Below are 487,587 nucleotides of genomic sequence, written 5' to 3' on the forward strand. Positions count from 1 at the left end.
GCTCAGAAGGGAAGTGGGGTGGGGGAGAGTGGTGGTGATAGGAGTTTCAGTAGTTAGGCGAACAGACAGGAGATTCTGTGCGTGTGAAAGAGACATGTGGAGTGCATATTTCCTCCCAAGTGTCAGGAAGGAACTGTCAAGAACGTCACAAATCCAGTCCTCAGCATTTTAAAGGGGGAAGGTGAGCAGCCAGATCTCATAGTATACAGTATATTGATACCAACAACATAGGTGGGGAATGGGATGAGATCCTGAAGAGTGAATCTAGAGTGCCAGGTGAAAAATTCCATATTCTGATTTTTTTTTTGTAAGCAATCTTCCAAAGAAATCATAATCCAATAAGAAATTTGTAATTAAAAATTGTTAGAAAGTGGTAAAAATTCATTGTTATAGAATTGTTAAAACTGAGGATATTTTATTAAAATTATAATTTGTTGACTTACTTTATTAAATTTTGCAAATAATAATTATTACTTTTAGTTTTCTCAAATAATATTAGTTATTATTTTTAGTATCCTAAGGATGCCAAAAAGAAAAGCAGAAGTTAAATGCTTTGAAGAACAAAGCTTGTTCAAATTTTGAGGTAGAATGGCTTTTGCAACTCGTAGATACTGAACTACCATCTTTTCATCAAAAACAAAATATAAAAATTGGCAATAATTTTACATGCCAAGATGCTGGTGATGTTTTATGCACCATTTGTGTGGAAGCAAAAGTTGGGGGCGAGTTCAGTAGTGGAGAACAATGGGAAGAATGGAAGTTAGGTTATTTAAAATGACATCTTAACCAGAGAATTCATATAGATGCAGTTCCCAAATTACACAACCAGAAGACGTGGAATTTTGCACATGCTAACTGAAACTCCGCAAGAGTGTTAAGAGTGAAAAAAAGATGTGTGAAAGTCTAACTCTGATATGGTCAAAATGGTAATTGATAACATTACCTTAGCCATTAAAATTAATGCTTGTATGAATTCCATGCAAAAAATTCATGCACATGAGGCCAAATATATAAGAGAATTGGCACAGCAAGAACATTTGAATTTGTCGAGTGCATCAGCTTTGTGCTTCAGAAACATAATGGAAGTGTTGCAGAAATTGGCATTCTGTACACTAATTAAAAAGTACAAAAGTACAGACATTTCTGTACAGAACATTATATTTTAAGTTTTGACTGGAAAATCAAACTTCTTATAAGACTGTTTATGGGTATTTTGAAACTAACTGTATGTGACAGTATCACTATTGTTGAAGCAATAAAAATATTTTATATCAACAACAATCTTGATATTCAAAATATGGTGATGTTTATGTCAGATGCAACAAATGTTACGCTTGGAAAGAATAATGGTGTGGCAGCAATTCTCCGACAAAGCATCTGTCTGAGCAACTTTGCATTGCACACAGAGAAGACCTGGAATTAGACAGCAAATGGAAACGCAGAATATAGAAACACTGCTACAAACAGTGTACACAATGTGCAGCAGGCCGTTGGTTAAAAAAGGAAAGCTAAAAGAATTACCTAATGTCACAGAATTTGATGTGTCATTTATACCACTTAACAAAGCAAGGTGGCCGTCAAGACATTTTGCAGTACTCCTTTAATAAAACTACGAAGTTTTGATCCAGTATTGCAAGAAGGAAGTTAACAAATGTAACAATCCAATCAGCAACTACTGCCGGAAGATTTTGACCAATCCACAATATCGAGTAGCATTAACTGTCCTTAACAATGTTTTAGAAAATTTGGCCTCTCTTTGAAACTTCCTTCGGAAAAGCTGTTTGGATACAATTGAAGCACTGCAAAATATTCAAAAGCAAAAATGAAAAAGTTATGGTCACAGTATCTTCACAATACCATTTAGTAGAGTAACTAAGTGAGAGTTCTGACTTCGATACTGTGCCTTCTTCATGATTGCATCCATGTTTTGGGCATAGGACAGATGCTCAAAGATGTTCACACCCAGGAACTTACAACTTTTCTTTTGTAATTGTAAATTAGGACATTGCTTCTCCAATTGAAACTTCTTATAATAGCCTTTTTTTTTTACCTTGCACTGTGTTTCAAATATTAATTTCCTAATATACAGCAGAAGGAGGACATTCTGCCAGCTCTCTGAGCAAATCCGTCAATTCAATCCCCCCATGTGCTTGTCCCCTCCCATATTCCAAAGGCATGTTGATTAGTAGGTTAATTGGCCATTGTAAAGGGCCACCTACAGTTGGAGTAATTGATATTTATCCATTAATCTAACATGCCACGTGTTCTTGGGGTGTGGGAAGAAATATTTCACATTGTCATGTTTGATGTCTCCTTCTTTGAAATGTCTTACTAATAGTCAGTACTCATGCTCCTTATCACCTGATCCATCAATCTGCCTTAGGAGATTCTGCAGGTGCTGGAAATCTTGAGCAAAGCACACAAAATGCAAAACATATAATGCTGGAGGGTTTTAGCAGGTCAGGCAGCATCTATGGAGGGAAATGGAAAATAAACAGTTGCCATTTTGGCTGAGACCCTTTGTCAGGGCTGCCAGCCTTTCACATCGTTCCCTTTCATTCCGCCCTCCCCAACCCACCCACCTTTCCCCTCCCCCAGACTCACCTATCGCCTGCCAGCTTTTCATATCATTCCCCCCCCACTCACCCACCTTGCCCCACCCCCAGACTCAACTATTGCCTGTCAGCTTGTGTTCCTCCCCCTCCTTCCACCTTCTTGTTCTGGCCTCTGCTCCCTTGTTTCAGCTTCCTACACCTACAGTTTTATTTGTTTTTCAATTCTGCCCAAAGATGGATCATGATCACTCACAAATAAGAGAAAATCTGCAGACGCTGGAAATCCGAGCGACACACACAAAATGCTGGAGGAACTCAGCAGGCCAGGCAGCATTTACGGCAAAGAGTACAGTCGACGTTTCGGGCTGACACCCTTCAGCAGGACTTCAGCATTATCAATCAAATACATTTCGATGTAAACTTCAGAGTCTTTAGAACAAACTCTGTTCTTTAACTTCAGCCAGTACATCAGCCTTCCCTATCTCCTCCAGCTCTCATTTTATTCTTTATGAGTTTGTCATGGAGCTGTAATAATTCCTGACAGCATGTATTGTTTCGATAATTATTGTGTCCCTCTCGACCTCTGCACAGCCATAAGATTCCCTTTAACTCCATTTTTTATCAAAGTAAACTTTATTCCTAATAAAAAATACAAGTATGGCAGGAAGAGAAGATAGCGGCGCGATGCAGCGCGCGCGGCCTTTCCGGTGAAGTGATATCGTATTTGTTAAATAGGGGGCCATGCACATTTCTGATTTGATGGAGACACGACGTGAGAAGCACGGAGGAACATCTGGAGAAATTTCTGAAATGCCCAGTTCGCTGCCGCTGCCACTGTGCAATCGAGAATATCCGGAGGGTAGGCCCCAAATCCTCAGCTTTGTCTATTGCCTGTTGCCGGGGCCGGGGTCGAAGCGCTCGGCAGAGGTGGTGCTCGGTGCTCGGTGTCGGAGGGCTGGTCGGAGGCTCGAAGTTTTCCGACGACTCAGAGTCGAATTGTGGTTGGGTGCTTCCAGGATGCTGCATCAGCAAGTTTGCGGCGCTGGAAGCATGGCAGGGAGAGTTTTTTTCCTTCTCCCATCCGCGTGAGATCATGGGATTTTCGAGAGACTTTGAACTTCAAGTGCCCATGGCCTGTTCTTCATCAAGTTACGGTATTGCTTGCACTGTTGTAACTATATGTTATAATTATGTGGTTTTTGTTAGTTTTTCAGTCTTGGTCTGTTTTGTGTTTCTGTGATATCACACCGGAGGAACATTGTATCATTTCTTAATGCATGCATTACTAAATGACAATAAAAGAGGACTGCGTGTCCTCATAATCTAATTCTTAAGTATAAGCCGTGCAATGTCTTTCCATTCGTTACGTTCATCATCAATACTTTCCAGACTGCTATACTACATTCCTACACACCAAAAGCACTGCTGCAACTCATGGCCCTCTAGTTGTACAGATTGCTACTGCAATAACTGAGGGGCTTCTTCACACAACCCTGTACTGTGATCCTTCCCTGCCGAGCCCTTGCAGCAGTTGCACCAAGTTTCAGTGCGTCCCTCATATGCCTGTGGCAGCCTGCGTTGTGCCAGTTAGCAGCGTTCCTCCAGCAGCTGGCCAGACCAACGACTTTCGGGCAGACTTAACAGCGTCGCCATTGATGATCTGCCAGCAGCACTCAATGTTTGTCCTCTGTCACTCAGCTGCTTGGGATGAACCACAACACAGGCCTCCTTACATGGTAAAGAGGACACTGGATCAGTTGGGCCAGTTGCCAAAGACCATGGCCTCGGTCTGCTTGCGGTTGACTCTGGCTCCTGCTGTCAGCTCCCTCACTGACTGCAGATGCTGATCAGTCTGCAAACTGACCTCAGAACCGAGCAGAAATCAATTATGTCCATGTATAGGCAGATTTTCGCTTACATCCCTTCATTGCCCAGCAAAGTCTCTCCTCTTATGCTCTTGTCCTTCCTGATGGCTTCAGTGAAGGGTTCTATACAGCACCTGAAAAAGACAGGGGAGAGTGGACAACCCTGCCTGACTCCAGACTTGTTTACCACCCATTGATTTGAACTGCACTACAGATGACTGTGTAGAATAGTTGGTTCCAATTCCTGATTCCCAACCCAAAGCCCATTTTGCAATGTCCACCATGTATGTGTGTGATATCCTGCCAAAAATTTTTCTCCTGGGCCAGGCAGGTATCCACCTCCTGCCCTGCACATAGGCTATGGTGTCCCTGAGCAAAACAAGGCTGTCAAAGATCTTTCTGCCAGCTACAGCACAAGTTTGGTCCAGATAGATCATCTGTCCCAGAACAGACTTGACCCTATTGGTGAAGGCCTTGGGCAGGATCTTGTAGTCTATGAAATAGGTCTCCAATTCCTGATGTAATCCCTCTCCCCCTTCTGCTTGTAGATGTGGGTAACAGTGTTTTTCCTCATGGTGTGTGACTAGCTGCCAGCTAGAGCATAGAATTGTACATTTCCTGCAGGTCTAGGCCCGTCCAATCCCACAGAGCCGAGTACAACTCAACTGGTAAGCTGTCACTTTCAGGAGTTTTATTTGAGTTAAAGGAACAAGTGGAGCCAGTCAGCTCCTTCAGACTGGCCAGACTCTCCAGCTTGCTGTCGTCTAACATTTCCCTGATAGAAGACAGGAACCTCTGAGAGGGTGTGCTCTCTGTGACTCTTCTATCATACAGACTGGCATTGCGGTGTCCGCAGATCCTCAGTATATCCACGTGTGAGGATCCTACCGAGCCGATCCTCTTTATTAAGGCTGTGGATCACAGAACCCCGCCACCCCCCCCCGTGAACCTTTTGGAAGAATAAATGTGAGCGCGGCTCGTCCTGTTCTATGGTGCAGACCCCTGATCGGAAGATGATCTTGGATGATTTGGCAGTGAACGGCTGGCCTTGCTGGCCCTTCACCTCCTGTGACTCTTCCCTCACATCCACCCCCCCCCCCCCCGAATGCAGAGGGAGAAGTTGTTGCAACTCTGTCTGGAGTTTGTGCAGTTCCCTCTGATCCTGCCTTTGTGGATGAAATACACCTTGATGTTCTCCTTGGTCGCTTCCCACCGGTGAGCAGGGTAATCAGACAGGGTCAGTGTTCTCTGGGGTCAGCAGCTTGACATTCAGCTTCCGTCCCCCTGCTGTAGGGACAGGAGGCTCAAGGGAGGCAGTGGTCAGAGAAGAACACCAACGTGATGTCAGTGGATCTGACTGTGACAGGCGCTGACACAAAGAGGAAATTGATCTGGGAGTGGACCGAGCCATCTGATTGTGACCACGTGGGTTGTGACAGCACCCTGCCTGCAAGGGTATTGAAGACGTCACACAGCTCCGCTATTTTAACCATTTCCACCAGGAATCTGAAGGTGCTGGCCACCCTACAGTCCCCACTGCCGGATCGCCCAATTGCATTAATGATGCACTTGAAGTCACTGGTTAGGACGACCGACTGGAATGTCGCCAGCAGCAATGGGGGCTGCCCGAGGGTGGCTGGTCACTCTGCACAGACACATTAGGTTACTTAGATTATGAAGACATGCAGTTCTCTTTTATTATCATTTAGTAATGCATGCATTAAGAAATGATACAATATTTCCTCCGGTGTGATATCGCAAAACACAGGACAGACCAAGACTGAATAAACTGACAAAACCACATAATTATAACATATAGTTACAACAGTGCAACAATACCATAACTTGATGAAGTCCATGAGCACAGTAAAAGTTCAAAGTCTCTCAAATGTCCCACATCTCATGCAGACGGGAGAAGGAAGAAAAACTCTCCCTGCCATGCCGGACCGCAATCTGTCTCTGAGTCATCCGAAAACTTTGAGCCTCCGAATCAGCTCTCCGACACCGGATACTGAGTGCCATCTCTGTCCGAACGATTCGACCTCAATCTCGGTCGCCAACAGCAGGCAAGGCCGGGGATTTTGAGGCCTTCCCTCCGGAAGTTTCCCGACCGCGCAGTAACGACAGCAACGAACGAGCGTTTCAGAAATTTCTCCAGATGTTCCTCTGTACCTTCACGTCCGTCTCCATCAAATCAGAATTGTCCACGGCCCCTATTTAATGGATACAATATCATTTTTCACCGGAGGGCTGCGCACGCGTGGTGCGCTGCTCTCTCTCCTCCCACAGTACCTCTTAATGAGTCAGAATGGAGTGCTTCGGTACATTATGTCTGTCACAAGGAGGTGCACCCCCCCCCCTCGCCTCATCACCCCTCTGACTTTGGTGATTGAGAAGTTGTCCCCCTGTAGGAGAATCCCTAGGCCGGAAGCACAACAATTGTTGCCCCCCCCCCACACCCCCAACCACACAGACAGTGCGATCACCATCGCAAACAGTTGCAGAAGTATGGCTGTCTGCAGTCCTGTAAAAAAGTCACATCAGCCTTGACCTTGGCAAGGTATTCTAAAGCATTGACCTACATATTCACAGTCCCTGCAGGAATGGTTGTAAGTTGTATTTTAATAAAGTAACAATACGCTAAAGCAACAAAAAAAGCCTGACTGGCTGCATCAGTGCCTGGCATGGGAACTGTACCTCCCTTAATCGCAGGACTCTGCAGAGAGTGGTGCGGACAGCCTAGCGCATCTGTAGTTGTGACCTTCCCATGATTCAGGACACTTACAAGGACAGGTGTGTAAAAAGGGCCTGTAGGATCATTGGGGACCTAACACAATCTATTCCAGTTGCTACCATCTAGGAAATGGTACCACAGCATAAAAGCCAGGACCAACAGGCTCTGGGACAGCTTCTTCCACCAGGACATTCTTCCACCAGGACATCAGACTGATTAACTCACGCTGACTTTAGTGTACTCTATATTACATTGACAGTTCTATTTATTATAAATTATTATGAATTACTATGATTGCACATTGCACATTTAGATGGAGACATAACGTAAAGATTTTTACTCCTCATGCATGTGAAGAATAAAAGAAATAAAGTCAAGTCAATTCAAATGTCTCCGACAGTTGGATGACTGAGACTGAGTACACTAACTTCATGATGCATACATGGAAACAACTTAGTAAAGATTCAAAGAAAAAGGAGAGATACGCAGGGTGGCAGGAAAAAATAATTGTCCTTGAGAAGTAGCTGCTGAAAACACTCAGGTGTTTTGCTCAGCCTTTTGTCTAGTGTTAGGACCTCCTATAACTCACAGACAAATGCAAGTCTTCCATGATACAAACAAGAGGAATTCTGCAGATGCTGGAATTTCAAGCAACACACATAAAAGTTGCTGGTGAACGCAGCAGGCCAGCCAGCATCTCTGGGAAGAGGTACAGTTGACGTTTCAGGCCGAGACCCTTCGTCAGGACTAACTGAAGAAAGAGCTAGTAAGAGATTTGAAAGTGGGAGGGGGAGGGGGAGATCCAAAATGATAGGAGAAGACAGGAGGGGGAGGGATGGAACCAAGAGCTGGACAGTTGATTGGTCAAAGGGATATGAGAGGATCATGGGACAGGAGGCCTAAGGAGAAAGAAAGGGGGAGGGGGGAAGCCCAGAGGATGGGCAAGGAGTATAGTGAGACTATAGTGGCTCCATCCCTCCCCCTCCTGTTTTCTATCATTTTGGATCTCCCCCTCCCCCCCACTTTCAAATCTCTTACTAGCTCTTTTTTCACTTAGTCCTGATGAAGGATCTCGGCCCAAAATGTCGACTGTACCTCTTCCTAGAGATGCTGCCTGGCCTGCTGCGTTCACCAGCAACTTTTATGTGTCTTCCATGATGCTGTTAATAAACTTTTGATACAAGAAAGTTCACAGATAACCAGAAATAACCTCATAAATCATATCCATATGTTGAACGTATAGTTAAGCACAAGAAATTTCTGCAGGTGCTGGAAATCTAGAAAAAACAAACACAAAATGGTTGGGGGGCTCAGGAAGACAGCAGCTAACAACCATTACAATAGCAGGAAGATCATTGTGGCAACAACCATTTGCAACAACAATGACTCCAACATTTGCAATGATTAACACAAGTTGGAATACGACTGGCAATATTCAAAGATCAAAGATTCAAAGATTTAAAGTATGTTTATTATCAAAGTATGTACAGTATGCACTGTACAGCCCAGAGATTCATCTTTCTGCAGGCAGTCACGAAAACACCATGGAACCCATTCAAAGAAAAACTTTGAAATAAAGGAGCAAATTGAGCACATAGCAAAAAACGAGAGAAGAGCACACAGAATAGTAAACATCAAACCACAGGGTCCTTGAAACTGTCTAGACATGATCAGTTTATTTTAGTTCAGTTAAATTTAACACTGTGTCATTTGTGAGACACAACCGCTCTGCCCTGATAAAATCACGCAAAATAGCAATAAAGAGTAACCAGAAACCAAAAACTTGTGTATCATAAACTGCAAAGTCCTCTAACAATGAGTCCAATCCATCAACTGTGCCAATCAAACATTGCCCAAGACCCAAGACTCCTGCATCTTCCTCAGGCAGCGGTCAACAAGATGGATAGGGAGACTAGTCAAACACAGGCAGATGGCTCTGAACAGCTGCTCGCCTTCTGCTCTTGGCCTTGTTGACTTCAATCTTGCTCAATGCTTTAATCTGCGAGCTGGTCGAGAAGTGGAGCTGAACGTGGTTTTGTGCTCACCATTAGACCGTACACTTCATTCCCAACCTCGCCTTCAACCATGACAAATTCCCTCGGAGGCAGTAAAAGCACCAGATCACTCAGTTGGCCCAAAAATGCATTATGAAAATGTCAGTTATAGGCTCCAATTACACATAGATTATTAGTAGAAGTATACTTAAAAGAAGAAGGATTAGTTTCATGAAGTGTCTCCAGTACATCTTGGCTGCGTTGGTCATTGTTGCGATGTTGATTCTGAGGATAGAATTTAGGAAGACTGACAGAGAGGTTTGACTAGGGTGAAGATCATATGAAGAGGTGATGAGATTCAGAAGCAACTTCAGGAAAATAAAACTCAAAGTAGGTAACTGTTGACTTTGTGCCTGACGTTGGTGCTTCAAGACATTGAGTGCAGTTAGAAGATTTAGACGGTACAATGGATGTAGAAACACTGCCAATGGTGGAATAGATGAGCTGAGACAACAGAAAAGACTTAAGCAACACACATAAAAGTTGCTGGTGAACGCAGCAGGCCAGGCAGGCAGAGCGCTCTGACCTCAGTAAGGGCCTCGCCTTTATCCCCCTTCGCAATTACCCCCTCTGATCCCACTTCTCATTCTTGCCAGGTCTTTACCATCCCCTCTGACCTTCAACTCTCTGAGACAGAGTGCTCTGTCCTCAGTAAGGGCCTCACCTTTGTCCCCCTTTGCAATTATATCCTTTCTAGAAAAGACTTAATGAACATGGAATGAAAGATGTGGATCCGGTGTAGATAAATCAGCATGACAGAAGCTGCCAGCTGCAGTTCGATTGGTGAAGGAAACAGTGATAACCACCTCTGGATAGGCGGATGGCGATGAGCATCCTGGCTGATGGGGAAGTTACCACGTGTGAAGAACATTAGGCTGTGTTAAGCCAAGTCTGACTGAAGATTTGGCGGGGAGTTAGATGGGTGAGTAGATGGTGTTGGAAAATTATTCCTATTCAACACTGGCACACCTCAGGGATGTGTGCTTAGCCCACTGCTCTACTCTTTCTACGTGCATGACTCTGTGGCTAGGTACAGCTCAAATGCCATCTATAAATTTGCTGATGAAACAACTATTGTTGGCGGAGTTTCAGATGGTGATGAGAAGGCGTACAGGAGCAAGAAAGAGCAGCTGGTTGAGTGGAGTCGCAGCAACAACCTTGCACTCAGGTCATTAAGTCCAAAGAACTGATTGTGGGCTTCAGAAAGGGTTAGACGAGGAAACGCACACCAGTTCTCATAGAGGGATTAGATGCAGAAAGGGTGAGCAATTTCAAGTTCATGGTGTCAACATACCTGAGCATCTATCCTGGGCCCAACATAGGGTGGCACGGTAGCGTAGTGCTTAGCACAACGCTTTACAGTGCCAGTACACTGGGTTCAATGCCCACCACTGCCTGTAAGGAGTTTGTATGTTCTGCTCCATGACCACGTGGGTGTCCTCCGGGTGCTCTGGTTTCCTCCCACAGTCCAAATGGTCATTGTAAATTGCCCATGATTAGGCTCGGGTTAAATTGTCACAATGCTGGGTGGCAAGACTCAAAGGGCAAGAAGGGCCTATTCTGCACTGTATCTGTGCTATATATAAATGAATAAATATTGACACAATTACGAAGGAGGCAAAAGGGCAGCTATATTTCACTAGGAGTTTGAGGAGTTTTGGTATGTCACCACAGTCACTGGCAATTTTCTACAGATGTACTATGGAGAGCATTCTAACTGGCTGCATCACTGGCTGGTATGGGGGGTTTGGGGGAGCACTGCGCAGGATCGAAATAAGCTGAAGAAAGCTGTGAACTCAGTCAGCTCTATCATGGGCAATAGCCTCCCCAGCATCCAGGATGCCTTCAAGGAGTGATGCTTCAAAAAGGCCGCATCCATCATTAAAGGCCCCCATCACCCAGGACCTGCTCTCTTCTGATTGCTACCCTCAAGGAGGAGGTACAGGAGCCTGAAGCCATACATTCAACAATTCAGAAACAGCTTCTTCCTCTCTGCCAACAGACTTCTGAATGGACATTGAACCCATGAACACTGCCTCACTACTGCTTTTGCATTACTTATTTAATCTACTATTATATATATATATCGGCTCGTGCTTATCTAGGGGAAACCCCGTCTGCCCGCCAAACCGTGTCTCACGGTGGCGTAGTTACTGTGTAATGCCACCTGGTACCAACTCACACATCAAATATCAGACAGCACACAATGTACCAGTTACAGATTACAGTTTATAAATCTTACTGGAACTATGTAATTAGTAGAGATACAATATAAAAGGGAAAGTAAAAGGCGCCAGACTTATCAGAGTTCAACCACTTCGTGCACAACCGTTGGAGCTCAATGAACGGGGTCCTCTTTCCACCACACGATTCCCTCCGACCCCCTCGACTCGCCGCTCGGGACCAACCACGGTGGTTGACCAGAGCGCTTCCAGCACGTCCGTCCTCTTCGGCTCTCCTCCCGAAAAGCCTGCCAAACCACACAGTTCCCAGCCATATGAGACAGAATATCACCCACAAAACGAATAACATGGACACTCATTGGTTCGTTCTCTCTCTTATCAATAATATAACCCGAACAAGCAGAGAGAGAGAGAACTCCTTACATTGCAGTTATTACAGAAAAGCCATTTTTAAAATAACATAACAAAGAAGCCATTTTGTTATTCTTCGCAGTAACATAAAAGAAGAAACCCCTTACATATATTTATTTTTATTTATACATCTGAGGTCTCCATTGGTCAAATTTGACCAATGATACTGTGTCCTAGCTGTCTAGATAGGCAAGCCTGGGCAGTATGATATGGAGAGCAAACTGTTGCCCATGTAGCAAGTTCCTCTTCTCCACGCAGCTGATGAACCCAAAGGAACGGCAGAGACCGATGCAGTTTGGTACCAGCAGCATCACAGGAGCTGCCAGTCAGCATTTGAACTCAATGTGGGACTGCCTTAGGGACTCCAGCTTGGGATTTTTCCCTTGGTGTTTACTCCGGAAGCCTTCCCCATGAGTGGGTATAGAGGCAAGGCTGCAGAAGTTTGAGATCAGACTTTTCCTTCTCCTAGATGAGCTGCCAACCATGGCTGACGAGCTGCATCTGCCTGAAGCGACTGGTTTTTGGGCACCAGTAACCCACCTTTGCTTCTTCTTCTGTCAGTAGAAACAGTTCCGCCAGGCCTGGAATTAGGTCACATGTGAAGGCCAGGAGATGGACTTGGTTGACAGAGGCTATCTGAGGTGCACACCATTGGGAGCATTTAATAGGTAGTGGGAGCTTGTCCCCATTACCAACCCCAGCTGCAGCAACCTTAAAGGACCATTAGATAGAAATATAACTTCATACAGCAATTCACAGTTTTTGTTATTATGTATTGCAATGTGCAGCTGCTGTAGAACAACAGATTTCACCACATACGCCAGTGACATTAAACCTGATTCTGATACTGGATAGCAGCAGTGAGAGCCGTAATGGCTGCCATCTGATTCTGGCTGTCTGTGGCAAGTTACTAAACCATCGCGATGAATGTTGGTACCTGTTCTTCCTGCTTGGGCAGGGCTCGCCTCTCTGAGAGTGCTACTTGAGCCATTTCTGCCATCCCAGCTTCCACTGACTTTAACTTCTCCGCCTGAGCAACAAAATTCGGTTTGGGCTGGGCTTACCACTCTGAAAGCAGTTGACGAACTGCGAGAGCCACTTCTGCGCTCCCAGCCTCCACTGACTTCAACTTCTCTCCTACCTGACCAACGAAATTGAGAGCCAATTTCAGCTGTTCTCTCTTTGCTGGGACCACTTTGTTGGTCAGCTCTTGCTGACAGAGGTCTAGTGATGGCCCAAGTGCGGAGGGAAAGATGCAGACTTGGAATGAACAGATCACTCAATTTTAATTAGAACTGTACAGATCAAAGAAAAATAATAAATGTTAGGTAAACAGGGCTGCTAACTAAAAACTCACGCTATAACCGCAGCCCCAAAGCTGTAACCTCGAACTAAATTAACACTGCTCCTTTAACTGCGTTTATCTGAAGCACTAGTCTTCTTTCCCAGAATGTGGGCAAAGATAAGCAGAGAGCATGGTCACCACTGTGCTTCGGTCAAAACTTGACAAGATTGCAGCAAAAGGAAGGAAGTTAAAAAACAATTACAAAGACACACAAATTGGGTGGAAAGTGCATTCCCAAGTGCACAATTGCTGTCTTTTTTCAGCTGCCCGCCTGAAAGGGCATTCAGACTCCATGGCGGAATCAGTGGTTGTGACAGATAGGCACATGGATGAAAGTAAAATGGAGGGCTATGTGGAGGGGGTTAGTTTGATCTCAGAATAGGTTAGAAGTTCAGCAAAATATTGTGAGCCAAAGGGCCTGTATTGTGCTGTACTGTTCTATGTCCCATGCTGCTAGGTTTTTGATAATGCATCACCCTGCTTTAAAGCAGCTTTGAGTAGTAGCAGGGAGGGGAAAGGAATTGCTGACGTATCAGGTGGAAACTCTGAAACTTCTGAAATGCCTGTTGCGCTGCCGCTGCTACTGTGCGATCGAGAATCTCCGGAGAGGAAGGCTCCAGATCCTTGGCTTTGCCTATCGCCTGTTGCTGGGGCCAGGTCAAAGCGCTCGGCAGAGATGGTGCTCGGTGCTCGGTGTCGGAGAGCTGGTCGGAGGCCCGAAGTTTTCGGACGGACTTGGAGTCTCAAAGTCTCTCGAAAGTCCCATCATCTCACGCAGACGGTAAACCTCCAGCGCCACCAACTTGCCGATGCAGCATCCCGGAAGCATGTGCCCGGAAACCTGATTCTGTTGGTCCAAAGGGCCTGTTTCTGTATCCTATAACTCCATGAGTAACAGTTCAGATATACAGTATTTCTGACTTCACCAATGGTGAAGCAAAGAGAAGGAGCAGGGTGGGGATGTGTGATCTTCACAATCACCAAGTGGGATAAGGCCATTTGGAAAAGGGCAATGAAAGGTGCAGAACTAGAATATCTATCCCATACAATGACCAGTCATGCAGACATTGTTGGCATCCAATATGACACAATCAAGAGATAACTAGCATCTTAACAGGGATGGAGTTAACAGATATAGAGTTTGTCTTGTCCTCACCTACCACACTATGAGCCTTCACATGCAACACATCATTCTTCGTAATTTCTGCCATCTTCATAGGGACCCTACCACCAAAGACATTTTTACCCCCCCACCCCGCCACTCTCTGCCTTCTTGATTCCCTTGTCCATTACTAAACTCCCTCCTGGCACTTATCCCTAAAAACGGCAGGAGTACTACACTTGCCCACTCACCTCCTCCCTCCCGAACAGTCCTTTCACTTATGCAATTCTGTTGGGGTTGCTCCTGGCACAGCTTCCTCTACTTTGGCCAGACCCGATGTACAGTGGGGTACTGATATGTTGAACACCTCAGTTCCATCCGCAAAAAGTGGGATTTCCCCGTGGCCAACCATTTCAATTCCTATCGCCATTCCCATTCCGGCATGTTGGTCCATGGTCTCCACTATGATGAGGCCATTCTCAGGTTGGAGGAGCAACACCTCATATTCCATCTAGGCAGCTTCCAACCTGATGGCATGAACATCGATTTCTCTAATTCCAGTAATTTTTCCCCTCCCTCTTCCCTTTTCTTCATCTCCCCACTCTGGCCTCTTACCTCTTCTCCTCACCTGCCTGTCACCTCCCCCTGGTGCCCCTCCTCCTTTTCTTTCCTATGATCTACTCTCCTCTCTTACCAGCTTCCTTCTTCTCCACCTCTTTGCCTTTCCCACTTATCATCTCCCAGTTTCTTACTCCCTCCCCTCTCCCCCATCCACCTGGCTTCACCTATCACCTTCTAGCTTGTTCTCCTCCTCCTCCTCCTCCTGACTTCTTATTCTGGTATCCAGTCCTTATGAAGGGTCTTGGTCAGAAATGTTGACTGCCTATTCATTGCCATAGATGCTGCCTGACTTGCTGAGTTCCTCCGACATTTTTTGTGTCTGTTCTTCCAAGTTCATGGAGTTACGAAACTGTAAAAGTTCTGTGGGGTGAAGAAAAGCCATATGCTTCTGATGAAGTAGTGTCATAGGATGAGGGATAATTGAGTCAGGGACACATACATAATTTAAAATGTAATTTTAATCCATTTATATTGATCTATTTTTACGTTACCATTTGGGAACGTTTGTGAGTCTTAACCACGCATCAGTTTGAGGACATGTTTCTTGAAGTGTTTAGACTCATGAAAGTTTCGACAAACAAGTCTAAACCATTCCAGGGTTCTCGCTGGTGAGGGGCTGTATCCTGTGTGAGACAAGCTTACAAGTATCGTTCTCAAGGTAAACAGAGGAATTTCACAACCACGGAGTCTGGGTGCTTGCAGTGGGCAGCTGAAGGGGTCAGCAATCACGTTCATGACAATGCACATTCCAGCCAATTAGGGCTTCTCTGTGGCTGTATTTAGCCCACTTCCTTTTGTTCCCGTCGTGTCGAGTCTTGACCGAATCACAGCAGCAGCAGCACTCCCTGCTTGCCTTTGTCTACAGTCCAGGAAAGAATGCTACAATTTAGATAGGCAGTAAAGGAGTGGTATTCATTTGATATTAGTTTACTGCTTCCGAGCTGCAGCATCAGCGTTAGATTTTTAGTATGGGAGTTTTAGTTAGTGGCCCTGTTGGCCTAGCATTTATTATTTTTCTTTTGTTTTGTACAATAAAATTCAGTGATCTGTTTATTCCACTTCAGTGTCCCTCCCTCTGCCTTGGGCCATCACCGAGTGCCACGTCAGCAAGCCTCGACCACCAAGTGGATCCAGCAGAGAGGGAACAGCTGACCATGGTCCTGAAACCCGTTGGTCAGTTAGGAAAAAGGTCAGTGAAGGCTGTGCTGAGAAGTGGCTTTTCCCATTGCCTGACTCCTGCAGAGTTCAATGATAGTGTTGGGAACGGAGAACTTCTGGCTGTCAAGGAGGTCCCAGAGGCATGGTGACACTGGCTGGAGGGAACAGAGTACCACTTTATGGCATCGATAGATCACAAAAACCTCTCCTACATTCGTGATGCCAAGAGACACAACTCCCTTTAAGCCCATTGGGCTCTTCTTCACCCGATTTAGTTTCACACTCACCTACCGTCCTGGCAACAAGGCCGATGCTTTCGCCCACCAGTTCGACACCTGAGAGCAACATCAATCTGGAGCCCACCCTTCCCCTCACATGCATAGCTGCTCTGGTGATTTGGGAAAAGGAAACAAAGGTAAAGGCTGCTAACAATCAGATGCAGGCCCAGGTGGGGGACCTCCCAACAGGCTGTTTGTCCTTGCTGCTGTGCACCCCGGAGTGTTGGAGTCATTCTTCCTGTCCAGTTGACCAGCTGGAGATTCAAAAGACCCCTAGAATTTTTATACGGAGACTATTTTCATGGCTGTGTAGGTCACCAGATATCCGAGACCTTGTCTGCCTATCCCACTTGTGCTCAGAACAAGACATCACATCAGCGCCTCACACGTCTGCTCTGCCCAGTGCCTGTGCCTCATCACCCCGGTCCCACATCTTGGTGGATTTCATCACTGGACTGCCTCCGTCTGATGGGAACACTAGCTCTCAGCTAGCCGTGGGCCAGTTCTCTAGAACAGCCCACTCTATTGCTCCCCCCAAGCTCCCATCAGCTCGTGAGACCACCACCCTCATGGATCAGCATGTATTTAGGCTGCATGGCTTCCCTCAGGACAGAGGGTCCGATCGAGGACCGCAGGTCACGTCCCATTTCTGGAAGGCTTTCTGCCTGTTTGGGGAGGTGCAGCCAGCCTCTCGTCAGATTTCCACCCACAATCGAACGGCCAGACTGAGAGAGTTGGTGTACCCTGCGCTGCCCTGTTTCTTCCAACCACACAACCTGGGCCTTGAACTGGGTTGGGCAGAGATTGCCCACGATAACCTCCAGACATCCTCCACCAGCATGTCTCCCCTTGAAAGTCAAAAGGCATTCCAACTACCTCCCTTCTCTGACCTAGAGATTGACATGGGAACCCCTGCTGCTGAACATTTGGTCCAAGGCTACTGGTGCACATGGAGATGGGCCAGGGCTCCTCTGCTGTGCACCCAGAAACAGCAAGTCAATCAGCTCTGCCAACAGGTGAGGCCTCTCAAGCCAGGGAAAAGAGATCGGCTGAGTTCTGGAGAGCTTCCTTTGAAAGCTGAGAGCCGCAAGGTGCCCCACGCTATGTGGGACCATTCGTAGTGCAGAGGGCTATCAGCGGAACTTCCTATAGGCTGTGCCTACTGTCATCCATGAGGATTCACCCAGTGTTCCAGATTTCCCAGTTGAAGCCGGTGACCCACCTTGTCCCAGCTTGGTGGGTGGGTCACTGGACTACTCTTTGCGGCACCCTCTGGCATTTCGCTGGGTGCAGGGCAGGGTCCAATACCTTGTGGATTGTGGGGTATATGGCTCAGAAGAACATTCTTGGGTTCTGGCTGGTGACATCCTGGACAAATCTCTCATCCAGGAACATCAGGAGCCGGGCCTAGGGAGTAGAGTCCCCTCAACCAGGGACTCCTGCAGTGGAGGCTAGGCCCCCTCGCAAACAGTCAGCTGGGAGATGACAGCAATCACTCATGTGAGAATGGACATTCTGACCAATTAGCCTTTTCCTGTAACCGTCTTTAACTCCCTTCCTTTTGTTTCAGTCTTGTCAAGTTCTGACCAGAGGACAGTGACAATAATGCTCCCAGCTTACCTTTGCCCACATTCTGGGAAAGAAGACTCGTGCTTTAGGTAGACACTGTTAAAGGAGCAGTATTAATTTAGGTCGAAGTTACTGCTTCTGAGTTTTTAGTTAGCAGCCCTGTTGGCCTAACATTTATTATTTTCCTTTGATCTGTATAGTTCTAATTAAATCTGAGTGAATTGTTCATTCTGAGCCTGCATCTCTTCCTCTGCACTTGGGCCACCACCAAACTTCTGTCACTCTCAAAGAGTGTCTTAAATATCCACAGTATATCTACCTCTATTACTGCCCCTGGAAGCGCGTTCCATGCACTTCCCACTCTCTGAGCAAAAAACGTATAGCTGACCTATACCTTCCTCCAATTACCTTAAAGCTACACCTTGTCGTATTAGCCATTGTCACTCTGGGTTAAAGGCGCCGGCTATCCAGTCAATTGTGCCTCTTATCATCTTGTACGCCTTGATCAAGTCACCTCTTATCCACTGCAAAGAGAAAACCTCTTGCTCCCTCAAGCTTTCCGTATGAGACATGCTCTCTAGTCCAGGCAGCATCCTGGTAAATCTCCTCTGCCTCGTCTCTAAAGCTTCCATTTCCTTCCTGCAAAGAGGGGATCAGGACTAAACACAAAACTCCAAGTGTGGTCTAACCAGAGTTTTATGGAGTGGCAACATTACCTCATAGTTCTTGAACTCGACTAATGAGGGCCAACACATCATCCACCTTCTTAACAACACATTCAACTTGCATGGCTACTTTGAGGGATTACACCATAAGGCCCTGAGACATCGGAGCAGAATTAGGCCAATTGGCTTATCAAGTTAGGAGGGCAGAGCTTAGTCAAGATGGCGTTAAATGGCGGCTCCTTTGCTCGCATCTTCTTTTGAAGACCCTGACCTGGAGTTATACGCTGACTTCAGTTCTTTGTGGGAATGGGATCCGCTCTCGGGGTGTCACGACTGGCCCTTATCTGACATGCCAAGGGCACGGCTTAAGAGTTCAGCTTGCATTTGGAGGCCTAGGATTTCAGGGCTCCGGAGGCGGGCAGATCGAAGGTCGGTGTCGCGGACCAGTGTGTTGTGGGAGCTGGAACATCTTTGGCTGTGTGCCCAGAGACCTGAGATCTGTGGGCATAGAGCTCGGAAAAAGCGATGCAGTGGACTTTTAACATCGTAAACCAACGAGTTATTTGTGATGTCTCCCCTCTCGCTGTGAAACAGAGACACCCCTTTCTCCCTTATTAAGGAAAGAGAGTGCCTGTGGTATGCCAAATGCTGGGTGAACATTGTAGTCTTTGGAGTACTGCAAGTCTGTGTCTTTGCTCTTGCTTTGCTCACACCTGAGTGCTTGGTTGCGGGTGCCAATGTTTTTTTTGCCGGTGGGGGAAGGAGAGGTTGTGCTTGCTGCCACTTACATACCGGAGGGAGGGGAGCTTGGCGGGGGGAACTTTGGGGTTCTAACATTTAACTGTCATTCATTGTTTGGGGCACTCCTCTGTTTTCGTGGATGCGAAGAAAAAGCATTTCAAGATGTATATTGTATACATTTCTCTGACATTAAATGTACCTTTGAAACCTTGAAATCTTAGAGGTCTGATCCACTATTCCATCATGGCTGATTTATTATCTCTCCCAACCCCATACTCCTGCTTTCTCCCTGTAACCTTTGACGCTCTTACTAATCAAGAATTTATTAATTTCCGCTTTAAATATACCCAATGACTTGACCACCACGGCCATCTGTGGCAATGAATTCCATAGATTCACCACCTCTGGCTAAAGAAATTCCTTCTCATCTCTGTTCTAAAGTGACATCCTTTTATTCTGAGGCTGTGCCCTCTGGTCCTAGACTTCCACACAATAGCAAGCATTTTCTACAGAGCAACGCACAGAAAATTCTGGAGGAACTAGCAAATGAGTGAGCATCTATAGAATTAAGTAAACAGTTGACGTTTTGGACCACGACCCTTCTTCAGGACTGGATTCTCTCCATGTCCACTCTATCTAGGCCTTTCACTATTCGATAGATGTCAATAAGATCCCCCTCATTCTTCTAAGCTCCAGTGATTACAGGCCCAGATCCATCAAATGCTCTTCATACACTAAATCTTTCATTCCCAGGATCATAATTGTGAACCTCCTCTGGAACCTCTCCAATGTCTGTGCATTTTTCTGAGGTAAAAGGGGCCTAAAGCTGTTCACAATACTCCAAGTGCAGTCTGATTGAAGCCTTATAAAGCCTCAGTGTTACATCCTTGCTTTTATATTCTAGTCCTCTTGAAATGAATGTTAACATTGCATTTGCCTTCCTTACCACCAACTCAGCCTGCAAGCTTACATTTAGAGAAACCTGCACAAGGACTCCCAAGTGCCTTTGCACCTCTGATTTCTGAATTTGCTTCTCATTTAGAAAATAGTCTACTCCTTTATTCCTTCTATCAAGGTGCATGACCATTCACTTCCCTACACAGTATTCCATCTGCCATTTCTTTGCCCATTCCCCTAATCTGTCTAAGTCCTTCAAGAGAGTCCCTGGTTCCTCAACACAACCTGCCCTCAGGAAACTTGGTGACAGCGAGGAAGGGGAAAGGGGTTAAGCAGACAATACAGAGTACCCCTGTGGCCATCCCCCTTAAGACTTTGGATAACCTAACAGAGGAGAGTCACAGTAGTCAGGTCTCTGGCACTGAGTCTGCCTCTGAGACTCAAAAGGGAAGGGGCAGGGGAGAAGAGCCACACTGAGATGATAGGGTATTTATTAGTTGGGGGAATCGGACAGGAGGCTCTGTGGGTGAGAATGAGATTCCCAGATGGTATGTTGCCTCCCGGGTGCCAGGGTGCAGGATATTTCAGATCGAGTCCTCAGCATTCTTAAGAGGGAGGAGGAACAGCTAGAATTCGTGGTCCATGTAGGTACCAATGACATGGGTAGGATGAGTGACGAGGTTCTGTATGAGGAGTTCACGGAATTAGGTGTTAAATTAAAGTGCAGGACTTCCAGGGTTGTGATTTTAGGATTGCTACCTGTGCCACATGCTGGTGAGGCTGGATCTAGGAAGATTATACCGTTTAATATGTGGCTAAGGAGTTAATGTAGGAGACAGTGTATAAGATTTTTGGATCATTGGGCTCTCTTCCAGGGAAGGTGAGACCTGTACAGAAGGGACAGTTTGTATCTGAACTGGAGGGGAACTAATATCCTAGCAGGAATGTTTGTCAATGATACACAGTGGGGTTTAAACTAGAGTTGCAGGGGGATGGGAACCAAAGTGCCAGAGCAGTTAGTGGAGAGGTTGTGGAGGCGGATGTTGGTAACACCTCAGGTGATGTCAGGAATCAAAAGGTTCAGCATGGTACGATTAGTCTCCTGAGCTGCATATATTTTAATGCAAGTATCGTGGGAAAGGCAGATGATAGTGCTGAAGATGAGGTAGCTGGTTTACAAATGGAGGCAATGCGTAGCGAGGAGAGGCAGTTGAAAGGGCAAAATTGCTGTCAACAGGATGAGCTGCAACATCAAAGATGGATAAAATCAAAAACAGAACTGGAGGTGATCGATTTGTATGTGCACATTAAGGTAGATGAACTTGTAGCATGGTTGCAGATTGGCATGTATGATGTTGTAGGCATCACTGAATCATGGCTGAAAGAACTGGGAGCTTAATGTCCAAGGATACGCATTGCATTGAAAGGACAGACAGGAAGGCAGAGAGGGCAGCATTTCTCTTGGTAAAAAATGAAATCAAATCATTAGAAATAAGTGACAAAGGGTCAGAAAGTGTTGAATCATTGTGGATAGAGCTAAGGAACTGCAAGCGTAAGAAGATCCTGATGGGAGTTGTATAGAGACACCCAAGCAGTAGTAAGGATGTGGTCTACAAATTACAATGGGAGATAGAAAATGCACGCCAAAAGGACAATGTTACAATAGTCAAGGGGGATGTCAATATGCAGGTAGATTGGAAAAATCAGGTTGGCGCTGGATTCCAAGAGGGGGAATTTCCAGAGTGCCTACGAGATGGCTTTTTAGAGCAGCTTGTGGTTGACCCCACTAGAGGATCAGCTATTCTGGATCGGGTGTTGTGCAATAAACAAGAATTGATTAGAGAGGTTAAAGACCTCTTAGGGGAAACTGATCATAATAGGATCAAAATCACCTTGAAATTTGAGAAGGAGAAGCTAAAGTCAGATGTATCAGTATTACAGTAGGGTAAAGGAAATTACAGAGGCATGAGAGAGGAGTTGGCCAAAATTGATCGGAAAAGAACACTGGCAGGAATGAAGGCAGAGCAGCAACGGCTGGAATTTCTGTAAGTAATTCGGAAGGCACAGGATATATACATCCCAAAAAGGAGGAAGAATTCTAAAGGAAAGTTGACACAACTGTGGCTAACCAAAGAAGTCATAGACAACTTAAAAACCAAAGAGATTGCATATAATAGAGTAAAAATTAGTGGGAAGTTAGAGGATTGGGAAGCTTTTAAAAACCAACGGAAGGGAACTAAAAAGTCATTAAGACGGTAAAGATGGAATATGAAAGTAGGCTAGCCAATAATATTAAAGAGGATACCAAAACTTCCTTCAGATATGTAAGGTGTAAAAGAGGGGCGAAAGTGGATATCAAACCATTGGGCAACGATACTGTAGAGGTAGTAATGGGGGACAACGAAATGGTGGATGAACTGAATAAGCATTCTACATCAGTCTTCACTATGGAAGACACCGGCAATATGGTGGAAGTTCCAGGTGTCAGGGGTCATGAAGTGTGTGAAGTAACCACAACTAGAGAGAAGGATCTTGGGAATCTGAAAGGTCTGAAGGTAGATAAGTCACCTAGACCAGATGGTGTACACTTCAGAGTTCTGAAAGTCATGGCCGAAAAGTTCATGGAGCCATTAGTAGTGATCTTTCACAAATCACTACATTCTGGAATAGTTCCGAAGGACTGGAGAATTTCAAATGTCACTCCACTCCCCAAGAAGGGAGAGAGGCAGAAGAAAGGAAACTAAAGGGCAGTTAGGCTGACTTCAGTGGTTGGGAAGATGTTGGATTAAGGATGAAGTCACAGGGTTCTTGGAGGCACATGATTTCCAACATGGTTTTCTCAAGGGAAAATCTTGCCTGACAAATCTGTTGGAATTCTTTGAAGAAATAACAAGCAGGATAGACAAGGGAGAATTGGTTGATGTTGTGTACTTGGATTTTCAGAAGGCTTTTTACAAGGTGCCTGACTTGAGGCTGCTTAACAAGCTATGAGCCCATGGAATTACAGGAAAGATTTGAGCGTGAGTAAAGAAATGGCTGATTGGCAGGAGGCAAAGAATGGGAATAAAGGGAGCCTTTTCTGGTTGGCTGCCAGAGGCTAGTGGTGTTCCACAGGGGCCTGTGTTGGGACCAATTCTTTTTATGTTACATGTTGATAATTTGGATGATGGAATTGATGGCTTATTTGCAAAGTTCGCAGACAATATGAGAATAGGTGGAGGGGCAGGTAGTTTTGAGGAAGTAGAGAGGCTACAGAAAGACTTGGACAGATTAGGAGAATGGGCAAAGAAATGACAGTGTTGGAAAGTACATAGTCAAAGGAGGTTCATGAAATTAACTCCAGAATTGAATGGCTTGTCATATAAGGAGTGTCTGGTGGCTCTGGGCCTGTGTTCATCAGACTTCAGAAGAATGAAGGGTGATGTCATTGAAACCCATCAAATGGTGAAAAGCCTTGATAGAGTGGATGTGGAGAGGTTGTTTCCTATCTTGGGAGGGTCTAAAACCAGAGGACACTGCCTCAGAATAGCAGGGCATCCCTTGAGAATGGAGATGAGGAATTTCTTTCACCAGAGAGTGGTGAATTGGTGGAATTCTTTGCCACAGGCAGGTGTGGAGGCCAAGTCTTTATGTGGATTTAAGGCAGAGGTTGATAGATTCTTGGCTGATTGGAACATGAAGGGATATGGGGAGAAGGCAGGAGATTGGGGCTGAAAGGAAAATTGGATCAGCTGTGATGAAATGGCAAAGCAGACTCAATGGGCCAGATGGCCTAATTCTGCTTCTATATCTTATGGTCTAATAGTCTTATGCTCTTTCCAAGCACCTTCTCCTTAGTAATAGCAACTACACTTACATCTGCCCCCTGACACTCTCTTATTAGGGGATCAGACAGGAGATCCGGTAGATGTGAACGGGACACCTGGATGGTACGTTGCCTCCCAGGTGCCAGGGTCAGGGATGTCTCAGATCATGTCCACAACATTTTGGAGAGGGAGGGGGAGCAGCCAGATGTCTTGGTACATATCGGTACCAATGGCATAGGAAGGAAAAGCAATGAGGTCTTGAAAAGAGAATTTAGAGAACTAGGTAGAAAGCTGAGAAGCAGGACCTCCCGGGTAGCAATTTCTGGATTGCTGCCTGTGCCACTTGCCAGCGAAGGTAGAAACAGGATGATTTGGCAGATAAATACGTGGCTGAAAATCTGGTGCAGGGAGCAGGTTTTAGTTTCTTGGATAATCGGGATTTGTTCTGGGGGAGGTATGACCTGTTCAAAAGTGATGGGTTGCACCTGAATCCAAATTCTCGTGGGCAGGTTTGATAGAGCTGTTGGGAAGGGTTTAAAGTAACTTGGCAAGGGGGGGGGTGGGAATCAAAGTGAAGGGTTTCAGGATGGGACAGATGGCAAAAAAGTAAAGATAGTGTGCAGTCAGATTGTCAGGAAGGGCAAGCAGGTGATGGGAATTCACTGGCGAATTCTGAAGCAAAGAATTCATTAAGGGCCTCTTTTACCTCTTCCAAACCTAAGCACATGTTTCCTCTTTTATCCCTGATCAGTCTACCTTCACTCTAATCATCCTCTTGTTCCTCACACACATGTAGAACGCCTTGGGATTTTCCTTAATCCTACTGACTCGGGGCTTCCCATGTCCCCATCTAGCTTTCCTAAGTCCATTCTGGCTACCTTATAACTCTCAAGAACCCTGTGTTATTCTTGCTTCCAAAGTCTTCAGGATTCTTCCTTCCTCCTCATGACTGGATTATGTCAATTCTGAAATGTTGCAATTCCAAGAGTTGTACAGGATTCCCAGTGGTTTAATGGTTTAGAAAGACATATTTAGTGGAAAACATTTATTATACATTGGTACTTCATAGATGTTACACTCTAATATACATTAAAGAGCTTGAATTCCATTTTATTTTAAAAATAGAACTCAATCCAAGTAATTTTACAACGTAACCAATCAAATCAATTGATTACGTAAGTACATCTGGAGATAACTCAGATTAACAAGCACCATTTTCTTTTCCCTATGCAATCCAATTTCCATGACAGTTCCCAAGAGGATCCCAAACTCTGCAATTTTCATGCCAGGTCTATCTGTGCAGGTAATGTTCTCATATGTGAGGGACCTGGGATGTGAGTGTCAACTGACAATAAAGGAAGATTTGGATGTGACGTCGATCTGTAGATGTGAACTTCCCACTATTCAGGACATTTACAGTGACAGGTGTGTAAAAAGGGCCCGAAGGATCATTGGGACCCGAGGTACTCCAACCACAAACTTTTCCAGTTGCTACCATCTAGGAAACGGTACCACAGCAAAAATACCAGGACCAACAGGCTCCAGGACAGCTTCTTCCACCAGGCCATCAGACTGATTAATCCACGCTGATACAATTGTATTTCTAAGCTATATTGACTGTTTTGTTGTACACCTTACTGCACATGCTATTTATGACAAATTACTATAATTTGCGCATTGCATATTTGGACGGAGATGTAATGTAAAGATTTTTACTCATGTATGTGAAGGATGTAAGAAATAAAGTCAAGTTAATTCAAGTGTTCTGCTAAGTGCTTCTTAAAAGTTGTGAGAGTCCCTGCCTTCACCATCCTCATCATGTTCCAGATTCTCACCATGCTCTGGGTGAAAATGTTCTTTCTCAGATCCCCAGTATTCCTCTTGGCATAAGCTAGTACTTGAGTTTTTTTCCTGTTCTATAATTCATCATTGTCCATATAAATTTTCTCTTTCCTCTGAAAAGGTATATCAATGTGAGCTAAGAACCATATCTGAAGTTATTGAAGTTCTCTACCTCCTACCCAAGATCCACAAACCTGCCTGTCCTGGCAGACCTCTTGTCTCAGCTTGCTCTTGCCCCACCGAACTCGTTTCTGCATACCTTGACACCGTTTTATCCCCCCTTGTTCAATCCCTTCCTACCTACGTTCGTGACACTTCTCACACGCTTAAACTTTTCAATGATTTTAAGTTCCCTGGCCCCCACCGCATAATTTTCACCATGGATGTCCAGTCCCTATATACTTCCATCCCCTATCAGGAAGGTCTCAAAGCTCTCCACTTTGTTTTGGGTTCCAGACCTAATCAGTTCCCCCCTACCACCACTCTGCTCCGTCTAGCGGAATTAGTCCTTACTCTTAATAATTTCTCCTTTGACTCCTCCCACTTCCTCCAAACTAAAGGTGTAGCTATGGGCACCCGCATGGGTCCGAGCTATGCCTGCCTTTTTGTTGGCTTTGTGGAACAATCTATTTTCTGTACCTATTCTGGTATCTGTCCCCCACTTTTCATTCACTACATCAACAACTGCATTGGCGCTGCTTCCTGCATGCATGCTGAGCTCGTTGATTTTATTATCTTTGCCTCCAACTTTCACCCTGCCCTCAAGTTTACCTGGTCCATTTCCGACACCTCCCTCCCCTTTCTAGATCTTTCTGTCTCTATCTCTGGAGACAGCTTATCTACTGATGTCTACTATAAGCCTACTGACTCTCACAGCTATCTGGACTATTCCTCTTCTCACCCTGTCTCTTGCAAAAACGCCATCCCCTTCTCGCAATTCCTCCGTCAATGCCGCATCTGCTCTCAGGATGAAGCTTTTCATTCCAGGACGAGGGAGATGTCCTCCTTTTTTAAAAAAAGGGGCTTCCCTTCCTCCACTATCAACTCTGCTCTCAAACGCATCTCCCCCATTTCACGCAATCTGCTCTCACTCCATCCTCCCGTCACCCCACTAGGAATAGAGTTCCCCTAGTCCTCACCTACCACCTCACCAGCCTCCGAGTCCAACATATTATTCTCCGTAACTTCTGCCACCTCCAACGGGATCCCACCACTAAGCATATCTTTCCCTCCCCCTTCCTCTGCTTTCCGCAGGGATCGCTCCCTACGCGACTCCCTTGTCCATTCGTCCTCCCCATCCCTCCCCACTGATCTCCCTCCTGGCACTTATACTTGTAAGCGGAACAAGTGCTACACATGCCCTTACACTTCCTCCCTTACCAACATTCAGGGCCTCAAACCGTCCTTCCAGGTGAGGCGACACTTCACCTGTGAGTCGGCTAGGGTGATATACTGCATCCGGTGCTCCCGATGTGGCCTTCTATATATTGGCGAGACCCGACGCAGACTGGGAGATCCTTTTGCTGAACACCTACACTCTGTCCGCCAGAGAAAGCAGGATCTCCCAGTGGCCACACATTTTAATTCCATATCCCATTCTGATATGTCTATCCATGGCCTCCTCTACTGTAAAGGTGAAGCCACACTCAGGCTGGAGGAACCACACCTTATATTCTGTCTGGGTAACCTCCAACCTGATGGCATGAACATTGACTTCTCTAACTTCCGCTAATGCCCCACCTCCCCCTTGTACCCCATCCGTTATTTATTTATATACACATATTCTTTCTCTCTCTCTCCTTTCTCTCCCTCTGACTATACCCCTTGCCCATCCTCTGGGTTTCCCCCCCCTCCCCCTTTTCCTTCTTCCTGGGCATCCTGTCCCATGATCCTTTCATATCCCCTTTGCCATTCACCTGTCCAGCTCTTGGCTCCATCCCTCCCCCTCCTGTCTTCTCCTATCATTTCAGATCTCCCCCTCCCCCTCCTCCTTTCAAATCTCTTACTAGCTCTTCCTTCAGTTAGTCCTGACGAAGGGTCCCGGCCTGAAATGTCAACTGTACCTCTTCCTAGAGATGCTGCCTGACCTGCTGTGTTCACCAGCAACTTTGATGTGTGTTTCTCCAAAACAAAATTGATTCCAATTAAAGTTACCTACAGCAGAATTAGCTTCTACAACCAAGTGAGAAGAGTGTAGAGAAGTCATTTTAAAGATAGATTTATTAACAAAACACATTCTTATCAGCAAAAATGACCAGCATATTACTTTCATTTAGAATCATGGAATAAGCACCAGGACGCGTGGTACAGAAAATGACACCAGAGATACAATGGTTTTTGTTGAAAAGCACAGAACAGCTGTCCTTTGACGGCTAAGTATTCTGGGATAGCCTGCCTGGTTTTCATTCCAGAAATCCTTCTGACTATTGTACATGATCAATATTACAGAGAGAGCTCTAAATGTGCTTAATGTACAAAAAAAGTATAAATCTTATAGGTATCAAAATGGAACAAGAAGATTAAAATGAAAACTTGTTTAATTAAGACAAATCTGCCAATGTGCAAAGATCGCAAAGCTAGCAAAGGCTTTGTGCACAATGTTGTCTTTCTTCCACAGAAGTGTTTGAGCATCAGTCTGGTTATCCTTTTGTTTTGAAATGCAATGACAACAGAGATTTATTTTATAATGTTACACTGAATATGCAGAAGATATCCACAACATGGGCAAGTCAGATCGATCAGCTTTTACAACACTGTCAATGGCAAAAGTAACACAATCATTCTCTTCTGGAAGGTTCTTCATGCTCACTACAGATCAACTGTACAATGTGTTGTATACATGAAATACTTTTCTATAGAATGCCTTCATAACAGAAAAAAAGATGATTTATCTATGAATGTGTAACAGAAAATGTCATTGCATTTTTTAATTCTAGTAGTTACATCACCACAGGAATAGTTCGGCTGACTTATTCTGAACTTCGGAAAACTATATCAAATCCACCAACAAAATTGAGAGGATGGTTCAGTAGGCACCTGGAAATTCCCTGTGGCATCACAACTACTGCTTAAGAACAAAGATCTGATGGCTCAGGATGAAACATGGAAATGATTGGGAAATAAAACATCTAACATTTGGAAAGTTAAAGTTCAGGTGAAGTATACTGTAAATGGTAAAGTACTGACAAATAGCAATGCTTTTACACAACTGTTTTCAAACAGCTCATCATACAGACGCTACTTTGTAAACTGCCAAATCAATGGTCTGTAAACTGGTTTTGAAAAGTTCATTTTAAGTGCAGGATTGAACGTGGGGACACACCGTAATCCAGCTTTGACCATTAAATGGCACAGTTCGACACACAGGTTGGCGGCAATGGCTGCAGAAGTTGCCAGCAGATGTTTCTGAGTCGCACCATTAATGTAAACAACATTTGGCCGTTCAGTAGGGGGTTAGTCCAAAATATTTGTCAAGACCTCAGAGAGGAAACCAAAATCTTTACAAAATTGCCATTGGAAAAAAGTGCTTTTCTTGCAATGCCAGGTTTACTGGCACTGCACAGGTTGGCTGACTCAGGTTTCGTGAACAGCAACGGCTTCCCCGAGGCTGGACCGATTAATAAAAACACACTTGGCCAATAGAAAAGCCAAACTCCTGAGTTTCTGCACCATTATTAAACACCGCCAAATCCCTCAGAGGGAGGAGGTCAACCTCATCGGTAGTGACTTCAAACTCAACTGTGTGAGGCCCAGAGTCATTCAACTGAAACAGAATAACAAGACATTAAAATTAGCTTATTGTTAAAATATTATAATAGATATAATTGGGCAGATATATATAATATTTATATATATGATCAGAAACATGGAATAAATAACACATTAAATGAGAGTAAAGTGACTTTTTTCAACCATACACTGTCGTGAATAGTTCGGGACTTCAACCAGGCTAGTTTGAAGAAAGCCCTGCTCAATTACTCTCAGCATATAACCTGTAGCACCAGAGATCCCAACACACTAGACCACTGTTATATTAAATTTATTGTTTCTTTATTGTCATCAAACAATTGATACTAGAGCGTACAATCATCACAGCGATATTTGATTCTGCGCTTCGCACTCCCTGGAGTACAAATCGATAGTAAATATAATAAAAATTTAAATTATAAATCATAAATAGAAAATAGAAAATGGAAAGTAAGGTAGTGCAAAAAAAAAACTGAGAGGCAGGTCCGGATATTTGGAGGGTATGGCCCAGATCCGGGTCAGGATCTGTTCAGCAGTCTTATCACAGTTGGAAAGAAGCTGTTCCCAAATCTGGCCGTACGAGTCTTCAAGCTCCTGAACCTTATCCCGGAGGGAAGAGGGACGAAAAGTGTGTTGGCTGGGTGCGTCGTGTCCTTGATTATCCTGGCAGCACTGCTCCGACAGCGTGCGGTGTAAAGTGAGTCCACGGACGGAAGATTGGTTTGTGTGATGTGCTGCGCCGTGTTCACAATCTTCTGCAGCTTCTTCCGGTCTTGGACAGGACAATTTCCATACCAGGTTGTGATGCACCCCAGAAGAATGCTTTCTACGGTGCATCTATAAAAATTAGTGAGGGTTTTAGGGGACAGGCCAAATTTCTTTAGCTTTCTCAGGAAGTAAAGGTGCTGGTGGGCCTTCTTGCAATGGACTCTGCTTGGTTGGACCAAGTCAGGTCATGTGTGATATTGACATAAGTATTAACATAAAGAATGCCAACTGTTCCATGCCCAGACTATGCTTCGGTAAATCAAATCACTTGGCTGTTCTCCTACTTGCATACAGGCAGAGGCTAAAGAGCAAAGCTTCAGAGATTAGGACAACAAAGAGATGGTCGTGGGAAGCTGCTGTGTGATTGCTTCAAGTCAGTGGACTGGGCCATATCCAAGGACTCTGATCTGAATGAATGAATACACCATTGTTGTCACAGACCTTATTAAAACGGTTGTAGACGAGTGTGTCCCCACAAAATCATTCAGAGTCGTCCCCAGTCAGAAGCCCTGGATGAACCATGTAATCTACAATCTGCTGAGGTCCAGGTCAGAGGCATTTAAGTCCGGTGACCAAGAAAGGTACAAGAAGTCCAGGTATGTTCTCTGGAAAGCCATCTCATGGGCAAAGTGGCAATTGGAGGGAGGAGAAGATGGCGGCGCAACGCAGCACGCGCGACCGTTCTGAATGAGTATCATATCTGTGAAGTAGGATGCCTTTCACAATCCTGATTTGATAGAGACAGATGTGAAGAAGCACGGAGGAACATCTGAAGAAACTTCTGAAATGCCTGCTTCGCTGCTGCTGCTACTGTGTGATCGAGAATCTCCGGAGGGGAAGGCCCCAAATCCTCGGCCTTGCCTATTGCCTGTTGCCGGGGCCGGGGTCAAAGCACTCGGCAGAGATGGTGCTTGGTGCATCGGTGTTGGAGAGTTGGTTGGAGGCTCGGGGTTTTCGGACGGACTCGGAGTCGGACCGTGGTCAGGTGCTTCCAGGGTGCTTCATCGGCAAGTTTGTGGTGCTGGAGGTTTACCGTCTGCGTGAGATGATGGGACTTTCAAGAGACTTTGAGACTTTACCGTGCCCATGGTCTGTTCTAATCAAATTACGGTATTGCTTTGCACTGTTGTAACTATATGTTATAATTATGTGGTTCTTGTCAGTTTTTCAGTCTTGGTTTGTCATGTGTTTCTGTGATATCATTCCGGAAAAACATTGTATCATTTCTTAATGCAAGCATTACTAAATGACAATAAACGAGGACTGTGTGTCCTCATAATCTAATCTAACTCTGGACTAAACTTGAAACAATGAAGGATGCTTGATACTTGAATACTATCACCTCCTTTCAAATAAAATCAAGCAACTTAGGCAACAACAAGACTTTGCTTCCAGATGAGATCAATGCCTTCTGCACTCTCTTTAATCATCAAAACATGGGGGATCCATCAAAAACTGCCACAGCCCCTGAAGGTCCTGTGATTTCAGTCTCTCAGGCTGACGTGGGAGCAGCCTTCGGGAGAGCGAACCTACAAAAAGCATCTGACCCAGACGGGGTACCTGGCCAAGTACTAAAGACCTGTGCTGATCAACTGGCTGGACTGTTCACTGAGATCTCTAACCTCGCACTTCAGCAGTCTGAGGCAACCACCTGCTTCAAGCTGACTTCCCTTACTCTGGTGCCTAAGAACAATATGGTAACTTGCCTCGATGACCATTATCTGATAGCGCTCACTGTACTTCCACAGTGATGAAGTGTTTCGAGAGCTTGGTGATGAAACATATCAATTCCTGCCTGAGAAGCGACTTGGATCTGCTCCAATTTGCCCACCAGAGCACCAGGTCCCCAGCAGATGCCATCTCATTGTCTCTTCAGTCAACCCTGAAACATCTGGACAGCAAAGATGCATCCATCAGGAAGCTCTTTATTGTCTGCACCTCAGCATTCAACACTATCATCCCTGAAAACTAATCAACAAGCTTCAAATCCTTGCCCTCAATAGCTCCTTGTGCAATTGGATCCTCAGTCTGGATTAGTAACAAAATCTCCTCCACAATCTCCATCAGCACCGATGCACCACAAGGCTGTGTGCTTAGCTACTTGCTCTACTTGCTTTAAACTTATGACTGCGTGGCTAAGCACAGGTCCATAGTCCATGTCTGAGGTTGCTGATGACACCACTGCTGTCAGCCGAATGAAAGGTGATGATGAACCAGCATATAGGAGGGAGATTGAAAATCTGTCTGAGTGGTGCCACAACAATAACCACTCACTCTGTCAGCTGATGGTTGACTTCAAGAGTCCTCACTGGAGAATCAGAGGTGAAGAGGATTAGCAACTTTGAATTCCTCAGTGTTAGTACTTCGGAGTACCTCTCCTGGGCTTAGCACATAAGTGTAATGACGATGAAAGCATAGCAGCAGCTCTACTTTGGAGTTTGCGAAGATTCAGCATGACATCTAAAACTTTGACAAACTTAGATGTGTGGTGGAGAGTACATTGACTGGCTGCATCACAGGCTGGTATGGAAACATCAATACTCTCGAATGGAAAATCCTACAAATAGTAGTGGATATGGGCCAGTCCCTCGCAGGTAAAGCCTTCTCCACCACTGAGCACATCTACATGAAGTGTTGTCGCTGGGACCACTCACCCCGAAGTCTGGTGCGGTTCCCAGTACACCACCAGCTGGCTGTGGTTATACATATTCTCCCTGAAAACCCGTGGCTTTCAATCAGTTGCTCTGGTTTCTTCCCACATTCTAAAGCTGTGCAAGTTAGTACCTTAATTGAGTGGTCGTCTTCTTCATGTGCCTTGCGTGTTACACGCTTGGGCTATCATGGCTCTCCACATTGAACGATTCCTCGCAGTGTCAATGATATCTCGCACACTTAGATTTGTTAGCTCATTCACAGTGTCCATATATCTTCTTCTTTCCCTTCCTCTTCCGCGTTTCCCAGGCATACGGCCTTGTAATGTAAGGCACTCTGTTTCTCCCTTTCTGATGACATGGCCCAGTAATTTAAGTTTCCTCTCATTTAATGTTCTTATTAAAAACCTTTTTGTATGGGCATGTTGGAGTACTGTCTCGTTAGTTACCCTATATGATATTTTCAGCATTCTTCTAAGAAACCACATTTCTGTTGCTTCTAAGTTTCTTTGGAGTTCTAGTGTTATAGTCCACGTTTCGGAAGAATACAGCAAGATTGACCAGATGTAACATTTTAGTAGCCTAAGCCTTGTTGTCATAGAAATGCGTCTGTTGGTAAAAATGGGTTTCATTTTTTGGAAGTTGGTTTTGGCAATGGCAATTAGTCTTTTTATTTCAACTTTACTTTTAGCATCTTGTGATATAAAACTATCAAGGTAATTAAAGCTGGTCTTTTGTTCAATCTCTTGGTTACCGATGTACAATTGGAAGTTGGGAGTATCCTGTTTTGAAATTACCATACATTTGGTTTTTTTTTACAGTTGATGGTTAGACCAAAATCTGCACTTGTTTGTACTACTTTGTCTAGGAGGATTTGTAGGTCTTCAGCAGCACTTGCTATTAGGGTGGTATCGTCTGATATCTTATATTGTTGATGTTAACACCTCCAATTTTTATCCCATCTAGGTCTTCTATTTCTCTGAGATTCATCTCACTATAGATATTAAATAATTCCGACGAGGCAACGTATCCCTGTCTAACCCCTCAGAAGTTAATAGAAACATTAGAGAATAAAATGGGACGAGGGAATGGATTGGTGTAAATTGGTGTTTAATGTTTGGTGTGGATTTAGTGAGCTGATTCTAGCTCTAACTTTGTGACTAATTACAGTGGATGGGTCAGCTTGTTCAAGATTTTCACATCTGCACACTACAACACAGGAAAAAGCAGAAGATCAGACATCTGGTCCCTCAGCTTCACGCCAGCCATGGCTGATGGATGTAACACAAGCACGTTCATTTGAATAAAGTCATCAACTTTAATTGAGAAAATATGTTTCTCTTCACTTTTTTTATTGATCATATGTTTTAAATTAATTTCTATCTTAATAAATTATTTTAAATAATTTTCATTTGATGTTTTTCTGAATGATTTCCAATGTATTGAACAGCTTTTGGAATGAATTCACTGAGAGATGTTGGGAAGAAGCTTCGAGGCTCTGACAACAGGATGCCCTGGCTCTTGCGGGAACACACTGAGGAACGTGTCTAGCAGTCAAAATGTGTTAAAGATAGAAATGGACGTTAAAAAAAAGCTGGTGACTTTGCCAAAAAATGCAGTAAACCCAAGGACAGGAAACATTCACAAACTCAGCAAAAAGAGGACCAAGAAACTGCTAAGGAGAAATAGAGAGCAAGAATGTTTTAGTGAAAAACAAAAACAAAGAAAATTGAAATTCTTCTATAGATATATATAACTAACTAAAGTTCCCATGGCTCCCTTAAAGCCGGAAGCAGGAAAAAATATGCTGGGATATGAGGAAATGGCAGAGAAACTAAGCAAAGATTTTGACCCCTGTCTTCATGGAAGTCACAGTGTAAACAGTGGAGGAGAACAGATCCAGAGCAAATGGGGAGCCCAATAATAAATGAAAATCAGAGAAAGTAGAGAGGCTGAAAAGGGCTAAAGCTCACTATTATAGAACATAGAAATTTACAGTACATTACAGTGCCATCCATGTAAGCTACTCTAGAGACTGGCTGGATTTACCCTACCGCATAGCGCTCTATTTTTTAATGTACCTATCTAAGAGGCTCTTAAAAGACCCTATTGTATCTGCTTCCACCACCACTGCTGGCAGCGCATTCCACATGCCCCCCACTCTCTGTGTGAAAAGCATACCCCTGACATCCCCTCAGTACCTTTTTCCAAGCACCTTAAAACTATGCTCCTTCATGTTAGCCATTTCAGCCCTGTGAAAAAGTCTCTGACTATCCACATGATCAATGCCTCTCATCATCTCATACACCTCTGTTAGGTCACCTCTTATCCTCCATTGCTCCAAGGAGAAAAGGCCAAGTTCACTCAATCTATTCTCATAAGGCACACCCTCTAATCCAGGCAACATCCTTGTAAATCTCCTCTGCACTCTCTCTATTGTATCCTCATCCTTCCTGTAGTGAGGTGACCAGAACTGAACACAGTACTCCAAGAGGGGTCTGATCAAGGTCTAATATAGCTGTAGCATTACCTCACGGCTCTTGAACTCAATCCCATCGTTGATAAAGGCCAACACACCATACACCTTCTTAACAACATTGTCAATCTGTATAGCAGCTTTGAGTGTCCTATCAACATGGACCCCAAGATCTCTCAGATCTTCTGCGCTGCTAAGAGTATTACCATTTATATTATATTCTGTCTTCAAATTGGACCTAAAAAAAATGAACCACTTCACATTTATCTGGGTTGAAGTCCATCTGCCACTCTCAGCCCAGTTCTGCATCCTATCGATGTCCTGCTGTAACCTCTGACAACCCGCCAGACTATCCACAACACCCCAACCTTTGTGTCATCAGCAAACTTACTAACTCACCCTTCTACTTCTTCATCCAGGTCATTTATAAAAATCACAAAGAGGAGGGGTCCCAGAACAGATCCCTGCGGAACACCACTGGTCACCGACCTCTGTGCAGAATACGCACCATCTACAACCACCCTTTCCCCTCCGTGGGCAAACCAATTCTGGATCCACAGAGCAAGGTCTCCTTGGATCCCGTGCCTCCTTACTTTCTGAAGGAGCCTTGCATGGGGAACCTTATCAAATGCCTTACTGAAATCCATATACACTATATCCACTGCTCCACCTTTATCAATGTGTTTTGTTACATCCTCAAAGAATTCAATCAGGTTCATAAGGCATGATATGCCCTTGGCAAAGCCATGCTAACAATCTCTAATCAGATTATCTCTCTCCAAATGCTCATCCAATGATCTTCTCCAACAACCTGCCCACCACTGAAGTCAGTCTCCCTGGTCTATAATTTCCTGGGTTATCTCTACTCCCTTTCTTGAACAAGGGAACAACATTTGAAACCTTCCATTCCTCAGGTACTTCTCCCGTCCCTATTGATGATGCAAAGATCATCACAAGAGGCTCAGCAATCTCCTCCCTCACTTCCTACTGTAGCCTGGGGTATATCGCAATTGGGCCTGGTGACTTATCTAACAATGCTTTTCAAAAGCTCCAGCACATCCTCTTTCATAATGTCTACATGCTCAAGCATTTCAGTTCACTGTATTACCCTGCATCCCTAATGTTTTGGGAAAGATGACTATGGAGAGAGTGGATACACTGTCACCTCCTAAAGTTCCATCAATTCTAGAAACATTTCCATAAATTGGAAGATAATAAAGGTAATCCAACCAGAGTCTAGTGTTTCTCAAACTTCTTTGGGTTACTTCCCCCTTGGTTCCCAGACCATATCCCCAGTGTCCCCTCTCCCTTTCAGCAAATTACATAAAAACTATAAAGAATTTTGATTTACGATGCACAAAGAATGAAAATAGGAACTGTAAATTCAAAGCAATGATAAATAATTGTAAAAATAATTCAAATCTATTTAAAGCTACAAATATTTACAAATTATTTCTTTGTTTAATTTCAGTACAGATGATTTTTCATCAACAATTTTAGAGCATTCATTAGTAGTCCAACTATTCACTACTACATTGCTTTTTCACTTTTCAATGAGATGGAAGGGTTTGGTGCAGTGATATCAGCTTCTCAAAGACAGGCTGAACGTCACTCAGAAAGAGTTCCAGGTCCACATTTTGCTGTCTGTTTCATTGTGACTGGACTGAAACCACGCTCCGCTAAATATTATGTTGAAAAGGAAATAAAGAGCATCTTGACCTTTTTCCACAATGTAGGATAGCACTCAGATTTCTTTTTGTGATTAAATGCCTTGCTTTGATTTTTTGAACCCTAGCTTTAGCGTAAAGTCACATTGTAGCAAGATCAGTTCCTCCTTCTTCCTTCCTGTTAATTCCTCATTACAAGTGTTCCCAATCTGGAATTGGGATCAAGAGGAGAGTCTGAAATCTCTCTGACATGTCTTTTTGCAGCTCACCCAGGTGGGTACAATATAATTGAAGATCGTCACCTGGTATTCTTTCTTTCTCTTCCAACTCAGAGGCTTAGAAATTGGAGAAGGTCGCGACAGCTAATGTTGCAATGAAATAGTGTTAACTTGGACAGAAATGTGGAGATGACTGATTTGACTTTGATAAGATTGACGTAATTTCCTTGCAATTGAAGAATGATTTCATTAAACTTTGTGAGTAATTCTAATAAATAGCTATGTCATTTCTAATATGCTTGAGTTAATGACTAAATGAAGCATACAAGTCTTCAAAAATTTTTTATGAGTTTCACAAAGTGCATAAAAGCATCTTAGGGAGTTTCCTTTCAGTTCCACAATGTAATTGCTGAACCATCTCGTTTGAAGTCAGCTAAGACCATACTGTAATAAATAAAATTGTCATTTAGGTTAAGCGGAGTCCTGGCCACTGTTGTTCCCATCAATAACCCAGACCAGCAACAGATTATCTTTGCGTTCTGTCACTCATTGTGGGATTGCAAATACCTGGACTCCCACGGCAGGAAACCAGGTCATGAGAATCTATATTGACCTCAGACCCATCGAGTTCTGTTTTTCCACACAACTTCTGCTTTTATTGCTTCATTCGAGAAACAGATTGATTTCTAAGTTGAAATTTTTGCTTCTTTCGTGACTTACTTCATTCTCAATAAATATTTCCAGATATCACTGATGTTTGGATTGGAGATTGGAGCAGGGGGCAGGGATTCAAGTTTCTGGATCATTGGGACCTCTTTTGGCGCAGGTGTGACTTGTACAAAAAGGATGGGTTGCACTTGAATCCCGGGGGACCAACATCCTGGCGGGGAGATTTGCGAAGGCTACTGGGGAGACTTTAAACTAGAATGGTTGGGGGGTGGGAATCAAATTGAAGAGACGAGGAGAGAGGGGGTTGGTTCACAAATAGAGAAAGCTGGTAGACAGTGTGTGGGGGAGGATGGGCGGGGACAGAGAACGGGAGCACTCAGATCGAAGATATAGGGGAGAAGGAAGAAGAAGATAACAAAGTTGTTTGCACTATTAGGGATAAACAGAGAGTAAGAGGTGGAGAGTTTCATAAATGCATCTATTTTAATGCTAGGAGCATTGTAAGAAAGGTGGATGAGCTTAGAGCATGGATTGATACCTGGAAATATGATGTTGTAGCTATTAGTGAAACATGGTTACAGGAAGGGTGTGATTGGCAACTAAATATTCCAGGATTTCGTTGCTTCAGGTGTGATAGAATCGGAGGGGCAAGATGGGGAGGTGTTGCATTGCTTGTCAGAGAAAATATTACAGCGGTGCTTTGGCAGGATAGATTAGAGGGCTCGTCTAGGGAGGCTATTTTGGTGGAATTGAGGAATGGGAAAGGTGTAGTAACGCTTATAGGGGTGTATTATAGACTACATAATAGGGAGCGAAACTGGAGGAGCAAATTTGTAAGGAGATAGCAGATATTTGTACTAAGCGCAAGGTTGCGATTGTGGGAGATTTTAATTTTCCACACATAGACTGGGAAGCCCATACTGTAAAAGGGATGGATGGTTTGGAGTTTGTAAAATGTGTGCAGGATAGTTTTTTTACAGAAATACATAGAGGTACTAACTGGAGAAGGGGCAGTGTTGGATCTCCTGTTAGGGAATGAGATAGGTCAGGTGACGGAAGTATGTGTTGGGGAGCACTTCGGGTCCAGTGATCACAATGCCATTAGTTTCAATATAATTATGGAGAAGGATAGGACTGGACCCAGGGTTGAGATTTTTGATTGGAGAAAGGCTAACTTTGAGGAGATACGAAAGGATTTAGGAGGAGTGGATTGGGACAATTTGTTTTATGGGAAGGATGTAATAGAGAAATGGAGGTCATTTAAAGGTGAAATTTTGAGGGTACAGAATCTTTATGTTCCTGTTAGGTTGAAAGGAAAGGTTAAAAGTTTGAGAGAGCCATAGTTTTCAAGGGATATTGGAAACTTGGTTTGGAAAAAGAGAGAGATCTACAATAATTATAGGCAGCTTGGAGTAAATGAGGTGCTCGAGGAATATAAAGAATGTAAAAAGAATCTGAAGAAAGAAATTAGAAAAGCTAAAAGAAGATACGAGGTTGCTTTGGCAAGTAAGGTGAAAATAAATCCAAAGGGTTTCTACAGCTATATTAATAGCAAAAGGATAGTGAGGGATAAAATTGGTCCCTTAGAGAATCAGAGTGGACGGCTATGTGCGGAGCCAAAAGAGATGGGGGAGATTTTGAACAATTTCTTTTCTTCGGTATTCACTAAGGAGAAAGATATTGAATTGTGTAAGGTAAAGGAAACAAGTAGGGTAGTTATGGAAACTATGATAATTAAAGAAGAGGAAGTACTGGCACTTTTAAGGAATATAAAAGTGAATAAGTCTCTGGGTCCTGACAGGATATTCTCTAGGACCTTGACGGAAGTTAGTGTGGAAATAGCAGGGGCCCGAAATATCTCAAATGTTATTAGAAACGAGGATGGTGCTGGAAGATTGGCATATTGCTCATGTTGTTCCATTGTTTAAAAAGGGTTCTAAGAGTAAACCTAGCAATTATTGGTCTGTGAGTTTAACGTCAGTGGTGGGTGAATTGATGGAAAGTATTATAGAGATGGTATATATAGTTTTCTGGATAGACAAGGTCTGATTAGGAACAGTCAACATGGATTTGTGTGTGGAAGGTCATGTTTGACAAATTTTATTGAATTTTTTGAAGAGGTTACTCGGAAAGTTGACGAGGGTAAAGCGGTGGATGTTGTCTACATGGACTTCAGTAAGGGCTTTGACAAGGTTCTACACGGAAAGTTAGTTAGGAAGGTTCAATCGTTAGGTATTAATATTGAAGTAGTAAAATGGATTCAGCAGTGGCTGGATGGGAGATGCCAGAGAGTAATGGTGCATAACTGTTTGTCAGATTGGCGGCCTGTGACTAGTGGTGTGTCACAGGGATCTGTACTGGGTCCAGTGTTGTTTGTAATATATATTAATGATCTGGATGATGGGGTGGCAAATTGGATTAGTAAGTATGCAGATGATACTAAGATAGGTGGAGTTGTGGATAATGAAGTAGGTTTGCAAAGCTTGCAGAGAGATTTAGGCCAGTTAGAAGAGTAGGTTGAAAGATGGCAGATGGAGTTTAATGCTGATAAAAGTGAGGTGCTACATTTCGGTAGGACTAATCAAAATAGGACATACATGGTAAATGGTAGGGCATTGAAGAATGCAGTAGAACAGAGGGATCTAGGAATAATGGTGCATAGTTCCCTGAAGGTGGAATCTCATGTGGATAGAGTGATGAAGAAAGCTTTTGGTATGCTGGCCTTTATAAATCAGAGCATTGAGTATTGGAGTTGGGAGGGAATGTTGAAATTGTACAAGGCATTGGTAAGGCCAAATTTCGAGTATTGTGTACAGTTCTGGTCAGTGAATTATAGGAAAGATGTCAACAAAATTGAGAGAGTACAGAGAAGATTTACTAGAGTGTTACCTGTGTTTCATCTCCTATGTTACAAAGAAAGGTTGAACAAGTTGGGTCTTTATTCTTTGGAGCGTAGAAGGTTGAGGGGAGACTTGATAGAGGTATTTAAAATTATGACGGGGATAGATAGAGTTGATGTAAATAGGCTTTTTCCATTGAGAGTGGGGGAGATTCAAACAAGAGGACATGAGTTGAGAGTTAAAGGGCGAAAGTTTAGGGGTAACATGAGGGGGAACTTCTTTACTCAGAGAGTGGTAGTTGTGTGGAACGAGCTTCCAGCAGAAGTGGTTGAGGCAGGTTTGATGTTGTTGTTTAAAGTTATATTGGACAGCTATATGGACAGGAAAGGAATGGAGGGTTATCGGCTGAGTGCAGGTCGGTGGGACTAGGTGAGAGTAAGAGTTCAGCACAGACTAGAAGGGCCGAGATGGCCTGTTTCTGTGCTGTAATTGTTATATGGTTATACGTTATATGGTTTGACATGTAGTGAAGAAATTCTAATTATTAAAATACCAAAAACTTACCAAGCATCCATCAGAGTTGATTGTGAATCCTTTGTATCCATTGTATATTTTCTTTTGATTGTCCCCCATGAACTGAATAGTTCTGTGGTCACTTCTGAATGAATTAAGGCCTGGATTACATTTGTAGGTTATTTTTTGGCTGGCATAGGTACTGTGAAGTTTTAGCAAACGAAGCTGTACAATATTCACTCCAGGATATTCAAACTGTGAACATAAATTCAAAGCAAGGCGTGGACAATGTAAGTCTAGAAATTAAATGTCTGGCACATTGATATTTCTGGAATTTTTTAAAACAATATTTTAAATCTTGGAATGTAAAGTTATCTCACCAAAAATCCTCCCTCAGTAGAGCTGAACCATTGGTATGTACTTTCCTTTGAATATTCTTTGAACCACCCTTTTGGAGGTACCTGGATAATATGTTGAATATAATAGAATTCATGTAAAGATTTTTTTCTTTTTAAAAAGAAAGCCAAAAGGAACAGAATAGTTTGCCACCTGCAAGCCACTTCCCTCCAACATGGAACCAATAAAGTTGGTCTTTCTGGACCTCACATGCTCTTAGAAATATGCCACTCCCAAACACTTGTCCACCCTTACACAACTTCCCTTCTGAAGTACTTATCGAGTTCCCTTCAGAAATCTGACACTGAATCTGCTCCCCCCACTCTCTTATTCCAGAACAATGCACATAGCACAGGTATTTATTTGCACCTCCTCACACAATTGCTTTGTCACTCATCACAAACCTACGTCTTGTTCACAATCCCTCCGCCAGGAGGATCAGTTGATCAAAATCCCTTGCAATGGTCAGCATCTTTCATAGTCACCTGAACCTTCTCCTCTCTAAGCAGGAGAATCCCAGCTCCTCTGCTTTCTCAGTGACAGCCTGAATACTTGTCTGGTATCTGCTATCTCATTTCCCTTGGCAACATTGCCTTTATACGTTTGACTTAGTCAGTTTGGGAATGGAATTCCATCTGCTTGCTTTGCCCACTGCAGCTATGTTCTGCATGTCCAGAATAGATTAAAGATGTCCTATTGTATAATTCTGATACTGGAACCATACTGTAATATTGCTGTCCAGATTTGGCGTGGTGTGCTATGTGCCAGACATTACTGCTGGTAGCAGGATTCAACTTTCCTTCAATTTGTTGCAGGATTTTGACCTGAAATATTGATAACTCCGTATATCCCCTTCCCTATGGTACTGCTTGACCTACAGAGCAGATTGCTTGCTGTGTCCTTTAACTTATCCAGATGAAGGAGAAAAATCTACCCCTAAATAATGAACTCTGTAACCATAATCATTGTGCAATCACTAATGGACAGGAGATAGCCCCTGCTCTATGATGGAATAACAACACAATCTATCATATGATCTTTAACCTCTAAGCTGCAGTACCTCATTTTCCTTGGTTGGCAAACATGTAGCTCCATCAGCTGTAAAATTGCAGAACACCAGAAGAGCATCATAAGGACATCCCTGATTGGGGTCAATATAATAGAAACCTAATAAAAAAAATCCAAAGAAAACCAAGAATATTATTCAAATTTATTTTTGCCTGATCATTTTTACCAATAGAAAATGAAACTACTTTGAGTTTATGGTACAAAGACCCACAATTGGTAGATATTGGTTTATTGTTGTCACATATACTGAAGTACAGTGTAAAACTTGTCTTCCATGCTGTTTATATAGATCAATTAATTACACAGTGCATTGAGGTAGGACAAGGTAAAGCAATAACAGAACGAAGGATAAAGTGTAACACCTTCAGAGAAATTGCGATGCAGGTAAACAATAAGATGCAAGATCATAATGAGGTCAATACTCCATCCATTATACTAGATAACCATTCAACAGTCTTCTAATAGTGGGTTAGAAGCTGTTCTTGAGCCTGGTGGTTTGTACTTTCAGGCTTTTGTATTTTTTCCCTGATGGAAGAGGGGAGAAGAGAGAATATCTGGGGTTGATGGGTCTTTGATTATGCAGGCTGTCTTATGGAGGCTGCCAGAAGTTTCGACAGATTCCATATGACCTACTAATAGGATAGAAGCTGAGAAACTGGCAGCAAATAGATAGCAATGGACAGAAGTGTCCATAATGTAGTTCAACCTAGAACTGCTGTAAAACACAAGGTGCCACAAGCCACTAAATTCATGCCCAACATTACGGACCTTGTCCTGTACAGACATCTGAGCTGTTATGCACTTAACATCCGGAGCACCCCTTTAAGTGGCACAAGAACCAAGGGTTGCAGTTACTTTTTGATAAAGAGGCTATGAATAATATAAGTAAAGCATTTGACAAGGCTCCACACTGTAGACTTATTCAGAAAGTCAGAAGACATGCGATCCAGAGAAGTTTGGCCAGGTGGATTCAGAATTGGCTTGCCTGCAGAAGGCAGAGGGTGGTGGTGGAGGGAGTACATTCAGATTGGAGGATTGTGACTAGTGGTGTCCCACAAGGATCTGTTCTGGGACCTCTACTTCTCGTGATTTTTATTAACGACCTGGATGTGGGGGTAGAAGGGTGGGTTGGCAAGTTTGCAGATGACACAAAGGTTGGTGGTGTTGTAGATAGTGTAGAGGATTGTCGAAGATTGCAGAGAGACATTGATAGGATGCAGAAGTGGGCTGAGAAGTGGCAGATGGAGTTCAACCCGGAGAAGTGTGAGGTGGTACACTTTGGAAAGACAAACTCCAGGCAGAGTACAAAGTAAATGGCAGGATATTTAGTAGTGTGGAGGAGCAGAGGGATCTGGGGGTACATGTCCACAGATCCCTGAAAGTTGCCTCACAGGTAGATAGGGTAGTTAAGAAAGCTTATGGGGTGTTAGCTTTCATAAGTCGAGGGATAGAGTTTAAGAGTCGCGATGTAATGATGCAGCTCTATAAAACTCCGGTTAGGCCACACTTGGAGTATTGTGTCCAGTTCTGGTCACCTCACTATAGGAAGGATGTGGAAGCATTGGAAAGGGTACAGAGGAGATTTACCAGGATGCTGCCTGGTTTAGAGAGTATGGATTATGATCAGAGATTAAGGGAGCTAGGGCTTTACTCTTTGGAGAGAGAGAGAGGATGAGAGGAGACATGATAGAGGTATACAAGATATTAAGGGGAATAGATAGAGCGGATAGCCAGCGCCTCTTCCCCAGGGCACCACTGTTCAATACAAGAGGACATGGCTTTAAGGTAAGGGGTGGGAAGTTCAAGAGGGATATTAGAGGAAGGTTTTTTACTCACAGAGTGGTTGGTGCGTGGAATGCACTGCCTGAGTCAGTGGTGGAGGTAGATAAATTTAAGAGAATACTAGACAGGTAAATTGAGGAATTTAAGGTGGGTGGTTAAATGGGAGGCAGGGTTTGAGGGTTGGCACAACATTGTGGTCTGAAGGGCCTGTACTGTGCTGTACTATTCTATATTTCTATGTTTAAATGTGAATAGGTCACATTACCTCTCCAGAAAACCCCATCATCTAATAGAAAATATCATTGCTGGTCTGATCCAGGTCATCATTTCAATCTCCTTTTATTCCCCATAACCTCAAGACAAGCATCTGCCTGTTTCAAAGCCACAGGGTCCACAGTTCGCTGGGGGCAGCAGAATTCTAATGAATCCCTTGGAGAAGGAATGGTACTTCCCCCATTGCTCGTTCTGAAACACTGTTCCAACAACAGATCCCATCTCGTGAAGATTTCCAGTGGCCCTCCTGGACTAATGGACAAGTCAGTTATTGAGGAGGGGGATGGGGAGGAGGTTGGGGCCTCAACGCCGTTCTATGAGTGCAGTCAGTTGCTCGAGCTGCGCAGAACCCCCCCACCCCCGACGTGCACAGAGTTGAACTGGGAGCCAGGCTCCTTATGGAAGACCGAGCTCAGGAGCCACTCTGGAATGAAGAGCTTGTCCCAGACATAGGGACCAATGGTTCTCGGGAATGGAAGACCGGTACCATTACGCTAAGAATTCCTAACTTGTCTAAGGTGACCCAAGGGCTTGTCTGAAGACAGTTGATGAATGAATCAACCTCAGTGCTTTGGTGCAAAGAGGAAACATGAGAATCATCTATAAAAACACGGATAACTGTCCGTAGCTGCAGCAGTCTCTCTAGGCTGGTAAATATAAATATCCCTGCAGGAAGCCTCTTAGGAACCCATTCTACCACTTCTAGGGAAGAAGTCACAGAGTTTCAAGATCTTTCTGTACATTTATGGATTTGTAGATCTAACAGGCTTTTCAGCCCAACTCGTCTCTGCCAACCAAGATTCCCACCTAAGCTAGCTCCACTTGCCCACATTTGGCCCATATCCCTCGATTCGTATACCTATCTGAGGTACGTTTAAATGTTTATATACCTGCCTCTACCATTTTCTTTGGCAGATCATTCCATATACTGACCACTCTTAGGTGAAAAAGTTGCACCACAGGCTCTGATTATGCCTTCTAGTTCTTAATTCCCCAACCCTGGGGAAAAAGCTGTGTGCATTCATGTTTATATACACCTCTATGAGATCTCTCCTCAATGAACAAAGCTACAGCCTGCTCAACCTCTCTCTAGAACTCAGTCTCTAGCGCCCTGGCGACATCCTTGTAAACCTTTTCTTCACTTTTTCCAGTTTAATGACATCGTTCCTATAGCAGGGTGGCCAAAACCAAACACAATATTCCAAATGCAACCTCACTAATGTTTTGTACACATGCACAATAACATCTCGGCTTTGATACCCAATACCCTGACTGATGAAGCCTTTATTAATACCCTGTCTACCCATGACACACTTTCAGGGAGGTATATACATATACTCCTCTGTTCTACAACACTTCCCAGGACCCTACCATTCGCTATGAAAGTCCTACCCTCAGTTGTCTTTTCAGAGTGCAACAGCTTTCACATCCTATTAAACTCCACTTGCCATCTCACTTGCCCAGCTGATCAATATACTTCTGTAAACCCTGATAACAATCTCCACTGTCTAATGCACCAGGCCACTTGTTTTGGTGAGATAGCACAAAAATTTGAAAGAGCTTGGGGCCTTTTGGAACTTTTCAACTGGCTTCAGTCATCGCAATTTTTTAGGCAATTGGCAAAGACAAATAAAGAGGTTAGGTTTAAATGGAGCAGTTCTTGTGTGAGGGGGACAGTGTTCGTGTGTGAGAGGTCACTGTTTGAGTGGGACAGCATTATTGTGTGAGTGGAACAGTGCTAACATGTGAGTGGTCATTACGTGAATGGGACAGTGTTAGTGTGTAAGCGGTCATTATGTGAGTGGGACAGTCTTAGTGTGTGAGCGGTCATTGAGTGGGACAGTGTTAGTATGTGAGCGGTCATTGTTTGAGTGGGACAGTGTTAGTGTGTGAGCGGTCATTGTTTGAGTGGGACAGTGTTAGTATGTGAGCGGTCATTGTTTGAGTGGGACAGTGTTCGTGTGTGAGCGGTCATTGTATGAGTGGGACAGTGTTAGTGTGGTTAACTTGAGGTTTCTGCTCAAGAGGCTTAGATGACAAGAGGAAAGGTTAAAGTAAATTTTGGGTAAGTTTCTTTGTTTTTTTGTCTATTAGTGCATAACTAGTGCATTGAGAATGGGTCCAGGGTCAGTAGTTCTTCCTTCAGGTGAGATGCGGGAATTCTGGAAGACCTCCAATCTCCCTGATAGCTACATCAACATAAGCTGCAGCTCCTTACAAACTGTGTTAGAAAACTGGAGCTGCAGCGCGATGACCTTTGGCTCATATGGGAGAATAACGAGGTGATAGATAGAAGCTATAGAATCAGATGTATCAGTATTACAGTGGAGTAAAGTGAACTACAGAAGCATGAGAGAGGAGCTGGCCAAAGCTGACTGGAAGGGAACACTAGCAGGGTGATAGCAGAACAGAATGGCTGGAGTTTCTGGGAGCAATTCAGGAGGCGCATGATTGAATCATCCCAGAGTTGAAGAAAGCTCAAAGTTCAAAGTAAATTTATTATCAAAGTACATATACGTATGTCACCATATACAACCCTGAGATTCATTTTCTTGTGGGAAGCATTTCAAAGTTATAATGATGCAGCTGTGGCTGACAAGGAAAGTCAAAAACAGCATAAAAGCAAAGGAAAGAGCATACAATATAGTAAAGTTAGTGGGAAGTTAAAGGAGCTGGAAGCTTTAATAAACAGAAGGCAATGAAAAAAAGCAATAAGGAGTGAAAAATGAAATATGAAGGTAAACTAGCCAATAATAGAAAAAAAGATACCAAAAGTTTAATATGGGGAGTAAAAGAGAGGCAAGGGTGGATATCCTAATGCTAGAGAATTATGCTGGAGAGGTAGTAATGGGAGACAAGGAAATGGCAGATGAACTCACTAAGTATTTTGTATCAGTGGAAGAGAACAGCAATATGCCAGAAATTTGAGAGGATCGGTTGGGGGGTGGGGCGGTGCAAAAGTGAGAGTAGTTGCTGTTATTAAGGAGAAGATGCTTGGGAAGCTGGAAAGTCTGATGGTAGATAGTCACCTGGACCAGATGGACTCCATCCAGGGTTCAGAAAGAGGCAGTCGAAGAGAATGTGGAGACATTAGTAGTGACATTTCAAGAATCAATAGACTCTGGAACGGTACTGGATGACTGGAAAATTGCAAATGTCACTTTGCTGTTTAAGAAGGGGGAGAGGCAAAAGATAGGAAATTGTAGGCCAGTTAGCCTAACTTCAGTGGATGGTAAGATGTTGGAGGCCATTATTAAAGATGAAGTTTTGGGGTACTTGGAGGCATGTAATAAAATAGCCCAAAGTCAGCATGGTTTCCTTAAGGCAAAATCTTGCCTGACAAATCTGTTGGAATTCTTTGAGGAAATGACAGGAAGGATAGAGGAAGGAGAGTTAGTTGACGTTGTTCACTTCGGTGCTCAGAAGGCTTTAAGAAGGCGCTGCACAGAAGGCTGTTAAACAAGACAGGAGCCCATGCTATTACAGGAAAGATACTAGCATGGATAGAAGATTGGAAGGAGGCAAAGAGTGGGAATAAAGGGGACCTTTTCTGGTTGGCTGCTGGTGACTAGTAGTGATCCATAGCAGTTGATGTTGGAACTGCTTCTTTTCATGTTATATGTCAGTGATTTGGATGACGGTATTAATGGCTTTGTGTCTATGTTTCTGAATGATACAAAGATAGGTGGAGGGGTAGGTAGGGTTGAGGACATAGGGAGTCTACAAAAGGACTTGGACAGATGAGGAAAATGGCCGAAGAAGTGGCTGATGGCATACAGTGTAGGGAAGTGTATGGTCATGGACTTTGATAGAAGGAATAAAGGCATATACTATTTTCAAAATGGGGAGCAGATTCAGAAATCAGAGGTGCAAAGGGATGGGAGTCCCTGTCCAGAACACCCTAAAGGTTAACTTGCAGGTTGAGTCGGTGGTGAGAGAGGTTAATACAATGTTAGCATTCATTTTGAGAGGACTAGAATGTAAGAGCAAGGATGTAATGCTAAGGCTTTATATGGCATTTGTTAGACCACACTTGCAGTATTTTGAGCAGTTTTGGGCCCCTTATCTAAGAATGGGTGAGCTGGCATTGGAGAGGGTCCAGAGGAAGTTCACACAAATGATCCCAGGAATGAGGAGTTTTAGTTGGCTCTGGGCCTGTACTCATTGAAATTTAGAAGAATGAGGGGGTTATCTCATTGAAACCTATCGAATATTGAAAAGTCTAGATAGAATGGACATGGAGATGATGTTTCCTATAGTCTAGGATTAGAGGACACAGCCTTAGAATAGAAAGACATCCCTTTAGAACATAGATGAAGAGGAATTTCTTTAGTCAGAGGGTGGTGAATCTGTGGAATTCATTGCCAATGATAGCTGTGGAGGCCAAGTTATTGGGTATATTTAAAGTGGAGTTTGATAGGTTCTTGATTAGTAAGGGCATCTGATGTTATGGGGGAGAAGTCAGGTGAGGGAAAATGAACCAGCTATGATGGAATGACGGGGATGACTCCATAGTCGAATGGCCTAATTCTTCCCCTATATGGACTACGGACTTATGGAAATATGCTATGGATTGTTGAGACATCTAATGGCTCTTTAACATGTAGGGCTACACCCCTTGAAGTGAGAGATGGCACATTTTCAACTACAAACGGGGGGGGGGGGGGCGGACAGAGAAAAGTGGCCTGAATCCCAGAACTGGTCCTTACCATCACGGAGCTGGGGCTGACACAGCTGTAGTTCCTTGCAGGTTGTGGCAGGGTTGGCCTTGGTTCCAGTGGGTGGGGCCACTATATGCCGAATCTCCATACTTAAAGTTTCCAAAGCCTTCCATATGCTCCTGGAACCTGAGCCATGGGTTTTGTTCATTATCAGCTGTCGAAAGAGACAAACGCAAAAGCACAGGATATTTATAGGCTTCCTTATCTCAGGAGAATTACAAGGGTTTAGCTCTTGGTTAGCACTTCTCAATGCCTTTGGAGGGGTGCAATTTTTAAAGGAAGCTCATATGAAGACAGAATGTGTCAGATTCCTGCTGTGAATCCTTCCGCCACAAGACATGGGAGGACGATAACTGCCTGTACTTTGTCAAGATTGTGCAGCTCGCTAGCATCACCTGGCTGTCACAATTAGAGACTTTGAATGTTGCAAAGCCTACTCAGTGACTTGTACTGTCTTCATCAAATTAACAAATTCAGACAATGTGCTTACCTGCTTTCTGATCATCGTTAATCACCAACATAATTTACTATATTCTAGAGCAACATATAAAATGCTGGAGAAACTCAGCGGGTCAGGCAGCATCTACGGAGGAGAATAAACAGTCGTGGCTTGGGCCAAGACCTTTCATCAGGATTGGAAAGGAAGAGGGAAGATACCAGAATAAAAAAGTTGGGGGGAGGGGAAGGAGGATTAGCTAGATGGTGATGGGTAAAGGCAGGAAGGTGGGAAAGATAAAGGACTGGAGAAGAAGGAATCTGATAGGAGAGAAGAGTGGACCATGGGAGAAAGGGAAGAAGGAGGAGCACCAGGGGAGGTGATAGGCAGGTGAGAAATAGAGGTAAGCGGCCGGAGTGGGGAATAAAAGAAGAGGAGAATAAAAGGAGATGAAAAATTACTGGAAGGAGAGATCGATGTTCACGCCATCAGGTTGGAGGCTACTTAAATGGAGTATGAGATGTTGCTCCTCCACCCTGAGAGTGGCCTCGTTGTGGCAAATGAGGAGGCCATGGACCAACATACTGGAACAGCAATGGAGACAGGAATTAAAATCGGCCACTGGGAAATTGCACTTTTAGCGGATGGCAGTGAATTAAGATTTGCTGTATTTGTTCATGATTTACTATTTTCTGTTTCTTAGTCAACATCCAAGCACCCTTAATGCAGATCCACATCTTTCTGACATACTGCTGTTCTAGTGGCAATGGATGCTAGTTGCAAGCACTATAGCTGGTATTCGCAAACACTGCAGAGTACCAGAGCTTGACTGTGCCATCTCCAGCACTGGCCCATACTGGTTAGTTTGCTAAGAACTTAAAGTGGATGGAAGTAAAGAAGTTACTCTGAACAACCCCGTCACAAGACCCACTGTATTGAGCTGGTCATGGCACTTAAACTTCAGATAAATTGAAAAGATGGAGGATTAAAACAATGTTGTATAAAGCCTAGAAAAAAAACTAACTTTCTTAGTCAGTGTTAAAGGTTCTATTTTAACTCACTGATATGATATTTTACAATGCAAACCCTGAAAGGATCACAGAAAATGATTACCAGAGCTTTGTGGTAAAGCCATCTGGTAAAACCAACTAGTGTGATACGCGATAACCATGTGGAGCCGTAACACTGCCTTCACACTTACAGAGAAAAACATTTTCCAGGTGTCAGTGTACAGAAACTTAAATTAATTAAATGACAGTTTATTTATTTCGACTTTCTTTGACACCAGAAGCAATTGTTCAAAACAGGAGTTGGTTGAGAAAGTGTCAGGATGCTGGGGCAGGGACCCAGTGGCAGACCACGTACTGTGCACACTGTGATATTTACTGAGTAGCAAATCCCAGGCGGGGGGGGGGGCAATAAAGTCGGCATCAAAGTTCAGGCAGAGATCAAAAGTTCCGGAGAAATCCAAAAACCAGACTTGAGGGACATTCAGAGTACAGATACAAATGCTGGAAAGGCGCGGGAAAATTCACTAGCACAATCTGGCAACAAACAGGTGAAAACACAGGACTGAAAAACACTGAGCAATAAACCGAGAGGCAGATGATAGGTGGAGCACAATGAGACACAGGTGGCAGCAATAAAGGTAATAATGGGAAACAGGTGAGAGGCGGAGTACTCAGTAATACAGGGGCCGGAGTAGAGTGGGAACGGGGACAGCAGCACATGGGGCATGAAAACAAACAAGAGCACATGGCAATACAAAACCACAGACTGACGGCTACTGGGAAACACACAAAAAGACAAAGTTCAACTGGATGTACTGACAGAAAGACTGGGAAATGGCAGACCCAAACAGAATGAGATCTTCTTTAGTAGCTCAGATGCTAGAAATGGGAAATAGAAACAGAAAGTGCTGGAAATACTCAGCACCTCCAGTAACGTCTGCGGAAGGAGAAGCAGAGTTAAAGTTCTGGGACAAGTTACCAAAGGCTGAGCTTGTTTCTCCATGGTTACCATCTGATGTGTGATTATCAACAATCTCTGTTTTATTTCACAATTCCAAAGAGTCTGGAAATACAGAAAACACAACAGCCTTGGCAATATCAGATCATAAGAATGATTGTTCCAACTGCATGGGTGCACTGCAAGAATCATGTTCAGATTTTTGAAGTAATTTATCTTGAGCAACATTAGAAACAGGTTTTTTCATGAAAACGTTGCTCAGATTATTGCACTCCCCTTCAATTTATACATGAATGGAACATAAATTGAAACAACAGCTACCCGCTGATGAGGAGTTCAGCAGTAATTGGGCATGGGGCACTGAGTTACACAAAACGTTGATCAGCACAGCACAAGGACAGGCTGCTTGGCCCATAATATCTGTGCAGGCACGATATCAAATTAAACTAAATCTCTACTGCTTGTATATCATCCATATCCCTCCATTCCCTGCACATCCACGCGTCTATCTCACTGTCTCTTAAATAACCACTGTTGTATCTGATTCTACCACCAGCCCTAGCAACGTATTCCAGGCACCCACAACTCCCTGTGTAAAATCTATTTGCCTCACACATCTCTCAGGGAGCCACAGAGCACAGAAATACACCATTTGGCTCGACTAGTTTATCCTGACCAAGATGCCTATCTGAGCTAGTCCTATTTGACCTGCATTTGGTGGTCCCTATCTCCCTATCCCTTCCTGCCGCTCAAAACCCTTCCAATCCACACACCTGCACATTTTTAAAGAATTCTATTTTAGTTATTTGAGTCATCTCTACTGTACGATTCATTTTTGAGGTTCACAATTTATCCAATGAAGTGGGTGCACTGTAAGAACCAAGATGGCGCCAGAAAGTGGGACTCTTTGCATGCAGCTCTGAAGGGAATCTTCAGATATTCCCGATTAGGACTACCACAGCTGAAGTCCACAGTCACAGACATGTCACTTCAGTAAGCAATATGATTTTAAGGTTTTTGATCCTCAAAATCAGCAGACACCAGACTGCAGACTGTGGTTGCCAGTGCAATTTTCCTTTAAGAGAAAGGAAAAGTGGGAAGCGTGCTGGGCAGCAAGTAAGATTGAAATACAGGGCCCTGACACCTCCACTTCCTACCGCATTGCTGGCAAATGTACAGTCTCTGGAAAATAAAACTGATGACCTCCGGGCCAATACAGTCCCACATGGGGCTCTAGTGCTTATAGCCATGTCTGACACACTGTCCTGAAGCCACACATACTGCATTATGGTCTATGAAGTATGGTCAAGGGAGGAGTTAAAGCAATTACAGGACTGCTTTAAGTCAGTGAACTGGTCGTGTTCAGAGATTCATCTTCGAATATCAATGAAGATGCCACAGTTGCCACCGTTGCCACCAACTTCATCCAGGCCCGTACGGATGAGTGCGTGCCTTCAAGAACCTACTGGACATACCCAAACCAAAAACCATGAATAAACCAAGAGATTCACAGTCTCTGGAGGGCCAAACCTGTGGTGTTCAAGACTGGTGATCGAGAAGTCTACAAGAAGGCCAATATGACCTACAGAAAACTATTTTAAGAGTGAAAAAAAAGGATTTTGATTGAAGCTAGAGATGGAATTGGATGCCCGTCAACTCTGGCAGGGTTTGCAGGCCATTACTTCCTACAAAGTAAAACTTAACTCCATGAATAGCTGTGACACTTCACTGCCAGATGAGCTCAACACCTTTTATGCCCGCTTTGAAAGGGAGAATAAAACTACTCCTGTGCGAATTCCTGCAGCATCTGGTGACCCTGTGATCTCTGTCTGGAGGCCAATGTTGGAACATCTTTCAAGAGGTGAACTTCCACAAGGCGTCACACCCCAATGGTGTACCTGGTGTGGCATTGAGAACCTGTACCAATCAACTGGTGGGAGTGTTCAAGGACTTCTTTAATCTCTCACTGCTGCAGGCGGAGGTTCCCACCTGCTTCAAAAGGGCAATAATCATACCAGTGCCCAAGAAGAACAGAGCAAGTGACCTCGATGATTATCACCCAGTTGTACTTACCTCTACTATGATGAGTGCTTTGAGAAGTTAGTCATGACCAGAATCCACTTCTGCCTAAACAATGATCCACTGCAACTTGCCTATCGCCACAATAGGTCTTGAAAGTATGCAACCTCACTGGCTTTCCACTTGGCCTTAGAGCACTTGGACAATAGTGATACCTATGTCAGGCTGCTGCTTGTTGATTACAGCTCAGCATTCAACACCATCATACCCTAAATACTAATCAACAAGCTTCAAAATCTGGGTCTCTGTACCTCCCTCTGCAACTGGATCCTTGACCTCCTCACCGGGAAACCACAGTCAATACATAAATAATATCTCTTCCTCACTGTCAATGAACGCTGGTGCACCTCAAGGGTGTGTGTGTAGCCCACTGATCTACTCTCTCTAAACCATGACTGAGAGGCTAAGTACAGCTCAAAGGCAATTTATAAATTTGCCGATGACACAATTGCTGTTGGTAGAATCTCTGATGGTGACAAGGTGGCATACAGGAGTGAGATCTGTCAGTTGGTTGAGTTGTGTTGCAACAATAACCTTGCACTCAAAGTCAGTAAGAACAAGGAATTGATTGTGGACTTCAGGAAGGGGGATTTGAGGGAACACACCCTGAGCGATCAGTAGTGGAAAGGATGAGCAGTTTCAAGCTCCTGGATGCCAACATTTCTGTAGATCTGTCCTGGGCCCAATATATTGCTGCAATTACTGTACAATAAAGATATGACAGAGACAATATTTCATTAGGAATATTTGGAGTATTGTGTACAGTTCTGGTCACCAAACTATAGGAAAGATGTCAATAAAATTGAGAGAGTACAGAGGAGGTTTGCTAAAATGTTGCCTGGGTTTCATCTCCTAAGTTACAGAGAAAGGTTGAACAAGTTGGGTCTTTATTCTTTGGAGCGTAGAAGGTTGAGGGGGGATTTGATAGAGGTGTTTAAAATCATGAGGGGGATTGATAGAGTTGATGTGGATAGGCTTTTTCCATTGAGAATGGAGGAGAATCAAACAAGAGGACACGAGTTGAGAGTTAAAGGGCAAAAGTTCAGGGGTAACATGAGGGGGAACTTCTTTACTCAGAAGGTGATAGCTGTGTGGAACGAGCTTCCAGCAGAAGTGGTTGAGGCAGGTTCGATGTTGTTTAAAGTTAAATTGGATAGATACATGGACAGGAAAGGAATGGAGGGTTATGGGCTGAGTGCAGGTCGGTAGGACTAGGTGATAGTAAGAGTTTGGCACGGACTAGAAGGGCCGAGATGGCCTGTTTCCGTGCTGTAATTGTTATATGGTTATATAGGAGTTTGAGGAGATTTGGTATGTCACCAAAGACTCGAGCAAGTTTCTATAGATGAACCACGGAGAGCATTCTAACTGATTGCATCGGTGTCTGGTATGAAGGGGCAACTGCACAGGATGGTAAAAAGCTGCAGAGGGCCGCAAACTCACCCAGCTCCATCGTGTGCACTAGCCTCCTCAGCATCGAGGACATCTTCAAAGAGCAATGCCTCAAAAGGGAGGCATCCATCACCCAGGACATGCCCTCTCCTCATTGCTACTACCTGGGATGAGACACAGGAGCCTGAAGACACACACTCAACATTTTAGGAACGGCTTCTTTCCCTCTGCCATCAGATTTCTGAACGGACAATGAACCAACCCACGAACAGTATATTTTTTATTGTAATTTATAGTTTTTTTTTAAAACATATTGCACTGTACTGCTGCCACAAAGCCACAAATTACATGATATACGCCAGTGATATTAAACCTGATTTTGATTCTGATTCTGAAGTCAGTGAGTCCAGAGGTAGTTCCTGAAAGTTAAAGCCCCTTGGTTGGCGCGTCCTGAAGTTGGACACCCAACGTCTGCAAGTGTTGGCCGGGGTCCGGAGGGTGAGGGCCCTACGTCTGTGACTCTGAGTGTCCAGGGCCAAGGAGTCCAGAGGCCGACTGTCCAGGGGTGGAGATCTGTCTCTGTGTGCAGTGGGAGGTGGGAAAGGGGCTTGTTTCGTTGATTTTGTCATTGTTGCTGCTTGTGTCGTTCTGCTCAACATTGTGGGGGTGTTATGCTGGCACTGGATTATATGATGACATTTACAGGCTGCCCCCAAAACTTGGTTAAGTTGTGCTGGTTCAAAGTTCAAAGTAAATTTATTATCAAAATACATAAATGTCACCATATACAATCCTGAGATTCATTTTCTTGCAGGCATTCTCAATAAATCTGTAATGAAAAAATAACCATGATAGAATCAATGAAAGACTGCACCTACTTGGGATTTCAACCAGTGTGCAAAAGACAACAAGCTGTTCAAGTACAAAAAGAAAGAAATAATAATAATAAATAAGCAATAAATATTGAGAACCTGAGATGGAAAGTCTTTGAAAATGAGTCTATAGGTTGTGGGAATATTTCAGTAATGGGGCAAGTGATGTTGAGTGAAGTTATCCCATTTGGTTCAAGAGCCTGATGGTTGAGAGTTAATAACTGTTCCTGAACCCGGTGGTGTGAGTCCTGAGGCTCCTGTACCTTCTTCCTGATGGCAGCAGTGAGAAGAGAGCATGGCCTGGGTGGTGAGGATCCCAGATGATGGAGGCTGCTTCTCTGCAACAACGCTTTGTGTAGATGTGCTCATTGGTGGGGAGGGCTTTATCCATGGTGGACTGATCCACATCCCTACTCTTTGTAGGATTTTCTGTTCGAGGGCATTGGTGTTTCCATACCAGGCTGTGATGCAGCCAGTCAATATACTCTACACCTCACATCTACAGAGGTTTGTCAAAGTTTTAGATACCATATCAAATCTTCGCAAACTCCCAAGGAAGTAGAGGCACTGTTGAGCATTCTTCATAAATGCATTCACATACAGGGCCCAGGACAGGCTGACCCTCTCCATCTCTGACCCTCTGTTGAGGACTGGTTCATAGACCTCTGGTTTTCTCCTCCTGAAGTCAATAATCAGCTTCTTGGTCTTGCTGACATTGAGTGAGAGGTCGTTGCTGTGGTATCACTCGGCCAGATTTCCAATCTCCCTCCTATATGCTGATTTGTCACCACCTTTGGTATTTATTGGGACACAGCACAGAATCGGCCCTTCTGGCCCTTTGAGGCATGCCACTCAGCAATCCCCCAATTTAATCCTAGACTAATCATGGGACAATTTACAATGACCAATTAAACTACCAACTGGTAAGTCTTTGGACTGTGGGAGGAAACCGGAACACCCGCTGGAAACCCTTGTGGTCACGGGGATAATGTACATGCTCCTTACAGGCAACTGTGGGAATTGAACCCGGATCACTGGTACTGCAAAGCGTTGTGCTAACCACTACGCTACCATGCTGTGATTTGACCTACGAAGAGGTGTCATCAGCAAACTTGAATATGGTATTGGAGTTGTGCTTAGCCACACAGTCATTAGTGTAAATCGAGTAGAGCAGGGGGCTAAGCACACAGCCTTGTGGTGCACCTGTGCTGAGGGAGACTGTGGAGGAGATGTTGTTGCCAATCCAAACTGACTGGGGTCTGCAAGTGTGGAAATCAAGGATCCAATTGCACAAGGAGGTACTGAGGCCAAGGTCTTGAAGCTTATTGATTAGTTTTGAAGGGATGATAGTATTGAATGCCGAGCTACAGTCGATAAAGAGCATTCTGAAGTCTGCATCTTTGCTGTTCAGATGTCCCAGGGTTGAGTGAAGAGCCAGTGAGAGGGCATCTGCTGTGGACCTGTTCCTCCAGTAGGCAAATTGGAGAGGATCCAAGTCACTTCTCAGACAGGAATTGATACGTTTCATCACCATCTTCTCAAAACACTTCATCCCTGTGGATGTAAATGCTACTGGATGATAATAATGGACAACAATTTTTTCGAAAGTGTTGCTTCCTCAGAATTTATTTTGTTTATGATAGACCACCTGAAGCTGAACACAGATATACTTTAAAGCTACGTGTATCATTTAGGAATTTGGAGAAACAAGAAATTGACTTCTATTGAATATAAATATTGCGCTTTGCAATAGCTCAACAAGGCAAAAAATATTTCATTGATTTTCATTTGTACTCAGTGTTTGAAGCTTCTCACTTAAATGTCCAACAATAATCAGCATTGATGGATTCCAGTTGCCCTGATACCATTTCTCCATGACCACAGTGTCCTGGTGAAACCTTTCACCATGCTTGTCATTGACAGTACCAAGACTTGCAGGGAAGGAGTCTAAATGGGAATGCAGAAAAAGAATGTTTAGTGAAATGTTGCACTTCATGGTTTTGTGTGCTTGAAGCATGTTGTCAACCAGCTGCCTGTGGTCTGGTGCTCTGTAGTTGCCAAGAAAAATGTCAACATCTTTGAATGCCTTCCATACGATTTTCCCTAGTCCCATTAGACTTCCTTCAAATAGCTTGTCATTGATGACCTGTTTGATTTGTAGGCCAGCAAAATATCTTCCTTAATCTAGGCATCAGTTATTCTGACTTGAATTATGAATTGACACAACAAATATAGGTGATTTCAAAAAAATGGTGCTCGCTATTCGTACCTCCACTTCTCCTACCGTGCATCTTGGAATCCATCAGCATGACTGCCCAGGTTACAATGGACCTTCCAGTGATGGGAATGGGGAAATTCTTCTCTATACGTCCCACCTTATCACCACCTCCTTCAAAGTTTCCTCCTCTCACCTCATGCATGCTGTATTGGAGGGGTCGTGACTGTCACATGGCATCGCTGTCCATTTACCTGGTCGAAAGACACGCCTCCTGCCAATCAAGGTTTGACCCCTCCTCGCCCATCAATGCACACCTAACCATTGGCCCCTTTAATTCACCTTGTACTTGACCTTGGGCAATTGGCCTTTGTAATCAGCTTAACCCTGCTGGCACCGAGCCATTGGCCTTCCTGTGAGTCACCTGGGCCAGACTCATCAGCCCTGCTGCACTATAAAGGAAGCCACGTGTGCTTGCTACCTCCAAGGGACCACCCTGCCGTTGGTGAGTTGTTCATTGAGTAGGGTTAGGGGTGTGGGTATTGTCCCTAATATCATAAGAGCCATGCCTGCACAGGGTCAAGGGGTGTCGGGTATCGTACTGACTTTTCCCTTGGTTGTGTGTGTGTGTGTGTGTGTGTGTGTGCGCGCAAGTGTATTTCGTTCCCACACGGTTTTATTAATTGTCCGCGTGTGCTTTATTGCTGATCCGACTACTGTGAATTGTGTGCGTGTGGCTTCCGTTGTCATTTTCCCACGTTTGCCTTCTGTAAATAAAATCCTTTACTACCAAGGCTGGGTGTCCAGAGTCCTTGTCTGTGAGACTTATCGAACCTGTTTCCTCACTTACAACACATGCTCTCTAGTTTTCGATATTTATACCCTGATAAAAAGACTGTCTATGCCCCTCAGAACATCATAAACTTATACTGCATCCAGCATGCCAGAGAAAACAATACTAGTTTGTCCAGCCTCTCCTTACAGCTCATACCAGGTAACATCCTGGTAAACTTCTGCATCCTTTCCTAAAACCTCCACATCCTTTCTCTAATGGGACAAAATACTCCAAGTATAGCTAAACCAAGGTTTTGTACAGCTGCAACATGTTTTTCTTGCCCTTATGCTCAATGCCCTGACCCTATTGGCAAGCACAAGCCATTTGCCGTCTTTATCCCATTATCTACTTCTGGGGGCACTTTCAGGGAGTTGTGGACCTGGACCCCAAGATCCCTCTGTATATCCAGTATTTGGTCTGTGATAACAGTGAATTGGAATCCCTTCAACCCTCAGTGCATTAGACCAGAAACCTCAGTGAATCCTTGTGGAAGGCTTGTTTATTGGCTGGTCACCTGTGTTCTCTGGCTGAGAGATTTTGCAGATTGCTGCCTCATTTTTCTGCAACTGTGAGATTTGTGTTGAGGAGGGAGCAATGAGAAGATCTGCAGAGCCTTGCATAACATGGGTAATTTGCATATTAACCCTTGTGGATTCACCGGCAGAGGTGTGTCTCAGCACGGTGTGAACACAAACTACACCAAGCCTATAGCTCAGCAACTGTGGTCACTGAGGGACTGTGATAGAGTACTCTGATCCTGAGAGGAGAGAGAATCATTGTCCATGGTTCCCTCGTTCTAGGTTCAGAGGACTAGAACTTGAGGCTGAAGCAGTGGATGTTTGAATCAGTGACACTGATCTCATGGCCTCACAATCTACTGTAATAGATGAGTTTGGCTCAAGGGTCAAGGAGAGGAATGGGATGTGACTGGCTCCAGTGGAACTGCCCCCCTGCATTGGCACCCGGCAAATGAGAACCTGTGTACGGTGTGGGAAAACATCAACTCCCTACCTGGAAATCTTCTCCAGAAATCTTCAGCAAAGGGCCAGGTAGACCAGGAGGACCAGGGGGACCCTGAATGAAAGGGAAGTAATCTTGTTAAACAATCAAATCAGCTTCCACGTTTTCTGCTGCTGTGTATCTCCTCATCTAGATGCTGTCTCTACAGCAGGAGCACTCTTGTTTCATGCACCGGGTGGGGAGGACAAACAGCGACACAGAAAGCCTTCACTGCTCTAACTTTCCAAACGTACATTATCGTAGGGGTTTAGTAGACTATCGGGAGTGAATTGCTGCTTACCAAGGCCTTTCAAAGTGTATTATAACTCCAGGAGGGCCAGGTAAATCACTGTCAGTGTTTACTCCCAGGCCAATAGCTTTATTAGCTTTTTCACACATCATTATTCATTGTTGAATGCTGTTTTTTTTGTTGCATTTTGAGCTAACACACAGCAGCAAATTCCTAATATGTGTAAATGTATCTGGTGAGTAAGGTTATCCTTGATCCTTGATCTCCCTAGTGGAGAGTAATGAACGACCTGCTGGAAGAATGCAATGGACAAAGTTCGCCCAGCAAATTGTGTGCTGACAGCATCCTCTATCCCTTGAGTTTCCTCAGTACAGAGGCCACAATTATCACCTGGGTTATGTTGAGCAGGTCACATAAGGTTCCTGAAAGAGGCCCACTGTTCCACGGAAGGAGGTCACCAGGCAGAAAACAGGTTAAAGAATGTGGTCGAAGCTTCCTTGAGGAAATGCAGTGATCTCTCCACTGACTCTCAGCAGTCCCCAGCCGACTACCGCTCGACGTGGAGAAGCAGCATTTGGGGTGGGACTGACAGCTTGGGGCCAGGCACGGGGAGCACACGTCACCAGCGGAAAGGGTGCGCCCCGTCACGACCACCCAGCCCCTCACGCCGGCAGACTCCCCCTGCTTGCGTGCGGAAGAGGCTGTCGATCCGACAGCGGATTCATCAGGCACCCCAGAACCCCCGGAATCTGGAGTGACATCCGATCCCGATGGACCACCAAAGGAGATACAGAAAATGTAAAGACACACACACAGAATGCTGGAGGAGGCCAGCAGGGCAGGCAACATCTGTGGAGAGGAATAAAGAGTCAACGTTTCAGGCCAAGATCCTTTATCGGGACTGGAAAGGAAGGGGGAAGAAGCCGGAATAGGAAGGTGGGGGAGGGGAAAGAGCGCAAGGTGGCAAGTGGTAAGTAACACCCAGCCTAATGGAAGATGGGTGGGTGAGATACAAATCTGGCATCTTTAATTAAAACCAGGACTACTCGACTGGTTACAGACAACAGGGAGCTCATGGTACAACTCCCTGTCATCTTTGTATTCTCAGTGGCATCAAACAGTTTCCAGTCTCTTCTTCCCTGAAAGTTGCGGGGTTTTGGATTGTACCTGCCTGCCTGCACGGTCTTCACTTCCCTCCAACCTGCCGAGAGGGCTTGTTTCTCCTTCCACTTTGACCCTACCTTTTCACTTTACAGATGATCACCTCATTCCAACACCCCGACATCAGTTGTCATCTGGAGACTGTTACACTCAGTCCCTCACCTACAGAGGGAACAGTGTGTGCAGTGACAAGGGAGCTGCTGGATCTGGAAATGATATTGTCTTCGGAAGTCACGAAAGCGTTGGAAAATCTGTGGTCGTAGTTGTTTCACTAGACGTTCATAACAAAGGTACAAAAGTAAAGCACAGTTGCAGGTCTCCAACTCAACCTGTAAGCAACTCGCTCTATTCTCAGTAAGGAGGAAGGAGAGAACATGAAAAGAACTGAAAAACTGGGTGCCATGATGGTTTAGCTGTTAGCACGACGTTATTGCATCCCGGGGCGTTACGGAGTTCAGAGTTCAACTCCGACACCGCTCTGTGGAATGGGTGGGCTTTCGCCAGGTGCTCCAGTTTTATGCCCCACAGGCCAAGGACATGCTGCAGGTTAATCGGTCAATTATCCAGTGATGAGGTTAGGGTTAATCTGGGCTGTGGGGCTGCTGGGGCAGCATGACTCGATGGGCTGGAGGGGCCTTCTCCACATTGTGTCACTAAATTAATAAACAGGCAGATAGATAGGTAAACAAATAAATAAACAGACTTTGCCCGATGGTCATTTTCATTCTGAAAACTAGCTCAGGTAGATGAGAGAGGTTCTTTTAATAAGAACAAACTGTAATACAGTTCAATGTACACCAGTGTGACACAGGCTTACAGATTTCCTTGCAGTACAAAAACTACAGAAGCAGCTCTCTGATTCACTGAACATTACAGACAAACAGGTGATTATACAAACATATCAGGACGAATAAGGAAAGCTAACCTACAATGAAAATGACAATTTAGACCGTAATCCAACAGAGCCCAATAGGGAATTGAAACATTATCGGGTGCTGTATATTCAAATGAAGTGCAGATATTACGTGTATAAAACTGTGCTTGATCTCCAGCCCAGCTGGAGGGACACATGGTCTCAGTGGAACGAAGTTCAATACTTACTGGTGGTCCTTGAATGCCTTTTCTTCCTGGGCTTCCTGTAAATCCTTTAAGTCCCTGGGAACAAATGGTAAAGCTGTTCAGTTTTAATTGTGTTTTGAACTGTCTGTACTTCTCTCTGAAATAGTAAAGCAGCCAGCATAATCACAGACCCCACCCACCCCAGACTTATTCTCTCTTCTCCCCGCTTCCAGGGGGCAGAGGATAGATACACAAGCCCGTAAGCACATGCTCCCGAGCTCAAAGACGGCTTCTACCCTGCTATGACGTCAATTAAATAGTCCCCTAGTATGGCAAGTTGGACGCTTGACCTCACAATCTACCTCGTTATGATCTTGCACCTTATTGCTTACTTATGGCTGCACTTTCTCTGTAGCTGTTACACTTCATTCTGCATTCTGTTGCTGTGTTACCGTGTTCTACCTCAACGCACTGTGTAACGATCTGAACAGTTTGCAAGACATTGATGAACCGATTCCAACTCCATCATCCCGCCAAATGTTGAGCTGATAATCGCTGATAGTAAGTAGGTAAATCTAAAGTCACTGTCACATTGTGGCGACGTAGCACTGAATGGGAAACCCTGAGCAAATGCTACAGGCGGGAAACTTTCACCGCGGAGACTTCGACATGATTAACGACTTTTGCCAGTCTGGGTTGTACCTGATTTAAGTAGAACCCTGGTGACCATTTAGCACAAAGCACATTCTAATTCATTACCCACATAACGTCCAGCTAAATCGAACGGGGGAGGGGGAGGGGAGAACCTGTCTGTGGATCAGTTGCAGTATACACCCGACAGGAAAGGGTTTTCACTCTGTACACAGCTAAAGTCAATGAAATGGATCTTCACTATTGGAATGACTCTCTGCACTAATACACTCTGAACTGGGGGCAAAACACTTACCACAAGTGCAAAACTATAGGAGTGACTTGTGCATCAATACACTCATTGTACTGGGGGCAAACCACTTACCTTAAGTCCAAGGCGACCCTGTAGGAGAGAACAAAACAGTAAACTTGATTTCCATGGCACAAACTAATGTGAATCGACACATTGAATTTACAATGCCACCCTCCCAAAAAGAGCAGCTGAAAAAAGAACTAAGTTGATTACAAATTATGGCCAGGTAAAAATAGTTTTCTATTAATGTTGTTCAACACCCTTTGAACCTTCTCCTTCAAATCTACTGACTCAGAGACATACAGCAACTAAATCTTCAACCCATTGAATCTGCATCAGCCATCAGACGCCAATCTATGCTAAATACGGAGTATTCTCCACACATTCTCATCTGCTCAGCCCACGTTCTACCCCTCAAACACACACAAGGGGCAATTATCCACCAACCGGCACGACTTTGGAATGAGGGAGGTAACTGTTGCACCCAGAGGAAACCCTTGTGGCCACAGGAAGAACACGCACCTGAGCTCAGGATCAGATGCTAGATCACTGGAGCTCTGAGCAAATGGCTTCACCCACTGAGTTACTGAGCCATCTCTCGGGATAAGGGCTAGCTGGAGCTTCACCTGATGGCTCGGGGCATAACTAGAAGGCCTGAGTTATAGGGAGAAGTTATCCAGGCTAGGTTTTTAATTCCTGAATGTGGGAGAATGAGGGGCAACCCTATAGAAGTGTTTCAAACCGTGAGAGACATGATATTAGAATTTTCTCCAGAGTCCAAAGCTAGGGGGCATAGGTTTAGTGAGGGGGGCAGGGGGAGATTTAAAAGGGACCTGAGAGGCAAGATTTTCACACGGACGATGGCGGTTACATGGAACGAGCTGCCAAAAGAAACAGCTGAGCCAGGTATCACTTAGGATGCACCTGGATAGGTACATGCAGGGGCGAGTCTTGGAGAGATATGGACTGACCGTAGGAAACTGGGATTATCTGGGTGGGCACTGTGGAAGTCAGAGTCAGAATCAAGCTTATTATCACCGGCATGTGTCGTGAAATTTGTTAACTTAGCAGCAGCAGTTCAAAGCAATACATAATATAGAAGAAAAAAATAAAATAATAATAATAAATAAATAAATAGATCAATTACAGTATACGTATATTGAATAGATTAAAAATTGTGCAAAAAACAGAAATAATATACATTAAAAAAGTGAGGTAGTGTTCACGGGATCAATGTCCATTTAGGAATCTGATGGCAGAAGGGAAGAAGCTGTTCCTGAATCACTGAGTGTGTGCCTTCAGGCTTCTGTATCTCCTACCTGATGGTAACAGTGAGAAAAGGACATGCCCTGGGTGCTGGAGGTCCTTAATAATGGACGCTGCCTTTCTGAGACACCACTCCCTCAAGATGTCCTGGGTACTTTGTAGGCTAGTACCCAAGATGGAGCCGACTAAATTTACGACCCTCTGCAGCTTCTTTTAGTCCTGTGCAGTAGCACCCCTCCCCCACCATACCAGACAGTGATGCAGCCGGTCAAAATGCTCTCCACAGTACAACTATAGAAGCTTTTGAGTGTATTTGTTCACATACTAAATCTCTTCAAACTCCTAATGAAGCATAGTCACTGTATTGCCTTCATTATAACTGCATTGATATGTTGGGACCAGGTTAGATCCTCAGAGATCTTGACACACAGGAACTTGAAGCTGTTCACTCTCTCCACTCCTGATCCCTCTATGAGGATTGGTATGTAAGTGTGCACTGGCTGGAGCAGAGGGCCTGTATCTGTGCTGTATTGCTCTCTGACTTTATTGACTAAGGATGTCAGGTGTATCTCCTCCATTCCCCTGTTGTTCAGGTACCGGACAGGCACCAGAACTGGGATCTTGTTCTGGGCAGCGTATGTACCAGATAAACAACACACAACCACATTTTCTGCAACATTTGAACTTTGGACAAATGATCTGGGTAATGATTAAAATATGTGAACCACTTAAAGCTTTAACAGAGCATAGCATTAATTAATGTGCACAACCTACCAGAACTCCTGGCAACCCTTTCCTTCCTTCATCACCAGGGTGACCATCATCTCCCTGTCAACACAAATAATGCCACTTTGATTTACTATACAATGCCAAATAGATAACATTTATCCAAGCATATCTTAAATTAAATACATCTGACACTCAATAATATCAAACCATCTGGTCTTCCCTGAGAATAACAGATTTAAAGACTTAAAACTATTACATGATTCAAAATATTTAAAAATTAAAATATAATAAAATCAATTAAATATTTAGGAAAATAATCAAAAGTCTAAATAATTAAGCTTAAATAATTAAAAGCCCAAAAAGTAATTTACTCCCTGTGGCCACTTCATTAGGTACACCTGCTTGTTAATGCAAATATCTGATCAGCCAGTCATGTGGACACCCAACCTACGTCCAGTCAGATTCACACTGCGATGTTGGCTGTCCCAGGATAATCGGAGTCCACAATGGAGGTAAGGGGCGGAGGTAGGGTAGGAGTAGGAGTTGGAAGCATGGAGCAGGGAGCAGGGAGCAGGAGTAGAGGAGGAGGAGGAGGTAGGGTAGGGATAGGGATAGGGATAGGGGTTGAAAGGCAGTTAGTTCCCTTTGATTGATATGCCCCACCGCCGTGGCTTGAAGCCGCCCTCTGCTGGCCGAGTAGTGGAATTACAGTTCCAACTCTTCCACTACGGAACAAAACCATGTTAGCAAGTAACAGCAGATGGAAAAAATACATCCAAATTTCAGCTTAAAATATTACAGTTAGTAACTAAAACAGAAGTAAATGAAGATTGCGATAAACTTTTCAGGTGCTGGCTACAGTTCAGCACATCGCAGAAACCATTCTCCCCTCAGTGGACTCTGCCTATACTCCTTGCTGCAGTAGCAGGGCAGCAGCCAGCAGAATCAGAGACACCCCCAGCTTGGACATTCTCTTCTCTCCTCTCTTGCATCAGGCCAAAGATACGAAAAGCCTGAAAGCAAGGCTCAAGGACAGCTTCTATCCCACTGTTATCAGACACTTGAACAGACCTCATAATGATAAGATAACCTTATAATAATAATATTAACCTTATAATCCACCTGGTGGTGATTTTACACTTTATTGTTCACCTGCACAGCACTTTCTCTGTAGTTTTTACACTTTATTGTACACCTATCATTACCTTGCCTCAATACACCATGTAATGATTGAATCTGTGTGAACAGTATGCGAGAATATGTAAAAATAAACTAATTCTAATTCCACCTAAATTAAAAAGAGAAAATGAAGGAAATACTGAAAATTCCCCACCTCACCCCCACACTGACCTGTCAGTCTGTCACCCCTGTACTGTTACAGTGAGGTCCACCACAAACCTGAGGGACAACACTTCATCTACTGTCTGGGCAGGATGCATCCTTCTTGACAATATTGAATCCTACAATTTCAGGTACCCTGATTTCTCCATCTGCATCAGAGGACTATCTATGATATTGGTTCACCTTGTTTGTATTCTGCATCTCCTCTTCCCCACTCAGCTTTTACCCTCTCTAGGAGTGGAGGCTGTGCCCAGACTAACCTGTCTGGCTGTCTGTCTACTCTGGGAGTGGACAATGTGCCCAGACTAACCTGTCTGGCTGTCTGTCTACTCTGGGAGTGGAGGCTGTGCCCAGACTAACCTGTCTGGCTGTCTGTCTGCTCTGGGAGTGGACAATGTGCCCAGACTAACCTGTCTGGCTGTCTGTCTGCTCTGGGAGTGGACAATGTGCCCAGATTAACCTGTCTGGCTGCCTGTCTGCTCTGGGAGTGGACAATGTGCCCAGACTAACCTGTCTGGCTGTCTGTCTGCTCTGGGAGTGGAGGCTGTGCCCAGATTAACCTGTCTGGCTGTCTGTCTGCTCTGGGAGTGGACAATGTGCCCAGACTAACCTGTCTGGCTGTCTGTCTGCTCTGGGTTTCTCAACACTTCTGTTATTTTATCTGTGCTCCTTTGCACACAGACACACCTCTTTCACTGCTCCCACTCACTCATTGACAAGATCACCGTGTTTATCACTTAGTCTCATGGTCAACCCAGTGTTAAAAGGGAAGACAATACCCGGAAGCAGAATGAAATGCTACTGTTACAGAGAAAGGGCAATGCAGGCAAACAATAAGGTACAAGGTCATCAAGGGGTAGATTGTGAGGTCAAGAGTTCATTCAGATTGTGAGAGGGCTTAGCAGTGGATGCTAAGAGAATAATTTCCACTAAAGGACATTAAGAATTGGAGGCTGAGTTTCAGAATAAGAGGTTGACACATTTCAAAGAAGAGGTATTTATTTTCTGAGGCAGCTGTTCATCATCAGCACCCTCGTCTCCAGAGAAGTGGGGATGAGGTCAGGAGCAGATCAGTCATGATTGAACTACCCATAATGCCATTCTCATGACAGGTAAAAGGAAACTTGCCATCACCCTTGCAGACTTCAAAACTTCCTCACAATCTGAGACATCACATGCAATAAACTATGTTGTTCTAATATATTCTTCTTCTTAGTTATACATGAGCTTCTAACATATGTGCCTGTACTCTCAGTTGTAGAGGTCTGACCTAAGCACAGTATTCAGCTCAGGGAAAAGATGGTAGCGTGATGGAATCATGGTTGACAAGAGAGCTGGAACTTTCAGTCAAGAGGAAGAGAGACGTGTAGAACATAGAACAGTACAGTACGGGAACAGGCCATTCAGTCCACAATGTTGTACTGAACCAGCTAAAAAGCAAATCAAAAACATCCAAACACCAATTCCTTCTACCTACACAATGTCCATATCCCTCCATCTTCCTTACATCCATGTGCCTATCCAAACATCTCATAAAAGTCTCTAATGTATTTGCCTCCACCACCAGACCAGGCAGCACATTCCAGGCATCCACCACTCTCTGAGTAAAAATCTTGCCACTCTCCCCGACAACCCCTTGAACCTACCCCATCTCACCTTCAATGCATGCCCTCTGGTATTGGATATAGCAATCCTGGAAACAAATACTCCCCGGTCCACTCTATCTGTGTGCCTCTCATAATCTCATAAACCTCTATCAGATCTCCCCTCAGCCTCTGGTGCTCCAGAGAAAACAACCTAAGTTTATTCAGCCTCTCGTGATAGCACATGCCCTCTGAACCAGACAGCATCCCACTAAACCTCTTCTGCACACTCTCCAAAGCCTCAATACCCTTCCTATAGTTGGGCGATCAGAACTGTACGCAATACTCCAGATGTGGCCTAACCAGAGCTTTATTACGTTGCAACATAATCTCCTGACTTTTGAACCCAATTCCTCGACTAATAAAGATAAGCATTCCATGAGCCTTCTTAACCACCTTATCAAACTATGTAGCCAATTTCATGGAGCTATGAACTTGGATCCTAAGATCTCTCCGCTCAGCAACACTGTTAAGGATCTTGCCCTTAGCAGTGTACTATCTCCTTGCATTTGCCCCACTGAGGTGCAACATCTCACATTTATCTGAGTTAAACTCCATCTGCCATTTCTCTGCCCATGTTTGCAACTAATTTATATCGAGCTGTATTCTTTGTCAGTCTTCTATACTATCCACAACTCCACCAATCTTGGTGTCATCCACATATTTACCAACCCACCCATCGATATTTTCATCCTGGACACTTATATACATCACAGACAGCAGAGGTCCCAGTACAGATCCCTGTAGAAACCACTAATTACAGACCTCCAGTTTGAATAAGTCCCTTCAACCACTACCCTCTGTCTTCTACGCGCAAGACTGTTCTGAATCTAAATATCTAATTTGCATCTTAATCTTCTAGATTAGCCTCCCGTGATGTTTAGGAAGCAATAGGCAAACAGGGCTCTTGAGAGTTATCACGTAGCTGGCGAGGACCTTAAGAAAGGGTTTAGGAGGGTTTAAAGGGCTTGGTGGATAAGCATTCTACACATACGGGAAGAATATGAGGATGACCAGAGTGAGGGTAGGAGCGCTCAGGGAAAAAGGGGATAACATGCCCGGAGTCGGAGAAGGTAGGGAAAGTCCTTAACAAGTACTTTGCTTCAGTATTCACCAGGGAGAGGGACCTTGATGAATGTGAGTTCAGTATAGAACAGAGTAATAGGCTGGAACATGTTAAGGTTAAGGAAGAGACTGTGTTGGAGTTTCTGAAACAATAATAGGATAAATCAGTCACCAGACTGGTTGGAATATACTCCTGGTGACAATGGGAAATGAGCGAAGAGATTGCTGGGGAGTTGAAGATGATCTTTGTATCCTCACTGGCCACAGGACTGGAGGACCTGAGGTTTGAGGAATGGCAAATATTGCACTTTTGTTCAAGAAAGTTAGTAAAGATGATTCTCGGAATTATAAATAAAGGCATCTTGCGAGACCATGGATCTGCGCCTGGAAAGTCTTCTTTCTCCAGGGTGCAAGCCTGGGCAAGGTTGCATGGAAGACCGGCAGTTGCCCATGCTGCAAGTCTCCGCTCTCCACGCCACCGATGTTGTCCAAGGGAAGGGCATTAGGACCCATACAGCTTGGCACCAGTGTCATCGCAGAGCAATGTGTGACGAAGTGCCTTGCTCAAGGACACAACACGTTCCCTCGGCTGGGACTCGAACTCACGACCTTCAGGTCGCTAGTCCAATGTCTTAATCACTTGGCCACGTGCCCACACCTTAGGAATTATAGACCAGTAAGTCTAATGTCAGTTAGACAAATTATTGGAGAGGATTCTTAGGGATGGGGAATTATCAGTATTTGGAGAAGCATAGTCCTTTTAGAGATAGTCAGCATGATTTTATGAGGGACAAGTCATGCCTCATGAGCCTGATTGACTTCATTGAAGAGGTGACAAAACAAATTGATAACAGTAGAGTGGTGGATGTGGTGTATCTAGATTTTAGTAAGGTGTTTGACAAGGTTCCCATGGAAACCTTATCTAGAAAGCTATGAGTCATGGGATCAATGGAAACTTGGCAGCATGAATGCGGAATTGGCAAGCCCACAAACAGCAGAAGGTGGTAATAGATGGATCATATTCTACCTGAAGGTCGGTGTCTAGTGGTACTCTGCAGACACTGCTGCTCTTTGCGATTTTAATAAGTGACTTCGGTGGGAAGTGGAATGGCTTGCGGATGATATGACGGTGACGTTGTGGATAGTGTAGAAGGCCATTGTGGGTTAGAATAGGATATTGACAGTATTTAGAGCTGGGCTGAGAATTGGGAGATGGACTTCTATTAGCAAAGTGTGAAGTGACACCCTTTGGAAGCATAAACTTGAAGGCAGAGTACGAGGTTAATGTACAGAGTACAGGATTCTTGGCAGTGTGGAGGAACAGAGGGATCTTGGGGTCCACACCCATAGATCCCGCAAGGCCGCAGTGCAAGTTGATGGGGTGATTAAAAAGGTGTATGGTGTGTTGCCCTTTGTTATTCAGGGTATTGGGTTCAAGAGCAATGAGGTAATGTTACAGCTCTCAAAAGCTCTGGTTAGTCTGTACTTGGAATATTGTGTTCAGTTCTGGTCATCAGAGGAAGGATGTGGAAGTTTTAGAGAGGGTGCAGAGGAGATTTACCCAGGATATGTCTCATGAGGATAGTTTGAGTGAGCTAGGGCTTTTCTCTTTGGAGTTGAGGAGGATGAGAGGCAACTTGATCGAGGTGAATAAGATTTTAAGAGGCACAGATCAAGTGGATAGCCAGTGCCTTTTTACCAGCATGGCAATGGGTAATACCAGAGGACATCCTAAGGTAAGTGGAGGAAGGTTCAGGGGGATTAGGGGGTGATGTTAGGGGTAGATTTATAACCCAGATAGTGATAAGTGTCTGGAATCACTGCTGTGGATGGTGATTCAGGCTGATACTTTAGGGATATTTAAGTGACTTTTAGACACATGGATGAAAAATAAATGGAGATTTATGAACTGTGTAGGAGGGAAGGGTTAGATTGACTGTGGAGTAGGTTAAAAAAAATTGACACAATGTCATGGGCCAAAGATCTTGTACTGCACTCTGCCGTTCTATGGTCTATGTAACGTAAAGGTTTTTACTCTTCACGTATGTGAAGGATGTACGAAATAGGGTCAATTCGATTCAATTTTAATACTCAAGCAGAGGTGAACTTAACGGCAGCAAGACATTTTGTGCTGTGATACTCAAACCTTTATCTAACCACTAACATATCATTTGCCTTATTAATTGCTTGCCAAACCTACACAATAACTTGCAGTAATCTGTGTAAAAGGATACCCAGGTCCCTCTGAACACCAACTCCTTTCAACCTCTCATCATTAAAACATATTCTGCCTTTATGTTGGCCAAAGTGAATGACCTCACACGTTTGCACATTATATTCCATCTGCCGACCCACCCCCTTACTTACCTTGTCTATATCCCCCGAAAGTTCTCTGCATCATCCAACAGTCCACATTGCCTCTCAGCTTACGTCAGCACCTAAAACAGTTCCTGCTTCTCTTGTCTCAGGTACAGCCTGATATGAAACGTGAAAGATACAGAAGCCTGAAGTTCTACACCAGCAGGTTCGAGACAGCTTCCTCCTCCAACCAATTCGTTCTTGAACCAACTGGTAAAGCCCCCCATCACTGCAGTTTAGTAACACAATAACATCTCCGATTTTCTTTTGCTGTAGAACGGACTTTTTTTGTTCTAATTCAGTTCAATTCAAGTTTAATTTTCATTCAACTACATGAATAGAAATGAATACAGCCAAACGAGACAGCATTACTCCGAGGTCAAGGGGCAAAACACAGTCACACACGGCACAAATCACGCACGGCATGTCTTCGATAGAAAGATACGGCCATTCAATAAAAGAGTCCAAACTCAAGCCATATACAACACTGCTGAAGTCTGCAGACCACCATAGAGCTTGTCTTCTGCCAAGTGAACACTAGAGGGCAGCACTGACTGCAGCCTAGACGCCACATTCTTCCTCGCAAAAATTGTGTACAGTTCATGCTTAATTTATGTCTTTCTACTGCTTATCTGATGCTCTGTGCCAGTGAGGCTGCTGTAAGATTTTTCATGGCACCTGTGCATACAAGTACGTGTGCATATGACAATAAACTCAGCTTTGACTTTGACCTGCCAAATATTTCCAGAATTTTCTGTTTTTAATTTTTGGATCTCATGTTACAGACTTTTAGTGCAATAGTCTAAATTAGCACAACCTCAGCACATTTTTACAACATTCATTAAAATGCACCAACCACCAAAACTGAGAGGTTGGCCACAGATCAGCCAAAGAGGGATTACTGCTTCATAAATGAATGCTTACTTAAACAATGGAAGGCTTGCTAACGTGCGTCTCTAGGTGCAAACTGACTTTGAGAAGGTCAATGCAGTTTTAAGTTGACTGCCACTGCAAGGACCAGGAAGGTTTGGCAAACACACAGGAGGTGGGTACACTGGTGGTGCAGTGTGTAAGTGACTGGCCTGGTAATCCCAAACAGTGGATAACCACGCCAATTTAAATTGGCATCTGTGAAGTTTAAATGGAATTAATTAAATAACTTGCAATTAAAAAGAATCCTTGTGACAATCAAGATCATTAAACTCCTGGAGTGTTACTGAAGGCCATCTGGTTCACTTTAGTCTCTCAAGCCATACTCCCCACATTGATCCATTTATGACTCTAGGCCAATATCAGCCAGGCTATTTGCCTCAGCCTGCAATGACCCACCAAACCTCAAAGGCACTGAAGGATTAAAGTGGTTCATGAAGCTGGCTTAACACCACCTTTGAGGTCTCTAATGAGGGAGCTATGTGCTCACCTTGCTGAGCATACCCATATCCTAAAATAGAAGCCAAATTAAAAGAGTTTGCTGCCATTTTACTTTGTAATGAAGACAGAGACAGTAGAAATGGGCAGGGTATCAAACTGGTAGTCAATCTGAACATTCGGATGCATGTGTCTAAACTGTAGGTAGGATGGAAACTACCTTCTGTCATCAACAGACGGTGTGTGTCCAAAATGAAGTCTGCTTTTCAATTCCACATTTCGATAAGACCATGTTTGTTCATTCAGTGCAGAGACAGGGAAAGAATCCCTCACCCAGCATTTTGTTGCCTTTGCATTTGATGGGTGTTGGTGTGTATTGCAGAGATCCTGACCATGTTGTGCACGTGTAACCAGCTGCAGCTTTATGCTGGTGTGCTCACTGCCCTGCTCAAGGAGGTGATCTGAGGACACATCTGATGGTTGCAGGAGAAACCGCTTCACGGTGGCATACAGGATAATTTTTTTACAGCTCTCCCAGAACGGGGCTTGTAATTCACGTTTCATTGCTTAGGTGCAATTAGGGCTGAAACATTAATCTGAAACGAACACAGAAAATGACGGAAAAGTTCGGCAGTCTGGGCACCATCAGTGCGGAAAGAAATGGAGATTCTCTTTCCACAAATGCTGCTTGACTTGTTGAGTGAGTCCAACGGGTTCTGCTTGCATTTGGGGTTCCGTTACTTACCTGCTCACCCTTCTGGCCCAATACTCCCGGTAAGCCTTCAAGTCCTGGTTTCCCCTTAAACAGAGAGACACAAATAGATAATTCAGAATTGAACCTTTTCACAAATACTGCTATTCAATTTCACTTTGAAGTTAAGACACGGAAGAAAATACTGAACTTTCAAATTTGTGAGTCAAGAAATCATTGTTGCTGATAAGGAGCAGTAAATCTGCCCCAGAAGGCACAGGCCGTGCCAGAGAACTGGAATACCAGATCCAGTTTGCATTATATTTTCAACATCAGGGCAGCTCAGACCTATTGCAAAATCAATGTTTCACAGCAATGTCCTTGAAGGAAAGAAATTCCTATAAAAAGTAGTGGATATGGTCCAGTCCATCATGGGTAAAGCCCTCCCTACCATAGAGCACATCCACACAAAGCATTGTCACAGGAAAACAGCATCCATGTCCTGCTCTCTTCTCACTGCTGCCATCAGGAAGAAGGTACAGGAGTCTCAGGACTCACACCACCAAGTTCAGGAGTAGTTATTAACCCTCAACCATCAGGCTCTTGAACCAGAGGGGATAACTTTATTCAACTTCACCTGCCCCATCATGAACTGTTCCCATAACCTATGGACTCACTTCCAAGAACTCTTCATCTCATGTTCTTGATATTTATTACTTATTGATGTATTATTACTATTTCTTTCTTTTTGCGTTTGCACAGTTTTCTGTGTTTTGCACAGTGGTTGAACACCCCAGTTGCTGCGGTCTTTCATTGATTATGTTATTGTTACTGGACTTACTGAGTATGCCCGCAAAAAATGAATCTCAGGGTTGTATATGGTGATATATGTACTTGTGATATATATGTACTTTGATCTTTGAACTTTGAATTTTCATCATTTAGCCACAATCTACTCCCTTATCAGTTTTGATTTTGTTGTTCACCTAAGATGTTTCACAAAGCTAAACTCGTGATATTCACGATACTCGTGATACAGATAAAATTTAAAATTTCCTCCACATACCTTCTTGCCTGGGTCACCGGGGGGTCCTGAAATTCCTGCATCACCTCTCGATCCCTTGAACAAGGATAATACTTCGCTGAGATGACGTGAGGTGAAGAAGACTGACAGTTCAATCAGAATGTTCTACAGGTAAGTGTTACGACTGTTACCTCCTGACCTATCACCCCTCCACTGACAGTCCAGTCAAAATGTTATACAAGTAAGTGTCACAACTGCTACCTTTGTCCCTTCACCACCACCACCACCCCCTCCGCCCACCCCACCGATAGTTCAGTCAGAATGCTATTCAGGTAAGTTTCTCAACTGTTACCTGCTAACTCCGCCCCCCCCACTTGACAGTTCAAACAGAATGTTACACAGGTAAGTGTCACAACCGTTACCTTCTGACCTTTCACCCCCCGACTCCCTTTTTCAGGTTTTGCCCCGGGAACGCCCTGCAAAACAACACAGGATTTACTTTGATTATGAAAGATTACCTTGCAGTTTTCAATGTCATTCTTTAAAAAAATCAACACAAGTTATTCCTTTATTTTGTAATGAGATAGACGCAGCACAAAAGATAAAGAAAACAGTAATAATTTCAAAAACACAATAAATATAAATACATAAGACTGCTTATATCCATTGATCGTATATTCCACAAAGTGTTGCTTGGCACAGAAGCACGGGCATGTCTGTACATAAGGTGACAGGAGATAACGAGCAATGATTTTTGGGGGTGTGGAGGGGTGGGTTAGTGCGTGGAGGTGTTGATCAGCCTTACTGCTTGGGGAAAGTAACTGTTCTTGCATCTGATGGTCCTGGTGTGGATGCCACATAGCCTCTTCCTTGATGGGAGTGGGAAAAAAAAGAGTCCATAAGCAGGGTGAGTGAGATCCTTCATGATGTCACTGACCCTTTCCTGGCACCTTTCTGTGTATATGTGATTGATGGTGGGGAGGCTGGTGCCAGTGATACGTTGGGAGCTTCGGCTACCTGTCTTAAAGCGCTCCTGTCTGCCGCAGCGCAGTTTCCATATCAAGCAGTGGTGCAGCTTGTTAGGATGCTGTCTACTACACATCTGTAGAGTGACGTGAATATGGATGTGCAGAGTCACGTCATTCTACAGCGTAGAAGGTTGACGTACATTATAACGGGATATAAAATAAGATGTAGGGCTGGGTTGAGAAGTGGCAAATGGAGTTCAATTTGGAGAAGCATGAAGAAACTTGATGGCCAAATACAGGGTTAATGGCAGGATTCTTAGCTGTGTGGAGGAACAGAAGGATCTGGGGTCCACGTCTATAGATCCCTCAGAGACGCAGCACAAGTTGATGGGTCAGTTAACAAGCTGTATGGTGTGTTGGGCTTCGTTATTCAGGGAATTGAGTTCAAGAGCAACGAGGTAATATTACAACTCTGAATAGACAAGACTTGGAATATTATGTTCAGTTCTGGTCACCTCATCAGAGGAACGATATGGAAGCTTTAGAGAGGGTGCAGAGGAGACTTACCAGGATGCTGACTGGATTAGAGAGCATATCTTATGAGGACAATTTGAATGAGCTACGGCTTTTCTCTTTGGACCAAAGGAAGATGAGAGATGAGTCGATAACAGGTATACAAAATAATAAGAGTTATAGATAGAGTGGAGAGCCCGAGACTTCTTTCCAGAGTGGAAATGACTAATGTGTGAGGGCATGATTTTAAAGGGGTTTGGTGCAAGAAATCAGGGATGACACAGGAAGATTTTATATGGTGGTATGTGTGTGAAAGGTATTGCGAGGAGTGGTATTGGAGCCAGATACACTAGGGACATTGAAGAGCTTTTTAGATAGGCACATGGATGAAAGAAAAGGATGGCTGTATGGGAAAGAGGGGTTAGACTGATCTTAGACTAGGATAAAGAGTTGACACAACATTGCGGCCGAAAAGCCTGTGCTGTGCTGGACTGTTCTTTGTTCTACACATGGTGGCCATTTTATCAGGCACCTCCTAATAACGTGGCAACTGAATGTATATTTGTAGTCTTCTGCTGCTGTCGTCCATCCACTTCAAGCTTCAACGTGCTGTGTGTTCAGAGATGCTCTTCTGCACACCACTGTTGTAACGGGTGGTTATTTGAGTTACTGTTGCCTTCCTATTAGCTTGAAACAGTCTGGCCACTCTCCTACGACCTCTCTCATTAACAAGGCATTTTCGCCCACGAAGCTGCCACTCACTGGGTGTTTTTTTCTTTCTCACACCATTCTCTGCAAACTCTAGAGACTGTTGTGCATGAAAATCCCAGGAGATCAGCAGTTTCTGAGATACTCAAACCACATGGTCTGGCACCAACTATCATTCCACAGTCAAAGTCACTTAGATCACACTTCTTCCCCATTCCAATGTATGATCTGAACAACTGATCCTCTTGATTATGTCTGCTCTTGTGCCATATAGTAACCATTAACCCATCACTGTGTTAATGAGCCACAACTTACAGGAGGTCCGATTGATCCAGGTGGTCCTGCTGGTCCCCTCTCGCCCCTTGGGCCCTGAAGTTTAGAAACAATAAGTCAGTATTTCAATAGTTAAAAACATCTGTGGCTCATGTATGTAACAACTAATACAGTACTCACAATAGAACAGTGATCCATTCATTGGAGGGAGAACAGAGTCACTCTGGAGGCATTGGCGAATTCAGCGTTGTTCCTGCCTTTATTTGCAAATCACTCATTGGCCTCGTCCCTCCCCACCTCTCAAACTCACGGTCACAGAGACATGAAGAGAAACAGCAGTAAAACAGGCCCTTCAGCCCATTGAGTCTGCACTGACCATTTACACTAATCTTACACTAATCTTATTCTTTACTTCCCCCTGCATCTCTTCAACTTCCCTCAAATTTTACCACTCACTCTCTTACACAATGAACAATTCACAGAGTCTAATGAACCTATAGACTGCACATCTTTGGAACATGGGAGGACACCCATGTGCTCACAAAGAGAACTTGCAAGCTCCACACTGACAGCACTGAGCTCAGAAATGAACCCAGGAAACTAATGTTCTGATGCAGTGGATCTAGAATCTGTACCGTGGTTCCACCCATCCTCTGGAGCCTCCATTCCCCAACAACAATTTCTCATGCACATACCGTTTGAATGTTGGATGCCATAGTTGGATGCATCAGCAAGGGAGATGAGCCTGAGTACAGGGCTACGGTAGGAAACTTTGTCACATGGTGTGAGCAGAATTATCTGCAGCTTAATGTGAAAAAGATTAAGGAGCTGGTGGTAGACCTGAGGAGGGCTAAGGCACCGGTGACCCCTGTTTCCATCCAGGGGGTCGGTGTGGACATGGAGGAGGATTACAAATACCTGGGGATGGGAAGTGACAATAAACTGGACTGGTCAAAGAACACTGAGGCTGTCTACAAGAAGGGTCAGAGCCGTCTCTATTTCCTGAGGAGACTGAGGTCCTTTAACATCTGCCGGACGATGCTGAGGATGTTCTACGAGTCCGTGGTGGCCAGTGCTATCATGTTTGCTGTTGTGTGCTGGGGCAGCAGGCTGAGGGTAGCAGACACCAACAGTATCAACAAACTCATTCGTACGGCCAGTGATGTTGTGGGGATGGAACTGAACTCTCTGACGGTGGTGTCTGAAAAGAGGATGCTGTCCAAGTTGCATGCCATCTTGGACAATGTCTCCCATCCACTACATAATGTACTGGTTGGGCACAGGAGTACATTCAGCCAGAGACTCATTCCACCGAGATTCAACACAGAGCGTCATAGGAAGTCACTCCTGCCTGTGGCCATCAAACTTTACAACTCCTCCCTTGGAGGGTCAGTCACCCTGAGCCAATAGGCTGGACCTGGACTTATTTCCTGGCATAATTTACATATTACTATTTAATTATTTATGGTGCAACTGTAACGAAAACCAGTTTCGCTCGGGATCAATAAAGTATGACTATGACTATGTGTTCTTGTCGCCGACTCACCCATGTTCAAAATCCAAGATTCATTCTTTCCCTATCCTCTCTGTTCCTTGGTGTCAAAATCTTAGAAGATTTATCTTGGGCCCAATATAATGATGCAACTATGAAGAAAGTGTGGTCGTGGCTATATTTCATTAGGAGTTTGAGGAGATTTGGGGTGTCACTGAAGACTCCAGCAAATTTCAACAGGTGTACCATGGAGAACATTCTGACTGGTTGAAGCGTTTGTCTGGTATGAAGGCACCATTGCACAGGATCAGAAAATGCTGCAGGGAACTGTAAATTCAGCCAGATCCATCATGGGTACTAACCTCCCCACAATCATGGGCATCTTCAAAAGTGAAGCCTCAAGAAAGTGTCATTGTTCAGCCCAGGACATGCCCTCTTCTCACTGTCACTATCAGGAGCCCAAAGACACACACTCAGCATTTCAGGAACAGCTTCTTCCCTTTTGCCATCAGATTTCTGAATGAAGCATGAACCCATGAACACAGCCTCACTCATTTGCTCTTTCCTGCACTACTTATCTAGTTTAAAAAAATTGGTCTTGAAGGGAACGACCACCTCCTTCTGAAACCTTCTTCAAGCCCACTACACTGGATATGTGGTCAGCTGGACATCCAAAGCGATCTGCTGTGAGGTTTCACTGGACCAATGAGAACAGGGGGCCCAGACTTCAATACACGTGGACTCTGGTGTAATGACGCCTGCTCTTGAAAAACGCCAGGGACAACTAGCTTGCTTTCCAACTTTCTTTTGATTTGTTGGAGCAACAATCAATAGATTCCATTGCAGATGCATCACAGCATTGCATCACATCAGTTCTGCCCAAGACTTCAAGGAGCTGCCGGGTTTTGTGGACACGGCTCAGTCCATCATGGAAACCAGCCTCCCCTCCATGGACACTGTCTACACTTCTTTCTGCCTCAGCAAAGCTGCTAGCATTACCACAGACCCCATGCACCCCAAGCACTCTCTCTTCTCTCCCCTCTCATGAGGCTGAAGATTAAAAAGCCTGACAGCATGTAACTACAATCTCAAGGAGAGCTTCTATCCCACTATTATACGTATATTGAATTGCCCCGTAGTATGATCAGATGGAGTCTTGATCTCACAATCTACCCTGTCAGACCTTGCCCTTAATTGTCTGCCCGCACTGCAGTTTCTCTGTGACATTGACTCTACACTCTACAGTTGTGTTGCTGCTTTTCCCACTTCCTCCTACAACGCTCTGACCTGTAAAGGATCTGTATGGTTGGCATGCAAAACAAAGTTCTCCACGGCACCCTGGTACATGTGACAATAATAATAAGCCAATGTAGCGGAGACAGGGCAGCGGGTCTCTGCAGTGTAGATATAGGATCTGAGTATCATCAAATGCCATGGCACTCGATACATTGAAGTATCAGATAGGATGTTAGTTGATCATCTCTTAAAGGGCGGTCTCCGATGAAGGGTGATTGACCTGAAACAATAGTTGTTTCTCTTTCCACAGGCGCTGCCAACTTACTGTGTCTTTTCCTGCACTTTGCATTTTTATTTCAAATTTCCAGCATCTACGTCATTCCTTTGATCTCATTTTACTTTATCCAGAAAGCAGCCATCATCAAAAACTGGACCAGAAGCGAAGGTGGAGATTTGTTCTCTGCAGTGAGCAGTATGTGTGTGTTGAATGACACTGATGCAATATGTTTCCAGTGTCTTTAGGGATTGGGCAGTTTAGTGGATCTGTTAATTCAATACTCAAGCAATCTGTAAAGAACTATCAGTGGCTGAAGCCCCCAGTATAATGTTCCTTATTCAGTTTCTCTTGCCAGACTGAAAAGCCAATTTTATCTCCTTTTTTGACCTTGGTTTTGGACCTTTGCAACATGTCTACTCTAGATTTTTAAATACAAGATGCTGGGTTGCACCTGAACTCGAGGGGGAGCAATATCCTTGCAGGTAGGTTTGCTAGCATGGTTCGGGAGGGTTTAAACTAATTTGCAAGGGGGATGGGACCCGGAGCGATAGAGCAGTGAAAGAAGTGCATGTAGTAAAGCCAGATCTAACATACAGAGAGGCTTTGAGGAAAGAGAAGCAGAATAAACGGTGTAAAGACAGTAAGGTAGAAGGGCTGAAATGTGTGTACCTCAATGCAAGAAGCATCAGGAACAAAGGTGATGAACTGAGAGCTTGGATACATACATGGAATTATGATGTAGTGGCCATTACAGAGACTTGGCTGGCAGCAGGGCAGGAATGGATTCTCAATATTCCTGGATTTCAGTGCTTTAAAAGGGATAGAGAGGGGGGAAAAGGGGAGGAGGGCTGGCATTACTGGTCAGGGATACTATTACAGCTACAGAAAGGGTGGGTAATGTAGCAGGATCCTCTTTTGAGTCAATATGGGTGGAAGTCAGGAACAGGAAGGGAGCAGTTACTCTACTGGGGGTATTCTATAGGCCTCCTGGTAGCAGCAGAGATACAGAGGAGCAGATTGGGAGGCAGATTTTGGAAAGGTGCAAAAATAACAGGGTTGTTATCATGGGTGACTTTAACTTCCCTAATATTGATTGGCACCTGATTAGTTCCAAGGGTTTAGATGGGGCAGAATTTGTTAAGTGTGTCCAGGATGGATTTCTGTCACAGTATGTGGACAGGCCGACCAGGGGGAATGCCATACTAGATCTAGTACTAGGTAATGAACCGGGTCAGGTCACAGATCTCTCAGTGGGTGAGCATCTGGGGGACAGTGACCACCGCTCCCTGGCCTTTATAATTATCATGGAAAAGGATAGAATCAAAGAGGACAGGAAAATTTTTAATTGGGGAAAGGTAAATTATGAGGCTATAAGGCTAGAACTTGCGGGTGTGAATTGGGATGATGTTTTTGCAGGGAAATGTACTATGGACATGTGGTCGATGTTTAGAGATCTCTTGCGGGATGTAAGGGATAAATTTGTCCCGGTGAGGAAGATAAAGAATGGTAGGGTGAAGGAACCATGGGTGACAAGTGAGGTGGAAAATCTAGTCAGGTGGAAGAAGGCAGCATACATGAGGTTTAGGAAGCAAGGATCAGATGCGTCTATTGAGGAATATAGGGAAGCAAGACAGGAGCTTAAGAAGGGGCTGAGAAGAGCAAGAAGGGGGCATGAGAAGGCATTGGCGAGTAGGGTAAAGGAAAACCCCAAAGCATTCTTCAATTATGTGAAGAAAAAAAGGATGACAGGAGTGAAGGTAGGACTGATTAGAGATAAAGGTGGGAAGATGTGCCTGGAGGCTGTGGAAGTGAGCGAGGTCCTCAATGAATACTTCTTTTCGGTATCCACCAATGAGAGGGAACTTGGTGATGGTGAGGACAATATGAGTGAGGTTGATGTTCTGGAGCATGTTGATATTAAGGGAGAGGAGGTGTTGGAGTTGTTAAAATATATTAGGACAGATAAGTCCCCGGGGCCTGACGGGATATTCCCCAGGCTGCTCCACGAGGCGAGAGAAGAGATTGCTGAGCCTCTGGCTAGGATCTTTATGTCCTCGTTGTCCACGGGAATGGTACCGGAGGATTGGAGGGAGGCGAATGCTGTCCCCTTGTTCAAAAAAGGTAGTAGGGATAGTCCGGGTAATTATAGACCAGTGAGCCTTACGTCTGTGGTGGGAAAGCTGTTGGAAAAGATTCTTAGAGATAGGATGTATAGGCATTTAGAGAATCATGGTCTGATCAGGGACAGTCAGCATGGCTTTGTGAAGGGCAGATCGTGTCTAACAAGCCTGATAGAGTTCTTTGAGGAGGTGACCAGGCATATAGATGAGGGTAGTGCAGTGGATGTGATCTATATGGATTTTAGTAAGGCATTTGACAAGGTTCCACACGGTAGGCTTATTCAGAAAGTTAGAAGGCATGGGATCCAGGGAAGTTTGGCCAGGTGGATTCAGAATTGGCTTGCCTGCAGAAGGCAGAGGGTGGTGGTGGAGGGAGTACATTCAGATTGGAGGATAGTGACTAGTGGTGTCCCACAAGGATCTGTTCTGGGACCTCTACTTTTCCTGATTTTTATTAACGACATGGATGTTGGGGTAGAAGGGTGGGTTGGCAAGTTTGCAGACGACACAAAGGTTGGTGGTGTTGTAGATAGTGTAGAGGATTGTCAAAGATTGCAGAGAGACATTGATAGGATGCAGAAGTGGGCTGAGAAGTGGCAGATGGAGTTCAACCTGGAGAAGTGTGAAGTGGTACACTTTGGAAGGACAAACTCCAAGGCAGAGTACAAAGTAAATGGCAGGATACTTGGTAGGAGGAGCAGAGGGATCTCGGGGTACATGTCTACAGATCCCTGAAAGTTGCCTCACAGGTGGATAGGGTAGTTAAGAAAGCTTATGGGGTGTTAGCTTTCATAAGTCCAGGGATAGAGTTTAAGAGTCGCGATGTAATGATGCAGCTCTATAAAACTCTGGTTAGGCCACACTTGGAGTACTGTGTCCAGTTCTGGTCACCTCACTATAGGAAGGATGTGGAAGCATTGGAAAGGGTACAGAGGAGATTTACCAGGATGCTGCCTGGTTTAGAAAGTATGCATTATGATCAGAGATTAAGGGAGCTAGGGCTTTACTCTTTGGAGAGAAGGAGGATGAGAGGAGACATGATAGAGGTGTACAAGATAATAAGAGGAATAGATAGAGTGGATAGCCAGTGCCTCTTCCCCAGGGCACCACTGCTCAATACAAGAGGACATGGCTTTAAGGTAAGGGGTGGGAAGTTCAAGGGGGATATTAGAGGAAGGTTTTTTACTCAGAGAGTGGTTGGTGCGTAGAATGCACTGCCTGAGTCAGTGGTGGAGGCAGATACACTAGTGAAGTTTAAGAGACTATTAGGCAGGTATATGGAGAAATTTAAGTTGGGGGCTTATATGGGAGGCAGGGTTTGAGGGTTGGCACAACATTGTGGGCTGAAGGGCCTGTACTGTGCTGCACTATTCTATGTTCTAGAAGAAATCCAGAGCAATGTGCACAAAATGCAGGAGGAACTCAGTAACTCAGGCAGCAGTTATAGAAATAACGGAACAGTCATCGTTTCAGGCCGAGACCCTTCTCTTCCTATATTCTGAATAGCTTTGCCCTGGCGACTATCCAAAGCCTCAGGATGATACAGAAACATTCTTTTTTTAGATTCTTGATAATGGTTTTAATTGCAGGTATAGTTTCCCAGCAGGAACTTTGACCTGAATTGTGAAGGCTTTCTAGAAAAACAAATACTGTGTCTTACCTTTAGTCCTTTATTCCCTCTTGGTCCTCTTGGTCCTGCTTTTCCCCTCTTCCCCTAGAACAGGGAAAATAATGTCCCCAGAATATTAACTACCATATGTTGCCAGAGAAATGTGATTTGTTTTGCTGTCGGAGGAATTTGTTGTTAGGATTGTGATGTGTACCTCTCTTCCTGGATTCCCTGGGTGCCCTGGAATTCCATCCAGCCCATTATCACCCTGAAACAGAAATAGTTGAGAGAATACCAGAACTGTTACAGCATAAGTGACACAAGGGATCCCCCAGATGCCGTAAATCTTGAGAAACACGATGCTGGACGAATCCAACAAGTCAGGCAGCATCTATGGAGGGGCATAAACAGTCAAACTTTTGGAAAAGGTCTCAGCCTTCCCACTCCTGTCTTAACTGGTTCAACACATGTTCTGAAACTATACCCCTGGTTCCTGATTCCCTTGAAGGAAAGCGTCTACTTTATCAAGCTCCCTTGGAAAAGTGCTTGGCTCACCACTCAGAGAAACACAAGAGACTGCAGATGCTGGATTCTGGAGAAATAAACAATCATCTGGAAGAATTCAGGGGGCAGAGTAGTGGGGAGGAATGGAATTGTCAACATTTTCCGTCAAAATCCTGAAATAGAGCTTAACTGCCTCCATTGTTCCAACATCAGGACATACAATCATACAAAAAAAAGCAATTTCTGAAGATACAGAGTTTTGACCAGTGGCTAATCTGGACATCGGAAGTTTGGAGAGGAGGGTACTTCAATCAGGTCATCATCCCGAGGATAAAAGGCAGGAGTGGGTCACAACGGTGTAATAGAGCTTTGAGCAAACAATTCAAAGTGGTCTCTAGCATTGATTCTGGCTCTGTGACTCAGAAGGGAACTGGGGAGAAGAAGCACACTGTGGTGAATGGGGATTCATTAGGTAGGGGAATGGACAGGAAATTCTGTGGGCAAGAATGAGATTCCCCGTTGGTACGTTGCCTCCTGGGTTCCAGGGTTTGGGACATCTCATAGGGAGTTCAGGGAGGTGGTGCTAAGTTAAAGGCAGGACCTCCAGGGTTGTGACTTCAGGATTTCTACCAGTGCCACATGCTAGTAAGGCTAGAACTAGTGAGATTATACAGTTTAATATGTGGTTAAGGAGTTGGTGTAGGTGAGAAGGCATAAGATTTTTGGATTATTGGGCTCTTTTCCAGGGGAGGTGGGACTTGCACACAAGGGACGGTTTGTATCTGAACTGGAGGGGACTAATATCCTAGCAGGAATGTTTGTTAATGCACAGTAGTGTTTAAACTAGAGTTGTAGGAGAATGGGAACAGTCTGTGGAGAGATTGTGGAAGTAGATGTTGGTAAGTACTCAGACAAAGTTACAATAGGATTCAAAACAGACATCAAAGTTGCTGGTGAACGCAGCAGGCCAGGCAGCATCTCTAGGAAGAGGTACAGTCGACGTTTCAGGCCGAGACCCTTCGTCAGGACTAACTGATGGAAGAGTTAGTAAGAGATTTGAAAGTGGGAGGGGGAGGGGGAGATCCAAAATGATAGGAGAAGACAGGAGGGGGAGGGATGGAGCCAAGAGCTGGACAGGTGATTGGCAAAGGGGATACAAGAGGATCATGGGACAGGAGGTCCGGGGAGAAAGACAAAGGACGGGGGGGAACCCAGAGAATGGGCAAGGGGTATAGTCAGAGGGACAGAGGGAGAAAAAGGAGAGTGAGAGAAAGAATGTGTGTATAAAAATAAATAACAGATGGGGTATGAGGGGGAGGTGGGGCATTAGCGGAAGTTAGGGAAGTCAATATAGAGAAGTCAATGTTCATGCCATCAGGTTGGAGGCTACCCAGACGGAATATAAGGTGTTGTTCCTCCAACCTGAGTGTGGCTTCGTCTTTACAGTAGAGGAGGCCGTGGATACACATGTCAGGATGGGAATGGGATGTGGAATTAAAATGTGTGGCCACTGGGAGATCCTGCTTTCTCTGGCGGACAGAGCGTAGATGTTCAGCAAAGCTGACTCCCAGTCTGCGTCGGGTCTCGCCAATATATAAAAGGCCACATCGGGAGCACCAGACGCAGTATATCACCCCAGCCGACTCACAGGTGAAGTGTCGCCTCACCTGGAAGGACTGATTGGGGCCTTGAATGGTGGTAAGGGAGGAAGTGTAAGGGCATGTGTAGCACTTGTTCCGCTTACAAGGATAAGTGCCAGGAGGGAGATCAGTGGGGAGGGTTGGGGGAGATGAATGGACAAGGGAGTCACGTAGGGAGCGATCCCTGCGGAAAGCAGAGAGAGAGAGGGGGAGGGAAAGATGTGCTTAGTGGTGGGATCCTGTTGGAGGTGGCAGAAGTTAAGGAGGATAATATGTTGGACCCGGAGGCTGGTGGGGTGGTAGGTGAGGACCAGGGGAACCCTATTCCTAGTGGGGTGGCGGGAGGATGGAGTGAGAGCAGATGTGCTTGAAATGGGGGAGATGCGTTTGAGAGCAGAGTTGATGGTGGAGGAAGGGAAGCCCCTTTCTTTAAAAAAGGAGGATACCTCCCTCTTCCTGGAATGAAAAGCCTCATCCTGAGAGCAGATGCGGCGGAGATGGAGGAATTGTGAGAAGGGGATGGCATTTTTGCAAAAGACAGGGTGAGAAGAGGAATAGTCCAGATAGCTGTGAGAGTCAGTAGGCTTATAGTAGACATCAGTGGATAAGCTGTCTCCAGAGATAGAGACAGAAAGATCTAGAAAGGGGAGGAAGGTGTCGGAAATGGACCAGGTAAACTTGAGGGCAGGGTGAAAGTTGGAGGCAAAGTTAATAAAGTCAACGAGCTCAGCATGCGTGCAGGAAGCAACGCCAATGCAGTCGTCGATGTGGCGAAGGAAAAGTGGGGGACAGATACCAGAATAGGTACGGAACATAGATTGTTCCACAAAGCCAACAAAAAGGCAGGCATAGCTAGGACCCATACAGGTGCCCACGGCTACATCTTTAGTTTGGAGGAGGTGGGAGGAGCCAAAGGAGAAATTGTTAAGAGTAAGGACTAATTCCGCTAGATGGAGCAGAGTGGTGGTAGAGGGGAACTGATTAGGTCTGGAATCTGAAAAGAAGCGGAGAGCTTTGAGACCTTCCTGATGGGGGATGGAGGTATATAGGGACTGGACATCCATGGTGAAAATAAAGCGGTGAGGGCTAAGGAACTTAAAATCATCGAAAAGTTTAAGAGCGTGAGAAGTGTCACGAACATAGGTAGGAAGGGATTGAACACGGGGTGATAAAACCATGTCGAGGTATGCAGAAACGAGTTCGGTGGGGCAGGAGCAAGCTGAGTCAATAGGTCTGCCAGGACAGGCAGGTTTGTGGATCTTGGGTAGGAGGTAGAAATGGGAAGTGCGGGGTGTGGGAACTATAAGGTTGGTAGCAGTGGATGGGAGATCTCCTGAGCGGATAAAGTCGGTGATGGTGTGGGAAACAATTGCCCGGTGCTCCTTAGTGGGGTCACGATCGAGGGGTAAATAAGAGGAGGTATCCGCGAGTTGTCACTGCGCTTTGGCAAGGTAGAGGTCAGTACACCAGACTACAACAGCACCCCGCTTATCGGCGGGTTTAATAATAAGGTTAGGATTAGTGCGGAGGGAGTGGAGAACAGAGCATTCTGAAGGGGTGAAGTTGGACTGGGAACAATCCGAACCTTATTATTACCCTTACATTTCCTCCCTCACCACCATTCAGGGCCCCAGACAGTCCTTCCAGGTGAGGCGACACTTCACCTGTGAGTCGGCTGGGGTGATATACTGCGTCCGGTGCTCCCGATGTGGCCTTCTATATATTGGCGAGACCCGACGCAGACTGGGAGACTGCTTTGCTGAACACCTACGTTCTGTCCGCCAGAGAAAGCAGGATCTCCCAGTGGCCACACATTTTAATTCCAGTCCCATTCCCATTCTGACATGTCTATCCAAGGCCTCCTCTACTGTAAAGATGAAGCCACACTCAGGTTGGAGGAACAACACCTTATATTCCGTCTGGGTAGCCTCCAACCTGATGGCATGAACATTGAATTCTCTAACTTCCGCTAATGCCCCACCTCCCCCTCGTACCCCATCTGCTATTTATTTTTGTACACACATTCTTTCTCTCACTCTCCTTTTTCTCCCTCTGTCCCTCTGACTATACCCCTTGCCCATCCTCTGGGTTCCCCCCTCCCCTTGACTTTCTCCCTGGACCTCTTGTCCCATGATTCTCTCATATCCCTTTTGCCAATCACCTGTCCAGCTCTCGGCTCCATCCGTCCCCCTCCTGTCTTCTCCTATCATTTTGTATCTCCCCCTCCCCCTCCCACTTTCAAATCTCTTACTAGCTCTTCCTTCAGTTAGTCCTGACGAAGGGTCTCGGCCTGAAACTTCGACTGTACCTCTTCCTAGAGATGCTGCCTGGCCTGCTGTGTTCACCAGCAACTTTGATGTGTGTTGCTTGAACTTCCAGCATCTGCAGAATTCCTGTTGTTATAGGATTCAAAAGGTTGAGCATAGTGCAACAAAATCAAAAAGGGTGAATACAAGACTGAAGCTGTTGTATTTGTATGTGCGTAGTATACAGAATAAGGTAGATGGACTTGCAGCACAGATGCAGATTGGCAGGTATGATGTTACAGGCATCTCTGAATCATGGCTGGAAGATTGTAACTGGGACATTAATGTCCAAGAATGCACATTGTATTGACAGGATAGGCAGGAAGACAGAGTTGGGTGTTGTGCAATGAATCAGAATTGATTGGAGATTGTCAGGTAAAAGAACCATTAGGGGCAAGTGATCATAATATGACCAAATTTACGCTGAAATTTGAGAAGGAGAAGCTAAGGTCAGATGAATCAGTGTTACTGGGGAGTAAAGGGAAGTACTTTGAGGGAGGATTTGGCTAGAATTAATTGGAAAAGAACACAGGCAGGGATGACGGCAGAGCAGCAATGGCTGGAATTTCTGGAAGCAACTTGGAAGGCACAGCATATACATCCCAAAGAAGAAGAAGTATTTTAAAGGAAAGATGACATAACCGTGGCTAATAAGAGAAGTCAAAGCCAAAATAAAAGCCAAAGAGAGGGCACATAATAGAGTAAAAATTAGTGGGCAGTTAGAGGATTGGGAAGCTTTGACAAACCAACAGAAGGCAACTAAAAAGTCATTAAGAAGGTAAAGATGGAAGACGAAAGGAAGCTACCCAAAGAGGATAAAGAGGATACCAAAAGTTTCATTGGATACATAAAGTGTAAAAAGAGGTGAGAGTGGGTATCGGACCACTGGAAAACAATGCTGGAGAGGTAGTAACGGGGTACAACAAAATGGCGGACAAAATGAATAAGTATTTTGCATCAGTCTTCACTGTGAAACACACTAGCGGTATGGTGGAAGTTCCAGGTGTCAGGAGGCATGAAGTGTGTGAAGTTACCATAACTAAAGAGAAGGTCCTTGGGAAACTGAAAGGTCTTAAGGCAGATTAGTCACCTGGACCAGATGGTGTACACCCCAGAGGTTGGAAAGAGGTGGCTGAAGAGATCATGGAGGCATTAATAATGATCTTTCAAGAATCACAGCAATCTGGAATGGTTCTGTACGTCTGGAAAATTGCAAGTATCACACCACTCTTCAAGAAGGGAGAGAAGCAGAAGAAAGGAAACTATAGGCCAGTCAGTCTGACCTCAGTGGTTGGGAAGATGTTGCTGTCGATTATTAAGGAAGATGTCTCAGGGTACTTGAAGGCACATGATAAAGCAGGCGGCAGTCAGCATGGTTTCTTCAAGAGAAAATCTTGACCTGACAAATCAGTAGGAATTCTTTGAAGAAATAACAAGCAGGATAGACAAAGGAGAATCAGTTGATGTTGCGTACTTGGATTTTCAGAAGGCCTTTGACAAGGTGCCACACATGAGGTTGCTTAACAAGCTACGAGCCCATGGTATTACAGGAAAGATTCTAGCATGGATAAAGCAGTGGCTCCTTAGCAGCAGGCAAAGAGTGGGAATCAAGAGAGCCTTTTCTGGTTGATTTTCAGTGACTAGTGGTGCTCCATGGGTGTCTGTGTTGGGACAAATTCTTTTTACATAACATGTTAATGATTTGGATGATGGAATTGTTGGCTTTGTTGCAAAGTTTGCAGATGATATGAAGGTAAGTGAAGAGCAGGTAGTTTTGAGGAAGCAGAGAGGCTACAGAAGGACAGACAGATACGGAGAATGGGCAAAAATATGGCAGATGGAATGCAATGTTGGGAAGAGTATTCACTAGGATTCAGAAGAATGAGGGGTGACCTATCGAATTATGAAAAGCCTTGATGGAGTGGATGTGGAGAGGATGTTTACTGTGGTGGGAGAGTCTAAGACCAAAGGACACAGCCTCAGAATAGAGGGGCGTTCTTTTAGAACGGAGATGAGGAGGAATTTCTTCAACTAGAGAGTGGTGAATCTGTGGAATTCTTTGCCACAGGAAGTTATGGAGACCAAGTCCTTATGTATATTTAAGGCAGAGGTTGATAGGTTCTTCACTGGTCAGGGTAGGAAGGGATATGGAGAGAAGGCAGGAGACTGGGGCTGAGAGGAAAATTGGATCAGCCATGATGAAATGGCAGAGCAGATACGATGGGCCAAATGGCCTAATTCTGCTCCTATATCTTATATTCCAATATGCCACTGAGCAAATTACTTTAGCTGAGTACAGATGATTTGATCTTGTGGCCCTTGCTACTATCTGCTGATTAATCAGAAATATCTACCATAATCAGCCTGGAAGCTTTCGTTTATTAACAGACCAGAAGCTGAGAAGGAACCACCTGAACTACAGAAAGTGATGCTGTTATATCATTACCTACTCTGCTGCTCTGTACTTTAATCTATGGTTAACTTTAGAATTTAATACTTTCTCAATCCCTTCACCATTCTGCACTGTGTCGAACTGATCCTATTGACACGTCAGCTGACTCATCACAAAGGCAGCATGGCAGCATCGCTAGGGAGCCTGAGGAGATCTGGGATGTCACCAAACACCAGCACCTTTCTACAGGTGCACGGCGAACAGCATTCAGACTGGTTGTATCACTGCCTGGCATGGAGGCTCCAATGTACAGAATTGAAAGAGGCTGCAGACGGTTGTAGGTTCAACCAGTTCCATCACCTACCATCGAGGACATCTTCAAAAGACAGTATCTCTAGAAGGCGGCACCCATCACTAAGGAACCTCAGCATCTGGAACATGCCTGCTTCTTGTTACTACCATCGGCGAGGGGGTACAGGAGCTTGAAGATCCACCCTCAGCATTTTAGGAACATCTTCTTCCCCTCTACCATCAGATTAAACCAGGAACACTACCTTGTTATCCCTCTTTTGCACTCTGAATTTATTTATTGTAATGTACAGTATTTTTTATGTTTTGCCCTGTGTTGCTGCTTTCTTTTTTTGTAATTTATTTTTTATTGAATTTCATCATCAAACAAACATTTCCATAAGATGTATTTCAGATACCATACATATGTATCATATAATCATATTTGCCACAAATCTCCACATAATATTTATCTGAGCTATACACTTATAGAAAGGAGAGGAAAGAAAGAACAATTGAAAGAAGAAAACTATGTACAGAGTAGGGAGTTATCTTTTACAACATATTCATTGATTGTGAGAATAAAATCAGGCCTATGAGGTGTTATGTAGTTAAACCATTTTTTCCAGTATGAATAAAATTGTTCCAACTTATGATTAACAGATGCTGTTATCTTCTCCATTATGTAAATATCCATTGTAATTTCCATCCACACATTTAAAATTGGGCTCTCCTGTGATAATCATTTCCTGGTAAGGGTCTTTTTACCAGCCACCAGCAGTACATTCATTAAATACTTAACTCTTTTCATCCATTCTTGAGGTATATCCCCAAAATATATGGTCTTATTCTCTAAGGGTATTTCACATTTAAATGTCCATAACCCTCCATTCTCTGCCTTAGAGCCAATTGAATACCTCAATCACATTAGTTTACACCACCATCCCTGGCAGTGTGTTCCAGGCACCCACATCTCTCTGTGTAGAAAGAAAAGGACCAACAAATCCTTTTTGAAATTACCTCCTCTCATCTTAAATGCATGCTGTGTGGTACGAGACATTTCGATCCAAGGAAACAGATAGTGTCTGTCTCCTCTATTTATGCCTCTCATAATCTTATAAACCGCTATTAGGTCTCCCCTCAGCCTTCTTGCTCCAGAGAAAACAACTCAATCTTGCACAAACTTTCCTTGTAGCACATGCCCTCTAACCCAGACAGCATCCTGGTAAACCTCTTCCGCACCCTCTCCAAAGCCTCAACGTCCTATCTATAGTGGGGTGACCAGAACTGAATGCAGTACTCCAATGCAACCATACCAGAGTTTTATAAAACTACAGTATAACTTCCCAAATGTAGAACTCGAAGCCTCAACCACCATTCGTGACTAAATGGTTCAACCATTCTTTGAAATTACTTCACCTTTTCTCCTTTGACCCCTTTCTTGCCTTCAGAACCTTCTTGGCCTCTTGGACCCTGAAGGTAGAAACAAAGTACATTTAAAATATGGCAGGGAAGAGGGTATTTATGCCTTAGTTTAGAAAAAGGAATTAGTATTTACCATTCTGCCTGGATGTCCATCTTCACCCTGTGGTCCTTGCTCACCAGTAGGACCCTAATTGGATAGATTGGAGTGAATTGGATCGATTTCCAATTGTAAATTCATAATGAAGGCAGGGAAAATTGCAAAATACTATGTATTTTACAATTTTAGTTGTGCCAAGGATTTAATGTTATCACCTACCTTCATTCCTGTTTTCCCTGTTGGACCTCGTTCTCCAGATACTCCATCTGGCCCCTGAAAGTATGAATTTTGTTAGTCAATTACTCTAGGTGTAGACTGAAATTAATGAAACTAAGTTAAAGTACATAACCACACTGGGCCCCTGTACACCTGGAATACTGTGCACAGGTCTGGCCTCCCTAGGCAAGGAAGAATAGACTCAATGGAGTGTAAGCCAACATTCAGCAGATGGACTTCTGAGGTGCAGATTGTTGTTCTATGAGTAGAAATGAAGGTAAATGGACCCATACTAGGCTTAGAGGTGATTTCACAGAATTCCATACATTTCTGATAGGCTTCACAGGGTTGATGCAGGGATGATATGACAATTGGCTGGAACGTCTAGAACCAGGGGACACAGTTTCAAAAACAAAGGATAAAACCTGAGATAAGATTAAAAGTCTTCACCCAGAGGGCAGTGACTCTCTGGAATGTATGACGTGAGAGGACTCTGGAGATTAGTTGCCAATGTATTCAGGACAAGATCCATAGATTTTTAGGTGTTACAGGACTCAAACGGTAAAATGAGGAAAGGAGAATGATCTTATTGAATGGCAAGGTAGGCATGAGACTACTTCTGTTGTTCGGATAGCTGAAGAGGAAGGAGGATGCATAAGTGGTGGAGAAAGGAATGAAAGATTCTGATGGTGGGACAACAGAGGCTCAGGTGGAAGTTAAAAACATCATCAATTCATAGAGTGGTACAGAACAAAATAGAAACTCTGACTGAAGTCACTTGGGCTCTTCAGCTGTATGTGTAGGACGCCGATTACAATCTGGGGACTTTGAGGAGAATGTGTAAACCCTGGACTGCTCTTCTGAGTAAATTACTTTGAATAACCCAAATAAACACTTTGCCTTCTACGAGGAAATCTGCAGATGCTGGAATTTCAAGCAACACACATAAAAGTTGCTGGTGAACGCAGCAGGCCAGGCAGCATCTCTAGGAAGGTACTCTTCCTAGAGATGCTGCCTGGCCTGCTGCGTTCACCAGCAACTTTTATGTGTGTTACCCTGCCTTCTACAAGGGTTTCTAAGACAAGGGTCTACTTTGACAATGTTTCACACACAATGGATTTTATATCTGAATAGATTGGTTGAACACACTGGTATTGAATTTGTAGCCAATTTTGTTTTACACTCAAATAATTAGAAATCATTACAGACATTGCACTTTTCCTGAAAATCAAATGCTTTCAATCTGTTTAGTAAAGGATGTCAAGATTTTGCAGAACGACAGATGTAAATCATTTCACTTCCTCAAAGTTGATAGGGAACTCGACTATCAGCTTGGAATGGAAAGGCAGGTAACTCACCATGGGTCCGGGTTCACCCTTGGGACCACTCTCACCCTTCACTCCCTGAAGTCCGAGGTCACCCTTGGGGCCTGGGGAGCCTTTTGATCCCATGGAACCTGATGGACCCTGTATCATATGATTTTAACCAAAGGTGTGTAAGAACATATAGGAACGCAATAATTTGAAGTAGTATATCAGTACATTATCCATCTCATATCTGCCCATTAATTGCATTGTATAATGTTGTTTTTCCCAGTTGAAGAGTGATATTTTCTAGAGTGAAGAGCAATGGCAACAATTTTCCATATCAATCTGCATTTCTTAAAAACTTAAACTGTGTAATTTATGCTGTGAATCCAATCCAATTCCATGTCAGTAACACCTAAGGTGCCCTGATTCCCACTACAATGCTAGCTTGGAGCATTGCAGCAGACCCGGGACATGTAATGCACAACAAGGTCCACCTTCCACAGTGGTGACTGGAGGATGGGCCTGCAGCAGGAAAGTAATATCCTTATCTCACCCACCTGGCCGTATCATCTCTGACCCTGACCCTGAGAGTTTCCTCCTTCGTTGCTGATCCTCCTTGCTCCCAGTATCTGATTCCCTCCCTCCTTCACTCCTGTTCCAACAAAAGCAAGCCTGACCTTTAAACTATGTGAAAGGAGTCATAAAGGAGCAACTGAATCGTACATTACTGGCTCCAAGGGTCCAGTGTACTAATGTTTGCTCATGCTAAATTGCAATGTTCTGGGTGTTACTAGTTCTAGAGGTGCAATGTCCCAGGTTTTGCTCTTTCTAGGTGTGCAACATTGTACCTACTGTTGGTTCTCAATGTGCAATCTTCTAGGTGCTGATTGGACTAGTTGTGCAATATTCATTGTGTTTCTGATTCCAGGTGTGCAATGTACAAAGTGTTGCGGGTTCTAGTTGTAAAATGCTCCTGGTGTTGCTGGTTCTAGCTGTACAATGTTGTAAGTGTTGTTTCAAGGTGTACAATGCTCTGTATTGTTGGTTCTAGGTGTACAATGCTTGAGGTGTTGCTGGTTCTAGCTGTGTAGTATTCTAGGAGTTGCTCATTCTAGGTGCACAATGCTCTGAGTGTTGTTGTTTCTAGGTGTACAATGCTCTAGGTGTACAGTACTCTAGGTTTTACTGGTTCAAGATGTACAATACTCCAGATGTTGTTGGTTCTTGGTGTACAATGCTCTAAGTGTTGCTGGTTCTGGGGGTATAATGCTCTAGGTGTACAATGAATCCAGTTTGGGGATTGACGATCTATAGCTCAACAGTGCTGCTCAGAATAAGGCGTTAGCCATCCTGGACCCAGAGAGAAAGTATTTCTTCACCCAGATGGCAGCAATTATTTGGAATTTTCTGCACAAGTAGGTTCAGTTTCTTTGTAGATTCAAGATTAGATTGATAGGTTTTTAGTCGTTAATGGAGACAAGGACCCAGTGCGGCAAAGTGGTGCTGAGATACAAGATCAGCAACTGATACAAGATCAGATACAAGAAACTGGATTGTGGGATTTTCCAGGTATGTGAGTCAGCTCTTCTTCAGGGAGGAAGCAGAGGGACAAATCTTGCCGTGGTGTTCAAGCATCTGCCTTCAAAAGGTAAACTCATCCTGACTGAACAATACTTCTCAACTGTTATCATCTACACCATTCCCCTTCTGTCTGTCCCCTCCCACGGTCATTAACCGGCTGCTGTGGTGAAACAACAAATCCATTTTAGGAGACAGCAAAGTGTTAAACTTTCTGTGCTGACACCCAGGGCAGGTTCTGGGCATCGCATTCATTACCCCACTTTCACAAAGACCCCTGCTGAAAATCAATGTGAAAACTGCTTTAGCATTCTCACTTTCTGAACAATGACATATACTTACAGTGGACCCAGGACTGCCAAATTCTCCTGCATCTCCCTTCTCGCCAGCTAATCCCTAGAGTTTTGAAGAAAAATATTAAACAGATGGCAAAGGTTCGCTTTGCATGCTTTACATTTTTTAAAGCAAGTTTACTTTATATCTTGGTAATAGTATATTATTATTGGAATTGGTATATTATTGTTACGTGCACTGTGACACAGTGAAGAGCGTGTCTTGCATACTGTTCATATAGATCAAATCATTGCACAGTGGATTGAGGCAGAACAAGCTAAAACAATAACAATGCAGAATAAAGTGTCGTCGTTACAGAAAGTGCAGTACAGGTAAACATTAGAGTGCAAGATCATAATGAGGTAGATTGTGAAGGAAAGAATCCATCCTATCGTACAAGACATCTGATATCAGTGGGATAGAAGCTGTCCTAGAGCTTGGCTGTATGTGCTTTCTGGCTTTTTTTAGCTTCTGCCTGAAGGGAGAAGAGAGAAGATTGAGGCTTGGCGGGGTCTTCAACTATGCCGACCACTGTACTGAGGCAACAAGAAGTGTAGACGGAGTCCATGGAGGGAGGCTGGTTTCTGCAAACAACTGAGCCAGGTAGAAACAAAGAAAACCTACAGCACAATACAGGCCCTTCCACCCACAATGCTGTGCCGAACATGTACTTACTTTAGAAATTACCTAGGGTTACCCATAGCCCTCTATTTTTCTAAGCTCCATGTACCTATCCAGGAGTCTCTTAAAAGACCATATCGTATCCGCCTCCACCACCATCACCGGCGGCCCATTCCACCCACTCACCACTCTCTGCATAAAAAAACTTAGCCCTGACATTTCCTCTGTACCTGCTTCCAAGCACCTTAAAACTGTGCCCACTCGTGCTAGCAATCTCAGCCCTGGGGAAAAAAGCCTTTGACTATCCACACGATCAATGCCTCTCATCAGTCATGTTTAAAATGAAGACAACTACTTGGATTTTGCAGGTTTGCCTTACATGGTTGACTCTTGACTAGAAAGACTCTTAGATAGGCATGTGGATGTAAGAAGAATTATATGTTATGGCCTTTGTAGGAGGAAAGGATTAGATTGATCATGGAGAAATTAATATATAAAGGTTGGTAGAACATTGTGGATGGAAAAGCTCATACTGTGCTGTACTGTTTGATGTTCGATGTTCTGGACTATTGATGAGCTGTATGGTCACAGATATGGGTTAGTATATGGTCAAAGACTAGGATCATGGTTAGTATATATCATAAAGTCATAGAGCCGTACACTACAGACAGAACATAGAACACAGAACACTACAGCACAGTATAGACCCTTCGGCCTACAATGTTGTGCTGATTTTTTAACCTGCTAAGATGAATATAACCCTACCCTCTGATATAGCCCTCCATTTTTCTATCATCCATGTGCCTAACTGAGAGTTTCATAAATGCCCTAATGTGTCTGCTTCAACCACCACTCCTGACAGGGAGTTCCACTCACCCACCACTCTCTGTGTAAAGAACTTACCGCTGACATCCCCCTTATACTTTGGTCCAGTCACATTAAAATTCTGCCCCCTCGTACTAACCATTTCCACCCTGGGAGAAGGTCTCCAGCTGTCCACTCAGTCTATGCTTCTTATCATTTTGTACGTCTCTCATATTGTCACCTCTCATCCAAAAAGAAAAGCCCTAGTTCACTAAAATTATCGTCATAAGACATACCCTCTAATCCCGGCAGCATCCTAGTAAATCTTCTTTGCACCCTCTCTAAAGCTTCCACATCCTTCCTGTAATGAGGCGACCAGAATTGAATACAATATTCCAAGTGCGGTCTAACCAGGGTCTTATACAACAGCAACATTACCTCCCGTCTCTTGAACTCAATCTCTTGACTAACAAAGGGATTCTGCAGAATACCACTGGTCACCAAACTCCAGCTGGAATATGCACCACCTACATCTACCCTCACTCTGCCTTTTATCAGCAAGCCGATGTTGCAGTTCTATAAAGCCCTGGTTTGACCACATTTGGAATATTGTGTTCATTTCTGATCAGCTCACTATAGGAAGGAAGTAGTCAGGAATCCCCAGATCCTATGCCTCCTGACTTTCTAAACAAGCCTACCATGGGGAACCTTTTCAAATGCCTCACTAAAATCCATATACACCATAATAACTACTAGATCTTTATCAATGTGCTTCTTTACATTTTCAAAGAATAAAATCAGGGCTGTGAGGCAGGATCTCAACCTCACAAACCATGCTGACTATCTCTAATCAGACTATGTTTCTCAAAATGTATGTAAATCCTGTCTCCAAAAACCTTCTCTAATAATTTACCCAGTACTAAAGCAAGTCTCACTGGTCTGTAATTCCCAGGGAAATCCCTACTCCCTTTCTTGAACAAAGTAAGAACATTTGCCAGCCTCCAGTCATGTTCTAGATCTACTCCTGTAGCCAGCGATGATGCAAACATCATTGCCAAAGGCACAGCAATCTCTTCCCTCACTTCCCGTAGTAACCTGTCTGGCCCTGAAAAGTTCCTGCACCATAAAACATACGAGCAGAATTCAGCCATTCAGCCCATCAAGCCTGCTCCGCCATTTAATCATGGCTGATTTATTATCTCTCTCAACCTCATTCTCCTGCCTTCTCCCCATGGCCTCTGACACCCTTACTAACCTAGAACCAATCAAGCTCCACTTTAATTACACTCAATGACTTGGCCTCCACAGCTATCTGTGATAATGAATTCCACAGACTCACCACACTCAGGCTAAAGGAATTCCTCCTCATTTCTTTTCTAAAGGCATGTCTTTCTTTTCTGAGGCTTTGCCCTTTGCTCCTAGACTCTCCCACTAAAGGAAACATCCTCTTCACATCCATTCTTTCTAGGCCTTTCAATGTTCAGTAGGATTCAACGAGATTCCCCCTCATTCTTATAAACTCCAGCCAGAATAGCCCAGAGTCATCAAACATTTGTCATACGCTAACCCTGTCATTTCTTCTTTCTTTAGAGGAGATTCACAAGAATTTTCACAATGCTCACAATGCTCCAAAAGTGGTCTGGTCGATGCCTTATCAAGCCTCAGCATTACATCATTGCTTTTACATTCTAGTCCTCCCAAAATGAATGCTAACGTTGCATTTGCCTTCCTTCCCATTGACTCAACCTCCAATATAACCTGAAGGAAATCCTGCATGGGAACACCCAAGACCCTTTGTACTTCCAATTTCTGAATTTGCTCCCCATAAATAGTCTTAATTTTTATTCCTTCTGTCAAAGTGCAGGACCATACACCTCCCTACACTATATTGCATCTGCAGATTCTTTACCCAGTCTTCTAATCTGTCTAATTCCTTCCGCAGAATTCCTGCTTCCTCAATACTGCCTGCCACTCCACCTATTTTTGTATCGTCTGCAAACTTGGCCACAAAGCCAATAATTCCATCATCCAAATCGTCGACACACAACACGAAAAGAAGCAGTCCCAGTACCGACCCCCGCGGAACAGCAGCAGCCAACCGGAAAAGGCCTCCTTTATTCCCACTCTGCTTCCTGCCAGTCAGCCTATCTTCTGTCCATGCTAGTATCTTTCCTGTAATACCACGGGCTCCTATTTTATTTAGCAGCTTCGTGTTCGACACCTTGTCAAAGGCTTTCTGAAATCCAAATAACTAACATCCACCTATTCTCCTGTGTCTACCCTGCCTGTTGTTTCCTCAAAGAATTCCAATGGGTTTATCAGGCAAGGTTTCCATTTAAGGAAACCATGCTGACTACAGTCTGTTTTATCATGAGCCTCCGAGCCACCCAAAACCTCTTGCTTAAGAATATATTTCAACATCTTCTCAGCCACTAAGATCAGGCTAACTGGTCTATAATTTCCTGTCTTTTGCCTCTCTCCCTTCTTAAGAGTGGAGTGACGTTTGCAAATGTCCAGTCCTTTGGGGACATTCCAGAATCTAGTGATTCTTGAATGATCACTATTAATACCTCCACAATCTTTTCAGCTACCTCTTTCAGACCCCTGGGTTGTTGTCCATCTGGTCAAGGTTCAGGTTCCCAATCACCTTCTCCATAGCAATAACAGCTACACTCACTTCTGATCCCTGACACTCTCAAATATCTGGACTATTGCTAGTGGCTTCAACAGTGAAAGCAGCCACAAAATACTTATTGAGCTCGTCTGCCATTGCTTTGTCCCCTCAGCATAATTTTCCAGCAGTCTGATATCCACTCTTCCCTCTCCTTTACTCTTTGTACATCTGATAAAACTTTTGGTATTTTTTAATATACTATGGGCTATCTTACCTTCATAAATTATCTTTTCTCTCCTTATTGCATTTTTTAGTTGTCTTATGCTGGTTTTTAAAAGCTTTTCAATTGTCTAGCTTCCCACTATTTTTTTTTTGCTATATTATATGCCCTCTCTTGTGCTTTTATGCTGTCTTTCACTTCTCTTGTCAGCCACAGTTGTTTCATCCTCCCGTAAGAATACGTCCTCTTTCCTAATGATGTCCTGTTCTAGTTTTACGCTATTCTCACAAATGTCAATGTCTCTCTCACTGATGAATACTGAAGCAAAGTATTCATTAACCTCCTTTACCTCCTCCGACTCCAGGTATGTTTCCTCTTCTACCCTACACTACCCTCACTCTAATCATCCTCTTGTTCTTCATGTGTAGATCCCCTTGGGGTTTTCCTTGATGTTATTCACCAATTCCTTCTCATGCTCCTGTTCCAGCTCTCCTAAGTCCATTCTTCAGCTCCTTCCTGACAACCTTGTAATTCTCTAGATCCCTGTCTGATCCTTGTTTCCTAAACCATAAGTCAGTTTCTTTCTTACTCTTGACTAGATTTTCCACAACACTTGTTCCTCCACAGTACCATTCTTTCCTTGCCTCAATGGTGTAGGCCCCTTGTTCCACCGAGTATATGCCAACCACAATGCCCACCAATAGTTGCTTTCAGGCAATATTTCTCTTTGCACTGTACCTCCATGTACCTATCTAAGTGATTTTAAAATGATACTATAATACCTTCCTCAACCACCTCCCTGTACTCACCACCCGCCCCTCAGGTCCTTTTTAAATATTTCCCCCTCACACTGAAACCTATGGCCCCCTGGTTTTGGTCTCCCCTACCTTGGGGAAGTACTGTTACCATCTACCTCATACTGTTGAGTAATTCTATAAGGTCACCTTTCACTCTCCTGTGTTCAAAGGAACTGGGAACTAGGAAGGAGAGTGTGCGGACAGAACTGAGGAATAAGACTATAGATGGTGTAGTTCTAGGACAATTAGGGTTTGCCAGTAAATACTGGCATTGTCAACAATCCCTGAAGCTGATGAATAACAGAACCACTGAGCAGATCCTGGGACTAGGGCCAGGGATGGCTCCTTGCTTCCTTGACTATTCTCAGGACGTCGAGCAATATGCACAAAATACTGGCGGAGCTCCTCAGGTTAAGCAGCACCCAGTGGTGGCGTGGGGGTGGGGGGGGGGAGGACAATCTGTCGATGTTTCAGGCCGAGACCCTTCATCTTGAACTGGAAATGAAGGGAACAGAAGCCAGAATAAGGAGGTTGGGGGTGGGGAAGGAGCACAAGCTGGTAGGTGATAAGTGAGATCACCTGAGTGGAGAAGGTGGTTGGTTGGGAGAAGGGGGATGAAGTCAGAAGCTAGGAGGTGATAGGTGGAACAGAAAAAGGGCTGAAGAAGGAGGAATCTAATAGGAGAGGACAATGGAGCTTGGAATAAAAGGAAAGGGGGGAAGAGCGGGAGATGATGGGATGTGAGGAGAAGAAAAGGGGTGAGAATGAAATGTATTTTATGGAGACACCTCAAACTGCTGGCTACATCTACTGTTTACCATCCTCGTGACCACTGAAACTCAAACTCATTAACAATGGCGCCAGTTTATATGGTATCCTTGGTCACAAAGACTGTTTATGCTGAAGGACTTGTTTTTGTGTTCCATGATTCATTCTACCATTTGCTGACTGAAGATGCTCCTGTCAAACTTCTTAATTCTTGTGTGGGTTTCGCAAACACATCATGATTTTCATTTATAAACATTTCTCCCACCTCAGCTCCTGTGTCACCAATGAGTCCAGGAATTCCAAGAGGTCCTAATTCACCCTGACAACAAAATACAAGGAAAGATAAACAACATAAACCTGTTGCCTGTATTTATACCACTTTAAAATCAGATTGTGGAGGTCCATGTTTCATGAATAAATTTTTATGGCCGTCAAACACCATTGTAAATCCCACTGCAACTTTAATATATACAATGGAAAAGCAAATTTTGCAGACACTGAAACCTAAAATAAAACAGAATATTCACGATATCAAGTCAACATCCGGGGAGTTTATTGAGCTTGGATAACCATTTTTAGTTACAATAAATGCATTGTGATGAAGTACCACAAATTTGAAACACCATCTCTGTCTCTCCACGTATGCCCTCTGATTAGAGTTCCAGCACTTCCTGCATTTGATCACAATTCTAGTACCTGTTGCTTTTCTGCAACAGGCTGTCTGCATTTAAACCACTGACATTTAAGCAGTAAGGACACGAACTGTTTCCATATCATCATCAAGAATCATTCCTTTGAAAATACCTTTTCTCCTTTGGCACCATCTTCTCCAGGGGATCCAGGCGGTCCCATCAGACCCTGTAAAATAAATGGAAACTGAAAGCCTGCTTACTTAAGACAAAGAAGACCTTTTGGTCTACTGGATGCCTGCCAACTCATTCCCCCCTTCTTCATTTTTCCATTAACCTTTGCAAATTATCCTTTGGTCCCATTTAATTCTTTTGCCATTCCCCTGTGGACCAGGACATCTTTGGCATGTGGGAGGAAGCTCGATCACCGGGGGAAACCCATGTGTCATGGTGAGAGCATGCAAACTCCGCACAGACAGAACTGGACGACAGGCTTCAACCAGGTCCCTGGAGCAGGGAGGCAGTGGCAATAACTGCCGGGCCACAGTGGCTCCCAGTGATACTTGTGCAAATCCTGCAGTGAATGTGTACATTTCACGTGCAAGCTGAATGTCTGAAACAAAGCACAGAATGGATGGGCTGAATGGCCTGTTCCTGTGCTGTATGGTTTGAGGTTATATGAAGCAAAAGGTTGCCCTGTACTTACAGCTTGTCCACGATCTCCTACTGGACCTGGAATGCCAGTCAAACCTACAGCACCCTGTTGAAGAACAAGCCATCAGAGAATGGTGTCAGTTTGCCCTGTGGGGCAACGATAAATAATTCAACCTTTAACAGAGAGTGAACTTAAACCTCAGGCACGGGATCTGGAGCAACACACAGAGTGCTGGAGGAACCTAGTGGGTTGAGCAGCATCTACAGGGGAAACAAACAGTTGATGTTTCGGATCGAGACACATCATTGGGACTGGTGGAGAGTTTTGTCCCAAAATAGTAACATTCCCTTTGCACTACAGATACTATAAAGTGCTTAAAGAATATAACACATCTTGAGTAGCAGATATGATGGATAACAGTTTCTGCAAAATTGATGCAACGTTAATACCCAGAGACTAGACTGATATCTACATTATTTATTATTATATTGTAATTTGTCCTCTACTGTGCCTATTGTCTTGTTTATTATTTATTGTACTGCCCTGCACTGTTTTGTGCATTTTATGTAGTCCTGTGTAGGTCTGTAGTCTAGTGTAGTTTTTGTGTTGTCTTACATAGTCTAGTGTAGCCTTGTGTTGTCTCACTTAGTCTAGTGTAGTTTTGTGTTGTTTCATGTAGCACCGTGGTCCTGGAGGAACGTTGTTTCGTTTTTACTGTGTACTGTACCAGCAGTTTATGGTCAAAATGACAATAAGAAGCGACTTGACTTGACTTGACTTGATATGAAAGCCTTGTCTTTGCTGCTGTCAGTTTATGCCTTTGACCTAACCCATATCCCTCTGAGAAGGATCCCACCGAACATTGACAATTTACTCCCTCCCACAGATGCTGCTGGGTCCTCTGAGTTCCTCCAGCAGATCATTCATTACTCAAGCCCAAGAGTGTCTGAGGAAGGATCAGCGAAAGATTTCTCACCATCAGGTTAGCTTCTCCCTTTTCTCCCTTCAGGCCTCGAATGCCCGGCTGTCCTGCTGTCCCACTGGGCCCAAAGGTTCCAGAGGCGCCAGCTGCACCGATGACACCCTGGAAGATATACGATCTACAGAAGTTTGTTGATGATACACATCATGCTGGTCTTTCCTTGTGCAGAATTTGCAGATTTGTAGAATATCACTTCATTCTTGGGTATAATCGTTTCTTGTGAATAATGTGCATTGTCAACTGTTTCAGGTACAAAACACTGAAATATTCCATATTATTCAAAATATTTTCAATTGCTTCACTGTAAAATGGAATCTGTAAAAATTATTACACCAGTATGCACCATCTTCAGAGGGATATGGGTTAGGTCAAAGGCGTTTGAGCATAAATGCCTGTATCAAAGGTGAGGCTTGCATATGTTACACTACTTTTGCTGAAACTGCTATCTGTTGTATCAGCTGCTCAAAATATTTTATATTCTCTTTTACCATACCTCTACAATTTTGGTTGTCACATTACAGGAAGGGTGTGGAGGCTTTGCCAAAGTTGCAAAAGAGGTTCACCAGGATGTTGGTTGGATAGAGTATTCACTACTCGGGGAGTTGGACAAACTTGGATTGTTTTTTTTTCTGGAGCATCAAAGGCTCAAGGATAATCTGAAAGAGGTTTATAAATCGGCAAGCAGTATAGAAAGGGTAGACAGTCTTGAGTCTTTTTCCCAGGGAGGAAACACCAAATAAGAGAGGTCAAGGCCTTAAGGTGAGCAGTGACAGCTTAAAGGAGGCTCTCGAGGTGATATTTTACACAAGAGTGGTGGATGTCTGGAACGTGCTGCCTGGGGAGATGGTGGAAACAGATAAGTTAGGAGGAACTTAAGCAGGCAGGAAATGGAGGATAGAGACCATGTGCAGGTTTAAGAGATGAGTTTAATTTGACACTGATGTGATGGGCCAAAAGGCTTGTTTCCATTCTGTGCTGTGCTCTATGTTCTCTCAGTAATATAATATGGTGATAATTAATACATTCAATGACTTCCTTTTGCCACACACCTGCTTTGTTAAGACCCAACCCTGATAAAGTAACCATTTGATTTCTGACAAGGTTAAATATTCAGAACACTAATTGCAAAACCCAGATCTGGGGATCCTGTACTGCCGAGGACAAACGCGCAGAATTAACCTGACGAAGACATTCAAACTTAACACCAGGTTGTGTTTCACACTGCCACATGTTCACAGTGCTGAAACACCAACCATGTTAAAGTCAGAAGCCATAGTCAGAGGGCTCAGAATGCATACCCATGAGCATACTATTAGCTAAAACACTGGTGTCAATCTGGTCTCCCAAAATACTGTTTAAAAGGCCAAAATCCAAGATGAAGTGACTTTTAGGGCGCAGTTTACAAGGCAGCAACAACACACATGGCAGTTGTCACAAAGAAGATAGGATTAGAAGAGACAGAGGGAGCTCCATTGTTTTCTCAAAGGGACATGCATATCCTGGTCAATGGGACACACAGACTAGAGGATGGTTCTTGTATCAAGCAGAAGAGTCACTGGGCCATGATAAACAGAGCCTGGCAGGAAGGGGTTTTTCAGGAACCAGAATGCCTCCTCTCACGACGCAGCACTATGGGAAGAAATGTTGTACTTGCACAATATACATCAGGGTGAATTGTGCACCACAGTGCACAATCTTCATGGGAGAGTTTGTTCCATGTGGAGATCTGAGATCTTTAAATGGAGAGCTTCTCAGTAGGAAATTCAATTGCCTATTTTAGCCAGCTCAGAATGAAAGGGATGTGCATCTCCTGCCTAATTCCTGGTGTATTATAAATGGTGGTAGGACTTGTGGGGTGAGGAGGATAATTGGTTGGTTTGGTTGTTGTATTGTTGTCACATGTGCTGTGATACAGTGAAAAGCCTGTCTTGCATACAGATCAGAGTCATACAGATCACACTGTGCATTGAGATAGAACAAGGTAAAATAATACCAAGGCAGAATAATTAACAGCTACCGAGAAAGTACAATGCAGGTAAACAATTAAGTATAAGATCACAATGAGGTAGATTGTGAGGTCAAGAGTCTATCTTATCATACTAGAGTACCATTTAATAGATTTTATGCAATACAATACATTTAATAGATTATATCGGAGGCTCTGTGTGTGGGCTCGTAACTGTCCACTAGGGAGTCCCTCATATTCCTTGCTGACAGGCTTCACTGTCTCATTTGTGACTGCCCAGCAGTGACATCCCTCTGCCTTGGCTCCTGCTGCAGCTCAGGCCCGTGGTCTCCCACCAGCACCGGCTGTTGCCTTTAGTTTGATGGGATATCACTCTGGTTCCCAACTCCCCGCCAATTTAAACAAATTCTGTAGGGGCTTGGAGCTGGAGTGGTAGAGCTGAGGATGTGACATTGAGTACTGAGACTGTGCAGAAGAACAAGCAGATGATAGGGCAAAATTGCTGTCAGTGGAATGAATTGAAGTGTAATGTGGGGACAAAATCAAACAGGGTAATGAATACAAGACTGAAAGTGTTATATTTGAATGCACGCAGTATATGGAATAAGGTAAATGATTTCGTAGAGCAGTTAAAGATTGGCAGTTACGATGTTGTGGGCATCACTGATTTGTGGCTGAAAGAAGATCATGGTTGGGAGTTTTACATCCAACCATACACATTGTATCAAAAGCACAGACAGGTAGGCAGGGGTGGGGTGGTTCTATCGGTAAAAAATTGAAACTAAATCCTTAGAAAGAAGAGACATATGTTGGAAGATGTAGAATCCTTTGGGCAGAGTTAAGAAACTGCAAGGGTAAAAATAACCTGATGGGGGTTATATACAGACACCTGAATAGTTGCCAGAATGTGGGGCATAAATTCCAATGGAAGATGGAAAAGGCATGTAATAAGAGCAATGGTACGATAGTCATGGGGATTTCAATATGCATTTAGATTGGAAAAATCAGGTTGGTGTCAGATCCCAAAAAAAGGAATTTGTTGAATGCCTACGAGATGGCTTTTTAGAGCAACCTGTGGTCAAGTCCACTAGGGGAAAGGCAAATCTGGATCAGGTGTCGTGTAAAAAACCAGATTTACTTAGGGAGTTTGAGGTAAAGGAACCCGTAGGAGATAGTGATCATAATATGGTAGAATTCACTGCAGTCTGAGAGGGAGAAGATAAAGTTAGATGTATCAATATTACTCTGGAGGAAAGGGAATTACAGATGCATGAGAGAGGAGCAACACACATCAAAGTTGCTGGTGAATGCAGCAGGCCAGGCAGCGAAGGGTCTCAGCCTGAAACGTCGACTGCACCTCTTCCTAGAGATGCTGCCTGGCCTGCTGCGTTCACCAGCAACTTTGATGTGTGTTGCTTGAATTTCGAGCATCTGCAGAATTCCTGTTGTTTGCATGAGAGAGGAGATGGTCAAAGTTGGTTGGAAGGGTACACTGTCAGGGATGACAGCAGAACAGCAAAAGCTGGAGTTTCTGGGGGCAATTTGGAAGGTGCAGGATAGATACATCCCAAAGATGAAGAAGCATTCTAAAGGGAGGATGAGACAACAAGGGAAGTCAAAGGCAGCATAAAAGCAAAAGAGAGCGTATAAAATATAACAAAAATTACTGGGAAGTTAGAGGATTGGGAAGCTTCTAATAACCATTGGAAGGCAACTAAAAAATCAATAAGGTGAGAAAAATGAAATATGAAACGAAGCTAGCCAATAATACCAAAGAGGATACGAAAAGTTTTTTTCAGAAATATAAAGAGTAAAAGAGATATTGGACCACTGGAAAATTTTGCCAGAGGGGTAGTAATGGGGGAAAATGAAATTGTGGATGAACTTAGTAGGTATTTTGCATCAGTCTACACTGTGAAAGACAATAGCAGTATGCCAGAAATTCAAGATTGTCAGGGGGCAGAAGTGAGTGCAGTTGTTACTACTAACAAGAGAATACTTGGGAAGCTGAAAGGTCTGAATGCAGATAAGTGATCTGGACCGGGTGGACCACCCCACAGTTTTGAAAGAGGTAGCTGAAGAAATTGTGGCGGCATTAGTAATGTTCTTTTAAGAATCACTAGATTACGGAATGCTTCTGGAGGATTGAAAAATTACAAATGTCATTCCATTCTTTAAGAAGGGAGGCTGAAGAACGGAAATTATAAGCCATTTCACCTTACTTCAGTGGTAGGGAAGATGTTGGAGCCCAATATTAAGGATAAGGGTTTGGGGGACCTGGAGGTGCATGATAATGTAGGCCAGAGTCAGCAAGGTTTCCTTAAGGGGAAATCTTGCCTGACAAATCTGCTGGAATTCTTTGAGGAAATACAAGGCAGTATAGACAAAGGAGAGAGTCAATGGGTGTTTTTACTTGGAATTTCAGAAGGCCTTGGGCAAGATGACGCACATGAAGTGGTGACTAGTGGTGTTCTGCAGGGGCCGGTATTGGGACAACTTCTTTTCATGTTACATTTCAATAATTTGCATGACAGAATTGATGGCTTTGTGACCAAGTCTGCAGATGATACAAAGATAGGAGGAGGGGCGGGTAGTGTTGAGGAAGCAGGGAGTCTGCAGAAGGTCTTAGATTGGGAGAATAGGCAAAAATGTGGCATATGGTAGGGAAATGTATGGTCATGCACTTTGGTAGAAGGAATGAGAACGTGGACTATTTTCTAAATGGGGAGAAAATTTAAAAATCAGAGGTGCAAAGGGACTTGGGAGTTCTTGTGCAGGATTCCTAAAGGTTAACTTGCAGGTTGAGTCGGTGGTAAGGAAGGCAAATACAATCTTAGCATTAATTTCAAGAGAATTAGAATACATGAGCAAGGATGTGATATTAATGCTTTATAAGGTGTTGGTCAGACTGTACTTGGAGTATTGTGAGCAGTTTTAGGCCCTTTATCCAAGAAAACATATTGGCATTGAAGAGGTTCCAGAAGAGTTTTACGAGAATTATTCTGGGAATGAAAGGGTTAACGTATGAGGAGCATGTAATGGCTCTGGGCCTGTACTTGCTGAAGATTAGAAGAACGGAATATATCTTATTGAAACCTATCAAATGCTGAAAGTTCGAGATAGAGTGGATGTGGTAAGAATGTTTCCTATAAAGGTTCAAAGCTTCATTTGATTGCCAAAGTATGTATATACAATACAACTCTAACATTCATCTTCTCCAGATAGCCATGAAGTACAAAAAGACCATGGGACTTGTTGAAAGAAAATACATTGACTCCTCCCCCTGGCATGAAAAAGAAATAAAGCTCTCACACCCCAAAATCCCACACCCCATCATCGACAGGAAAAAACAGTGACAATAACAGCAAATCACCAACCCCTCCTGCTCATAAAGAAACAGCAACAATAACAATCCCTGACCCCCCCAACTTGCAGAAAAGGACAGCGACAATAGCATCAAAACCCCCAAATCCCCCTCCCACACACAAAAAATTAACAGATCACTCACCCGCCAATCAGACACAAAAAAGAAAACACTGAAAAACTAAAGGAGATTAATATACAGTCCAATTATTACATAAATCTCAGAATATTGAAAATATCTGTCTGACAGTATATGAGGAGAGTGGCCACACAAACTCAGTCTTTCCATGAAGAGTGACCACCACGCCAGGTCTGAATGCTGCCTTCGTGGGTCTGAACACCGCCCACCCGGCTGCTGACCGTTGTCACTCCAGTGGCCTCCGTTGGGAGCGATCACTGATCCCCTCTGCATTCACCATGATGCTTCACTCTTCCTCGCCGCTTCGAGATGGAGTCGTTCATGACCCCTCCATCCATGCACCATCCCAGGTCTTTTTCACAAGTCAGCTCATGTTCTCGGTCCTTTTCGGGTCCCTGTCTCTGATCTTCTCCGTGATGCAGCTCTTCGGACACAGCAGGGCGCTAGGTCATTTACACCTTTACGTCACAGGCTCCAACAGTTTCCGTAACACAAACAAGATAAAAAGAATAAGCTCAAGGCGTCGAAAATGTGAAATCATTGAAGAGATAGGCTCTCTGGAAGAGGTCGCCTGAGAAATTGTTATGGCGACATCACAGCACTGAAGCAAGTGAAGCTGGTCCAGGAGCACGCTGGCTGCAGGCCACAGCCACTGAGCCAGTTCAGTGTTGGATCAAGTACTGACTGTTACAGAACACAGCCACAGAGATCGTTCAGTGCTGAAACGAGCAAACCTCGTGGAATATTGAGCTGAACAATGGTTCACCCTCAGCCTTGACGCCTTGATCATATCATGCAAGTAGTGAATAAAAGTATACAAAAACACATGGAACATGAACTGCAGAGTCCCCGAAAGGGAGTGCTCAGTTGTGGAGCCTGTTCAGTGCTGAGGCAAGTGAAGCTGGACCAGGAGCCCAGTGGCTACAGGACAACTGCTCCCGAACCTGATGGCATGGGACCCTAGACTTCAGCACCTCCTGCCTGTTGGTAGTAGCCAGAAGAGAGGGAGACTAGTGATATGCAGACAGACCGCACCGATTCTGTCTGCTGGCCTCCATTTTGTGACAACAAGTTATACTTGCTTCCTAGAAACATGGTATTCATCCCCGGGAAATGGTACAACAGCTGATATCAAGGGGTAGGAAACCATTCTTCCTCATGATGTCCAACTTTTTAATGTGAGTGATTATTGATATATGTGTCTAGTCAATGTCTGCCTGCACCTCATGGGAAATTAGCAATGCTGGCAAATCACAGTGCTACAATGATGTCAAAGTGGATAAGCATCAACCTCTCCGACACAGCGCTGAGCACGTTGGGAAACGCAGCAAGTGAGTTAGAGAGTCAATGTGGCCTTGAAGTTCACCGAGAGAGCTGTCTAGGCACAAAAATCTGGCCGCAATGTTCATTTTTTAGGACAAAAGGCTCGGAATACCTGCACGTCAGGTTGGTCCTGGCTGGAAGTGGTGTCTCTGTAGAATCTTTACCTCTTGCCCCAGGGTCTTCAACCTGCCCCAAATAGCCAGTTTCACTAAAAATGACACTAGTCACTATACGGGATGAGAGACTCACTCCATGGGTATCCTAGCAGCTGAATGAAGCAGTAGTGTGGCCTTAGCACAGTTTGTGGATCTTTGGGAGGGGTGTTTGAACATCTGACAGACAATACTTAGTCTGCCAGGTTAGGTTCACCAGTGTCCCTTAAAACAATGGGAAAAGTAACTAGCACAATGCCATCCCAATAATTAAAACAGACAATACTGGAGACACTCAGTAGGTCAGTCAGCACCTGTGGGAAGGGAAACAGGTACTGACTGAATTGTCTGAGGTGGTAAACTAAGTATATTGATGTTGTTTGCAGAGACTTCAGTAAGCTTTTGATAAGGTCACATATGATGTACTAATGGAAAGCGATCTGTCAGCTCTCCAGGGAATCCAGGTCACTTAGCTAACTAGATCCCTAATTGGTTCAGTGATGGAAAGCAGAGAATGGGGTGGAGGATTGCTTTACCGATTGGAGCTCTAAGATATGTGGGGTATTGCAGGGATCAGTCTGGGGCCTTTAATGTCTGTGATTTACATTAATGACTTGGATGTGAATGAAGAGGTGAATCTGTGGAATTCTCTGCCACAGGAAACAGTTGAGGCCAGTTCATTGGCTATATTTAAGAGGGAGTTAGATATGGCCCTTGTGGCTACGGGGATCAGGGGGTATGGAGGGAAGGCTGGGGCGGGGTTCTGAGTTGGATGATCAGCCATGATCATAATAAATGGCGGTGCAGGCTCGAAGGGCCGAATGGCCTACTCCTGCACCTATTTTCTATGTTTCTATGTTTCTATAACAAATAAGTTTTCAAATGATATGAAGATTGGTAGCATTGAGGATACTTAGCTGGATAGTCTTAGGCTACTGCAGGGTATGGGCTACCCGGAGAGCTGGCAAGGCAATGAGAAATGGAATTATGGGAGATCAAGGGCAAGACATATAGTCAATGACAGGACCTTATTCATGGTATTTCTGTGTCTGACCAACATGTTATTGCATTTGTTACATTGATAGCTAGGAGGGCCATTTTGTTGAAGTGGAAGGATACATCAGCTCCCACTTTGTCACAATGGTTCTCTCAAGTGATGCTATGTCTTAGTTTGGAGAAAATTAGAAGTCAGGCCTTTGAACCTTTATTTGATTTTGAGAAAGGATGGGGCTCATTTGCTCGATATTATCATTTGAGTTAATTGATATAATTTTTCCACGATCTAATTGTAAATTCTTTTAGTATATTTTCTTTTCTTGCTGGCGGTTTGATGTTTATTTTTAGAAGCTTTTTGTATGACGCATGGCTCCGGGGTTGTACACCTAATGGGTTCTCTTTTTTTCTCTCACTTTTCTGCTCAGTAGGTTTTTTTTTTGTTATCACAAAATTCTGTTTTCAATCTTTAAGATGATGGGTTTTTTTTGAGGCATTGTAAGTGTTGTTACTTCGAGGTATTCATGTTATTTTTCCTATATATACAATAAAAAGATTTGAAAAGAAAGAAAGAAAGAAAGAAAGACAGGACATGAGGGAGCATTGATGACCGAAGGGACCTGAGTAAGCCTATAGAACTCTGAAAGATGCAGCACAGGACAATGTGACGAGGCAGGCAAGTAGAATGCTTGCCTTCATCAATTGTGGCTTAGCATATAAGAACTGGGCCACTGTTGGAATATAAGAACTGGGCCACTGTTGGAGTATTTTATTTCTGTCTGGCATGGTTTACATATTATTATTTGATTGTTTGTGGTTTTGTATTGCTATGTTTGTACTCTGTTCTTGGTTGGTGCAACTGTAATGAAACCTAATTTCCCTCGGGATCAATAAAGTATGTCTATCTATCTATCTATCTATTTTGCAATTCTGGTTGCCACGTTACTGCAAGGATGTGATTCTGCTGCCGAGGGTCAGATGATTCACTGGGATTGGAGCTTTTCAGTTCAGTTCCAAGGTGAGAATGGACGGGCTGGGTTTGCTTTCCCTGGAGCCATGGAAGTTGAAGAACGACCTGACAGAGGTGTACAATGTTATGAGGGGGAGAGATACGGTACAGTAGAGAACAAAAATCTTATCCCCATGTTGGGGTGAGACAAGAGGGCAAATATACAAGGTGAGAAATAAGAAGTTCAGCGAGGATCTGAGGGGTAATTTTTCCAAGGTGATGCTGTTTGGAGAGTGGAACACACCGCCTGAAAATGTGGGAAGCTGAGATTCTCACAACACTGAAGAAACATCCAAACAAATACTTGAATCACCAAGGCCAAGGGCCTCAGAGTTAGGGAATTTAACAAGCATACAAACAAGTTTTTAGGCCCAGCTTGCCTATGAAGAAACAAAAACAAAAGAGAATCTGCAGATGCTGGAAATCAAAGTAACACACACAAAATGCTCGAGGAACTCAGCACTCCAGGTAGCTTCTATAGAAAAGAGTAAACAGTCAACGTTTTGGGCCTAGACCTTCATTAGGACTGGTGAAAAAAAGGGTTGAGAAGTCAGAGTAAGAAGGTGGGGGGAGGGGAGGAAGAAGTACAAGGTAGTAGGTGATAGGTGAAACCGGGAGAGGGGGAGAGGTGAAGTAAAGAGCTGGGAAGTCGACTGGCAAAAAGAATAAAGGGCTGGAGAAGGGGGAATCGGATAGGAGAGGACAGAAAACCATGGAAGGAAGCGAAGGCGGAGGAGCACCAGAGGGAGGTGAAGGGCAGGTAAGGAGATAAAGTAAGAGAGGGAAATGGGAATGGGGAATGGTGAAGGAGTAGGGGCAATTACTGGAGGTTCAAGAAGTTGATGTTCATACCATCAGGTTGGAGGCTATCCAGACGGGATGTAAGATATTGCTCCTCCAGCCTGAGTGTGGCCTTATCGCAGCAGCAGAGGAGGGCATGGACTGACATATCAACATTGTACTTCTTCCTCCCCCCTCCCAACTTCAAACTCTGACTTCTCATCTCTTTTGTCCAGTCCTGCTGAAGGGTCGTGGCCCGAAATACCGACTGTGTACTCTTTTCCATCGATGCAGCCGGGCCTGCTGAGTTCCTCCAGCATTTTGTCTGTACTACTTATCCATGGAGAACGCACTTATCCCATTCACCTGCATTAATTCCAGATCTCTCTATACCTTGCTCATTCAAGTGCCTGTCCAGGTGTATCTTAAATGCTGTTACTATTCCTGCCTTCACCATCTCCTCTGGTAGCTCTTTCCAGATACCATTTACTCAGTGTTTGAAAAATGTACCTCTCAGATCACCCTGAAACCACCTCCTCGTCAGCTTGAACCTATGTCCTCTAGTTTTAGACAGCACCACCATGGGAAAAAAAGACTAACTATGCCTCTCATAATTTTATGTGCAGCACCTCCATCTCACCCTTCTTTGATCCAGGGGAGAGAAACACAGTCTGCCCTGTCTCTCCTGATAACTCAAGCCCTCCCTTCCACGCTCATTTTCAACCTGCCAGATGTACTGGTGATTTTCTGCTACAGCTTAGTGAGGCATTTAGTTACTAGTTCAATTATTTCGGCACAACACCGTGTGCCGAAGCACCTGTTCCTCAACTGTACTGTTCTGGAAAAAAAAGGTGAATCAGAAGTACATTGCGATCATAACATCTGCCAGCGTGGCCGTACCAAAGTCGTGAGCAAGCCGGATGGTCATAACCAAGAATCTTTAATGATCAGCACCCAAATATTTCAGATTGTAACAATGGACATAAAGGCGGCTTGTATCTGAAGTATTTTGGTTAATGTAATGGATGTAACAATGGAACTGTTACCTTCTCTCCTCTTGGTCCCAGATCTCCTGAGTCACCTCTGGGCCCCATTTCTCCCTGTCAAGCAGAAATAGTCTGTTAGGGATTCAGGAGTTATGAATTTAATGTGAATTAAAAGCTTTGGTTCTTAATGTAAATTGCAAGCAGTAATTACTTGAAGTTAAAAGGGCTGCTTTACAAACAAACAGCACTATCTAAAGAGCACAGGCTGCTGGCGCTAGCTACTCAACAGATCTGGTTTGTAAAGTGACATGACCATGAGACCTTCTTGCATGCATCAGCCAAACAAAAGACAACAGGATTATGTTAAATTACCTGCATCAAACCAGGAAACATGGGCAAAGTTATTCGGGACCATTGTGACCAAGTTCAAGGAAGCTTGTAGACTAGACTGATATTATCACTTAGCACATCAAATATGGTTGCAGGAGTAGCTGATCTATCAATAATTCACATGTCTGTGTACTCAGAGTTATCCCTTACAATATTAATTTTGAGTGTCTTTTTCTCTGTCCTCAGAAGCTTTTATTCCATCTGCGTAAATTACTTCATTCCAGCGAAGGTGTTCGAACTTTCAGAGATATTTCCCATTGCAGATATGTAACTCATTGCTAGGCTCAGTGTTGAAGTAAATAATGCTAATGTAACTGTTGAAGTTGTATTAAATCACCTTTGATCTTTAGAGTTTAAAATGTGATGTACTTTGTGTTTGGGGGTCTCCACTGAGAGGGTCTCCAGGATGCCTGTTTGTCATGATGAATAAAGGCTTTTATATCACCACCTTCAGTGTCTTTCTGGTGACTAATATCAGTCACAACATAGGCAATGAACTATCTAGCCCTCCTGAAGTTAATTTTACTTGTAACGTCATGTTTCAATTTGCTGATTAAAATTCTCAACACATTTAACATTCATGTGTTCTCCCAGTGGCGTAGAGTCACAAAGTCATACAGCATGGAAACGGGCCCTGTGCTGACAGCGAGCTAGCCCCATCTCTCTGCATTTGGCCCCTGGCCCTTTGAATCTGTGCCATCCATGTATTACAGTATGTGGAAGGCTAATGTTGCTAATGTGCCCGGATCAACCACTATTTCTGACAGCTCATTCCAAATGCACACCACCTTTTGCATGCGAACCCTTCCTCTGATATCCTGTTTAAATGGCATCCCCTTTAGAAGAGATAATCTAATATTGCACTCCTCCTCTTCGAGTATTCTCATAATGTCGGTAGTGACAAATATTCCTTTTCATTACCTTTATTCCAGGTTCTCCTCTCTCTCCTGGAGAACCTGGTATCCCTTCATCTCCTTGTTCTCCCTTGGCCCCTTTAGGCCCAGTTATTCCCAGTTGCCCGCGATCACCCTTCAAAGACAAATCATAATTCCGAGGTGATGTTAAAACAAGTAGAAATGCAGAGATAAAATACACATTCAAGAGTTTTGTTTTTTTTTTAGGGCAAAAGGAACTGCCTTCAGCTGAGCTAAGGGGTTTTGCTGAAGTTTTCATCGCCATCCTAACTCAAAGAAACAAAACTTCTCGGCTAAGAGACTGCAGATACTGGAAAATGTTTATTTTCGAACGATCAAACATTTGAAAGCAGAATTGACGGAAGAGCTGGTCTGCAGGGTTTCACCTCAGTCTTGCACGAATACCGGCGTGCTAACCACTCTTCTGTTCCCTTGTGCATTGCTTCTGACTCCTTACTGCGACGACACGGGATGCAGTAAGTGCAGATTGCACAGCTCCTTCGCTATCCTGCAACTCACTACTGAGGCAGACTTGCAGTACTTGGTGTTCTTAATATCTAATGTGTCTTGCAGTCATGATAAATATGGAAAGGACAAACAATCGCACCATTATCTGGAGCTGGAGTGGCCGCTGCAACTGGGCACGACACCATCTTGATTCTAACATCAACGCTCTCTGTGAGGTGTGGGGAGGGTCAATACTTTTGCTGCTGTTTGTGAGTGGGGTTAGGGGTTCTGATGTTTTTGTCATTCATTATTTGGGGTTTTCTGTTTCGTGGATGTCTGCGACGAGGAAGAATTCCAGGCTGTATACTGTGTACATTCTCTGATATTAAATTGAACCATTTGAATGGAGCAGAGTTTGAGGAACCATCAGTCCCAGTGTTTAGTCAAGGACTGGGCCACCCACCATTTCAGCACTGAAGTTTTGGGGTTTTTAAATGCCGCTAAGCTTTAAAGGCAGGGTGATACTGGTTTCCCCACAGTCTGAGAACCCCCTGTTGGGGTTGCCAAGAACATGCAGCCTGGGCTGTAACCATGAGAATAAACAGTATACAACTGGAAGACTCAACTGCAATAAGACAAAGCCCTCTTCAGGAGTCAATGGTTTCAATGTCAGGCCATCGTTCCAATTCCAATTCATGAGGGAATGAGTGTGGATCTAATGTTATACGAGCCCTCAGTACCTCTGTCTGACTGGAAACATTAGATCCCGTTCAGCCACAATGAAGAAGCCACAACATGGATGTGGAAAACAGAAGGGAATGGGAAAAAGTTTCATGCAATACATATTCTTAGTTGGCATCCACAATTCCAACTTTTGGAATAATACAGTTATACAGCATGGACATTGGCCCTTTGGCTCACCCTGTCCACTCTGTCCCTCCATGTACCTATCCCAGTACTGTTGTACCTGCCTCAACCACTTCCTCTGGCAGCTCATTCCACATACCTGTACTCATCAACTTCTACCTGTACTTCACCGTGAAGAAGTTGCCCCTCGGGTTCCTTTTCAACCGGTCCCCTCTCACACTATGTCTAATTGTGGACTCAGTTAATCTGGGGGAAAAGAATTGTTACCATCCAACATATCTCTGCCCCCTCACAATCTTGGACACTTATCTAAGTTTGCCCCTCATTGTAAGGAGCAAAAGCATAGCCTAACCTAGCCTGAGACTTCGGGGGATCTCTGGCCTATTGTGTTCAAAATTCACCGTCTAACTTGAATTGATCAAGAAAGTACCATACAACGAACAAGGATAATTACAATCGACACCAAGACAGTGGGAGCCTTCATGACCGTGAGTCAGCTGAAGCCCACTATGAAGAGTACTGGCATGTAGAACGCAGTCCTTTGGCTTTGAGTCTGCTGCCATTCAGTCTGAGAGTGTGAGAGACCCCAGTCATTGTGTGGGACACGGGATGTTACTACACTTTGCCTTAATAGGGTACACACCCCACTGGATGGTGTAGCTGTGATTCAGACTGTGAAAAGAGCATTCTGCAGCAAAGGCCACCCTACAGAGCCTCCCTACATGTTGCACTGCTGAGCAAGGGAAGTAATTACAAACACAAAACCAACAATCACCACAGATACACACAGAAATCAAGCCCACAGTTCTCCACTCCGAGTACTGACCTGTTCTCCCTTTATTCCCACAGGGCCTTCTTCACCCACACTACCAGGTTCACCCTGTGGGAAGAGAAACTGTTAGTGCGGCTACAAAATAACCTTCTGTGAACACAGGTTATGGGTTAAGAACTCGGCCGAGCGGGTACAGATGTTACAATACAGAGTGAGGGAAGTTTCTGCTCCCTCAGGTATGGACAGCACTGTTGGTTGCCTAGCAACACACTATACAACCTCTCACACTCACGGCCATTGAACTCCTGCCTTAGGTCAGAGGCAAGGTCTGGTATTGGAGGCTCCAGCAAGAATTGAAAGAGGGTGCAGAGGGTTGTGGATTCAACCAGGGCAATCGCGGGTACAGACCTCCCCACCATCGAAAAGAAGCATCCATCACTAAGGGCCCTCACCACCCGGGGCATGCCCTCTTCTCATTACTAGCATCAGGGAGGAGGTACAGAAGTCTGAAGACACACACTCAGTGATTCTGGAACAGTTTTTCCCCTCTGCCATCAGATTTCTGAACGGCCCATGAATCTGTGAATGCTAATTCATTATTGATTTTTGCATGGTTTATTTATCTATGTAACTTACAGTAATTTTATGTCTTGCACTGTAACAACAAATTTCATGAGATACAGTATGTCAGTGATAATAAACTTGATCGTGGATATGATTTAATATTTTTGACATTGCTGTTGTTTGCTCATCTTATACGGTGCTATTGTATTTTACGGAAGCCCATTCCTGCTGAGGGAGACAGCTCAGTAAAGGAAAAGTTATTCACTTCTTACAGCTGACTGTGTTTCAGATTTCCATTTCCAATTCACTGCCAACAAATGTGTCATTGCAAGTACTGAACTGGGAGATACCCTCTCAAGCACGAAAACACTGACCTAGGAGACCCCCCCCTCCAAAGTACTGAACTGGGAGACACCCACTCAAGTACGAAAACACTGACCTAGGAGACCCCCCCCCTCCAAAGTACTGAACTGGGAGATACCCTCTCAAGCACGAAAGCACTGACCTAGGAGACCCCCCCCCTCCAAAGTACTGAACTGGGAGATACCCACTCAAGTACGAAAACACTGACCTAGGAGACCCCCCCTCCAAAGTACTGAACTGGGAGATACCCTCTCAAGCACGAAAACACTGACCTAGGAGACCCCCCCTCCAAAGTACTGAACTGGGAGATACCCTCTCAAGCACGAAAGCAGAAAGCAAAACAACATTTTCAGGTCTACTGAAATTTCATCAACTGAAGCAAGGAATGTTCTCTCTCTGCTGAGGCTGCCTGACCTGCTGGGTATTTCCAGTGCTTTGTGTCTGATGTAACGTCCCAGCATTGCCTTCAGGATGGTAACAACTCTCAGCGACATAGTGCGCACACAAAAACAAACTCCACGTGCTCTCAAATCAACAGGAAAATAACTCATTTTATATCCTGCATGACAGTCAATGGCCAAGTACAGCCATAACAAGTGACAATATTGTCACTTGAGAGATTTCCTATTGACACCCAAAGAAAGGATGGAAAGAATTAGCGTTTTTAAACTCGTCCATGGCTATTTGTTCACAAGAGGGAGGTAGTGAGCTGATATCAATCCTACAGAATTGTGACCAAACATTTTAATTCCAATTCCCATTCCCGTTCCAACTAGCTGGTCCATGGCCTCCTCTTGTGCCAAGATGAGGCCACCCTCAGGGTAGAGGAGCAACACCTTATATTCTGTCTGCGTAGCCTCCAACCTGATGGCATGAGTATTAATTTCTCCTTCCAGTAAACAAATTCCACTCCCCCAAATGACCTTTTACTTCTTCTCACCTGCCTATCACTTCCCCCTGAGTCCCTTTCTCTTCTCCTTCTCCTGTGGTCCACTCTCCTCTCCTATTAGATTGTTTCTTCTCCAGTCCTTGACTTTTCCCACCCACCAGGCTTCAACTATCACCTTCCAGCTAGCTTCCTTCTCCTGTCCCCCCACCTTTTTATTCCAGCATCTTCCCTCTTCCTCCTCAGCCTTGAAGAAAGGTCTCGGCCTGGAATGTTGGCTATCTACTCATTTCCGCAGATGCTGCTTGACCTTCTAATTTCTTCCAGCGTTTTGTGTGTGGTGCTTTGGACTGCCAGTGTCTGCAGACTTTCTTGTGTTCAGTCCTACAGAGATGTTCTGGCATTTGGACCTAGTAGTGAGGGAACATATTGTACGGCTTGGAGCGATTTGCTGAGATGGTGGAGTTCCCATGGGCTCACTTGCCTTGCCTTCCCATTTGTGGTGGTCACAGGTTAACAGGATCAGCTGAAGCAATATTAATAAGCTGTGGGTGCAGTTTCCTACAATGAAGTGAATGAATTGCCTGCAAGAACATTAATCTCAGGGTTGTACACACAGTATATATGTACTTTGATAATAAATTTAGTTTGAACTTGAAAGTTGTTCAAACTTCAATGCAGGTCAATGTAGAGTATTCCATCAGAACTTTGATGCTGTGGAGATGCTTTAGGGAGATGGTTAGATCAGCAGCCACTGAGTACGATTTTACCTGTAACACTTAGATTAAAATTTAAGCCAATATTGACAGGATATTCAGTAATGGTAAAATACAAGTAAATAACACATTGTCGGTAATTCATGAACTGCCATCTTTCTATCTATTTGCAATGGGAAATAATCAAACTGGAAGTCATAATTACCTGCTCACCATCCAGCCCTGCTACACCAACACCTCCCAATGGACCAATTTCACCCTACAGGGAAAGGAAAGCATTTGCAACTTGAGTAACTGATCATTCTGAAACGACAGTGCTCTCTGCAAGTTGCTAAATGCTGCGGCTCTGTAGAGCTGAAGAGCCCACAGCTGCTACATGACAACACACTTCCAGAAATATTTGTGTCCATCATTTTCATAGAGTCATAAAGCACAGGCCCTTCAGCGCATCTAGTCCATGCTGAACTGTTATTCTGCCTCGACCCATTGACCCACACCTGGATCTTAGACTTCCAAACCTGTCCCATCTCCGTGTACTTATCCAAACTCCTGTTAAATATTGCAGTCGAATCTGCATCCATCACTTCCACTGGTAGCTCATTTCATACTCACAAGATTATCCTTAGGTTCCCCTTAAACATTTCACCTTTCACCCTTAACCTACAATATGACCTCTAGGTCACATCTGACCCAACAATGGTTTTACAACTTCAGTGGAAACTGCCTACTTGCATTTACCCTATCTACACCCCTCAAATTGCCCCATTTTCTCCTACACTCCAGGGAATAAGGTCCTAACCTATTCAACCTTTCCCTATAACTCAGGTCCTCAAGTCCTGGCAACGTCCTTGTAAATTCTAAATTGGCAAGACTTTACCTTTTCTCCCTTTTGTCCAGAGGGTCCTTCAGGTCCAATGGCTCCGTCCTTTCCCTAAAAAATCCCAAGGCACAGTTAATGGAGATTACTTGCCAATGAATTTAACACTTTAAGATAAGTGTAAGGGCATTGGAAAGCTGGGATAAAACATACACTGTGTCACCAAACAACTTAAAAGTCAGTGATAACAAATCTGATACTGATTTCAGAGCTGACGATGAGTTTTCTCTTTTCCCTTGTTCTGAGTAAGGGTCTTTGGCCTGCAAAGTTAACTACTTGTCTCTCTCCACAGATGATGTCTGATCTGATGAGTGCGTCCAGCATTTTCAGTTTTAATTAATTTCATAGCACCTCTACTTTTAATTAACCACTCAGTCAATGGCTACCTCTGTGCTTTCATGGATAATTGAAAGCCAGTTCTTCTCCTACCTGTGGTTTGACACAACCATCTCCTCTTGTGCTGGAGTGATATACAACAACGGCTTTACAAAATCTCAGAGAATAAATCAAAACCAAGAGTTGTGAGATTTGTTCACCGCAGAGTTTCTCCATACTGAGATGGTTTAGTGGCCGATACACACCCTAATGGTTTAGCGAAGTTTTATCCTGAGAGCAATATTAATAGATGCATTGCTAAAAATGAGCAGAAGCTTGATACACTGTCACCCATTACGCTGACGTCTCAGCAGCACTTCCAGCGAAGCACTGCAGTGAGGACATCAGCATGTTCCAGTATTGGCTGCATTTGAACATGGAGTACAGCAGCAGTGAGGTGTGGAGTCCGAAGCAAAGCCCCAGCGTATGCACAGTTCCAGGTGCGGTTCTGCGTCCACACAGTCCCAACTGGAGCAGCTACTGTCACCCATTCACTTCAAAAGGGCAGCTGGTCTTCAACAGAAAGATGTTCATCTGGAAGCCTCCTATTCACTATTCTCCAGACTTACATTTTAATTAATTTAACAGTCATTTACTGTGTTTTAAATTATATTATTTACCTTGGTAACACTTGGAATCATTTAAATAAATTAATGATTTATGGCTTTCGGACCAGATGATATGAGAAAGTATTGAACTGGTGGAGGGGGAGTTTTGATGCTCTTTGGCAGGAACTAGGGAGTGTAAATTGGGAAGAGAAGTATTGAGGGAAATGCACGATAGAAATATGGAGGTGGTTTAGTGAGCACATGCATGAGGTTCTTGATAGTTTGTCCCATTGAGGCAGGGAAAGGATGGTGCTGTGAAGGAACCATGGTTTACAAGAGACGTGCAACATCTAGTGAAAAGGAAGAAGGAAGAATACTTAGGGTTAGACAATAGACAATAGACAATAGGTGCAGGAGTAAGTCATTCGGCCCTTTAAGCCAGCACCGCCATTCACTGTGATCATGGCTGATCATCCACAATCAGTACCCTTTTCCTGCCTTCTCCCCATATCCCTTGACTCCGCTATCATTAAGAGCTCTATCTAACTCTTTCTTGAAAGCATCCAGAGAATTGGCCTCCACTGACTTCTGAGGCAGAGCATTCCACAGATTCACAACTCTCTGGGTGAAAAAGTTTTTCCTCAACTCCGTTCTAAATGGCCTACCCCTTATTGTTAAACTGTGGCCTCTGGTTCTGGACTCCCCCAACATCAGGAACATGTTTCCTGCCTCTAGTGTGTCCAATCCCTTAATAATCTGACATGTTTCAATCAAGTTTAGGAAGCAAGTACGTATCAGACAGAGCTCTTGAGAGTTATAAGGATTCAGGAAGGATCTTACAAAGGTGCTTAGGAGAGCTAGAAAGGGCATGAGAAGACTTTGGCGAGTAAGATTAGGGAAAATCCCAAGGTGTTCTATACATACATGAAGAACAGGAGTGAGGGTAAGACCAATCAGAGATAGAAGATGGAACATATGCCTGGAGTTGGAGGAGGTAGGGGAGATCCTCAATGAAAACTCCTCAGTAGTTACTAGTGAGAGGAGGCTTAACAATGTAAAACAGGCTACTGTGATGGAACAAGTTGACCTTAAGAGGATGCGCTGACATCTTTGAAAAATATTAAAGTAGGTAAGTTCCTGGGGCCAGCCAGACAGGATATATCCCAGGTTATCACGGGAAGCAAGAGAACAGATTTTTGCACCTTTCTCAATGATCTTGGCATCCTTACTGGCCATAGGAGCAGTACTAGAAGATTGAAGGGTGGCAAATATTATTCTTCTGCTCAAGAAAGGAATAAGGATAACCCTGGGAATTATAGATCAGTGAGTCTTAATTCAGTGGTGGGAAAATTGTTGGAGAAGATTCTTTGGACATGATTTACAAACCTTTGGAGAAATGTAGCCTGATTTGGGATAGTCTGCATAGCCAGGTGAAGGGTAAGTTGTGCCTCCTGTGCCTGATTGTATTCTTTAAGGATATGACAAAACACATTGATGAAAGCAGAGCAGTGTATGTGGTGTATATGGATTTCAGTAAGGTGCTTGATAAGGATCCTTATGGTAAGCTCATCCAGAAAGTCAGGAGGCATGGGATCCAGGGAAACGTGGCTGCCTGGACTCACAATTAGCTTGCTCAGGAAGAAGCCTGAGGTGATAGTAGACAAAGTGCCTGGTTGTCAGTAATCGGTGGTGTTTCACAGGGACCTGTTCTGGGACCTCAGCTCTTTGCTATTTTTATAAATGACGTAGGGGAGGAAGTGGAAGGGCGGGCAGTGACTGTGCAGAAGGCATGAAGTTTGCTAGTGTTTTGAAGTGAAGGAGGACGAGAGGTGAATTGATAGAAACGTATAAAATGCTAAGAGTCCTGCTGAAGGGTTTTGGCCAGAAATGTCGACTGTACTCTTTTCCGTAGATCCTGTCTGGCCTGCTGAGTTCCTCCAGCATTTTGTGTGTGTTACATCGATAGAGTGGACCGTCAGCACCTTTCTCTCAGGGCGGCAATGGCTAACACCAGAGTGCATAATTTTAGTGTGATTGGTGGAGAAGTATAGGGGGAATGTCAGAGGTATGCTTCTAACACAGAGAATGGTGGGAGAGTGAAATGTCCTGCAGGGATGATGGTAGAGACAGATACATTAGGGAAATTTAAGGAATTCTTAAATAGGCAGAAGCATGAAAGAAAAGTGGAAGGGAAACATATTGTTCTATGTTCTGTGTATCCAAACACATGATGTATCTAAGAGGAAAGAGATCTCTGACAGGGGCTGTCAGTGGTCAGAGTTGTGTTGGGCATTGGGGATTGTGCTGGGGAGGTCAGGTGACACTCACTGCCCAGTCTTTAATTTGGTTAGTGGACTTCTGTGGGTTCCAGGAAAGTGGGTGTTGCACTGGCACAGCAGGTTAGTACCCCTATGGGGAGAGTACAGGTGCTGGGATGCATCACACCGAGCACAATCCAGCCCATTACGTAAATAAACCACAAAGAGAAAGTTTCTCGTAATCTGTGTATCTGCAGAGATTCCAGATCATGTCCCTGGCCTCTGTGCTAACGGTGCCTGTCCAACAACAATGGTTTCAATCTTCCTAGTAGATAATCAGAGGAAAATTCATCACTGGATATGTTAGACAAGTAACCTGACCATGTAAGAGTCTATGAAGATTTAAGTGAGCATTGTTTGGTGTACCAGCACATCAGGAGAAACAAATTGTGAGGTTGTGTTTTCAGGTGATGTTCCAGGGGGTGGTGGGGTGTCAGGCAGATCAGGGATGGGATGGTACTTCAGATATGTCCTTTGGGGAACATAGATATGATGGTGCAGATCATCATTGTGCGTAGATATGGATGGAACCAATATGCTCCTACTCAGATGTCCGAAAACAAAGAGTTAATGCAGGAAGATGTAAAGCACATCAGAATCTACTGTTACATACTAGCAGCAATGGATCACACCTTGAGTCAGGTTTTAATGTTAAAACCACTATCTTTATTAGTATCTACTCATAATACAGAAAATCAAACAAAATAAACGGAAGTTAACAGTGTTATACGTGTATATGTGTGTGAGCTCCTAAACAGTCAAGTTTAGGAATAGTTCTTAAAGTATTAAGATGGGAAACTTGAAAAGTCCAGCAATCCACAGACTAAGTGAGGAGAGAGATTTGTAAATCCACACGAAAGTGTAGAGTGAAGGTAATTACGAAGAATTCCACAGATCCCACACTGGGTAAACAAAATGACAGTCGCCAAAGATCTTATCCGTCGAGTCGTTCCCAAATCCACGTAGAAATATCACCAGGTGACAGTCACAGGAATATCGTCTTCAAGTGGTTACTACATAACACCCCAATTCCAGGTAAGGGCCAACAAAAGTGATACCACAGGATACTCCAACAAATCCATATATATGGATTATACGAAGTGACAGTCACACTCCTGTTGTGCACTGCGTGCCGATGATCACCCCAATCTTTTGGGCATAGGAGAGTTCCAACCATAGCAGTGGCAAGCTGAAGTTCCAACAGCCTGTCTCTCTCGGTCCTTACTGAGCAGCAGCGGTTGTTATACTGACATCATTGTCCCGCCTCAACCAGGCGTCTCTTAAAGTGACACTCACAGTAAACGAACCTGCGGTCTCGTAACACTACAGGCCGAAAAGGAGAGAGAGAGAGGAGAGAATGATTCCTTCTCCTGGAGTTCCATCCGTGGGACACTGGCAGCAGTTAACGATTATTTCAATCGGGTAGGAGTTGGAGAGATCAGATTGTAAAGATGAATAAAAACACATCCTGTTAGAACAGAGATGAGGAGGAATTTTTTTTTTACCCAGAGGAATTTATTGCCACAGGGGGCTATAGAGGCCAAGTATTGGGTACATTTAAAGCAAGTGTTGAGAGGTTCTTGATTAGTAAGAGCACCAAAGTTTACAAGGAGAAGGCAGGAGAACAGGGTTGAGAGAAAATAATCAGTCATAATCGAATGGTAGAGCAGACTTGATGGGCAGGATAGCTTGATTCTGCTCTTATGTCTATGGCTGATGGACTAGAAGTAAAACAAGAATTCTAGGAAAAGTCGGCCTAAATCTGGCCGATAAATGTACATTCAAGGTCCCTGAGGAATAGTGGCATCTTGGAAGCGGAGAGGTAGCTGGGAAGGATTGACCGATCAAGAGGAAGGGATGATCGCAGCACATTTGTAACAGTGGAATTGCTCAAAAAGGAGAAAGAGCCTTCAGCATCAGCGAATGCAAGGAACAGGAGGGAAGTTTGTTGGTCGGTGGTTTCACGTGAATAAGGTTTTGGGAGCAGGGAGTGGGTCTTGTGGTCAGGGTGAGCATCCTGTAGGTACAAGGAGAGAGGGTAAAGAAAGATATCATCTGAAAGGTGGAGCTGAGGGAAGATTTGAACTTTGAACAATAGGGCTAAGGGAGCAGCAGGCACAAATGAGTGCAGAAAGAATAACAACTAATATAACTTGTATTAAAAACATATTGTAATTCCCATGACTAACAAGGTTATGAAAAGAACGAGTAGAGGTTTTCCTGAACAGAAGTAAACCAGGTAAAGATTTTGAATAACTTTTTCTTGAAAGCAAAGGTCTTCTGTAATTTCATGTGTGAAACTTCTACATCATACTTTAAAACAGTGAGAAAACAAAGGAGGAGGAGCTTAGGAGAGACAATGGCACCTAACAGCGACTCCTTTGCTTGCGTCTTCGGAAAAAGCTCGATTTCTATTTTATTTATCTCTATTTTTCCCTTTCAGATTCCTTTGAAGACTCTGACCTGGAGTTACACGCTGATTTCGGTTCCTTGTGGGAATGGGACCCGCTCTCCGGGTTTTCTGACTGGCCGTTATTCGACATGCCAAGGATGTGGCCCAGGAGATCAGCTCACCTATGGAGTTCCGAGATTTAGTGGCTCTGGAGACGGGCGGACCGAAGATCGGTGCCTCTGCAGGAATTTGCTGTGTTATGGGAGACAGAAGATCGGAAGCAGCAAGCTGGCTGCTGGCTGTGTGCTCAGAGACCCGAGTTCTTTGTGCATAGAGCTCCAAAAAAATGGACTTTTAACACGTAAATCAATGAGTTGTTTGTTATGTCTCCCCTCTCGCTGTGAAATGGAGACATCTCTTTTTCCCTTATTAGGGAGAGAGAGACCCTGTGGTATGTCGAATCCCGAGTGAACGAGTAGTCCTTGGGGTACTGCAAGTCTGTGTCTTTATTGATGCTTTGCTGCAAGCTTGAGTGCTAAGTGGGGGTGGGTGCCATTTCTTTTTTGCTGGTAGGGGAGGAGGGATTATTGCTTTGCTGCTGCTTATGCGTGGGAGGGGAGAGCTGGCGGGCGCTTTGACGATCTAACATCTAACTGTCATTCGTTCTTTTGGCATTCCTCTGTTTTTGTGGATGGTAGCAAAGGAAAAGTATTTCAGGATGTATATTGTATACATTTCTTTGACATTAACTGTACCTCTGAAACTGTTGAAAAGAGATTCAGGTACTTCCTGGGAACCAAAAAAATGTCATAATTCATTGGCATATTTCTATCAGGGTCAATGATAGGAATAATTAAAATATTAATGCATGGCTTTGCGTGACTTTTACTGTGGCCCACTTGCGATAAAGTGATTGTAAGCATTTCTCATTTGCATCACTATTTTTCTGATGACGGGAATGAACAGCAATTCTTTATTGGAATACATACTTTATATCCAGGGGGCCCAATGATCCCTGTTGCTCCAGGTGGTCCTTGATCTCCTGGGGGCCCCAGCTTGCCTATGACACCATTGGTACCAGTATTTCCCGGTGGACCCTGAGGAGAAGACACATTACCAATTGGACAGATTTGGAGTCAAATAACTTACGACTCATAAACTGTAAATAAAATCAGCAAAAGTAAGGAATTCACTGTGTTCCCAGTTTGTGGAAGGCTGAAACTTGCTGCTCCTTCCTTGTAGCTCTGATGCTGTGAAAGCACACGATTTCACTGGGCTGATAGGTGTCGGCAATACTGACGTGGAGCCAAAACCACACAAGGCAAACTGGGTTGGAAAAATAGCTTTCCACATTGATACAACTGCTTCGTGGCTTAACTGATACCACTGTAACTCCAGATGTTATACAGCAGTGAATGTATGAACTTTCCATGTTGGGACTTTAACCAATATCATCTGCGATATTGGTGCAGAACTCCATCTCCATGCTGAAGATGCTTGCAACATGTCACAGGATCCTGAATACCCCTACTCAACACTTTAGGAAGTGCTTCTACCCCCTTATCATCAGATTTCTGAATGGTCCACAAACCTATAAAATAGCATTATTCCTCTTTTGGTCTATTTATTTACATTGCAACTTATAGTCATTTTTATGCCCTGCATTGTACAGTTGCCACAGAACAACATTTTCCACTTAGGACATTGAATATAAAACATGAGACATTCCATTGAAACTTTACCAAACACCTTTTGTGTTTTGTGAACAGTTTTATGAAAGGATGTGGATGCACTGAAGAGAGTGCAGAGGAGACTCACTAACATGTTCAGGACTTTAGACATGGGGAGAGACTGCATATGCTGGGCTTGTTTTCCCTGGGGTGAAAAAAGCTGAGGACTGGCTTGATTGAGGTATATCAATCCAGATGAAGGGTCTTGGCCCGAAAGTGGACTGGTTATTCATTTCCGTAGATGCTGCCTGGCCTGCTGAGTTCCTCCAGCATTTTGTGTGTGTTGCTTTGGATTTCCAGCATCTGCAGACTTTCTCGTGTTTAGGGGGCATAAAGGGTCGGAATCTTGGATAGGTTTAAGGTGGGAGGAGGGAATTTTAAAGGATCAGTTGACATCTGGAGAATGCTGCAGAGGAGATGGTGAAATCAGGTACAATCATTATGCTTAAGTTTAGGATATGATACTATTTTGGCCAATGGGATTAATATAGTTGTGCAAAGCAGTCAGCATAGATGAGGTGAACTGAAGGGTTAGTTTCTGTTCTATATAACTCTGATTAAATGAGTCAATTGTATGAACTAAAAAACACATCCTTCATGTGAATTGCCAACAGAACTCAATTAAAAAATACCATATTTGTTATGATTTTACATCTGAAAGACTTACAGGGAAGCCATTTAACCCCTTGGGGCCTGGATAACCTCTTCTGCCCTGGAAATGCAAATTAAGGAAATTATAAAAAACACTTTATTCCAGAAACAGGAAATCAATAACCCATTTCAAATCAACCTTGGACCTGTTTTTCTATGATGTAAGTTAAACGGGTCTCTCAACAGCAGAGGTGGAGGTGTATGCCTCATGATCAATGCCTCTTCGTGCACAAATATGTCAGTGATACCCCAATTCTGCTCACCAGACCTGGAATACCTCACAATGAAGTGTCGTCCATTTTACCTGCTGTGAGGGATTTCAGCGATCTTTTTGGTCGTGGTGTACAGTCCACCTCAGGCCAATGTCAAACAGGTTCTGGATGATCTGAGCAATGGGATCTACCTGCATGATACAGCACACCCTAATGCTTTCACCATCGTTTTGGGGGATTTTAACCAGGCCAGCTTGAAAAAGTCACTAAATAGTTATTACCAGAGGAAACAACACACCGGGACACTGTTACACTAAGATCAAAAGTGCTTACCGTGCTGTTCCACATCCACACTTTGGAAAGTCCGATCACCTGGCGGTACTTCTACACCCTGAGTATAGGCAGAGACTTAAGACTGCATCACCAGTGGGGAGGACCAAGAAGGTATGGGCAAGGGAAGCACAGGAGCGCTTACAGGACTGCTTTGAATCGGTGAACTGGACTGTATTCAGGGGTTCATCTTTGAACCTGGATGAGTTTGCTGCAGTTGTTACCGACTTCATTAAAACCTGCGTGGATGATTGTGTGCCTACAAAGACTTACTGTGCATCCCAAAACCAAAAGCCGTGGATGAACCAGGAGGTTCATCATCTGCTGAAGGCTAGATCTGTGGCATTCAATTCTGGCGACCTAGGTCAGAACAAGAAAACCAGGATAACTTGCAGAAGGCTATTTCGAGAGTGAAGAAACAATTCTGAGTGAGGTCGGAGGTGACATTGGATGGGAGTCAACTCTGGTAGGGTTTGCATGTCATTACTTCCAACAAAGCAAAATCCAATAGCATGAATGGCAGTGATGCTTCACTACCAGACGAGCTCAATGCCTTTTATGCCCTCTTTGAAAGGGAGAATATAACTACAGCTGTGAAGATCCCTGCTGCACCTGGCGATCCTGTGATATCTGTCTCAGAGGCCAACATCAGGCTGCCTTTAAAGAGGGTGGTGTGCAGGATAGTTTTTTGCAGCAATACACAGAGGTACCAACTAGAGAAGGGGCAGTGTTGGATCTCCTGTTAGGGAATGAGATAGGTCAGGTGACGGAGGTTTGTGTTGGGGAGCACTTCGGGTCCAGTGATCACAACGCTATTAGTTTCAATATAATTATGGAGAAGGATAGGTCTGGACCCAGGGTTGAGATTTTTGATTGGAGAAAGGTTAACTTTGAGGAGATGCGAAAGGATTTAGAAGGAGTGGATTGGGACAATTTGTTTTATGGGAAGAATGTAATAGAGAAATGGAAGTCATTTAAAGGTGAAATTTTGAGAAGTACAGAATCTTTATGTTCCTGTTAGGCTGAAAGGAAAGGTCAAAAGTTTGAGAGAACCATGGTTTTCAAGGGATATTGGAAACTTGGTTTGGAAAAAGAGAGATATCTACAATAAATATAGGCAGCATGAAGAATATGAGGTGCTCAAGGAATATAAAGAATGTAAAAAGAATCTTAAGAAAGAAATTAGAAAAGCTAGAAGAAGATATGAGGTTGCTTTGGCAAGTAAGGTGAAAATAAATCCCAAAGGTTTCTACCGTTATATTCATAGCAAAAGGATAGAGAGGGATAAAATTGGTCCCTTAGAGTGGACAGCTATGTGTGGAGCCAAAAGAGATGGGGGAGATTCTGAACAATTTCTTTTCTTCGGTATTCACTGAGGAGAAGGATATTGAATTGGGTAAGATAAGAGAAACAGGTAGGGAAGTTATGGAAACCATGATGATTAAAGAAGAGGAAGTACTGGAGCTTTTAAGGAATATAAAAGTGGATAAGTCTCCGGGTCCTGACAGGATATTCCCTAGGACCTTGAGGGAAGTTCGTGTGGAAATAGCAGGGGCTCTGGCAGAAATATTTCAAATGTCATTAGAAACAGGGATGGTGCCGGAGGACTGGCGTATTGCTCATGTTGTTCCATTGTTTAAAAAGGGTTCTAAAAGTAAACCTAGCAATTATTGGCCTGTGAGTTTGACGTCAGTGGTGGGTAAATTGATGGAAAGAATTCTTAGAGATGGTATATATAATTATCTGGATAGACAGGGTATATCTATCAGGATATATAGGAACAGTCAACATGGATTTGTGCGTGGAAGGTCATGTTTGACAAATTTTATTGAATTTTCTGAAGACGTTACTAGGAAAGTTGATGAGGGTAAAAAGCGGTGGATGTTGTCTACATGGACTTCAGTAAGGCCTTTGACAAGGTCCCACATGGAAGGCCGGTTAGGAAAGTTCAATCGTTAGGTATTAATATTGAAGTTGTAAAATGGATTCAGCAGTGGCTGGATGGGAGACGCCAGAGAGTGGTGGTGGATAACTGTTTGTCAGATTGGAGGTCGGTGACTAGTGGTGTGCCTCAGGGATCTGTACTGGGACCAATGTTATTTGTCATATACATTAATGATCTGGATAATGGGGTGGTAAATTGGATGAGTAAGTATGCAGATGATACTAAGATAGATGGAGCTGTGGATAATGAAGTAGGTTTTCAAAGCTTGCAGAGAGATTTAGGCCGGTTAGAAAAGTGGGCTGAAAGATGGCAGATGGAGTTTAATACTGATAAATGTGAGGTGCTACATTTCGGTAGGACTAATCAAAATAGGACATACATGGTAAATGGTAGTGCATTGAAGAATGCAGTAGAACAGAGGGGTCTAGGAATAATGGTGCATAGTTCCCTGAAGGTGGAATCTCATGTGGATAGGGTGGTGAAGAAAGCTTTTGGCATGCTGGTCTTTATAAATCAGAGCATTGAGTATAGGAGTTGGGATGTAATATTGAAATTGTACAAGGTATTGGTAAGGCCAAATTTGGAGTATTGTGCACAGTTCTGGTCACCGAATTATAGGAAAGATGTCAACAAAACTGAGAGAGTACAGAGAAGATTTACTAGAATGTTACCTGGGTTTCATCTCCTAAGTTACAGAGAAAGGTTGAACAAGTCAGGTCTTTATTCTTTCGAGCGTAGAAGATTGAGGGGGGACTTGATAGAGGTGTTTAATATGAGGGGGATAGATAGAGTTGACGTGGATAGGCTTTTTCCATTGAGAGTGGGGGAGATTTAAACTCGAGGACATGAGTTGAGAGTTAAAGGGCGAAAGTTTAGGGGTAACATGAGGGGAAACTTCTTTACTCAGAGAGTGGTGGCTGTGTGGAACGAGCTTCCAGCAGAAGTGGTTGAGGCAGGTTCGATGTTGCCGTTTAAAGTTAAATTGGATGACTATATGGACAGGAAAGGAATGCAGGGTTATGGGACTAGATGAGAGTAAGAGTTCGGCATGGACTAGAAGGGCCGAGATGGCCTGTTTCCGTGCTGTAATTATTTTATGGTTATATGTGGTTATATATGGTTATATATGGTGAATCCTTTCAAAGTGGCAGGCCATGATGGAGTACCTGGTAAGGCTCTGAAACCTTGTGCCAACCAGCTGGCAGGTGTATTCAAATACATTTTCAATCTCTCACTGCTATGGTCAGAAGTTCCCACCTGCTTCAAAAGGGCAACAATTATAGCAGTGCCCAAGAAGAGTAATGTGAGCAATGTGACTATTATCTGGTAGCACTCACATCTACAATGATGAAACGCTTTGAGAGGTTGGTCATGACTAGAATCAACTCCTGTCTCAGTAAGGGCCTGGACCCACTGTAGTTTGCCTATCACCACCATAGGTCTACAGCAGACACAATTTCAGTGGCTCTTCATGTGGCCTTAGACCACCTGGACAAAACAAACACATACGTCAGGTTGCTGTTCATTGACTATAGCTCAGCATTTAATACCATCATTCCAACAATCCTGATTGAGAAGTTACAGAACCCAGGTCTCTGTACCTCCCTCTGCAATTGGATCCTCAACTTCCTAACCAGAAGACCACAATCTGTGCAGATTGATAATAACATCTCCTCCTTGTTGACGATCAACATTGGTGCACCTCAGGGATGTGTGCTTAGCCCACTCCTCTGCTCCCTCTACACCCATGATTGTGTGGCCAGATATTGCTCAAGTGCCATCTATAAGTTTGCTGATGTTACAACCATCGTTGGTAGGATCTCAGATGGAGACGAGAGGGCGTACAGGAGCGAGATATACCGGCTAGTTGACTGCTGTTGCAGCAACAACCTTGCGCTCAATGTCAGTAAGACAAGAGCTGATAGTGGACCTCAGGAAGGGTAAGACGAGGGGACATGAACCAATCTTCATGGAGGGATCTGAAGTGGAGAGAGTGAGCACTTTCAAGTTCCTGGGTGTCAATATCTCTGAGGATTTGACCTGGTCTCAACATGTTGATGCAGCTATAAAGAACTCAAGACAGTGGCTATATTTCATTAGGAATTTGAGAAGATTTAGTTTGTCACCTAAAACTCTTGACAACTTCTACAGATGTACCGCGGAGAACATTCTGACAGGCTGCATCACCGTCTGGTATGGGAGTGGGGGGTTGCTACTGCACAAGATCAAAGTGAGTTGCAGAAACATTTAAAATTAGTCAGCTCCATTTTGGGTACATCTTGGGTAGCCTCTGTAGTATCCAAGACACCTTCAAGGAGCAGTGTCTCAGAAAGGCAGCGTCCATTATTAAGGACCTTCATTACCCAGGGCATGCCCTTATCTCACTCTTACCATCAGGTTCGAGGTACAGAAGCCTGAAGACACACACTTGGCGATTCAGGAACGGCTTCTTCTCCTCTGAAATCCAATTGCTAAATGGACATTGAACCCATGAACACTACCTCACTTTTTCTTTTCAGTTTTTGCACTATTTTTAATGTAACTACTTAATATGCATATACATATTTACTGTAATTGATTTATTTATTTTCTATATTTATCGTGTATTGTATTGTACTGCTGCCACTAAGTTAGAAAATTTCATAACATATATCAGTGATAATAAACTTGATTCTGATTGTAAAAGAACAGTGCATGGGAGTGTGAGAGGATATTGGACATAATTAAGAGTACAGCAGAAGAGGAGGGAGTTACTTTGCAGTTTATTGCCTTAAAGGACAGTGATGAGAAAAGGTGAATTTCTTATCCATGAGGGCAAGAACAAAGAGAATCCTTCTGTTATCTGCTCTTGGGCATCTCCATTGGCCAAGGAAAAGTGACTTGGAACACAAGGGAAACTAGTCACTATTTACCTCCTCACACAGGTCGGGATGTAGAATGCAGAGATCACGTGCACTGAGCTGTTCAGAGGAAACATGGTGGGGGGGGGGTGAAGGTCCTGACTCTGCCATAAATAAATAATAAGACACACCCCAAAGGTTTACACCCCTTCCCTCTGTAGGATTGGGCAGTGAGCTTCATCAACCAGTGGTTAAAATCTGCGGGAATTCAATGGATCTGGCTGCACCTGTGGAGGGGAATAGACAGTCAAGACTCTTCACCTGGATTGGAAGGGTCTCGACCGGAAATATCAGCTGTCGAATACCCTCAACGGACATTAGCTGACCCGCTGAGTTCCTCCAGCTCCTCTGCGGTCTCTCTTGTGTCTCCTCTTTGTTTTCTCTCCTCCTTGTGGTTGGTGTGCCTGGAGAGCTGCACCTATACTTTAAACATAAAACCCTTTGGAAGCTGTAGAGGGATCCAGGTCGAATGCAGGCCAGTGGGATTAGTGCAGGTAGTCATCATGGTTAGCATGGTTGAGGTTTCTGTGCTGGACAATTCTGAATCTATGAACTTCACACTTAGGTGGTTGGGACAGACAAGACATCAACATGAACGATTCTTCATGTTTGTGGAATGAGCAATTTCTACAGGTCTACAGTGGAGAGCATTCTGACATGGTTGCATCACCAATCAGTATGGAGGCTCCAAAGCTCAAAAGACTGAGTCAACTCCATCACCGGCACAGTCCTCCCAACCAGGAGGGGCACCTTCAAGAACCAGTGCCTCCGGAAGGTGACAGCCATGATTATGGACCCTCACTATCCAGGTCACGCCCTCTTCTCATTACTTCCATCAGGGAGGAGGTACAGGAGCTTGAAAAGCCCCACTCAATATTTTATGAACAGCTTCTTTTGTTTGCTATCGGATTTCTGAATGTTCTATGAACCCACGAACACTACCTCACTATTCATCTTTCATACAGTTTGTTTGTTTAGATAGAGAGAGGTAGATAGCTACATGCTTTATCGATCTCAAAGGAAATTACAGTGTTACAGTAGCATTGCAAGTGCACAGATATACAAATATTAGAAGAGAAGTAGAAAGAATAAAATTAAGTTACCACAAGCAGTCTAACAGGAAGGGTCATCACTTCCCCTGCTATAGGTTGACTCATTATAGAGCCTAATGGCTGAGGGTGAGAATTACCACATGTAGCGCTCTTTGGAGTGGACCAGTTTATTTATTAATATTAATTTTAATGTCCTGCACTGTACAGCTGCCACAAAACGATATGGTTCATGACACGTGTAAGTGCTAATTAACCAGAATTCTTATTCAGGATTGTATGCTTTTGTCAAGACCTCTCAATAATCCCTGCTGCTCATTGAAGTCTAAGGAGGAAAACGTTCACCCTTTCAATCATAAATGAGCAGGGGAGCAGTTGAAATGACTCAGCTGAAGAAAGCACAATTTAAATAACCTGGAGTTGCCATCAAGCACCACCCCCTGCAACCAAATGTTCAAATTAGCAGGGTAACTCAGACAGATTTATTCATTCAACTAAAGTAGGAGATGCATACAGCATTTCCCTACAACAACATGAAAAATATGCATTTTACCTCATGAAAACCAAAGATCATCATAATTCCAATAAGCACGTACTTACTGGTGACCCAGGCGCTCCTCTCTCACCAGATTTGCCCCGTGGACCCTGTAAAACAGTTGCAACTGGAGAATTAGTTCCAAGACATTTGGCCTCCTTAGGCTGTTCATGTGACAGGAAGGGGGCGGGTGAAGGGCATTACGGTAGCACAGTCATTAGCGCCATGTTTTACAGTGCCATTGGAGGGAAGATCAGGGTTCAATTCTTGCTGCTGGCTGTAAGGAATTTGTACCTTCTCCCCATGACTATGAGGTCTCCTCTATCTGCTCGGGTTCTCTCCCACGCTCCAGAAGATGCACAGGTTAGGGTTAATAAGTTGTGGGCTTGAAACATTGGTGCCCCTTGCCCCAGCAGATCCTTGGCGACTGATGTAAACAACACATTTCACTTATGTTTCCATGTTTTGATGTACATGTGACAAATAAAGCTAATCTCTTTAATATTTCCTCAGCTTCCACTGCATTTGCCTCAAAAAGCCTAACCTTTCCAACTTGATTATTCTCTCCTTCCTTTTCAGGAGAACACCAAGTCTGTGCTGACTTCCGGAGAGACTGAGGCACGTGCAACGTTTTGGGCTCCTGACTAACTGTGCTTCAGTGCAGGAAATGCGAGAGTGCTTTACTGTATTGTGCCATTCTTGAGGAGCAGGTCACCAGAAACATTGTCTTGTACATATACAGTATAGTAGTGCGCCCAAGCAGCATGTGTGATTGAGGGGGAAATGAAAGAACAGATAATCCTGCTAAGGTAATAATCTCAATAAGTTTTTCTGACAGTGACATTCCTTCACTAATGTCAGACTTACCTTTAGACCTTGTGTCCCCTTTGGTCCCAAGAGCCCCCTTTTTCCTTGTTCTCCCTAAAATTATAATTAATGATCAGAAACAGCAATATTACGATGTACTATATTGCTAAAACTGTTATATGAATACAAGCACCTATGTCAGGATGTTGTTCATCGACTGTAGCTCAGCATTTAACACCATCATTCCCACAATCCTGATTGAGAAGTTGCAGGACCTGGGCCTCTGTACCTCCCTCTGCAACTGGATTCTCGACTTCCTAACCGGAAGACCACAATCTGTGCGGAGTAGTGATAGAATCTCCTCCTTACTGACGATCAACACTGGTGCACCTCAGGGGTGTGTGCTTAGCCCACTGCTCTACTCTCTTTATATCCACGCCTGTGTGGCTTCAAGGAGTGGTGTCTCAGAAAGGCAGTGTCTATTATTAAGGACCTTCAGCACCCAGGACATGCCCCTTTCTCACTGTTACCATCAGGTAGGAGGTACAGAAGCCTGAAGGCACACATTCAGCAATTCAGGAACAGCATTTTCCCCTCTGCCGTCCGATTCCTAAATGGGCATTGAACCTGTGAACACTACCACAATTTTAAAATGTATATTATTTCTGTTTTTTTGCACAATTTTTAATCTATTCAATATATGCATACTGTAATTGATTTATTATTATTGTTATTGTTATTTTATTTATTTATTTTCTTCCTCTTCTTCTTCTACATTACGCATTGCATTGAACTGCTGCTGCTAAGTTAACAAATTTCACGTCACATGCCGGTGATAATAAACCTGGCTCTGGTTCTGATTCTGAATACAAACACCAAATAATGTCAGAGACCAGGCTTCTTTTTATTCCACAAACACAAAGAAACTTGAGTGTCCTCATTCTCTGGTGCCCACAGTACCCTGACGTTATACAAACAGAAAGTATTGAATCCGCTCAGTAGGCCAGGGGGCATCTGAGATGAGAGAGGCAATTCTTCATTAGGAGTTTGAGGAGATTTGGTGTGTCACCGGGCGCTCTTGCAAACCTCTACAGGAGTACAAAGGAGAGGATTCTGATTGGTTGCGGTACTACCTGGTATGGCGGGTCCAACGTGCGGGGTCGAAAGAAGCTGCAGGGGGCTGTAGACTCACAGAGCTCCATCTGTCATGCCCTCCTCTCAGCACTACCGTTAGAGACCCACACTCAACATTTTAGGAAAAGCTTCTTCCCCTTTGCCATCAGATTTCTATGAAGCCATGAACACTACCTCAGTATTCTTCTTTTGCATTCCTTATGTATCCAGCTTTTCCAACTTGGAGTAACGTTTATGTCTAGTGCTGCACCACTGCTGCAGAACAACAGATTTCCTGACACGTGTCGGTGATACGTGATTGTGATTCCAATAATCCACAGACATAGTTTAACTGAAATTGAACTTCTTTTTCTCTTGTTAAAAAGTGAAACAGCCACAAGTAATAATTATGTTGAATACAGAACCATATTCACTTATCCATTCTGCTGAGATAACTAGACGGAAACACAGCAGGGTACATCATAAATGGCACTTCATTTCAAAGGTTGTTGAATCCCAAAGTATATTTGGAACTTGAAACTTGCAACAATACACTAAATTTGAATTTCAGCAACAACTATCCAACCAATTATTATCAGATGCATGAAATACAAACATGGTGCAAGCATTTATATCGAACACAATGCCCTTTGCTTTCCCAGATCCGTAAGGAGCAATAGCTTTGCATTTGAAATGCATTGTCACCAGAGGAAAATAGAATTTCAGATATCACTTGGGACAACTGCCTCCTACACAATGAGGTCAGAGGTCATGGAATGAAGTATTGAGCAAATAAGTGTTGTAAGTAGATAAATATTGGTAAATTGGTTTATTATCATCATGTGTAGCAAGGTACAGTGAAAACTTTGCATTGCATGCCACCCACATAAATAATTTCATTACATCAGTGCACTGAGTTAGTGCAAGGGAAAACAATAACAGGATAGAGAACAAAGAAGAGCAGGGCGAGCAGAAAATAAAGTGCAGGGCCATAATGGGATAGATTGTTTGGTCAAGAATCCTTTTGTATTGTACTAGGATGCTTATGTAGATGCCAGTGTGACAGAGCTAATGTATCTTTACCGCCAGCGCTTTAACCGTTGTGATAGGGAGTGGGCAGTACTGGGCATTGTCCAATTGCAGACTTTAAAGGTTTTCTTTCATCCACTTTGCCTCCAACTACCACCCTTCCCTCAAATTCACCTGGTCCATTTCCAGCACCTCCCCTTCCTTTCTTGGTCTCACTGTCTCTCAGTCTGAGACAGCTCATCCACCGATGTCTATTACAAACCCATGGACTCTCATAGCTACCTGGGCTACCCTGCTACTTGTAAAGACGCCGTACCCTTCTCTCAATTCTTCCATCTCCACCACACCTGCTCTCAGGATGAGGCTTTTCATTCCAGAATGAAGGAGATGTCCTCCTTTTTCAAAGAAAGGGGCTTCCCTTCCTCCACCATCAACGCTACTGTCAACTGCATCTCTTCCGTTTCACGCAGGTCTGCTCTTACACCATTCTCCCACCAGCCCTACCAGGGATATGGTTCCTCTTGAACTCACATACCACCCCACTAGCCTCCGTGTCCAGCACATAATTCTCCAAAACTTCTGCCACCTCCAACTGGATCCCACGACCAAGCACATTCCCCACCCCCCACCCCACCTCACTTTCTGCTTTCTGCCGGGATTGCTCCCAATGCGACTCCCTTGTCCATTCATCCCTCCCCACTGATCTCCCATCCTGGCACCTATCCTTGCAAGCGGAACAAGTGTCCCTACACCTCCTCCCTCACTGCCTTTCAGGGTCCCAAACAGTTCTTCCAGGTGAGGCAACACTTCACCTGTGAGTCTGTTGGGGTCACTTACTGTGTTTGGTGCTCCCAGTGTGGCCTCTTGTATATCGGTGAAACCCGACGTAGATTGGGAGACCGCTTCACTGAGCATCTATCCTCTGTCCAGAACAAGCGGGATCTGCCGCTGGCCACCCATTTTAATTCCACTTCCCATTCCCATTCCGATATGTCCTTGGCCTCCTCCACTGTCATGATGAGCCCACGCTTAGGTTGGAGGAACAACACCTTATATTCCGTTTGGGTAGCGTCCAACCTGATGGCATGAACATCGATTTCTCAAATTTCCAGTAATACCTCCCCCCAACCCCCCTCACCATGTCCTATCCCCTCTTCCCTCTCTGACCTTATCTCCTTGCCCACCCATCGCCTCCCTCTGGTCCTCTCCTTTTTTCTTTCTTCCATGGCCTTCTGTCTCTTTCACCAATCGACTTCCCAGATCTTTACTTCATCTCCACCTCTGGATTTTACCTATCACCTGGCGTTTCTCTCTCTCTCTCCTCTTCCTCCCACCTTTCAAATCTATTTCTCAGTTTTTTCACTCCAGTCCAGCCAAGGGGTTTTAGACAAAAATGTCAACTTTACTTTTTTCCATAGATGCTGCCTGGCCTGCTGAGTTCCTCCAGCATTTTGTGTGTAATGCTTCTTTTGAAGGCCCTTGGTCCTGGAGAAACTTCTGAAATGCCCGCTTTGCTGCTGCTGCTACTGTGCGATCGAGAATCTCTGGAGGGGAAGGCCCCAAATCCTCGGCTTTGCCGATTGTCTGTTGCCGGGGCCGGGGTTGAAGCACTGGGTTCTCGGTGCTTGGTGTCGGAGAGCTGGTCGGAGGCTCGGAGTTTTTGGATGGACTCGGGGTCAGACTGTGGTCGGATGCTTCCAGGATGCTGCATCAGCAAGTTTGCGGCGCTGGAGGTTCACCGTCTGCGTGAGATGATGGGACTCCCGAGAGACTTTGAGACTTTTACCGTGCCATGGTCTGTTCTTTATCAAATTACTGTATTGCTTTGCACTGTTGTAACTATATGTTATAATTATGCGGTTTTTGTCAGTTTTTAAGTCGGTTTGTCATATGTTTCTATGGTGTCATTCTGGAAAAACATTGTATCATTTCTTAATGCATGCATTACTAAATGACAATAAACGAGGACTGCGTGTCCTCATAATCTAATCTAATCTAATTCAGAAATAGACTGCCACTACTGGTGTATGTCTCAGGCTACTGCGGATGGAATGGAGAAAGAAACGAGGAAGAACTATAAAAGTGAAAATAGAAACATCGTAGCCAAAAACCAGCAGCACAAACCACTGTTGAGACATTCTCAGTTACACTTCAAAAGGTGGATAGCTGGAACAGCTTAGATTTATAAATTCATCAGCAATGAAAATGGATAAAAGTGTCAGCTGTCCATGTAAACAGAAAAGCTACGATACCTTCGCTCCTCTTAATCCTGTTCTTCCTCGTTCTCCCAAAGGACCTGGAAATCCCTGCAGAGAGCAGACAGACCTTCAATCCCACATTTCAAATGTAATCCTGCCTTTTAAAGTTGTTACGAAGTGGTAATTACTTTTAAAAACAACAATCAGAGGTATAACCAGCAATTATATTAAAATTTACAATTATGTGTATAGGTCAGGATTAAAAATAAAATCCTATTTGAATCTGTTACAGAAAATACTGAACAGATGGGTTTATGGAGAGAACATCCTGAGATGGTAAGGTAAATCTCCTTCTGTCGACATTTATTTTCTGAAATGGCTTATAGCTGCCTGTGAAAATGTTGTATTGCATGTGCACCATATGTAAAGGAAACATGATTTACCCCACTACTTACACGTAAACTTGGCAACTAATCCATATCATTAGGCTATCCAGAAATGTTATGACTGACCATAGATGTTTAAGATTTACAGGCAATGACTGAGAAAAGAAACTCTGCCATAACACCCATTTCTTCCATTGATGGTATCCATCTCTCCGATCACGGAACCTGCTTCTCAAACTGAATTTCACAAGAGGCATCTCTGCACAAAAGCTCCTGAGTTTCCAGAGGTCGAAGTCCAGATTATGTAACAACCCTCACGTTGAGTATTACATGACTTATATAAATGAGTGTACTCCATCTCAGTCTGTTGTCATGCAAGTAATCACACCCCCAACACTACACGGGTATTTTACAAACTTTTTTGGCAACTTTCAATTGTCGAGGAGGTGGAGGAGGGAAAACAGGTGAGATGGGGTTTGGGTTCATTCTATCGGCCACTAAACTTGCTGAAGACTTCCTGCCCAGTTCTTACACACAATAACTAATTCACTGGATATTCATCAATTAATGGTCCTAGGGTAATTCCTAATATCAAAATGGTCTTTACAATTGATACCTCTTCTAATGATGTGACATGATGTCATCAGATTGGTACATGTGGTAGAGACCACATAATGGGAAGTGAACTAACCCATCATCAGCCTCAGCAATGGGGGCCAACACTCCAGTGCAATAATGTCCTTGGAAACACTGGGTTCGAGATTAGCCCTTGGCATCGTGTTGGAACCATATGCTCCAGTGGATAGTGAGCAGCACAATGGTGCAGCTAATTGTCACAGTGTCACAGCTCCAGTGACCTACGAGGATTGATGGAGGAGATGTTGGGAGAATGAGGTGTGGGGTTGGTGTACAGTGGCTGCCTGATGGTCAGTACGCACTAAATGCTAGAGGGAACTCAGCAGGTCCGGCAGCATCAATAAACTGTCAACTTTTCAGGTTGAGACCCTTCGCTAGGATGGGAAAAGAAAGGGGCTGAAGACAGAATCAGCCCACTTCCTCTCCAGTTCTGAGTTTGATTCTGTGTGCTATTTCTGGAGTTTCGGTGATCAAGTGATGCCAATGGAACAGAATTTTGATAATCACCTACACAGGCTTGTGCTACCATGACTGAGGTCAAACTTTACCCTGCAGGCTGTTACACAGAACTCCTGACCTCCCTATTCCACTGCTCCAGAGAAACGTTAAAGATGCTGCAACTCTGCCGAGTTCCTTCAATTGTATTTTGCAATTGCTTCTTCCCAGCCACTGCAATTGATGGTTCTGTACTCAGACACTGAATTCTCTGCAAGTGGGTGAGTATAAAAACAGCTTGTTCATCAGCTTAGGATTGATTCTTTCTAATTTTCAATTGAAAGCTAGTGCAGGCTAGTTTACCTAGGGTGGGTTCAATTACACCATCTGTAACTCTGATTCCACTTGATCTGGGATTTGAATGTTGAGGTGAGCAGCGTTTCACTACCACATTTCAGCTGATGTGAGAGATGGAAGTGATTCTCCAGACTAAACATGGCAAATTTCCCTTGGAAGATCAAGGGGAGCAGGTGTATTTCCTGAAACTCTGCAGTCAAAGTATGAAATCGCCTTTCTGTCACCTCCCTACAAGCTGATGCGTCCCCGTCTCCAGTCGCTGCTCTATTTGTGGGAAGTAAATGAGGCCAAAAACAGTTAAAGTGGCAGAGGCCTCCAAAAGACACAAAATGGACTGTGCAGCAATACAAATTCAATATGTAGCTGTACACCTGCCAAGCAATGAATTCTTCACCTACAACCCACAGCAGGGTCAAGTCGAAATGTGAAAAAAACAGACTCATTTCCACATTTCCTTGCATCTTCGAGGGAGGCCAGCTCAGTTCATCGATCTCTGCGCCCCCCCCCCACCACTCAGGGTTAGAAGCTTTCATTAGTGAGATGTTGATTTGCTTTTCTTACACAGGAGGAAACTCCTGCAAGCTGTCTGTAACATTGCTGTGTTTCTATTGCTCTGATTGAAATGCTTACAGGGAGAAGAGTCATGCAGAAAAGTAACAGTATCTGAGGTTAACAATAGTAAACACAACATTTCAGCAGCTTTGATATAATCTGTGAGGGTTGCACTAGCTTCGATTCACTGCAGTCCTGCTGCATATTACAACTACAGTCATTAAGCCTGTGGCACCTGCATCCAAATAAATATTTGATAGGTGAGCTCATATATCACAAGGCACTTTTAAACTGCTTTGGGAATCCGAATTTAATGATGTGATTCATATTTTGATTTATGAATTGTTACCAACAAATATTAGCCTTGCTTCACACTTACATACATGCCTACAGGTCCTTGTGGTCCCGGGAGTCCAGGTTTACCAGTGGGACCCTGAAATCAGAGAGCAGGCATTGAATAATGAAGCTTCAATGAACCTTCCACTCACAAATTAATTCTTTATTTTACAGTTTCACTTCTCTCTGTTGTCTCACTTTACTAAATTCCAAATTGAGGCCATGTAAGTTTTCGACTCAAACCAAGGACTCCAGCAATCAACAAGATACATTTTGAGATTTTACACAGCACTTGCTTGACAATAAGAAATCACTTTCAGATCAGTGGTCTCAGACCATTAGTGAAACACGCTGTGATATGGGATAGGATTATCTTTATGAAGATGCTTTTGTTATTCACATCACAGGAAAGCATTTGTTTTGTGGTATGCTTCTCACAAAAAGATTTGTAGATCTTTCATAACTGTTTGCAAGACCTAGTTCTAGGCCTGTTATCGTCCAGAACAATAATTAATGGCACATCAAAATCATTGTATGTAAGTTGCTTAGCGATGTTGGGTAAACGTGCTTTATAACTGTAGTTTTCTTTCTTTAAGTCATTTTTAAAATTCACTCAAGAGATGTGGGATTCCCAGTCTGAGCCAGTATTTAATTTCCCATCCCTAAGTGTCCTTGAGAAGGTGGAGGAGAGATGCCTTCTGGAACCACTGTAGTCCTCGAGGTAACAGACAGCCCACAATGCTGCTAGGGAGAAAATTCCAGGATTTTGACCCAGCGACAGTTAAAGAATGGAGAAACATTTCCAAGTCAGGATAGTGTGGGGCTTGGAGATCAACTTCTGGATGGTGGTGTACCCTGCTTTTCCTGCCTTTGTCCTTCTCCCTTTTCCAATAAATATTAAATACCCTGTTTACTACCATATTGCAATATTTGACCAAGCTTTTGGGTACCTATCCTGTTAACTTACCTATCTGACATGGCACAAAGTTGTTTACTCTATTTCCATATTTTTCAAGGCAATTTTAAAGGCAAGCCTAAACTTTTCCAAAGCATAGATGGACATATGTTTTAAGCATCAATCTTGATGAAACTGGGTGGTAACTTGCTCAGCTGACTACCTGTACAGCACATTTGATCAACACATTCTTCTCAACACGACTGTTACCAGGATCACAGCAAGATGCCAAGTGGCAGGCCGTTTATCACACACAGTTGTACTGTATCCCAAGGAGATCAAACCTACTGGCACCACTCCTCGTCCCAAGACCCAGTAATCAGTTTACCTCAAACGTTCATGACTTCGAACACCTCTTTCAAATCACCTGTCCAGTTGATCCGTAGATAGATTTAGGCTAGATTTCTGCTCTACAGTGAGGAAGAATGAATTGTGATCTCAGTAATACCAACAAAATAGATAATGATCTTGACATGATAGATACAGAGAGGAAGCTTCCCCCGGCTTAGAATTCTAGAACTCGGGGGGTGTTACAATCCCAAAGTAAGGGCTGGGCCATTTGTGGCTAAAACTTCTTCATTCCTGGCATCACGAATAGACAGGGTGGTGAAGGAGGCTTCTGGCGTGCTATCCTTGAGTATAGAAATTGGGATTTAATGATGCAGTCGTGCAAGACATTGGTGTGGCTGCATTTGGAAGATCAGGTTCAGTTTTGGTCAACCTGCAATGGGAAAGACACCATTAAGCCCGAAAGAGTGCCGAAAAGACTTACGAGGACGTTGCTGGGACTGCAGGGTCTAAGTTATAGACAGAGTTTGAGCATGTGTTTACCATAAGAGGAAAGAAATTTAGTTGGAACCTGAAGGGCAACTTTTTCCACACAGAGCGTGGTCAGTACATGGAATGAGCTTCCAGAGAAGACAGTAGAGACAGAGATATTAAGAACATCCAAAAGATACTTGGACAGGTACAGAGAGAGGAAAGGTTTTGAGGAATATGGGCCAAATGTGGGCAAATGGGATGAGTTTAGTTGGGCCAAAGTTTTGGGCCAAGATCCTTCTTCAGGACTGAGAAGGAAGGGGGAAAATGGCAGAATAAAAAGGTGGGGGGGGAGGGGAAGGAGGCTAGCTGGAAGGTGATAGGCAAAGCCAGGTGGGTGGGAAAGGTCAAGGGCTTGAGAAGGAAAAGTCTGGTAGGAGAGGAGAGTGGATTAAGGGAGAAAGGGAAGGAGGAGGGGACCCAGGAGGAAGTGATAGGCAGGTGAGAAGTAAAGGGTCAGCGTGAGGAATAGAAGAAGGGAGGGGGGCGGTAATTTGTTCACCGGAAGGAGAAATCGATATGGGTACACGGACGGAATATAAGGTGTTGCGCCCCCACCTTGAAGGTGGCCTCATTTTGGCATAGGAGGAGGCCATGAACTGACATGTAGAGTGGGAATGGGAATGGGAATTAAAATGTTTGGTCACTGGGAAATCACGCTTGTGATGGATGGTGCGGGGGTGCTCGACGAAGCAGTCCCCCAGCTTACGGCGGGTCTCACCAATGTAGAAGAGGCTGCATTGGGAGCACCGGACACAATGGATGACCCCAGCAGATTTGCAGGTGAAGTGTTGACTCACCTGGAAGGACTGTTCGTGGCCCTGAATGGAGGTGAATAGACAGGTGTAGCACCTACGCCACTTGCAGAAGTAAGTGCCTGGAAGGAGATTGGTGGGGATGAATGGACAAGGGAATCGTGTAGGGGGTGTAAATTTGTGCATGTTAGTAGATTCAGGAGCCAGAAGTAATATAGTGGGTGAAAATGTATGGGAAAAAACTGAAGTCAGGGAAGATAAAGTTCCATTCATATATTCCTAAGCAGGAGAGAAAACTGAACACATATTCATCCAGCACATCACTGGAGGTTGAGGGGGTGTTTGAATGTGAAGTAAATATTGGAAACAGAACAGACCAGGCAGAGTTCATCGTGATAAAAGGCAAAGGTGAACCACTCCCAGGTAGAGAAACAGCTACAAAACTGGGTGTGTTAAAGATTGGAGAAAATGTGTCAGTAGTGACAAGCGTTAAAGAATCATTTAAGCTGCAGTACCCAAAAATGTTTGAAAGGGTAGGAAAGCTGAACGCTGGGCAGATCTGACTGTACATTGATCCAAAGGTAAAGCCTGTGGCCCAGCCACTCAGACGCACACCTTACAACTTAAGGGTGGCTGTTGAGAAAAAAATGAACAGCAAATGAAAATGGAGATTATTGAGAAAGTTGAAGGCCCAACTCCTTGGGTTAACCCAGTGGTAATTTTACTGAAACCCGACAAGGACATCAGAATGTGCCTAGACAGGGGAAGGGCAAATGAAGCATTCGTGAGGGAGAGATATCCCATTCCAACTGTAGATGAGATACTACAGGGTATGAATGGAGCTGCGGGTGTTCAGAGAACTAGACTTGAAATGGGGCTATCACCAGCTAGAATTAACCCCAGAATCTAGAGAGAGAGCCACATTTGCTGTGCATAATGGGGTATACATGTACAAGAGGCTGACATTTGGTGTGTCATCAGCCAGTGAGCAGTACCATCATGAGATAACAAAAGCTTTAGCTGGAATTGAAGGAGTTGAGAACATCTCAGATGCTGTGATTGTACATGCACCTAACCAAAACCTGCACGGTGAGGGACAGCATGCTGTCTTAAAGAGACTCGCAGAGTGTGGACTGATATTGAACCCGGAGAAATGTCAGTTCAGCACGGACAGACTAGTCTCCATGGGAATTCTCTGGTCGCAGAAAGGCATCGGAACAATTGAGAAGAAAGTGCGAGCAGTAATGGATGTTCATGAACCATAAAACGTCACAGAACTGAGGAGTTTCTTAGGTCTTGTTGGCTACAACAGCAGATTCATACCACAGTTTGCAATTTTGCCTGAACCACTGAGACAACTGACCAGGAAGTACACCCAGTTCAAATTCGGAGAACAGAAACAAGCATTCAAAGCCCTAAAAGAGGAGCTCGCAAGAGCAGGTACGTTGGCCTATTTTGATAAAGATAAAGATGTGCCAACTAAAGTCATAGCAGATGCCAGCCCGGTCAGACTGGGGCCAGTACTCATGCAAAAACAAAATGAAGAAAAAGTACCTGTCTGCTCTGTGAGCCGTAGTCTCACAGGCTGTGAATAAAAATACTCGCAAACGGAGTGAGAAGCACAAGCACTAGTATGGGCCTGTGAAAGACTTCATCTGTATTTGTATGGGAGAAGATTGGACCCGACAACAGATCACAAACCTTACAGCCCTAGATCAAAATCATGCACACACATAGAGCGGTGGGTCTTGAGATCGTAACTATATGACTACAGAGCCATACACACGCCAGGAGAACAGAACATTGCAGACCCACTGTCGAGACTACTGGGAGAGACTGGAAAAGTGAACGGAGAAAGTACGTGACTGTGTATAGATGTGTGGAACATGCCACAAGAGGAAAAAGTCTGGCCAAGCTTGTCTAGAACTGCAAAATGAGGAGGAAGTTACCAGATATCAAGGAGGTACACACAGCAGAACTGGAAGTACGAGATCGGGACGCAGACGAAAGGGGAAGTACACGCTGTATGCAGGCGATCATAGAGGAGCACAAGAGTCTACTGTAAAAGTTGGGGACACTGTGCTTATCCAGCAAGAAAAAGTGGACAAATTCACCCGCACCTTTCAACACTACACCTTGCAGGGTGCTGAGGAAAACAGGAAATCAAGTGGTAGTTGAGTCTCCAACTGGAGTGCAGTGTGCAAGGAACACCACACATGTGAAAAAGTTCAACTCAAGAGAGACTTTTGACAAACAGGAGGAAATTCAAGGATTTGACAATGGGGTATCAGGACAGGAGGACAATATGATGGCCAGTTACAGCCAAGCTCAGGATCACAGTGAACAAAAGCCACTACCAGATATTGAAAACAAAGAGAAACCGGTGGAGAGACCTCAAAGGATTAGAAAACAACTTCTGAAGTTTAATGATTTTGTATTGAAGTAGAGTTTTAAGTTGTGGGGTTTGAAACAATGAAAACTGTTTTAAGTTGAAAATGAAGTTTTCAGTTCCAGAGTTATCACTAAGTTGAAATGGAAAATGTGTTGGTTATAGTCATAATCAGAGAAAATGTGTTGAATTGAAATGGTTAAATCTGTGAGTCGAATGTGTCAAAAATATTGAAATCCATTTCTTAAGAAAGGATGGATGTCATGTATTGAAATGGTAAGGTCAGTTCATGAAGTTTGACACTTGTCAAATATGGTGATTAAGTCATCAGTCTGGGACAGAACAACACGTGATGTGAGGGAACATAGAAGCAAGAATGAGAAATAAAGACATGTTCAGAGCATGAAGCACCGATTCATGATATAAGCACTATCTGATTAAGTACTATCTCTGGTTGCAAATACATAACAAGTTCCCAATGTGGAGGTGACATTGGTGAACTGGGGGAGTGTATCGTAAAGTGTGGCATTTGAAGCCATCGTGATTGTCTCCTGTTAATAAACGTGTTAACATTTGAAAACCCACGTAGAGTTTGTCCTTTATCAAGAACAAGCACCAATGATGTTGGAAGTCGGCGTGAGATCTAAATACGAAGTGTATCTGGATACCGCTAGCGACGAAGAAGGAGGCGCTGGTTCTGACGGAGCGAAGCTGCCGCTCGGAGAGCACGTTGTGCCTTGAAACTGTCGGAAGCTGAACGGATTTACCAAGAGATTAAAGTGAGAAGAGAACGAAAAATTCTGTCATGGATAACCTAAATCCACCCGGAGCTATTCAGTTTACCAGCAATCTAGCTGATAATTGGAAATGCTTCAAATAGTGATTCATTATATATTTAGCAGCAAGCAGAGCTGGCAGGGTGGAGAAAAAATTACAAGCATCATATCTTTCTATACGCAACTGGTAAACATGACAGAATCCGAGGAGTATTTTGTCCCAAGTAACAACATCATATTTGAAAGATAAGTTTTTTTCCTGTGACCAGAAACAAGGTGTTAGCTTTGGTCAATACTGAGCTGAGCTTCACTATCTGAGTAAATCCTGTGAGTTTGGAGGTTTGAGAGACTCACTAGCCAGAGACAAAATAGTTTGTGGAATCCCAGATAATGGGCTCAGAGAAAAATTGTTCCGTGAAAAGTATTTAATGCTGGAAAAGGCTGTGAATATGTGTAAGGCAGCAGAGACCTCACGATCACAAGTTAAGGTGCTGCACAGGGCAGAAACAATAGTACATGCTGTGAAAACGGGCTGATCACAAGGTGTTTTCCAAAGCAACAGGGGTTGGAAGTAGGCACATCCCAAAGACGCGTCCTGCTTATGGAAAGTCCGGCAATAGTTGTGAAGAAGAACCATTTTGCAAAGTGCCGCAGAGCTGGAGCTACCAAGAGAAAGGTTCACACAGTTGCTGAGTAAATGGTGGAAGGCTTTGTAGGTTCTCTGCAGACTGCTGGTGCTGGTAAAACGTGATGGATCGTTTCAGTGACTGTGAATGAGACAGTAATTCCATTCAAGCTTGACATCGGAGCCCGGTGAAATCTGTTATCCATGGATAATTACAAGACTCTGAGGAAAGAGAAAGATTTACCCAGTGAGGCGAAAAGTGACAGGCCATACTGGAGGGAACGTACCAGTAAAAAGAGTTTGTATTGTAACCTTCAAGCACAAGGGACAGCACCAAAAGGCACAGCTACTGAACACTGGAAAGCGAGTACAGCCAATATTAGGTTTGAGCACATGCGAAAGGCTCAACCTGGTGGAAAGAGTTTTCGTAGTGGCTTTGCAGACCAAAGGTGAACAGGCATCACTCAATACGTTTCAGGGACTCGGATGCTTACCTAAGGTAACTCGAGAAACTCATCGCAGCATCCATCAGAGCTCCAGGAGGTTATGCAAGAGAAGCACAAGAACTCCACCTTCCACAGACATCTGTACCAGCTACACCAGCACGACTGGAAGGGACTGAACTACGGAGGAAAGAGTGGAACTGAGATATGAGAACTCAAGTTCAGTAGGGCAAGAGCAGGCAGAGACAATAGGCTTTCCTGGACATAGAACATAGAAATCTACAGCACATTACAGGCCCTTCGGCCCACAATGTTGTGCCGACTGTGTAACTTACTCTAGAAGCTACCTAGAATTCCTTTACCGCATGGCCCTCTATTTTTCTAAGCTCCATGTACCTATCTAAGAGTCTCTTAAAAGACTAATTTATCCACCTCCACCACCTTCACTGGCAGTGCATTCCAAGCACCCACCACTCTCTGTATGGAGAAACTTCACCCTGACATCTCCTCTGTACCTACTTCTAAGCACCTTAATACTATGCCCCCTCATGTTAGCTATTTCAACCCTGGGAAAAAGCCTCTAGCTAGCCACACAATCAATGCCTCTCATCATCTTATACACCTCTATCAGGTCACCTCTCATCCTCCGTCGCTCTAAGGAGAAAAGGCCAAGTTCACTCAACCTATTCTCATAAGGCACATTCTCCAATCCAGGCAACAACCTTGTAAATCTCCTCTGCACTCTTTTTATAGTTTCCACATCTTTCCTGTAGTGAGGACAGTACTCCAAGTGGGGTCTGGCCAGGGACAGTCCGTCTTGTCTAATAATTCTGTGCTGTATGACTCAATGTGTTCTGAATCTTTGGGATGCTCGATCTGGACTGTTGTAGAGGCTCAATCATTGATTGCAATGATATCATTGATCTCTTGATGTTTCAGTGGTCAAGGAATACAGGAAAAAGTACAGAAAAATAGTGTTGAGTTTGAAAGTTGGCATGATTAACTTTATTGTTGGGCAGGCTCAAAGGACAACTGTTTTTTGTGTTCAGGTTAGACCCAGTGTCTCCAGTGTCTGCATTTCCCTCAGCTCAATGACAGATGTGTGCACCAGTTTGATTGCTTACTCTTTCTCCTGTTCGGCCAGTAATTCCATCAGCTCCTGGGCATCCTGGAGGGCCCTGTAAAGAGCAGTGAAAATTACTTCATAAACATTGTTGTGAACACAGCTGTATATATCATAGTGTGGATGGAATCATTTACAATTGCTAATGAAGTAACTCGAGCTGAATAAATTTAGCAGCACTGTTGGATATTTTTATTGGCTAACCTGAGTGGGCTCCAAGGGTGAAGCGCCGATAAAGTCACCATCAGCAAAGAGAAGCCATTAAAATATAGAACAATGGGGAAACCTAAAAAGTGAAGTGAATGAAAAATGTGACTTACGGTAGGTGAGGGGCAGTGTGGAGCCACACGAACTTGGTGCAAGACCTTAGGACTTGATGGTACCTCACAAGGCCTCATGTTCCAGCCATGGAGTTTGCCTCTGAACATGATGAGATATGCTGGGAGATAGTGGGGGTGGTTGGGGAGTTTGCAGACCTTAGTGGCGTGGGGAAGGGTACTCGGTGCTGGGGAAAATCAGGAACTCACCTGGATGAAGAGAGGGGCCATGTAGCCTTTGGCATTGACTCCAGAGGGTCTGCCTTTTATCTGGCATCCCAGAGGGCCTTGGTCACGCACTTGGGACTAGCTTCGACATTCAGGGTCCACCCTATCTTGAGCTTTGTGTGTGCAGTAGAATATCAAGCCAGTCATGTCTAAATGAGCATTATACACTGACTCATTTCACCAGAAACTACAATTAACTGATGTCGACCACTCACAACGTTGATTCTCTGCCAGTCAGCAGTGTTGTGCCCTCTGACTAGACAGAAGATGCTCGAGCAGCACAAAGCTGAATGGAATAAATTACAGTCCTTTGAACAAAATGCAGGAAAAAATAAAGTTAAATTTAGAGTGAGAACTTCAGAGGGTAAAATTCTCCATGCAACAACAGCTGTAAGATGAAGGCTGGAACATGAGGCCATGCCTGCAACGGAAAATCCTACAAGAAGTAACTGCAAGAAGGAGTGGGTTCTACCCAGTCCATCACAAGCAAAGCCCTCCCCATCATTGAGCACATCTACATGAAACACTGTGGCAGGAAAGCAGCATCCATCATCAGGGACCCCCACCACCCAGGCCATTCTCTCTTTTCACTGCTACCATCAGGAAGAAGGTACGGGAGCCTCAGGGCTCTCACCACCAGGCTTAGGAACTGTTATTACCACTTTACCATCAGGCTCTTGAACCAAAGGGAATAACTTCACTTGCTCCATCATTGAAATGTTCCCACAACCTATGGACTCACTTTCAAGGACTCATAATCTCATGTTTCGATATTAATTGCATATTTATTTATTTATTTTCAATGATTCTTTCTTTCTTTTTATATTTGCAGTTTGTTGTATTTAGCACACCGGTTGAATGCCAGATTTGGTGCGGTCTTTCATTGATTCTGTTATGGATTTATTGAGTATGCCCGCAAGAAAATGAATCTCAGTGTATATGATGATGTATATGTACTTTGATAATAAATTTACTTTCAACTTTGCTCATGTTTGCATAATCCAGAGGAAAAATGCAGGCTATGAAATGTGTTTTCTATAAATGTGATTGTCTCATCTGGTCATTAATGACAATTACATTGAAACTTCATTCTGTTTCCTGAGAGAAGGATACAAATACATGTTATAGACTCAGAATGGAAAATCACTCAGTACTGCACCAAGGACACTACCTGCCACTCCAAAGTCATAAGAGCATACTTTTTTATGATGTGATATTCCTTGTTCCAACTCTAGACCTTTGTACTTTGCTACCACATGGAAAACCCTCAAATTTATCATTTGCTTGAATTAGAGGACTTCAGATATGGAGAGAGGTTGGATATCATGGGTCTGTTTTTTCTGGAGGCTGAGATGTGATCAAATGGGATTATGTAAGATTATAGAGGTATACAAAGATAGGGTAGATAATGGTCGTTTTTCAAGGATGGAACTGACAAATATTAGAGGGCATAGGTTTATGGTGAGAAGGGGAAAGTTTCAAGGAGCTTTACAAGGCAAGTTTCCGTTTGATGCAGGAGGTGGTGGGTGACTCAGTAGGCAAGGCATAGAAGGGTACAGTCCCAATGCAGGCAAAAGGACTGAAAGGTCAGCCGGGTTATGTGGGGGGGGGAGTGTTGAAAGGCCAGTTTCTATACTACACGACTCTATGATCCTAAAATACACTACCTGTCTAAATAGTCCATCAAAGCTAACACTGAATCAAATTAAATCACTGAATGATTGCTCAAAGGATTTGTTCTGAGAAGAGACGTGAGGGAGGAAATACAGAGCTCACAGCTGAAAGGTAGTGAATCAGTGCTAGTACGATAGAAGTCAGAAACTTAAAAGCTGAACAATTTAAGTGACAGTCATCAATAAAACAATGATCTGCCATCTGATTATTCTGAAACTCTGTCTCACTAGGTGATACTCCGCACATTCCCCTGAAACTCATCCAGGACTTCTTCCCAAACACTCTTGAAACCCACCTGGTTCTCTGGCAGTATATATTGTACCTCTAGATACTGTACTGAACATGAAATAAAAGTATGTTGATGTATTCTAAAGAACAACATCTGCCATCACCAAACTCCTGAGTGTGCTGGATGAACCAAGTTTTTCTGTATGGCTTGTATTATGTTCAAATGTAAAATTACATCACAAACTCAGAGCAAGTCCATCACTTTGTGTGGTGGTTTCCTTACAGGAGGTCCTGTCGCTCCGTTTCTTCCTCGATCACCTCTCATCCCTCTAAAACCCTGAAAACAAAAGATATTTCAGTGAAGCACAATAAGTATGCATTCGAATATTCAATAACTTTTATCTAAGTTTGTAAAGCCTGTAGTGTTGATGGCAGAACATTGGTATGGGTGGATGGAAAAGCACGTTTTATCTATGACCTGGCATTGACCTGTAGCTCTTCAAAACAACTGGATCCTATGGTGGTGAATCCAAAACCCACTAGTTATGCAATGACCTCAAGGAAGGCTCCACAGTCCTGCATTTTATGTTCTTCCTCTTACGGTCGGAATGGTATTCATTACCTTGAGACTACAACTGGCTTCTTTATTACGTCTTGGAATTTTAGAGCATGTTGACCGATATGTGAAGGGAGACCTATGAGGTTGGCTGATTCCTGGGAGTGCCTGGTTAACCTTCTTCTACTGTGAACAACTCAGTAGCTTGTTGCATTTTACTCCAGTAATATCTGACCTTCAATTACATGATGCTGGAAAAATTTGCTGATGGAATTTGTCTACAGAAGTGCACAAGCCTGAGCAGAGATCTGGCTGTGACTTTGTGAAAAATCGTAGTTTCTTTGGAAATGAAATGGAATTTATTTCAAGATCTCCACAGCAGAGATGCGGTTTAAATCATTGTTGGTGTATGAATCCATAAACTTGTGGGATACACTTGCATATTGGTTATCTCTTAACAAAGCATAGAGGGCCTTGGACTGCAGTCAATGTCAGTCAGTATAGACGTCCTCTGACCCTGTCTCAAAGGGGAATTGCCTGAAGCTTGCCCGATATCAGAAAAGTGTGGGATGCCAGTTAGATGGGAGCATAATCCTGGAAATTTCAGAATTGAAATAAGTTGTACAAAAAAGGTTTGAGAAATGAATAAAACACTCACCTGGGGTCCCTTTATCCCAGGTTCACCTGGAGAGCCAGACTCGCCCTGTAAGAAAACAATATAAAAACAGAATATTTACGTTAATTTACCCGTGTGATGGGGCAGGATGGGGTTCTGACCAATGATCAACATTTTCAGTGACACTCAGAGTTCATCTTAAATATCTGCTTTAGGCTGCCACTCGCTAGAACCGATTGACTGAAGATTAAACCAACATTAAAATTCAGAAGTTTAAAACAGAAATCATTTGCATCTCAATGGACCTTGAATGGGAGTAGATTCATGGATCATCAGATTCATAATGCTGAAAGAGCATCTTTCAAGATTTTGGCCTTACTTGTAAGAACTCAAAAGATTTGGAAGCAATTCCACAAAAGGCTGTTGAAGAACATCGACCTGAACGGTGGGATAAAAGTTTGAGAAGGACGTTTGGAAAGTTGTTAAAATGAAAGGCCTTGCAGGGCTAGAGAGAAATTAGGAAGACGAGATTGGCGATGAGAAGGTGGCATAAATGAGCTAGATGGATCATTATTATACCACGTGATGAAGATCTGCTCCAATGTTGGATCTTCCATATACATTATTTATTTAAATCTTATATCCGTTCCACAATGTGAGGGAGTAAAAATCTTTGCGTTATGTCTCTTTCACAGTGTACAGACATGTGAATTTATAAGTCTAATGTATCCAATGATCTTCCAGGCCTTCTGTACTCACTTGCTGCTGTAAATGTCCTCAGTGGAAGGAAGTTCACGCCCACAGATGCGCTGGGCTGTCCGTACCACTCTCTGCAGTGCCCAGCGGTCAAGGTTAGTGCAGTTTCTGTACCAGGTGGATGCTCTCAATATTTTGGAGGTGAGGCAAAACGCTTTCTCTGACAGGACTATGAGTGTTTTCAGCCCACTTCCTCAGACAGTAGGAGTGTCTGTGGATATTGTTTAAGGCAAAGATGGCCAGATACTTGATAAACAAGGGAAGTGAAGGGTTACTATAGGAATAGGGTTTTGCTAAGATCAGCCATCACCCAATCCTGGTAGGTCATTGTTGGATAGATAAACAAAACTGATGGTTCAAGAGGCCTGTAGTTCCCAGTGAATCACAGGCCTCGACAGTGATATTATTGCAACACACGCCAACGATCTTTGCAATATGGGCCAGACGTGCTTGAGGTTGCCACTGATTGCCAAAAGCTGGCAATGTGCTGGAGAGTAGCTGTAGGCACAAATGACCCCTTGACAAGAATCTAGAATGTTCCACAAGCTGTTGAATGGAAGGAGCCAGGTAAAGCCCACCTGGACCTTCAGCTTCACACCACACATAGCTCCCACATCATTTCAAGTCCCAGTCAGTCCTCAGATAATTGCTGCAATTAATTTTCATGTCCTTTTAATTTTTGTTTATGTCTTTTAAATTCATTTAGCGCTTCCTCAGCAGTATGAGTTGTCTGAAGTTTGCAGACAGGGCCTGATTTCCAAATGCCTAGTGCCAGTAGCACCTCACACCTCTCAGAGAAGCCATGCCACAACTGGTCCAGTGACAGTATGACTGCAGAACTGTGCTGCTGTCCTGGCCAACAGTGGCAGGATGCCGGCTGAGAGAAACAGGAGCTTGTCCGCTGGGTCTGCTGTCACTCCATCAGTGAGTAAGCTGTTAGACATGGCAGATGGGGTATCATCATCCCAGGTATAGAACATTAATACTGATCCACCAACAACAGCTTACACTTACCAAGCACCTTCACGCTGATGAATAAAACATTCTATTTTTATTTTATTTAGAGATGCAGTGTGAACGAGCCCTTCTGGCCCAATGAGCCTTACTACCCCTCCCCCCAGTCACCCACCTATTTAACCCCAGCATAATCACAGGACAATTTACAATGACCAGTTAATCTACTAACCAGTGTGTCCTTGGACTGTGGGAGGAAACCAGAGCACCTGGAGAAAGCATACACGGGGAGAACATGCCAACACCTTCCAGACAGCACCAGAATTGAATTCCAAACTCCGGAACACCCCAAACTGTAATAGCATTGTGCTAACAGCTAAACGCTATGTTACTGTGGCGCGGTATGTTATTACAGAGCTAACCGCTACGGCACTGCACATTGCTGTTCATAAAACTAGCAGATTCAGAATCACTATCAAAGACGTAGCAATTTAACACAAGCCTTTTCTCTCCTAAAACAGACATTACAGCAAGTAACATTTACACAGGATGTGAAATGGTTGTAATCTGTATTAAAAGTACAGAATGGGAACCTGTGTACCAGACTTTCCTTCGGGACCCTGCATTCCTTGCTGGCCTTTAAATCCCTGTGGAGATTAAAACACATTTTGAATCAAACTGTATACAATATAACAACATTTCAGACACACTCATAATTAAAGCTTGAAAATAACTTAAGCCATTACTAATAGAGAGCTTTGAGATTTCCTATTAAATATAAAATGGAGTATAATTAGTTGAAAAAGAATTTGAAACAGTGTAAATCCTGTATGTTAACAGGATTTGCAAACCAAGGGCATGAAAATAAAAAAAGATATTTCACACTGGGTGTAGGTCAGATAGACATCTTGGTCAGCATGGATGAATTGGGCCGAATGGCCTGTTTTGATGTTGTATAACTCAGTGCCTCATAGACCAATGAATATAGAACAGTACAATTCAGTAACAGGCCTTTCAGCCCAAAATTAAGCTAACAATGCTACTTAAACTAATTTCTTCTGCATGTATGTTGTGCATATCCCTCCTTACTTGTACATTCACGTGCTTATCTAAGAGTTCCTAAAATGCCTCCACTACCACCACCAACCCTGTCAGTGTACTCCACCATTCAGCACTCACTGTAAAACATTTACCTTACACTTCCCTCTAGCAGATATTTTGACTCTGGGATATTGAGACCGACCGTCTTCTCTTTCTATGCCGCTCATAATTTCATAAACTCCTATCAAGTTTTCGCCCAGCCTCTGACACTGCAGAGAAAACAACCCAAGTTTGACCAAACCCTCCTTATAGCGCATGCCCTCTAATCCAGTCAGCATCTTGGTAAATTTCTGCACCTTCTCCAAAGCCTTGAGGTCCTTCATTTGAAGTCAGTTGCCAGAATAGTTGTCGACCAGAAATGAATGCAATACTCCAGATACAGCCTAACCAGTTGTTCATAAATCTGCAACATAACTTTCTCATCCTTGAACCTACCCGCTCTACATCAATAAACAGGAAAGAGTGCAGAAACAATTTATATGGATGTTGCCAGGACATTAGAAACTGAGTTACAGGGGTAGATTGAATAGGTTCCCTGCCGGCAGGAGAATGAGGGGGATTTTACAGAGGCATACAAAATTGTGAGGGGTACAGATAGGGCGAATGCAGGATTTTGGTGTCATGGTAGAGTAACGGTTATTACAATGCTCTTAAAGCTCGGGGCGTCGGAATTTGGAGTTCAATTCCAACATCATCTGTAAGGAGTCTGTATGCCCTCCCCGTGGAATGCATGGGTTTACTCCGGGTGCTCTGGTTTCCTCCAGTAGTCCAAAGATGTAGCAGTTAGTAGGTTAATTGGTCATTGTAAATTGTCCAGTCAGTAGGCTGGTATTAAATTGGGGGCTGCTGGGTGGTGTGGCTCGAAGGGCTGCTAGGGCCTCTTCCACACTCTATCTCAATAAATAAATATATATATCCTTTTTCTCCTCTGGTTGTGTGAGACTAAAACAAGAGCTCATAGGCTTAGGGTGAAAGATGAACTATTCAAGGGGAATTTGAGGGGGAAGCTTCACTTAAAGTTGGTTCGAGTGTGGTACAAGCTGCCAGCAGAAATGGTCAATTGGATTCAATTAAGAGAAGTTTGGATAGGTACATGGATGACAGGGGTTTGGAAAGATATGGTTCAGGTGCAGTTAAATTGAATTTGGCAGAAGATTGGGCTAGCATTGACCAGATGGGCTGATTGACCAGTTTCTGTGCTGTAGTGCACTATGCTTCTATGAAGTGAATGCCTTGACTGATCAGAATCAGAGTCAGGTTTAAAATCACTGGCATACGTCATGAAATTTTTTTGATTCGCGGCAGCAGTACAACACAATATGAAAAATGAGAAAAATGATAAATCGCGAAAAGAAATATTTATAAAAAATAATTTAAGTCATGCAAAAAGAGCAAGAGCAAAAACAAAAAGAAATGGTGAGGTGGTGTTGATAGGTTCCCTGTCCATTTAGAAATCTGATGGTAGAGGGGAAGAGGGGAAGAAGGTGTTCATGAATCGTTGAGTGTGTGCATCTCCTCCTGGATGGTAGCACTGAGAAGAGGGCATATCCTGAGTGATGGGGTTCTTAATGATGGATGACAACGTTTTGAGGCATTGTCCTTTGGAAGTGTACTGGATGCTGGGGAGGCTGGTGTCCATAATGGAGCTGGCAGAGTTTACAACTTTTTGCAGCTTTTTCCACCCTGTTCTCCATACCAGACAGTGACGCAACTCTGTTAGAGTGCTCTCCACGGCACGTCTGTAGAAATTTGTGAGACACTTTGGTGACATACCAATTCTCTCCGAACTCCTTGTGAAATATAGTCACTGTCGTGCCTTAGTTGTAATTGCATCAATATGTTGGGCCCAGGATAGATGCTCAGAGATGTTGACATCCGGGAAACTGAAACTGCTCACTCTTTCCACTGCTGATCCCTCGACTTCTTCCTGAAGTCCACAATCGATTACTTGGTCTTGCTGGCATTGAGTGCAAAGTTCCTGTTGCGACACAACGCAGCCTGCTGATGTATCTCACTCCTGTACACCTCGTCATCACCATCTGAAATCCTGCCAACGATAATGCAATCACACCATATCCCTACCAACCCGTGTGGCCACTTTCAAAGAGACTCCTGATGGGTTGTGGTCAGTTTAAAGGACTTGTTACGTTCTCTGTGACTCTGAGTCTAAAATAAACCATTACTTACTGCAGACTTTGACCTGCAAACTTTGTTTCAGCAACCCCACATACTGTCTGAAACTGTGGGAGCAACATGACAAGCATCTGACCCCTTCAACCAGCAAAACTGAACTCAGTTATGGTCTAATGTTTAGTCTAGTGGTGGAGTTGGACCTTATGTGTGCTGTCATATGACCTACAGCCTATTTCTGACTTCCAGGAGCAGAATCCAAGTCCAAACATTAATCTACACACTGCCTTCTGCCAACAGTGCTCCACAGATCTGTCAGTAGCTGCTCCGTAAGACCAAGGCAACTGACTTCAAATGAAAAGTAAATCTGGAAGAGTGTGTGATATTCAATATACTGCCCCACATGAATTTCACATCCTTAAAAGCAAATCAAGAGAAGACTATTCAGTGAGGTCCAAATGTGTCGTTGTCATCTGGAGTTACACCGCTGCCAGTTTGAATTCAAGAGGGTGTGAGATGATCTCCTGCCGATGGAACAAAGGGAGAATCTTATTTCATAATTATTCTGTGGTTCCAGTCATCATCTCTGTACAGTGACGTGAAACTGCCTGTAGTGTTTCATAACATGATTCAGATCCTGTCCGGGAGTCTAACTGGAAAATTGGTATTGTTATTGGTTTATTATTGTCAATGTACCAAGATACAGGGGAAAACTTGTCTTGCATACTGTTATACAGGTCAATTCATTACTCATTGCATTGAGCTAAAATAGGGTTAAAAATAACAATGCAGAATAAAGAGGCTTGAAGTTTTCAGACGGACTCAGAGTCGGACTGTGGTCGGGTGCTTCCAGGGTGCTGCATCGGCAAGTTTGCAGCGCTGGAAGCTCATGGCAGGGAGAGTTTCTCCCTTCTACCGTCTGTGTGAGATGATGGAGCTATCGCGACTTTGAAACATTTTTTTACCATGCCCACAGTCTGCTCTTATCAAATTACAGTATTGCTTTGCACTGTTGTAACTATATGTTATAATTATGTGGTTTTTGTCAGTTTTAGTCTTGGTCTGTCTTGTGTTTCTGTGACATCATACTGGAGGAACATTGTATCATTTTTTAATGCATGCATTTCTAAATGACAATAAACGAGGACTGAGTGTCCTCATAATCTAATCTAACAGCTACCAAAAAAGTGTACTGCGAGATAGTGTGCAAAATAAGGAGCTAGATTGTGAGGCCAGGAGTCCATCTTATTGTTCAGGAGATCAATTCATGAGTCTGATAACTGCACGATAGAAGCAGTCCTTGAGCCTGGTGGTACATGTGTTAAGGCTTTTGTATCTTCTGTCCAATGGGTAGCGTGAGAGGGAAGAATGTCCAGGGTGAGGGATCTTTGGTTATGTTCGCTGCTTTACTGAGGTAGTGAGAAGTATAGACGGATTCCATCGAGGGGAGACGTTTTCTGTGATGTGCTGAGCTGTGTCCACAACTCTGCAGTTTCTTGCAGTCACATGCAGAGCAGTTACCGTACCAACCCCTGTGCATCCAGATAGGATGCTTTCTGTGTTGCATCAATAAAAATTGGTAAGGTTCAATGGGAACATGCTGAATTTCTTTAGCCTCTAAGGACGTAGAGGTGTTGGTGAGTTTTCTTGGCTGTGCCATCAGTGTGGTTGGATCAGGGCGGGCTATTGGTAATGTTCACACCGAGGAACTAAGCTCTTCCTCAGGTTTGATAGTGTTACCATTTTATGAAATTGATGCCAGGGACTGGTTGATTATTGAAACAAACACATTTGTGATCTGCTTTCAATTGACTACAGTTTAAAATTCAATCAGTTGGCTTTAGACTGGATTTAAGTGAGCAGTGTTACTATTGAACTGAATTACACCAGCTCCATCTTTCTCCTGCAAAATATTACATACATTATCAGTGGATAGCTCTTTCAAAACCCACAGAATAGCCTTACAGAGCTGCACAGACAATCTGTGCTCAACTTGACTTCATACTATTCAACAATTGCATTCAGTGCACATGCCCTACTTACAGGAAATTTAAACAAGCACATCTCAGGAAATTCACTTACTGTTAAACCAGGTAATCCCACTAAACCTCGCTGACCCATGCGTCCCTGTTTAAAGAAATACACAGACATTTTACACAATAGATCAAGCAGATAATTTTGCAGACTGTACAATTGGTTCACTCGGCAATGTATTCTCTACTGAGGTAATTCTAGGGTCTGGGAGATAAATAAGGTTAATGAAGTAAGAGAGGTGTAAATCTAATAACCCATTGTGACACAAAGGGCAGCACTAATGGAGCATCCACTTTCATACATTCATTCCAGTTCAGCACCCTGCTTGGAGATTCATTCGACCAGAGGGGACTGGATTCAGGCTGCTGCTTGAACCCAATGCCTACACATTGTGCGGGAATCCAACATATGCAGGTGGTGTCCGATTGCCTAGAATTTTCAGGGAACTGAGTACCTGCCCCAGGCTCTTTGACAGGCATCAAAGATGGAGACAAAAACCAGCCACCTGTCAAAGCTGGCAAGTCTTTTAACTGTTATTAAAATCTCATTAAAATTGCTCCAAATAATACAAACAAAAAATAAATCCACACAAATTAATCGAATGGATTGAAATCCCTTGGAAACACTAAAGTTAATTAAGAATATTAAGTGAGGAATAAATAACTTCATGGTCCATTTACATTTTCCCAGTTACTCCAGAGTGCTAATAATCCCCCTTCAGATTGCTGGGGGTTTCTACTCCTTCACGAGGTCCGGCTGAACTGGTGTGGTTGGGGAGTGTACGCTCATGTATTGCTGGGGAATCCCAACATGACCAGGCTCCACACTGACAGAGTGGCGTGACACTGGCACCTATCACTTGGGATGCCAACATTCACAACAGGTCTGCGTAAATCCGGGATGTCCTTAGCTGGAGTGTTGGCAGGTCCCTATGGAAACCACCAGCCACAGGCAGCTTGGTTCAACCCCTCAGGAGCTGACTTACAGGAAACATGTTTCAAAATCTGATTCAGAAATCCCTATAAACAGTACTGGTTTTAGTATTGATTTATTGTTGTCACGTACACAGAGGAAAGCTTTTGTTTATGCCAGCCATTCAGATTATTTCATACATAATTACGCTGTGGTAGTAAAAAGAAAGCAGAATGCAGAATGCATTCCAGAGAAAATGCAGTGAGGTCGATAATTGAATTGCAAGAGCCGCAGTGAGGTAGATCGGGAAATCAAGAGTTTATCTTTTTGGCTCTGAGAGGTCCATTCCAGAGCGATAGCAGTGGGATAGACACAGCCCTTGAGTATGGTGGTTCATGTTTTCAGGCATTTTTATCTCTGCCTAACTGGAAAGGAGACGAAAGGATAACCAGCAACACACATAAAAATTGCTGGTGAACGCAGCAGGCCAGGCAGCATCTATAGGAAGAGGTACAGTCGACGTTTCGGGTTGAGACCCTTCATCAGGACCCTTTGAGACGGTAACCAGGTTGGGAGTGGAAAGTGTAGATGCAGTCTATGGGTGGACTATGAGTGGAAGGTTGTTTTCTGTGGTAGTCTGGGCTGCTCTGTTCCCTGGGCAGAGCAGCTGCCATAGCAATCCGTGATGCATCCAAATAGGCTGATTTCTATGGTGCATCGATAAAAAATTTGTAAGGGACTTGTCAGCACATTGGCAGTGAATGATCACTTTGTATTTAAGGCCCTGATGACCATTACTCTGAGTAATCAAACCTGACAGGTTACTATGGATTTGATTTTCACAGTGAAAATGAAGTCTGCTTTGGAAACACAAACAAGAGAAAATCTGCAGATGCTGGAAATCCAAGCATCATACACAAAATGCTGGAGGAACTCAGCAGGCCAGGCAGCATCCATGGAGGACAGTACAGTAGATGTTTCGGGCCGAGACCCTTCAGCAGGACTCTGCTTTGGAAAGCAGACTTTGTGGGGGTAACAGTGAGCATTATTACTGACATCCAAATGTGCAATCAAATTCCAACAACTAAATACTGTATACGTAACTAAATACATCAGCTGCAGTTCGATGCAGGAGTCGCAAAGCTTCTGCGTAAATGTTGTCCCTCCTTGCTCGACTCACCACTTTGTGAAAGCATAAAGTTCCTTGACATACCCAAATGATGTCCAACCCCAAATGTTTACAGGGTTGTAAGTCCAGTGTTTGAGTGGTGGAATGGGAGGTTGGGTGGGGAAACTCATTCAGAAAGTGGGAGGATAGAGGAGGGTAGGTAGGCCAGGTTCGTGATCTGGATGGGGGTGGGTGCGAGGAATGGGATTGGTCCTGGAGGATCTTTGTTCTCTATCCTTCTCCTCCCGACCTGCTGAGCATTTCAACTTGGCCAGCATCTCAGATTTCTAGCAGCAGGATTCTTTCTGAGATGCTTCTCTCTCTTCACCAAAACTAGTACTCATGATAACTAAATATATTTGGAAAAAATATTCATTCGGATTTTAGAGTTTTAGTACGAATATCAAGTAGGATGAAAGTGAACTTACAAGGCATTGATCTGACCACATTTGGGGTGTTGTGAGCAATACTGGGCCCCGCACCTGAGGAAGAATGTGCTCACATTGGAGGGGGTCCAGAGGTGGTGAAACGATTAATGTGTGAGAAGCATTTGATGGCTCTGGGCCTGTACTTACTGGAGTTTAGAAGGATGACAGGGATCTCATTGAAACCTACTGGGTAATGAAAGGTTTGGATAGAATAGACACGGAGAAGATGTTTCTAGCAGTGGGAGAGTCTAGAACCAGAGGGTACAGCCTCAAAATAAAAGAATGTCCCTTTAGAAATGAAATGAGTATCTCCTTTAGCTGGAGACTAGTGAATCTGTGGAATTCACTGTCACAGAGGGCTGTGGAGGCTGTCACTGAGTACATTTAAAGCAGAGGCTGATATGTTCTTGGTTAGTAATGGTATCAAAGATTATAAGGAGAAGGCAGAAGATCAGGCTGAGAGAGAAAAATATATCAACCACGATCGAATGGCAATGCAGGCTCCATAGGTTAAATGGCTTAATTCTGCTTCGGTGTTCTATGGTGTAATGGACGTTAGCACCAATTGGGAATATTCATCTGATACCAGAACAGCACCAAAGACAGTAACAGACATATCACAGATGGGAAAAGGGATAGAGTTAATGTGTCAGGTGAAAGAGCTCTCAACCTGAATTTATGGTCAAACTGCAGAGAAAGAACCCCTCAGCTCACCATATCAATGCTGACCATCAAATTCCCAGTGACACCAATCCAATTTACCAGCACATCATCAGTCCCTTGCTACAGCCTGACTATTCAACTGCTTACCCAAACACTTGTGAAGCCTTGTATGAGTCCCTACTCCCTCCACCCCCCTCAGCCACTGCGTCCCAGACTTCATCCAACCCCTTGGTGAGAAAATTCTTCCTCAGAAAGTTCTCCTGTAAACCTCTCATCCTTTACTCCAAACCAATGCTCTCTAGTCTTAGATAACTCTGCCACTATTGAACTGATCCATTCCCTTTATCATTTTATTGGATCCATCCTCAGCCTTCTCCGCTCTAAAATATATCCAGACCCTCCTTCTAACTGAAACATTCATCCCAGGAAAAATCCTTATGAATTCCACCTGCATCCTCTGTATAGAGAACTTTTGTCCAACCTAATATCAGGTAACCACAACAGCATGTAATTCAGCGTACCATAACCTGTTTGCTATGATATTCTCTATCCTGACTGATGAAGGCTAGTTGATGCATCCTTCACCAATGTACAAAATGCTGGAGGAGCTCAGCAGGTCAGACAGCAACTATGGAGAGGAATAAACACTCAACATTTTAGGCCAAGACTCTTCATCAGGTCCTGATAAACGTCAACTATTTATCCTCTCCATAGTTGCTGCCTGCTCTTCTGAGTTCCTCTGGCATTTTATGTGTTGCTCTGGATTTCCAGTATCTGAAGATTCTCTTGTGTTTATGACCAACTTACCTAACTATGTTGACATTTTCTGTCATCCTTGCATTTGCTCCTCAGTACTAATTACAGCCCCACCATTCACTGTATGTCCTACTCGTGGGCCTGCCAAAATGCATTCCCTTGCCCTTATCAGGATTAATTTCCTTCTGCCATTGCATTACCCTTCTTATCAACTGATCAACATTGTCCCATGGCCTAGAACTGTCCTTCTCATTGTCAACATTAACCCTGGTTTGTTTTCCATAGATGCTGCCTAACTGGTGTTTCCAGCATTCTCCAAGCTGGTTTCAGATTTCCAGTACTTGGGTTTTTTTTATTTGTGTTTACTCAGTAAATATCACAAGGAAGATGTGATATCATTAGCGAAAAATAAAACGCAATGGAAGAAATGATTGTTTATTTCCCTCCCTAGATGTTGCCTGACCTGCTGAATTCCTCTAGCTCTTTGTGTGTGTGGCTCAAGATTTACAGCTTCTGCCTAATCTTCTGGAAAATCCAATGGAAGTTTCTTTTGAAAGAAGAACAGTATGTGTGCTACTTCACAGCCTGTTTCATACTCTCAACGGAGTATGGATATAAAAGAGTAAGCTTCTGATGTTGATACGAGGAAATCTGTAGATGCTGGAATTTCAAGCAACACACACAACAGTTGCTGGTGAACGCAGCAGGCCAGGCAGCATCTATAAGAAGAGGCACAGTCGATGTTTCGGCCAAGAGTCTTCATCAGGACTAACTGAAAGAAGAGATAGTAAGAGATTTGAAAGTGGGAGGGGGAGGGGGAGATCCAAAATCTCTGTTTTATATCTCTTCTTATAGATGCTGCCTGGCCTGCTGTGTTCACCAGCAACTGTTATGTGTGTTTCTGATGTTGATATTGGAGAAGGCCTTCTTACAAACAGGTGCATGAAAATAAGGTTAATTCCACAGTCAGTCAGCACGCCTCGATCGCATATGCCACCTGAGGGGTTTCCTCTCCCCTATAAAACTGCTCATCCCTGCTCATCATCATTCAGAATACTGGTAATTACTAACCCTGCGTCCTCTGGATCCATGACTTCGTTTGGGGCCGTCAGCTCCTCTGTTGCCCTGAGAAGTTTGAAAAACAAAGGGGAAAGCAGCAGCAGATAATGGTATTAGTAAAGGGAGATCGACAAGTTCTCTTCAAAGTATTCAGCAGAAATCATAATGTGTTCGCCAAAATTCATGGTTGTGTGATTTGTCTAATGATAATGCAGGATGCAGGGGGCAGTCACATATCCCATCTGAATCTCTCTCTATTTGGTGGACGAATAGTGAAGACCAAACCGTGTGGAAATACGTGGATTATCATGAAAAATTTACCAGCTCATCTTGTTGAAGTGCTCCCCAGCCTAACCCCACTTTCCAGTACATGTACTGTAGGCCTGCAGATCACAGTTCTTCAAGTCCCATCAGAATAAAATGGTCTTCGGTCTCTATCACTTTTGCAGGCAGGAAGTTTCAGTTTCAACTGCTGTATGAATTAAAATGTTTTACCTATTATTTTAGTCAGAGATACAGAGCGAAACCTTCTGGATCAATGAGCCACACTGCTCAGCAACACCTATTTAACACTAGTCTAATTACAGGACAATTTACAATGACCAATTGGTCTACTAACTGGGATGTCTTTGGACTGTGGGAGGAAACCGGAGCACCTGGAGGAAACCTACATGGTCATGTGGAGAACGTACAAACTCCTTACAAATGGTGCTGAAATTGAACTCCAAACTCCGTCGCCCAGAGCTTTAATAGTATCACACTAACCCCTATGCCACCGTGGCTGCCATTTTCCATCTTATTCTCATACCAGATGTTTTAATGCCACCTGATTTTTGATACCCAAAAGGGAATTAGGCCCTTGAAATTTTATACACATTAATTAAACCTTCCCCTATTCAGGGGAAAATAACCTCAGCCAGTTAGCTAGCATGACTCTAGTACAGATGACATGCTTACATATCACCTCTCCAGAAGAGGTGGGAGAATCCACACAGGAATCCATTCAGACTGTATTATCCAACAAACAGTGGGGCTGAAATCAGAGATAACTGAATGTTCCTGTTGATCACAGTGATCATATTTCAGCTGGTATTCAGATAGATGTGCAGAGCTCTCCAAACTGACCTTGGATCCCACAGCTCCTTGTTGCCCCTGGAGGCCCATGACTCCATCTTCACCCTGAAGAAGGCATCAAAGGAAAAGTTGCTGGTAGCATTTGCTTTCAAAAGGAGGGAAGGGAAATGGGCCAGATCTAGCTGTAGATACAAGAGATCACAGACACTGGAAACTCATTAACAAACAAGATAATGGAGGAACTCAATGGATCAGGCCGTGTTGGGGAAGGAAAAGGAGAATCAATGTTTTGGGTCAAAGCCGTTCACCTGGACGGATGACTATATGTGGAGATCTGGTTGTACACATGTGATCATCATCCATGGTGACCATGTGCCTATGGAAGATGCAGTGGGTAGTCACCTATCCCCTTCAAGTCAGACCAAAGTTATGAGGTCTCAGGTGGTGTGATAACAAGGTTCCTCCCCTAAAATACATGACTACCTCAGACAGAAGGCAGAACTGGGACTACAGTTTTGTCCCTTGTCAAATTGAAATTTAACAATATTTTAAGATATTATGTAAAGTTAATACTTAATAATTTAAGTATTTAAAGTTAATGCTTAATAACATAATTAAAAGCTAAGAAGTAATTAAAAACAATAATTAAAATGAATTTTTACCTTCTCCTCAGCATCCTAATCATCACACCATTGAGAATGTGGAGGTCTTGGATCCAATGGTGGAGATAAGCGGCAATTCCCCAGTGTAATATAACTGGAATCCAAGCCAGGGCTCACCTGATTCAGGTGTGAAGGGTCCGCCCTGCTGGATTCCAGCTGTGTGGCCCAAACAACACCAGTCACACGAAGGTAAGAGGAAATTACACAGTAAACGGCAAGACTCTGACAACCAACGATCTTGGGGTGCAAGTCCATAGCTCCCTGAAGGTGACCACGTACATTGATAGGGCAGCTAAGAAGGCATATGGGCATGCTTGCTTTCATCAGATGGGGCTGAGCATAAAAGTTGACAAGCCATACTGCAGCTGCAGAAAACATTGGTTAGGCCACATTTTGAAGATTGTGTGCACTTCAGGATGTGGAAGCTTTGGAAAGGATACAGAAAAGGCTCAACAGAATGCTGTCTGTATTGAAGAATATTAGTTAAAAGGAGATGTTGAATATACTTGGAGTGCCAGATGCTGAGGTGCAGCCTGTTAGAAGAATAATAGTACCTAAAGCTATGAGAGGCATATATAGGGTAGGCTTTCAGAGCCTTTTTCCTGGGATGGAAATTTCAACTATGGTGAGATGACAGATGTTTAAAGGAGATTGCCAAGGCAGATTACTTTACCTGAACAGTGATAGGTGCCTGGAATGTGCTGATGTGTTGGTTGAAGTAGATACAAAAGCAATGTTTAAGGAATATCTGGACAGACACATGAAAAGGCAAGGAACTGAGGGACATAGACCAGGTGTAGGAAGGTGGGATTAGTTTAATACATTATCATGTGTGTCAAAGCCCTGTTCCTGCGCTGTACCATTCTGCTTAATAAAGAAAACTACTGCTGGAAGTTCCGATAGCACTGCACCTAGCTTGGGAGAACACAAAACATGAGGGATTTTCAATAGTTGGTGACTTTCAGTGGCACATAGCTACCACTACAAATAAAGCAAGTAATCAAAATAATTATTGAAACACTTAAGAAAGTAACAGCTCAAAAACATTGAAATTATTTAAGTTTGATAAAACAAAGAGCAAAGCACACAAAAAAGCTTGAAACAATGATTTTCTTTTCCAGAATCTAGCCCAGTAGGTTTTGATATAAACTGCCAGTTAATTGGGAAACAAAGGAGTTTCATAAATTTGAGGTTTTGAACCACAGTGGCCCTGAGTACAACACAATGACAATATCAAGATAAAAAATAAATAATTTTAAAAATATAGAAATACAAGTTACTTAGATTCCTAAATCTGCAAAATAGCAAATCAAATTAGCTTAAATTCCCTTGGGTACTCACATAATGTCCTGCGGGCCCAGCTTGACCCTTGTTACCAGGAATTCCAGGGAGTCCCACTGACCCCCTGGGTCCTGGGAATCCTCTTAATCCAGGTGGCCCAGGATAACCCTAAAAATGCAACAGCAAATTGCTCATAAATAAGATTATTTACTCTTTTGAATTAGATGCTGAATTTTTGTTTTCTGGCATAGTTTATTTCATGTTACGCATTTGAACTTGCTGTTTTTCTGAGCGAAACACGAAGCTGGACATTTCTGGGCGTCATTCAGCTGCTCTATATAGGTGATTAAACACCTCCCACTGGAACATAAGTTGGTGAATTGGTTTATTGTTCTCACATGTAGTGAGAGACAGTGAAAATCTTGCTGCCCATACAGATCATTTCGTCATATCAGTGCATTGAGGTAGCACAAGGGGAAACAATAACAGAATGTAGAATAAAACGTTACAGTTACAGAATTGCACTACAGGTAGATAAAAAGGTACAACATCATAGCCAGGTTGATCATGACGTTAAGAGTCCATCCGATTGCATTAGGAGACCGTTCGATAGCCTTATAACAGCGAAGAAGAGGCTGTCCTTGAACCTGGCGGTATGTGCTTTCAGCATTTGTATTTTCTGCCGATGTCTGTGGTTGGTGGGGTCTTTGATTAGATTTCTGATTTGCTAAGGCATGTGTTGACCATGGAGGAGGGGTTGTTTTTCAAGGTGTGTTGAGCTGGGTTCATAATTTGCTGGTCACAGGCTGGCAATTGCCATACCAAGCATGATGCACCCAGATAGGGCCTTCCTATGGTAAAACAGTATAGCATAGGAACATGCATTTAGGCCCACTATGTCTGTGCCAACGTTGATGCCAGTCTAACACATCCCATCTGTCTATATCCCTGCATTCCCTGCCTATTCATGTGCCTGTCTAAACGTCTCTTCAATGTTGCTTTTTTTATCCACTTCCACCTCCTCCCCTAGCAGTATGTTCCAGGCACCTATCACGCTCTGTGTAAAAAGAACTTCATAAATCTTCTTTAAACTTTTCCTCTCTCACCTTAAACCTATGTCTGCTAGTATCTGACATTTCCATCAAAGAAAAACGACTCTAACTATCTACATCTCATCATTTTGATGCCCTTTAACCTCTAATGCTTCAAAGAAAACCATCCAAGTTTGTCCAACCTCTCCTTATAACTAATACTCCCTAATCCTGTTCAAACTCTTCTGCACGCTCTCCAAAGCTTCCACATCCAGTCCTGTAATAAGGCAACCAGAACTGAACACAATACTCCCTCGTGGCTTAAGTAAAATTTTATACAGCTGCAACATGACATCATGATAACTTTTATAATCAATTTCCCAACCAATTAAGGCAAGTGTGCATACGTTATCTTAATACCTATCTACTTGTGTTGCTACCTTCAGGGAGCTATGCACTTGTACCCAAAGATCCCTCTGTATGTCAGTGTTCCAAAGGGTCCTGCCATTTACTGATTGCAATTGAACTCCCAATTTTCAATACTTTTCCAGGTTAAGTTCCTGCTTTCATTTCTCCACCTATGCTTCTAATTGATATCCAACCTGCTGTACCATTTGACAATCTTCTTCACAATCCACAATTCCATGCATTTTTCATCTTCAAATTTAATAATCAGACCACATACGTTTTCATTCAGATCATTATATCGTAAACAACAGAGTTCTCAGCACTTTTCCTCATGTCATCTTCAAACTAATGGCTTGCATTTGCATCCAAGCCATTAATATATATCACAAACAGCAAAAGGTACAACCACCGGTACCTGTGGTACACCAATGGTTACTGACCTCCAGTTAGAGAAACACACCTCCAACAATAACCCCTGTCTTCTATCATCAAGCTAATTTTGTATCAATCTTACCCAACTCTCTGTGGGTCTCATTTGACCTTGTCTTTTGGAACAGTCCACTATGAGGATCCTTGTCAAATGTTTTACTAACATCCATGTAACATCCACTGGCCTATCTTTATCAACCATCTTCAATGCTTCCTCAAAAAGTTCAGTTAAATTTGTGAGACAGAGCCTCGCCTACACAAAATCGCGCTGACTTTCCATTGCATGTCCATGAATTTTTCATGTAAAATGTGCCTGGGCACTGATGCAATATCAGCGATGGATGTGCTTTAAAACAAGCCTCCCCTCCTGTCTTGCTTCTTTTGGAACACTCTCAGTGAACTTTAACCGTCTTGTCTCAGGGGCACAGTACGATGGGTTCACTCCCAGATAATTCTGACTCACGGCTTCAGTAACCCTGTTTCAGTCCTGACCTTGGCACTGCCTGTGTGGAGTTTGCATGTACTCCCTTGACCAGGAGGGTTTTCTATAGGTGTTCTGGTTCCTCACACATGCCAAAAGTGTGCAGGTTGGTAAGTTAGTGGGTTGTTGCAAATTGCCCCCAATGTGTGGGTGAGAGGTAGAATCTGAGGGAGCCGATGGCAATGTGGACAGAATAAGATTGGATTAGTGTAGGTGGCTGCATGGTATTCCAGTAAGACATGGTGGGCCAGAGTTCTTGGTACCATACTGTACGACTTTCACTAGGTTTTACTAATGCTTTGTCACACCAGGCGTGGGCACGTGGCTAAGTGGTTAAGGCATTTGACTAGCGACCTGAAGGTCGTGAGTTTGAGCCCCAGCAAGACAGCATGTTGTGGCCTTGAGCAAGGCACTTAACCACACATTGCTCTGCGACGACACCGGTGCCAAGCTGTATCAGCCTTTGCCCTTCTCTTGGACAACATCGGTGTCGTGGAGAGGGGAGACTTGCAGCATGGGCAACTGCCGGTCTTCCATACAACCTTGCCCAGGCCTGCACCCTGGAGAGGGAAGACTTTCCAGGTGCAGATCCATGGTCTCACAAGACTAACGGATGCCTTTATTTTTGTCACACCAGAAGTCCAATAGATTCCATACATATTCCTATCCCATGAATAAATGAGCAATGCCAGCCATGTCTGCATCCTGCAAATAAATAAATGAAATAAAACTCCCACTGCATCAACGTTACATATCCTGTTTCCCACAGCAGCCGTAGGTTAAAGCACACTGTTGGGAAGCCTTTGTTCACTATTCAGTGAAGAATGCTATTTCAAATGAAAGTATTAATCACCTGGTTAAATCCAAATGGTAATGTATGTGCAGTTTCTCAGGAAAAGAACTGAACAGTAAATACATACACAATCTCCTTTCTCTCCTGGGTCTCCCTGTGCACCATCTGCAGCTCTGGAGCCCTGTAAAACGGGTACAAGTAGAATTTCAAGGACCATGAACGAATTACATTCATTCTTAATGACTTAGTTTTACTCAGTTGCGACAAAGATTCTGGACATGAAGACAAGTGATTTAGCCTTTTCGTTAAACATAAAAACATCATTCTTGATTCAGTGAGGCGTCGTAAAGTGACATTCTAAAGTTTTATGCCTTCAGTTGTGACAAGTTGATAAACTGGAACTTCAGTATCTTAAGAAACTTTTGTACAATTATACTGTAACGTTACCAGCTGGTAGACTTCCGCCACTTTAAATCCTGAAAACAATTTCTCAAGTACTGTTTCTTCCTTCTTGGGGTTTCCATGCTTTAAAAGCCAGGACTGAACTGAAGAGCCTTTGGGAAACTTACTGCTAGCTTTGTTAGGACAGATTGATTTATGTTCGGCTAACTGTACGGCACAACCAAAACCTTGATTGTCAAGGATTGATCCTCAAAAACATCCGTTCTCTGCTTGACGTGCTGCCTCCTTGCTGGAATACAAGCCCAATCGTGGACAATCCACAAAATTATTGAAACTTTAATCTGAACTTTGTCAGTGAGCTTCAGTGCGCTGTTGGCTTCCGAAGATATTACAGTCAAGCCCCAGTCTAACACTACTGTTGCTTCAGGGATAACTACCTGTCATTTGAGTAGCTGTTGTATAATGTTGGATATGATTCAGATCTTTGCCAGAGAAAACTAATGGGTCTCCGCAGTTCAGGTCCGCAAATAGTCCTTCCGGGTGAGGCAACACTTCAGCTGCAAGTCTGTCAAGATCATCTAATGTATCAAGTGCTCCCGGTGAGGCCTCCTGTACAGTGGTGGGACGCAGTGTAGACTGGGGGGACTGCTTCATCGAGCCTCTTCACTCTGCCTGCCACAAAAGGTGGGATCTCCTCGGTGGCTACCCATTTCAATGCAACTTTCCATTCCCATTCTGACGTGCCTGTCCATGGCCTCCTCGACTGAGCAGCACCTCACACTCCATCTGGGTAGCCTCCAGCCTGATGGCATGACCACTGAATACTCTAACTGATGGTGATTTTGCTCCCTTTCCCCCTCTCTTTCTGTATTTACCATTCTGGGTCCCCTCTCACCCCTTTCTCTTCTCCTCACCCGGCCACATCTCTTCTCTGGTGTCCACCCTTCTCTTTCTTCTATGGCTGACTGCCCTGTTCCATTAGATTTCTTCTTCCTCAGCCCTTTGCCTCTTCTAGCTATCCCCTCCCAGCTTGTGACTTCATCCCTTCTCCCCCACCCACCCATCTTTCTCCTCATCTGGCCTCACCTATCACCTCCCAGCTTTCACTCCTCAGCCTCCCCACCTTCTTGTTCTGGCTTCTGTCCCCTTCTTTCCCAGTCCTGATGAGGGATCTCTGCCTGAAACGTAGACTGGGTATTCCCTTCTATAGATGCTGCCTGACCTGCTGAGTTCCTCCAGCATTTTGTGTGTGTTGCTCAAGATTTCCTGCATTTGCAGGATATCTTGTATGTAAGTAAACTTGTCACCAAGTTTGGATAGGATGATTGCCTTTGGTGTAATAGAAGAAGTTGGAGCTTATTGCACACTTTCCTTTTATAACACTTACTATTCGCACATCATTTGGAGGTGTCTAGTAATCACAGGCCATAACCTTTGTTAAATGTTGAATTTAAAAGATAATAAATTGTTGGTCTTACTGGTTCACCCTGTGGGCCTCTGACACCGGGAATTCCAGGTAATCCCTGTAAAACAATATGAATCCTGGTCAGGTACCACAATAAGCAGCTTAGCAAAATAACTCAAATGTACCAGTATCTGATAATTAATAAAGCTGATGTTGAAAACTTTCAGCAACTGTAGGCTATGTTGAACATTCCTCCAGGAGCAACTTTTAACCCTGTTCCACATGATGACATTTACTTTCAAAATTGTCCATCTCCAAACCATCCTGGAGCCACTGGCCTTCCACTGGCCTGTAGCAACCCTGCAATCAGTTATCTGACATTCTCTTCCATAATACAACATGGGTCCTGATGAAGAGTCTTGGCCTGAGACATCAACTGTTTATTCATCTCCTTAAGTGCTCCAGACATGCTGCATTCCTCCTGCATTTTGTTTGTGTTGTATCAGTTACTATAGTCCGTTGTTCCAAATCTACCATTGTGTTGGGCACATGGCCAAGTGGTTAAGGCATTCATCTAATGATCTGAAGGTCGCTAGTTCGAGCCTCAGCTGTGTCAGTGTGTTTGAGTCCTTGAGCAAGGCACTTAACCGCACATTGCTCTAGTGTTTGTGCGAGGAGTGGTACCCCACATAGACTTCCAATACGTGCCTTGTAAGGCATGAAAATGCTCGACGTAGGCCTCTCATGGTCTGAGTCAACGTTCCCTCCCTTCCATTCAAAGGTTGGTAGTCACAGAACATGAAATAATCCATCCCATGACAGAACAATTAATCCTCCTTCTATGGCCAACACTGAAGTTGCTTCTGGCCCTTTAATCTGAAAGGGTCACCAAATTAATTTGAATCATTTTAAAATTGATTAATTTAACATAATTTAAATGCAAGATTTGAGAATAATCAGATGCTGATATTTTAATAATCAGATCCTATTTCAAAAATGTGAGAAGGGGGTGTGTATTTAATAACAGTAATATTTGAGAAATCCATTGATTAAACATTTAAATAATTCATTATGGGTTATATGTAAAAATATGTGAATGGCATATGTAATTATACCACCAAATCAGATGTGTGTGCCTCAGTTAAAGTCAAAATGAAACTTAAGAAACAGTGGTGTTTCTCTGGTTGGTAATCAGAGGTGAGCAGTGTGCTGTAGGGCTCGGAGCTAGGCTTGTAACTTTTTATGATATACATTAACGATCTGGAAGAGGGATCCTTGTGTAGTTTATCTAAGTTTGTTGATGACACTGAATTAAGTGGAAAAGCAAATTGTGCCGAGGATATGGAGAGTTTGCAGAGGGATATAGATAGGTTAAGTGAGTGGGCAAGGGTCTGGCAGATGGAGTACAATGTTGGTAAATGTGAGGTCATCCACTTTGGGAGGAAAAATAGAAGATCAGATTATTGTTTAAGTGGTAAAAGATTGCAGCATGCTGTTGTGCAGAAGGACTTGGAAGTGCTTGTGCATGAATCACGAAAGTTTGGTTTGCAGGTGCAGCAGGCTGTCAAGAAGGCAAATGGAATGTTGGCCTTCATTGCTAGAGGGATTGAATTTAAGAGCAGGGAGGTTATGCTACAACTGTATAGGGTACTGGTGAGGCCACATCTGGAGTACTGCATGCATTTCTGGTCTCTTTACTTGAGGAAGGACATACTGGCTTTGGAGCTGGTGCAGAGGAGGTTCACCGGGTTGATCCCAGAGTTGGGGGGAGGGGGGTTAGAATATGACAAGAGATTGAGTTGCCTGGGACTGTAGTCGCTGGAATTCAGAAGACTGAGAGGAGATCTTATAGAAACATATACAATTGTGAAAGGGATAAATAAGATAGAGGCAGGAAAGTTGTTACTGCTGGTAGGGGAGACTAGAACTAGGGGCATAGCCTCAAGATTTGGGGGAATAGATTTAGGATGGAGATAAGGATGAATTGCTTTTCCCAGAGAGTGGTGAATCTGTGGAATTTTCTGCCCAATGAAGCAGTGGAGGCTACCTCAATAAATATAAATTTAAGACAAGGTTGGGTAGATTTTTGCATAGTAAGGGAATTAAGGATTATGGGGAAAAGGCAGGTACGTGGAGATGAGTCCATGGTCAGATCAGCCATGATCTTATTAAATGGTGGGGCAGGCTCGATGGGCCAGATGGCCTACTCCTGCTCTTCTTTCTTTTGTTCTTATGTTCTCCTGGGCTCCCTTCTTTTTCTTTCAATTAGTTTTCTGTTTTGAAGTGCAAAACATAATAGTGGCGATGAGTAAGTTTAAAACTAATGAGGCGAGTACCTACCCTATGAAGCACAGCAAGAGATTCAAGTTTTTTTTAAAAAGCGCAGCTTTTGAAAAAGCAAAGATGTTCGCGTTATAAAAAGGCAGGAAACAGCCAACATTTATGGGTTCATAAATAGTGATTACCAGATGATAGTAATAATGAATTAAAAAAAGCAGAAATGACTGGCTGCTTTGGAAAGACAGATATGTTCAATTGCACAGGAGATAACTGGAATATGTATACTGAGCAAATTGAGTATTTTGAAGAAAATGAAATAGCCAATGAGAAGTGAGAGTGCTAGTTTTGCTGAGTGCATTAGGTGGAAATGCATACAGTTTGCTTATAAATTTGATTGCTCTAATCAAAACAGGTGAAACGAGTTTTGCTGATATCACAAGAGCAAAGCAGGAACATTTAGAACCAAAAATATTGTTTATTGCAGAATGCTTTAGGCTTCATAAGTGAATCAAAAGGAAGGGGAATACATTTCAGCATACGTTTCTGAACTGAAGAAATTGTCTGAACATTGTCAGTTCAGTGATGGGGTAAATGATGTACTGAGAGATTGTTCAGTTTGTGGAATCTTACAAGACATCATTCAAAGATAGCTCCTAACTGAAGCACAATTCACATTTAAAAGAGCAGTTGAAATTTCTATATCAATGGAAACATCACACAGAGACTCAACTTAGTTACAGTCAGGAATGGAAGTGAGCATGAACAAAATTGCAATGTCTAAAGCTTGAACAAAATTGCAACATCTAAACAGAAACCTGCCTGGCTGAACAAATTGTGTTACTGTTGTAGGAGCATCTCACATACACCATCTAATGCAGAGTTAAAGACAAAACCGGCAGAAATTGCAACAAAGTAGGACATGAACAAAGAGCATGTTTGGGCAAAGAAAAGTAAATAGACTTCACAGAGAAAGAAAAAGATACAAAGTCAAGTTGTACAAGTCAAGAAGTCAAGAACTTGTACTAGAGAAAAGATAACTCATGTGGGAATAACATATGTAACAGTGAAATACAACAACAAACAAGTCACTTTAGGCTTGTATGTGGTAAAAACAGGAGACCCAGAATTTTGGGGTTGTCGTTAGCTGAGACAACTACAATTTGATTGGAGATCCATATATTGCATGCCACACCCCCTACAAAAGAATCAACTGAAAGTGAATTAAGAAAGGTATTGGATCATGCCACAACTGTGATCAAGGATGGCATTGGAAAACTCAAGCATATCAAGGGTAAAATAGTGTTAAATAAAAATGCCATACCCAAGCAGTTTTATAAAGCCATCTGTTTCCTTATATCATCCATGATAAAGTAGCCAATGAGCTAGATTGCATGGAGGCTGGATGAATTCATTCCAGGGTTGAGTGCAGCTCATAGACAAAGCCAGTAGTCCCAGTGGCAAAGGAGAATGGGTCTGTCAGGATCCGTGGTGATTTTAAGGCCACCATCAACACAGTACTGAAAGTAGATCAATACCCTCTGCTCAGGATAGAGGATATCTTTACAAACTTTCTGGAGGGGAACACTTCAGCAAAGTGGATTTATCTATGGCCTACCTACAGATGGAATTGGAAGAAGAGTCCAAAGTGTTTCTCATCACAAACACTCACGAAGGGCTTCGTTGCTATAAGAGGCTTGTTTTTGGAGAAGCATCTGCACCTACACTCTGGCAGAAAGCCATGGACAAAGTGCTGCAAGGCTGCCCAGACATTCAGTGTTACCTGGATGACATCATTGTTAACAGCCAGGATGACACAGAACATCTCCAAAATCTCAAGGTAGTGTTAAAAAGATCAGAAGATTATGGTTTCACAGCATGACACAACAAGTGTGAATTCTTTAAACCAAGCATCACTTGCTGTGGTAACATGATTGACACACAAGAATTACACAAGTGTGCTGAAAAATTTAATGAGCGATGGATGCCCCAGGGCTAGAGATGATGTGACAGTTGTGGTCTATTTTAGGATTTGTCAATTATTATAACAGGTTCCAGCCAAATCTAGCTATTGTGGTTCACCCCTCAAACTGATTACTACAGATCGGGAAGAAATAACAATGGACAAAGCAGTGTGCGGTGGCTTTCCAAAAGGTAAAGGAAATGGAGACGTCAAGCGCTGTACTTACATATTATGATCCACATCATCCAGTGGATCTTGCCTGTGATGCTTCACTTTATGACATACTGTAGCTGCAGTCATGTCACATGTTATAAGCGATGAACGTGAATGCCCTACAGCCTTTGCATCATGTTCCCCTACCACTGCAGAGAAAAATTACGCACAGATTGACGGAGAGTCCTTGAGTCTGTCTTGGGGTGTAAAGCATTTCAACCAGTACTCATATGGGGAGAGTTTACCCTCATTACTGATCATCAACCTCTAGTCTTCATTTTCAATCTGTAGGAAGGGTGAGAGATGGGTTTTTTTCTTCTTGGAGGACACAATTATAAGATCAAATTCAAGAGAATGACTAATCATGGAAATGCTGATGGATTGTCTCGTTTATGCTTGGAAAGGAAAACACCTGAGAATTTTACAAAAGAGGACATTCATCTTGACGTGTTCGTCCCAATGTAAATCGGAAGTCTCCCTATTACGGCAAATATGATCCAAAGGGAAACCAGAGAAGATCCCACACTGTCTCAGTTCTACATGGCCACCCAAAATAGTTTGAATTTGCAGCAGTTCCCCCACTTTTACCAGCACTGGGATGAACTTGCCCTTATGTGGGGACTGAGAGTTGTTGAACCATCCAAGCTGACAGCTGAAGTGTTGGAGGAGCTACGTGCTAGGCTTGGTCAAAATGGAAGTGTCGGCTCAAAGCTTTGTCTGGTGGCCTGGGACAGACCAGCAGATCAAGCCGCTCACTTTGTACAGATCAGAATGCCAACATGTCCAGTAGATTCTACGAGCAGTGCTTCTCCATCCCTGTGAATGGCCTGCATTTCCCAGTCAGAGGATTCATGTGGATTTTGCCGGACCATTCATGGGCACAGATTTCTTGGCAGCAGTGAATGCAGCTCCTAAGTGGATAGAAGTGATCCCAATAGCCTCCACTACATGCTCCACACTGTTGATGTGTTGAGGAGTCTCTTCTCAAGGACTGGTGTTCCAGAGCACTTAGTGACAATGATAATAGACCACACTGGTGCAGAACAGTTTCAATCATTCCTGTAAATGAATGGAAGAAGACATCATCTGCACCATACCACCAGCTTGGCAGAAAGGATTGGCCCGAATCTAGAGAACGCACTGCGAGCAATGCTTGCAGAGCACTACGCTAACACTGAATCAGAAGCCCACCAGTTTCCACCTTGCATATCGCAATGCAGCACCCTCCACAGCCAACAACTCACCAGCTACGCTGTTCCTGGGTCGTCCCTTGAGCTCACGCTTGGATCTCCTCAAACCCAATCTCAGAAGAAACATGCATTATAAACAGCTGTGGCAAACTGAGGGCCCTTCAAACAAGGTGCTTCAATGTTTCACTGCTGGGCAAGTCTTCCTGGCGAGGGACTACAGAGGTGATCAAAAGTGAATACTTGGAAAGATTAAGGATAGAACTGGAACCCTCTCCTACACAATGGAGATTGGGTCTGATGTCATCTGGAGACAACAACCGAGGACAGCAGAGTCAATAATTCCTGTAGTCCTACAACCACCAGGGAGGATGCAGCAGAAGCTGAGATTGTTTCAGAGCCACAAGTCTCAGGTGCCAAACAGAGTGACCACCCTTGTCAGGAAAGGCATTATCCCACAAGAGTAAGAAAGTTTTCACAGTGAATAAATCTTTAGGCCTGAATGGGATAATTTAAAATCTACAATGCTTGGATGCCTATGGGGGGCGGGCGGGGTGATTGATAGGTTCGTGGCCTAAGGTAGAAGGAGTCAATTTTAGAAAACCTGGCACGTTTATTTTTCAACATAGTCCCTTCCTACATTAACACACTTAGTCCAGTGGTTGTGGATCATATGGATCCCTTCTTTGTAAAACTCGGCGTCTTGGACCTCCAGAAAGTATCCTCAGGAGGGGTGATTGGTAAGTTTGTGGCCTAAGGTGGAAGGAGATGAGTTATTAACTTCAAGCTTTCTGCATAATCACTCAAAGAGTTGAACTGCACATGCCTGTAACAAGGGCTGTATAACTCATCTCCTTCTACCTTAGGCCACGAACTTACCAATCACCCCTTGTCTATGGTAGTTGTATCATATAGTAAACTGTGTATATACAGTATGTATGTACGTATATAAGTTGAGATACATTCTATATTGAGCTGGAATTTATAGCCAAGCAAGGAGGAATGTTGTGTCTTTAATAGTTCAATAATATTTGAGTGATAGTGTAAATATATTGCTGATTAAGCATTTTATGTTTAAATAATTAATTACGGGTTATACATAAAGGTACATAAATGATGTATATCAGCTGCATGTGCCTCACGTAAAGTAAAACTGAAACTAAGACACGTTCCCCTTATCTCCTGTTTTATTTCAATTAGTTCTATGTCACGGAGTTACAAAACTGAACCGTATGTTCTTTGGCCACTGTAATTGTCCCAAGTGATTGCGGTGAGCGGGATAATCTGGGAGAAGTCGGTGGGAGTATGGAGAGAATACAAAAGGATTTGTGTAGAGTTACTGTAAATTTGTTTGTGATAGTTGCCATTGATTCAGAGTGCCAAAGGACCGGTTTGCATGCTCTGGGACCTGACCCAACCTCTTGCCTTCATTAATGCTGAAGAAAATATGTACACCGATTCCATTTACTTTCGACCCAAAATTGTTCAAAACTCAAGGTAATTTCGTAGGGATTTACCCTTGATCCATCTTGACCAGGCTTTCCTCTCGGTCCTGGTGGCCCATCCTCGCCCTGGAAAATACATTCACCAGTTAGGTGCACATATCTCAACCCCCTCTTTCAACTCAGAAATACATTTTTTTATGATTATGGTTAAGTTAAAAAATTTAGATCATGCAGCTGAAAGCCATAAACGTCAATTTTTATTGAGTCAATATTGTAAATTCAGAATAAAGTAAGCCCATGAAAAGAGAATGTGTCCAAAGAACATTAAAAAAAAAACAGGCATGCGACTGACTGCGGTAAAAATGCAACTGATTAGCTAATGCTTATTTAGCAATACAGCACAGAGTAGGCCTTTCTGGCCCTTTGAACCATGCTACCCCAGCAACTCCACAACTCGGATTAACTCTAGCCTAGTCACGGGACAATTTACAATAACCAATCAACCTTCCTGGTATGTTTTTGGATTGCGGGAGGAAACTGCAAGACCCGGAAAAAACACGGATTCCACGGGGATGATGTACAGAGACTCCTTACAGAACAGCCCCAGAAATGAACTTTGCACTCCAGGAAGCCCTAAGCTGTGATAGGTTTGCATCAACCACTACGTCACAGTGGCTACCACTGTCATTGGCCCAGCTGAAAATTTGTTGTTTCTTACTATTAGGGTGCGATGATGTTAACCTGTAGACACACAAAATGCTGGAGGAATTCAGCAGGATAGGCAGCATCTATGGAGAGGAATAAACAGCCAACAGAGGAATCTTTGGAAATGAACGGGGTGGCGGGGGGAGGTTTGAAGGGCAATGTCATCCTCTTGTGCCTGCACCCTGCCTTGTGCAGCTGGATCCTGGAGTTTCTGTCAGATCGCCGGCAGGTGGTTAAAGATGGGCTTCCTCCCCTCTGCCCCTCTGACCCTCAACACAGGAATCCCCAGGGCTGCATTCTGAGCCCCTTCCTCGACTTCCTATACCCCCACGGCTGTGTTGCCACACACATCTCCGATCTGCTGATCAAATTTGCAGATGACATGACATTGATAGGCCTTATTTCCAACAAAGGTGAGACAGCCTACAGAGGAGAAGTCATCACCCTGACACAGTGGTGCCAAGACAACAAACTCTCCCTCAATGTTGAAAAAAACGAAGAAGTTGATTGTGGATTACAGGAGGAATGGAGACAGTAGTTGAGAGGGTCAGTAGTTTCAAGTTCTTGGGTCAACACATCACTGAGGATCTCGCCTGGACTGTACACACCGGCTGTGTGGTGAAAAAAAGCACAATAGGGCCATTTTCACCTCAGATGGCTGAAGATGTTTGGCATGAGTACCCAAGTCCTCAGGACTTTCTACAGAGGGACCATTGAGAAAATCCTGACTGGTAGTGTCACCACCTGGTATGGGAACTGCACTACCCTCAGTCGCAGGGCACCGCAGAGAGTGGTGCGGACAGCCCAGTGCTCCTGTGGATGTGAACTTACCTGTATTCAGGACATTTATAGCAGCCGGTGTGTACAACGGGCCTGGAGGATCATTGGGGACTCCAACCACCCCAACCACCCCAACCACAAACTGTTTCAGCTGTTTCTGTCTGGCAAACAGTACCACAGCATTAAGGCCAGGACCACAGGCTCTGGGACAGCTTCTTTCACCAGGCCACCAGATTTCTCAATACACATTGATCTGATTGTATATCTGATTGTGTATCTGACTGTACATACATGTGTACAAAACAATTATGTAGACAACGTAAACACCAGGAATTCTGCAGGTGCTGGAAATTCAAGCAACACACATCAAAGTTGCTGGTGAACGCAGCAGGCCAGGCAGCATCTCTAGGAAGAGGTACAGTCGACGTTTCAGGCCGAGACCGAAACGTCCTGACGAAGGGTCTCAGCCCGAAACGTCGACTGTACCTCTTCCTAGAGATGCTGCCTGGCCTGCTGCGTTCACCAGCAACTTTGAATTATGCAGACAATCTTAGTCTTTGGGCAGTATCCTCCCATATTTCCCTTCCTTATTGCTTGTACGTTGCGACGGAGACACCCAAAATTTTTTACTCCCTCATGTTCTGAGATGGATGTAAGAAATACAATTCTAATTCTAATTTTTGCTTTCTGTGTTCTTACGGGTGCAAAATTAAAGTTTTCGCTTGGACAGTTTTACTTACAGCCATTCCCCTTGGACCAGGAAGTCCATCTAATCCAGGACGACCCTTGGAAATGAACAAAAAATGTTTAAGTAAGGTCTTCTAGACAAACATTGGACAGAACAAAGTGAGGTATTGACCTCAGGTTCCAAGGGCTCAAGAAGGAAGAATTATTGTGCTAAATCTCTCCACCCAGGCCATTGACAGAGGGACATAGACATTAAAAATGTCGTACTCCCAGTTCTTTAGTTCCATTTTATTGACTCATGGGATATCACTAACAATGCCAACATTTGTTGCCTGTCCCCAATATCCCTTTGACCCGGGAAGGTAATTAAAAGCAGCCACATCAGTTGGTCCATAAGGACCAGAATGGCAGATCTTTACAATAGTTCACAGTTTCGTGGCTATTATTACTGAGACTATTTTTTACACTGAATTCCAAATTTATTTAATGACTTGTATTTCAATTCTCTTGCTGTGCTAGTGAGATTCAAGTTCAAGTCTTGGGAGCTTGGTCCACAACTCTGACTTTAATCCACTCCTGGGGTATCTATGACAAAGCTGAAACTTGCTTTTCCACTGGCGCCCTCTCACAGTTCAGGAAAGGGCAGGGATTTGGATACAGAGCAACTGCTGAATCAGGGTGCAGCAAGCAAGCTGCTTTTCCAAATTATACACCGTCCTATTCTGCAAACCTAGTTTTCAGCAGGCATCAAGTCCCCTTTTTGCAGCCCGACACACTCTAACCTCTGCTGTAGGCTTCCCTGGAGCAGTCACAAATCAAGAGCATTGGTAAAGTCTGTAACACACAGGCTACGTTATACATTTAGATGTCTACTTCATGCTTGTGAAATGGATGCAGTTTAGACCTGTTTCTTACACACTATACTTACTATTAAATTAGTTTCTAACACACAAAACCCATTGTTAAATGTATCACTGAACAAACTATAAATCTGAAATACACTTCCAAGGAGAGGGGCAGCAACTTTAAATTGCTCAGTGCTATCATTTCAGAGGATCTGTCCTGTGCCCAGCACGTAAGTGCAATTATGGAGAAAGCACAACAGCGCCTCTACTTCCTTGGAAGTTTGTAAAGATTCGGCATGACATCTAAAAATTTTGACAAACTTCTGTCAATGTGTAGTGGAGAGTATATTGACTCGTTGTATCCAATCTGGTATAGAAACACCAATGCCCTTGACTGAAAATCCTACAGAAAGTAATGGAAACGGCCCAGTCCATCATGAGTAAAGCCCTTCCCACCATTGAGAACATCTATATGGAGCATGGAGCGCTGTCACAAGAAAGCTGTCCATCATCAAGGACCAGCCCAGGTCGTGCTCTCTTCTCACTGGTGGCATTAAGAAAAAGAAACAGGAGCCTTATAACCCAGACCACAAGGTTCAGGAACAGTTATTAACCCAGAACTATTGGGCTCTTGAACCATTGGGGATAACTACACTCGCCCTATCACCAAACAGTTCCCACTGAATTCGACTCACTTTCAAAGTCTCTCCATCTCATGTTCTCAATATTTATTGCTTATTTATGTACTACTTTTTTTGTATTTGCACAGTTTGTTGTCTTTTGCACAAACTTTTGGTTGGTTGTCTGTCCTGTTGGGTGTGGTCTTTCATTGATTCTATTATGTTACTTGGATTTACAGAATATGCCTGCAAGAAAATGAATCTCAGGGTTGTGTACGATGACATATACTGTACTGTATTTACTTTGATAATAAATTGACTTTGAACTTTGAGGTTCACGTGTTATTCATAAGATAGCGTCTTCTTGGTTGGGCATAATTCATTCCTTTCTATTAGCTTGATTCAGTTCTGCTGCTTCTTCTGAGCAGTGTGGGTACTAGGACAGAGTTTGATAAAATATAAAATCAGACATATTGCATCACTTTTAAACTGCTGAAAGACATTGGCGTTCTATCCAAAAATATCTTGCTAAATTGGATGAAATATGTGACATATAATGTTTCCTTGATAGCAGTGCCTTCACAATCTCGAGCCTCATCTGTGCTGATAAGACCAAACTTCATCAGAAAGATTTACAGCATTTGGGGAGTGCAGGGACAGCTGAAGGATGGTGTTTTATGTCACTGGTGTGAGATCGGTTTTCATGTTGAAAATTTTACGAGGATTTCCCTGACTCTCACTGACTCCTTTCCCTTTCACTGGCTTTCATGTCTATATCCCTATTATTCACCTCTGTGGGCAGTGTGAAGGGACACTGCTATAATAAACACAAGGGATTCTGCAGATGCTGGAAATCCAGAGCAACACACACAAAATGCTGACAGGTCAGGCAGCATCTATGCAAATGAATAAAGAGATGATAGTTCAGTCCAAGACTCTTCATCGAGACTGGAAAGGAGGGGGGAAGATGCCAGGATAAAAAAGGTGGGGTGAGGGGGAAGGAGAACAAGCTGGAAGGTGATATGTGAAGCAAATTTGGTGGATGAAGTAAGAAGCTGGGATGTGATAGGTGGAAAAGGCAAAGGGCTGGAGAAGAAAGAATCTGATGGGAGAGGAGTGTGGACCATGGGAGAAAGGGAAGGAGGAGAGGCACTAAGGGGAGGCAATAGACAGGTGAGGAGAACAGGTAAGAGGCCAGAGTGGGGAATAGAAGAGGGAAGAGTGAGGAACAAAATTGCTGGAATACATGTTTATGCCATCAGGTTAGAGGCCACCCAGATGGAATTATGAGGTGCTGCTCCTCCACCCTGAGAGTGGCCTCATCTTGGCAGAAGAGGAGGCCATGAATCGACATGTGGGAATGGGAATGAGGATAGGAATTAAAATGTGTGTCCACTGGGAAATTCTGCTTTTAGTGGATGGCGCAGAGGTGATCGATAAAGCGGTTCCCCCAATTTACGTTAGGTCTCTTCAGTGTAGAGGAGGCCGAATTGAGAGCACCAGGTACAACAATGGAGTGTTGCCTCACCTGGAAGGACTGCTTAGAACCCTGAATGGAGGTGAGTGGGAAGATGTAGTATTTCTAGTGCTTGCAGCGATACATGCCAGGAGGGAGATTGGTGGGGTGGAAAAATGGACAAGGGAATCACTGAGGGAGCAATCCCTGTGGAAAGCGGAAAGTGGTGGTGGGGGGGGGAGATAAAGATGTATTTGGTGGTAGCAGCCCATTGAAGATGATTCAATTTGCGGAGAATGATCGGGTTGTCATATTGTCCCATGAAGGCAAGCAGTGACCAAAATTAGATCTGTGGTCATTGACATTTAGAGGGATGACAAGCAATCTTATGTGGTCCTTACATCCCCACGGTGGATGTTGAGGTGCTTCCGCTCAAAAGGGAGAGTCTCAAGCAAGGGAATATAGTGACAAGTGTGACAAAACCAAGTTATCAGAAGATTGATGCCGATAAGAGAGACAATGGGGGAAACATTCAAAATGCTAATATGAGAGACGAGAGAGATTAACGAAAAGAGGCACAGTTCTGAGTATTGTCAGACCGGTTGCTTTGAACCTGAACTGTTTGAAGTTTGATGGACAGGCGATACCCCAGCAGGGGAATAAAAGGAACAGGTTCCCTAAGGCAAGAGACACCACGACACCACGAGATAACGAGACCCTGGAAGTGCGGTGTGCCCCCCCCACAAGTTGGTGAGAGTTTTGGAGGTCTGGTCGTGGGACCGACCATAGACGCACAGGGTGGAAAGGTACGATCGGCGGGAACCTGGTGTGTGTGTCCGCCCTTGCCTGGGTGCCAGGTTCACCGCAGAAGAACGATCATATCCGGAACGGAGGGGTCACAGTCGGTGAGCTCAGAAGACATTACAAAGGGCTCGCCCGAAAGCTAACTGCAAGGAATATCAAAGGTCTGTTTGAATCCGATTTGAATATCATCATTCGCTCTCTCTCTCTCTCTCTCTCCCCAATGGCACAACAGCGATTACTGCGAACTGAACTAAACTGAACTAAACTGAACTAAACGCTGTGTCACTTGAGACTGATCATTTTACTCCTGGACTGCAATAGAGCTTGATTGATCCTATTATCCTAGTTCTGTGTACATGTGTGTTTTATCATTGCTAACCTGTTGCATTTATATCCTTACTATTAGAGTACTGTGTTACTTATTTCTTTAATAAAACTTTCTTAGTTCCAGTAATCCAGACTCCAACTAAGTGGTCCATTTCTGCTGGTTTGGCAACCCAGTTACGGGGTACGTAACGCAAGATAAATGGACAGTCATTAATGACTGAGGTGTGAAGGAACATCTCGCAGAGAGTGCTCAGTCTCTGGAAATAGGAGGCAGGTAAATTTTTGAAAGATTGGGGAATTGAGGGGTATGTAGAACTGGCACAGAAAAGGAGGCCAGGGACATATCAGCCATGATCACATTAAATGGTAGGACATGCATCGGGGACTGGTAGCCCTTTCCGCTCTTATTGAGTTTTTTTTCCTTGAATCCTCAGGTCTTACACAGTACCTTGGGATGAGGTGGAGGGTTCTGAATGCATTGATGTACTGGCACACTACAGACACATATTGCCAGCGGCCAAAGGGAATCTAACAACCAAACACTCCTTCCCCAGTACATCAACACCAGAGATGGCCAGTTCCAAAGACTAAGCACAGATAGTGAATGAATCAGACATACACATCCTCATGTGGATGGTATTGGTAAGCAAATGAAACAGATGGAGGGTTAAGCAAAAGAGCCCCGTTAAACTCATGAAATGCTTTGCAATTTGTTATTTATTCATCTTTTATTTTTATCTTCAGCACATCAATACCTGGTGACCTCTTGTTCCTTTAAATCCCCTTCTTCCATCCAGACCTTGTGGCCCCTGTAACAAAATTATATGGTATAGATTTAATTAAAACAATTAAACATCAATTAAAGTTAACACTGTGTACTAAAATTTCTCAGGGTTTGATTATGCAGGCTGGTAATAGTTAACAGTTACTGTACCTGAGGACCTCTAGGACCACGTAGTCCCGGTAACCCGGTCTCACCCTGTGGGAAATGGAAGGAAAAAGCATGAATGCCCCCTCAAAGTCCATCTGCTTGAGTTCAGCTGCAACCACTGGCATCCACAGACTGACACATCATCAAAGGCACACTAATTACAGGGTAAAGGTAACCTATGTCTCGGCAGGACTGGCTGCGTAAATGTTCACAGTGAGTGGGGTTTCGAAGAAAACAGAACAAGAAGGAGGTCAGGAAGAGAAGCACAAGATGGAAGGAGGACAGGGTGATTGAGAAGGAGTAGGGGAGTCGTAGAGTTATAGAGTCATTCCCATGGATGGTCCAATTCATCCAAGATAACCATCTAAGCCAGTTCTATTTGTCCATGTTTGACCCACATCTCTCGAAACCATTCTTATCTGTGTACTTGTCCAGATTTCTTTTAAATATTGCTGAAGCACAGTACCTGGCTCAACCAAGTCCTCTGGAAGATGGTGTAAGAGGCAGATGAATGAGAAGAGTTTTGAAAGTCAATGAAGGCAAGACTAAGGGAACAGGAAAGGTCTTCCAGATGACAGGAATTCAGTGGCCAAGTGTCAGACCAGGGACAGGAGAGCAGAGTAGATGGCATGAGATCATTCAAGGCTGTGCAGAAGAACACAGAAGTTGGAAGGAAATTATTACATTAGCCTTGTGCACGCTTTTACAAATAAAAGATCGGAACATCCATACAGTTGAGCATTGGACATTTTCGCTATCTTTTCCCACAATGTACACCAATGACCAACAAATGGAAGTTGCATTAAGCTGACAGTGGGATCCTCTTTGAATCCATATGGTATTTTTCAGGATTGCTTCAAGTGTTTGCTTTGCAGTGTTCAACCAATTTGCAAGTCATAAATTGCATCCCCTGTCCAAATTGGTTTTGCCTCGGACACTGGTGTGGATTGTAGTTGACCCAGCCCATGGCTCACACTTGCTCATGACAGGGCTTGACCTTGCCAGCTGAGTTTAGCTCCGACACTTGCTGAGTTTGCTGTAGAGATCCTCCCTGAGACGGAGCCCCCGGCAGCGAATTAGGTCTGCCCTCAACTCAAATGGTTCTGCAGATGCTGGAAATCCTAAGGAACACACACAAAATGCTGGAGGAAGTCAGCAAGTCAGCAAGCCTCAATGCAGGGGATCCATTCCCGCTATGATGAGGCCAGAGTCAGTTTCAGGAGCAAAGCCTCATATCCTGTTTGGGTATCCTCCAACTCTGATGGCATGACTTTTCTAACTTCCGATAGTTTCTCCCAACCTTCCTTCTTCTTTCCTTTTCCATTCCAACTGGTAACCTCTCATAACAACAGGAATTCTGCAGATGCTGGAAATTCAAGCAACATACATCAAAGTTGCTGGTGAACGCAGCAGGCCAAGCAGCATCTGTAGGAAGAGGTGCAGTTGACGTTTCAGGCCGAGACCCTTCGTCAGGACTAACTGAAGGAAGAGTGAGTAAGGGATTTGAAAGTTGGAGGGGGAGGGGGAGATCCAAAATGATAGGAGAAGACAGGAGGGGGAGGGATAGAGCCGAGAGCTGGACAGGTGATAGGCAAAAGGGGATACGAGAGGATTATGGGACAGGAGGTCCGGGAAGAAAGACAAGGGGGGGGGGTGACCCAGAGGATGGGCAAGAGGTATATTCAGAGGGACAGAGGGAAAAAAGGAGAATGAGAGAAAGAATGTGTGCATAAAAATGAGTAACAGATGGGGTACGAGGGGGAGGTGGGGCCTTAGCGGAAGTTAGAGAAGTCAATGTTCATGCCACCAGGTTGGAGGCCACCCAGATGGAATATAAGGTGTTGTTCCTCCAACCTGAGTGTGGCTTCATCTTTACAGTAGAGGAGGCTGTGGATAGACATGTCAGAATGGGAATGGGATGTGGAATTAAAATGTGTGGCCACTGGGAGATCCTGCTTTCTCTGGCGGACAGAGCGTAGATGTTCAGCAAAGCGGTCTCCCAGTCTGCGTCGGGTCTCGCCAATATATAAAAGGCCACATCGGGAGCACCGGATGCAGTATATCACCCCAGTCGACTCACAGGTGAAGTGATGCCTCACCTGGAAGGACTGTTTGGGGCCCTGAATGGTGGTAAGGGAGGAAGTGTAAGGGCATGTGTAGCACTTGTTCTGCTTACACGGATAAGTGCCAGGAGGGAGATCAGTGGGGAGGGATGGGGGGGACGAATGGACAAGGGAGTTGTGTAGGGAGTGATCCCTGCGGAATGCAGAGAGAGGGGGGGAGGGAAAGATGTGCTTAGTGGTGGGATCCCGTTGGAGGTGGCGGAAGTTACGGAGAATAATATGTTGGACCCGGAGGCTGGTGGAGTGGTAGGTGAGGACCAGGGGAACCCAATTCCTAGTGGGGTGGTGGGAGGATGGAGTGAGAGCAGATGTACGTGAAATGGGGGAGATGCGTTTAAGAGCAGAGTTGATAGTGGAGGAAGGGAAGCCCCTTTCTTTAAAAAAGGAAGACATCTCCCTCGTCCTCTCATACCTTGTCTTCTCCTATGCTTCCACTCTCCTCTTTCTTCAACGGTTCACTGTCCTCTCCGAGTAGATTCCTTCTTTTTCAGCCCTTTATCTCGTCCACATAACTCCTAGCTTGTTCCTTCACCTCCCCTTGCCCACCCACCACCTTCCCCGCTCACCTAGTCTCACCTACCATCTTCTACTCCTCCCTGCCCCCACAATCTTATTCTGTCCTCTGCACCAGTCTTGATGAAGAGTCTTCGCCTGAAAACGTGGACTTTATCTTCCTCCAAAGATACTGCCTGACTTGCTGAGTTCCTCCAGCACTTTGTGTGTGTGTGCGTGTGTGTGTGTGTGTGTGTGTGTGTGTGTGTGTGTTGCATTAGACACACCCTTCATCTGACCATCATAGGCATTTCAAAACAATGGAGAAAAAATATTAAAACATTAATAAAATTAAATTTAAAATAATGTAATGGTGTTGCTCGCGTTAAAGTGTTAAATATAACACAAATATACATTAATGTATTCATTTATACAACATTAACTATGTGAATTAATTAAAACATTAATATTAATTACAGTAAAACACCTCACTCCTTTGATGGGTTGGTGCTCCACTTCAAATCCTCTTTCAATTCAACAAAATCAGTGCATTCAGACATTACTGCAGCTTTTGCTCACCTGAGAGCCCTTCACACCTGCCATACCCTTTGGCCCAGGAACTCCTGCCTCACCCTGCCGAGAAAGTTCAGACACTGAGATACTCAATTGTTTAAACTGGAACGTCATCCACTCATCTGAGTTTATAGAAAACATACCTTTGAGAAACCAAAATAATAAGCGCATTGTCACTAGGTTATAAAACTCACACCAAACATAAACCAGATTTACTAGTCTAACACATGTATGACACTCTGGACTATTTTATTCTCTTGATCTGTATAATACATACCATAAACCCTGGAAGTCCAGGTGGTCCAATTAATCCAAACGCCCCCTGTAAGACAAATAAAAATTAAATCAACCATTAGACTTATCACCTAAACACTCTGCAGTGCTCCAGAAAACACTAGATCTTGTGACTAAATCACGGAGGGCAGTGTGAATTATCATGCCTCTGTAGGACTGTTGGGGAATGACACCTGACGCTACATCCTCAAGACTGAAAATGTACAGTCCAGCTCGTGCACCTACTGGGGAGAAAGAACTGTCAGGGTTTGGGAATTGTAAGGGATGATTTGGTGCCTTGTAATTCCTAGGAAAACACAGATGTAGACTAAACATCCAGTGTTCCTGGGATTCACGGATTTTCCCAAGATTAAGTCCCTCGGAAGAAGACTCGGCACAAGCTGTGGGTCTGCAGTAGAGATTCATTAGTGATAACTGGGGGCTGAGATCAAATCAGGTCCTATAGACATTTTGGTGAACTATTCATTGTTTCTCCTCAACCACTGGGGACTGCATACACACTGGCATCATGTGATTTTCCCAGTGAGTCTTGCTCAGCTGAAGTAACGGACCATCTTGGGTGAAAACAAAATCCCTGCTGGCATGAACCTTGACCTAGCAATTCCCACCGCTGCCTGTAAAGAGCTTTACATTCTTCCCGTGACCGCGTGGGTTTCCTCCGGGTGCTCCAATTTCCTCCCACAGTCCAAAGATGTACAGGGCGGTAGGTTAATTAGTCACTATAACTTGTCCCTTGAATGGGTTGGAAGGGCCAATTCTGCACTGTATGTCAATAAAATAAAATAAAAATAAATAAAATTCTGGTCGTAGTAGCTGTTGTGACTGAGAAGTGTGTGGAAGCGCTCTTTTGATAAAACAGCAGCATTGAAAAGAAAGTTCAAATGTATACTTTGAACAAGTTAGAGAGGATTCTAGGAGTGATGTGGATTCTGAGAGCAATCAAGCTGATTCCAACATTTAAACAGTTACTGATCTAGTTATTGAGATTAGAGTTGTGCCTAAGCTCGTGTGATAATGGAACTGAAGAGTTTGATGAAAGTCAAAACATCAAACTTTAGGCTAAAGATAAGAACAATTTGATCAGTTTCATTGTGACCAATTTTTCAGTGCAATACACTTCATTTGAAACAGGGAGTGACACAGCATAACCTTTTAGAATCTAACTATTATCAGATTAATGCAGCAATTTCAAACTTCCCAGTTTGCATAACACATTTATAACACTGTTTGTATAGTACTCTATCATTTTGTCATGGGATTTACACAAGAACATGATTGCTTGACTTTCACATTGGATATAATTCATATGTACCTATATATACAGTCATTGAGCATGCACTTACCACTGAAGATAGCAGGAAAAAACTCAGGCTTTCATTTCAAATAAATCTTTTTGACTGGTGTTAACAATGAAAGGCAGAGTGGTTTAAATAAAACATGTAACCCAGACAACAATTATCTGCCTTCAATCCTTTGCTGTTTCTCACCAAGTGTCCCTGACACTCTGCCAAGTGTCCGATTCTTTGCCGGGATCTAACTTTACCCATGGGCCCCTCACCCAGCTGTAATGAAATCCCTCCAGCAGAGCCTGAGTTGATGGGAGAGGTGGCTGCTTGCTGTTCCGGAGGTCGGAAGGCCCAGCTCCCAGTGGCCGGTTGATGAATGTGCTGATGGACAGAACGCCAGTGGTTTGTGGCATTTAGGTGAAGGACTGCATTGGCCTGATCTGCCAACCTTCACACCTACAGTAACAGCAAGGACAGGCAATTACTGTGATGGAATGATCTAGCCCGTAGTCACAGTCAGGCGATGTAAAGGAGATCTTTCCAAGTGATCAGATTAGCACTGATCAGGGTTCCACTACATAACCAATACTACAGGACTGTGGATTATCATCTTCTGTTGCCACATGGTACTGAGGAGATTTTCAGTTCAAAACTCTGGAATGAAAAACCCTAGATCCCATTGGATTAGGGTTTATATTATCATTTTTATTGTAGTTTAACTTTCTTTATAGAAAAACATAGAAAACATAGAAAATAGGTGCAGGAGTAGGCCATTCGGCCCTTTGAGCCTGCACCGCCATTTATTATGATCATGGCTGATCATCCAACTCAGAACCCCGCACCAGCCTTCCCTCCATACCCCCTGACCCCCGTAGCCACAAGGGCCATATCTAACTCCCTCTTAAATATAGCCAATGAACTGGCCTCAACTGTTTCCTGTGGCAGAGAATTCCACAGATTCATCATTCTCTGTGTGAAGAAGTTTTTCCTAATCTCAATCCTAAAAGGCTTCGCCTTTATCCTCAAACTGTGACCCCTTGTTCTGGACTTCCCCAACATCGGGAACAATCTTCCTGCATCTAGCCTGTCCAATCCCTTTAGGATTTTATACGTTTCAATCAGATCCCCCCTCAATCTTCTAAATTCCAACGAGTACAAGCCTAGTTCATCCAGTCTTTCTTCATATGAAAGTCCTGCCATCCCAGGAATCAATCTGGTGAACCTTCTTTGTACTCCCTCTACAGCAAGGATGTCTTTCCTCAGATTAGGGGACCAAAACTGCGCACAATACTCCAGGTGTGGTCTCACCAAGGCCTTGTACAACTGCAGTAGTACCTCCTTGCTCCTGTACTCGAATCTTCTTGCTATAAATGCCAGCATACCATTCGTCTTTTTCACTGCCTGCTGTACCTGCATGCCCACTTTCAATGACCGGTGTATAATGACACCCAGGTCTCATTGCACTTCCCCTTTTCCTAATCGGCCACCATTCAGATAATAATCTGTTTTCCTATTTTTGCCACCAAAGTGGATAACTTCACATTTATCCACATTAAATTGCATCTGCCAGGAATTTGCCCACTCACCCAACCTATCCAAGTCACCCTGCATCCTCTTAGCATCCTTCTCACAGCTAACACTGCCGCCCAGCTTCGTGTCATCCGCAAACTTGGAGATGCTGCATTTAATTCCCTCATCCAAGTCATTAATATATATTGTAAACAACTGGGGTCCCAGCACTGAGCCTTGCGGTACCCCACTAGTCACTGCCTGCCATTCTGAAAAGGTCCCGTTTATTCCCACTCTTTGCTTCCTGTCTGCTAACCAATTCTCTATCCACATCAATACCTTACCCCCAATACCGTGTGCTTTAAGTTTGAACACTAATCTCCTGTGTGGGACCTTGTCAAAAGCCTTTAGAAAATCCAAATATACCACATCCACTGGTTCTCCCCTATCCACTCTACTAGTTACATCCTCAAAAAATTCTATGAGATTCGTCAGACATGATTTTCCTTTCACAAATCCATGCTGACTTTGTCCGATGATTTCACCGCTTTCCAAATGTGCTGTTATCACATCTTTGATAACTGACTCCAGCAGTTTCCCCACCACCGACATTAGGCTAACCGGTCTATAATTCCCTGGTTTCTCTCTCCCTCCTTTTTAAAAAAGTGGGGTTACATTAGCCACCCTCCAATCCTCAGGAACTTGTCCAGAATCTAACGAGTTTTGAAAAATTATCACTAATGCATCCACTATTTCTTGGGCTACTTCCTTAAGCACTCTGGGATGCAGACCATCTGGCCCTGGGGATTTATCTGCCGTCAATCCCTTCAATTTACCTAACACCACTTCCCTACTAACATGTATTTAGCTCAGTTCCTCCATCTCACTGGACCCTCTGTCCCCTACTATTTCTGGAAGATTATTTATGTCCTCCTTAGTGAAGGCAGAACCAAAGTAATTATTCAATTGGTCTGCCATGTCCTTGCTCCCCATAATCAATTCACCTGTTTCTGTCTGTAGGGGACCTACATTTGTCTTTACCAGTCTTTTCTTTTTTACATATCTATAAAAGCTTTTACAGTCAGTTTTTATATTCCCTGCCAGTTTTCTCTCATAATCTTTTTTCCCCTTCCTAATTAAGCGCTTTGTCCTCCTCTGCTGAACTCTGAATTTCTCCCAGTCCTTAGGTGAGCCACTTTTTCTGGCTAATTTGTATGCTTCTTCTTTGGAATTGATACTATCTCTAATTTCTCTTGTCAGCCACGGGTGCACTACCTTCCTTGATTTATTCTTTTGCCAAACTGGGATGAACAATTGTTGTAGTTCATCCATGCAATACTTAAATGCTTGCCATTGCATATCCACTGTCAATCCTTTAAGTGTCATTTGCCAGTCTATCTTAGCTAATTCACGTCTCATACCTTCAAAGTTACCCCTCTTTAAGTTCAGAACCTTTGTTTCTGAATTAACTATGTCACTCTCCATCTTAATGAAGAATTCCACCATATTATGGTCACTCTTACCCAAGGGGCCTCTCAGGACAAGATTGCTGATTAACACTTCCTCATTGCTCAAAACCCAGTCTAGAATAGCCTGCTCTCTGGTTGGTTCCTCGACATGTTGGTTCAAAAAACTATCTCACATACATTCCAAGAAATCCTCTTCCTCAGCACCTTTACCAATTTGGTTCACCCAATCTACATGTAGATTGAAGTCACCCATTATAACTGCTGTTCCTTTATTGCACACATTTCTAATTTCCTGTTTAATACCATCCCCAACCTCACTACTACTGTTAGGTGGCCTGTACACAACTCCCACCAGCGTTTTCTGCCCCTTAGTGTTACGCAGCTCTACCCATATCGATTCCACATCTTCCCGGCTTATGTCCTTCCTTTCTATTGCATTAATCTCCTCTCTAACCAGCAACACCACCCCACCTCCATTTCTGTCGTGTCTATCCCTCCTGAATATTGAATATCCCTGAACATTGAGCTCCCATCCTTGGTCACCCTGGAGCCATGTCTCTGTGATTCCAACTATATCATAATCATTAATAACAATCTGCACTTTCAATTCATCCACCTTGTTACGAATGCTCCTGGCATTGACACACAAAGCCTTCAGGCGCTCTTTCACAACTCTCTTAGCCCTTATACAATTATGTTGAAAAGTGGCCCTTTTTGATGCTTGCCCTGGATTTGTCGGCCTGCCACTTTTACTTTTCTCCTTACTACTTTTTGTTTCTACCCTCACTTTACACCCCCCTGTCTCTCTGCACTGGTTCCCATCCCTCTGTTGTGAACTAACCTCCTCACGCCTAGCCTCTTTGATTTGATTCCCACCCCCCAACCATTCTAGTTTAAAGTCACCTCAGTAGCCCTCGCTAATCTCCCTGCCAGGATATTGGTTCCCCTAGGATTCAAGTGTAACCCGTCCTTTTTGTACAGGTCACGCCTGCGCCAAAAGAGGTCCCAATGATCCAAAAACTTGAATCCCTGCCTCCTGTTCCAATCCTTCAGCCACGCATTTATCCTCCACCTCATCGCATTCCTACTCTCACTGTCGCGTGGCACAGGCAGTAATCCCGAGATTACTACCTTTGCGGTCCTTTTTCTCAACTCCCTAAATTCTCCTTTCAGGACCTCTTCCCTTTTCCTACCTATGTCATTGGTACCTATATGTACCACGACCTCTGGATCCTCACCCTCCCACTTCAGGATATCTTGGACACAATCAGAGATATCCCAGACCCTGGCACCAGGGAGGCAAACTACCATCCAGGTCTCTGGACTGCGTCCACAGAATCGCCTATCTGACCCCCTTTGTATCGAGTCCCCTATCACAACTGCCCTCCTCTTCCTTTCCCTACCCTTCTGAGCTACAGGGCTGGACTCTGTGCCGGAGGCACGGCCACTGTCGCTTCCCCTGGGTAAGCTGTCCCCCCCAACAGTACTCAAACAGGAGTACCTATTGTCAGGGGGCACAGCCACCGGGGTACTCTCTATTACCTGACTCTTCCCCTTCCCCCTCCTAACCGTGACCCACTTGTCTGCCTCCTGTGGCCCCGGTGTGACCACCTGCCTGTAACTCCTCTCTATCAACTCCTCACTCTCCCTGACCAGACGAAGGTCATCGAGCTGCAGCTCCAGTTCCGTAACACGGTCCCTTAGGAGCTGCATCTCGATGCACTTGGCGCAGATGTAGACGTCCGGGAAGCTTGGAGACTCCAGGGCCTCCCACATCCAACACCGAGAACAACAAACTGCCCTCACACTCATACTGCCCCTCTCCTCAAATAACAACAGAAAATGAATACCAAACCTTCCTCGCCTCGCCCGTTTCCACCTAAGCCCGGTGAGCCGAAGCCCTTAAGTCTTCACTCTGCTCCTGGCTCACTCCGCAGCCCGCAAACTACGCTGCCCGCTGTATGAGGCTCTGTTCCTTTAAATCTGCCGCGCTGCACTGCCCGACGTCACATGTCTGCGCAGTCCCGTCTCTCTGAACGCCGATGGAAAAAAAACCCGAAAATTTCAAAAATGTCTTCTTCCACACTCCCGCTCCGACTCTCAGACTTCCTTCTTCGAATCTTTACTGTATGCTTGCTTATAGTTTGTATAATCACCTGTTTGTCTGGAAATGTTGAGTGGATTTTCAGTAATTTGTGGTATTTGCTGGTTCTGTATTTTTTTGTAGTTTCTTTGTCTGTAAGCCTGTGTCATACTTTAAACTATCTCTTTGGCAGTCTAGTTTAAGGTGGCACTGGCGAACCTCAGCGACTTCTGGCTGGTTGCTAACGAAACAAAGATAGCAACTAAATACTTAGTTAATCACACTTTTTCTAGCAAATGATCATCATTAGTAATAGTCTATTAACTTCTCTTTGGACTTGGAGGCAATTCAATGTGGCAGAACCGAGGCAAGGCAAGGTGGCGGGCACATCACCGTGAGCGTGGAAGGGCATTAAAGGTCAGGCACAGGCTGAGTCAGAGCAACTGACCACAATGTTCGGACGGAGATTCACAGGCCAAATCAGGCAGCAAAATCCGGTGTATCCAACTAGCAGAACCTGTTGTTCGCAAGGAGATTTAAATGCCGGGCCAGATTGAAAAAGTCGTGGTCGAGGCTGATGGTTCAGATTTGCTGCTCGAAGTGACAGAGTTCAATGTTCGGGTTGAAAGTTAAGCACTGGACGGTTGAAAAGGTCAGGGTATCTGGGTCCGAGGCGAGGTATGGGCCAGTTCAGATTGTTGCTCCACAATGTTCACTTGGATCTGCACTGAACTGTGGGACTCTCCTTGTGGACTTCAGTTCAGAAAAGCTTGAGGTTACTGTTTGCATGATGTATTTTCTCACTGCACATGGTCTTCTTTTTATATACATATCTATGTTTTTTGATGGGTGTCTTTGTTTTGTAGATGCCTGTTAGGAGACGAATCTCAAGGCTGTATAACATATACATACTTCGATAATAAATGTACTTTGAACAAGGGTTTTCCCTATTTGTCAAGTTTGAGCTAATATTCGGCATAAGGTGAACACAACTTCTTTGTTCTTTGTTTTCTACCTTCAAATCTTACTTACAGTTAATTAGTTACTAGTATTTCTTTGAAATGAAAACTTAATTAATGGCTGTTTACATACAACACATTCTTGACTTCCAAGGAAGCTTCTGGCCAATATCATCTGCAGATCCAACAATCCACAACAAAGTGACTCAGAGCTGAGAGGAGATCAAACTTCAGATTTGTATCAGTGAAGTATTCCTTCCATTAATGTAAGGCCATTGTGTCATTAAATCCCAAATAATATTAACAGAATAATGTTAATTTATGACCTCAATTAAAATTAAGTATAACCAAAACTTGGGAGATACCTGAAAGGGCTACTATTAATCTGAACTCATACTCACCAGAGGGCCTCTGGGTCCTGGAGCACCTGAAATTCCTCTCAAACCCTTCATACCCTGAAATCAACACAACGCACAATGTGATCAATGCTTGCTGAAGTAGCCAATCACATGGATCTGTCAGAAAGGATTCACTCACACATAGCAACTTTCAAGTGTTGCAGCCCACTCCATTGTTTGAAGCATGGTAACTACAGCCTTTATAAATGACGATGCACTGAAGAGTGATTGCAGTGAATAGGTCACTATTATTCAATATCTATAGGAAACCAGTCCCCCTTGAACTGTTGTGAAGGGAAAAAGCAAGCAGTAGATAACTTCAAGTGGATAAATTTATTAGGTAAATTTATGTGGCTAAATTCTACATGTTTTCTGCGGTGCACAGTCTTAACTGGACCAGTCTTAACTTTCTCAGAAACGACAGGTAATTAAGGCAATAACACAACCGCAAGGAACACTGAGTCATCGCCGAGGTAGGATAAGCAGTTTATGTGGATTTCAAAGTCCAAAGTAAGTTTTTGGTCACAGTACAGATATGTCACCCTATACTACCCTGAGATTTATTTTTCTTGCAGTTCATAGTAAATGCAATGAAAAACTGCACACAACAAAGACAGACAAGCAACCAGTGTGAAAAATAAAACAAACTGTGCAAATACAAAAAGAGAGGGAAAAAAATCCTCCCCACCATTGAGTACATGTGTCACAGGAAAAGCAGCATCTATCATCAAGGACCCCCCAGGATCCAGACCATGCTTTTTCCTCACTACAGCCATCAGAAAGGAGGTACAGGAGCCTTAGGTTTCACACCACCAAGTTCAGAAACAGTAACTTTCCTCAACCATTGGGCTCTTGAACCAGAGGGGATAGCTTCACACAACTTCACTCACCCCAACAATGAAATTATTCTGCAACATATGCACTCACCACAAGGACTCTACAACTCATGTTCTTGATAGTCATTATTTATTTATTTATTTATTATTGTAAATAGGTAGGTAGATAGATAGATACTTTATTGATTCCAAAGGAAATTGCAGTGTCACAGTAGCTTTTACAAGTGCACAGATATACAATTAGAAGAGAAGTAAAAAAGAATAAAAAATAAATTACCTTAAACAGCCTAACAGGAGGGGATCATTACTTCCCTGGCTGTAGGTCGACTCATTATAGAGCCTGATGGCTAAGGGTATGTATTAATTGAAAGATACAATGAAATACAGTACCAGAAAGAAAATCTTTCACGTTTCATAAACTTTTTCACATCTCTTCATTACAAATCCTTTGTCTGTAAACACTGCATAGATTAATTCCAGATGAAAGATAAATCTTAACCCTCATTAGCCCATCCAAGTGTTCCACTTCAGGTCTGTTTCTGGATTTACATTTGATTGAATTCGTAAGACTGAATCCATGTTCGCAGTCAGCACTAGAAGCTTGAAATGTTCTAACGATGTCAACAAGAATTGTCAGTTCTTCAAATTCTTCGTTTCTAAGCATGTAGTTCAATATATCAGTGAATGTCTTAATTGAACCAACCTTAACTTTCTCCCGACAGACAAATTTGAAACACAGTATTGCTGTGTTATTTTTTGAGGCAATGCTTTTGTCGTAGTTCGTAGTAGTAGCAGAGAATGTTTTTATCAGTCATCCAAATTCAAAATTGGTTGCATTTACAATAACAACAGGGTCAAAACCTTACCATTGTCTTAACTCATTGTCAGGAAATCTGTTATCCAAGTGACTACATTCACGTTGAATGAATCGAATAATTGGCGCAGTATCAACATCAGAACTTATAGATACAAGCTGATCTTTCACTTTGTCATTCTGATAAACTGTAGCACCAAGGGAGATTTTAAGCAACTGTAGTTTTTGTTTTGTTTTCATTGAAAGATCAATAAAGTCATTAACTCAGATGGAATGTCCTGTAACTGAAACATTTACAATTTCTCCTTCGACGGATGCTGCCTGACCTGCAAAATGTTTCTGCTATGGCCTGCCTTCATTTTAGATCTGCAGTCGGCTTGTTCAAGATCATACTTATATCTGAAAAGTCTTGTTTACAAGTGCCATCAAACCCCTTCACAATTTTAAAGATGTCTATCACATTCGTTTCCAGAATCAAGTTTATAATTGACGTCTTACATGAGGGAACATTTGTTAGTTTGCAGCAGCAGTACAGTGCAAAGACCTAAAATGTCTTTAGATTTAAAATAAGTGAATAGTGTAAAGAAAATTGAATAGTGAGGGTTCATGGACAATTCAGAAATCTGATGAAATGAAATGAAATATCCTTATTGTCATTGCGTAGTATAATTTGTCATGCACCAACACAGCGAAAATGAGATTGCAACTCTCATACTCAATGCTATAAAACAACAAATAAAATAAATAAACAATGAATAAAATCAAGTAACCAGCCAGTACAAGCAATGTCCAGCACAACTCAGATGCATGACAACCATAAAACCAGTATTAAAGTAGCAATATAACAGACAATATATGGCAGAGAGGAAGAAGCGGTTCTTAAATTGCTGAGTGTGAGTCTTTAGTCTCCTCTACCTCCTCCCTGATGGTAGTAATGAGAAGAGAGAAATTTCTACATCTGTAGAATTTAGCAAGTCTTTGGTGACGTACCAAATCCCCTCAAGCTCACAATGAGGTAGAGCCACTGCTGTTCCTTCTTTGCAATTGCATCAATGTGCTGGCCCCAGGACAGATTCTTGGAGACGTTGACACTCAGGGACTTAAAGCTGCTCGCCCTTTCCGTAGCTGTCTCCTCAGCGAGGGGCTGGTGTGTGTTCTCCAGACTTCCCCTTCTATTCTTTGGTCTTGTTGATGCTGAGTGTGAAGTTGTTATCGTGTCCCCACTTAATCACCTGAACTATCTCACTCCCTTATATCTCCTCTTTGTCATCTGATATTTTATCAACAAAAGTTGGTGTCACCTGAAAATTTAAAAAGATGTCTTTTGAGATGTGCCTAGCCACACAGTCAAGAGCGTAGAGAGAGTAGAACAGTACTCTAAGCACCCATCTTTGAGGTGCCCCCGTGTTGATTGTTGGTGAGGAAAAAATGTTATCAATCTTTACTGACCGTGGTCGAATGAGAAAGTCAAGCATCCATTTGCAGAGGAAGGTACAGAGGCCCAGGTTTAGCAGCTAGGGGATTAATACTGAGAAAATGATGGCAGTGAATGCCAAGCTGTAATTGCTAAACAGCAGCCTGACACACTGTTGTTGCTGTTGTCCAGGTGTTCCAAAGCCAAGCGGTGAGCCATGTGAGATAGTTTTACTGAAGCAGAAATAAAGAGTTACAGCCTACTCTAGTGTCCCCTAGCTTTGTACCTGCTCAATTTTGGGATCATTAAGGTAATTCTATTCTGCATGTAATTCAGTGCAGGAAGACCAGAACTACACTTGCTATGTGAAATACAACGGAGGCAGATCACTATTCAGCTTCACTTCCTTCTCTATTGTTCTAGTAATTTGGTTGTAATTTTTATATATTTTTTAACAAACCAAATTTGCTGAATTAATGCTCTGAGGAACTGCATATTTAAACCTCTATAAAAGAATTACCAAGGAATAAGGAAACTATTTCTTCTTTTTCAACAATTTCACATTGTGCAGTATTCAGTATAATTTGTCATTTCACTCTCACATTACTGGCCTGCTAATAGCTTAAGGTACTTCAGGGAAATCCTCTGCATTATTTGTACCGCCCCTCAACTTGGTTTCCTGTAAATCTCGACAGCTGACTGCTGTATTCCACAATGTTTGGAGAGGTACATTAAAAATGTATGGGCCAGTAGGTAGATTCTTCCAAAGTCAGCCACTGCAAAGCTCCGCTGGTTTGCACATCAAGTGCAATATAGGCAGTAGAACAGGACTTGTATCTTTTATGCACTCAAAGGGCATTTCCTCCATTCTGTCTGGGAGCCATAATTTGAAAGAAGGGTGGGAGAGAATTATGGAGTGTCACTCAGGGGAAGAGTGACTGCCATCTGTAGGATGTTGTTGGGGGATATATAAGGGTGCAGAGAAGGGTGCAACATTTGGAGGCACAATATGTCATGAGGGCATACCTGGGGCTATGGAATATATCAAATATTAGTTTCAACAGCAACCTGAATATGGATTGTAGATTGAACTTAAAATGCAGCTCAGAACCATGGTCTTCCCAGAGCTACAGACTGGGGTTGATTGCAGACCAGAAAACACCCCTTTGACCTGAGATGTCTGCATATGCATGAATGCAGCTCAGAGACAGCTGTCATTAGCACTCATTTTAGGTGTGGCTGGTGTGAAGGTCTAGGTGTTTGAAAATTACAGTATGTGGATCTCAAAGAAAGCATTGTGAATGCACTATACCTGTAGAACTTGTCCTGCTGTTACCTTTATTATAAAAATGTCATGCGATGTTGGGTCAGGGAGCCTCTCTTCAGAGTGACTCCAAATCGGGTCAGCTTGTATGTGCCAAATAAGTAATTTTATACAACAAGCTGTGTCTATCTCCAGTGACTTTCATTGACAGTCACAACAAGGGCTACAACCTTAACCAAAACGCACTGACACACATTGTAGACATCTGCGAACCCACGTGCATTTGCAGGTTGCAAGTATAGAAGACACAGAAAGTGAATTATGGACCTTGTGATTCACATGTTAATTCAGCAATTTTATAGATTGATTTTTCCAAAGAAATTCAGCAGCTGAGTGTAAATAAAGATGTACCAAAGTGATCTTTATGGAAAGAGCAAATAGTTAAAAATCCCTGCAATGAATTAGACATTTCAAAGGTTTCAAATGTATACAATCTACATCCCGAAATGCTTTTTCTTCACAACCATCCACAAAAACAGAGGAGTGCCCCCAAAGAATGAATGACAGTTAAATGTTGGAACCCCCAAGCACTCCCAGCTCCCCTCCCATGCATAAACAGCAGCAAGCAACAATACCCCTCCCCCCACCGGCAAAAAAAAGCATCGGCGCCCGCCACCGAGCACTCAAGCGTGCAGCAAAGCAACAGCAAAGACACAGACTTGCAGTACCCCAAAGACTACTCATTCACCCGGTATTCGACACCACAGGCTCTCTCTCTCTCTCCTTAATAAGGGAAAAAGAGATGTCTCCGTTTCACAGCGAGAGGGGAGACATAACAAACAACTCGCTGGTTTACGATGTTATGATGTTTAGTTCAAAATATTTTAATATTAATGGTACTCAATGAATGGATGGCTGAATAACTGGCAGAACAGGTGAGATTCTGATAGATGAAAATGAGAGAGTATCTTAGATCGTAGTGAACTTCTATCACTTGATATGATGATATAGGGCCTATTTCCACTCCACGTGAAGTATTCTGTGACTCTGTATTGATGAACAATGTTGGTCAATTGAAGCCCGGAGGTTGAAAACCGATAGCCATAGCTTGGAGACTGAGACTGGAGGCTGGGGTCCCAGGCGCCTGACCTGGAGTTGGAGGATTGTTGGTGTGCCTGGGTGGAAAGGGGCTTGTTTTGCTCTTGTTGGTGTTTTAGAGAAGTACAGCACAGAATCAGGCCCTTCGGCCCATCTAGTCCATACTAAAATCATTTAAACTGCCTACTCCCATTGATCTGCACTGGGACCATAGCCCTCCATACCCCTATTATCCATGTACCTATCCAAACATCTCCTAACCGTTGAAATTGAACTTGCATGCACCACTTGTGCTGTTTGTTGTGCTCTGGTGAGCATTGTGGGGATACCGTGTTGGCGCTGGAATATGTGGCAACACTTGCAGGCTGCCCCCAGCACAGTCCGAGATATTTTGGTTGCTAATGCAAATGACACAAATCATTGTGTATTTCCAGGTACCTGTGGTAAATGAACCTGACTCTGAACAATAAATGAGCAGGTGTATGGCGAAAGCTGCAATCTAATCTCCGATTACTGGTTTCCCCCGCCATCCGAAGGTACAGCATTCCTATGAAACGGTTCGTAAGCCAAAATGTCATAAAGCGAAGAAGCAATTACCATTTATTTATATGGGAAAAATTTGTGAGCGTTCGCAGACCCAAAAATAACCTACTAAATCATGCCAAATAAAACATAAAACCCAAAATAACAGCAACATATAGTAAAAGCAGGAATGATATGATAAACACACAGCCTATATAAAGTAGAAATGCTTTTCCACAATCATTGCTGCACTGTTCTCGGTAGTGAAAATCTCACACAAGCGCTCTCGGCAGAAACACGGCGCAAGCGCTCTCCAGTAACCTTTAAGCTATGAAGCTGCCAAATCATACCAAACAACACATAAAAATACACAGCCAATATAAAGTAGAAATAATGTATGTACAGTGTACTTTCACTTACCGGAATTGGGACAGCGCCAAGCATACTGATGATGGTTTGTTAGTCTGAGTCACCGGAGGTTGTGGTGGTGCAGTGGCTCCCACCCTCCGGGCAGCGAACCGATACCAATCTGCAAATCATGCAGCAACGCACTCAGCACAGCCTTAAGAAAAAAGCCGAAACAAACAAGCTAATCAATTAGGTGCCGCCCGAAACATAAATGTCGGCCCAGATCAGCGCCTCTGATCTGGGCTGAGATTTATGTGCCGGGCAGCACCTAATTAATTAGCATGTTTATTTCAGTTTTTTTCTTAAAGATGTGCTGTGTGCCTCCTGGCTACCACTGCATTCTCTGCGGCAATGTATCTGTCCGCGGCCCGGGGGTTGGGGTGGTGGGACACTGAGGTGTCATCTCATCGTCCATCAGGGCAGGCAGGTCATCTTCTCCTATGTCTGCCTGCCTCGATGTCGAAGGTCGAGGTTCGTCGTCTGCTGTAGCTGATGTGGAAGGCTTGCTTGACTGATAAGCCTCGCGCATTTTTAGATCATACAGTTCTTTGTAAGCACTCAAACCATCCTGCAAATATGCCCTAAACCAACATATCCTTTCAAAATTAAAGTTGTACTTTATCATTGCAGCGAAAATCTCACGCAGCTGCTTCACGTTCAGTTCCTGGACAACTTCACTTTCGCTACTGCATTCAGTTTTGATTGCTATCCTTTCCTCTTCCAAATGCATCAGCTCTTCATCTATCAGTTCTTGGTCATTGGATGCTAAAACCTCTTCAACATCATCTTCATCAGCTTCCACAAGCCAAACTCACTTTGCCCTTACTTCGTTCACAACGATCAAAACGCTTAATTATGTCTAGTTTTATGCTAAGTGTAACACCCTTATGAGCTCTTTCAGGCTTTTCTGACACCATAGAACTCATCTTGCAAACGGCTGCTCAAAATAAATCGACATAAAGCACAGATGCTCACAGGCACGTGTTTAAGCAATGCCGGTGAAAATGCCGTTTCCGAATCCGGGGGAGGAGCAGTCGCATGGGGCACGCGCTGCTTTTTCCGTGTGCTGCCTTTTTTCGTAACAGTGAAAACACCTTCTGTTAGCGAAAAAAAGGAACCAATGTAGGTCTTTCGTAACAGTGAGGTTTCGTAAAACGAACGTTCGAAAAGCAGGGGACACCTGCTAACACCAAGACGATGGATGGAAGTCCTTCCCCGCTGGCAGTCACAGTCTGAAGGGAATAAAGATTTGGTTACTTTCTTCTAAGTTACAAAGAAAGGTTGAACAAGTTGGGTCTTCATTCTTTGGAGCATAGAAGGTTGAAGGGGGACTTGATAGAGGTATTTAAAATTATGAGGGGGATAGATAGAGTAGAGAGATGAGTAGAGATAGCTTTTTCCATTGAGAGTGGGGGAGATTCAAACAAGAGGACATGAGTTGAGAGTTAAAGGGCAAAAGTTTAGGGGTAACATGAGGGGGAACTTCTTTACTCAGAGAGTGGTGGCTGTGTGGAACAAGCTTCCAGCAGAAGTGGTTGAGGCAGGTTCGATGTTGTCGTTTAAAGTTAAATTGGATAGCTATAGGGACAGGAAAGGAATGGAATGGAGGGTTATGGGCAGAGTGCAGGTCGGTGAGACTAGGTGAGAGTAAGAGTTCGGCACGGACTAGAAGGGCCGAGATGGCCTGTTTCCGTGCTGTAATTGTTATATGGTTATATGGTTATATGGTTAATTCAGTTCATAAGGTGCAGGCTTGTAATATAAACTCAGAAAAGCCACAAGGTTGGCTAATCTACAGAGATCTGTCCCAAATCTGGGTGCACTATGGGGATTTTAAGATTTATTTCCCATTTCTTGCTGAAAAATACGTCAGTAAAACATTCGCACAATAGATGAAGAAACAACAAATCCAAATTAAGCTGTCTCTGAACATCACGACCACATACAGTGGTCCTTTGGAGTATGCAGGCCTCTTCTTCACATGTTCTACCAGTCCGTTGTCGTGGGTACAATCTTCTATGATGTGGTGTGCTGGGGCAGCAGCATCAACACAGTTGATGCTGACAGGCTCAATAAACTAATTAGAAAGGCTGGCTCTGTTATAGGAGTTAAACTGGACACACTGGAGGCTGTGGTAGAACAAAGGACCCGACATAAAATCCTGGCAACTGGACAATGTCTCTCACCTTCTGCTGCTACCTTGGCTGAACAAAGGAGCACTTTTAGTAGTAGACTAAGACAACTGCACTGCTCCAAACAGCACTATATGAGGTTATTCTTACCCTCAGCCATTAGGGTCTATAATGAGTCAACCTATAGCAGGGGAAGTGATGACTACCTCTTGTTAGACTGTTTGTGGTAACTTAGTTTTTATTCTTTCTACTTCTCTTCTAGCATTTATATCTGTGCACTTGTAATACTATGTAACACTGTAATATCCTTTGGGATCAAGAATGTATCTATCTATCTATCTATCTATGCCAATCACAACAGCACATAAATTTGCTTCCACCCCACCTTCATCCCTCTCTGTACAATAAGTGACTATCGATGCATGTCCAGAACAGGGCAAACCAATTGAGTAACACATTCCACTTGAAAACGGACCCTTCACAAAACATTTGAATATGTGTAGAGATCAGGGAATGAGCTCTAATGCGAGGCTACATTGTATAATCAATCAAGAACCCTGCACTGTCACTTACAGCACAAATACATCTTCACCACTGAAACTTGAAATGATGCTTCCCCAACACACAAGCAGAATACCATAGCATCACTTTCTTTTTTAGTTACTGTCTTCCCAACAATGTACTTGAAACCAAATTGTCAGAAAGGTTATTTATGCAGTGTGTTAAATATAACTTCCTTCATCTTCCTTGTATTCAGGTTAGAAAGGCAACAGTGTTATTCTCGGTAAACTTCAACTGATATTAATTACAATACTCTTAAAACTTTGTTATTTCCAAACTTGTTTTATCTCTCTGTACTGTTGTTTGAGAGGAATGGAGTCGTCGACACTAAGGTTTTCTTCTTTCCCATTTTCAAGTTGTTAATATTGCCCAAGTCTTTTAGTTTAGTTGACTAATTCTGTTTAGTTTAGTTTTTTCTGGGGGGATGGGGTTTTTTTTTCCTTTTTCTTTTCTTTTTCATGATTTTTCTTCAGTTTTTTTTTGCTTTGTATTATTCATTATTATTCTGCATGATTGGGAGCTTTGTTACTTTTTCCTATTTGGTTTTACAATTACTCATTTTAAATGTAACAATGTATCTCCTACTACTTGTACTTTTGCTTTGTTATGTTTTCATTCTATGAAATTAATAAAAAGATTGAAAAAGAATATGAAACTGTTTGCCAGTACCTCAATCCATCAATTATACACTGCATGTATCTAGTAGATGCCTAGAATGATTGTTTAATCTGCATATAGTACTCATGGTTTAATTATCCTTTTTAAAAAATAAAGGAAATATCAATATTTATTCCCATTTGTTCAGGGATCATCAGCATGATCTATAACAGGAGACATCAAGTAGGGAATGTGCTCACAAATCAAAGTGAACTTTCTTACTAATGAACGTCTCCAGCTTTAACTGCAGTAATAAGCTTCTGTAGCATATTACTCAGGAGTATTCATTCTGGATGCCCAATGTTATAAACAACCGAGCACTAGATAAAACGAAGTGGTTTTGAATAATGAGGAGCTGAAAGAAATCAATTAATTTAGCGGTGCTAATGTCGAAGTGAATTACAAATGTCATTCATGGATAGAGGTGGGGTTTGTGGGAGTGCAGTATAAAAGGCGCCACTGTGCTGTTTTACAGGGAATGGGGGGAGATTGGGAGCCTTGGCCCCTGCACACTGGCTGCAGTCAGCAGCTGAACATAAGAGGCCGACCAACTTTGAGAGGGAGGCTCTTGGATCATTCCGTCAGCTGGCAGGAGCGGTTGGTTTTGCAAAGGGACATTTTAGGCAAAGAAGCAAAGAAAATGGCAGGCTAAAAATTTGTCCTACGCCTCAGATAACATCTTAGACTGGTGAGGGGCAATGCGCTAATGTGTGTTTGGGGCTGGGAACTTCCACTGCAATATCCTATTGCATACAATACCCAAACCGTTATGTCTAATAGAATGGCCTCTGCACAGCTAAGCACACACATAGCTCTTTGCTCTGCTGGTACTACCAATCACACTAGATATGACAAGGCTTCTGATGAACTTACACAGCGTTGCATTATGCCATAATACTCTTCCTTTGTGCACCCAAGAGAAGGAATCTAATGCCAAGAAAAGATTGAATCTTGTTCAGAACCTACTGAAAATCTAGGCCAGCTGGAAAATAAATACTGTGAGTGTTTTTTTAATTATGAATTAAACATAGAGGGCATGAAATACCATCAATCACAGCAGTAGATGGTTGTCTCACTGCCTGGTATGGACAGGAACTCAAGAAGCTGTAATATGTTGTAAACTCAACCAGCTCCATCAAAGGCACAACCTAATTCACCATCGAGGACATTTTCAAGAGGTGGTACCTCAAGAAGGCAATATTTATCAGTAAAGACTCTCATCATCTGGGATATGCTCTCTTCTTGTTATTACAACCAGGGAGCCTGAATACCCGTACTAAATGTTTTACGAACAGCTTCTTCCCCTCTGCCATCAGATTTCCAAACAGAACTCACTATTAGTCTTTTGCACCATTTATTTCTGCAGGAGAAGATGGCGGCGCAACGCAGCTCGCAGCGGCCACTCCGGCGAATGATATCTGTTATCTGTCAAGTAGGGTGCCGTGCACAATCCTGATTTGATGGAGACAGACATGAAAGCACGAAGGAACATCTGGTGAAACTTCTAAAATGCCTGTTTCGCTGCCGCTGCTACTGTGTGATCGAGAATCTCCAGAGGGGAAGGCTCCGAGTCCTCGGCTTTGCTTGTTGCTCGGCGGCCGGGGCGGGGTCGAAGCGCTCGGCAGAGATGGTGCTCGGTGCCTGGTGTGGGAGCACTGGTCGGAGGCTCGAAATTTTCGGATGGACTAAGAGTCGGCTGTGGTCGGGTGCTTCCAATGCATTGGCAAGTTTGCGGCGCTTGGAGTTCATGGCAGGGAGAGTTTCTCCCTTCTACCGTCCGCATGAGATGATGAGTCTATCGGGACTTGAGACCTTTTTTTACCGTGCCCATGGTCTGCTCTTTATTAAATTATGGTATTGCTTTGCACTGCTGTAGCTATATGTTATAATTATGTGGTTTTGTCAGTTTTAGTCTTGGTTTGTCCTATGTTTCTGTGATACCTTTCTGGAGGAACATTGTATCATTTTTTAATGCATGCATTTCTAAATGACAATAAAGGAGGACTGAGTGTCCTCATAATCTAATCTAATATATAGACATTTTTATACTTTTCACGGTGCTGCGGCCACAAAATTTCACAAGTTTTTCATTTTTGAGTTCCTCTCCGTGCCTTGTGGCGGATCGGAGGGCAATCTTGCCATTTCTTTAGCATTTTTGTCTGCTTTGTTACGAGGCCGAGTTGCTCGCTGGACGCTCAACCCAGCATGGATGGAAAGCGTGCAAGGAGCCGGCCGGATTCGAACCTGAGACCTCTCACCTCGAAGTCCGGTGCAGATACCATTACACCACTGGCTGGCTAATTTCATGACACATGTCACTGGTAATCAACTTGATCCTGTTTCTAATGATTAGGATGGGGAGAGTTACCAATAGTTATTAACACATGGCATCACTACCATTGCATACAGGCAACAAAAAAACAAGCAGATCAGATTACTTACGGGAACCCCAAAAGGCCCAGGAAGTCCAATCTCACCTTGGTTACCCTGTCACAGAAAATAAAATGAATAATCCTCACATACAATGGCAACCAAACAGTAATGCACAGGTTGTTCTCTCTGCATGGACTACAAATGGTATGGAACTGACCAGCAGATTGGAAGAATTCACAGTCAAAAGAGACAGGAAAGTAGCTGAAAGAAAAATCATACATTGTCCAATATAAGATTTGTTTGAATCTCTACAAAGTTACAAAGGTTTTAAACATGACTTGCTTCAATATTTTCTTCAGCGGGATCTTTTGTTAAGATGTGTGCAAACTGATCAAACAACTTGTTTACAAGGACTCAGGAGAATATTTACATTGGAGAGCTAAACTCCAATTGAAATTTTCTTCAGGAGATACTTTGACAGCAGGCATAATAAAGCTCCATGTGAAAGCCTCGGGTACCATAGGTGTCAGTGCCTGAAGCCAGCAGGTCCGGGATAAGGAGAGTAAATCAAGATGAAATACAGTGACTAAGCACATTAAAGGGGCAGAGCAGTTAGTGTCTGAAACACAAGGCAAAGTTCATAGATGACAAAGCCGTAGCCACAGTAGGTTAACACCACATTATGACACGAATCACCCAGATGATAGATGTTGCTAATCTGGAGCCTGCTCCTGTGGTCCAGACCTAGCCTGAAGTCGCCTACTGGTTTGAGCAGACGTCCTCACTGCACTGGCTGAAATCTGGCTTTTTCTTCTTGACAGCTATGAGTGGATTGCAGTGGATTCCACAGATTGGCCTTGGATTTGGAGTAGATGGTGACCAGCTCCATAAATGGAAAGCACATCTCCTCACTGAAGCCTGGGTGACCAGGTGAGTGCAGAGGGAGTACAGGCCCTTCGGCCCACAATACTGTGTCGACCCTCAAACCATGCCTCCCATATAACCCCCCACCTTAAATTCCTCCATATACCTGTCTAGTAGTCTCTTAAATTTCACTAGTGTATCTGCCTCCACCACTGACTCAGGCAGTGCATTCCACGGACCAACCACTCTCTGAGTAAAAAACCTTCCTCTAATATCCCCCTTGAACTTCCCACCCCTTACCTTAAAGCCATGTCCTCTTGTATTGAGCAATGGTGCCCTGAGGAAGAGGCACTGGCTGTCCACTCTATCTATTCCTCTTATTATCTTGTACACCTCTATCATGTCTCCTCTCATCCTCCTTCTCTCCAAAGAGTAAATCCCTAGATCCCTTAATCTCTGATCATAATGCATACTCTCTAAACCAGGCAGCATCCAGGTAAATCTCCTCTGTACCCTTTCCAATGCCTCCACATCCTTCTTATAGTGAGGCGACCAGAACTGGACACAGTACTCCAAGTGTGGCCTAACCAGAGTTTTATAGAGCTGCATCATTACCCCATGACTCTTAAACTCTATCCCTCGACTTATAAAAGCTAACACTCCATAAGCTTTCTTAACTACTCTATCCACTTGTGAGGCAACTTTCAGGGATCTGTGGACATGTACTCCCAGATCCCTCTGCTCCTCCACACTACCAAGTATCCTGCCATTTACTTTGTACTCTGCCTTGGAGTTTGTCCTTCCAAAGCATACCATCTCACACTTCTCCGGGTTGAACTCCATCTGCCACTTCTCAGCCCACTTCTGCATCTCTGAAATGTCTCACAACGTCTCTCTGAAATCTTCGACAATCCTCTACACTATCTACAACACCACCAACCTTTGTTTTGGCTGCAAACTCGCCAACCCACCCTTCTACCCCCACATCCAGGTTGTTAATAAAACTTGCTCAGAGAAATGAATTTTGTCAGTCTGCTCTCTGTCAGTCCCTGGGTGAGGACAGTATCTATAGAGTCATGGAGTCATACAGCATAGAATATACCTTGAATCTGCACTGACTATCAACCCCCACCCCCAATATAAATTAATCCCGCATTCCTGCCCCCACCCTACTCAAGTACACACATGGGGCAATTCACAGCAGTCAGGCTGCATGTTCTTGGGACGTGGGTGGAGACTAGAGTAATCAGAGATAAACCAGGTACCATGGTAATGCAGCGGTTAACGCGAAGCTATTACAGCTTGGGGTGTCAGAGTTCAGAGTTCAGAGTTCAGTTTCAGCATCGTCTGTAAGCAAGTTTGTATGTTCCTCCTCTTGTGCACGTGGGTTTCCTCCGGATGCTCTGGTTTCCTCCCACAGTCCACAGACATACCAGTCGGTCACTATAAATGGTCCTGTGATTAGGGTTAAATCGGGGGTTGTTGGGCGGCTCGGTTCAGAGGACCAGATGGGCCAGTTCTGTGATGTATCCGAATAAATAAAATTTTAAAAAATAAATAACCCTCACGAGGAGGATGTGTGAACGCCACCTGGATGGCACCAGAGGTCAGGAGCCGACTGGAGCCACGAGCAGTGCCGTTACTATCAAGCCATCAGGAAATGAGAACATTTCATACTTCAAAATATTGGAGGCAAAGCTCAGTGTTCATACAAAACAGACCAACTCTACTGTATTAAATCCGCCTCATTTCTCTCTTTTAAGTATATTCCTACTTCATAACAGAGCCTGCTATTGAATTATAATTGTATTTTCCTTGGAGCCAAAAACACATCGATTGAATAAGCATTTTTTATATTAACAAGCTCTAAATATAAAATACATAACACATAGACCAAAATGACTTAAGGGAGAAGGACTCCCAATGGAGAAGCAATACACTTTCTGGGGCTTGATGTGTCAGGCTGGGAATGGTTGCCAAGGAATTCAATCGTGATTAACAGTGGACATTACCAGGGTGAGACAGGGCAGCAATCATTTTCACTTTGTATTGAGAAACCACTGTGCCTTTCCCACTGGGCATCTCAAACACTTGGCATAGAAGATCAAGTGATGTCATTTCCCACACAGTACTCTGAAGTAGAGCATGTTGTTAAAAGGTGAACGCTCGAGGAAATGAAGCTGCCGTATGTCATTCAGACTCTTGGGCCCGCTGTCCATTCAATCAGATCGTGGATCAGGTGATTAAACTGGAGAGGGTGCAGGAAAGGTTCATAAGGATGTTGGCAGGTCTGAAGATTTTGAGTTATAGAGCATAGAACATAGAATAGTACAGCACAGTACAAGCCCTTCGGCCCACAATGTTGTGCCGACCCTTAAACCCTGCCTCCCATATTCCTCCATATACCTGTCTAGTTGCCTCTTAAATTTCACTAGTGTATCTGCCTCCACCACTGACTCAGGCAGTGCATTCCACGCACCATCCACTCTCTGAGTAAAAAACTTTACTTTAATATCCGCCTTGAACTTCCTTACCTTAAAGCATAAGGAGAGAATGGATAGGTTGGGACCGTATTCCCTGGAGTGAAGGAGAATGTGGCGTGACCTTACAGAGGAACATAGAATTGATGAGGAGCGTAGATAAGGTTAATGTTCACAGTCCTTTTCCCAGCATGGGGGAAACTAGCAGATGTAGGTTTGAGGAATGATGGGAAAAATTTAAAGAGGAATGGAGGGAACATTTTGTTAGAGGGTTGGTGAACATATGGAATGAGTTGCCAGAGGAACTAATAGAGGAGGGTAGAATTACCATATTTAGAAGTTACCCAGGCAGATAAATCATGAGGAAAGGGTTAGAGGGATGAGATGTGGGTCCAATGCTGGCAAATGGGATTAATTCAGGAATGCCCCTTGGTCAGCATGGAATAGTTGGACCAAAGGGACTGTTTCTGTGCTGTTTAAATCCATGAATCTGTGGCTGAGTTTTCCCTTGACAACCTCCCCTGCACTATCCCAAGTATCCAAAAATCTACTGATTTCCCTCTGAATAAAATCGTAACTGAGGCTCTGTAGGCTTCTTGGATGTAATTGCAAACGTTCATCACCCTCCAGAAGAAGAAATTTATTCCCATCTCAGTTCTGAACAGCTGATCCCTCCCTTTGTAAGTCTGACCCTGGCTCCAGCCACCTCGGCCAGAGGAAGCATCTCATCTGACTCCAGTCTTCAAGCCCCAGAGGGTCTTGTATGCTTCATTGAGATCACCTCTTATTCTTCTAAAGTCTAGTCTAGAGAACATGGGTCCAGCCCTCTGACCTCTCCTCATAGGACTACACCTCCATCCCAGGAATCAATCTGGCCAGCCTTTGCTGCCTTTCCTCCATCATAAGTACATCGTTCCTTAGGTAGGAAGATCAACCTGTCTGCAATATTCAAAAGGGTGGTATTACCAGGGCCTGAAATAATTAATTTAAGGTGTCTTTACTCTGGAATCTTTCTGTAATACAGTCTGCCTGCCAAATTGCTTGCTATACCTGCACTTTAAATTCCAGGATTCTTCACAAAGATCTCAGCCCCTCTGAATGCCAACATCGTTCGCACTCTCCACTTTTCTCACCAAAGTGCATGCGCTCACATCTTTCCACAGAGCATGCCAAGTCCTGAAGCACTCTCCTAGTTTGCCCATATCTCTCTGAAGTCACTTTGCATTCTGTTGATGCAAAGTGTCACACTAACACTCAGTAAACAGAGATATGATGAACTTACTTCCCTCGTTCCGGTCATAAATATAGATTATAGATAGCTGCAGCCAGCACTCATCCCTTTCTATATGCTATTAGTCATAACCTCCCAAACCTGACTGTAAGATGTTTATTTCTTCTGCTCACTATCAGTCCATTAACACGTCTCTCATTAATAATTAAAATCGATTTCAAAATGTGTCTGTTGTTAATCAACTTGCTTCCCAATCAGAAAATTGTGGATTCACAATTCAGGCCTAGAGTCCAGGTGAAGGATTTTGGCCTGAAATGTCGACTGTTTTCTCTTTTCCATAGATGGGGGAGATTTTGAACAATTTCTTTTCTTCGGTATTCACTAAGGAGAAGGATATTGATTTGTGTAAGGGAAGGGAAACAAGTAGGGGAGTTATGGAAACTATGATGATTAAAGAAGAGGAAGTACTGGTGCTTTTAAGGAATATAAAAGTCGATAAGTCTTCGAGTCCTGACAGGATATTCCCTAGGACCTTGAGGGAAGTTAGTGGAAACAGCAGGGGCTCTGACAGAAATATTTCAAATGTCATTATAAACGGGGATGATGCCGGAGGCTTGGTGTATTGCTCATGTTGTTCCATTGTTTAAAAAGGGTTCTAAGAGTAAACCTAGCAATTATTGGCCTGTGAGTTTGACGTCAGTGGTGGGTAAATTGATGGAAAGAATTCTTAGAGATGGTATATATAATTATCTGGATAGACAGGATATATCTATCAGGATATGTAGGAACAGTCAACATGGATTTGTGCGTGGAAGGTCATGTTTGAAAATTTTATTGAATTTTCTGAAGAGGTTACTAGGAAAGTTGATGAGGGTAAAGCGGTGGATGTTGTCTATATGGACTTCAGTAAGGCCTTTGACAAGGTTCCACACGGAAGGTTAATTAGGAAGGTTCAATCGTTAGGTATTAATATTAAAGCAGTAAAATGGATTCAGCAGTGGCTAGATGGGAGTCGCCAGAGAGTAGTGGTGGATAACTGTGTGTCAGATTGGAGGCCGGTGACTAGTGGTGTGCCTCAGGGATCTGTACTGGGTCCAATGTTGTTTGTCATATATATTAATGATCTGGATGATGGGGTGGTAAATTGGATGAGTAAGTACGCAGATGATACTAAGATAGGTGGCGTTGTGGATAATGAAGTAGGTTTTCAAAGCTTGCAGAGAGACTTAGGCCAGTTAGAAGAGTGGGTTGAAAAATGGCAGATGGAGTTTAATGCTGATAAATGTGAGGTGCTACATTTTGGTAGGACTAATCAAAATAGGACATACATGGTAAATGGTAGGGCATTGAAGAATGCAGTAGAACAGAGGGATCTAGGAATAATGGTGCATAGTTCCCTGAAGGTGGAATCTCATGTGGATTGGGTGGTGAAGAAAGCTTTTGGTATACTGGCCTTTATAAATCAGAGCATTGAGTATAAGAGTTGGGATGTAATGTTGAAATTGTACAAGGCATTGGTAAGGCCAAATTTGGAGTATTGTGTACAGTTCTGGTCACCGAATTATAGGAAAGATGTCAACAAAATTGAGAGAGTACAGAGAAGATTTACTAGAATGTTACCTGGGTTTCATCTCCTATGTTACAGAGAAAGGTTGAACAAGTTGAGTCTTTATTCCTTGGAGCATAGAAGGTTGAGAGGGTACTTGATAGAGGTATTTATAATTATGAGGGGGATAGATAGAGTTGACGTGGATAGGCTTTTTCATTGAGAGTGGGGGAGATTCAAACAAGAGAACATGAGTTGAGAGTTAAAGGGCAAAAGTTTAGGGGTAACATGAGGGGTAACTTCTTTACTCAGAGAGTGGTAGCTGTGTGGAACGAGCTTCCAGCAGAAGTGGTTGAGGCAGGTTCGATGTTGTTTAAAGTTAAATTGGATAGCTATATGGACAGGAAAGGAATGGAGGGTTGCGGGCTGAGTGCTGGTCGGTGGGACTAGGTGAGAGTAAGAGTTTGGCACAGAGTAGAAGGGCCGAGATGGCCTGTTACCGTGCTGTAATTGTTATATGGTTATATGCTGCCCAACCTGCTGAGTTCCTTCAGTATTTTGTGTGGTGTTGTTAATTGTGGATTCCATTTCAGAGATATGTACACAGAAAGCAGCACTGACACCACCGTGCAGCAGGGAAGGGAATTCAACATCATCCAAGGTACCCACTTCCGAATGAGACATAAGCCAAAGCTCCGTTTGTCTGCTTTGTGAACGTGAAAGAACTCGGGGAAGGATTTCACTTAGTTATTCTCCTCATCACTATATCTGCTTTATTCTACATTTCCAAAAGAGTCACACTGCTATCAGAGGAAGCTTGTGACACACTATTCCTGCACTTTCTTTTTCTTAAACAAAAGAAACTTTCTTCATAATAAAAATACTTACAAGAATAAGTTGTTCAATGGCTTTTCATTCTTTATGCTCATAGTCAAGGTTTCCCAATTCTATTGCAATTGGACACATCAATAGCACTGCTGGGTCTCATGAGGCCCTCTGGGGTGGTACACTGATACAATCATTACTGGGGGGCTTCCTCCCCCAACTCAGCCCCTCCCTCTCCAGGAGGTGAAGAACTCTACACTGTGGACCTTCCTCAATGAGCCCTTGTGGTAGCTGCACCTGGTTTCAGTGTGTCCCTCAGCGCGTACACCTGCAGCCTGCAATATGCCTGCCGGCAGCATTCCTCCACGGACATCTCCACGTGCTGGCAGACCAACAGGTCTCGGGCAGCGTAGAGAGTTTCTTGCGCCGAGCTGATGATCTGCCAGCAGCACCTGATGTTTGTCTCCATGTGCATCCCTGGGAGCAGCCCCGGGATCAGGGGGTCGTCTGCCACGCGGCCGTTCAGGATGAACCGTGACACAACCCTTTCTTCTTTCTCCGCACCCTCGAAGCAAACTCACAGTCTGCAAAGAGGTGGGTTACTGTCTCTTGCCCACCACAGTCATCCCTCAGGCAGCATCCTGTGGGCGGGGGCCAGGGGGGAGGAGGTGATGCTCTGGGCCTACAGTCAGGACCTGACTCACCCCTCTCACCACCAGCCAGACAAGGCCTTGGTGCCTGTGGGTGAGGCCTGCCGGGCGGTCTAGGCAGTCTGTTCAAGAAACCACCCCGCTGTGTCCTTTGAGTCCTTCCCCTGCAGTGTCTGTGCTGACCACTCCCTGATGGATTTGCGGTCCAAGGTGTAGGTGCAGTGGAACTTTTCCACAAAGGACAGGGAGTGCAGCAACGTATGAAGCAGTTTGTCTGTTGTGGATCTCTTGGGGACAGTCTTGAAATGATGTGTTAGTGATTAACCTAACATCAGGCTAGGTAGAGTTTGGTCTGACCAGACCACAAGCCCTGCACCAGAGAGCCAACACCTTTGTACCTGCTGCTCTCCAGTGTCCAATCCCAGCTCTTCCAGAGGGAATGGGAAATCTACCTCAGACTTCCCCACCAGAATTTAGCAATGGCACAACTTTTTTCAGTTCATGTTCATTAGAAGGCTAACTATGACTAGTCCAATGGCTTTTCTTCAACTAGTTAATAAAGAAGTTTTGGACAATAAGGCAATGAGTTTCATAGAAAAGATGTGCTAAATCATACAATCATACAATACCTTGGCTCCTTTCGCTCCCTTCTCACCAGGTGGTCCCAACCATCCCCTAAAGCCCTGAAATAAATCAGCTTTGCATTATTTGCAAAAACAGGCAGAATGTTGATCCCGTCAACAAGCGTGTGCAATTTTGATTCAGTAATGAAAAGCAGTTTCAGGCATTCACTTAGAATTATTCACAGAGCCACGTAGGAATGTTTGTTTGAGGGGGCGTCAGCTGCAGACTGTTCTGGAGCAGGGTTTACAGGAGGGCACATCTCTGACATACACAGCTTGGGATGGTCCCTCAGATGATTTTGGAAAGGGTTCAGAAGAGGTTCATGAGCACGATTTCAGGAATGAAGGGGCTATCACATGAGGAGTGATTGAGGGTCTGAGCCTGTACGAGGGGTGATTGATAAGTTCGTGGCCTAAGGTAGAAGGAGTCAATTTTAGAAAACCTAGCACATTTATTTTTCAACATAGTCCCCTCCTACATTTACACATTTAGTCCAGTGGTCGTGGAGCATAACTTCTTCTTTGGAGAAGTTGGCGTCTTGGACCTCCAGAAGTGGTCCACAGCGGGGTGATTGATATGTTCATGGCCGAAGGTAGAAGGAGATGAGTTATACAGCTCTCGTTACGTGCACGTGCAGTTCAACTCTTTCAGTGTTTATGCAGACAGCTTGAAGTTAATAACTCATCTCCTTCTACCTTAGTAAATGTACTAAGTTTTCTACAATTGACTCCTTTTACCCTGGGCCACGAACTTATCAATCACCCCTCGTACTCACTGGAATTTAGAAGAATGAGGAGGGGGGATCTTGTTGAAACCTATCAGATACTGCAAGGACTAGACGGAGCGGATGTGGAGAGGATGTTTTCTATAGTGGAAGAATCTGGAACCAGAGGACACAGCCTCAGACTAAAGGGACATCCATTCGAGGAGAAATTTCTTTAGCCAGAGGGTGGTGAATCTGTGGAAGTAGTTACCACAGGCAGTTGTGGAGGCGAGATCATTGGGTGTGTTTAAGGCAGGGGAGGTTGATAGGCTCTTGACAAGATAGGGCATGAAAGGCTACGGGGACAAGGAAGGAGAATGGGATTGAAAGGGGAATGGATCAGCCATGATGAAATGGTGAAGCAGACTCAATGGGCCGAATGGCCAAATTCTGCTCCTCTCTCTTATGGTCTTATGTGACGCTGTGATGTCATTCATAGTCGAATAGTCCGTTGATATTCACAGTCTAAACTTGCCTGTGGACATTCTTGAAACCAACATTTATGGGCTTACCCAATGTCAGCCAAGGAAGGAAAAGCGGAAACAAGCACAACTTTGCTTTCTGTTTGAGACAGTCCCTCCCTTGATGAAGGGACGATCTTGCCAGTGAGAGAATGGAACTACTGTCAACTCCATCCAACCAAGTCAACTGCTGGTAAGCATGACATAAAAATGCATAGAAGTAAATCCAAGGGCTTCAAAATCATTTATAGGACCTGGCTTCCTTCATGGACAGGGCTACATAAGGGGGCTTAGGAGTAAGGATGTGGCAGAGGATGGACGTTGAAGATTTGGTGAGCTGAAGAACAATAAAAGTGTTTTCACTTTCCTAAGTATTGAAGTGGGCTGGAGTCAGTGTGCAGCCATCCTATTGTACAGAAAGAACAGTCTATCAGTAATTACCTGCTCCCCCTTCTCTCCGCGAATCCCCTTCTCTCCCGGGTAGCCCTGCGGTCCCTATGGAAAGAACCAAGAGAACAGAAGTGTTACCAGGTCTCTGCTTCCTACAATGTCATTGCCAAAGCACAAGCTCGGTGTGTTTGGGTTGTGTAGTGCAAGATACTTTTATAAGTGTTTTGCTGAGATGCATTTACCACTGGTAATAGTGTCAAAATGCAGAAGTACAGGATTATTCACAATAGTGGGATGATAATCAGATAATCTGTTTGAATGACGCTGGTGGAAGTTTCAAACATAAACTCATTGGTTGCTTTATTAAGTACTGAGAGGGTATTCATTGTCCTCCGATGCTTTAATCCATCCACCTCAAGGTTCAATGTGTTGTGCATTCAGAAATGCCCTTTGCACACCATTGTATTTGATTTACCCTTGGCTTCCTGGCAGTTTGAACCAAACCGGGCCACTCTGACCTCTCTCAATAATAAGGTGCTTTTGCCCACAGAATTGCCACTCGCTGGATTTTTTTGTTTGTTTTTTGCATCCTTCTCTGTAAATTCTAGAGACTGTTGTGCATGAAAATCCCAGGAGATCAGCAGTTTCTGAGGTGCTCAGACTACCCCATCTAGCACCAACAAAATCATTCCACAGTCAAAGTCACTTAGATCACATTTTTTCTCCATTCTGATCTTTGGCATGAACAACAACTGAACCTCTTGACCATGTCTGCATGGAGTTGCTGCCATATGATTGGCTGATTAGATATTTGCATAAATGAGCAAGTGTACAATTAAGTAGCCACTGAGTGCAAACAGGAAGAAAACCATTTCCTGTTCTTTTTAACATGCTTAGAGACTTCGTAGGTCCATTTAAAGCCTCAATTTAACACTCTCTCCAAAAGACAACATATCAGAGAGTGCAGCGCTCCCTCAGGACTGCATCTGAGATTTGGATGAATTGTGTCTTCAACTCTTACAAGCCGCCTCACCATGGAAGGTTATATTCATGAGCTGGTGCCTTAAGAAGGCAACATCCATAGTTAATGACCCCCACCGTCTGATTCACGCCCTGTTATCATTACTGCGATCAGAGAGGAGGCCGAAAGCCCAGACTCGAAGTTTTAAAAACTTTCCCTCTGCTAGCAAACTTCTGAATGGTCCATGAACCCATGAATGCTACATTATTTGTCCTTTGCACTAGTAATTTTTACGTCTTGCGGTGCTCTGCTGCCACAAAACAACAAGTTTTGCACCTTACGACAGGGATAATAAACCTGATTCTGATTTCCTCAGAGGGAGGTCTGAACTGTGCTGCCGGCACTTGAAGAACTGAGTTACAGACAAGCATTGAAATCGTTAGGACTTTATTCCCTGGAGCATAGGAGAATGAAGGAAGATTTGACAGGTATATACAGAATTATGACATATACAGTATACGAGGGGTGATTGATAAGTTCATGGCCTAAGGTACAAGGAGTCAATTTTAGAAAACCTAGCACATTTATTTTTCAACATAATCTCCTCCTACATTTACACACCTAGTCCAGCGGTCGTGGAGCATAAGGATCTTGGACCTCCAGAAAGTGTCCACAGCAGGGGTGATTGATAAGTTTGTGGCCTAAGGTAGAAGGAGATGAGTTATACAGCTCTCATAACATGCACATGCAGTTCAACTCTTTGAGTGATTATGTAGAAAGTTTGAAGGTAATAACTCATCAGTTATTAATGCATCAGGGGTGATTGATAAGTTCCTGGCCTAAGGTAGAAGGAGATGAACTATTAACTTCAAACTTTCTGTATAATCATTGAAAGAATTGAACTGCATGAGCATGTAACGAGAGCTGTATAACTCATATCCTTCTACCTTAGGCCACAAGCCTATCAATCACCCCTGCTGTGGACACTTTCTGGAGGTCCAAGATCCGTATGCTCCACGACCGCTGGACTAGGTGTGTAAGTGTAGGAGGGGACTATGTTGAAAAATAAATGTGCTAGGTTTTCTAACAGTGACTCCTTCTACATTAGGCCACAAACTTATCAATCACCCCTTGTATATTGGGTAAATACAAGCAGGTTCATTCCACTGAGGTTGGGTGAGACTAGAACTATAGGACCTGGGTTAAAGATGAAAGGCCATAAGACTATAAGATTCAGGAGCAGAATTAGGCCATTTGGCCCATCGAGTCCGCTCTGCCATTTCATCATGGCTGATCCAATTTTCCTCTCAGCTCTCATCTCCTGCCTTCTCACCATATCATGCCCTGGCCAGTCAAGAGTCTATCAACCACTGTCTTAAATATACATAAAGGCTTGGCCTCCACAGCTGCCCGTGGTAAAGAATTCCACAGATTTACCACCTTCTGGTTAAAGAAATTCCTCCCTCATCTCCATTCTAAAAGGATGCCCATCTATTCTAAGTCTGTATCCTCTGGTCCTAGACTCCCCCACCATGGGAAACATTCTCTCCTCATCCACTCTATCAAGGCCTTTCACCATTTGATAGGTTCCAATAAGTTCACCTCTCATTCTTCTGAATTCCAATCAATACAGGTCCAGAGTCATCAAATACTCTTCATATATATGACAAACCATTCAATCTTGAGATCGTTTTTGTGAACTTCCTTTGAACCCTCTCTAGTTTCAGCATACATTTAACATGAAACATTTAAGGGGAATCTGTGGGGGAAATTCTTCACTCAGAGGGTGGAGCGGGCCGCCAGCAGAAGTGACCGGTGTGGGTTTGATTACAACACTTTTTTTAGATTATGAAGACACGCAGTCCTCTTTTATTGTTATTTAGTAATGCATGCATTAAGAAATGATACAATATTTCCTCCGGTGTGATATCACAAAACACAGGACAGACCAAGACTGAAAAAACTAACAAAACTACATAATTATAACATATAGTTACAACAGTGCAACAATACCATAACTTGATGAAGAAGTCCATGAGCACAGTAAAAAGTTCAAAGTCTCTCAAATGTCCCACATCTCACACAGGCAGGAGAAGGAAGAAAACTCTCCTTGCCATGTCGACCACAGTCTGACTCTGAGCCATCCGAAAACTTCGAGCCTCCGATCAGCTCTCCAACACCGAGTACTGAGCGCCATCTCTGTCCGAACGATTCAACCTTCATCTCGGTCGCCAACAGCAGGCAAAGCCGGGGATTTTGAGGCCTTCCTTCCGGAAGATTCCCGACCGTGCAGTAACAACAGGAGCGAACTGGCATTTCAGAAATTTCTCCAGATGTTCCTCTGTGCTTTCACGTCTGTCTCCATCAAATCAGAATTGTCCACGGCCCCTATTTAATGGATATGATATCATTTTTCACCGGAGGGCTGCGCACGTGCAGCGCGCTGGTCTCTCTCCTCCTGTCTTAAGAGGGGTTTTGGTAAGTACATGGATGGGAGGGGCATGGGTGGCATGGGCGGCTATGGTCCAGATGTGGGTCGATAGGACTTGGCAGAAGAGCGGTTCGGCACGGACTAGGTAGGATGTTCCTGTGCAATGAATCCGTAACTCAAAATACATCACAAAGTCAAAATGTCACCTCGAAATGCAGGTACCACTCAGGAAATTTATTCTGGTGAAAACCTCCATATTTTGCTCATTTAATAATTGTCAATAATATGCATTATTGGAAATGGATTTCTGACAATGCAAATTTATTTTATCTAGCAATACAGAGCACGGTAGGCCCTTCTGGCCCTTCTGCAACCCCCAACAACCCCAATTTAACAGTAACCTAATCACGGGACAACTTACAATGACCAAATAACCTAATCAGTACGTCTTTGGACTGTGGGAGCAAACAGCAGCACCCGGGGGAAACCCACGCATGCCATGGAGCGGATTGAACTCTTGAAATCTGAGCTGGAATAGCATCGCTCTATCCTCTATGCTACCATGGAGGGTAGATAAGCACATATCTCTTCATGGAAGCAAGAGCATTCATACACATACACAGTAGCGTAAATGAGTTTTTTTGCAAGTGGTGGGAATTCGGAGTTTTTGGATGGTATAAAATTGGCCAGATGTGGATATTTTTTCACAATCACTTCCAATACTGATTGGCTCAAACAGGTTTTTATAAATAGAAAGGAAAAACCAGGGATGCTGTGCTGAATCTGCCTCAAAGATTGGGTAGGTTACAACTAGAGTTTCGCGACCTATAATGGCCACTACACTTCAGGTTAGTGCAGGATGGTGCAGAAAAGATGAACAAGAAAAGTTCCAGGTAAGAATCATTTCAGCTCCAAGGTAAAACTGAGATCAAGATTGCTGTTGGAGCAAAGAAAGTTGAGAGGAGATTTGACAGAGGTTGCGATTGGAATTGCAATTGGTTTATTATTGCTGATATACAGTGAAGAGCTTCTCTTGCATAGGGCAAGTCAGATCGTTACCGTACAATGGGGTATGGCAAGCCAAATCAGTAACAGAATGCAGTATAAAGCACAACAGCCACAGGGTAAGTGCAATGCAGGTAGACAATAAGGTGCAAGACCTTAATGAGGTAGGTTGTGAGGTCAAGAGACCATCTTATCATACTAGGGGACCATTAATTAGTCATAACAGAGGGATGGAAGCTCAGGGTGGCCTGTGCTTTCAGGCTTTTATATCTTCTGTCTGATGGGAGAGTAGAAAAGAGAGAATGCCCAGGGTATTTGGGGTTCTTTGATTAATCTAAGGCAGTGAGATGTGTAGAGAGGATCTATGAATGGCAAGCTTGTTCCTGTGACATGCTGAGCTGTGTCCACGTTTTGTGGTCTCGGTGAACAGTTGCGATACCAACATACCGACGTGACGTATCCAGATAGGATGCTTTCTATGGGATATCGATAGAAATTGGCAAGGGTCGATGGGGACACGCCAGATTTATTTGGATTACTTAGTGACTGGCTTATTTAGCGAAACAGAGAGAACCATAACTATTTACAGTGGTGATGGTTCAAAGACCTCGGGTTTCAGATTTAATATGATTGATGAAAGGGCAGCTGTCAGAAAGAACTTCTATTATGCAGAGTGATCTGGAACGTCAACCTGTTGGAGTAATGTAAACAGCATTAATCAGACTTTTCAAAGTGGATCTGTAATTTCTTAGGCTACGGGGTGAAAACAGGGAAGAGGGACTAATTGGATCAGTTGGTAGAGAGCTAGCTGACTCTATAGCTCAGTGAATGAACACTGAGGGAATTTTTAAAACCAGGGTTGATTTATTACTGATCATCTTACACTATCATCAGAAATTAACGATGTTAGAAATGAGTGTGTATAAATTCAATAGAGAAAGAAATACAACTCATGTTATTGTACTAGCGCTCAGTTTTTACCCCCTTCCCTTATAGCCTTGCAAATTATTCTACCAAGATCTTAATAATTAGATAATTGTGCTGGTGAGTCTCAAGCCTCAGAACCTGGAGGTTTACAGACTGATGTAAATTATTGCCTAAGGCAGAAGGAGCGTCCAATCTTCTCAACTCCTTTACACAAGACTTGCATTTTATCTTAATCAGACTGGGCTCCAGTAAAGCACTCAACTCTCCACAGCGGGAGTCTGATTCATTAGGTGTTCATCCCTGAGATGAGTCAATGCACAATAATGTAGCTCGGCCAATCATTCCACCTTCCACTAATGTACATTGTTGGAATCACTTCTACAAAATAGTTCTAAAAAAATTACCTGGAGTATTTTCACTGTTCAAATTTGATCCCACTTTCTGAGTGCAAAAGAACATAGACTACAACGACAGCATTAACGTTGACTGAAATCTGGAACTCCGACAGCAAACTGACAAACTTTAATCAATTAACCAAATGTTTCTTTTGCACTCTGGAATAATTTTGAATACCGTGCCTTTAATGCTACAGTCAATATTAAATAATGCATAGAAACCTGATCATAAACCATCAAGATGGGGAAAGTATTAAATACATAGAATTTTAGAAATTGTTTTCAGTCATTATGCAGTAAATATGCCAGTATTCCACATAAATCCACCGTCTTTGCACAATTGTGCTTGATAGAACACCGCAAGAACAGGCCCTTCAGCCCACAATATTGTACTGAACTAAAATGGTAATTAAATGCCTAATAGAAATAACCTTTCCCACCTATGAAATGTCCATATTCCTCCATTCTCTGCACATTCATGTACCTATCTAAAAGTCTCTTGAGTATCTCTTTCATATTTGCCTCCACCACCCCTGGCAGCGCATTCCATGTATCAACCACTCTGTACATTTCCTTTGAACTTACCCCCTCACCTTAAGTCCATCATGTCTAGTATTAGACATCTTCAATGCCCCCACTTCCTCCCCATATGAGGTAGAAGAACAGAATTTACTACTCCGGATGTGGCCTAATCAAGATTTTATAAAGCTGCAGATAATTTCCTGACTCTTAAACTCAGTGCCTCAACAGATAAAGACAAGCATGTCATACACCTTATCAACATGTACAGCCACTCTCTGAGAGTTCTGGACTTGGACCCTATTAACGATGTACTGGCCCTTTACATTTGATCTTACAAATCTTACACAGTGCATTTGGCCAGGTTAAACTCTATCCTGACATTTATCTGCCTCTAACTATAACTGATCAATATCCTGTTGTATCCTTTGATTTGCTGTTATAACTGGGTTGAAGGAGGTTTTCTCTGTTTCCAGTAGGAACTAGTTTCGATCTTAACATTCGACTTGGAGGCCTGTGATTGCTGGTGTGCTAAGGGATTGGTGCTGGGTCCCTTGTTTGTCACCTGCATTAACAAGCTAGACGATAATGCAGAAGGAAAGGTTAATACAATTGTGGATGATACAATAAGTGGTAGTGTGGTGGACAGTGATGAAGGTTGTCTAAGGTTACTACAGGATCTAGATCTGTCATGCTCCGGTCCGTGAAATCTGCATTCTGGTTCACGGTCCAGTCCGTTGATGCCTTATTCCCGGTTTTCCGGTTTTCCCCAGATTCTGTTGAGCCCCTTGTTCGAGGCACCTGATTCTTGTTTTGGGCTGGCTACATAAATAGCTTGGGATTCAGCTTTGGGCTGCTGGACTGTTCTCTTCTGTAGCCTTGCCTGCAATTTTTGTCTGCGTCACTGTCTTGTTCACCTGCTGGAGTGAGATTGGAACCTTGTCATGCCAAGATAAGAAACATTCTATTGTTGAGTTTGGAACTGTCTCTTTGTGTCCCCATGTTTTGTGTCTGTGTCTAAGAAGAGCCCTGGTCCTATGTCCTGTTCCCAAGGAGAGGTCCTGACTCTGTGTAAAGCCCCAGCCCTAAGTCCTGTTCCCAAGGAAGGGTTCTGGCTCTGTGTTCTGTGTTCCAAGTTCCAGGTGCTGTGTTCCAGTCCTGTCCACGTCAAGGCTTCGTGTTCTTGTCCTGTGCTGGATTGTCCCCATCTGAATCCTCGGCAGTTTACCTCAACAGTCATCCCGGCCCTGAGATCCAAGAAAGGTTCCCAGCCCTGTACTCAAGAGCCAAACCAAGCTGAGTCCAAGAGCTTCACCCAGCCCAGGAGTTCCCTGCCCAGCCCAGTGCTGGAGATCCCTTGTCCTGTGCTGGAGTTCCCTCGTCCAGTCTGCTCCCAAAACTCTGCCCTTGTAACAGAACGGTCCAGCCATACATGGACCCAGTGATGCAGAAACTGTCATTTAACTCCCACCATCCTGGGTTCCTTCCTGTTGAATATCCACCCTGCCCCCACCTGCCCGGGTCGTCCATAGTCCAGGAAAGACTGTTAGGTCACCAGGAGACTCCCATGGGTGGGGTGGGGGGGGGGGGCGGTCCTGTCATGGTCCGGTCCGTGATGTCTTATTCCAGGTTTTCCAGTTCACGGTCTGGTCCGTCAATGCCTTATTCCAGGTTTTCCGGTTTTCCCCAGGTTCTGTTGGGCTCCTTATTTGAGGCACCTAGTTCTCATTTTGGGCTGGCTACATAAGTAGCTTGGGATTCAGCATCGGGCTGCTGGACTGTTCCCTTCCCCTCCCTTCCGTATCCCTGACAGTTACCTCGCCTGAAACCTTCGTCTGCCTCTGTCAGAATCACCGTCTTGTTAACCCACCAGAGTGAGATTGGAACCTTGTCACGCCAAGATAAGAAACATTCTTTTGTTGAGTTTGGAACTGTCTCTTTGTGTCCGTGTCTAAGAAGAGTCCCGGCCCTAGGTCCTGTTCCCAAGGAGGGGTCCTGACTCTCCCCAGGCTTCCTGTCCCATGATCCTCTCCCTTCTCCAGTTTGGTATCCCTTTTGCCAATCAACTTTCCAGCTCTTCGATCCACCCCTCCCCTCCTGTCTTCTCCTATCATTTCGGATCTCCCCTTCCCCCTCCCACTTTCAAATCTCTTACTATCTCTTCTTTCAGTTAGTCCTGACGAAGGGCCCTGGCCTGAAACGTCAACTGTATCTCTTCCTACAGATGCTGCCTGGCCTGCTGCGTTCACCAGCATTTTTTGTGTGTGTTGATGTACAAGTATATAGTTTCCTGAGAGTGGCAACACAGGCAGACAATGTGGTAAAGAAAATGTGTAGCATGCTTGCCTTCATGAGATGGAGCATTCAGTTTAGGAGTTGAGACATCTTACAATTGTAGAAGACTCTGTTAAGGCCACACATGAGATACTGTGTGCAGTTCTGGTCACTATAACATAGAGTCATAGATGTCATACAGCATAGAAACAGGTCATTTAGCCCAACTTGTCCGGACTGACCAGTCAGCACCTTTCTATATTAATCACATCTCCCAACACTTGGTCCACAGCTCTCTATGTCTAGGAGGTTCAACTTCTTTTATAGACACTTCTTAAATCCTCTCACTAACCCAGCTTTATCACTCTCTCTGAAAGATCATAACAGGTACTTACCAATCTTTGAGTGAAAAATCCCAAACCATGCCCCCCTCCCCGTGGATAGTGTAAAGCTATTAGAATGCCATTGACCTGGGTTCATAAGACCATAAGATACAGGAGCAGAATTAGGCCATTTAGCCCATTGAGTCTGCTCTGCCATTTGATCATGGTTGATTTATTTTCCCTCTTAACTCCATTCTCCTGCCTTCTCCTCGTAATCTTTAGTGGAAGATTAAATGATTATTAATCTGACAGCACCAGAGTTCCTAGTACTTCTACATTATGACCCTTAAAGTTATGAAAATATGAAACTGCCCTATTCTTCTGGTGTTGCTAAAATTTTGCACATAATCAGCCATAAAATCAGTCCGGACTAGCTGGTCAAAGGGTCAGCAAAAGGGTTAATAAACTAAGTAACTAACTTGCATTTTTCTTGTTTAACTTTGTAACCTAATGAATTATTTTAACTCAATGTCCTAAGCTTAGACTTAGAGCAGACAGTCTTTCATAATCAGGATGCAGCACTGTGTGTAAAACAGGAACATTCATTCATATGACTTATTTACTGTCTGTTCTGTGATTAAACATACCTTTTGCTTTGGATGTACCTATTTACTCCTGTTTTGTTTTGTATGGTTAAGACTAAAACTTAGAAACTTCATTGCCTTTTGCACTATCTAAATTGAATAAACAAATTTTCAACTCTATAGTTAAACATACATTGCGAATATGGTTTCAATTTCGTAAATTTTTTGGCCTGGATGAATTTATGTTATCAAGTCCTATTATGTCTAATTTTTTTTTCCAACCCTCGGTAATGGACCAAGCCTTTTTGATACGGAAAACGAAAGGCATAATATGTTTTCGCGATTTATTTTTGGATAACTGCTTTATGTCTTTTGAGCAGTTATCTGAGAAATTTGATTTGCCTAGATCCTATTTTTTTTAGATACTTACAAATAAGACATTTTTTAAATATTACATTGCCTACCTTTCCGACTTCCAATCCTTCTGGCACTCTTGATAAAATTTTAGGCTTTAATCCTTTGCAGAAGGGATTAATAGCAATAATTTATGATATAATTATGAAATTACAGCCAGATATATCTGACAAAATTAAAAATGAATGGGAAAGGGAACTTCAACTTTCCCTACCTACAGAGAAATGGGATAAAATTTTTCAATTAGTTAGTACTTCTTCCATATGTGCTAAACATACTTTAATACAATTTAAAGTAGTACACAGAGCTCATATGTCCAAAGATAAACTAGCTCGTTTTTATTCCCATATAAACCCTACTTGCGATAGATGTCACTCTGAAGTGGCTTCTTTAACTCATATGTTTTGGTCCTGTCCTCTTTTGGAGAAATATTGGAAAGACATTTTTGATATTATTTCAACAGTTCTATGCTTCAATTTAAAACCCCATCCTATTACGGCAATCTTTGGATTGCCAATGGTAGAACATAGATCTTTGTCTTCTTCAGCCTGTCGAATGATAGCTTTTGTTACTTTAATGGCGAGAAGATCTATTTTGTTGAACTGGAAGGAAACTAATCCTCCAACTACATTCCAATGGTTTTCTCAAACCATATTAAGTTTAAATTTAGAAAAAATTAGAAGTGATATTTTTGACCCTTCGGTTAAATTTGAAGAAACTTGGAAACCTTTTATGCAACATTTTCATATGATGTAATCTGACCTTTCTGAATCTTTTTTCTAAATTTAAATTATATGATGAGAGGAGCGGAGTTAATGACATTATTGAACATGTCCGATATAAGCTGTCGGTCTAGCCCTGTTTCTTTTTTTCTTGGGGGTTTTTTTTTTCTTTTTTTCTTTTGGGGTTTTTTTGTTTATATATTTTTTTCTTTTTATTTCTTTTTTAATGTTTAATCTCATTATGAGTTTGGAAGTCTTTTATATCTATGTTACTTAAAATTCATTTTATATATGTTGATGAACATTTTTCCGATCTCTTTGTACCAACTTTGTTATTGAGTTGGTAATTTTGAAAAATTAATAAAAAGATTTAAAAAGAAAAGACTAAAACTATGAACATCTTGTTTCCGTACTGGATAAAAGAAGGAACGTCCCACTATTTAGTTGGAGTCCAGGACGCGGATTGTGAGGTGAATTCTCCGTGATATATCTCATAAATAAAGTGAATTTTATCCTAGTCTTCTCAGAGACCACATTTACTTGTCTGATTAAATTAGTTACTCATCAAGAACTTATCAACTTTTGTTTCAAATATACCCAATGACTTGGCCTCCACAGATCTGTGGCAATGAATTCAATACATCAACCTCTGGATAAAGCACTTCCTCCTCACCTCTGTTCTAAAGGGAAGTCCTTGTATCCTGAGGCTGTGCCTTCTGGTCCTACAGGGAGTACTGAATGTTATTATAGCTAGAGAAAGTGCAGAAAGGAACTCATAAGGAAATTGTCAGAGAGCTTGAGCTATAAGGAGAGACTGGATGGGCTGGGACTGCTTACTCTGGAGTGAAGAAGACTGAAGAGTGACCTTACAAAGCTTTATAAAATAGTGAGGGAGATAGATACGGTGGAAGTTCACAGCCTTTTTCCCAGGGGGGGAAATTCTAAAACCGGAGACCATAGGTTGTAGAGCAGCACAGTAATGCAATTGTTAGTGCATTGTTTTAGAATGCTATTGATCACTGACCGGGGTTTAAGTTCCACCACTTCCTGGAAGGAGTTTTTATCTTCTCCCCATACCGTGTGGATTTCCCCCAGACACTCCAGTTCCCTCCCATATTCCAAAGATGTATGTTGAGGCTTAGTGAGTTGTGGGCATGCTACATTGGCACCCGAAGTGTGGTGACACTTGTGGGCTGCCCTGCACAAACCTCACTGATTTGATCTGACGCAAACAAAAGCATTTAACTATATGTTTTGATGTTTCAGAATACAGTATGTGTGACAAATAAAGTTAATCTTTAATCTTTGAGGTCAAAGGGATATGATTTAATGGAGACGTGAGGGGTAGGTTTTTTCACAGAAAGGGAGGTGGACTATGGAACCAGTGGCAGGGGCAGGTATAATTGCAACAGTTAAAAGATAATTGGACGGGTTCATGGATAGAAAAGATTTAGAGGGATATGGGCCAATGATGCAAATATGACTACCTCAGAAAGGCAGTGTGGATGAGCTAGACAGAAGGATACATTCCTTGTTTTATAATTTAGTGATTCTGTGACTTAAGTGTAACATTAGTGCAAAACAAATACCAGTTTCAACTGATGCAATATGAACACCTTCTTAAATTGCCATAGCCAAATTAATTCCCTTCACACTGACAGCTTTGATTGTGTGTATGCAATCTTTACTGCATGATTAAGTTATAAATCCTAATGTTAATACTTCTCATGAACAATGAAAACAGCAGCACATTACAATGTAATGAGAAGGTATCCTGTTGCATTATTCAAATGAGTATTATGGATAGACGCACGGAGGTTGTAAAGGTTGGTAAGCAGCTGCCTGTTGACAGATAATATCAATGGATAGGGCAGCTCAGGAGGAGCCAGCCCAAACTGTACCTGTTCTCCAGGAATTCCAGGTGGACCGCGAGGACCGGCTTCACCAGCGATACCACTTGACCCTTTTAGACCTGGTGGGCCTGGGAACCCTCTCGGCCCTTCAGCTCCCTAAAAAGAGTAAAAGGAAGAAGCAAGGTAAATGGTTAGGTTTTTTTTTTACACCTGAAACTCAACTATTTCTGCGCTCTGTGTGGCTTTCATCCAGGAGGGATGATGCGATGCTTAACAACAGAAGAACTTTAAGCCTTGCGCTACCTCTCTGCCCTGATGTCCATCAGAGAGTGGTAACAGATACTGTTGCCATCTATGTCAGCAATGAGCATAGAACCGTACAGCACAAGAATAGGCCCTTTGGCCCACAATGCCTGTACTGAGCTTGATGCCGAACTGAACTAATCCTTTTTGCCTGAGCATGCTTGGTACCATCACCAAACAAGAACCAGTCCACCTCGGTGCAATTCAAATCATGGTTGGGGCCTTCAATCAGGCTTGTTTTGAAGAAATCCAATTTCCATCAGCATCAGCATGGAGCACCATTGCAGGAAGGCAGCTTCCATCATTTTGGACCCCCACTATCCAGGTCATGCTCTCTTCTGCTGCTGCCATCAGGAAGAAGCTACAGGAGCCTTAGGACCCACATGATCAGATTCAGGAACAGTTATTACCCCTCAACCATCCATCAGGCTCTTGAACCATTGGGGATAAATTCACTTGCCCCATCACTGAACTGTTCCCACAACTAATGGACTTATTTCTAAGCGCGCTTCATCTCATGTTCTTGATATTTATTGCTTATTTATTTACAATTATTATTTCTTTTTTTTCTTTTAGTATTTGCAGAGGTTGTTGTCTTTTGTACATGGGTGGTTTGTCCATCCTATGGGATGCGGTCTTTCATTGACTCTGTTGTGTTTCTTGGAATTAATTATTTTAATTAATGAGATACAGTATGGAATAGGCCCTTCTGGCCCTTCGAGCCACATTGCCCAATAATCCCCCGTTTTAATCCTAGCTGAATCACGGGCTAGTCTTCAGCAGTCAATCAGAAAAGGCTCCCTTTATTCCCAATCTTTGCCTCCTACCAGTCAGTCAATCTTTCATTCATACAAGCATCTTATCTGTAATACCATGGGCTCTGATCTTGTTATGCAACACCTTGTAGTCGGCCTTCTGAACACTTAAGTAAACATCTTTCACTGACTCTCCTCTATCTATCCTGCCTGTTATTTCCTCAAACAATTCCAACAGATTTGTCAGGCAACATTTCTCCTTAAGGAAATCATGCTGACTTTGGCTTATTTTATCATGTGCTCCTAGGTACCCCGAAAATTCGTCCTTAATAATGGATTCCAACACCTTTCCAACCACTGAGGTCTGGCTAATTGGCCTATAATTTCCCTTCTTCTTCCTCCCTCCCTTCTTAAAGAATGGAGTGACATTTGCAATTTCCCCGTCCCCGGGAACCATTCCAGAATCTAGTGATTCTTGAGAGAACATTACTAATACCTCCACAATCTCTTCAGCCACACCTTTTACCATAGGGTGTATACCATCTGGTCCAGGTGACTTGCCTACTTTCAGACCTTTCAGCTTCCCAATCATCTTCTCTTTAGTAATAGCACCGACTCTCACTTCTGCCCCCTGACTCTCTCGAACTTCTGGCACACTGCTAGGGTCTTCCATAGTGATTTGGTGAATAGGGTTGGTATCAGCTTCTGTTCAGAAATACTGTGTTGCGACAATTTGCTGCACTGTAGCTGGGACAGGAATACACGTTGCTGTTGCCTTCTGTTTGGTAAAGTTTTCAGGTGTGCATTTTAAATGAAGAATTAAGGTGACGAAGAACGCAAACTTTCTCAATGGTGGCCTTTACTGGAGCTATGCAGCTGCTGAGGGGAACTGACTATTGGCCCATTCTGAGTCTGAACTTGTTCATGGCATCATCACATATTTCTGTATCGATGCAACAAAATAACAAAGTGCAAACAGCTCCTCAATAAAAACCAATACCAGCTCACTGGTCTGATCTTCATTAGGTACTGTAACTGCTTACCACAAGCCCACTGATTTCAGAAAGCATTTACTCAACTTCAAGGAATGAGAGAGCATGTATTTGTTGTGGTTTTTAGCATATGTGGGGATTATTTTATGAGACACTATCATGGAACACAGAAGCCAGCCATGGGGTCCATTGAAGGACAATGGTCACCCATGTTTATCATTACCACAAAGGTACTGCTTTCCCTAGAACAGTTCACAGGTAACTGCTATTGTCTATGAACCAGAAGCTCAAAAGGAGTTGGAGGGTTCATGTTTGTAACTGTGTATTGACTGCCAATTTATTTATGTAGCGCCCTGGGAAAGGTCTCACTGCTGACGTAATGGTCTCTCTGCAGCAGCAGTGTTTGGGTTATGGTTAGAGATAACGGGTGCTTTGGAACGTGAGCCATCCGATCAGGGCAGTGGGTTCTCTGTGTTGTGTGCCAGACGCCGGTGTGAACTGGGCTCCTTTGTTTGGCAGGAGATGGAGAAGGAAGATGCTGGAGAGAACCGGTCGTAGGATTCGACCTAGTGGGGGATCATGATTTGATGGAGCAGGATGCCGAGATTGACTGAGGATGTGTGAATATGAATTTTGGGAGGAGTTGAGCTCCAACTTGTGCACCTTTCACTGTTTAATTATAATGGATCCTTTTTGTTTTTTTCTTTACTAACCCTTTAGTTAAATATAATTCCTTTAATCATACACAGTGTGCTGTCTGTTGTTTCTTGACACTGAGTTGTAACAAGGCTGCAAGTTACATAGCATCCACACAAACCAGGGTCTGGGCTGGGAGAGCCGTCTCAATTTCACCGGTTCGGTGGGACCAGAGTGTGTCTTCCCTAGACTTACGCAGCCAAGGAGACCAGCAGTGTTTCATCTATTTATTTAGCGATACAACATGAAGTTGACCCTTCTGATCCTTTGAGTCTTGCCATCCCAGCAACCCCATAACCCCGATTAACCCTAACCTAACCATAGCACAGTTTACAAAGACCAATTAACATACCCAGTACGTCTTTGGACTGTAGGAGGAAACTGAAGCACCCGGGGAAAACCCACGCATTCCACAGGGAGGATGAATGGCATTGAGCTCCAAACGCTGGAACACTAACCACTACGCTACTGTGGAGCTAGTTATCTAGGGCGCTCTGCCTGATGATTGACTGTTCATGGTCGGAGAATAAGTTAACAGGAATTAAGGATGCGAGCTGGTACAAGCAGAATATGCTGCTTTTCTCCGGTATGTTGAGACTTCAGTCTGGGTGTCCTGGAAGGGACAGTGAATGTGGAATAACTTGATGCTGAACGGCCTAATTCTGCTCCCATGTCTTATGGCCTTACTGAGTGGGCGAGGACAGAGGTAACTTTGTGGATGCCTGAAGTTTGACTTTGACTCGATAAAAGCAGAACTTTGCACGTGTTGAACTGCCGGCGATGGAATATTGAAGTTGTTCGCATCAAACACAATCGGGGCGCAGAAGGCTGTGGACTGGGTGCCGGTAAACAGGAGGAATATAGATGGGTGCTTGACATGGACAGGATAGGCCACAGGGCCTACTTCTGTGCTGCATGACCCTATGACTCCAGGCAAGAAGAGGAGAGGAAGATAATTTGGGTGTAGATAATATAATTAGGAACTTCAATCAAGCACAATCTCAAAAGTGGCATTGATGGGAATCAGAGAAGACTAATTTGAAAAAGGCATTCTGGAAAAGCAGAGCAAGACCCCAGGAGCACACTTTAATTTCAGTCTGTGCATTTGTTCTGAAGTTGGCATTCGTGCTGAGAGTCACACATTGAGTAATGCATCTCAACTTGAGTCCTGAGATAATCAACACTTTGGCATTCCTACACATCATTAAAAGAAATCTTCTCAGTCAAGATTCAGGGCAAATGACTGAGTGAAATAAGGATGAGATTATAATTTCCTGAAGGAGGATACACTACTGCATTACAAGCAAGAGAAAATCAGCAGATGCTGGAAATCCAAGTAACCCGCACAAAGTGCTGGAGGAACTCAGCAGGCCAGGCGGCATCTATGGAAAAGAGTCTGGCCTGCCGAGTTCCTCCAGCATTTTGTGTGTGTTACACTGCTGTGTAGCCCCCTAAACAAGATTCTAGTACACGCATTAAAGTCGAAGAGAAGGATCTAAAGCTTTGTTGATGAGGCAATAATTGCTCAAAGCAGTATTGACAACATGGTAAATTTCTCTTTGAAACACTGCTAGGGCATACATTCACAAATACTTATTTCAGTCCCTCTGCAAGAATATGACCACATGTAACAATGAAATTCTTAAACACTACGTTAAAAAATGGGGATGAACATGTTAGGAAGTTGTAACTTTATATCAAGTCCTTCATTTACTGAACCCTATTATAATTTTATGTAGATGAGAGTTCAAGTTCCATGACACCTTGTCAATTGAGTAACTGATGGAATGATGGTCCTAAATCTACGGGATTCACTTCCAGCTCTGGAACAACATTATGCTTACATCACAGCTGTCCCGTGGTGAGGCATGTCTCCGTCACTCTGTGTTCTCTATTTCCATTGTAACACTCAAAGCTGGAAAGGTAAGCTGTGTTTGAATGGGTGAAAGGCGATTTCCCACCAGCCAACAGCTTTATAGAAACAGCCAGGGTGACATTCCAGTTGGAATGTGGAACTTGTCCAGCAGGTAAAAATCCTGAGGAAAGTCTGCCAGATTGGTAAAGGCGCAGTGGCTGGGAAAATCTGTAAAATATCAGACTCCGATCAGAGTGGTAATCTATGCATGGAGCTGAAGGAGATGGGGGAGATTTTAAATGGATTTTTTGCATCTGTATTTACTCAGGAGATGGACAGTGTCTATAGAAGCGAAGCAAAGCAACAGTGAGGTCATGGACCACATACAGATTACAGAGAAGGAGGTGTTTGAAGCAAATTAGGGTGGATAAATCCCCAGCATTTAACAAGATGTTCCTTCAGACCCTGTGGGAGGCTAGTACAGACATTGCAGGTGCCCTAGCAGAGATATTTAAAACATCCCTAGTCACAGGTGAGGTGCCAGAGGACTTGAGGATAGCTAACATTGTTCTGTCATTTTAGAAAGGCTCTAAGAATAAACCAGGAAATTATAGGCCAATGAGCCTAACATCAGTAGTGGGAAAGTTATTGGAAGGTATTCTAAGAGAGTGGATTTATATATATTTGGATAGACAGGGACTGATTAAGGATAGTCAAAATGGCTTCGTGCATGGTAAGTTGTGTCTAACCAATTTTAGAGTTTTGAGGAAACTATCAGGAAAGTTGAAGTAGGCAAGGCTTTGGATGTTATCCATATGGACTTCAGCAAGGCCTTTGACAAGATCCTGCGTGAGAGGTTGGTCAAAAAGGTTTAATGAGGTAGTAAGTTAGATTAGACATTGGCTTCATGAAACAAGCCAGAGACTGGTTGTAGATGATTGCTTCTGGAGGCCTGTGACTAGTGGTTTGCCACAGCAATCAGTGCTGGGTCCATTGCTACCATCTATATCGGCAATCTGGCTGATAATATGGTAAACTGGATCAGCAAGTTCACAGATTACATCAAGACTGGGGGTGGGGGGTAGTGGATAGCGAGGAAGACTATCAAATAAACTCTTCTTGGGCTTCTATCCGGATACATGTATCGATTATAACCGACTTTTCAATGGCAAACTCTGCCATCTTCATCCCTGATCGATACCTGTACCCGGATGGAAGCCTGAGAAGTGTTTATTCTTCACATACGCTGGGAAAGCATTAGATCCTTTTTCAAAACTATCAAAACTTGCAGTGGGATCTGAACCAGCTGGTGAAATGGAAGATAGAATTTAATGTAGACAAGTGTGAGGTGTTGCACTTTGGGAGGACCAGCCAGGGTAAGCTTTACACAGTGAGTGGTCGGGAACTGAGCAGTGTGGAAGAACTGAGGGATCTGGGAATACAGGTCCATAACTCCTTGAAAGTGGCATCACAGGTAGATAGGTTTGTAAAGGAAGCTTTTGGCATATTGGCCTTCATAAATCAATGTATTTCACACAGGAGTTGGTATGTAACGTTGAAATTGTCTGAGACATGGGTGATGCCTAATTTGGCGTATTGTGTCCAGTTCTGGACACCTACCTACAGAAAAGATGTCAATAAGATTGAAAGAGTGAAGAGAAAATTTACAGGGACATTGCCAGGACTTGAGGACCTGAATTACAGGGAAAGATTTAATAGGTTAGGACTTCATTCCTTCGAACGTAGAAGATTGAGGGCGATTTGACAGGGGTATACAAAATTATGAGGGGTATAGATAGGGTAAATGCAAGCAGGCTCTTTTTTGAGGTTGGGAGAGACTGGAACTAGAGGTCATGGGTTAAAGGTGAAAGGTGAAATATTTAAGGGGAACATGAGGGAGAATTTCTTTGCTCAGAGGGTGGCGAGAGTATGGAATAAGCCACCAGTGCAAGTGGTGGATGTGGGGTCGATTTCAACATTTAGGAGAAATTTTGATAGGTGCATGTAGGGGTATGGAGAGCTAAGGTCCGAATGATGGGACTAGGCAGATTAGTGGTTTGGCACAGACTAGATGGGCTGAAGGGCCTGCCTCAGAACAGTAGTGTTCCACGACTCTATGACTTACTGAATACAACTTATAACATGAGGGGCAGAATTGCTGAATTCAACCTGAGTAAGTTCCTGAATGGTTGATGTAGAAGAATGGGATTGATTGAACTAATGTTCAAAGCATTAGATTGGCAGCTGTTATGCACAGTTGTTCTTGAGAGTGAAGCAAGTTCACTTGAATGAACATTAAAACAATATCCAGGAAACCAGCTGGAAATTCAGGAAAACAAGCAGTGGGGGTCAAGTAAAGCAAAAACTCTGCAATCATCTCTAAATAATAAAACACAAATTTGAGATGCAGAACAGTTTACTTGGCACAGTGCAATTAATAACACCAAATTCAGTGCCACTTAGCAGGTGTTATAACCAGAAAAAAACTAGTTTCGAGCTTTTTGTACGTAATTTTTTATTTACTCTATCCAATGCATCCCAAAGAACCAATGGTATTGCAGCAAAATGTAAACTAACATTTCTAAATTGATAAATACCAGAATCATCACAGGATCATTTCCCTTCTGTTAGAATATTCTACTTTATATTTCAAATAAAACATTTAGATTATGAACTAATTGATTGGTTTTATTGAATGGAATTATATAGTTGGATTTTGTATACATTATTTCCTCACGGAACCAACAATACCTAACCTATCCTTCCCCAGAAATCAGACGTATGGGGTTAACAGGTGGCCACAATGTTTAGTGAGTTAAACGTCCAATTCAACTGGCTAGAATTTGGATCCACAGGCAGCACTCTTCTCCTATATTAGATCGTGCTCATATTTTGGGTCAAATTATAAGTGCTCTATACACCTTAACGTTTGCTTAGAGTCAGTGATGCATATAATGGTATCGAGGCTCCTGTACCTCCACCAGAGACTGACGGAGGCCTGCTGTACAACTCTTACTGTCAGGCCAATGGAAAGGCAGCGTTACGTTTTACTGGATTGCAGAACAAGCAGGGAGTCTGCATTGTCCCACGAACGTCCTGTATATCACATCTGCAAGCCTCAACTTCCAATGTGAATATTACAGTAAGTCATTCAAAGGAGCTCCCTTCATGCTTTATAAGCTTTGCCCTTAACTCAACTTGAAAAATTGCTCCTACTCTTGTAAGCTTCTATTTGCCGGTCTCTCCTCACAGTGCATTATGTATGGGTGCTCTCCGAGGGTAGACACCTTCCCTGAGAGGGAGCCAGACATTCAGGTATCAGAGAGCAAGCAGGAAATGCAGAAGAGCAAGCTCCAAGCTTTCCCTCCCTCACTTCCATCTTTGCTTCCTCACTCGATGATCACATCAGTCTGTTTCAGTAACAACAGAATCAATGCACTGTCACCAGCTTACTGCCCCCGGTTTTACTTTGGGACTTTGTCTGAGCTTGAGGAGAAAATCTGCCTCCCTAAAACCAGGAGGGAGCAACACAGTCCCTAAAACTACTACTTCTATGAAAAATGTGGGTATAACACCTCTTCGTGGCTTGGAGTTAAACATTACATGACAACATTCCCATGAAGCGGTTTGGGATGATTTAATACTAGGAGCCACATAATGCAAAATGTAATACGGTTATTGAGCAGAACAGTGTGGGAAGTAAGTCCATTCTACATCTTCAGCAAGACAAGAACTTTCTCCCATGTTTTCTAGGGTCTTTTGGACTTCTAGTGTACTGGTTTCACTTCAATCTCCATTCAAAGAGCTGGCCATATCAGAATGTGTTTTTGACAATATTCAGACACACATATGACTTAGCTTCCCACCTCAATGACTTACCTGTTAATTTCTCCACCATAGTTTGCAGGATGACTTGACCCTCACAATTTAAAGAATTTATCCAAGCACACAACCCACTTGAAGCAATTGGCAAGAATCTTCCAACTGTTAAACTTTCCCCAGTGTTTTGCAATTTTAACCTACAAAGTTTACCTTCCCAGCTTGAAGGAGAAATGTTTATTCAAACCATCTACCTCCTGCACAGTCAGTCCACCAGCTGTTTTCACTCAGAGGCTATTAACTTCTGCTCTGGGATTAGACTCATAAAGTTATAGATTGAAAGTGTCATACAGCATGGAAACGATTTTAGTTAAGCTGGCGCCATTAGGGGGCAACTATTTGCGAGCAGCTCCAATGGAAGTCATCAAGTATTCCCGTTTAAGACGACTACAGCTGAAATCCACATACACAGCCATGGATACTTCAGCAAGCAGCATCGTTTTTAAGATGTTATAAAAAATCTATCGATACTCAAAATTGATGAACCTCAGACAGCAGACTCGAGTCATGAGTGCAGTTCCCCTTTAAGAAAACGGAAGTGGAGAAAGTGCACTGGTCAGCAAGAATGATTGAAATGCAGAGGCTTTAGACCCCCCACTCTAGACTATCCTGCTGGTGAAAGTACAGACTCTGGAAAATAAAATCTAAGACCTCAGAGCAAGATTGCTGTACCTGAGGGACATCAGGGACTGCTGCGTACTTAGCTTCATGGAAACGTGGCTCACGGCTGCCATTTCAGAAGCAGCACTGCTGCTTGTTGGCTTCAAGATTCTCTGCAAAAACAGCACAGCTGAACCTTTAGAAGGCAGAGGAGGTGGAGTCTGCTTTCTGGTTAACTCATCCTGGTGCACAAACGCGATGGTTCTGTCTCAGTCCTGCTTAACCAACCGGGAACATCCAGCAGTCAAATTTCGTCCATTTAATCTGCTGAGGGAGTTTTCTATCATCATCCTGGTGTACATTCCACTTCAGGCCAATGTCAGGCAGGCACTGGAGGAGCTAAGCAACATAAATAGGCGGGCATGAAACTACACACCCTGACACCTTCCATATCTAATACCTTCCAGAGCTGATTGTGGACTTCAGGAAGGGTAAGACGAGGGAACGCGAACCAATCCTCATAGAGGGATTGGAAGTGGAGAGAGTGAGAAATTTCAAGTTCCTGGGTCTTGAGATTTTTGAGGATCTAACCTAGTCCAAACATATTGATTCAGCTATAAAGAAGGCAAGACAATGGTTATACTTCCTTAGGAGTTTGAAGAGATTTGGTTTGTCAACTAAAACACACAAAAACTTCAACTGATGTACTGTGGGGAGCATTCTGACAGGCTGCATCACTGTCTCGTATGGGGGGGAGGGGTGGCTACTGCACAGGACTGAAAGAAATTACAGAAAGTCGTACGAGGAGTCAGCTCCATCTTGGGTACCAGCCTCTGCAGTATCCAAGACATCTTCAAAGAGTGGTGCCTCTGGAAGGCGACGTCCATTATTAAGGACCTCCATTACCCTGAACATGCTCTCTTCTCACTGCTACTGCCTGGAAGAAGGTACGGGAGCCTGAAGGCACACACTCAGCGATTCAGGAACAGCTTCTTCCCCTCCGCCATCCGATTTCTAAATGGACATTGAACCCTTGAACACTACCTCACCTTTTTTAGTGTATTATTTCTGCTTTTGTGCTACTTTAATCTGTTCAATATATAGATATATACTTATTGTAATTGATTTACTTATAGACTTATTTTTTTCTTTCTATATTATCATGTATTGCATTGAACTGCTGCTGCTAAGTTAACAAATTTCACGACATATGCTGGTGCTAAGAAACCTGATAAACCTGATTCTGATTCTGGTTCATTGCAGGGGATTTCAACCAGGTCTGCGTGAAGTCATCTCTGAACAACTACCATATCACCTGTAGAAGCAAAGGAGCCAACACGCTTGACCTTTGTTATACCACCGTCAAGAATGCTCACTGTGCCATCCCATGCCCACACTTTGGAAAGTCTGATCATCCGGCTGTACTTCTACTCCAAGCATAGAGGCAGAGACAGAATCAGGCGAGGACTGAGAAAGCTTGGTCAAGGAGGCAGAGGAGGACTTACAGGACTACTTTGAGTCGATGGACTAGACAACATTCAGGGATTCATCCTCAAGTCTGAATTAACATGCGACAGTTGTCACCGACTTCAACTAGCCATGCTTGGATGACTGCACGCCTTCAAGAACATACCCAAACCAAAGGGTTGGGGATGAACCAGGAGATTTGTAGTCTGCTGAGGACTGGATCTGTGGCATTCAAGACTGGTGATCCAGAATTATACAAGATGTTAAAGTACGACCTATGGAAGGCTATTTTAAGGACTGAAAACAATTTTGATTGAAGTTAGAGATGGAATTGGTTGCATATCAGCTCTGTTAGGGTTTGCAGGCCATTACTTCCTACAAAGTGAAACTAGCATCATGAATGGCTGTGATGCTTCGCTCTCAGATAAGCTTAGCGCCTTTGATACTCACTTTGAAAGGGAGAACAAAACTACAGCTGTGCGAATCTCTACAGCACCTGGTGACACTGGGATCTCTGTCTTGGAGGCTGACATCAGAGCATCTTTCAAGAGGGTGAACCGTCACAAGATATCAGGCCCTGATGGCGTTGCTGGTGAGGTTCTGAAATCTTGTACCAGCCAAATGGTGGGACATCTTCAATCACTCACTGCTACAGCAGGAGGTTCCCATCTGCTTTAAAAAGGCAACAATTATACCAGTGCCCAAGAAGAGCAGGGTGAGCTGCTTCAATGACTATTGCTCAGCTGCACTCACATCTACTGTGAAAACACTGGTGCCCCTCAGGGATGCGTGCTTAGCCCACTACTCTACTCTCTCAACACCCACGACTGTGTGGGTAGGCACAGCTCAAATGACATCTATAAGTTTGCCAATGACACAACTATTGTTGGTAGAATTTCAGATGGCAACGAGAAGATGTACAGGAGCAAGATAGATCAGCTGGTTGAGTGGGGCTGCAGCAACAACCCTGCACTCAGCATCAATAAGATCAAAGAATTGATTGTGGACTTTAGAAAGAGAAAGTCAAGGGAAAACACACCAGTCCTCATCGAGGGATCAGCAGTGGAAGGGTGTCAAGTTCCCGGGTGTCAACATCTCTGATGATCCATCCTGGGCCCAAAGTATTGATGCAATTACAGAAAAAGGTACAATGGTGGAAATACAATATATTTCATTAGGAGTTTAAGGAGAATTTGTATGCCAGCAAAGACACTTGCATATTTCTGTGGATGTACTGTGGAGAGCATTCTAACTGATTGCATCACCATCTGGTATGGAGAGGACACATACCAGCTGCAGAAAGTTGTAAACTCTGTCAGCTCCATCATGGGCACTAACCTCTCCAGCATCCAGGACACCTTCAAAAAGCGAGCCACAAACATGTGGCATCTAAGATTAAGGGCCCCAATCACACAGGACATGCTCTCTTCTCATTGCTACCATCAAGGAGGAGGTACTGGAGCCTGCAGGCACACTCTCAAGTTTCAGGAACAGCTTCTTTCCTTCTGCCATTAGATTTCTGAAGGACAATGACACCATGAACACTACCTTTCCTCTCTTTCTGCATAACTAATTTAATTTACTTTTCTTTTTGTTGTAATACTTATAGTTGTTATTATTTTGTATTTCAACGTACTGCTGCTGCAAAACAACAAACTCACGCCCTGTGCCAGTGATATGAAACCTGATTCTGATTCCCTCGTCCACGTCAACCAAGATTCCCATCTACACGAGTCCCATTTGCCTGTATTTGGCCCATTTCCTTCTAAAGCTTTCTTATCAGTATACCTGTCTTTTAATTGTTGTAATTGCACTTGCATTCACACTTGTCTGAGTTAAAATCCATCTGCCATTGCTTTCCCTATTTTCCCACTCTATGTAGGTCCTGTTGAAATCTTAAACAACCTTCTTCATTGTCCACTATACCACAAATTTTTGTGTAATCTATTAGTTCACCAGTCATGCCACCAACATAGAGTACCATTCTCTTTCTAATTATTAACATACACTCAGTGGCCACATTATTAGGTGCAGCTGCTCGTTAATGCCAATCTAATTAGCCAATTACATGGAAGGAACGCGATGCATAAAAGCATACAGACATGGTCAAGAGGTTCAGTTGTTCTTCACACCAAACATCAGAATGGGGAAGAAATGTGATCTAAGTGCCTTTGACCGTTGGTGCCAGGCAGGGTAGCTTGAGTATCTCTGAAACAGCTGATCTCCTGGTATTTTCATGCATAACGCTCTACAGTTTACAGAGAATGGTGCAAAGAACAAACAAGAAGCATCTAGTGATGCTTTTCTAGTGTGCAAAACACCTTGTTAATGAGAAAGGTTGGAGGAGAATGGCCAGACTGTTACAAGCTGACGGGAAGCTGGCAGTAACTGAAATAACCACACGTTACAGTGTTGTGAAGAAGAGCATCTCTGCACACTCATGTTGAACCTTGAAGTGAATGGGTTACAGCAGGAGAAGACCGTGATCATACCTAATAAAGTGGCCACTCTGTGTATATAGAGAACAATAAAGGACCAAGCATTGATCCCTGAGAGACTCGCAGGTCACAGGTCTCCAATCTGAATAACTAATCTAAACCAGTACCCTCAATCACTAGATGCTTTTCATTTTGTTCTTTGCGCCATTCTTTGTAAACTCCAGAGAGTATTATGCATGAAAATCCCAGTTTCTGGGATACTCAAACTTCCTTGTCTGGCACCAACAATCACTCCACAGTCAGAGTCACCAAGCCAATTTTGATTCCAAATTGTTACCTGACCCTGGATTTAGCCATTCTACCAGAGTGGCGTCTTGTTAACATCCACGTGGAGCAAATGGACCACCATGCACAAATCAACCCTTTTAGTCAGCTCCTCAAAAAATCACCAAATATGGAAGACAAGATCACCAATGATCAAAGTCATGCTGACTGTCCCCAATCAGTCTTCGTGTCTCCAAGTGCAAATAACTCCTGCCTCTCATAATCCCTTCCAGTAACTTTCCCACCACTGATGTCAGGCTCACTGGCTTGTCCTTGCAACCCTTCGTAAATAAAAGCACATCATTTACCCTCCAGTCTTCTGCTGGCTAATGAAGATGCAAAAATATCTGTCAGAGTCCCAACAATCTCCTCCCATGCTTCCCACAATGTCCTAGGATAAACGTTGTCAGACCATGGGGATTTTTCATCATTATGCACTTCAGGATTACCAACACCTCGTAATATTGTGATGCTACAGGATCTCATTTTTGTCTTCTCTGAACTCACATGTTTCCATGTCCTTTTCCATGGTAAAGACAGATGGGAGATGCAGGCAGATGAGACTATCTAGACAAGTACACAGATAGGGGAGGCTTAGAGGGATATGGCCAAATGCAGGCAGCTGGGACCAGCTTGCTGGGCAACACAGGCATAGTGGACATACTTAACCAGATAGTTTTTAAATGTTACTAATGAGTTTGCCTCAACCACTATTTATGGTAGCTCATTCCAAATATGCCCCACCCTTTGCATGAAAAAGCTGCCTGCGATCTTGAACCTATTGCCTCTTGTTTTTAGATACACCTGCCTTGGAAAATTACCCTGTTTGTGTCCATCATGATTTTATATACCTTTATCAGTTCAACCCTCAAGCTCCTACTTTCCAGATGCAAAGTGTTCATTTAGCACTTCACCCATCTCCTGTGGTTCCACATGTAGATTAGTAAATTGATCCTGAAAGGGAATCTAGTCTCTCAAATGTTACCTCTGTTCTTGGTACACTTACAGGATCTTCAAGAATTTTCCTTCACCTTAACTAACAAGGATATCTCATGTTCCCTTTTTCTCCTTTCTAATTTCCTAGTTAAGTGTATTCCTATATCCCTTATACTCCTTAAGGATTCACTTGATGCCAAAACAACACACACAAAACACTAGAGGAGCTCATCAGGACAAGCAGCAGCTATGGAAATGAATAAACTGTTGACATTTCAGACCCAGACCCTTCATCACGACTGGAAAAGAAGCGGGGAAGATGCCAGAATAAAAAGGTGGCAGAAGGAGAAGTAGGACAAGCTAGGAGGCGATAGGTGAAGGCAGGTGGATGGGGGAGGGGATGAAGTAGGAAGCTGGGAGGTGATAGATAGAAAAGGCAAAAGGCTGGAGAAGAAGTAATATGGAGAGTGGATCATGGGAGAAAGGGCAAAATGAGGGGCACCAGGTGAGAAGAGGTAAGAGGCCAGAGTGGGGAATTGAAGGATAGGGAAGGCGCAGAGAAAAAAATAATTATCATAAGTTAGAGAAATTGATGTTCGTGCCATCAGATTGGAGGCTACCCAGATGGAATATGAGGTGTTGCTCCTCCAATCAGAGAGAGGCCTCATTGTGGCAGAACAGGAAGCCATAGACCGACATGTTGGCGCGGGAATGGGGATAGGAATTAAAATGGCTGACTACTGCAAATAGAGCAGAGGTGCTTGATAAAGCAGTCCGTCAAGTTACTTCGGGTCTCACCAACGTGCAATATCCAGTGCTCCCGGTACGTCTTTCTTTACGATAGTGAGACCCAATGTAATTTCTTTGTCTAGCAACTCTGCTCCAATTCCCTTTATCTTCTGACAGCCTCTCCCAATCAACCCGCAGTAAGTTTCTGTCCAATTACTTCAGAATTAGTTGCCCCAATTCCATCATTCCAAATAAACTGATTCCTAAGCTCCAGAACCTGGGCCTTAGCACTCAAATCTGCAGCTGGATCTTCAACTTCCTCACAGACAGGACCCAGGCTGTAAAAATAGGGGACAAGCTCTCCTCTACAATCACTCTGAGCACCGGTGCCCCACAAGGCTGTGTACTCAGCCCCCTGCTGTACTCACTGTACACCCATGATTGTGTAGCCAAGTTTTCATCAAACTCAATATATAAGTTTGCTGATGACACAACAATTGTAGGCCGTATCTCGGGTAATGATGAGTTTGAGTACAGAGAGGAAATTAAGAACCTGGTGGCATGGTGCGAAGACAATAACCTATCCCTCAATGTCAGCAAGACGAAGGAATTGGTTGTTGACTTCAGAAGGAGTAGCGGACCACATGACCCAGTTTACATCGGTAGTGCGCAAGTGGAACCGGTCAAAAGCTTTAAGTTCCTTGGGGTCAGTATCACAAATGATCTGACTTGGTCCAACCAAGCAGAGTTCACTGCCAAGAAGGCCCACCAGCGCCTTTACTTCCTGAGAAAACTAAAGAAATTTGGCCTGTCCCCTAAAACCCTCACTAATTTTTATAGATGCACTGCAGAAAGCATTCTTCTAAGGTGCATCACAACATCCTGTCCAAGACCGAAAGAAGCTGCAGAAGATTGTGAACATGGCGCAGCACATCACACAAACCAATCTTCTGTCCGTGGACTCACTTTACACCGCACGCTGTTGGAGCAGTGCTGCCAGGATAATCAAGGACATGACCCACCCAGCCAACACACTTTTCATCCCTCTTCCCTCCCAGAGAAGGTTCAGGAGCTTGAAGACTCGTATGGCCAGATTTGGGAACAGCTTCTTTCCAACTGTGATAAGACTGCTGAACGGATCCTGACCCGGATCTGGGCTGTGACCTCCAAATATCCGGACCTTCCTCTCGGTTTTTTTGCACTATCTTACTTCCCATTTTTCTATTTTCTATTTATGATTTATAATTTAAATTTTTAATATTTACTAATTTTAACTATTTTTAATATTTTTAATATTTAATATTTGTAATCCAGGGAGTGTGAGGCGCAGAATCAAATATCGCTGTGATGATTGTACGTTCTAGTACCAATTGTTTGGCGACAATAAAGTATAAAGTATAAAGTATATTTATAGCGTGTGGACCAGTCCTATCTTTTTCCACAATTATTTTGAAACTGTTAGAATTATGACCACTGGTCCCATAGTACTTTCCCCTAATCACAAATCAATAATGTCATTTCCTAAGAGTAGGCTGAGCTTTGTCCCCTCTCTAGTACAGCTGTCTATGATGCTCCAGATGCGCTCAGCAAGTTTTCATCCATCTAGTCTCTAGACACTGGCAGACCCAGTTAATATTAGGGAAGTTAAAATCACCTGCTATTAAAATCCTCCTCCAATTCCTGCTGACTACCAATACATTTTGTGGAAGACCCATTGAATTAAATCTGTGGTTGTGAACCTCAACAACAGAAGGGATCTGACACTTTAAAAAATGAGTTTGTGCAATCGTTTTTTTAACCCATTGCATGAGGACTTTTTACTGCACTGGTAGATAATTTTGCTGCTTTATTGGAAGGTTAATTTTAGTTCACCACACTGAACTGACTTTCTCAAGCTAAAATAAAACGTTGTATAATTAAACTAATATAAGCAGTCGCTTTAAAACTAATTTTATATTACATTTATACAAGGTAGGCCTTTCACAGTCAAAGTCCAAACATGTTTAGAGCAGGTCATGATGGAGGACTGGGCAGGGAGCAGAGATGTAAGGCGCAGTGTGTCTGTGAGCTTGTCAGTATATTTGAATTCACACTAAAGAGTTGGTGGAGTAAGTAGTTCCATGTATTTACCATCTGGTGGCAATGCAATATCAGGAATGAATATCTCATGAAGGAACAACACTCCAGAAGGCTTGCACTGTCCATGATTTTGAAATATTGGCTGGACCTTTTCAATTCTACGATAAATTATGCATATCCATCTGTTCAGCAAACTGCGGCTAAGGTTCAGAGGATACACTCGAGCTTTGCAGTTACTCAGCGGGCTTGAACATTAACTCTTCAGCTCACAGCTGCCTGTGTCAAGAGAGGACATCTCCAGCACTGGCAGGAAGAATGCTGCTGGCCTCGCAATCATTGAAACGGTGACACACCATGTCCAGCAGGGTTCCCGCTGGGAAAGCAGACCCGTGGACAAGGAATAAAGGCAGCACCCAGCCTCTTCAGGAAGTAACAAGTTGATATACACCATTCTCACTCAAGTGGAACGGCCGAGCTACTGGATGGGTGGCTGACATTCTGAAATCTGCCTGATCACCAATGCTGAACACAAGTAGGCCACTCAGCCCCTCAAGCCTGGTCTGCCATGAAATAAAACCATGGCTGATCTATGTTGGCCTCAACTCCTCTTCTGTGTCAGTTATCCATAACACTTACAAATCTAACAAATCTGAATAAAATCACCTTGCATTTTTCTAAATTCCAAGGAATACTCTCTAGCCTCTCATGATAGGCGATGAAGTAGTCCGGGGCAAGCAGTGAAAGAGGGTCTCACCGAACTCCTCTTCTCTTTATACTGGCCTCTCAACTCTCTGTCGTGATGCACGGCTTCAGCCTGGAATATTGAACTCCTTTCTACCTCCAGATGCTGCTGGAGCTGCTGAGTTCCTCCAGCAGAATGTTCAATATTACAGATTCCAGCGTCTGCAGTCTCTCTTGTGTCAGCATGGAAAAGAACTAGCCCCTATCTTCAGTAATTGTAATTGTGTTCGTCAGTGATGCGGGCTATTTTTAAATTAAGCTCTAGCATGCGAGGAACCCTGATAGCCATTTAGTCAGAATCAGGATCTACTCCTCAGCTTTTTTTCTCCCAAAAAAGGTTACGGCCCAAAACGTTCATGAACTATTCAGAAAACTGACGCCAGAGGAGAAGAAGGATTTCTGAACTGTTGATTGTGGGTCTTCAGGTTCCTGTACCTCCTTCCTGATGGTAATATTGAGAAGAGGACTTGCCCTAGATGGCAAGGGTCCCTAATGATGGACGCCACCTTCTTGAGGTGCTGCCTCTTGAAGATGCCCTCGATGGTAGGGAGGCTTGTGTTTGTGATGGAGTGGGAGGAGTCTACAACCCTTTGTGGCCTTTTGTGATCCTGTGAGTTACAGCCTGCACCAGCCAGAATACTCTCCACCATTTACCTATAGAAATGTGCAAGAGTCTTTGGTGACATACCATGTCTGCTCAAACTCCTAATGAAGTAGAGTCTTGGATGTGCGTTCTTTGTAATTGCATCAATGTGTTGGGCCCAAGTAGATCTTCCAAGATGTTGATGCCCAGGAACTTGATGCCATTCACCCTTTGTCCACTGACCCCTCCATGAGGATCGGTCCATCAAACTTCCCTTTCCTGAAGTCCACAACAGTTCCTTAAATGTTGAGCTGGGATCAATGAATGAGAAGTTCAGACATAATGAATAATTTGCGCCCGTCCTCTAGCACCTGTTAGATTCTCACTGTTTTCCTTGGAAACCAATGAGCAGACATTTCTTGATAAAGGAATCCCTCTCATCATCCGACAAGATCATCTGCTGCCAGTGTGTCCTCAAGTTATTACTGTCAGCATGAAGCTGTTTCCACTGGAGTGTGGCAACTTGTTGCAAACTGCTTCTGCAGATCTTTTCATAACAACTTACCAAATATTAAACCAGACTTTATGTCATGCTTCTGTAATTCTGATGAGGTTGGATTGGTGCAATTACTTGGACATGGTCAATAGTCTTCTCCGAGGACCATCACCTCGTCGTGATAGAGAGGCTTGTGAGTTTCTGAGATTTGGAGAGTGAGGCATTTTCCATTAACGGAATCCACCATAACACACAAGGATATGTGAATCCTTCTATGGCCACCTGAGGACCTACTAATAGATAATCCCTTAGGAGAACATCATACTCAACTTGAGAGATTGAACTACGACTAGTCAATAATCTCGAAACATTGAACTAAAACTACATGGCATTGCAACATCAGCCCGTACCCATTTACTAAAGTACTAAGAAACAATATGTTTCAAAGAGCTTTGCTTCGTATCAGAGGGGCATTACCAACCAGTACAATTCTTTCCATGCATGACTTCCACAGCAGTACATACTTGCTGGGAAATGTTCAGTTCTGGGACCCTTGCTAATTTCGTCAGAGGTAAGATTGCCAAAATTACCTATCACTACTTGCACCCATCAAATCCTCGAAGTATCTTGTGACAAAATTTTCCAGAGTACAATGAACCATATGAATCCTCATTCCGAGATACTATAGAAAACAACAGATTATTTTTAAGCACAATATATTCTGCAGATGCGGCAAATTCTGCTGAGCTCCTCCAGCATTTTGTGCGTGTTGCTCCGGATTCCTTCACCTGGCTTCACCTAGCCAGCTCGTAATCCTTGCCCTCCGCTCACCACTTTATTCTGGCTTCTTCCCCCTCCCTTTCCAGTCCTGATGAAGTGCTTGAGCCCAAAACGTCAACACTTCATTCCTCTCCATGGAGGCTGCCTGACTTGCTGAGTTCTTCCAGCATTTCTGCGTCTGCTACAAAAGGCGTTTCTGTTGGTTGGTGGGTTTGTACGTGGTTGAGAATACACTCACCATGTCACCTTGATTGCCAGGTGGTCCTGGATGTCCTGCAGCTCCAGGAGGGCCCTAAAAAAATCATCATCAATGGTCATTTACAGTTGGAGAGACTCGATGAGGCAAAGAGAGCAGAATCATAGAGTCACACAGCAGGGAAACAGGCTCTTCGGCCCATCTGCTCCATGCTGACCAATCCAATTCGGCCCAGATCCCTTCAAACCTTTCTGATGTAGATATCTCTCTAAGTACCCTTTCAATGGTGGTGTTATATTCAATAGCAAAGTTCAGACAAGTTTCAAAGCTGACCCAATTTTTTTTTTGACCGTAGAGGTTTGAGGAACAGTAGAAGTTAGCTGGGGATTTCACCAATTTCTCACAAGGTCCCAAGTTGATACCACAAACCCACAACCAGGCAAGTCATGAATCATTAGCCCTATTTAAAGGCGTCTGCACTGTTCCTTGCCAAAAGTTAGTGGGCATGGAGTCAGGTGAAACAAACCTTGCTGAAGGTTAAAGGGAAAGGTCCTCAGGAAGGTAAATGTGCAGGTGGAGTGGGAATAGTTGCTTGAGGTAGCAGAGAAAGGAACGGGGGAGGATACAGGCAGGGCAGGAGGAGGAAAGTAACCTCAAGAACTTGGTGGATCAGGAAGGGCAGCGAGCCTTAAAAAACCTTGAAAAAATGCTTAAGTGGATAAAACATTATGTCTATTTCAGTCTAATGCTTGTGACACTCACTCTAAAACGAGCAATTAAAATAGAGACATTGTCAATGTTATTGTGGTCCAACATTTTAATTAGGTCCGTGGGTGTGGGCTACCCATTTGAGGTAAAAACTTGGGAATGATCATGTGAACTCAAACCTTTGCCATTTCAGCTATCACCCACTCATGTCAACTGGGCTGGGTTAAAATGGAAGTTATGATCATCTTAAATGAATTCATATGATATACAAGCATCATGACATACCCATCACCCTGGGTATACAGACACACTACTGGCACAATGCTATCTTTATATGTTGTTTTTGTAGCTGGCATTTCTATATCTCCATTGCAAAATTCTATTGGTAATCACAGGAGAGTCAGCTAGCCCATGGTCTGCAGATGACCAGCGGGAAAAAACATGGACAACGTGTCTATAAACAAGAAGAACTATGGGCGGTTCAGTCCATAGCTAACTTCTAAAAGCAGGATTCTGAAGTTCTGAGGGGCATATATAGGGTAGATTGCAGGAAAATGTTCCAGATAGCAGAGGTAGGTAAAACTAATGTTCATAGTTTTAGGATGAGGGGAGGGTGGGAAGAGACTTAGAGGGGATACCCACAGGACCTTCTTCACCGAGAGAGTAACGTGCACCTTGCATGTGCTGCCTGAGAGATTGGTGGAACTGTTGTGCTCACCGTATTTAAGAAATGTCAAGGTGAGGATTTGAATTGCTTTGTCACAGAGTGCTGTGATGGGTTAAGTATCTAAGGGTGCCCACTGGATGGCATGGAATAGTTGGGCTGAATGCCCTGCTTCAATGCTGTGTGATACTCTGATATTATTGCTCAATAGTCAATCACAGTATTAGGAGAACAAAAATATCACAACAACTCACTGCAAAGCAAGTAAAAGGAAAATGATATATCATCACCCAGTTTGATAACAATTACAAGTTGCCATTGCAGGTACTGTGCAAGGAAATGCTAATTCAGAGAGCTACAGAAAAGATCTATGACAGCTTCTCAAAATAAATCTGTCTGTAATCATCACTAGAATCAAGCTGCAGTTTCTAAAACATTCCAGGGAAACCTGCATCTGCTACCACTTGTTGCTTATTGCTGGCCAGGAAATACATTTAGTCCACTGAGATCACTTTATGACTTCTAATGCTTAGATTTAATTTCCAATTCCAGCATTGCGAAACATTTTTTGCCATATAATCTGAGGATTTTCGTACTGCAAGTCTAGATATGACCATCAGAAATTAGGAGTGCTACGTGTAAGAAAGTACAAAGGCTAATGACACACTTAATCAGGAGAACACGTTCCTCCTTTTGCAGTTCCACTGGCAGGGTTTAGTGAGGTCTTAGTGTTCATTCTGGGATCTGGTTCCAACATTTGCACTTGGCTTAAACTGGTTCCGAATGCCTGCATTATTCCAGCTGCTCTCATCCCGACTTAATGTGGTGACGGACGGTGCAGTACTCCAGAAACAAAAAGCACGGTTCTGTGTGGATCACCCGAATGCACCTACAGTCATAATCAGACTGGTCTGCTTTCAGCTACAGAGATCAGTATCGTGTGCTTCGTGATCAGGACCACAGTGGCTTCCCAAATACCTTGAATGTCCAGTTCTGGTTTAATGATTCCAGAGCTCACACCTCAACATATAACGTTGACCCCTGATCTCACAATCTATCTCAATATGGCATTGCACCTTATTGTCCACCTGCATTGCTCTTACCCTGTAGACATTCCACTTAATTCTGCATTCCGTTATTGTTTCACCTTGTTCTACTTCAATGCTCTGTGTAATGATCTGACCACTTACCTCAATACATAGAAACATAGAAAACCTACAACACAATACAGGCCCTTTGGCCCACAAAGCTGTGTCGAACGTGTCCTAACCTTAGAAATTACCTAGTGTTACCCATAGCCCCCTATGTTCCTAAGCTCCATGTACCTATCCGGGAGTCTCTTAAAAGACCCTATCGTATCCGCCTCCACCACCGTTGCCAGCAACCCATTCCATCCCATACCACTCTCTATGTAAAAAACTTACCCCTGACATCTCCTCTGTACCTACTTCCAAGCACTTTAAAACTGTGCCCTCGTTCAGCCCTGGAAAAAAAGGCCTCTGACTATCCACATGATCAATGCCTCTCGTCATCTTATACACCTCTATCGGGTCACCTCTCATCCTCCGTCACTCCAAGGAGAAAAGGCCAAGTTCATCAAGCTATTCTCATAAGGCATGCTCCCCAATTCAGGCAACATGCTTGTAATACATGTGACAATAATACACTTAAACCAAATTGTTCTCCACTGAACCTGCAGTTGTAACATTTTGATGATCAGTTTTAGCCTCTTACTTCGGATATTTTTGTTTTTTTTCCCGCTTCTACTTTGGTTTTTACTTACAGGATCACCGGGCTTTCCTGGGAGACCTGGAGGTCCGAATGCTCCGTGCTGGGTCTAGAAACGGCACAAAGTGGATGCAGCATCGGATCAAAATCCAGAAAAGCACAAATCGTATAGAACTTAAAATGCTACCTTGTGATAATTCTTACATTCCTGTCATGTGTGGCCTCTTAAATACTAATATGGAATGGGTTTTCAACATGTGGCTCTTCCGTGGTCCATCATTAAAGACCTCACCATCTAGAACTTCCTGTTCCACATTACTACCATCAGGGAGGAGGTACAGGAGCCTGAAGACCCACACTCAATATTTTAAGAACAGCTTCTGCCCCTCTGCCATCAGATTTCTAAACAGTCTATGAAGCCAGGAATACTACCTCAAGATTCATCTTTTGCTCTATTTAGGTGTGTAACTTACAGTAATTTTTGTCTTGCACTGCGCTGCTGCTGTGAAATAACAAATTTCACGACTTATGTCAGTGATAATAAACCTAATTCTGATATGTGGAATAACAAATTTTATTTGCTTCATGTTACAGTTAATGCCTCCGCAATAAACTACAATTCTGTCTTTCCTTCCAACAGGAAGTCAGTTAGGTTTGCTAGGATTACTGCCTCTTGTGCTCCGATCTGAACATTTGAGCACCTGGGTTGCATAGTGACAGAGTAAAGTAACACTCCAGTGTGCTCTAGTAAGATAGGCAGTTTATCTACCTGTAGTGGGAATAATTTGCATTGGTAAATTCTTGACTCTAGTTGTGTCGTCTGGGGAGAACAGTAAGCACATGAAACACAGGTGTTTCTCCTCAGGCTATGAACGGGAAAAGTCATCTCAGGCCAGTCTTGTCGAGGGCTACTCACTGACTCAAGGGCAGGAAGCATGTTAATGGCCAAGGAGTGATTCATCGTGTCAGATAGCCTCAAATGGTAGTTGAATACAAGTTCTACAAGCTTGACAACGGTTACTGTACATTGTTGGAAGTTGAGCTTTGCTACCGATAAACCTGCCTTCGGATACAGGCACTAAAAACAGCCTTTTAATAAAACAGTCTGAAACATTGAAATTGAACACTTAGTTTATACCAGATATGAAAAGATGTTTCATACTTACAGGCCAGTGTGCTAACAACATTTGGTAAAGTTGTGTTTGCTGTTCAAAATATAGAAGAGAATTAGTAGATTAATACTCTAATGTTCTGTATTTACAGTAGTTTTGCACATAAACAAAATTTAAAAATTCCACAATAGGGTAGACACAGTACAATCCTTCTCATTATGAATGTTATTAATGAACTGTTATCATCACCTTCCCCCAAAAAAGTGAAGCAAATTGATCAAGAAAGTAGGATTGTCTTTCTAAGCTCTTCACATTTCCAGCTGTAATTGCTTTTCCTGATTGACAAAACACTTCAGTCATTTTCCTCACTCCCATTAAGATCCTTGAGTGTGTCAGGGAATCACGCGCACAACAATAGGTCCTTTGGACCGTCGTGTCTATGTTGACCATAATCCTATTTACCAGCAGTTGGTCAAGTGCTCATCCAGATGTGAAAATACCTGCCTCGATCTCTTTCTCAGACTTCAACCATCTTTTGTGTGAAAGAAAATTCTTCTTCCGTTCCCCCTCTGAAGATCTTTCTCCTCATCTTAAATCAATGCCTTTCTGGTCCCAGAGTAAGTTTGTTACCCTCTACCCTGTCTGTGTTGCTCAAAATTCTGTACACCTTTATAAGATCCCCACCCCCTCAGCCTCCTCTGCTCCTTCAGAAACAAATCCAGCCTATCCACTCTCTCCTCATAACTGAAAGATTCAATCCCAGGCAGAACCCCAGTGAATCTCTGCCTCCTCTCCAGTGCAATTACGCCCTTATGAAAGCATGGTGACCAGTGTGTGACCTAACCAATGTTTTGTAAAGGTTCTACCAAGATGTCACTGCATTTACACTCCATATAACGAAGGCCAGCATCCCACACATTTTTTTAAAAATTTAGATATAGACCATGGAACAGACCTTCCAGCCCAATGAGCTGCACCTTCCAGCAACCCACTTATTTAACCCTAGACTGATCACGGGATAATTTACAGTGACCAATGAACCTACTCACCGGGATGTCTTTGGAGCGTGGGAGGAAACTGGAGCACCTGGAGGAAACCCACGTGCTCACAGGAAGGATGTACAGACTTCTTACAGATGGCATTGGAATGGAACTCCAATCTCCGATGGCCCGAGCTGTAATAGTGCTGCACCTACCGCTATGCTACTGTGTCACCGCCAGTTTTCACCATTCTCTTTACCCGTGCTGCCAACTTCATAGACTTTTGCACTTTGCAGTTGTATGCCAAGGTCCCTCTGCCCTCTCTACTCTGTAGGGCTTTAACTATAGCTTTAAGTTAGCTTAGTGTCTGTTGTCAGGAAAATGCTTGAAGCTTTTATTAAGGAAGAAATAGTGAGATATCTGGAAAGAAGTGATTCCATTGAGCAGACATGAATGTTCTGTATGACAAACCAGCTGAAGCTCTTTGTCGACATAATGAGCTCAATGGATACGTAGATGGAAACAGGTAGGTGTTGTATACTTGGATTTCAAGAAGTTCTTCAATAAGAGAATTATCCAAAAGATAAGCATTCATAAGTTTGAGGGCAATGTATTATTAGAGGACTGGTTAGTCAACAAAAGGCAAAGAATTTGGGTAAGTGTATGTATCTCTGGTTGGTAGTGCGATCAGAATGCTGAAGGGTTGGTGCTGGGCCTACAGCTATTCACGTTATACACTGAGTGGCCATTTTATTAGGCATCTCCTGTACCTAATAAAGTGGCCACTGAGTGTATGTTTGTGGATTTCTGCTGCTGTATCCCATCCACTTCAAGTTTTGATGTGTTGTACATTCAGAGATGCTCTTCGGCACACCTAAAGGCATCCGTTAGTCTTGCGAGACCATGGATCTGCACCTGGAAAGTCTTCAATCTCCAGGGCACAGGCCTGGGCAAGGTTGTATGGAAGACCAGCAGTTGCCCATGCTGCAAGTCTCCCCTCTCCACGACACTGATATTGTCCAAGGGAAGGGCATTAGGACCCATACAGCTTGGCACCAGTGTCGTCGCAGAGCAATGTGTGATTAAGTGCCTTACTCAAGGACACAACAATTTCCCTCGGCTGGGGCTCGAACTCACGACCTTTAGGTCGTTAGTCCAAAGCCTTAACCACTTGGCCACGTGCCCACGACACACCACTGTTGTAACGTATAGTTATTTCAGTTATTGTTGCCCTCCCCCGCCACCACTCTGCAATCCAATGTCTCTCAGGTCCCACCATCAGCTCTTGGGTCCTCGGAGACCCCATCTTCCTCTCACCCCACTTTCCCTGAACATCCAACCCTCCCTTCTCCTCTGAAACTACCAACCCCCTTTCCCTCTCTGATCTCAGCTCTCATTCACGTCGGATTTTCATCATTCCCTCTGACCTTCCCCTCTCTGAGGCAGAATGTCTGTCCTCTGTAAGACCCTCACCTTTGGCGCCCCCCCCGCGCCCATATCTCAGTGAGTTCCGTGCCTCCCATGATGCCGAGCTCTTCTTCTGCTACCGACGCCCCCGCCCCCCGTCTCTGAGCCTACTTCTTTGGCAAGGACTGTCCACCCGCATCGATAACCCCTTCTCCCGTCTTCAACCTGCCTCCTTTTCCTGAACACCTGACTCTGGTTTTCTGCCTGCTCTGGATCTTTTCATTGCTAACTGCCAAAGGGATATCAACTGCCTCAACTTCACCACTACTCTATCCAACTGCAACTTTACTTCTTCTGAACGCTCTGCTCTCCACTCTCTCCACACTTATCCTAACCTCACCATCAAACCCGCAGATAACGGGGGGGGGGGGGTAGTGTGGTAGTCTGGCGGATAGGCCTCTACCTTGCTGAGGTTCAGTGACAACTACCAGACACCTCCTCTTACTTACCCCTCGAACATGACCCCACTAAGGAGCAGCAGTCCATTGTCTCACCAACCTAATTAATTCTGAGAATCTCCCAACCTCATAGTTCCTTCACCCTGCACCTTCCATTTCTACCTCCTATCCAAGATCCAGAAACCTGCCTGTCCAGGCAGACCCAAACAACAGGAATTCTGCAGATGCTGGAAATTCAAGCAACACACATCAAAGTTGCTGGTGAACGCAGCAGGCCAGGCAGCATCTATAGGAAGAGGCGCAGTCGACGTTTCAGGCCGAGACCCTTTGTCAGGACTAACTGAAGGAAGAGTGAGTAAGGGATTTGAAAGCTGGAGGGGGAGGGGGAGATGCAAAATGATAGGAGAAGACAAGAGGGGGAGGGATAGAGCCGAGAGCTGGACAGGTGATAGGCAAAAGGGGATACGAGAGGATCATGGGACAGGAGGTCCGGGAAGAAAGAGGGGGGCGGGGGGGTGACCCAGAGGATGGGCAAGAGGTATATTCAGAGGGACAGAGGGAGAAAAAGGAGAGTGAGAGAAAGAATGTGTGCATAAAAATGAGTAACAGATGGGGTACGAGGGGGAGGTGGGGCCTTAGCGGAAGTTAGAGAAGTCAATGTTCATGCCATCAGGTTGGAGGCTACCCAGACGGAATATAAGGTGTTGTTCCTCCAACCTGAGTGTGGCTTCATCTTTACAGTAGAGGAGGCCGTGGATAGACATGTCAGAATGGGAATGGGATGTGGAATTAAAATGTGTGGCCACTGGGAGATCCTGCTTTCTCTGGCGGACAGAGCGTAGATGTTCAGCAAAGCGGTCTCCCAGTCTGCGTCGGGTCTCACCAATATATAAAAGGCCACATCGGGAGCACCGGACGCAGTATATCACCCCAGTCGACTCACAGGTGAAGTGATGCCTCACCTGGAAGGACTGTTTGGGGCCCTGAATGGTGGTAAGGGAGGAAGTGTAAGGGCATGTGTAGCACTTGTTCCGCTTACACGGATAAGTGCCAGGAGGGAGATCAGTGGGGAGGGATGGGGGGGACGAATGGACAAGGGAGTTGTGTAGGGAGCGATCCCTGCGGAATGCAGAGAGGGGGGGGAGGGAAAGATGTGCTTAGTGGTGGGATCCCGTTGGAGGTGGCGGAAGTTACGGAGAATAATATGTTGGACCCGGAGGCTGGTGGGGTGGTAGGTGAGGACCAGGGGAACCCTATTCCTAGTGGGGTGGTGGGAGGATGGAGTGAGAGCAGATGTACGTGAAATGGGGGAGATGCGTTTACGAGCAGAGTTGATAGTGGAGGAAGGGAAGCCTCTTTCTTTAAAAAATGAAGACATCTCCCTCGTCCTAGAATGAAAAGCCTCATCCTGAGAGCAGAATCGGCGGAGATGGAGGAATTGCGAGAAGGGGATGGCGTTTTTGCAAGAGACAGGGTGAGAAGAGGAATAGTCCAGATAGCTGTGAGAGTCAGTAGGCTTATAGTAGACATCAGTGGATAAGCTGTCTCCAGAGACAGAGACAGAAAGATCTAGAAAGGGGAGGGAGGTGTCGGAAATGGACCAGGTAAACTTGAGGGCAGGGTGAAAGTTGGAGGCAAAGTTAATAAAGTCAACGAGTTCTGCATGCGTGCAGGAAGCAGCGCCAATGCAGTCGTCGATGTAGCGAAGGAAAAGTGGGGGACAGATACCAGAATAGGCACGGAACATAGATTGTTCCACAAACCCAACAAAAAGGCAGGCATAGCTAAGACCCATACGGGTGCCCATAGCTACACCTTTAGTTTGGAGGAAATGGGAGGAGCAAAAGGAGAAATTATTAAGAGTAAGGACTAATTCCGCTAGACGGAGCAGAGTGGTGGTAGAGGGGAACTGATTAGGTCTGGAATCCAAAAAGAAGCGTAGAGCTTTGAGACCTTCCTGATGGGGGATGGAAGTATATAAGGACTGGACATCCATGGTGAAAATAAAGTGGTGGGGGCCAGGGAACTTAAAATCATCGAAAAGTTTAAGAGCGTGAGAAGTGTCACGAACATAGGTCGGAAGTGATTGAACAAGGGGTGATAAAACAGTGTCGAGGTATGCAGAAATGAGTTCGGTGGGGCAGGAGCAAGCTGAGACAATAGGTCAGCCAGGACAGGCAGGTTTGTGGATCTTGGGTAGGAGGTAGAAACGGGAAGTGCGGGGTGTGGGAACTATAAGGTTGGTAGCAGTGGATGGGAGATCCCCTGAGCGGATAAAGTCGTTGATAGTGTGGGAGACAATGGCCTGGTGCTCCTTAGTGGGGTCACGATCGAGAGGTAAATAAGAGGAGGTATCCGCGAGTTGTCGCTGTGCCTCGGCAAGGTAGAGGTCAGTACGCCAGACTACAACAGCACCCCCTTTATCAGCAGGTTTAATAATAATGTTAGGATTAGTGCGGAGGGAGTGGAGAGCAGAGCGTTCCGAAGGAGTGAGGTTGGAATGGGGACAAGGTGCGGTGAAGTCGAGACGGTTGATGTCCCGTCGGCAGTTAGTGCGGTGAAGTCGAGACGGTTGATGTCCCGTCAGCAGTTAGTCATCCCCCATCAGGAAGGTCTCAAAGCTCTACGCTTCTTTTTGGATTCCAGACCTAATCAGTTCCCCTCTACCACCACTCTGCTCTGTCTAGCGGAATTAGTCCTTACTCTTAATAATTTCTCCTTTTGCTCCTCCCATTTCCTCCAAACTAAAGGTGTAGCTATGGGCACCCGTATGGGTCCTAGCTATGCCTGCCTTTTTGTTGGGTTTGTGGAACAATCTATGTTCCAACCCTATTCTGGTATCTGTCCCCCACTTTTCCTTCGCTACATCGACGACTGCATTGGCGCTGCTTCCTGCACGCATGCAGAACTCGTTGACTTTATTAACTTTGCCTCCAACTTTCACCCTGCCCTCAAGTTTACCTGGTCCATTTCCGACACCTCCCTCCCCTTTCTAGATCTTTCTGTCTCTGTCTCTGGAGACAGCTTATCCACTGATGTCTACTATAAGCCTACTGACTCTCACAGCTATCTGGACTATTCCTCTTCTCACCCTGTCTCTTGCAAAAACGCCATCCCCTTCTCGCAATTCCTCCGTCTCCGCCGCATCTGCTCTCAGGATGAGGCTTTTCATTCTAGGACGAGGGAGATGTCTTCATTTTTTAAAGAAAGGGGCTTCCCTTCCTCCACTATCAACTCTGCTCGTAAACGCATCTCCCCCATTTCACGTACATCTGCTCTCACTCCATCCTCCCACCACCCCACTAGGAATAGGGTTCCCCTGGTCCTCACCTACCACCCCACCAGCCTCCGGGTCCAACATATTATTCTCCGTAACTTCCGCCACCTCCAACGGGATCCCACCACTAAGCACATCTTTCCCTCCCCCCCTCTCTCTGCATTCCGCAGGGATCGCTCCCTACACAACTCCCTTGTCCATTCGTCCCCCCCATCCCTCCCCACTGATCTCCCTCCTGGCACTTATCCGTGTAAGCGGAACAAGTGCTACACATGCCCTTACACTTCCTCCCTTACCACCATTCAGGGCCCCAAACAGTCCTTCCAGGTGAGGCATCACTTCACCTGTGAGTCGACTGGGGTGATATACTGCGTCCGGTGCTCCCGATGTGGCCTTTTATATATTGGTGAGACCCGACGCAGACTGGGAGACCGCTTTGCTGAACATCTACGCTCTGTCCGCCAGAGAAAGCAGGATCTCCCAGTGGCCACACATTTTAATTCCACATCCCATTCCCATTCTGACATGTCTATCCACGGCCTCCTCTACTGTAAAGATGAAGCCACACTCAGGTTGGAGGAACAACACCTTATATTCCGTCTGGGTAGCCTCCAACCTGATGGCATGAACATTGACTTCTCTAACTTCCGCTAGGCCCCACCTCCCCCTCGTACCCCATCTGTTACTCATTTTTATGCACACATTCTTTCTCTCACTCTCCTTTTTCTCCCTCTGTCCCTCTGAATATACCTCTTGCCCATCCTCTGGGTCACCCCCCCCCCCCGTCTTTCTTCCCGGACCTCCTGTCCCATGATCCTCTCGTATCCCCTTTTGCCTATCACCTGTCCAGCTCTCGGCTCTATCCCTCCCCCTCCTGTCTTCTCCCATCATTTTGCATCTCCCCCTCCCCCTCCAGCTTTCAAATCCCTTACTCACTCTTCCTTCAGTTAGTCCTGACGAAGGGTCTCGGCCTGAAACGTCGACTGCGCCTCTTCCTATAGATGCTGCTTAGCCTGCTGCGTTCACCAGCAACTTTGATGTGTGTCCAGGTAGACCCATTGTTTCAGCCTGTTTCTGCCCCTCTGAACTCGTATCTGCGTACTTTGACTCAGTTTTATCCTCCCGGTTCAGTCCCTTCCTACCTACATCCATGGCACTTCACAGGCTCTTGATCTTTTGAGTACTTTCAAGGTCCCTAGCCCCAGTCATCTTATTTTTATTATGGATGTCCAGTCCCTATACGCCTCCATCTTCCACCAGGAAGGCCTCAAAGTTCTCCATTTCTTTCTGGACACCAGACCAGTTCCCCTCCACCGCCACTCTCCTCCATCTGGCGGAACTTGTCCTAACTCTCAGTAATTTCTCCTTCAGCACCTCCCACTGCCTTCAAAGGCATGTGCACGTCCCCCGGCTATGCCTGCCTTTTTGTTGGCTATGTGGAACAGTCTATGTTCCAAGCCTATAATCGTGTCATTCCCTAACTCTTCCTAGGCTACATCGATGACTTCATTGGTGCTGCTTCCTGCACCCATGTGGAACTTGTTGACTTCATCAACTTTGCTTTTAAATTCCACTCTGCCCTCAAATTTACCTGGTCCATTTCTGACTCCTCCCTCCCCTTTCTCAATCTCTCTGTTTCTGTCTCTGGAGACAACTTATCTACTGATGTCTAGCTACCTGGACTATATCTCTTCCCATCCTGTTACTTGTAAAAATGCCTTCCCGTTCTCTCAATTCTTCTGTCTATGCTGTATCTGCTCTCAGGATGAGGCTTTTCAATCCAGAACTAGGAAGAAGGGGGCTTCCCTTCTTCCACCATCAACATTTACCTCAACCGCATCTCTTCCATTTTGCACATGTCTGCACTCACTCCATCCTCTTACCACTCCACCAGGGATAGGGTTTTTCTTGTCCTCATCTACCATCCCACCAGCCTCCGCGTCTAGCACATTCTCCGTAACTTCTGCCATCTCCAATGGTTCCCACCACCAAACATATCTTTCCTTCCCACCCCCCACAATTTTCTGCTTTCCACAGGGATCGCTCCCTATGCGACTCCCTTGTCCATTTGTCCCTTCCCTCTGATCTCCCTCCTGGCACTTGTCCTTGCAAGCGGAACAAGTGCTATACCTGCCCCTACACCTCTTCCCTCACCACCATTCAGGGCCCCAAACAGTTCTTCCAGGTGAGGCGACACTTCACATGTGAATCTATTGGAGTCAGATACTGCACCCAGTGCTCCAAATGTGGCCTCCAGTATATTGGTGAAACGTCACGTGGATTGGGAGACCGCTTCACCGAGCACCTATGCTCTGTCCACCAGAAGAAGTGGGATCTCATCCATTTTAATTCCACTTCCCATTCCAACATGTTAGTCCATGGCCCTGTCGACTGCCACAATGAGAATACACTCTGGTTGAAGGAATAATACCTTATATTTCATCTGGGTATCCTCCAATCTGATGTCATGAACATCAATTTCTCAAACTTCCAGTAATGCTCCCCCAACTTTCCTCCATGATTCCCTATTCTATTTCCCTCTCGCACCTTATCTCCTTGCCTGCCCATTGCCTCCCTCTTGTGCTCCTTGCCCTTTTCTTTTTTCCATGGCTTTCTGTCCTCTTCTATCAGACCCCCCCTTCCCCAGCCCTGTATCTCTTTCATTATTCAACGTCCCAGCTCTTTACTTCATTCCTCCCCCCTCCCGGTTTCACCTATCACTTATCACGTGTTTCTTCCTCCCCTCCCCATCTTCTTATCTGACTCCTCATCTTTTTTCATCCTGTCCTGATGAAGGGTCTTGGCCCATAACCTCATCTGTTTACTCTTTTCCATAGATGCTGCCTGGCCTGCTGAGTTCCTCCAGCATTTTGTGTGTATGGCTTGGATTTCCAGCATCTGCAGGTTTTCTTTTGTTTGTGACTGTCACCTTCCCGTCTGCTTGAGCCAGTCTGGACATTCTCCTCTGACTTCTCTCATTAACAAGGCGTTTCACCCACAGAATTGCTGCTCACTGGATTTTTTTGTTTCTCAAACCATGCCTGTTTGGTACTGGTTTGGGACCTGGCCCCTTCTGTGAAGTTTTGTCCTTCAGTGTTTACTCGATGGTACAACAAGCTGGACCAGGACTATAGTTTTGGGCCTGGGCAATATTATTTTTTTTCTTTGCGTCTGTATGTTTTTCTGAAATTGTAACAGTATGTGCTATCTGTGCTGCGTGCTGTTGCTAATGTGTTTTCCATCCTGGCACTGGAGGAACACTATTGCATTTGGCTATATTCATGCATTTTGAATGATAATTAAACTTGAACTTGAACTTATATCTGTGTCAACTATTGCTGATCAATCATTGCCTTTCCAAGTCTAGATTTATCTCAGCCCTCAGAATTTTGTGCAAGAGTTTCTCTAGCTCTGATGTCAGATTGACTGGCCCATTATCCTCACTGCTATACTTGAACAAAGGTACCACATTTGCTGTAGGGAAATAAATTTATATACTTCAATTAAAACAAAAAAAAAATCTCTAATTGACTGCTTGTTGCATTAGAGTAGAGAATATTTGAATTTCAAGAGAATTTTATTTCATTAATGTTGGATAAAATCTCTTTCAATTTAGCTAAAATGGGCAATTGCCATATTTACTGATAATATTAAATTATTGGAAATTACATACACAATCCTCATGCTTGATTTTTTTTGGGAAACATTGATCTCCAAGTGAGATATGAAGGAGATCTGAGGCATAAATATTTTTCCACAGAGAATGTCTGATATCTGGAGCCCACTGCCAGAGGAGGTAGTAATGGAGCCAGCTTCAATTACTACATTTAGACACATTTTTGAATGGCAGAATATGGACTTACTGCAGGCAAATGGGAGTAATGTGGATGGTCAGAGGTCAGCACAGATATGATGGGCTGAAGGGCTCACTTCTGTGCCATTGATATCTATGATTGCTATGATTAATCTCTGTTATTGTGACATCAGCGGCCAGTGCAAGAAGCTAATTTAAATTTGCTTAGAAATTCCTCCCTGATTGGGAGCATCACTTTTGGAGACAAAATATAACATGTTGACAGAACAATTTTTAAATCTTGGTTAGAGCCAGAAAATGGAAGCCGTCACCAACACAACTAAACTATGTATTGGAAAGGTTTACAAGGATACAGGCCGAGCACTGGCAAATGGAACTGGTGTGGAAGGAGCACCTTAGTTGACATGGACCAGTTGGGCTAAAGGGCCTGTTCTTTTGTCTTCCACACCATTTGTTTATTTTGTAACTTGTAGTACGAGGGTGATTGATAAGTTAGTGGCCTAAGGTAGAAGGAGTCAATTTTAGAAAACCTAGCACATTTATTTTTCAAGCAACACACAAAAAAGTTGCTGGTGAACACAGCAGGCCAGGCAGCATCTCAAGGAAGAGGTACAGTCGACGTTTTGGGCCGAGACTCTTTGTCAGGACTAACTGAAAGAAGAGATAGTAAGAGATTTGAAAGTGGGAGGGGGAGGGGGAGATCCGAACTGATAGGAGAAGACAGGAGGGGGAGGGATGGAGCCAAGAGCTGGACAGTTGATTGGCAAAAGGGATATGAGAGGATCATGGGACAGGAGGCCTAGGGAGAAAGAAAGGGGGAGGGGGAAAGCCCAGAGGATGGGCAAGGGGTATAGTCAGAGGGCAGAGCGTAGGTGTTCAGCGAAACGGTCTCCCAGTCTGCGTCGGGTCTCGCCAATATATAGAAGGCCGCATCGGGAGAACTGGATGCAGTATATCACCCCAGCCGACTCACAGGTGAAGTGTCGCCTCACCTGGAAGGACTGTTTGGGGCCCTGAATGGTAGTGAGGGAGGAAGTGTAGGGGCATGTGTAGCACTTGTTCCGCTTAAGTGCCGGGAGGGAGATCAGTGGGGAGGGATGGGGGGTAGGAGTGGACAAGGGAGTCCCATAGGGATCAAGCCCTGAGGAAAGCTGGGGGGGGGGGGAGATGTGCTCAGTGATGGGATCCCGTTGGAAGTGACGGAGAAGTTTGAAGAAAGTTTGAAGTTAATAACTCATCAGGGGTGATTGATAAGTTCGTGGTCTAAGGTAGAAGGAGATGAGTTATGAAGTTCAAATTTTCTGCATCGTCACTCAAAGAGTTGAACTGCATGTGCATGTAACGAGAACAGTATAACTCATCTCCTTCTATATTAGGCCACGAACTTATCAATCACCCCAGCTGTGGACACTTTCTGGAGGTCCAAGATCCGTATGCTCCACGACCGCTGGACTAAGTGTGTAAATGTAGGAGGGGACTATGTTGAAAAATAAATGTGCTCGGTTTTCTAAAATTGACTCCTTCTACCTTAGGCCACGAACTTATAAATCACCCCTCATAATTTCTATGTCTTGCTGCCACAAAGCACATATTCATGAGAGTAAACCTGATTCTGATTCTGTTCCTGTGCTGTTTGGCATTATGACATTACAATGGGGATATATAACTGTTTCTAACTCCCCCTCTGTCTGAACACTGACAATCACTGTGGCCACTCATCTGAGGAACTCTGTTTTCAATTAGGTTTGCACCAAAAATGAACCTGGTAAAATAGACGGACATAAATAGAAACAAAAGAAACCCTCTCATAATTGGGAGTGCTTACCATGATATCAAAGACTCTTAAACAAATTGCCTGCTTTTTGATTTAGACCCTTTATTATTTTTCTGGGTCAATGGTTGCAATAAACATCTACCACTGCTGATTGCTGAGTGTAAACACACTACAGTATTATTTATTGCCAACGAAGTTTGGAAATTACCTGTGACATTTGACTCCCTCTATAGAACACTTATTAGCAGGGAAAAAGGGGAATTATTTCCATTTTAATCACATTTGAAAGGTGTTAACAACAGTGACAGTAAAAACAAGTTATGTTTAATTCTTCCTGGAGAGAAGAGGAAGAAATTACGAAAGAGTAGGAGAAAGGTAATGAGAAAAAGAAGAGCAAGAGGTGAGAGACAGGGGGAGAACGTGGAGGGAGGGAGGGAAAGGAGAGGAAATGAAAAGAGAATGGCAGAAAGAGAGGAGGATGGTAGGAAGGGAGGATTTTAGGAAGGGAAGGTGGTGAGAGTGAAAGACAATGAGAGGAAAGGAGAAAGTGGGTGAATGTGAAAGAAGGGCTGGAAGTCAGAAAGAGAGAATGAGTGAGAGAAAGTGAAAACATAGGAGGAACACAAATTGAACTGTGACACCTACAAGATACCACAGTCTCTAAAATCTTGCTCAATGGCCCTGGAGAATCTAAGAGCTGTTTCCCAAATGTTTTTAGCACCTAATTAGTCACAAATTTCCTTGGAGATTGCAGGGCTGGGCAGCCCATTTTGAGTGAACTTTTAGAGGCCAGTATCCCACAACACACGAGCAACTGCATTGCTGGCTGCAAAACACGATCCACATATTGTTAAAAGTACCAAATACATACAAATCCTTCTGTTTATTTTTCTATTGATAAGTTCAAAATGTAATACAGAGTATGTAATATAGTACAGTAATACAGAAGCAACTTACTGAGAAGGTCAACCAATCTTCATCTGTATTCCTCCACAGATAAATGGTTGGCAGGCCAGGAGGACCAGGAAGTCCAGGGGCACCTTTCATGCCAGGACGTCCCATGACCCCTGGAACACCCTGAAATATATAAAGGAACGTCCATCAGATGCCAACTCATCTTGACATCAGTGTACACAGAATCCAAAATACAGGGTCGACTTTTCTAAGAAGTAGGCAATAAATATTACAAAAGATATTGGGTTTTATATGAAAACCATTTACATTTTGGCAGTAGTTTTAAATATTCAACAGATTATGTTCAGAGTTAAAGCAATAAATAATTAACCTTAAACTACAAACGTTTGTATATTAGGTACATTTTCAGTTGTAAAACAAAAGTCCCATCATCTCACGCAGACGGTAGAAGGAAGAGAAACTCTCTCCCTGCCATGAGCTTCCAGTGCCGCAAACTTGCCGATGCAGCACCCTGGAAGCACCCGACCACTGCCGACTCTTGAGTCTGTCCGAAAACTTCGAGCCTCCGACCAGCTCTCTGACGCCGAGCACTGAGCACCATCTCTGCTGAGCACTTCGACCCCGGCCCCGGCAACAGGCAATAGGCAAAGCCGAGGATTTGGGGCCTTCCCCTCCGGAGATTCTCGATCGCACAGTAGCAGTGGCAGCGAAGCGGGCATTTCAGAAGTTTCTCCAGATGTTCCTCTGTGCTTCTCACGTCTGTCTCCGTCAAATCAGAATTGTGCACGGTACCTATTTCACAAATACAATATCATTTCGGAGCGGCCGCGCGCTGCGTCGCGCCGCCATCTTCTCCTCCTCTCCTAAGACTACATTTCCAACATTTACTAAGCATCAGCAATGGGCAAGCATCACTGAAATAATGGGGGAATTTCAGTTCAGATGATTATCCACTATTGGGATCATGAAGTTCAACAGGAATGAACTAGATGAGGGACGAAAAGGTACAAGCGATAGTAGGGATGGGTAAGGAAGGGGCAGGGGAGCTGGAAGAGAAAATGAAGGAACCAGTGAATTGCCAGCGGTTTCGCACAGAACTACCTGCAATTCTCCAAAAAGGTGCCAACAGATCCAAGAAAGCTCCACGTAAATGCATGAATGTGTAAATCAGAATCAGGTTTATTATCACCGACGTGTCGTGAAATTTGTTAACTTAGCAACAGCAGTTCGATGCAATACATAACATAGAAGAAAAAAAAGTAAATAAATAAGTGAATCAATTACAGTATACGTATATTGAATAGATCAAAAATTGTGCAAAAAAACCAGAAATAATGTATATTTAAAAAGTGAGGTAGTGTTCAAGGGTTCAATGTCAATTTAGGATTTGGATGGCAGAGGGGAAGAAGCTGTTCCTGAATTGCTAAGTGCGTGCCTTCAGGCTTCTGTATCTCCTACCCAATGGTAACAGTGAGAAAAGGGCATGTCCTGGGTGCTGGAGGTCCTTAATAATGGACGCTGCCTTTCTGAGACACCACTGCTTGAAGATGTCCTGGGTACTTTGTAGGCTAGTACCCAAGATGGAGCTGACTAGATTTACAACCTTCTGCAGCTTCTTTCGGTCCTGTGCAGTAGCCCCTCCATACCAGACAGTGATGCAGCCTGTCAGAATGCTCTGCATGGTACAACTATAGAATTTTTTGAGTGTATTTGTTGACAAACAAAATCTCTTCAAACTCCTAATGAAGTATAGTCACTGTCTTGCTTTCTTTATAACTGCATCGATTTGTTGGGACCAGGTTAGCTCCTCAGAGATCTTGACACCCAAGAACTTGAAACTGCTCACTCTCTCCACTTCTGATCCCTCTATGAGGATTGGTATGTGTTCCTTCGTCTTACCCTTCCTAAAGTCCACGATCAGCTCTTTCATCTTACTGACGTTGAGTGCCAGGTTGTTGCTGTGACACCACTCCACTAGTTGGCGTATTTCATTCTTTTACGCCCTCTTGTCACCATCTGAGATTCTACCAACAATGGTTGTACCATCAGCAAATTTATAGATGGTGTTTGAGCTATATCTAGCCACACAGTCATGGGTATAGAGAGAGTAGAGCAGTGGGCTAAGCACACACCCCTGAGCTGCACCAGTGTTGATCGTCAGCGATGAAGAGATGTCAACCTCAATTCGCACAAGTTGTGGTCTACGGTTAGGAAGTTGAGGATCAAATTGCAGATGGAGTTACAGAGGCCCAGATTCTGAAACTTCTCAGTCAGGACTGTGGGAATGATAGTATTAAATGCTGAGCTATAATCAATGAACAGCATCCTGATGTATTGTCCAGGTGGTTTAAAGCCGTGTGGAGAGCCATTGAGATTGCACCTGCCGTTGACCTATTGTGGCGATAGGCAAGTTGCAATGGGACCAGGTCCTTGCTGAGGCAGGAGTTCAGTCTAGTCATGACCAACTTCTCAAAGTATTTCATCACTGTAGATGTGAGTGCCACCAGGTTACGGCCATTAAGGCAGCTTCTTAGGCACCAGTATAATTGCTGCCTTTTTGAAGCAAGTGGGAACATCCCCCCGTAGAAGTGAGAGGTTGAAAATGCTTCACTTCCTGGCAAATGTTCTTCAGAGGTTGTTCTCTGGCTGTGTCTGGTCCTGGAATCCCTGTGGAATACAGTGCCTGGGTCACGGTCACAATTCCACACCGTCCATAGTGGGGATCCCACCGGGAGAACCTGTAACCGGCCCAGGGATAGCATCACAGGGGTCAACAGCAGCTCCAAAGGGGCAAGGTTAAGATATAGTTCATTACATTCCTTTAGATAGATAGGTTATATAAATATAAATCTTTTCAATTATTTAATATTTTAAAATTAATTTTCTAGGTATTTTTTAATAACAGTTAACAGTTTCTGTATGTCAGGGCACAGAAAACAGGTCCTTCAGCCCATCTAGTCTACACTGTCCATCAATCACCCATTTACACTCACGTTACATTTGTCAGGAAACATAGAGGAGGTATGACCCAAAAAGCAGAGCAAAGGAGATGATTTGGCAGGAAACAATGCTTTACGTATACATCACAAAATTACAAGCCACGAGAGGCCACTAACCAAGAGAGAGCAGAAACTAAATGCAACAGGCCACAAGGCAAACTTTTAGCAGGAGAGTGAAGGCTAGGAACAAGTGGTTGAGGCTGGCTGGTTTGAAGAGTGAACAAGGTCTGTGGAAGAAAACTGGGGGTTAAATAGGCTGCAGGTAATGAGTATGGAACGAGCGGCATTTGAATCCTATTAGATGAGTGGGGACTGGGAGCTGCCTGCCAGACTATGGGTTGAGAGGTGTCAACAGGAGCAACCCTGACAGGACCCCTCCCCTCTGAAGGCTGGGACGATCTAGATGGGTCTGATGGAACTCATTGATGAACAATGGATCCAAGGTAAAACTGGACGGCACCCAAGACCGCTCCTCTGGGCTGTGCCCTTCCCAGTTGACCAGGCACGGCACACTCCATCCACGGAGATGTGAATCCATCTACTGGCCATCTACGTACACTGGACATGTTCCACTGCCCTCGGTTCCAGAGGTGCAGGCTCAGGTGGGTTGAGTGGCCCATAGACAACGGGCTTAAGGCAGAGCACATGGAAGGTGGGTGTGATCTTGAGAGACAATGGCAGCTGGAGAGGGCAAGTAACTGGATTCACGCGATGGGTGATCTTGAAGGGACCAATGAACCAGGGCAAGAACTTGTGGGAGTCGGTGTGCAAGGGCAGATCTTGGATAGACAGCCAGACACAGTCCCCAGGCCGGAGCAGTCTGGCTGGGCTCTGATGGGCATTGGTCATGGTACTGATTGGCAACTAGAATGGCCCCCCATGCCCTCCTGAAGCATTCCGGCAGTGGTGAATCAGGACCCTGGCAGAAGGGACCTCCAATATGGGCTCCTCCGCAGGAACAATGAGGGTTGGTAGCCATGAAGCATTTCTAGGGGTGATATACCTGCGGCTCGGAAGGCATGTAGATTGTGGGACAGCTTTTCCCAGGGCAGATACATCCATGTGGAAGAGTTCAAGGGGTTGAAGCATGGCAGAAACTTCTCCACCGGCCGATTGGCTCTTTCTAACCAACCACTGGTCTGCAGATGATAGCCAGTGGACAAACTCACTGAGATGTGGAGGAAGGAGTGGAAGGCTCACCAAAAGCAGCGGTCGAATTGTGAGTCTGGACCAAAAGAATGTCCTGAGGAAAACCGTAGAGGCAAACTACGTGTTGGAGAGCCAGGTCTGCCACCTCAAAAGCTGATGGAGGTTTGGAGAGGGAAATGAAGTGGGCAGCCTTGGAGAATCAGTCCACCACTGTCATGATCACTGTGGCAACATCGGAAGGTGGTAAACCCATAATGAAATCTATTGTGATATGGGACCTCAGCCGTCGAGGGACTGGTAGGGGCCGCAAGATCCCAGAGGCCTGCCTGTTAGAGGAAGTGGACAAGGTGCACTGAGGGTAGGCACCATTGAACTGATATACATCTGCGATCATGGTAGACCATCAGCGTCACTGTTCATGTGCCTGGATGGCCGGAGAGCGGTAAGGAGTGGGCCCACGAGTGTTTCAGCGTGCATGGCCACCAGCACGTACATGTGATTGTCATGCGTGTTGGCCAGAGCTGGTTCGTGCTGGTGGGTCTATCAGATCTGGTTCCCAAGGTCCCAGACGACAGGGGCAATGATCTGAGAGGGAGGAACGATGGGCTGAGGGTCAGTCTCTGTTTCATCCGGGTCAAACTGACGTGAGAGGATGTCCACCTTGCATTCTTAGAGCCAGGTCGGCTGGAGATGGTGAAATTCAATTGTTTGAAGAAGAGGACCCAGCAAGCCTAATATGGGTTGAGTTGAAGGTTCTCTTTTATGGATAAGAGATTCTAGCGGTCAGTGCAGATCAAAAACAGCTCAGTGTTCTTTCTATCAGCCAATGTCTCCATTTCTTCAAGGCCCACTTAATGGTGAGTAGCTCACTGTCTCCTATGCCATAAAAATGCTGTGTAGGGTTAAATTTGCATGAGAAGAATGCACAAGGTTGTGTCTTCCCAATCACTCCTCGCTGGGAGGAGATGGCTCTGGCGCACACATCAGATGCAACCATCTCTACCTCAAAAGATTTGGAGAGTATCAGATAGCTGAGAATAGAAGGCGTGGTGAAGCTTTTCTCGAGCTCTTCAAAATCGTGGTCACCTGGATATCTGTGAGGGAGGTGAGCGGAGCGGTAATCTGGCTGTAGCTTCTGATAAAACAGCGGTAAAACCTGGAGAAGGCTAAGACGCACCGTAGCGGTTTAAGGATGTGCGGTTGGGGCTATTCAGTGACATCCCTTGTTAAGCACAGAGTGAAAGGACTTAACCCATGAAGGAAATGACTGGCATGTCAAACGGCCATTTTTTTGAACTTGCAGTTCTGTTGGTTTTCAAGGTGATGCTAATGGACTAAATGGACGTGACAGACATGGTCTTAGGGTTCTTGGAGAAGATGAGGACGTCGTCAAAGTAGATGAACACATACCTGTGTAGCATATCTTGGAGAATCTTGTTAATGAAGGCTTGGAAAACGGCTGGACATTTGGAGAATCTGAATGGCATCACCAAGTATTTGCAGTGGCCAATGGATGTTAATATACCCTGTCGTCCACTCATCTCCCTGGCAGATGCAGATCACATTATACGCACTCCATACATCAAGTTTGGTGAAGATCTGGGCCCCATGGAGCGCTTTGAATGCACCATCCATGAAGGGGAGAGGGTGGCAGTTCTTAATGGTGATTTTGTTGAGTCAATGCAGGCAGTAAGACCCTCATTTATCTTTTAACAAAGGAGAATCCTGCTAGGGATTAGGGTGGGCAATGAAGGCATCCTGTAGCTGTTTTGGCAATGTAGTCATTCATGGTTTGGGTCTCAGGAGCAGAGAGGGAGAACAGACAGCCTCAGGTGGGGTGTTGTCCAGGAGGAGGTCGATTGCAGTCATGTGGTCTGCGTGGTGGCAGGGTACTGGCTTCCATTCTACTGAACGCGGTGGCCAAGCCGTGACATTCCTGTGGGAGTCTGGTAAGGTCGAGGGCTACCGCCGTCTCCATGGGTTTACGGGGTGAAGTCAACTGAGGTTGCAGGCAGTTGGTGCAGCACATGGGCCTCCAACTCAGCAATGAACAGGATGACCAGGTGAAGACAGGGTCATGAGTGGAGAGCAAGGATGAGTGGATTAGAGGATCGTTGGACGAGTTGATCAGGTGGCACACCATGGACTCATGGTGATCGCTGACATTCATGTGCACGTTCCGAATGCCCCAGACCCCAAGGGACATCTGTAATAGCCTTGATGTTAAAGGGATGAGTTAAGTTCAGTAGGGAGTCCAAACTCCGTACACAGGTTCTGAGTTGTCTGCTGCTGGAATCCACCAGAGCCCCCTGTTCATGTAGAGCCAACGGAGGCAGAGGGGGTGGGGGAGACTATGGTGCAGAAATGAGGGGCCAGGGTGGGCTTGCCAGACAGGAGGCCCCTCATCTCTACCTTGAAGATCCGTCCCAGACAAAATGGGCATTTGTTGCATTGGTGGTCGGCTGCTCTTCAGTAATCGCACAGGTTATTTCTCCACAGATGCTCGTGCTCTTGGCGGAGTTAAGGAAACTGTCTCTAACTACCTTGGTTCTGGAGGCATGGGTGATGAAGGACTTGCAACCTGAAATGTTTCTGGGAATGGAAGTGGGGTTCTGGCTGATGATCTACGGGGTCGTTCTGTAAGATGCTCGTCAACACGGAGGCCCAGAGTGATGAGGCTTTCAAGATCGATGAGCATCTCCTGGGTGGAGAGCTCGTCTTTCAAGCACTCCGAGAGGCTGCGATGTTAATGGACCAGCAGCACTTTCGTATTCCAGCTGCACCCTGCTGTGAGCATCCTGAATTCCTCGGTGTAATCCAGCACACAGCATGAACCTCGGCATACGTAAAGTATCAGATCCACTGGCTCCCATCTAGTCCCTAGATGGTCAAAAACACAGCGCATCTCAGCTGGTGAAATCTTCATGTCTGTAGCAAATGGTGGCTTTATTGTCCCAGTTAGCGTTGGCCAAGGTCAGAGCTCTCCCAGTCAAGATGAGAAAGGTGCTCTTGGCCCGGTCCTTAGAACACAGAGACGGCTGGAGCTTTAAGGAGAGGTGCGCTGTGACAGGTAGTTGCAACATTGGATCGGAGAGCCGTCAAAGCGTTCAAGCACAGGAATCCAAGGCCCAGAGGGAGGAAGTTGATTGGTGCGGAGTTGCTGCACTGAGGTAGATAGTTGGGTGAGAGTGGTGGACAGGTAGTCAATGGTTTCCTGCTCCTTCTGGATTGAGTGCTCATGTTGGTGGGTGACTTCCTTGAGGTAAACATACCCTGCTGGGCCAATCAATGGTTCACCCATTCTATCTGAAACTATAGAGGAGTCTTGACCTAAAATTAGAGCAGTGGAGATGGTTTAGACCATAAGACCATTGGTATAGGAGCAGAATTAGGCCACTCGACCCATCAAATCTGCTTGTCATTCCATTATGGCTGACTTATTATCCCTCTCTAACCCATTCTCCTGCCTTCTCTCCGTAACCTTCCTGACCAACCAAATTCCTATCAACCTCTACTTTGAATATACTCAATGACCTGGCCTCCACAGCCATTGTGGCAAGGAATCCCACAGATTCACCACACTTTGTCGAAAGAAATTCATTGTCATCTTTGTTCTGAATGGGCGTTCTTCTGTTCTGAGGCTGTGTCCTCTGGTCCTCAATTCACCCACTATAGGAAACATCCTCTCCACATCCACTCTGTTTAGGCCTTTTAATATTCAATAGGTTTCAAATCTTCCCTCATTCTTCTAAACACCAGTGAGTACAGGGCCCGAGCCAACAAACACTACTCATATCATTCCTAGAATCATTCTCATGAACCTCCCCTGAATCTTCTCCGATGCCAGTACATGCATTCTGGGTTAAGAGGCCCAAACTGCTCTCAATACTCCAAGTATCATCTGACCAGTGCCTTAGAAAACCTTAGCATTACATTCCTACTATTATATTCTAGTCCTCTTGAAATGAATGCTAACGTTGCATTTGCCTTCCTCATCACCAACTCAGCCTGCAAGTTAACCTTCAGGAAATCCTGCATAAGGACTCCCATGTCCATTTGCACCTCTGACTTTTGTATTTTTCCCCATTTAGAAAATAGACTTTGCAGTAAATGATACTTTATTAATAGAATGCAAAATAACAAGCCATGAAAGAACAGAAACTAAACACAACAGGCCACAAGATAAACTTTAGACAGAGAGAGCGAAGGTTAGGAACAAGTAGTTGAGGGTTTGATGAGTGAACAAGGTCTGTGGATGAAAACTGGGGTTAAATAGGCTGCAGGAGATGTCTGGAATGAGTGGTAGTTGAATGTTATTAGTCGGGCTGAGACTGCGGGTGGGGGGAGGGTACCTGCATGTGCAGGCTAGGATGTGTCAGCAAGAGCAGGCCTGACAACATGTTTCCCTCACATTTCCATCAACTGTCCCCTCATTTTACACTCACTCTCTCAGGGGAAGTTACAATACCAACCGACATGCTTTTGGGATGTGGAAGAAAACCAGAATATCAAGAAGAAATTACAGTCGAAGGAAGAGAATGTAAGACAGTTCTGGAGCCGAGCATTGAACCTGGGTTGCCGGGAAATGTGACGCAATGGGTCAGCTACTGTACTGCTTCCTGCTTTTAAGTTGTTTTGGAAACTTTAGCTCCGTCGGGCCTTTCCCCTGAACTCAGACGCAACTCCAAGCACAATTCAGTCTCTTCTCTCCAAGTCATGGTAAATACTACCTGTCCATTGACAACACTGCTCTGGTGGAAAATATTTGTGAATTTAATACCAAAAGCCTTAGGCAGCATGTTCTGTTTTTCTTACTTCCCCTGATGGGTTGCCATTTGTGTTTAAATATAATTTCATGAGAGATTGTTTCATTGTTCACAAGTTAACTTGGTACACAGGGGCTAAAGGGAACTAATTACTATGCTACAAAACTGCACATACAGATATTCCTCTATCACCAGCTCTGGATTAAAAACACCGATCAACTAGCTGGAGTTAGAAACTAAAATGCAAGGATACAGATATTTCACATAACCTTTCACGCTTTGACTAAACAAGAACGCATCAACCTCTGACTTAAATACACCCAATGACTTGTCCTTCACAGCTATCTGTGGCAACAAATTCCACAGATTCACCACCCTCTGGCTAAAGAAATTTCTGCTCATCTCTGTTCTAAAGGGACATCCTTCTATTCTGAGGCTGTGCCCCCGGTCCAAGACTCCTCCACTATTGGAAATAACCTCTCCAAGTCACCTCTATTGAGACCTCTCAATATTCCAGTCCTGATGAAGGTCTCAGCCCAAAATGTCAACTGGTTATCTCTTTCCATAGATGCTGCCTGGTCTGCTTATTTCTTCCGGCATTTTGTGTGTGTTGCCTCTCAATATCTGAAAGGTTTCGATGACATCTGCCTTTATTCTTCTAAACTCCAGAGAGTACAGGCCAGAGATTTCAAACACCCCTTATAAATTAACCTGTCATTCCCGGGATCATTTTTGGGAACTTATTCTGAACTCGCTCCAATGCCAGCACACCCTTTCTCAGATAGGATGTCCAAAACTGGTTGCAATACTTCAATTGCAGTCTGATTAATGCCTTATAAAGCCTTAGCATTACATCCTTGCTTTTGTATTGTCGCTCTCTTCTAACGAATGCTAACATTGCATTTGCCTTCCTCACTACTGACTCAACCTACCAGTTTATCTTGCACAAATACACACAAAATGCTGGAGGAACCCAGCAGGCCAGGCAACCTCTATGGAAAAAAGTACGGCCTGAAACGTCAATGGTATTCTTTTCCACAGATATTGCCTGGCCTGCTGAGTTCTTCCAGCATCTTGAGTGTGTTGCTCAGATTTCCAGCATCTGCAGGTTTTCTCTTGTTTGTGATCCTGCACTAGGTCTCCCAAGTGCCTTTGCACTTTTGATTTCTGAATTTTCTCCCCATTTAGAAAATAGTTTACAACTTTATTCCTTCTACCAAAGTGCATGGCCATACACTTGTCTACACTATATTCCGTCTACCACTCTTTGGTCATTCTCCTATTCTAAGTTCTTCAGCAGACTCCCGGATTCCTCAACACTACCTGCCCCTCCACCTATCCTTGTATCATCTGCATAATTGGCCACCAAGCCATTGATTCTGTTATCCAAATCATTGACATATATAACGTGAAAAGAAGTAGTTCCAATACCAACCCCTGTAGAACACCAGTACTTACTGACAACCAACCAGAAAAAAGCCCATCTTTCCCTCCTGCCAGTAGGCCAATCTCTGACCATGTCTGTATCTTCCCTGTGATGCCATGGCACTAATTTAGTTAAGCACACTCATGAGTGGCACCTTCTCAAAGGCCTCTGAAAATCAAAGTAAACAACATCCACTGACTCTTCTTTGTCTACCCTGCTTGTTATTTCCTCTAAGAATTCCAATCGGTTTATCAGGCAAGATTTTCCTTTAAGGAAACCAGGATGACCTTGGTCTATTTTATCAAGTATCCCAAAACATCATCCTTAATAATAGACTCCAACAACTTCCCAACCACTAAAGTCAGGCTAACTAGCCTATAATTTCCTTTCTTCTGCCTCTGTCCCTTAGTGCTCCTTTACCTTAAGTTCACTAATCAGATTTGATTTGTTACACAACACCCATTCGAGAACTGCCTTGTGTGCTCAACCACAACCTGCTATTCTATAACCTCCTTCTCTTGGGATCGAGCAGCAACCTGATATTCCCAATCTACCTGCATATTGAAATCCCCCAGGACTATCATAACATTGCCTTTGTATATGCCTTTCCTATTCCTCCATTATAATTTGTACACCACATCCAGGCTTTATTTCAAGATTGAGAATAACCTTTGATTTTCATCAAGCAATATTGTTCTGAATCCACTCCAAATAACATTCGGGTCACAATTTGTTGTTTTTTTTTGTCCTTTTTAGCAGATCTTTGTGATTTTTACATCTGCATTTATTGCTGACTCAATCCATCCAACCAAATTGACATTGCAGTCACAAATCTTGAAGCAAGAGGACCATAATCTTCTGAAAAAAAAATCTCGGGTGGGAACGTCAACCTGTGATACAACAGTAACGCTATTGTGAAGCATTGTGGATGGGCTGAGATGGTTTGCATTCCTGCTTCACATTCAATAAGATCATGGCTGATCTAGCTGTGGACTCAGGCCAACTGCCTTTTCCCCATAATCTTTAATTCCCCTGTTAAGTAAAAATCTATCTAACTGTGTCTTAATTAAATTATAGAAGTAGCTTCTACTGCTTCCATGGACAGAGAATTCCACAGATGCACTGCTCTTTGGGGAAAGTAGTTTCTCATCTCCATCCTAAAACTTTTCTTTTAACATCATGTTTCATCCTACCACAGCCAAGAAACAGGCCAGAAGAATGGCAATAAGCTGTCAATGAAATCTTGGGATGTTGGTGTCCTTAAGCTCCATCAACACTGCTCTTTGTTGTATTGTACATGCCTGGCCAACTTATGCTGCAAATTCTTTAGTGCTGCCAAAAATCCGTTCTCTCAGCAATACAACAGGAAAACCCATTGATCCTTAAGCTAAGTCCTTTCCATCCAGCCATAAGAGATCAGACTGATTTGCAGCATCAAGTTTTGTTCTTTCTGCAGTATGGAGGTAATGGTGAGGGGTTTCAGCTGACCGAGGACCACAGTGACAGCTAAAGCTGAGATGTGGTTTGAGAAAAGGACAACCCAAAAGAGTTTGCTTCGCCAAGGGAATTTTCATTTACATTGTTGCAACAATTCATCTGCAAACCTCTCCAAGATCATGCACAATATAATTTGTGTGCATACCTTTTTTTGTGATAGAGTAACAAGGAATACTCATCTGTGGCAGTCTGGAGCTGTTGGTTCTTTGGGACAAGTCCTGAGTTTGAAAATGTAATTGAGATACAAGTTCTTTGACAAGATAGTACCTGGCTGTATGTTTCACTGAAGGGAAGTAACCGACAAAAGTAATCCTCCTCACGGTGATAACCCTTACAGAGTAACTGAATTCTCAAAACGATTCAAAGGCCACATGTAGCTGGTCAACAATATGCAACATTACATTGGAAAGATTCTGCAAACCTCTGCAAACATTGCCCACCATTTATTGAGTACTATTTGCCTAGAACAGCTGGAAGAAATGTTAAAAGTTTTATTCCCTCACTCTGATACGCAGGATCATCCCTCTCTCATGAGTTGAGTGGTAGTGAACAGTTCAGGAGCTCTACACCTTGTCTCACTGGTATTAAAGGATTCTTCACAAACTTTCACATCCTGTGTCATAGTTGATTCACACATTCAAAAGAAAAAGGAACTCATGGGCAAAGGGAAAAGAGAGTTGCCTCCACCCTTCAAGCTGCCTGCTGAAGAACTGATTGCATGTGACGTAAATCCCCCTCACAATAACCTGAAAGGTGTGGAAGTTTTTAAAAAGGCGGTATTGTGATAGTGGATGTAATCGATCGCTGTAGGAAATGGCGAATGTTTGGAAAAAGCTTCCACTGTCAAGCTAATTTGAGTTAAAATAACATTAAGATTTATCAACAGGGATGTGGAGCCTTATTATTTTACTGCCGTTCAAACCCTTCCATTTTGTGCATGAAACTCAGCACCATTCCCCAGCGACAACAGCGCCAAGGAGAGGCTCCATCAACTAATTCGCATCAGTACCAGGCTTGGCTTCTTCTCCACATTTCAAGTTTAACTCCATACAGCAGAAAATCTTTACAAAGGCATATTTCACTGTAAAAGGGACAGAGGTAAGGTGAGGTGATCAGGACTAATTTATAACCATATTAATAGCTCGACTTTATCCATTTCAAACGCCGAAGAGAAATGCAACACGAGATTGCATGCAATAGAATGTAATTCATGTTCAAAGACACCATTAAATTATTTATAACCCCATAGAAATACAACTCACTTTATCTCCTTTTGGTCCTGGTGGTCCAGGGTCCCCCTGATTTTGAGAAGAGAAAAGTGAGAACTATTAGATGCAAACTCATTAAATCAACTCAATAGATGTTAATACATCAGAATTAAGTTAAACAGGCTATAATTCCATCTCAAGCACATTATATCCTTGAAGGCACACTGAAAGGCACATTTTTCACAAGCTACGGTCCATGCTTTATTGCAGTTCTTCTATCAGCTGGGCCTTGTGCAAGTAACAACCACTACAGTTAATGCCAGCTGCCAGTTGACACTCATGCTGATCAACAATTCCGATGCTATTAATTCTAAATTTCATTTAAAAATGTGCAATTCTGCATCATTGATAGTTTGCATCACACTCGGACCGGTGATGCCTTAGATTTTTTAAAATATGATTGGTTGATGAATTTACGAATGTGACAGAAAAATTTAATAGCCTGATTCTCCTGCAGTCTACATCACATGCATGGCTGTGCTAAAGCTGTTTTTAAACAGTTATTTTCTTCAGAAACTTAAAAATCAATCCAACAACAATTGTTTATAATCCTGTAAACTTTCATTTAGATTCACCATTAGAAACAGCTAATGATCTATCACAGAGCAGTTTAGACATGAACTAATTTACCACTGACATATATTAAACAAATGGCATTGCACAGTTAACATTCTTTCTCAGGCAGATTCACTTCATTCCTTGGAGCATAGGAGAATGAGGAGAGATCTTATGCAAGTATACAAACTTATGAGGCGCATAAAGGGGAAATATTTGCAGGCGTTTTTCCCCTGAGGTTGGATGAGAATAGAAGTAGCGGTCACAAGCTGCCTGCAGAAATGGTGGATGTGGGTTTAATTGCAAAATTTAAAAGGTCTAGATAGGTACATAGATGAGAGGGGTTATGGAGGGCTATAGACTGGGTGCATTTAGCTGAGACTAGGCAGAAGACCAGGTCAGCCTATACTAGATGGGCCAAAGGGACTGTTTCTCTGCCGTAGTTCTCTATGACTGTGTTAATCTGTGTATGTTGGTCTTTAACCCAAGCTGAAATAATTTCAGTAAAAAAAAATGTAACTACAATTTCAACCACGTACAGTGAAAACCTCTTAACAGAAACTACGCATACAGGGCAGAAGCTTCTCTTCATTCAATATTTATGCCAGTATATTTTACAATCGTGCATCTTAATTTCTACTGGAAACAAGGACAAGTAAGGCACACTGCACGTGTGGACTTGGATAAAAGTTGTTGACTTTATGCTAAAACTGGTATGGCTGCACCAACTGGAAGGTATACAGGTAGTGTCGAAACACTCATTCTTCTAAACTCCAGAGAATGTAGTTCACTCAGTTTCTTCAACATCCATGCCATAAGTATGATGAGCCTTCTGCTGCACTCCCTCTATCTCTTGTTGGGTGAGGAGACAACTTCACAATTCTCTAGGGTTGGCTTGTAAAATTGTAGTAAAACAACCCTCATCCTGTTCTCGAAACTTTATGGTGAAAGCCATCAATGCATTTCCCATATTAACTTGCACTTGCAAGTTCAGTTTTGTATGAGAACACCCAGGTCTTTTGTACATCATCTATCACCAAGACAATAAAATTCTGCACTGATTCCTCTAATAAGGTGGATATCGTCACACTTTTCAACCGCATATAGATTTATGCACTCAGCATCTAAATGACCCTGAGGCCCCTTTGCGTTATCCTCTCAAATCCACCCAGTCTACGTCATCAACAAACTTAGTATGTTATGCTTGGCTCATTCATTGATGTTCTGCAAGACCCTGAACAGTGTTAATTGTTAAAGGGACTTTGGGGCCCAACTCCATAGCTCCCTGAAAGTGGCTGTGCAGATGATGGGGTGGTAAAGAACACATACGCCATGCTCGCTTTTGTTAGTCGAGGAATTGAATTTAATAGTCGGTAAGTTATGTTGCAGCTTTATACAACTCTAGTTAGGCTGCATCTGGATTATTGCATTCAGTCACCCCGTTACGAGAAGGATGTGGAGACACTGGGATGCTGCCTGGATTATAGGGCATGTACTATGAGGTCAGGTTGGACAAACTCAGATTGTTTCCTCTGGAGTGGCAGAAGCCAAGGGGAGACCTGACAGTGGTTTATAAATTCTACTAGGCACAGACAAAGCATCTGTTCCCCAGGGTTGAAATACCTAACCCAGGAGGACATGCATTTAAGGTGAGAGAGAAGATGTGTGTGGCAAGTTTTTTTACTCAGAATGGTGACTGTTTGGAACACACTAGCAGGGGTGGTTGTGGAGGCAAATATGATAGAGGTACTCGATAGACACATGACTGTGCAGAGAATGGGGTGATGTGGGCCTCGTGTAGGCCGAAGGGATTGGTTTACTTAGCAACACTCACAACACGCTGGAGGAACTCAGCAGGTCGGCAGCATCCGTGGAAACGATCAATCAGCGTTTCAGGCCGGAACCCTTCGCCAGGATTCCTCCAGCGTGTTGCGGGTGTTGCTTTGACCCCAGCATTTGCAGATTATTTTGTGTTTACGATTAGTTTACCTAGGTATCTAAATCCTGGTTTAATTATTTTGGCAACAACATGGTGGGCAAAGATCCTGTTCCTGTGCAGCACTGGTCCATGTTCTACGATCTATCAGCAATTTTTACTGTTGTAACTGGTTTGGGCTCAGGATCCAGGACACCAGGATCTGGAGACAGCTCGGGCACGTGTCCTTTGATGAGTGCAACTCATCTCCAGTGGGCTGCTACTACATGAGTGGCCCGTGCTGTCTATGTGCACAGTACTGATAGACGTGGTATCCAGGGTGTGTTGAGCACAACTGGACCAAATTATACAGGAGTGGTGCTGGACGTGCACACCACCCAGAGGCAAAATCACGCAGCTTGCAATCGATACCCTCCCTTTTGTTTGACATTGGCATTCTGAACTGCCAGCACTGACAGTTCTCAGTTTAAAATGAAAATTCTTGCCTTACATTTCCAAATCTAATGACTTTCAAAAGAAACTGGTCATGCACAATCACAGAGGGAGGAAGTTTAAAAGAAATTTTAAAATCTTGTATGTCTAATCGCCAATTAAGGGTATAATTTTTTTCAGTTGAGCTGGTGTCAGAGTATATTTATAACATCTTCACTTTGCCCTTGCTTGCTCTGAAAATATGGTTAAAACTTGTTGTGATGCAGAAACAGCTCATTCACATTTCAGAGTTTACAATGGGAGTGTATGTAGGTTGTGTTAAAGTGGAAACTTAAACAAAATTATCACTGTCCGCTCACACAGGAATTACATCAAACAATTTTGATTTGTAACTTTAACGCTATGCATTTTGATCTGTTAACCATTAAGTTAATGAGAACCTGCTCCCCCATCATTTCTCCTCGTGAGTTCAAGCCTGTGTGCCATATTTTGACAGCGTTATGGAGTCGTTCACTTTATCTTGAGCACTGCATAAACACTGTCACGCTGAATCATTTCCATTCTTTATGAGTTAATATTAAGTACTGGTGCATGTGTTCTGTGCATTGAGTTTGAATTATTCATCAATGTAAAATGTTCAAGACATAAACCAGAGACAGAACTATTTTCAAGGTTTATTTTTCCATGAGGTTATTTGATGGATGGAGATTTTGAAAAGAGAGGTTTAATAATCTTAGTGTGTGAACCTTTATGGTAATCTTGGACTTAAAACACAGGATGCAATAACTAGTATGAACTTCCCAAGAATCAAAAGATATATTAAACTTAAATAAAAATCAGTATTAAGTAGTTTGATGTTATTTTTATATGTTTTTTACAGATTTTGTTTCTTTTTATTTGATATCATTTGAATCTTATCTATTTCCTGACCAATTTATTGATAATCCAATTTTGATACTGAACAAAAATCAATAGGTAACAATCAAAGAAATGCCTGATGGAGAAAAAGTTTAAAGGAACACAAATCTAACAGACTTACTGTCACCTTGGTTTCAAATTATGTAGTGCTCACTTATAGCTACCAAAATTCCCACTACAGAATAGTTGAAGCATTTGCAACCATTTCATCTCAAATTTTGTTTTAATACTTAGATTGCCCGTTTGTTTATTTGGGGTTAAACCCATAATTTCCCACCATTTTCTTCCCAACCTAATGCCAGCATTCATCTCCAATCTCTTTATCTGTGAGAGCCATTGGCCAAGACATTCAGGGAACTTTGCTGTCTTAGCGGAGTTTAGAAGGGTTAATGGCGCCTGACGGCGACTACTTTGCTTGCATCTTTGCAAACAGCTCTATTTCCATCTTTAATATCTCTATTTTTCCTTTTCTGGGTTTTTTTGAAGACCCTGACCTGGAGTTACACGCTGACTACGGTTCTTTGCGGGAATGGGATCCGCAAATTGGGGTTCCATAACTGGCAGTAGTTTGGCACGCCAAAGGCTCAGCATAAAATTCCAGCTTGAATTTGGAAGCCTAGGATCTCGGGGCTCTGGAGACGGGCAGATCGAGGGTCAGTGTCACGACAGGAGATCCGTGTGTTGTCTGGGGAGTCGGGATATCTTTTCGATTTTCAGGCACAGAGCTTGAAAAAAAGATGTAATGGACTTTTAACATCGTAAACCAGCGAGTTGTTTATGTCTCCCTGCTCACTGGGAAAATGGAGACATCTCTTTCTTCCTTATTAGGGAGAGAGAGAACCTGCGGTATGTTGAATACTGGGTGAAATGCGAAATCTTTGGGGTAACTGCAAATTTCTGCCTTTGCTATTGCTTTGCTCACACTTGATCGCTCGGTAGCGGGTGCCGATGCTTTTTTTGCTGGTGGGTGGGGGGAGATGGTTGCTCGCTGCCACTTACGTGTGGGGTGGGAGCTGTGGGGGACTTTGGGGTTCTAACATTTAACTGTCGTTCATTCTTTGGGGCACTCCTCTGTTTTCATAGATGGTTGCGAAGAAAAAGAATTTCAGGATGGATGTTGTATACATTTCTCTGACATTAAATTGTACCTTTGAACTTTTACTTGACATTTGGATTTTTAATCTCCAGGATGCATTCTAGAATCTATTTTAAGCACATTGTGTTGCTACTGCATTGTGAAATGTCCATGCATTGTCTTAGCTCGGTGAAATGCTCAGCACATTTGCTCATCACTGAAACACAGTTCAGACCTGCAGATAGAAAACTAACAGGGAACTTGAGAAAATACGCCAGGTGGTAAGATATAGCTCACCTGACCAGGAAATCAGGGGCAGCAGCTGCTACATTGCACCAATTGTAAAATTCCTTGACTGAGCATCGTACCCTTGAGGGTCCCATCTGCGTGACCTGGTGTCAACTCACTTACCGGTGGGCCAGGTAGCCCCCCTGGTCCTCTTGGTCCAGGAGCTCTTGCCCTTCCACATGTCCGCACTCTGCAATGAGTTTGGATTCCTGCTTGGGATGAACTCTTCTCTGAGGTCCTGTGGAGTTTCTTGTGCTGCCACAGTGCGGTCTCTTCTGTGCTCTCCATCTCTAACATCTCTTTGCTGGATATAACTTTTTCTTTGGTATTCTGGACCAGGTAATGATCACTGTTTAGATCAATATCTGCTTCGTACCACCTCAGCTTCTTGGAAGTTGCAGCATTTTTGTTTGCGAGATCAATTATCAACATGCTTTCTTCCTGTTGTGCATCAATCTCCTTCCACGGCAGTGGGACGTCTCCATCTGGGTAAGTACTCGATGAATTAGTTATTAATTGGGTGTCAATTGTCGAAGTGGATGTCACTGAGCGGTTATCTGAAACCACAAGCACACCATCCTGCTTTTGCTTGTGGAGTGCAACACCTCCTTGATTTTCAGATACTGACAGATAAAGCTCTTTGCCAATAACCTCATCAAATGCACCACGAGTCTTTACATTGGATCTGTCATCACTCTCTTCAAGAATTTCATTGAGTTTAAAATCAGGAGTTTGGTGAAAGGTATTTGAAATCTCCTTGTAATTGTGTGGGAGTGATGGGATGTTGATGTTTGTCCCAGGCCTGCCTGGTCTTGAATTGGTTACCGCACTGTTGGTGTGATTCAGCAGTTCGGTGCCCCCATTTTGATTATATTCAGGTGGCTTCCCCGACACAGAGTGTCTAACCACATTCTTCACATGAATGTGACCTGTTATTCCTTTGATCTGAGTTAAGGCTGGTCTTGTATCAATTTCGTGAGTTATATCCCCAGATCCCTGGAGAAAAACAAAGTCAGATAATGAGAGATTACTTCCACAAATATTGTTATTGTTATTACTGAGACAAAAGCAATTTTTAAAAATTCGACAGAGTTTAAAAATCTGGCTGAGTGATGCCACAATAACAACCTCTCACCCAATGTCAGCAAGACTAAGGAGCTGATTATTGACTTCAGGAGGAGGAAACCAGAGGTCTATGAGCCAGTTCTTTCCGGGTGATCAGAGGTGGAGAGAGTTAGCAACTTTATATTACTCTGTGTTACAGTTTCAGAGGATCTGTCCTGGGCCAGCATGTAAGTGTAATTACTAAGAAAGCATGACAGTGCCTCTACTTCCCTAGGAGTTTGCAAAGATTCAGCGTGACAACTAAAACTTAGGCAAACTTCTATAGATGTGTGGTGGACAGTATGTTGATTTATTGCATCACGGCCTGGTATGGAAACCTCAATGCTCTTGAACGAAAAAACCTCCAAAAGGTAGAGGAGACTGCCCAGTACACCATGGGTGAAGTCCTGTCAACCATTGAGCACATCTGCACAGAGTGATATCGCAGGAAAGCAGCATCCGTCATTAAGGACCCCCACCATCCAGGTCATGCTCCCTTCTTGCTGGTACCATCAGGAGCCCTAGGACCCACACCAGCAGGTTTAGGAAAGTTATTACCCCTCAACCATCAGGCTCTTGAACCAGAGGAGATAACTTCATTTAACTTCACTACTTCACTTGCCCCACTGAACTGTTCCCACAACCCACGATTGACTTTCAAGGACTCTTCATCTCATGTTCTTGCCGTTTATTTACGTACTGCTATTATTATTATTATTTCTTGGTTTTTTTTGCATTTGCACAATTTGTTGGCTTTTGCAGCTTGTTTGTTTGTCCGTCCTGTTGGGGGCGGTCTTTCATTGATTTTATTGTGTTTCTTGTATTACTATGAATGGCTGGGAAAAAAAATGAATCTCAGGATCAGGATTCATATATAAGTATTTAAATTGACTTTGAACTTTGAACTTTGATATGGTAGATCCAGGACTCCACTGAGTGCCTACCCATTAGCCCATGATTTGTCTTCTACAGTCAAGACACTTTAGATTCAGGCATTTCTCTGCTAATCCTGATCAGGTGCACACAGCATATATCTGTGTTTAATTAGAACTACTGAATCAAGTGATTTTTGTCAGTTTGAAACCTTTTACATTAATTGGCTTTTATGCGTGAGACTGACAATAAATCATGGGTTGCAGAAACGAGTCCATTCTCACGTACGGATGCGAGACGTGGACACTCACCAAGACTATGCGAAAGTCTCTAGATGGTTGCTATACACGAATGCTCCGGATGGCTCTTGATGTGAGTTGGCAACAGCACATGATGAATGTCGAGCTCTACGACAACCTACCGATGCTCACCACTAAAATCGAGGCGAGAAGACTGCAACTAGCGGGGCACTGTCTACGCCACCCCGAACTACCTGCCAGCCTAGTCATCATATGGGAGCCCGAGCACGGGAGGATGAGCCCTGGGTGCCCTCCCAAGACTATGGTTAACACACTCTGAGAAGACAGCGGCGCGGCTAATGAAGATGAACTGAACACACTGACGAGGGAGAGGGAGATGTGGAGAGTCCGTCATCGTGCCTGACGCCGGCCCCCTAGGCCTGAGTCGACGTAGTAGCAGTAGTGCAGAAAAGAACACAGCTTTTCAACATTTCAGTCCCGATGAAGGGTCTTAGCCTGAAATGCTGACTGTGTGCTTCTCCATAGATGCTGGCTGGCCTGCTGAGTTCTTCCAGCATTGTGCATGTCTTGCTTTTCAGCATTTTCGTATTTTACTGGATAATTCCAGTTCCTCAACTTTTCTTTATTTCTTGATAATATTTAATTTGAGTAACAGATCCTCTTTCTGACGTAAAAAAACTTCTTGTTTTCATGAAGAATTTGTAGCTGAGCACATGAGAATATTGAACAACCATCTCTGAATTCAGGTTCTACAAACCAATAACACTCATGCAAGACATCTTCTAGGCACCAGTAGAACAAAAGCAAAGCGTGAAATACAATCTACGTTATACTAGACCAATAGCAAATCACTCACACAAAAGCGTTGTGAACCCAATTCTAAAACTGTGTTGTACAATTGTAAGTCACATCTAAATCACACCACCCTCAGCTCAATGATGTCCACCAGTTTTGTCGACCTGCATGTCTCCATATATCATTGTTCCATCACTAGTAGTCCGTTGCTATCAGCTACCGCTAAGCTCTGAAGTTTCCTCTCTGAATCTCCTCAGTCTGTTAAGCTGTTCCATTAAACCTGCCTCTATGATCGTGTTTCTGTTGTAAAACTGTGATGGTAAATGATCTGTTAAAACACTTACCTTTATTCAGAAATAATTCTGTGAAACTTTGAGAAGTGGAAGGGAAGAACATTGTGAGTAAAACTTCAGCTCCCTGAGAGTGTATGGTTGTGCAGTGAAACTAATTTGGATTGGGTTTGTTTAGAAAGTGACAAAGTAAAGTAAATTTTATTATCGAAGTATATATCAGAATCAGAATCAGGATAATTATCACTTAGCATGTGTTCTGAGAATTGTTAACTTAGCAGCAGCAGTTCAATGCAATACATAATATGGAAGAAGAAGAAAAAATTATAAATAAGTACATCAATACAGTATATGTATATTGAATAGATTAAAAATTGTGCAAAAACTGAAATAATATATATTAAAAATGTGAGGTAGTGTTCACAGGTTCAATGTCCATTTAGGAATCAGATGGCAGAGGGGAAGAAGCTGTTCTTGATTCACTGAGTGAGTGCCTTCAGGCTTCTGTACCTCCTTCCTGATGGCAATAGTGAGGAAAGGGCATGCCCTGGGTGCTGGAGGTCCTTAATAATGGACGCTGTCTTTCTGAGGCACCGCTCCTTGAAGACGTCCTGGGTACTTTGTATACCAGTACCCAAGATGTAGCCAACTAAACTTACAACCTTCTGCAGCTTCTTTTGGTCCTGTGCAGTACCACCCCATACCAGACAGTGATGTAGCCTGTCAGAATGCTCTCCATGGTACATCTATTAAAAGTTTTTGGTGTATTTTTTGACATACCAAATCTCTTCAAACTCCTAATGAAGTATAGTCACTATCCTGCCTTCTTTATAACTGCATCAATATGTTGGTACCAGGTTAGATCCTCAGAGATCTTGACACCCAGGTACTTGAAACTGCTCACTCTCTCCACTTCTGATCCATGAGGATTGGTATGTGTTCTTTTGTCTTACTCTTCCTGAAGTCCACAATCAGCTCTTTCGTCTTTCAACCACTCCACTAGTTGGCATATCTCGCTCCTGTACGCCCTCTCCTCTCCATCTGAGATTCTACAAATGATGGTTGTATCATCAGCAAATTTATAGATGGTATTTGAGCTATGCCTAGCCACACAGTCATGTGTATATAAAGAGTAGAGCAGTGGGCTAAGCACACACCCCTGAGGTGCACCAGTGTTGATCATCAAAAAGAAGGAGATGTTATCACCAATCTGCACAGATTGTGGTCTTCCAGTTAGGAAATCAAGGATCCAATTGCAGAGGGAGGTATAGAGACTCAGGTTCTGTAACTTCTCAATCTGGACTGTGGGAATGATGGTATTAAATGTTGAGCTCTGGTTGATGAACAGCATCCTGACTTGGTCCTGGTGTTGTCCAGGTGGTCAAGGCCATATGAAGAGCCATTAAGATTGCATCTGCCATTGACCTATTGTGGCGATAGGGAAATTGCAATGGCTCCAGAAATTTGCTGAGGCAGGAGTTCAGTCTAGTCATGACCAACCTCTCAAAGCATTTCATTATTGCAGATGTGAGTGCTACCAGGCGATAGTCATTAAGGCACTGGTATAATTGTTGCCTTTTTGAAGCAAATGGGAACTTTCACCCATAGTAGTGAGAGGTTGAAAATGTCCTTGAATACTCCTGCCAGTTGGTGAGTGCAGGTTTTCAGAGCCTTACTGGGTACTCCATTGGGACCTCCTGCCTTGCAAGAGTTCACCCTCTTTAAAGACAGCCTAACATCAGCCTCCAAGACAGAGATCACAGGATCACTGGGTGCAGCAGGGATCTTCAATACTGTAGTTACATTCTCCCTTTCAAAGCGGGAATAGAAGGTTTGGAGTTCATCTGGTAGTGAAGCATTGCTGCCATTCATGCTATCGAGTTTCACTTTGTAGGAAGTAACATATTGTAAGCCCTGCCAGAGTTGTCGTACATCCAATGTCACCTTCAACCTCATTCAAAATTGTCTCTCCGCCCTTGAAATGGCCCTCTGCAGTTGATACCTGGTTTTCTGGTATAGACCTGTCACTATATGCAATCCTGAGATTCATTTTCTTGTGGGCATACTCAACAAATCTATAGGATAGTAAACTATAATAGAATCAATGAAGGACCACCCAGCTAGGGCATTCAATCAGAGTGCAGATGACAATAAACTGAGCAAATTCAAAAAGGAGAAACAATTATAATAAATAAATAAACAATAAATATCAAGAACATGCGATGAAGAGACCTTAGGTTGTGGGAACTTTTCAATGATGGGGCAAGTGAAGTTATCCCCCTGGGTTCAAGAGCCTGATGATGGGGGGGGGGGGGTAATACTGTTCCTGAACATGGTGGTGTGAGTTCTGAGGCTCTTGTACTTTCTTCCTGATGGCAGCAGTGATAAGGGAGAGTGTCCTGGGTGGAGGAGGTCCCTGATGATGGATGCTGCTTTCCTGCAACAGCGTTTCATGTAGATGTGCTCACTGGTTGGGAGGGCTTAACCCTGGTGAACTGGGCTGTATTCACTATCTTTAGTATCCTATATGATTGGGAGTTTTGTCATTTAAGTGTTAACTGGCTTTATAATCACTTATGCTAATTATAACAATGTATTCTCAATAACTTTGTACCATTACCATGTTATGTTTATTTTTATGAAACTAATAAAAAGATTGTAAAAGAAAAAAAGGATTTTCCATTCAAGGGCATTGATGTTTCCGTACCAGACTGTGATGCAACCATTCTGTATACTCTCCACTGCTCATCTATTGAAGTTTATCGAAGTTCTAGATGTCATGCAGAATCTCCACAAACTGGTATAATTGAAGTCTGATGTTTGATGAGGTTAGGGCAATAGATATTGTCCACATTGGTTTTAATAAAGCATTTCACAGTGTAGTTGGGCTGGTATGTAGGCTGGGATCTGCAGTGAGTTGGTCATTTGGATCCGGAATTGGCTTGATCATGGAAAACAAGGTGGTAGCAGAGGAGAGTATATTTGACTTGGATGAAAATGTAATCGGTCTATTTAATAAGCTCAGAGCTAACATGAAAATTGATGGTGGTGGACATTAAGGGAGATTATCAAACAGTAAAGCAGGATATGCCGTACACCAGATGGAAATTTGGTCAGAGAAATAGCAAATGGAGTTAATCCAGACAAATGTGAGGTGATGCATTTTGCGATGTCAAATGTAAGAGGAAGATGTTCAGTACATAGCCGCATCTTTAGGAGCACTGACACATTAAGTGATCTTGAGGTACAAGTCCACAGCGCCCTGAAAGTGGCAACATGTGAATAGAGTGGTACCATAGTTGTCTTCAACAGGCAGTGCACTGAATATAAAAGTCAGGATCTCATGTGTAAAACTTTAGTTAGGCCGTGGTTCTGGTCACCATATTACAGGAAGGATGCGGTGGCTTTAGACAGAGAATTAGAATCAGAATCAGGTTTAATATCACTGGCACTTGGTATGAAAGTTGTTGTTTTGTGGCAGCAGTACAGTGCAATGCATAATAATAAAAAACTATAACTTACAGTAAGATATATATATACATTAAATTCAATAAGTAGTGAAAACAGAAAGAGAGAGAAAAAGAAAAAAATCGTGAGGTAGTGCAGAAAATGGTTTGGGTGCAGGAAAGGTTCGCCAGGGTATTCCATAGATTAGAGATTATAAACTAGAAGGAGAGTTTGGACAAACTTGAATGGTTTACACTGGCATCAGAAGTTGAGGAGTGACTTATTCGAATTATATAAAATTATGGGAAACTTTGATCATCAGTCTTTTTGCCACGGTTGAAGTGTCAAATACTAGTGGGCTTAGGTTTAAATTGAGAGGTGGGAAGTTTGATGGAGATGTGCTGTCTGACTTCATGAATCTGTGTTCAAGACAAGTCCAATGCTAGGTGCCTGGAACCTGCTGCCAGGGGATGTTGTAGAAGTAGACAGGCAGGGAACGGAGGGTTATGGACCATGTGCAGGCAGATGGGATTAGTTTAGACTAGCATCATGATTGGCTCAAACACCATAGGACATGCACTATTTTACATTCCACGTTCTACACAAAGATTAACGAAATAAGTGCTCCGGGAGAGATGGCCAAAACGTTAGATGGTTAAACAAGCCTGCTGTACCCTTATAATCATCAGAACATTATGTAGAGCCACTTCAAAGCATTTTCATCTCATTGTCTGTTATTACAGGCTACTCTAATCAAATACACTGAAGGATTTCTGAAAGCATCTTATTCTGGGATATATACAGAATAGGTAGTCATGCCAAATCTAGCATTAACTATTGGCTTTGAATTCAATCTTTGCAATAAACATTTACAAAACTAATAGTAGATCCAATGACTGCCTCGTCACATTTCATTAAAATCTTTATAAAACGCACTTACTTTGAAGACTTAAGGAATCTGCTTAACATTATCTTTTTTTTAAATACAGTTATCCTTTAAAATTTTACCTAGGCAACCCATAAAGTAAAATTTATAAACTTTCCTTCAAATCCCAACCTCCAAATGACAACATTGGAAGTTATTCCTTTCCCATAGGAATTGTGAAGAACATCCCAGTTATTTCTGCTGGTAAACGTAGACTACAGAATGAAGGCTCTGCAACTGAAGGTGGAGCGGGTTTTGATTTGAGGATGGAAGGGCCCTCATTTGAGGAAGCAGAGGAGGTCCTCGATGTGTGAATGTGGAGGGAGCCTTAAAATGAGAAAATAGAGGTAGTGTTAATTTTTAGAAGTGGAGGGAATCTCAATCTGAGAAAGTGAAGGAAGCCTCTGTTTGAGAAAGTGGAGGGGGTTGATGAACTGAGGAAGAGGAGGTGGTTGATGAACTGAGGAAGCGCAGGGGTTGATGATTTGAAGAAGTGCAGGGGGTTGATGAACTGAAGAAGTGGAGGGGGTTGATGAACTGATGAAGTATAGGTGATTGAAGATTTGAGGAAGTGCAGGGAGTTGATGATTCGAGGACGTGCAGAGGGCTGATGAACTGAGGAAGTGGAGTGGGTTGACAATTTGAGGAAGTGGAGAGGTTGATGATTTGAGGAAGTGGAAGGGGTTGATGAACTGAGGGGGTTGATGATTTGAGGAACTGGAGGGGTTGATGAACTGAGGGGGTGATGATTTGAGAAAGTGGAAGGGGTTGATGAACTGAGGGGGTTGATGATTTGAGGAAGTGGAAAGGGTTGATGAACTGAGGGGGTTGATGACTTCAGGAAGTGGAAGGGGTTGATGAACTGAGGAAGTGGAGGGGCTGATGATTTGAGAAAGTGGAAGGGGTTGATGAACTGAGGGGGTTGATGATTTGAGGAAGTGGAGGGGTTGCTGAACTGAGGAAGTGGAGGGGTTGATTTGAGGAGATGGAGGGGATTGATGGAACTGAGGAAGTGCAGACCGCCTCAACCAACGCATTGCTGACTCTCAACGCAAGGTGTTTGTGTTTCCATCTCAGATCACAAGTGTGAAAATGACCGGACGTTGGAACGATTATGAAAGGTGATTTAGGAGCTCAGCACAGACAGATGGAAGACACTAGCATATGAGGCAAGGCAACAGAATCAAAGTAGACAACTCAGTTTAAAAAGTCTAGGTAATCAACTTCCAGCCTACATACCATCCTGCAATTTCAGACTATTACAGTGCTGCTTGAATCCAGTTTGCTGATAGTCTCATGGGACAGGTGCTTCACTCAAGGGCTACTTCAACAGTTATTAACATTGTAGACTGGGTTGTATCTGACTGACTACCCATCCTATATCTAGCTAAACAATCCTACAAACTGTACATATTGAGTGGACAACAGTTACTGGCAGCAGGTACAGTTAAAAATTGCTTTTTAAACTACTGAAAGATTAAAATGATGAAGCGTACCCTACCTTTCTCCTCAAACATTCAAGAATAAGCCTGGCTTTCCACTTCAAAATAGATTGGAGTCATAGGCCCCAATGGCTCTGACCTTGTGTTGTCCATTGGTGGGCCTAATCCCAACCTCTGAATGGTAGGGATCAAGATGTTATCCTGCAGTTGTACCATTGCAATGCTCTGGGCCTTGCCAATAGATTGGCTTCTGGAATCAAGGTGAGGACGTGCCCGTCTACTGCTTCCCCATGTTCACTCTCTGAACGCAATGCTTCAGTTCAGATGAATGCATTCGGGAGATGGAAGTGAAATTCAGCCATATGGTTGAATTGAATCTGTGTAATGTAATCTATGCATCAGCAAAAATACATTTACACACATAGAGTTACATCACAATTTAATCCAAGCTTGAATTTTTTTTTAAATTGCATTTTATATAAATCTGGTATCCCTTTCCAGAATTTTGTTTTGAAGTAAGAGTTGATCTAATTTGTAAGGTTCCCTGTGCAACGCTCCCTCAGAAAGTAAGGAGGCACGGGATCCAAGGAGACCTTGCTTTGTGGATCCAGAATTAGCTTGCCCACAGAAGGCAAAAAGTGGTTGTAGATGGTTCGTATTCTGCATGGAGGTCGGTGACCAGTGGTGTTCCACAGGGATCTGTTCTGGGACCCCTCCTCTTTGTGATTTTTATAAATGACCTGGATGAAGAAGTAGAAGGATAGGTTAGTAAGTTTGCTGACGACACAAAGGTTGGGGATGGTGTGGATAGTCTGGAGGATTGTCAGAGGTTACAGCAGGATATCGTTAGGATGCAGAACTGGGCTGAGAAGCGGCAGATGGAGTTCAACCCAGATGAGTGAGAGGTAGTTCATTTTGGTAGGTCCAACTTGAATTGAATTGACTTTACTACTTACATCCTTCATATACATGAGGAGTAAAAATCGTTGTGCTACAGCTCTGTCTAACTGTGCAGTGTGCAATTTATAGTAATTTGTAATAAACAGTATGTACAACAGGATAGTCAATATAGCATAGAAATACAACTGTATCAGCATGAATTAATCAGTCTGATGGCCTGGTGGAAGAAGCTGTCCCGGAGCCTGTTGGTCCTGGCTTTAATGCTGCGGTACTGTTTCCTGGATGGTAGCAGCTGGAACAATATGTGGTTGGGGTGACTCGGGTCCCCAGTGATCTGTCGGGCTCTTTTTACACAGCTATCTTTGTAAATGTCCTGAATCGTGGGGAATTCACATCTACAGATGCGCTGGGCTGTCCGCACCACTCTCTGTGGAGTCCAGCGATTGAGAGAAGTACAGTTCCCATACCAGGCAGTGATGCAGCCAGTCAGGATGCTCTCAATTGTGCCCCTGTAGAAAGTTCTTAGGATCTGGGGGCCCATAACAAACTTCTTCAACTGTCTGAGGTAAAAGAGGTGCCTTTTTCACCACACAGCCGGTATGTACAGATGACGTGAGATCCTCGCTGATGTTTATGCTGAGGAACTTAAAGCTGTTCACCCTCTCAACCCCGGATCCATTGATGTCAATAGGGGCTAGCCTGTCTCCATTTCTCCTGTAGTCCACAACCAGCTCCTTTGTTTCTGCGACATTGAAGGAGAGGTTGTTTTCTTGGCACCACTGTGCCAGGGTGATGATTCCTTCTCTGTAGGCTGCCTGATATTTATTTGAGATTCGGCCAATCAGTGCAGTGTTGTCAGCAAATTTAATTAGCAGATTGGAGCTGTGGGTGGCGACACAGTCATGGGTATACAGAAAGTAAAGGCGGGGGCTTAGTACACAGTCCTGAGGGGCACCTGTGTTGAGGGTCAGAGGAGCAGAGGTGAGGGAGCCCTCTCTTATCACCTGCCTGTGACCTAGCAGGAAGTCTAGAATCCAGATACACAAGGCAGGGTGAAGGCTGCAGTCTCTGAGAATATAATATTAATGGTAAGACACTTGACAGTGTGGAGGACCTGAAAGATCTTGGGTTCCATGTCGATAGGACACTCAAAGCTGCTGCGCAGGTTCACAGTGTTGTTAAGAAGGCGTATGGTGTGTTGGCCTTCATCAACCGTGGGATTGAGTTCAAGAGCCAAGAGGTAATGTTATTGCTATATAAGACCTTGGTCAGACTCCACCTGGAGTACTGTGTTCATTTCTGGTCACCTCACTACAGGAAGGAGATGGATACCATAGAGAGAGTGCAGAGGAGATTTACAAGGATGTTTCCTAGATTGGAAGGTGTATATTATGAGATAGGTTGAGTGTACTTAGCCTTTTCTCCTTGGAGTGACGGAGAATGAGAGGTGACCTGAAAGAGGTGTATAATATGATAAGGGGTATTGATCGTGTGGATAGAACCATAGAACCATAGAAACTACAGCACAGAAACAGGCCTGTTGGCCCTTCTTGGCTGTGCTGAACCATTTTCTGCCTAGTCCCACTGACCTGCACACGGACCATATCCCTCCATACACCTCCCATCCATGTATCTGTCTAATTTATTCTTAAATGTTAAAAAAGAACCCGCATTTACCACCTCGTCTGGCAGCTCATTTCATACTCCCACCACTCTCTGTGTGAAGAAGCCCCCCCTAATGTTCCCTTTAAACTATTCCCCCCTCACCCTTAATCCATGTCCTCTGGTTTTTTTCTCCCCTTGCCTCAGTGGTAAAAGCCTGCTTGCATTCACTCTATCTATACCCATCATAATTTTATATACCTCTATCAAATCTCCCCTCATTCTTCTACGCTCCAGGGAATAAAGTCCTAACCTATTCAACCTTTCTCTGTAACTGAGTTTTTCAAGTCCCGGCAACATCCTTGTAAACCTTCTCTGCACTCTTTCAAACTTATTTATATCCTTTCTGTAATTTGGTGATCAAAACTGAACACAATACTCCAGATTCGGCCTCACCAATGCCTTATACAACCTCATCATAACATTCCAGCTCTTATACTCAATACTTTGATTAATAAAGGCCAATGTACCAAAAGCTCTCTTTACGACCCTTTCTACCTGTGACACCACTTTTAGGAAATTTTGTATCTGTATTCCCAGATCCCTCTGTTCCACTGCACTCCTCAGTGCCTTACCATTAACCCTGTGTATGTTCTACTTTGGTTTGTCCTTCCAACATGCAATATCTCACACTTGTCTGTATTAAACTCCATCTGCCATTTTTCAGCCCATTTTTCCAGCTGGTCCAAGTCCCTCTGCAGGCTCTGAAAACCTTCCTCACTGTCTACTACACCTCCAATCTTTGTATCATCAGCAAATTTGCTGATCCAATTTACCACATTATCATCCAGATCATTGATATAGATGACAAATAACAATGGACCCAGCACTGATCCCTGTGGCACACCACTAGTCACAGGCCTCCACTCGGAGAAGCAATTCTCTACTACCACTCTTTGGCTTCTTCCATTGAGCCAATGTCTAATCCAATTTACCACCTCTCCATGTATATCTAGCGACTGAATTTTCCTAACTAACCTCCCATGCGGGACCTTGTTAAAGGCCTTACTGAAGTCCATGTGGACAATATCCACTGCCTTCCCTTCATCCACTTTCCTGGTAACCTCCTGGAAAAACTCCAATAGATTGGTCAAACATGACCTACCACGCACAAAGCCATGTTGACTCTCCCTAATAAGTCTCTGTCTATCCAAATGCTTGTAGATTCTGTCTCTTAGTACTCCCTCCAATAACTTACCTACTACCGACATTAAACTTACCGGCCTATAATTTCCCTGATTACTTTTCGATCCTTTTTTAAACAACGGAACAACATGAGTCACTCTCCAATCCTCTGGCACCTCACCTGTAGACAGCGACATTTTAAATATTTCTGCCAGGGCCCCTGCAATTTCAACACTAGTCTCCTTCAAGGTCCGAGGGAACACCCTGTCAGGTCCCGGGGATTTATCCACTTTAATTTTCCTCAAGACAGCAAGGATCTCCACCTTTTCGATCTGTACTGTTTCCATGATCTCACTACTTGTTTCCCTTAATTCCATAGACTTCATGGCAGTTCCCTTAGTAAATACAGATGCAAAAAACCTATTTAAGATCTCCCCCATTTCCTTTGGTTCTGCACATAGCCCACCACTCTGATCTTCAAGAGGACCAATTTTATCCCTTACAATCCCTTTGCTCTTAATATACCTGTAAAAGCTCTTTGGATTATCCTTCACTTTGACTGCCAAGGCAACCTCATGTCTTCTTTTAGCCCTCCTGATTTCTTTCTTAAGTATTTTCTTGCACTTCTTATACTCCTCAAGCACCTTATTTACTCCCTGCTTCCTATACATGTCATACAACTCCCTCTTCTTCTTTATCAGAGTTGCAATATCCCTTGAGAACCAAGGTTCCTTATTCCTATTCAATTTGCCTTTAATCCTGACAGGAACATACAAGCTCTGCACTCTCAAAATTTCTCCTTTGAAGGCTTCCCACCTACCGATCACATCCTTGCCAGAGAACAACCTGTCCCAATCCACGCTTTTTAGATCCTTTCTCATTTCTTCAAATTTGGCCTTCTTCCAGTTAAGAAACTCAACCCTAGGACCAGATCTATCCTTGTCCATGATCAAGTTGAAACTAATGGTGTTATGATCACTGGAACCAAAGTGTTCCCCTACACAGATTTTTGTCACTTGTCCTAACTCGTTTCCTAACAGGAGATCCAATATTGCATCCCCTCTAGTTGGTCCCTCTATATATTGATTTAGAAAACTTTCCTGAACACATTTTACAAACTCTAAACCATCTAGACCCCTAACAGTATGGGAATCCCAATCAATATATGGAAAATTAAAATCCCCTACCACCACAACTTTATGTTTCCTGCAGTTGCCTGCTATCTCTCTGCAGATTTGCTCTTCCAATTCTCTTTGACTATTGGGTGGTCTGTCATACAATCCCACTAATGTGGCCATACCTTTCCTGTTTCTCAGCTCCACCCATAAGGACTCAGTAGACAAGCCCTCTAATCTGTCCTGCCTGAGCACTGCTGTAATATTTTCCCTAACAAGCAATGCTACTCCCCCACCTTTCATTCCTCTGCCTCGATCACATCTGAAACATCGGAACCCTGGAATATTAAGCTGCCAGTCCTGCCCCTGCTGTAGCCAAGTTTCACTAATTGCTATAACGTCATTATTCCACGTGTCAATCCACGCCCTCAACTCATCCGCCTTCCCCGCAATACTCCTAGCATTGAAATATATACACCTCAGAAGATTTTTACCACCACTCACAACCTTTCTATTAGTGGATTTGCTTGAACTTTTAACATCATTTATTTTCACCCCAGCCACACTGTCAGATCTGGCACTCTGGTTCCCATCCCCCTACAAATCTAGTTTAAAGCCTCCCCAATAGCATTAACAAATCTCCCTGAAAGGATATTGGTCCCCCTGTAGTTCAAGTGTAACCCATCTCTCTTGTACAGGTCCCACCTGCCCCAGAAGAGGTCCCAATTATCCTGAAATCTGAAACTCTGCTCCCTACACCAGTTCCTCAGCCACTTGTTCCTCCTCCAGAGCATCCTATTCCTACCCTCACTGGCACGTAGCACAGGTAGCAATCCTGAGATTACCACCCTCGAGGTCCTGCTTTTCAACTTCCTACCAAGCTCTCTATACTCACTCTCCAGGACATCCTCACTCTTCCTTGCTATGTCATCGGTACCGATGTGCACCACGACATCTGGCTGGTCACCCTCCCTCTTCAGAATGTCATGCAATCGATCAGAGACATCCTTGACCCTGGCACCCGGGAGGCAACAAACCATCCTGGATTCTCTGTCACGACCACAGAACCTCCTATCTGCACCTCTAACTATTGAGTCCCCTATCACTACCGCTCTCCTCTTTTCCCCCCTCCCTTCTGCACTGCAGAGCCAGACTCAGTGCCAGAGATCCGGCTACTGCAGCTTGTCCCAGGTAAGTCCTCCCCCCCAACAGTATCCAATGCGGTATACTTGTTGTTGAGGGGAATGGCCACCGGGGAACCCTTCTCTGCCTGCTCTTTCCTCTTCCCTCGACTGACAGTGACCCAATTTCCTGTCCTCTGCTCCTTTGGCGTAACTACCTCCCTGTAGCTACTATCTATAATCTCCTCATTCTCAGAGGCTTTTTCCCAGAGCTGAAATGGCTAACACAAGGAGGCATAGCTTTAAGGTGCTGGGAAATAGATACTAAGGGGATGTCAGAGGTAAGTTTTTTCACACAGAGTGTGGTGGGTGCATGGAATGCACTGCTGGCGGCTGTGGTGGAAGCGGATACGATAGGGTCTTTTAAGAGACTCTTAGACAGGTAACTGGAGCTTAGAAAAATAGAGGGCTATGTGCTTGGGAAATTCTAGGCAGTCTCCAGAGTAGGTTACATGGTTGGCACAACATCGTGGGCCGAAGAGCCTGTAATGTGCTGTAAATTTCTATGTTCTATGTTTTAATTTATACATCCTGGATTAGACTCTTTATGAATCACTGCCACGACACCTTTCCTTCCCACAGGCACACGATCTTCTGAAGAGGGTGCCATGTCACATCAGTTGTCTACAAGTCATTGTGAGAAAGCAGCTGCTAAAGCAAAGAGGGTTTGCCTTTCCTTCACCTGAACCAGCGTAGTGTACCCACAAACTTCATCCGATAGATTTTGTGGGTTCCACCAAGCAATAAAAGTTTCAGTCACTGCCTCAGAGATGAACACATCAATTTCTCTAACTACTAGTGGCCACTTCACTTCTGTTTTCCTTGTGTGTGCCCACCCCCACCCACAGTTTGTTATCCCTGCTTCCTGTGGTCCTCTCACCACTTCCCCTCTCCGTCCCTCATGACCTGCCCATCACCTCCCTCTCGTACCCCACCTCCTTTCTCTTACCGCCTACTGTCCTGTCCTGTCAGATTCCTTCTTCTTCAGCCCTTTATCTCCTTCAGCTATCATCTGCCAACTTCCCACATCATTCCCATTTATTCCCCCTCCTCCACCCACCTACCTTCTCCCTCCACCTGGACTCACCTATCACCTGCCAACTTCCCACATCATTCCCATTTATTCCCCCTCCTCCACCCACCTACCTTCTCCCCGCACCTGGACTCACCTCTCACCTGCCAGCTTGTGCTCCTCCGCCCCTCACTACCTTTTCATTCCGGCTTCTGCCCTCTTCCTTTCCAGACGTGAAGAAGGATCGCAGCTTGAAACATCACCCGTCCATTTTGTTCCATAGGTGCTGCCTGACCTGCTGTGTTCCACCAGACGAATCCCGGATCTTGGAGAATGATTATTCTGTTATCCATGTTTGTTTGGCGGCTGCTGAGGTTGTACCTGGGCTAATTTTAACCACTTGCAGTTGAGGGCAATGCAATTACTGCACTGCTTCTATGCCGCCTAGTTGGGACAGGTGTTTGATTTTTAATCATAAATTACAGCAGCTTGAGGTCTTCAATGTTAACAATTCTTCAGGTACGTTTGCGGTCATAATTAACTGTGGAAGCAGCAGCTTCACGTGTGCTCCATCCAATTCATCTGCCATCTTATTTCTGATTTCACTGGAAATCTCTCACTCTCAACAAAAAATGTAGCGACAGAAAACCTGACCTTAGTTCTTAAATGAAGCCCAAACAAGAGAAGATCTGCAGATGCTGGAAATCTGAGCATGACACACAAATTTGCTGGAGGAACTCAGCAGGCCAGGCAGCGTCTATGGAAAAGAGTACAGTCGACGTTTCGGGCCAAAAACCTTCAGCAGTCCAGCATTTTGTGTGTCTGTCCTCATGAAGGGCCTCGGCCCGAAACGTCGACCGTACTCTTTTCCATTAACGCTGCCTGGCCTGCTGAGTTCCTCCAGCATTTTATGTGTGCTGCTAGAGCGGGGTCAACCACCTTGGTTGCTGGGCAAAAATCTGTAAAAGCATCAGTCACATAGGCTGAGACTACTGTGCCTGATATATCAATGATGATTCTAATGCACTAAACCCATTTATCATTACTTGCTCTCCAGTGAGATGGTACTTAGTCCAAACCTGCAAAGCTTTAGCAATTAGGTGACGGTTACATATTTATAAAAGAATATACTACATAAATCACACTTTCAGTAGGCTTTGATTTCAGAATTTTTAGAGCAAAGGGATATTTTTAGCTCTACAATGATAATGTAAAGATAATGTGATCATTATTTCCACTTGCCTATCCCTCTGATTAGTCAATGCTCCCAAAATAGAGAGATCATAATCCCTCCCGGGTGCTCATGCACATAACGTTACCAGGAAAAGGGAAAGAAAATGCTTCTTGGGTTTTGCAGGCAGAAACCAGACAAGACACCCATGTGTGTGGCACACAACACACTCGCCCATCTCCCAGCAGCTGTTAAAATAGACAAGCTATTCTGGAGACAAATGCACAGCCCACTTGTAAAGGATGAGGTGAACATCACAGGTGAACAGCTACAACAGGGATGAAAAATGATCTGGTACAGTAATCACAAACAGACAGCAGACGGACTGGTCGTCTGAGGATGAGGAAAGAACATTTTGGATTTCAGAAACATGAACACTTCCTATTCACGTAATAGAAATCTTTACCTCTGACCGCACGGAGAGAAAATAGTTTCCTTCACGGAAGTCGGGACCGCTGAGGACAGGCTCATCTTTCGATGTCACCTTACAAGTTGGATGGTACCTTGTGCAATGCTCTTTGGCCGCAGTTGGCTTTCCCATAACAAACAACAGCTGTTGAATTAGTCCCTAAACAGAAATAACAGTCACTTTAGGGTTGAGGAAATACTTACAGTACGTATCAAAGTTACACAACTTCTCGCCGTAATAAATATAACGTTGATAGACTGAGAATGTTGGTTTAACGAACAGGAGAAAGCTCATCTTCACCAACCCAACATGATTATAAAAGATCAAAGTTGCTGGTAAACGCAGCAGGCCAGGCAGCATCTCTAGGAAGAGGTACAGTCGACGTTTCAGGCCGAGACCCTTCGTCAGGTCCTCTATACATCCTCTAAACGTCGACTATACCTCTTCCTAGAGATGCTGCCTGGCCTGCTGCGTTCACCAGCAACTTTGATGTGTGTTGCTTGAATTTCCAGCAACTGCAGAATTCCTGTTGTTCATGATTATAAAAGATTAACTTTTGTGAGGGAGGGAGGACCAGTTTGAGAAATTGCCTGTAGTATATTGTCATCACATAGATAGATTATGTTAATTAGGACAACTGGAAATCTTATTACATTTATTCTTTGTTATTTGTGTTCATGTTTCTTTGAGAACTATACATGGAGTGTTATTTGAAAGCAGATGTATTTGTTTCAGGCCCCTATCTTACAGTAGAACAATGTATCGTATATAAGTAACCTGGATGAAATTGTAGATCGGTGGAGTTGCAGATAGTGCAGAAGACTGGTAAAGAATACAGTGCGATACAGATCAGTTGCAAATATGGGCAGAGAAATGGCAGATGGTGTTTAACCCAGATAAATGTGAGGTGTTGCCCCCCCAGTACGGAAAATGCAAGAAGACAGTACATTGTTAAGGGCAAGATCCTTAACAGTATTGCTAAGCAGAGAGATTTTATGATCCAAATTCATAGCTCCTTGGAAGTGGCTACTGAGCTCCATAATGTGGTTAAGACTTATGGAATGCTTATTTTTATTAATTGAGGCACTAAGTTCAAAAGGTAGTTGTCTATGTTGCAAGGTTATAAAAGTCTAGTTAGACCACATCCAGAATATTGCATATAGATCTGGTCGCCCCACTCTAGGAACGATGTTGAGGGTTTGGAAAGGGTGCAGAAGAGATCTACAAGGATGCTGCCTGATTTAAAGGGCACGTGTTATCACAAGAGGCTGGACAAATTTGGGTTGTTTTCTCTAGAGCAGTGGCGGCTGAGGGGAGGTCTGACAGAAGTTTACAAGATTATGAGAGGGATAGATAGAGTGGACAGAGACTATTTGTTTGCTAGAGCTGAAATGTCTGATACCAGAGGTCTAGCATTGAAGCTGAGAGGGGGTAGGTTCAAAGGGGGATGTGAGGGGCACGTTTTTTACTCAAAGAGTTGTGGATGTCCAAAATGCCCTGCCTGGTGTGGTGGTGGAGGCAAATACATTAGAGGTTTTTAAGAGACATTTGGATAGGCACGTGGATGTAAGGAAGATGGAGGGATATGGACATGGTGTAGGTAGGAGGGATCAGTATTTGGGCATTTTTGATTTGCTTTTTAGCTGGCTTGGCACAACATTGTGGGCCGAACGGCCTGTTCCTGTGCTGTACCATATTCTAATTTTAGTTAAGAAGCAATTCATCAGGCATACAGAAACAAGCGAAGTCGGACTGAGAGAAAGATAGATGTATCTAGGTAATTTCTAAGGTAAGGACATGTTTGGCAGAGCTTTGTGGGCTGAAGGGCCTGTATTGTGCTGCAGGTTTTCTATGTTTCTATGCTTCTATATCCCTCCAGTACGGGTTGGTGAGTAAGATAATCCAGAAGGATCAATCCAGATTGTTCTAGAGTTATCACTGAGGGATGAAACCAGAAAACATTAGCAGCTCTGGAATATTTTTGGTGAATCATCTTCATTAGTAGTGGCAAACATCCCAGGTAGAATAAGTTCTATAGTGCACGGAAAGGAGGAGGGGAAGGTAGTGAGAGAACCACCGAACAGCAATGAGATAGATAATGAAACTAAAGGATGGGGTTAGATAACCTGCGATTGCTGAACTGATTTAAGACAGCTGCTGTATACCTGGTGGTTAGATAGGGTCTGCACAAACTCCCACTGAGCGGGTTACAGACTGGGCACGGAGCAGGGGCGGCATAGATTTAGTGACAGGCAATGCTGAGCCTGAGGTTACTACGCAGACCGAATGGAAATATTTCACTAAAGGGTTACCCAGTCCCCCAGTGACCGGAGATGAGCTAACTTACGGGCTTCGGCAAATCCCTACAATATCTGACAGGCTTAACAAGAGGTTTCTTGGACCGAGCTCGAGCTTTTTCTATCACAGGCCCTCCTCCTGCACCATCTATGTACTCCTTCTCTCATTCCTTGTGACAACATTGAAAACCCTGACCACCTTCCCGGGAAATCTTTTCTCATTTATTTATACCTTTAGGCTGGCCAGGTCAGTGTTTCTTGCCCGTTCCTACCTGCCCTGGGCAAAGTGGCAGTGAGCTGCCTTTCTGAAGAGTGTAAAGATAAAGATGCCTTCATCCTTCCAATAAAGATACCCAGTTCGTCGGTGTCATTGGGAAAGAGTTCCAGGGTTTAGATCAAGCAATGATGAAGGAAGAGCATGATACTCCCAAGTCAGGATAGTGCGCAACTTGGCGGAGATTGTGGAGGGGATTTCCTGCTGCCCTTTCCCTGGGGTGGACACTGTGAGATGTTGAAGGAATCAGCTGACTAAAGGCAAAATTGGACTTCACAGAAGAAAAGTGGTTCTGCACTGACAGGCAGCAAGCCGGACAAAATATATTATAAGCAAGAGGGACATTTTTCATTAGAACAAGATAAAGAAAGTAGAATTTGAAAGGAAAGTTAGAAATAATCAGGCAATCTCCAACACTGCATGTAAAAGTACCACTGCCTTACAACACCAGGGGGTCGGATTCAATCGTGCACCCATTCTGTCTGCGTGGAGTTTGTACGTTCTCTGGTCTCCTCCCACGTCCTAAACACATGCCGTTCGGCAAGTTAGTTGTCTGCAGTGTGCAGGAGATGGTAGAATCCATGGTGCGCTGATGGGAATGTGAGGAGATTTAAAAATGGGATTGGTGTGGGTCTCTGTAAATAGTTGGCTGTCGGCCAACATGGACTCAATGGCTATCGAGCCTGTCTCCATGCTGTGCCGATTACTCTATTGATAAAGGATTCTATTGGGTATAAATCCAAAGTTAGCCTTTGTTAGAGTTTATAAATAAATATATGGTTAAAAAAAAGCTGATTAACTGTCAGCACTTGGTCCACAGGCTGTTTCCAGCTGTGGAAATGGTTATTTTCTAATGAAGTACAGATACCCTGTTTTTTTTATATATTGAAAGACTGAATCACTTGCTCATGACAAATATAGTTAGAATCGAGGGGCATGTACATCCAGGGACACAATAAAGAAAAGCTTCCATTGTTGCAGTGTGGAGATACAAGGGTGCCCTAGGGTCTTACAGGATGCCAGCTCCCAGGAGTTGAATAGATGCCAGTTCTTTCTGATACACTGCCTGATGAACTTCTTCCACTGCTGATGCTTCATCAGTATCTTCTATGATGGTAGATTTGAATTGATGGCACTTGGTTTATTGTTGGATTTGCATTCCATCCGGACAGATCATTGCATACATAAGAACATTAATGTAGTTCAAGATAAGAACAATTCAGAATGCAGAAGATAGTGTTACAGAGAAAGTGCAAGGCAATGATTTCGTACATTGAAAGGTCAAAATTTCATCTACAAGAGTCTGATATCGGCAGGGTAGAAGCTGTTACAATGGTTTGTTGTTAGAATGGATCAACATGGCCTCTACTCGTGCAACATGTCAGTCTATGGCCTCTTCTTGTGTCACGATGAGGCCACCCTCAGGGTGGAGGAGCAACACCTTATTAGACCATAAGACCACAAGATATAGGAGCAGAAATAGGCCATTTGGCTCATCGAGTCTGCTTCGCCATTTCAGCATGGCTGATCCAATTTTCCTCTCAGCCTCAACCTCCTGCCTTCTCCCCATCTCCTTTCATGCCCTAACCAATCAAAAATCCATCAGCCTCTGCCTTCAATATAACAAATGACTCGGCCTCCACAGCTGCCTGTGGCAAAGAATCCCACAGACCTACCACTGTCTGGCTAAAGAAATTCCTCCCCATCTCCATTCAAAAAAGATGCTCCTCTCTTCCGAGGCTGTGTCTTCTGGTCTTAGACTCTCCCACCAGAGGAAACATCCCCTCCTCATCCACATTATCAAGGCCTTTAGAAACCATAGAAACTACAGCACAGAAACAGGCCTTTTGGCCCTTCTTGGCTGTGCCGAGCCATTTTCTGCCTAGTCCCACTGACCGGCACACGGACCATATCCCTCCATACACCTCCCATCCATTTAGCTGTCCAATTTATTGTTAAATGTTAAAAAAGAACCCGCATTTACCACCTCATCTGGCAGCTCATTCCATACTCCCACCACGCTACGTGTGAAGAAGCCCCCCCTTAATGTTCCCTTTAAACTTTTCCCCCCTCACCCTTAACCCACGTCCTCTGGTTTTTTTCTCCCCTTGCCTCGGTAGAAAAAGCCTGCTTGCATTCACCCTATCTATACCCATCATAATTTTATATAACTCTATCAAATCTCCCCTCATTCTTCTACACTCCAGGGAATAAAGTCCTAACCTATTCAACCTTTCTCTGTAACTGAGTTTCTCAAGTCCCGGCAACATCCTTGTAAACCTTCTCTGCACTCTTTCAAACTTATTTATATCCTTCCTGTAATTTGGTGACCAAAACTGAACACAATACTTCAGGTTCGGCCTCACCAATGCCTTATACAACCTCATCATAACATTCCAGCTCTTATACTCAATACTTTGATTAATAAAGGCCAATGTACCAACAGCTCTCTTTACGACCCTATCTACTTGTGACGCCACTTTTAGGGAATTTTGTATCTTTATTCCCAGATCCTTCTGTTCTACTGCACTTCTCAGTGCCTTACCATTAACCCCGTATGTTCTACCTTGGTTTGTCCTTCCAACATGCAATACCTCACAATTGTCTGTATTAAACTCCATCTGCCATTTTTCAGCCCATTTTTCCAGCTGGTCCAAGTCCCTCTGCAGGCTCTGAAAACCTTCCTCACTGTCTACTACACCTCCAATCTTTGTATCATCAGCAAACTTGCTGATCCAATTTACCACATTATCATCCAGATCATTGATATAGATGACAAATAACAATGGACCCAGCACTGATCCCTGTGGCACACCACTAGTCACAGGCCTCCACTCAGAGAAGCAATTCTCTACCACCACTCTTTGGCTTCTTCCATTGAGCCAATGTCTAATCCAATTTACCACCTATCCATGTATACCTAGCGACTGAATTTTCCTAACTAACCTCCCATGCGGGACCTTGTCGAAGGCTTTACTGAAATCCATGTAGACAATATCCACTGCCTTCCCTTCATCCACTTTCCTGGTAACCTTCTTGAAAAACTCCAATAGATTGGTCAAACATGACCTACCACGCACAAAGCCATGTTGACTCTCCCTAATAAGTCCCTGTCTATCCAAATGCTTGTAGATTCTGTCTCTTAGTACTCCCTCCAATAACTTACCCACTACCGACGTTAAACTCACCGGCATATAATTTCCCGGATTACTTTTCGATCCTTTTTTAAACAACGGAACAACATGAGTCACTCTCCAATCCTCCGGCACCTCACCCGTAGACAGCGACATTTTAAATATTTCTGCCAGGGCCCCCGCAATTTCAACACTAGTCTCCTTCAAGGTCCAAGGGAACACCCTGTCAGGTCCCGGGGATTTATCCACTTTAATTTTCCTCAAGACAGCAAGCACCTCCTCCTTTTCAATCTGTACAGTTTCCATGATCTCACTGCTTGATTCCCTCAATTCCACAGACTTCATGCCAGTTTCCTTAGTAAACACAGATGCAAAAAACCTATTTAAGATCTCCCCCATTTCCTTTGGTTCCGCACATAGCCGACCACTCTGATCTTCAAGAGGACCAATTTTATCCCTTACAATCCTTTTGCTCTTAATATACCTGTAAAAGCTCTTTGGATTATCCTTCACTTTGACTGCCAAGGCAGCCTCATGTCTTCTTTTAGCCCTCCTGATTACTTTCTTAAGTATTTTCTTGCACTTCTTATATTCCTCAAGCACCTGATTTACTCCCTGTTTCCTATATATTTCATACAACTCCCTCTTCTTCTTTATCAGAGTTGCAATATCCCTTGAGAACCAAGGTTCCTTATTCCTATTCAATTTGCCTTTAATCCTGACAGGAACATACAAACTCTGCACTCTCAATATTTCCCCTTTGAAGGCTTCCCACCTATCAATCACATCTTTGCCAGAGAACAACCTGTCCCAATTCACGCTTTTTAGATCCTTTCTCATTTCTTCAAATTTGGCCTTCTTCCAGTTCAGAACCTCAACCCTAGGACCAGATCTATCCTTGTCCATGATCAAATTGAAACTAATGGTGTTATGATCACTGGAACCAAAGTGCTCCCCTACACAGACTTCCGTCACTTGTCCTAACTCATTTCCTAACAGGAGATCCAATATTGCATCCCCTCTAGTTGGTCCCTCTATATATTGATTTAGAAAACTTTCCTGAACACATTTTACAAACTCTAAACCATCTAGACCCCTAACAGCATGGGAGTCCCAATCAATGTATGGAAAATTAAAATCCCCTACCACCACAACTTTATGATTCCTGCAGTTGCCTGCTATCTCTCTGCAGATTTGCTCTTCCCTTTCCCTCTTCCCTTTCTGGAAAGGGACACTGGCGGGAAGGATGGCAGAGCAGCAGTGGCTGGAGTTTATGCGAGAAGTGAGGAAGGTGCAAGACAGGTATATTCCAAGAAAGAAGAAATTTTCGAATGGAAAAAGGATGCAACCGTGGCTGACAAGAGAAGTCAAAGCCAAGGTTAAAGCAAAGGAGAGGGCATACAAGGAAGCAAAAATTAATGGGAAGACAGAGGATTAGGAAGTTTTTAAAAGCTTACAAAAGGAAACTAAGAAGGAAATTAAGAAGGAAAATATTAACTATGAAAGGAAGCTAGCAAATAATATCAAAGAGGATACTGAAAGCTTTTTCAAGTATATAAAGAGTAAAAGACAGGTGAGAGTAGATATAGGACCGATAGAAAGTGATGCTGGAGAAATTGTAATGGGAGATAAGGAGATGGCGGAGGAACTGAACGAGTATTTTGCATCAGTCTTCACTGAGGAAGACATCAGCAGTGTAAAGGACACTCAAGGGTGGCAGAGAAGAGAAGTGTGTGCAGTCACAATTACGACAGAGAAAGTACTCAGGAAGCTGAATAGTCTAAAGGTAGATAAATCTCCCGGACCAGATGGAATGCACCCTTGTGTTCTGAAGGAAGTAGCTGTGGAGATTGAAGAAGGCATTAGCAATGATCTTTCAAAAGTCGATAGATTCTGGCATGGTTCCGGAGGACTGGAAGATTGCAAATATCACTCCGCTATTTAAGAACAGGGCAAGGAAGCAAAAAGGAAATTATAGACCTATTTGCTTGACATCGGTGGTTGGGAAGTTGTTGGAGTTGATTGTCAAGGATGAGGTTACGGAGTACCTGCAGGCATATGACAAGATAGGCAGAACTCAGCATGGATTCCTTAAAGGAAAATCCTGCCTGACAAACCTATTACAATTTTTTGAGGAAATTACAAGTAGGCTAGACAAGGGAGATGCAGTGGATGTTGTATATTCGGATTTTCAGAAGGCCTTTGACAAGGTGCCACACATGAGGCTGCTTAACAAGATAAGAGCCCATGGAATTACGGGAAAGTTACATACATGGATAGAGCATTGGCTGATTGGCAGGAAACAGAGAGTGGGAATAAAGGGATCCTATTCTGGTTGGCTGCTGGTTACCAGTGGTGTTCCACAGGGGTCCGTGTTGGGGCCGCTTCTTTTTACATTGTACATCAACGATTTGGATTATGGAATAGATGGCTTTGTGGCTAAGTTTGCTGATGATACGAAGATAGGTGGAGGGGCCGGTAGTGCTGAGGAAACAGAAAGTCTGCAGAGAGACTTGGATAGATTGGAAGAATGGGCAAAGAAGTGGCAAATGAAATACAATGTTGGAAAGTGTATGATTATGCACTTTGGCAGAAGAAATAAATGGGCAGGCTATTATTAAATGGGGAGAGAATTCAAAGTTCTGAGATGCAATAGGACTTGGGAGTCCTCGTGCAGGATACCCTTAAGGTTAACCTCCAGGTTGAGTCGGTGGTGAAGAAGGCAAATGCAATGTTGGCATTCATTTCTAGAGGAATAGAGTATAGGAGCAGGGATGTGATGTTGAGGCTCTATGAGGCGCTGGTAAGATCTCACTTAGAGTACTGTGGGCAGTTTTGGTCTCCTTATTTAAGAAAGGATGTGCTGACATTGGAGAGGGTACAAAGAAGAATGATTCCGGGAATGAGAGGGTTAACATATGAGGAACGTTTGTCCGCTCTTGGACTGTATTCCTTGGAGTTTAGAAGAATGGGGGGGACCTCATAGAAACATTTCGAATGTTGAAAGGCATGGACAGGGTGGATGTGGCAGAGTTGTTTCCCATGATGGGGGAGTCTAGTACGAGAGGGCATGACTTAAGGATTGAAGGGCGCCCATTCAGAGCAGAGATGCGAAGAAATTTTTTTAGCCAGGGGGTGGTGAATCTATGGAATTTGTTGCCATGGGCGGCAGTGGAGGCCAAGTCATTGGGTGTATTTAAGGCAGAGATTGATAGGTATCTGAGTAGCCAGGGCATCAAAAGTTATGGTGAGAAGGCGGGGCAGTGGGGCTAAATGGGAGAATGGATCAGCTCATGATAAAATGGCGGAGCAGACTCGATGGGCCGAATGGCCGACTTCTGCTCCTTTGTCTTATGGTCTTTCACCTTTCGATTGGTTTCCATGAGGTCACCGCTCATTCTTTTGAATTATTTTGTCTTTTTGTATTTTCTCTCTATTTAGAAACTAATCAACCCTTTCATTTCTTCTACCAAAGTGCTTGATGATACACTTCCCAACACTGTATTCCATCTGCCACTTCTTTCCCATTCTACTAATCTGTCTAAGAAGTTCTGTAGCCTCTCCACTTCCCCAAACCTACCTGCCCCTCCACCTGTCTTCATACCATCTTCAAACTTTTCAACAAAGCCATCAATTCCATCATCCAAATCATTGACATATAATGTAAATAGAATCAGTCTCAACACAGACCTCTGTAGAACACCACTAGTCACCGGCAGCCAACCAGAAAAGGCTCTCTTTTTTCCCACTCTTTACCTCCTGCCAATCAGTCACTGCTTTATCCATGCCAGAATCTTTCCTGTAATACCATGGGCTCGTAGCTTTGTTAAGCAGCCTCATGTGAGGCACCTTGTCAAAGGCCTTCTGAATTATACACCCAGTGTATTCCATTTGGGTAGACTCCAACCTGATGGCATGAACATCGATTTCTCCTTCCGGTAAAAAAAAATTCCCTCCCGCTCTCCTCTTCTTCTATTCAGCACTCTGGCCTCTTGCCTCTTCTCCTTATCACCTGTCTATCACCTTCCCTTCTTCCTTCCCTTTCTCCGATGGTCCAGTCTCCACTCCTATCAGATTCCATCCTTTCCAGCCCTTTATCTTTCCCACCCACCTGGCTTTACCTATCACCATCTGGCTATCCCTCTTTCCCTTCCCCCAAAACTTTTTATTCTGGCATCTTCCCCCTTCCCTTCCAGCCCTAAAACAGTGTCTCAGCCCAAAACGTCGACTGTTTATTAATTTCCGCAGATGCTGCCTGACCTGCTGAGTTCCTCCGGCATTTTGCGTACGTTGATTTGGACTTCCAGCATCTGCAGAATTTCTCGTGTTTAAAATGGTGTGCTGCCATCTGCTGAAAACAGACATTATATTGTCCAAGATCATGTACTCATGGTAAAGAAAATGGATTGGTGGAGTAGAGATACAGACTCTTTAGTCTACAAAGTCCATTCGAAACACCAACTATCCAACTATATAAATCACATTTACCAACGGCTCAAAGTGGCAACACAGCCCAATGGGGTAATGAAGAAGGCAAATGGCATGCTCATCTCTGTAGGTCAGGGCATAATGTATGAAAGCTGTGACGTTCGGTACACAGTCAATATCCCTTCCCATAGTAAGAGCATCAAAATCAAGATGGAATAGATTTCAGGTGGGAGGAAGGAGTTTTAAAAGGCTAGGTTTTGTTATACAGGCAGTGGTTGAAATCTGGAACACATTGCCCCAGGAGGTGCTGGAGTCAAAATACAATTACATTTAGGAGGCGTTTGAATGGGCAACGCTCAAAAAGGGAAGGTATAGGAAGCTATGGCCCTAACATCGGCAAATGGGATTAATGTAGATGCACTGAAAGATCAGTGCACTAAAATCTCTTTCTGTGTTGTGCAACTCAAATGACTTTAGTACCCTTGGTCTGTCACCTTTTATGGCTTGTGTGGTTTCTGGTCAGAATGAGAATCAGGTTTATTAACTCTGACATTCACTCAGTTGCCACTTTATTGGGTACTCCTGTGCCTAGTGAAGTGGCCATTGAGTGTATGCATGTTCATGGTCTTCTGCTGTTGTAGCCCATTCACTTCAAACTCCGACATGTTGTGCATTCAGAGATGCTCTTCTGGACACCACTTCTGTAATACGTGGTTATTTGAGTTATTGTCGCCTTTCAATTTAAGGTGGCGTTGGTGAAACCCAGTGACTAGTTACTGATGGCAAACAAAGAATAAAATGAAATGCTTCATTTATAACACTTTTTCTTGTAAAATATATGGTAAATGATCACTGCAAAAGCAATGGAGAGGCAATCAAAAGTGAGGCAGAGTCAAGGGACGAAGCGTGCAAGTGTGAGGCAAAGTTAAGGCCAGGTTGAGGCATATTTGAGGCAAAGTCGGGGCGAGCAAAGTGGAGCAAAGTCGGAGCTGAGGAGAGGCAGATTTGAGGCACGTCCACCTAAACCAAGAGCGAGGTTTGATCGATCCTAGCACCAGGCCGATTTGGAAGGGTCAAGGTACAGGCCAAAACATGGCAGTGGGGTCCAGGCCCAGAGTGTATCGATGCACCAGGTCCTAGGTCATAGTGTGAGGAATGACCCGATATTTGGATGATTCAAACACCGGACCAGATGGATTGAAAAGCAGGGTGTCAGGACAAGAGGCAAAGTTCAGGCCTGTTCTGCTTGCTGGTCTGTAACGTTTACTCAGCTCTGTGCTGAACTGAGGCTGAGGCTGTGGCCTGCTTCAGCTGCTTCGGGCTTCAGCTCCATGGACTCAATTTTATTCTAAATGCTACTTGCTTACTTTTATTACTTACACAGTTTGATTTTTTTCTCTCTGTGCCTAGTGGTGTTTGACTGTCTTTTTTATGCTTTTTTTTTGTTTCTTTGTTTGTGGCTGTCTGGAAGGAGACGAATCTCAAGGTTGTATAATGTATACATACTTTGATAATAATTTGCTTTGAACTTTGAACTTCCTGTCAGCTTGAACCAGCCTGGTCATTCTCCTCTGACGTCCCTCATTAACAAGGCATTTTCATCTACTTAACTGCCGTTCACTAGATGTCTTTTTCTCGTTTTTCGCACAATTTACTGCAAAGTCTAGAGACTGTTGTGTGTGAAAAACCAAGGAGCTCAGCAGTTTCTGAGATACTCAAACCACCCCATCTGGCGCCAATAACCATTCCACGGTCAAAGTCACTTCGATCCCATTACTTCCCCATTCTTATGTTTGATCTGAACAACAACTGAACCTCTTGACTATGTCTGCATGCTTTTATGCATTGAGTTGCTGCCACATGATTGGCTGATTAGATATTTGCATTAATGAGCAGGCATACCTAATAAAGTCACCACTGAGTGTCTGTTTTGAAATTTGTTGTTTTGTGCCAGCAGTGCAGTGCAAGATATAGAAATGACTATAAATCACAACATAAATAAAGAGTGCAAAAGGTGAATAATGAGAAAGTGTTCATGGACTATTCAGAAATCTGATGGCAGAGCAGTAGAAGGTGTTTCTAAAATGTTGAGTGTAGGTCTTCTGGCTCTTGTCCCTTCTCCCAATGGTAGTACTGAAAAGTCGGCATGTCCTGGATGGGCTGTGACCTTAATAGTGGATGCCACTGTCCTGAGGCAAAGTCATTTGAAAACCTCCTCAGTGTTGGGGAGGCTTATGCCCATGATGGAGCTGGCTGAATCTACAACCCTCTTCAGCTTCTTTCAGCCCTGTCCATTGGAGCCTTTGTACCAGGCAGTCATGCAGCCAGTCAGAATGCTCTCCACTATACATCTGTACCAACAACTTGAAAGAATACACCTCCTCTCTCCTTTTCTCACATGGCCCACTGTCTTCTCCTATCAGATTCCTTCTTCAGCCCTTTACCTCTTCCACCTATCACCCCCCAGGTTGTTATCCATCACCCCTCCCTCATCACCTTCTCCCTCGCCTGGTTTCATAGAACCTAGAATAGTACAGCACAGTACAGGCCCTTCGGCCCACATTGTTGTGCCGACCTTCAAACCCTGCCTCCCATATAACCCCCCAGCTTAAATGCCTCCATATACCTGTCTAGTAGTCTCTTAAATTTCACGAGTGTATCTGCCTCCACCACTGACTCTGGCAGTGTATTCAACGCACCAACCAGTCTCTGAGTAAAAAACCTTCCTCTAATATCCCCCTTGAACTTCCCACCCCTTACCTTAAAGCCATGTCCTCTTGTATTGAGCAGTGGTGCCCTGGGGAAGAGGCGCTGGCTATCCACTCTATCTATTCCTCTTATTATCTTGTACACCTCTATCATGTCTCCTCTCATCCTCCTTCTCTCCAAAGAGTAAAGCCCTAGCTCCCTTAATCTCTGATCATAATCCATATTCTCTAAACCAGGCAGCATCCTGGTAAATCTCCTCTGTACCCTTTCCAATGCTTCCACATCCTTCCTATAGTGAGGTGACCAGAACTGGATACAGTACTCCAAGTGTACGGCCTAACCAGAATTTTATAGAGCTGCATCATTACATCGCGACTCTTAAACTCCATCCCTCGACTTATGAAAGCTAACACCCCATAAGCTTTCTTAACTACCCTATCCACCTGTGAGGCAACTTTCAGGGATCTGTGGACATGTACCCCCAGATCCCTCTGCTCCTCCACACTACCAAGTATCCTGCCAATCACCAATCACCTGCCGGCTTCTACTCCTTCCCCTCCCTACACCTTCTTATTCCGGCTTCTGCTGCCTGCCTTTCTAGTCTAGACGAAGCGCCTCGGCCCAAAACATCAACTGTTTATTCCTTATCACAGACGCTGCCTGACCTGCTGAGTTCCTTTCTTTTTAAATCTTTTTATTGAGTTAGTACACAAAAGGTAAACCATATAGGCACTGATACACAGTTGCAATATAACTTTACAAGAGATATTAATACACAAAAAAGTTAGTACAAACAGTGCAGTTTAGATATAAAATAACAAGGTAATATAATAGTATACTAATTTTCAAACATGTCAATAAGGAAAAGGAAAAAAAAAACCCCAAAAAAACCCACCGTGCAACTAATCTAAAAAGCAAAGCAAAGCAATAGGCTAACTAGGTATCAAGTAGAGTTAAACAACTTAAAACAATCACGTCCTCAAACCCGACCTCCATTAAAAACAGTTAAGAAGCAAGAAGGGAATGTAGATATGGCCAGAGAAAGAAAAAAAGTTACATTAAATGAAAATGTTGAATAAAAGATCTCCAAGTCTGTTCAAATTTAACTGAAGAAGACCTGTTGAGTTCCTCCAGCGTTCTGTGTGCGTTGCTCTGGGTGATGAGTCCTCGCTGACTCTGGGTCTGTTGTACACCCATTGGTAAGGACTGTAGCTTGCACCCGAAGGTGAAGCTGAGGAGGCTGCCCCTCAATCCTTTCTGACTGCTGGAAGAATGAAAGGTTTTCTGAATAGTGGCTACACCCTGCGATCTTTGGGGGGGTTTTCACAGACCGGCGCTCGTGTCCACTCTGTCTCTGGCGGATGGAATTCTCAATGAGGTTCAGCCACCAGGAGGAGACGGTTGAGGAGAACCATAGTGATAACTTGCCCTGTAGCAGGCGGCACGGAGAATCCCCCCACTCCTCATGGTTATCACAGTCAGATGATCTTTGTTCCTGATTACTGTTTCTCTGGGGTCCCCAGCACATCCTCCTTTTCCCAGATGGGAACAATGAGATTATAGTTTTTGACTGCAGCTCCTGATCAGCCAGATTTCCATGGTCAGTGGGGCTGCTGACCACTCCCAAGCCCTTGGACGTCCTTGATGTCTTTTTGGCTTCTAGTCATCCTAGAGTGGCAGGGAGGCTGGTACAGAGAGCTTGCTGTGGGATGGAGTCCAGGCTCACACCACAGCCACCTCCTCCCTCATGGCTGGTCATGAAAGAAGGTAAAGTTACTTGCAAGTGACAAATGAACCACTCCCAGTGATCTGATCAATATTTATCCTCCACAGGACTCTGAGAAGCAGATCATTTGACGTTATGACTTTGCTGATATTGTGTATGCTACAGTACAGAATATCACCTGCCACATTTCCAGCAACACTCAGAGTTCTTTATGAGCTCTGCAAGGTTTGTAAGGTTCAGAGACCATGGAAGATGTTAAATAAATACAATAAATTCTACCTTCAGTGACTCTTATGCCAGGTTAAAAGATTTGTTCCTTAGGACAAAAATATCTTTGTTTTGTTCGATACTGTCTCTTGTGTCTGCACCTTTTATTTAGGAGTTGGGATTGGTTTATTGTCAGATGTACCGAGATGCAATGAAAGCTTGTGTTGCATATTGTTCATACAGATCAGATCATTATGCAGTGTATTGAGGTGGTACAAGGGAAAACAATAACAGAATGCAGAATGATTCTAACACCCACAGAGAGAAAGAGCATATCAGGTAAAACAGTAGGGTGGAAGATCAAAACGAGGTAATTTGTGAAGCCAGAAGTCCAATGTGTAACGATTTGATTTGCATGAACGGTATGCGAGACAGGCTTTTCACAAAGCGCTGCAGGAACTCAGCCAGTCAGGCGGCATCTGTGGAAATGAATAGACAGTCGATGTTTCTGGCCGAGACTCTTCCTCAGGGCTGGACTGCAGTGTGCCTCGGTACATGCGACAAGAATAAACCCATTCCAATTCTGTTCAATAGTCCTAACATGTAACACACCTGTAGGAATATGTTTCCTGCAGCCTCCGAAATTCATAATGAACGTACAGAATTTCAAAGGTAGCACTTACACAAATGCATAGTGCATTTGGTGCTCTACTGAGAAATACATTTCTAGGCACAGTTCTAGAATATCCTCCCGGCACTTAATATTCAAGCCTCTGCTGAGAACTGGAGTCAACCCACTTGCCTTTTAAATCAAACTGTTCAATATATAGGCATCCGTTAGTCTCTGGAGACCATGGATTTGCGCCTTGGAAGGTTTCCAGGGCACAAGCCTGGGCAAGGTTGTATGGAAGACCGGCAGTTGCCCATGCTGCAAGTCTCCCCTGTCCAAGGGAAGGGCATTAGGCCCCAACTTGGCACCGGTGTCGTCGCAGAGCAATATGCGGTTAAGGGCCTAGCTCGAGGCCACAACACGTTGCCTCAGCCAAGGCTCGAACTAGCGACCTTCAGATCACTAGACGAGTGCCTTAACCACTTGGCCACGCACCAACACACTGTTCAATAGAGCTTCAGCTTTCAATCATTTCAACACAAACAATGGTACAGTTCCTAAAACTTTAACACTTTACCTCAAAAGGAGTCTCAAAGGCCTCAATTAGCCCTCCTACAATAACCAGGCCTTCTGTGGTTACTTCCATTCCAAAGTAGTTCTTCCATCTGACACTTTCGATAAACTTGCAGTCAGCATACAGTTCAATTTTGTTCCATGAAACACTAACTGCAACTTTGTGCCACCTGCCATCTGAAAGGAAGGAAATGGGAAACCTGGGGGGAAAAAGAGAACAGCTTCAATGAACCAGAGGGGAATGCCATTAAAAGTTATGCAATTTACACATATATTCCAATGGGAAATCACAGGACTTTCTGTGCCAAAGAGTGCAATATAGTTCAGACCCACATCATAGCTCAACCCACTGCAGAAATCTAAAGGAAAATCACAGGGTGGCCAATCAAAAGCATAACTGGCTGTTTTAGCATAATTACTGAAAACACAGTTTGCAATAAGCAATTCAAAGTCAGTCTATTACTGACTGACAAGACTAACACGATTCAGAGTCAGAATCAGAATTAGGTTTAAAATCACTGGCATATGTCCTGAAATGTGTTGTTTTGTGACAGCAGTATATTGCAATATATAATAATAATAAACTGTAAGTTATAAAAAGAAGTATATATAAGAATTAACTTAATTAAGTAGTACAAAAAGAGAGATGAGAAAATAGTGAGGTAGTGTTCTTGAGATCATTGCCCATTCAGCAATCTGATGGCAGAGGAGAAGTTGTTCCTGAAATGTTGAGTTTGTTTCTTCAGGATCCTGTACCACCCCTCCTTGATGGTAGCAATGAGAAGGGGGCATGTCCTTAATGATAGATGCCATCTTTTTGAGGCATTGCCTTTTCAAGGTGCCCTCAATGCTGGGGAGGCCGGAGCCCATGATGGAGCTGGCTAAGGTTACAGCTTTTCTCTGATCTGTGCAGTGGCCCCTCCATACTAGATGGTGATGCAACCAGTTAGAATGCTCTCCATGGTATATCTATAGAAATTTCCCAGTCTTCGGTGACATACCAAGTTTCCTTAAACTCCTAATGAAATATCGTCACTGCCATGCCTTGTTTGTAATTGTTTCAGTATGTTGGGCCCAGGACAAAGCTTCTGAGATGTTGACACCCAGAAACTTGAAACCGTTCACCTTTTCCGCTGATGATCCTTGGTAAGTACTTGTATGTGTTCCCTAAACTTTCCCTCCTGAAATCTACAATCCCTGGTCTTACTGATGTTGTGTGCAAGGTGGTTGTTGCAACAACACTGAACTAGCTGATCTACCTTGCTCCTGCATGTCTCTCTGTTACTATTGAATATCTTCACAGTACACTACAAAGATTGAACAATATAGGTAGCGTACATTTTCAAAAATTTATTTTCTTTTATTGGCTCTCAATCATCGAGTACAAACAGCTTCATTTTGCCCTTTCCAAATCTTATTATCCAAAGTTCACAAGGGCTTAGTTCAGGTTTTGTTAGAATAAATCTGATTCAACAAAGACTGAAATTTAGGGAAACTCAAACTACAAAAGCATCCTGCAATCAATCTTGGTGTGTACAACAGAGATTGCAGTGAAGAGCTTCAGTCAAAGATTTTTTAAAAATTCCATTTGGTTTGAATACTAGGCAAGGGATATATACTAAAATAAAACTTCTATATCAACAGAAAGACCAGACTGTATTTTGAAACATCCCCTCCATCAAAATATTTTAAACATGAATTGGTATGGGACTTGCAAAGCTGTTGCGAAATATTCATCTTGTTACAACTCAAGGAGAATTCAAGCCATAGTTGTAATTTTTTAGATCTCACAGCTAAAATTACCCGTACTTATCAGCAGAATTTTGATGTTGAATAAAACAACAAATTTCTTAATGAAAACCAAAACAACAGTGATATCTTCTTTGGAACAATGATAACGTCATCCAGGAGGACCAGAAAAACAATGTTGTTTCACAACCGAACCTTCGGTTTGTCTTTAAAGACACATTGTTTAGGTGATAAGCGATAACATAGAAATTCTGCATCAAAACTGCTTCCATTTTGGAGAGATAACATACACTAGAAAATTTCCAAAATAGTTATAGTCTCATAGATACCACCCGACCCAACACTGAAGGACCACATGTGTGCAGTTCTGGTTGACAGACTGGAGGAATGATGTGGTTGCATTGGAGAGGGTACAAAGGAGATTCACTGGGATGTTGCCTAGATCGGAGGACTACTCATGGAGAGAGATTGGGCAAGCAGGACTTGTTTCTTCAGAAGCAAAGAAGGCTGAAGGGTGATCTGATGGACATATATAAAATTATAAGAGGCTTTGATAGAGTAGAAAGTTTTATGGTAGGATCCTGTTGAAGATGACGCATGTTGTGAAGAATGCTGTGTTGGATGCAGAGGCTCATTCGATGGTAGGTGAGGACAAGTGGAATCTGTCCCTGTTATGGTGATGTATAGATGGGAAACATCAGCAGTTTATTCATTTCTGTGGATGCTGCTTGACTTCCAGCATTTTGTCTGTGTTGCTCTTTGGTCTTGTGCAGATCAGTGACAATAACAGTAACGTCACTTCATGAACTCAAACTATTCCTTTCAGGAAGATGTCACATTAATACATTCAGCACAGCAGAGGAGTTGACACTGGAACTCAGGCAAAGGCCATTTCAAACAGAAAGGGGAAGCTCAGACACTTGAGTTTACCTTGTCCGAGTGCCTATGGATGAATGGGGGCGGGGGGGGGGGAGTATTATTAGGCTTGGCACTAGTTTTACTGTTATCATTGTCAGATGTACCCAGATACAATGAAAAACTTCTGTTTGTTTGCCATCCAGACAGATGATTACGTACATAAGTACATCAAGGAGGTAAAAAGAAAAATGGAATGCAGAAATCACAAACAAGAGAAAGCCGGCAGATACTGGAAATCCAAATCAACACACACAAACTGCTGGAGGAACTCAGCAGGTCAGGCAGCATCTATGGAAATTAATAGATAGTCGGCGTTTCAGGTCGAGACCCTTCTTCAGGACTGAGAAGGAAGGTGGAAGATACCAGAATAAAATTATGGGGAGATCGGAAACAGGCTAGTCGGAAGGTTGAGAAAATCTGCAGATCCTGGAAGTCCAAGCAACACACACAAAGTGCTGGAAGAACGTAGCAGGCCAGGCAGCATCAATGGGAATGAGTAAACAGTTGATGTTTCGGGCCAAGACACTTCATCAGGACTGGAAAAATAAAAGATGAGCAAGAAGATGGAACAAGTACAAGGTGGTAGGTGATAGGTGAAACTTGGAGAGGGGGAGGGGTGAACTGAAGAGCTGGGAAGCTGATTGGTGAAAGAGATAAAGGGCTGGAGAGGGGAAATCTGGTAGGAGAGGGTAGAAGATCATGGAAGAAAGGGAAGGGGGAGAAGCACCAGAGGGAGATGATGGGCAGGTCAGGAGGTAAGATGAGAGGGAGAAATGGGAATGGGAATGGTGAAGGAGGGGGAATTACTGACAGTTCAAGAAATCAGTGTTCATGCAGGAGTAGATGAGGCCATGGATTGACATGTTGGAATGGGAATGGGAAGTAGAATTGAAATAGGCAGTCTCCCAATCTACGTCGGGTCTCACCGATATACAGGAGGCCACATCAGGAGCCCCTTTCTTTAAAGAAAGAGGAAATCTCATTAGCTCTAGAAAGTAAAGTCTTATTTTGAGAGCAGATGCAGTGGAGACGAAGGAACTGAAAACAGTGGGACTGCTTTCTCCAACGGGATCACCACCAGGAATAGGGTTCCTCTTGTCCCTACGCAAATCCCTTGTCCATTCATCCCTCCCCCATGGATCTCCCTCCTAGTACTTATCCTTGCAAGTGGAACAACTGCCACACCTGCCCCTACACCCCCTCCCTCACTACCATTCAAGACCCCAAACAGTCCTTCCAAGTGAGGTGGCACGTCATCCATCAGTCTTTTGGGGTCATCTACGGTATCTGGTGCACCCACTGTGGCCTCCTGTATATTGGTGAGAGCCGACATAGATTGGGAGACCATTTCACTTATGCTCTGCCTAAAAGAAGAAGCAGGATCTCCCAGTGGCTACCCATTCCCATTCCGAGGTGTCAGTCGATGGCCTTCCCTACCGCCGCAATGAGGTCACACTCAAGATAGAGGAGCAAAACCCTATGTTTCAAATGAGTAGCCTCCAATCTGATGGCGTGAACATCAATTTCTCAAACTTCTGGGAATTACCCCACCCCTGCCCCCTCTCCTTCCCCATTCCCCATTCCCCATTCCTGTTTCCCTCTCTCACCTTATCTCACTACCTGCCCATCACCTCCCTTCCCTTTCTTCCATGGTCTGCTGCCCTCTCCTATCAAACTCCCCCTTCTCAAGCCCTTTATCTCTTTCACCAATCAACTTCCCAGTTCTTTATGTCACCCTTCCCTCTCTCCCAGTTTCACCTATCACCTGCCACCTTCCTCCCCTCTCCCCTTCTTGCTCTAACTTTTCATCTTTTTTTTTTCAGTCCTGATGAAGGGTCTTGGCCCAAAACATCAACTGAACTCCTTTCCTTTGAGGCTGCCTGGCCCTGTTGAATTCCTCCAGCATTTTGAGTGTGCTGCTAGCTCGAAGGTGATAGGTGAAGCCAGGTGAGTAGGAAAGGTAAAGGGCTGGAGAAGAAGGAATCTGATAGGAGAGAAGAGTGAACCATTGGAGAAAGGGAAGGAGGAGGGAACCCAGGGGAAGTAATAGGCAGGTGAGAAAAGGTAAAAGGTCAGAACTGGGAATAGAGGAAGGTCGGGGGGGGTGGAATTTGTTTACTAGAAGAAGAAATTGATATTCATGCCATCAGATTGGGAATGCAGAACTCAAAGTTCTAGTTACAGAGGCAATGCAGTGCAGGCAGACGAATAAAGTGCAAGGACCGTGGTGAGGGAGATCGGGAGATCCAGTGTTCACCTGTCAGTGTATGAGGGCTCTGTTCAAGAGTGTGATAGAAGCTGTACTCGAATCTGATGTCACGTGCACTCAAGCTTTTGTGTCTTTGTTCTGATGGGAGAGGACAGAGAAGAGAATGAGCAGGGTAGGAGGGCTACTTGATTGTGCTGGCTGCTTTCTCGAGGATAAAGTCAACGGAGGGGAGGTTGGTTTTCGCGATGGACTGACAGGTCCCTCTCCCATCGAGCCACACTTGATGTTACGTGAAAACTGACCCAAGTAAGTATCTTGGAGAAGGCATTACCACTGATTAGTCATGGAGGCAGAAATTGTTTAATTCCTCAGCCTGAGGCACATCCACAACTCTGCTACACTGGCCAATTAAAGAGGCCAAAGTTGGGTTCTTGATCTTCCCATCTACCTTATTGCAGGTCACGGCAAAGTAGATTGGGAGATCAAGGGATTCATCTTGAATGTATGGGAGATCTGTTCAAGAGCGTGAGAGTAGTGGAATAGAAACGGTACTTGAGTGTTGTACAGCCTCCGCAAAAGCTGGTCCCGCACTTAGCACATCCTGAAGATATTCCACTGTTGACTGTCATCTGGCCATATTGCAGAAACAACCTCGAGGATTATAACAGGCAACGATCTTGTTGGGCACAAACATCAGTGCAGCCCATCTAAAAGAAGACAGGCTCAGATGAAAGCAGTTATGCAGATAGCACATTAAATATGGTCTGCAATGTGAAATCATTTCAAAAACGTCCAGCACAATGCTTTGAAGTGGAGATATGCTTGCACATCAAAAAGTTAAATCACTTCACTCTGCAAACCATCAGACAAGCAAAGGTGCTTCAACAAGCATCTTCTGGCCCAGCACACTATTTCACAGGTATCAGAGACGGTGGGGTGGTGGGGGAGAGGGAGAGGGACTGTAGATGCTGAGGTGAGGAAGTCTGGCCAGACGCCAGCAATCAACTCTGCAGATGGAAGTCAGATGAAAACGAGAGATTAAGGAAAATTAACAAATGAAAGATGGCCTGAGGACATTCAGTCTGCATGCCAGGATCTGCAGAGTTACAACTGCTGTACATGCAATTGCAGAAAGCAAGATAAGTATCTTGGTTTGGGGGACTGTACAAACATTTGCAAGCCAGTACTTTCAAATTGGATGCAAGTTTAGAATTCTGCTTTATTCTCAGAGCTGCACACAATGGCACAAAAGCCACTAATATTATTTATTGTCCACTTTATGATCTTTCCAGGACCCTCCATAAAGGAGGAACCCCCTGACATGGCCTCTGAAGAGTTGAACACGCTTTTCGGTAAAGCGCGCAGAATCAGAGATTGGCAGCAGAGGAGGGAGCCCCTTGATCGGCAAAGCCACACCACACAGAGAGGAGCTGATCCTACTCCTTAGCTTCATTCACACAAGACTTCATGCTCACCCTGGGGGTTTAAAAGTAGTAAGATTTCTTCCCACTTCAATCTTTTAGTCCAAGACTCTCTCCATTCTTTATGTGAAATTCTCCTCCTGGTCTCCCAGTTATTGCCTTCTCTACTAAAGGAAGTAAGCCCAGAGAATGGCATGGTTATGCCACTGGTAGCTCTGCAACCTCTCAGCTGCAGAGACCCCTGGGTAATCCGGGCCTCCGGTGCTGTCTGAGTGGAGTTTCCACGTTCTCCCTCTGACGCCACATCCCAAAGGCATTCGGTCGCTGTAAATTGCCCCTTGTCTGTAGGTAAGTAGCAGCATCTTATGGGGGGGGGGAGTAGATGGGAATGTGGGGAGAGAATAACATAACGAATGTCAAATGAATGCTTAAGGTAGATGCAGTCTTATTGGGTTAGAGGGCCTGTCTCTGAGTTGTTACTCTATAACATCTTGACTAAACCTCTTCTTGGTCTCATTTACTGTATTCCTGAGAAAACAATGGAGTCTAACTCATCTCCTCATAACCAATATTCTCTAGTCCTGCTGAGATCTTTGCAAATCTCTTGTACAACTTTCCCAGTACTATCATATCTATCCTGCAACACACACAAAATGCTGGAGGAGCTCAGCAGGCCAGGCAGCATCTATAGAAAAGAGTTCAGTCGACGTTTCGGGCTGAAACCCTTTGAAAGGACTGCTGAAACCCTGCCAAAGGGTTTCGGCCCGAAACTTCAACTGTACTCTTTTCCATAGATGCTACCTGGCCTGCTGCATTCCTCCAGCATTTTGTGTGTGTTGCTCGGATTTCCAGCGTCTGCAGATTTTCTCTTGTTTGTGATACCTATCCTGCAGTTAGCTGACCAGAGCAGTACATGACATCCTAGCTTGAGACTGAATAACATTTTCTAAAGTTCTGCCATGAACTCCCATTTCTTCTTTACAATTGACTACAGAAGACAAGAATCCTATTTCCCACCTCAAGATCTTCCCTGCCACCCTGCTACTTTGAGAGATTGCTGGTTGGTAGACATACACACCAAGATCCATCCTGTTTCTTAGTACCATCCTAACTAATTACCCTGACATTTCACACCTCACATGTCTGGTCCCAAAGCATTATCCTACTTTCTCAGAGCTCATCTTCACTTGTCACCTCTCGCTCATCTGACCAGTCCACTGACGTCCTCCTGCAGCCAGCATCATTAACGGCACGGCCAGTTTTGGTTTGCAGTGCAGGCATCAAGAGCTGGTGGTCACCAGCAGCCCAGTCTCCTCTACTCTGAGGCTGTGATCATTGTTCTGGCATCTGCAGCCAGCATCACAGGGGGAAGACTGGAATCCTCTTAAAGTTGGGCAATCGCACTCCGCTGGCCCATTACTGCCACGTAAAAAGGTTGTTACCTTAATCACCGAACGATGAAATTCAGTGGATGTCTTGTAAACGTCAACAGATGCAGTCAGTGTAAATTCTGACAATCTCATTGATGGAGTGCGAGTTGAGACAGGGCACCAGAACAAGATGCATGAAAAAGACTTTTTCAAATGTCAAGCAGAAGCAGATTATAATCAAGGCGACAAGGGACTTGTTTAGCAGAAATGCTGTTTAACAAGCTTAGCCTTTTAAACTCTGGAGGAAAGTGAATTCATTCAAACAGTATTTGGTTCAAGGACTGGAGTGAATTCCAATTTAAAATTTGAGCAATAGGAGCTCTCATGGGTTTTAAATTTCAAGGATTTTAAACAAGAATAACCAGATGGCAGTAATCTCTCACCCTCAGCCGTTCCATATGGGAAAGTATTCCTACTTTGAGAACACAGCTCAGAGATAAGACAAATGAAAAGTGTCTGCCTCAGGTGGGGAATATCCTGAGAGTAAGTGCCTGCAAATGGAAGCAGTGGTCTAGTGGTGTTACCTGCTTCTCTCGTGTTCTCCAAGCTTTTGTTCGCGTTGCCTGGTGATGGTCCTGTGGAACATCCTAACTAGCATGTGGCTGTACCACCCAACCCCTGCTGTAGATGGGGGACAAAAGGAGCAACAGATACAGCAATGCAACGTTGTCCAAGTGACGGAAAGCAGAGAATAGGAGGGAGTAGAACCTTCGGACAACGAGCGTTTGCAGGAAGAATATCCCGATACAGCCGAGTGTCTTTGGATGGACCTCTTTTCCTACAGGAGATCTACCCAAAGGACGTTTACCTGGAATCAGCCTTAAATTGTCTTTCTGCAAGTAGGCACTTAATCATTCATTCACAGGTGTCATTGGAAAAAACTTATGTAGGGCTCTCAGTAATACTAGACGGACTGTTAACTGTTAATTGCTTCTTACCAAAATGGCTTCTCTGAGGTGTTATATTAAAATGGCTTCTCGTACTGTTAACTGCTGAGCAGGGGGTTCTCTGTAACAGCAATGTTCGGGTTATACAATGTAATAATGGAAATTGTATTCATTTGTTAGCCATTGGAAGTCATGTTCTGTTATCTTGTTATCTTAAGAGGGAGGTGGTAGGCAGCTGGGGGAGGGGGCAGAGTGACATAGGGATAGGGGAAGGGAGGGGGAGGGAATTACCAGAAGTTGGAGAACCAGCTCCCTCTTGTTTCCGCCTCCTTCTACTACCCATTTTTTTCCCCCATTCTTTCTTCACCTTTCCCGGCTATTCCCTCCCTGCCTCCCTTCCCCCACCCCTTTATCTTTCCCCTTACTGGTTCTTCACCTGGAACCTACCAGCCTTCTCCTTCCCACCCTCCCCCCACCTTCTTTATAGGGCCTCTGCCCCTTCCCCCTACAGTCCTGACGAAGGGTTCCGGCCTGAAACGTCAACCGATCGTTTCCACGGATGCTGCCCGACCTGCTGAGTTCCTCCAGCGTGTTGTGAGTGTTGCCTTTTCTTTTAGTTGTTGCTACTAACCCATCACCAAAAATTGCTATAAAGTATAATTCTTTACTCGCACTTTGTATATTGTTTTATATTTGTGTCGTGGCAGATCATTGGGCGACTCACACCTTATCCGCACCAAAGCATTTGCACTGTTTGGCGGGGTCGACGGCTATTCACCCTAGGCAACGGGAGTCAGTGGGGGCAAAGGCCGTTACACTTATATTATTGCCAATCCCTAACCGGCCCAGAACGGAGGATACTGGCGACTGCAGAGGGCAGTTATCAATGAACAACATCAATAGGTCTGGTGTCACAGGTCATACCAGGCAGGGATGGCACCACTAACTCATCAGTGAGACAGAGTGGCTTTAGGGGAACGTGTCAGAGTCTCAACTTCCATAACTGATATTTGTATTCCAGCTTTATTTAACTGCTGCCACTGGAGAAGTACTCTTTACAGTAGTTTAATAATCCTCTGGATAATCACAGTATAACACAATACGTGTATGTATGCTGCTTTGTTGTGCACTTAGAACCCCCAATGACCTTAAAGCCCAGAAATGGGATAATCTAAACCAGCAGACTTGGCTGAACCGAGCTTTTTACTGGATTCTTTCAGACATAGCACTGCCTCCTCGAACCCCTACTGAATAAGGTGAACACTTGCAAAATGAGCCATGTCTTGTTGCCCATGCACAGACTGCTGTTCATTTAAAAGTGTACTGAATCAGTCAAGGGACGTTTTCTGGACCCTGCTACTAATTACATATTAAATGAATAAAGAACACAGATTACTTTGCAATGCTGCTATAACTCAACACCTTCTTGCCAAAGTTTGGAACAATTGGAACAATGTCTTGTCCGCTGACACTTGCCCAACTTACTCGTAGTAACGCCTCCTGGTGGTGACAAAGACAAATGCATAGGGGTTGATTCTGACTTGCAGCAGGACGTGGCTTTCAGAGCTCAGCACAGTGAAGAGGACGGTGTCTTCTCTCATGGTGTAGCGGAGTTTGATCAGTAGAGTGAACTCATCTGCAAAACTAAGAGAAACAGCAAGGTGAACACTTCTACGATCTGCAATGGCATCTTGTGAATTCGAAGGCATCTCTTTCTGATGCATTAGCAAACATTTAGAACAGCATTAGAGTGGCATTATACCCAGCAACAAATGGTAAACAGGACCTGTAAGATTATCAACTGGATCTCACCCAGTTTTTAATTTCTTCCAGTGATGTTCTGATTTAAAAGGCAAACTCTATGTGAACGTGACATTGCATCTGTCATAAGGAGGCAGGGGCAGTCAGGTTAGAAGGAATGGGAAGGTAGGGGTTTTACTGTACATTATTATTATGCAAGGTGACTTCATCTTCTCCAATTTAGGAGCGAGACGGGGTTGACAACCCTGGTGCCCATTTGGGCTTTGGTGAAGAACCTGGACCTTCATGTGAATTGGAACAAGCTCTGATGTGCATAGGAACCACATGAGAGTCATTCATCTGTCCTAGTCCAAGCACACTGACGCCGCAGCCAAGGAAGCTCATCAACACGTTTATTTATTCGAGAGGCTAAAGAAATTTAGCAGTTCTCATGCCTATGTAAAGAAAGGATCTGTGTGCACCTCAGGAACTGGGATACCCACCAAAAGGGCCTGGTATAGAATAGAATAGTACAGCACAGTACAGGCCCTTTGGCCCACAATGTTGTGCCGACCCTCAAACCCTGCCTCCCATATAAGCCCCCACCTTAAATTCCTCCATATACCTGTCTAGTAATCTCTTAAGCTTCACTAGTGTATCTGCCTCCACCACTGACTCAGGCAGTGCATTCCACGCACCAACCACTCTCTGAGTAAAAAACCTTCCTCTAATATCCCCCTTGAACTTCCCACCCCTTACCTTAAAGCCATGTCTTCTTGTATTGAGCAGTGGTGCCCTAGGGAAGAGGCGCTGGCTATCCACTCTATCTATTCCTCTTATTATCTTGTACTCCTCTATCATGTCTCCTCTCATCCTCCTTCTCTCCAAAGAGTAAAGCCCTAGCTCCCTTAGTCTCTGATCATAATGCATACTTTCTGAACCAGGCAGCATCCTGGTAAATCTCCTCTGTACCCTTTCCAATGCTTCCACATCCTTCCTACAGTGAGGTGACCAGAACTGGACACAGTACTTCAAGTGTGGCCTAACCAGAGTTTTATAGAGCTGCATCATTACATCGTGACTCTTAAACTCTATCCCTGGACTTATGAAAGCTAACACCCCATAAGCTTTCTTAACTACCCTATCCACCTGTAAGGCAACTTTCAGGGATCTGTGGACATGTACCCCGAGATCCCTCTGCTCCTCCACACTACCAAGTATCCTGCCATTTACTTTGTACTCTGCCTTGGAGTTTGTCCTTCCAAAGTGTACCACCTCACACTTCTCCGGGTTGAACTCCATCTGCCACTTCTCAGCCCATTTCTGCATCCTATCAATGTCTCTCTGCAATCTTTGACAATCCTCTACACTACCCACAACACCACCAACCTTTGTGTCATCTGCAAACTTGCCAACCCACCCTTCTACCCCCACATCCAGGTCGTTAATAAAAATCACGAAAGTAGAGGTCCCAGAACTGATCCTTGTGGGACACCACTAGTCACAATCCTCCAATCTGAATGTACTCCCTCCACCACCACCCTCTGCCTTCTGCAGGCAAGCCAATTCTGAATCCACCTGGCCAAACTTCCCTGGATCCCATGCCTTCTAACTTTCTGAATAAGCCTACCGTGTGGAACCTTGTCAAATGCCTTACTAAAATCCATATAGATCACATCCACTGTACTACCCTCATCTATATGCCTGGTTACCTCCTCAAAGAACTCTATCAGGCTTGTTAGACACGATCTGCCCTTCACAAAGCCATGCTGACTGTCCCTGATCAGACCATGATTCTCTAAATGCCTATAGACCTTATCTCTAAGAATCTTTTCCAACAGCTTTCCCACCACAGACGTAAGGCTCACTGGTCTATAATCACCTGGACTATCGCTACTATCTTTTTTGAACAAGGGAACAACATTCGCCTCCCTCCAATCCTCCGGTACCATTCCTGTGGACAACGAGGACATAAAGATCCTAGCCAGGGGCTCAGCAATCTCTTCTCTCGCCTCATGGAGCAGCCTGGGGAATATTCCGTCAGGCCCCGGGGACTTATCTGTCCTAATGTATTTTAACAACTCCAACACCTCCTCTCCCTTAATATCAACATGCTCCAGAACATCAACTTCACTCATATTGTCCTCACCATCATCAAGTTCCCTCTCATTGGTGAATACCGAAGAGAAGTATTCATTGAGGACCTCGCTCACTTCCACAGCCTCCAGGCACATCTTCCCACCTTTATCTCTAATCGGTCCTACCTTCACTCCTGTCATCCTTTTTTTCTTCACATAATTGAAGAATGCCTTGGAGTTTTCCTTTACCCTACTCGCCAATGCCTTCTCATGCCCCCTTCTTGCTCTTCTCAGCCCCTTCTTAAGCTCCTTTCTTGCTTCCTTATATTCCTCAATAGACCCATCTGATCCTTGCTTCCTAAACCTCATGTATGCTGCCTTCTTCCACCTGACTAGATTTTCCACCTCACTTGTCACCCATGGTTCCTTCACCCTACCATCCTTTATCTTCCTCACTGGGACAAATTTATCCCTTACATCCCGCAAGAGATCTCTAAACATCGACCTCATGTCCATAGTACATTTCCCTGCAAAAACATCATCCCAATTCACACCCGCAAGTTCTAGCCTTATAGCCTCATAATTTGCCTTTCCCCAATTAAAAATTTGCCTGTCCTCTTTGATTCTATCCTTTTCCATGATAATTATAAAGGCCAGGGAGCGGTGGTCACTGTCCCCCAGATGCTTACCCACTGAGAGATCTGTGACCTGACCCGGTTCATTACCTAGTACTAGATCTAGTATGGCATTCCCCCTGGTCGGCCTGTCCACATACTGTGACAGGAATCCATCCTGGACACACTTAACAAACTCTGCCCCATCTAAACCCTCGGGATGAGTGAAATGTCTGTGAGTGTAACGGAGCGATGCATACAGAAATCTGTTGATCAGTATATATCAGGGTGATCTGGACACAAACAGGGAGGTTCTAGCAAGGCATTTGTAGATGATTTACACCCAGCACTAACGGATGTATACAACAGGAAGCATGTGGATTGTATGCCTCATCTGATTTCTCCAAGAGTGCTATTATAGGGGTTGAGGACCATAATGTGGAGACGGCCACTTGGTTTGCATTGAAGAATTCTACTTTGCCGCTCCCTTGTGAAAGTGGTTTCATTTAGGGAGTTTCTTACATCCGGTAAAGCCAATCACCAGCTCCTCCAGCCTGCTGGGAGGTGAGGCCTACATTATAACATCGAACATAGAAGACTACGATACAGGTCCTTGGCCCATGACACTGTATTGACCTTTTAATCTACTCTAAGATCAATCTAACTGTCCTCTCCCACGTAGCCCTCCAGTTTTCTTTCATCCATGTGTCTACCTGAGAGTTTCTTAAATATCTCCAATGGATCTGTCTCTCCCACTACCCCAGGCACTCACCACACTCTATGTAAAAAACCTACTTCTGACATCTCACCCATACTGTCCCCTAATCATCTTAAAATTTTGCCCACACATATTAGCCATTTTCACCCTGGGAAAAAGTCTCTGGCTGTCCACTCAGTCTGTGCCTCTTTCCATCTTATTTATTATATTTAGAGATTATTGCAGGACAGGCCCTTTGAGCTGCACCACCCAGCAGCCCCCGACAATCCCAAATTAACCCTAACCCAACCACGGGACAATTTACATTACCCTTTGGACTATGGGAGGAAACGGGGGGACCCAAAGAAAACCCAGACATTCCGTGGGGAGGACGTACAGAGCATCCTCACAGGGGATGCTGGATTGAAGTCTGAACTCTAATGACCCGAAATGTAAAGGTGTCGTGCTCATCGCTACGCTAACCATGGAGCCCTCCTCTTATATAGTACACCTCTATCAAGTCACCTCTCATCCTCTTATGCTCCAAAGAGAAAGGCCTAACTCACTCAGTCTCTCCTCAAGACAAGCTCTGTAATCCAGGCAGCATCCTGGTAAACCCCCTCCCCACCTTCTCTAAAGCTTCCACATCCTTCCTATAAAGAGGTGACCAGAACTGAACACAATATTCCAGAGCTTTATAGATCTGCAACATTACCTCACCGCTCAATCTCCCGACTAATGAAGCCCAGCACCCCATACACCTTCTTAACCATGCTATTAACTTGTGCGGTAATGTTGAAGGACCCATAGGTGTGGATCCCAAGATCCCTCTGTTTCTCTACACTGTGAGGAATCATGCTATTAACCCCGCATTTTGCCTTCAAGTTCCACCTTCCAAAGCGTACCTTTTTAGCCTAAGTAGACATAGAATGAGAGGGGACATGAGAGAAGTGTTCAAAATAATTAAAGGTATAAATAAGGACAATGCCATCTGCTACTTCAGAATTAATCCATCAACAAGGGCACGGGCCCACAGGTGGAGAGTGGTTAAGGGGAGATTTCAGACTAACATCAGGAAGCATTTCTTTACACAGCGAGTTGTGGACACATGGAACAAACTACCTAGTTGTGTAGTTGAGAGTAGTACTCTAGAGACCTTCAAATCTAAATTCGATAGTTATTTCAACACACTATGTGAATAGGAATTTGGCAAGCTTTGTACAACACACGTTTTCATAACTGAGACAAGAAAAGTATACTTCTTGCCTCCTGCCAACACATTGGTGGGAAGGTGTTCTGGCAATGCCCGTGACATACTGTCAGTCAACACAAGGCCAGTGGACATGTTTGCTTATGGGTGACACTTGAAAATGCAGCATTTAATGAGAAGCTGATTTCAAATTCATTACAAATTGTGATCAGTAATTTAATCATAGTGCTGTACATATATTTCTACATTTACATTTTCCAAGTAATGTGAAGTGACATGTTAAACCCAGCATGTTTTAAAACTTGACTGGACCACCTACCAGTCTCAGCATAACAGAAATATTTTCTCATTGCAGGAATCCGTCAGGCTCTGAATATTTAGAAGGAATGGATTTTAAGCAGCTCTTTTCTTTCTTTTTAAATCTTTTTATTGAGTAAGTATACAAAAAAGGTAAGCCATATAAACATTAATACAACGTTAAAGTATAATAAAATTCCAAAAGGTATCAATACCAAAAAAAATACTACAAACAATGTAATTTAAACATAAGAAACCAAGATAACATAATAGTATACTAAATTTTATATATATCAATGGAAAAAAAAGAAAAAAAAACAACCAAAAAAAACCCACCGTGCAACTAACTAAAAGCAAGGCAAAGCAATGGGCTAACTTGAAACCAAACAGAGTTAAACTTAAAATCACGTCCTCAATCCCGACCTCCATTAAAAACAGTGAAAAAAAAACAAGAAGGGTAAATATTACATTAAATGAAAATATCGAATAAAAGGTCCCCAAATCTGTTCAAATTTAAATGAAGAATCATAAAGGTTACTTCTAGATTTTAAGCAGCTCTGAAGGAACCTGAGGTTGACAGAGGTGCCTGTGAAGGCCAAGACCCAGTCAAAGCCTAACTTCAGTCAAGTTTATAAACAGAAGAAATCAGCTGTTTCAGTAACAGGCTGCTTAATTTAACATGTATTTCCCAGTCTGGAATGTTTTGCAGTCACTGGGGGAGAAATTCACCGAAGGGAGCATGGAATAAACTTGTGATCTAATAAAAGTTGTGCATTGAACTTGGTTTAATTAAAGTCAATAGAACTAACCTTCAGGCAGACACTTCATAACGGGCATTGTCAAATCGATGGAAGATATATACTCAGTGGCCACTTTATTAGGTACAGGACTGTTGGTGCCAGACGGGGTGGTTTGAGTTTCTCAGATCTGCTGATCTCCTGGAATGTTCATATGCAAAAAACTCTAGAGTTCACAGAGAATGGCACAAAAAAACAAAAGAATAAAAAATCTAATGAGAGGCAGTTCTGTGGGTAAAATGCCTTGTGAATGAGAGAGGTCAACGACCAGACACGTTCAAGTTGGGGGAAGGTGTACCTAATAAAGTGACCACAAGTGGTATCTGAGTGATCTTCTGTTGCTGTAGCCCCTCCTCTTCAATGTTCAACATGTGCATTCAGAGATGCTCTGATTACACCACTGTTGTAATGCATATTTATTTGAGTTGCTGTCACCTTCCTCCAAACTTGAACATGTCTGGTTGTTCTCCTCTGACCCCTCTCATTCACAAGGCATTTTACCCACAGAACTGCCGCTCACTAGATTTTTTATTCTTTTGTTTTTTGCACCATTCTCTGTGAACTCTAGAGTTTGCTGTGTGACGAGAATACACATAAAATTAAGATGTTTGCTGGCCTGGGTTAGCATCAGTGACATCAGCAAGTGGTCTGCCACCTGCCCTCAGGGGAAGGAGAGATAAGGAACAATGGAGCAGCGTCTGGAGATGTGTAATGAAGGGACGTGGGAGAGAGAGAGCTGTCTGGAGCGGCTCCCCCCTTTGAACCCTGAACTGTTTGAAGTGATGGACAGGCGATACCCCAGCAGGGGGATAAAAAGGGACCGGTTTGCTAAGGCGACACACACACGCCACCCGAGGTAACGAGACCCTGGAAGCGGTGCGCCTCTCACGAGTGGGTGAGAAGTATCAGACAACGACCAGGGTGGAAAGGTACGATCAGCGGGAACCCGGTGTGTGTCCGCCCTTGCCTGGGTGCCGGGTTCACTGCAGAGGATCGACCGCATCTGGAGGAGGGGTCACAGTCGGTGACCTCAGGTGACATCACCAAGGACCCGCCCAAAAGCTGCTTGTGAGCCATCTCGCCGGTCTGTGGGTGAAGCCGTTCTGAATGATCAGTTGTTCCCATTCTATCTCTCTCTTCCCCCCACGTTGTCCATCGCCAGGGCAACGATTACTGCGAACTGATCTACTAAACTGGACTGAACTTTGAGTCACTTTTAAATTTGGTCATTTACCCCTAGACAACGATAGAGCTTGATTGATGCTGTTATCTTAATTCTGTGCACATGTGTGGTTATCATTGTTGAACTGTTGCATTTATTATCCTTTCGATTACTGTGTTGCTTGTTTCTTTAATAAAACTTTCTTAGTTCTAGTACTCCAGACTCCAACTGAGTGATCCATTTCTGCTGGTTTGGCAACCCAGTTACGGGGTACGTAACAGCTGTGTATGAACATCCCAGGAGATCAGCAGATTCTGAGATAATCAAACCACTCCATCTGGCACCATCAATCCTTCCACGGTCAAAGACACTCAGATACATTTTTTTACCATTGTGATGTTTGATCTGAACAACAACTGAACCTTTTGGCCATGCCTGCATGCTTTTATGAATTGAGTTGCCGCCACATGATTGACTGATTATATTAATGAGCAGTTGTACAGGTGTACCTAATAAAGTGGCCACTGCATGTAGTTCTAACCCACTGCATAATTCTGTTTGCACAAATAAATCTTCCTAAAGTTTAATTTGCAGGTTGAGTCATGGTGAGGAAGGCAAATGCGAGGTTAGCATTCATTTCAAGAGGACTAGAACATTAGTAAAAGCAAGGATGTAAAGTTGAGACTTTATAAAGCACTGGTGAGGCCTCACTTGGAGTATTGTGAGCAGTTTTGGGTCCCTTATCTTAGAAAGGATGTGCTGACACTGGGTTCAAAGGAGGTTCACGAAAATGATTCCAGAATTGAATGGCTTGTCATATGAGAAGTGTTTGATGGCTCTGGACCTCTACTCACTGGAATTCGGAAGAATGAGGAATGACCTCATTGAAACCTATCAAATATAGAAAGGCCTCAAAAGAGTGGGTGAGGAAAGGATGTTTCCTATGGTAGGAGAGTCTAAGACCAGAGAAAACAGCCTCAAAATAACAGAATAAGGGGGGGGGGGCCTCCTTTTAAAATGGAGGTGGGAAGGAATTTTTTTTAGCCAGAGTGAGGTGAATCTGTGGATTTCGTTGCCATAGGTGGTAGTGGAGGCCAAGTCATTTGATATACATTAGGCAGAGGTTGATAGATTCTTGATTAATCAGAGCATGAAGGGATATTGCGAGAAGGCAGGAGATTGGGGTTGAGATGGAAAATGGAATCAGCCATGATGGAATTGCAGAGCAGATTTGATCTGCCAAATGGCCTAATTCTGCTCCTACACTGTACCTTATGGTCTTATATCCTAGCCTGATGCTCATGTACTTTCCAAAGATTTTTAGGATTTATTAGTGCCCCACTCTCATTGAATAATGAAGAAACTGATTAAGATTGATCGAATTCCACATTCAAATCTTTCCCCAGTCTCTAATGCACTTCCACTATAATCCACTGAAAACTGCAGATAAGCTGTTTTTAAAGGTTGATACAAGAGATCAAAGTTCAAAAGGTTCAACGTTCAAAGTAAATTTATTTTCAATGTGCATATATGTTAACATATATAAATCAAAGATTCATTTTCTTGCAGGCATACTCAATAAATGCATAGAATAACAACCATAACAGAATTAATGAAAGACCGCATTGACTTGTGCATTCAACCAGTGCACAAAAGACAACAAACTGTGCAAATACAAATCGAAATAAATAATGATAATAAATAAATAAATAAATAAATAAATAAGTATTGAGAACATGAGATGAAGGGTCCTTGAAAATGAGACATTTTCTTCTCTTACTTCTTGATATGTTGTGGGAATATTTCAATGATGGGACAAGTGAAGTTGAGTGAGGTTATCCCCTTTGGTTCAAGAGCTCAATGATTGAGGGGTAATAACTATTCCTAAACCTGGTGGTGTGAGTCCTGAGGCTCCTCTATCTTCTTCCTGATGGCAGCAGCCAGAAGAGAGAATGACCTGGTTGACGGGAGTCCGTGACGATGGATGCTGCTTTCCTGCAAGTGTTTTGTGTAGATGTGCTCAATGGTGGGGAGAGCTTTGCCTGTGATAGACTGGGCCATATACACTACTTTCTGTAGGATTTTCCATTCAAGGGCATTGGTGTTTCCATACTAGGCTGTGATGCAACCAGTCAATGTACTATTTAACGTACATCTATAGAAGTTGTCAAAGTTTTAGATATCATGATGAATCTTCGTAAACCCCTTAGAAAGTAGAGGCATTGTTGTGCTTTCTACACAATTGCACTTACACACTGGGTCCAGGACAGGTCACCCAGAATAATAACATTGAGGGATTTAAAGTTGATGACCCTCTCCGCTTCTGATCTAATGAGGACTGGTTCATGGACCTCTCCTAGATGGTCATGTTGACATTGAGTAAGCTGTTGCTGTTAAGACACCACAAGCCAGATTATCAATCTCTCTCCCATTTGCTGATTCAATACAACTTTAATTTGGCCTATGACTGTGGAGTCATCAGCAAACTTGAATATGGCATTGGAGCTATGCTTAGCCACTCATTCAGAAGTGTAAATCGAGTAGAGCAGGGGGCTAAGCACACAGTCTTTTGGTGCATGCGTGCTGATGGGGTCTGTGGAGGAGATGTTGTTGCCAATCTGAACTAACTGGGGTCTACAAGTGAGGAAATCGAGGATCCAGTTGTACAAAGAGGTATTGAGGCCAAGGTCTTGGAATTTATTGATTAGTTTTGAGGGGATGATGGTACTGAATGCTGAGCTTTAGTTAATAAAGAGCATCCTGATGTCTACATCTTTGCTGTCCAGGTGTTCCAGGGTTGAGTGAAGAGCCAATGAGAGGGCATCTGCTGTTGCACTGGTAGGCAAATTAAAGTGGATCCAAGTTACTTCTCAGGCAGGAGTTGATATGTTTCATCACTGACCTCTCAAAACACTTCTGCAAGATCCTACAGAGGCTGGAATTATTAAGCAACACACACAAAATGCCGGAGGAACTCAGCAGGTCAGGAAGCATCTCTGAAGGAAAATGAACAGTTGATGTTTTGGGCCGAGAGCCTTCATTAGGACACATACAACCTGCCACGTCGTAATGCTTCCCTTCCTCCACCTTTTTATTCCGTCTTCTGCTCCCTTCCTTTCTAGTCCTGATGAAGGGTCTCGTCCTGAAATGATGACTCTTTATTTCCCTCCATAAATGCTGCCCGGTGTGCTGAGTTCTTCCACCATCTTGTGTTTCTTGCTCTTTTTTTTAATGTTGTGGACTTGAGTCAGTTGTGTTATCACTGAAGATGAATAGTATCTTTCCCCATGTGTTGGTTTCACTCAATTCTGACCAGTGTAACCTGCTCTGTCACAGTACAATGCTCTTACCAACAGCCTGGCTGTGGGTTACAACCATGTCTTCCATCAATGTTACATGCATCGATTATGAAGTGTCTGCCTCACAGCTGGTTCCCTTGACTGATGGATTTTGTAATATTTTCTTACCAACTGTTTTTAATCTAAGCACTGAGTCACAGAAAATTTCTGAATGCAATAAAGGCATTGAACTATGCACTAGTAACCAACAGTTTGGGTGAGTGTAGCTGGAGCAAGTCTTGAAAGTCTTCAAAATTGGGGGAATCAGTGGTTTCTGTTCCAATGCTCCTGAAGGATTGTTTCCACACCTTCTCAAACCAAGTCTGGTTTATTCAGTACTCACTGATGGACAAGATATCTTTGAGTATAGGAAAACAGTACAAATTCTTTATAAAGATCAGCTGAATGATTTATTGCATCTTTTGCAAAGAGCAATCTTTTCTTTGTATTTATGTAATTAGGTTATGGCACTTGGGGGAAAAGCACCTTTTATATTCCATCAAGTGTAGAAATATGTCATTAAATAAAGTGAAGGGTCATACCTGATTCCAAACACGTCTCTAGTCGGGGCAGTGAGTGTGGAATATTGGCCGATTTCATAGACTGTACAATTATCTTCACCAGCTGAGATGGACACGTTGGTGAGATCAGATGACAGGGATGTGAGTTTATCCAGCAAGTCTATTTCATCTGTAAAGTGAGGAAGTATTCAATAATTGAAATTTAGTCAACAACTCATGAAGTGACAAAGAAGTGTATGATATGCAGTTCATAGATAAACAGAAATGGACAATCCTAAAATAATTCGACCTTGTCTTTTTATTTAAAAGATCAATGTTCCAGTTAACATGGAAGGAATTCACGTCCTTTAAGGAGACGTTGGACAAACTTGGCATTTCCCCTTTGGAACAGCAAAGGATGAGGGGAGATCTGATAGAGTTTTAAAAGATTATGAGAGGCATAGATACAATAGTCAGCAAGTATCCTTTCCTCTGGATTGAAATTTCTACTATCAGAAGGCACATATTTAACAAGGGAGGGGTTAGATTCAAAGGCAATATGTGGGGCATATTTTTCTGCAGAGAGTGGTGGGTGCCCAGAATGCACTGTTAGGGATGATGGTGGAGGCAAACATGATAGGAGCATTTAAGAGGCTCTAATATGGCACGAGGTTATAGACATTATGTAGGTAGAAGGGATTAGTTTAGTGAGCATTTAATAACTACTTTCAGTAGTTCAGCAGAGCTTTGTGCAGAACTTCCAGCAACAATAGCACTGTTTACTGAACCAGCAACTGATTCCATTGAGTTAAAAATAGAATATTAGTCCTAGGTTATGTTCTCAATATAATCAACACTTAGTCAAACTTTCAGACAATTAGTCTGTAACTACAATTGATGATATTTAATTATGATATACTGTACGTACAGAAGGGCAGAACTCTGTGTTTCTGATCCTAACTGAGCGATATTCTTCCTTATATTAAACATGCTCTTCCCAAACGCTTTGATTGAAAACATTTTGTCTGCACAGACCTACTGTCACAATATTTTTCACCTGGTACAGTGGTTTGTTCCAGACATGCTAGGAGTGGTAAAATGCTGAATAAAATTCTTCAATGGTTCTTTCCAGTGCCTAATATTTTTAATTCGAATGGCATTCATTGTAAATTGAAGATGAATATGTAAATAAAGATTTAGCAGATAAGTGACAATGCAGATTTGTACTGAACACGGACATAATTTATTCAAGAGACATGACTTTTCATCCTGTATGCAATCTGGATGCATCCAGCATCATCACCTGTTCATTCCGAATTAATGTTACACGTGGGGGCAAATCTTACTCCAAATTCAATCACAGTAAGGGCAAGAATGGCTTCATGTCACTGGATCATTTCGTATCGTCCCACTCTCTTGTTTAACATAGAATTCAGTTGTCATGGAGCTTTAATTGGTACTCATATTATTTTATTAACATGGGCAAGATAGTTCTTATGGGTGGCAAGGGGGAGATACATCTGTACCAAAGGAAGTGTAAGGTGCTCCTTCCCTCCACTAGCTTGTAGGTCACCCTTGGACAAGGTGTAACATCTGCTTATCCCCCTGATCAGGGTCACGTGAAGCCCTGGGAGCAGGTGGTGGATGGTCGTATGAGCAGCTGGTGCGTATCACAAGTCCTGGTTATACGACTACTGATAGCAAGCAGACAATCGCTGAAGAGGATTGATAATGGCCGGGGTCACTTATCTTGTGAAGACACTGCCCAGAAGAAGACAATGTCAAACCACTTCTGTACAAAAATTTTCCAAGAGCAATCATGGTTACGGAAAGGCCATGATCATCTACATCATACGGCAGGGCACATAATGAATGAATTAAGATACTGTAGTCCTTGCAGCATTTGGCTAAATTTTATTAGCTCTTAAACAGTGTCAATAAATTAAAACAGAGACCATCTAGCTTGCTGCACTTCATAGTATACAAGAGGGCCATGGGAAATTCTCTGTCAACTCTCCCACCACTAGCCAAGCAAAGCCAATAATACTTTGACCATCTGGTTTATAACCCCAGTGATGAGAAGAAAACCTGACTTGTCCAATGATTCTTTTATTTTGCAGGAGAAGGCTGCAGTAAATATAGGACAAAAGTAATCCACTAACTGAAACACTTCAATATGTGGAAGGCACTTAGGGGCCAATGAGTACAGCAGGGGCTGCAGTACAGAACAAGGATGGTGCATTTGAATTCAAATTTGGAATTTGTACATAATCTGATGAAAACGTACATATAGTAAACAGCATATAACTCTTCTTAAAATAATGAAAATACTAATGCAAGTAAAATGTATTAAAATGTATTACATAAATACAAATGCTTGCTTTCTTTAAATCAGACTTTAAATTTCAGGTTATGCAGTTAAGTGAAATTTTTGACATTATAGTTTAAAACTAACTAATAAAATGCACTTCAGGTCAGATTCAGTCACCTTCAGCATGATCGCACAGTATTCATTATAAAGTGCAAGATGTTCACATTAGGCAGCATGGACAAGAGTTCCTGAGAGGAGCCATAATTAGATTTAATCATCACCATTGCATCTTTCTTAGTGTACTGTCTATACAATATTTTAAGTTGTATTTAAATTTATCCAAAGTGGGCCAGACAATTATTTTGCACCATGTTTCGCTTCTTATAAAAGGATAATAACCTATTTGAAAGTAGCAGAATGAGGATACTTCAGAAAATCTCACCATGAGATGGGAGAGGTGACCTGTTTGGTACTTATGGATGCTGTTGAAGAGTGACCAAGTTCATTAGTCCTGGGAAAACAGCAACAGGCTTACATTCTGACTGAATTACTCTAAGGCTAAAATTCATTGCGGCAGCTAAACAAATAATGATCGGTTATTCCTCTTCCCTCCAGTGAAGCTTGGAAAAAATATTTTTGGACCACTACATCATTCAAATCTCAGCAGGTTAATAAATCACATTCTCAGGACAGGCAAGTAATAGTTCTTCAAGAAATCCAACTTTTCATTCGGAATTACGTGGAAAAAAAGGTTCCGTAGAATATTGTTATTAACTACAAGAAAATGAACCCCACTGCTTGCCTTTATAAATCTCTTGAAGTGACTGTATTTGACAACCCAAAGTTCGGTCTGGTAAACACAATCAGAACACTTTAGGCTTGCTTTCACATAAATTGGTCATCAGAGTTATTTAGAGTTTCTTTTCCATCATGATTTATGTTATGAATGTTTTATTAAAATTATCACATTGCTGACTATTTCTAATGACTCCTGAGAGCATAATCTTTAGTTTTTAGATGAATGTATAATAAACACCTGAATTGAGTGTTAAAAATGGAAATGAGTACATGGGGACAATCCTTCCGAAACATCATACACAATGCACCCCTATATGCGCCTCAGCATATTGAGAAGGTGCTCCCACCGAGTACCATGGTGAGCAGATACAACTGAAACTTGAGTCCAGCAAACAAGAGTTCAAATCTCAAAGGAGCCCAGGTAAGGCTGAGATAATGAGAAACAACTTCAGTAAGAGAGTTGAAGTTCTTTGGAATTCTCGAACTGTGGTTGCTGATGCATTGAATAAATTCCAGGTTAAGACTGACAGAATCAAAGAACTGGGTGGGAAATTGAACAGGAACTCAGATCAGCCACGACCTGAAGCAGACTATGGGGGCAGCACTGTTCCTTTCTCCTTCCGTTCTCAATGTTCTCACAGTCATCCTTGTTTTTTCAATGGAAGAAGTCCTGATCAAGGTTCACAGCACGAAACCTGGTCTGTTTATTCCCCTCCATAGCTGCTGCCTGACTTGCTGTGTAACACCAGTATCTGTGGAATCTCTTGTGCTTATTATTTTTTAATAATCCCAATAATTCCTCTGTCCCAAACGTCATTCTCTTAACCCCGAATAATACATTCTGAGCAACACACACCGGAGGAACTCAGAAGGTTAGGCAGCAACTATGGAAATGAATAAACAGTCAACGTTTTGGTCCGAGATCCTTCTCCAGGACATTATTCAGGATATTGTTCTGATATCTCTACAATGCTGTCTGTTACACTGTTTTTTCTCTCTCCTGACATCAACTCCCAATTAATTTCTTTGATAAAACTCATGGATCTCACCAAGTGGGCAACATTGATGAATGAATGCGACCAGCTCATCGAGTTACTCTCTAGTGTTTTGTGGGTACTTGCTAGTTGAGCCTCACGCCAACCTCAGCTGTTGTCTGTACACAACTAGCTAGGATGTTAGGGAAATGGTGGAAGGAGCATCTAGGAGATGCTAATTCAGAATCCCGGCTCACTTCTGTCATCACTATCTCTAGAGGCTTGTGATGCTTCCACATGTCACACTACTGTTGTAGTGCAGTTGGATACCTGTGATGATTTCTGTGCCTGGCTCGATCTTTGGCCATCCTAGATGGGAAAATAAACCAAAGAAGCAGGACAGTACCCCATCCAGAAAGTAGCATCGATTCAGAGCTGGAGCAACCTTGCCTCTGGATTTCACACATGAAACTCAGATGCTTGTAGGAAGTGTTAACCATTCAACTTGCAATATAACTGCAGCCTTAGACTAAATAATGAAACCCTGCCATTGCTAACACTGTCACATTATTCATTTTCAGGATGCAGACCCCGGTAACAAGGCGGGCATTTATTGCCCACTCCTGGCGGGCCTGAAGAGTAAAGAAGTGGGCTACTTTTTTTTTTTTTTAATTTTATTTTTATTTGGATGAGGAGTTCACAATTATCATGTACTTTTTTCACACATATAACCTTTTCCATTTTTTTATATGTATAAAACTACAATTATTTATACATTCTTAAGTACACATTGAGATGATATAAAAGCAAAATAAACATTTAAATAGATAATTATGTACTGTGGTAAATCTAACCTATTAGGCTAAGTAATGATGACCGCCTTGTCATCATCCTCACTATAGGAAGGATGTGGAAGCATTGGAAAGGGTACAGAGGAGATTTACCAGGATACTACCTGGTTTAGAGAGTATGGATTATGATCAAAGTTTAAGGGAGCTAGGGCTTTACTCTTTGGAGAAAAGGAGGATGAGAGGAGACATGATAGAGGTATACAAGATATTAAGAGGAATAGATAGAGTGAATAGCCAGCACCTCTTCCCCAGGGCACCACTGCTCAATACAAGAGGACATGGTTTTTTGAGGTAAGGGGTGGGAAGTTCAAGGGGGATATTAGAGGAAGGTTTTTTACTCAGAGAGTGGTTGGTGCGTGGAATGCACTGCCTGAGTCAGTGGTGGAGGCAGATACACTCGTGAAGTTTAAGAGACTACTAGACAGGTATATGGAGGAATTTAAGGTGGGGGCTTATATGGGAGGCAGGGTTTGAGGGTCGGCACAACATTGTGGGCCAAAGGGCCTGTACTGTGCTGTACTATTCTATTCTATACCAGGCCCTTTTGGTGGGTATCCCAGTTCCTGAGGTGCACACAGATCCTTTCTTTACATAGGCATGAGAACTGCTAAATTTCTTTAGCCTCTCGAATAAATAAACGTGTTGATGAGCTTCCTTGGCTGCGGCGTCAGTGTGCTTGGACTAGGACAGATGAATGACTCTCATGTGGTACTGTGCTGTACTATTCTATGTTCTATGTTCTATCACACTCCAGGTAGCAGAACGTAAAGTCAACAGAAACCACAGGTGTTTTTCACGGTGATGCCCGTTCTGCTACCTCTCCCTCATTCTTCTGCACAATCCCCAAATGCCTCGATTTCCTTTATACCCTGAGACTGATCAGTGAACAAAATGATGGTCCTCTCTGGAGTGGACAATTGCAAAGATTCACCATCCTGAATGGGGAAATTTCTTCACTCAGGGTGGTGAACAATTCTTATTACTTCAGGCCTGTGCCCCTGGTGTTTCAGCCCTACATCCGGTCTGTCAAGCATTCTCAAAATGAAATCTTATTATTCTGAACACCAGAGAACGGAGCAATTCAGCAAACAGTCATCCCTGCAACAAATCTTGTAAATCTTTTCTCCATCCCCTAACCTTGTGTAGGGACCAACTGCGCTCCATGTACAGTCTTGCCAAGTCTCTATATACTGTAGTGAGACCAACTTACTCCTATATTCAAATTCTCTCTGACAGTGGCATTCCCATCTGTTATTCCAACTTGCACATATCTGTCAAGGTTGCTTTTGAAGGCACATTACCCATTTTAATAAATTAGTGGAAGAACATACGCATATTTCAATATATTTATCCAGAAGTGTGGACCCCTTTTGTTTTTAACTTCAAGTGAAGTGATTTGGTGAGACTATTGTTGGTATAATCTCAGGTAACAGTGAGGCAGTGCACAGCAGTGAGGTAATTTGACTGACAGAGTGGTCTCACAACAACCTCACACTCAACATCAACTAATTAACTGTGGACTTTGGGAAGAGGAAGTCAGGAGAACCCACACCAGTCCTTATCAACGGGTGCAAAGGGTGAGCAGCTTCAAGTTCTTGGGCATCAACAACTTGGAGGATCTATCCTGAGCCCAGTACGTTGACGCAATCGTGAAGAAGGCACACTAGAGGTTCTGCTTCGTTCGGAGTTTGAGAAGATTTGGTGTGACACTAAAGACTCTTACAGGTTTCTATAGAAATATAGTGGAGAGTATTCTGACTGGTTGCCTCACAGCCGGGTGTGAAAGCTCCAATGCACGGGACTGCAAAAGGCTGCAGATGGTTGTAGACTCAACCAGCTTTATCGCAGGCATCATCGGCAAGAGGCAAAGCCTCAGGAACGCAGCAACCATCACTGAGCACCCTCACCATCTGGGACATGCCCTCTTCTTGTTGCTACCACCGGGGAGGAGCTGCAGGAGCCTGAAGACTCACATTCAACAATTTAGGTACAGCTTCTTCCCCTCTGCCTTAGATTTCTGAACAGTCCACGATCACAGACTTTTTCTTGCACTATTTACTTATCTTTGTAATACTGAATAATATTGTGTCTTAGTACTGTACTACTCTCACAAAACAACCAATTTTACATCAGTGATAATAAATCTGATTCTAATCCAATCCAACTATTTGTCAAATTACTCTCTTTATTATTCATTATGAAATGAAAGTATACTACTCCAGGACAATCAGAGCTAATTATGCCACTTACTGGTCTAATATAACATGAAAGAGTCCCTCCACTTGACTTTTCAGGCGAGCAAACAATTAGTTATCAAGTGCACTCTATTTCGGTGAGACTTGCATATTTTCTAGTGCACTTGATATCACAGGGGCCACCTGATCGCACTGTGTGCACACATTCACAGGATCTCTGCTCCTGATGATCAAGTAAACATTTCACATTATTTGTTTCTCATTCCTGTGCTGAACTCTGCTAAATCTTATCTCTAATTTAGCTCTGAGCCACCACCAACCAGAGACCAAGTCACGGAGTTGCAGAACATGGAATCAGGCACTTTGGCCCACTGTATATCCATCCACACTCATCCTATTTGCTAACGTTAGGTCTGTATCTTTCTATGTCTTCTCTATTACAGTGACTGTGCAAATACCTCTTAAAAATAGTATTGTGTCAAATTCTACCACTTCTCCGGCAGGAAGTTCCAGATATCAACCCCTTTGTAAAAAGCTTTCTCTCTTTAAAACTCCACTACTATCAGACTATTGAACAGACCTCTTATACAATAAGCTGGATTCGTGACCTCACAATCTGCCTCATTAAGATCTTGCACTTTATTGTTTACCTGCACTGCAGTTTCGCTATAGCTGCTGCGCTTTATTCTGCATTGTTACTGATCTACCTCAGTGCCTGTGTAATGATTTGATCTGCATGAATGTCTTGAATGACAAGCTTTTCACCATACCTTGGTACATGTGAAAATAAAAACTAAACCAATTCCAGTACTTTCCTCTCTCCTTAACCCTATGCCCTCTTGCTTTTGGTAGCCTTATCACGGGAAAAAGATTCTATTCTCCTTAGCAAGGAGTGACAATGTGGGAGAAGACCTGAAATCATTCCTCACAAATCCTCTCCGGTGGACATTGGATCAGATGGACTGACTGTCATAGTCTGGTCCATGAAGTCCATATTCCGGTTCACGGTCTGGTCCATTGACCCTTGCTCCAGGTTTTCCTTTCTACCCTGTTTCTGTCCTTGTTGAGCTAAGTGAGGCAGCTGATTCTCATTGGGGCTGGCTGCATAAATACCTCCAGAGACCAGGGCGAGGCGGCTGGATTGTTCTTGTCCCTACTCCTTGGATCCCTTGTTCGGCCTTCTGTTTCCTCACCTGAAGCCCTGCCTTGTCTTGCTGGAAACCCTCACCTTCTCTTGCCTGCAGTCTTGTTCTGGAGCCACCCTGTTCCTAGCTCCTTTCTTGTCCCTTGCCTCCGCCCAGGTAAGCCAGGCTGTCTTGCCGTTACCTGGGGTTGGTTCTGTCCCTTCCTGTCCCTTGCCTCCACCCAGGTAAGCCAGGCTGTCTTGCCGTTACCTGGGGTTGGTTCTGTCCCTTCCTGTCCCTTGCCTCCGCCCAGGTAAGCCAGGCCGTCTTGCCGTTACCTGGGGTTGGTTCTGTCCCTTCCTGTCCCTTGCCTCTGTCGGGTGGTGATCCGCGCCCTGCCCAGGTGGAGCCTGCCAAGCCTCGTCTCAAGTCTCAAGTCTCCAGCCTCGCCTCAAGTCTCCAGTCTCCAGTCTCAAGCCTCAAGTCTCCAGCCTCCTGCCAAGCCTCACCTCGTCTCTTGCCTAGCCTTGAGCCTGAAGTCTCTAGCCTCTAGCCTCTTGCCTAGCCAAGCCAAGTCTCTAGCCTCTAGCCTCAAGCTTCAAGCCTGTAGATTTCTGCCTCATCCTGCCTGCCTGTCAAGCTTTGTCCTTGCCTAGTTCTGGGGCCCGAGCGAGAGGCAAGACCCAGGTACTGGGTCCGCATCCAGTCTCTGGCTCAGAGTCCAAGCCCGGGCTCCTAGCTCCCTTGTTCAGTCCTGTTCCAGGTTCCTGGTTTTCCTGTCCATGTCTTTGCCCTCGCCCTGTATCCTAGCCCTGTCCCTAGTACTTCAGTGTCTGTGTCTTGCACTTGGGTCGGTTCCCAGCCACCGCCCTTATGACACTGACATTGGGAGCAGCTTGAACCAAACTCTCAGTGGATTCACTGTCCAGATAACCAACTCAAGTTAAAGCACTCCCACCTAAAAAGCACAAAATACTCTCGAAGTATCGTTCATAAAATTGCTCCGTGTCATCAGGACCATTAGTCATCCTGTCTTGCAGAAGGAATCAAATACTTCAGTCATCATTTCTAACCTTGACTATCAGATCGGCTTCCCTCAGTAGCTAACAGGTTAGGGCTTCCTCACTTGGAGCTCATCAGGCCAGGCAGCATTTATGGAAAAAAGCACAGGCGATGTTTTGGCCCGAAATGTCGTCTGTGCTTTTTTCCATAGGTGCTGCCTGGCCTGGTGAGCTCCTCCAGCATTTTGTGTGTGTTGCTCGGATTTCCAGCATCTGCAGATTTCCTCTTGTTTAGGGCTTCCTCACTTGCTATTTTTACTGAGCCACTCAGTTTGAAGGATCACTGTATATCCGGTGTTTACTTATAGCCCAGAAACCCTGACTGAGTACGGACCAGGCATGGCTAAAATGACCATCATTCATGTGGCTTCTTTTACATCCTGTTCTGAGTGGCTCTGAGTGGAGATGCTGATTCCACCGGCAGTGCTTGGTTTCTCTGTGGAAGGACAAGCTGGAGTTGGTGTCAGCTTCCCCAGCTAGGAATGTACTTTGTGCAAGTGATATCGGTCTTCACACCGCAGAACCTTTATTTCATTTTGAAATACAAAGCGGAATATGTCCTCACAGCCCAGTGAATCACACTGCCCAGCAACTCTCCTAATACACAGCCAAGGCTGTAGACGATATGGTGGAGAACCTTGTACATCAAGAAATTACAGTATTTTGGGATTTGAAAGTGAATTTGACAAAGAAAATTCAAAGAACCCCACTTGATAAAGGTATCAATGAGCATTTCTGGGCACTGACCACCTGCTCCTTTTTGGTTTTAGTTACAGTTTAACCCAGATGAGAGTTCAAATCCATCATCCTCTGAAATGACAGGTCTTTAGCACCAATGTAGCATCTACACCTGAAAATATTTAAAGATGCTAATTCTGGTTTTGCCCTCTTCCCCTACACATTTAACAATGCTACTCCTGGTTTTGTCCCCTCCCCTACACATTTAACAATGCTAATTCTTGTTTTGTCCCCTCCCCTACACATTTAACAATGCTAATTCTTGTTTTGCCCCCTCCCCTACACACTTAATGATGCTAATCCTGGTTTTGCCTAGGTCTCAAGGTGAACTCACAACTGCCCACAATACTGGGGAGAAGAGTTGAAAAGCCTCCGGTATGGTGTCACAGGCATTATCAGGCTTGGTGGAGCACCACACCACAAACAAGGAGAAACAAAGAATCAGAGTTGAATGAGGAGATGTTTATTCCCAGTTTATAAAAGTAATTCTGTGGAGCAATACTGGGAGGGGCTGGAAACTGGGTATTAACAACAGGGCAATTATTTCAGATTTAGAAATGTAGAGCTATCGAGATACAACATAGAAACAGTCCCTTCGACCTGTTGAGTCTGAGCCAACCACCCATTTCGACTAATCTGATTTAACTCCATTGTTTATTCTTCCTGCATTCCCATCAACTCCCCCCACCCAGATTCTACCACTCACCTACACACTGGGGACAATTTATAGTGGCCAATTAAACTACGGACCCGCACATCTGTGGGATGTGGGTGGAATCTGGAGAAAATCCACATTGTCTCAGACAGACCGTGCGTACTCCACAAAGGCAGCGGCCAGGGTCAGGACTGAACCTGCTTCTCTGGTACTGTGAGGCAGTGGTTCTTCCAACAATAAAGCTTGATTGCTTACTGGTGAATATCACTCCTTTTATAATACTTAGTGTGGAATTTAGATTGGATTAGTTAATCCACATTATGAAAAATACTTAAACATACAAACATCCAGCAGAATGCTTTGAGTGGTCTATATATCTGCAAGGATTTAATTTGACTCGAACTTACTCCAATTGGAAGAGTGGATGTGCAAGGAATGCTTCCTATGGTGGGGGAATCTAAAACCAGAGGACACAGCCTCAGAGTAGAGGGATGTCCATTTAGATCAGAGATGAGGAGGAATTTCTTTAGCCATAGAGTAGTGAATCTGTGGAATTCATTGCCACAGGCAGCTGTGAAGGCCAAGTCACTGGGTGTATATTAGGCAAAGTTGATAAATTCTGGATTAGTCAGGGCATAATGGGATACAGGGAGAAAGCAGGAAATTGAATTGAATTGAATTGACTTTATTATTTACATCTTTCATATACATGAGGAGTAAAAATCTTTACGTTACATCTCTGTCTAAATGTGCAATGTGCAATTTATAGTAACTTATAACAAATAGTATGTACAACAGGACAGTCAATATAGATTAGAAATACAGTTGTGCCAGCATGAATTACTCAGTCTGATGGCCTGGTGGAAGAAGCTGTCCTGGAGCCTGTTGGTCCTGGCTTTTATGCTGCAGTACTGTTTCCTGGATGATAGCAGCTGGAATAATGTGTGTTTGCGGTAGCTCGGGTCCCCAGTGATCCTTCAGGCCCTTTTTACACAGCTATCTTTGTAAATGTCCTGAATAGTGGGAAGTTCACATCTAAAGATGCGCTGGGCTGTCCGCACCACTCTCTGCAGAGTCCTGCGATTGAGTTCCCATACCAGGCAGTGATGCATCCAGCTAGGATGCTCTCAATTGTGCCCCTGTAGAAAGTTCTTAGGATCTGGGGGCCCAGACCAAACTTCTTCAATCGTCTGAGGTGAAAGAGGAACTGTTGTGCCTTTTTCACCACACAGCTGGTATGTACAGTCTACGCGAGATCCTCAGTGATATGTATGCCGAGGAACTTAAAGCTATTCACCCTCTCAACCCCAGATCCACTGTACCAATAGGGACTGAGGGGGGAGATGGATCAGTCATGGTGGACAGATTCAATGGAGCAAAATGGCCTGATCCTGTTCCTATATCTTTCGATCTTACACTGGTATTTGTAGCAATATGGCATGTCTGAGTTGTGGAAGAAATTTGCCAGTGAACACTTCTCTGCTGTTTTTAAAATATAATGGGTAAATAATCACAGAGCAAGTGATAAATTTTGGTAACTTGCTGCTCATTCCTTCACATCCTTTTTGATTCTAGCCTCTGTAAATTCCTACTTCCCCTTTGTCTCTGAGTCAAAGTAAACAGTGATGTCTATATCACATGAACTATGTCACTCAAAGGCATGATCAGACAATATGGTTATATGTACAGTGGTACCATCAACGATGCATTGACATATTTCCCTATTAACGTACCGGAGAAAGGAATCTCAAACAAATAATGAAAGAACCCATCCTCATTTTACAAAATATTCTTGCTCCCAACATGCTGCACTGAAGATTTCTTGTGAGGGTGCTTTTGTGTTCCAAAAAATTACTCTCAAAAATATTTAACAATAATACTAATTTGAGAGTATGTGCAAGCAACAAATAGAACCTATGGATTTGCTACATCGCATAAATCTAATGGAAAGAACATAAAGCCTATGCACTGGACAACAACTTTTCAAAAGTGTTGCTTCCACAGAATTTTTTTGTTTATACTTTATACTTTATTGTCGCCAAACAACTAATACTAGAACGTACAATCATCATAGCGATATTTGATTCTGTGATTCCCGCTCCCTGGATTACAAATCGATAGTAAATATTGAAAAATTAAATTTTAAATCATAAATAGAAAATAGAAAAATGGAAAGTAAGGTAGTGCAAAAAAACTGAGATGCAGTTCCGGATATTTGGAGGGTACAGCCAATATGGTAAAGTACCTGAAGCTGAACACAAGTATAATATCAGACTACCTGCATCACATAGGAATTTGGAAAAACAAGAAATTAACTGATAATGGGTTAAATTGCACAATGGTGCTGATGCTTTGCAACTGTTTAACTAAGCTAAAAATGTTTTGTTGATGATTTTCATTTGTACTCAGAGTCAGAGGCTTCTCGTTTTAAGTATCCAACAATAATCAGTCAGCATTGATGGATTCCAGTTGCCCTAATACAGTTTCTCTGTCTCAAATATTGAAATCCTTCATGGAAATTTTTGTCCCTGGTGACAGCAGATTCCATCTTTGCAGTCTTCAACCCAGTAATTCCGTTTTCGCCTTTGAAATCTCTTACTAACTCTTCCTTCAGTTAGTCCTAACGAAGGGTCTCGGCCTGAAACGTTGACTGTACGTCTTCCTAGAGATGCTGCCTGGCCTGCTGCGTTCACCAGCAACTTTGATGTGTGTTGCGAGACAGCAAACGATATTGATTTCCAAGTACCTTCCTTTTTCAATATTTTTATTAATTTCTACATAGAAGAATACAGAGTACACTAAGATATATAAGTCAAAAAAAGATTAAATAATACCAAACACATTATATTTGAGTCACACTTGCAATCTCATTACCCTATATTCATGTAAATTAAATTAAATCGTAATATTGAAATGTGATAATTTTATTATACAAAAAAAGAATCTAAACCCACTACCAAGATCAAAGCTGTTTGGTAAAGAAAGAAAAAAGGAAAAAAAATCCTTATCATATAGTGAATTATGTTATTAGCCAACATCTGTACTTTAAAAGCAAATCAAAGGTTTTGAAATAGTTCAGAAATGGTCCCCACTATGTTTGAAAGTCTTGGCTAGATTCAGAAATTGAACAACAGATCTTCTCCAAGTACCTTCCAATATTGGAGAGTGCATGTTGTGCAATAATTGTGAGGAGTCCAGGCTTTGTCTTGGTCACCAATTTTATACCCAAAGTAGAGCGCATAGGCTTTCTTAATAAGAGAAGTCATGCTTCCTCTTTGAGACTTAAGCATATAATCGCCTTATATATAACAGGAAGTATTGTAGCTGTTGCAACATTGGTGAAACATTTCGCTATCACAAATACTCATGAAAATACAATTGCTTCATATAATGAGTACACACAATATGCTATGCGTGTAGAGCATGCGCGTCAATGTGGTTACAAACTGATATACATGTAAATACAATGCGTAGAACGGTGTGTGTGTGTGTGAAACTTTTATAGCCTTTCTGAAGCCTCTCCTTCCATGCAGCATCTACCTGGCCAAAGCAAGCCCAAACATGCATGGACAAGAGAGAGAACTTTTCAGTTTAAATTGTGGGCAACATTTTAATTGGCAAATTATGATTTGAAATAACAAATATAGGTAATTTCATACAAATGGTGCATGATAAAGAAATTTCATGGTGATTTTCATGATCAGAAGCCCAAGCTCCATAAGCTACACCAGCAAGTATCCAGAAAGCAGAGTGTTTGTTGTCCAGTGTAAACATCATGCTAAAGTATTACAAAATGGCTATGCATTAGGGCCCTGACAAGCATATTACATGTGTTGAGAAAAGGTGGCAAAGTGAGCAAATGGGTTTTTGATCGCAATTTATGCAGAAAATAAGAATGTTGAATAGGGGCCAAAGTATGAGCAGTAATGCTAGAATGGCAAAAATGTGAAGACTTGTTCACGTTAGAAGACGCGAAATGCACGCCATTCTTATACAACAAATGGGCAGCAGCTTCTGTGGGCTGCAGAGAAGGGAACATGAAAATCCTGTTGTAGCAAGGTAAGAAATAGAACGGAGTCACAAGGCCCTCCTTTATTTCTTTATTCTTTAGAGATGTGGGCATCGCCAAGAAAGGCCAGCTTTTAAATCAAGATCAGAATCAGGTTTGTTGTCACTGACATAATATGTGGCAAAATTGTCTGTTCTGTGGCAGCAGTACAATGCAATTACATAAAAATAACTCCAAGTCACAATAAATAAAGAGTGCAGAAGAGAAATAACGAGGTAGTGTTTGCAACTGTTCAGAAATCAGATAGCGAAGGGAAAGATGCTGTTCCTAAAACGTTTATTATCTGTCTCCCACTGCCTTGGAGTTGAGATGCTTTCTTGAACTGCTGCAGCACTTCTGCTAAAAGCATTCCCACAAGGAGGGAGTTCCAGGATTTGGAGTCAGTGCTGATGGAGGAGGAGCAAAGCATTTTCAAGTTAGGGGAGCCTGTGGGTGGTGGTGTTTACGTGCCCTGAATCATCACAGTGGCAATACTCAGTGGTTTGGGAGGTCCTTCCAGAGTAGCCTCAGTGAGAAACCACAGTGCATTTTGTAGATAATACACACCAGACTTTATTACTGAGGATTTCTGAGGAGTTATGGATTTATGTGAATATATCAGATATTAATTTAAATGACAACCAGTCTTCAGTAAATTAGAAGTAATAATCAGTTTCAAATTAAAAGGACAACTTTGCAATCAAACAATACTGTCTGAGGAGCATAAAATGGCCTGTGATAGGTGGTTGGCTGCTAAGAGGTGTGGTTTGTAAAGAGAAGTGACCATGTGATATTCACATAAATATCAGCCAAACATTAGACAATGGAGTTATGTTAATTGGCCTGCATCAAACCAGGCAAGTATTGGCTCAGTTACAGTATTTGCACCATTGTAACCAAGTTCAAGGAAGCTTGCAGAACAGACTGATATTGTTGCTTAACATAGCAAACATGATCACAGGTATGGTTGGGATATTTGTGTACTCAGAGAGTCAGCCCTTACAACACTAATTGTAAGTATCTGGGTTCTCGGTGCTCAGAAACGTTTAGACCATCTGTATGAACTAATTTGTCCTAGCAAAGGTGCTTGAATCTTCAGAGGCATCTTACCAATTACAATGTGCTTCCACTGTAAATATATACCTCAAAGGAAGTATTTGTCAGACACAAAATATTTAAGTAAACAATGTCATTGTAACTATGGAACTTGGATTGAATCGCCTACTGTAACTTTGATCTTAAGTTATGGAATGGCAGTTGAATGCTAAGCAAAGGTGGTTAGACTTTGTGCTGGAGACGATTGTTACCAGACTCTTTCATTGACTATCACTTATCAGCCCGTTTACAAATGTTGTCCGAATCTTGCTGCATATAGGAAAGGAAAGTCACTGATGGAGCAGTTTAACATAGTTGGGTCTTCGACCACTCATCTGTAGCATTTGTAAAGAGCCCTTCCCTGTCCTGCAGCCGAGGCTGCATCAACAATAGACTGCCCTGTGTCTGCTCCTGTCCCTGGTCCAATTCCTAGCACTGTGGTCACATCCTCTGATTTCCTCACCCTTGAATGAACTCAATAACTGAGCATGAACTGCCCTTTGGAGCAGGGAAATCCCAAAGAATTCCAAATCCCTGCACAAAGAAGCTTCCAGTCGCTGAGACTTAAATAGCCAAACCCTTATCTTAAGACATTGTCCTTCATTCAAAAACTCCCACTGGGAGATATAGCCTCTTGCAATCTACCTCATCAAACCCTCTCAGAATCTTGTCTTTCTCAATGAGATTATCTATTCTTCTGCCTGAAGGACAACTCTACCCACAGAACAATCCCTGAAGCTCAAAACCAGAGTGAATCTGTTCTGCATTAATGCCAATGCAATGATATTAGATTATGAGGACACGCAGTCCTCTTTTATTGTCATTTAGTAATGCATGCATTAAGAAATGATACAATGTTTTTCCAGAATGAAATCACATAAACACATGACAACCCGACTTAAAATCTGACAAAAACCACATAATTATAACGTATAGTTACAACAGTGCAAAGCAATACCGTAATTTGATAAGAACAGACCATGGGCACGGTAAAAGAATCAAAGTCTCTCGAAAGTCCCATCATCTCACGCAGACGGTGAACCTCCAGCGCTGCAAACTTGCCGATGCAGCATCCTGGAAGCATCCGACCACAGTCCGAATCCGAGTCCGTCCGAAAACTCCGAGCCTCCGACCAGCTCTCCGACACCGAGCACCGAGCACCATCTCTGCCGAGCGCTTCGACCCCAGCCCCGGGAAAAGGTAATGGGCAAAGCCGAGGATTTGGGGCCTTCCCCTCCAGAGATTCTCGATTCTTGACAGTAGCAGTGGCAGCGAAGCGGGCATTTCAGAACTTTCTCCAGGTGTCCCTCCGTGCTTCTTCACGTCTGTCTCCATCAAATCAGGATTGTGCACGGCATCCTAATTCACAAATACGATATCATTCGGAATGGCCGCGCGCGCTGCGTCGCGCCGCCATCCTCTCTTTCCATATCCTTCTTTAGGTAAGGTGAACATGGCTGTTTCCTAAATGAGACATCCCCAAAGCTCGGCACAATCTCAGTAAGACTCTCTTACTTCTGTATGCTAAACCTGCTTCAAAAAAGGTGCATGCTACTTACTTTCCTGATTGATAATGGCCAGCAAGTTTCAGGAATTAGCAGGCAAACTTTTATGGATTCCTCACATTTCAGAATCAGAATCAGGGTTATTATCACTAAGATATACCATGAAATTTGTTATTTTGTGGCAGCAGCACAGTGCAAGGCTTAGATTTAATATAAATTACAAAAGACAAACTACAAAGTGGTGATCCTGGGTTCAGAGATAGTTCTTAAATCTGATGGCAGAGGGGAAGAAACAGTTGTTACATCACTGAGTGTGGATCTTCACGCTCCTGTACCTTCTTTCCCAATGACAGTAATGCGAAGAGGGCAAGAGGACATGTCCCAGATGGCAAGAGTCCTCAGTATTGGATGCCACCTTCTCGAGGCTCTATCTTTTACATCTAGAAGTCTATTCTGATTTTCTCATCTGCTTCAAATTCCCTTCAAGCTATAAACTAATATTATTAAACATAAAGTTAGGGCTAGCACAGTCAGGTATGAGTAAATTTTTACTTGTGTGTCAATTAATTGACATCTCTGGCCCTTGAAACTTAACTTTCATATGTAGGATATCATTTCTTCACAATTTAATGTGAAACACCCTGGTTTCCTTGGCTACATAAGTCTAGGGAAGACATACTCTGGCCTCGCCAAACTCGTGATATTGAGGTACGCTTGATTCCCCCCGCCCCCCGCAACCCTCAGTTTGTGTGGATGCTGTGTCATTTGTGACCCTGTTACAAATTAATGCCATGAAATAACAAACAGTACACTGTATATGATTAAAGGAATTATATTTATGAATCTTAACTGAAGGGTTAGTAAAGAATAATGAAAAGCAAAAAGCCCATTTCCAATTAAACAGTCAAATGTGCACGAGTTGGAGCTCCTTGAACTTCTCTGTCACTCACGAGCTGGGTCCTCGTCAGCATGAAAGCACACACCACTTCCAAGTATCACTCACAATCCATCTCGAACAAACGGATCTCCCACCGGATCGTATGCTGCGACCCATTCTCCCCAGTGTCTTCTCTCTTCTCTCGAACAAAAAAAAAACCCAAGCCAAACCTTATTGTGCCTCACCAAGAAAACCTCCCGCTAATTGGATGCCACACATTCCATGTCATCCCTTATCTTCAACAATAACCCAAACAGGCTGAAAGCAAAACATAGAACATAGAACAGTACAGCACAGTACAGGCCCTTCAGCCCACAATATTGTGCCAACCCTCACATCCTGCCTCCCATATAAACCCCACCTTAAATTCCTCCATATACCTGTCTAGTAGTCTCTTTAAATTTCACTAGTGTATCTGCCTCCAGCATTGACTCAGGCAGTGCATTCCACGTACCAACCACTCTCTGAGTAAAAAACCTTCCTCTAATATCCCCCTTGGACTTCCCACCCCTTACCTTAAAGCCATGTCCTCTTGTATTGAGCAGTGGTGCCCTGGGGAAGAGGCGCTGGCTCTCCACTCTATCTATTCCTCTTATTGTCTTGGACACCTCTATCATGTCTCCTCTCATTCTCCTTCTCTCCAAAGAGTAAAGCCCTAGCTCCCGTAATCTCTGATCATAATCCATACACTTTAAACCAGGCAGCATCCTGGTAAATCTCCTCTGTACCCTTTCCAACGCTTCCACAACCTTCCTATAGTGAGGCGACCAGAAATGGACGCAGTACTCCAAGTGTGGCCTAACCAGCATTTTATAGAGCTGCATCATTACCTCGCGACTCTTAAACTCTATCCCTCGACTTATGAGAGTTAACACCCCATAAGCTTTCTTAGCTACCCTATCTACCTGTGAGGCAACTTTTAGGGATCTGTGGACATGTACCCCCAGATCACTCTGCTCCTCCACACTACCAAGTATCCTGCTATTTACTTTGTACTCTGCCTTGGAGTTTGACCTTCCAAAGTGTACCACTTCACACTTCTCCGGGTTGAAATCAACCTGCTAACTCTCAGCCCAATTCTGCATCCTATCAATGTCTCTCTGCAATCTTCGACAATCCTCTACACTATTTACAACACCACCAACCTTTGTGTCATCTGCAAACTTGCCAACCTAATTAAAATCACGAAAAGTAGAGGTCCCAGAACTGATCCTTGTGGGACACCACTAGTCACAACCCTCCAATCCGAATGTACTCCCTCCATCATGACCCTCTGCTTTCTGCAGGCAAGCCAATTCTGAATCCACCTGGCCAAATTTCCCTGGATCCCATGCCTTCTAATAAGCCTACCATGTAGAACCTTGTCAAATGACTTACTAAAATCCATGTAGATCACATCCACTGCACTACCCTCATCTATATGCCTGGTCACCTCTTCAAAAAACACTATCAGGCTTGTTAGACACAATCTGCCCTTCACAAAGCCATACTGACTGTCCCTGATCAGACCATGATTCTCTAAATGCCCATAGATCCTATCTCTAAGAATCTTTTCCAACAGCTTTCCCACCACAGACGTAAGGCTCACTGGTCTATAATTACCCTGGCTATCCCTACTACCTTTTTTGAACAAGGGGACAACATTTGCCTTCGTCCCATCCTCCAGTACCATTCCCGTGGACAATGAGGACATAAAGATCCTAGCCAGAGGCTCAGCAATCTCTCCCTCGCCTCGTGGAGCAACCTGGGGAATATCCCGTCAGGCCCCAGGGACTTATCCATCCTAATGTATTTTAACAACTCCAACACCTCCTCTCCCTTAATATCAACATTTAGTGATAACAACTAGTCTGTATGTAATTAAACTGCATTTATGAAATAATAGCTGAGCATGCAGGTGGTGCCTTGGTTTCAAACCTCACCTGAAAGGTGGCACCTCTGACTACACGACACTACCCTGTGACTGGAATATCTGCTTAAAAGCTGAGGGTCTGTTTCCTTTTCCTCTGATCTCCGAGTCTGGGACAACATGAAGGAGGTGCAATAGTATCATTGATTTTGAATCAGAATCAGAATCAGGTTTATTATCACCGGCATATGTCGTGAAATTTGTTAACATAGCAGCAGCAGTTCAATGCATAATGTAGAAGAAAATCAATCAATCAGTCAATTACAGTATATGTATATTGAATAGATTAAAAATTGTGCAAAAACTGAAATAATATATATATTAAAAAGTGAGGTAGTGTTTGCAGGTCAATCAGATGGCAGAGGGGAAGGAGCTGTTCCTGAATCGCTGAGTGTGTGCCTTCAGGCTTCTGTACCTCCTACCTGATGGCAACAGTGAGAAAAGGGTATGGCTCTGGATGCTGGAGGTCTTTAATAATGGATGCTGCCTTTCTGAGACACCGCTCCTTGAAGATGTCCTGGGTACTTTGTAGGCTAGTACCCAAGATGAGGCCAACTAAATTTACAACCCTCTGCAGCTTCTTTTGGTCCTGTACAGTAGACCCCATACCAGACAGTGATGCAGCCTGTCAGAATGCTCTCCACAGTACAACTATAGAAGTTTTTGTTGACATATCAAATCTCTTCAAACTCCTAGTCAAGTATAGTCACTCTCTGCGTTAAGTGCAAGCAAAAGAGTAATTGTAAAAAGGTGCGTGTAAACATAGTCAGTGCATTAATGTTCAGAATATTGCTCCCCTTTCCCACATGGACTTTGCCTGTCTAATGCACTCCCTTCACTGGGCATACGTAGATGGATGGATAGATAATTTATTTTTCCCAAAGAAAATTTCAGTATCACAGTAGCATTACAAGTGTACAGATATAAATATTAGAAGGGAAGAAGAAAGAATAAAATCTAAGTTACCACAAACAATCTCACAGGAGGGGTCATCACTTCCCCGGCTGTAGGGTGACTCATTATGGAGCCTAATGGCTGAGGGTAAGAATGACCTCATAGAGCGCTCTTTGGAGTAGCGCAGTTGTCTTAGGTATTATTAAAAGTGCTCCTCTGTTCAGCCAAGATGGCATGCAGAGGGTGAGAAACATTGTCCAGAATTGCCTGGATTTTCTGTGGGGTCTTTTGTTCTACCACAGCCTCCAGTGTGTCCAATTTGACTCCTGTAACAGAGCCAGGCTTTCTAATTAGTTTATTGAGCCTATTGGCATCACCGCATTGATGCCATTGCCCCAACACACCACCGCATAAAAGACTGTACTGGTAACAACAGACTGGTAGAAGGTGTTAGCATCATCTGACTTTACAGACACAATTTTAGACTGTAACTAAAAATATAGCCGATGTAACTAATGTAGTTAAATGTGTCTGAAAAGAAGGGACATCTATTTCTCATTACTACCACAAGGTAAGAGGTACAGGAGCCTGAAGACCCAGATTCAACATTTTAGAAAGAGCTTCTGCCCCTCTGCCATCAGATTTCTAAACAGTCACTAACTTTCCATTCCTTGTTTGCACTATCCATTCATTCATTCATTATTTATTTATTTATTTATTGATTGATTGATTGTAACTTATAGTAATTTTTATGTCTTGCAATATCCTGTTGCCACAAAACAACATACTTCACAAAATGGCAGAGACAATAAACCTGATTCCGATTCTGGAATTTCAAAAATAAACTGAAAAGCTTGGAAATATTTGTTAGTTTCTGACTCAGTTTTGATTTTTATTCATGTTTTATTAAGATTAAAAGTAGCTCGTATTGTATTAGCTGCCTCATATGTCAACACTTCAGCTTTCACAGTTCAACAACCCACTCCTTCCTTGTGTCATCCACATCTTGATCTTTGTCCGCAAGTCTACAGAACAGACACATGCGGAGTATATCCACACTCAGCTCAGCTTCCCCCATCTGCTTATTTGAGACGTATCTTTGATCAATACCTTCACTGGATTCAATCAGGACATAAGGGTAAGATCTGATCCTTACCCACCATATGGCCCCACATGTCACTGCTTTAATATGTGAAGCACTGACTACGTCAATTTCATCAACTTTGCCTCCAACTTCAACCCTACTCTCAAATTTACTGTATTTGATACACATGTCTGACATCTCCCTCCCCTTTCTCGATCTTTCCATCTCCATCAATGGAGATACATTTTCTACTAGTATCTTTTATAAAGCTAATGACACTCACAGCTATCGTGACGATTCCTCTTTGCACTCTGTTACTGGTGAAAATGAGATTCCCTTTTTTCAGTTCCTCCCATCACCACTGTATCTGTTCTCAGGATGAGGCTTTCCATTTTAGAACATCTGAGGTATCCTCTTTCTTCAAAGTACACCTTCCACCACCATCGATGCTGCCCTCTCCCACATCTCCTCTATTTCCCACTCATCTGCCTCAGCCCATCTTCCCAGCATAATGGAGATGCAGTTCCCCTTGCTTCAAGCTTCCTTATTCAGCACATCATTGTCCGTAACTTCTGCTGTCTTCAACAGGATCCTACTGCTTAGCATATCTTTCCCTCCACACCTCCCACCCCCACACTTTCTGCTTTCAGTAGGGATCACTCTCTACGTGACTTCCTTGTCCACTCATCTCTCTCCAATGATCAGCCTCCTGGCACCTACCCCTGCTGCAACCAGTACAAGTGCTACAGATGCTGCTTCACCTGCTGCCCCACCACCATTCAGGGCCCCGAACTATCCTTTCGGGTTCAGCGCCACTTCACCTCTGTATCTGGTGCCCCTGTAACAGCTCCTCTGCCTCAGTGAGACTCGACGCAGATTGGGGGGAGCCACTTCATCGAGCACCTTCACACTGTCTACCACAAAAGGTGGGACACCCCTGTGGACACCCATTTCAATTCGGCCTCCTATTCCCATCCTCCACCGTCACGTTGACGCCACTCTCGGGTTAGAGGAACAACACCTCATAGTCCACATGGCCAGCCTCCAAGCTGACGTCATGAACATCGATTTCTCTAACTTCTGTCATTTCTCCCCCCATCCACCTTTCTCTTTCCCTTTTCCCATTCTGAGTCCACTCTTACCTTCTCTTACAGTCAACTGCCCACGGTCTGCCTCCATTGCCCTTCCTCCTTCCCTTCGTCGCATGGTTCACTGTGCTTCCCTATCAGATTCCTTCTTCTTTAGGCCCTTATCTCTTCCACCAATCACCTCCCAGCTTCCTACTTCATCCCTCTCCCCCACCCACTCTCCAGGTTTCACCTCTCACCTGCCAACTTGTACCCCTTCTCCTCCCCCATCCTCCCCTTTCCTTTCCAGCCATGATGAAGTACCTCAAACCAAAACATCAACTGTCTATTCCTCTCCATAAACCTCAAGATTTCCAGCATCTGCATACTGCCTTGTTGTTTATCAGTTGATGATTCTTTGTTGGTTTAAGGGAGGCAGATTCTTTTATCACTGACTTGTCTTGATCACAGGGAACCCACAAAGAAAGGAAACCAATCCAGTCACTAATCATATATGGCCCAGCAAAGCATATGTTTTAATACCACACTTGAACTTTTAACGTGCACCAGAACAGTTTTGCCAAAATCTGGATTCGGATTCATTATTTAAAAGGCCATGACAGACTAATGAATTTATGGATTCTTGTACATATCTTAAAATACTCTATTGGACCTTACAAATGAATATTTTCAAATTGCTTTTCCATTTTCAGTAAATAAAGACATAATGTGCTGATTGCGAAGACCACATTAACATCAACTAAAACAAAGATAAAGGTTTTGAATGAGATACAAGAGGTTCTTTTATATAAAGATATTGTAGAAATGCGGTTATTAATGGAGCAGAGTGGTAATACAAGGGGTGATTGATAAGTTCACGGCCTAAGGTAGAAGGAGTCAATTTTAGATTAGATTCAACTTTATTGACATTGTGCCGAGTACAGATACAAAGCCAATGAAATGCATTTAGCATCTGACCAGAAATGCAAAGAATAGTGTTATTTACAAAACTGTGAATAAAAAAAGTGCTACAGCACACAAATATAGAAGTACTGAGACAGTACAATACGGATGCAATACTGCTTAGCGCTGTGATGTGAGGTTCAGCAGGGTCACAGCCTCAGGGAAGAAGCTCTTCCTGTGCCTGCTGGTGCGGGAGCGGAGGCTCCTGTAGCGCCTACCGGATGGGAGGAGAGTAAAAAGCTGAGGAAACCTGGCACATTTATTTTTCAACAGAGTCCCCTCCTACATGTACACACTTAGTCCAGCAGTCATGGAGCATATGGATCCCTTCTTTGTAGAAGTCAACGTCTTGGACCTCCAGAAAGTGGTCCACAGCAGGGGTGATTAATAATTTTGTGGCCAAAGGTTGAAGGAGATGAGTTATACAGCTCTTATTACATGCACATGCAGTTCAACTCTTTAAGTGATTATGCAGAAAGTTTGAAGTTAATAGCTCATCTCCTTCTACCTTAGGCCACAAGCTTATCAATCCTTCTTCTTCAGCTCTTAACTTCTCCCTCCCAGCTCTTACCTCATCACACCTCCCCCCTCACCTGGTTTCAACGGCCACCTGCCAGCTTGTACTCTTTCCCCTCCCCTTACCTTCTTATTCTACCCTTTCCTTTCATATCCTGAAGAGGGTCTCGGCCTGAAAAGTCCGTGTTTCATTTCTCTCCATCAGTACTGCCTGACCTAGTGAGTTCCTCTGAGAAGCATCAAACATTAAGCCCATCAGTGCTTGCTGGGCTCACCTGCTTGGATATCTGTTGTCACCTCTTGTTCAGGCTGCTCAGTAAACATTTTAACCTGGCCTTGTGTCATCAGGACCCAGTGTAACACGTTACAAAGGATGCTTGTCGGGGTCTCTTCTTTCTGAGTAGAAAGGCAGTGAAAATCATTATGGATAAGTAATGTAAGAAGCTTTAACAAGTTTCCCAACAGACTAATGATAAAATACAACCGGCTTGGTACCCCTTCCACAACTGATAAAAGACAAGAAATCTCTGAAACTTGGGGTAATCCATCTGAAGAAGGTAGGTGTATGGAGGGGAGGAGAAGATGGCAGCGCGACACACGTGCAGCCGCTCCGAATTGATATCGTATTTGTTAAGTAGGTACCGTGCACAATCCTGATTTGATGGAGACGGACGTGAGAAGCACGGAGGAACATCTGGAGAAACTTCTGAAATGCCCGCTTCGCTGCCGCTGCTACTGTGCGATCGAGAATCTCCGGAGAGGAAGGCCCCAGATCCTCGGCTTTGCCTATTGCCTGTTGCCGGGGCCGGGGTCGAAGCGCTCGGCAGAAATGGTGCTCGGTGTCGGAGGGCTGGTCGGAGGCTCGAAGTTTTCGGACGGACTCAGAGTTGGACTGTGGTCAAGTGCTTCCAGGATGTTGTATCGGCAAGTTTGCGGCGCTGGAAGCTCATAGCAGGGAGAGTTTCTCCCTTCAACTGTCTGCGTGAGATAATGGGACTTTCGAGAGACTTTGAGACTTTTTTTTACCATGCCCATAGTCTGTTCTTCATCAAATTACGGTATTGCTTTGCACTGTTGTAACTATATGTTATAATTATGTGGTTTTCGTCAGTTTTTTTTAATCTTAGTTTGTCTTGTGTTTCTGTGATATCATTCTGGAGGAACAAATTATATCATTTTTTAATGCATGCATTACTAAATGACAATAAAAGAGGACTGTGTGTCCTCATAATCTAATCTAATTAAATGGTGGCCAACAAGAAAGTCAGCATTGTAATTGAAATGGGATAACCTCATTCATGTAGGTTTTAATGAAATATTAACAGTGGAAACCCACATAGCTGGACAAATTGCAAATCTACATGATATTTGTTCATTTCAATCATATCACCATGTCTTGGATTCTGCTTTCAGAGAGTAAGCTCAGATACTTGACAGCACATTCCTTTTGTGTTCTTCGCATGTCTATCACAAATGAGCTCAGTGAAAGCTACATCTAATGGGAATACCTATTTGAGGAGATTCTGGTTTGAACGTAATGTGGTTTATGTACAGCAGCCTCAGCCCAAATCTGCTTCGATCTATACTTAAAATTTATTTTTAGGACTTACGGTAGCATTGACCTGATCAAGTGCCTTGTGAAGCTGGCCTTATAAATGTGGTATCTCTGATTCAATAGTGTATCTGTCACTTACACATCAAGGGTGAAGTAATATTTGTTTTGGAAAGAGGTTGCTTACTCTTGCAAACTATAATACCATAGATTCAGCTAGAGCAGGGGTTCCCAATCTGGGGGTATGTAGACCCCTCAGTTAATGGTAAGGCTCCACAGCATAAAAAAGGTCAGGAACCCCTGGGCTAAAGGAATTCCAAATCTTTTATTTCCCCTAGAAAACTAATGACATAAAAGCGGTGAATGTACAAAGAAAATGATCCAGGGAAAGTCAACAAGAGGTGGCCAGTCAGTGCGTCACAGATTAATGCAGTGACGTGTGGGGCCATATGGTGGGTTAGGATCAGATCTTACCCTTATGTCCTGATTGAATCCAGTGAAGGTACCGATCAAAGGTACGTCTCAAGTAAGCGGATGGGGGAAGCTGAGCTAAGTGTGGACGTGCTCCACATGTGTCTGTTCTGTAGACTTGCGGACAAAGATCAAGATGTGGATGACACAAGGAAGGAATGGGTTGTTGAACTGTGAAAGCTGAAGTGTTGACATATGAGGCAGCTAATACAATACGAGCTACATGTTTTTAATCTTAATAAAACATGAATAAAAATCAAAATTAAGTCAGAAACTAACAAATATTTCTGGGTTTTTCAGTTTATTTTTGAAATTCCAGAATAGAATCAAGTTTATTATCTCTGCCATTTTGTGCAATATGTTGTTTTGTGGCAACAGGATATTGCAAGACTTAAAAATTATTATGTTACAATAAATAAATAAAATATAGATGAATGGTGCAAACAAGGAATGGAAAGGTAGTGACTGTTTAGAAATCTGATGGCGGAGGGGAAGAAGCTCTTTCTAAAATGTTAAATGTGGGTCTTCAGGCTTAGGGCCAGATTAACCTAGTAGCAAAAGTAGCATATGCTACGGGCCCCGCATTTTCGAGGGCCCCACCCGCACTAAATGCTCACAAGCTGCAGTCTTGTGAAATCGGCATCTCACCATATTCTCACGACTGTTAGAGTGAATTTTGGGTAGACGATTCATTTACACGTAAATAAATGACTTCAGCCATCAGTCTTCTGTCCTTTGACAAAGTACTGTGGATTGAGTTCATAACAATGCATTTCCTAAAAGCTGTGAACCCAGTTCCATTTGCAACAATGCATCTCTGGCGCCTCTGAGACAAGAATGCTAAGTTGCGAAGACACCATATCTATGCTTTTTGAATATGAATTGTCCTCTATGTTAGCACGTAACATATCAGATAATGTATTATGGATTTTAACTGCATTCCTAAAGGCCATGAATGCCAGTTTAGGCATACTGGCGCCGGCAGAATGAATTTTATCAAAAGATGTGAAAACTTCAAAGAATTGTCTATACTTGTATCTATGAACTGTCCTTTGTGTTTAGCAAATAAATATCGAGCCTCAATCACAGGGTGGTTAGACCTGTTCTGCCAGGGGTCCCTACTTGCTGTAACCTTGTTTTGTTGAATAAAGAAACTGCCTTGTACCTACCAGTAACGCAACGCTCTGTGATTTCATCTGCGCCACAACAACGATGATCTGGCAACACTGTTGTTTTCATGTGGGGGGAGCTGCATGCTACGGGGTACAGTATGTGTTTGCAGGCGTGTTTTGGCTTCTTGCTGTGTCGTGGTATAAATGCTCATGCAAACCAAGGAAGGGGACATAAATCATACCTATCTAAAACAACATGTGAGGAATTCAATCTGATTGCAGCCAGCATACTGGATCACATTATCGGCGAAGTGAAGAAATACAAGTATTATTCTGTTTCATTGGATTCTACTCCAGATATATCTAATGTGGACCAGCTGACTTTGACTGTGTGCTATGTTTTGCCGTCTGGACCAGCTGAAAGATTCGTGAAGTTTTTGGATATGGAAGGTCACAGCATTGAACAGCTCGCTCAAAGTTTACTTGACTTGTTAAAGGAAAATGACATTGATATAAAAGGCTGCTGTAGGCAAAGTTATGACAATGCCAGCAACATGAGTGGCAAGTACAGGTATAGTGGTTTACAAGCACGAATTAAAGAGCTGAATGAGTTTGCGGATTACATTCCATGTTTTTCACATTCACTAAATTTGGTTGGAAAATGTGCTGCTGAATGTTGTCAAGAAGCATTAATTTTCTTTCAATTTGTAGAAAGCCTGTACACATTTTTTTCTGCTTCTGCTTATCGGTGGGATCTCCTTTCTGCTGCGTTATCTGATGGTGGTACTTATTTGCCCATTGTGAAAAGAATGTCAGATTCCGGTGGTCAGCTCATGCAGATGCAGCAAAAGCACTTTTACACAGCTTTTCTGCAATAAAACAAGTCTTGGATGACATTTCAAATAACAATGATCAGAAGGCAGAGTGTCGACAACAGGCTCGTGGACTACTTTCAACCATGATGAAGTTGGAAACAGGAATAATGGTCATATTGTGGGATCAAGTATTACAGCATTTTCAAATGACCAGTGCTTCTTTGCAATCTTTTGGCCAAGACTTGAACACAGCTTGTGCACTCTATGAATCCTTGCATGGATATATTCAAGCTATGCGGTCTACTTTTTCAGATATTGAGCAAAAAGCCAAGGATCTGACTAAGTGTGAAGATTATCAACAGCAAACTCAAAGCAAACACCAGCAAAATCGCGCGTATGATGATTTCAGTGGTTCCAGCACTCTTGATCCACTTGTTGAATCTCAAACGCCTTCCCAGAAGTTTAAAAGCCGAACGTTTCTTGCCATTATTGACAGCTTGCTTTCTGCCCTGTCAAAAAGGCAGAAAGCTTATCTAAAGGTGAATGGTGTTTTCGGATTCCTTTATCAGTTACAGTCCTTTATACCTGAAGAGATTGTAAAGAGATCATCAAATCTTATTAAACCATATCCGGAAGATCAGGAAGAAAGTCTTAATGAAGAATTTGTGCAGTTTACTGAACTGTTGAAGACTGATCCTGCTTCTCATATTGGCACCAAACAAGACCTTGTAGAGTTACAGTTGTACCGTTTGATAACTGACAATTCTTTGGAGTCATGTTTTCCAAATGTAGAAAATGCCTTGCGCATCTACTTGTCACTCATGTTACCAACTGCAGTGGAGAACGCTCATTTTCAAAACTGAAAAGGATTAAAAATGAACTAGGAAGCACCATGGGTCAAAACAGATTGAACAATCTCACTCTAATGAGCATCGAGCATGAACTTCTGCGTGAAATAGACATTTCTGGTATCATAAACAAATTTGCTCTTGCTAAATCTAGAAAATCTAACTTTTAAATTGTAGTTTTGTTACTTTTGACATTTGAAATTGATGCCTACATGTAATTACTTCTAATTACATGTAAATACTATTACTGAAGTGTCAGACATTTGTTGTATTAACTGGCTGTACAGCAAATGAAAAAAATGAATTACTTTACTATGCAAGCAAATAATTTATGTTTTAATACGTATGTGCATTTTTAAAATTTAGGGCCCCTTTATAACATATGCTACAGGCCCCACACTAGCTTAATCTGGCCCTGTTCAGGCTCCTGTACCTCTTACCTTGTGGTAGTAATGAGAAATAAACGTCCCTTCTTTTTAGTTACATTTAACTACATTAGTTACATCGGCTACATTTTTAGTTACAGTCTAAAATTGTGTCTGCAAAGTCATATGATACTGACACCTTCTCCCAGTCTGTTGTCACCAGTACAGTCTTCTATGCAGTGGTGTGCTGGGGCAAAGGCATCAACATGGTGATGCCAACAGTACACCCCTCATAACTGTTGGGTTGTAGAAGCTGGGAAACCAGGACCATATTCAGTACTGAGGAGAACTGGTGAACACTGATACTCATTGTTTGTTTACAGAGAACTTGGCCACAGGTATGAATCAGCTCTGGAGCACTGTAAAACCACATGGGTGAGTGGGGATCTCACTGAAACCTTTCGAATGTTGAAAGGCCTAGACAGAGTAGAAGTGGAAAGGATGTTTCCCATGGTGGGAGAGTCTAGGACAACAGGACACAGCCTCAGGATAGAGGGGCGCCCTTTCAAAAGTGAAATGCAGAGAAATTTCTTTAGCCAAAGGGTAGTGAATTTGTAGAATTTGTTGCCACAGGCCGCTGTGGAGGCCAGGTCATTGGGTGTATGTAAGGCAGAGATTGATAGGTTCTTGATTGGACATGGCATCAAAGGTTACGGGGAGAAGGCTGGGAACTGGGGTTGAGGAGGTGATAGAATAAAATGATCAGCCGTGGTTGAATGGCGGAGCAGACTCGATGGGCCACATGACCTAATTCTGCTCCTATGTCTTATGGTCTTATTGGTTAATTGGTAGAAGTGAACCGAAAGTCCAGGATCAACTGAAGCTTCCTTACACCTGGTGGGGTCCGGCAGCAAGGTTGCTTGGTGAGTTAGTGTCACATGGGAGCTGGGGTGGGAAAAGGTCAAGATATTAACATCTTACCCCCTCTCATCCTGAGAGTCAATGACTCCGAGTTCTGCCACCCACAACCCTTGAAGTCGTGACACAATTTTGTACGTTTCAAAGCCTAGCTTACTTTAGGTAATATTTTTGGGTGTACAGAAACCTAAAAGCTGACCCGGACTTCTGGAAGTAGCACAAAATGTTTATTTTTTTAAAGATGAGAATAAAAATCAGCGGCAAACCAATAGATGACCTAGCAGAGGGGTTGTCCTGCAGTGCCAGAGGCCTGGGTTCAGACCTGAGCTCAGGATATGTGACGCTTGCATGATTTCCTTGTGATCGATGGGTTCCCCCGGTGCTGTGGTTCCCTCCCGCAACCCAATGACGCACAGGTTGGCAGGTTATTGGAAGCTGTGAGTTGGTGAGGGCTGGAGTCTAGGGAGGTTGAGGAGAACGTGGGGAAAATTACATAAAGTGGTTAATGTAGGATTACTGTAATATAAGTGGTTGATGAAGGCCATGCTTTGCTACTGACTCTATGATCTCCTTTCATTTTTCTAGAAAGGTGAATTAATGAATACGGAGGTGGAAGGGAAGGGATAAATTAGGGCTCCAGGTTCTCGTCTGGTCTGTCCCCCTCATTTACAAAGGCCATAGCAGATGGATCTTACACCACTGCAGATCCTGCAATCCATAATCAGAACAACTTCTCTTCCCATTCCTATTACTTCCAACAAATCAAGTCTGTAGCCATGGGCGGTCACATTGGCTCCAGCAAAGCCTGCCTTTCTGTTGGCTATGTCCTGGCACCTTTCCACAACTCTGTCTCTACTGCATCAGTGACTGTGTTGGTGCTCCCTCCCATCCCCATGCAGAACTTATTAATCTCATCACCATTGCCTGCCTTCAAATTCACCCGGACCATCACTGACACTCCTGTTCTTTTACTCGTCCTTTCCGCCTCTGCCTCAGGAAACAAACCATAGTTATAATAATCCCACAGCTACATTGATTGCACCTCCTCCCATCCTGTCTCATGCAAGATGCCATCCCTCTTTCTCAGCTTCTCTGTCTCCACCACACCTGCTCTCAATGTGAGGGTTTATGCTCTAGAACTTCTGAAATGTCTTTCTGCTTCTTGACATATAGCTTCCCCTCGACCAGATGGAGCCCTCACATATAATTTATCCTTTTCCCTCATGTCTGCTCTCACTCCTCTTCTCAGGCACAACAGATTAAGTGTTTCCTCAGGTCTGGCTTTCACCCTATCAGCCTCTGCTATCCTCCTCTATTCCCACCAGCTCCAACATCACCACCAGTTGCATCTTTGCCTCTCTCTCCCTCTCTGCTTTCCTCAGGGTTGATTCTCACCATGACCCCTGGGGTTTTCTCATCCCTCCAGTCCCCTGGATCAGTAGATTCCTTAACTTTCTCCTTCACCATCACTCAATGGCCTAAAGAGTCCCAGCAAGTGGAGCAAGGACGCACATGCACCTGCTCCCACCTCGTCTACTGCACTTGACGCTCGTGATGTAGCCTCCTCTACACAGGAGAGACCATGTGTTGGCTGGGCAACCTCTGTGCAGAGCACTTGCACCGCCTGCAGTGAGCACCCTGAGCTCCTGGTGGTATGTCACTTCAATCCTCTTTCCCGTTCCTACACCGACCTGTCAGCCTTCAACCCTCTCCAATGCCCTGCTGAGAACAACCTCATATTCTGCTTGGATAACTAACAGCCCACTGAGCTGGACATCCCATTTCCCCATTTCCGGAAACAACACCTCCCTGCATTGCTTTCTCAGTCCCACTAGTCCTCTGTCCAAGTACAGCTTCTATCCCTCTGTTGTAAGACTCTTTAATGATCTCTTAGTACAGTAAGAATGACTTTTGACCTCACAGACTACATCATTATGATTATTATGGTTTTGCACCTACACTTTCTCTGTAGCTATTATGCTTTATTCTGCATTATTGTTCTTTCAGCTTGTTCTACCGTATGAACAGTATGCAATAAGTCTTTTCACTGTACCTTGGTACATGTGACAATAATAAACCAAGTCTGATTTCAATTCCAGTTCCATTGCTTTTCCATCTTATTGCCTTGAGCTAGCATCCACTCTCACGTGGTGTGCACATAAAGGATGATTTTACCTGGACCCACAACACCTCCTCATTAGTCAAGAAGGCACAGCCGTGTCCACACTTCCTGAGGAGGTTACGTTGTGCAAGGCTTCCCACCTCCATTCTCATGACTTTCTACAGGAGCGCCATTGAGACTGTCCTGTCTGGCTGCATTCTTGTGTGTGTGGAAGCTGAAAGACATTGGACCACAAGACCCTACAGAGGACAGGAAATACCGCCTAAAAGAATAATGGGGGTCTCCCTCCCGCCTATTTAGGACATTTACTGGGACTGCTGTATAGAAAGGGTCGGAAGCATTGTTGAGGACACCTACCACCCATCCCATAATCTCCTTGTCCCACTACGATCAGGAAGGAGGTACAGGAGCATCAGGACTAGGAATGCCAGACCGGGTAACAGCTTCTTCCCTCAGGCTGAGAGACTCAGGAATACCCTGCCAGCACTGAGGCCTCATCACTTGTTCAGCGATCAGTTTACTGCTTACCTGTGCTGTGCACTGCTTGCACTTTCAATTATATTTTATTAACGTACTTGCGGTAATATTTTGTTTTTATGTGCTGTGCGTGATATGTTTTGTGGGTGCAGCATGGCCCCGGGGGAATGTTGTTTCATTTGGTTACAAATATGGACAGGCAGTTGACAATAAACTGGAACTTGAACAATATGGCATAACTTCCAAATTTAGCATGAATCTGCCAGTTACAATCACCGTTACAGTGTTGAATGAAGTACCTGTTATTAGAGAGAAGTTGTCAATCTGCATACAATGGACTGAGTTAATGAGTTAGCTAAAGTAGCAGTCAGAGCAATTCCAGACATGGGTATCTGCACCTCCCTGTGCAACAGGGTCCTTGACTTCCTCATGGGGAGGCCGAATCAGTAATAACATCCCATCCTATCTAGACAATCAGCACAGGTGCACCTCAAGGATGCATGCTTAGCCCACGACTCCACTCTCCCTATGCTCATTACTGAGTGGATAGGCACAAGGTTAGATGCCATCTATAAACTTGCTGATGACACCATTGTCGTTTGCAGAATCTCAGATGGCAACTAGGAGGTAGAGAGATCGCCTAGTTGAGTGATGTCACAAGAACAACCTTGCACTCAACGTCAGCAAGACCAAGGAATTGATTGTAGACTTCAGGAAAGGGAAGTCAGGAGAGCACGCACAAGTCCTCATTGAGAGGTCAGCAGTGGAAAAGGCGAGAGGCTTCAAGTTCCTGGATGTCAATATCTGTAAAGATCTATATTGAGCCCAACACACCGATACGATCACAAAAAGGTAGCCAGCACTATACTTCATTAGGAGTTTAAAGAAATTTGGTATGTCAGCAAAGACACTTGCAAATTTATATAGATGCATGGTGGAGAGCATTCTGACTCGTTGTATTACAGCCTGTATGGCGGCTCCAATGCTCAGGATCAAAAGAGGCTGTAGAGGTTTTCGATTCAGCCACCTTCATCACGGACATAAACCTCACCACTATCTAGGATATCTTCAAAAGACAGTGCATCAAGAAGTTGGCATCTATCCTCACCTCTGAGACATGTGCCCTTACCACCATTGATGAGGAGGTACAGGAGCCTGATGACCTATACTTAATTTTATAGGAGCAGCTTCTTCTCCATGACAATCAGGTTTCTCAACTGCCCATGATCCTTTGAACACTGCCCTGCTGTTCCTCCTTTGCACTATATATTTATTTATTGTAATTTATGGTAACTTTTATGTCTTGCACTTTCCTGTTGCCACAAAAGAAATTTCACAACATGTGTCATTGCCAATAAGTCTGATTCTGACTGCCAGCGCTGTATGGAGTCAATGACACTCAACAGAAGCTTAAACACTTCGTTTGTCATTCAGTCTAACAGAGTGCAGCTCCAAACCTGGATTTATCAGGAAACTGGTCCTGCAGATTGTCAAAAGTGCTATCACCTTTTCTTTAGTTATTTCACAAACGCAATTTGTTGGGAACATGATATCAGCAGGTGATCCTGATTCCAATCATTCACGGCCCTCTTGCTCCATCCGCAATCAAGCTATTATCTGTGCAAGAACTTTGTCAGTTAACTGTTTACCTGGATACCCAAGAATTCACCAATGTTGATTGCCAATTTATTTTGCTTCACAAGACCATAAAAGATGAAGGAGCAGAATTAGGCCATTCGGCCCATTGAATCTGCTCTGCCATTCCATCATGGCTGATTTATTATCCCCCTCAACCCCATTCTCGTGACTTCTCCGTGTAACCTTTGACACCCTGACTAATCAAGAACCTATCAACCTCGGCTTTAAAAATACCCAATGACTTGACTTCCACTGTGGCACTGAATTCCAAAGATCCACCACCCACCCCCTCTCCTGGCTCTGGCTTTGTGGGCTAAATGTATTTTCCGAAATTTTAACAACATAGAAATCTACTGTATACTGGCAGTGAAACAGAGCAAAGGCCCCTACTTTGGTCAGGGTCAACTGTGGATATTGCATCCCAACTGTCTACAAGATACACAAGCCAGAGCAGTATAATAAGGAGAGTAACAGAGCAAATAATTATGTGTAGAACACCTCCTCACCAAATTCTGCTTGGTACCTCATTTTATAAAATAATTAACTGGTAGATTGCTACAGATCTGGTCTGAACAAAACTTGTTCATTTTGGCGCTGTCATTGTAATGGCCAGAGCTGCTTAGTTAGTTGAAAAGTTTGTTATGTAGTCATCAGTTTTCAGCCAATTAACTAGCTTTAGAACATGGCTTTAAAATAATGGAAGGTTTACTTAATGGCCATATAGCCATGGTTTCAAGGGCATATTTCTCTTGGAAATTTGGCAAAGAGTACAAGATTGAATGCCTAATGATTAGTCTCAATACTCCAAATATCAGCTTCCTCTAAATGTAACCTTAATTAAGAGCGAAAATGAAGACAGGAACTGACAATTATGGATGACAAGGTTGCATACTGAAATAAATGAAGGATGCAATGCTGCAGCAGTTAGTACTGTTAGTACTGAACTTAAAGAAGGGTAATTTTGAAGGTATGAGACGTGAATTAGCTAAGATAGACTGGCAAATGATACTTAAAGGGTTGATGGTAGATATGCAATTGTAAACATTTAAAGATCGCATAGATGAACTACAACAATTGTTCATCCCAGTTTGGCAAAAGAATAAACCAGGGAAGGTAGTGCACCCGTGGCTGACGAGGGAAATTAGGGATAGTATCAATTCCAAAGAAGAAACATACAAATTAGTCAGAAAAAGCGGCACACCTGAGGACTGGGAGAAATTCAGAGTCCAGCAGAGGAGGACAAAGGGCTTAATTAGGAAAGGGAAAAAAGATTATGAGAGAAAGCTGGTGGGGAACATTAAAATTGACTGTAAAAGCTTTTATAGATATGTGAGAAGAAAAAGATTGGTTAAGACAAATGTAGGTCCCTTACAGTCAGAAACAGGTGAATTGATCATGGGGAACAAGGACATGACAGACCAATTGAATAACTACTTTGGTTCTGTCTTCACTAAGGAGGACATAAATAATCCTCCAGAAATAGTAGGGGACAGAAGGTCCAGTGAGATGGAGGAACTGAGCGAAATACATGTTAGTAGGGAAGTGGTGTTAGGTAAATTGAAGAGATTAAAGGCAGATAAATCCCCAGGGCCAGATGGTCTGCATCCCAGAGTGCTTAAGGAAGTAGCCCAAGAAATAGTGGATGCATTAGTGATAATTTTTCAAAACTCTTTAGATTCTGGACTGGTTCCTGAGGATTGGAGGGTGGCTAATGTAACCCCACTTTTAAAAAAATGAATGAGAGAGAAACAGGGGAATTATAGACGGGTTAGCCTGACATCGGTGGTGGGGAAAATGCTAGAGTCAGTTATCAAAGATGTGATAACAGCACAATTGGAAAGCGGTGAAATCATCGGACAAAGTCAGCATGGATTTGTGAAAGGAAAATCATGTCTGACGAATCTTATAGAATTTTTTGAGGATGTAACTAGTAGAGTGGATAGGGGAGAACCAGTGGATGTGGTATATTTGGATTTTCAAAAGGCTTTTGACAAGGTCCCACACAGGAGATTAGTGTGCAAACTTAAAGCACACGGTATTGGGGGTATGGTATTGATGTGGATAGAGAATTGGTTGGCAGACAGGAAGCAAAGAGTGGGAATAAACGGGACCTTTTCAGAATGGCAGGCAGTGACTAGTGGGTTACTGCAAGGCTCAGTGCTGGGACCCCAGTTGTTTATAATTTATGTTAGTGACATAAATTATAAACAACTGGAATTAAGTGCAGCATCTCTAAGTTTGCGGATGACACACAGCTGGGCGGCAGTGTTAGCTGTGAGGAGGATGCTAAGAGGATGCAGGGTGACTTGGATAGGTTAGGTGAGTGGGCAAATTCATGGCAGATGCAATTTAATGTGGATAAATGTAAGGATATCCACTTTGGTGGCAAGAACAGGAAAACAGATTATTGTCTGAATGGTGGCCGATTAGGAAAAGGGGAGGTGCAACGAGACCTGGGTATCATTCTACACCAGTCATTGAAAGTGGGCATGCAGGTACAGCAGACGGTAAAAAAGGCGAATGGTATGCTGGCAGTCATAGCAAGAGGATTCGAGTACAGGAGCAGGGAGGTACTACTGCAGTTGTACGAGGCCTTGTGAGACTACACCTGGAGTATTGTGTGCAGTTTTGGTCCCCTAATCTGAGGAAAGACATTCTTGCCATAGAGGGAGTACAGAGAAGGTTCACCAGATTGATTCCTGGGATGGCAGGACTTTCATATGAAGAAGGACTGGATCGACTAGGCTTATACTCGCTGGAATTTCGAAGATTGAGGGGGGATCTTATTGAAATGTATAAAATCCTAAAGGGATTGGACAGGCTAGATGCAGGAAGATTGTTCCCGATGTTGGGGAAGTCCAGAACGAGGGGTCACAGTTTAAGGATAAAGGGGAAGCCTTTTAGGACCGAGATGAGGAAAAACTTCTTCACACAGGGAGTGGTGAATCTGTGGAATTCTCTGCCACAGGAAACAATTGAGGCCAGTTCATTGGCTATATTTAAGAGGGAGTTAGATATGGCCCTTGTGGCTAAAGGGATCAGGGGGTATGGAGAGAAGGCAGGCACAGGGTTCTGAGTTGGATGATCAGCCATCATCATACTGAATGGCGGTGCAGGCTCGAAGGGCTGAATGGCCTACTCCTGCACCTATTTTCTATGTTTCTATGTCTATGTTGACTCCCAGCTGTGTGAGCTCTCTGTGTGAAGTTGGTATGTACTCCCTGACCATGTACTTGGTCCAGTTTCCTCTCGCAGTTCAAGTGACTACAGCAAATAGATGCTGTAAAGAGCAAAGTAATCAAAGGGGTGGGTGGGACTGATGGATGTGTGACAGAGAGTAAGGTGAGGACTACAAGAGAGGAGACTGAAGGCTGATGTCGACTCTCAACATCAGTGGCTCTGACATCTCTCGTCTTGAAGTGCTTCGAGAGGCTGGTCAGAGCACACGTTATCTCCACGGACCCAGGCAACCTTGACCCACAGCAATTCACCTCCTGCTGAAAGAAGTCTGCAGCAGGTGGGCATCATCCTGGTCTTACACTCGTCTCTTGAGCACCGACACGTTAAAGACACCTACACTGGTCCACAACTCTACCTTCAATACTACCATTCAAAGCAAACGCATCTACAAACAGCTGAACCTCAGACTCAACATCCCCCTTTGCAACGGGATACTTAACTTCCTGAACATCAGATTACACTCAGTATCAACTCTGCCATGATTATTCAAACACTGGTACCCCACAAGGCTGCACCCTCAGCCCCCTATTCTACTGCCTACCTACTCATGACTGGGGACAGATCTCCACCTCTAACTCCATCTACCAGTTTGCAGATGACACCACCAAAGTGTCAAATAATGATGAGCCGGAGCATCGGAAGGATATAGCGAGCCTAGTGACAACGACCTTTCAATGTCAGCAACACAAAAGAGTTGGTCAGTGACGGTAGGAATGGGGGTGGTGTACGTGCTCCAGTTTACAGCAACATGCTGAGTTGAGGGCTTCACATTGCAAAGAGTGAACATCACCAATAACCTCTGCTGCTCCAACCATATAGATGTCACGACCGCATAAGCTCTCCGCCCTCAGAAATGCTGAGTCTAAATGTCAAGACCATCTTTGTCCCAGCTCCAAAAGTGTCCGTCAGTTACAACGTGTTCCCACTGTAAATATGGAAATATTAATTTGGCTGGCACTAAATTTTGAAGTAAACAATGTCATTGCAACTATTGAAATTGTATTGAACTACCTGCTGTTAGCATTGTTCTTAAGAGTATAAAAGCTTGATAGATTTTGAGTTTGACAGAGTTTACTGACAGAGTCACCAAGAAAATGTCTGTTGTCGTGGTGAATAAAGGCTTTCATCTTCACTAGTTTCTCCAGTCCCTCCAATGACTGAACCAGTCACAAGAGACTCTAAGTGGGCACCCATAATAGACGTGAAGGGTCAAAGGGCATATTTCTGTGTTGTATGACTACATATAGATTATATATTATAGAACATTAGGGTGATGCATACATCACAAAATTCTCCAGCACAAAGGCACGGTATTCACACATCACTTCCATGCCATTGTGTAATTTTCTAAGACATAACTCAGAAGTGTACCATTCACTCAAACGTATTGTCAGGGCGAATTTGCTTTGATGTCACAACAATAAGAAACTACAAAGCTCCATACACACAGCGCAGATTCCAGCAAAAATGTATGGAAAATGCTAGCAGCCTTTTCCTCTAAAAAAATAACTTGCTCAATGTGAGCAAACACTTCTCTACTCTTCTCTAAATTAAAAATCAGTTGTTTTTCAATGTTCAGCTGAGAATAAATTGGTTTCTTTTTGTCACAAGTAGTTGTCACTTGATAGGTAAGCTGTTCATTCTTGGCCACTTAAAGCATTGAGGTTTAACGCTTTTCTCAATAACCAACTATTTATTTTTATCAGTTCCTGACATATTTGAACAACACAGCACAGTTAAGTGATTCAGTGCTTTCTTTGAACCTGTTAGTGTTGTGTGTTTGTAGCAAAGGTGTGACACAAAGAAAAAAAGGCCTGTTTCACCAGCATTTTAGATATCATCTGCACAAATTATTTGAAGCAAGTCGGGGAGTTTTGTAGATTTCCATGTCTCTGCACTTACAGCATCAGTAGTTTTTCTCGCCTTGAGCTTCCTTGAATTTAATGAGGTGCCTACATTTCCATCCAGGCAATCAACCATCTGTTGCTTTAAAATCTTCATGATCCAGCTTCTTAGCTAGCTCCTCTGATTTGTTTTTTTTAATTGGTCCACTGACACACACATCTCGCCCAGTTACAATGGAAAACCATTGACTGAGGGCCTGTTCAACACCTGGATCCTTCCTTCATGCTCTCGGTCTTTGGGATGCTCCCTGTTGTCCCATGTGTAATGCCCATTCTTCTCACAGTTTATCTTGCTGATGGATCAAGCATGAAATTGTAGATTTCGGCAGTCTGGTTATCTCTGCCAGCTGGTGATGGATAGTGTTAGGTGGATGTCTTAATGTGGTCCAGTAGGGTAATTTTTTTCAGCTGGTGTCAAATCCTTTTGTGGCAAGGGTCTCAAAAATTTTAAAGTCAAAATCGAAAATAAAACCTTCAAAAATTACTGCTTTTTGAAGTGGCGTCCGTTGGCCCAAGTAGATAACATGACACAAACACATACAACTGACGCAAATGTTATCTCTAAGCACAGTGTGGTGTCTTAATGGCCTCACAGATACACAAGATTGACCATCTCCTGCCCCAATTAAGTGACAGAGTATCCCAAATAAATGAAGGGAATCCCAGCTATTTTCTTGATTCATTTTTGTTCTTTAAGAGTTTTCCCAAATAACCGGCTGCCCTGATTATCTGGAATCCACAGTGTTTATTCTAACTGACTTATATATAAGTCTTACAAGAAATCTGTCGCCATTTTATATCACCAAGTATCTTGATCTTACATTGAAGAGGTGAAGTAGATTATTCAAAATAAAATCAGAAACAATTTTTGACTGCAGTTCCAAAGTTTAAGGCTTCCTCCACCTCCTATCATTCCAACCATCAAAAGACATTTAGCAATTGCTAAATCTGTTGAGAAGTTATGAAGTTTGTAGAAAGGCAACATATTGCTAATGAGAACCAGCTAACTGATCTGTTTGGCATTGCCAGCTAATGTATCACAGCATTCATGAGCACTGCAGGTGCTTCCATCACTTTCAAGCAGTATCCAGCTACAGACAAGGCAGAACTCCAATATGAAGCAAAGTTTACATGTGTTTCCCTTTACAAAACTTCAACACACATTTCTGAGAAGCTGGAATAAACCCCACAAGACCAATCTACTCCATTTATACTTTTCACACCAGAAACCTGATGGAAGCAATTCCCTTCATAATAACTGACATCTGTATTATTTTACATATATGCAGCTATTTATTTGGAACATAGCTTTCCGAAGACTGTTTGATCTACAATAACTAGTTTTAAGGAGCTTCTTTCTGATGCTGTGTGCACATCTACTGATGCCTCTGGATACATCTTCAGTGATGTTCCTGGAATCATCGTGTGTTTCGGGTCTTTCAACATCATACAACCTCCAGCAGGTGACCCAGCCGGGGCTGATCAGACCCCAGCTTGTGTCCAGATGGCTAGCTACTTATGACTCCAGGGCTCCCCTCTTTTGAGCCACAGCCATCTTGAGGCCCTCTCTGCCACATTGGTGGTACTGCGGATGGCTCTCCTCTTCCTCTCTCCCTCGATGCCCAAATTGCTGAAGGCTCTGGCTAAGGAACAGGCTGCAAATTCCCTGCATCCACCCTCCACTGGGAGACACCTCGCTCTCCATCCAGCCTGCTGACAGTTGCTGACCAGTCCTGCGTACTTGGAGAGCTTCCTTTCAAAGGCCTCTTCCAAGCTATCTTCCCATGGGACTGTCAGCTCCAGCAGCACCACTTGCTTAGTAGACTCAGACACAAGGACAATGTCTGGTCGCGGGGTGGTGGCTGCGATATGGTTGGGGAACTTCAGCTCCGTTCGAGGTCCACCAACAGCTATAGATGAAGCTAGTGTTCAGAGGCAGGTAAAACCCTCAAGTTATGTCAGAACATGTGCAAGAATGGGAGAGAAACAGTTCATTCAATTCGCTCAATTTTCATTTAAACTATTTTTCAAATTCATTAGAACTGGTGGTTTAGGAAAACAGCGACAACCAGTTGGACAGGATCCTTAACAGAAGGTCCACAGTTCCTCCATTTCCCAGCATTGCCACCTCCTTCACTCTCACGATGGTTGATTAGCCTAATCCACTGTAGACTGGGATCTCAGTAAATTTGGCAACTTTTATTCTACCTTAAACCCATGTTAATCCTCAGTTTCGGAACATTCTAAGTTTTAAATTTGTGCTCTTGCATTTAAATCTTTCAACCACAATCCTTCCTGAATTTGTAATCTCTCTCCAGTACCATGTGTCGTGCAAGATGATTGTTCCTGTAATTTAGATTCAGAGGGCGTGAAACATCTGATACTGATAAATCACGGAGCAGTCCCAATGGGCTGAATGACCTAATTCTGCTCCTATGTCTTATGTTGTGAAATATGTTGTTTTGCAGCAGCAGTACATCGCAATACATAAACAACTATAAATTAGGATAAGACATATGATATCTTATTCTAATTTATAGTTTATATTGTGACGAGAATACACATAAAATTAAGATGTTTGCTGGCCTGGGTTAGCATCAGTGACATCAGCAAGTGGTCTGCCACCTGCCCTCAGGGGAAGGAGAGATAAGGAACAATGGAGCAGCGTCTGGAGATGTGTAATGAAGGGACGGGGGAGAGAGAGCTGTCTGGAGCGGCTCCCCCTTTGAACCCTGAACTGTTTGAAGTGGTGGACAGGCGATGCCCCAGCAGGGGGATAAAAAGGGACAGGTTCGCTAAGGCAGGACACACACGACACCCGAGGTAACGAGACCCTGGAAGCGGTACGCCTCTCACGAGTCGGTGAGAAGTATCAGACAACGCACAGGGTGGAAAGGTACGATCAGCGGGAACCCGGTGTGTGTCCGCCCTTGCCTGGGTGCCGGGTTCACTGCAGAGGATCGACCGCATCTGGAGGAGGGGTCACAGTCGGTGACCTCAGGTGACATCACCAAGGACCCGCCGAAAAGCTGTTTGTGAGCCATCTCGCCGGTCTGTGAGTGAAGACGTGTCTGAATGATCAGTTGTTCCTGTTCTCTCTCTCTCTCTCCCCCCACGTTGTCCATCGCCATGGCAATGATTACTGCGAACTGAACTACTAAACTGGACTGAACTTTGAGTCACTTTGAAATTTGGTCATTTACCCCTAGACAACGATAGAGCTTGATTGATGCTGTTATCTTAATTCTGTGCACATGTGTGTTTATCATCGCTGAACTGTTGCATTTATTATCCTTTCGATTACTGTGTTGCTTGTTTCTTTAATAAAACTTTCTTAGTTCTAGTACTCCAGACTCCAACTGAGTGATCCATTTCTGCTGGTTTGGCAACCCAGTTACGGGGTATGTAACAATATATATAGAATATATATAAGAGAGCAAAAAAAAGAAAAATGAATAGTGAGGTAGTGTGCATGGGTTCACTGCCCATTCAGAATTCTAATGATAGAGGGGAAGTAGCTTTTCCCCTAAGATGTTGAGTGTGTATCTTCAGGCTCCTGTACCACCTCCTTGATGGTAGAAATGAGAAGAGACATATCCTGGATGATGGGAGTTCTTAATTATGGATGCCACCTTTCTGAGGCACCACCTTTCGAAGTTATCCTCAATAGAACCCATGATGGAGCTGACTGAGCCTGGAACTTTCTGCACCTTTGTCTGATCCTGAGCAGTGGCCCTTCATACCAGACACCATGCAAACAGTTGGACTTCTCTCCACAGTACATTGGTAGAAATTTACGAGCATCTTTACTGACATACCAAGTTTCTTCAGACTCCTAATGAGATATATCCACTATCACAACTGAAGCAATATGTTGGCCCAGGGTAGATCTTCAGAGACGTTGACTCCCAAGAGCTTGAAACTGCTCACCCTTTCCACTGCTGATCCGTCGATGAAGGACTGGTATGTGTCCCCTCGATTACCTCTTTCTGAAGTCCACAATCAATTCCTTGGTCTTCCTGATGCTGAGCACAAGATTGCCTTTCCAACACCACTCAACCAGCTGATTTATCTCACTTCTGTATGCCCTGTCATCACCATATGAAATTTTGCCAACAATAGTTGTCTTATAGGCAAATTTACAGATGGTGTTTGAGCTATGCCTAGCCACACAGTCGTGGATGTAGGAAAAGTAGAGGAGTGGGTTAAGCGCGTGTCCCTGAGGTGCGCCAGTGTTGTTTGTCAATGAGGAGGAGATGTTACTTCCAGTCAGCACTGACTGTCTGCTCGTGAACAAGTCAAGGATCCAATTGCAGAGGGAAGTACAGAGGCCCAATTTTTGGAGCTTGTTGATTAGTACTGAAGGTATGATGGTGTCGAACGCTGAGCTGTAATCAACAGCAGCCTGATGGAGACATTTCCTTTGTCCAGGTGATCCAAGGCCGAGTGAGATTGCACCTTCTGTCTTGTGAACAAGCCACACTGTCCAGCAACCCACCTATTGAACCCTAGCCTAATCTCTGGATAATTTATAATGACCAATAGAATATACCCAATGACTTGGCCTCAACATCTCTCTGTGGCAATGAATTCCACAGATTCACTACCTTCTGGCTAAAGAAATTCCCCCTCATTTCTGCTGTAGATGGACATTCCTCTATTCTAAGGCTGTGCCCTCTGGTCCTAGACTCATGCTCTACAGGAAACATCCTCCACACATCTACTTTGTCTTGGCCTTTCGATATGTGATACGTTCCAATGAGATTCCTCCTCATTTTTTGAAACTCCAGTGAGTACAGGCCCCAGACTCATTGAGCGCTCCTCATTATGTTAAACCTTTCATTCCAGAATCATTCTTGTGAATCTCCTCTGGACTTTTTCCAATTCCAGCACTGTCTTTCTGAGATACAGGTTTCACAACTGCTCACAATACTCCAAGTGCAGTCTGAACAATGCCTGATAAAGCCTCAGCATGACATCTTTGCTCTTATATTCTAGTCCTCTCAAAATGAATGCTAACATTGCATTTGCCTTCCTTGTTACTGACTCAACCTGTAAATGACCTTTTAAGGAATACGGCACAAGGACTCCCATGTCCCTTTGCACCTCTGGTTTTCGATTTCTTTTTCTGTTTGGAAAATAGTCTACTCCATTATTCCTTCTACCAAAGTGCATGACTATACACATCCTTACACTATATTCCATCTTCCACTTCTTTTTCCCATTCTCCCAATTTAAGTCCTTCTGCAGACTCCCTGCTTCATCAATATTACCTGCCTCCCCACTTATCTTTGTATCATCCACAAACTTGGTTACAAAGCCATCAATTCCATCATCCGAATTAATGACATACAACTTGAAAACAAGCAGTCCCAACATCAACACCTGTGGAACACCATTAGTCACAGAGAGCTAACCAGAATGGCCCCCTTTATTCCCACTCTTGGCTGCCTGCCAGACAACCAATCTTCTATCCGTGCTAGTATCCTTTCTGTAGTACCATGGGTTCTCATCTTGTTAAGCAACCTCATGTCCGACACCCTGTTGAAGGCTTTCTAAAAATCCAACTAAACAACATCCACTTTGTCCATCTTGCCTGTTACTTTCCTCAAAGTATTCCAACAGATTTATCAGGGAAGACTTCCACTTCAGGAAACCATGACGACTTTGGCCTATATTATCATGTGCCTCCATGACCTCAAACTGCATCTTGAAAACTGGATTCCAACATCTTCCCAAGCACTGAAGTCAGATTAAATAGTTTATAATTTCCTTTCTTCTACCTCTCTCCCTTCTTAAAGAGTGGAGTGACCTTTGCAATTTTCCAGTCCTCTGGAACCATTCCAAAATCTGGTGATTCTTGAAAGATAATTACTAATGCCTCCACAATATCTTCAGCTACCTCCTTCATAACCCTGGGGTTTAGTCCTTCTGATCCAAGTGACTGATCTACCTTCAGAACTTTCAGCTCCCCAAACACCTTCTCCTTAGTAATAGCAACTACACTCATTTCTGCCCCTTGGCAGTCTTGAATTTCTGGCACACTGATAGTGTCTTCCATAGTGAAGACTGAAGTAAAATACTTATTAAGTTCATCCACCATTTTCTTGTCCCCTACTACTACCTCTCCAGCATCATTTCCCAGCAGTCCAATGTCTACTCTCACCTCTCATTTGCTCTTTATATATCTGAAAAAAAAACATTTGGTATCCTCTTTGATATTGTCAAATGTGTGCAAGATAGTTTTTTGCAGCAATACATAGAGATACCAACTAGAGAAGGGGCAGTGTTGAATCTCTTGTTAGGGAATGAGATAGGTCAGGTGACGGAGGTTTGTTGGGGAGCACTTCGGGTCCAGTGATCACAATGCCATTAGTTTCAATATAATTATGGACAAGGATAGGACTGGACTCACGGTTGGGATTTTTGATTGGAGAAAGGCTAACTTTGAGGAGATGCAAAAGGATTTAGAAGGAGTGGACTGGGACAATTTGTTTTATGGGAAGGATGTAATAGAGAAATGGAGGTCATTTAAAGGTGAAATTTTGAGGGTTCAGAATCTTTATGTTCCTGTTAGGTTGAAAGGAAAGGTTAAAAGTTTAAGAGAGCCATGGTTTTCAAGGAATATAAGAAACATGGTTCGGAAAAAGAGAGGGATCTACAATAAATATAGGCAGCTTGGAGTTAATGAGGTGCTCGAGGAATATAAAGAATGAAAAAAGAATCTTAATAAAGAAATTAGAAAAGCAAAAGAAGATACGAGGCTGCTTTGGCAAGTAGGGTGAAAATAAATCCAAAGGGTTTCTACAGTTATATTAATAGCAAAAGGATAGTGAGGGATAAAATTGGTCCCTTAGAGAATCAGAGTAGACGGCTATGTGCGGAGCCAAAAGAGATGAGGGAGATTTTGAACAATTTCTTTTCTTCGATATTCACTAAGGAGAAGGATATTGAATTGTGTAAGTTAAAGGAAACAAGAAGGGTAATTATGGAAAGTATGACGATTAAAGAAGAGGAAGTACTGGCACTTTTAAGGAATATAAAAGTGGATAAGTCTCTGGGTCCAGACAAAATATTCCCTAGGACCTTGAGGGAAGTTAGTGTGGAAATAGCAGGGGCTCTGACAGAAATATTTCAAACGTCATTAGAAACGGGGATGGTGCCGGAGGATTGGCGTATTGCTCATGTTGTTCCATTGTTTAAAAAGGGTTCTAAGAGTAAACCTAGCAATTATCGGCCTGTGAGTTTGACGTCAGCGGTGGGTAAATTGATGGAAAGTATTCTCAGAGATGGTATATATAATTATCTGAATAGACAGAGTCTGATTAGGAACAGTCAACATGGATTTGTGTGTGGAAGGTCATGTTTGACAAAACTTATTGAATTTTTTGATGAGGTTACTAGGAAAGTTGACGAGGGTAAAGCAGTGGATGTTGTCTATATGGACTTCAGTAAGGCCTTTGACAAGGTTCCACATGGAAGGTTAGTTAGGAAGGTTCAATCGTTAGGCATTAATATCGAAGTAGTAAAATGGATTCAGCAGTGGCTAGATGGGAGATGCCAGAGAGTAGTGGTGGCTAACTGTGTGTCAGATTGGAGGACAGTGTGTAGCGGTGTGCCTCAGGGATCTGTACTGGGTCCAATGTTGTTTGTCATATATATTAATGATCTGGATGATGCGGTGGTAAATTGGATTAGTAAGTATGCGGATGATACTAAGATAGGTGGAGTTGTGGATAATAAAGTAGATTTTCAAAGCTTGCAGAGAGATTTAGGCCAGTTAGAAGAGTGGGCTGAAAGATGGCAGATGGAGTTTAATGCTGAATGGAGTTTAATGAGGTGCTACATTTTGGTAGGACTAATCAAAATAGGACATATATGGTAAATGATAGGGCATTGAAGAATGCTGTAGAACAGAGGGATCTAGGAATAATGGTGCTTAGTTACCTGAAGGTGGAATCTCACATGGACAGGGTGGTGAAGAATGCTTTTGGTATGCTGGCCTTTATTATTCAGAGCATTGAGTATAGGAGTTGGGATGTAATGTTGAAATTGTATAAGGCATTGGTAAGGCCAAATTTGGAGTATTATGTACAGTTCTGGTCACTGAATTATAGGAAAGATGTCAATAAAATTGAGGGAGTACAGAGGAGACTTACTAAAATGTTGCCTGGGTTTCATCTCGTAAGTTACAGAGAAAGGTTGAACAAGTTAGGTCTTTATTCTTTGGAGCGTAGAAGGTTGAGGGGGGACTTGTTAGAAGTGTTTAAAATTATGAGGGGGATTGACAGAGTTGACGTGGATAGGCTTTTTCCATTGAGAGTGGGGGAGATTCAAACAAGAGAACATGAGTTGAGAGTTAAAGGGCAAAAGTTTAGGGGTAACATGAGGGGGAACTTCTTTACTCAGAGAGTGGTAGCTGTGTGGAACGAGCTTCCAGCAGTAGTTGAGGCAGTTTCGATGTTGTCGTTTAAAGTTAAATTGGATAGATATATGGACAGGAAAGGAATGGAGGATTATGGTCTGAGCGCAGGTCGGTGGGACTAGGTGAGAGTAAGAGTTCAGCATGACTAGAAAGGACGAGATGGCCTGTTTCTGTGCTGTAATTGTTATATGGTTATATCATTGGCAAGCTTACATTCATATTTCATCTTTTCTCTTCTTATGGCTTTTTTATTTTCCTTCTGTTGGTTTTTTAAAGTTTCCAAATCTTCTAACTATATTATATGTCCTCTCTTTTGTTGTTATGCTGTCTTTCACTTCCCTTGTCAGGCACGATTGCCTCATCCTCCCTTTAGAATACTTCTTCATCCTTGGGATGTATCTATCCTGCACCTTCCAAATTATCTACAGAAACTCCAGCCATTGCTGTTCTTCTATCATCTCTGCTATTGTCCATTTCCAATCAACTTTGGCCAGCTCCTCTCTCATGCCTCTGTAAATCCCTTTACTCCACTGTAATATTGATACATCTGATTTTAGTGTCTCCTTCTCAGATAGCAGGGTAAATTCTATCATATTATGATCACTGTCTCCTAAGGATTCCTTTATCTTAAGCTCCCTAATCAGATCTGGTTCATTGCACAACACTCAATCTAGAATTGCCTTTCCCCTTGTGGGCTCAAGCTACCTCACAGGCATTCTATATATTTCCTCTCTTGGGATCCAGCACCAACCTGATTTTCCAAATCTACCTGCATATTAAAATCCAGCATCACTATCATAACAATGTGCTTTCTTTATGCTTTTTCTGTCTCCCATTGTAATTACTATTTAGAGGCTTGTATGTAACTCCCATCAGGTTTTTTTTACCATAGGATTTTCTAAGTTCTAGCCACAAGGAACTACATCTTCCAATCCTATGTCACTTCTTTCGAAGGATTTGATTCTAATTTTTAACATAAGAGCCACCCTACCCCTCCACCTTCCTGCCCGTCCTTTTGATACAATATGTATCCTTGAATGTTAGCCTTCCAATGTTAAGTTGTGATTGAATGTTCTTTCAACCACAACTCAGTGACACCCACAACGTCATACCTATCAACCTCTAACTGCTCTACAAGATCTTCTACCTTATTCCATATACTGTGTGCATTCAAATATAACACCTTCAGTCCTGTAATCAACACTCTTCTCAATTTTGCCTCCAAGTTACACTCAACTCATCCCACTGACTGCAATTTTGCCCTACCATTTGCCTGCCTTTTCTCACAGTCTCACTACACCACTGCCAACTGCCCCATCTTTAGCCCTATCTCTCCCGTTCCTATCCCCCTGTCAAATTAGTTTAAACCCTCCCTAACAGCTCTATCAAACCTGCAAGGATATCTTTCCCCTTTGGGTTCAAGTGTAACCCATCCTTTTTTAACATATCATAACTTCACCAGAAGAGATCCCAATGATCTAAAAATCTGAAACACTGGCCCTGCATGAATTCCTCAGCAATGCGTTCATCTGGCAAGTCACCCTCACTGGTGCATGGCACAGGCATCAATCCAGAGACTGCTGCCCTGGAGGATCTGCTTTTCAGCTGTCCACCTAACTCCCTATATTCACCCTTCGAGACCTCTTCCCTTTTCACATCTACTCTATATTTTTTGGTACCAATTATGTACCATGTGTCATGGTCCAGTCCATGAAGTCCGCATTCCGGTTAATGGTCCGGTCCATCGACCCTTGCTCCAGGTTTTCCTGTCTACCCTGTTTCTGTTCCTGTTGAGCACTAATTGAGGCAGCTGATTCTCGTTGGAGCTGGCTGCATAAATACCTTCAGAGACCAGGGCATGGCTGCTGGATTGTTCTTGTCCTTACTCCTTGTCTCCCTTCCTCTGCCTTCTGCTTCCTTGCTTGAAGCCTTGCCTTGTCTTGCCGGTAACTCTCGCCTTGCCTGCAGTTCTTGTCTCGCCTTGCATTGCCTGAAGCCTTGCCTTGTCTTGCTGGTAACTCTCACCTCATCTCGCCTGCAGTCTTGTCCTGGAGCCACCATGTACCTAGCTCCCTTCCTGTCCCTTGCCTCCGTCGGGTAAGCCAGGCCAGATTGCCGTTACCCTGTGGTGGGTCCTGTCCCTTCCTGTCCCTTGCCTCCGTCGGATGGAGATCCGCGCCCTGCCCAGGTGATCCTCGCTCTGCCCAGGAGGAGCTTCAAGACCCCAAGTCTTTAGCCAAGCCTCACCTCGAGTCTCTAGCCGAGCCTCGCCTCAGGTCTCTGGTCTCCAGCCTCGCCTCAGGTCTCTGGTCTCTAGCCTTACCTCAAGTCTCTGGTCTCCAGCCTCGTCTCAAGTCTCTGGTCTCCAGCCTTGCCTCAAGTCTCTGGCCTCAAGCCTCGCCTCAAGTCTCTGGTCTCCAGCCTCACCTCAAGTCTGAAGACTCCAGCCTCATCCTGCCTGCCAGCCAAGCCACGTTCTTGCCTAGTTCTGGGGTCCGAGCCAGAGGAAAGACCCTGGTTCTGGGTCCTTGTCCAGTCTCTGGCTCGAGGTCCAAGCCTGGGCTCCTAGCTCTCTTATCCAGTCCTGTTCCAGGTTCCTGGTTTTTGTGTCCATGTCCTAGCCCTCACCCTGTATCCTAGTCCTGTCCCTAGTACTTCAGTGTCTGCGTCTTGCACTTGGGTCCGTTCCCAGCCACCTTCTTATGACACCATGACTTCTGGCTGCTTACCACACGCCTTTAGAATGCTGTGGACACAAACTGAGACATCCATGACCACTTGAGAGGTGACATACTATCCAGGTTTCTTTTTCATGTCCACAGGATCTCTTGTCTGCTCCTCTAACTATGAAATTCCCTATCACTACTGCACCCCTCTTCTTCCCCCTTCTATTCCTAGCTACAGAGCCAGACAGCTGGTCGCTGTGGCCTCTCCCTGTTAGGGTGATCCCCCCCCAACAGTATCTAAAGTGGTATACTTATTATTGAATGGAACAGCCACAAGGGTACCTTGCACTGGCTGCCTATTCCCTGTCTCTCTCCCTACAGTCTCCGAGCACCTGCCTCCAGCATATTTGGAGTGACTAATTCCCTGTAGCTCCTATCTATCACCTCCTCATTCTCCCATAAGAGCTGAAGTTTATCGAGCTGTGGCTCCAGTGCCTTCACATGGTCTCTAAGGAGCTGCAGCTTGACGCACTTCATGTAGATGAAGTTATCAGGGAGACTGGAGGACTCCCAGAGTTCCTGCATCTTAGACAATGAACACACCACTAACTCCGGACCAATTCTCAGTGCACTAGTTATGAGAGAGGGGGAAAAAGTTATTGCAAACTTACTTACAAGTGCCTGCAACACACATCAAAGTTGCTGGTGAACGCAGCAGGCCAAGCAGCATCTCGCACAATAGCTGCCCCTACAATGGTTGCTCTGCCTACACCTCCCTTCTCTTTATTGGCTCAAATAAAACTCACTCCCGATGAGACTTGTTCTTTTCAAATGGCTCCCACCCCGCAATGATGTCTCTCTTTCTCTCTCAATCACTACTTCAAATCTGCCAGTGATATTAACCTAATTCTGATTCCGCACTGTATCTCCAAATAAAAATAAAAACAAACTCAACTTTGACTTTGAGACTAAAATTGTAAGCAATGCTATTGGTGCAGTGTTACCACAGCTCCAAACAGTTGCAGTAAAACTTCCCTTCTACTTTTTGAAATGAAGTCAAATATACTATTAGCTTCCAAGCCATCTGTCTCACCTGCCTTTTGGCCGACAAGCCTCATGGGCAAACACTCCTGCACCTCAAAATGAACCTGCCCAATCACTCTGTTTCATTGCTTTGTGCACCAATGTGGATGACCCTATTTTATTTCCACTTTGCATTCTTGACCATTCACTCTGCTTGTCCATGCTCCCCTTGAAGTCCCTTAAAATCCACATTCCAACTCGCAATCCCGTCATTTTGTCTCACATTTAAACTTGGAAAACTGATCTTTGGTCCATTCAGCCAAATCATTGACATAAGCCGTGAGTGGCTGGGACACAAGCACAGCTCCCTGTCATGAATTATTTAAAGGTGTGACAGATGTCACGGCCCCAAGTGGACCCTATCACAATGCCAAGGTAGAAACACAGCTGTTATTTATTCCACTAAACCAAGTAGTCCTCCAGCACATAGTAGCTCTAAATTCCAGCATCTGCAGTCTCCTGTGTCTACACGAAGCTTGTTATTTACAAATCTGCCTGTTAGTGTTTAAGGACATAAACATGCTTGAATGTTCACCTCGGAAGGAGGCATCTGTCCAAATTCTTGGCCAATGAGAGGAGCCATGAATAAGCTGCTCTGTGGTACAGAGTTGCAACATGGTGGAACTGAGAGGCTCCACGTTTGCCTCCTGAGTGGAGATTGACGTATGGTTTTGTGACTTAGAGTACTGTGCAAAAGTCTTAAACACATAGCATACAGTATATAGCTAGGGTGCCTAAGAATTTTGCACAGTACTGTACTTTCAACATGGAATTGGTTTAATATTGTCACTTGTACTGAGATACAATAAACAGTATGAAAGTCAAGCTTTTCCCTGTACCTCGGACCTTCACATCAAAGCAGAACTGTTTCAGATGTTGTCCACTTGTGGGAGAGAGCAGGTACTCGGGTCTGAACAGAGGTCGCAATCTGTCACCAGCAAGCCCGTCCCTGTCGTATGTGCTATGGCCTCACAGATGGAAAGCTGGGAGTGGGGACAGTGACAGCACTTCAGCGTAACTCTAAAGCTTTTCAGATGGAGGAGCTAAGGCACCTTTTCTTGGGAATTCTCTGCTTGAATCCTACTGCAGTCGACTGCTACGTGCGGCCCTGCACTATGGAACAGAAATTCAGCCAAAGGTACTGATCGTAATCCAGTGAATCATGCTCAGGGTTTGTGAATGTGTGTCTTTGTGTGTGTGTGTGTGTGTGTGTGTGTGTGTGTGTGTGTGTGTGTGCGTGTGTGTGTGCACGTGTGTATGTCTGTATATGTGCGTGCATGTGTGTGAGGTCATATATTGTCCACCAGTGCCTGATCAATAAACACTTGCACAACATCAGTCAAACTCTACCACAGACGGTCCCCAGCCCGGCTACAAAGGGAGGAGGGTTGGCAACCCTATCCCGTAAAAACTCAGAGCTACAGAAACCCAGAAGCTTCCAATAGAAGCTCCGAAGGCCTCGTCCCTGTGAGAGGAAGGTTGGGTCGGGGGCTGATGCCTCAGTGGGGATGAGGGGCTGAAGAAGAAGAACATCAGCCAGTAATTTTGCTCTTTACTGTGACGCTTGTTCAGGTGCAAAGGTACAAGAGATATTTTACAATACTCTTGTCACAAATCGTTCTGTCTGCTCACTCTTCACGCACTATGTGATGTTGGTCGAATCAATCTTAAACTTGTCAGCAGGTAGCTTCTTACATTCAGATACAAAATTCTGCAATATGCCACGGTGTGAAAATCCACTGTGGGAGTCTCAGGCTTCAGACTCATGAGCTAGATACGCCGAGAGGTGCAGAAAGCACCAGGGAGCCCAGACTGAGACATGCAAGAACAGTACTGTGCTAAGGACTTAAGGAACACATACAGTATATATCTACGGTGTCTAAGACTTTTACATTGTACTGTCGGTGAAGATAATGATCATTGCTCAATTGCAGTACTCTCACCCAACATAATCTGCTTTTAGATGATTTCATAATTTCAGTTTACAATAGAAGTAGCCCTTGCAGTCCCCAAGAGTGAAGAGAATTCCTTATTGTTGGAACTGCAGCTTCCCAAGTGAAAACTTTAACTAATGATTCAGATGGGAAACATATGGAGATGGTTCTGACAGTGTTCCTCCCCAGGGATACCATTAAAATGGATTATCTGGTTGTTCAGCACTTCTGTTGAACATGGGGCCTTGAAGTGTCTGAGTAACAATAATAATTTTATTTCTGAAATAATTGGCCATGAGATGCCCCAAGGACACAAGTCCCCTTTTTCTCCTATGTGGGTAGTTTGACACACACAGCTTATAAATGCACAACCACCACTGACAAAGAGCTAACCCCTGGAGCACACTTTCAGTCCTTCTCTCATTTAACCTTTCCCAAAAAGTAACCCGTTCAACATTCTGTGAAGGGTCTAATCAGGAACGCGTAGTGGGCTTCTTATTAATAGATGAGTAGTCGGCCAGTTACTGGAAATTAAAACAAGTCAATATCAAAAAAAGTCTGCAGATACTAGAAAACTGACATAAAAATCTTTAATTTGAAATATATCTTTGCTGATGCTGCCTGATATGTGAGCATTTTCTGTTGTTGTTGACACATCAAGACTCATGCACGACTTTATACTGTCTGTACGCATTTCTTCCCATTATTCCTACCTAAATGCTGTTCATAAAAGAACAAACATACTTTCATTCACAGGATAAGGATTAGTATTAAGATCAGAGGCCATACGTCACCTGTCAGCTTGAGATAGGAGAAATTTCTTGAGGTCTTATATAAAGGCTTTCAGAAGAGTTGGAGAAAGAGGATTTGAAAAGAAAATCAGGTCAGTGCAAGTAAAATACTTGAAACATGCAGCAGATTTAATTAAATAGACATGGTTCTCAGAAGCTGTGGACAACCTTGATAAAAGTTGTATTTACTGCTAATAACCTCATGTAGGGCGAATGCCTGTGGGCTCCCCAGCAATGGATCCTAAACTGCTTGTGGCTGACAGCATGCTTTATCCTATTAAGTCAAACCATTTGCCACATTGCATTCTCAATGCTTTAGGCTTTGATGGAGGGAGAAATGTCAACTAACGTTGAAAGATAAAATAGTCCGCGGTATATGCTCAGCAGGTCAGACAGCATCAGTAGGGATGGAAGTAGACTCAACATTTCATAGAGTTATTGAGTTGTTCAGCTCAGTCTCAGACCCTTCAGCCCATCTCATCCTTGCTGACTGTGATGCCTATCAATCCCAATCCAATTTGCCTGCTTCAGGCCATATCCCTCTACATCTTGCAGATTATTCAGTTACCTGTGGGAATGGATTTTAAATGCTGTAATTGTATTTGCCTCTACCACCTCCCTAGCAGTTCATTCCACAGACACAATACACATGTGAAATGCATACCTTCAGATATCCTTTAAACCTCTCCCCTCTTACCTTAATTCATGTCCACAAGTTTTCAACACCCATGCCCTGAGTATCTACCGTATTCCCACTCCTCATAATATTAGAATCAGAATCAGAATCAGATTTCTTATGACTGACTTAATGACATGAAATTTGCTGTTTGTGGCAGCAGTATAGATGGAGATACAAAATTACTATAAATTACAAAACTAAATAATATTAAAAAATAGAAATAGCAAGGTAGTGTTCAGGGGCTCTTGGGCTCTTTAGATATTTGATTGCGGAGTGGAAGAAGCTGTTCATGAATCATTGAGTGTGGGTCCTCAGCCTCCTGTACCTCCTCCCTGATGGTAGCAATTAGGAACAGAAGGGATGTCAGGAGTAAGTTTTTTACACAGAGAGTGGTGAGTGTGTGGAATGGGCTGCTCGTGATGGTGGTGGAGGCGGATATGACAGGGTCTTTTAAGAGACTCCTGGATAGCTACATGGAGCTTAGAAAAATAGAGGGCTATGGGTAATTTCTAAGTAAGTACTTGTTCAGCACAGCATTGTGGGCCGAAGGGCCTGTGTTGCGCTGTAGGTTTTCTATGTTTCTATGTTTCTAAGAGGTCATGTCTTTAGTGATCGATGCCACCTTCTTGAGGGACTGCCTCATGAAGACATCCTCAGTGGTGGGGGGAGTTATTTTTCTGATGGATCTGGCTGAGTCTATCGCCCTGTTCAGCTTCTTGTGACCCTCTGCAATGGAGTTTCCATACCAGTCTGGGATCCAATCCGTCAGAGCACTCTCCACTGTACATCTCCAGAAATTTATAACACTCTTTGGTGATGTGCTGAATTTCCTCAAACTCCAAATGAAATAGAGCTGCTGGCACGCCTTCTTCACAATTGCATAAATATGTTTGGCCCAGTATAGATCCTCTGATTTGTTGATGCCCAGGAAGCTGAAACTGCTCACGCTTTTCACCGCTGTCACCTCAATGAGGACAGGTGTGCGTTGCCTTGACTTCCCTTGCTGAAGTCTACCTTCAATTCCTTGGTCCTCCTGAAGCAGAGTGTGAGGTCGCTGTTGCAGCCCCACTCAACCAGCTGTTCCACCTTTGTGCCTCCCTGTCACCATTTGAGATTCTACCAACTACAGTGGTGAAATTGATAAATTTATTGATGGTACTTGAGCTGTGCTTAGCCATACGATCGTAAGTATAAAGAGTAGAGAGTAGTGCAGTGGTCTAAGCACAGATCCTTGAGATGCACCGGTGTTGACTGTCCAAGAGCAGGAGATGAGGAGATGGGAGATATGATTAATCTCTGTAAGGTCATCCTCTCACAACCTAGCCAATGTTTCCTTATGACGACAGCCCTCTAATCCAGACAACACTCTGAGTCTCTCCTGCACTCTCTCTATTGTGACCACATTCTTCCTACAGTGTGGTGACCAAATCCGTACACAGTATTTCATGTGGCCGCTGTACAAAACATTCGTTAGGCTGCACTTGATTGCCAAACTCTTATACTGCATGTCTCAGCCTATAAAAACACACATACCCTAAAGCCTTCTTCACTACCCATTGTTGCTGCCCAAACTGTCACTACCCATTGCTGCCATTGTCAGGGAGTTATTAACTTCTGTCCTAATGCCTCTCTGCACATCAATGGTCCATAGGTCCCTGGCATTTACGAGGGGTGACTGATAAGTTTGTGGCCTAAGGTAGAAGGAGTCAGTTTTAGAAAACCTAGCACATCTATTTTTCAACATTGTCCCCTCCTACATTTACACACTTAGTCCAGGGGTAGTGGAGCATACGGATCTTGGACCTCCAGAAAGTGTCCACAGTGGGGATGATTGATAAATTTGTGGCCTAAGGTAGAAGGAGATGAGTGATACAGCTCTCGTTACATGCACATGCAGTTCAACTGCTTCAGTGATTATGCAGAAAGTTTGAAGGTAATAACTCATCTCCTTCTACCTTAGGCCACAAACCTATCATTCACTCCTAATGAGTTATTAACTGATGAGTAATTAACTTCAAGCTTTCTGCATAATCACTGAAAGAGATGAACTGCATGTGCATGTAACGAGAGCTGTATAACTCATCCCCTTCTACCTTAGCCTACGAACTTATCAATCACCCCTGCTGTGGACCGCTTCTACAAAGAAGGGATCCGTATGCTCCACGACCGCTGGACTAAGTGTGTAAACGTAGAAGGGGACTATGTTGAAAAATAGATGTGCTAGGCTTTCTTAAATTGATTCCTTCTACCTTAGGCCACGAACTTATATATGTCCAGTCAGTATTAAATGACCCAAAATTCATTATCTCACAGTTTTCTTGCTTAAATTCCATCTGCCATGCTCCACCCAACTTCCCAACTGATCTATGTCCTCTTACATCCACAGACAACCATTTTGGTTGTCTATGACTCCAATCTTCATTACGAATCAGACTACATATATTCTTACCCAAGTAACTTACATGTAAACATCAAATGTCCCAACACTAATCCCTTTGGTATACCACTGGATACCGACTTCCAGTCAGAAAAACAACCCTTCACATCTGACCACCAAAACACCTTGGATCCCATGTTCTTTAATCTTCTGGAGCAGTCTGCTATGCAGGACCTTGTTAAAAGCCTTGCTCAAGTCCATGAAAACCACATCTGCCACTCTACCTTTATCTATGTTCTTACTTAGTTCCCCAATAAACTCAGATTTGTGTGAAAGGATTTTCCATGCTGACTCCCCTGTTCAGTCCCTGCCCTTCCACATGAAGCAGGTACTTTGGATCTGCCTTCACTGGGGAAGACACAAACAATCTCCCAGATATAATAGTGGCCAAAGGACCTAGGGTAATGGATGAACTGAAGGAAATTTATATTAGGCAGGAAATGGTGTTGGATAGACTGTTGGGTCTGAAGGCTGATAAGTCCCCGGGACCTGATGGTCTGCATCCCAGGGTACTTAAGGAGGTGGCTTTAGAAATCGTGGACGCATTGGTAATCATTTTCCAATGTTCTATAGATTCAGGATCAGTTCCTGTGGATTGGAGGGTGGCTGATGTTGTCCCCCCCTTCAAGAAAGGAGGAAGAGAGAAAACAGGGAATTATAGACTGGTTAGCCTGACGTCAGTGGTGGGAAAGATGCTGGAGTCAATTATAAAAGATGAAATTATGACACATCTGGATAGCAGTAACAAGATCGGTCTGAGTCAGCATGGATTTACAAAGGGGAAATCATGCTTGACTAATCTTCTGGAATTTTTTGAGGATGTAACTATGAAAATGGACAAGGGAGAGCCAGTGGATGTAGTGTACCTGGACTTTCAGAAAGCCTTTGATAACGTCCCACATAGGAGATTAGTGGGCAAAATTAGGACACATGGTATTGGGGGCAGAGTACTGACATGGATTGAAAATTGGCTGGCTGACAGAAAACAAAGTGTAGCGATTAATGGGTCCCTTTCGGAATGGCAGGCAGTGACCGGTGGGGTACCGCAGGGTTCAGTGCTGGGACTGCAGCTGTTTACAATATATATTAATGATTTAGATGAGGGAATTAAAAGTAACATTAGCAAATTTGCTGATGACACAAAGCTGGGTGGCAGTGTGAAATGTGAGGAGGATGTTATGAGAATGCAGGGTGACTTGGACAGGCTGGGTGAGGGGGCAGATGCAGTTTAATGTGGATAACTGTGAGGTTATCCACTTTGGTGGTAAGAACAGGAAGGCAGATTATTATTTAAATGGAGTCAAGTTAGGAAAAGGGGAAGCACAACGAGATCTAGGTGTTCTTGCACATCAGTCACTGAAAGCAAGTATGCAAATACAGCAGGCAGTGAACAAAGCTAATGGCATGCTGGCCTTCATAACAAGGGGAATTGAGTATAAGAGCAAAGATGTCCTTCTGCAGCTGTACAGGGCCCTGGTGAGACCACACCTGGAGTATTGTGTGCAGTTTTGGTCTCCAAATTTGAGGAAGGACATTCTTGCTATTGAGGGAGTGCAGCATAGGTTCACAAGGTTAATTCCCAGGATGGCGGGACTGTCATATGTCGGAAGATTGGAGCGATTGGGTTTGTATACCCTGGAATTTAGAAGGCTGAGAGGGGATCTTATTGAAACATATAAGATTATTAAGGGATTGGACATGCTGGAGGCAGGAAGCATGTTCCTGCTGATGGGTGAGTCCAGAACCAGAGGCCACAGTTTAATAATAAGGGGTAGGCCATTTAGAACGGAGTTGAGAAAAAAACTTTTTCACCCAGAGATTGGTGCATGTATGGAATGCTCTGCCCCAGAAGGTTGAGGAGGCCAAGTCTCTGGATACTTTCAAGAAAGAGATGGATAGAGCTCTTAAAGATAGCGGAATCAAAGGATATGGGGATAAGGCAGGAACTGGATACTGATTGTGGATGATCAGCCATGATCACAGTGAATGGCAGTGCTGGCTCGAAGGGCTGAATGGCCTACTCCTGCACCAATTGTCTATTGTCTGTTGTCTATAACCTAAATACTGTAGCTTGGAAGGAATTTGAATAATTTCCCTTCTGCTGATGTAAGGCCCAACAAACTGTAGTTTCCAGCTTATCTCTACTGCCCTGTTTGAATCAGTGGCCAACGTTTGCTATCCTCCATTTCTCTGGGGCTTCCTCTGAGCTTAAAGAAGGTGCAAAACCTCTCTCAGAGCCCCAGAAACCTCCTTGTTCCCTTTCTATAACACATGGGATAAATCCCATCAGGTCCTGGCAGTTTACCCAACTTAAACAGTGTTAATATCTTAATATTTTTTTCCTAGCTGTGGAATATCAGCCCTTATCCCTGATTTCTCCAGACTCCACACCCTAGTAGTCCCTGGCAGATAACGATGAGAAGTATTCATTTAGGACTTCACTCATATCACCCTGTCCCACACACAAATTACATCTTTGGTCCCTAATAAGGCCTACTCTTTCTAAATGGAGAGAAAATACAAAAAATGGAGGTGCAAAGGGACTTGGGAGTCCTTGTGCAGGATTCCCTAAAGGTTAATTTTCAGGTTGAGTCTGTGGTGAGGAAGGCAAATGCAATGTTAGCATTCATTTCAAGAGGACGAGAATATAAAAGCAATTATGTAATGTTGAGACTTTGCAAAGCACTGGTGAGGTCTCACTTGCAGAATTTTGTGCAGCTTTGGGCCTCTTATCTTAGAAAGGATGTGCTGAAACTGGAGGTTCACAAAATGATTCTAGGATTGAGTAGCTTGTCATATGAAGAGCGTTTGTGGGCCTGTATTCACTGGAATTCAGAAGAATGAGAGTGACCTCATTGAAACCTATCAAATAGTGAAAGGCCTTGAGAGCGGATGTGGAGAGGACATTTCCTATAGTGGGAGAGTCTAAAACTAGAGGACACAGCCTCAGAATAGAAGGATGTCCTTTTAGAATGAAGATGAGGAGGAATTTCTTCAGCCAGAGAGTGGAATTCATTGTCACAGGCAGCTGTGGAGGCCGAGGCTTTATGCATGTTTAAGGCAGAAGTTTATGGGTTGTTGATTGTTCGGGGCATGAAGGGGTATGGGGGGAAGGAAGGAGATTAGGGCTCAGAGGAAAAATGGATCAGTCGTGATGAAATGGCGGAGCAGACTCAATGGGCCAAATAGCCTAATTCTGCTCCTATGTCTTACGGTCTTAACATTCTCAGTACAAGTCCCACCCTGGTTTGATCTTCCAAAGTGAAATACCTCAAATTTATCTGGACTGAAAGCCATTTCCTAGTCCTCCACCCACATACACAAGTTATCTAAGCTGCCACCCTGTCGTTTTTCATAACTTTCTACAGTATCTACAACACCACCTATTTCAGTATCATCCACAAACTTACTAATCATACCTCGTACGGTCACATCCAAGTTGTTTATGTAAATTACCAGAACCCCAGCAATGACCCCTGTGGCACACCACTAGTCACAGGCAACTCTTGACCATTGCCCTCTGCTTCACCTTCCATATCTGCTGTTAACTGAAGTTCTCTAAACTTACCACCTTTTCTACTTCCCTTCATAGGGATATGCTGAACGTGAGCTCACCCTGGAACATCCTGGAACATCTCCCACTCAACACATATTGGTTTTCCCTCTAGCAGTTGGTCCCAATCCACTTCTGCCAGGTCTGGTCCCATGTTACTGAAATCAGTCATCCCCGAGTTTAAGACCCTAACTCCAGATCAAACATTTTTTCTATGACAGCTTTGAAACTTATCAAATTATGGACATTTGTTTAAGTCCCTATCATCCAGTAGCACCACATCCACTGTGATGAAGGGCTTTGAGAGGATGGTGATGAAACATATCAACTCTTGCATGAGAAGTGACTTGGATCTGCCTACTGGAGCAACAGACCAGCAGTAGAAACCATTTCATTGGCTCTTCACTCAAACCTGGAGCATTTGGACAACAAAGGAGCATATATCAAGATATTCTTCATTGACTACAGCTTGGCATTCAATATCATCATCCCCTCAAAGTTAATCAATAAATAAGCTTCAAAATCTTGGCCTCAGTACCTCCTTGTGCAACTGGATCCTCAATATCCTTACTTCCATACCACAGTCGCTCTTCATCTCATGTTCTTGATGTTTATTGCTTATTTATTTATTTTGGGCAGGTCGGGCTCAGCAGTCTTGGGCGGCAACCTGCCTTGGAGAAGGAAAACTCTGATTTTAAACCTTCGCTGCACTGCGGCCATACCCACCCATGCGAAAGGCTTCAGGAGTAAACTCCAAGGAGGAAATCCGGAGCCAAGGTCCCTAAGGCAGTTTGATGCTGTTTACAACTTCACCCTGGCAACCTCCTGCAACGACACTGGTGCCAAGCTGTATTGGCACTTGCCCTTCCCTTGGACTACATCAGTGACGTGGAGAGGGGGAACCCGCTGCAGGGGCAACAGCTGGTTCTTCAAATCTTCTCCCCCCCCACCAGACTTACACCCTAGAGAGGACACAGTCCAGCAGAGGCGCAAATCCATGATCCCCTGGGATCGACAGCTGCCTACATTTATTAATGATTATATATTTTTTCTTTTTGTATTTGCACAGTTGCTGTATTTTGCACATTGATTGTCTGTCTTGCTGGGGGAGTTCTTTCATTGATTCTACTGTGTTTCTTGTATTTACTGTGAATGCCTGCAAGAAAATGAATCTCAGGTTTGGATGGTGACATATACATATGCACTTTGATAATAAATTTACTTTGAACTTTGTACTTTCCAGAAACACATCCACCACTGTCTATTTTTACTCTATAATGGAACGTCAAGTATATCCCCTTCCCAGGTAGGATTCTCCACATACCGATTTAAAAATCCTTCCTGGATACTTCTCACAGATTCTACACCTTCTACGTACGCCCAAGACTGGCAATCCCAGTAAATGCTGAGAAACGCAAACAACATGCAAACAAAATGCTGAGAAAGTTGAGAATCCGCTGCTACTACAAGACTTCTGCGACTTGCCTACAGGTCTGTTCTCCAAATTCTTGCTGCGTCCTGATAAAGGGTCTTGGCCCGAAACGTTAAATGTTTATTCATTTCTATATATGTTGCCTGAACTGCTGAGTTCCTCCAGCATTTTGTATGTGTTGCATTAGACATTTCCCGTTTTTTTCTATTTCCTACCCCTACTAAAGTGAATAATTTCATGGCTCTTTGTATTATACAGCATCTGCCATGTCTTCACACACTCATTTAACCAATCTCTCTCCCTCAGTAGACTCTCCAGATAATCTGTAACTTACTGTTATCATCAGCAAACCTTGACACATTACATCTGGTTCTTTCATTTAAGTCATTAATATAGGAGGTAAGTAGCTAAGATCCAACACCAATCTCCGTGGCGGTTCAACAGTTACAGCGTGCTAATGTGAAAGTGGTCCATTTAACTCAACATGCTGTTTTCTGTCAGTTAATTAATCGTTTGCCCTTTATAATATTACCTTAAACACCACGAGTGCAGGAACCTTTAACATACCACCATATCAAACGCCTCTTAAGATTCCAGCATCTGCAGATTTTCTCTTGTTTAAGATTTGCACTTTGTCAACCAATAACTAGAGATCTGTCAGATACATCCTTAAAAAACTTTACCTTTGGAGTCATAGAATAATACAGCATGGACGTATACCCTTTGGCCCAACTGATCCGTGCTGAGCACAGCATCCTCCTGCTAGTCCCATTTGCTTGTGTTTAGCTTATAGCCCTCCAAGTCCTTTCCCTCCGAATGCCTGAAGTGTTGTAACTGTGTCCACTTCCTCCTCTTCCTCTGGCAGTCCATCTCAACTGTACACCACCCTCCATATAAAGAAGCTAGCTCTCAGGTCTCTTTTAAAGCTCCCCCTTCTTCTTCTGTATCTGTGTCCTCTAGCTTTGAACTCCTCAACCCCAGAGAAAAGACTATGACTTTATAAGTGAGGACTATGAGGTCACCCCTCCCCACATTCTCTAGTGCTTCAAGACATAAAGATCCAGCATGGCCAAAATCTCCCTGGAACTCAGGCCCCTTTCCTGGTGGGAACATTTCTGAAGAGATCAAATGTTCTTTGATATCATCCCAAGGAAATAGAATTGCTATAATGTCCACACATAATGAATCCTCTGGACACTTCATACACCACATTTGGCATTGATCAGGTTAGATCAAGTTACCAGGCAAATCATGTGAAGAAACCTCTAGTCATCAGTCCCACCCACATGGTATCTTAAGAATCTGTACTGGACTCATTCTCCAAGACTGTAAGACACATCTTGATTATCCCAGTTATTTCCATGGAATCACATCAGGTTGTGGCTGTCCAGGGTATTCAATTCTCTGCATTAAAGTTTGTTTCTCAACTTTAAAAAAACATGTAACTTCTTTATAAAAATCACAGAAAGTAATGTGGTCTCTTGAACCAAGGTATAACCTAATCCATATGAAGCACATCTGGCAGCTGATGATGTATTGATGTGAGAAAATATACACTCTCCACAAAACAATTACTCAAACTAATCTCACAAGTACGAAAAGTATTTGAAGTGTTGATTGATATGCCATTGATACCTAATATTTTATTTAATTAGAAAACTGATTTTTTTCCTTTATCATACACTGCTCTGAAAATACAGAAGAAACATGTCAGACATTGCAAGTAGTTTTGATCTAATGCTCAAGTCTCAAATGAAAATTCTTAGAAATGGCTATGCCTGCCACAACTAATAAGATAAGATAAAACTTCATTTATCCAAAGGAAATTGTTGCAAGGTTGCTCAGTAAGAAATATACTTTAAAATACAAAATGTGCATTAAAAAGTAATAGTAGAAAATACAAATGTGCAATGAAACCATATACTTAATACTTAAGGAAGATATAAGTAAATAAGCAATGAAGTCTTTGCAATCCACACGGTAAGTCCCTGACAGATTTGTTTTATTTCTTTTAAAAACTTAATTGTATAGGGCACCCTCTCTTCATTGACCATTAAATGTTTAACTTTTAAAACTATTTGATGGGACTAATAATAAAAGAACCAGAATTAAGGCAGAACTTGTAATATAAAACAATTTAAAATTACAATATTTGTTATGTTAAAACATGACGTTTCTAACTGATTATAAGATAATTAAAATCTGCATATATAGAAAGTCAATCTTGTAGCACATTGTACATTTTGTAGCTTAGTTATCTTTCATCCACCAAACTTCTGGTGGATACGTTTGAGCAGTGACCCATCAGTGATCAGAAGCGTGAAGAGACGTAGCTCACTCAGGCTCGCCGACTGAGTACATAAGTAGTGACGGGATAACCTACAGAATGTCACTACCAGGAGCTCTCGATCTCAAAGAGGCTGATAGGCATGTTATGTCCGATAGCTTCATTGATTATTGTGAAAAACTAACACAAGCTGTTCAGTCCGCTTCTCAACATGTCTCTGCTGCTTGAGGTAGTCCATCGGAAAGACAACACAACTTGCTTCTTGGTGAGTGGGTCCTGGTCGAGAAACTGCATAAGGAACCCCTGTGAGCTCAGTGCGAAGGTCTTTACCAAGTACTGTTAATTATTAATTCAACAATTACGGTGGAAGATGGAAAGTAGTTGGATACATGCCAGCCACTACAACTGAGCTAAAGTGACTCCAAATTAAGACAAGTACTGTGGGAAGATGTCGAGCACAAATATAATTTTTGGACATTATTATTATAATCTACATTTTTGTGTTTGTTTTAAAGCAATTACTCTGTAATATAGATACTTTAAATTTTTCCGCCTCTGAAATTTCAGGCGTGAGTCTGCCAGGGTCCCTTATAGAATCAAAAAGGGGCACTGTTTTTTAAACAATACTTTTTATAAGATTTGCACTTTTTAACAAACTTATGCATTTTTCAGAGTGTGTGGTGGTTTATCCCCAATCAGAAAGCAATATAATACCTAAACTAATGGTGCATCACCTTTCTTATTTTTCACTGGCTAAGTATGAGCACATTACCCACATGATGCAATTGTTTTAATTATGTAGCCTATTAACTATCTAAGGGATTTTCCTTATCTATAAAAGTAATGGATTTTTTTCAGAGGCGCCATCTTTATTCTTAACATTGATTCTCAGCTCTTTATTAAGCTTGCTTAGCATTTGTATGTTTGCTTGCACTCTAAAATAAATTATAGTTGGAATTAAGACTGCTTGTCATTCCTGACTCCTGGAAGATCTCTAAGGATTAGAAAATAAACAGAGAATTCAGCATCTGGAAGACTAGAATGGTAATCCATGTGTGGTGCCAAAAGAGATGGGGGAGATGGTAAATGGATTTTTTGCATCTGTATTTACGTAGGAGATGGACTCAGAGTCTATAGAGGTGAAGCAAAGCAGCATCAAGGACATGGACCTCACTGCTGTTTGAGGCAAATTAATTGGATAACTCCCCAGAGCCTGATAAGGTGTTCCCTTGGACCCTATGGGAGGCAAGTGCAGAAATTGCAGGGTCCCTAGCAGATATTTAAATCACCCTTAGAGACAGGTGAGGTACCGGAGGATAGCTAATGCTGTTCCGCAGTTTGAGAAAGGATCTAAAAAAAACCCTGGAAATTAAAGGCTGGTGAGGCTGACATCAGTATTGGGAAAACTAATGGAAGGTATTCTAAGGGACTGGATATATGAATATTTGGATAGACATGGACTGATTAGGGATAATCAGCATGGTTTGCAATGGGATCTGGACTGGCTGGAAAAATGGGCTGAGAAATGGCAGATGGAATTCAATGCAGTCAAGTGCAAAATGTTGCATTTTGGTTGGGCCAAGCAGAGTAGGTCTTACACAGTGGACGGTAGGGCACTGAGAAGTGTGGTAGAACAAAGGGATCTGGAAATACAGGTCCATATTTCATTGAAAGTGGTGGCACAGGTAGATGAGGTCGTAAAGAAAGCTTCTGGCGCATTGGTCTTCATAATTCCATGTAGTGAGCGCAGGAGTTGGGATGTTGTGTTGAAGTTGTATAAGATGTTACTGAGGCCTAATCTGGAGTATTGAATGCAGTTTTGGTCACCTACCTGCAGGAAAGATGTAAACAAGGTTGAAAGAGTGCAGTGAAAATTTATAAGGATGTTGCCAGGTCTGGAGAACCTGAGTTATAAGGAAAGATTGAATAGGTTAGGACTTTATTCCTTGGAATGTAGAAGATTGAGAGGAGATTTGATAGAGATACACAAAATGCTGAGGGGTATGGATAGGGTAAGTGCCAGCAGGCTTTTTCCACTGAGGTTGAGTGAGACAGCAACTAGAGGTGTTGGGTTAAGGGTGAAAGATGAAAAGTTTAAGGGAAACATGAGGGGAAACTTCTTCATTCAGAGGGTGGTGAGACTGTAGAATGAGCTGCCAGTACAAGTGGTGCATATGAGTTCGATTTCAATGTTTAAGAGAAGTTTGGACAGGTACATGGATGATAAAGGTATGGAGGGCTATGGTCCGGGTGCAGGCCGATGAGAGGAGGCAATTTAAATAGTTTCAGTATGGACTAGATGGGCTGAAGGGCTTGCTTCTGTGCTGTACTTTTCTATGACTCTCTGATTCTATGTGGAAACTGTGCTCTGCTGTTTACTCTAGGTAAGCTTGGACAGGGCATCTTAACCAGCATGGATCAGTTAGGCCGAAAGGCCTTTTTCTGTATAACTCTATAGCAACACACAAAGGAGCTGGTGGAACTCAGAGGGCCAGGCAGCTTCTATGGCATGAAGCGTCTCAAGCTGAAATGTGCACAATCCATTTCGCTCTATGGATGCTGCCTAACCACAGAGTCCCTCCAGCTTCATTGTGTGTTGCTCCAGACTTCCAGCATCTGCCACCTCCTGTGTCTACCTCTGTGAACTCTATAAGCTTACAACAGGGTGTCCTCTGGATGAAGGGGGTTATTGCTGACATGACAGCCCATATTTCCTACTTAATCACATGCATATACACGCCAGATGTTGCTGGAGTTATAGGAGTGAGCAATGGTAATGTGACCATCGACATAGATCAGTGACAATAAACACACTGATTCTGATTCTCATTATGACTTCCATTAGGAGGAAATGCTGTCCCAAGCCATTGTTTAAAATAACCTGAGCAGCTCCCTTTCACCTTTTCTTCTAAAATTCAGAAAAAAAATCCAATGTATAAGCTGCCACTCAGCAACAGCACTTGCCTGGGTATGAAAATCAGATTTGCGTGTGCACTACTGTGGGGTGACAGGTACGTTGCACAATCACACACAAATATTGTTCTGAACAGCAGCAAGACACTGAGCAAAAGTGGGTGTAATAGAAAAAGCATTGTGACTACATGGATGCTTGAAGAATCTTAAAGCGGGCATCGAAATCATAGCGATAATGATCAAAAGGATTCTATCCAAAACAGGCACACGATCTTCTCGGATGGACTGACACTTAGGCTTACTTTTCTCAATTCCTCTCCCAAAGAGAAGTGAGCAGACAGCAATCCACAGGACAGTTCAATACTCAAGAATAGCTCGGGCAGCAGATTTAAATTATAGCGAGCTCCCCTCATATTGACAACAAAGAGCATCCATTTTTGCGCATATGCCGCATTGATTATGTTCCCAGTGCGGTTTGAGCTCAGTGACCAGACTGACCGCAATAAATGCTGGACTTCAGGAAGTTGACGGCCTTAATCCACATTAATAAGTCTCCAGACCACAACATGGAAAGTTGCCTGAATTAAACCCACTCTTTCTCTCCTGAACCATGGCCGGTTAATTGCACAGGGAACAATAAACAGAATGTTTTGCAGTACTGCAAAGAAATTCACAATCCGCTAATCCTTACAACTCCTTGCTCCATAACCGCATTATTAGATTGCACAGAGGATAGCTTTGTGGAGTCAGGTTGTAATACAGACCTGCAAACAATAAATGGGTAAATTGACGCAGAAGACGGATGAAGCACCTGGGAATGGAATGGCAGCACTGTGGGAACTAGCAAGTCTAGGGATTCATTTCCATCCTGTACTGCGACTGTCTTTTCCATGCAAGAATAAGTGCCTGAGGAAAACTTGTCAAATCGCATCATTTTATTTAACATCACACTCCCGGTGTCCCAGTTTGCTGCCTGCATCAGTCTTGAAGTGGAATTTGTGCCTCAGTAAAACCTGAACCTACAGGCCAAGACCCTTCATCAGGACTGGAAAAAGTGATGAAAGGATAGAGCAAGAAAGTGGGGGGAGGGGAGGAAGAAGTATAAGGTAGTAGGTGATAGGTGAAACCAGGAGAGGGGCAGGGGGGAAGACCCCAATCAGTTAAGTTCGACAACCTCTCCTCCTCCACTCTCACCCTGAACACCGGCGTGCCTCAAAGCCGTGTGCTGAGCCCTCTTCTGTACTCCCTTGTCACCTATGACTGCATTCCTGTACATGGTTCTAACTCCATAATCAAGTTTGCAGACGACACTATGGTGGTTGGTCTGATCAGAGGGGATGACGTGATGGCCTACAGGGACGAGGTTCAGCACCTGGCTGTGTGGTGTGCCGACAACAATCTGGCCCTTAACACCCAGAAGACCAAGGAGATCATTGTGGACTTCAGGCATGCCAGGAGCCACACTCACATCCCCATCTACATCAACGGAGCTGTAGTGGAGCTTGTATCAAGCTTCAAATTCCTTGGTGTCCACATTTCCAAGGATCTCACCTGGTCCCTGAACTCCTCCATCCTGATCAAAAAGGCGCAACAGTGCCTTTATTTCCTGCGGAGCATGAAGAAAGCTCACCACTGTCCCAGGATACTGACGGACTTTTACCTCTGTACCATTGAGAGCATACTCGCCAACTGCATCTCAGTGTGGTATGGCAATTGTCCCATATCAGACCGCAAAGCACTCCAGCGTGTGGTGAAAACTGCCCAGCGGATTATCGGCACCCAATTGCCCACCATTGAGAACATCTACCATAAACGCTGCCTGGGCAGGGTAAAAAGCATTATCAGGGATGCATCTCACCCTAACCATGACCTTTTTACTCTCCTCCCATCCGGTAGGCGCTACAGGAGCCTCCGCTCCCGCACCAGCAGACACAGGAAGAGCTTCTTCCCTGAGGCTGTGACCCTGCTGAACCTCACATCACAGCGCTAAGCAATATTGCACCCGTATTGTACTGTCTCAGTACTTTTATATTTATGTGCTGTAGCACTTTTTTATTCACAGTTATTTTGTAAATAACACTATTCTTTGCATTTCTGGTCAGATGCCAAATGTATTTCATTGGCTTAGTATTTGTACTCGGCACGACGACAATAAAGTTGAATCTAATCTAATCTAATCTAAAGAGCTGGGGAGTTGATTGGTGAAAGAGATAAAGGGCTAGAGAAGGGGGAATCTGATAGGAGAGGAAGACAGGGAATGAGGAGGAGCAGCAGAGATGGGGATGGGCATGTAAGGACATGAGGTAAGAGAGGGAAACGGGGATCAGAATGGTGAAAGTGGTGGAGGGGAAAATTACTGGAAGTTTGTGAAATTGATATTCATACCACCAGATTGGAGGCTACTTGGACGGAATATAAGGTACTGCTTCTCCAACCTGAGCGTGTCATCGCGGCAGCAGAGGAGGCCATGGAATGACAGGATGGAATGGGAATGGGAAGTAGGTCTGATGGCATGAATATCAAACTCCCGGTAATTACCCACCTCCCTTTCACCTTTCCCATCCCTGCTTCCCTCATCTCATCTCCTTACCTGCCACTCTACCAGCATAGACGGACTGGAGTCATATACTGTGTTCGGTGCTCCCAGTGTGGCCTCCTGTATATCGGTGAGGTCCAACATAGATTAGGTGACTGCTTCACCGAGCAGCTCTGCTCCGTTGGCCAGAACAAGTGGGATCTCCCAGTGGCCACCCATTTTAATTCCACTTCCCATTCCCATTCCAATATGTCCATCTATGTCTTCCTCCACTGTCATGATGAGGCCACACTTCGGTTGAAGGAACAAAACCTTAACTTCCATTTGGGTAGCCTCCAACCTGATGGCATGAACGTCGATTTCTCAACCTTCCAGTAATGCCCCCCACCCCTTTCACCATTTCCCATCCCCTTGTCCCTCTCTCATGTTATCTCCTTGCCCGCCCATCACCTCCCTCTGGTCCTCCTCCCCCCCCTTTCTTTCTTCCATGGCCTGTCTCTTTCACCAAAGAACTTCCTTGCACTTTGCTTCATCCTTCCCCCTCCAAGTTTCACCTATCGCCTGGTGTTTCTCTCTCCCCTTCCCTCACCTTTCAAATCTGCTCCTTTGTTTTTTCCTCCAGTCCTGCCAAAGGTTTTTGGCTCAAAACATTGGCTGTATTCTTTTCCATAGATGCTACCTGGCCTACTGAGTTCCTTCAGCATTTTGGGTGTGTTGCTCGGATTTCCAGCATCTGTAGATTTTCTCTTGTTTGTTCGCATATCAACTTCTATTTAGTCCTCCTTCGCCTCCCCCCACCTTCTTATTCCAGCATCTTCCCCCTTCCTTTCCAGTCTTGATGAAGAGTCATGGCATAAAATGTCGACTGTTTATCCATTTCCATAGATGCTGCCTGACCTGCTGAGTTCCTCCAGCACTTTGTGTGTGTTGGTTTGGATTTCCAGCATCTGCAGAATTTTGTGTGTTTATTATAACAGCATATTTTTCCATAATTGGTCACTAGGGAATCCTCCACTGACCTAATAATAGGGATGTTGAGAGAATTTTAATCTGAAGTGCAGCAAATCAGAGTGATCCTAATAGAGCAAGATACTTTATTCAATTTTAATTTCCACATCCTCCTGAGAGAACGTTTCCACGCACCCCAGTTTGTACAACAAAATGCTGTGTTAAATTTAACATTAACTCCAATTCTGGAGAAATCAAGCAAGAGCATTTTGTAACTGTTTGGTTTCTGAGCAACTTGAGGATTAGAGGGATGTGGAAGATTAGATGCTGAGGTCAAGAGACAACGGTTGTAACAACAACTATGTGGACGGGACCTTAAACAAGGCTCCTGTTTTCTCAAGCACACACAAGGCAGCCGTTGTTACTATTATCGGGAATTATCAGCGTCCTGGGAATAGCACTTACCTCAGTCACTAGGACGAAAATTATCACCCTATTCTTGGTTGGTGCTTGCAGTGTACAAATTACTCGCCACAATTCTCATGTTACCCAAGTGTCAGCATGTGAAAGTGCTTCGTTGTTCAACAGCTGTGGAGGAGATTGCTGAAAAACAACGTCTTTCCACTTTACACAAATCGAGGCTAATTACCTAAACCTGTACTGAATGTTCCCCTCTGTTACGGGAGACATACCCAGTTCCAACAGTTGCAGTTTATTAATCTCAGTTTGCGGATTAGAACAGGAGGCACAAGAGACTGCAGATACTGGAATCTGGAGCAACGCACAAAGCTCTGGTGGGACTCTGTGGGCCATGCAGCAGCTATGAATTGCACAGTGCATTTTCACACTAACCCTCCTGAAAAGCATCAATGGTGGTACCACACCTGGCACTGCCACGCTCCAAAGCTCCAGCATCTGAGTTCAGCTCTGGTTTCATGTGCTGTTGGTGTAGAGTTTGAACGTTCCCTCCGTAGGTTGCTTCCAGGTGCTCCAGTTTCCAAAAGTGGAGGGGACAGCTGCCGGCTTTTCACCAGGCACTGTTCTTACTCAATCCTGTTGCAGATTCAGAAGATATCCAAGAAGTATCATGGTTCTACAAACAATTCTGTCTCCAACTCTATGTGCACCGAGATCACAACTGGCCGCCCTGTGTGACCATTCACTTTGTCGGATCACTCACGGTCTGCTATTGGTATCTGTGCTGTCACATGCACTGTAATACAGTGAAAAGCTTGTCTTGCATACTGTTCACACAGATCAGATTATTACACAGGGCACTGAGAAGGTAAAACAATAACAATGCAGAATAGATTGTAACAGCTGAGGAGAAAGCGTGGTGGAGGTAAACAATGTGCAAGATCGTAGCATGGAAGCTATATGGACAGGAAAGGAATGGAGGGTTATGGGCTGAGGGCAGGTCGGTGGGACTAGGTGAGAGTAAGAGTTCGGCACGGACTAGAAGGGCCAAGATGGCCTGTTTCCGTGCTGGAATTGTTATATAGTTATATGGTTATACGGCAGATTATGAGGTCAAGTGTCCATCATATTTAACTATTCAGTAGTTTTATAACAGTGGGGTGTCCTTGAGCCTGATGGTATGTGCTTTCAGGCTTTTGTATCCTGATGGGAGAGGGGAGAAGAGAGGATGTCCGGGGTGGATCAGGTCTTTGATTATGCTTGTTTAATTTTCAGCACAAGCTATCTACGCCATTTATGGGTCACATTCTTGAGAATAAAAATCTCACAGGTGGAGTCCAGACAATCAATGCTTACATCCTGGTGTTATCACTTCAGTGCAGAACAATGAATCACAGACCTTCGGACCAAGGCTGTAAATCTTTCATTTTATTTAACACACATTTATCATAAAATTATATTTTCACATAACTGCCAAAACACAGCACAATGAGAATACTCCAATCCGTCTTTTATTAGTATCTTTTTGCCTTAAATCGCTTTAATAATATGCATAACATGCATTCTAAGTTACTTTGAAGGTAACCTGTTTTAAACTTGACATTCCATGATTGAAACCTCAATGTGGGAAATCTGGTTCTCTTCGGAGACACTAAAGGCTGCAGATGCAAAAATCGGAAGCAACACAGAGAGTGCTGGAGGAACTCAGCATGGAAAGTTGACAGTTCAGATAGAGATCTTTCATCTAGAATGTTTATATTTCCTCAGACCTGAAATGATAGTCCTGTTTCTCTCTCCACAGATGTCGCAAAGGCGGCTATGTGTTTCCAGTATTTTCTGTTTTTTTTTTAAATTTCAGATTTCCTGCACCTGCAGGTTTGTTGTTTTCTCATTTCACGATGTTTCCAACTGCAACGTCCTGCAAGACTACTTTTTTTTGTAATTTCCTCTGTACAGTGAACAGCTTTACAGCAATCTCTGCACTTTACTTGGCAGCTCAAAAGGACTGCCGACTGACTGGAAAGGCACTTCACGTGCCCATGGGAGGCAACGACTGTCATTTACTTGTGCAAAGCAACTCTCTCCACTTGCAGATAACATTTCGGTACAGTGTTTACAGGTTAAGAGAACTACACAGTTCAAGCTCACAAGGTGACACTAAAGAGGCTGAGAAAGAGAAATGTGGTGAATTTGGAGAGTGGAAACAAGAACAAAACAAATTGCTGAGAGTCCATGCAGCTCAGGATGCAGCGGTGGAGAAAGAAACTGAGTTAATATTTTGGATCAAGCATCCTTCCTCAGTGTCGACCATTAACATGTAAAGACACTGATACTCCACAGTTATATAACCATATAACCATATAACAATTACGGCACAGAAACAGGCCATCTCGGCCCTTCTAGTCCATGCCAAATGCTTACTCTCACCTAGTCCCACCGACCTGCACTCAGCCCATAACCCTCCATTCCTTTCCTGTCCATATACCTATCCAATTTTACTTTAAATGACAATATCGAACCTGCCTCTACCACTTCTGCTGGAAGCTCATTCCACACAGCTATCACTCTCTGAGTAAAGGAGTTCCCCTTCATGTTACCCCTAAACTTTTGCCCCCTAACTCTCAACTCATGTCCTCTTGTTTGAATCTCTCCCACTCTCAATGGAAAAAGCCTATCCACGTCAACTCTGTCTATGCCCCTCATAATTTTAAATACTCCTATCAAGTCCCCCCTCAACCTTCTGCACTCCAAAGAATAAGGACCCAACTTGTTCAACCTTTCTCTGTAACTTAGGTGCTGAAATCCAAGATGTACTCCACTTGGTGGTAAACTCACTCTGTAAAAGACCACCATGGTGAAGTTCATCCCTGGATCATGGCAATGGAAATATTGGTGGGAACAAGTCTCAATAGCAGAGTTGTTGTTGTTGTTCGTCCATCGTTGTCGTCGATGAAGACCTCGACACCATTATGATGGTGTCGAGACCAGCGCTTGATTTGGATTTAAGTGAGGGAGAGTTGCACAGCGTCAGCCTCACTCTCTCTTCCCAATTCCCATCTGGATCCAGCGGCAAGACAAGAGTCGAGACGGCTGGAGATGGGACTAGGTGCAGTGGATGACCAGGACATCTTCTGTGTCTTGTTCTGCTCTACACGTTCCACGACGCTTGCAGAGACCGCCTTCTTGACCGTTGGACCTTCCGTTGGTCTCGTCCGCTCAGTCCGCCGGAGTCTGTCTTCACACGCTGGGATAGACAACACCCTATCTCACCGAGGGTTTGAGACCCGTCGGCCACCCTCACCTGGTTTAGCCGGCTTGTCGAAGCCGTTGCCCGGGGTGTGGCCGCTGTCGCATGCAAACAGCTACGGGGAGCCACAGGTGAGAGCAGAGTAGCACACAGTCAGTAATGCACTAATACCAAACCGAGACCAACGTTTCGACACACCTCATGTGTGTATCTGGTGTACGCAGTGACACAGCTTGTGAAGATGCTTCCCTCAGAGCCATGATGCCGCAGTGATGTTTACATCTTTGCCCTGCGACTGCCTGTATTGTCTCTGGCTGCTCCTCTTTCCTCCCACACCCCAAAGCGAACGGTCACTGTAAATTGCCCGGTAGGTAAGTGCTAGACTTAGGGGTGGGGGTTGAAAAGTAGATGAGGGGAAAAGTGCTGAAGGAATGGGGTAGCTGACTGAGCTAACATAGACAAAACGAGCCAAATAGCCTCTTATTTCATAAAGAAATATAAAATCACAGTGACACACGGTAATAAAGAAAGAAGTAGGCCACTCAGCCCCTCACGCCAGCCTGGACATTCGATGTGATCAGGGCACATCTACTGCAAGCCTTAACTTCTCTGTGCCAGTTTCCCATATCTCTCAGTACCTTTTTTTTATTTACTTTAAAATGCTTTTCATGATCCAGCCTCCTCAACCACCTGGGGCAGAAGATTCCAGAAATTCACCACAGTCTGAATGAAGAAATGTATACTTATCTCAGTTTTCAGTGGGCCATCCCTGATTTTGGAATGATGTCCCCTCATTCATGGCTGATCTTCAGCAAAATCACCTCAGCATCTACTCTGTCAAGCTCCCTCAGGATCTCACTCAGGTGCCTGATGAATTTTCATGATTCAAAATATTGACTATCCATTTCCCTCCATGGATACTGCCTGACCCACTGAGTTGCTCCGAAGTTTTTGTGTGTTGCTCCAGTTTTCCAGCACCTTTTCTCTCTCTTGTGTCTCCAGGGGGTCACTACCCACTCTTCTAAACTCCAGAGAACACAGACACAACCTGTTTTGTCTCTTCTGATAGGCGAAAGCTCTCAGCCCAGGAATGAGCCTGAATTTTGTACTGTCTCAGATGCTAGGTGAGGGGTACAAAACTGTGTAGTAGTCCAACATGGCCTCAACACCCTGTCCACATGCAACAGAAGTCCCATATTGCTAAACACCATTCCTTTGCAATCAAGGCCCATATAGTACCTGCGTTCTAAACAACAAATTGCACCGACCTGTTTCTCTCTAGCATTTAGTGAAATACTAAGGTCAGGCCAGCAATGATAATCAAATGTGAGCTTGTCACCCTTGTATTGTTGTACAGAAACGAATGATGGGGAATGTCTGAGAGCGGGACAAATCCACATCGTGGTTTGGTACGGCAACTACTCTGCCCATGACCACAGGAAACTGCAGAGAGTTGTGGATGGAAACCAACCCCCTTTTCGTGGAGTTTGCCTATAATTCTTCTCGCTTCAGTATGGCAGTCAGCATAACCACAGACCCTACCCTCCCCAGACACTCTTCTCCACTCTCCCATCGGGCAGGATGTATAAAAACCTGAAAACACACACCACCAGGCTCAAGGTTTCTACTCTGCTGTTGTAGACTTAAATTATCTCCACAAGGGAGTGTTAAAAATCTGGAAGGCTTGAAAAGTGGTGGATTGAAATTCCACAGAAACTTCCAAAAGGTACCTGAATATATTAACACGGGAGGCTGAGGGAAGCACTGGGTGTGGAACTAAAGGGAACAGTTTCTACCCCACTCTTATAAAACTATTGAATGTTTCCCAAGAATGATAAATTGGACTCTTAATCTCACAATCTATCTCATTATGATCTTGCACGTTATTGTCTACCTGCAGTGCATTCCAGCTGTTGCACCTCAAAGCACTGTCTAATGATCTGATCTGTATGGACAGCGTGCAAGACAAGCTTTTCACTGTATCTCTGTACGTGACAATAATAAACCAATTCCAGTTTGAATTGCTCACTGACAACCAAGGACAAAGATTCCCCACCCGCAAGCTCCAGCAGCTTCTCCATTGCGACTCCGATATCAAATAGCTCCATATAAAAGAACCTTGAGAAATAAAGATTACTCTGCAGTTAGAAAAATTCCCATCACTGGCTGTATTAACTCTGGGGATCTCCAATCCACTGCCACCAACCTCATAGTTCCCTCACCCTACACCTCCCGTTTCTACCTCCTACCTCCTACCCAAGATCCACAAACCTGCCTGTCCAAGTAGACCCATTGTTTCAGCTTGCTCCTGCCCCACTGAACTCATATCTGCATACCTTGACTCAGTTTTATTCCCCTTGGTCCAATCCCTTCTGACCTACATCTGTGACACTTCATATATTCTTGATCATGTCAATGACTTCAAGTCCCTTGGCCCCCAACATCTTATTTTCACCATGGATGTTCAGGCCCCATGCACCTCCATCCCTCAACAGGAAGGCCTCAAAGCTCTCTGTTTCTTTCTGGACACCAGACCCAAACAGCTCCCCTTCACCACCACTCTCCTCCATCTGGTGGAACTTGTCCTCACTCTCAATAATTTCTCCTTTGGTTCCTCCCACTTCCTTCAACAAAAGGTTCAGCCATGGGTACTCACATGGGTCCCAGCTATGCTTGCCTGTTTGTTCGCTGTGTAGAACAGTCTATGTTCCAAGCCTACACTGGTATCACTCCCCACCTTTTCCTATACTACATCAACAACTGTATTGGTGTTGCTTCCTGCACCCATGCAGAACTCATCATCAACTTGGCCTCCAACTTCCACCCTGCCCACACATTTACCTGATCCACTTCCAACACCTCCCTCCCCTTTCTCGATCTCTCTATCTCTGAAGACAGCTTATCTACTGATAGCTTTTATAATTCCACTAACTCTCACGGCCACCTGGACTATAGCTCTTCCCACCCTGTCACTTGTAAAAATGCCACCCCCTTCTCTCAATTCCTCCGTCGCTGCTGCATCTGCTCTCAGCATGAGGCTTTTCATTCCAGAGCTAAGGAGATGGCCTTCTTCTTCCATCTACCTTCCTCCACCATCAGTGCTGCCTTCACCCGCATCTCTTCCATTTTTTACATGTCTGCACTCACCCCATCCTCCTGCCACCCCACCAGGATAGGGTTCCTCTTGTCCTCACCTACACCACGACAGTCTCCGCATCCAGCACATAACTCTCCATAATTTCCACCATCTCCAACAGGATCCCACCACCAAGCACATCTTTCCCTACCCGACTTTTCCCTGTGCGACTCCCTTGTCCGTTCGTCCCTCCCCACTGATCTCCCTCCTGGCACTTATCCTGCAAGTGAGACAAGTGTCATACCCATCCCTACACTTCCTCCGTCACTTTCAGGGCCCAAGTAGTCCTTCCTGGTGAGGTGACACTTCACTTGTGAGCCTGTTGGGGTCATCTACTGTATCGGATGCTCCTGCTGTGACCTCCTGTATATTGGTGAGACCTGACATAGATTAGGAGACCGCTTCGCCAAGCACCTGTGCTCTGTCCACCAGAAAATGCAGGATCTCCCAGTGGCCACCCATTTTAATTCCACTTCCCATTCGTCTTCCAACGTGTTAGTTCATAACCTCCTTACTGATGAGGCCACCCTCAGGCTGGAGGAACAACCTGATGGCATAAACATTAACTTCTCCAACTTTGGGTAAGGGACCCACCCCCCTCCTTCATCATTCCCCATTCCCATTTCTGTCTCTCATCTTATCTCCTTACCTGCCTATTTGCTCCATCTGGTGCTGCTCCCCCTTCCCTTTCTTCCATGGCCTTCTGTCCTCTCCTCTCAGATTTCCCCTTCTTCAGCCCTGTATCTCTTTCACCAATCCACTTCCCAGCTCTTTATTTCACCCTCACTCTCTCCCGGTTTCACCTATCACCTGTCACCTTGTACTCCTTCCTCCCCTCTCTCCAGCTTCTTACTCTGACTTATCATCTTTTTCCTCTCATCCTGATGAAGGGTCTTGGTCTGAAATGTTGACTGTTTACACTTTTCCACCGATGCTGCCTGGCCTGCTGAGTTCCTCCAGCATTTTGAGTATGTTGCTTGGATTTCTAGATTAATATACACCATTCTTCATTGTAGAGGGCTCTTCTGTCTCACTGATAGAAACATATCTCCCCCAATTTGATATCCATGACAAATCCCTCTCACTAGCAAGCAGCACTGGAGAAGATCCGTTTCACTTAGGGATGCAGAGGATTATTACAAAACTTAACAGGCTAATCCAGGAGTTTCGTTTTAACCTAAAACAGCACATGTTGTCACTGTTTAACAGTAATGACTAAGAAAGATCTACAACTGCTAATATTTTACAGGGACAAACCACCGGGGAGGAGGAAAAGTTACTCTATGCTACCTATATCTATGCAATCATAAACCTCTTCTCTACCAACGAGTGTCTCATTGACAAAGTCAGGGCTTGTCTGCCTTTGCTTTATTGCATTATATTATATTATTTAATATTATGTCACTTTATAAAATTAACGTATTTTAATATATATTATTTATAATTATTACATCATTATAAAACAATAATAATAATATATTAGGCACAATATTAATTAATAAACCTACAGTGTATATTTTATTATATGTAATCTTATTAAACACTGAATAGAACAAGAATATTTCTAAGCATGTAATATATTTATTTTCTGATTTGAATATTTTAAAAATACAGTTCATTAAAGCATCAAATACGCTAACTGAAAAATAATGTAATAAGTTCATTTTTGAAGACATAACTTTTTTAATTGAATATTTTTATCATGCTTTTGCATTACAATTTCAGCTGCGTGTGCATCTTTGATAATACATTATGGGCAGCTCCCCCAATCTGGCAATAGAAATTTGCCCTTACACGATTTACAAATCAATGCTTAAGAATTTGTGACATGGAGTAAAATTGCCACATAATTTGTGGGAAGATAAATAAATAACACAGAACCTGTAGAGGGTCAAAGTTTAAAAGATTTGATGATTATTGTTTGGTAAGTACAACAAAGCATTTTTAAGAGTATTGGAGGATTTCATGACGAATCATTTTGATTAGATTTCTGAAATCTAACTTCTTTCAATGGATGGCATAAACTTCAATAGTGAAACACGAGAGATTATGCAGATGCTGGACATCCAGAGTAACACACATAAAATGCTGAGGAATCTCAGCAAATCAGGCAACATCTGTGGAGAAGAACAAACAGTCGACGTTTTGGGCTGAAACCTGTCACCAAGACTTGACCTGATGAAATAAAGCTCTTGTGGTTATCTGTTAAATCTTTCAATAATCCTCTGGGCCCCTGTGTAAAATGGATCTTCTCCAGTGCTGCTTGTTAACGAGAGGGGTTTGTCATGGAGGTCATGTTCTGATGAAGGGTCTTGGTCCAAAACGCCTGCCTGACCTGCTCCATTCCTCCAGCGTCCTGTGTGTGTTACTTTAATAGGGAAAGACGTGAAACTCAAGCCTGATTGGGGGAATGTTTTCATCATACAACGCCAGGCTAAATCATGCTGTGGATGATAAGCATCTGCTATGAACGCAAAGTTAGCAGGAGAAAACACTTAAATACACCTGAATGTCAACAAGTATGGCCTGATCATCAACAAACGGTTCTACGCAAGCTCAGGATTACTCTATGGATTCAGGCCTTTACCCAAGCCGGGAGTAGAAGTACGGCCAGATGATTGGATTTGCCAAGTGTGTGCTCTTGGATGGCATGACAAGTGTTCTTGATGGTGGTGTAAGGGTGATCAAGTACGTTGTCTCCTTTGCTACCACAGATGACTTGTGGGTGGTAGCTGGCCTGGTTGAAGTGCCCCACAATGATCGTAAAGGAATCGGGATGTGCTGCCCCATGAGCAACCAGTCAGGCCTTGATGGTGAACCTGGCAGGGTATTGAAAGCCTCTGTTGACTAAATGGCTGGAGTCTTCAAAGACATCTATCACTGTTGCAGTTGGATGTTTCTACCTCCTTCAAAAGGGCGTTTTCATACTAGTGTCCAAGAAGAGCAGGGGAAGCTGCCTCAATGACTAAGGTCCAGTCGCACTCACATCCACCATGATGAAGAGGTTGTTCATGGCCAGAATTAATTCCTGCCTCGATAAAGACTTGGTTACTGCCAGAACAGCTCTACAGCGAACACCGTCTCACTAGCTCTCCATGTGGACAACAGCAATGCCTATTTATCTATTTATCACATCTCCTCTCTTGTCCCTCCTCCAAAAAAAAAGGTGTCGGCACGTGGCCAAGTGGTTAAGGCGTTCGTCTAGTGATTTGAAGGTCGCTAGTTCGAGCCTTGGTTGAGTCAGCGTGTTATGTCCTTGAGCAAGGCACTTAACCACACATTGCTCTGCGATGACACCGGTGCCAAACTGTATGGGTTCCAATGCCCTTCCCTTGGACAATATCGGTGGCGTGGAGAGGGGAGACTTGCAGCATGGACAACTGCCGGTCTTCCATACAACCTTGCCCAGGCCTGCGCCCTGGAAACCTTCCAAGGCACAAATCCATAGTCTCATGAGACTAACGGATGCCTATATATTTCACATCAGCATTCAACATCACCATTCCCTCAGTATTAATCAAAAAGCTTTGAAACCTGGGCCTCTGAAACTAACTCTGCAACTGGATTCTTGACTTCCTTATCGGGAGACCATAGTCAGTTCAATTAGTGGCAACGTCTCTTCTTTGCTGACCTCAAGGATGAGTGCTTATCCCATTGTTTTACTCTTTCTACACTCATGACTGTGTGGCAAAGCACAGCTCAAGGACTAGCTATGACGCCACTGTTGTTAGCAACAAGGAGATGCACAAGAGCAAAATGGATGGGCTGGTTGAATGGGTTTGTAACAACCTTCTGTTCAACATCAATAACACCAAAGTATTGATTGTAGACTACAGGAAGGGGAATTTGTGAGAACACACACCAATCCTCGTTGAGGGGTCGGCGGTGGAAAGAGTGATTAGTTTCAATTTCCTGGGCACCAACATATCAGAGGATCTATCCTGAGCCCAACACATTGATGAAGGCCTGCCAGTGGCTATACTTCATTAGGAGTTTGAGGATTTTTGGTATGTCACCAAAGACGCTAGCAAATTTCTACAGATATACAGTGGAGAGCATTCTAAATGTTTGCATCATTGCTTGGTATGGAGGTGCCAATGCACAGGATCATAAGAGGCTTTAGAACATTAAAGTTCTAAGATCAAAGTAAATTTACTGTCAAAGTCCATGCTGTAATTAACCCATTATATAAAAATAACCATAATAGAATCAATGAAAAACTGCACTAATTTCGGTGCTCAACCAGTGTGCAAAAGACAACATGCTGTGCAAATACAAAAAGAAAGAAATAATAATGATAAATAAGGATTGAGAACATGATATGAAGAGTCCTTGGAAGTGAATGCATAGGTCGTGGGAACATTTCAATGATGGGGTGTTAAGTTAAGTGAAGTTATCCCCTCTGCTTCAAGTGTCTGATGGTTGAGGGGCAATAATTGTTCCTGAACCTGGTGGAGTGGGTCCTGAGGCTCCTGTACCTCCTTCCTGATGGCAGCGGTGAGAAGACAGCATGATCTAGATAGTGGGCGTCCCCGATGATGGATGCTGTTTTCCTGCGACAATGCTTCGAATGTGTTCAGTTGTGGGAGGGTTTCACCTGTGATGGACTGGGCCATATCCACTACTTTTTGTGGGATTTTCCATTCAAGGGTAGTGATGTTTCCGTACCAGGTTGTGATGAAGCCGGTATATATACTCTCCACTACACAAATATAGAAGTTTGTCAAAGTTTCAGACGTAATGCCAAATCTTTGCAAACGCCTAAAGCAGTAGAGGTGCTACCATGCTTTTTCATAACTGGTCCTCCGAAATAACAATACTGAGGAATTTAAAGTTGCTGACGCTCTCCACCTCTGAATTCCTGAAGAGGACTGGCTCATGGAGCTCTGGTTTCCTTCTCCTGAAGAGAATAATCAGCTCTTTGGTTTTACTCATATTGAGTGAGAGGTTGCTGTGGCACCACTCATCCAGATTTTCAGTCTCCCTCCTATATGTTGATTCTTCACCACCTTTGATTCAGCCAACAACAGTGGCGTCATCAGCAAACTTGAATATGGCACTGGAGCTGGACAATCATATGTGTAAAGTGAGTAGAGCAGGGGTTAAGCACACAGCCTTGTGGTGCACCTGTACTGGTAGAGATTGTGGAGGAGATGTTGTGGCCAATCTGAACTGAATGGGGCCTGCAAGGGAAGAAATCAAGGATTCAATTGCACAATGAGGTATTGAGGCCAAGGTCTTGAAGCTTATTGATTAGTTTTGAGGAGATGATGGGATTGAATGCCGAGCAGTAGTCAATGGAGGGCATCTTGACGTCTGCATTTTTGCTGTCCATTTTGCTAAGTGAACAGCCAATGAGATAGTATCTGCTGGGGAGCTGTTGCTCCGGTGGGCAAATTGGAGCCGGTCCAAGTCGCCTCTCAGGCAGGACTTGATATGTTTCATCACCAACCTCTGAAAACATTTCACCACTGTGGATGTAAGTGCGACTGGATGATAGTCGTTGAGGCAGGTCACCAGGTTCTTCGTAGGCGCCTGTATAATTGAAGCCTGCTTGAAGCAGGTGTGTACCGAAAACTGCCAAAACGGGAGGTTAAAGATCTCCCGCCAGTGAACACTCCGGCCAGTTGATCAGCACAGGTCTTTAGCACTTGGACAGGTACCTGTCTGGGCCGGATGCTTTTCCTGGGTTCAGGCTTCTGAAGGCCGCTCGCACGTCGGCCTTGGTGACTGAAATGTTCATCTATATTTTTACGGTCAAAGCAAGCATAGAAGTCATTGAGCTCATCTGGAAGCAAAGCCCTGCTGTCTCTTATGCTGTTTGACTCAGTCATCTCAATCATGTACACAAGCCTTTCAACTATCAAGGACATCTTCAAAGTCCAGTGCTTCAAGAAGGCAGTATCCATCATGAAGGACTCTTGCCATCCAGGACATGCCCTTTTCTAATTACTACCATCTGGGAGGAGGTACAGGGGCCTAAAGACCCACACTCGTCACTTTAGGAACAATTTTTTTCCTCTGCCATCAGATTTCTGAATGGTCTGTGAACTCAGGAACACTACCTTGTCCTTCCTCTTTTGCATAATTTATTGATACTTTATGTTGTAACATGCAGTAATGTGTTCTGCCTGCACAGTACTGCTGTCACTATACAACAAATTTCACAACACATATCAGTGACAATAAACCCGATTCTGATTCTAAAGATTCTCTTGTTCCTGGAGATGGTGTGTCATTACGCAGGACCTCGCCCAGACCATGTGATAGTGCTCACATCATCAGGGATGAGGGAAGAGTGCAAACAAGGAGCAATAATATGTTTGCAACAAATGTAAGAAGAGATCTGCAAGTGAAGCTCTCTATTCTGTACAATAGTGCACCCATTCAAGTTGGTGTGCAATGTGACAATGTGTGGAAGGTGACAGAGAAGAGAACTTGTCACTTTCATTTATCTCGTGTAATTATTCATAACCTAAAAAGAATGCACATGGAACCATGTTTGGAAACAAAGAATTCTGCAGTCTTAATGAAAAACATGAGCAGCATTTGCTGAAAAGATGGGCAGAGCCTGACCAGATCATTGTACACACTTATCAAGTTGTCAAGTGATCAAAGGCACTTCGAGTGCTGTCAAAGAAGAATATTAATACAGAACACACAGAAATAGTCAGGTTGAGAGCAACTGATAAGAATTTTGTTTAAGAGTGACCTCTGTCATTGATAATCAAATGATGTATTTACTAAAATTAGAGGAACAAGCCACCAAAACAGCTCTACAATTGTGATAATGACTTTCTAGGCCTTCTCAAAATCCAGACATCCCGCCTCTCCTGGAAGTTCCGGGAGTCTCCCGCATATTAATAGCAGCTCCCTGACGCCCGCAATTTATATACAATATCCTGGAAATGAGAAGGAGAACGGGAGCAGGAGCGAGCATCGTAATTGGTCTCTCTTTATGCTAAGTAGACCTATCAGTTTTCTCTGTGGGCAGGCTTTACAGTCGATCTCTGTCTCTCCATCAGTTCAATTTAGTGTCCTGCACCGCCATGGCAGAGTGTTTCAAAAAAAGAAAATATAAAACGTACGTCACCCCAGACTACACTAAAGTGTACCCCTGCCTAATAGGGGTCAAAATAATGACAGTGTTGCTCACTGCACTGTTTGCAACAGTGACTTTTCTATTGCCCATGGTGGGTTAAGACTGTAAAAGACATGTTGAGGTGAGTTTAACAGGTGTCATTCGTTCATTAGCATAGCTATCATTATTTAAACTAGCTGCTAAGGAGCTACTCTATTGCAGACATCCCACCTCTCCCGGAAGTCTCCCGCAAATTGATGGTGCTACCTCCCTGAAATAAGTTTTTACAGGGTGGGATGTCTGAAAATCTACATGTAGATCTTTGAGAAAAAGGGAACAATTTACGATTGACAGTTGCTGAGAATGGATTATAGCAAAACATTGGTACTGCTGAGTGCAATGTTGTTGATAGGATATCAACGTCTCCATGTCACAATTGAAGGGCTTGTTGCTCGAAACGGCCGCAGTTTCAGTCTACTCTGTTCAAGAACTTTATAAACTGGGGAAGTTTCAAACCTACTCCTGCTCCTTCAAGACAAACTTCAGGAGTGGCATAGTAGTGAAGCAGTCAGCGCCTTGCAGTGCCTGTGATCAGAGACTGCTGTCTGTATGGAGTTTGTATGTTCTCCCTGTGGCCATGTAGGTTTCCTCTGGGTGCTCCGGAATTCCTCTTACATTCCAAAGACGTACGGGTTTGGGTGAGTAAGTTTTGGGGATTTTACATTGGTGCAGGAAGCATGGTGACACTTGCAGGCTTCTCCCAACACATCCTCCGACTGTGTCGGTCGTTGACACAAACAACACATTTCACTATTTGTTTCAATATACATGTGGCAAATAAGGCTAATCTCTCTCTTTAAATGTAGCAAGACATCTGTCAGGACAGTTGAGGACAGGCCAAGCAGCAACATTATGTGGAAATACGAAGTTCGGCATGGATAGTCACTAGGCAGTTTCTTGCTGAAGTGCAAGGCTGCAGGGTACACACCGGTACAGCTCTTTGTATGAAAACGCTGACGATAATCTCCCGCCTTGTTCCACCAAACATGGCTTTGAGAGCTGATCAGAAGCCGTTTGGCCACTGTGATATCAATGACAAAAAAGAATGCTGGTTCAGGCAAAATAAATCTGCCTATTACCCAAGCAAAACCAGCTTGCTCAAGTGAAGGGCTGGGACTGTAATGCCGGTCCACAGAACCAAGTGGCGCTTGCTTGAAATTTATGAGAACATCTGACATTGTACAAGCAAATGATCTCTGTTACATGCAGCCAAAGTCTGGATGCGACCCACTATGTCCTAAGTTTGTGGGTTGGAACTACTACAGACTTCGGCAACTGAGGAACCGAATTCAAACAAAGAAACGGATCCTTCCCATTTCAAACCCAGAAGCAGACAACCAAAAAGTTGCTGCAATAGAAAATCTATCACGGGATCAGAAAGACTATGGGTTTGGCCACTAAAATACTTGTTATCTCACTTTAAGTGGCCTCAGCCTGATGGCATGAACTTTGATATCTCGCAGCCTGATGGCATGAACATTGATTTCTCGAAATTTTGATAATGGTCCATCCCTTCTCCTTCACCACTCCCCATTCCCTTTTCCCTGTCTAACCTTGTCTCCTTGCCTGCCCATCACCTCCCTCTGCTCCTTCCCCTTTCCTTTCTTCTATGGCCTTTAGTCCTCTCCTATCAGATTCCCCTTCTCCAGCCCCGTATATCTTTCACCAATCAACTTCCTGGCTCTTTGCTTCATCCCCTCCCCTCCAGGTTTCACCTATCACCTTGTGTCTCTCTACCCTCCCCCACCGTTTAAATCTACTCCTCATTTTTTTTCTCCAGTCCTGCCGAAGGGTCTCGACTCAAAACATCGGCTGTACTTTTTTCCACAGATGCTGCCTGGCCTGCTGAGTTCCTCTGGCATTTTGTGCGCGTTGCTTGGATTTCCAGCGTCTGCAGATTCTCTCTTGTTTAAGCGGGCAATGTTGTGAATCTATCAGCATTCTTTTGCTGTTCTCTCTATGTGTGTGTCCATACTGTGATCTGATCAGAGAGGAGAGTTTTAGGGTTTGGCTGCTTTGTTCATTGTAACATTGCTGTAGTTTGTCAGACAACTCATAGACGTAACCTATCAACAATTTAGCTGCGCTGCCTCACGGAAACACATTATATAAAATGGCATATCTCAATGCAGAGACATTAAATGGCCAATTTTACATGAAACAACCAGGAAGTAAAAGAAGAAATTATATGTATATTATTTTGTAGACATCCGTCAGTCTCATGAGACCATGGATTTGCACCTTGGAAGGTTTCCAGGGTGCAGGCCTGGGCAAGGTTGTATGGAAGACCGGCAGTTGCCCATGCTGCAAGTCTCCCCTCTTTGCGCCACCGATGTTGTCCAAGGGAAGGGCACTAGGGCTGATACAACTTGGCACCAGTGTCGTCACAGAGCAATGTGTGGTTAAGTGCCTTGCTCAAGGACACAACACGTTGCCTCAGCTGAGGCTCGAACTAGCGACCTTCAGATCACTAGATCGACGCCTTAACCACTTGTCCACGCGCCAAAACACGAAAGAAGAAATAGCATTATGCAATTATGCTACTGGCATAATTGGCTGCACGATAGCATAGTGGTTAGCACAATGCTTTACAGTACCAGCGATCTGGGTTCAAATCCCACTGCTGCCTGTTAAGGAGTTTGTACGTTCTCCCCATACCAGCATAGAGGTTCCGGTTTCCTCCCACTGTCCAAATGCCCTCTGATTGGTAGGTTAACTGGCCATTGTAAATTCCCCGTGATTAGGCTATATTAAACCAGGCAGCGTGGCTTGAAGAGCCTATTCCCAAGGGCCATTTCCACACTGTATCTCAATCAATAAATTAATCAATCGATAAATGTCGAGGTACACGTCTAAACATTTTCTTCCCATTCGAGGGTTACCTGACCAGGTGGAGAACAGCTCAGTGCTGTTGGTGTTTAGAATGGATTTACTGAGAGCAAGGGTGAGTGCAACGAGACATGGAAAGGAAGTCTCTTTTCAGGAATACTTGGACAGTCATTTAGCATCTACTGTGCTGGGCCTTAGAGCCTTAGCTTTCAAAATTCGTCTGTTTCAATTCTTTTTATATTACTCCGGTGTCTGTAGCTGTGCTCTTCTCTGCTCTAAGTTACAGCCGAAGCCACCTTCATACTCTGTCCTGTCCACTTGCGGAGATGGCAGTCACATTGAAGGTACCTGAACATGTCTCACACACAGCTATCTCTTCCAGTGTCTGGGCAGCCCCGTGCATTTCTGCATCGCATGCAGAGAGGAATCAGAACCAGATTTAATATTACTGGTGGATGTTGTGAAATTTGTTGTTTTGCGCTAGCAGTACTCTGTAATACATAATAATAAAAAGCTATAAATTACAGTAAGTGTATACATTAAATTAAATAATTAGTGCAAAAAGAGGGGGAAAAACTGAGGTGGTGTTCATAGGTTCACTGTCCATTCAGAAATCTAATGGCGGAGGGGAAGAAGCTGTACCTGAAATGTTGAGTGCATGTCTTCATGGTCCTGTACCTCCTCCTTGAACGTATCAATGAGAAGAGGGCATGTTCTGGGTCCTTAATGATGGACGCCGCTTTTTTGAGGCATTGCCTTTTGAAGGTGTCCTCGATACTAGGGAGGCCAGTGCCCATGACGGAGCTGGCTGCCGTTTTTCCGATCCTGTTCAGTAGCCTCTCCATAACAGACAGCAATGCAGCCAGTTAGAATGCTCTCCACAGTACATCTGTAAAAATTTGCGAGTGTCTTTGGTGACATACTATGTCATCAAACTATAGCTGCTGTCGTGCCTTTTTTGCAATCGCATCAATATGTTGGGCACAGGATAGATGTTCAGAGATGTTGACACCCGGGAACATGAAACTGCTCGCCCTTTCCACTACTCATCCCTCGATGAGGATTGCTGTGTGTTCCTTTGACTTGTCCTTCCTGAAGTCCACAATCAATTCCTTGTCCTTATTAATGTTGAGAGCAAGGTTGTTGCTGTGACACCACTCAACCAGCTGATCTATCCTGCACCTGTAGGCCTCTTCATCACCATCTGAAATTCTGACAACAACAGTTGTGTCGTTGGAAAATTTTTAGATGGCATCACCGTGAAACAGCTGGTATTTCTGTCTGCAATTGTCAGGAACCTCAAGACTCTCCCAGACATGTCAGACATGTATGCTCAAGTCCAGAACTTTGCAGCAGCTTCTTGTTAGTGAATTCCCAACTGTGCTCCAGTGCTGGGGTGAGAGGCAACTGCATGCCATGTGTCACTCACTGAGTTGGGGAATCTTTCTGCTGGGCACATTCAGCAATCATCCCAGCTCATGAAGGGACAGAAACTTCAGGTCATTAGTTAATTTAAAAACATTAAACTATTCAACCTATAAACAAAAATAAAATGCAATTACATATGGTAGTTCCTACAGTTCAAGTACAGTATTTAGCATTTTATGATTTTTTTCATTGACGATATTTATGAAGGTTAATAAGCATCACAAACTCTTGACAGTTTTGACAGCAGTAAGCCTGTAGGTGTAGTGTGGCTTTGTGCCAAATCATTTCTGACCGCAGGCATAAGACTTAGCACTCTGCCTCAAAGACAGTCAACTATTCATGATCATTCCACAAGAGTCAGTCAACTGCTAAATTTTGCACTTACGTTGCAAATTAATATTGGTCAGCACGCTCATCTCGAGGTGCTAGTCTACAACTCTCTGAAAATGTCAACGCAGGTGGACGGGCTGATAAACAAGGTGTGCTGGATGCTGGCCTTCATCAGTTGGGACATTGAGTATAAAGGGTTGTCAAGTCATGCTGCAGCTGTATAAAAGCCAGGATATTGAGTGCAGTTCCAGATTGTTTTCTCAGGTGTGTCAGAGGTTGCAAGGCAATCTGATAAAATTACAAGATGCATTGCTTAGACAGCCTAGAGTTCTTTTCCCAAGGTGGAAATGTCAAACACTCGCAGACATAGGTTTAAACTGAGTGGGGGAAGGTTTAAAGATGATTTACGAGGCAAGATTTTTTTTAAATATAGAAAGTGGTAGATGCTAGGAACATGCCACCAAGGGAGATGGTGCAATAATTTACTGGGGGGGGTGAGGTAGCCCCTCAATTATTCTATTAGTATACCACCCCAGAGGGTCATGAGTGACAGCAGCGCTACTCGTGTGGGAATTTAACAGAACAATACTTAAAGCAATGTTAAGAATGAAAACGCATTGCAGTTTACTCTTGAAAATAGTTTTTCTATTATGAATAATATTTATTTGATGTAAAATAATTTACTATGGCAATGTTTAAGAAGCATTTCAACAGATGCATGAATAGTTAGGGGATAGAAGGGTTCGGCCCATGTGCAGTCAGATAGGATTAGTCAGATTGGCATAGTGATCAGCACAGATATAATGGGCTGAAGGGCCTGTTCCTGTACTGTATTGTTCCATGTTCCACATCAGCAAGCCACAGCGGAAATGTTATCTGCAGCTTGGGATAGGAGCTTGCTCTGGGTTCCTGCCAAGTGAAGGTCCATCAGACAAGCACCAGAAATTATTAAATTATTAGACAACATTTAGAGAGAGGGGGAAGAAAAACCTTCTTCATGAAGTCAGGAGAAGAATGGTCATTAAGCCATGCAATCTTATACTGTTCAGTCCCTACTCCAACAACCCTCCCCTACAACAAAGCAACAGATAAGTTAGGCCATTAGACTCAGCATTGCTCAAAATCCCCAGTCTTCATATGGTATAACACAAGCAGGGATGAATCATGTAAACCTTTCTGCTGAAGCTCTCAAATTTCCACTTATACCAAACGTGTTACATTGCAACGTCATTATCCATAATGAGAGCAGGATACAGTTAATGATGTTTGAAAGAGTCTGTAGCACAATTCTTCTGTACAATCCTGAAGGAAAATTCCATGCCGAAATGTCCCTATGAAATGCCAACTGACTTTTGCCTTTCCAACGTTTTCTACTTTTGTTTCAGATTCCCTAAGTTTTAAAATATTCCAATTGAGAACAGAACCTAGCCTTCCTCTCACTACAGAAGCTGGCAAGTCTTCACTTCTTGGACGTGGTCCAGGGAGGTGGAGGAGGCACGGTCATAATTCTGCATGTCCAAAGCAATCTATCAACGCAAAATAATAATGCTGGAAATCTCTCATCCCTGGAATCATCACAGTCAAGGCAGTTTCTTTTCAAGGGCACAAAACACAAGCCCATCCAGAGTAACTGAGCTTGAAATGTGCTCCCCTACCAGTGTCTTGACATGGTGCCCGACACCCAGATGTATTTGATGAAATTATACATGTAATTCCGAAGGGTGCTCCAGTGGGTTTTGCAGGAATATGTGGCAAGTAAAGAGCAGCACTGTCTGCTTCGTGGTGTACGTTGACGGTAAAGCCCATGCAGGCGATTGGCGAGCCATTCACGCGGTACAACTTAGACACAGACCGTTGAGGCATCACCACCCAGTCTGGGGGCTTCAGTGTGAAGACATGAAAAAGACTGCAGAAACTCAGCCAGCACCATCATGGGCACAACCCTGCCTACCATTGCGAGCATCTTCAAAAGGCTGTGCTTCAGGGAGGGCGCATCCTTCGTTATGGACCCTCATCATCTGGGACATGCCCTTCCCTCATTATTAGCATCCAGGGAAGGTACTGAAGTCTGAAGACCAACACTCAGTTTTAGCTGCAGCTTCCTCCCCTCTGTCATCAGATTTCTGAATAGCAGAGGCTTTGATGAAAATTTACCAAAATTCTCTGGACTCTGGGCAGGTGCCGGCAGATTAGAAGAAGGTGAATGTCACGCCACTGCTCAAAAAAGGATGTAAGCAAAAGGCAGGTAGCTGTAGGCCAGTTAGTTTAACATCTGTATTTTGGAAAAAGCTTGAAGCTATCATTAAAGGCGAAATGAGGCATCTGGAAGAAATGGATCCGTCAGGCAGACACAGCATGGATTCAGCAAAGGCAGGTCCTGTTGGACAAACTTACTGGAGTTCTTTGAGGATATAACAAATGCAGTGGATAGTGGGGAACAGATGGACATTATTTACTTGGATTTCCAGAAGGTATTCGATAAGGTGCCACATAAAAGACTTATCCATACATAAGGATGCATAGAGTTGGGGGTGATGTATTAGCATTGATAGAGGATTGGTTAACCAATAGAAAGCAGAGAGTTGGGATACACGGGTGTTTCTCTGGTTGGCGATCAGTGGTGAGTGGCGTGCTGCAAGGTTTGGTGTTGGGCCCACGACTGTCAATGATACACTGTACATAAACAACCTGGAAGACGGGACCAAGTGTAGTGTATCTAAGTTTGCTGATGACACTAAATTGATTGGAAAAGCAAATTGTGCAGGGGATCCAAAGAGGATGAAGAGAGATATTGATAGGTTAAGTGGGTGGGCAGATGGAGTACATTGTTGGTAAATGTAAGGTCGTCCACTTTGGAAGAAAAAATGGAAAATCAGATTATTATCTTAATGGTGAAACATTGCAGCATGATGCTGTGCAGAAGGACTTGGGAGTACATGAATCGCAAAAGGTTGGTTTGCAGGTGCAGCAGGCTATCAAGAAGGCAAATTGAATGTTGGCCTTCATTGCTAGAGGGATTGAATTTAAGAGCAGGGAGGTTATGCTACTACTGTATAGGGTATTGGTGAGGCTGCACCTGGAGGACTGCATGCAGTTCTGGTCTCCTTACTTGAGGAAGGATATACTGGCTTTACAGGTGACGCAGAGGAGGTTCACCAGGTTGATTCCAGAGATGGTGGGTGGGGGGCGGGGGGGAGGTGGTTAGACTATGAGTAGAGATTGAGTCGCCTGGAACTGTACTCACTGGAATTCAGAAGAATGAGAAGAGATCTTATAGAAACATAAAATTATGAAATGGATAGATAAGATACAGGCAGGAAAGTTGCTTCCACTGATAGATGAGACTAGAAATGGGGGACATAGCCTCAAGATTCAGGGGAGTAGATTTAGGACGGCGATGAGGAGGAACTGCTTTTCCCAGAGAGTGGTGAATCTGTGGATTTCACTGCGAAATGAAGTAGTGGAGGCTGCCTCAGTAAATATATTTAAGACAAGATTGAATAGATTTTAGCATACTCAGGTTATTAAGGGTTATGGGGAAAAGGGCAGGAAGGTGGAGATGAATCCATGGCCAGATCAGCCATGATCTTATTGAATGGCAGAGCAGGCTCGGCAGGCCAGATGGCCGACTCCTGTTCCTAATTCTTATGTTCTTTTGTTACATTTGGTCAACAAACCCATATAAACTACCTTCCTATTCCTATTTTGCTCCATTTATCATAATTTTTATGTCTTGCACTGTTCTACTGCCACAAGCATCACATTTCATAATGAATATCAGTGATATTAAACCTGATTGTAATAATCATTCCATTTTTCAAGAGTTATACCGTACTGTATGGAGAAAGTACCTCTTTAACCTAAAGTGACCTGTACAACCGATTGAAGCTGCTCAAATAACCTCACTAGTTCTGCTTCGGGTACGTGGACCTTGAATCCACCACCTTGGAGAAAAAAATCTGCCATTGACTGAGACACATCAGGTCACTTCCAAGTGATGGACTATTTTAAAAGATGCATATCAAGCTGTTAAGTTGTCTGTGACAGCGTGAAAGGAGTCATGGGAGGATATATGACATTCTTGAATAAAGAATGCTGAGGAAATAACATAGCCTGTGGGGTCAGAATGAGGATGTCCCAGCTCTGAACAAGTTAGTTCATGTGGAGATGAAGGAAAGAGCTGTTGGAGGCATTGAAGAGATGTCTGGGTCACAGTGCTTTGTTCTTAAACAAAAGGGTATGATGTCCACATTTCCCTTCATTTCAGAATTGATGAGGTTTCAGGGTACTTGAAGGTACATGATAAAACAGGCCAAAGCCAACATGGGAAATCTTAAGGGGAAATCTTGCCTGATAAATCTGCTGGAATTCTTTGAGGAAATAACGAGCAGGATAGACAATTGGTGGACGTTACATACTTGGACTTAAAGGAAGCCTTTGATAAGGTGCCGCACATGAGGCTGCTTAGCAAGATAAGAACCTGTGGTATTACAGGGAAGGTACTAGCATGGATAGAGCATGAGGCAACGACTGGGTAAAAGGGGGCCTTTTCTGATTGGTTGCCTGTGACTGGTGGTGTTCTACAGGGCTTGGTGTTGGGACTGATCTTTTTTACATTGTATGTCACAGATGATGGAATTGATGGCTTTGTGGTCAAGTCTGCAAAGGATATAAAGATAGGTGGAGGGGGAGGTAGCATCAAGGAAGCAGGGAGGCTGCAAAAGAAGTTAGACAGATTAGCAGAATGGGCAAAGAAGTGGCAGATGGAATATAGTGTCAGGAAGTGTATGGCCATTCACATTGGTAGAAGGAATAAAAGTGTAAGCTATTTTCTAAACAGGGAGAAAATTCAAAAATCTGAGGTGCAAAGGACTTGGGAGTCCTCATGCAGGATTCCCTCAAAATTAACTTGCCAGTTGAGTTGGTGGTAAGGAAGGCAAATGTGATGTTAGTACAAACGATTGTATTTATTTCAAGCAGACTAGAATATAAAAACAAAGATGTAATGTTGAGGCTTTTGAAGGCACTGGTGAGGCCTCACTTGGAGTATTATGAGCAGTTTTGGGTCCCCTATCTAAGAAAGGATGTGTTAACATTGGAGAGGGTTCAAAGGAAGTTCACAAAAATGATTCCAGAAGTCAAAGGCTTATCATATGAGGAGTGTCTATTAGCTCTGGCCCTGTACTCACTGGAATTTAGAAGAATGAGGGGGGATTTCATTGAAATCTATCAAATGCTGAAAGGCCTAGACGGAGTAAATGTGGAGAGGATGTTTCTTATGGTGAGGGAGTCAAGTACCAGAGGGCACAAACTTTGAATAGAGGGGCATCCAGTTAGAACAGAGATGAGGAGGAATTTATTTAGCCAGAGGGTGGTGAATCTGTGGAATTCATTGCTGCAGGCAGCTGTGGAGGTGTTTAAGGCAGAGGTTGATGGGTTCTTGATAAGTCAGGGCTGATTGGAGTTGAGAGGGAAATGGATCAGCCATGATCAAATGGCAGAGCAGACTCGATGGGCCAAATGGCCTAATCCTGCTCCTATGCCTTATCATCTTCTGGTCTTTATAATCCTCCAGTTTATTTCAGGGAAGGCTTGTTAACACAAGCTCAAACTGAGCAGCAAGGAAGGAGACAACTCTGCGACAAGCTATTAGTATAAACCTAGTAACTGATGCACCATCAATAACTCCAAAAGACTGGAAGTAGAGTAAATACTGAAAGGCTTTTATTAGCATTAAAATGTGACCTCCAGCATGCTGAGTGTCTGCCCCCGGACTGAGGAGGAGGAGCAGTGGCCCAATCGCCTTTATTCAGGGGTCTGTGGGAGGAGCTACAGGGCAGTCAGCAGAGGGGTGTGTCCAGACAGGTAACCCAGTTACGACATATATATATGGTTTACCACAGTAATGCACCTACAAAATTAAACAAAGATCCATTTATTGGATTCAGTTTATCCATTCTATGGTTCACTACCTTCACCCAAAAGGACCAATTAGAAATACTTTCTTTTTGAACTGCAGACCTAAAGCTTACGATGTCAATTCTGACACTAACTCAAATTGCAGTGCAGCCAGCAGCTGTCTAAAGCACTCCTTGTCTTCTTCCCTTGTTCTGGGGGAATAGTTGATTGGGAAAGGGTGCAGTTCTGTCCTACAGAATCTCTCGCCTTCACATGAAGCCTGATAGGAGGATTGGCCAGTCAGTTTCATATCACATTGAGCTCAGTGTGATCTTACTTATTTTTGCTTACTGTCTATTCAGTCTGTTTGAAAATAATTTATTTTCAGCAAATATAAATTAAATCATAATTCTGCTCAATTTTGGATTTCCTACAATAGGAAATAACACACACAAATTATGCAACAGCACATAAGAGACTCAGTAAGTTTATTCACTAAACCTCTGCCATTAAACTAATAGGGTTTCATTAACATCAGGCACGAGCAAAAGCAGTCAGTAGCCAGTGATAATTGTTAATGTAAACCAAAAAAAAAACACGTGTGTCACCTTTCCTTGCATCTGTTAAATATCCATCATACATTGCCTGCTTTGTGGTGATAAGTGGTGTCACATTTTAGTCATGGTGTTTCACAGGGGTGACAAGCCAGCGAAGTTCACATTCCATTTATTTTGTCAGGATACAGTTTGTAAACTGACCTCTACATTACTCTGGCTCAGACTCAGTATTATTTTTGGTCCTAATAACATATGCAATGAATGAAGAGGAAGTCTCATTTTTCATTTCATAAGCCAAGCATTTCTGTCAGCCAATGCCAAAGTACAACTTTATTCTCTCTCCAGATCCCTGTCCAGGGAAGTCTTTAATCTTGGGATGCTGTGCAAGAGGCTGTAAGATTTTTTTCAGATTTAAGCTAACACTTAATCTTTTGCCCTTGCTGGAATTACTTTCCTCATCTATGTTTGCTACACTTCCATATCACAAATTCACTGATCTAAAAATGATTCATTTCCAACCAATCAAAGTGTGCGATGTTGCACATTATTTACATTCATACGCTTTTATATTCACACAATGATTAATTCCAACCAATCAAAGTGGTTGATGTTACACATCATTTACATTCACATACTCTTTATCTCCTGACACAAAAAAAGGATTAATAAACTCAAGAGTTCCTCTTTGAGCTTTTACCGAGCAAGATTACGATTGTAATAAAAAAAAATCTACTTGACCTTCTATCATTTCTGAATGAGGGAAATCTGACACAAATGTACAGAAGTTGGACCGGGCTGGAAAAATAATTTAAAAATTTCTCATTTTCCCGATGTTAGGATTGGGAAACATTTTAAGAGGGTCAGTAATGACAACTTGGAAAACTGGAGTGGCAGAAGATGATGGCATGAAAAATGTTGAATATTCTGGTAACACAGTGTGCACACCAGTCTTGATCCAACACACCAACATTGCATGAAAGACCTACACTAACCATTCCGGCCCATGTCAACAGTAAATTCAAGCCTCGCAGCCTTCTAAAGAAAACAGTTATACTTTGAAATTAGAACCAGCACCAAAGTAAGCCGTTTCGGCCGACCTCACCAAATAAAACAACTCACAACACCCTCTGTGTAAAATACCTGCCTGCACATCCACTTTCAACTTGCTCTCACCTTAAATGCATGACTTTTAAGATTAGACATTTTGACCCTGTGGAAAGTACTCTGGCTATCTGCATTCTCTAGCCCTCTCATGATCTTTAGGCATTCACTCAGACTCCACTGCTCAAAAGCAAACAGCCCGTATTTGTCCAACCTCCCCTTGTGGCACATGCCCTCCGATCCAGGTAGCGTTCTGGTAAGCCCCTTTTACAGCTCACCAGTCTTCGGACGGACTCAGAGTCAGACTGTGGTCGGGTGCTTCCAGGGTGCTGCATCGGCAAGTTTGCAGTGCTGGAAGCTCATGGCAGGGAGAGTTTCTCCCTTCTACCGTCTGCGTGAGATGTTGGGGCTATTGGGACTTTGAGACTTTTTTTACCGTGCCCATGGTCTGCTCTTATCAAAGTATGGTATTGCTTATCACTGTTGTAACTATATGTTATAATTATGTGGTTTTTTGTCAGTTTTAGTCTTGATCTGTCTTGTGTTTCTGTGATAACATACCGGAGGAACATTGTATCATTTTTTTAATGCATGCATTTCTAAATGACAATAAACGAGGACTGAGTGTCCTCATAATCTAATCTAATCATATCTAGTCTCTTGTCTTTGCTGAAATGCTCCATCCCAGTGAATCTCCTCTGTACCCTGTCCAGTGCAGTCACATACAGTAATAACGTGTGGTGACCAGAACTACACACAGCACTCCAGTTACAGCCTAACCAGTATTTTATAAATTTGTACCATAATTTCTCTGATCTTACATCCTATGCCATGGATAATAAAGACAAGCATCCTGTTTGCCTTCTTCCCCATTTGATCAAACTTCGGATGCACAGTGGAGAGTATTCTAAATGGCTGCATCACAGCCAGGTATGGAAACACCAATGGCCGGGAACGGAAAAGGCTCCGGAAAGTGATGGGTACAGCCCAGTCCATCCCCGCCAACCCCACCATTGAGTACATTTACGTAGAATGCTGCACCAAAAGCAGCATCCATCGGCAAAGACCCCCGCCATGCAGGTCACGTCCTCTTCTCACTACTACCATTGAGCAAGGGTTTTTGTTGAGAAGCCTTGGGGCTCACACCACAAGATCCAAGGTTAGCCCATAACCATCAGGCTGCTGAACCAGTGTGGGTAACTTCATTCATCACTACTTTGAACTGAATCGATGGCCTACAGACTCAATTTTAAGGACTCATGTTCTCAGTTTTTTTTTGCACATTTGCTGTTTGTCAGTCTTTATGCTTATGTGTAGTTTTTTTCCATAAGATTCTAATGGATTTCCCTTTTTCCTGCAAATGCCTACAAGAAAGTGAATCTCAAGGTAGTACATGTTAACATATACACACTTTGATAATAAATTTACTTTGAACGTTGCACCCTATCTCCCTATGCTCTCATCTTCAAGGGTCTTCAGACTTTGTACGCCAAAGTCCTTCTGTTCCTCAATACTCTCAAGCCCTACCATTCATGGTATACATCCTACCCTTATCTGAACGTCTGGAGTTCACCACCTCACGCTTATCATGATTGAATTCCATCTGCCATCGCTCTGCCCTACTTACAAACTGATCAATTAATAACATATAAGATAGCAATACCAACGGAAGTGGCCAGGCCCCAACCCAGCGTGGACGCCGTGCCACTCTGCCACTGGTGTCTCCTGTCCCGGACTGCTGCAATAGGCAAGGCCTTGGCCTGAGGCCTAGTCCTCAAGACAACACAGCTGCCCCGTCCATCTGTATTTCCTCAAAACATTTTCTATTTAAGAATTTATTTATTTATTTAAATCAATAACTCTCAATAACCCTGCACCAGAAGGACTTAAAGGAACATTTACGCATACAGATATCATATGCCAAGAGGGTTGGGGAGGGTAATGAAGAGGACGAGGAATATTTGAAATGTAAGCTTGTACAGGTCGGCATGACAATGTAGTCTGCGTGGCCTGTATTGTGCTGTACATGTTCTATGCACCACCGTGCATGGTTCTGACATGGAGCAGACTCAGTGGGCCAAATGGCCTAATTCTGCTGCTAATGCAGAGTGGAAATCCACCCCGTGTGCTCAATGTGTTCTGGAGCTGGCGGAGGGTGACATCTGCACAGTGAGGGGCCCAGCCGGTCCTCACAGGAATCTACAAGTGCGGGGCCTGGTGGCCAAAATAGTTTGAGCTCAAACACAGACAAGTTTGAGCAGATCACACTGTTGCTTTTGAAAGGAGGACTGCACATACTTGTCAGCGTTGAGGCTTACAGGCTTTTTGGACTCAGCCCGTATGGGAAGTTAATGAAATAAACCTTGTGCAGAGAGGTTCCGGGTTAATATCCAATGAAAGAAGGTAGAAAGACAATTTAACAGCAAAGTGGACACTCTGGACAGCCATACGTTCTCAGACAAAACATTCCTCGACTGAGCCACAATCAACTGAAAGGATAAAAGAGCATCATGAGGGATAGGGGCTGTATCACTATTTAACTCACGGACCAGGCTTTCCTGGACATTATTCTGCTCAGCGAAGGCTCAGATTATCTGAAAGGGAATCGACACACTTCACTTGCTGCAGGAATGCACCGATAGTGAGTCCAGTGGTTTGGGGGATGAGACAGCTCAGAGCGTTTATCTGGTCCCGGGGCAGGACAGAGCAAGTACTCACTGATAACACCAGACCAGCAGCTTTGGCTTGGTGTGCTTCAAACACTAATTTGGTCTGCTCGAACTGGCCATTCCGATGTTTTAATCTCAAGTAGCCGAGAAAACAGATAGGAAAACAGATTATTATCTGAATGGTGGCCGATTAGGAAAAGGGGAGGTGCAACGAGACCTGGGTGTCATTATACACCAGTCATTGAAAGTGGGCATGCAGGTACAGCAGGCGGTGAAAAAGGCGAATGGTATGCTGGCATTTATAGCGAGAGGATTCGAGTACAGGAGCAGGGAGGTACTACTGCAGTTGTACAAGGCCTTGGTGAGACCACACCTGGAGTATTGTGTGCAGTTTTGGTCCCCTAATCTGAGGAAAGACATCCTTACCATAGAGGGAGTACAAAGAAGGTTCACTAGATTGATTCCTGGGATGGCAGGACTTTCATATGAAGAAAGACTGGATGAACTGGGCTTGTACTCGTTGGAATTTAGAAGATTGAGGGGGGATCTGATTGAAACGTATAAAATCCTAAAGGGATTGGACAGGCTAGATGCAGGAAGATTGTTCCCGATGTTGGGGAAGTCCAGAACGAGGGGCCACAGTTTGAGGATAGAGGGGAAGCCTTTTAGGACCGAGATTAGGAAAAACTTCTTCACACAGAGAGTGGTGAATCTGTGGAATTCTCTGCCACAGGAAACAGTTGAGGCCAGTTCATTGGCTATATTTAAGAGGGAGTTAGATATGGCCCTTGTGGCTACAGGGGTCAGGGGGTATGGAGGGAAGGCTGGGGCGGGGTTCTGAGTTGGATGATCAGAGATGATCATAATAAATGGCGGTGCAGGCTCGAAGGGCTGAATGGCCTACTCCTGCACCTATTTTCTATGTTTCTATGTTTCTATCTTCTGTGCTGGGGAAGTGGGGGAGCAGGGCACAGAACCTGGACTGCTGTAGTGACTTGCTTGGGTGGTGAGAGACGTCGGTGAAACCTGCCCCACTTCTGATGTCAGTGGTAGTACTGACACCTCCCGCGTAAGTGAACTTAAACACATGATTTATTTTTCCTTTGCATTAATTCATTCCCAATATTCTCTGTACAGTATTCGAAGATTAAGAGGTGACTTAATTGAGATTTTTAGGATTCTGTCAGGGGCTCAAGGTAAATGAGCATTGTGAGTTGGGGACAGAGTGAGTATGGCAGATAGAGGGGTCTCTACCATCGTGTATACATGTTCAGTGGAATTCTGTCTGACCGCAGTATCTCAGTGCTGTCCTTTGTCAAGACATCTTCACTGGAATGAGTGTTGTCAAGTGTACAGCTGTTATCAGGGTTGGTACTTTAGGCATGAGTGTCTTCATGAAAGTCCTTGAGATTTGTACCTCTGACACTTGGACCCCAGAATGCAGTTGTGCCTAGATCATCGGGGGTATTTTTAAAGGCAGCAGGTACATCTTTTGAAGGGCCAAATGTATCTACAGAGGCCTGGCTCAGAAGAGGAGATGATGCCTGGATTAGACCAGCCATGCTCACATTGAATGTTAGTGCTGGCTACCTGGGCCCGATGGCCTACCCCTGCATATATTCTTTTGTGTTCTTGCTGGCTGAAAAGTGTTTTGTCATGCTCTTAGCTTCTAAACAGTATTTTATAAATCCAACCTGCACTCTCCTTTTGAAAACTGGGTTACTTGGTTTCACTTATTTGAAGCTAAGGCCAGCCAAACTACCCAGTAACCGATATTGTTCTCCAAGATACAGCAAAACAATTCACAACACTGGAATCTTAATAGCACAGACCAGAACAGCAGCAAGCTGTCTTAAAAAGGTGAATTTAAAATGTTGTCACTTCAGACCTTCCTTGCATTGAACAAGAACGCTGTAGAGATGAATTAGGCTTCTACATCATGGAAGCAAGGTCTAATTTGTCCCTGGATTTGGCTCATATCCCTGAAGCCTTTCCTATCCGTGTACCTACCCAAACGTTTCTTAAATATTGCAGTTATATCTGCCTCTCCCACTTCCTTTGGTATCTGTGAGGGATTACAAAGCAGGCTTACTGAATAAGCCTTAAACAAACCATCGCAAATATATGGCTTTATTTCATGGAAGGCACAACAATCAGTTATTACTTTCACTTTGTTCATTTTCAATGGAAGAATAACTGACTATCAGCTGGCAACCCTGTCAGCATGCTGTGTTATTATAGTCTGTCAAAAGCAGGACACTGGGTGATTAAAAAGCCACAGGTATAGTCCAGGTAGCTGTGAGAATCAGTGGGTTTTTAAAAGATAGACAGTAGATAGACTGTCTCCAGAGACAGAGACAGAGAGATCGAGAAAGGGGGGGAGGTGTCAGAAATGGATCAAGTCAATTTGAGGGTAGGGTGGAAACCCGCTATGTTTCAGCAGCTGATAAAGGAAGGAGATGGGGAATGAACATCACACAGGTGGTCATCAGTGCAACCAGTTTTCACTTTAAAACGTAACAGGTAAAGGTAAAGATAAATTCTCAATCTTTGGCATAAATACTACTGTGAAACGGAGGAAGTCCCATCACAGCTGAAAAATTGGATGCCACTGACAAAGATATTTTGCAGCAGGTACAGTATTAATATGCTCAGGCATTTTGAGATAAAGAAAGAGGCCCTGATGAGTCTCCTGAAGAGTATTAATGCTGGTAAGTCCCCAGCTTCTGATGGCAATCACCTCAGGTTACTGAAGGAGGCAAGAGAAGAGATTTCTTGGGGCCTGGCCTAAGACCCTTGTGTGTAAGAACTACCTTGGTTGGTCCTCCCAAGGGCAACAACTCAAACTTGTCTGCACTAAATTCCATTTGCCATCCTTCAGCCCATTTTTCCAGCTGGACCAGATCTCAGTTCAAGGTTTGATAGTCTTCCTTGCTGTCCACTGCACACACGGTCTTGGTGTTTTCCACAAATTAGCTGATCTGGTTACCCACATTATAACTCAGATTGTTTTCAGATTCAGAATCAGATTTATTATCACTGGCATGTGTCGTGACATTTGTTAACTTAGCAGCAGCAGTTCAATGCGTAATAACATAGAAAGAAAAAAAATAGAAATGTAAATCGATTACAGTATATGTATATTGAATAGATTAGAACTCAGCAAAAACAGAAATAATATATATTAAAAAAGTGAGGAGGTGTTCATGGGTTCAATGTCCATTTAGGAATTGGATGGCATAGGGGAAGAAGCTGTTCCTGAATCACTGAGTGTGTGCCTTCAGGCTTCTGTATCTCCTACCTGATGGTAACAATGAGAAAAGAGCATGTCCTGGATGCTGGAGGTCTTTAATAATGGACACTGCCTTTCTGAGACACCGCTCCTTGAAGATGTCCTAGTACCTTGTAGGCTAGTAACCAAGATGGAGCTGGCTAGATTTACAACCCTCTGCAGCTTCTTTCGGTCCTGTACAGTAGCCCCACCATACCAGACAGTGATGCAGCCTGTCAGAATGCTCTCCACAGTACAGCTATAGAAGTTTTTGAGTGTTTTTGTTGACAAACCAAATCTCTTCAAAGTCCTAATGAAGTATAGTCGCTGTCTTGCCTTCTTTATAGCCGCATCGATATGTTGGGACCAGATTAGGTCCGCAGAGATCGTTGATATAGATAACAAACAACAACAGAAAGACACAGGACCGATCACCTACGGCACGTCACTCATCATAGGTCTCCAGTCAGAGATGCTATCGTTTACTACCACTCTCTGGCTTCCCCCACAAAGCCAATGTCTAATCCAATTTACTACCTTGAGTATCAAGCAAAAGAATCTTTCTGACCAACCTCCCATGCAGGACCTTGTCAAATGCCTTGTTAAAGTCCATGAAAACATCCACTGCCTTCCTTCATCAGTTTTCCTGTAACTTCCTCAAAAAAACTCGATAAGATTGTTAGACATGACCTACCACACACAAAGCCATGCTGATTATCCCTAATCAGTTCGTGTATATCCAAATACTCATATAACAGGTCCCTTAAAATACCTTCCAATAACTTTCCCACTACTGATGTCAGGCTGTCCGGCTGATGATTTCCTGGTTTATTCGTAGAACCTTTCTTAAAGAGTGGAACAGCACTGGCTATACTCCAGTCCTCCAGTACCTCACCTGTCACTAAAGATAATTTCAATATCTCTGCCACGGCCCCTGAAATTTCTGCACTTACCTCCCACAGCATCTGAGGGAGCACCTTATCAGACCCTGGGGATTTGCCCACCCTAACTTGCCTCGAGGCAGCAAACACCTCCTCCTCTGTGAACTGTCTAGGGTCCATAACTTTGCTGCTGCTTTGCGTCATTTCTATAGACTCTGTGTCCATCTCCTGAGTAAATACAGATGTAAAAAATCCATTTAAGATCTCCCCCATCTCTTTTGGCTCCACTCATGGATTACCATTCTGATCTTCCAGAGGACTAATTCTGTCTTTTGCAATCCTTTTTCTCTTAACATATCTGTAGAAGCCCTTAGGAATCTCCTTCACATTGTCTGCTAGAGCAACCTCACGTATTCTTTCAGCCCTCCTGATTTCTTTCTTAAGTGTTCTCTTGCATTTCTTATACTCTTCACACCTCATTTGTTCCTACCTGCCTATACCTGCTATGCACCTCCCTTTTTTCCTTAATAAGACCTCAATATCTCTCAAAATCCAAGGTTCCCTAAACCTGTTAATCTTTACCTTTTATTCTGACAGGCACGTACAGATTTGTACTCTCAAAATTTCACTTTTGAAGGCCTCCCACTATCAAGTACACCTTTGCCAGAAGGCAGTCTGTCCCCATCTGCACTTGCCAGATCCTTTCTGATTCCATCAAAATTGGCCTTTCTACAATTCATAATCTCAACTCGAGGACCAGAACTATCCTTTTCCATAATTACTTTTGAAACTAATGGCATTATGATCATGAGATGCGAAGTGTTCCCCAACACAAAATTCTGTCTCATTCCCTAATAAGAAATCCTATGGAAAAGAGAGGTGGTCTTGACAAGAGAAATGATAAAGTTGAAAAACAGGATTCCTAAGGCAACAATCTCTGGATTGCCACCTCTGCCATGCACCAGAATAGGATACTTTGGCAGACGAATGTCTGACTGAGGAACTGCTGCAGGAGGCAGGGTTTCAGATTTATGGATCATTGGGATCTCTTCTGGGGAAGTTTTGACCTGTGCAAGAGGGATGGTTACACTGAACCCCAGGGTGACCACTATCCTTGCAGGCAGGTTTGCTGGAGATGTTGGGGAGAGTTCAGACTAGTTTGGCAGGGGGTATGGGAACTGGAGTGATAGGACTAAAGGTAAGAATGTTGGTTTGCAAGCAGAGGTAGTGGATAGTGAGAATGTCAGGAAGGACAGTCAGATGATAGGGCAATATTCCATTCGGTCAGCTGGGTTGCAGTACAAAGGGGGACAAAATTGACATGGGTGACAAATGCAGGACTGAAGTTGTTACATTTCAATGCACACAATATATAAAATAAGGAAAATGAACTCGCAGCACAGTTAGACGTTGGCATGTATGATGTTGTGGGTATCACGGAGTCATGGCTGACAGACGATAGTACTTGGGAGCTTAATACCCAAGGATAGACAATCGATCGAAAGGACAGGCAGGTAGGCAGAGTACGTGGAGTGGCTCTGCTGGTAAAAAATCAAATCAAATCTTTAGAAAGAGGGGACATAGGATCAGAAGATGTAGAATCCATCTGGGTAAAGTTATAGGGTAAGATGACGCTGATGGGAGTTATTTACAGGCCTCTGAATAGTCACCAGAATGTGGTCTACAAATTACAGTGGGTGCTAGAACAAGCATATCAAAGAGGAAATGTTACGTTAGTCATGTGGGATTTCAATATGTACTGTCGGTAGATTGGGAAAATCAGGTTGATGCTGGATTTCAAGAGAGAAAATTAGTGGAAAGCCTCTAAAACGGCTTTTTGGAGCAGCCTGTGCTTGAGCCCACAAGGGGATCAGCAATTTTGTATTGGGTGTTGTGTAGAACTGGATAAGATTAGGAAGCTTAATGCAAAGGAACCCTTAGGATACAGTGTTCATAATATGATAGAACTCACCCTGCAATTTGAGAAGGAAAGGAAAAAGTCAGATGTATCAGTATTACAGTGTTGTGAAAGGAATCACAACATGAGAAAGTGGCTGGCCAAAGTTGATTGGAAGGGGACACTAGCAGGGATGATGGCAGAGTAGCAATGGCTAGAGTTTTGGGAGCAATTCAGAAGGTGCCGGATAGATACATCACAAAGAAGGAGAAGTATTCTAAAGACAGGATGATGCAACTGTGGGTGACAATGGAAGTCAAAGCCAACATAAAAGCAAAAGAGAGGGCATATAATAGAGCAAAAATTAATGGGAAGTTAGAGGATTGGGAGATTTTTTAAAACCAACAGAAGACAACTAAAAAGCATTAAGATGGAAAAGATGAAATATGAAGGTAAGCTAGCCAATACTATCAAAGAGGATACCAAACATTTTTTTCAGATATATAAAGAGTAAAAGAGAGGCAAGAATAGATATTGTGCCGCTGGAAAATGATACTGGAGAGGTAGTAAAGGAGGGCAAGGAAATGGCAGACTAACTATATAACTATTTTGCATCTGTGTTCACTGTGGAAGACACTAGCAGTTTGCCAAAGTTTGAGAGTATCAAGGGGCAGAAGTGGGCGCAGTTGCTATTACTAGGGAGATGGTGCTTAGGATACTGAAAGGTCTGAAGGTAAATAAGTCACCTGGACCTGATGGACTACACCCCATCAAGTAGCTGAAGAGATTCTGGAGGCACTAGTAATGACAATCTCAAGAATCAATAGTTTCTGGCATGGCTCCAGAGGACTAGAAAATCAGAAATGTCACTCTATGCTTCAAGAAGAGAGGGAGGCAGAATAAAGGAAATTATATGCCATTTAGTCTGACCTCAGTGGTTGGGAAGATATTGTTTGTGAATTGATTGTTAAGGTACTTGCAGGCAAATGACAATATAGTCAAAAGTCAGCATGCTTTCCTTCAGGGAAAATCTTGCCAGTTAAATCTGTTGGAATTCTTTGAAGAAATAACAAGCAAGATAGACAAAGGAGGATCGGTGGATGGTGTGTACTTGGAATTTCAGAAGGTCAGTGACAAGGTGATGCATGTGAGGCTGCTGAATAAGTTAAGAGCCCAGGAAAGATACTAGCACGGACAGAGCATTGGCCGATTGGCAGGAGGGAATAAAGGGATTCTCTTCGGATTGGCTGCCAGTAACCAGTGGCATTCCACAGGGGTCTGTATTGGAACCTCTTCTTTTTACATTGTATGTCAATGATTTGGATAATGAATTTGATGGTTTTGTGGCCAAGTTTGTGGACAATACAAAGATAGGTGGAGGTGCAGGTACTGTTGAGGATGCAGAGAGGCTGCAGAAGGACTTGTACAGATTTGGAGAATGGGCAAAGATGTGGCTGATGGAATACAGCGTTGGGAAGTGTATGGTCGTGCACTTTGGTAGAAGGAATAAAAGCATACAGTTTTTCTAAAAGGGGAGAAAATTTAAAAAATCTGAGGTGCAAGGGGATTTGTGAGTCCTTGTGAGGAAGGTGAATGCAATATTCATTTCAAGAGGCCTAGAATACAAAAGCAAGGACGTACTGCTAAGGCTGAATAAGACAATGATGAGGCCTCACTTGGAGTATTGTGAGCAATTTCGGGCCTCTTATTTAAGAAAGGATGTGCTGACACTGGGAAGGGTTTAGAGGAGCTTCACAAGAATGACTCCAGGAATGAAAGGGTCATCATATAGGCAGCGATTGAATGTTCTAAGCCTGTGCTCACTGGAACTAAGAAGAATGAGGGGGGTTCTCATTGAAACCTATCGAATGTTGAAAGGCCTAGAGTGGATGTCAGCAAACTTCCTCCACGTTCAGCTGCAGTACTCAAACCACAGCTCCCCGGATCTCCACTAGGCACATTGGGAATGAGTGATTCCCTCTTTCATTAAGATCACGGCTGTAATTCTAAACTGATACCCTTTTGTCCCTATATCATTCTTGAACATAATGAAAATATTTAATGATCTTGTACTCATCTAAAAGCAATCTGCTGTGTGCATACATCTACTGATGTTTCTGGACACATCTCCAGTGATGTTCCTGGAATCATCGGGTGTTTCAGGTCTTTCAACATCATACAACCTCCTCCACGTGACCCAGCCGGGGCTGATCGGACCCCAGCTTGTGTCCGGATGGCTAGCTACTTATGACTCCATGGCTCCCCTCTTTTGAGCCACAGCCATGCTGAAACTTAATTGGAAATAAATGAAGGTACTTCCCAATATATTGTCTCCCAAAGGTACCACAAGATTCTAATGCATGCAGAGCTCAGGAATATACAAGCATGAAAGAAAAATAACGGGCAAACTAGAATCTCACAAAAGTAGTTTCGATATTAGACACGCAGACAAAGCTGGTATCAAAACACTGCAATGGAATCATTCCATCCTTTGCAAAGTCTGTGTTTGGTACTCAAGTGTAGCAGAGAGACATACAGCTGACTCTCACACATCAGCTACACTCTCTTGATTTGTACCAGGTTAATGAGGTACAATTGTCATGCCCAGTGGATTCGTTTCAGGGAATTGAAGCCTGAGGTGGGGCAGGAGGAAGAAGGGATAAAGAAGTGGGTAATATTTGTGATTTTCAATACTCATAATCACACCAATAAGTGATAAAGGATTAAATGTTACAATGCAATGGTTCTGGTACGGCACAGAGGTCATAAGTTCAGATCACAGCATAGCTAGATGTCATTTCAATAAATATTAAAATCTGGGGCTGGCACCAAAGAGAAAATCCCAAGTGTGCTGTAACAACTAGCAAAAGAGAGACCCTACAGCCCTTAACTAGTTACTTAATTCTACTGCATGTTATGTGACTGTCTCAGTGGTCTCTGAAGAGCTGCAAAGAATGGCAGCCATCAAACCTTTGCAGTGAGCAGGGTGGAGTAACTAATGTTCTGCGTATCCGGAAAACAAATTCTATGAGGACCAGTTTATAACCTCCACTGTAGGGCATGTCACAAGGGATACAGTCAGTAAATTATTAAGGTTGCACAGAACTTGCTGGGTAATGCCTATAACCTGACAGTGAATGAATTTCATTTCTCTGCATTGGCATCACCAAGTTCAGGGTTTCCATCTGAAGGAAGAAGTCCAGGATATTTTTGTTGAAGATCAGCCCACAGTGGTGCAGCCGGTAGACCGGGATTGAATCCTGACCACTCACGCTGTCTATATGGAGTTTTCACATTCTCTCCGTGACCATGGCCATTTCCCATGGATGCTCCAGTTTCCACCAGACGTGGAGATTGGTAAGTTAATCGGCCACTAGAAATTCTCTGTGTATTTAAGGTGGAGTGTGGAGCCAGTTGATAGGAACAAGGGAAGAATTATACATGGGATTAATGCAGCATCAGTGCACGGGCAATGCCTGGGTTACAACAGGGTTCCATTCCTGAGAACTGTTTGTGACCTGAACCGTTCCCCACCACAGAAACAGTATGTGGGAGAGGTTACAGAGACAGCTGTGGTGGGAGAATGAGCATGCACAGGAAGAGATGTTGTTTTGTTGCAGTAGTACAGTGCAAGACATAAACAATTTCTATAAGTTAGACGACAGACAGAGTAGGCGGGAGGAGAGAGAGCAGCGCACCGCGCGTGCGCAGCCCTCTGGTGAAAAATGATATTGTATCCATTAAATAGGGGCCGTGGACGATTCTGATTTGCTGGAGACGAACGTAAAGCACAGAGGAACATCTGGAAAAAATTTCTGAAACGCTAGTTCGCTGCAGTTATTACTGCGTGATCGGGAATCTTTCGGAGGGAAAGCCTCAAAATCCCCGGCTTTGCCTGCTGGACCGAGCTGGAGGTTGAATCGTTCGGATAGAGATGGCGCTCAAGTACTCGGTGTTGGAGAGCTGATCAGAGCTCGAAGTTTTCAGATGACTCAGAGTCGGTCCGTGGTCAGGTATGGCAGGGAGAGTTTTCTTCCTTCTCCCGTCTGCGTGAGATGTGGGACATTTGAGAGACTTTGGACTTTTTACTGTGCTTATGGACGACTTCATCAAGTTATGGTATTGTTGCACTGTTGTAACTATATGTTATAATTATGTGGTTTTGTTAGTTTTTTTCAGTCTTGGTCTGTCCTGTGTTTTGTGATATCACACCGGAGGAAATATTGTATCAGTTCTTAATGCATGCATTACTAAATGACAATAAAAGAGGACTGCGTTTCTTCGTAATCTAAAAGAGGAATAACGAGGTTCATAGGCCATTCAGAAATCTAGAGGCAGATGGGAAGAAATTGTAGCTAAAACCTGTAGCTGCTCCTTGATGATATTAATAAGAAGAGGGCATGTCCTGAACAATGAGGTCCTTAAGGTAAAGGAAACCTAAGGATCGCAATGATCCTATAATGATTGTAATATTATAGAATTTGCTGTGCTCGTTGAGAGGGAGAAGCTAAAATCTGAGGTATCAGTTTTGCAGTGGAGTAAAGGGAACTACAGAGGCATGAGTATACTATTTGAGAGTACAGACGAGTACTGCGAGTTCTGCGTAGATGCAACAGGAGCATTTCCATGCAAGTCTGGTGAAGAGTTTTAAAAGCGCAGTCTCTATAAAGGAGCTACCGCACAGCGGAGTGGGTATCATGGGAGCAGTCATTGTTGGAGTAGTCTGAGTCAGAGTAGTAAGGCTTCAGTGAGAAGAAATGGAGTCAAGTTAAGTAGGTGAGTTAGAACATAGATCATAGAACACAGAAACCTACAGCACATTACAGGCCCTTTGGCCCACAATGTTGTGCTGACCATGTAACCTACTCTAGAAATTGCCTAGAATTACACTACCGTATGGACCTCTATTTTTCTACACTCCATGTACCTATCTAAGAGTCTCTTAAAAGGCTATATTGTATCCGCCTCCATCACCATCATTGGCAGTGCTTTCCATGCACCCACCACTCTTTGTGAGAAAAAAATTACCCCTGACATCCCCTCTGTGCCTACTTCCAAGCACCTTAAAACCATGCAACTTCATGTTAGCCATTTCAGCCCTGGAAAAAAGCCTCTGGCTATCCACATGATCAATGCCTCTCATCATCTGGCATTGAGTCTGGGCGCTGTGGCTCAGAAAGGCAGGAAACTGAAGAAGATGGCAGCAATAATAGAGGAATCCATAGTTAGGGGGACATTTAGGTGATCCTGTGGATGTAAAAAGGAAACACGTATGGTAGCTTGCCTTTCAGGTGTCAGGGTCCGCAACGTTTCTGAACACCTCCACAATATCCTGAGAAGGGAGGGTGAGCACCCTGGAGTCATGGTACATATTGGTACCAACAACATCAGTAGAAAAAGGGAGGAGGTCCTAAAAACAGAATACATGGAGTTAGGAAAGAAGCTGAGAAGCAGGACCTCAAGGGTATTAATCTTGGGATTACTGACTGTGCCATGCAATAGTGAAGATAGGAATAGAATGAGGTGGTGGATAAATGCGTGGCTGAAGAATTGGAGCAGGGGGCCAGGATTCAGATTTCTCGATCACTGGGACCTCTTCTGGGGGAGGTGTGACCTGTACAAAAGGGACAGGTTGCACATGAATCTGAGGGGGACCAATATCCTTGCGGGCAGGTTTGCTACAGCAGTTGGGAGTGGTTTAAACTAATATGGCAGGGGGTTGGGAACCAATATGATGGAGCTGAGAATGAGCCAACAGATTTACAAGAAGATAATGGGTGTAATATGAATGTAAAGAAGGACAAGTCAACGATTGGTTGCAATTGAAGACAGAGCAAAGAGTTAACTTGTACCACAGAGGCAAAGTTATAAGGGAAAGGATTGCAGGACTGAAGGAGCTGTACTTAAATGCACGTAGTATTTGGAATAAGCTGGACGAACTCGTGGTGCAATTAGAGATTTGTCAGTATGACGTTGTGGGCATCACTGAGTCATGGCGAAAGAAGGTCATTGTTGGGAGTTTAACATCAAATGATATACTTTGTATCGAAAGGACAAGCAGAAAGGCATAGGCGGTGGTGTTGCTCTATTGGTAAGAGATGGAATTACATCTTTAGAAAGAGGTGACATAGGGTCAGAGAATGCTGAATCTTTGTGGGTGGAGTTAAGAAACAGCAAGGGTAAAAAAAAACATTATGGGAATCACATATAGGCTTCCAAATAGTAGCCAAGATGTGGGGTTGAGATTGTAAAGGGAGCTGGAAAGGGCACGCAATAAGGGTAAAGTCACAATTGTAATGGGGAACTTCAATATGCAGTTATGAAGTAATTTGTCCTCTAATATAGGTCTTAAAATCATACCATATAATAAGACTAGAAGTCCCTTCCAGTGTATTCTCTTAAAAAAAAGAATAATTTGTCTCTCCAGAAACTTTAAAAAATCCTTATCAGATAGCAAAGTTAGATTAAAGTGCCAAGATCTGTTTGTTTGAGGAAGACCAGGGAGATTTAAAGATAAAAGCACAGGGGCATGATCTGAGACAACAATCTCTTTATATTCACAGGATTAAACTAATGGAATCATTTGGCTATCAATAAAAAATAATCAATCCTGGTATACGTATGGTGGACATGAGAAAAAAATGAATACTCCCTGTCTAGTGGATGTAAGAAATGTCATACATCAACAAACCGCATTTCATTAGAAAAGATTGAATACACAAAGCTGATTATTAAGTGTCGCTGGTTTAAAAGATGACCGATCTAAAACTGGATATAACCGGCAATTAAAGTCTCCTTCCATCACCAATGAGTCAAGGCTCAAATCTGGCAAAAATGAAAAAAAAACGCTCAAAGAATCCTGGGTCATCTGTATTCCGGGCGCACAGATTAGGAAATACCATTAATTTATTATCTAATTTTTCTGACGTTATAACAAAATGCCCATTAGTGTCAGTCACTACTTTATGTTGGACAAAGGGAACTGTACTATCTCTAAAGATCAAACTCCCCTAGACTTATCCTGAAAAGAGGAATGAAAATGAAGTCCTCGCCGTCCACTGAAAAGGCATAAATTGTCACAATTACGTACGTGTTTCTTTGAGAAAAATAATTGGAACTTTAAGCTTTTAAATATATGCAAAAATCTTATTCCATTTCACAGGATGATTTAATCCTTTCACATTAAGACTAAGTAAATTAATAGTTTGATCCATTCTTAATACTATTTAATAGACAGGTTAAAGTAATAACAACTGGAATGTATATTAGAACCAAACAATAAACCTTGAAATGTGGTAACCAAGCAACAGATTTGGCTAAAATTCCAAAAGAACTTCCAGAAAAAAAAAATCCATCCCTCCACCCTCCTGCCAAAGTCAGAAAACCAGCTAAAAGAAAGCCGACAGCTAAATTTAATGATGTCACCCTCCCAAAAATTCCAATTGGTTTAGCTCCTAATTAGTTTCAAGGTTAACTGCATTTCAACCTAGACAAAACAGTAGACAAAGAAAAAAAGCTTAACCCTCATAACAAGAACACATATAGATTAATTATTGCAGTTTCAAAATGTTAAATGAAAAATACCCAAACTAAGCCTTATTGACAGAGAAGAAACCTCAAGAAAAATAAGTATAATATAAAATAATAAAAAAACCTATCAAAATTCAAAACATACGAACAGACAAGATATTAACTTATTAAAATCTTGTTCTCTAAGTAAATCATTTAATGTTTCAAAAGGAGAGTTATCTACAAAGGTTTACCAAAAGTAAAAGAAGCAATTATTCATGTAGAAAGATACTGAACAGTTAATCTTCTGATTTTAAGAAGCTCTGAGCTTCTTCACTTGAATGGAACCATTCCTTAGAACAATCATTCAGTACAATTCTGAGCTGAGCAGGATAATGAAGAGAAGGCTTGAAACCTTTGTTAAAAAGTTCCGACATAACCTTTTTGAACTTAGCACGCTCATTCATGACCTCGGATGAAAAATCCTCGACGATCCTGATCTTCTGACCATTATAATCAATCATTCCTCTTCGACGGGATTCACAAATTAAACGATCCTTTGTTTGATGAAAGGATTTTTTCATGAAAACAGATTATTACTGATCTGGGACTCGCTCCTAGAACTGGTCTAGGCACAGGCGATCTATGAACTTGATCAATCATAGGTAAAGACATTAAAGTTTTAGGAAATAATTGTGCCAAAAAGCTTGTAAAGAATTCTGTAGGCTTATCACTTTCCGTTGGCTCTCCAAGGTCCAGAATTCGTAAGTTATTTCTTCTGCTTCTATTTTCTAAATCGATAATCTTCTGTCTTAATTTTTCATCAGACTTGGATTGTTTTTCACAAAGCTTTTTCAGGTCATCAATTCCCGCATCCAAAATCGTCAGAGTTGCTTCCTTCTCTTCTATTCGTTTATCATGTTCAATTAAGGTTTTTTGAATAAAATCCAATTTTGTATCTATTTTTTAAATTTCAGAGCTGAGTTGCAGGAACTCCTGCTGGAACTCCTCGGAAAATTCTTCTCTGTGTTTTCGAAGCCATTCCATAATAAATTCCATAGTTGCGGGAGGCTCTTCTTCTTTTTTAGGACTTTTGGCACCCTTTGTAGCCATTGTAAAACAATATCACTTTTAAAAGTAAGGTTTCAAAGCAGGTTGAAAACAGTAAAGTAAGTAAAATAGGAGCAACTGTAAAAAGCTGCTAATCCATCAATGACCAGTAGGAATCTGGGGACTTTTATATGCAAGAGGATTGGGAAAATTGGGTTGGTGTCATGTCACAAGAGAGGAAATTTGTTGAATACCTGCGAGATAGCTTATTAGAGCAGCTTGTGCTTAAGCCTACTGGGGGGAAGGCTCTCTTAGATTGGGGGTTGTGTAATAACCCAGATTTTATTAGTCAGCTTAATGTAAAGAAACCCTTAGGAGGCAGTGATCATAATATGATTGAATTTATACTGCAATTTGAGAGGGAGAAGCGTAAGTCACATGTAGCAATATTGCAATGGAATAAAAAGAATTACAGAGGCCTGAGAGAGGAGCTTGCACAGGTAGATTGGAGGAGAATACTAGCAGGGATGATGGCAGAGCAGAGATGGTTGAAGTTTCTGGGAATAGTTCACAAGGCAGTATAGATATGTCCCACAGAAGAAGTTCTCAAACGGCAGGGCTAGGCAACCGTGGCTGACAAAGGAAGTTAAGGACTGCATAAAAGCCAAGGAAGGGAGATATAAGGTAGCAAAAATGAGTGGGAAGTTGGATGATTGGGAAGCTTTTAAGATCCAACAAAAGGCCACAAAAAAAGCTATAAGAAAGGAAAAGATGAAATATGAGGACAAACTAGCCAATAATATAAAGCAGGACACTAAAATATTTTTCAGGTATATAAATAATAAAAGGGACGTAAGAGTTGATATTGGACCACTGGAAAATGATACTAGTGAGGTAGTAATGGAGGACAAAGAAATTGCAGATGAACTTAATGGGTACTTTGCATTTGGCTTCACTCTGGAAGACACCCACAGTGTGCCAGAGGTCTGTGAGTGTCAGGGAGAAGGAGTGAGTGTCATTGTTATTATAAAGGAAAAAATGTTAGGCAAACTGGAAGGTCTTAAGGTGGATAAGTCACCTGGGCCAGGTGGATTACATCCCAGAGTCCTGAGAGAGGTTGCTGCAGAGATAATGGATGCATTGGTCATGATCTTTCAAGAATCACTTGATTCTGGCATGGTCCTGGAGGACTGGTAGATTGCAAATGTCACTCCACTCTTTGGAGGGAGGAAGACAAAAGAGAGGAAATTATAGGCTAGTGGTTGGGAAAGTGTTGGAGTCTATTGTTAAGGATGAAGTTTTGGGGTACTTGGAGACTAAAGATAAAGTAAGTCAAGGTCATCATGGTTTCTGTAAAGGGAAATCTTGTCTGACAAGTATGTTAGGATTCTTCAAGGAAGTAACAAGCAAGCTGGATAAAGGAGAGGCAATAGATGTCATTTACTTAGATTTTCTGAAGGCACTTGATAAGGTGCCTTACATGAGGCTGCTTAACAAGATAAAATCCTAGACTGTTGCAGGAAAGATACTGGCATGAATAGAGGAATGGCTGACAGGCAGGAGGCAGTGAGTGGGAATAAAAAGGGCCTTTTCTGGTTGGCTGCCATTGACTAGTGGTGTTGCTCAGGGGTCAGTATTGGGACTGCCACTTTTAACATTATTTGTCAATGACTTAAATAGTGGAATTGATGCCCGTGTGGCAAAGTTTGCAGATAATACGCAAATCGGTGGAGGGGTAGGTCGTGCTGAGGAAGCAATGCGATTGCAGCAGGACTTAGACAAATTGGAAGAATGGACAAAAAAGAGGCAGTGTTAGGAAATGTATGATAATACATTTTGGTGAAAGGAACGATAATGCAGACTATTATCTAAATGGGGAGAAAATTCAAACATCTGTGGAGCAGAGGGAGTTAGCAGCAAGACTCCCAGAAGATTAATTCATAGGTTGAGACTGTGATAAAAAAGGCAAATTCCATTGTGGCATTTACTTTAAGGGGAATAGAATATAAAAACAAGGAGATAATGCTGAAGCTTTATTACACACTAGTCAGGCTGCACTTGGAGTATTGTCAACAGTTTTGGGCCCCATTATCTCAGAAAGGATGTTTTGTCATTGGAGAGAGTCCAAAGGAGGTTCACAAGGATGATTCCGGGAATCAGAATCAGTTTTATTATCACCAGCATGTGACATGAAATTTGTTAACTCAGCAGCAGCAGTTCAATGTAATACATAATCTAGCACAGAGAGAGAGAAAAAAATAATAAATAAAATAAAACATAATAATAAATAAACAAAAAAATCAATTACATATATTGAATAGATTATTAAAAATGTGCAAAAACAGGAATACTGCATATTAAAAAAACCGAGGCAGTGTCCAAAGCTTCAAAGTCCTTTTAGGAATTGGATGGCAGAGGGGAAGAAGCTGTTCCTGAATCGCTGAGTGTGCGCCTTTAGGCTTCTGTACCTCCTACCTGATGGTAACAGTAGAAAACAGCATGCCCTTGGTGCTAGAGGTCTTGAATAATGGACGCTGCCTTTCTGAGACACCGCTCCCTAAAGATGTCCTGGGAACTTTGTAGTGCCAGATAGTTGCTGGTTAACATATGAGGAGCCTCTGGGGTTGTTCTCACTGGAATTTAGCAGAATGCATGGGAATCTCATTGAAACCTACCGAATGTTGAAAGGACCAGATAAGGTGGAATTGAAGAGGATGTTTCCTATGGTGGAGGCATCCAGAACTAGGGAGCACAGCCTAGGGTTATCCTCATTTCAAATAGAGATAAGGAAGAACTTTTTTTTTAACCAGAGAGTAGTAAATCTGTGGAATGCTCTGCCACAGACTGCGGGGAAGGTCAAGTCCATATGGGAAGCAATAGGCAGGTGAGAAGAGGTGAAAGGTTAGAATGAAGACTAGAGGAAGGGGGTGGAGTCGGAATTTTTTGTACCAGAAGGAGAAATCAATATTCATGTCATCAGGTTGTAGGCTACCCAGATGGAATTTAAGATGTTGCTCCTTCACCCTGAGGGTGGCCTCATCTTGGTACACGATGACTGACACATTGGAACGGTAATTGGAATCGGAATTAAAATGTTTGGCCACCGGGAAGTTCCGCTTATGGCAGGTAGAGCACAGGTGCTCTACAAAATAGTCCCCCAGTTAACGACAGGTCTCACCAATGTAGAGGAGACAGCATCAGGAGCACTGGATACCAGAGATGACCGCATCAAATGGGGAATAATTTCAGCATTTTGGGCCAAGATCATTCATTGGGACTAGAAAGTAAGAAGAAAGAAGTCAGAATAAAAAGGTGGGGAGAGAGGAAGGACTACAAGCTAGAAGGTGATTGTGAAGCCAGCTGAGGGCAGGAAGGTGGATGGGGGAGGGGTGATGAAGTGAGAAGCTAGGAGGTGATTGGTGGAAAATGTAAATGGCTGAAGAAGGAGGAATCTGATAGGAGAAGAGGGTGGAATGTGGGAGAATTTGAAGGAGGAGGGGCACCAGTAGGAGGTGGTAGCAGGTGAGGAGAAGCATTATAAAGGGAGGATGAAACAACCATGGCTAACCAGGGAAGTCAAAAATAACTACCAAAAATAAGTGCCTAGCTAGAGGATTGGAAAGCTTTGAAAACCAACAGAAGGCGACTGACATAAAGCAATGGGAAGAAAAGCTGAAATAAGAAGGTAAGCTAGCCATAATATATTTTTTTAAAATTCCAAGAAGTTTGTTATATATGAAGAGTAAAAGAGAGACAAGAATGGATATCGGACTGCTGGAAAATAACACATGAGAGGCAGTAATGGGGAACAAAGAAATGCAGATGCACTGAATAAGTACTTTACATCAATTTTTATTGTGGAAGACACCAGAAACATGCCAGAAATTTGAGAAGATTACGGGGGAAAACTGAGTGTAGTCACTATTAATAAGGAGATAATGAGAACGAGCTTGGGAAACCTCGATGTCTGAAGATAGATAAGTCACCTGATCCAGCTGGACGTCATCTGAGGGTTCTGAAAGAGGTAGCTGAAGAGAATGTGGAGGCACTAGTAGTGATCTTTCAAAAAGCACTAGATTCTGTAAAATCATGAATGTCACTCCACTCTTTAAGAAAGGAGTGCAGCAAAAGACAGGGAATTATAGGCCAGTTAGCATGACTTCAATGGTTGGCAATATGTTGGAGTCCATTATCAAAGGTAAGGATTCAGGGTACTTGGAGGCATACCATAAAGGAGGCTGAAATCAGGATGGTTTCCTCAAGGAGAAATCTTTCCTGGCAAATCTGTAGAAATTCTTTGAGGGAATAACATGTAGAATAGACAAAGGTGAGCCAGTGGACATTGCTTACTTGGATTTTCAGAAGGCCTTTTACAAGGTGTCGCACATGAGGCTGCTAAACAAGAGAGTGTCCATGGTCTTTCAGGACTTGCCTTGATGGAGCTGGGAGTCTCAATGGACAAGGTGGGCTGTCAGGACTTACTTCTGTGCAGTGGAACTCTCACTCGCTCATGACTAACCTCCCACATCTGGTGTTCACATACACAGTCTCTCCTTGAATTCCTCCGCCCATATCCCAGACAGTACCTGCGCAACCATCAGCCCTGGATAAGCTGAACTACACTGGTTCCTGGGGAGCCAACACCTCCAATTATTTTCAAGCCACCTGCCCCTTGGTCTCACCCCTCCTCATCTCTACAGTCCCATTCATTTCTACAGCTATCACCCCTCCTGAACATCTCCAGCCTCCTCCGCTGATGGCCTTGTCTACAATTTCCTTCACCACCTCTTCCTTTAGGCTTACTTCTTTAAAACAAATTTTCAATTATTCCCTAAATTAAATTCAACTTGGATAGCATCACTCAACCTTGAGAGAAATAAGAGACGGTTGATGGTGTGACCAGGAACAAATAGCAAAGTTAGATGAAGAGTCAGTAATTTGGGTCAGAACACTGCTTTGGGACTGAGGGTAGAGGGGAGACAGCCAGCATAAATGTGAGGGGGGGGGGAACTCTGACAAGAATTGGCAGGCGCTAGGGGCAACCAGGTGAGGAGAGGCGGTGGGGGTGGGGGGAAGAATCGGCAGCACCCATTAAATCATCATCATTCTAGATGAAGCCTCTACTGGGGTGTCATGTCAAATTTAATTGGAAAGCTTGCCTGTTGCAGAGGAGCTGAGAGAATCAACAGGAAATGTAATTCAAAACAGCAAAAAGGTTTTCTACTCAGTATCAATGGTTGGTCATGGAAACCAGTCAGTTAGCAGAGACTATGCATTTGAAGGTGTCAAACTAGATGGGAAATTATCCTCACAAGGGCTTGTTAAAGATCTGGAAGGCATCACTTGAAAAGGTGGTGGTTTGAGATTCCACAGAAATCTTCAAATGATATCTAAAGGGATTAGCTGTGAGGCTGAGGGAAACACTAAGTGGAAGCACCACAGGGGAAACATTGAGTGAAACACTGAGCTGTGACACTAAGGGGGAAACAATGGGCTGTGACACTAAAGGGGAAACAATGGGCTGTGACACTAAACAACAATGGGCTGTGACACTAAGGGGGAAACAATGAGCTGTGACACTAAAGGGGAAACAATGGGCTGTGACACGAAAGGGGAAACAATGGGCTGTGACACGAAGGGGAAACAATGGGCTGTGACACGAAGGGGAAACAATGGGCTGTGGCACGAAAGGGGAAACAATGGCTGGGACACTAAAGGGGAAACAATGGCTGGGACACTAAAGGGGAAACAATGGGCTGTGACACGAAGGGGAAACAATGAGCTGTGACACTAAAGGGGAAACAATGGGCTGTGACACTAAGGGGGAAACAATGAGCTGTGACACTAAGGGGGAAACAATGGGCTGTGACACGAAGGGGAAACAATGGCTGGGACACTAAAAGGGGACTATTTCTACCCAGTGTTATAAAATTATTGAACAGAATACCCAGTGCGATAAATTGGACTCTTAACCTCACAATCTAATTCATTATGAACTTGTTTATCTGAACTACATTCTCTCTGAGCTGTAACACTTTATTCTGCATTGTTATTGTTTGTTTTACCTTGTTCTACCTCAATGCACTGTGTAATAATCTGATCTGCATAAACAGTATGCAATCAACCTTTTCACTGTATCTCTCTGTACATGTGGGAATAATAAACCAATTCCAATTCCATGGATTTCTTCGGTGCTGTGGGATTCTACAATACCATTCAGAAAAAGAAAGCAATGTCAACATTAAATGGCATGATGTAGTTCACAGCAGTTATCAGGACAGTTGAAGGTTTATGGCAAATAGCATTTCCAACCATGTTGCTAGTTGTGGTAGAACGTCTGGGGGAAGATAAAAATGGTTGCCAGATACTACCATGTGCTTGTAATATCATGGGTGGACAATCTATGACTTATTCATAGAGTGTACAGATTGACCTCTTCACCTAGTGGGTTTGCTATCCGTCCACTGTACCTGTCATTCAGAAAGTGACCCAATTGAACACATTGGCATGGGAATACAAGGAAAACATTACATTTAGTTCTTGATCCGTAGCAGGTGAGAACTGCTGCTGAGAGACTGTGAAACAGTCGAAAATGTGGAACCTCTGTTCAATTCAAACTTCCAATGAGACTATAATTTGTGCTCTGGAGCAGCCACATGTCTGAACTTTATAACTCACAGGGGATTGATCTTAAACCCTTTACTACCCGGGGTAGTGTGCTTTATAACATGCATGAAGTCCAAGGATACAGGGTCAGGAATTGATGCAGGGGATGACAGATACATGTACTACACTACTTGAAAACAGCTGTTTTCATGCTGATTTGGTTGGCATCAGGCAGGATGGTGGTGAGGCATGAGGCTTAGCCTCAGTATTTTGAGACGAAGGAACAGGGAGTCAGAAAAATCAGACAGGCTTTCCATTTCTGTTGGAACGAGTGAGAATATCAAGGGCAACAAGATTGTATTAGCAGCGTTGGGGTTTCACACGGTAGCCAGTTTACCCTCTAGGTTACCCCAGGTGGAAAATAACTCGGCCAATCTATGACCTAACCCGTGTAAATTACTAACTATGCTGTCACTATAGCCCATGCACAAGGAAATTTCAGCAGAGACTGAAGAATGGAATCAGTGACAGCTGTTCACGACTTGTTATTCAGTCTAAGCAAGGTCGACTGCAGCATTTAATGTGATTATCAGTTAATTCCAGGATAGACTTGGAAGTAAAGTGCTTTGATAGCAATGTGGTGCTCTGTCACTGCAGCACAATCCTCACTTTCTTAGTTCCTACTTGCTGGCAGCTTGTCACTAGGTTTCCTGGAATTAAATAAGTCACTAGATACATCAACTAAAATTGCACAAGCTGCCAGGTGTTCGCTCTTCCTACACCAGGAAAAGCAATCCGATTATGAAAGAGATTTTGTTGGTGACAATTTAATCAATTCAAAGATCAAGACTACCACAGTAAAACTAAAAACCTCCCTGCACATTCAGAACACATATCTAGTCTCCCCTTTCATCCATCTATCATACAACTTGATTGGAAGCCAATTCTCAGAGGATGTTATGTTGACTTTTATCTGTGCAGGGTTACAATCTGTAAGGGTTTGTGGCCTTACACAAATTGTGGCTTTGTGGTTTGTTGGCCAAGTTCTACCATGAGTTGTGTCCTAGCCGTCTGCGTCAAAGTCGACACATTAGCCAGTAAGCGATTCAAGGCAGTATAATGTGGAGAGCAAGCTGTCTCCCGTGCAGCAGACTCCCCCCCTCCATGCAGCCACTGAATCCAGAGGAATGGCAGAGAACAGTACTGTTTGGCACCAGTGCCAGCACAGGAGATTCCATTCAGCGTTGAACTCAACGGAGGGACTCCAGCTCCAGACTTTTCCTCAGAGTTTTCTCCCGAAGCCTTCCCCATGAGTGGGTTTAGCCGCAAGGCAGCAGAACTTTGAGATCAGAGTAGTCCTTCTCCTAGGTGAGCTGCTAACCTTGGCTGACGAGCCTCATCTGCACAGAGCAACTGGTTTTAAGGCACCACTAACCTGCCTCTGCCCCTTCTCCTGTCAGCAGAAATGGTTCCACTGGGCTTAATATCAAAGCCACACATGAAGGCGAAAGCCAGGAGCTGGATTTGGTTGTCAGAGGCTACTGGAGATGCATGCCATTGGGAACATTTAATGAGTAATGGGAGTTAATCCCCACTAATACCTCCCCCACCCCACCGGCTATGACAGCCTTAAGGAACCAAGGGTTTACAAACACAAAATACCAGTACCTCAAAATTACAAACGGAATTTTACAAACCTCAACACTGTGAAATAGTCACCAGTAGAATAGATACAGTAACAATACTGAGTAATATTGTAAATGTTCCCACTTCTAACAACACAAAACTTATTACTTTTAGAAACAAGTGACACAAAGAGTCGGGGACCTGTGTTCAGTCGTGACCTCGGATACCCTGCGTGGATTTTGTTTTCTGTGGCTTTACAGTTTCCTCCAGGCGCTACAGTTTCCTCCCAAATTTCAAAGGCATGTGCTTTGGTAGGTCAGCTGACCTCTGCAAATTGCCGCTAGTGTGCAGGTGAGGGGGAGTTTATGGGAGTGTGGAGAGAATAGAAAATGGCATGAATGAAGGGCGAGTGTAAATGGGTAGTGACGATCAGAGACATGGTGGGCTGAGGGGCGTGTTTCTGAGCTGTATCTCTCCGGGACTTGTCGAGTGGCACAGCCGGTAAAGCCACTGCCTCTCAGCTCCTGTGACCCGGGTCCAGTCCTGACCTCTGCTGCTGTCTGTGTGGGGTTTGCACATTCTTCCTTGTGGCCATGCGGGCTTTCCCTGGAGAGCTCGTTTTCTCCCTGTCATGGTCCGGTCCATGAAGTCCGTATTCCGGTTCACGGTCCAGTCCATCAACCCTTGCTCCAGGCTTCCCTGTCTACCTTGTTTCTGTCTTGTTAAGCACTAACTGAGACAGCTGATGCTCGTTGGGGCTGGCTGCATAAATACCTCCAGAGACCAGGGCGTGGCTGCTGGATTGTTCTTGTCCTTATTCCTTGTATCCCTTCCTCTGCTTTCTGTTTCCTCGCCTGAAGCCTTGCCTTGTCTTGCCAGTAACTCTCGCCTCGTCTTGCCTGCAGTTTTGTCCTGGAGCCACCCTGTGCCTAGCTCCCTTCCTGTCCCTTGCCTCCACCCAGGTAAGCCAGGCCGTCTCACCGTTACCTGTGGTTGGTTCTGTCTCTTCCTGTCCCTTGCCTCTGTCGGGTGGTGAACCACGCCCTGCCCCGGAGGAGCCTGCCTAGCCTCAAGCCTGAAGACTCCAGCCTCCAGCCTCGCCTCACCTCGCCTCAAGTCTCCTGCCTCCAGCCTCCAGCCTCGCCTCGCCTCATCTCCTGCCTCCATCCCCCAGCCTCGCCTCGCCTCATCTCCTGCCTCCATCCTCCAGCCTCGCCTCGCCTCATCTCCTGCCTCCAGCCTCCAGCCTTGCCTCGCCTCAAGTCTCCTGCCTCCAGCCTCCTGCCTAGCCTCAAGCCTGAAGACCCCAGCCTCCTGCCTAGCCTCTAGCCTCTTGCCAAGCCAAGCCAAGTCTCTAGCCTCTAGCCTCCTACCAAGCCTCACCTCTGGCCTCAAGCCTCAAGCCTAAAGACTCCAGCCTCCTGCCTCCTGCCAAGACTTGCCTCCAGCCTCAAGCCTGAAGACTCCAGCCTCGTCCTTGCCTGGTTCTGGGGTCCGAGCCAGAGGCAAGACCCAGGTACTGAGACCTTGTCCAGTCTCTGGCTCGGGGTTCAAGCCCGGGCTCCTAGGTCTCTTGTCCAGTCCTGTTCCAGGTTCCTGGTTTTCATGTCCATGTCCTTGCCATCAGCCTGTATCCTAGTCCTGTCCCTCGTACTTCAGTGTCTGTGTCTTGCACTTGGGTCCGTTCCTAGCCACCTCCGTATGACACTCCCACATCCCAAACAACACAGACTGATGGGAGGAAACCAGAGCATGGAAAATTGCTCCTGGAATGAAGGAGAGTAGTAGAGCGTCAGGGGGTGTGGGGGATTTTTATGGGAATGTGGGCAGAATAAAATGAGGTGAGTGGTGTACCACAGAGACTGGCATTGAGATGGCTGCGATAGATATTCCTGACTTGAATTTGAATTGAACTGACTTTATTTCTTTTATCCTTCACATACATGAGGAGTAAAAATCTTTGTTACGTCTCCGACTTAATGTGCAATTTATGGTCATTTGTAATTATTAGTATGTACAACAGAACACAGGACAGAGAAATCTACAGCACATTACAGGCCCTTCGGCCCACAATGTTGGGCCGACCATGTAACCTACTCAAGAGATTGCCTAGAATTTCCCTATTGTATCCGCTTCCACCACCACCGCCAGCAGTGCATTCCACACACCCACCACTCTCTGTGGGAAAAACTTACCCCTGACTTCCCCTTGGCATCTTTTTCCAAGCACCTTAAAACTATGCCTCCTCGTGTTTGCCATTTCAGCCCTGGGAATAAGTCTCTGACTATCCACACGATCAGTGCCCCTCATCATCTTATACACCTCGATCAGGTCACCTCTCATTCTCCGTCGCTCCAAGGAGAAAAGGCCGAGTTCACTCAACTTATTGCAAATGTCGGGAGGAGAAATGGCGGCGCGACGCAGCTCGCAGCGGCCACTCCGGCGAATGATATCTGTTATCTGTCAAGTAGGGTGCCGTGCACAATCCTGATGTCATAAAGACAGACAAGAGAGCACGGAGGAGCATCTGGAGAAACTTCTGAAATGCCTGTTTCGCTGCTGCTGCTACTGTGTGATCCAGAATCTCCGGAGCGGAAGGCCCCGAGTCCTTGGCTTTGCTTGTTGCTTGGTGGCTGGGGTGGGGTCGAAGCGCTTGGTAGAGATGGTGCTCGGTGCTCGGTGTCGGAGGGCTGGTCGGAGGCTCGAAGTTTTCGGACGGACTCATAGAGTCAGCTGCGGTCGGGTGATTACGATGCATTGGCAAGTTTGCGGCGCTTGGAGGTTCATGGCAGGGAGAGTTTCTCCCTTCTACCGTCTGCGTGAGATGATGGGGCTATCGGGACTTGAGACTTTTTTTACCGTGCCCATGGTCTGCTCTTTATCAAATTATGGTATTGTTTTGCACTGTTGTAACTATATGTTATAATTATGTGGTTTTGTCAGTTTTAGTCTTGGTTTGTCCTGTGTTTCTGTGATATCTTTCTGGAGGAACATTGTATCATTTTTTAATGCATGCATTTCTAAATGACAATAAATGAGGACTGGGTGTCCTCATAATCTAATCTATTCTCATAAAGTACACTCTCCAATCCAGGCAACATCTTTGTAAATCTCCTCTGCACTCTCCCTATAGTATCCACAGTCAATATAGCAGAGAAATACAATTGTATCAGCGTGAATTAATCAGTCTGATGGCCTGGTGGAAGAAGCTGTCCTGGAGCCTGTTGGTCCTGGCTTTTATGCTGCAGTACTATCTCCCGGATGGTAGCAGCTGGAACAGTTTGTGGTTGGGGTCCCCAGTGATCCTTTGGGCCCTTTTTATGCACCCATCACTGTCAATGTCCTGAATAGTGGGAAGTTAGGAATATAGGAGGTATGATTAGCATGTTGAAGAATGACAAAAGTTCGTGTTGTAGATTACGAGGTTGGTCGTCATAGCCTAGAGCAGGATATAGATGGAAATTTGGGCACAGTCTTCACAGATATAATTCTGAGGCTATACATTTTGGAAAGTTAAGCAGGGGTAGGATGTACACAGTAAATGGTCGGAGTTAAGGAATGTTGATGAGAAGAGGGACCTTTATTTATGGGAAGCAATGGTTAGGCTGGGCTTGTTTACTCTGGACCTAAGGAGGCTGAGGGGTCATCTGATAGAGGTACAAAAATTATGACAAGGTAGCACAAGGTAGATATTCAGAAACTTTTTTTCCTATAGTAAGGATATCAAAAATAGGGGGAGATTTTTAAAGGGGATCTGAGGTGTAAGTTTTATCTCCCCAACATTCCCCTCCAACAGAGAGAAGCTGATGCCTGGAACGCACTGCCAAAGGAGGTGGAATTGGTTATCGTAGAATTGATTACAATTACCACATTTAAGAAGCATTTCAACAGGCAAGACATAGAAGGCTACAAATGCAATTAATATGGACGGGCAAAAGATGTTACCATGGATATGATGCAAAAGGGCCTGTGTCTGTGCTCAGAGGTACACGAATATTTCTTATTTGTGAGGTGATTCAGTGGGTTCAGGAGAAGCAAAATGGGCTTTCACTGTGCTGCAGCAACAAGATTAACATCCTCGTCACAGAGCAGGCAACTGTGCCCAAGCACAAATAATAAATCTTCCACACAGGTTTAGCAGTGAGGACGCATAAGTTGGATTTTGGGGTGAGTTACTTGGGTCCCACCAGCCTTCAGAGTTGCCCTTGTCCGTCCAACCCACAGTGGCCCACAGGTCCTCGCATTTGTCCTGTCCCACTGGAGGAAACAGGCAGCTGAACAAACCCGCAGGAGCGCGAAGGAAATGAACACTTCATGTCTCCACAAAATGCCGTATAATACTCCTCAGCAAACTGCTCATTTAATTAAATCCAACAACTCTGACCGTGCCAGTAATTGATCCTCAGTTCCTCAGTTTGACCTCGCACCTCATAACTCTTCAGAGAAAACGGGCAAAAGGGCCTGCACTTTACTTCCCACCTCTAGGCAAAATGCAGGAGACCTGTCCGTTATGGCTCTGCAGTTAGGATAGGAATGACGGGACCAAATTCCTCACATTACAGGTTCCAGTCAGGCCACACAATGTCTGTACTCAATGCCCCAAATATGGAAGCTAAAATCTTGTTTATATCAGTCTGGTCTTTGAGTTATTCATGAATGGATCTCCACATCCATCTATTCCTCTTTCTATTGAATATCTTTAAAATGCTTCATCTCACATTTCATACAAAATTGTACTGATACGTGTCCACAATCTCCATCTATCTTATGGAGTACCCAGATACTTGCTGTATTTTCCTTCTGGAGACATGAGAGTCAGCAGGAGCTGGAATCTAGATGAAAAGCTAACTGCTGATGCCTAAGCTTTCCTGTCTATGTCCTACATACATCCTCTTGCTCGGTAGTGTGATAGCGTGCTTTGAATTCACCTGGGAAGCAGTGCCAGCTGCATCCTGATAACTCAGTGTGATAACTCATACATCAAAACTGCAAAACATCATCCTGCACGAAATCTAATGTAATGCCCTGGTTCCTAGCTTTTTTTTTAACCGTTACGCTGTTCTGCATTTCATTTTGTGCTGTTCTGTACAAGCTGCTTGTTTGGGTTACTGTTGAAGATAAGAGATAGGATCGGGTGCCATCCAATTAGATGGCCAGAGTAAGGGGAGGTTTCTCTGGGGTTGGGCTTGGGGCTTTTATAAGAGAGAGGTGAGAAGAGAAGACGCCGGACAGAAGAGGTCGTAGGATTCGACCAGAAGCTGAGCCATGATTTAACGAAACCCAGGGTGAGATCGAAGGAGGATTGGCGACGGGGAAACCGTGAGCTCCAACTTGTGCACATTAGACTGTTTCATTAAAATGGGCCCTTTTCTTTTTTTGTTTTTTCTTTGTCAAATTAAGAATTATAAAGCTAAATCTTTACTGTCTATTATTCCGTGGCCCTCATTTGTAACAGCGTAACGAATCACGCAGTATTCACACAAACAGGAGGTTTGGGGTGGGGTCACGTCTCAATCTCACAAGTTTGGTGGGGCCGGAGATTGTCTTCACCAGACTTACACAGCGGAGGAAACCAGAATGTTTCACTAAAAAAAACAGAAAGTCCCTCACAAACCAGCTGGCAACCATGGTTAGAAAATAAGGCAGGAGGAGAAGATGGCGACGTGACGCAGTGCGTGCAGCTCTCTGGTGAAATTATATCGTATTTGTAAGTAGGATGCCGTGCACAATTCTGATTTGATGCAGACAGACGTGAGAAGCACAGAGAAACATCTGGAGAAATTTCCGAAATGCCTGGTTCGCTGCCGCTGCTACTGTGCGATCGAGAATCTCCGGAGGGAAGGCCCCCAAATCCTCAGCTTTGCCTGCTGCTGGCGACCGAGGTTGGGGTCGAAACATTCGGCAGAGATGGTGCTCGGTACTCGGTGTCGGAGGGCTGATCAGAGCTCGAAGTTTTCAGACAACTCAGAGTCGGACTGTGGTCGGGCATGGCAGGGAGAGTTTTCTTCCTTCTCCCGTCTGCGTGAGAAGTGGGACTTTCAAGAGACTTTGAACTTTTTTACTGTGCCATGGCCTGTTCTTCATCAAATTATGGTATTGTTGCACTGTTGTAACTATATGTTATAATTATGTGGTTTTGTTAGTTTTTCAGTCTTGGTCTGTCCTGTGTTTCTGTGATATCACACCGGAGGAATATTGTATCATTTCTTAATGCATGCATTACTAAATGACAATAAAAGAGGACTGCGTGTCCTCGTAATCTAATAAGGTCCCATTTGGGAATGGTCAACTGTCGTCCCACCAACAACTTCAACTTCAAGAAAGTCCTACACATTATAACAACGTTGAGAAAGAACAGGTACACCATTGAAAGGGTCATGGGCAGACTTATGGTTGGGGAAGATGCCAGCAACAGAAGAGTCACGATGTGCACATTTGTTTTAATGGTTTAGCTCTAAATCATGTAACTTTTCATGCAATTATTTAGCTTTTTAAAAAAATGTAATGTCCTCAGGTTACTGAATAAAAAGCAATACCAGTAAGTAATTTAGAAATAACATTGCGTGAGCTGTAAAAGCATTTGCTTAAGGCAAGCTCATGTAAACCCAATCGACAGAAATACACCAGAAGTGATTTAAAAATTCCATCTTGCCGAAGGGTTTCGGCCTGAAATGCCGACTGTACTTTTTTCCATAGATGCTGCCTGGCCCGCTGAGTTCCCCCAGCATTTTGTGTGTGTTGCTCGGATTTCCAGAAACTGCAGATTTTCTCTTCTTTTTAAAGATTTTCCGTGGCTACATATTAATGTTATTATATCACTGAATATGGAAGCAGGTTAGTCAAAATATTTCAAAACACCATTGCTGATCCCTCCCTGTTGAGAATAGTGCAGTGTCAGACACACACATTGCTGTCTCTCACAGCAGGGTCTGTCTGGACAATGCTGTCGGCCTTGGTGTCAGTCACTGGAGGCTCCATGGATTCCTACCCCCATATGTCCCATACATCCATCTTTCCCACCTCACTGCACAGGCTTAAGATTATTAAAGTCTGCACCGAACGTTTACACAGCTGGAGGTGACCTTACTTGTGGCTGTCCTCAGCCTACACATAAAACCACCTTGCAGCAGGGTAGTCTGATGCAGTGTCCTGCAAGGACGAGGAGCGTTACACTCGGGCATCTTCACTCCAGCATAAATACAGCACCCCCCTCCCCCCCGGGTTTTTGGCCAGCCAAAATCAAACCACAATTACAAGAAAGTCTGCAGATGTTGGAAATCCAAAGCAACACGCACAACGCCGGAGGAACTCAGCAGGTCAGGCAGCATCTATGGAGAAGAGGTAGCAGTCGAAGTTTCAGGCAGAGACACCTTTCCAGGACAAAGCTCAGCAGCTGCTGGAAACTCCAAATGAACGAAGAAGCTGCCGGTTCTTCAGCAAGTCAGGCAGCCTCTGTGGGGAGAGAAACAGTTAATCTTTCCGATTGATGACTTTTCACCAATGAGAGTTAGTGATAAACTAGATTAACCTCGAATGAAGGCAGGGGTAGCATCCGTTAGTCTTGCGAGACTATGGATCTGTGTCTGGAAAGTCTGGAAAGGGCGCTGGCCTGGGCAAGTTTGTATGGAAGACCGGCAAGTGCCCATGCTGCGAGTCTCCCCTCTCCACGACACCGAAGTTGTCCAAGGAAAGGGCAAGGGCCGATACAGCTTGGCACCAGTGTCGTCGCAGAGCACTGTGTGGTTAAGTGCCTTGGCTAGGGCTTGAACTCGCAACCTTCAGATCACTTGTCGAACACCTTAACCACTTGGCCACGTGCCCACGTACAGGGGTAGCAGGGAAAGGACAAACTAGGGAGCTGTCTGATAGGCGGAGATAGATTAAATAACAAAAGGACACTGCTGTCAAGAGACTAACTGGACGGAAGAAATGATAGGGACAGAAGTCAAAGGTCGAGGTTGCAACAACATCAATCATGTACATTTACATTAAAAATACTTTAAAAACAGTGAGTTATTAAAAGATTTTTTCTAGAAGTGTTAAACAAAATTAGCCTTGCATGATAATTTATGTCAGAGAATACGACCGTCTATGTTGTGGAAAGAACAGAAGAGTGGGCTCCCAGGGTCCTGAAACTACTCCTGCCATTCAGCAAGAGACAGCAGATGCTGGAATCCGGAGCTAAAAAGCAAAGTGCTGGAGGAACTTGGTGAGTCTCCCAGTGTCTGTGAGCGAAAGTAATTGCCAACACTTCAGTTGAGAATTTGCACCACGGCTGAGGGCATAACTACGAGCTAGCTAGTGGAACAAGAGGACGGGGAATGGTCAGTGAAACCAGGTGAGGCAGGGCTGATAGGCAGATGAGAGAGGGAGGATAGGTGATAGTGTCAGAGGATGGGAAGTGGTGGCTGATCTAGACTGGCCTGAACTTCCCCTCTGTGCCTGTTCCACAGGCTCCTCCACACCTGATCTTTCAAACATTTATTTACCTCCGCCTTAAATATATATGATGATCCAGGCCTCCCCAATCTCCAGGGCAGAGACTCACTACCCTCAGAGAAAACATCTCTGCACACCATGCTTTGAAATGACTGGCTCCTACTTGGCAGCCATGTCCCTCCCTTACCTCGTCCGAGGCTAAACAACGCGTCAAAAACATCTGATGATAATGGGGCTGCCCACTCTCACCACTGCCCCGGCCCACGGCCGGGAGATAGGCAGAAGCTCACTGCCAGCCAGATGCTGAGCTCGCTGTGATCACTTCAAAATATTAATTTCCACCGTGTAACAGTACCCATGCTCAACTGGTCTGAGAGATTTCTTTAGATTATCATGGAATAGAGTGGTATAGCATAAGTGAAATGGAATTGATATATTATTGCGACAGGGGTTGAGATACAGTGAGAAGTTTTCTTTGCCTCCCATCAAAACAGATCGTTCCACACAGTTCATTGAGGAAAAGAAATAGAATGTACTGTAGTGTAGTTATTTGCTTACATTTAGCAAACTGCTTTGTAATATTGTATTTGAAATTGTATAAAGATATTATTTGTGAACCACGAGTGCTGCTATTATGTAGGAAGTGCAGTGCAGGCGGACAAACGAAGTGCAAGGGTAATGGTGAGCAGTACTCCAAAATAAAAGCCAATAGGCATTAGGCCAAATACATAGAAACATAGAAATCTACAGCACATTACAGGCCTTTCGGCCCACAATGTTGTGCCCACCATGTAACCTACTCTTGAAGATGCCTAGAATTTCCCTACCACATGACCCTCTATTTCTCTAAGTTCCATATACCCATCTAAGAGTCTGTTAAAAGACCCTATTATATCCTCCTCAGTGCATTCCACGCACCAACCAATGAACAAACCACTTCCTTCGTATAATGAGGCAACCAGAACTGAAGACAATCGTCCAAGTGTGGTCTAAGCAGAGTTTTATAGAGCTGAGGCATTACCTTGTGGCTCTTGTACTCAACCTCCCCGACTAATGGAGGCCAACACACCGTATGACGTCTTACCACCCTATCAACTTGCATGGCGACTTCTGAGGGATCTATTGACACAAGATGCTGTTTTACTGCAGATGTGCAGAGCTCGTTTCTGTATGATAATTTCTTTGCTCACCCCACAAAGCATCACCCAAGGATGGGTATTTTCAGAAAATTTCCCGGGACAGTGAATGTGGCCATTTCTTGACAGGGATGGACACATTTCTTCAAAAGGTGAGGCGTGCCAGAAATATAATAGTTCAGCATACCTACTCCTTGAAGGAACTGCTCAAAATGCCTTGGACTTGCACTTATCTCCTCATATTCTTTCTAAATGTTACTATTAAATATGTTACTACTCTCTTCTATCACATAAAATACATTGGTTTTAAAATTCTCATCTCGCTGGACCCTTATGCAAGGAATAAAAAACAAAAAGAGTGGTAACTATGTTCAAAAAGTAACATCTTCAATGAAATGAAGCTGGGTTGTATAGGTTCTAAATATTACGACTTTTTAGACGTCAATAGTAGCTATGCTGAAGAAAGTGATGATTCAAGTTTAGAACCAGGTCAGAAACAAACAGATTTTATTTCTATTATGTTATTGTTTGCCTCAGAAATACAACGAAGTTGAGTTAGTAACCACAGCAGCTCACTAGCAAGGCTAATGGTTGATTCTGTGAATTTACTAACAGTCTGTGGGTTAATGAATACATTATATGAAAAATACGTTCCTTCCAAATTATGTGGGAGATTAATCTCAAAACATCAGTGCAGAAACAGATGTGGAGAACTACTACAGCAGATTCCCAGAACAATCAGCAAAAGATCAAAAGGAAGCTGCCACACACCCAAAGAGCAAACTTTCTTCCAGCTTAGGCCTCATGAGAACTGGATGGTTTGCATCCAGTCAATGAGAACCACATTGTAAGGAAAGGTAGAAGAGGCTTGACCCAAACACAGAGCAGTGGAGACGATTTAGCAGTGAACTATCACTTTAATAATAAATTGCAAAATGATGATCCATGAAGAGCCACAGATTAGACAGAATGGGTGCTTAATAAGACCAAGCAACAAAGTAACTGAAGGCTAGGAGCAACTGGTTGAGGCTAACTGGCTCAATGGGTGAACAAAGACTGTGGATGAGAGCTGGGTTTAAATAGGTTGCAGGTGATGAATTGGAAACAAGTGGCAAATGATCACTGTTGGTTAGATCAAGACTGTTAGCTGCTTGCCTATGCAGGCACACGAGACAACATTTCACTTTCTGAAAGGAATACACAGAGGGCACTTGTGTTCACAATTCACATCCCACCAATGCAATCAGATTCTAGATTGCTAAATTGGTGGATCTCTAAATGGATCATTGTTATAGAAAGAAAACAGTGCATAACATGGGATTAATAGCTCCCCTACATCACCCCCCAGCACACTCCACACACCTTGTCCTTCAATATAAATGGTGGAATCAGCATCTGAAATCTGTAATTTCTCAAGGTCTAGCATGGACATTACAGAGAACAAGCATCTAGTTTTCCCAATAATCTGGTCATTTAACTCAGAACTAATCCTTGACAAGCACATCTGCTGGACAGAGATGGTGCTCGGCGCTCGGTGTCGGAGGGCTGGTCAGAGGTTCGAAGTTTTCGGACGGACTCAGAGTCAGCTGTGGTCGGCTGCTTCCAGGGTGCTGCATCGGCAAGTTTGCGGCGCTGGAGGTTCATGGCAGGGAGAGTTTCTCCCTTCTACCGTCTGTGTGAGATGATAGGCTATCGGGACTTTGAGACTTTTTTTTTACCGTGCCCATGTCTGCTCTTTATCAAATTACGGTATTGCTTTGCACTGTTGTAACTATATGTTACAATTATGTGGTTTTTGTCAGTTTTAGTCTTGGTCTGTCCTGTGTTTCTGTGATATCATACTGGAGGAATATTGTATCATTTCTTAATGTATGCATTTCTAAATGACAATAAACGAGGACTGATTGTCCACATAATCTAATCTAATCTAACAAGGTGTGCTGACAGTCCTGATGAGGATGCCTTGATCAATGCACCAAGACCAGATACAGATCGAGCTGGAGTACACTGATCCAAATATTACCACTATCAATGACACACAGGACAGATGTCCAGAAGTTACAAGAAATAAAAATGTCTTCTGTGGGACACTGGGAATAACACAGATAAGATACCAAAGCAGATTTAAGTGGCTCATCTTCTCCATTTTTTTCTGTACACACGTACATTTAAATGTAAATGTATTAAAAATGTGACCAATGCAAACCACAGAGTCTTGGCTCCATTCAGCAAAGTCAGCTCTACTTTCAAACACATTCCTGAATATCTTATAATGAAAGAAAAACTGAAGTAAAACGAGAAAATACTGGAAACACGCAGTAAGTCAGGTTATGCACTGAGAGAAACAGAGTTAAAGTTTTGGGTTAAAGATCTTTTGTCTGAAATGGCAAAGAAAATTAGCAAGTTTATTTAAAGACCAACATTTAAACTTTTTTCCTCATTCCTAGTTCCGACAAAAGGTCACACTAAATCTCTCCTCAGATGCTGCCTGACCTACTGTTTTTCATGTTCACATTTCAGATTTCTAGCATCTTCAGTTTTGATTCTCAATCTCACAAAATACTGGGCTGGAGGAACTCAGCAGTGTCTATGGAAAAGAGTAAACAGTCGATGTTTCAGGCTGAGACCCTTCATCAGGACTGGAGGAAAGAGATGAAGAGTCCGAGTGGGAAGGTGTAGGGAGAGGAAGAAGTACAAGGTGGTAGGTGAAACCGGGAGAGGTGGAGGGGTGAAGTAAGGAGCTGAGAAGCAGACTGGAGAAAAAGATAATGGGCTGGAGAAGGGGGAACCTGATAGGAGAGGAATGGTGAAGGAGAGGGAGGGAGGCAATTATCAGATGTTTTGAGAAATTAATGTTCATGCCATCAGGTTGGAGGCTACCCAAATGGAATATAAGGTGTTTGTCATGGTCCAGTCTGTGAAGTCCGCATTCCGGTTCAAGGTCTGGTCCAATATTCCTTATTCCAGGTTTTCCAATTTTCCCTGGAAACTGTAAAAACTGGAAAACCTGGAATAAGGAACATGGACCGGACCATGAACCGGAATGTGAACATCACGGACCGGACCATGACAGTGTTGTTTCCCCCCCCCCCCCACCACAACACAACTGATGGTTCATTCAGCATAAAATTAACACTTAAGACAACTATCACCCAGTGAAGTTGAACCAAGCCCAACAACTCGTTGACACAAGAAGCTGCAGATGCTGGAATCTGAAGAAAGATGTATCCTGTTGGAGAAACTCAGTAGGGCCGGCAGCATCTGTGAGGGGAGGAAGGAACTGTAGACATTTTAAGTGAAGACTTCCCTCCTTATGACGCAGGATCACAACCTGAAAAGCCAACAATTCCTTCTCTCTTAGAGGTGCGTTTGACACTCTGAGCTCTTCCAGCAGTATGCTTTCTGCTCAAAGCCCTGATTCCCAATCAGAACGTCACCCCTTCAGTCGGGGCTCCAGCACACCTGACACCCATCTGTGCAAATGTGGAACGGGGTTTATTTATAAACTGAACTGGCACTTCTTTAACATAAACCTCATCATGTGTGAACCTCTTCATCCACCCTGAACCCAAGGATGTAAAAACTCCAAACCCAACTAGTCCATTCAGATAGTGTTCTGTCTGGGTTTGTACAGAGTACCAAAGACTCACTTCCCTCAGAATAAAGGCATTTCCTCTCATCTCAGTCCTGGGTGGCTGGTCTCTACTGTCCATCATATATATGTCCCACTCTGCTCCTGCCCCCTCTGCAGACAGACCCTGCTGGCACTGATAACTCTCCTCAACATGGACAAGAACAAAAGGACCCCTTACTGGCGATGAACCTGTGTTTATCAGCAAGGAACCGATAGACTGTTCACCAGTCCTGGTCACCCTGTCCCTTGTCTCTCCCCTCTCCACCAACCCCTCAATACCTCCCCCACGACACCCCCAACTGCCCTCTTTCACCACCTTCTCTCTCAAACAACCACCCCACCCTCCTCTCTCCAACTCCCCCACCATCATCCTACCAGCTCACCTCCCCATCAACCCCTCAACACCTCCCCCCACCATCCCTACCTCCCTCTTTCCCACCTCCTTTCCTGACCACTTCCTCCCTCACCTCGCCGTCGATCCCTCAATACCACCCCTTCCCCTCCCCCTTCTCCCACCCTTACCCACCCCCCAACACCTTCCATCCCCAAATGATCATTCGATAATTACATGGGGATGGATGACCAATGTAGTGTCTTCGTTTTTAAATTTTCCCCTTTAAGATTTAGCCAACGGCTGAAAACAAAAGTTAATCTGTGAAAGTATCCTCCAAATTCTCACCTCGGTGCGACCTTTTTGACCACGGGATTTCCTCAAGTTCAGTAAAACAGGAACAAAGCAGAAAATACAAGTGCTCTTGTGAAAACTGCACGCCAGCTTGTCCCCAGCGGAGAGGTCAGGGTAACCCCTCAGTAATCAATCACATCAGATCCCAAACCTAACCCCAGATTCAGCCTCGGACCTGAAGTGTCATTTTATTGAATTGGAGAAGTAGATGAAAATCTGAATCACGGTGTATCTGTGGCCTAATTAGCTTCATGTAACCATTGAACCGTAATCAGTGTTACCGGTAGTTAGCCGGTACAGGCCACTCCGAGCAAGAGCGGGTGCTGGAAATCAAAGTAACACACACAAGATGCTGGAGGAACTTCAGGCAGCAACTACGGAAAAGTGTAAACAGCCGATGGCAGGTCACCCTGCGCCAGTTCAGGAGCCCAGAATGGGCAGGAGGTAGTTTGGAAGCCGGCAGCAGTACAGGACGTACAAAACAGGGGTTTCCCCCACAACAGCGCATCAGTAACGTGAATCGGTGGATGTTGGCAAATCTAGACGCGCCGGCGAACACGCAGAGCGGGCGGGCAGCGCTACCTCGCGGCTGCTTCCAATACAGCGGAGAGTCGGGTTTCCCCAGCTCACAGAACCAAATGATCGCACAACCACAGGAAATAAAATGCAGACCACGCAGCATTACTTCAAGGCAGAAATGCAATCGACAGGGCAGTCCAACACAAATAAAAATGTAACCATCAGCAGTGTTACAGTTTTTAATCCACCCCGTTTTAACAACCAAACTCAACTCAACTCAAAGTTACACCAGAGCTGTTATATACCCGTGGATTTTTTAATGTCCGGCGGGTTGTTAAGAGGAATGACACTTGCTTACCAATGAAGGATTCCCCCGAGCCTGGTTCTGTGTCGCCTCCGCTGCCGAGTTCACGGAAGGACATGCACAGGGAGACTGACAGAGTGATGGCCAGCGAAAGGCACCCCCAGCCCATAACTGCTGTCTGCCAGGAGATTCGGGGCAAGCAGATAATGAAATAAAACAAATACTTTTTTTAAAAAAAACAAGAGATCACGGAAATCTGCTGCCGGTTAACAGTTCCATGCTGCGGATACACCAAGATGAGCGCACAGACATCGAGGAAGATGCTGCCAGCATCCCGGGGCAGGTCTGCGCTCTGGCAGCCTCCGCCAGCACAGACCCGCAGGGTGGAATCTGCAGCCAACCAGCACTTGCGCATAACCCGCGGAGCGTGGTTGGGGGTGCTGGGAAACACCTTCATCTCCGCTCTCCGTCTACAGGGCAGGTTCAACCGATCCAACAACGGCAGTGTCCCGTAAAAGTGCTGGCCTCATCGTATCAAGTACAAACCGTCCGCGGCAAAGGTGACGGACTGTGGTGCCATGAAATCACCAAAGCCACGCGTCAAACGGGTGGGAAAGACTGCAAAAATCTGTAATGCACAACGCATTTAATTCTGAAACACTCAGGGTCGAATCCTAGCCCGGGTTCAGACTTATGAGAGACGGCAGATGCTGGAAACCTGGAGCAACACACAAAATGCTGGAGGAACTCAGCAGGCCAGGCAGCACCTATAGTCAGTCAACGTTTCGGGTCAAGACCCCTCATCTAGTCCCGCAGAGTTCCTCCAGCATAGTGTGTTGCTCCCGGTCAGGACGTGGCCACTTTCCGACCCTTGCGACACCTGTCCTTGCTTCCACACTGGGAGAAAAAGTTGTAGTGCAGAGCGAAACAAGAGTTATCATTTGAATGGAAAACTTAATTCTGACCCTCCTTCGAGAACTTGACGCGCCGAGTCACCCCGGCACTTTCTGTTTTTATTTCATATTTCCATTGCCGGCGGCGTTTGTTAATTTGTGACTGATCTTTTACAGTTATGGAAGCTGGTCTGGACTTCGGATATGGACAACTTCTGGAGGGCGCAGCTGGTGGTTTCGGGACTAGAAGTCACTGTCAGTGGAACGGCCGATTCACAATGGCAGACCCCCTCAGCCATGACCTCCAGAGATTGTCTATGTGGAGTTTGCACGCTTTCCCTGCGACTGTGTGAGATCTCCCCGGGGTGACCACAACCCCTAACGAGGTTCGCGGGTCGGTGGGTGCATTGGCCACTTTCAATTACCCCTGGAGTTTGGGTGAATTGATTGGGGGTGGGGAGATAGGTTACGGGGTAATTAATGGGGAATGAGATTATTTCATGAGCTGGCATCGACCTCATGGACCGAAATGGCCTTCCGCGATGTCATAAATTATCCCTCCTCACTGATCATTCGTCCCCCCCCCCCCATCCCTCCCCACTGATCTCCCTCCTGGCACTTATCCTTGTAAGTGGAAAAAGTGCTACACATGCCCTTACACTTCCTTCCTTACCACCATTCAGGGCCCCAGACAGTCCTTCCAGGTGAGGCGACACTTCACCTGTGAGTCGACTGGGGTGATATACTGCGTCCGGTGCTCCCGATGTGGCCTTCTATATTTTGGCGAGACCCGACGCAGACTGGGAGATCGTTTTGCTGAACACCTACGCTCTGTCTGCCAGAGAAAGCAGGATCTCTCAGTGGCCACACATTTTAATTCCACATCCCATTCCCATTCTGACATGTCTATCCACGGCCTCCTCTACTGTAAAGATGAAGCCACACTCAGGTTGGAGGAACAACACCTTATATTCTGTCTGGGTAGCCTCCAACCTGATGGCATGAACTTTGACTTCTCAGACTTCCGCTAATACCCCACCTTCCCCTCATACCCCATCTGTTATTTATTTATATACACACATTCTTTCTCTCTCTCTCCTTTTTCTACTTCTGTCCCTCTCACTATACCCCTTGCCCATCCTCTGGGTTCCCCCCTCCCCTTTTCCTTCTCCCTGGGCCTCCTGTCCCGTGATCCTCTCATATCCCTTTTGACAATCACCTGTCCAGCTCTTGGCTCCTTCCCTCCTCCTCCTGTCTTCTCCTATCATTTTGGATCTCCCCCTCCCCCTCCCACTTTCAAATCTCTTACTAGCTCTTCCTTCAGTTAGTCCTGACGAAGGGTCTCGGCCCGAAACGTCGACTGTACCTCTTCCTAGAGATGCTGCCTGGCCTGCTGCGTTCACCAGCAACTTTGATGTGTGTTGCTTGAATTTCCAGCATCTGCAGAATTCCTCGTGTTTACATTTTCAAGTATGGAACTAGCTACATTATACTTGAATATCGTGCACACATCGGCAAAGGTAGCGTAATGCTCTTACAGCGCCAGTGACCCATTCAATTCCGCCTGTTCTCCCCGTGCCCGCCCGGTTTCCTTTCAAAGGTTCGTAGGCCAGTTGATCAGATGAGTGTAACTGGGCAACGTGGCTCGTTATGCTGCGAGGGCCTGCAACCAGTGGATCTCCGAGCCAGGGACGTTCACTAGGGTAAGTCTATTGAGAGTTCACCACACTGAGGCCTGGGGCAGGGCAGGACGGGACGGGGCAGCTATTCGACCTGGAGGGATTACACACCAGTCCTTCAGACGGATGAGAAGAGATCACTTGGAATCACACAGAATTCTCACGGGATGTGCAAACTCCCTGAGCAGGCCGCATCGGGAGCACCGGACACAATAGACGACCCCGAGACAGACTCGTAGGTGAAGTGCTGCCTCGCCAGGAAGCCCTGAACGCAGGTGAGAGAGGAGGTGAATGGGCAGGTGCTCCCGGTGCGGCCTCCTTAACGTTGATGAGACCCATCGTGAATCTGGGGGACCGGTTTGTCGGGCACCTCCGCTCCATTGGCCAGGAGCGGAACTTCCCTCAGGCCAAACATTTTAATTCCCATTCCCATTCCCGTTCCGACGTGTTGGTCCATGGCTTCTCCCTGTGCAGAGATGAGGCCGCCCTCAGGGTGAAGGAGCAACACCTTCTATTCCGTCTCCTTTCTCTCCAGTCCTTTTCCTTTCCCATCCACCCGGTTTCACCTCACACCTTCTAACTATCCTCCTTCCCCTCCCCCGCCTTTTTATTCTGGCATCTTCCCCCTTCCTTTCCAATCCTGAAGAAGGGTCTCACCCCGAAATGTCAGCAGTTTATGCTCTAGATACTGCCTGATCTGCTCAGCGCCTCCAGCATTTGTGTGCATTGCTTTGGATTTCCAGCATCTGCAGAATTTCTCGTGTTTATATAAATCCCTACCGGTTTGGCAAGGTGGATGTGGGAATGGAGTTCCAGTGATCCGTGGGGGTCAGTCAGGGTGTTACTGTGAGGGGTTGACT

The 487,587-nt window shown here is 43.7% G+C and overlaps 3 protein-coding genes across 3 annotated transcripts; all 3 read right to left on the reverse strand.

The window, feature by feature from the left end:
- Nucleotides 1-28,089: 28,089 nt before the first annotated feature.
- Nucleotides 28,090-153,458, reverse strand: LOC134359714 (collagen alpha-1(XI) chain-like). The gene is made up of 32 exons (XM_063073232.1): nt 153,438-153,458; nt 150,529-150,696; nt 128,814-128,921; nt 122,192-122,245; nt 121,520-121,573; nt 118,840-118,893; nt 116,707-116,814; nt 115,456-115,509; nt 104,679-104,786; nt 103,754-103,807; nt 103,223-103,276; nt 102,684-102,737; nt 96,604-96,657; nt 94,732-94,839; nt 93,377-93,430; nt 93,194-93,247; nt 93,055-93,108; nt 84,720-84,773; nt 84,557-84,610; nt 77,814-77,867; nt 75,732-75,785; nt 75,352-75,405; nt 74,340-74,393; nt 65,865-65,918; nt 63,897-63,914; nt 62,924-62,977; nt 60,424-60,486; nt 49,604-49,769; nt 42,832-42,938; nt 41,756-41,836; nt 41,427-41,630; nt 28,090-29,589 (listed from the first exon to the last, which is right to left on the reverse strand). Exons 1-32 carry the CDS (start codon nt 153,456-153,458, stop codon nt 29,443-29,445), a joined length of 2,433 nt encoding a protein of 810 aa, XP_062929302.1. The 3' UTR covers nt 28,090-29,442.
- LOC134359715 (collagen alpha-1(IX) chain-like) lies at nt 152,911-273,045 on the reverse strand. The gene is made up of 25 exons (XM_063073233.1): nt 272,932-273,045; nt 260,319-260,357; nt 259,208-259,261; nt 256,095-256,148; nt 236,252-236,359; nt 223,847-223,900; nt 222,187-222,240; nt 214,031-214,075; nt 201,886-201,939; nt 194,162-194,206; nt 193,891-193,944; nt 190,700-190,744; nt 190,521-190,574; nt 185,767-185,811; nt 183,614-183,667; nt 176,530-176,574; nt 174,777-174,830; nt 171,568-171,675; nt 169,616-169,669; nt 168,503-168,556; nt 163,553-163,597; nt 158,841-158,886; nt 156,572-156,616; nt 155,641-155,694; nt 152,911-152,965 (listed from the first exon to the last, which is right to left on the reverse strand). The coding sequence occupies exons 1-23, from the start codon at nt 273,034-273,036 to the stop codon at nt 156,594-156,596; spliced, it is 1,293 nt and encodes a 430-aa protein (XP_062929303.1). The 5' UTR covers nt 273,037-273,045; the 3' UTR covers nt 152,911-152,965; nt 155,641-155,694; nt 156,572-156,593.
- Nucleotides 273,046-278,865: 5,820 nt separating this feature from the next.
- Nucleotides 278,866-484,486, reverse strand: LOC134359716 (uncharacterized). Its single transcript, XM_063073234.1, has 7 exons — nt 484,210-484,486; nt 346,017-346,164; nt 335,027-335,185; nt 324,932-325,127; nt 308,967-309,128; nt 291,322-292,194; nt 278,866-279,243 (listed from the first exon to the last, which is right to left on the reverse strand). The coding sequence occupies exons 1-7, from the start codon at nt 484,322-484,324 to the stop codon at nt 278,866-278,868; spliced, it is 2,031 nt and encodes a 676-aa protein (XP_062929304.1). The 5' UTR covers nt 484,325-484,486.
- Nucleotides 484,487-487,587: the final 3,101 nt, after the last annotated feature.

Source organism: Mobula hypostoma, chromosome 21 (genome assembly GCF_963921235.1).
Source record: "Mobula hypostoma chromosome 21, sMobHyp1.1, whole genome shotgun sequence".
Lineage (NCBI taxonomy): Eukaryota > Metazoa > Chordata > Chondrichthyes > Myliobatiformes > Myliobatidae > Mobula > Mobula hypostoma.

What these genes read in the sequence shown, in the direction of transcription:
- LOC134359714 (XM_063073232.1), bottom strand. Translation starts at nt 153,458, where the DNA reads ATGGCCCCTCTCTTCATCCAG. An exon ending in TGATAAAGGACAAACTCTAC is followed by an intron (nt 128,922 to 150,528) that starts GTGGGTTTTCAA and finishes TCTTCTCCTCAG; the next exon opens with GGTCCACCGGGAAATACTGG. An exon ending in CAGGGAAAACAGGAATGAAG is followed by an intron (nt 93,248 to 93,376) that starts GTAGGTGATAAC and finishes CTATCCAATTAG; the next exon opens with GGTCCTACTGGTGAGCAAGG.
- LOC134359715 (XM_063073233.1), bottom strand. Translation starts at nt 273,036, where the DNA reads ATGGGACGTCCTGGCATGAAAGGTGCCCCTGGACTTCCTGGTCCTCCT. An exon ending in CAGGTGTGAAGGGCTCTCAG is followed by an intron (nt 190,745 to 193,890) that starts GTGAGCAAAAGC and finishes CATTTCCCACAG; the next exon opens with GGTGAGACCGGGTTACCGGG. An exon ending in CTGGGCCCGCAGGACATTAT is followed by an intron (nt 169,670 to 171,567) that starts GTGAGTACCCAA and finishes TGCCTTCTTCAG; the next exon opens with GGTGAAGATGGAGTCATGGG.
- LOC134359716 (XM_063073234.1), bottom strand. Translation starts at nt 484,324, where the DNA reads ATGGGCTGGGGGTGCCTTTCGCTGGCCATCACTCTGTCAGTCTCCCTG. An exon ending in AGAGACGTGTTTGGAATCAG is followed by an intron (nt 335,186 to 346,016) that starts GTATGACCCTTC and finishes TGTTTCTCTTAG; the next exon opens with TTTTGCAGATGAGTTCACTC. An exon ending in ACCAGGAGGCGTTACTACGA is followed by an intron (nt 325,128 to 335,026) that starts GTAAGTTGGGCA and finishes TTTTCCCCCCAG; the next exon opens with GTTTCCCATTTCCTTCCTTT.